The sequence below is a fragment of the Stegodyphus dumicola genome, chromosome 3 (genome assembly GCF_044657685.1).
Source record: "Stegodyphus dumicola isolate Sdum_Otavi_A_Nest chromosome 3, ASM4465768v1".
NCBI lineage: Eukaryota > Metazoa > Arthropoda > Arachnida > Araneae > Eresidae > Stegodyphus > Stegodyphus dumicola.
The window spans coordinates 269293219-269869934 of record NC_140770.1 but is presented as its reverse complement, the minus strand read 5'-3'; the positions used below and the strand labels follow the sequence as shown (position 1 = coordinate 269869934).

At 32.8% G+C, this 576716-nt stretch overlaps 6 protein-coding genes across 11 annotated transcripts; 3 read left to right on the top strand and 3 right to left on the bottom strand.

Annotated features, from left to right (window-relative positions):
* Positions 1 to 5199: 5199 nt before the first annotated feature.
* On the top strand, positions 5200 to 47095 carry Ass (argininosuccinate synthase). Its single transcript, XM_035360139.2, has 13 exons — positions 5200 to 5357; positions 9053 to 9121; positions 12237 to 12482; positions 23991 to 24065; positions 26015 to 26085; positions 28704 to 28825; positions 31098 to 31182; positions 37168 to 37232; positions 39408 to 39481; positions 39974 to 40031; positions 43885 to 44041; positions 46757 to 46822; positions 46920 to 47095. The coding sequence occupies exons 1-13, from the start codon at positions 5262 to 5264 to the stop codon at positions 46957 to 46959; spliced, it is 1224 nt and encodes a 407-aa protein (XP_035216030.1). The 5' UTR covers positions 5200 to 5261; the 3' UTR covers positions 46960 to 47095.
* A 43-nt stretch (positions 47096 to 47138) lies between these two features.
* On the bottom strand, positions 47139 to 74490 carry LOC118189523 (ciliary microtubule inner protein 2B-like). 2 transcript variants are annotated; one of them, XM_035360152.1, is made up of 6 exons: positions 74345 to 74490; positions 65723 to 65961; positions 57581 to 57723; positions 56011 to 56158; positions 51285 to 51533; positions 47139 to 47325 (listed from the first exon to the last, which is right to left on the bottom strand). In XM_035360152.1, exons 1-6 carry the CDS (start codon positions 74410 to 74412, stop codon positions 47225 to 47227), a joined length of 948 nt encoding a protein of 315 aa, XP_035216043.1. In that variant the 5' UTR covers positions 74413 to 74490; the 3' UTR covers positions 47139 to 47224. The 2 variants fall into 2 exon arrangements, with proteins under 2 accessions (XP_035216043.1, XP_035216050.1); XM_035360159.2 differs by having other exon boundaries at positions 74220 to 74357.
* A 29852-nt stretch (positions 74491 to 104342) lies between these two features.
* Positions 104343 to 134214, bottom strand: LOC118193445 (alpha-aspartyl dipeptidase). Its single transcript, XM_085814134.1, has 8 exons — positions 133939 to 134214; positions 124496 to 124587; positions 113606 to 113680; positions 109612 to 109691; positions 108865 to 109038; positions 105632 to 105691; positions 105470 to 105552; positions 104343 to 104562 (listed from the first exon to the last, which is right to left on the bottom strand). Exons 1-8 carry the CDS (start codon positions 134121 to 134123, stop codon positions 104496 to 104498), a joined length of 816 nt encoding a protein of 271 aa, XP_085670260.1. The 5' UTR covers positions 134124 to 134214; the 3' UTR covers positions 104343 to 104495.
* Positions 134215 to 134729: 515 nt separating this feature from the next.
* On the top strand, positions 134730 to 246374 carry LOC118193446 (uncharacterized). Its single transcript, XM_035364537.2, has 14 exons — positions 134730 to 134968; positions 149256 to 150050; positions 163644 to 163800; positions 169691 to 169853; positions 170470 to 170650; positions 182827 to 183003; positions 208519 to 210697; positions 216552 to 216657; positions 218909 to 219011; positions 222504 to 222670; positions 228126 to 228298; positions 238999 to 239093; positions 244562 to 244675; positions 246217 to 246374. The coding sequence occupies exons 2-14, from the start codon at positions 149504 to 149506 to the stop codon at positions 246354 to 246356; spliced, it is 4302 nt and encodes a 1433-aa protein (XP_035220428.1). The 5' UTR covers positions 134730 to 134968; positions 149256 to 149503; the 3' UTR covers positions 246357 to 246374.
* Positions 246375 to 252685: 6311 nt separating this feature from the next.
* Positions 252686 to 381854, top strand: LOC118193447 (uncharacterized). Of its 5 annotated transcripts, none has more exons than XM_085814129.1 (21): positions 252686 to 252927; positions 267243 to 267430; positions 270278 to 270722; positions 271583 to 271665; positions 274815 to 274880; positions 278767 to 278848; positions 294913 to 294986; positions 297843 to 297938; positions 308279 to 308357; positions 313998 to 314126; positions 318087 to 318157; positions 319558 to 319665; positions 322890 to 322987; positions 330522 to 330578; positions 334797 to 334885; positions 345673 to 345838; positions 351443 to 351517; positions 358032 to 358172; positions 359350 to 359446; positions 372506 to 372576; positions 381645 to 381854. In XM_085814129.1, the coding sequence occupies exons 2-21, from the start codon at positions 267272 to 267274 to the stop codon at positions 381763 to 381765; spliced, it is 2307 nt and encodes a 768-aa protein (XP_085670255.1). In that variant the 5' UTR covers positions 252686 to 252927; positions 267243 to 267271; the 3' UTR covers positions 381766 to 381854. The 5 variants fall into 5 exon arrangements, with proteins under 5 accessions (XP_085670255.1, XP_085670257.1, XP_085670256.1 ...); XM_085814131.1 differs by having other exon boundaries at positions 252686 to 252960; XM_085814130.1 differs by having other exon boundaries at positions 252686 to 253043.
* A 3216-nt stretch (positions 381855 to 385070) lies between these two features.
* On the bottom strand, positions 385071 to 485237 carry LOC118198831 (glucose dehydrogenase [FAD, quinone]-like). The gene is made up of 13 exons (XM_085814128.1): positions 485134 to 485237; positions 472258 to 472368; positions 466389 to 466591; positions 453985 to 454180; positions 451809 to 451961; positions 448822 to 448925; positions 440783 to 440956; positions 424492 to 424645; positions 405420 to 405568; positions 405127 to 405310; positions 400206 to 400434; positions 398720 to 398878; positions 385071 to 385357 (listed from the first exon to the last, which is right to left on the bottom strand). Exons 1-13 carry the CDS (start codon positions 485162 to 485164, stop codon positions 385354 to 385356), a joined length of 1851 nt encoding a protein of 616 aa, XP_085670254.1. The 5' UTR covers positions 485165 to 485237; the 3' UTR covers positions 385071 to 385353.
* Positions 485238 to 576716: the final 91479 nt, after the last annotated feature.

The window sequence follows — 576716 nt, the reverse complement described above, 5'->3', positions numbered from 1 at the left end:
CAATTTTGAGGCAGAAGAAGCAACCCTTCTTTTTCTTAATTTCATCATTCTTTTGACTCAGAGGCATCTTCTGAGCAACAAAGCAATTTCGACTTTCATGAAATTTTTCACAAAATATGCAAGAATTCTTCTCACTATAATTGGTTGCTTTATTATGGCCTGAGAATAAATCATTTGCTGTAGGCACGAAATGTTCACTCTAGTACCTTTTATCTCTTCTACTTTCTCTCTTGGCACCCGAATCAATTAATTTAAATCCAGCTTTTGCCGAAGAAATTCTCTGCTCTCCTTCCACTTCATTCTTTAAAAACAATAATAATTGTTTCAATTTATCAGAGTGAGAATTTTCTGCTGTAATTATTGATGCATAATTTCTAAGCCAAACTCGTAAAATTTCCTCGGGAATGCAAGATTCCACGAGCGGAAACAGCATTGCAGCGTATTTATCGCTTCTCATTCCTATTGACTCCAACGAACTTAAATACGACTCTAACTTGTCATACAATTCTGATATAGTGCATTTTCCCTTTTGATCAGTGACATTTTTAATAATCAAACCTAATAATTCCCGAATATAGAATTCTACCAACAATTCTTCCCTGCCGAACCTATTTTTTAAGCTTTCTATAACTTTTTCATAATTTTCGGCAGTTGCAGGGAAGCTGTTTACATCCCGTGGTCTCGTACCGAGTACGGTCGCTTGAAATTACTCTTGACTTGTTTTACCGATCACTTCCGTCGTCACCAAAATTGTTCGAGATTTGCAAGAACTAACCGTTCTCCTTTCTCCTAATAAACTTAAAATAAAATAACTTTACGTATAAAATTCTACAGCGTTATATTTATTTTCAAAATCCATAGAACTACAAGAAACTACAACATAAATCAGATGGTTGCCACTCTTACAGTGATAAACTATGAAAAGAAAAATAACAACTGAGGCTGGGTTCTAACACAAGGATTTCAAAGCGAGCAATGGCAACGTTGTACAGAAAAAACATTTTTATCTCCAGCGCGCGAAACTCTGTATCAGAAATTCTAAAGATATGCTCATTTTAAAGTTAATTTTCGATATTAGTGTTGAAATGAAATTTACAGTTTGAGTACGTAGAACATGATATTTAATAAATAAATGTAACACACAAAACGTTGAAAAAAAAAAAAGAAAAAAAAAGCACCTTTGGACGCAATTTAAAATCTGAAACCTTTCATAGTTTAATTTTTTTCCTCGTTTTTTGTGATATTGCTGTTAAATTGAATTTTATGGTTTAAGTGAGAAGGCCATGATATATAATAAATAAAGGTTAAAAAACGTTAAATAAACTCCTCTTTGGAAGAAATATAAAATCTGAAAGCTTTCAGAATTTGATTTTATTTATTAATACCTTTAGTTTATATATCATAGTTATATATATAGAGTTGTGCAAATACATTAGATTTTAGGTTTTGCTCTTTTAATGCTATGAAAATACGAGTTAGAAAATCGATTCGATTTTCTTAGTATTAAAAGTGTAAAATAAAGATTTTTTTTAATGTATCGTCTTATTAAATCTCGAATAAAAACCTGTCACGATTTGAAAAGAGAAAACAAACGAATTTTTGAGCTTCACGATGGTGAGCTTCGTTTATGTAAGTTACGTTTAAGGAATACCGACTTCGCACATTTATCTCATCCGTCCTTTCCTATCCCCCTCGCTTCGAAAAAGACAGTTTTCTCCTTTCGCTGAGCGATGCCTCCTACGCTTATTCTTCCAGACACTCCGATTAAAGGTCGCCGGAAACCTGCTTCTCAGCCTAATTTCAGTTCAGGACTATTTCCATCAGCTAGTGTTTCTGTTGAATTAAAGGAAGTGACATCACTCTTCTTAATTCAGGAGGTATCCGGAAATAACGCCGTATGACCCTGTTTCAGAAAGAAATATGACCTAATCGCACTTTATGTCTACCGACGTTGCGCATCGTACAGCTAAAATGTGGCTGAGTGAAATTATTTCATGTAAACATTAAACATAATTAAAATTAATTTGAATGTTATTATTATTACAATCAAGTGATTTATTTCTGTTTTCAAGCAAAGATAAGGGCTGCTTGATTAAAATTTTCAAATAAAGATTGCTGCAGATGCTACACTACTCTGAAGAAAATCTCTCAAGAAATTAAAATTAAATGTTGTAAAGCTGATTAATAAATTATTTCGCTTGAGATGTTAAAGGTTTTTCTGAATTTTTCACTAGGTGAAGGTCAGGCAGCACCAGGGAGGCTAATAACCGGAAACCACAACTAGTTTACCCAGAGCTCAGCTCCCAAGGTTGAAAACAGTATATTTTCATGATTTCCGCAACGTATAATACAAAAGCGAGTCAAAGCATCATTTGCGAAGGTATCTTATAATCTTTTTTTTTAAGTGGGAAAGATGTGGAGTATTTTTCTTTGATTAATTGACGGTGTACATGTGATCATATTATTATTCTTTCTTTTAATTTCTAACCCGAAGAAATTAACCTTCCATAGAATTTCAGAAAGTTCATCACTAGAGAATTAATATAGGGAAAACTAAAAAATAATTTTGTCTCTGGAAAACCTCAAAATTTGACGGTCGATCACGGGGAAAATCGTGATATTTCGCAGAATGACTGCTGTTTGAATGAAATTCGGTTTGAGCTTTGCTAATGTGACAGACTGAGGGCCTAAGCTATAGCTTGGAGGCGCGTTTTACTTTTTGTCTAAGATTTTAACTCTACCTGTGCATTATAAGGTATTTTCTCTCCCCATCCATCATTCCTTCGTAGTATAACGGTAGCATACTCGGCGCGTATTCGAGAAATCCAGGTTCGAGTCCCGACAAGAACATGGTAATTTTTCATGTCTCCACTTTCAAAATAACCTAATGACTCTACACATTTATTTTGATTTTCCTGCAGGATCCAGAGATTTGATCTTCTGTTACTATTTAGGCTGTGTAATCTCAAGCTCATAAGTGAGTTTGTGTTGTTTTACTTAGAAGTTAAAGTGGGACGATTAGTTTGAATGTCCTTATGATTTCACGAGTTAACATTTATAATAATGTGGAACCTTATACAAAGTCAGCATTATACGCTTTTAAGCACATAACGCTTTTAAGCACATAACGCTTTTAAGCTAATATTTACTTTCATAAATGATTCAAAATCTGGTAATGTTAGTGTTGCTTATTTTAGAAGAATAAGGTTTCCATTTATATGGACGGCATGTGGTACATTTTATTGTACCTATACAGATTTTTCTTTTCGTTAATTTAATGTATGTTGTCCTTGTGAAGATTTCAGGGAAGGACGAAAATTCTTAGAACTGACGCTATGTGTCATTTCGTATGTCATTATTTTTGGACACCGGGGATAATAGATGACAGTTTTATATTGCTTGGAAAAATAATAAAAATTATAAATTACTTTTTCACAGTCCAGAAGAATATTAAGCCTTAAGCGGGAACTCAATCAAAGTTTCGGTATGAATTTTGGTTTAGGATCACTTTGTAGGATGTTTTTTGCGTAAATTCTTAGAAAGGCGGAAGTAAAATTATTTATAACGTATGTTGTTCTTGTGAACATTTTGGGGCGGGGAAATGTTTTTAAAATTGTCATTCTTTGTGGGTACCGACGATAACAGATGGCAATTTTAATGCTTGGAAAAATGGTTAAAGTTATAAATTACTTTCACTCTACAGAAATCATAAGCGGGAACTAACTTGAAAGCTTGATGAATAATTCAAAATTTCGGCGTTTAAGATTAATTTGTAGGATTTTTTTTGTGTACGTTCTTATGAAAGCAGACGTAAAATTATTTAAATATGAAAACTAATTTAGCAGTTGTAATAAAAATTAGAAAATAATAGGAAAAGTATAAAAGTTATAAGGTATTTCTCCCGCCTACTTAGCATACCTTCGTGGTGTAGTGGTGAGCACGCTCGGCGCGTATTCGAGAGGTCCAAGTTTCGAGTTCCGGCGAAAGCATTGCTCATTTTTCATGTCTCCTGCTTCCAAGTAACCTAATGTCTCTACAGTGGCGTCCGAACTAAAAAAGGTGGTGGATGATGATTCTCCACTACCAGGATTTGGCGATTGGATCCTCTAATCCCCAGTCGCCCTTTAAAAGGGAAAGTATATAAAGGTATTTTCCCCTCCTTCTTAGCATGCCTTCGTGGTGTAGTGGCCAGCACGCTCGACGTGTATTCGAGAGTTTCGAGTCCCGGCGAGGATATTGCTCATTTTTGACGTCTCTCAGCGTCAAAAATACCTAATGTACCTACAAATTAAAAATTCGTCAAAGTTCATTCGTATCGTTATAATCTTGCTGGCCTTTTTCGCAACCCGTTTACTTCTAATTCGTATTCGCTGAATTAATTCCCTTCGTACTTTCATTTATTATCCATTCTTAGTCCCTATCTAGCTTGCTGAGTTATTGTGCTGAACCTAAAATATTTCTGCGAGATTTTAATCAAAACAAAATTATTTTTACTTTATTTTAATTTGGCAAAATGAAGTAAAAATAATTTTTTATTGGCAAAATGAAATAAATAAATGTTAGAGCAGCTAGACTAAACGGATATAATTTCTGATCAGTTAAGCTGTGCTTTGTAGAGGGCCACGCCTACTCTACAAAAATATGTCTGTTTGACTTAAAGCAATCTAAAATACTCTTTTGAATGATTATTAATCACTTCAGCTTTTGAGTTTAAAATAGCTTCGGTAGACCCGATTTCAGGGTCTCGAGAAATATGTAATTATTAAAGTCGTCGTAAAACTTCAATAATTATATATTTCTCGAGTACGATGTGTCTCTCGATTTTCGAGATGCGTCTCTTAAGCAAATACATCTTAATTAATCAATCTCTTAAGCAAAGAACATTGGCAATAATTTCTATTCAGGATGCAAATGCACATTTTAGTCCCTGTATTGCATGCACACATGGCTAGCAACAAATATTTCGCTAGCAGTTCCTTTTCTACAGGGGCAGGAAATCGACATGATTAAAAAAGCGGAATCTCTCTTGGAGGTGCTGGGGAAGGAAGAAGAGAAAATCTGCACTTTTTTGTTATCATACGGACATCACTCATTTCTTTCTTTCAATATCTATTAAAGTGAAAGTAATTATTGCCATTGCCGCTAAGATCGCATCTCAAGATTATAATTGATCAACGTTTCCGCTCACTCTTCAAGGTTTTCTTTCTGATAACAGCCACTCGTAGAGTTGAAAGCGTGCAGTTGTGGATTTAGAGAGCGTAATGGAAAGTGTTGTACTCGCTTACAGTGGTGGACTGGATACCTCCTGTATTTTAGTATGGCTTATCGAAAAAGGTTACGATGTCATCGCTTTCATGGTATGTGACCTCTTTCAGAATACTGTCGTTTCGTTCATGCTCACAAAATTCTTTATTTTGTTCAATATCGCAGGCTTAGGTTCTTTTTTATTTTATTCTTCAAACTGGATAATTAAATCAGAAAAAAATTAACATTGGCGACTGAATCAATTAAAAGTTCCTCTTTCCTTTCAAACCGATGCTATAAAATTTTCACTCAAGCTCATTAAAATTCTTATCTGTCTTTCACATGACTTCTTTTTGGTATTTGTTCAGACTTAGATGTAAAAGTAATTACCCCCGCCAGTGGACGAATGGTTAACACTATTGAATGCTGCGAGTTTGACACGGGTTCGATCTCGGGCGAACGAGCTCGGCATAGTTGGTTGCTGTGGGTTTCTCTTTGTGTAACGAGCCAATTTTATTTAGAAAGTCCTTCACGAAGGCGTCCTACCCCTTAGCCTTCATGTGCTATACCATATTGGAATACCATAATTGACGAGTATATAAAACATTAAAATTTGAGCTGTAATCTAGAAAATAAAATCTAAGTAACAAGCTCGTCTTGAAATTTATATTCTTAGATTACACTTATGTTTTTGTTAAAATTAGTAATACCTTTTGAGCCATGATTTATAGCGGGTATAACACGCTGATTAAAAATTCAGTAAGTATATAAAAGACTAAGACTAGGGGTGTAAGTGTTTTATATCTTGAGCGGAAGACTTTTAGGGGATGACAGATTTTTCTCATGTATTCATGTGGTGCAATTAGCCCACCACAAGGAAGGTCTCAGTACTGTATACTCTGTTTCTATAGTTTATTTTCAGGTATTTGTTGCTTTTGACATGCAGCAACACGTCAAAATGTACTGTTAGTTTCCTGGAAAAAATGGAACAAAAAACTAGTACCAAGGCCATACCCTTCACTCGTAACTCCTGATTTATCACCAAATCTCCTGATTTATCACCGATGTATTTTTGCGCTTTAAAGAATAAATGGAATCATACGAACAGAATAAAGGAAATTTTTTCCCCCAAAAAATTATGAAACCGATTTGAAATGGATTCAGAAGACACTTTTTCGAGACGTCTTTACGTACGTGCGTATGTGGGTATATATCTCGCATAACTCAAAAACAAGTAGCCTCAGAACGTTGAAATTTTGTATATAGGACAGCTACAGGATGTAGTTGTGCACTTCCCTTTTTGGTGGTAATCGGCCGCACCGAAAATAAATAAATAAATGAATAAATATATATATATATATACCCACTCTGTTACTCGGCTCCGTGAGCTCAATTTTTTTTATTCTTATATGTTGGTAAATTGTGCATTTTTTGCATTAAAAATGATTGAATTATGTTGTTATTATCTTCCGGTTAAGGTTTTTATGCCTTTAGTTAATCTGTTTGCATTAATTGTAGAATTATCAACAATTTAAAAGCTATTCAAGTGCGGCTAAGCCTAATTTCTTTACCATAGCAGCCATATTTGTTTACATTTGAAATTTAACAGAATAGTGGATTTGTTGTCAATCTAAAGAAACTAAGTTTTGCAAAAACAACTGTTTCTTTTTTATTTGTCTAATTTCTTTTATACATCGTTTTAGATTTATTATAGTATTTGAATAGAACATGTTGTAACGATTAGATAATTCTTCAGATGATATAATTTTTGCGCATTCTGAGTTATAAAATGAATGAGATGTAACGATGTTAAGGGAACCTAGCCCCAGAGTGTCTATGGTAAATAATTTTAATAAATAAATTTTAAAGAGTGCATTTATTCTATTGTGGTTTATGCGCTATCGACAAAGTAGATTTAATTCTATTCAATAAGTTTAAATGAAATGCAGGAAAAAGGGTGTATAATTTAATATTCCATCAAAGAAAGTCATGTGGTGTACACATCAGATTTTTTTTATACTAACCAAGGAATAAGTTTCCTGAGAAATGTTAATTCTTTTTCCTTCCATTTCTTTTAACACGTATGCCAATTTTAAGCAATGTTTAATCCTTATTTACTTCATCAGTGAAAGATGATTAGATGTTTTTATATCGGAAACTAAGAAATTATCGATATACAGTAAATCCCCTCCTTCGTATCCGTGCTGACAGTAGCAGATAATACTAAACATTATGTAGAAAGATACACGTAGCTTATAGAACAACTGCAAAACTTAAATTTTTTTAATTAGTTACAATAAAACGTAATTGCTCTAAGTAGATTTATAATAAGAAAAAAGGGGTATTGTGCGCTGCATTGTATATAATAAAGCATTTTTTGTCCTATACGTAGGAAAGTAAGGCATTTAATCTTCAAAAGATGCTACAGAGATGCAAAAATAGCATATCATTTTGTATATAATCCTGCTAAGTTGTAGGGTCATTAGATTATTTTGATGCGGGAGACATAAAAAATGAGCAATGCCTTCGCCGGGACTCGAACCTGAACTTCTCGAAAACGCGCCGAGTGTGCTACCGTTACACTACGAAGGCATGCAGAGAGGAGGGATTATAAGGTATTTTCTCGCTCGGCGAAATTTAAATACCTCGGCAATTCAAAGCACTTCGTCGAGGACTGTTGGCTGACTGGAAACCTGAAAGGAAAATATAAATTGACAAAGTTTGAAGATTTATTTAGTAACTATAAATTGTTTAGAAATTTTGCAAGACATGTTATGCAAATTGTGAATGAGAACAAGAAGAATATTGGTACCGACGATGCTTGAAAACAGATATAATTGAAGAGAGCTTATAAATTCCAGATGAATTTTGATAATAAGAATAAATTTTGAATAATAATAATTAAAGGTGAAATTTTTTAAAGGCTTAAAACTTAACATAGAAATGAAAAAAATACCTCTACAGATTTCACCGAGAGTGTTTGGGATGTATGTATTTGTTTTACGTAGTGTGATATTATTTCTTTTATAACCCTTTTGAGTTTCTTATGTTCGTTTTGTGTATTGTATGATCTGGTGTGTATATTAGCTTTGCAACCTATCACCAGATGTTTAAAGTTCGTTATGATTTGTTATTTAGCCATTTATTTTGTTATGTTTCATTATTTAACGTTTGTTTGTTGTTATATTGGCTTGTCCCCTCTTAGCAATATCGCAGGCTTAGCCTGCTATTTGGACTGGGGGCCAGTGCTTAGAACTAACCTTCTAATATATCAACGGATAACAAAAACAATCAAACTAATATCTTTCAAATAAAAATATTATATAAGCAGTGAAACATTTATCTGACCATTTTCGTTCGTAGTCATAGTTGGAAATCATAATTGTACGTGGAAGGAAACTCTGGAGCATTTACACTGGTATATTGCATCATGTCACGGCCGTTCTTATTTGGTACACTTTTTATTATTTACAAACCTTTTATTTAATTAAATATTTTTATTTGCGTAACAATACAAAGCAGATAGTTTAAACTACACAAAGGAGTATCGTGTATATTTATAAGGTATTTCTCCCACCTTCTTGGCGTGCCTTCGTGGTGTGGTGGTCTGCACACTGGGCCGGTATTCCAGAGGTCCGTGGTTTGATTCCCGGCGAAGGCGGTTGCTAATTTTTCATTTCTCCAGCCTCCAAAAAAAAAAAAAAAAATCCTAATGTCTTTACCTATTACAGTTTTTTTTTTTTTTTTTTTTTTTTTTTTTTCATTTTGAAGGTGCAACTTTGCTAATGGTATTTTTTCTCTCCTCTAGGCGAATGTCGGACAGGATGAAGATTTTGAAGGAGCAGATGCAAAAGCAAAATCTCTAGGAGCAAAGAAGGTATTTATTTAATAATGAAGTGTTTTAAGAGAGTAATATCGGAAATATGTTACTTTATAATTCATTTTGATGAATTTATTTAAGAACTTCTATCATTCTCATAAGCAAGTACCGTTACAAAGACAGCTTTTGTAATGGCAGTTACAACGGTACCCCTATATCCGTCGGTAGTACGTTCCAAGACTATGATGGCCATGCGAAACTGCGGATAATAGTGAACATTACAATAAAACAAGATATTCATGTAACATAACATAAGCACATAGTGGAGTTTAGCTCATAAATTTTATACTGTATGAGATAACCGCTGTTAAATAAAGTGATAGTACATTATACTGTAGTATATTACATATTTTACTAATAAATAAAATAATGCAAAATATATGGCATTCTACAGTATCTCCCTTGTAACAACTCCATAAAAGAAAAAAAATTAACCTATTAGCCTTATGTGCGAGAGATGAGAGAGAAATGAAAATATGTAGTTTCTGTATGAACTGTGGTTGCCCAGACAGTATAGTGGTTAGGGGAGCCGACAGCAATATCAAAGGTCCCGGGTTCGAATTCCGGGAAAGGTATGGTTGTAACTGTCCGTCCTTTCATAGGAGGCAAAGGTGGCCCACCTATTAGGTGCCTCCATAATAAAGTTACCACCACTTCTGGCCTTAGTTGTGGCCAAGTCGAAGTCGGCTGAGGGCTCATCATTGAAAAAAAAAAAAAAAAAAAAAGTATGCCCTGTGTCACAGCGTAGTGACAGAGTGCATACATTGCCACATTACATTGTGCATTATCATTTGAATTTAAAGGAAAATATTAACACGGAAATAAAGAAAGGAAGTCAAATTCTATGACTACTGACAACAATGATTCCCTGGCTATATGATCAAGAGGAATAACTGGATGAGGAAGGAAATGACGAAACTGAGGTGTGACCTATAAGCTGAGACCATACATAATGTTTCACAACGAATATTTCCGTTCGCTATATTTGGTGGGGAAGCTAATAGCATTTTGGTGGTGCCCCTTTAGATATTTGAATACTTATTTTATTTATTTATTTATTTATTTATTTATTTGAGGGGGTGGCCTATTGGAATCCGCTAGCTGATTCTGTATCCAACTATATAAAACTCTGCGGAGGTACGACTATATAAAATAAATCAGATTTAAACGGGGATTCTTTTTTCTCCTTCAAAACTGGGGCAGAAGCTTAGCAATTAGCTAGGTATAGCATCAATCGTCTGTGGTATTACAGAGGTGCTGGTCTAGCTTCTATCTGTCGCCCATCTGCCATCCTTATCGGTCTTGTGTTTCATGCTGCTGCCTACAGCACCGGGCTCGAATTCCAAAGAAGGCCTGGATGTTTGTAAGAGCAAAGAAAAAAAAAAGTCTGTGCTGCATGGAGGCACTTACTGGTACTGTCGAGTCAAAAGTATGTTTGGTAAGAGGAAAAGTGTCGGAAGATCCTCGAATACGTCCTCCAGGATCTTCACATTCACCGTTATACTTGGGATTCATCTGCAGAATATCTGCGATGAGACTTGATCTGTAAAAACCATTGGTGAAATTTTCTATTCCCAGCCCTACTTCCAGTCCTGTCGGCTTTTTCTCTACAGAAGAATCAGAGAGATATAAAGTATATAATCTAAATACGTAAATTTTGTCTAATCTTGCAAAGACTGATAAAAAGTGTGCAATCATAGCAGTTTCAAAGACATAATTTTATAAAATATTCACATAAATTTATACAAGGAACTATTTCTCAACCTTTGTTGTGAGCAGGGAGAATGTAGCTGTTCAATATAGGATACCAGATGTATGTTCTTGTTTTCAAGCTGAACTTCTGAGTTTAAATCTTGCCGTTAAATTGATACAAAACTCTTGTCTTAAGAATAAGAAGTTTACATATCTTATATGCACAGATTCACTTTCTTCGTTCCTTTTTCCACGTGATACACTATCGACTGAAAAACTGGTAGTGGAAACTCACTGCGTATTTCCACGCGATTGGATAAACTGAAGATATTCATTTTACCTACGTTCGAGGTCACAATGGAGGTCACATTTCACCTACGTTCGAGGTTCCTTAATGACAGGGCTAAGTTTATTATGACTTATCGTGATATTGATTTAAAGTTATCTGCTCCTAAATCGAAGCTTGTGACTTGGGAGAAAACTGTGATTGATTGGAATGCTGAATATCTTGGTTCGTCGACGGCCGAGTGGACAAAGAGATTTTTTTCAAGTGTTTCTCAACTACTTAAGTGATTTAAGACATTTTGAACCGAATATAATTTAGTCATCAGAATTTTCTTACTTCGTTTCAGTAGTGTGACTAGAGAACTTTGTGCCTGTGGCGATGCTGTGGAAGATGTAGAACACATTTTACTGCATTGTAGGCTGCATGCCAGTGCTAGAAGTGATCTTAGGGCAGCTCTCTATTTGCTGGCCTTCTTATTATGATCTTGTCAGGAGTTCCGAAGCCTTTGCAGTCTTGCACGAATTTATTTGTTGTCTGAACTTTTAGTATTATTATTTGTATGATTGGATTTTAATCTTTTATGCGTCATTGCATTATTTTGCGTATTATCTATGTATGATTACGTTATGTATTGATGAATCATTTTCCTTTGTATCAATATTATTTATAAGTATTATTTCATTTTTAATATTATTGTCTTATTATTAAGTTATTGTTTATTTTTATAGGACTATTAACATAGCTTAATTATTCATGGTATACTTTAGTACTTTTATTATAGCAGTATTTGAATTTTATATTTTTCTTTGCTCTCTCCACACCTAGATATTATGTTTTTATTGTTGAATTGTATCTCTTTGCATTGTGAGTTATTTACTTACATCTGTAAGCCTCGTGGAATACATCGTGGAACACGAGGAGTTTTGTATTGGTTTTCTTAATTAAAAAAAAAAAAAAAAAAAAAAAAACCTTTGTTGTGATTTTCAAACACACTTTTAATAAATTTTATCGCAACATTTTTATTCTAAAGAGTCCGTTAGTGATGCATCATGACTTTAAATACTGATTTGATGAATTAAGATTTAATTTGAATTGAATAACTTACGTTATGTCTTCACTGTTGCTTTGTTGTAGGTCATCATTGAAGATCTGCGAAAGAGCTTTGTTGAAGAATACATTTGGCCAGCTGTCCAAGCCGGAGCCATTTACGAAGACCGCTATCTCTTAGGGACAGCCTTGGCCAGGCCTTGCATTGCGAAGGCCCTCGTTTGTGTGGCAGAGCGAGAAGGTGCAGCCTACATCTCCCACGGCGCAACTGGCAAAGGAAATGACCAAGTCCGATTTGAACTATCCTGTTACGCTCTCAGTCCTAAATTGAAGGTAATTATTTAAGAAGATGGGGAATATTCTAGGAATAATCACTTGCCTAAAATTTGTCTCACTTTCATTAGCATGTATTAAAAGTAGGTCGCTATATAGTAAGTTCTGAATATAGTAGATATGCAAACATAATATCGTTAAAGCTCTTAACACCGAATTTATTCTGGGAAAATATTTATGCTATAGATTTTTGGTTTGAATTAAGAAAAATGTTTCAAAGCCTTCTTTAAGCGTCTCTTATTTTCGTGCTCTAACCTGAGAATCACTACTGTGCCTGCAGTAGCTAAATAAGTGTAATCCAAAAGGTGGTAGATAAAAAAAAGATCTGATGTGTACACCACATGACTTCCTTGTACGGAATATTAAATTATAAAAAAAATCTGATGTGTACACCACATGACTTCCTTGTACGGAATATTAAATTATACGCATTTTTTCTTGCATTTCATTTAAACTTATTGGATTGAACTAAATCTACTTCTATATTTCGTTCATATTATAACTCAGAATGCACAAAATTTATATCATTTAAAGAATAGAATTATCTAACTGTTGCCACATGTTCTATTCAAATACTATAATAAAGCTAGAACAATGTATAAAAGAAATTAAGCAAACAAAACAAAACAGAAACAGTTTTTCACAGACGATTGAGTATTTCTCATTCAATTAATTCAGTTCTCACTTCGCGACAAGGCAAAAATACATAAAAACTCAAAATATCTGTATTAAAAATTACGAAGTAAATCTTAAACACTTATTTGCTCGAAAAAATTCCAGAAAGGATTAAGCATGATTTAATTCGCAATAATAAATGAAGGCGTTATTTTTGTTGTTGCGAAGCTAAGTTTCTCTAGATTGGCAACAAATCCACTAGTCTGCTGTTTCAAATGTAAACAAGCAATGGCCGCCATAAAAAAAATTATGCTTAGCGGCACTTAAACAACTTTAAAATTGTTGATAATTCTAAAAATATTGCATACAAATTTACTAAAGGCATAAAAACCTTAACCGGAAGATAAAAACAACACAATTCAATCATTTTTAAAGCAAAAAATGTGTAATTTACAAACATATAAGAGTAAAGAAACTGAGATCACTGAGCCGGGTAAGAGAGTGGATATATATATAAATATATTTATATACGTTTGGCGCGGCCGATTGAAACCAAAATACAAGGTGCACATCTACATGTTATAGTAGTCCTATATACAAAATTTCAACGTTCTGAGGCTACTCGTTTTTGAGTTATGCGCTCCGGATACTCGACCAGGATAACGAATCACGGCCCGCACCTCCAAGCGAGATCACTTTTCTAAAGGTCTTGCTAGTTCAATCGCTCTGACGTGTTTGCAAAATTACTTTATCTACTCGCACAACCGCTGCTAGACAACTAATGCCATCTCTCTATACTCAGGAGGAAAAGTATTTCCTCCACAATAATTACTTTTCAGAAACTGAAGTTTGTGACCTCTTTTTTTAAAATTTATTTTGGATCCACCTACGTATGTTCAACCGAGCTTCTGTTAATACTGTTAAAATGAAGTGTAGAAGATGACTTCCAGTCGGGAAATGCATCTATTTTCACGCCAACATGAATTTCAGATACTTGAAATATCTCTTGAACTGTCGCAGACTTTCAGGAGAAACTCAGTGATTGTTAAATGTAACCCAACCGCAATTTAATTTCTTGCAGAATGTCAAAAAAAGTATTTATCCGAGTATCAGTTTTAACGATCCTCAGCACCTAAAATCATGTACGCTGACGAATGGCTTAAATTGTAGAGACGTTAGGTTATTTCGAAGCAGGAGACATGAAAAATGTGCCTCCGAGCGTGCTGACCATTACACTACGAAGGCATGCTAAGAAGGCGGGAGAAATACCTTATGTACTTCCCTTTTAAAGGGCGACTGGGGATCAAGGAAACCAGTTGCCAAATCCTGGTGGTGCAGAATCATCATCCACCACCTTTTTTAGTTCGGCCGCCACTGTAGAGCCATTATGTTATTTCGAAGTAGAAGACATGAAAAATGTGCAATGTCCTCGCCGTGACTCGAATCTCGGACCTTTCGAATACGCGCCGAGTGTGCTGACCATTACACCAAGAAGGCATGCTAAGAAGGCGAGAGAAATACCTTATAAAATTAAATGGAACATGTTATGTAATGAAATCTACTATATTTATTCTCTATTTACGGCATCTTCATTGCATTTCATTGAGTAAATTATAGTGATGGAAAGATACACTATTTCTTCATAATTCTATAAGCTGTAAATATCTATGATGTTTATTACCCTGAGATAAAATTCGTTGCTTTGGATAACTTAAATTTCTTCATTCTGTAAAATAACAAACAATGGACTGATGGACAAAGACGATCTTTATGCACCAATATGAAGAAAACAATTGACAGCAGTTGTTCAAAACCTAAAATAACTGCAGTTTCAAGTTTTATGACAAATGCAACAAAATTTAACCTATGGATTTATTGTAATCTGTTTAAGTACAATTAGAAAACGTTAAAAATATGAAAGTTAAATACAACTAAAACAAATATTTTCAGAAAATGAGCTTTGATTCTGAATATTTCACGCTGAATCCTTTAATTATTCGAATAAAAATGCAGTTATTTAAAGTTAATTTTAATTATCAATTTTATTTTAACCGTGAACCCCATTAAGATTGCTCTTTGATAGTGATATGTAAAAGAAAAAAATTTCCCAAACTCATTATATTCCAAACATTATTTTCCCAAGATTCAAGAAAAGCTGCTTTTCACAGAATATTCTACTCTCGATCCAAAAGGAATTAATTCTTGCGCTTTATCTTGATTCGAAACAGTGCAATACCTATAAGCCGCTGTGATGAAAAATCTTTGTTCAATTTTATGTTTTTATTTATTTATTTTGCGGTTTTAATCTAGTAATAATTGTTTTACCGATTTACACTTCGAAGATCAAAATTATGATTTTGCTTTTCTTTCAGCATTGAGTTTCAAAAGATTTGCAGTTCATTAATCTTGTCCAACTGCTCCACCGACGAACTATGACATATGACATATGACAGATTATAATATAAAATGAAAAGATCGCAAATAAATTTTATTTCAGTGACATTTAAGGCTTCCTCACGTGACTATCTAGCATGAAAAAGAACATTTAAACCTAAGCTAAATAAATTATAACTTTCAGGCCTCATAATGTAGGATTCTCAATGATTTTTTTTTATTTACTTTATTCAACAAGCTCATATGGCTTTGCTCTGTTTAAACTCTGAAAAGAGCTTAGAGCAAACCTTATCAAGTTTAAATTCTTCCTAGCCACACAGAAATCGGATGTTGCGAAAGAACTTCCAATTGAATGAAGATAAAAGTGTTTAAACGCTGATGAATTTGTTTCGTAAAAAAAAATAAATAAATAAATAAAATAAAAAATAACTGAAGTGCTTTTCGAAACTGTCAGTAATGAACTAACATGTTTTTTATCCGTTTATCAGTAACATATCAAAGGAAGAAATATTGCAATTTGGAATATTTATATACGAGAAAAATGGCTACGGGAAGAAAATTACTTTTTATCATCTGCAGCTTCTCCAGCGATGATAAAACCACACCCTCTTTTCTGTCTCGTATCTCAAGAATGGAATTCAGATTTAAACAAAGATGGTTCATGGAGTAATCAAGAACTGTTACAAACTCTAAATTTTATTCTCTAACAAATTTAACAATATCAAAACAGTAGACAATTTTATATTAATTATCTATGTTGGAGATAAAAGAGATAGCGTGCCTGCAAAGATTTAGGAGTGAATTTTTGCAAAGAATCCTAATGAAGCTTTCAAGCGATATCTAATGGCAATGACTACCAAACTAATCTCAACGTGAGTTCTTTAAAATACCATCTCTTGCAGAAAGAAGTATACGCGGAAATGTTTTATTGGATTTTAAGCAGTCGATGTCCTGTACTACGGATTCAAATATCAAACATCAAGAAGGGCGTTTCGTACAAATCAATCATATTATTGTAAAACGATGTGTAACTCTTGTTACTCATCTACCTTCTAAGCCAAAATTTAGTACTAATGGACTATTTTTTTTTTTTTTTTTTTTTTTTTTTTTTTTTTTTTACGAAATAAAAATTTCACTTTAAAAGGCACCATTCTGAGAGTATTACAGGCATTCAGAAAAACTTAACGAGTGGAAAAAATGCAATAGTTGGATCTTATAAAGGCAAAGCGCTCAATGAACGTACGAAGAGATATGGTCCAACTCCAATTTCATCAGCCAAGGCCAGTGGTGCGCAAACGTTTTTCGACTGCGACCCCTTTTATAGAGAGAAATTTTTGGCGACCCCTAGAGATAAATGTTCACAAATACGATGTATATTTCGCGCATTTCTTTCGTTTCGAATAAAAACATCATCATATCTGACTCATATTAATTTTATTTATAATTTTAAGAAAATACTTTTTGTATAACACAAAAATCAGTAAATTGCTTAATGAGACGTATGTGGCTGCAAGTTTCTAATTATCTCATCGATGTTTGGATGTATACTGCTAATTGCAATTCGCATATCATCTTCAGAGTTTAAACGCGAGCGGTATTTAGTTTTTTTGAAACTAGTTTGCTAAATCCAGTTTCACATAAATACGTTGATGCAAATTGTATTAACACTCTGATGGCATTCTTGCATGAAACGGGATATTGTTTTTCCACGGATAGCCAACATTTTTGGCAAGGCTAAGTCTTAAATTGATTTCGAAGAGTATAATCACTAATTAGATCTATCAATTGCTCTTTCTCACTAATTTGAACAGTTGAACTGCATATGTCAAAGGAAAATGGATCACGAATCCAACCAAGATCGTTTTCAGGAAAATCGTCGAATCTTCTCGAAAAATTTTCCTTTAACTTTTCAATGTGATTGGAAACGATGTTTTTAAATGTAAATATATCTATATTATTTTCCTTGATAAAATCGTTAAAGGAAGGGAACATGTCGGTGTTGTTTTTATTCAGTTCAGTTTGCTAGAGACTAAGCTTATTCTTAAAAGCTTGAATTTTACTGGCTTAAGTTATGATAGTTGAATTCTCACCCTGCAAGCTCAAATTTAAGTCGTTAAGTTTTTCGAAAATATCAACTAAATAGCTCAGCTTCCCTAGCCAAACTTCATTAATATAATAACTTGCCAATCTAAGTTTCTTTTCGATTAAAAACATATACACTTCATTTCTCAAATATCCGTCGTAGTATTTTCCCACGTGAAAGCCATCTGACTTCGGTGTGTAACAGTAATCTCTCATACGTTGAGCTCATCTCATTGCAAAGTATTGAAAAGAGACGGCTGTTATGGCTGTTGCATTTAATGTAGTTAATTGAACTAACAGCGTCTTATTATATGTTGTGCAACTCTTCATCCATATCTTTTGCAACAAGAGCTTGCCGATGAATCATACAGTGATTAAATACCATATGAGGCGTCACCTTCTGAATTAAGCCTCTGAGCCCTTTATTCGAGCTTGTTAATGCTGCAGCACCATCAGTACAAACCGCAAAACAGTTTGCCCAGGTAAGGGACTTTGTTTCAAAATATTCATTTATTACTTCGAATATTTTTTCTCCAGTTGTTTTTCCCTTCCAAACTTTTGCAACATAAAAACGTTTCTGTTATATCTTCATTAAAAATAAACCTAACGTAAATAATTAGTTGTGACATGACATTTTAGTAATATCGGTAGTCTCGTCCAGTTGTAAATCAAATACAGATGAATTTTGCATGCGTTTTATGACTTCTGAGTCGTTATTTCGTGACATTTCGGAAATCCGCCGAGACACGGTATCTCTTGATAATGGTATTGTTTTAGTTCATTTCCATATTTATTGCCATGCATAATTGATGTCGTCTTAGTTGCTGCAGGAAGGATAAGGGATTCTCCAATTGTATGGAGTTTCATTGTTTTTCCTATTAGATAAGAAACTTCTAAAGAAGCTCGTAATGCTTTCTGAGGTATTGTTGTAAATTTCTTTAAATGTGCACTTTGAATTTTCAGATTTTCAGCTCGTCTTTGAAAAAAATCGGCATGTTTATTTTGAAGTTCTTTATGTTTAATTTCCAGGTGCCTTTTTAATTTAGCTGGTTTCATGCTCTCATTTGCTAATTTTTCGTTGCAAATGACACATATCGGGCAAATGACACATAACAAATAATATATAAAATTTTATCATTTTTTTCGGGAAATTTAATAAAATTAACAGAGATCTTTCTCTAATGATAGTACATACCTGATAAGAAAGAGTAGCAAAGCCCGATAAAAATATAAAAAATTATAATTACACAACGTCACACGATAAAACTTGAGGATAAACTAAAAAAAATTGCAGGCCAACAGCTACATGCTACAACTTCATGCGAACACTTCACGTCTTCACTCTGACTATCAGATACACTGCGTACCTCGCCATCTGATTGGCTAGCGAATTTTTCCCCTTTCCCTGCGTTTAACGTCTAGTTAAATAGGCGCTTTACAGTAAAACTGGCAAATTATCGCGAAGAGGGCGCTATCTACCGGAGTGAAAAACTTGCGTCTTCACACTTTACATACATTACGCATTACGGTCAAAGAAAGAGCGGACAGCATGAAATTGCAATTAAACAGTGAGTGACGGCACTTCACTCACTGTTTAATTGCAATTTGTATTAATGTACATTGTATGGTATGCAGCATGCAGGCATAATGCATTTCATAAAAATCTGGCGACCCCTAGTTTGCGCACCACTGGCCTAGGCGATCAGCACAGCTGACGCCCCGTATAGACTAAACATATTAAAAAAATCCGAAAGTTTTCAAATTTTATATTACGCTCAAATGTTTTTTTTTAACGTTTTGTGTGTTACCTTTATTTATTAAAAATCATAGTCTTCGCGCTTAATCCGTAAAATTCAATTCAACAGCAGCATCACAAAGTAATTTACAAAGAGCATATATTTAGAATTTACGATACACAGTCTCGCATACTGGAGATAAAAAATGTTCTTTTTTTCGTACAGTGCTGCCATTGCCGATTTGAAATTGTTAAATTTCTTAATCAAAAATTCGTTAAAGTTTTACAAAATATGGAATTGATAATAAAATAAATTCCAAATTTGGATGCCCATATTCGGGTGGAGACATACGTTATTCAAAATTTAATTGCTCTAGATAGCGTTGTTTTATCACAATGCGAGAAACATACATACATTTATGCAGATTCTTCATTATTTATTTTCTTTAAATATAATACAGGGCGATAATATTTGGTGGCAACAATTTGAAAAGTGAAACGCCGTTTATTGTGAAAAGCCACAAAATGCCAAAACGAAATTAAAAGCCCTTCTGGGCTAACGCCCTTTGGGCTAATTATTCAGAGCAAAATATACCTTTATTTATTGGGGCTTGTGAGATACCTTAGCTGTCTATGTCATCTAAGTTCGAAGCCCTGTATAGTATAAGAAAGAATGCATGTAAACGTGAAAGCAGTGATAAAAACTATTTTTTTCATACATTTACTATTTAAACTTGATAGATGTACTGCGTATAACATATTTTAAAAATGCTGCCTCTTGAATTTTAGAATGCCATTTTAAATTCTTTTATCAAATGCAGTGAGTGATACGTGGAGAAATTATCCGGTAAACGAAGATAGTAAACAGGATCATTTTGCAAAATAATCAGATGATCATTTAAGTGTTATAAATAAGATTCTGTAAGTTATGTTAGATTTAATTTTTGGCACTGAAATAAAACAATATAATTGATTCGTAAGCTACAGCTAGCTGCCTTTTATGAGTGGTGCTAAAAAATTGTTTCTTTTTTCTTCCCATCATTATAACATCAAGTATTTACTGTCCCTTTCCATGACAGTCCCGACATGAGCACAAATACGCATGCGCAGTCATAATGTCGCAGTGTCGTTACCAAACAGAATGGACTGATTTCTTACCCTAAGATACACACATCTAAACAACAGGAACAAAAGTGACTCCAGTTGCATAGGCCCACCAGCGGCCGAGCGGGTCCCTGAAGACTGGTAGTTCGGTCGAGGATCGAATCCCTCGAACTTGCTGGCTGCATAGGTGCTTTCGTGGTTTTCCCCCATGTGTAACGTGTTAATACGAGCCAGTTTCCCTTATAAAGTTCTCCACGAAGGCATCCCTCACTTCCGTGTAGTGCCTTAGGGCGAAACACGTAAATAATAATAATATAGCAGTTGCATAGAATATCGCTATAGCAATAATATACTGCAGCGGTGCCCAACCTTGTGCTCGCCGATCGTTTTGTATGTGCTCACCAGCCCGATTAGGTACTATGAACAAAAAATATTTAAAAAATAACCATTCGTTTATATTTTTTAATTGTTAAAATATGATAAGCATTTATAGTCAGAGATATCTTGCAAGACGTTATAAAATAATTGATTGCTGACTGATGAACTTGATAGCGAACATGGAATCTTGTTGCTTCATTCCGATGTTAGACGGCTCAGGGGAAAAGTACTTCAACGATTTGAACAACTTTCGCCAATAAAGCAGTTTCTGGAATTCGGAAAAGAAAGTTATAAAGAATTGGAAGATAATAATTGGTTATCCGATCTGTATTTTCTCACGGATCTAACAGCTAAACTGAACGAAGATCTCCAGGGAAAAGAAAAAACCCTTTCTCAATTGACTGGGACTGTAACTGCTTTTCAGATAAAGTTAAATTTGTATATAAATCAGATGAAAGAAACAAATCTCAGCCACTTTCAGAATTTATCAAGCCATATTAATAACCATAAGGCAACTGAAACAAAGAAATACTCGGAAAACCTAAATACACTGAAAAATAATTTTGAACCAATATTATTATTCATCTCAAACCATTTGCCGAAATTAATATTTCAGATGTATCGCATAAGACTGGAAATATGTTTAACAAATATGTTGATGTTTTGGAAATGTGCTCACGATAGGCCAAAGGTTGGGCACCACTGGTATACTGTATCTGAGTCAACCAACTGAAATGGGCTCTTAAATCTCTCTAATATTGTCTGGCTTACACTTCTCATACTAGGCCCTCTGGGGGTCGACGCAAAGAACTCTGCGAAGCTACTGGCTAGGATCTGTACCTAGGCAGTCTCGGCCACTGGGGTATAAACTTTATGAACTTGGTGGTTCGGAAGGCCTTGGGAAAGGTCACTTATTGGCCGGCCTCGGGGTCTGGCATGTTCTGAGCGGTGTGGAACCGTAGCCGGGGGGGGCTTGTTTCCAACGGTTTGCTGGGTAACGGCCCACTGTCACCAGCATGCCCATGCGACTGGCAGGAACAATTGACGACCAGTGCTGCCTGGTGTCGTATCCAGGTTGTGCGCTGCTTCCCTGGAAGGGTAATAGTGGAAGTTGAACCTCCACGAAGTGACCAAAGGAGAAGTGTAGACCCGCAATGTGATTTAGTTCATGAGGCAGGGCAGCCAAGAACTTACTTACTTACTTCCCATACTAGGCGGTACTATGTGCTAACGAATAAACGAGTAATGCGATGTAATACTATAACAGTGCCAACGAGGATCGTATTGTACAAACTTAAGTAATATCGTGCATTTTTTAAGTTAATTTAAATGTTTAAGAATGAATATACAAAGACAAGATAGCACTTTTCTCATAATCAAATGATCATTATGCGGTAAGAGTAAGTAAGAGTTCAGTGTAAGAGTCCACAACTGAAAGCTATCATGACATACCGCTGTTCATCTAGAAATAAATTTAAAAAAATTTTTTTTTATTATGACTGTATGAAAACAAAGTACGCTATACGTACCTGAGGAGGATTTTGTCTAAGTCTCTTAAGTACAAGATTCCTCTTTTTATCGCCTTACTTCACTTGAATTATACAGCCAGTTCAAAGCCTCCAGCGGTCTTGAAGCGAAACAGCTGAGGACAAGGAGTTCGACCCGAGCTTGAATTCCTACAAATGAGCTAGCCTACGTGAGGGTTTTTGTGGTTTCTTTTTCTTAAATGTATGACGAGAATACGAGTCAAAAAGTGTTCTCTTAAAAGTGTTCCTCGAAGGCATCCATCCCCTTAAGCAAGTAGCCCTCACATGCTTTGCCATAATCTGAATAATCCAATCCAATACATGGATCCCAAGGGTGGCACGAAAACCAATGCGGCCATAATGGACGGAAGAATTTTAAAGGCAGCAAAAAACATAGCCCTGGGCTTGCGCTTTCCCCTTCCTGAGCGACAATTTTTATGTCTATTAAGTGGCAAAAGAGGCAGCAAATGGTACTATAACAGCATTAACCTATTTAACAAATCCAATATCACTTTTAAAATCGAGACTTCACTATAAAATAAAGACTTGATTTCTCAATGGAAACTCATGTGGTCACAAGATAATACGGGCAGACGAACTTTTATGTTTCTATCAAAACCAACACGAAATTTAGTTACAACAAATAATGCAATAACATATCTTCTAACAGCACATGTATCCTTTATTTCATATCTTTTTCGTTTCGCCTTATGTCATACAGACAACTACATAGGTGGATCAACAGGAACAATAGATCATTACCTGTTTGAATGTGCAATCACTAAAGACCTCCACTTTCGTCCTTTCACAAGTGAAAATGCCCAAGGATATTTCAAACAACTACTCAGAAGTAAATCTCTCCGCAAAAAACTTCATAATTTAATGGAATATCTCATAGAAAATTGCGATAATCTAAAGGCAGCATAAATTAAGGCATCACAATTCCACATCAGTATTATTTCGACGTAATTAGCATCACTTCAAGGCAGCACAAGTTCAATCAACAAATATGAAACTTACTTCAGACTTAACTTTAAAATTTATCAGAGCTTTAGCAGAACTTACTTCAGACTAACTATTAACTTCAACAGATAAATAAACTTTAACAGACTTATGAACTGTTAACTTTTATGAATAGTGAACTATTTATGAATTATAAACTATTTATCAACTATGAACTATTATTACATTTCAACAAATCATCAAAATCCTATTTTATTTATTATGTATATAACCAAAATTTTGTATCTAAATCTTTATTCGTATTCTATATTATGCATTCTATATTCTATGTAAGTACCATCAAAATTTCTGTTAATATTTATATGAATTCTGTCAATGTATATCAAGTATATGTCAAAATTATGTATACATCAAATCAAAATTTTTATTGTAATATAAAATTTTAAATAAATGTAGTCCCACTGAGTGAGCAATAAAGCTGAAAGTCTTCCTGCCGGCACAGCTGCTCACCGAGTGGTCTCCTGTCTACTAAGTGGTGCGCGAGAGATTTTAAAACATCTTTTAATACCGCTTAAAGGAGGGAAGAAGGTAGAAACAAACGAGTAATCTATAAAGGCTGCGAACATCAATACATTTTTTTTTTTAAAGTTAGATTTATGCTGAATGTTCTTTGGTTGCATTCTGGACTGATACTTAATTTTGTGTTTTTAGGTTATAGCTCCTTGGCGACTATCGGAATTTTATGAACGCTTTCCTGGACGTCAAGAACTGATCCAGTATGCTAAAGTAAGCCTAAAATATATTTGATAAGATTATTTAAAATATGTTTTATTTTATTTGTAAAAAAAATTAAAAACGAAGAAAATACTGATCAAAAACGCCCCCTCTTCCATAGAAAATTGAAGAAAATTTAAAAGTTTAAAAATTATTTAATGAAGAAAATTTAAAAATTCTATTATTAAAACATCTATTCTAATAAAATTAAGAAAGTTTAAAAATTCTTTTGAAATATCCTTTGCTAAAATAACGGCCCCTTTTAAAAGAAAAAGGCGGATTTAATAAAAAGAAATTTTAAGCGTTGCTGAGTTAACCTGTAATAACATTTCAGGTTAACAGGAAAATACGTAAAAAAGAACTTGCGTATTTGTAGCCATTAAGAAATCTCTGCAAAACGTTTCATTAAAAGTCATTTATCATAGGATTACTTAGAAATGCACTTGCAAATGTAGTAATGAAAAACCTTATTATCATATTATACAGTCTAGTTACTTCCTTGCAATATATACTATTGTATGAGCTATATATACTACTGTATGAGTAGTAGTGCATATGGAGAGAGTAGTATGAAGTGAGCTATTTATCTTGCTATCATTGGTAATTTATCTCAGATATAGAACTTAAATAATTTTCAACAATGCAAAGAAATTACACAACATATAATAAAACCTACTAAAGTATTTATTAAAATTTTCAAATAGTAGACAATAACAAAACTGAGTTACAGCTCGGAATCCCACAGCGTACGCCTAAAATGCTAATTACAGCATGTAAAGCGAATTTCTAGTACTCAGTTATAACGTGTTTCTGCTGTTAAATATACGAACTCAAATTCTGTCTCTTCAGACACTTTTATTTTTCTTGAAATGATTTACATTACTTTTGGCCCTTTTTTTTTTCTGCTGTTATCACAATTATGAGTATATGTTTACGGCCGCCTAGACGGTATAGTAGTTAGGGGAGCCGAATGCAATACCAAAGGGCCCGGGCTCTAATCCCAGATAAGGCATGCTTGTAACTGTCCATAGACCTTCTCTTCATAAATTTTGTAACTGTACTGGTTGTAACTGTCCTTCTCTTCAAAGGAGGCAAAAGTAGTCCTCTATAATAAAGTAATCAACACTTCTAGCCTTAGTTGTGGCCAAGCCAAACTCGGCTGAGGGCCCACCATTGGTTAAAAAAAAGTATATGTTTATGCAATGTCTATTGTTTATCATCATGTTTTGCCCACGCCAACAGTTAGCAAACAAAGTCCAGATAGCAGTATGCAAAGGATAAAAATGCAAAAGTTTTAAACAATGTGTGCAATATAGTGTTGTCAAATACCGGATGCTCTTGGTGTTTGCATTGATATTGTTAAACGGTTTTCGGTATTTGTTGCAAAATCTTGTGTCTTGGCCATTTCGATGTGTCGGCAACTGATGAGCAACGCCTGTACGTTCTGTACGTTTTAATTAAATTTAATGCTTTTCCTTGGAAAACCTAATTTATTATCTAATTTAGTTTATTCACTATCAGTTTTCTTAAGAGAGACTAGACTTTAATCTAGTTATCTTGAACTTACAAATACTAAATTAAATTCACTTAACTTGATGTCTCAGTTCCATTTTTTGTACTGTGAAGTTGACTAAAAGAACGAAGTAAATACTGAAGATCACAAAAACGTAATTACTATTGAGCACGAAACATTTCTAATGCAAGTACCTTTCAGAACAAACTGCTGTATTTCTCTGTATTTTAACTTCTGTTTCAGTTTTTTTTAATGCTAAAGAGGAATTACATACGTCTGGAGAGAAAGTGAACAGGAAAGGAGGAACACAGGATAACAGATCTAAAGGAAACTCAGAGTGTTTTAAACTTAAAAATTTAATTGAATATTTTAAGAATCGTAAAGAAATTTTGCTTACATGCAGAGTGAAATTAATATAAAATAATCTTATGGTGATTTTCTCTAACAGGATAAAGGCATTCCTATTCCAGTCACACCTAAAGCGCCATGGAGTATGGACGCAAATTTAATGCACATCAGGTAAGAAGTAACAGTATTTAAATCAGTTTTTAAATTTTAGTTAAACAGTTTCGAATCCTATCTCTACAAAAAGCCCAAAAATGTGTTAATGTGACCTGAATCTTTTTGCGTTCCTTTAAGGAGTTTGTTACTCCATTAAAAGTAAGATTTTAGAAATGCCGCACTGAGATTAAATTATGTACTAGGCGAAATATCACTACATGCTGCGAAGAACTATCATCAATAAAAATTAGGATTAGTCATCATTTTTGTGTGCTACAGGTACTTCTGAAAATTATTTACCTTTTGGCAACAAAATGCAATAAAAATTAAATTTATAAGAAAAATGAATGTATCAAGAAAAAGAAATTCAGTCATATATGTTAATTAGTTTAAAAGAAGAAAAACTTAAATAACCTGTAAGACGGTTGTAAGTTATTTTCACCGAGATTCAATGGGTATACTGAACTCTAACGCTATAATTGACAATATGAATAACGTATCATATTGAACGTAAACGATCTAGTCATCGTTATGGTTACAAAAACTGAAGATTTTAATCTACAAAAATACTGATAAGTAAATTTTGATGATTAGTTGCAAAGGCAATTATAATCCTTGATCTCTAGCTCTCAAGCCAGGCCAGACATTTTTACTTTTAAAATAGTTTCAGAATTTATTAAAGAATCCTTGAAGTAAAATTATTTCAGCCAGAAATCTTTCCAGAAGTCAACAATTCTTTAAACCAGTGGTTTTCAACCTTTTGACTAACGCGTACCATCTAAACAAAAATTGAAAACCACCACTACAAAGTACTACTACCACCACCACTCTTGTACAAAGTTCAGATCGCATAAATTTACGAGTGTTAGAGAAAAAACTCGATCAGGATGTTGGGGTTTCAATTTTTGAATTTAATAGTTAAAAATACTTTGAATCTTTGCGTACCACCAGTGGTACACGTACGACCGGTTCAGAATCCCTGCGTTAAACCATTTGAAAATATCAACAAATTTTGACAATTTTTGTTTCAAACGCAGCTTTAACTCCTAAACTGTCTGTTTTCAGAAGTCGAAAATAGTCAATTTTTTCCCTCCAAATAACATCAGATTACAGTAATGAACGTTTCTAAAAGTCTTATTTAAAAAAATTATCGGTGCCCAAATAAACAAATTATTCAGACTTGCATTTGCACTTTTTGCTCTCAAGGCACTGACCTCATGGTATTTATTCGCAGCCTTTATTTAAATCTCCACTCCAAATAAATTTTTCTCCTGTTTCATTTTTTTAAGCTGGTAAGTTAAACTGAATATAACTCTTCTAAACCCAATTCCAAAACATTTGAATTTGAACGGTAGATTCTCTTCTAGCACGAATCGCGATAAACATGCATGGCGTATAGATTCTACGAAATATCGAAATTCAACGAAGAGTTGAAAGATATGGCAAATGCAACGCGGCTTCATAATAATCATCTTCCTAGAACTTCTTCAGAATATACGAAGAGATTTTGTTGAAGATGGTTGTAAGAGTTTGTTGGAATGTTTGGAAAACAAAGCCGTTAAGAACTTCCGCGCTTTGGATCTTAACGTTTGCCATGAAATCACAGAATCGGCTACCATCACAGAATCGGCTTAGCGTGGGTTGACAGCTTTGTAGAGTTTATTAATGTACCCTATCCTTACCTTTTCTGTACGGCAGAAAATGTTCTCATTTATTACAAAACTCGTTAGTCTGACGGAAAATGTACATTTTCGAGGTTTCTTATATTAATTATTGTTACGCTTTTTTCTTCCTCTTCATGTACGGTACAGGTTCGTGGATCTGGAGTGAATAATGACAACAGCACGTATCGAAACATGCTTTATTAGCCAGTATTTTCAGGACAGCTCCAAAATCATATTTTCAGAGTCGTCGAAAAACTTCTATAGACACGCTTAGGGGTTAAACAATCAGCAACACAGTTTTCAGGCAATCAGTCTATAACGGTGAAATCAGCTTCACGGCAAAGCATTACAGTACAGTTCCCTACTCTACTCGGTCGTTCTCGGAACTCTGCGTACTCTCAAAACTCTCCACGCTACAACTCGCGATGCACTCGACGATACACAAGAGTACAGCTCTCGACTCAGCACGCCCTAAGTCAAAACTCGACGATGTACTAACTCTCCATACACTAAAAGACTCTCTGGATGCACTCTACGACCAACTCGGCGCTAGACTTCGAGACACTCGCTCAGTGACTGACTATGAACTCTCTAGACACTAACTGACTCTTCGCGTACCAGCAGAGTTTACATAGCTTTTGTCTTGTGTTCCAGAACATTCTGGGCTAAACCAGTAAGAATTCGTTCCAGAAGGTTCTCCATCCGTCTATGGCATATCGCCAATTTTGTCGCCAAATGTGGCAACCCTGCCTTCCCTTGTCATTTTCTGGCAACCCTGCCTTGCGGGAAAGCTATTCCACCGCGCCTGGACATTTCCTAACATTATGACAGATGCCTGCTTATTGATATTTCAGACTGTTTAAGCATACCCTTACTGTTGTTTCTAATGTGTTAATCATTATTTAAATCGAATGTTAACTTTGTTAATGAAGTGAGTATTGTTTCTGAACAACTTGAATGTAATTTGTTTAGTTTCGAATCTGGCATTCTAGAAGATCCGTGGACACCCGCCCCGGATGATTTATTCCGGATGACAACACATCCTCGAAATGCTCCTGATAATCCAGCACAGTTGGATATCGAATTCTTGGAAGGTATAATTAGAATAATTAACTTTCTTTTTTTATTTTTTATATAGGAACAGAGTAGGAGTTTGAAATCCTCCGAAAATTTCACAGTAGCGATTAAAATGTTAATTAATTTGAAATTTATTTAAAAAAAGATTTAAACTTTATTTGACTTGGAAAAATTTGTGTTAAAGAAACTTTATAGATCTAATCTAAATTTATCTTGTGTTATTGACAAGTAATCATATATATCTGATACTAACTAATGTGAGTTACCTCAGGTGTCATGCTAATCTCATATTCTTGAAATAAGGCTTATAAATAAATAAGTAACAATTAAGAAAAATTTATTAATTCCACTGCTCATGCAAAACAAGGTTGCGTTACTTGAGACACTAAACAGTATCAGAGTAACCTGTTCCCTAAAATTTGTCAAAAAATCAATGACTGGTCGATGCCAAACGCACATGGACCTAGTATGGACCTAGTTTACACTAGGAATTAACGTCAATACATCATTTACTCTCTGGACGGAATTGCACGTACACTGGCAAGATCAGCTCTCAAACAGTCGTACTGCATAAAAAAAAAAAAAAAAAAAAAAAGGACATTTCTATATATAGCATTGTTCTAACATAGGTATTTTGACACAAAATCGTACTTTTTCTGAAATAACATACCAATATTTTTCCATATTTCGATTCTACGACCCAAATTATGCCTAGATATTAGATTTTGTAAAATTTAGTGCGAAATTTACGGAGAAATTCGAAAATTTATCTTGGCAAAATTTTTTCAGCTTGCACCAAGAATAATTCACTTGGCGAACTTCTTAATATATAGCAACCAATTTTCCTTTCCCTCCCATTATGCCGGAGTGGAAAAAAAGGCACCTCGTTCCTACCTTTTTACATTGTGCATGAGCGGAAAAAAAATCGCATTTCTTTCTTTTAAACTTTCAAATAGTTTTAGCAAAGTGTCTAAACCACATCTGATGTTTTATCGCTTTCAACAAATATGCCAAATTTCAAAACGCGCCAATATATAAATTCATGTATATCTTCGGAAATTTTGAATATAAAACTGTATTTTTTTGCAGGTATGCTTAAAAATATGCCTACTTTAAGCTGATGGTATAAATTTTAAAGATTATAATTCAAAAATGTTTTTGAAAAATTTATATTTTATTTGGAATGAACCTAAATTTCAAAATGTGAAAGGAAGAATCAAATAAGTTTAATAAAAAAGAGAGATTAATCAATATGTACCAAACTCAATTAACATTGAGAAGCTAAAATTTTGAGAACTAATTTTTTAAAAACTACTCGTGCGATTTTTACAAAGCTTGGTAGTTTGGCGTAATTTGAGTCGTAGAATCGAAATATGGAAAAAAGATTGGTATGTTATTTAAAATAAAGTCCGATTTTTGTGTCAAAATACCTATATTAGAACAATGCTATGTATAAATCTAATAAATATCCTAAGTCGCGCTTTCGACACATGAAAAACGCAAGTTGAATTTCGTCAATCGGCCCAGTAGAACGAGAGCTGTAGAACTGTCCCCCCCCCCTTTTTTTTTTTTTTTTTTTTTTTTTTGCACAGTGTACAATAGTAAATGCCTTGGAACAGCAAATACTCCCATAATTATATAGGTACTTTAGCGTCAGTTAAGAATCGGCTATTATTTAATTTCGCTTGCATAAATCCCTGGCATAAACGAATTATTGCGATAATAATTATTGAAGACAAAATAAACGATAAGACAGTATGCAACTTAACTGCGAAAAGATTAATATAACAGTTACCTCTTGTTCAAATTCTTTAAGTTAAGAATTTTTTCAATATGGTACAAAGACATAAGCTAATATTATTGATGAGATTGGGGAAAGCACCAACAATACAGCAATCCACCGAGTGATAGAAAATATGTAATATAACATCAAGGCATGCGTATTAGAGAACTTAACAAGCTGTAACTCATATCCATTCGATTTGAGACAAGATGAAGAAACCTGATCCATTCCAAAAATATTGTCTTCAATTTAATACGAGTTTATTTTTATTTCTCTATGTAAAATCCTCATTAAAATGTTTAATTTCACACAATATCGATTTTAATTTAAAGTGAAAGATTACCCTTTTTTCTCCTTTCTTTACAAGACTAATTTTATAATTTTTCTGCCACCAGCCAAAGGCCAGTTTATTTTTCATTAAGTCAATTTATATTTTATTATATTGAGTCAATTTATAATTTTTTACATTGAATAAATATATTTTTATTACTATCTGAAAAATTTAGGTGTCCCCGTGAAGGTGAAGAATGAGAAAGACAATGTCATTAAAGAAAGTCCTCTTGACATCTACCTTTATCTCAATGAAATAGGGTAAGTGTTCTTTGTTAAATTACAAAGGGCTAAGACAGTACATAGCAAATAAATGAGATTCGCTAAGGCTTCTCAATACAAATCAAGTGTCTTTGCTTTGCATGCTAATTATTGAGAGTAATTATATGCACCTATTCACTGTTTATTATTTCCAATTATTTTTGGGCATTTGAATCAGTGTTGTCAACGTGAAGTATAGGAACTAAGAAACCACTAATATACCAAGCTTCTTAAGCTATGGATAATGATAAAGTACGCTCCTGCCTTAGCAAAGTTCTACATATGCACACCTCAGCAACCCATAAGTAATCAGTTCAAATAGTCATAGCATCACCGTAATCCGCAGACAAACTCGAAAATAAAAGCATGGACTTAATGGGGATTAATTTAAGTTACTTAACATTTAATTTTAAAGCAATCTTTCCTGTTACTCTCGCTTTTAACCCACGCTTTCTTGCCAGAATGTAAATGGCTTAGCATGCTTGTATTCAAATGAGGTAGAAAGAAGTTTAGTATTTAAGGGTAGGTGTTGGAAGGTGAGTGTGTTCTGCCTGCCTGGAGACCACGTTGTTATCTTTATATAGATTTACTAGTGATTAGATTTTTGTGCCATTGAGCACTTATAGCCCTTAGTCTTGTTTAGGCCGACTTTAAGGAGTTAGAGCCCGCCTGCACGTAAAGTAACTTGTGAAAAGCCGTTCGGCTAACGTAATTAAAATAATAATTTTAAGTTACTTGTTACCTGAGTTCAGCCAAAAGTGTTGGTTTTTGTAAGGACGAGTCGGTGCCATCTAAGTCGGCGTAAGTTTAATAAGGTTCCTTTATATCCTTTCTCTGGACTTTGTCATACTTAAGACTTGAGGATAATTCATTACACAGTCTGTTAACGTCTAGTTAGTTTAAGCTACCAAAGAACACTAGACGTAATATACTGTTTAAATATCTCTGCTTCTGTCTAACAGTGCAAATGCATAATTACCAAAGAATACGAAGTAGTTTTTAAATGGAATTTAAAATAAGTAAAGAGTAAATAAAATAGTTTACAGAAAGTCTAAATAAGCCTTTGATGGCCGAAAAATGCCGTCAAAAATTCATAAAATAGAAAAAATCTAACATTTTGTCTGAATATATAATTTATCTTCTTCCTACAATTACCACTAAATGTTCATCTGCCCATTACAGTCTCATGTGAATATTTTATCTGTCAGTTTTATGATCTCCCCCCTTTTTTTTACTTACTTTTCTTTAATAATTAAGTTTTAGTTAAACTAGCGGCCAACGACCTAAAATAGTTATTACAAAAAAGAAAAAAAATATTTTAATGAGTCATTATTAAAATGCTTAATTCATGAATCCAGGTACTGTAATTTTACGGGTTCAGCTGGTAATAAATAAGAATTGAAATTAATTTCCGTTTATTGCTTTTAAGTCACTTAGTTTGTTAATTAATAAAGTAATAAATTTGAAAAAAATTAAATATTACCTTACGTTTTACTGAACGATAACACACCGCCGCATGATAGATAAAAATATTTTACTTCGGGCAGTGGCAATGCATTTCTTTTAAATCCGCAAGTATGTTGATTAAATTTTAAAGATAAAAATATTGCGTTTTGCTGATTGGAAACACGCTTTTTTCATATCGCTGAGTTTTCTGATTAAATTTTAAACTTAAATATCTTATGCTTTGCAGAATGGTAACACAAAGCTTTCAAATCACTATTTTTAATGAAAGTTCATTAAATTCGTTCAAAATGCAGAACAAAAAATCAAAAATAAATTCTTTTTTAAGTTTGAAATTCGGTCTTTAAGTTGCACATGTTCGGGTAAAGGTCGAAGTGTGTTGAAAATCTAGTGGCTCTAGGTGTCGCCGTTTTTCCACAGTGAGAGAAGATACGTACATACATATATACAAGCATATATACATACATACATCCTCTTCTTCATTATTTAATAATAGAGAAGTCATATGGTATGTGGCTCCACTGAAAAGTATCTATTCGTGTTCTAATCGAATACTATCTATGTCTTGCAAAAACAATATGTTAAGATTCTTCTTTTGTACAAGTTATTTTTGCTCTTTGAATGTCGCTGAAATTTTCTCTTCCAATCATTTTGATTACTTCCCTCCTTCTTTATATTTTTTAGACTATGCCAACAGTTTTCAGATTTATACCTTAACCTTAGAACAGAAGAAACAGTTGTGTTTCCTTTTCAACGTTTTCGTCCTTGTTTAAATGCTTTTTAACATTTTCTTTATGATAGGTATTATAAGATCTGGAATTTTCTCTTTGGATTTGGAATTTCCTTGGTTCTTGAATTTGTTACCTCATTACTTCCATATTGCTCATGATGAAAATTCTTTCCTTATATCAGTGAATGTAATTGCATCCACATTTTTTAATTAAATAATATTGAACTTTATTTTGATGGAAGTCCTATAATTGCAGATTTGATAAACTCGTGATCATTTATTTAAGGTGTTAAGTTTTTCGCCTGCTCCAGAAATTTTTAAGCTCTTTTTACCAGGATATAGTGAAAGATGAGGGTGACCTGACCGGGACGACCAATTTGCATAAATGTTCCGGAACCTTTATGCAAGTTACCTGTCCTTCGCCAAGGTACAATGATGCCTCAGAATTAAGATACAAAAGTGTCCCGACAGCGACACCTTTATGAAGTTTAGCATATCCCATGAAGAATGGAACCTTCAAGATGCCGGAATGCCCATGGTTTGGTTTTTAATTTAGTGAATAATCACCGACGTGCATATATATGCCAGCATACAGAACGACTTCTAACCAAGCTTTATGCTTACAAGCACAAACTCCTCCACTCTCTATACACGCTCTAAAGAAAGCAGCAAAATCTACAGATTTTTAAGAGATGAAAAATTAGCGAACGTCTTCGCCAGGAATCGAACCATGGACCTCTGGAATACTGGCCCAGTGTGCAGATACCACACTACGAAGGCGCGCTAGGTAGGCGGGAGAAATACCTTATATACTCCACCTTTTAAAGGGCAACTGGGGTTTTTAGGGGACCCGATCGGCAAATTCTGGGTGGGGAGAATCATCATCCACCACCCTTTTAGTTCGGGCGCCACTATAGAGACATTATGTATTTTTAAAGCAGACAAGATGAAAAACTAGTAAACGCCTTCGCCGGGAATCGATCCACGGACCTCTGGAATACCGTTCACACTGGGACAGTGTGCAGACCACCACACCACGAAAGCACGCTAGGAAGACGGGAGAAATACTTTATTAGCCAATCAGCCTTAGGAGCACTTCAAAATATTTGAAGCAATTACCCTCAAAGCATCCTAAATTTAAGCAGTGTCAAACCTCACACTAAATTCAAATCGAATGAGTCAGAGCGGCATAGCAGGAAATGAAAGCAGATCTTTTTGCTAAAAATTCAACTACTAACACAGCAAGTGAAAGTATAAAAATTCCTTGGCCAAAATCTTCCCCTAAAAGAATAAGGAAAAGAAAAAGAGAAAAAAATTGAAAATCTGTGTGGGGGGGGCGGGAGATAAATATGGCAGGAAGAGTGGGACCACTCTCAACAAGACATACGTTTCCATGAAGGAAGGAGAAAAATTCACAACATAGAAATGTGAATTTGTGGTAAAGGAAAAGACCCTGATCAATATATAATATTTCAAACTAACAAATATGTGATTAAATTATATGCAAATGACTATCATGTAATGTAATGTAATATACAAGTGTGCTATGCAAATGATTATCATGTATACAAAATTCAAGTTTTGTTAAAATGATGGATGCGGTTGCCCTATGGCACTCGAATGCGGTGCTCTGTGGGCTCCTGGTGGTTTTCGATGTTGCATTTGGGAAACGGGTACTGCCTAATGCGCCGCACTTGGCTCTCAACTCTCGCGAGCATCCTGACGGGTGTTGTTTCTAGCATTAGTTAGGCTCAGCGATATCTCAGTGATTAATGGCACTACAGAGGTACTGGCCTAGCATCAATGTTATATTATAAAGATGCCAGTATTCATATGCCCAGTGGAAACACAAAGATGCGCAAGTTCAGTTTAGAACTTGGAGAAAGCAGCTTCCATGAAAGTGTCGTATCTTAATGATAGTTTCTGTCAGGGCAAAACCTCCATCATAAAAGTACCGGCACCTTCATACAGGTGGGCCACTGTTTACCAAGAATGCTGCGGCATAAATGAGTCTCTACTCTTATTAAGCCGCATCATTATTATATTCAGTTTATAATTTGAAGAAAGCACCTTTCGTCAGATGCTGATCAAAGAATATTTACTAGGAGTCTTGGCAAAAAACCTTTCTTCCAGGTGTTGGCAGCTTTTTTTTAATGCCACAGCACCTTTATAAGATGGTTTCTGCCTTGGCGAACAATTGTAAAAATATGTGACAAGATGATCTATAGCCATCGGGGTCTTGGGAAATTTCTCGAATAGCCTCATCCGCTCCTGCCAGAAACGAACGATCTTTTCTTCATTCATTTTACTTCTTTTGCATATAGGAACTTGAGATTTCATTTTAGCCTGAACTGTTTCCATCTTTAAATCTTCTTTGTATCTCGCACCCTGAAATTCCCCAAACTGGTTTGCTTGGCTAGCATGTGAGAATTAAAGATCCTGATGCTATATGCATTGAACATATATAATAATACTTCTAATTTGGCATCTTTTTTTCCCCATTTCTGCATATTCTCCACATTTCAAACTGCGACTTGATCGGAAACTTATTCTAACCCTTTATTCTTCAAGAATAGATTAAATTATAAACTTCTGCGATGTGACGTTTTCTGATCGGATTTTAATAAGTGGAAAATACTTTTCATGTTTTGTTTTCATTTCACTTGTATAACATTTCTTGCAACACGAAAGAATTCAATTATTGGTTCCCCAAACAGTATTGGCCAGTGTCCATCCTGTCCAATAACTAGAGGAAACAACCTAGACCTAATTAATTTTAAGATATTGTTTTAATTCTCAGGCAAATTTCTTGGATACATAACCCCACTTTGACTTCCATATACGTAACTAAAATGGAGGCACAATATAAGTTAAACACAGTACACAGCAACAGTTGTTTTATGCCACATAAACTTGATTTTAACAATATACAGCTTTCTGTAACAATCCATTGTCAAACTACTAAAATACAGTACTATACAATTTAAAACTTAACAAATAATCAAGACTCCCATGGCAGTTAAATTACTCCACACATCCAGATTAGAGCACTTTTACGATTTAAAACAAATAACCAAAAAAAAAAAAAAAAAGGTTTCAGATGTTAAATTACGTCAGAAGGGGCGTTTTTTTTAACGTTTTGTGTGTTACCTTTATTTATTAAATATCATGTTCTTTGCACTTAAACCATAAAATTCATTTCAACAGCAATATCGCAAAATAATTTTAAATAATTTTAAAATTGGCTTATTTTTAGAATTTCCGATACACACTTCCGGGCGCTGGGGATAAATTTTTTTCCCCATAGAGTGTTGCCATTGCTCGCTTTTAAATCGTTGTTAATCAAAAATTCCTTAAAGTTTTACAAAATATGAAATAGATAATAGAACAAATTCCAAATTTGCGCTTCGAGATGCCCATATTCGGGTGAAAACGTACTACATTATTCAAAATTGCGTAGCTCTAGGTACCATCGTTTTATCACAATGCGAGAAATATACATACATTTATGCTTATTCTTCATTATTTAACTTCTTAAATATAATACAGGGTGATAATATTTCGTGGCAACAATTTGAGAAGTGAATCGGACATTTATAGTGAACCAATGCAAAATGCCAAAACGAAAATAATAGTCCTTCAGGGCAAATTGCCGCTTTGGACTAATAATAAAATTGAGTTGTTTATTCTAAAGATTTGTACAGCTAGAAAAGTGCAGTTAGTCAAAATATGAGAACAGCTATGATATAATCTGCATTGAAAATTCTTGATTAAGCTGTTTACATTTTCAGGGGAAAGCATGGAGTTGGAAGAATCGATATTGTAGAAAATCGGTTCATTGGTATCAAGTCTAGAGGTAAGTTTCCTTAACTATTTGAAACGAATTACTTCATTAAACTCTGTTAATTTTATTAAATAACGAATAGTTTTCGCTTTAATTTAGTATTTATTCTTCTTATTTTATATGTTATTTCTATAACAAAAATAAATATGCAACGCAATAGATATACACTTTTTTCGTGGAAATTCTATGATGCAAATTGTGATTTTTTTTTCAAAATGAACCATCAAAAATAGCTAAAATAATATAGACATATAACGATATTTACGTAGTGCAGCGATGATGAACTTTTTAGAACTCTATATCAAATCTTTCGAAAATGCCGCTGACGCTAGCTTGATACCCGAAGACGTGCCGTTTTTGTCATCGAACAACACAAACATTTTTATGTACATATTTCATATATTCATTATTTCATTTTGTATTCAAGCCAGTGTAGAACGAGTGATCAAAATACTAAAAATGGAAACTCTTCTTCATATTCACCCTTCTGAAATACAAGACTGTATCAGTTGCTTCAGAATGCCTAATAGGTCAGAAGAAATAAGTTAATGGTTTATTTCACATGCGAGTATACAACATCGATTTCGAGAAAGTCAAACAACGACATCTCTGGCATGTATCTTGCAATTACGTGATATTCAGAGACTTATATTATCGAACAAAAATCCAGTGAATGAACCTTGTAAGGTTTTAAAAGTTTGCTTAAACAGACACTTTTTTTTCTCCTGTTCTAGCACTTCCGCATTTACTTCATTCACGTGTTACAAAAATACTTAAGTGTATAATGAAAAGCAAATTTAAGAATACAGTTTTAAGACTGTACTGCATTTATTAAGATATAAACAAAATTTAGTAAATAAAGTATATATTTATAAAACACTTGAATCTTAAATTCAATTTTCTTAATATAACTTTATGAAACGCATTTTAATAACCTAATGTTTTGTGCATTTTCGCAGAATCTTTTTAAATTAAAGCAAATATAGATGGGAGAGGGGCAGGAAATTATTTCAAGAGTTCCTATACATAAAATACTAAACACCAACGTTGAATTCTGTCCAAAATTTAAGATTGAGGCGCTATAGGCTCCTATGAGACAGATACTGGTGATCTGGGTTCCTGAAATTGCAATAATCACGTTAATTTTTAATTAACACCAAATACAGTTAATGGTTAAGGAGTTAACAAAAAACAGTTAATGGTTACAGTTAATGGTTAATTTTGCACAGTGTGTACGAAAAAAAAAAAAAAAAAAAAAAAAGCAATTCGACCAGCTGCCAGAAAGGCAACGTTTTGTGCACAAACATTTAAAGTTAACTTTTGGTCCTACTGGGCAAAAAGACACTGAAGTTGATGCACTAACTGACTTTATTCACTACATTCAAGGAAAGCACCTTGACTACATTACTAAGAGCTTTAAAAGAAAGCAAACAGCAACCAATTAGGCCTAATAAGATTGTTGATAATTCTAAAACTATTGTACAAATTAACGAAAGGCATAAAAACCTTAACCGGAACACAAGAACAACATAATTCAATCACTTATAAAGCAAAAATGCACAATTTATCAACATATAAGAATAAAAAAAAACTGAGCTCATTAAGCCGGATAACAAAATGGGATATATACACACACGTTTGTTGCAACCGATTGCAACGAAAAAGGGGAGGTGCACGACTACATATTATAGCGGTCCCATATTCTACGGCTACGCGATTTTGAGTTATGCGAGATACATACCTACATATGTACAGACGTCATGAAAAAAATCTCTTCTGAATCTATTTTAAATCCAATTTTACAATCTGTTTTGGAAAAAATAGTCCTTTATTCTATCTGTACGTACAGATGTCACGCAAAACAAAATCGTTCAAATGGATTCGCGAGCGGTCAAAATGGATATTTTCGTTGAAATACGATACTCCAATTTTTTCAAGATTACAATACTTCCAACAAGGAAATAAAAATATCAGTTTTCAGAGTTAGTGAGCCTTTGTTCTTGGAAGATTTTTGAATTATTGTTAGAATACCTTCGTTTTTACTACGAAAACACAGTTATTTTCTACTATTCTAAACATTTTCAGCAAATCTTTCGATTTTATTATGAGAATTTGCATGGACTTGAAAACCATTGTTTCGTTTATTTTAGTTGAACTAAATATATATATTTAAATTTTTATTTTCAGGGGTGTATGAAACGCCTGGTGGAACAATCCTACATGCTGCCCATACAGACCTCGAAATATTTACTTTGGATAAAGTACGTGAATTTAGGAATATAATTGTTGACTTGACTTTTAGCAGACAGTAATTTGACATTTTGTGTTTTGACATTTTGTGAAGACTTACTACCTACGGGGTCATAAAATGTTTTAAGTATCAATTTTGATGCTTCTTATGGTTTTAAATGTAAAAATTCATTTACCGATGTTTTTCAATATGACTGTCTTTGCATCACTTTGATCATTTTAAAGCACATAATATCATTTTAGGTACGTTCTTCCTCTGTCCTCCAACAGCTTTCTAAGAACTGTTAGAATAGAATCCTTTATCATTTTTAGTTCCTTTTACAGATACCCTAACAGAAAATTATACCAAAATGCAGCTTTAAGACTCTTTGATATAATAGTTTTGTTACCATGTATTAATATTTGCAACATCAGCATACTTAAACAAATTTTAAAGCCATTTATATTGAAAATAAAATATTGATTTTTTTGTTGTTGTTTTCACTGCTTTTATTTTCTTCTAGGAAGTCTACAAACTGAAAAAGTATTTAGCTCTTAGATTTGCAGAGCAGGTTTATAATGGTAAGTAAAACGACCTTCCTATATTCTCTGAAATATAAAAATACGATAAAAAGCAAGCATCTAATGGAAAACATGAGTTTTATTTCCTCTATATAGGTATCATACATTGTGATAATTATTTTAAATTTTACTAAAATTTAACTCTGTTGTTCTCCTGTCTTTTCTTGGATTTACGTTACTTACGTTTAATCAGACCAGATGTCACTTATGCAAAATTAAACCACGTGCAGGAAGTTTAATGACTAACGAATGTAAACTGCAACTCAGACCTTATTTCGTGAAGAGCTGTTGTTGGAGACAGCTCCACGATTTTAGTTACTTTTTAGTTACTTTGGATTAGCTAGTTATATTATTTGAGTTTTTTCATTAATATATGGGAAAACGCATGAGAGCTATCTACGTAAGCGGAGAAATGCCTTTATGGAGGACATTCTACGAAAAACTGGCTTGTATTCACATTATACATGGAAAAAAACTATGAAAACCAATCATGTAACCAGTCCCGATTGCTTGGGTTTGAATCCGGGTCGAACTATCACTCTTTAAAGACCTTAACCGCTCGCTCACTAGTGAGGTATTGGGTATCACTAGTGGGGCAATGAAGAAAGTATTGCTTTGAGGCTACATCGTGTCTCACTGCCGTTCTTATTGGTAAATGAATCTTTTTAAATGTACAGAGACCATAGCCAAGTGTCTTTAGAAAATCTGACTCTGACATCACAAATTTTCAAAAAAAAAAAAAAAAAAAAAAAATTAGAATATACATATATATTTTTAATAAAATTAAAAATTTATCATTAAATCTTTCTATCCTATTTAAAATATGCACTCAATGAAAAAATTGATTAATTTAAAGACTGTTTAACTCTCTTAAAATCGGAAAGCTAATATAAAAAAATGATTGAATTAGCCGTACTGAAATAGTTGGCTGTAACGAAAGTTTTCAGCGAAAAAACGTTCTTAATAAAGTTAGAAAAAAACATGAAAGTAGTACCTTTAGTGTGGATAGCCATCACCACCCAAATTTATGATTTTCTGCCAAAGTTTTGGAAGTTTTTCAAACCCTTCGGCTCAGAAACTTAGTTGCCGCCAGTCCAAAAACAGATCAACTTCATTTCGGAAGTCCTGTGGAGAATGGAAGATAGTACGAACAAGATGTAACTGCAGGTTTGAAAAACTGTAGAAGTCCGAAGGAGCGATGTCGGGGCCATATGGTGAGTATGACAAAAGATCCCATTCGAGTCTATACAGAGTCCAGCCGGTGATTCACACACCGGCATTCAAGATAATGCAAGAACACTTGCATTATCTTGATGGAACATTAACTTTCTGCGCCGGGACTCAATTCGACGTTTTTCCTTGATAGCAGCGTCGATACGGACTAGTGTCTCGCTGTACACCTTACTGTCGAAGGTTTTACCTTTTTCCAGATACAAAGCATGATCTTTTTGTTAGTCAAATTTCGCTTTGCAACGCATTTCCGTCAGGATTTGTCTTTCCTTGTTGAAGAAACATTAGCCTAAATCTACATTCGTCAGGTTGGTTTTGAGCTACTTTCCAAGTTCTAGCCGCAGTCAAACCTGCCATTTGTTAATTGCAATAATATTTGAAATATATCATTATGTTGCTCAGAAGTAAATGGCTTGAACTTGGAATTTCTTTCAACACTTCATTATTTACATGAATATTTTTCATTTTGTACATAGGGAGGGGATAAAACTGACAGTATTCAACTACAATACTCACACATTTTCACACAGTAAAGCCACTGAAATTTGCCAGACGCATGTCTTCACTCTTTTGCACACAGATTTCGCGGAGAGCTTTGCAGGAGGTTTCAAGGGGCAAAACAAATTTCCTCTTCCAACAGTCGTAAGTAAACTCAGCCCCTCCATTTCAGCCTTGCTGGCTCTTGCATTGGAACTTTCGAGTCACACCGTTAGCGTTTCTGATGCAGACGAAATCAAACACCAGCCAATTACATTTGAGTCGTTTGACCAGCGTATGAATTTGCGCAAAGGATATTTCATTATTATTCTTTACTTATTCCCCATTAAACTTTACAGCTTTTTGAAGTGTGCACACACTTTCAGACGGAGGAAGCATTACAACTTCACTTTTACTTGTAACACCAATTCCTATTGCTAAATTGTATTCTCTTTTGTATTCAATTTAATTCAATTAATCATTTTAGCAATTTGGTAGTCATCAGTTCTACAAATCTGAGAAATTTTTTCGTAAATCTCCTTTCAAACTTATATTAATTGATATATGGCATAATGAGTCGTGTGAAGCATGTCTTTTTTTTATCATTATTTCTGTATATGATACTGATGACCAAATTCGATCATTAATTTAGTTTCTGTTTAATTTAAATCCTATCCATCTTTCCTGTTGTTGTTACTTATCCTAATTGGTTAGCCATTAGTACGTTTCCTGACGGCCAGTACTCGGCCGAGACCAGGATCATTGGAAATTATTAATTTAAATAATAATAATAAACTAGAACGACATGATTACCTGTTTAAAATTATCCCATTTTAGAATAAAATATGTCCTAATAAATTAGCAACAGCATATTAATTGCTTGTTTAATTGAAATACTATATGCCTTTATGAAAAGCTATGATTTAAGTAGAACATATTCAGTTCTTGATAAAACTTAAGTCTCAGAAGCAAAATATAATTAGCCAAAAAAGCATATTTATCAAATACGTTTTAAGGATTATGTTTATTTTATTAACAGTTAAAGTTTGAGTTAAACTTCCCTTCCTATCGATTCTTACCACTTCCGGACAGAACCTAATTTTAGAATCACGTCTGAATGTTAATGAGGAAGAGCGGTATATAACCGCGAAGTTCTTAGTGAGAGAGATACCAGATATTCTGGCTGCAGGCGTCCGCCTTTTTAGACTACTCTCTCGTAAGCTATTATTACGCTCGGCCGTACTTTAGGCTCTTGATAGCTTCGCAGTCAATTAGTGTTAAGGGGCCAACTCTGTTAGGATTTTGGTAGCTTCGGCTATAGCTCTTTAGTTAAGATTAGTTTTGTTTAATTCTTAGCTTCTTAAGTTCAAGCCAAAGTGTCGGCTTTATTGTACAACTCCAAGACGAAATTTTGTTAAACTTTACTTGGAATAATAAAGGGTTATTTTACCCTTCAATCTTGTTGTTTCCTGTCACACGAACATAGCCGATTATTCGCTTATCAGTTCTTAAAATTCTTCACTTCCAACAGTAACTTAGAATTACACAGTAGAGAATCCTACAACGTGACTATAAAAAAAAAATTTAAGAATTACAAGTCAAGAGCTTTTTTTTATGAAAATCTGCAGGCATTTCTATCTGTTTCGATGTATTAAATGGTTCTACTGAAGAAATTTCTTAGATATCGCAAAGATATAGTATTTTTATCAGACTATAATTACGATGCACTCTAAATCAGCTTACAAATCATAAATTTGGCCAAGAAAAGTATTTCTAAAAGAAATTTTTTACACAGTTTTTTGATTTTAATAATAAATCCAAATGGATTTCCTTTCTAGCTAGCATTTACTTTATATTTCAAAATCTCATTTCTTTTTAAATCATTAAATGACTTTTTTTCCATTATTTTTGTATGCTATTGCTGTTATTTTTGTATTACAATTTCCTCAATGTCCGATATCAATTTAAAAAATACAGTTCCAGAGTTGCTTAGATTATTTAGTCCTCAAATTTCCTTGGATTTCCTTAAAAAAGAATCTCTATAAGATAATTTTTAATAAATCATTGAATTTCATGCTGCATTTGAATAAACCTTGTTTTGCATCCTAGTTTTTTTTTCACAACTGACTTTTCCCTCCTTCACCAGGATTATGGTTTAGCCCTGAGAGTGAATATACACAAAACTGTCTGAAACTAAGCCAGAAGAATGTTAATGGCACGGTCAGAGTCCTCTTGTACAAGGGCCATGTTCATATCATTGCCAGAAAGTCCACCTCTACTACTTTCAACCAAGAATTAGCCAGGTAAAGGTTTTTCCTCAACTCGTATCTTTGACAAGATAAAAAGCTACAAATTCTGAAAAAGCGATCCTTAATCTCTTTAGGAATTATCAATACCCGTAAAAATTGCTTGATCGTTATTTGTACCCCTACAAGAAAGTTCGCATCCCTCCAATGTTGGCACACAGAAAATGTCAGAATTATGATTCATGACTCGTTAGCCTAAGGCAGTGATGGCGAACGTATGGCACGCGTGCCACAGTCGGCACACGAATAAAATATTACTTTCTTAATCAACAATCGCAATAAAATGAAACTATGTAATTTAAATAAGTGTTTTAGTCTGTTCTTGAACGTTTCACCTTACTTACTTATCGCATAATGCCACTAGCATAGGGCCTAAGCCTAGATATAAGATTTTCATATATTGCAAAAGAAATGATATACATATTTATAGACCCAATTTATGACGTTTTAGTTGGTTGGGCCAATCATATTACTTGTTACAAGGCAAAAAATACGCTAAAGGTGAAGCAGCTAATGTTTGCTAAAACGAATTCAAATTTATTACAGACTGCTGGTGAGTTTTAATACTTTCATTGTTAAATAGATTCCAGTTTCCAAATCTAAGCATTTTCAGGTAACTTGTGAATAATTTTAATGTCTTAAATGAAATGACAAACGGCCCCAAAAAGGTTCACCACCACTGCCCTATGGTATTAACTCCTTTAGTTATGGGGGAAAAAAAATCACAGCAAAACATCGCGGACGAAAATGTAGCGGAGAAAACAATGCAAGGAGAAAACATCGTCATCCAAAACATTGAGGGAGAAAAGAAAGCAAGGAAAAAACATAGCAATTCTAAAACATCGAGATAAAAAATATCGTGGAAAAAAATAAAACACGTACAAATCATCGCAAGACAATAATATCGCAGACCAAGTTTTTAAAAGTAAATGTATATTTTCATAATCATTTGTGAGCGCTGGAAGGAATTAGGGTATTTTTACTTAAATATTTCATATTTTTGAATTAACTAATAAATTTTTGTTTAAAAAAGAGGATGAACTTAAGCATTCAAAAACTGAAAATGAGCAGAAATTTAATGCTACGCGTGACACTTAATAGAATTTTAAACTTATGCGATTAACTCTTAGAAGTCATTATTTAACTAATATCTTTAATGAAGTTTATTGGAGTTTCTCATGAAATATATATTCTAAAAAAGAATATCAGATAAACAAAATGAAAGAAAATTATTTTACACTTTGCAGTTACTCATCTCCCTATTTTATGAAAAACTAGTAATAAAGCTTTATAGAAGAGATTAAGTGAATAATGACTTAAAATATTTAACTACGTAAGTTTAAAATTTCTTTCAACTGTTATGCGTAGCATTTATTTTCTACTCATTTTCAGTTCTTGAATGCTTGAGCCTCCTTCTTTCTTTTCTAGCAAAAATTTATTATTATTTTTTTAAATATAAAATATATCGGTAAAAATATTCTTCATTCCTTCTAGAGTTCACAAATTATTATCGGCATATAAATTTACAATTTTTAAAGCCTGAAAAGCGCATGTCTGCCCTATTATCATAAAGCGATGATTTGTACGTGTATTTTTTCCCACGATATTTTCTAACACGATGTTTTTGAACTACTTTATTTTCGACGTCGATGTTTTTCTCTTTGCTTTGATTTCTTCCACGATGTTTTTGTACGATAATGTGTTCACCTTGCGTTGTTTTCTACGCAACGTTTACATCCGCGATATTTTTTCCGTTAAGACTTCGGGGAACAACCACCACTCTTTGTCGAATCCCATGAAATTCCATCGCGTACCCCTGACAGCGAAGTATTTTTTTACTGGGGAGTTTTATATGTAAAAGATATGATTTATTTCTTTATCGTATTTTCTTCAGCTAAGTAAAATTATCAAAATCGTAAAAACAACCTTGTATTTAGCGTAAGTAAATTGAAACACTCAATCAATTTCGAGGACAGCTAAAGGTCCCTCCTCATCAGGAGAAAGAAATACATAGTAAGAAGAAAAATAAATAAATTAAAAAAAAATAAATTAAAAAAATAATTTCATTTTTATTCAAAATAAATTTATTTCATTTAAGAAAAATAAATGAATAAATAAATTTATTCATTTATTTTTCTTCTTACTATGTATTTCTTTCTCCTGATGAGGAGGGACCTTTAGCTGCCCTCGAAATCGATTGAGTGTTTCAATTTACTTACGCTAAATACAAGGTTGTTTTTACGATTTTGATTGTCACATTAGCGTGTTTCTCTTCTAGTCAAGTAAAATTATATTGGCAAAATAAGTATTTCACGAAAAAGGTGAATATTATATATATATATATATATACATATTCAATATTTTATTTAAATATTTTTCAAAGTAAACCCTAGGTTGCGTGCTGGAAATGTCTTTGACATGATGGATTTGGTGTGCGTGACAATGAATCCCAATCTCTCGTCTAAGGTACGCTCTGTCGAAATCAGCACGAAGAATTTACTTGGATGAAGGAATTTTATAGAACCTGCGTACTGATAAAAGTGTGAGCTCTTTGTCTAAAAATGATAAACTAAGTTTCCTGTTAGGATAAGAAGAATATTTCCTGATATTTCAACAATCATTCTTGTTAATAGTTTCAAATAAAAAAAATATTTTATTGCATAAAAGTTTTGTTTACGTTACATAAAAACTTTCATTTCATTACTCATTTAGCATGGAGGTTCAAGGAAACTGTTCCCCAAATGACGCTGATGGTTTTATAAAGGTCAATGCTATACGGTAATAAACTATTACTCTGAAGAAAGTTTCATTTGGTATTTATTTATTTATTTTAATTCTTTTATGTTTTATCTCTGAAATGCATTTTCTCTTTCAGGCTAAAAGAGTACTTCCGTCTGAAATCGAACCCAGATTAAATTGTTGTAAAGTGACCATTCCATCTATGACAAATGATAATGTTTTACTGTCCGAATGATGAAATATTCTTATTCTATTTTCAAGATACAAGCGTGCAGTTGCAGAAAATAAATTTTGTGGAATGTGTTAGCATTATTTAAGGATTGTTTCACTGTTTAATATGAAAGTTAGAATGGAATAAGCTAATTATAGTTTTATTACCTGAAAACACGAAATGTACTTTTAATTACAAAATTAGAATTGTAGCTTTTATATTCTTTATTTTTATGGATGTCTTAAACCTTCGCAAAACATTAATTCTCTCTCCCGTAAAATGGGTCCAGCGCAGTTTCCAAATGTTTGACCATGGCAGCTGTCTCGGAAACCTGAAATATAAATAATTTTGTTTATTTCTATGCATTTAAAGTAAAATGTTATGCATATAAATAAACATAGATTATAGTTAATAATATGGACAATTATTGATTCTTAGTGATAGAGATTTCTAATGCACATTTAGAAAATGATCGAAGAGGTTTCTTAATCTTTACTGTCTGCATTTAAAAGATAAAAAAATGCATAAATGCATTAGTATTTACATCCTTTGCAGAAAAATTCCAGGACAATTTTTTTAAAATTTCTGTGTTTGCAGTACTAAAAAAGGAATAAAAGTTGTTTTTATGTTACCTGGTATATATTCTTACTTGACATGACCTTGGTCATGTTTCTACACAAACGTAACTAGGTGGCAGAGCTGTGCTTAGCAATACACTGTTTGGGTTGTTGTCGCATTCGTTAAGGTGATACAATGGATGCTGACTGTGAGCAAAGAGTGAACATTAAGTTCTGCGTTAAGCTTGGGAAAAGCCCTAGTCAAAGGTGGAACATGATTAAGCAAGCATATGCAGACGAAACACTTTCAAGAAGTCGTGTTTTCGAGTGGTATAAAAGGTTTCGTGAAGGCAAAGATTTAGTGCAAGACGATCTCGAAGCTGGTCGCTCGTCCATAGCACATACCGATGCAAACGTGTAGCGTGTAAGGCAGTTATTGTAAGAAGACCATCGTGTACCTGTACATATGATTTCAGAAAAATTGAATTTGAATTGTGATGTGTGGCATCAGATTTTACGCGAAGATTTAGGAAAACGGAAACTTAATGCAAGAATCGTCCCTCCCTCACTAACAAACGAATAGAAAGAGAAATGACAATGAATTTCTGCTGAACTATTGGATAGAGCCAGACTTTATACCACATTTGTGTCCAAGATTATGATTTTTTCTTGTTTCCTTGAGTAAAAAGGTGACTGAAAGGAAAGCTTCATGAAGATTATTGCAGTCATCCAACGGGCTGCGACAAATGAGCTTGCAAGCATCGCAGTTGAAGATTTCCCTGCTAGCTACCAAGACCTCCAGAAACGTTGGCAGTTGTGTATAGATAGTCAAGGGAACTACTACGATAGCAGCTAGCATCATTACTTGATAAATGAAATTTTCTATTTTTTATGACCTTTGTCCTGGAACTTTTCTGATAATGGATGTAATTACCCGAGATTATGTTTAAATTGATGTTAACTCGCTTAATTGAAAACTCTGACAAAATAATATCGAGTTCTTAGATTTAATATAAGCTTTTTAGAACTCTAAGCTGAATCACCATCCATATATTTTCAACTGAATGCTAAATCAACTGACAAGAATACTTTAACTAAATAGTAGAAGTTTTCCAAACTCAGTACCTAACATCGTACAAACTCAGTAACATATTAGCCAGAAAAAAAAACTAACACATATTACTTAAAAAATAACTCTTTTAACAGTCTGCTATCCTATAGCTCAATAATCGATTCTGGGCGGAATGATTTGGCGCGTAGTAAATACAACTTCAGCCATCACACCTGGAAGGTATCTACTTATTACTTTCATATTTCTAATTTTTCTGCATGGCTTTAAATACTGCATTACATTACATAAACTGAAGAACTCGCGGAGCATAATAAATGAGAGAATGCATAAATAATTAACTTTATAACAGAAGTATCGAACGCATATCAGCTATAAAAACTTTGAATATGAAGGATCATAGGAGAAAATATTTCTATAAGGAAATTAACAGCACAGAAATGGAAGCCAATTCGGATTCTGAATTTGCGACGGTATTCCACAATGCAATTTGGAGACAGGGAATTTTTCTTTTTCTTTTCGTAATGCACGTAAATGCTCATTCGTTTTAAACCATAAAACAATTAAATAAAATCTACGTACATGCTCAGAATTACGATACAGGACTGGAATTGAAAATTTCTCATGCTTTTGATTACAAATACATGAAACTAAAGAAGAAAACTTTAACTGTATTATAAGCAGCAATTTTGCCATAGATTGCTACTCATCATTAGGGCCGGAGCCAGCCTTTTCGCGTAAATTCTACCGCCAAATGCCTAGTTAAAATAAAAGACATTTTGCCACCTCTAAATTCTGCCATTCGATGTGGCTGCACCGGTTCGGCTCAATTTTCAAGCTAAGACAAAGATATATTTTTAAGGTCAACATTTTCATTTTCTTAATTACTCCTTTGATTCAGCTGTTAAAGATCTCAATTTACGGTTGATTTCCCACTTAAAGCATTTATATTTTTTTATTTAAATTGATTGGTTAATTTTTAATATTTTTTCTCGCTTTGTCAAATTTCTCAAGCGTGCGAACCGACTACCAGTTACTTTTTCGGAAAAACAGCTCCCATATTTTGAAAAAAGTACATAAAAACCGTACTAAATGTCGCCAAATTCGGCGACTTTTGGCAATTTCTTGCCAAAATTGGCGACAAAAATAGTCGCCAAAACCATTGCCAGCTCGGCGACATCTAGCCAAATTAGGGAGATAGCTATTTACTCAGTGTAAAATAGACTCGCCCCTGTATTCTTATTTTTTCACTGGAGCATCATTTCTCTCAGCTTTTCATGTTACGTTATACAAAAAAATACAACAATTTCACATATAATTTCACTAAAATAATCTATCTATATATAAAATTCTTAACAATAACAAAGATACATCGAAAACCGATAACACTCGCGAATTTTATCAGTGATTGATGTTCTGGCTTTTCTTGTCAGTAATACACCATTGTGCATTTAGGTAAAAAAAATGTGGTTTGTTTACGTTTGTTGTGAATGAAAGCAACACTAATTGAAAATTAATATATATATATGTTTCAAAGAACGAAAATATGACGTTTCGGAATAGGTAAAAACTTTCAAGTATCGAGTGACGAAGAAATCGCTCGTAGCTTAGATCCAGAGAACAACAGAAATTACAGTGACGCTGAGAACGACAATGAAACGAAAAATATAAAAATTAGTACTATCGAAGTCTTGATTTCAATTTATTTCAATTTATTACAAAAGCACACGATGGCTTTGGGCTTAAAGGGAAGGATGCCTTTTTGGAAGACTTGTTATAGGAAACTGACTCATATATACTTTGCTCATTCAATTTTTTGCCAGGTGACCATGTTTATTTTGTGGGTTTCAATGAGATCGACTGTTCCATTTGCAACAACCCAATAATTATGTGGCAATATCATGTTTTTTATTACTACATTTTTAATAGCTTCTGTATTTCTGCTATACGGAAATTTATGTGAATCTCAGCTATTCAAGAGTGAGATTAAATACTACAAATTCTTAACAGCTGAATCATATGAAATTGCTGCCTACTGCAGAAGTTGCTTAATCGCTGTCAGGAGTTGTCCCTGTTTTGAGACTTGAGATTGACTTGGAGATCCCTCTGCTAGGGTTAAATGAAAGTTCACTTTAAGTGACAGAAACTTGTAAGTGTTCGATTCTATACACGAGTAGAGTGTGAATCGTTGGAGGTTGTAAGCCAATTATAATATATTTTATCACAAGAGAGCGAACTGGACAAGTTAATTTTATACATATTAAAGCTTAACCACAATTTGTTTTAGGGGGGAGAGAGCATAACTAGATTTTTAGTACTTGTTATTTATTTATTTGTGCAGGCGATAACTCGCCATAACACTTATGTAGGTAGCAGTTTATGACACGCTTATATAATTTGGACATCATGTCTAAGTTCTGACAAGAGCTAACTCTAAACAGAATACTTGCATAGAGAAATGAAAGCTAATTAGAATTCCAATATAAATAAGACATAAATATTTGTTAAAATAAATACAATAAACTTATAAATATTCTAGACTGAACAGAATTATACATATTCGAATATTTATATAGAACTATAAACAAACTTATAAATGTTCGTTAAAAGTACTGAATATTTTCAGTTTAAAGAATTATTAAAAAAGTATTGAATTTTTTCAACCTGGTACGTGTCCGGCATATCCTGGGACAGGCTTGGCAGGCCTATATAGCTGAAGATGATAGCCATCTAAGGTTACTGGTTCAGATGCATACACAACTGGACATTTGTACCAATCACTAATTTTTGGTCGCCTCTCAGCAACCAGACGTTCGAGTCTGGAACTTGTCAAATCGCATAGATCTTGATGAGCTCCTGCTGAATGTGTCACACCGGTGTCAAAACATTTGCCTGTGTAATAGCCAGTGTAACCTAAAAATGGAATAAAAAGGAATGAAACAAAGCGTTTAGGCCACATTTTCAAAACTAGATGGCAACCACAGGCAGATGCAAATTAACTTTCTCGAGCTATATCGCGACAGTAGAAAAAGATCGTCTGTTGCCTTGGTGACTTTCTTTTAGTTTTCACTCTTCTTTCTTTATTCAATAAATATGTTTTCAGGAATACAGTCCGCTTGAAGTTTTACTTATTTGCATACGTTCTACATACTATTTATTGGTTCGTCGAAGCTGCAGGACCTATGTATTTGTGAATTTTCAATTTATTTATGTGATGTTATTCAACAAAATTCACTTAGTTCTGTTTCGCTGGATTAAATTTTACAATTAATTAATGCAACAAAATTAAGCCCTCTGCACCTTGAATGAAAATATTACAGCCTCTGTTGGAACATAATAATGTATAATCATGATGCTAAACAATCCTATACTTGCAGTTCCCCTCCACCATTTTCTGACGATAAATTTCACAAGGTTGAACAGTTCTCGGATTCAAAAACTTGATAATGTCTCTTATTTCATAGCTACAGGGCCGGTGGATGTTTTTAACATGATTACCGACAAACAATGACTGCAAACGTTAACATAAACGAACAGAATGGCTAGGCTAATTCGTTCTCGAGTTGAACGATGTAACTAAGCATGCGCGATCTTCGTGCTGACAGATGCGCGGGAGATGTGAACAAACGGTACTTACTTTCTGGATCAGCTCTGTACAAATCGTCAGCTTTGTTCGTACCAGAATCAAGCTTTTATGTTTTACTTTTGCTGAGGAGTATAACATTTTCCTAAGCATAAGTATTGAGACCGGAAGAATGCATAAAAAGTTAAGATTCCGTTAAATTTCTAGCTCGCGCCTATATTCAGATGAGTTAGAAAGAAGAGACTATTAAAAAAACGTTTTAGAGGGTAAAATCAGAGCGTGTTCTGTCTGCCTGAAAGCAAAGTTGCTAAATTTGATTCTCTTGTGATTAACATTCTCCGGCATTGAGTGATTCTTGCCATTAAGCTTGTTTACGCCGAGCTTAGGTCACAGACAGTTTGCGCGTGTTTCATTTGTGAAGTCACTAGGCTAATTTATTTTCATTTAACATTAGTTCATACATTATCTTTAATTTAAGCCATAATTATTGACTTCTGTAAGCACAAGTTGGTCCGACTGTTAAACTTCATTTGAGTTAACAAAAGTGTGCTGCATTTAGAGGCCAGGCCGCCACGTGGTACAGATGCATTGGAATTTTTTTTTTTTTTTTTTTTTTTTTTAATACTTAGGCATCCGAAGAAGATGGTTCTTTATTTAAACCATCGAAAGTAGTCCTTCAAAATTTACAAACATTACGCTGATTCTTATTGTTTAATTTCTCCCATAAGCGTTATTCGACGTGTTATTTTAAACTAAAGTTAAAAGATATTTAATCAGTTTTGTCAATACTGAGTATTTCTGATTTCCATCCTCTTTCAGTCTGAATACTTGAAAACAAAATTTTACAATATCTGTTTCTATCTTTCTCTGTATAAGACAGACAGCAAAAGAACTTTTTTTTTAATAAAACAAACATAGATTGTTCTAGCAAGAAATTTGACTTTCTGCTGTATAAAGTTTCTACCCCCCCCCCTTTACACCGGCGTGAAAGCGTAATTGGAAAAATGCGTCCAGCTAGCGAACGAAAAACCCGAACCTCGACTCCTAACGACAGCATTACTCAATTTCTCACTCGAAAGGAAAAACATCTAAAAGATTTTACAACTAAATTTTATATAGTTTAAAAGTTTTTGAATCTGAAGGACATATACGGCCGAGCGTAGTAATAGCTTAGAGAGAGTGTAGCCAAAAGGCGAACGCGCGCTAGTCAGAATCTCTGGCTCTCTAACGAAGTCAGTGGAACTTCGACTTAAGTACTGCTCTTCCTTCATTTGCATTTAACCGCGATTCTAAAAACACACTATGGCCGGAAATTTGTAATCTGAAATTAGAAAGGATGGGAAAGTAACTTTAACTAAAGATAGCTGTTAAAAACGTAGGATAAACCTTACGGCTTAATAAAATTAATTTTACCAAAAGAATCACTTTACAGTTCTGGAACTTCCTAAAAAGTAGTTGGACAGATCTTCACAGTATCAACAAATTCAGTCACTAGCTACACTTCAGATTTCTAAGAACGCTAAACACAATACAACGCAAAACGCATCTAAAAAAAGCGAAGATCTCACTGATATCTTAATACTCCAAATTCAGCTTTGAACTTACAATTGAGAAACTGATGCTCTCTCCGGTCTTATATAGTTTTCCCCGACTGCCGAGAAATCTCTAGTACTTCTCGAAATTACTGGAAGGCATATGAAGGCCGAATGCAGTTACAGCTACACAGAGGATCAATTACAGTTATTCAGTTACAAACCCATTACAGTTATTCAGGGACAGGACCAAAATATCCTCCAAATGGTCGCAAAGTTTGGCGGCTCCTCGCCAAATTTGGTGACAAAAATTAGTCGCCAAAACCATCGCCAAGCGACATAGCCCCTGTATTCTTACTTTAGCATTCTTACTTAGCATCTTTACTTTAGCATTCTTTACTTAGCATCGCCTTTTTAGATTTTCATGTTACATTATACAAAAAAAGAAAACCCTACTGTTTCATGTATAATTTCATTAAAATTATTTATACATGTACACAATTCGTAACAATATTCTTCCTAATGAAGATTTTTCGAAACTCATTAACAGAAGTTCCATGTTTCCTGAAAAATCGGTCGAGTTAACATGCAGTTGCTAACCATGGTTGCTATTTAAATCAAAAAAATTAATCCTTCATTGTTAGTAGCTCCATTGTTTTAAGTGTTGAGGAGATTGAATTTCAAATTCAAACAGCAGTTAAAATGAAATGAAGGCAATATGAAACATCAAGTAAATTGGAAGACCTCGATGAAAGATAATATGAAGCGTATTTCGTTGCTACGCTGGCTGGAATGAAAAATTTTTGTAAGGTGAAGGCAGTGAATTTTCTTTAGGCAGCTGAATGTTGAATAAGGCAGAGATTTTTATTTCTCTTATTACTTTTGCACATTCTATTGACTAAAAAATAGAAAATAAAATATCTAAAATCTTTCTTATTAAATGGCATGAATGGTCTAAAATGCAAAAAGTAAAAAAATAATTTTTAGGATTCATAATATTGTGACTATTAAAATATTATTATGGGAGAACGAACAGCAGCGAATTTTAAATCACAAACCTTCAAAGAAAAAATTTAACTGAGTGAATGTAATTATTCTCATACATGTCTATTTCTATTCTGTCACATTTGTCGTTCCTAGGAATTCTGTTAAAAGTTGTGATACGGTTCGTTTACGGGCATTTCACCATTTTATTTTCACTCATATATAACCAAGAATTTTATGATAAGCAAAAATTCTTTACTTTCTAGTTCATTAACTACAATGAGTAATTAATAAAAGTTTTATATATTAAGCTATAAGTATATAGTATAGCTATATGTATATATTAAGCTCAAAAAAGAGAAAGGTTTGAAAGTTTTTAGATCTTATATTACGCCCAAAGGGACATTTTTTAATGTTTTGTGTGTTACTTTTATTTATTAAATTTTATGTTCTTCGCACTTAAACCATAAAATTCAACTCAACAACAATATCACAAAATAATTTAAAATGAGCATGTCTTTAGAATATCCGATACATAGTCTCGCGCGCCGCAAATTCCCCCCCCCCGTTGCTCGCTTTGAAATCGTCGAGTTTCTTAATCAAAAACTCATAAATGCTTTACAAAATATGAAATAGATAATAAAACAAATTCTACATTTGGATTTCCAGATGCCCATATTCAGGTGGAGGATTACGTTATTCAAAATTGGATGGCTCTAGGTACCGTTGTTTACCACAGTGTGAGAAACATACATACATTTATGCAGCTTCTTCATTATTTAATTTCTTTAAATATAATACAGGGCGATAATATTTTGTGGCAACAATTTGAAAAGTGAAACGCCGTTTGTAGTGAAATGCCACGAAATGCCAAAACGAAATTAATAGCCCTTCTGGGCTAACGGCCTTTTGGATAAAAAAGATAAACTACATGAGATTTTCCGCTGATTGAGGCTGGATTTGTCAAAGGGTCTTTTCTTTCTCTTAAGTTTCGAACTTGATTCTGCTACCGTAGGGGTAAATAAAAAGAGATTACTGCGCAGTGACTTTCGAAGCTGGCATGGCATAATGAACAACGATATATAATCCGTCCCGATCTGTAATATTACAATTCTTTATAATTGTCCTATTTTGTTTTGAAAGGTAAACACTTCGTAAAAGTGTACACAAATCGATAAAAGTTACTTATCGAGTTATTATTACAGGAGAAAATTCTCAATCCTGTTGCAAGCTATGAAAATTTCGACAAAAGTTTTAAATACAAAAGACATTTATCACTCAAATCACGTACCTGGCATATATGTTTTCCTCGGATCCAGATCACTCATCTCATAAACGGAAAGGCCATAATTCATGGGGTTTGTGAAAGTGGCGTAAGATGGAATATTTCTGTGGTGCGGCCTTTCGTGCAACCTCTTTTGGAAAACTATCGTTCTAGGCTGCAGAAAGAGGAAAGCTTAAATTGCAATGAAATCAGACAATAAAAAAAAGGACATATGCAAATACATTTAGGCAATCAGGACATGGAAAAAATAGAACTATACAAATATTTTAGTCGCGTGGTAGATACATACGGTTTATCGTATTTACTACAGATGGGATATTCGTGAAATAATTCAAAGAAGCATTTCACTTTGCTTAGGAGCGAAAGGTGATCCAACAAAGCGAAATGGTAGCTGCTTTAAAGTTACCCTCAGTGAGATTTTGTTGGAAGCGTGCGAGGAAGATTTGAATCTTATTTTAGAGAAGAAAAAATGTTTCTACTCTCATATAAAAAGGAAAAATTTCCAAATTTTTAACATTATTTTATTCCAAAACTTTGTTGTCAATTCTGAGTAGAAAGAAAGTTTTATAGAATCTCAAAACTGCAGTTCAAAAAAATCAAACCTGGGACTTATTTCTTCTTTGATTGATTCGATTCTCCCGATCTTATTCCTTGTTCGATTCTTTCCGCTCTTTACTGCGTTTTCGCCCACTCCTCTTGATCAACTCCCCATTCCCAATATTATTCATCAGGGTTCTTGTAAATAAGCTGGTGAGCAGGATCGGATTTAGATTTGACGAGATCCTAAGCTATTTGAGATATGGGGTCCTTTGTAAGAGATATGAGTCGAGTCAATTTTTTTTATATGGGATATGGTACAATTTTGGGGGGAGGGTGGCTGCAAGAAAATGAGGGCTCTAAGTTACAGCTTGTGCAGCTTATACGTAAATCCGGCACTGGCGGTGAATCATAAAAGGCAACCGATTCAGCTCAGTGAATGAACGGTTTTGATGTAATCCCATAAAAGTGTTGTTTTGCTCACTATTAGTACTTAGCAGCCGCTTTACTAAAACTGACAACATTTTGCAGAGGCTTAATTATCGGTTTATTTTGAACTGCGCCTTAATTTAAAACTGACCCATGAAAGCAATGACTGTAGTAACAACAACGACAGGCTATAATTTCAGAAGCATATCATGGAAACACGTTCGATGTATCGGTATTTTACTAATTAGATCTTTTGATCTATGGAATTCACATAGAAAAATATATTTTACTTTACAAGAAGCTTAAAAATTACAGGGTTGAAACTATTTTCATAAAATGTCAGTCCATTTTCAAAAATTTTGTTAATTGGAGGGCTGCCATGGGAAAGAATACCAGTTGGTTGCTTTTAGAAAATCCAGGTATATTAAGTCTAGGTAACCAAATGTATATTTTAAAAATCAAGTAAGTTCCTAGTACTTTTTTATGATCAAAATATTACCTAAACATATTCAAAGAATGTTTCATTTATGGCTTAAATGTAAGCATGGAAATCACGAAACAGCACTTAGCAGGTCTTCATACCCGCTAAAGTTTATTATTCATTACTTACCAGTATATCAGCCGGTGGTACATATTTACTGCAAATGTCTCTACAAGAGTTTTCCCTTTTCATTCTTTCAAATTCTGCATTGCCCCTTCGACATCTCTCTTGATAGTTCTTTCCGCAATAAAAATCCTTTCGAGGCACGTGACCTATTCCGAAAATGATATCGATTACTTCGAGAAGTGTCGTGACTATGTATCAGTGTCGCACGCTAAAAAAGAAATAAAGTAAACCCAAGAATACAACTACAAACGTCGAAACCTTTCTCAAAATTATGATACTGAAAGTAGTATATCAGTCCATTTTGAAATATGTAACATAAAAAAGTCTTCAGCATTTCACCAAAAATAGTTCTCACAATTTATCTGTTTAAGAGTTTTAGGCTCCCACCTTCTGTTGTAAAGATCTTAAGTTTTACTAACGTTTATTTTATTTTAAATCTTTACTATCACTTCTTATTTTCTACTTCCGGCCAGAATTATAAGCGTGAAGGTATTTATGCAAAGTTTGTCTGGCGAACGCCAAGTACTTAAGTTGTGGCTTTTTCCCAAGCAAGAGAGAGAGGAAGCAGTGAGTCAACGCAGGCCGCTTACCTTAGAAGTTACGCAGTTGCTGTTTGCCTTCCAGGCCAGAGGTTTTAATCCTCTTGATAAATTTTAAAACATATTGTAGTGTTCACAGTCTCTGTGCTACATACGCTTCCTGTTATTATAAGGCCAATCTTCCACGTTTATTATTCTAAAGTTAAATTAGAGTTTAGTTTTATTTTTATACTTTTACGTTAGACCCCAAGTGGCGGGTCAGTGTATTCCGAAGTACGGAAGTTATTGTATGTAGAGAAAAATAAAGGGTTTTGTATACCCTTCGTCTGTATCTTGTCTACTTACCACAATTAGTGAACATAGCTTTAGTAAGCTCTCTGTTCCGAGTCAGGTCCTTGTATGTTCTCGAAGAAGGTTAGAAGGAACACTGACCCTGATAGTGGCGCCCAACGGAGAAGAATAACCATGGCCGAGTTTCAAGAAGAACCTGTGCTGCCTGCAGAAACGGCTCAGAATCCAGAAATGCCAGCTGCCGCCCTGAAAGGATTTGGTTACATCGTCCAGACCATGCGCGCTTCTATGAAACCAGAAGCAACATGTTACGGAAACTCACCGGTAACCAGTTTTTTGGAAAAATTGGATGACCACTTCATGCTCTACCCCGTGCACGAATTTCAAAAAGTTACCTTAGCTACCAGCGCTTTGAGGGGCCAAGCGCTTAACTGGTTCAAATGTATAGGCAGAAGTCTCTTGGGTCAAGCAGGAAGTCCCACCTATACTTACGAAAATTTCAAGACTGCCCTACTAAAAGCCTTCCCTGTTGTAAGGGATCGTGCGAAATTAGAAACGGAACTTTTCAGTATATATCAACAAAGAATCGAAAACCTCTCGAGCTTTATTTTAAGAAAAATTCACGTTTTCAAGCTCTTGTATAGAAACCGTCCGGATCCTGAAATAATTCAAGTGATTTTGCCGAGGTTACTGCCCCAAGTGCAAGACTTTATTGAATTAAGAAATCCGACTACACTGGAAAAGTTATTTGAGCTAGCAATCCAGTTTGAAAGTAGAAGAACGGCGGACGTCGAAAGAAGACGCCAATATCAACAGCGAAACCAATTTGGTACGCCAAGACTACAGCAAACTCAAGCATACGGCTACGGAGAAAAAGCGAATCAGTGGGCAAGGAAACCCGAGCATTCAAAAACAGCCGGCGAACGTCGACAGTTCAATAGCAACCCAGGAAAAAAGTCTCAAGGCCAGGGGAAAAAGAAGGAAAGCACGGAAAGGAAAAATAATTTAAACTAAAACGGATTTCTGCTGACGAGAGGGTGCGGAAATCCGAAGGCCACGAAAACCCCTCTTCCTACAAGTTAAATACAATAATGGTGAAAAATTTGACTCTTCCGAAGATTGAAGTCTTGGTGAATAATATCCCGGCAACCGCACTCCTGGATACCAGCGCGCAGTGTTCCTGTGTGGCAGAAGTCTTTTTTAGAAAGTATTTTCGCAAATACCGCATATATAATGCGGATAATACGACAGTGTTAGCGGCGCAAGGAGAAAAATGTAAGTGCGTAGGTAAAGTACCTTTGTATATCCGTATCAAGGACGAACAAATAAAGGTTATGTTTTTATAGTAAAGAATCTGAAAGCACATTTAATTTTAGGAATAGATTTTCTTTCAGAAGCCCAAGCTACGCTGGATTTTAATGAAGCGTCCCTTAAGCTGACAATGAAACCAGTTCGTACTGAAAACGCTGAACCGCCGATGTTAAAACTTGACCACCTGCCTAATGACGAGCAAGATAGAATCCGACAAGTGGTAAGTGAATTTGCTTCGTTATTTAGTGATATTCCAGGATTTACTCAGGTTACTAACCATAGTATTGACACCGGAGATGCAATGCCAGTTCGCCAAAAACCATACCAGTATGATAAAAATAAGGAAAAAATTATAGAATGGCATATTAATATGCTACGTAAAAAGATCATAACGCCCATCTCAAGTAGTTATGCTAGCCCGGTGGTTTTATGTAAGAAAAATAATGACTATCCTTTGGAGCATCCAAAAAGGTGGAGATTCGCTATTGATTACCGTAAATTAAATTCCATAACGAAATATCCGGTATATCCGTTACCGATCATAGAAGAAATTTTAAGGAACATTAAATCAACCAAATTTATGACGACTTTAGACTTAACGACTGGTTATTTTCAAATAGGGGTGAGGCCTGAGGACGTGCCTAAGACTGCTTTTATAACCAAGTCTGGCACTTATGCATTTTTGCGTATGCCGTTTGGCCTTTCAGGGGCCCCAGCAACATTTCAGCGATGCATGGACATTGTGTTAAGACCTGTTCTTCGAAAGTCCACATTTATCTATTTAGACGATATCATTATTACTAGTGATAATCTCGACCAACATGTACAGGATTTAAGACAGGTGTTTTCTTTATTAAATGAGGCCGGTCTAAAAGTTAATGTCGAAATGTGCAAATTTGCAGCCCCTGAATTAAAATATTTAGGTTACAAAATATCTCAAAAAGGGATCGGGACAGATGAATCAAAAATAATCGCTGTACAAAAGTATCCGACTCCAAACACGGCAAAGAAGCTCTCTTCTTTTCTAGGACTTTGTTCATATTATAGGTCCTTTATAAAAGATTTTGCGGCTATCGCGGAGCCATTGTTAAAATTAAAAAGGAAAAAGGCAAGATTCTCGTGGACGGCCGAAGCCAATAGTGCTTTCGAAAAATTAAAACAAGCATTAACGCAAGCCCCTGTGTTGAAATTTCCTGAAAAGGATGAGAATTTAGGAATTTCAGCGGATGCTTCGGATTATGCGGTAGGAGCGGTACTTTCACAAAATCAGCAGCCCGTGGCATTTTTTAGCCGAACTTTAAATCAAACACAAAGAAACTATTCCGCGACGAAGAGAGAGGCACTTGCAGTTCTGTTAGCAGTGCAAAAGTTCCGAGTCTATTTTGGAAAGGCACCAATAACAGTGTACTCTGTACTGATCATGCGGCGGTAACTAGATTGTACTCAGGGAAAAACTTATCCCCAAGGTTAATAAGATGGGCACTCAAGCTACAAGAATATAATCTGGTAATCAAGCATATCCCCGGAAAGGAAAATATCGTAGCAGATGCCCTATCAAGGATTAAAATAGACGAACAAGGCAATACCGTAAAGATGGCAATGCTTACAGCATGTACAATAAATTCCCGAGAAACTGTAATAACCGAACTGGGTAAGGATCCTGAGTTTGGAAGCATTTATGAGTATTTGAAGGATCCTGAAAATTTTAGCCACCAAGATATTGTGGCGATAAGAAATAGGGCGGCCCATTACGAACTAATAGATGGTCTATTATTTTATACAAAAACTACGAATTCCAACAACGAATTTCGACCTGTTATCCCAGCTAAAATAGCAGCTCTTGCAGATTAAATATCCTGCAAGAGCTCCATGACAGCCCTTTAGCTTCTCATGCTGGTATTCGAAAAACTATCCAACGCGTACGCGAGGCGGTCTACTTTCCTGAACTGCAAAAGTTAACAAGGGCGTATGACCAGTCCTGCCCAACATGTCAAGCAGTTAATTATATTAATTTCCGCCCGGCCGGGTTTCTAAATAGTATTAAATCCGAATTTCCAAATGAAATAATTGGCATCGATTTATTGGGCCCTTTCCCAAAAAGTCAGTTAAATAAAAGTCGCTATCTCCTTGTTATGGTTGATCATTTTAGTAAATGGACCGAAATTGTTCCCTTAAAACGAGCCTCCGCGAAATTGGTTACCGATTCTATTTTAAATAAATATATTTTAAAATACGGGGCGCCCCTAAAAGTTATATCGGATAATGGTCCTCAATTTGTAAGTAATATATTTGAAGACATGTGCCAAAAACTGGGCATACGTCATTTAAAAATGGTCCCGTATCGGCCGCAATCAAATATAGCGGAACGGGTCAACAGAAATATAGTGAAAATTATCCGTAGTTATGTTAAAAATTTTCATAAAAGCTGGGATAACTATGTCAATGAATTTGCTTTCGCCCTTAGGACCGCAAAACATGATACAACGGGCAAAACACCTGCTGAGTTATTTCTAGGCAGAAAAATTATAACACCGTTAGATAAATTATTTTATGTGCAACAAAGAGCCCCAGGGGTGATATAGAAAATGGGTGATATAGAAAAACTAATAAAAGAAGCAAAAAAGAATACGGAAGTAGCACAAAGAAAACAGAAGCTCTATTATGATTTGAAGCGACGGGGAGTAACTTATAAAGTAGGGGATGAAGTTTTAAAAATTAAGCATTCACTTTCTTCAGCACCTGAAGATAAAACTGCCAAATTTTTCCCACGATTTGAAGGACCATATGTTATAGAAAAAATAACTCACGCTGTAGTAGTGTTAAAAGCCAGAAATGGTGAAACCTGTTCCGCAAACATTGATCAAATCAAGCCCTACTTCGATCGTAATAAAATGCAAATCTTTTCAGATCTTTTGCAGGATCCGGCACGGCAGACACCGCAGGTACAAGCTCCAGAGGTGGAAAAACGACAAGTACAAGGGCAGGCCAATAAGAGACAGAAGCAAGTGAAAAGAAAATTGCCCCGCGGAAAAATTGAAGGTAACAAGAAAAAGAAGCCGTTCCACCGTCCAGAAAAGAGAGTTCACGAACACCCCCAGAATGAAGAAGGGAGAAGGACGACGTATGTGAAGAGAACCAGGAGAAATGACGGCAACTATAACCCGGCTCTAAAACGGAAGATCGACTCATCCGACAGGACTCTCCGCAGTAAATGTAGCCGAATTGCGGAAGGGCCATCAGCGGCGGAGGAAAAGTTACAAGGAAAATTTGAACGGCCAACAACGAGGTCCAAGCAGGAACACGACAGAAGTTTCCCGGTTCCGCCAAGACCAGCTGCCATCAAACGGCCAAGACCACAAGCAGAGGAGAAAAAGAAAGTATTCAAGGGTGGCCGAACTGGTGAAAAAAGGAAGCTTCCAGAGGAAAGCACTGAAGGGCGAGCCCGTACAAGAAGGAGGATAAATCAAACTACTATCTGCAGTAACTTTAAAGACTGGGCCCAGAAAAGGATGTCCGAATATTACAAAGATAAGTAAAATTTTATGTTACTTTGCAAACTTAAGTTAATCTTTAATTTTTACTGCAAGTGGCAGATTTCAAGAAGTTTTACCTCATGCGAGGTCTACCTTTATCGCCAAAAGGGCGAGAAATGAGTTGTGACCGATTTTCGTATTATGTTTTTAAATTACTCGTGCGTAAAACTAAAGTTGATGTATAATAGCGTTGTGTAAAGACTTAAATATTGTAAAAAGTTATTGTATAAATTTTATTTAAAACATTCTAGCAAGAAAGAAGTTTTAGTCTGAAAGACTTTTTGAAATGTAGTATTATTTCAATGTAGAAAGAATTGGCACTTGCTTTGAAAAGAATAGAAGTTAACAATGTACTACTAATGTATGTTTTCAAATGTGTAAAATTAACGGCATGTTGATATGTTCTTATATACATGTGAACTGTTATTTTAAATGTTAAGAAATACCGTGATATGGTAAAAGTGAAAGTAATGTTAAAAATTTGTTATTCGTTTGACTGTAATGACTAAATCATGGCGAATATGTGTTAAAGGTTGAATGATGTAGTTAGGCTCTCTGACGCTACACTTTAGAGTTAGCCACTTTTAGAATAGTACCTCAGGGTTTAGAGTTGAAATTAGGGTGTGTTAAGAGGTCTCGTTATGTTGAATTTTAACACGTTAGTGTTTGGAATGTAGGAGGAAGTGTGGCACACGTAGACAGAAACACATTCGTGTTTGGTGTTCTTTTACAACACATGTCAGAGAGCACTGGGAGAGATAATTAAAATAGTCATGAATGAAATAAGAATGTTAAGAGAAGTATAATTGTATATGTTACTTGCCATTTCATTGTGTAACATTTCATTAAACTAGTTTTCCTTCCAGATCTCTGGAAGGAACCAGAATTGAATAAAAGCTCCTGTTTAGATGCAGTACAGATGAAAAAAAATTGTTGTATATCCTGGGAGCTGCTATTGTAACAAATTTCTTTCTTTTAAATTTCTAGTTTCTAGCGAAGTATGTTTGTAAAAGATTGGCCTCGCGTTAGATTCTACAGCTAAAAGTTTTCAACAAGGTCGTTTTAGACCTCAGTTTCAAACTAATTAACTCTGGCGGGAAGTATGTAAGGATCTTAAGTTTTACTAACGTTTATTTTATTTTAAATCTTTACTATCACTTCTTATTTTCTACTTCCGGCCAGAATTATAAGCGTGAAGGTATTTATGCAAAGTTTGTCTGGCGAACGCCAAGTACTTAAGTTGTGGCTTTTTGCCAAGCAAGAGAGAGAGGAAGCAGTGAGTCAACGCAGGCCGCTTACCTTAGAAGTTACGCAGTTGCTGTTTGCCTTCCAGGCCAGAGGTTTTAATCCTCTTGATAAATTTTAAAACGTATTGTAGTGTTCACAGTCTCTGTGCTACACACGCTTCCTGTTATTATAAGGCCAATCTTCCACGTTTATTATTCTAAAGTTAAATTATTAGAGTTTAGTTTTATTTTTATACTTTTACGTTAGACCCCAAGTGGCGGGTCAGTGTATTCCGAAGTACGGAAGTTATTGTATGTAGAGAAAAATAAAGGGTTTTGTATACCCTTCGTCTGTATCCTGTCTACTTACCACAATTAGTGAACATAGCTTTAGTAAGCTCTCTGTTCCGAGTCAGGTCCTTGTATGTTCCCGAAGAAGGTTAGAAGGAACACTGACTCTGATACTGTGACAAATGTTTAATGTTTATTCACTAGGAGAGAAAGCAATGAAATGTCTTCTCCCGAGATTAAAATTAAATTTTCCATCATTAAATTCTCTATTATAAGATGTTATTAGCTATTTAGAACTGGGGATGCTTTCCAAAGATAATCGTCCTTTTAGCAACAGTAACTATTTTGAAAAGTAGTATGTTTAATCTAAAAAAAAACATGGAGGTAGGAAGTAAGCATAAAAGTTTTGCTAAAATCTATGTTATTGTAGTTCAACAGCTTATAATTTTATAAAACAAATTCATAATCAAAATCGCTGTTGTTAGTATTCAAAAAATAATCGAAATGTGATTTTTGCGTAAATGTCATTAAACTATACAAATTGCTATTATCCATCACACAATGAATGTTTCTTTTATGCGGAAGTGTCCCGTTTTTTGATTTGTATGCAACTGTCGCGCGTCGAAATACTATCAAAGCGCTGTCAAGGGAGCTTCTAAATGTAAACAAAAAACACCCCATCTGGAAACCAAAGCCTCGGAGCAGTGCTTCACTTCTAGCGCCGGTTGGCCACTCCTTCCTTTCTTACCTCCATGAGAAAAAATTCTGAAGGGAGACTGATTTATCAACTTCAGCGTCAAACATTTCAACAGAAAGATTAAATCTTTAGCTTTTCGGACATAAAATACATCTTTTCAAACAATGGACAATTTGTATATAACTGATACAACACAATACTTCTGCCGTGCTCAGGATTCTGTATCATTTACTGCACACTACAGCGCGCATTTTTACCTGTATATCCAGTTACCATGTCGTTCCGCAGTGTAACACATTGTGGAGACTTTTCGTGACTTCTCACGTACATGTCATAATCGAAATTTCTTTTCCTGTCATCTGATGAGCATAATATGTTCCCAAGCCTGCCTCCAGCCACAGGGTGTCTCGACATTATATGATGAGTCATGTTACCATATGTTTTTCCAAACTGGTAGAGCTTATGTGGACCGAATCCTGGAAGGTACCCTGTGTATCTGAAAAAAGAAAATGGTTTGAATGCCTTTTTTTTCCCCTAAAATCTAATATGTGATAATTTACTGTTAAGAAATCAAATCTACACTGTATGAAAGACAAAAATTCTTTTAAAGTTTTATCGAATCCAGACACGAAGTGCCTGAAATCTAATACCATAATATAAAATTTCAAATTTATCTGCCCTAAGATTAAAGAAGTATTTTTCTTGATATCCGATTAAGTTAAGAACATCTAAAACTGATTAACCCTTTCCGCCAGGCTAACTTTTAAAGTCCGAGTTTTGATTTAAAAAAAGGAAGGCAGTCTAATTAGGCCTAGAGGAGTACACAAGTAAAATTTTGTGAAGATAGCACTTATCATTTTAATTCTGTGGGTGTGCCCAAAGTGGCACACTGATTGAATAGAGCTTTGAAAAGAGTGCTGAAACGAGCATTGTTGTCAATGAACTTACCGATGAGATGCGGAGAAACAAAGAATACAGGCTCTCAGTTGTCCTAGATTATCGATGAGCTCGGTCTGGGCACACCTAGGGTTTGCCGTTTGATTTTAGGCAAGATTTCAAGGTAACAATTTAAAACTAATATAGAATAAGGAGATTAGCATACAGCCAAAATATAACATTGGAATTTCTTTTCAAACAATTCCTTTTATACCCTAAAAAAATCTGGAAGATTTCTTTGAAAAATGAGGGTCTTAAAAAAACTAAACATGGCTAAAATATATGGACTGGTTTGTGTTGAGCTGCCATCTGCTATAAATAAAGAAGGTTCAGAGTAACCTATAGTAACCTATAAATCCTTTTTAATTCAATTTTTGTGCGTACAGAAGGAAATTTTTACGTGTGTGCAGACGGGACACGCTGTGCCGCAAAGGATTAATTTAGCAACTTTCATTGCATAAATGCATGAAATGGCTTATAGGACGCAAATATAGAATACGCTCTTTGCTCATTCATAAGAAGCAACAGACACTTTTCCTTTCTATTTAGGTAAAAAAAAGTAGCAATTATCTCTAAAAATGGTTCTTATACCGAAGAGAAAATAATAAAATGTATATCGTAAGCTTTAAGAAATTCTGTGTCAGAAAAGTCCACAGAAACAAATTTTTAATATGGTGGACTGACTGTAAGACTAATAGCCTTATTAATAAGTTATTGATGAAAACTATAATCTAAACAGAAGACGAAACTTTACCTAGAATAAAGATAAGAAAAGGCGCAGTGTCATTTTTGAATATAACATCTTACAAAGTTTCAAAAAATTGGATAAGGATATCGAAATTCATTTTACATTTTTGAAGAAGTCCCAGCTTTTCTCAATCTCCCTTGTAACATTTTTCGATGTAATATTTGCCCGATTCAGATTCTAGTTTAACTCCCGAAATAATTTGAAAGTAAACAGTTGCAATAAGCTTACTAACTCTTAAGATTTAATTCCAAGATCTACTAGGTAAAAAACCGTATGTAAAATAATATATCTAAAACATGTTCTTCTAAATAGTAATGCCAAACAATCGAAGAAAAAAACCTTTGGATGAAACCATTTAACGCCACTTTGAAGCTCATGGACACTTATTTTATGAAGTAAAGATTTAATTACTCAAACCATAAATGGTCATACTTTTTCCCCCATACATCGCTTGCATACGTGGCGTTGACAAATGTTTACCGCAAGTGAAGAGGCAAAACTAATACTTTTGCCATCACACCGAAATTCATGCTATTGAAGTCATTAATTCAAAAAGGCATTAAGCAGTGAGTAAGCTCTCATTTCGAGTTGATTTTTAGTGAATAAATAATATACGGATTTAAACTATGCGTTTTAGCAATTACTGTGTAATCTTGCAAATATATATAAAAACTATCATTCGGATATATTTTATTACAAATTACAAAAGTTAGAGCACTTGCCTGTCACTACCGAAAACTCTGGGAACGTTTCAATGCTGTTGTAATGACAATTGATAGGAAAATATTTCAAAAAGTGAGGCGAACTTGATTACGCTTGGATGTGCGTTGTGTACCATACAGAAAACGAAGCACACACAGAGTATTTTTGTATGGAAGGAAAACTCAGATGGGGATATTTTTCATATAGTACTTAATTATTGTTGTACGAATAATACTTTTAAAGATATATTGTTTTGGAATCTTATGAATCATTTATAGTAATTCTAAGAAAAGCTTCCTTAGCTTTTAGATAATACTCTAATGAACATATTTACCAAGAATCTGAACTCAAGATTCACGCCGGAACGGGGGAGGATTTCTTCAAAAGAATGACTGAAATTAGCACTACAAAATATAGGAGCAAAACGGGGGGAAAAATACAAAAATGGCTGTCAAATCCATGTCGAAAAGAATAAATCATGTTTTAAAAACTATGATACATCAATAAAATATTCGAAATTTTTAAATCCTAGATAAATAGACATTATTATCAATCGACGATGAAGAAGATGTTTCATTTATCTTCATTCCTATTAAAATGCGTTGCCTAATTCAGTGGAAGCTTATCACTTTAAATGTTATACTACCTATATTTATTACCAATATAAGTATTAATAGGTATTATTGTACCTATATCATATTATTTATGATATGCAATACTTAATACTACTATATTCAGTGGAAGTTTATCACTTAAATGTTGTACTACCTATATTTATTACCAATATCATACTATTTATGATATGCAATAATACTTATTAATACTATATTCAGTAGAAGTTTATCACTTAAAATGTTGTGCTACCTAATACTTATTACCAATATCATATTATTTATGATATACAATAATACTTATTAATACTACATTGGTGATAAATTATAGGTAGTAGAACATTTTAAGTGATAAACTTCCACTGAATTAAGTAACGCATTTTCATAGGAATGAAGATAAATGAAATAGCTTATTCATCGTCGGGTACACCTGTATTACGTAGTAACACATGTTTGTTACACTGGAAGAGAAGTAATTCACTTAGTAAAATTATCAGTAGTCACCTTTGGGAGATTATATCAAAGTACACTAGGGTACCTGCCTAAGGGAAGAGATGCCTTCGTAAAGGATTTTCCAAAGGAAACTGACTCACATACACATTACACATGGGGAGAAAACCACGAAAACGGCGATGCAGCCAGCCTATTCGCCTGGAATCGATTCCAGGTCAGAACTAACAGTGTTCAGCGATTTTACCACTCGGCCACTAATTAGTCACCTTCAAAACCTAACAACAATTTTTCTATTTAACAAAAACAATTTACATGAATGCATGCGTCTGCACGCAAGCACGAGCGGAACTGCATTACTAACTTCCATATATATATATGTATATGGTTACAATTATATATATATACAATTTCTTGAAGGTTTGTTTTAGGTATATGAAATAATGCAATTAAATAAATAGTTAAAAAGCAAATAATAGTTCTAAACTCCAGTTATGGTTAAATCGCTACAACCCTAAAAGCACTTCTGAATGAGCATTATTGCCAGAAAGAAGTAATAACGCAAGTCAATATAAAAAGATTAATGAAAAGCAATTAAATGTAATGGGAAACATCTCGACAAATGGACCTTGTAGATAGCAAAACGCCAAACTGTAAATATTGTATACATTGTAAAAATATCTTAGAATTCAATCATTTATTAATTGTGCAACTATCTTGTGGTCAAGTAAATCTTCTAGTAGTAAAATGTAAATCTTGTGGTCGAATAAAAATAAAGGGCAAAAGTTGTTTACTCGATTACAAAACAAACAAATTGTAAAGAAATTAGATTACAAAGACAAATAAAATTATTGTTGGACTAACTAACTAATCTTCCAGTCAGGGAAAAAAAAAAAAAAAAAAAAAAAAAAAGATTGGAAACAAAAATAAGCAACCAAGGGATTGGCAAAGACAAGAATAACATTCCTAATCTGTAGTGGCTTTTAATGGGGGACAGCCAAAGAATCTTTAGTTATAAAGCGGCTAAAGTGTGTGTCGCCGATAGTTTATTGTTGCCACTCGGAAAAATGAGCGCGGAAATTAACGTTTCCGAAGTTTTTAATTAATATCTCGGCCGATTAAAGTCGTACGAAGATGAGAACGTTATCGATGGATTTGGAGAATTTTTAGAATGCGAGGATGCGGGTCTCGAATTTCAACTCGGCGCAATTCCGTAGATATTCGAGAAAAAAGAATTTGGCGTGTAGCCAAATCCCTGTAATAGGGAAAACCCAAGAAAGAAAGTGGAAAATGTAGAGAATACGTAGGGGAAAATTAGTTTTTAGTTAATATCTCGGCTAATTCAAGTCCCAAGAAGACGCGAATGGTCAAAATGGCGTGCCACGTACCTGCGAAATCCAACTGTGTGCTTCACTAAGTCCGGGAGCCAGCCGTTTCGGAGGAGATGATGTTACTTCTCCCCCATATATATGTGCGGCTTAAGTGTCTATTTGTCGCCGATATTTTATTGGTTGCTTGCGTAACTGTACTAGCCAATGGGATGAAGTTGCCGTTCCCACCCCATATATATATATGCGGCTTAAGTGTCTGTTTGTCGCCGATATTTTATTGGTTGCTTGCGTAACTGTACTAGCCAATGGGGTGAAGTTGCCACGGCACAGGGTTGCCGCTTCAAGTGAGACGTAGACAATTTCCTGTAAAATTTTCCTTTGCTATGACCATCCATAAGTCTCAGGGCCAAACGCTTAAGCGTGTTGGCATTTTTTTACCTGAGCCTGCATTTGGACACGGTCAACTTTATGTTGCCTGTTCAAGAGTTCGTGAAAGAACGGACGTAAAATTAAAAATAATTGAATGTTCTCTGCAAGGCGAGCTTAAAAATGATGGAAAGATCTACACAAGAAATGTTGTGTACAAAGAGATCTTTGACATATGAATTAACATTTCATTATTTAAATCACCTTTATTGATTGAGTTAGCGGTGGGCTCTTAAGAAATGTACCGCCAGTGGTTTCCTTCATTGCACTCTACTTTAAGCAATTAAGCAAGTAGAAGGGGGAAACCCCGTGGGGCAGTAAGCAAAGGGGCGTCCACGCCGCCTGCCCTGGGTAATTAAGTTTAAATTAGCAGACACCTTTGCACAAATCATTTTAATTACAATTTATAATATCTAGAACAGTGGTCATATCGTATGACAGCCAGGCTTTCTAGTAAATAAATAAATGTCCTAAATATAACGGATTTCTTACATTAAGACAATTGCATATTTCTTATTATACTGCTTCTGGATGATATCATCTGCGCGCAGAAAAGAATGAATGGTTATATTGAAATTTAATGCTAGTATAAAAATTGTAAGTCTCTCTTTATAAGGTTTTATGTTAGCTAACCATGAAAGTTAGCAAGTTATCGTCTTATTATTTTGGCTGTACTTCTATTTTCGTTAACTTCCACCAGAATGAAAATAAGTATAAATAAGGACAGAGTTTTTAAGTTTAAATAATTAATAAGAGTTTAAAGTTTAAATAAACTGCGAATTGTCCAAATAATATACGTTATCTAGGCGTTATCATTAACTAAAAGCTCATATGGACATGTCATATTAAGCCACATCATAGCCATAGGAAAAGTGTCTGGTATCGCCAACCAACCTTCTGTACTTCCTCGGAAATTACTCTGGACTGCTTCTCAACAAAAATAGGATTTACATATGCATTATAAGTATGCGTGTCCATTCTATGCTACGCATCTGCAGCCTGAGCTTCAGCCTCAAGGGCAGACTTCCGCAAACTTCAGGTAGTATAGAATAAGATTCTGAGAAGAATTGCCAAATGCTCATTAACTGATTAGAAGCAAACTGATCTACTGATGACTTGAAAATCGACCCTATAGTGGACCACATTACTAAACCTAATAAAGCGTTTCTTCAAAACTGGACATAGCTGTGATGCTGCAAATTTTCCAGAAGTTCTTAGTTACCGAATCATTCCAGAAGACAATTTGCTACTTACATGCTTAGAAATCACAACTTCGTAACTTAGCTTTAGCAACGTTTACTTGTTTTCTTGCGCGGCTTGACTTTTGTCTCTTTTGTCTCTCGTCGCTTTTCATTAGATTGGCACACATACAGTACAGGAGACAATGGTCTGCTTACATTTTACATCACTTTCTTGACCGTTCTTGGAATTTATGCCTTTGTGGCTTGGCCTGTCCCCTCATAGCCATATGGCAGATTTCGCCTGCTAGGTGGGCTGGGGGCCAGTGCTTAGAACTAACTAACTAACTTCATCAAATGTCGCCGTTATTCACTCCAAATCTACGAACCCCGTACGAACGTGAAAGAAAGAAAATAACGTAATATAATCCCTTTAGATGCAAAGAAAATTTTCTTTTGAACAGAGAGTTTTATGTCACATTTTAGTATTCTTGCATAACAGTTTTTTTGTAATTTTATTGTAAAATCTTACAAAATTATGCTATAATGAAAGCAACATAAATATTTACTTCTTAAATAAAATAATGAATAAAGAGCTGTTTTCATAAAAATTGAAGATGGCTTGTTTACAGGTTCTCTGATTCAAAGTTCATTGTTTCCCCCCCCCTCCCCGTTGCACGGATTTCGAAACTTTAAAAAAATAAATATCGTTAAAAATAATGGATTAATTTTTTGTTGAAATGTAAATAAATACATTTATAAGGTGTTTCTCCCACTTTCCTAGCGTCCTTCGTGGTGTAGTAGTTCAGCACGCTGGGCCGGTATTCCAGAGGTCCGTGGTTTGATTCCCGGCGAAGGCGGTTGCATATTTTTCATCTTTTCTGCTTCCAATTAATTTAATGACTCTACACATTTACTAAGAGTATAAAATACTAAAGTAAAGTTTTTACTTTGATATAACAAAGAAATAGAATAAAAACACCTCTATAAAAACATTGCGCCAACGTTTAATTGAATTAAAATATTACTTAAATTGAATATCGAATTAAAAACATCATACCAAAGTTTAAAAGAATTAAAATATTATTTAAATTCAAATACTTTAAAACAGGTTTTATAGGATATACTTATTTAACATTAAAACATATGTGGCAATAAATATCTCAGCATATTTTGAAAACAGTGTATTAATTTTTTAATAAAAATTGAAATATACAATTATAAAGTAAAAGAAAAATATGTACTTACAATTTTTTGAGTGTTTTACCTGTCTTATATTCATAAGTACCACAAAAAAATCGGAATCATAATTTAGATATCAATGAAAAAAATTTGTCGGTAAAAAAGGAGGAATGTCTAATACATTTTTTACCCTTACAGCGGTTATTTCTTCCACAATACCATATACGGCCGTCCTCAGAATTGGCTCTTTTAACGATATTCATCTGTGATCCACATCTCTCGCACTTCATTGAAGAAGCAATTAGCGAGGTTTCCTCCAAAAATTTTTAATAAATTTCCTATGACCCTTGTAACAATTTATAAATAAATCTTTGATTAGGAAAGCCAGGGTGGCGAAAATAAGGTCTCAAAGGACAATTTTTTTATTCCGATGCTAATAATTCTTGGTAATTACCAATAACAACATTCATCTTCGAAACGGACATATCCATTCGCTTTGAATTCTAAGGAGTTCGAAGAGATGACTAATAAAATTTCAAAATGGCGCGGTAATGCACAAATATTCAGTAACCAATCAGGGAGCTGATTACATCACGCATAGAATTAAAATTATTACAGCGTTACGGCCCTCTCAGCGTTACGGCCGGAAAATTCCGCATAGAAGGCTGCCTTCTATATTCATTATACATGAAAATTTCTGCTAATTTTTACTATATCTGATTTAGGTTTGGATGTATATCGGAAGAAAAGGAATCAAGGTACAAAATGAGAGAGCCATTTTTAAATTAAAATCAAGAAAATACCACTTATTCATGACATTTTGAGGAACTTTGAAATTTCAGGGCTAAACCTGTAACGCTCGGAGGGTTAAATGATTTCATAATAAAATCAATTTTTTAAATGCAAAATTAAATTGTATTTTAATATTTAACAGACATAAATAATGTTTAAAACATCAGATTAAATTTACAGATATTTAAACCTTAAAGTAGGGTGACGTCATTGATTATATCATCCACAACATAAAATTATATAAAATATCATAAACAATAAAATTTTATTTCAAATAAAAATGCAAAATTAAATTGATTTTCAATATTTAAAAGCCATAAATAATATTTAAAACACGGAATTTATGCATAATAAAACACATTATTTTTTAAATAAAATGATAACAAAGTATCGGTTACCATAAATAACTTGTCCAGCAATGGGTTTACCATAAGTCGTATCGCTCACCACAAAAAAAAATTCGCCAAAATCCAAGCAACCGTCTACCAAAGTAGCACCTCTAAAGTAATAATTACTTACTCACCCTGGAATGCAATGTGGTTCAGGTGTAAAATAAGAATGAGGATATTTATATTCTTCTACAACAGGCATGACGAAACAAATTTGGTGAATAATTTAGAGGCAGAGGGCACCTTCCGCTAGATTCTTTTTAGATCTGAGCTAACTGTAAGTTTCGCGATGATAGATTTTTTTTGAACTAAAAAAAGACCGAGAGGCAAAAAAAAAATTCTCGAGATCCGAAACGTGATTGTGACACGCTCATCGATTACATGAGCGAGTGTTAACACAGCACGCACAATAATATTGTTGGATATGGGCTATGTTTCTGAGCCATAAAAACTGATCGAGTTCTAATAGACACAATTAAAAGTAGCTTTTTAACATTTTCTCTCTCCCTCTTTTTTTTTTTTAACCTGGTTACAAAAAGTGCAGATGAAGTAAAAATAACTGATCTTTTCAAGTCAGTTTTCAAGTTTCATTTCATTACGAATCGTTAACTATAATACTTATAATCATGCAACGATTCGATTTCGCTTTTCCTCATCTTTTTGATGGAGTTTTCTACATCTTAGATTTTAAGGAGGCCGAAAAACCCATTTTCTAAAATTTGTTCATTTGTATGATGATAAATAGGGCCTTGTATGAAGTAGAATGCAATTCATACAGGGAAACTGCTGTAATATAATGTTAATAATGTATATTATGTAATATTAATAAACATGTAAGATTAATAAACTATATAATATTAATCAACGACTAGAACTGAAAATCCTGAATCTGAAATAAATTAAATTTTGTTCCTAGAAATCAAAACTTTTTTTAACGTAAAATTTACGATAAATGATACATTTTAAACAAATCCAACAAGAAGTGTCGAAAGTGGTATTTATAAATCACATGAATAAAAGTTACCGTTGATTCGGGAATGCGCATTCTTTTTTAAAACATTTAGTCTAAACATATCTAAAATTCGTTTTCTAATTTCTGATTGTATACTCTGATAACGCAGTGGATTTTTAATTTACATAAAAATAGTAAAACCCCGTACTTAACCAAAATGTGCTTAAGCGAAATCCCGCTTAACCGAAATGATGGAGAAAACTAGCATTGATTCACTTTACTTCCAAAATCAATAATCTCCGATTTTACTACTAAATGTTTTTCACGTTTTTGAAGTAAAAACATAGTTTACGATAACAACAAGTATCACGAAATTTCTTATGCAGAATTAGGAACTTTAATTCTCCTTTCGCCAAGATATGAATTGCATATATGCTGTTCATCAAACAATAATAAGAGATTTCTTTTCCTAAGCTTTGCAAAAAAGCAACTTCAAAGAAAGAACGACAAAAACGAATATCGTTTACTGAAAATATAACGTCAAGTCGGGCATGAAAATGATTCAAAGTACAGAGTGAATGCGCATGCATCTCAGCAGCATCCTTTTGTATCCAGCAGCAGCATTCATCATATGAGGCGTATTAGCCGAGGTTCGTTGAAAAGACAAACAAGCAGATTTTTAGTCGTCGAAGAGCCGGAAACTGACTTATAGAGGTCATTCTACATCGTCAGCAAACGGCACCACATAAGCTAAATACAGAGTTCCAACGGGGATTGATAATCAGCCTGTATGAAAGAGAATGTTTGTGCTGTTGCTCGTACATCATTTCCTTTTCACCTGCTTTCATATCTGCTTTAACAGGTTCTTGGACCACTTCATCTCTTTTTTATAGGATTTTTTGTCCGCTTTCTATGTTCTTTGAATGCAGCAAAGGCTCCCAACACCTGTCTTAGTTGCTCGCGATCGCTCTCCTCACGAGCATTCAGTCCCAATTCTGACAACAAAAATTGCACGGGTTCATAATGGATTGAATGCACCAAGAACCGGAGATAGCTTGATAAAATTTATTTTCACAAGAGACATGCTACAGAGTTCTGATACTTTCTACAAAAATATTTGTACTGCTCTTCTCGGCATGCCAGAGCACAATCAGTAGTTACCCCTTCACATTACTAAAAATGCTAAACACAGCACAATGCATAAAAGCATATAAAGAGCGAAACTCACAGGGAGATTTCTCAATACTCCGAAGTCAATTCTGAATTGAAAACTAAGCGCTGATGCTGTCCCCGATCTTATACTATAGCGGGACAATTTTAAAAATCGGCAGGACGCGGGACAATCCTCAAAAAATCGGGACGTGAGGTCACTTTATCATAGATCGCTTTGGGGTTAACACAGGGAAAATTGGTTTCCCATTACAAACAAGCTGATAGCTGATTGGTTGAAAACGAACAACTTGGAATTTTTTTGCTAAAGGAAGCAAAAAGTCGCACGTCTTTCTTTCAATAGTAAACCAGGCAGAAAAACAGTTGTTCGTGTGAAAAAAACGCCGTGTGATATGGGCTTGAATTTGTACAAGTAATGTTGATGACACATTACCTGGGGAAAAAAAAAAATACAATCAACTCCTCAAGCTACAATGGAAACAATGAAGTGAAGATCAACAGGTAATGTTTTCTTAAGAGTCTTTCTTTATTTGGACAGTCGCGTAGACCAGCGTTCCTCAATCTTTTCTCAAGTGAGAACTACTTTTAAAAAATAGAATGTTCTATTTTGATCATCTTACCCTTGTCCCATTCGAAAGCAATTTTTAGCAAATATTACTTACTTACATATTATTATTTTATACCCATATTATATTTTTAAGTGGAATTTATTAAAATCCACGCTATTTTATATTTGTATTAAGCAATTAAGTTAATAGAAGAAAATTTATATTCTTCTTTAATAATTCAAGGCTGTTAAAGAAAATAAATTTCAATTATAAAAAATGAAATGCGTAATAATATTTACATTATTCTTTCAGGATTATCTGTTTTATTTTAGTATTATGTTACATGCAAAGTATTTATATTCTATATGTAATTTAATACTGTAGTAAATATTTTGAAGTTGTAGCCTAATGTAGTAATAAAGTAGTTAAAGCCATTAATAGAAAGACAACATTATACCCGTCATCAAAAGTTATTTTTACGTTTTTTACTTCCTTGTACGAAGTAAAAAGGAAGTATTGTAATCGTGAAAAGTTTCAGCCAGCATATTTCAACGAAAATATCCATTTTGACAGCTATAGAATGCAATTTAACGATGTTTTTGCGTGATATCTGTACGTAAGGACAGAATAAAAGACTCGTTTCCTCGAAAAAATTATAAAACTGCTTTAAAATTAATTCTGAAGAGAATTTTTCGTGGCGTCTGTACGAACGTATGTACGTACGTATCTCGCATAACTCGAAAACGAGTAGCTGTAGAACTTTGAAATTTTGTATATAGAACTGCTATAACATGTAGATGTGCACCTCGTATTTTGGTTGCGATCAGCCGCACCAAACGTATATAAATACTATATTTACAGTATATATATATCCATTTTGTTACTCGGCACAGTGATCTCAGTTTCTTTACTCTTATATGTTTGTAAATTATACATTTTTTGCTTTAAAAATGCTTGAATTATATTGTTCTTATCTTCCGGTTAAGGTTTTTCTGCCTTTCGTAATTCTGGATACAATATTTGTACAATTATCAACAATTTAAAAGCTGTTTAAGTGCGGTTAAGTTTTAAATAACATGGCGGACATAGTTGTTTACATTTAAAACAGCAGAATTGTAGATTTGTTACCAATCTAGAGAGACTAAACTTCGCAACAACAAAAATAACGCCTTCATTTATTATTGCGAATTAAATCATGCTTAATCCTTTCTGGAATTTTTTCGAGCAAATAAGTATTTAAGATTTACTTCGTAATTTTTAATACAGATATTTTGAGTTTTTATGTATTTTTGCCTTGTCGCGAAGTGAGAACTGAGTTAATTGAATGAGAAATACTAAATCGTCTGTGAAAAACTGTTTCTTTTCTGTTTTGTTTGCTTAATTTCGTTCATACATCGTTCTAGCTTTGTTATAGTATTTGAATAGAACATGCGCCAACGATAAGATAATTCTTCAAATGATATAAATTTTGTACATTCAGAGTGTCGTTATAGTAAACAATATAGTGAATTTTAAAGAGTGCGTTTATTCTATTGTGGTTTATGCGCTGTCGACGAAGTAGATGTAATTCAATCCAATCCATTTAAACGAAATTCAAGAAAAAAAATGCATATAATTTAATATTCCGTACAAGGAAGTCATGTGGTGTACACATCAGATTTTTTTACTTTATGTTCACGCAATTTACAATACTATATATGCAAATGGAAAAGTAATAATTGGTGTGATAGCAATATAATATGAAAAGTAAAACATTTAAAGGTAACACCATGCACACGCATACACTTTGTTCTAAACAAAATTGATTTTCCCGATTTTTGCTTCCTTATGCAAAGTAAAGGAAATTATAAAAGTAAAGTAATTGGCATCAATTATTGCAATCCACGAACCCGTAAAACGCAATAATTAGTGTCAATTATGGGGTTTGTCAGTGAATGTCAGTTACCCGCCTACCTAAAAATCATGGCGAAGGCAATTAAGGCTTTGATGGACTTGTTTAGCAGCTGTAAAAGCCGGACAAGAAGAGATGAAAGCTCGATAAAAAGAGATGAGAGCCCGGCAGGATTAGATCAAGGCAGGACAAGAAAATTTAGAGAGCGAAATGAAATCGTGTCAAGAAAAAATAAAAGCCGGACAAGAAAAGCTGCAAGAGAAACTCCAACAGATGGAAATTGAGCAAAACAAGATTAGAAGCAACGTCGTGAAGCTTAGAAAGGAAACTGCAGCTAAATTAGAAGACATGAAAGAGAATCTGACGAATCTTAGCCATAGACCGAGAACCATCCAGAAGAGTGAAGTGCTAGCAACATGCACTTCAGTCACGTACGTTTTACAAAGCCCCCACCTGCAATTCCGACCGAGGCAAATGGGAAATTAACGGAAGAACTCCTGCAGGGTGCAAACTTAAAAAAAGAACAAAAACATGCGACAGAGAAAACAATTAAAAAATTTGAAAATCTATTTTCTAGGACATCCAGACATGTAGGCCGTACATAACTAACATAATTAGATGATCCGTACATAACTAACATAACAACTAACATAGGCCGTACATAACTAACATAATCTGATTGATACAGGGAATCACTCTCCGATCAAGCAACATCTTACACATCTGCCATTCGCAAAACAGGACGAAGTTGGAAATCTTCTGACGGAGATGTAAGAAAATGACATCATCGAACTATCCACAAATCCATGGGCATTTTCTATATTTCTTGTCCAGAAGAAAGACGGCTGGACAAGATTTTGGGTCGACTACTTGAGACTAAATAATGTCACTAAGAAAGACAATTACCCTCTTCCTATAAGACTGACGATACTCTAGACACCCTATCAGGACATACGTGCCTTTTCACTCTGGACCTCAAGAACGGGTATACGCAAGCGGAAATTCACCCCGATGATAGAGCGAAAACTGCGATCACTACCGGCCAAGAACTCTGAAAGTTTGAAGTTATGCCATTTATATTCTGTAACGCCCCAGCAACATTTGAATGCCTGATGGAGTCAGTACTTCGTGGCCTATCTTACGAATCCTGTCTGGTCTACCTAGATGATATCATTATAGTGGGCCGTAGTTTCAAGGAACATCTAGAAAATATTAGGAAGGTGTTGCAGAAATTGACATATGCCAGTCTCAAGCTGAGTCCTTCGAAATGCAAGTTGTTCGGCATTACCGTAATCACCTACCTGGGGCACATCATCTCCGCCAAAGGTGTCCGCACAGATTCAGAGAAAATGACAGCAGTTAAGTACTGGGAACGTCCTGTGGATATTCATCAACGACAGACCTTGGGACTCTGAACCTATTACAGAAAATTCGTGAAGGGGTTCTCCAAAATCGCAAGGCCCTGCATAAATTAACAAAGAGTAAAAAAAAAAATCGTGTGGACTGAGGCACTCATCAATCCACACGAAAAAATCGATCGATCATTCGAAAAATCGAAAAAAATCGAGTAATCATTTGAAGACGGCATTCAAATCTAGCAATCCCTCGCATATTCCCAAACTGATAAACAATTCCTATTGGACACAGATGCGAGCAACGAAAGTGTGGGAGCTAGTCTTTCTCAAATGAATGATGGTCAAGAGCGCGTAATAGCCTATTGAAGTAAGTACCTGTCCAAAATTAAAAATGAATTATTGCGTGTCTCGTAAACAATTGCTCGCTTTCGTAAAAGCCGTAGAACATTTCCATCATTATCTCTATGGCAGAAAATTCTTGTAGCGGAACGATCATGCTTCCCTCACCTGCAGAGGCGTAGTTAGGGTTTTCAGCGCCTTGGGACAACTGAAGATCTTGCGCCCCTTTTTGTGTGCCAAGAATGAAACATGTTTAATTATAAAATTTCGTAACATCAGTTTCGCGCCCCTGGATTGCTGCGTCCGGGGACAGGTGTACTACGCCACTGCTAACCTGGCTATTGAGTTTCAACAATCCTGAAGGACAAATAACCAGACGGATTCAAAGACTCAAGGAATATGACTTTGAGATAAAACATCGTAACGGTTCCTCACACAGAAATGCGGATGCTTTATCCAGGAAGCCTTGTCCTGCACATTACAGGCATTTTTCAAGAGCCGAGGCTAAGTACGGGTTGGCGATTTGTAACATCCGGAAAATAACATCTTCACCATCAGCCGATCCAGATGCCAGATCCGTGGAGGGATAAAAAGTTAGAGAAGATCAATTGGCGGATCCTGACATTAAGCCAATAATAGAGCTGAAGGAGTCATTCTGTACAAAATCCAAGTGGGAGGACATTTCCATCTTCAGTCTTACAACTAAAAGGTACTGAGCTCTCTCGGACTCACTCCACTTTCGAAATGGAGTCTTATATCGACTATGGGAAAGCGACAAGAGATGGCAGCTGCTGCTTCCTTGAAATCGAATGTTCGATGTTCTGAAGAAAATACACAGTAGCCCAATAGGACGGCATTTCGGCTATATAAAGGCACTAAAACAAGGTTCGAGAGCGCTTCTTTTGGAGTTCAGCGAGAATCGATGTTAAGAAAAGGTGCCAATTTTGCGATACTTGCGCAGCTAAGGAAGGCCCGAAGAGATGTAGCCGAGAAAGGCTACAGCGAATACAATGTAGGAGCGCCTTTCGAGCGAATTGCATTCGACATACTTGGACCTTTGCCGCTACACAACTGGGTGTCTAGGTTTGGAACCTCCCTCCAGATTCATTCCGACCGAGGCAGGAACTTTACTTCGGCTGTGTCCAAGAGAAACTGCGACTCACAGACGCATCAAGAAAACGCAGACAACACCGTTACATTCGCAGTCTGATGGCATAGAGAGGTTTAACTGTACAATCCTGAACCACCTCTCGCTCATGGTGTCCAAGAACCAAGAAGACTGGAATCGCAAGCTGCTCCTGTTCCTGCTTGCTTACCGTAGTGCCGTCCACTAGAGCAACGACTATTCTCCATTCCAGATGCTCCCCTCGGTCGCAATCTCCGTTTGCCAAGGTCTTCGGGTTTACATTCCTTGCTGAGTAGAATCCGAGTCTTCGTAGGAGTATTCATTACACACTGAGTTGAATTGGGAGGATCTCTGTATAGTTCTTAACAGACTGAACGACGTCGTGGTATGGATCCGTAAATCTCCCAATTCCAAACCTCAGGTGGTTCATTATGACAGACTGTTTCCATACTATGGCCACAGTACCTAGTGCTTCTCATTCTTGTACCCATAATTCTTATAGCAGATTAATTTTCCTATACAATTTATGTATATAACATGTACGTGGATTACTTATAAAATAGTGTAAATATATTTTTTAAATTTTTGTGTACTTTGTTTTGTTTACACTGAATTTGGCTTCTGGACCAGGATTGAACTGCCCGGGATATGCAGTCCTTGGGAGGAGGGCAGTGTTGCGAAATGTCCAGCTGCGGTAAAGTTAGCTTCCACGCAAAGCGGGGGTTGCCAGAAAGTAACAGGAAAAGGTAGAATTGCGAAATAGACCATATGGCGATATGCCATAGACGAAGCAAGAAAGTTCTAGAATGCAGCAGCAGTTTTCTCGGGCATATTCTCCAAGGTAGGTTAAAGCTTTATATATCCAGCTATATATATAAGGTTTTAAATCTTAGTTCAGAGAGCTGCTGGCAATAGCGTCTGCTGTTAGTTTTTTACGCCAGCTCTATTTAAAATTGATATTCCGACTTTAACATTCTCACTAGCCGATGCTTAATATAGCAGACACTACTACTAACTAAACTCGCGCGCTGGTACAATACTTTGAGTCAGCTTATTTCTTATGCTGTCTTATGTGCAGTCTTAGACCAAGTATTAACGTTTAAATTTAATTGTTTGCTATGTTATGCTAAGCAGCCAAGAGTGGTAGTTTGCCTCTAGCGCAAGATGTGCCTTCGGTTCAAATTAGATTAAAATAAACATGTTACTTTAAAACTTCTTCAGTACTTTGCTACTGTTTAAGATGAAACGATAATTTTCTATCGTGTCTAGTAGGTTGTGCATGACTTGACTTAATTTTCCAGTCACAAGACTAACCTTACATCTGATTTCCCAAAATTTTCACGAACCACGTCGCAAGATCAACCCGTTTTTAGCCTAGCACCCTAAATCTCTCCTGCAGCGGAAGTCCTATCAAAGGCTTCGCATTTATTATGGATACCATGCGCGCATCACTAAAGCTGTCCACTACTTTCACATGGGAGAAGTTTGGTGTTGACATTTATGGAAAATTTAGCAACGTACTTTTTACTATATCCTGTTACAAAGTTACAGAAGGTGACCATAGCAACCCCTGCGCTTCGGAGACAAGTCTTGAGCTTATAGGGTTCTATTTAGTTTTAGTAACAGTTATTTTAATTTTATGCCTTCCCTGAAATCGCTTATTTTCCCTCGCCAAGACACAAACTTAGTAGGTGAAAGAGAGTGTATAACCGTTGAAGCGAAAAAGTCAGAAAGAGTATGATTTCGCTAGTGTAAGCGCACGTTTGCTAGTTTTCTCCAGCTGTTAAACTTATTAGCGGCTACGCATTCGGGCTGTCTAGTATATCGCCGGTGTAGGTTTCGGAGTCAGCCTGTTAGATTAAATTAAACTGCGTAGTCTAGCACTACATACTTACCTGGGTATCCGGACATAATCCCGACAGCCGAAATCCCGACAAGCCAGAATCCCGACAAGCCAAAATCCCGACAGGGTCGAAATCCCGACAAACCAAAATCCCGACAAGCCAAAATCCCGACAGGGTCGAAAACCCGACAAACCAAAATCCCGACAGGGTCGGGTCGAAATCCCGATTGTCCAATATCCCGACAGGGTCAAAATACCGACACGGGCGAAATCCCAATAAGGCCTAATGGCCCCTTAACATACTTCCACAGCTGCAACTAGTACATGCTTTGATGACTAGCAAATCTGAAGAAAATTACAAAAGATTATTCCAAGATTTAATTGATTTCGCTGAAGAAATTAATATTGAACTGAGGCCATCTAGAATCATTAGTGATCTAGGAAAGGCAGCTATAAATGCTCCGCGCACTTAAAATGCTGTCGAGGATTGGCACAGAGGATGGGAGACCTTAATTGGACGGGCCATGTTGGCGTTTATAACATCATAGAAGGATTTCAAAAAGAACAGGAGCATGTGGAATACCAAGTTGAATGCATTCTTCGCGGAGAACAACAACCAAAACGTAGGAAGGTAGATGATGACTGAGAAAGGAGAATTATGACTGTTGTGGACGATCGTGATAATCGACCTGTGATGGAATATCTTCGTGCTATCGCTCACAATGTGTCACTGTAAATATGTCGTTTGCATGTGTAAGTGATGTTTTCTTTTTCTTAATAAAAATAATTTTATAAATCTTCATTTCAAATTTTAACGGTGATTTCAATTTGTTAAAAATTATTTTTAGTAATGACATAATTTTTATGATTTTTTGATTTAAACTTTTAATTAGTAATATGTAATAGTTAGTTAAAAATTGTATTTTATTAAGCTAAATTGAGTGTTTGTATTTAGATATTAACTTGTCGGGATTTTGGACAGTCGGGATTTCGGCCCTGTCGAGATTCTGGCTTGTCGGGATTTTGACCCTGTCGGGATTTCGACCGTGTCGGGACTTTGGGTTGTCGGGATTTCGGCTCTGTCGGGGTTTTGGACACGGGATTCTGGCTTGTCGGGATTTCGGCTGTCGGGATTACGACCCAGACCCACTTACCTGTTAGATTTATCACCGCAAGTGGACGGTGTTTTAGTTGTATGCACATAAGACCATGTCATCTGTTACTTATTTGTGATAGAATAAAAGGGCTTTTACAGCATTTCCCTGTTGTGCTGTCATCTTCAAGCCTGTGCGAGAAGTCGCAAGGCTAACATCCAAGTAGATCTAATTGCCACTTCATACTCGCAAAACATACTAGATCCACAAGCTGATTAAAAAGGTCATCGGGAAAATTTACTTTGTCAATTAGGGAATGAGAATTATAAGTTTGAAGCGCTTAAAACTCCCTGTTGAAAATTTTCCCTCTGTTAAAAGAATAAGCGATGATAACTCCGGAACTTTTAGCTAAATATCAGACTAAGGCGAAGGAATTGATAGATATTAAAAAAGTGCAGGTACCAAATTTATTGTATGGGAAAAAGCTTGATACAGAAGTCAATTCAGATAATGTTACCCGAGATCCAAGGTTTTCTAACAAATAAAACGTAAAATAATCGTAAAAGAGGTAAATGAGGGAAGATGAGAAACCCTTAAACTAGCCTGGGTTCTGCAGTATAGAAGGTACAGTCACCACCAGAGAGAACAAAATCCCTCTCATTATTCAGTTAGATACAAAGGTAATTACAAATGCGTTTCTCCCAGTGGTTAAAATTATTTTAAAAAGCACACCAGCAGATGCATTGTTGAACATGAGGGCGCAAAGTGGTTTTTAGCTGAAATATTTACGGTATAGATGCTTGATATGGTAGGAATGATGGTGATATCGACTGGGCAAACAGTGTGAATATGTAAGGAAAGTAACTTTGAATGTGCAAGTTAAAAATCAACACTAGAAGGAAGTTTCTTTTCTTTTGTTTTGTTACAAGAAATTTACAACTAACATAATACGAGGAAAAGATTTTTTAAACTCTGCTGGCATAAAAGTTAATTTTCGAAAATATACGATACAGTTTGATACGAAAAAATTGGTGGAAAAGATGTACAGCCGCCCATCTAGGACCTGAAGATATTGAATGCGGAAGAGAACTAAGTTGGAGTATTATTTTTCAGATTTATTTTATGATAACCAGGGTTCACACATGTGGTCAGTCACTCGACGGAAACAGATCAGTTCCAGATGCCCATATTCGAATGGTGGACAACATTATTCAAAACTTTATCTCTCTAGGGACAATTGTTTTTCCACAATGAGAGAAACATACATATATTCATTCAGATTCTTCATAATTTTATTTCTTTAAGTATAATGCAGGGTTCTAATATTTAGTGGCAACAATTTGAAAAGTGAAACTCCATTTTATAGTGAACGACACAAGATGCCAAAACGAAATTAACAGACCTTCTGGGCAAATTGCTCCTTTGGGCTTAAAAACTTTGTTTTCCAAAAAAAGTTTTAGAACATAGGATTCCAATTTTAAATTGCTTTACAAATTGTTGCCATCCATAGTTCAAATTAAATATTTTGATATTTTCTAGTGTTTTCAAATACTGAGTTAGTATTTTTTAGTGTAAACAGTTCATATAATCTTTGTGAATAACATGCCAGAACAGCAAAAATATTAACCACAGATTTTGAACCTTTTTTATAACTTTTCTAAGGTATTTCTCCCACCTTCCTAGCGTGCCTTCATGGTGTAGTGGTTTTACAAGCTGGGCCGGTATTTCAGAGGTCCGTGGTTCCATTCCCGGCGAAGGTGATTGCTCATTTTTCATCTTTCCTGCTTCCAAATATTCTAATGTCTCTACAGTGGCACCCGAACTAAATGGGTGCTGGATGATGATTCTCCTCACCCAGGATTTGGCGACTGGGGTTTTAAAAGGGGGATTATATAAGGTATTTCTTCCGCCTACCTAGCGTGCCTTCGTAGTGTAGTGGTTCTGCACGCTGGCCCGGTCCGTGGTTCGATTCCCGGCGAAGGCGATTGCTTATTTTTCATATTGACTGCTTCCAAAAAATAACTAATGTTAAAAATAACTAATGTTAATGTTAAAAATAACACTTTAATCATTATTAATTTTTACAATCCAGACATCATCATTTATGTCGTTACACTTTCATCAATGTACATCTCAAATATAAATAGCATAGCTTATATAAAAAATACTGCTATACTTAATACTCTATAAACATGAATATTAATAAGTTCACTGTGTACATGTCACACATATTTTTTTCTCTTCGCCTTGTCTAACATAAGATTAAATTTAGCTTTGCAGCTTCACATATTATAAGCTAGAATGTGTTTGTCTTCATTGAATTAAAAAAAAAAAAAAAAAAAAAAGCACATCTTTTTGCTGAAAGCTGATTAAAATTGTTAATTGTTTAAAAACAAGCAATTTTTTTTTTTTTTTTTTTTTTTTTTTTTAAATCTAACATTTACATTAAGTTTGCATCTTAAACATTCAGCTATTTTAGGGGGAAAACACAGTTCTTTTTTCAGTCAGTTATAGGTAGCAGGCTAAGTTCAACAGGTTGCAGTGCCTGAAAATTTTTAAATCTAATTCTCTAGAGGACTATGAATGCCCTATAAAATGAATAATTGACTTATTAATTTAGTTTGTTCTATACTTAAAGTCTCATCTGTCGAAACTTCTCCCATTCCACTTTTGCACATTTGTAAAATGCTCAAATTCTTAGCACCTTAATATTTAATTCATACAACAATTAAAATGTTACTGAAATTTTACTATCAGCATACATATTTTCTTTCTTATTAGCATCCTATTGTTTAATATGCAGGTCACAAAGGTAATCATGCTGAATCACATGGCTGTGGTATTTAATAAAGAGTAATCTTAGAATGTTATAACATTTTATTAGTCAGATATTAGGAATAGTGCTGACAGTATGGGAGAAATATTGAAATAAGAAGCTAAATGTCGTGTTGTTTTGCATGCTAAAACCAAATGTTGGGGTAAAAAAGGACATTTGAGATCAGCAAGGTTAAAATTAATAATAATATCTTTAGTATGAAAAATCTATTAGAATTTTCATAAAAGGTATTGCTTAGATTGAAAATTAAGGATTGCAAAATAAAAAAGGGTAGTAATAAGTTTGGTGATGGAAAAATGGGTACGCAAGTTGATGCATGCCAAATGTTGCTGCTTGCCAGATTGAAATGATTAATCAGTTTATTCACAACAACCATTATATGATATTTCCCTTACAGAGAGAAATTATTGCTTTGTGTATTTGCATTTTCGTATTTGCCTTACTGAAGAAATATTTAAGTAAAGTATACTTAAAGGAGGACGATTGTGTCATGTAAACATACAAGTTTGTGATTCCCATGTCAGATACATGAGAATTACACATACAAGTTTGTGACTCTCAGGAAGCATTTGATGTCAAAGAAGAAAGTATCTTGTTCAAATAGCATAAGTCATTTGAATGCAGGAGTCAAGAGGATAGTTGCTTAAGACTGCTGAATACTGATAGTGTTATCAGGTTCAATGTTCCTTCTAACCTTCTTCGGGAACATACAAGGACCTGACTCGGAACAGAGAGCTTACTAAAGCTATGTTCACTAATTGTGGTAAGTAGACAGGATACAGACGAAGGGTATACAAAACCCTTTATTTTTCTCTATATACAATAACTTCCGTACTTCGGAATACACTGACCCTCCACTCGGGGTCTAACGTAAAAAAAAGTATAAAAATAAAACTAAACTCTAATTTAACTTTAGAACAATACACGTGGAAGATTGGCCTTATAAAAACAGGAAGCGTATGTAGCACAGAGACTGTGAACACTACAATACGTTTAATTTATCAAGAGGATTAAAACCTCTGGCCTGGAAGGCGAACAGCAACTGCGTAACTTCTAAGGTAAGCGGCCTGCGTTGACTTACTGCTTCCTCTCTTTCGCTTGGCGAAAAGGCCACACTTAAATACTTGGCGTTCGCCAGACAAACTTTGCAAAAAAAAACCTTCACGCTTATAATTCTGGCCGGAAGTAGAAAATAAGAAGTGATAGTAAAGATTTAAAATAAAATAAACGTTAGTAAAACTTAAGATCCTTACATACTTCCCGCCAGAGTTAATTAGTTTGAAACTGAGGTCTAAAACGATCTTGTTGAAAACTTTTAGCTCTAGAATCTAACGCGAGGCCAACCTTTTACAAACACAACTTCGCTAGAAACTAGAAAATTTAAAGAAAGAAATTTGTTACAATAGCAGCTCCCAGGATATACAACAATCTTTTTTTCATCTGTACTGCATCTAAACAGGAGCTTTATTCAATTCTGGTTCCTTTCAGAGATCTGGAAGGAAAACTAGTTTAATGAAATGTTACAGAATGACATTGCAAATAACATATAGAATATACTTCTCTTCACATTCTTATTTCATTCATGACTATTTTAATTATCTCTCCCCGTGCTCTCTGACATGTGTTGTAAAAGAACACCAAACACGAATGTGTTTCTGTCTACGTGTGCCACACTTCCTCTACAATCAAAACACTAACGTGTTAAAATTCAACATAACGAGACCTCTTAACACACCCTACTTTCAACTCTAAACCCTGAGGTACTATTCTAAAAGTGGCTAACTCTAAAGTGTAGCGTCAGAGAGCCTAACTACATCATTCAACCTTTACCACATATTCGCCATGATTTAATCTTTACAGTCACACGAATAACAAATTTTTAACATTACTTTCACTTTTACCATATCACGGTATTTCTTAACATTTAAAATAACAGTTCACATGTATATAAGAACATATCAACATGCCGTTAATTTTACACATTTGAAAACATACATTAGTAGTACATTGTTAACTTCTATTCTTTTCAAAGCAAGTGCCAATTCTTTCTACATTGAAATAATACTACATTTCAAAAAGTCTTTCAGACTAAAACTTCTTTCTTGCTAGAATGTTTTAAATAAAATTTATACAATAACTTTTTACAATATTTAAGTCTTTACACAACGCTATTATACATCAACTTTAGTTTTACGCACGAGTAATTTAAAAACATAATACGAAAATCGGTCACAACTCATTTCTCGCCCTTTTGGCGATAAAGGTAGACCTCGCATGAGGTAAAACTTCTTGAAATCTGCCACTTGCAGTAAGAATGTGTGTATTTAATTTGTGTATTTAATTATGGCAAAGCACACTAGGGCTATCTGCCCAAAGGGAGGGATGCCTTTCGTGGAGGACTTTCTAAGGGAAACTGGCTCGTATACACGTTACACATGGGGAAAACCACGAAAACACCCATGCAGCCAGCCCGTTCGCGGGATTCGAACCTCGGACCGAACTACCAGTGTTCAGCGACTTTACTGCAGTAAGAATGAAAGATTAACTTAAGTTTGCAAAGTAACATAAAATTTTACTTATCTTTGTAATATTCGGACATCCTTTTCTGGGCCCAGTCTTTAAAGTTACTGCAGATAGTAGTTTGATTTATCCTCCTTCTTGTACGGGCTCGCCCTTCAGTGCTTTCCTCTGGAAGCTTCCTTTTTTCACCAGTTCGGCCACCCTTGAATACTTTCTTTTTCTCCTCTGCTTGTGGTCTTGGCCGTTTGATGGCAGCTGGTCTTGGCGGAACCGGGAAACTTCTGTCGTGTTCCTGCTTGGACCTCGTTGTTGGCCGTTCAAATTTTCCTTGTAACTTTTCCTCCGCCGCTGATGGCCCTTCCGCAATTCGGCTACATTTACTGCGGAGAGTCCTGTCGGATGAGTCGATCTTCCGTTTTAGAGCCGGGTTATAGTTGCCGTCATTTCTCCTGGTTCTCTTCACATACGTCGTCCTTCTCCCTTCTTCATTCTGGGGGTGTTCGTGAACTCTCTTTTCTGGACGGTGGAACGGCTTCTTTTTCTTGTTACCTTCAATTTTTCCGCGGGGCAATTTTCTTTTCACTTGCTTCTGTCTCTTATTGGCCTGCCCTTGTACTTGTCGTTTTTCCACCTCTGGAGCTTGTACCTGCGGTGTCTGCCGTGCCGGATCCTGCAAAAGATCTGAAAAGATTTGCATTTTATTACGATCGAAGTAGGGCTTGATTTGATCAATGTTTGCGGAACAGGTTTCACCATTTCTGGCTTTTAACACTACTACAGCGTGAGTTATTTTTTCTATAACATATGGTCCTTCAAATCGTGGGAAAAATTTGGCAGTTTTATCTTCAGGTGCTGAAGAAAGTGAATGCTTAATTTTTAAAACTTCATCCCCTACTTTATAAGTTACTCCCCGTCGCTTCAAATCATAATAGAGCTTCTGTTTTCTTTGTGCTACTTCCGTATTCTTTTTTGCTTCTTTTATTAGTTTTTCTATATCACCCATTTTCTATATCACCCCTGGGGCTCTTTGTTGCACATAAAATAATTTATCTAACGGTGTTATAATTTTTCTGCCTAGAAATAACTCAGCAGGTGTTTTGCCCGTTGTATCATGTTTTGCGGTCCTAAGGGCGAAAGCAAATTCATTGACATAGTTATCCCAGCTTTTATGAAAATTTTTAACATAACTACGGATAATTTTCACTATATTTCTGTTGACCCGTTCCGCTATATTTGATTGCGGCCGATACGGGACCATTTTTAAATGACGTATGCCCAGTTTTTGGCACATGTCTTCAAATATATTACTTACAAATTGAGGACCATTATCCGATATAACTTTTAGGGGCGCCCCGTATTTTAAAATATATTTATTTAAAATAGAATCGGTAACCAATTTCGCGGAGGCTCGTTTTAAGGGAACAATTTCGGTCCATTTACTAAAATGATCAACCATAACAAGGAGATAGCGACTTTTATTTAACTGACTTTTTGGGAAAGGGCCCAATAAATCGATGCCAATTATTTCATTTGGAAATTCGGATTTAATACTATTTAGAAACCCGGCCGGGCGGAAATTAATATAATTAACTGCTTGACATGTTGGGCAGGACTGGTCATACGCCCTTGTTAACTTTTGCAGTTCAGGAAAGTAGACTGCCTCGCGTACGCGTTGGATAGTTTTTCGAATACCAGCATGAGAAGCTAAAGGGTTGTCATGGAGCTCATGCAGGATATTTAATCTAAGACTAGCTGGGATAACAGGTCGAAATTCGTTGTTGGAATTCGTAGATTTTGTATAGAATAATAGACCATCTATTAGTTCGTAATGGGCCGCCCTATTTCTTATCGCCACAATATCTTGGTGGCTAAAATTTTCAGGATCCTTCAAATACTCATAAATACTTCCAAACTCAGGATCCTTACCCAGTTCTGTTATTACAGTTTCTCGGGAATTTATTGTACACGCTGTAAGCATTGCAACTTTTACGGTATTACCCTGTTCGTCTAATTTAATTCGTGATAGGGCATCTGCTACGATATTTTCCTTTCCGGGGGTATGCTTGATTACCAGATTATATTCTTGCAGCTTGAGTGCCCATCTTATTAACCTTGGGGATAAATTTTTCCCTGAGTACAATCTAGTTACCGCCGCATGATCAGAGTATACTGTTATCGGCGCCTTTCCAAAATAGACTTTCAGCGGATGCTTCGGAACTTTTGCACTGCTAACAGAACTGCAAGTGCCTCTCTCTCGGTCGCGGAATAGTTTCTTTGTGTTTGATTTAAAGTTCGGCTAAAAAATGCCACGGGCTGCTGATTTTGCGAAAGTACCGCTCCTACCGCATAATCCGAAGCATCCGCTGAAATTCCTAAATTCTCATCCTTTTCAGGAAATTTTAACACAGGGGCTTGCGTTAATGCTTGTTTTAATTTTTCGAAAGCACTATTGGCTTCGGCCGTCCACGAGAATCTTGCCTTTTTCCTTTTTAATTTTAACAATGGCTCCGCGATAGCCGCAAAATCTTTTATGAAGGACCTATAATATGAACAAAGTCCTAGAAAAGAGGAGAGCTTCTTTGCCGTGTTTGGAGTCGGATACTTTTGTACAGCGATTATTTTTGATTCATCTGTCTCGATCCCTTTTTGCGATATTTTGTAACCTAAATATTTTAATTCAGGGGCTGCAAATTTGCACTTTTCGACATTAACTTTTAGACCGGCCTCATTTAATAAAGAAAACACCTGTCTTAAATCCTGTATATGTTGGTCGAGATTATCACTAGTAATAATGATATCGTCTAAATAGATAAATGTGGACTTTCCAAGAACAGGTCTTAACACAATGTCCATGCATCGCTGAAATGTTGCCGGGGCGCCTGAAAGGCCAAACGGCATACGCAAAAATGCATAAGTGCCAGACTTGGTTATAAAAGCAGTCTTAGGCACGTCCTCAGGCCTCACCCCTATTTGAAAATAACCAGTCGTTAAGTCTAAAGTCGTCATAAATTTGGTTGATTTTATGTTCCTTAAAATTTCTTCTATGATCGGCAACGGATATACCGGATATTTCGTTATGGAATTTAATTTACGGTAATCAATAGCGAATCTCCACCTTTTTGGATGCTCCAAAGGATAATCATTATTTTTCTTACATAAAACCACCGGGCTAGCATAACTACTTGAGATGGGCGTTATGATCTTTTTACGTAGCATATCGGTAATATGCCATTCTATAATTTTTTCCTTATTCTTATCATACCGGTATGGTTTTTGACGAACTGGCAATGCATCTCCGGTGTCAATACTATGGTTAGTAACCTGAGTAAATCCTGGAATATCACTAAATAACGAAGCAAATTCACTTACCACTTGTCGGATTCTATCTTGCTCGACATTAGGCAGGAGGTCAAGATTTAACCTTGGCGGTTCAACCTTTTCTACACGCACTGGTTTCATTGTCAGCTTAAGGGACGCTTCATTAAAATCCAGTGTAGCTTGTGCGCCTGAAAGAAAGTCTATTCCTAAGATCAAATGTGCTTGCAAATTCTTTACTATAAAAAACATCACCTTTACTTGTTCGTCCTTGATACGGATATACAAAGGTACTTTACCTACGCACTTACATTGTTCTCCTTGCGCCGCTAATACTGTCGTATTATCCGCATTATATATGCGGTATTTGCGAAAATACTTTCTAAAAAAGACTTCTGCCACACAGGAACACTGCGCGCTGGTATCCAGGAGTGCGGTTGCCGGGATATTATTCACCAAGACTTCAATCTTCGGAAGAGTCAAATTTTTCACCATTATTGTATTTAACTTGTAGGAAGAGGGGTTTTCGTGGCCTTCGGATTTCCGCACCCTCTCGTCAGCAGAAATCCGTTTTAGTTTAAATTATTTTTCCTTTTCGTGCTTTCCTTCTTTTTTTTTTCCCCTGGCCTTGAGACTTTTTTTCCTGGGTTGCTATTGAACTGTCGACGTTCGCCGGCTGTTTTTGAATGCTCGGGTTTCCTTGCCCACTGATTCGCTTTTTCTCCGTAGCCGTATGCTTGAGTTTGCTGTAGTCTTGGCGTACCAAATTGGTTTCGCTGTTGATATTGGCGTCTTCTTTCGACGTCCGCCGTTCTTCTACTTTCAAACTGGATTGCTAGCTCAAATAACTTTTCCAGTGTAGTCGGATTTCTTAATTCAATAAAGTCTTGCACTTGGGGTAGTAACCTCGGCAAAATCACTTGAATTATTTCAGGATCCGGACGGTTTCTATACAAGAGCTTGAAAACGTGAATTTTTCTTAAAATAAAGCTCGAGAGGTTTTCGATTCTTTGTTGATATATACTAAAAAGTTCCGTTTCTAATTTCGCACGATCCCTTACAACAGGGAAGGCTTTTAGTAGGGCAGTCTTGAAATTCTCGTAAGTATAGGTGGGACTTCCTGCTTGACCCAAGAGACTTCTGCCTATACATTTGAACCAGTTAAGCGCTTGGCCCCTCAAAGCGCTGGTAGCTAAGGTAACGTTTTGAAACTCGTGCACGGGGTAGAGCATGAAGTGGTCATCCAATTTTTCCAAAAAACTGGTTACCGGTGAGTTTCCGTTAAATGTTGCTTCTGGTTTCATCGAAGCGCGCATGGTCTGGACGATGTACCCAAATCCTTCCAGGGCGGCAGCTAGCATTTCTGGATTCTGAGCCGTTTCTGCCGGCAGCACAGGTTCTTCTTGAAACTCGGCCATGGTTATTCTTCTTCGTTGGGTGCTTTCAGGTTTAATGTTCCTTCTAACCTTCTTCGGGAACATACAAGGACCTGACTCGGAACAGAGAGCTTACTAAAGCTATGTTCACTAATTGTGGTAAGTAGACAGGATACAGACGAAGGGTATACAAAACCCTTTATTTTTCTCTATATACAATAACTTCCGTACTTCGGAATACACTGACCCTCCACTCGGGGTCTAACGTAAAAAAAAAAAAGCATAAAAATAAAACTAAACTCTAATTTAACTTTAGAACAATACACGTGGAAGATTGGCCTTATAAAAACAGGAAGCGTATGTAGCACAGAGACTGTGAACACTACAATACGTTTAATTTATCAAGAGGATTAAAACCTCTGGCCTGGAAGGCGAACAGCAACTGCGTAACTTCTAAGGTAAGCGGCCTGCGTTGACTTACTGCTTCCTCTCTTTCGCTTGGCAAAAAGGCCACACTTAAATACTTGGCGTTCGCCAGACAAACTTTGCATAAAAAACCTTTACGCTTATAATTCTAGCCGGAAGTAGAAAATAAGAAGTGATAGTAAAGATTTAAAATAAAATAAACGTTAGTAAAACTTAAGATCCTTACAGTGTGATCCCCGGCAAACAGTATGGCTGCATGGCTGATTTCTACTTGTGTAATATGAATACAAACCAGTTTCTCTTAAATAGTCATCCACAAAGGCATTTCTTCATTTAGGTAGATGGCCCTCATGTTCTTTGCCAGATTCAAATAACAAGTAAACCAAGCCTATTTAATTTTGTTGATTACAATACAGTCAAAAGTCTTTAATCCGGACGTCCATAATTTGGAATGATCTATAATCCGGACCTCAAAGCTACAAACTTTCTGCGCATGCGTAAACGCATAATGCGTAATGCATGCGCATATGCGTTTACGCATGTGCATAATACCTTTACGCATGCGCATATGCGTTTACGTATGTGCGTAATACGTTTACGCATGTGCATTTAATGTATAATGGACAGTATAAGCTAAGCTAAAATTATCTAATCTATTTCAGTTAATGTTGCAGATTGCGTTATTTCTTAATCTTCTAACTGGATCCGGCTTATTATTTTTTGCAGACTATTAGAGCAATTTTAATAAAAGTAGGCTTGAACTTTCAATTATGTCAAAAAAAATTTCCAATTCTGGAGCTGGCAAAGGATCTACAAAACGAAAGCATGTTTCAATGTCCATCAAACAAAAAGTGGAATTGCTGCAAAAAATGGATAAAGGCATATCCTTTATTTCTCTAACCATTCCGAAATCTGTTTATCAATTTCACACTGCTCTGCGGGGGGTGGGGAGACGTTGCGGTGCGCAATGAACTGGAAGTTGATCTGTCATCACTATTCTTATCTTCAGGGAGGATTTTTTTATTTTATTCGGCTTATGATGCCTTACTAAATGTAGTATTTCATCTCGATGTACTCTGTCTTTTATATGATTTAAATCAAATTCCTCGTCATTATAAATATCACTAATACACATCAAATAGTTTTCTGGTTGCAATTTTCTAATTTTGACTACGCGTAATGTATGCTTTACGCATGCACACGTTGAAAGAAATGTTTAATGAAGTGAACAAATAAATATTAAGCTCTTTTTTTTTGTAAATTTTGATACCCTTTATTTAGATCATAATTGCTCTTTATTTCATAAATTATGGTTTCATATTGTTAATTTTATAATTTCTGCATGCCATCTTACCAGATTTAAATTGATGATTTATAATCCAGAAAAACCGATAATCCGGAACCGCCGAAGTCCCAATTAAAGACTTTTGACTGTATTAAAAACATAAAATATCCAATATTCTACACTGAATTAAAGGTTTATTTTACATTTCACTTTTGTCATCAATTTGAAAATTCCCCTACTTCAGAAACATTTATGTTGCCCCTCCTCCAAAATAAAGTCTCTGGATGCATTTTGCTTCATTTATGAATATTACATCTTAAAATTGGAATAGTATATGAACACTTTCATATTAATTTATATATCATGAAAATGATGCGGAAGCGAATAAACACAATGAAATGCTTAGAATAAAATTAATTAAAATGACCTTGAACAGATCGTAGTGAAAATCTATCATTAAATGAATTACACCGCTTTAATAAAAATTTGGAATTTTAATTATTTTTATTACATTTACAGCTTTTGGGACTATTTAAAAACATTAAATGCAATCTGATTGTTACAAAACCTTTTAATTATAAGCCTTGCTCCAAAAATATTTTTATATATCCACTTCAAAAAAGTATGTGGCAAAACTGAATTTAAATTCACATCATTCTGTGTGTAGAGTATCCATGTTCCTATACTAATTACAGTTTGATACTTTCAGCATATTCAAAGCAAAAAACTGTTGTGCAAAACAGGTGAAATAGCAGCCTTTACCAAGAAACACGATTTCAAAGATGACCTTTTGAATAACACATTAACATGTATGAAGCATAGTATTTTGATTGGGTTGGATATTTTCATGTACACGTGGGCATAAACAGGATATAAGTTAAGAAGATGCAAAAGATCTTAGACTGAGAAAACAAAACTAAGATATGACTAGTGTATCAGTGGTCAAGTAGATAAAAATCTTTGGGCACTAATAATGCAATTTAAGAGAAAAATTGATCGGCAGCATGAGTGTTTTTGCAACTTTTCTCATGTGCAATGAGAAAAAATGAGTCAGTTTTATTCAGATAATTTTTCTACAATTTTTGCCTTCGTTTATGTAGATAATCCTCACATGCTTTGAAACAACCAAAAAAATTAACAAATCAATAATGAGCTGGAATACATGAGCTAAAGCAGACTGCTGAAAGCTGGGGGGAGGAATAAATTCGTGAACTTTTTACTTAGTCTTTAATTTATAGTAAGTACAATGCTTTTCTTCTATTTGTACTAACAGCCCATTCAAGAAATTCTTTGTCATTGTGGAATGCAATCAAGTTTTTACTCTGCAGAAGGTACTAAATGGTGTTCAATAGTACTCATAGTATAGGTTGAGACAAAGATATAAGATTAACAGTTTTCAAGAAAAAAAATCAGCACTTCTTTTATTAAGTCTCTTTTATGTTGTTGATTGTTAATTTGTTTTCCAGAAATTATACCACAGTTCTATCTCACAATCAAAGTTACTTCTTCTACTGGCATCTGTGATATAGCAATAGGGTGCAATAACAATAAAGAAAATGCTACAATAAAGAAAATTATGGCTGAGAAAGCCTTCACTCAAAGAAAATATTAAAGAATCCAGAAAAGAAATATTAAAAGATGTTTTCCAAAATTCATCGGTTATTAGATCCTGGAGAATTTGAATGATGTTGCTGCAGTTTTGCAATCCTGTATACTTGCACCTTTGATAATCCTTCCTACCAACTTGATTTCCTTGAAATTTTTCAAGTATATATATATATATATATATATATTAATTGAAAAAGAAAATGTAAAGCTAACTGGTAATTAGACGTAAGACATATCTGTTGAAAAATTTCATAGCATGTCATAAACATAATGTTTCAAAATTCAGTATAAAATTTATTCAAAGTAGAACTTTTCTCCAATATTCTGGCTTAATGGGTAAAAGTAATCAGTACAAAATTTTTATCTTCACACCATTCACTAGATCTCAAAATAAACTTTCAAATTAAGGTATTTTTGGAACTTCTGAAATAATATACCAAGTATCTGCAGTTCTGAAAACTGTTCAGCTTCTTTCTATTGTTGCATAGTTGACAACAACGGTGGATAATGATAGATAATGATGTTTAATAATGACAGATTTTTACTTCCTTGTACGAAGTAAAAAGGAAGTATTGTAATCGTGAAAAGTTTCAGGCAGCATTTTTCAACGAAAACATACATTTTGACCGCTATCGAATACAATTTAACGATGTTTTTGCGTGATATCCATACGTAAGAACAGAATAAAAGACTCGTTTCCTCCGAAAAAATTATAAAACTGCTTTAAAATTAATTCTGAAGAGAATTTTTCATGGCATCTGTACGAACATATGTACGTATTTGCGTATCTCGCATAACTCAAAAACGAGTAGCCTCAGAACGTTGAAATTTTGTATATAGGACTGCTATAACATGTAGATGTGCACCTCGTATTTTGGTTGCAATCGGCCGCACCAAACGTATATATATATATATATCCACTCTGTTACCTGGCTCAGTGATCTCAGTTTCTTTACTCTTATATGTTTGTAAATTGTACATTTTTTGCTTTAAAAATGATTGAATTATGTTGTTTTTAGCTTCCGGTTAAGGTTTTTACGCCTTTAGTAAATCTGTATGCAATAATTTTAGAATTATCAACAATTTTAAAGTTGTTTAAGTGCCACTAAGCCTTTATTTTCATGGCGGCCATTGATTGTTTACATTTGAAACAGCAGACTAGTGGATTTGTTGCCAATCTAGAGAAACTTAGCTTTGCAACAACAAAGATAACGCCTTCATTTATTATTGCCAATTAAATCATGCTTAATCCTTTCTGGAATTTTTTTGAGGAAATAAGTGTTTAAGATTTACTTCATAATTTTTAATATAAATATTTTGAGTTTTTATGTATTTTTGCCTTCTCGCGAAGTAAGAACTGAATTAATTGAATGAGAAATACTCAATCGTCTGTGAAAAACTGTTTCTTTTTTGTTTTGTTTTCTTAATTTCTTTTATACATCATTCTAGCTTTATTACAGTATTTGAATAGAACATGTGGCAACGATTAGATAATTCTATTCTTTAAATGATATAAATTTTGTACATTATGAGTTATAATATGAACGAAATATAATACTGTTAATACTGTTAAGTGAATCTAGCACCAGAGTGTCGCTATGGTAAACACATACTAGAGTGAATTTTAAAGAATGCATTTATTCATGCGGTGTCAGCGAAGTAGATTTAATTCAACCCAATAAGTTTAAATGAAATGCAAGAGAAAATGCATATAATTTAATATTCTGTACAAGTAAGTCATGTGGTGTACACATCAGATTTTTTAATCAAAATTTTCAAGTCTTCATTGTTAACAGCCCCATAACTTCAAGTGATTGATATTTAACCATGCAAAAATTTAAATCTACTGCAATTTTTTAAAATCAAACAGTTGAAAGACCTGGAAAATGCACCATATGAACTTGCTATACTGATTCAAAAGAATAATTTTTCTGCATTAATAGCTGGTGATTCAAACTTATACAATACTTCATAAAGCAATTAGTGGAATATATGGTACTTTTTTAAAGTCTGACTGGTAACCATAAAACATTGAGCTCCATATGCAAGCACTTTTATTAATAAATTTAACAAATTATTACATTTTATGGCTTTTGTTCCCTAATTATTTAATACTAAACTTACAGTACCATATCTACTAGAATTATGAATCAGACTGCAATGATTTTCTCTTTCTTTCCCAAGGACCCCAGCAGGTGAGCAGTAAAATCCTTGAACACCACTGGTTTCAACCTGGGTTCGATTCCCTGCGAACGGGTGGCTGCATGGGTGTTTTTGTGACTTTCCCCATGTGTGACGTGTATGTGAAACAGTTTCCCTTAGAAAGTCCTTTACAGAAGCATCCCTCCACTTAGGCAGATAGTCCTAGTGTGCTTTGACATAATCAGTGAAACCAAACCTTCTCATTAACTTAAGAAAGAAATTTGAGACTTCAGATATCATCGTCACAGGATTTTTACAAAGAAGCCTCTTTGAGCCCCCAGGGGTACTGAAAATGATACTCCTTTGACAAGTGAGAGGACAAAAAAGGCATGCTTGTCTATGGAAAAACCTTGGAATTACAACCAGATATCTGTCGCAGATTTATATCGTTTAAGGTAAGCATAAAAAAAGGCTGTCATGAGCCTAGGTGGCCAGTTGGCAATTGCTTATTTGCATGACTAGCTGTGAGAATCTTTGCAGTTGAAAAAAGATTAAAATTGTTGAGATAGAAGTTTTCTGTAGAATAAAAAAGTTACCTAAAAATAATCTAAAACATAGCAAATTTTTTTGTAAACTTCTGTTTGTTTTAAATAAAAATTTTTAAAACGTGATAATGCTCTCTGCTGGCTATGCACTAGGCAAGGCTTACAAAGGCCAATCTCCTAAGCTTCAATTCAGTTTTGATTGAAGGCATGATTAGGATGAAATCTGCTGGTCTAGTACTGTTCTTTCTCTGCCATCAGCCTTCTGTGAAGACTTCCAGACTATTATATTTTAAGTATCCTCATTTCCAAAAGTAAAAAATCTGATGTGTACACCCCATGACTTCCTTATACGGAATATTAAATTATACAAATTTTTTCTTGCATTTCATTTAAACTTATTAGATTGAATTAAACCTACTTCGCCGACAGCACATAAACCACAATGGAATAAATGCATTCTTTAAAATTCACTTTGTTTACCATAGCGACACTCTGGCGCTAGGTTTACTTAACAGTATTATATTTCGTTCATACTATAACTTAGAATGCACAAAATTTATATCATTTAAAGAATTATCTAATTGTTGCCACATGTTCTATTCAAATACTATAATAAAGCTAGAACTACGTATAAAAGATATTAAGCAAACAAAACAAAAAAGAAACAGTTTTTCACAGACGATTGAGCATTTCTCATTCAATTAATTCAGTTCTCACTTCACGACAAGGCAAAAATACATAAAAACTCAAAATATCTGTATTAAAAATTACGAAGTAAATCTTAAACACTTATTTCCTCGAAAAAATTCCAGAAAGGATTAAGCATGATTTAATTGGCAATAATAAATGAATGCGTTATCTTTGTTGTTGCGAGGCTAAGTTTCTCTAGATTGGCAGCAAATCCGCTACTCAGCTGTTTCAAATGTAAACAAGAGCAATGGCCGCCATCAAATTAGGCTTAGCGGCACTTAAACAACTTTAAAATTGTTGATAATTCTAAAAATATTGCATACAGATTTACTAAAGGCATAAAACCCTTAACCGGAAGATAAAAACAACATAATTCAATCATTTTTAAAGCAAAAAATGTACAATTTACAAACATATAAGAGTAAAGAAACTGAGATCACTGAGTCGGGTAATAGAGTGGATATATTTATAAATATATTTATATACGTTTGGCACGGCCGATCGAAACCAAAATACAAGGTGCACATCTACATGTTATAGTTATATACAAAATTTCAACGTTCTGAAGCTACTCGTTTTTGACTTATGCGAGATACGTACGTACATACGTTCGTACAGACACCATGAAAAATTCTCTTCTGAATTCATTTTAAAGCAGTTTTTTAGTTTTTTTTGGAGGAAAAGTCTTTTATTCTGTCCTTACGTACAGATATCACGCAAAAACATGATTAAATTGCTTTCGAAAGCAGTCAAAGTGGATATTTTCGTTGAAATATGCTGCCTGAAACTTTTCGCAATTACAATACTTCCTTTTTACTTCGTACAAGGAAGGAGAAATGACCATTCCTTGCCTATAATACAAAACCACATTAAGTAGTGTATGCACTTAACCACAACTAACAAGTATACTGTTATTTTCAGAATATGATATTTTGAGAATCTGAAATTCTGAAGATTTGTTAATCTGAAATTTCTGAAGATTTGTTAATCTGCAGAATCTGATATTTCAAAGATGTTTTATTAGGAATAAATTTTAAAATTAATTATTAATCTAAATTAATTTAAAATTAATTAATAAGTCTATCATTATAAAACACTGCTAACTACTATCTGTCTTCACACATAATCTATTCAATCTTTTATAATTTCTATTATCATTAAAAAAAAAAAAAAAAAAAAAAAAAAAAAAAAAAAAAAAACACCGATTCAGGTTTTCTTTAGACAATGTATGCACACTTGAATTTTTAGAACCTACGGAAGGCACTGAGATACAACATTTAGCAGCAGCAAAATTTTTAAAATTTAGGGAGGTGGTTGGCAGCAGAATTTGCACTGCAATAGGCCATAAATATCTAAGGCCAGTCCTGGATAAGCCTTAAGTATATGTGGGAATTTATTGATTCAAGACTCGGCTATGCCTTCAGCATGTGAAGAAAAAAGGCATAAGTATAACCAATAAGTAATATAATTCAGGTTTAAATTTGTCAGCATGCAAAAGAAACAAGACAAAATTTAGCAGAATAACGCATCTTTAGTAGCCAATCTCATGATGCATCGGCCAAGAGTGTAGAGCGGACTCTATAAGCTTTATGATGATTGCCACAAATTTGAAGTTGTTCATACATCACAAACAAAAAAGCAAATTTTCAAATTAATGGAACTTCTGAAGAAATGTGAAGAAGAGGTAAAAAGTGAAGTGATGTAACAGAAGTTATTTCATTGCTATGACAATGCTCCAAGCATTGATCAACTAATGGACAACAAAATCTATAGTATGGTTCTAAATCCAGGAAAAAATCGCTGCCAATAATAAAGAAATTTGATAGAGAAATTGCTGAGAACAAAAAAAAAAAAAAAAAAAAAGATTGACAATTTAGTGGAAATTTCTGAAATGGCAATTACAGGACTTGAAGAATGGAACTTTGTAACTGAAGAAGTTATGCCTACCTGCAGAATTAAAGAGAACATAACAAAGACAGAAACAAATAAATTAATAAGTAAAATAAAAATTAAAAAATCTGAAAGCTTTCAGATTTTACATTATCCACAAAGGGGCGTTTTTTTAACATTTTGGGTATTACCTTTATTTATTAAATATCATGTTCATCGCACTTAAACCATAAAATTCAATTCAACAGCAATACTGCAAAATAGTTTTAAAATGAGCGTATCTTAAGAATTTATGATACACAGTCTTGTGCGCTGGAGATAAAATATATAATTATTAATTATTAATAAAAAGTGAAATTTATTGAATTTTGAGGCATATATACAAATTAGGGTTTTGAGATGGTTGCCTCATAAAAATACTTTCTCAACCGATGTTAAGAAAGTGCCAGCATATTTACAGATGGATTTAACAGAAATTCTGTGCAACTCAGTTCAAAGAAAAATTCAATGAAACGGGTATCCAAACAATTTTCAAATACTCATGTGTATAAATCTGTACAATACCTAGACAGCCTCAGATTTTGCATTGCATATGATTTTTTTTGTTTGGTAATATGTATCACAGTGAACAGCTTTTCTTACTTATGAAAAGAACAAGCCCTTAGCAAGATGCCAGGTGTCAGGAAAGAAATAATATGTGTCCATATTCCTTTACATCTTCTCGCCTTTTTTTTTTTTTTTTTTAAACTTAGAACTGCAGTGTTCAAGATTTTAATAAACTTACTAAATTTATGTATGAAAATGGCTTTTTTATTTCTTGCAGCATTACAAACTATTGTACACCAATGACTATTTTGCTCACTTCAGATACTGAGTTTGATACCTACTTCAGACAATTCTTCTCAAAATAAAACATGCATTAAATGTTTCAAACTGGGGGGGGGACACCTTCAGCTGACATAGCTTTTGAATAAAACTACTTCCTAAATCTGTTGTTGATTTCAAAGGCAATCAGATACCAGTTCTTCTTTTTCAAGAGCAACACTCTTGTACAGAAAACACTTTAAAGAAAAATTAGTACCTGTGTTTTCAAAGCAGTTCAAAATTAAATCATTCATACCAAATATCATTTAGAAAAATATTAGAACATTTATATAATTAAAAAAAGAAAGAAAAAAATATTCTTTTAAAACATCCACTTTTTTAATAATGCTTTTTAAGTGAGCATCTGTAATAAACTCAGAAAATTTAGTAGTTTTTTTCATATATATATATATAAACAACTGTTTTAAATTTCATCACATGAAACCACAGCATACTTCATAACTCTTTTACTATCCACATGTTGTAAGGAGTTTAGATAAATCACTGCCTGGTTCATAATTAACTGGATCTTTTCCCCTATAAGAAAAACATGACCAAAATTAATAATAGAAAACTATATACTAATGACAAACAAATAAAAAAGGTAGGTGATTTGAGAATACCATTAGAATTGAACTGGCACAAGTACTATAAAGCATTTTTCACAGATTAATTAGCTCAATGTCAGATCATACGTTTGATTTAAAACCCAACCACAGAGATCTATAGAAATAATTAGAGATTTTTGTTTTTGCTTCTAACATTTTTTGTTTTTTACCATATTTTTCTTATATATTTTTATTTATTGAAATAACATAAAAAGCTTTATAGTATCAAGTTGCGTATATATTTACTCTCAGTGCTGTGTTTAATTAATAGTGCTTCCAAACGTTATTTAGCAAATTATTATAACATTTACACTTAACTTATTAGAGGTAAAAAAACATAATATTTATAAAATACTTTTTTAATAATAAGTACATTGGTTTATTTAGTCTAATCTAAAATCTATATCATAACAATATTAAACTGATTACCTTGGAGATTCTAATAATAGCTATGAAACTAACATGATTCTGAATTTTTACTTATATTTATATTACATTGATTACCTTGGAGATTCTAATAATAGCTATGAAACTAACATGATTCTGAATTTGTACTTATATTTACTCCTAGTGCTATGAACTAAGAAATTATGCTTCCAAATATCACTTAGCAAATTATTAGAACATTTTCACTTAAATTATTTAAAAAATTGCTTAATATTTAAAAAAATACTTTTATTAATATGCATATTATCAGAAAAAGTGTTTTTTGACTAAATAGTACTAAATAAACTATTTAGTTTAGTCTAAAATCTATACCATAGCAATATTAAACTCATTACTCTGTGATATCTAATAATAGTTATGAAACTAACATGATTCTGAATTTGTCTTACTTTTCAAACAGTATAGCTGAATTTATTCCTAGCAATGTGGCTTTTTCACTTTCTACTAATAAGCAACTTCCTTCTCTAAGACCCTACAATGAAGCTACAATTACACAACCACATTCAAATTCAAGGCATAAAAATATTTTACATTTAAATACACAGACTAACCAAAACAGGAGCACACTCTGGTTCTCCCAAAAATTCCTTAATCCTTTCTTCCCTCGTCTCCTGCAATAGAAATTCCTGAAATTAGACCTATTTGGATTATAACATATTTTCTTCTCAATTTCAAAAGTAAAAATTGAAATATTTATACATTACATCATTATTTTACAGTGTTTAGCAAAGCAAATGCAAAAAATAAATACCAACTTCAATAACTCAAATCTCAAAACAAATCTTACTTCCTAAAAAAAAGAAAGAAAGAAAGTAGAGTCATTAGATTTTTCTTTCTTTTTTGGAAGCAGGCAACCTGAAAAATGTGCTTTGCCCTAGTTAGGATTCGAACACCAGAGTTCCTGATTGCTAGCTACACATCCAATTACATCACAAAGGCAAGCGGTAAGGAAGAAGAAAATAACTTATACCTTAACTCACTCATAATGCTTATTGCTATGGTTTCCAATGACTTTTAAATTATCTCCAAGTAAGCTCTCAAGCTCATACATTGTATGCACATACTTTATGACAATGCAATGTGCTACAATAACATTTCATTAAAACTTTTTCAAATGAATCCACATATATGATTCCTGTCTAATGCTTATGACAAAGTATTTTAGCCAATCATAATTTTAGAAACTTAATATTAACCAATCAAAATAAAGCTAAACCAAAACGAAATTATTCTGAATCTAGCTTTTATCTTTTATTACATCACATTTGTTCTCTGCTTCTCTTGATATACAGATTGCCGTCACTGCTTTTCTTATTTCAAGTTCTTAAAAATGTAAGTAAAAGTTCTTCAAGAACAGGAACACTCACTGTGCCAGTTTATCAATGATGAACCAAAAATGTTCATCTATAAAAAAAATCAACTGAAAAATTAAATGGCAAACACAATTAGAATGAAGTTACAAAATTATCTAGATTAATATGCTAAAACAATGTTTAAACACAAGTAAAAGGAAGAGCTTTTTCTCCAAGAAGTATCTAACCAAACATGTGCTATTTTCATTGATGCAATTCTTGTCAAAGAATTACTAAATATCTTTTTTAGGCTCAGCAATTTTACTGATAATTTTCAAATGTTATACTGATGTATTGAATTTCAGTTCTTGTATCTTCATTGAGGATTGGCATAGTTTAACATCTGAAGTATCTACTGGCATCCGATTTATCTGTTTTTTAAAATTCCCAATGGGTAGGGCAGGGTTTATGGCAAGTTTATAACCAAATCTTTTGAAAACAGAATGGGGGTGATCATGGTTTCAGCATGTGAACCTAGATTATTTTATTTCACTTTTAACAAAAACCAATGTTTTGCCCAGAAATATTCTACTGGCTATGCTTGCAAGCAAGTATTAAAAAAAGTATTACATTACATATAAATATTTTTAACTTACACTGCTACATGCATTAAATGCATAATTTTTTTAGTACCTCTTGATAATACATGAAAAAACATAAATTGTGAAGCTGCTAAAAATGACAAACTTTACTTCAGAAAAGGCAACAAAATAAATATGAAAATGCTGGTAAATCTTAATTATTTAATAAAAATCAACAAATAAGCAATCTGCAAATAGTTAAGGTTTTAAGGATTAAGCACTAACAGTGTTACATAGTTATATTAATATAAATAAGTAAAATCCATTACCCCCAGAAAGACATTAAGACATGGAAAAATTCAGGATGTTGTAATTTTGGGTGTACAAATACTGAGTTTGCCTCTTTGCAATAAATGTCATTGGCAGTGCTACTTGCTCAACTCTGAATCCGCAAGCACTTGCATTTTAAAGTTTTGAAAACCAATTTCTAATAATTACTATACAACAATTGTTTAATAGTTTCAAGTGCAAACAATAATTATTTTTTCCGTTTTAAAATATCAAGTTTTATGACTTCTGCTTCATTACTTTATTGCAAAAAACCTGCAGCAGAAACATACTGTATGCTTTTAGAAGTTTACAATGAACATCATTGTGCACAGCTCTATTGAAGACAATTTGGAAAGAGCAGTTTTGACAGCTTTAAAAATAATGATTTTGATACACATGACAAAGAACATGCAAAATAACCCCATCCAAAAATAAAATTAAACAATAAGAAATGGAAGCATTACTGGGTGAGGTTCCAGCCCAGGTATAATCAGAAGTGGCTGTTTTATTGAATGCTACCCAACCATGCATTTCTGAACATTAACGTGTATTGAAATGATTCAAAAGCAGAGAGGGGATACTGCTTATCAAAAACAGCAGCTTCAAAAATAAAAGTTTTGTTTTTTGTTTTTTTGCACTGAATTATTAATGGAAATGAAGAATGCATTCCCAATTAAGCGAACAAAGGCATGGTTACAACCAGGTGAAACAGTTCCATGAATGAACCAAGCAAAAATTCATGGATTGTATTGTGTATCTTATGGGACTAAAATGGTATAGTCTACTATAAGCTATGCAGCCATATCAGACAACCAACACTAAGTATGACTTACAACAGTTTATCAATTCAAATGAAGCACTGAAAAATGTCCAGAATATGACAAAAGATGCAACAAGACTATTTTTCCATGTGACATTGTTCATCCACATTTTGCAAGACTAGTCAAGGAAATTGTAGAGGCACTTCACTGGGATAAGTTGCCTTACCTACTGAATTCATCAGATGTTATTCCTTCAGATTACTATTTCCTTGGTATCCATAAAGAGCAACCTTTCTGTAAATCAATTCAGATTTTATGAGGATAGCAAAAATCAGATTGATGACTAGATTATTTCAAAACAACCAGACTTTTTCAATGCAATTTGTTTGTTGCCTGACAAATGGAAATGATGTAGCTTCTGATAAAAAATACTCTGATGGAACAAATACTTCTGTCATTTTGAAAACACATAAATGTTTGAATTTGCAGTTATTACAATAATTAAGTTGTTATTAAAATATTATTTAGTATTTTGAAAAAGGACAGTCATACTTATACACCCAATATTTTATCTAAAAAGTGAACGAACATAAACCTTAGCTTAATTTTCAAAATTAAAATTCAGGATTACAAACTCTCAAGCATAAACAGAAAATATTACAGCACAAAGACTAGATCCTGTTTCAGTACAGCCCGAAGTTATAGCAAACCAGATTACTGTACCAATCCGAAATTTTAGTGAAATACATTAATTTGTACTTAAACCACACACAGAAAGAATTATTAATAAACTGACATATATAATAGCATTCCCACTTACACCCATGTGTTTGCTGTTTAAATCAGCATCAATATAATGAGGGTTGATATTAAAAGGCACCAATTTCAGAGCTTCAAAGGAAGGAGGATAACAGATTGGCATATCATTTGTTGTATTTATACTTCTAGTAGCAACATTTGTTCCTGCACTAGAGCCCATATATGGCACTCCTCTCTATAAAATAAAGATAGAAAATGTCAAAAACAATCTTTAAATTAAAATGAATATAATATTAGATGTTATTAGGAAGTAAAAAGAAACAATCAAAAACTGCAAAATTCTATACATTGTAACATTTCAATAAATATATAGAAATTAAAAATAAATGTATAAGTAAATATAAAACTTTTCATTAATCAATAAATTTATTCAGTAATTATAAACTAACACAAATTCTTACAAAAATCGATATTAATTGAGAACAGAATTTTATTTTTATTTCAAGGAAAAATAAGCATTAAAATTTACAGACAGATAAATATAATGCCTGTGAAATTTCTCAAACTGCAAAATCACTATCTTTCTGAGCCTTACCTATTCCAAATGTTCAAAATAAAAACTTAAAAAAATACAGCAATAAATTTAACACTTCAAATATTAAAAAATGCTGATTTTGATTATTACAAAGTGATGTAAATGCCACTGAATGATAATAATTATTTTTGGGAAACAGAAAATATTAATTCTTCAAGTATAAAAAAATGAAAAAGTCACAAGAAGAATGATGCTTCAAAATATTATACTTACAGTTAATACACTCTGACGTATAGGTCGAATTAATTGTTTCTCATATAGAGTTTTCAGAAGTAAAAATGTATTTCCACCACCTAAAAAACACCTAATTTATAGCAAAACAAACACACAAGAACTCAAATTAATTTGTCATTAGATAAACTACCTTAAATGATAATAACTTTTTATAAAAAAATATAATCATATCAACTATTCTTGTAATAAAAGCCCCTTATTCTCTATATGCTACAAAACCTGATGACAGTGCCACAATCCCAGGAATATTTTTACTTACTCATGAAGAACATAGACTATATTTTATCAAAATACCTTACTGTTAATAATAAAGAAATGAAAATTAAACATGGGGATAGGTATGAAACACTTTATATTCATGATAGCCTTATTTATCAAATGGCATGTAGCCTGATGATGTTACCATTCCGATGGTATACAATGAACCACAATGTTTTAATATCTTCCTTGATCCTAAAGTGGCTCTTATTTATATGAACATATAAAAACAGCATATCTATTTATTTATATGAACATATAAATAGACATGCTGTTTTTACTTTTAAGATCCTGGATAGAAAGGAAATGTTTGTGGATTGATTTAAGAAATCTATAAAACAAGAGCATCCTGTAAGGAAATAGTCAGTAGAAATCTATGCATTTCCAGTTCGGAATTTTTACAATTTTTCTTGCTTGAATTTGTTGCCAAAAGTTATCTTATTAGCCATTTGCGCCAATGCTCAGAGAGATGTGCGAGTATTTGGATTATGCAAGAAATTTTATATTTGATGAAACTGAATTTTAACAACAATCTACTCTGCAGAAAAGTAAGACGTTTGTCTGCATCAAGTCTAAATGATCTAAATGCAGAATAAAATTACATTGTCTTTGCTCAAGTACATCTGATAAAAGAGGCAATATTTGGCATTTGTATATAAATATAGAAAGATTGACAGTAACATGCAAAATATCCAAATGCAAAAAACTGTTTAATCTTGTAATGTCTTGATCTTTATCTATAGTAGTAGTTGCATCAAGGGTATCATATCATACTTAATAACTAGCATGTGTCTGTAAAATTTGCCAAATGCTTTTTTAAAACATAATACCACTATAGTGAAATTAAAAGCTACAATACATCCAAACAGAACTGTCCAAGAATCGGAAGAAAAACAGAACAACAAACAGAGACAAAAACTACAGACATTTATAGATACATTCTTACAAAAACATCAATCTGCATTAATCAGAAATGAGAAAATATTTCTTGTAAAATATAAACAGACAAAGCCTGCTTTTGCATACTTAAAGCAAAATACAGTACAGTACAAAGTCTTTAACCTGGACGTCCATAATCAGGACCTCAAAGCTACAAACTTTCTGTGCATGCGTAATGCGTTGATACATGCACATAATACATTTACGCATGTGCATTTAATGTATAACGGACGGTATAAGCTAGGCTAAAATGATCTAATTATCTACTTCAGTTAATGTTGCAGATTGCGTTGTTCCTTAATCTTCTAATAGGATCCAGCTTATTATTTTTTGCAGACTGTTAGAGCAATTTTATAAAAAGTAAGCTTGAACTTTCGATTATGTCAAAAAGAGTTTCCGATTCTGGATTTCTGGAGCTGCTAAAGGATCTACAAAGCAAAAGCATGTTTCGATGTACCGTACTGCTTCCGATAGTGAAGAAAGTGACAGAGAGGTTATTGAAAATGAAAAAATTTTGATTGACTAGTTAGTCAGTATTCTCGACACGGCAATTACAGGACTTGAACAGTGGAACTGAACAAGAATTTATGTCTGTTTATAGAATTAAAGAGACAGTATTAGCACAAAAAACGAAGCAACTTAAACAACTTGCATTGAAAGAAATGTTTAATAAAGTAACCAAATAAATATTCAGCTTTTTTTTGTAAATTTTGATACCCTTTGGATCATAATTGTTCTTCATTTCATAAATTACGATTTCATATTTTTTATTGTATAATTTCTGCATGTCATCTTACCAGATTTAAATTGATGATCTATTATCCGGAAAAATCCCAAATCTGGAATAGCTGAAGTCCCAATGAGTCCGGATTTCAGACTTTGTACAGTATAACTACTGATTATCTTGTGTGATATTGTGAACAATATTATCTATGCCAATTTTGTAATATCATACTAAGAATAAAACAGGTTAATAGTAGGATGCATTATTATTAAACATAAAACAAATTTAACAATAATATCGACTTTGCAAAATTTATGAAACAGCACTGAATATTTTAAACTTATAATAGCTGGACATATTTTGAAGAAGATTAGTGACATTTTATTTACGTTTTACTAAAAGCTTTATGCTGATTTTTTTCCCCTTTAATGTCTCATTTTGTCATGTACTTGTTCAGTTTAGAGGTTTAATAAATAGCAGAAAGATTTTTATGTCAAATGGCATAGGTTTAAATGAGAACTCAGTCATAATCAGCATGATGCGTAACAGAAGAATGGCTGTTGCCACTGCTCCTGCTGATTGGAACAGATCTGAGCATCTGATGTGGCATGGTTGTCAAGTTTTGAAAGTTAGTTAAGCTATGTCTATCTGATGCAGTTAGTGTTATAGCTTTGTATCAAGTTCTTGGAGTTGTAGCCCAGTTAATATATTTCAAGGTTTCAATAAGCCACTAAAGCACCAGAGGTGACAAGTTGTTTTGTATATTGCAAGTCTTACCAGCTGTAAACAATAAGTTTTACATTTTTTTGTTGTACCTTGTGACCACAGTAAGGATTAATGAAAAGCAATAACTTGCTTTAATATGCAAAGATAATTTTTAAGCAGCTAGTTATAAATAATTAAATTAGGTAGTTAAATAACCTTAATCACTATGATTTACACGGCCACTATTAAATTTTATTTATTTTTTTAACAATATTTGTTAAAAAAAAGGCTCTATTAAAATCACAATCTAATAAAATTTCCCTAGTTTAAAATACATGTAATTTATGACATTGATTCTTAAACAATATAAGGATAATTACACATTAAAAGAACTATGTTTTTGCGTCATTAAGCCTAATGTCCTATCTGTAAGTGGACAGTTTAGCTATGGAATTATAAAGTGCGTTAAGGAAAAGAAATCTTGTTTCCATGCTACAAATCTCAAAGGAAAAATTTATTCAGTCACTTCCTCTCTAACCCTCAAAATAATTACAATTACTATTATTGTCATTACATATATATAAAACATATATTACCAGATTAATTTCCTATTATAGAGGAGGAACGGAAGTAGTGATTTCATTTAACATCAAAAGAATTTATGTCTTTTTATGCGACTGCTATTATAATGAATTCACTGAGGTAGAAACCCAGTGGTCACTGAGGAAGTGGCCACTCGGCCATGTTGATACTTATTTTGTCATTTCTCACATGGCATCCCATATTAAGATCAATAAAGTTGCAAGTGTTCATATCTAGCAGCTGCCAATTCATCCACTTGTACAACTGAAAATCTAAAGTTCCTGGATCGATATTCCTTCTTACCTAAAACAAAATCACTGCACAGCTATGTGCAATATAAACAGACTACCACTAAACAACTGGCAGAAATGTAATAGAAAATAAAAACTTTAATTTAATTTTGTAATTAAAATAATTATTAAACAGAATTTTTGGCAAAACTTAACATAAATCCTTTTTCTTTTCACATATGAAACTAATAAAAACAAATAAAAGAAAATAATTATATGCTACAGAAGAAGACTCTCATCTGACTTCTATCTCTGAAATGCTTCTAGGTATTATGTTAAAATTAATATCATTTACACATTACTTTTATTATAGTTTTTGGATTTGGCATGATTTATTTACCACTGCTTAATCAATAATTATTTACATCCAATACTTCCATATCTGTTAAGTAATCCTAACCTTATAAGAGTATCTCTTTCACAAACATAATTTGATCTCTCTATGAACTATCTAATGAAGAATAAAAATACTTACCAACAAATATTCCTTTTGATTGATTTACAGCTTCTACAGGATCTTTCTTTTCATGAATACTTTCAATATGTAAGCCTGTAAGATTTTTAAAGTATGGAATAAATACATAATTTTGTTTTAAATATAATCTTACTTTCAAAGTTTTTAAACACAGAAGCCCCGAATATAATTGTGAAACAGGGCATAAAGAAAGTTATTAATATAGTTTTGATACATAATGCAAAATGGTGGTATAATTAAAAATGGCAAAGCACACTAGGGCTATCTGCCTAAGGGGAGGGATGCCTTCGAGGAGGACTTTCTAGGGGAAACTGGCTCGTATACACGTTACACATGGGGAAAACCATGAAAACACCCATGCAGCCAGCCCGTTCGCGGGATTCGAACCTCGGAAGGAACTACCAGTGTTCAGTGACTTAACCGCTCGGCCGCTGGTGGGCCATAATGCAAAATGAATTCTGAAAATAAATTAATGGATTTTAACAAAAGTTTTCCACCACCGCAAATATCGTCTGCACAAACAATTTGTGTTGGCATGTTCAGTCATCTTTGGCATTTGAAAGAAAGAGACTTTCTTTAGAACAATGTGTTGTGAAAGTGGTAATAACATATTATCATTAAGTAAGCACAAGGTGTCTGAAATGGAATTATCATGCTACCAGATTAGAACCATAATTTATTTCCAGTTCTGTTTCAAAAAGTTAGCTACAGAATGTCACCAAATCATGTTTATAGCTTTAGGTATTCATGTTGTGTCATATGACACTGTGAGGGTTTGATACCGAAAGTTAAAAAATAAGGACTATGACATTCATGAAGCAGAGCATTCTGGCCAGCCTACTGATGTTCACAAGGCCCGCCGGCCAGAACATCCAAAGAAGATCAGTATGCAAGCACTCAAAAGCTTGCTAAGGAGTTAGATGTTAGTGCCATGCCCATTAGTTGCGCTATGCATCACATAAACTTGACGTAAAAGTTCAATTGTTGGGTGCCACATGGGCCGAGTTAAGGAAATAAGAACAGACGTGTTCGATCCTGCAATAATCTGCTTGAATATCAATGTGAGGAAAAATTTTTGGACCAGATCATCACATGTGATGAAAAGTGGATTTACTTCAACAACACAGGCCAAAAAGGGGGTTGGTTAATGCCTGGTGAGCCCATCGGCAATGTCATAAAGTGCAATTTGGCCAACAAGATCATGCTTTTTATCTGGTGGGATTGCCACAGTATTATCCACAAAGTGTATCTGAGGAAAAGTAAAGCCCTTAACAGTAAGGTGTACAGCGAGATGCTGACCCGTGTTGATGCTGCTATCGAGGAAAAAAGTCAAACTCAGCTCTGGCACAAAAAGGTAATGCTCCATCAGTATAATGCAAGACCACATGTGTCCACATTCACTGGCTGGACTCTGTATGGCCTCGAATGGGATCCTTTGCCACATCCACCATATAGCCCATATAGTACCATTTTTCACACTTGCAGCTACATCTTGCTGGTGCTATCCTGCATTCTGCACAGGTGGTGCTATCCAGAAGCAGAGTGTCCTGGCCGGCCTACTGATATTGATGAGGCTTGGCTGTGAGAACTTGTGAAAGAAGATCAGTATGCAAACACTCGAGAGCTTGCTAAGGAGTTATACGTTAGTGCCATTGTTTCAACTCTCAGGGCTACAGCCGCCGTCTCCAACATTCTCCCCCTCTTTGAGTCGACTTCAGGTTGGCTCAAAGACATACAGTATCTGGTCGAAGAGATCTAATTTCTGAGGCACCTTGATCACATGTCTAAATCTTGACACTATAGCACCTTGCAGGATGTTACTAGAGTCATTTGAAGAATCATTAGAATCTGAATGCTCATCACTAGAAATAGAAGAAATAGGATTAGTAAAAGAGTTATCGTTTATGGGATCAGTGGGTGTGTCCGTTAACTGCACTTCCAATGGAAAGACTCGTTGAATGGGACGAAGCAGCGTACCAGCTTGTTGAGTCTTTAGTTATACAGTTCTCACTTTGCCATCTTTCCCAGAAATTAGTCGAATGACCTTAGCTAAAGGCCAATGCAACGGTTTTTGATGTCATCTCCTATTAGGACAATTTCACCTAACTGTAGCTCTGACGATGGATCCTTCTTATTTTGAACCAGAAGGCCTAAATATTCTTTCCTAAATCTATGCCTTAAATCATTAAGCAGTTTTTGACGATGTCTAGCCCTTTTTCAAAGACTTTTCAAATCGCAGAAATCAACATCGAGAACACCTAAGCTACGATTCTCGATAAGAAACATGGCTGGGCTAAGTGGAATTAAATCATCCGAATTTTCAGACAGATAGGTAAGAGGTCTAGAGTTATTTATTGACTCGCAGTTGCACAATACTGTGTACAACTCCTTTTGGTTATAAGAATCGTGTTACCGAGTGTCCTTCTCAACAGTTCCTTTACTACACGAACTAACCTCTCCCACCAACCCAACCCACGAATTAGCCTCTTGAAAGCATATCTGCCGGGTTTAAACAACATGGTACATGGCACCAACACTGAGAAGGAATCAAACTGTTTATTTCTTTTACCCTTTTTGCAACAAAAACTGACTAATCACCACAGTTCTTAATCCACCAGAGTGCTACCATAGAATCACTCCATGCAATAATTTTCAAATCAGGCAAGTCTAAGGCGGCGTATACTGAGTGAACCAGTCTCGCCCCAATGCAACAGGCCATCAATTCTAACTGGGGTATTGTCAGAGATTTTAACGGAGCTACCCTGGATTTCGCTCTGATCAATCGAATTTTGACTCCCACAGGCTTTACAGTTCTAATGTAAACACATGCACCATAGGAGCTCTTACATGCATCAACGAATAGATGCAGCTCTGAATTCTCATTTATCTCTACATATCGTGGAACATTAATTTTCTCAAGAAATTAATTTTCATCCTGCCACTTCTGAAAAGTTTTCTGAATATTATCTGGCAAGGGATCATCCCGTTTTAATTTCATAGTCCAAGCTTCCTGTAATAGCAACTTAGGTAACAAGGTAGTTGGACTCAAAAAACCCTGCGGATCAAAAATTTTATGTACCATAGCCAAAATATTATGTTTAATTACCTCATTATCCACTGAATAATTAAGATTACATTTTAATGAATCGTTATCCAAATCCCATAAGATTCCAAGAGAAGTTATACCTGAACTACGGGAAATACAATGACCTGGAACATTACTTTCCCAACCCCATAGGTTAAAACATCCCCGAGCCATTACTTCTGTCGCCTTAACTATAAAATTTTTTTGCTGTTTGATATCGTGAACCCCAGTGACCCAATTGTCAGCATAAAACAAATGCTTTAATTTTTGGGTCACATCGTCAAACTCGGCAGGGGAATTATCCAAGAGATGCTCTATCGAAGCAGAGAGTTTGAACGGAGATGAACAAATGCCGAACACCACTCTGCAGTGTCTGTAAATCATAGGTTCTTCAAGAGTTGGAAGAAAAAACTTTAATCTCTATGTTCTGGGATAATACTCAGCTGAAGAAATGCTTTCTCTATATCCGATGATAAACCAATGGAATACAATCTAAACCTGCCAATTATATCAGGTATGAATTCAATAAAGTTTGGCCCTCTATTTAAACAGTCATTTAGGGATGCTTGATTTCTCTCTCAGGCTGAAGCGTCGAACACTGGCCTTACCTTCATTGTCTGGCTAGTATGCTTTATAACAGGTCTATGGGGCAAATAATAACTCAAATTATCAATTTCAGTTTCAGGAACCTTTTCTATTACTTTGAGGTCTTCCCATTCCTTAAAAACTAATTATTTTCATCATTAATTCGTTGACACATTCTTTGATGCCTTTTAAAAGTCATAGACTTATTGTTAGGTAACAAAATTTCAGATTTAAAGGGTAGTGGCAATTCATATCGGCCATCAGGAAGAACATTTAAATTCTCTTTAAATTGCTTAATGGTGTCAGAGTGAGCAAGTTTACATTTAACATCTTCAGTTGGGTCTGTTATGCCAATGGCATCTAAATTCCAGAGTTCGGTTACACTAAGATTGGCACAGTGCAACAAAACTACAATATTGCACAAATTATTTTTTAGTAATGCTGGAATAGTAGCTGAAGTAGGTTCTTTAGATAAGCTGTTTACTTTACCAATCATGGTGTATCCGAATTTAGTCCCAACTACAGTTACACCCGAGTTCAGTTTCAGAGAACTGCCAGTAATAATGTCCCCAATGGCATCTGCTCCTAAAAGCAACTCAATGTCATATTTTTAGCTTGCAAATAAGACACGGTAATATTTCTTTCTTTTAATTCTTTCAGGGTATTGTGATCAACTACTTTTGGAACACATTCACATATTTTGTTTTGAGAAAGTACTTCAAAGTTATGGTCATAAGTGCCCTCAAAATTTCTTAAATTAACATCAAACACTAAATGGGAACGAGGACTTGTCTCTCTTCCCCCTCGATTTAGGATGCAGTTGCAAAAACGCGATAACCCTTTCTGAAAGATAAGATTTCTGAGAACCACTGTCCAAGATCGTACGAACTGTAAGTTGTCTACCCTCAAATACTATTTTTAAAACAAGTGTTTGCAAATACACATTTTCATTAAAAGTTGACTGATTAGACAATGCATTACTTGAAATAACAGTACTGTCAGTTTCATTTGGCTTTACAGGTTCGCCATTTGAGCACATAATGGTATAGTGAAATTTATCACAAGTTAAACATTTTACTTTAGTTTTGCATGCCCGTGAACTATGTCCAACTCGTAGACAGCGAAAACAGGCACGATTTTGCACCAAAAGCTTTCGTTTATCTTCTAAAGACATTTTGCGAGCAGAAAAACATTCGGCAGAATTGTGGGATTTCTCACAAAAAATACAACGTAAATTTCGCCTACCTGTATTGTCTTGAACATTTACCAAGGCAGCAGCTGTACAGCCCAGATCATCACAATGTAGACACGAATGTGCAGAACGTGAAGCTCCCAACCCGGTATGAGCGAGCTTAATCAATTCCTCACTTGGCACTTCATTTTGAAGAAAGCACAAAAGTTTATCCAAAGAATGCGCACTATCTTGCTGTGACACAATATCTTCCATCGAGCAGCTTCTTTCCCACGCACGAAGAACAGTCTCGGGTAAACAAAACTCAACAAGTGGTTCCAAAAATTCTGCAAATTTTTCCTTAGTTCTACCGAGGCTTTCGAGTGCCATAAGCTTGCTCTCAAGTAAATCATCAAGTTCAGCTAAATTTACTTTAATCCTACCAGCAACAAGCTTAAATTTCCTTTTTTGCTCAGTTGTTGTTCCTTTTGTAACCAAATTTCTCTTCTTTGCATTTTCTAACAGCAAACAAATCAAGCAGAACTTGTCTCTATATTCTTCTGCTTTAAAAAAATCTTCAGAATATTCGTCCTGAAGGGCATCATCACTCAGCAACAAATTCGAAACTTCTTCTTGAGTTGTTTCCAAATGTGTGAATTTTTCTTGAATCTGCCGAAACAACGTACTGACTTCGATACTTCCTAAACTTTTGTTTTCGATCTTCTGAGCTATATCGTTGCAGCACACCGTAAATGCTGTTCTCAGCAACTTTCGTTTTGCTTTCAAGACTTTTATATCCATATTTCATCAAAAATTTAAAGTAGCGGACGCCAGATTTACTATGTTGCAACTCTCAGGGCTACAACGTGCAGGTTACAAATTAAATAATCACAGCAGGGATTATTAATATAAAGATTTAATATGGATATCTCACACAAGCTGAAAACGTTACATTACTCTATCAAGTGCATACATATAACTGAGTGAAAAGGGAATTTCCCCGCTTAGTTCACAGTTAAAGAAAAAATAAGAATAATAAAAAAACAGTCCAATCAAATGCGGCACTCCTTCTGTCGACTTTGCACAGCTGCTACGTAATCGTCTGTCTGTAGCCGCCGTCTCCAACAGCCATGTCCATTAGTTGCAATATACATCACATAAACTTGACATAAAATTTCAATCGCTGGATGCTGCATAGCTGACAAGAATAGTAATTTTTGTTACTTCAAGTGAAAATGCTTTGAAAGCATAAGAATTGTCAAGAGTGGGCAGGCTCACACTATTGAAGAAAACCTTATATTGCCAGCTGCTAAAGATATCATTTTAACATTATTCAATGAAAAGGCAGCTAATGAACTTAATAATATTCCATTATCAAATGATATAGTAAGTCAACGTTCATTAAGTGGAAATTTTCATAAAAGAGACACTTACTCAAAAAATAAAACAGACTGAGTATTTCACATTGTAATTGGATGAAAGTACTGATATAATGAACTTTGTTCAATTATTAATTTACATATGTTTTTAAGATGATAAACGATTTCCAAAGAGTATTTATTTTGTGAATATCTTCATGACAGAACAATTGCAAATGAAATTATCAAAGTAATTGACAGTTTTATGTCTGAGAATGATATTCTTTAGAATAAGTGCATTGCCATATGCATTGACGAAGCTTGAACAGGGAAACATTCCGGTGTTATTTCTCAAAGAAAGAAAGTTGCATGTGAAACTAAATTTACTCATCGCTCCATGCATCGTTAAGCTTTACTAGCCAAAATAATCCCCAAAAACCTGAAAATCTTTTTGAATCAATCTGTCAAAATTGTAAATTTTATTAAAAACCAAACTTTAAATACAAGAATATTTACAATTTCATGGCAAGAGATGGGCCGTGAACATGAAACACTTTTGTTATATTCTGAAGTAAGATGGTTATTCAGAGGCAAAATTTTAAATCATATTTTTAAACTTCGATCAGAAATTCAAATTTTCCTCCGAGATTCAAAATTTGAATTTCAAATTTGTTTATTTACTGAATTATGGTTCGCGAGTTCAGTATATTTAGCTAATATTTTTCGAAAGTTAAATGAATTAAATTTAGGATTACAAAGTGTTAATTTGTTTACTATTTGAGATAAAATAAATGCAATGATAAAAATATTCGATCTAATAATCAAAGAATTGAATAATAATATTTTAAGCTTTCTACCACTTTTAGAAAGTTTCCTAACTAAAAAAAAATTGATGATAAAAGAGGAATTAGCAACTGACATTAAATATCATTGTTTTTCATTGATAAATAATTTCTACCTGTATTTTCCCAAGGATTATGAGTAAGAAAATTGGATTAGAAATGCATTTTCTTCAAATGTACCTGAAATTTTATCTTGTGAAGAACAATTGACAGAAATTTCCTGAGATCGAACTCTAATTGAAGATTTAAAAAATAACACATAAAACACGTGTTAACTTTCAGCTAAACTTAAAAAAAAAAAAAAAAAAAAAAAAAAAAAAAAAAATTAAAAGGGGTTTTCAAATAAAGCTATTCAATTTTTATTGCCTTTTTGTACAGCCTATTCATGTGAACAAAGATTTTCTTCTGTGTCATATTTGAAAAATAAATACAGAACAAAATTGAAAGTGGATCCTAATTTACAGTTAAAACTAAGGTAAACAACACCAGACATAAAGAAATTGATCTCTCTTAAACAGGCCCAAATTTCACACTAAATTTTGTAATTAATGTATTAATAACTTAAATTTTGATAATTAAAATGGTAACCAATGTTCAATCTAAATAATGACTAAAAAATTGGAGACAACGGCAGATTAAATCTTCAGTTTTATTTTCAGCAACATGTTGCGGCTACACACAAGTTGGCACATTAAATGTGCCTGTTCCAAAAGGCTTACATTTTTTATAACTTTGGTGCAAGAAAGCAGCAGCAGACAGACAGCACTCTAGCTAGGCCAAAGCGTGGAAAGCAAGTGCATTATATTCAGGATGAAATCTTAAGTCAAACTGAGTTAGTTTTGGTTCTCAAAGTATTTGATTGGATAGTTAATATTACTGTAAAATTATTATTGGCTGCTTGAGTTTTAGTTCAATTTACATCCCCAGAATTACGTAAGAGTTATGTGACATAGATTTTTCTCGAAATGATGCAGTGCAAATAGATGTTGCTATTTTTAGAATAGAGAAGGGAAATTAATTTATGCTGCTAATTTACTCTTTTACATATTCTTTTTTTTTTCTTACATATATATATGTGATGATAAAATTTAGCTTGGCAGTTTGGAACTTTTGAAGACTCACAAAAATCACTTGATATTAAAAATATACTTTTATTACTCATGACACTTCACAATGGGGGGGGGGCAATCTGCACCCCACAATTTTGATGATGGCGCATTACATTTTAAACAAAAGCAGCAAAGCAAAAGACATCCTTCAGCCAGCAAGCATAAGTAGAGAAAGAGAGTGGGGGTAGGATTGCAACAATATTTATAGTAAAAGTTTTTGTTAATCTGATTGGCAGAAACTTATAGGCAATGCATTAGTTTCAAGATGACATAATGCGAAACACATTTTCAGATATGACGCAGTTTAGAAAAAGTTATTACTAGAGAAAAAGTACCCAAATTAAAAATGAGCAATTAAGAGACATTTTAAATTATAATTTTGATTTGCATTTTTTTATCTTACATATATTTTAATATTTCTATTGAAAAACTGAACAATAATGATTATAAAATGTAGTGGTGGTACTAAGGTTTTTCAGCTTCTGTTTATGGTACGCATTAGTCAAAAGGTTTGAGAACTGCTGCTCTACAGCATACCACATATAACTGAAATCCTTATGTTGGACAAATTAAATAAATGGAGACAATAAAGATATCGCTTGCATACAAAATTACGTTCTGCAGTAAGGGTTTACTGTAAACAGAAGGGGAGGGAAACCTTACTTAAAAAAAATTAATAAATTTTAAGTATTAAAATTTTATGATTTCAATCTACTCTCTCTGTACGAAATACTACTTAGCTTAAAATAGTCATGATGTTTTGTCCATCAAAGACACAAAGAAAAATAAAATGTTGGCAACAAAAATTGATGAATCATTGCCAATTGTGTAACTTCTTCAATATAGCTTTCAAACTGTAACAATACACTGTTTGTTTGTTGAAAGAAAATAATCTAATACTCTTCTCAATAATACAGTACAAAGTCCGTAATCCAAACGTCCATTATCTGGAATGATCTATAATCCGGACCTCAAAGCCACAAACTTTACGCATGCACATAGAGAATGTGCATACATTATGCGTGTATGCTTTATGCATGCGTGCATTGAAAGAAATGTTTAATAAAGTAAACAAATAGATATTAGGCCTTTTTTTGGTAAAATTTGATACCTTTAGATCATAATTGCTTTTTATTTTATAAATTATGGTTTCATATTTTTAATAGTATAATTTCTGCATGTCATCTTACCAGATTTAAATTAATGATCTATAATCCGGCAAAACCCCTAATTCGGAATCGCCGAAGTTCCGATGAGTCCGGATTATGGACTTTGTACTGTACTTTGTTGCTTCTCAATTACCATGCAATTTTTAATAAAATATTGGACTCTTATATGCACCCTAATATCACCAAATATGGCGATATGTGTTTTGCACTGGTTTTTGGTGAGACTGCATGTTGTATGGCAACCCTGTTGACGTTGAAAAATCTTTTGCTGGAGTGGTTTAATTGCTCGTTGGTTCGTGTCATGAGTGTTTTGAAATGGCCTATGTTGTATTGATAGACGTGGTGGCAAGATTTCAGTCGCATATTTTAGATTGTGTGGAAAGTAAATTTAGCATTAAAAGGTACAATGGAATTGTTAACGAGCCTTTTGTTCACAGTATGTTTATGCGGATTGAAGTGTATTTTTGGAATTTCTGTGGGACTTTTAAAACCGAGTCTGAAATGCGGAGCTGCAATGAGAGCTCGGACGCAGAAGAGCGTTTCTGATAGTTCTTGTGTGGATCCAGTCAAATGGTTGCTGGTAAAGTATGTAGCTATCAGCGGAGTTTAAGACCGGATCGTGGTTTTAGTGTAGTAAGTTAACTTTGGAGGAAGTTTAATCGTTAATTTCGAAATTTTGAATCTAAGAAAGACATGTGATATAGCAAAATTGTGGCACTTTTGTTCAGAGATGTGTGACTGGCGAAATTTTTTTCAGGAATGTATTATGGTAAGTACATTTTATTTTACTGTTTTTATTTTGTAGAATGTTATGTTCATTTTTTTACTATGACTTTCTGTTGTTATTGTTGTTTTTTGAATTGTTTGTAATTTAGTTTAGTTTATTTGGTTGATTTGTGTGCAATGCCTAGATTGTGCAATTCGTAGCTGTTTTTTTTAAACAGAATGCTGTGTACATGGTATTCTTTGAAATTTATTGTTGTTATGTTAATTTATTGAAGGGAGGTGTGCATAGTTTGTAGATTCCTTCGCTGCCTACAATGTGCAATTCATATATGTTTTTTTAAGTTAAAACATATCGCTGTGTACATGGATTTTTGTCAAATATTTTTGGTTAGAAACTTTACGTTTTTGCTATCTAAATTTTTTGTTTTTGTTTTGGATTTTTAGCTTAAATTGTGTCTTCAAAACATGGTTTTTGCAAATGCAAAAACCATGTTTTTGGAGACATTTTAGGCTTAAAATTCGAAACGTAGACAAAATATGTAGATAGTAATATGGCGGTGTGGAGTTTCTCGCCAAAAATGTTTGGTGAGAAATTTGGCGACCTGAGGGTGCATATAAGAGTGGTTCCAAATTTTCAATACATAGCAAAACAGAAGCAATCAGAAGATAGTGTATGACAGGCATTATATATATATAAAAGTAAACTAGAAAGATATTAGATGAGTAATGTATTTAAAATCATAAGTTAATTTTCTCAACTGCTAGACAAAATATAAAAAACACATTTTATAATTTCTGACTCAATATTATTCGAATACAGAAAAATATAAAAAAAATACACTTACCTAACTTTTCTAATGGGCCAGAAACTTTATTTTTATATCCATCATAATCTCTGATAGCATATGGAATGAAGAGCACTTCAGAGACATTATTCCTAATATATACAATATAAATTAAATCAAACACATATTATATTTTGTAATTAAGACACAATAACACGCCGAATAAATACTAATTCAGAAGCCGGTTTTGCAGCTGAAGATGATGGTTCGGTAAAACCATCGAAACTAGTCCTGTGAAAATTTTGTAAATTAACGCTGATTTTTGTTGTTTGACTTCTGAATTATATTTTGTAGTTTGCATTGCGACACATATTATATTTTATGTTATAAAAAGCATAACAAGCATTAAATTATAAATATTTTCTGATTTTCCGCACTTCTACTAAAAAGTTGCAAAAAAGTATTAATGAAAGGAAAACAAAGGAAATGCAGAATAGTATTAACTGTAGTAGTTACGTGGCAACCCACAATGTCACCAAAAAGTATTAGGCTAATCTTTACTGTACGGTACCCTTGTTTTTTCCTGAAAAAAATCGGCAAGCGGTATTGGTTGTTCGTGAAATCTGGAAGCTCGCTGCACTTTTTTGTAATAGTAACCCTTTCATATCGACCTGGGTTTTTGGTTCTTACTATTCTTTTTAGCTGCTGTGTTTGCTTGCACATGCGTGGTATGGTCTTGGATTTTGAACTTCCTAGTATTTTGCTGTGGGTACCATGATTTGAGTATTTCTGAGTTGGGTAAGAGGATGAATGTTGATTAACAGCAGAAACGAAACAACACACAATTTAATTGAATTGCTTACTTGGAGGATAGAGGAAATGGTAGTGGGAAACCTAAACGTATGCACGTGAAAAAAAGATACGTTAAAAAATTGATGTTTCATTTATTTATTCGTCTCTGTGTTAATTTTTGTTAAAAGGTTTGTTGTTTAATGTTTTTATGTTAAGAAATATGTATTTTTGGTTATTTGTTCGTCTCTGTGTGTTAAGACAATGGCGAATTTTTTCTGGTTAACATGATATTTTTAACTTCCTGATTTTGTTTAAGTGAAAATAGATTGATGTGCACATGGACAAAGTTAAGGCAGTGCCTAGTTTGTGCAATTCTTTGATGTTTTTTTTTAAGTGAAACTAGGTTGATGTGTACATGAAGACCAAGTTTGTGTAGCTTTGATTTCTCATTTTGGTTTTGTGTAGCGACCATCTTAAAATTGCCGCTGATCCTTCCTGGCGCCGATCTTGGCGAAAAAAAGAAACAATTCACCAAGGGGTACCATAGAGTAAAATTTTACCAAGTATTTATGTAGTATTACAGATATGTACACAGTACATGTTCGCTGAAAAAGAAATCATTGCATTTCTGCAGAAATAGGGAGCTTTACCCAACACAGAATGTAAAAATTCACATTCTAAGTTATGCTTCTTAAATGACCAAAATGTATGGAAATGCAACGAGAAAAAATGGCAAGCAAAATGCTACAATGTAGTTCGGAAATTTATCTCAAGATAGGCATAACTGTAACAAAAGCTATTTGGTTCATTTATTGTTAGCCAGTGCATAATGCTGAGTTGCACACAATGCCAAATTTGTAAAATTCTCTGACTTTTTTCTTTTTAAACATATCGCTAACAGAATTACACCACAAAAAATTACAGGATTTCTCAAAACTCTTAAACCTCATACTTAAGTGTTTTATGATCAAAGTTTCCTACTTTTTAAATTTTATTAAGGGCTTTTATATAAAATTCTTAATGCACTGCTATTTTGAAAATGCTTCTTGCCTTTGGCACATTAGCTTGGTGAAAAATTAGCTACCAACAGTTTACAAATGCTTTCCAAAGTCCACAATGAGTTAATGGTATTTCAGCGGGGAAGAAGATAATCAGAAAGCAGCCTTTTAGTGGTATACAGAGTAATTATGACAGTCTTTTGGCAATAGTAATTATGACTTGATTTCACTAGCAGTAATTACGAGATATATCTGTGGCACTAAAAAGAAAAAAGGAATAAAATAGTAAAAATGTTTTTTGTGAGGAATTTTACCACTACAGAACTCACTGAGACTGTAAGTGTGCTCGATTTAAGGTGGCTTTTGTATCAGAAGGAATGTTTACTTTGTTCTTTTTAATTTGGTGGTTTCACATCTCTCAAGATATATATTGAAAAAGAAACCCCCCTAATTTAATAAATTTAAATCTGCACCTATAATGGATGCAGATTATCAGAGTTAGATACACACTTCACATATTTGATCACATACATAATAATAGCAGCTTAAATCTTCACTTATAATTAAGCTTACAAAAATTCCATTTCATTCCATTTTGTAGTAAAACTCTGGTAAAATATAGTTGTAAAAATGCAAATCAGATCTGGAGAGTAGCAAGTGCTAAAGTCTGTATTTTAAAACAGTCACTTCCAACGTCATAACACTCCTTCCCTCATTTACCATCATGAGTGTCATCACCAACACATTATGGCGTTTTTAGTAAATTAAAGGATTTCACCATGTATTACAGAATCTGTTATCATGGTTACAAGGCAAGCCAGAAGACAGAAAGTAATTTTAAAATGCCTATTTTAAAATACCAAAGAATGCAAACACTGACAGCACACACAATTTGCTACATTTTAAGAAAAAGAGAGTTGTTATTATTGTTGAAATATATCCTCATGTTCAAATACAGAGTTCTCAAAATGAATAATCCAGCCTGCCTCTTGAATAATCATAAATAAAATCAACCATTAGCCTGTTGCTAGTCTGCCTTCGACCCATGTAATGACAAGCTAATTTATGCCCAGCATCATCCATTTCTGAGAGAGAATGAATGAAGCTAATCATTAGGAACAAACTGGTTAATTTGGCAACTTTTCCAAAAATGGTAATCAAACTATCAATATTCATCATAACTCAGTATTATCAGCATATCAGAAGGAAAAAATTTAAAATACAATTTGAAACACAAATTTGAATTGTTAATATAAGGATTGTACAATATGTAATGATTAGATATCACTGTCATTTTCCTCATATATACAATGATCTGTTTAAAAATAATGGAGAATTGCGCAAATTTGGAACTAAAGATCAAAGACATCACATAATAGATTACTATTTTTCTCTCCATACAAAGCAATCAGTTTTCACAATGTTTCAGTTCAGTTTCAGTTCTCGCAATCAACAATACATACATAGCAATCAGTTTTCACTTAAAAACAAAATGCAGAATTGCACATACTTGGCATTGTTCACCAGTAAGTTATAAGGTATTTTAATGCTGATTAACTAATTTTTATCATATGAACTTTTACTATAACTTTTCTTTTTATATTGCTGGCCATTAAAATTGCAATACAGGAAGGAATGATCTTACGAATGTCAAAATCTCTTGAAAGGAAGATGTTGGGTATGGAAATGTTTAGTAATTCAGCGCATTTAGATGATGTAGGAGAGAGGAATTACATCAGACCACCGCATAAAAGAAACGTTGTATGGTGGATTTCTCATTCGTATAGTACTTTATAAGGTTGGAGTTTGCTCAGAATATTCTGTTATGCCTCGAATAATAAGAAATGCTTACCAGCAAGTGTCAGAATTTGATACAGGTAGGATCATTGCCTATTGAGAGTATGGATTATCGTCTTTGATATCGCCCATCGCAGTGGTCGACATCCAACCACTGTAATGCGAATATGGAATCAATGGGTTGTTGAGGACCCTATTGAATGGCATGCAGGATCACAATGACCTCCCATGACTAATACTCAAGAGGACAGACATTTTGTGAGGTTGTCCTTGCAAAAACATACAACCACATCATGAACCATTAGTCAGGGTTTGGACATGTTTGCAGCATGCCTAGTATCCATACGTATGGTGCGTAGACTATCAGTATGGCAACCATTACTTTGGCTTCCCTTGACAATGCAGCAGAGAGAAGACGACTCTGGTGCACCGAACGACAATATAGCTGGATATAGGAGTGGCACAATGTCATCTTTTCAGACGAGTCCTGGCTCTACAGGCAGTATTCTGATGGCTGTATATGGATCTGGAGGCTCCAAGAGACTGCACGTCGCCTGCTTGCACTCGATATTGGCATTGGGACTCTGTACCTGGTGTGATGGTTTGGGCAACCATTGGATATACGACACGCACATCTCTAGTTCGGATCGACCGTAATTTGAATGCAGATTGATACATTTCTGACATCTTACGTTCAGTGGTTGTGCCCTGTCTTCAAAGGTTGCCAAACATTATCTTCCAACAAGATAATGCAAGACCACATGTTGCACATCACGTTCGGACTTGTCTCGATACACAGGGTATTCCATGCATGTCTAAGTACATGCCGTATTAAGGCAAAACCGCAAATGGCTCATTAAATCAGTTATGGTTCCTTGGATCGTACCTTACTACTTGGATAACTGTGGCAATTCTAGAGCTAATACATGCAGCAGAGCTCCGACCCTCAGGGGACGAGCGCTTTTATTAGACCAAAACCAATCGGACCTCGTGTCCATAACATGTGGTGACTTTCAACTGCTGCCCTGACCTGCACAAATCTCCAGATCTGTTACCCATTGAAAACATCTGGTCATGGGTTGCTGAGAGACTGGCTAGCCGCCACTCTCCAGCTAATACGGTTGATGAAGTGTGGCATATACTTGAAGCAGCATGGAATGAGTTGCCCGTTTCTGTCATTCGAGCCCAGTTCGACTCCATGCTTAACCGGGTAAAGGCTGTTTCTATTAATTTTGCACCCTGTAAATCCCTAAAACTGCTAACAAATTTAATCATTATGTCTTCATGCCACACTGTTTACGCACAAGAAATATCTTTTTTTTTTTTTTTTTTTTTTTTTTAATCTTTGCTGTGTTTCAGGGTGTTACAATTTTAATGGGCAGCAGTGTATTAGCCTTTGCCAGGATGCAAATGAAATTGAAGCATATTTAAGTAAAGGTTTTTAATATTTAAGATGTAGAATTTTTGGCAGCAATCTTGCAGCTTTACTTTCTACCACTCAGCTATGTCAGTTAATATTCTGGTATAAGCCATTTGCTAATTGACCCTTTAAAATTGAGCTGGCTCAGTTAGACCAAATTTTTGGTCTCTGGCTATAATACTTTTAATTTGTAAATTCGGCTTTATATTAGTTTGCTATCTACAAATGATGGAGGATTGATTGTAAGCACAAGTGATGCCTTCTGTTTAAGAAAAATATTTATTTAAAACCTTCACAGAACTTTGTCGTATTTACTTAGCATATAACTTGCTAGCTAGTTTAATTAGGGTCTGAAGGACTTGGAGTTAATATTACAATAAGGACCTTAAAAAGTATGCTTAAAAGATTAAAATTATTATCTAATAATGAAATTTTTAAATTTAGCATCCCCAAATACTTTACTTTTGCCATCTTGGGGGTTAGAATCAAAAGGTTCTCCATTTCTTCTCACCAGGTAGTAACCTCTCAATGAGACTTTTGTGCAAATATCAAGTCATCCAAAAAGTTCTCCAGTTTTTTTATGATAAATATAAACAAAGCAGTAAAAAATATAAGAACTTTCACTGAATTACATAAGCAGCATTTTATTCTACGACTTTTTACCATCTCTCAGACAGAGAGAAAATTCCTTTTTTTAAAAAAGCTATTAGGTTTATTCGTAAAGAAGTTATCAATGCTGCGGTTTCATAGTCTCATAAGAAGTGAACTCCACATCATTTGGAGAATACTGAAGTGACCCGAAGAGATGAAAATCCGACGGGTGCATGTTTTGGTGAATATGCGGGATGAAACAAAACTTCCCAGGTGTGCTCAATAATAAAAAGTTGATATTTAGATTATGGTAACTTGGTGATTTTTTGGCGACCAACTCTCCTACAGCAACCCTCTATTTTTCTTTTCCCGCCGCCATTTTGTCTTCATGAAGTAAAGACATGTTTCTTTTCTTTTTATCTACTGAACACTTCTTCCAACAATCTACTAGCCGAATTACACTTATGCTAGAAATTTTATCTAACAAAACTGCTTAATCATGACAAATATTCACTGCAAAATTGGGAAAAAGTGCACAATACCATACTCCTTACGCGTTTTTCAAAATAACATATACACATAAACCATGTACACGTCGACTTATTTTTACTTAAAAAAACATCCCAGAATTACACAAAAATGGCATTGCGCACACTCTTCACTATATCCATGTACACTGCTTTTTTCTCATAAATTAGAAAAATTTCACGAAAATACATGACAATTTTCTGAATCTTTAAACCCGGTAAAAAGAACATATATGAAATTACCTGATCGCGAAAAAGTATATACCCTTTCCAAATATGAACATTTCCACATATAAAATAAATAAAATATCCAAAAACTTTTACCTCTAAATCATCTATTATATTATAAACGTCACCAACGAATTCATACCGCAAGCATTACAAATACTTAGTGTCAAATATTTAAATTATTTCCATACACGTTTACTTCAACTAAAACGTATACCAAATTCCTACAAACATAAAGTTCACAAAATAACTATCATTTAATTAAAATATCACTACACTATGTACACATCGACTTATTTTTACTTAAAAAAAAAAAAAAAATCCCAGAATTGCACAAAAATGGCATTGCGCACACTCTTCACCATATCCATGTACACTCCTTTTTTCTCATAAATTAGAAAAATTTCACGAAAATGCATGACAATTTTCTGAATCTTTAAACCCGTTAAAAAGAACATATCTGAAATTACCTAATAATGAAAAAGTATATACCCTTTCCAAACATGAACATTTCCACGTATAAAATAAATAAAATATCCAAAAACTTTTACCTCTAAATTATCTATTATATTATAAACGTCACCAACGAATTCATACCGCAAACATTACAAATACTTAGTGTCAAATATTTAAATTATTTCCATGCACGTTTACTTCAACTTAAACATATACCAAATTCCTACAAACATAAAATTCACAAAATAACTATCATTTAATTAAAATATAATTAAATTCAAAAACACTACTTAAAATATAAATAAGCACATACATTAAATTAATAAAAGTTAGCTTACAATCCTAATTACTTTAAACTAAATCATTGCTAATAACAATTTTCCCAATAATACCAAATTACTTTACTTCCACCTTACATTTAGAACAATGCATAAAAATAATATCCTCAAAAAATTAAAAATACTAACTTACCTAATCTTCTTCAGAATCTTGATTACGTGTCCGATAAACTTTTCTTATTTCCTCCGCTAAATAAAAAGCAAGCGTATGTGCGCCTGTTTCAGGATCTTTAAAATCATACTTATAGTTCACAGCAAGGTACCAGGTAAAATAAATAACTTAATAAAACATCTTTACTTCTATCTTGCACAACCTTAAAGAAACACTTATTACTACCCCTTTCAATCCCACTAAATACCCATTTCGAATTCACTTTAGTTAGGGCCATGGGATCCAAAAATTAACGAACACTGTTTCACACAACACAGAATAAAGCCAAATACAAAATTTCCAGATTTTTTCCCGATTTTCCCCCTTTTCCGATTAAAGAACCATAATTCATCCATTAATATCACATGACATATCCCATGATCTCTCATTTCCCTCACACAAAATAATGCGTAATCGGAACTAAGTACTGCTCGCATTATTACCAAAGTCCCACGTAGTAACCTTTATTGCCTCCAAACTACCAGTTACCATATTCTAAAGATCAGCCGGAGTAACAAATTAATTACAAGAAAGTGGACTTCAATTTGAAAAACTGAAGAATTTTTCAGATGGCTTGATACTTTCTGATTAAAGCCGCTCCTGTGGTTATTTAGCAAAACTGGCAAATTTATAACATGCAAATTTTAAATGTCACCAAAGATCTGTGTGGTTGAAGTTTTAACCCATTTATGCCTACTGTTCCGCTTTTACATTTGTCTTGATGGATTTTAAGTGTTTAGATTCTACTAAGACATTATACAATCACAATGGTGTGTGCCTTTTATAGCATTCAAACTTCAGCACAATAAACTAGCAGACATAAGAGTAAGAACAAAAATCATGGCTGGCATCAAAGAGTCATTCTAATAATGCAAATATACTTGCTTCCAAGATCACATGTATACATTCGCATATTCTGGCTATATATATATTATTCTAGAATAATACTTTTTGTTATGTCTTTAAGAAAGTGCACACACACACACACACACACACACACACACATATATATATTGTTTCAAAAGAATAAATTGAATTTAAATAAATTTAATTTAAATACAAATTTAATTAATTCTTTGCACCATTGCTGCAAGGAATGAAATTTAAATTTTAAAAAATATGTATATACGTAAAAAAGCAAATTAAAGTTAAAATAAAAATAAAAAATGTGCAAACATATAAAAGATTTTAATTTTTGAACTAATCTACAATATCATTTAAATTCAGATAGCATAAGTAAATCAAGTGCAAAACCAAACCATGAAAATAAATTCATCAATTTAGCAAACAAAAATTAATCTAAAAATTTTTTTAAAAATGCATAAGTGAATGACTGTTGAGCAGGCAGGAGACAGACTTATCAAGGGGAAGTTGCCTCCAAACCTAACTCTTCAATCATTCAATTCATGTTTCGTCATTCATGCAGGCAAAGGTAAATGTCAAAACCAAAAGTAAAGAGTGAAGAAAGTCCAAAAAGAAATACCAATAAAGTGGTACCTTTAGAAATTAGCAATTAAAAATTAAGTTCTAAAAGGAAAATACCAATAAAGTTTTTTGAGAAATAAGCAATGGAAAGTCTAGTGACTTTCATTTTGTTGCCACTATCATTTACTGAGCATGTATACTTGCAATGTCTCCTAGAAACTGAGGTCCTAGCTGTATAAGACATTGATATATGGCAATTTATTTCTTCCACCTGGCTAATTATAGAATACAATCAAGCAGGATTATACAACAAATTTTTCTCAATTCTTGAATGGAATATAACCATTTATCTGTGATTAACAAAGCATTATTTTTAATAAATACTTCATTAATCTTCAATTGAGGATACAATTGGTACTTTACATACTTTGGCCACTTCAGGCGAAATATTAATATCCTCCACTAAAGATTAACCAATAATCGGAAATATCACGTATCCTCCACTAGAGATTAACCAATAATCCAATTTACAGTCAGATTAAGAACAGGTACAATTGCAGCCGCACCAGGTCGCAGAAATTAACTGAGAATCAAATTTTAACGCACTGTGCGGCAGAATTTCGGAGCAACATAAACTGTACCGGGTGGCAAACAGCTTAACGACGGATTTGTTTGTACACTCAATAAAACAAGCAACTAATTCAAAAAATCAGCTCAATATTGTTAAAAGTACAACTATAAAATTTTTCTGCCATAAGTGATATATCTTAAATTACTTACTGCGTGAAAAATGATTTCACATACTCAGCGCACCATTCAAAGTAATCACCACCGTGTTGCTTAGAGTTGGATAATAAAAGCAAACGCGGACCGGCCATCTGTTTAGTTACAAGAACTTTTATATATATAAAAAATGAAAGTACAACTAGATCACAATCACTTAAATCGACAATAATAGTACACATGCGTGTTCATTAAAAACAAGACCATTTATCTCATTTTGTGAACTTATAGTCATGTGATGATATCGAAACAAATTCTACATCGTCTGCTTTCAGGTTAACTTGCGTCTTTTTCGTTGAAAATATTTTTATATAAAGCATGTTTATTTCTTTCAGTGTTTATTTTTTTTATTTGAAAGGATAGAAAATACAGAGAAAGAAATCCCCAAATAAATAAGTAAGTACAAAGTATTTTAAGATCATAATAATATGCAAAAATATGCGGAATACTTGATGCATAGAAAATAGCGTGAGTAATAATAAATTCTTTTCCATGCGTGAAGGCATGTAAAAATGAGCAATCATGAATCGCTGGTCGTAAATAAGCAATCATGATTCGCTGGTCATACAAATTTCTCTTAGAGCTTTTAGCTGAAATTTAAAATTTTAACTAAAGATAAAAATTTGTATTTCCAGCAGTACATTATATGCAATATTTTAACTTATGTTGCACAAAACACAATACATTTGGTAATATTATCATAATTTATAAAAATAAAAGTAATTTTTTTTCCCAGAAATCTCTACTTTTAAAAATATTTCGGTATTGTTTATACAAGAAGAAAAATGGCAACAACATAAATCTCGGCTGACAACAAACTGAAAAATTGATTTTGTATGAAGAAGTATGGAGGAATATCCTAGACGTCGTAAACCAATATATAAAAGAGCCCGTAAACTACCCTTTAGCCATCGATATCCAAAAATATTCTATTTCGGTGTGTTAGGAATTTCAGGTTTGATTTTCTTTAGTCGACCCATTTATGATATGATGTTTATGCCACCTACAATAGATCCATTGACATTAGGTACGTATAACTTTTATGTAATGCTTTATTATGTACATTGACTTGTCTACTGTGTAAGTTCTAGAAATATGTATCCTTGGTAGTATTATTAATCCACATTAATGAGGAATCTGGAACTATCGACAAATTGACTATTTATTTTTTTCATTCGCTACAATATTAAACGCTATCTTGCGTTCAAGTGATTTTGAAATTTTCGTAAAGTTGCGAATCATATTGTAACTTTCCATTTCTTTAATCCGCGTATGTTGTTGAAATTGCTTCTATTTTTGTTTTATGATAACTGTGAAAGGATTTGGGAAATGAACAGTTAAGTTTACATTAAAAAAATTCTGGCACAGCTTTAGTATTAGTCCTTTTTGGCAAGAAATTTGTTTGGCGACATTTTGGAGCGATAAATGTAAAATTATGATAACCTTGGTAACCCTAAATACTGAGCTAAAAAACATGCCGCCATTTCTGTCCACGTAACTTTCCGTTTGTGTTAGGAAAGCGCAATTAAAATATTTTTAAAAAAGCTTAAAATTTGATAGTTAAAACTGATGCTTTTAATATTACATCACATGAGTCTTGACATTTTTTCATATGTCAACTCTGCATATTATTTATTATAAGCTCCAACCCCCAAGAAAAAAAAAACATTTTTGGTAGCATGAGGTAAACTCTTTGTGTTTCCTTTGCTATGGAGATCAAAATTACCATGGTCTAAAAATACTTTTTTGCCTCATATTAGAACTATAGGGATGTGTAATTGCATGAATTCATAGGTTCAAATCAGGACCAAAATTATTGCTTTTATAACATTTTTATAATTTGACAGACTGTACAAAATATAATGTTGCTTAGATTATGGAATAGATTGCTTATAACTTACAGTTCTCAAATTTTGTAAATCTTACAACCTAATAGCTGTATATGAATAACCTTCACTGAGTATTATTACTTTTATTAATACTATGTTGACATAACAGTCGACTTTTTATTTTAAATTTTATGCCAATTTTCTACATTACTTAAACATTTTATCTAACAGAAATCTGAATTTTTTGTAATAAAAACTCTATAATAAAAGTAAGAGTACAATTTATATATAAAAATTTGACGACATGGCAAGCACTTAGATACTGATTTCAATGTCTTTAAATGTTATTATTATAAAGTTTAGATATATTCTTATTAAGATATACTTTTATTCTCTTATAAAGTTTAGATGTACAGAACATAAGGCACACTTTGTGCTTACAACTCAGTCAACCACTTGTGGCAAGATAACTTATGATAACAATTAAGTTCAAATGTAAAATTTAAATTCAAATAAATCAATTTAATGCAAAGTTGGTTAAAAACTTAAACGGCGTGGAATTCAACTATCGGCAATTACAATGCAAGACTGAAGCTACAAATCTTATCTTATCTAGCAACCTAGTAACGTGGCCTCGAAAGGCAAAACATGGTTTGTTTTACAAACTAAAAACTTTATTTAGATTCTGGTGGGAAAATGGATGGATGAAATTGATAGTAAAGATCCCAAGCATAAAATAACTCTGGTTACAAAGTAAAGAATGTTACATTATACTTTGTGCCGATTAATTATTCACTACATGAAATAGTGTAATGCATTTTTGTTTGCATCATATACAAATTATTTATTTTATTTAAATGCTGTCCAAAACTGAACAGGATTTTGCAAACATATTGACCATAATTTTCGACCTATAGATGCAACACTTCTTCACTTCAGAAGTAAGATTTAGAATTAAGAAATAAGAAAATAAAAGAGAATTATGAATAGAAAATAAATATATATGCTGGCTAGCAGAAGGATGCCTTCATAAAGTACTTTTTAAGAGAAACTGGCTCAGATTCACATTACATGTACGAAAAACCACAAAAACTCCCATATAGCCATATACCCTGAACTACCACTGTTCAGTGGCTTATCACTCCAACACTAGTGGATTCCAATGACTGTTCGAATTTTTCACAGAAATCATCATTTATGATGATTGTTGTATTATTACCATTGGTACAAAATTTACTCATTATGATAATTTAATTTTAGCTTTTAAATTATAAACATAAATTACTTGTAATAAATTTAGGGATTAAAAAATACACACTTCTTAATATTTTTACCATTTACAAAATTTAATCATTAAAAAGTATTTCTAACGCTGCTACAAAACTTGCTCATTATAATTTAATTTGATTTCCTTCACTTTGAAATACTTTTTTATTTTCTTTTAATAACAGAATCTAAGAAACTAAAGTAACATATACTACTAGTTTGAAATGCATTTATGAATCTCTTGTAAATTTCATTATTCATAACATAAAAATTAACCTTTTGTAAATTTTAAATATTAGCTAAGTACTAATATAATATAAATATTAACTAACTACTTAAAATATTAATGTTTAATACATTAATGTTATGTTTTGTAATTTAAAATATTAACCTTTTGTAAATTTCATTACTCATAACATAATTACTGCCATAAATTCATTTACGGTAGTGTTTCAAGAATTTATCATAGCAGTACTAGAAATGTTGAAAATTAGAGACTGTTTATTCTGATTAAGAGCTTATTTTTTATGATTGTTATTTAGTCTAGATCGGGTTTTGTTGACAATCCGCCATTTTTTTCCGATCTTCAAAGCTGGGTATACATTGGCGACCGAAGTTTGTCGCCAAATCAAAAAATCGCCAAAAGGACGAATACTAAAGCTGTTCCAAAATTCTTGTAAGAAAATTGTTTTGTTAGTTGCTCTTTTGAAAGAATATTAAAGTATATCAAAACAAAGTATGTAAGTTTAAATTTTAGTAGAGAGCGATAAGCTAATTTTTTCTTCTTGGAGAAAAAGAGCACAATAAAATAATAATAATAATTTTTCTTCATTATTATGGTAAAAAATAAATTAAAGAATACTGTGAAACTCTGAATTAAGAATATAAGTGAACATGTAATTGAATTTAAGCAAATGCATCTGGTAAAGGAAAAATAAATAAATCTGAAGACATGTAATTTGTGAAAAAAAAAAAAAAAATAAAAATATTGTGTGTGGGAGGAAAAATGTAGTTATAATTACATACTAGAACGAATGAGACCTAGGGTGGAGCTTCATAGCTCTGGCTTTTATCTTCAGGAATGCAGCAGCTGAAAGCAAGTACTTCAGATTAGTAGTCATATGTTTTACCTTTGCAATGAATAATGCAAAAGTAATAATTGAAAAAATAATTTAAATTGATTTTAATAATTGGAAGTGGTAAAAATAGAATACAGGACAAAGTCCGTGGTCCGAAATTCTTAGGACATTTAGTGATTCTGGATGGCGAAAATTTCTGGAATTTAGCTCATCATTTGAATTCGAAGGTCCCAATCATATTATGTTTTGGCTATGCAGGCCTTGATGTCAAAAGGGACAATTCTCGGCACCTGCACGTTTCCAGCAAACCCACGTAGCTAGGTTACCATTTTCACTTAGAAACGTGAAACAGTAATTGATTATCGTTCCGATTGGGATCACGTGATCCTTCAGAAGCAGAACTTTCACCTGATTGGTTGTTCTCTACCCGGAATTGATCTCCAGCCGAGACATTTTCGGTGAGGTTTGAAAACATCCTGCGTAGCCACTACATCGTTTCCATAGCTAGGCAGGACTTCGCTTCCAGTAGGCTCTTTTTTCTAAGAAACCTCCCGTTTAAACCTGTGCTACCAGAATCTCATTTCTCAGAAAAGTCTTGTATAGCAGGGACTGTCATTAGATGCAATAACCTCTTAAGATGATGTAAAATTAAAAATATAAAATAGGTTATAAAATAACGCAACATCTATTACCATAAAAAATTACAAAAATTGCAAGGTATTTATTTGTATTAAATATTTCTGTCAATGTGAATTATTTAAACTGTTTTATTTCTTACCCTAATACTTCTTTTTCTTTTTAATTTTTGGAAAGGCAAAATTTCTGTTGAGGTGAAATGTTCCACTGCTTAAGTTCTGTAATTGCCGTCTCAAGAATTCTCACTGAACTCTCAGTTGAATTCTTTTCATTCTCAGAGACTTCTTTATCACTTTCTTCACTATCAGTAGTGATATTTCTTGGAATTAAAACCGTATTACAGATTTTGTCGTCCGTTGTTTGATGAATGGGGCATTTTCTCCCAATAGTTATATCATCTGCATTTATGATCACTTCTTCATGAACTCCCATTAATTTAAAAATTGTGCCTTTTAGTTGTGATATCCGAAACCATCAAATTCATGGCTATCATCATCATGATGTCCAAAAATTATTTGAAGCTTTTTTTTTTTCTAACTATGTGTAGACATGGCTTCCTGTGACCGTGTTTGAAATGTAAAAGTGTAACGGAGGAAATGATGAACCCTCCTAATGCTGCAGATAATGTATGCAAGAAATGCTTATGAAAGTTAGTTAAGCTTTTACCTTGAAATTTTTAGATGAATTTATTTTTAAGTAAATATATTACTTCCCTGTTAATTTCATCCCAGTCGAAGATTGTGCACCAAATGTGATAACCTTGTAACATTTTTAGTTAACTCGCATTTTTTTTATTTTTGCTATAATTTCTTTTTTGAATAGAGAATTAATGAAGTCAGCTTTGGGCAGTGACGTTGACTTTCATGCTGTTTCTTTCGTAGCTGATATTAATTACCTAAATTGGATTTAGCATTTTGTTAACTAAGCTGCTTGCATGTTTAAGAAGTTTAAGCCAAAGCTTTTTTTAGGAATCTGCTTTGGTAAATTTCCAGCTGTCAATTACTTTTACTTTAACACTTTGTTTTTTTTTAATCCTGCAAGCAACAACAACTGATTTTGTAAAGCATAGGCTGTGCATTTGTTAAATTTAAATCAAAAGCTTTATTTTAGATTTTGACCTGCATTATAATTGTTTCATCAATCCTGGATGATAGATCATCCATTGGTCTACATGGAATTCTCAGGATTTCATACAGTGGTGACCAACATAAATAGGGTATGCTTGAAGACTCAACAACTTTCAGTTTAACCCCCCCTGCTAGGTTGCAAATTGAATGTGTATGGGTAAGCTTGATGGATGAGTTTGGATATATAGTAAATGGAATGTGATGAAGCTAGCCAAGTATCAGTTTTAATGGTAGAACTTCAAGACTTTTTTAGAAGGATTGGAAAACCACTTTCTGTTGTAACCAGTGGGCAAGCAGCAGAACATTCACATAGCAGTGTCTGTTCTAAAGTTGTGAGTTGGTTAAGAGGCATTGGGAAGTGTTTATCAGGTAAGCCCAGCAGTGAGACATAAATTTGATATGTATAAGGCTGCATTAGTGAAAGCATTCCCTGCAGCAAGAGAAAAGTTTGGTTGTAGGTAGAGCTGTTCAGAAAATATTAAATGTATGAGGAATTAATGACATCTATGTTTAGGAAAGTTGCTGCACTGAAGGAAACCAGATGGGGAAGTATTACAGTTGTGTATGCCAAGATAGCTACTGCATGTGCAGGATTTTCTTGAACTGAGATTTATTGATTCTTACCCCTCATAAAAGTTCTTGTTTTTTTTAATCAAAGTCCTTTTTATTAATATTCATGAATAAAACAATGCCTATAAGCTGTTGCAGATAGCCAAACAATTGTTCTTTCCCAATTCATTAAAGTTGCTAGTTGGTAACTTTTCATGAGGATGTACTCATACATATGTACAAGATAAAAAATATGTACCGTAATTTCCAGAAGAAAGGCCGCATCAGCGTAAACGCCGCACTCGAGAAAAATGGCGGGAAAAAAATTAAAATTGCACAGAAATGCAGCATCAGCATAAATGCCGCAATATATTAAATCGCGCGTGACATTGTTGTGGGCCATATAGATGCAAAAACTCAACCTAAGTCCTGATATATGACATATCAGTTAAGAAAAATGCATGAAATGAAACCATAACTCAAAAATAAATTAAAGGTAAGAAATGCGGAAAATATATTTACCTTCACGTATATACTTATATTTACCCACTAAAGTCCATATTTGTAATACTCCGACTATATTATAAAAAATGTTGGAACAACAATGTATTAAATTTGGATGACAAAAGGAAATTTTTAATTTTACTTACGAATTACAGCAAACTATACATCATATGAGGCCATCAAAATCTGATTCTTCACTATCTGAATTAAAAAAATTTAGTAAATCCTGATCTAAGTCTTCCAGATCGTCGCATTCATCCTCTTGGTTTACAGTCTCTTTATCTAAGGATATAATTTCAGCTTCTTTGAACCTTGCTATTATTGACGATGTTTCTACCGATTTCCACGCACTTCCTGCCCACTTTGCAATTTCTTCATAAGATGCTCTACGCAATTTACCGCTTTTGGTTTACGTATGCAATCCTTCACTCATCCAACACTCCCACCGCTTTCCGACTTCAGCTTTGAAGGATTTATTACCTGACAAATCTAACTGTTGTAAGATTTTATCAAACCACCAGGAATTATTGCTTCGGTTGTAGACAATTTTTGACATCTGGTTTTCACTGACTCAAAGAAATGAGCACGCATGGAATCCATTATCAATAACCCCTTTGGTTGGAAAAAAGATCCCATATGACACTGCCAAACTAACCACTCATATAACCACTATCACATGCCCATATAACCATATCACGTGCCCATATAACCACTCATGCATAATTGTTTCACACATCTAGCCGTTCTCGTTTGCACAAATAATTACGTCATTAGGAAAATCTCCCTTCAGAATAGTCTTTCGTTTAAAAATGATCATCGGCGTTAGCTTGTCACCGTTTGCAGCACAAGCTAACACACATGTAAATGACGTTCTTTCATGCCCCGTCATAAACACAGATACAGGTTTTGCACCAGTTTCATCAACAGTTCTGTTTGCAGTAGAGTCGAAAGCTAATGGTGTTTCATCCATATTTATTATCTGTGACCGAAGAAGTTTTTTTTTTTTTTTTTGTCAATAGTAACAGTCACATATTTTAGAAAAGATGACATTTTGTCCTGACAGTCCATTGGTAATTGTTGCCCGACTGTTGTTCTAGTACGCACAGAAATAATTTTTCTTTTCATAAATCGGCTACACCTCCTTCGAAATCATTTATGTTCATTCGTTTTGCTATAAATTTTGCTTGTAAGCGAATTTTTACAGTCGAAATTGCCATTCCCTGTCCTCGTTGCTCCTTTATCCAGTTTGCAAGGTCGTCCTCTAGATTTTGCTACTTTACAGTACCACTTCTTTGGGCTCGTTTCTGTTGTGGCATATTTTTAAGAAGTTCTTTTTCAGTTCTCCAACGTCGAATACATCTGTCGTCCACTTCAAACTCTCGAGCTGCTGCTTGATTTCCAATTTGTTCAGCACGTGAAATTACATTATGCTTAAAACTAGCAGTATAGCTTCTGTGCTATTTAGGGACATTTTCAGAAATTTTCTGCTGCCTTCTTACTTAAAAACTATTCAACAAGTACTTGTACCCAAACTGATGGGATCTGTATCTGGCAGAATGCCAAGAAAAATCCATTCATGCTGAAGGGGAAATACATCAGAGTTCGTTATTGCGAAGCAGGTGGAGTCGTGTCTGCCTTTGAAAAAAATTGTAGAAAAGGCAGGGGTGGGGAGAGGATGTATCTTGGAAGATTCATCCAATGGCAGAGGAGAGAGACTATTCAAACTGATGAGAATGTTGATTTGAAAGGGGGAAGAATGTTATTGCTCTGAGATCTCCTTTAGGGTGAATAAGGCATGTAGGTCGGTTCAAGGGAAAGAATGTAAACAAAATAACGTTCCCAAAAAGCAACTGAGTGGTCTTTTGTGTGGGAACAGCACCAGTCTATGCACAATGACAAGGCCATCCAAACTATGCACAATGACCATCATAGAAAATATTTTATTTTTAGTGCACCTAAATGCCGCATGGGTAGAAACGCCGCACACGCTGAAAATTTAAGTTTTAAACACGTAAACGCCGCGGCGTTTCTTCTGGATATTACGATAACTCTCAATTATACTTTAAATTAGCAATAGCCTCTTAATTCCTCTTTTAATTTGGACACTTCCCCTTCTCTATTCTAAAAACAGTAGTAGCTTTTTTGAAACTGTGATATCTGAAAATTAATTCTGCATTATGTCATCTTAAGCTTCTACATTGTGTATTGTTCTTAGCCAATCGGATTAAGGAAAAATTTAATTATAAATACTGCTGCAATCCAACTGTGCTGCGTTTTTTGCTGTCTCGGTCTCTAGCTTGTACATGGCACCCAGGTCGTCCATTGTATAAAGATGTGCTAAGTTTTTAAAATTGTGAGGTGTATACTGTACCCAGCGTCAGCGCAAAGGTTATCCGGCGCCTGCCTGCAAAATAGCTGATGTCACCCCCTTTTAAAATTTTTGTATAGGAGAAAGAAGTTTTAAAGAAAGCATTTGCTGATTTTTTTAACAGTTTATCGAGAATAACTTACTATTCTGTATTTCATATTTACAAATTTTTCTATAATTTCTTTTGCATCTATGTCCTCACAGATTTCGTTTTCAGTGGCAGGCAAATTTCACACCGAAATTTAAATTAAAAAATTCAATTCTAAATATTAAATATCTAATCTTTCTTTTAAAATAAACCATGACATCTGATAAATATAGAATAAAGATGAGAAGTTAAAAAAAATGAATCTAATGCAAAACTAAAAAAAAAAAAAAAAAAACTTTATCATAAAACTTTTTCAAGCAGCTGGGGAAGAATTAGCATCTTTCTATCAAATGATAAGGAAAAGTTTGACCGTGTGATCGGTCAAACTTAAATGCTTGCCAAGGGCTCCATGTGCAATGATCCCGATACCTCTCTCTCACCAAATACCAGCTAAATCTTACCTCAATGTATTTTTACACCACCACGATGGGACCGAAAACAAACAGATACCAGCTTACACCGAACGTGAACCACATAATAATCCCCTGTAAACATCTCCCCCAGCACATTCAACAGCTTTACGTGAAGTTGTCGTTCCCCTGTACATATCTTTCTTTCTGATGTCGCATTGTACTATTACATCTCCTTTTATAATTGAACTATTGTGAACTTCTAATGTTGATTTTTGTTTATTACTATCCTCAATCTTGTAAATGTTTCCAATGTTTTATTGCATTGTTGGTATTTGTTTTAATATATCACCTGTCAACAAAAGCCAGATTTGTAAAAGGCATCACAGCCAAAACCACTCATGTTTGAACATGTAATTCATAGACAATATCTAAAAATGGACTGTCCGCAGCCAAACTCCACTTCTCCAAAATTCTCACCAAGTTGGAATCAACAGATGTTGTCATGGAATAGTGGCAACAAACAGCTCGATTTCCCCGATGGAGGAAGACAACCTCTAATGTCTTAGCAACAGATAGAACTATTTTTGTGTGATATTTTGAAGTTCAATTTTCTATGTAAATACTATTCATATATTTTGAAGAAATAACCATTCAAAATACCCCTAAAATTAAGTTCATATGAAATGCTTTCTAGTTGAGCGGATTAAGATTTTCTCCAAAGCACGAGAGGGAGGGGGAACCATGTGTACCAGGGACGTAACCAAAAAATTTCAGAGAAGGAAAGTGCAAAATGTTTTTCTAATATTTACAACTGGCATGAATTCTACTCTGTGTTGTAAACCCAAGCTTAAATGACCAATGTAGACAATTTTGTTTTTAGCTTGAGGGAATTAATCAAATTTTGAAATTTCAATCAATAACGAAAAGGACAAGGTCTTCAGGGAATCTGATACAGCATTCCCCAGCAGGGTACAGGGCGAAGCTCCAGAAGTTAGCTTAATATTAAAAATCTAATTGAGATTTTCAATGTTTTACGAAAATAACTGAATAGAAAACTTCAGTTCTTTACCTCATGCCCCCCTGCCTATGTGCCTAATGGGTAAGCTCTTCAAGTGGCTTTTTATAGCTCTTTAACCTTTCTGTACAAACACATGCACGAACACTCCAAGATGCTTAATTGGGGAATCTATTCTTTAAATAAATTGTATAAACAGTGAGAATTTGGAAGACTATAAACTTTGCAACCCGCTTTTCCACAAAAGAGGAAAATAAATCCTCTATACGACCTGTGAATTTTCATCCATTCAAATCTTGTCCCCTTTTCCAACTCCCGTGAAGCAAATGAAAAGTTGGCACCTGTGTTCATTCTTATATATGGGAAAATGACAAATTTGCCCTCATAGAAACTGTTAATCACTTCCCCTCTTTCCCACCCTCAGAGAATTTTTTTGAAAAAAAGCCGTATTTCACTGCACACATATTAAATAAAAATATAATAAAATCTATTAAATAAGAATAAATAAGAAATTGTATAAAATAAAATAAAATAAGTACATACTTCATCAAGTGGATTTCTCTTTTCCAATAGTAGCAAAGTTATTATGCATTGAAAATGTTCTTCGCCAACCACTCAATAAATACGAAGAAAAAACGTGTAGATGATACGTAACATGGCTTTCTAGACACATGGAAAATGACCATTATATGGTACTAGGTGCGCTGAAGGTTATTTGAGTAGCGCACAACGTCTGCATGTGTAGTGGGTGTACGATTATTACCTAGATTAAACTTACTCACAGCGTGAATTCCCACTGCTTTTGAAACTCGAACTTCTTTGTGTGAAACTGTACCTAATGACTGATGGATGAGTGACAAGGTATTTGTGTGGGCTGGTGAGGAAAGGTGAGGGGTGCAAACACCCATGGTCCCTGTCCTGTGTAGCGTTCAAAATACATTTATTTTTCTTCCCCGGTCAGTGGACATGCTTTTGCATTAAAAAAAAAAAAAGAGAGCTCTGTGTGGTCGGCTGGTGGGCGCCTTTATATTGCGCAGCGCTCCTATATTGGTCAGCACTCGCCGGCCCTGACTGTGCCCAGAATTCTCTGTGAAGCAGATATTGTGTCTCCAAAAATACTTTATACAATAATAAAAATAACAATTGGATTCAGCCACGTCTGTCTGCAAGTCCATCATTCCACCTTTGCGGTAAATGTGTCCAAGTTACAACTATGCAGTAAACCATTGCTAATCCACTACAGCTATCACCTGCAAAGTTATATCAACTGTAAAATGAAAAAGTGAATTGGTGCTTTCCCTAGTCAAGATCTCATCTAATATAAAGTTATCTACAATTAAATAAATCATCACATGTATATTTTAACTTTAACTAGATATCTAACTCCCAAATCAATCAATCAAACATACAATTGTGTTTTTGTTTCTTTTGTTCTGATGAAAATTTTCTGTGAATCACTTAAATAATAGATTCAAAACAATTGTTCTCATCAGTGGCGGCTTGTAATAAGCACTGTGGAACTGCAGCACCCCCTATTTCCAGTTATTATTCTTTTTAATATTTAATATAGTGTGCCCTTTAGTCTTTAATTCTTTCTTTATACTTTTACAATACATAATATTTAAGCTTAATATCAGTAGCCATCCTCCACTTTGAGAAAGGTACAAAAGTCTTTGGAACTGCGCGCTTCACAGTTCCAACGACGTGGTGTTTGGCTGTTCTGCGCATGTGCACACAGAAAGCAGCACACGAACCGGGCAGAGAGAATAGCACTGTCGCTCTTGCAGTGCCGAAATTCTGGCATGTTGTTGGAAACGTGATTTCTTTTTACTTCGTGCATGTGGTATTCCTCCACAAGGTGGAACTTCATCATACGGAACATAAACAGAGTTCATGAAAATTTGGCACCTATAAAAAATTGCCTTTCTGAAATTCAGTCAACATCAAATGCAAAGCAACAACAACAAATGAAACAATTGTTCCTATTGCAAAAGCAACAGGAATTTTAAAATATCTAAATGGTGATAATTTCCAGTTTTGGTTAGAGCTTTTTTATCTGATGCCTCATTTTGAAATAATATACAACTAAATGCAATCCAGAGAAATTAGTGTGTTTAAAGTTAACGAATATATAACAAATTTCAAAACTGCTATTTTAGAATTAAGAAACTCAAACTACTGTGAGAATATTTGAAAGACACTGATGGCAGAAGCTAAGGAAATATGTGACTTTGTACTATGTATTGATATAATGCACATTCTTCCACTAAACACTTAGCAGCTGCTAAATTGTTAAACAAGAAATGCTTTGCTAGTTTTAATGAAATGCTTTGCTAGTTAGGAAAGAACATTTTACAGAAGAAAGTACTTACCACTGAAGCATATCCAATGATTGAAAAAAAAAAAAAAAAAAGCTTGAAACTGAGCTAAAAGTATTCTCTTGTCGGTCTGATATCCATGAATACTGCAAATTAATTGAGCTACAGAAATTTATCATCGAAAATAATCTAGATGTTCTTAGTGAAGTTACGAAACTGATAAAAATTCTCTTGAGAATTCCCATGACTACATCAGAGGCAGAACACTGCTTTTCAACATTGAAAACTTTTCTAGGAATTTGGAAAGACTAAATGCGTTTGCATGGTGTACTATAACAAAAAATTTCCTCAGTTGTCATCCAGAGATCAAGGAGAAAATTATTGATCTTTTCATGCAAATTAAAACAAGAAGAATGGATTTCATTTTTAAATGAATAGACAAACATTGAACTGTAACAATTTTGGTTAAAGTAATTAAGAAATGTTTAATTTTTTCCTTGAAAGATTTCATGAAGTTTCAAAATAAATTTTCTTTTTATAAATGTTTGTTTCCTTTTAGACAATTTTAAAACAAAGGTTAAATTTTTTTTGGAACAGCATCCCCACTAATTTTAGCCATTAGCCGCCACTGGTTCTCATTAGTGATTTTGCTGCAAAACACTGTATTTGTACAGAAATTTTACTTTAAATTCTTTTACTCTGTTAAATCCTACAAGTACATATTTTAATTGAGTTTTAAGGTAAAAAAAAAAAAGGTCAGGGAAAAAAATATAAAACCCGGTAAATTTGAAATAACAAAAAAGAGCACAATTTCTAATGTTTAGTTATTATGTGTTTAGAACCAAAATATTTTAAGATTTATACAATATTTAACCTTGTTCTGCAAGCAGAAATATTTTTTTAAGCGTGTCTAAAGTTTATCTGTTTTAATGATACTAACAAATGCTTTTAATTCAAAATACAATTTTGTTTTCAAAACGTATATGTTGTTTGAAGTAAGGTTAAACTGTAATTTTATGTGGTAGGATTGATAGGTATGTGAAAATTTGCTTTATTTTACATCAATGGTTTTTTTAATTCAGTGAATTCTGGTTATCAACCATCTTTAAAAATTATATTTTAAAATATTATACAGTCAAAAGTCGTTAATTCGGACACCCATAATCCGGAATGATCTATAATCCGGACCTGAAAGCTAAAAACTTTCTGCGCATGCGGCACGTCAACAAATGCGCATAGGCGTTTAAGCGTGTGCGCAAGACCTTTTACCACTGTGCATATGCGTGTGCACAAGCGCAGAATACGTTTTCACGTGCGCGTTTTATGTATAACGGACGGTATAATCTAAAATTATCTAATTATCTATTTCAGTTAATGTTGATGATTGCGTTGTTCCTTAATCTTTGAATTGGATCTGGCTTATTATTTTTTTGCAGACTGTAAGAGCAATTTTATAAAAGTAAACTTGAACTTTCGATTATGTCAAATAGAATTTCCCGATTCTGGAGCTTCCAAAGGATCGTACAAAACGAAAGTATGTTTCGATGTCCATCAAACAAAAAGTGGAATTGCTGCAAAAAATGGATAAAGACATGAAGAATGTGACAGAGAGGTTAGTGAAAACAAAAAAATTTCGATTGACAAGTTAGTCGGTATTCTCGGCACAACAATTAACGGGATTTGAACAGCGGAACTTTGTAACTGAACAAGAAATTGTGTCTGTTTATAGAATTAAAGAGAAAGTATTATCACATAAAACAAAGCAACTTAAAATAACTTACATTGAAAGAAATGTTTAATAAAGTAAACAAATAAATATTAAGCTTTTTTGTAAATTTTGATACCCTTTAGATTATAACTGTTCTTTATTTCATAAATTAAGATTTCATATTTTTAATTTTAGAATTTCTGCATGCCATCTTACGAGATTTAAACTGATGATCTATAATCCGGAAAAATCGATAATCCGGAATCGCCGAAGTCCCGACGAGTCCGGATTAACGACTTTTGACTGTATTTAGATATTTTTCAGTTCTATGATCTTTACTTAAATTTAACAGTGTTTTATTAATTAAGTATTTATTTAAAAATTAATTAGTAATGAATATTTTATTCCTTTCAGATCCGGAAACTCGCCAAAAAATGGTTAGAGAGCGCGGAAGTAAATTATCACCATTATTAGACTAGCTTTCCATTGTTTAGAACATTGTAGTTTTTACAAGTTACACTGTAGAACTATCTATAAATACATATTTTGATCTTTTATTGACTAATGTTAACTTTTGGCATTTTTTTTTTACTAATCCTTAGTTTCTGATACAAAGGAATTTTTGAAGTTATGAGCAATTAGATATATTTAAGTGTCATTATATGAATAAATTAAAAATGTTACAAGTACAAGATTCACCTAATTTAACTGACTTATCTCATGAGTTATTGTGTCAAATTATAAAATATCTCCCTCTAAAAGAAGTTCTAGCATTGTCTACATTATGCAAAAAGTTGTCAGCTGCAGTAGGCATGCATCTTTGTTTATGCAAAAGTATTGATTTTTGCCAAGATAAAATATATGGCTACATGCCTGCATCTATCACTGATGATCACATGCATTCTTTGTTGAAAAAGTGTCCACATTTAGAGACAGTATATGGACTGCATCCATTAAAAGTAGAAAGACGTCGGTTGCGGAAAAGATCTGCACTCACTGTACCAGGAATTATTGAAGCATTATGTCTGTGTTACAACTTGAAAGCGATAGAAACATGTGATTTGAAATTACTTGAAGCAGTAATGCAAGTTCTTCCTCAGCTTGAAATCATTGGAAATTTCCGGAATAGAGATGGAGTATTTCCTCCTCATGCATCTCAAAGACTGAAATTACAACCTTATCCCAGAATTTCATCTCTGCATTTGATTGGTAAGGTCTAATTTTAATGAATTATTTTTTATAATTTATTAATTTAAATTAAGCTTTGTATTTAAATAATTTATTTAAAAATTAACAATTTAAATCTATAATATTTTTGGATAGTTGATATTAGTTTTTGTAGCATTTAATCAATATTACTTTAAATAAATGCATTATTTGGGGCTTAAAATATATGCATCTCAACCAGTGACCAATTTTAAAAACTGAAAACCCATAGTAAAATGTTTTATGATGTCTTCCCTCCTCCCTACTTTTGTATTACAGCATATGCTACTAATGCCAGTTACTTAAATCATTTTGTAAAATAGACAAATATAATCACATTTGCTCAATAGAATTGATATTCAGGTAATTTTCTGACTGTAGATGCCTAATATCACTGTTGTGTTCCTTAAACCGTAAACAGATTATTACATTTTAACCTTTGAGTGACATGACTGTCTTTATCCAGTCATGAGATAGATTGCTTCTTGAGTACCTTGTTATTTAAAGCATTTTGTTTTCTTTGACTTGTTATTTTGGCTTGCGTTGCGGCAATTTTTTTGGCCAAAAATCGCCGCTACACAGGCCAAAATAACAAGCCAAAGCATTGCACAAACTCGGTATCCATGTACCACCAAAAATCGCCAAGTTTCGCCAAGGGGTACCCTAAAATGTACTTTTACCCACTCTTTTTGTTTTAAACTTTATTGCTAGTAAGTAATGGAAGATAATAGAAAGGTGATTGCTATCTAGTTAATCACTTTGATCTCCACTCTGGCACTTCAAGTAACAGATAAACACGCTTCTGGTTATAGCAATCAATTACATCAGTAATAGCCAAATTCTGTATACACTAAGAATAGTTTAAAACGTGTGCTAGATAAGTCTATTTATATCAGACATTACTTATTTATATTTTCTGTTGTCTGCATTCCAATGAAAATTTGATGGCTCACTGGAAAATTTGTGACCTGGTGAAAGCATTTTCTTGACTAACTTTATGGCTCATAATTACTGTTCTGTCCTTTCAAACAAACAAACAAAAAAAAAAAAAAAAAAAGAAGAGACAAAAAAATAAATAAATAAATAAATAAAATAAAAAAAGACCTTCTATGACAAAAATCTATATGGCTGATATTTACATCTCACAGCCAGCAGATACTATTCAGCAAAATGAAGATCAAATAAAGCGTATGTATTCATGAGCAATCAAACGTGTGTGAGTTGTTTACTGTCCCATAAAACACTCGGTAATGTACCTAAAACACATTAATTATGCCAACTCTAGAAATTAGGTGGTGCACATCATGAGTTTGTTTTATGTGATTACAGCAAAGCCTTGAGGGATATCTGCCTAACAGGAGGGATCCCTTTGTAAACGATTTTTTAAAACTGGCTCATATACCAGTTACAAATGGGGAAAACCAAGAAAACACCCATGCAGCCAGCCCATTCACAGTATTCTAACCTGAGACAGAACTACCAGTGTTCAACGACGCTTCGGCCACTAGTAGGCCCGTGCACTTAATTGGAAAGTATAATTCATTATGTAAACTGATATGAAGGTGATAATCAGTTGAGCACTGTTTTAAGTAATCAAATGTTATAAATACACAGCTGTTACATTTCTTATTATTTATTAGTTATGTTTATATTACGTAGATCATACATATGATATAATTATGAATTAACCCAATAACAAAATGTGCATACTCTTTAGTACTCAAATGCTCATCAATTATTTTTCAATTGATTATTACATAGCCATAATAATTTGCAAAGAAATGATGACTACAGGTGCTGCCAATTACATGATCGTTATATGAATTAAAAGTAATTTCAAATAAACTTTTTGGCAATGTTTATTTTTGTATTCATACATATATATATACACATAAGTCATATATTTACATACAGATAGAGAGATGCGATGGTTTAGAAGTTGTTAATATATATTTATTAGTAAAGTCTAGATTTATATTAATGAATGTATATACAAATGTTTTTCATCATGCATAATAGTAAATCCATAAATTTCCAATGTTTCAATATGTAGCATTTACAATAAAAGTATAGTTTCTAATGTATTTATAATCCAGAAAGTATTTCATTAATAACATGAAAATAATAGACAAATTTTCATTATTACATAAGTTATGCTTTTCTTTTTTTATGCATCTTTTATGCTCTTTAAAATGTGTCACTGATTATGCAATTAACAATTTAAAAGATAAGCAATTAGGAGAAAAGCTGTGCATATACAAACGGATTTAAAAAAATTATTCAACTTAAATTTAAGAAATAAAATTCTATTATATAACAGTGATAATACACGATCAGCATGAAATACGACAAATTTGGCGAATTTTTGGCGGCGAACAATTTGTAAACAAATCCGAACTGCAAGAATGTCGTAAACTCTGAAATTTCCTTAGATTATATATTTAATGAATATATAAACATTTTAAAAATGACTCAGGCAGTTATATTACAACAAAACAGCAATAATTAAATCAGCCTCTATTTCCACCATCCATGACTTCACAGTGAAAGCCATCGCCATATTGAAAGTTACCCGTGATCCTTCAGAAGCAGAACTTTCGTCTGATTAGTTAAACGTTCGAGGAACACGTCTTCAGCCGGAACATTTTCGGAAAAGTTTTAAAATGTTGCTCGTAGCCGGAACATCTTCCTTCTAGCTAGACGAAACATTTCTCGGAAGCCTCCCGCTTAAAGCAGTGCTACTAGAATTTAGTTTCTCGGAATTGCCCCGCATAGCCGCGCGCGTCCCTAGAAGTGATAGCCTCTTAATTTTGTAGCAGATCATAGTTTAATGAATCACAAACAAGACACAATAAGCAACCAATCAAAAATAACATAAAGAAAATATAAACAAATAAAAGAGGATTAAGTTTCAGAATGCACCAGACAACAGTAGATAATAATGATAACAGTGGTACTTTGTAGTGGTGGTATTAAGGGTTTTCAATTTTTGTTTATGTGGTACGCATTAGTCAAAAGGTTTAGAACCGCTGCTCTATGCCTTCCTTATGCATGAAGCCATGAGCAACAAGCCTGGCTTTGTAGATCCCATATGTTGTTATCTTCCATAGATTTCGTTTCCTCTTCCATAGTTTTGATTGTTCTTTTGGTAGATTTATGATATCCTCAAATGTCAGAGTGTCTTGTTATGCAAACATCACTTGATAAGTCTCAGGATTAGGATACCTGGTTGTGTCTTTTCTCTTATAGATTTTCTTTGTTCCTCCTTATTTGCAGCATTTAATTCGCCATTATCAGTGTTTGTAATTGATTTGTTTTCAATTTTCATGTCATCATTGTCATTTTTAATTAAATCAGAACTATTGGGAATGTATTTTTGATTTTCTGCTTTCTTATTTTCTTCATTAAATTTAATATTTTTGGAAACAATGATGCATCTTGTTTCTGGAATCATTAAATGATATCCCATTGTGGAATAACCTTTTAATATCATTTTGACAGATTTTTCATCTAGTTTCTATCTTTGGGATGGTGGCACAAGAGTATAAGCATCACAGCCAAATACATGCATGTTTGTCAAATCAGGATTTTCACCATACTTCAGAAAAAGGTACAGGATTGTCAATTGAACTATTTGAAAGCTGTAAGTACCACTTCACCCAAAGGAATTTTGGTAAATTTGCCTCAAGTATCATTACTCTAGCTTTTTCCAGTACAGTTATATTTGCTCTTTCAGCAACACCATTTAGAAAAGGTTTATAGGGAGGTGCGGAATCTGTTTTTACACCTGCTCTTTTAGCAACTTCATAAAGATCTCCACTGAACTATTCTTTGGCATTGTCACAGCACAGTTTTGTGACAGTTGGATTCGATTTAAAGAACAGTTTAAGTTCATCAACAATGTCCCTTTTTTCTTTTGAGCAGTCTTATTTCCATAAATGGCGAGTAGTCATCAATTATAGCCATGAAATACTTTTCCCCATAGAGTGTTTAAGGTTCTATTGGACCACATATATCAGTGTGTATAGTTATATACGGTTTGGATTCTTTTATGCGAGGACCCTTTCCTATAGGCAATGCACTTTGTTTGGCTTAAACGCATACTTCACAAAATGGTTCTTCTGCAGGAAGATTCATTAGTTTAAATTTTTTATCACAACAGTGTCCTAGTTTTCTGTGCCATAAATCATCATTCTCTGCTGCTAAAATTGTAAATAGATTTGGTGAAAAATCACTAAAATATTGTCCGCCTTTGTCTAGATGTCCAAATTTAAAACATTCGTTTTTGTTTTCAATGTACACTATTTCATTTAAAAAAATTATGCTCAAACCTGCTGCTTCAACATTTTTGACAGAAATTAATTGTCTGTTTCATTTCGGAACTTAAAGAACATCTTTTAACATTATTTCAACACCATTCTTAGTTTTACCGTAAATGTCACCAATTCCTTCCACTTCTAAAACCACCGATTTAGACGTGCATTTAACAGTTCCACTCTTAGGCTGAATTGAGGTAAGCCATTCCTTGTGAGAAGTTGCACCAGAATCAATAATAAATTGATCACGCACAAGATTTCCAGCCATAGAAGATATTGCAGATGATGCATACTTATTATTATTTGAATTTGATTACTTTTCTGGATTATAAAAACATTTACTTTTGAAATGACCAGTTTTCCCACATCTATGGTAAACGCAGTTCTTTTTTCTACAGAATTTAGCAAAACGTCCTTTTCTTTTGCAATATAAGTATAAAACAGTTCTTTATGGGCACTAATAAAAACAGAATTGCCCATATTTGGTGTAGAATACTTATTTTCATTTTTATAATCAAACATAAGGGATTCAGAATCAATAAGTCTGTTTGTAACAAAATCCAAACTCAAATTATCACTTGGTTGATTTTCTAGTGAGCCTTAACATTTTCATATTCCTTTGGCAGTGACATTAAAATGTAAATAATAACATCAAAGTCACTTACTTCAGATCCAGAGATGTGTAGATTACTAACCAAGTTCGTTACGTTGTTGATATGTTGTCTCGACACAGCTTTAGATTTTCTTATGACAGCTAAACGTTTACGCCTAAAAATCCGACTCACTGCTCCTTTAGCATAGCTTGCAGTTTCTTCCATATTTAACATGCCGTGTCTTCACTTTGAAGAAATGCAAGAATATTATCACTTAAAAGCACAGGAATTAAGGCGTAAGTTTTTTTTGATTTCAAAACGTCTGCAATTCTGTCCGCAGTTGTTTCTGTTTCTAAAAATGTCCGTAGCGTATTCAGAAACTAAGTACCGTTTCATTCTAGTGCCGTCGCAGCGCTGTGGTAGGCGTCCCGTGCATTTGCACTAGTCTTTCTTGTTTACTGACTTTCAATTGTCGCCATTTTGGTTGCTCTATGTTGTGTTTTCAGTTTGCTGTGCACATTCAAAATGTTTAAGACAATTAGTTCTCCCGCTGACTGTGAGATTCGTGCTGTGATTAAATTTTTGAACGCAAGGAATGTTAAACCGACCGAAATATATCGTCAAGTGACAGAAGTTTACGGTGAATACGCGATAAGTGATGGAATGGTGAGAAAGTGGGTAAGAATGTTTAATGCAGGTCAAACAAATGTCCACGCCGAGGCTCAGAATTGGTCGGCCTTCTGTTGTCACCGATGATTTGGTAAGGAAAGTTGATGAAGCAATTCATGAGAACAGATGCTTCACAATGACAGCTCTTTCAGAGGCATTTCCACAAATTTCACGTGCTGTTTTGTTCGAAATTGTGTCTGACCGCTTGAATTATCGCAAACTGTGTTCCCGATGGGTTCCAAAAATGCTCACTGATGTTCACGAAACAAAGCGACTTGGTAGTGCCCTGACATTTCTCACGCGGTACAGTGATGAGGGAGAAAACTTTTTAAACGAAATTGTGACAGGTGATGAAACTTGGGTGTGTCATTTCACACCAGAATCGAAACAATCGATGGAGTGGAGACACACTCATTCTCCGAAAAAACAAAAGTTCAAAGTGACAATGTCATCACAAAAAATCATGTGCACTGTTTTCTGGGATAGGAAAGGCGTTTTGCTTACTGAATTTCTTCCCAGAGGTGAAACCATTAATGCGGCACGATATTGTGATACTTTAAAAAACTAAGGCGTGCCATTCAAAACAAACGAAGAGGAATTCTCAGTAAAGGAATTGTGTTGCTCCATGACAATGCTCGGCCCAATACTGCTGGTGTCACTCAATCGTTAATTCGACAGTTCCATTGGGAGCAGTTCGATCACCCGCCGTACAGCCTGGACTTGGTGCCGTCCGACTATCACTTGTTCCTGCACATGAAGCGCGAGCTTGGTGGCAAGCGCTTTGGATCTGATGATGACACGAAAAATGCTGTGGAATCGTGGTTATCGAAAATGGTGGGAAGTTTCTTTGACGATGGTATACAAAAACTGATCACCTGCTATGACAAGTGTTTGATCATTGGCAGAAACTATGTTGAAAAATAGTTTAAGACATGTATTTTCATGTAAAAATAAAATTGCATTCGAAAAAATTGTTTTACTATTTTTTTTTTCAAAACGGTACATAGTTTCCGAATACGCCTCGTATACAATTCCTTTGTTGTAAATACTGCTTGAACACTTCAACATCAGACAGTAAAGTTATTAACACTATCAAATGGTACAACACCAGAAACTTCTTTTTCACTTCCTCTTGAAAAAACCATCATTCACGAAAAACCAAAACAAAATCAAAATCACACCAACGATAAATTATGGCACTGACATAGAAAGTTAGATGAAAAAAATGGTCAGCGAATTCCAACTCTTGACAAACCACGCTCTGCTGTTGAACATTTAAAACGTTGTGGGTTCGAAAAACAAACATTTATTAAGCCGAGTAACACGCAGAGCAACATACAGAGTAAGAAAAAGTTTACAGAGGTTTTATATACAGTACAAAGTCCAAAATTCGGACGTCCATTATCCGGAATGATCTAAAATCCGGACTTCAAAGACGTAAACATTTTTTTCAAAATTAATGCTTTACGCATGCGTATTTGATTTTTTCTTCCATAATAAAACCTGTGGAGATTTTCACTTAAAAATTCCGATTCTTAATTTCACTTAGGCACTAAATAAAATACCTCGTTATGGAAAAACAATCATGTAAGCATAAATTTGTGAGATTAATAATTTGGCTCCGTAGCTAGATACCTACTTGTCATACATCTCAAACCGAAACATTCACCTATTTTATATCCCTGACGCCGACCTGGCGAGTCATTATTTATTATATTTTGCTTTCATCACTGCATGTTTATCAATACATGACAGCTTCAGTTATAACTCAGGCTGTGATGTCTAAACTTTTTTAATATTTGTAACTGAATAACAAGAGTATGGCAACCTTTTATCCTAACATTATACTTGGCAATGATTGTAGATTTTTAAATGCTCTAAGAAGTGTTGACGAGGAAAAATTCAACAAAAATTTCTTTTCATATGCTAAAAATAGATTTTGTTAATGAAACTCATAAGCCAAAAGTGCTATTTTTATTTATTATTATGCTGTTTTAATTAAGAATAACTGATATCTTATTCACCATAAACCCAGAAGCGGCGGCAGAATATGTTGGCACTGGACAACAGAATTTAGGGAAGATGAAATTTTTGGAATTTGGGGAAGCACCGAATGGCAAAATTAAGAGATGAGAAGTTTTTATGATTTAGGGAAAGCACTGGGATCCAAAATTTAGGCATGGTGAAAACTTGGGAAAGTGCTTTGTAGCAGAATTTAGGATCCGAAGAGACTGCACCAAGCAGTATCGAGCACCGGCCCTAGATAAAAAGTATATGTGGGAGTTTATTTATTTAGGACTCATATTAGTTTGAAGCATGAACAAGAGATAAACGTAGGTATAGTAAATAACTAATACAATTCAGGCCTTATTCAGTACGCAATAGGAGCAAGACAAAATTTAGGGAAACAATTTGGCTTTCATCGCCAATCTTGTGATACGCAGCCATAATGTATAACGGACGCTGTTAAGGTAGGCTAAAATTACCTTTACTGATTCTAAGGCATTTGTATTAATTTAGCAGACTGCACTGCTCCCTGGTATTCTAATTTGATCCAGCTTATTATTTTTTGCAGACTGTTATTATTACAGCAATTTTCTAAAAACTGCTTGAACTTTTGATTATGTCGAAAAGAGTTTCCAGTTCTGGAATTGCTAAAGGATCTACAAAGTGAAACCTTGTTTCGATGTCCGTTAAACAAAAAGTAGAATTGCTGCAAAAAATGGATAAAAGCATGGCCGTCTCAGAATTATGCAAGGAGTATGGCATTGGAAAGTCCACTGTATATGACACAACAAAAAAGAAAAAGGAACTTTTTGAATTTTTTGTAGAAGCATCTTAAACAACTTACATTGAAAGACATGTTTAATAAAGTGAACAAATAAATGTTAAGCTTTTTGTTTTGTAAATTTTGATACCCTTTAGATCAAAGCTGTTCTTTATTTCATAAATTACGATTTCATATTTTTAATTGTATAATTTCTGCATGCTATCTTACCAGATTTAAATTGATGATCTATCACCCGTAAAAATTCCAAATCCGGAATCGCCGAAGTCCCAACCAGTCCGGATTTCGGACTTTGTACTGTATGAGTTTACAGCAGATAATGGTGTAACGAATCACAAACAAGACACAATAAACAACCAATCAAAGATAACATAAAGAAAATATAAACAAATAAAATAGGATTAAGTTTCAGAATACATCGGCATTTTAAGTTTGATACCTTTACTGAACTTTACTCAACTTTGATACCTTTACTCAACTTCCTCTCACATTTTCTTGCCAGAATGTAAATTTAAAGGTAAGTGACGTGCATACTTAAGTGGATGAATCTCTTCAGGACAGTTTTAACTGCGCATTAAGCTGATAAGACATTTTTCCCCCTCCGCTCATGAAATTTTGCTGTTCTACTTGAATATTGAGTGAGTATGTTCTTTTCCTTCTTATTGTTATACTCTAGCTGAAAGGGCATTTACAATCTATGGATTCTTGATTATCTTTACAACTGACTCTTGGCTGACAGTATGGAAAAGAATTCGGATGTTCCACTTAGGATAATGCATAAAGCGTTATCACTTGAAAAAGATATTGCTGTCTTAAATCAGCAAATTATTGAGCGAAATAATATAGTTCCTGCAGAGGAACAAGAAAAAATGCTTCACTCATTAAGACTTAATGATTATTACAACTCTGTTTTATCGAACCCTAACACTGAATGGATTATGCATAAAGTCGAAAGCATAACCATTTCTCAAAATAAACCTAACACTGATTCAGACAAATCAGATTGGCTTCAAGCCCCTCACAAATGACTAAGGAAAAATAATAACTCATCAGGAGATGATGATCCCTCTCTTAAAACAAGCAGTAAATTCAATTCCCTGTCAAAAGAGAAAACTCAAAAAATAACTCGGATAATAACATGGAGGAAGATGATTCTGTGTCTAAGAACATGACTCCCTTCCAACAACCAAAAAAGTATGCAGGGAAAATTCCTCCCTTAGTAGTCACTCATTCTAACATTAATTGGAAGGATCTGAGAAAAGAGATAAAAGAAAATTAAAAAATTGAAAGATAGAATTGAAGGTTGAGGGCGAAAACCTCAAAAATTAAAGTATTTGATGTAGATGATTATGGAAAACTGCAAGATAAGCTTCAAACGGAAGCAATTCCATTTCATACCTATCTTCTAAATTTGGACAAATGTCTTAGAATAGTTATAAACGGCTTATCATCTGATTTCACTGCAGTTGAAGTAAAGGAAGACTTAGAGCTTCAGAATATTCCTGTACTGCAAGCAAGTACAAAGAATGCGAGATGGTGTTTTGGTAAATCTACCCATCTTTTACATTGAAGTTCCACATACTGATGCAAGAAAAAGTATATGGAAAATATGCAAAATCTTAGACATGTGTGTGCGAATTGTATCTTATAAGAGCAGGCCGGGCCCCACGCAGTGCTTCAACTGCCAGAGATACGGCCATACTCAGAGAGCCTGCCGCAAACCCCCTGTATTGTGTTATATGTTTAGATTCTCATAAAACTATAGTCCTATTAAAAATGATAAAAGCATAGCTGCTACTTGTATACTCTGCAAAGGGCCACATCCAGCCTGCAGTGTTGAATGTCCCAAGAGACTGGGAAATGAAGAGGCATCTATCCGCAAACCTTCTAGTAAAATAACAAAGTCCCCTGCAACAGGAAAAGAAAACTCGGAAAGTTTGGCTTCTCACATCCAATCAGAAAATAATTCAACCATGGCTAACAGCCAATCATATGCAGCTGCTGCCGCAGCACCTTAAAAAAATTCAAATAATTCTCGTATGAAAAGTACTTCAAATATAAGTGGGAAAGAAATCCTTCAAGAGGATGATTTTGAAAAGTTTACCGAATTAATAAAATGTCTGTTTCAAATCTACATCAGATGCAGGAGTACTAGCGACCCAGCTCGCAAAATTAACATCGCTATGGATGTTGTAAAGACCTTTATCAAAAACGATAATGTCTTTTAAAACTTATTCTAATCCACAACAAAATTTACAGCATATAAATTATGCTAAATTAATGTTTCATAATTGCAATGCCATATCTACACAACTCCTTGATCTCAAGCACTATATCAAAACTAACAATTTGGACATTATATTGCTTAATGAAACACATCTTGGAAGCACGGAAAGTCTGAAAATTTCCAATTTCGATATATATCGCTCAGACAGATTACATAACAGAGGTGGTGGAACTGCTATAATTATTAAACGCAGCCTAAAAAGCTATAAATTAGCTCTTCCTTCACTATCCAGCATTGAAGCAGTTGCTTGTATCTTCCCCAGCAACAACTTGAATTATCTTTTGGTTTCTGCTTACAAACCACTGCAAACGCAGCTTAATACTCAAGATCTAGATATAATATTAAACTTAGGCTACCCCACAATTATAGCCGGGGATTTTAACTGTAAACATACTTCTTGGCACTCCAGGAGAACAAATCAGAATGGAATTAACTTGTTTAATTACAGCTTATTTAATAATATCAGAATTCATGCTCCTACGGAGCCTACTCACTGCCCTAGCAACTCACTCTTTAATCCTGATGTCTTGGATATAATAATTACCTCTAAAATTAAGAAAGTACCTTATCTTAGTGTAGATAACAAACTCACTTCTGATCATCTTCCCATCAGATTTACGCTATGTGGACTTCGCTGTGGATTACTACTGTTACATAGCAAAATAAACTGGAATAACTTCACCCACATTCTCTATAACAATATTTCTATGAATAATAACATCACAGATATCAGTGAAGCTGAAATGCAATTCTCTCTAGCACACTACTCTCTATAATTTGAACATAAATGGCTGTCAACCTGTAGATGAATAATACCCTTGATAGGAGCAGGTACTCTTCATTTTAATTTAAAAATGTGTCTATTTACTTTATTAGTCTACACTTGTGAAATATGGGTTATTCTCCAGTGATCCCTAATACTGTAAGTTATCAGCAACCAACAACCTTGATTTGCACTTATATACTTTGGGTTTATTTAATTCAAAATTCTCTCTAAATTTAGTCTCATTGCTGTATGCTAATGACCTAGTTATTGAAAGTAACTCTCAACCAATTTGGCTTAGTTTATTTGGTTATGACAAAGCATGTGAGGGCTATTTGTCTAAAGGGAGGGTTGCCTTCATGAAAGATTTTCTCAAAGCAACCTGGCTCATATTCACATTACACATAGGAAAACTATGAAAATGCTCATGCAGCCAACTTATTCGCCTGGAACCAAACCCAGGTTGAACTACCAGGGCTCAGCGACTTTATCATTCGGCTGGTGCTAGGCCAACTGTTAACCACTAGGTAACTAACTGGTAACCAACAGTCTTGTATCATGTAAGATCTAGTGTTCTTAGCTAGCATAAAATGTAACTAGATCTACCTAAGTGTAATCCTTGCAAATTCTTGCACAGGCTTGAAGATCAAACATTCAGGGGAAAAGTGTAAAAGATCCTTTTACTGAAAACAAAATATTTAACAGAAGGTATGGACTTACGTGCTTACACAAAACACCAACCGCTTGCAGTGAGAACTTAAAAGATAATGTAACACTAACTTTAACCTTGTGATCCTGATGTTTTTTGCCCTAAAATTTTACACTTCCTTAAAATGTCATGAATAAATAGTATTTTCTTGATTATAATTAAAAAATGACTCTCTAACTCTTTGATTCCTTTTGTTCCAATATACGTTCAACCCAAAATCAGATACAAGCTGGCAAAAATATTTATGTGTAATGAATAAGAAAGCCACTCTTCTATATGGAATTTTCCATCCATAATGAGAGGGTTAAAGGTAAAGAGTAATATGAGACTAAACAATTCAGTTTAAGTTAACAGGTGGACTCAGAAAAACTGCACCAGCTGGATAATAACTTGGCAAGAAAACGTACCTGATATTAAGGTTAACAGATGGTGGAAACTAGCAACATGCACTCACAATAGCAAAATCACGCCCTGTGTAACCTTTTCGCTCGAACAGTTAAAATATTCTCTTTCACCCTAACTCATTTTCATCCTGGCAAGGGAACATGAAGAGAATAATAGAATTCAGGAAAGATTCACAAAATAAAATAACTATTAGAAAAAATAAATAGAACCCTATAACATTCAGTTTAATTTTATTTTATTAATGAACCTAAAAAATGTAATTTTAAATTACATTCTTTTTATTAAAATCTGCAGCATTATTTTAATTAATAAAAGATTTATCTAACACTATTTATTTTGAATTCAAACAGAATAAATTAATTTTTTGGGGGGGTGGGGGCTTTTTTAATGTGAAGTAATGAGAGATCTTCATCAGCACAGATTATTGCTCATCATTTATTCATGATAGGTATTAATCATATATTTATCATAGGCACCACTCTTTTTTAGCTAAATATCATTCTGTGCTTCATTTCATAGTTGCAGTATCAACCGTTCAAGATTTGAAGCGGAAACATAAAAATATGCACTGATGAAGAATGATGTATTAGCTAATGTAAACAAGGACACTTATTAATGCATGATTAAGTATTCAATTCTTAAAATTGTGTATTTGAATTCTTCACAAGAATTTAAAAAATTTTTCTCTTCTCTGTATCTCCTTCACATGCATTATTATTTAGCTTACGCATTTTTATCATGATCTTGAAAAATATTATGTATAAGGCATAGTTATATTTTCAAATATAACTATAAAAAACATAATTTTAAAATGTCAAAGGGAAATCATGTTTAACTAAAATATAATTGATTAGGTAATTAGAGTTGATTAAAATATTGTGCTGTAATAAATTATTAACATGTGTTGTTGATATATGTGAATTAAGGGATTTGAATTTTTCAATTTCAAAAGTGTTTTCATTTTCTGTTAATTAATTTATTGTGCTTATAATAAACTGATTGTAATTTCAGAATTCATTTTCATTTTTGTACGTTGTTATAAAATACAGATACTTCTTTATTTTAGGAGTTGAGGTTCCAGAACTGACAGCCATGCCTCATTTGCAACATCTTCATTTGCAGTGTGTTCGTTTTACAAAGCTTCAGCCATTTAGGGCGTTTTTAGCTCAAAATCTGAAAACTTTCGTGATGAAACATTGCATGGGTCCTTCTGTATCTTTAAGGTTTGATAATTTCACTATAAATTATGTGTGATAAATGCAGAAAAAACTTATTCATATATTTCTAAGTTAGCAGGGCTCGAATTTTGATGACCTTAAAATTCACTAAAAATACCCCTTAAAATGGAAAAAATTCCTTAAAAATTTTTTTAAATCTCTGCAAAAAATAAAAATAAAAAAAAATAAAATAATAGCATAAAAGAGACACAGTTGACAAGGATTGGCAACTGGATAAAAATCTGAAATATTACACATCTCTTACTTGATTTTTTTTTTTTTTTTCAAATTATGTCTTGCACAAATATATTACAATTGCACTGAATATTAAGTGCTTCTTGATGTTTCTGAAAGCGAAAAATTTTCTGTCATCCATATGTAAGTTAGCACGATAAGCTTCTCTTAGCGCCCACTGCAGCTATTGGAACGCACTTGAATAAAACTGCCTGACTTACCATTAACTCTTTTTCATTTTGAAAAGAGTCTGCTTCATCAAGATAAGGGATATTTTTCACATAATTTGGAAGCCACAATTTTTTGACGAAACAGAGTTGAATGTAGCAAATGCAGTATTTCAAACTTTGCCTAAAACACTACCTAATTTATCAGTGTAATTTATTGCATTGGCTAGTTTGATAGTTTGTCCTTGTGAAGATTTAACAGTTGAAATTAGGATCCTGAAATTGGATCTGATGTACATAAAATTTACACATGTTCATGTGTATCTAGAAATACAAAATGTTCGAAGATTGAATATAATAGGCATTCATTTTTTTTTTTTTATATCAAAAATGCATACAAAGTACAAAGTCTGAGATCCGGACTTGTTGGGACTTCAGCAATTCCGGATTAGGAATTTTTCTGGATATATCGGTTTAAATCTAGTAAGATGGCATGTAGAAATTATAAAATTAAAAATATGAAATAGTGATTTATGAAAAAATTAAGTATTTATGATCTAAAGGGTATCAAAATTTACAAAAAAAAAAAAAAAAAAAAGGCTTAATAATTATTTGTTTACTTTGTTAAACATTTCTTTGAATGTAAATTGTTTTAAGATGCTTTGTTTTTTTGTGCTGATACTTTCTCTTCAATTCTATAGACAGACATAATTTCTTGTTCAGTTACAAAGTTCCAATGTTCAAGTCATGCAGTTGCTGTGTCCATAATTCTGACTAACTCATGAATAAAAATTTTTTCATTTTCAATAACCTCTCTGTTGCTTTCTTCACTATCGGTAGTGGTATTTTCTGAATCTAGAACCATACTAGAGATTCTGCTGTCCGTTAATTAATTGATTGATGACTGGAGTATTGTCATTGCAATGAAAAACTTCTGTTATATGATCTTCATTTATTACCACTTCTTCACATTTCTTTAAAAAATCCATTAATTGTAAAATTTCACCTGTGGTTTGCGATATCCAAAAGCCTTCAAATTCGTGGCTATCATCTTTAGCATCCGCAGCATGAAATATGATAGTCGGCCATAAATTAAGCCAAGCATTTTTTAAAGTGTCTGGATTCACATCCTCTCATGATCTTGCATTGCTCCCCACAGCGAACTTTATGCTAAAATATCTCAAAAATTCTTGAATAGTCTTGCAATTATTCAAGAAATTTGACATGGATATTAAAAATGCTTCTTTATATTTGCATTTCAACTCACACACTGTTCTGATATCCATTGGCTGAATGATGGACATACAGTTTGGAGGAAAGAATAACATGGATCCATTATCTTTCATTAAACCTTGAGTGAAATATGAGCCGAAATGTTATCTACAATCAAGATAGTTTAGTTGTTAGATGTTGGTTTACCTGATAATCAAGATAGATTATCAGGTAAACCAACATCAGGTTCAAATGTTTCTGAGCCTCGGGAATGAAATGATTTCCAAATTAATCATACATTAATGCTTGCATCATCCGTGCTGTTTTATTTGCATGATATATAACGAGAAAATCTTTATTACTTTAAATGCTCGAGGTCGTGTATTTTTTCCGATTACAAAAAGTTATGTTATACTTGTGCGTTCCTGCAACATTTGAGCATGCTAAAATTGTTAGTCTAGCTTTAGAATCTTTGACACCAGTTGGAGCATTTTCTGTAGAAGTTGCCAAGGTATTTCACGGTACATATTCCCAGAAAAGACCAGTTTCATCAGCACTGTAACTTTATCTTGGAGATAATGTTTCACTATGAGTTCAATGAATTCATTTGCAAATAGTTCAGCAGCTTTTTCATCTGAAATTTTTAATTGCATTATGCCACAGTGATTTTAAAATTTGGTTAACCAATCTGTCGAATATCCACACTCAGTTTTTAAGTTCATTTCTTCATGAAATATTTTGGCTCAAGCCATTAACATTAGACCCGTCAATGGCACACCCTCACTGTGCCTCTGTCTGACCATTCAATCATCACTTTGTCATGATTGTCGCTTTTAGCATAGCGAATAATTTTTCTGTTATTCATTGCGAGTGAGGTGTCGGAATCCACAAAAAATTCATAAAGTTCCTTTTTCTGTTATGTGATATACAGTTGACTTTTCATTGCCATATTCCTCGCATAGTTTTGAAACCTATCCATTATTTGCAGCAATTCCGGTTTTAAGTTTAATGGAGAACGAAACGTTCTTTCGCTTTTTAGATCATATTGCAGCTCCAGAATTAGAAACTCCTTTTGACATAATCGAAAGTTCAAACCTGGAAAAACAGCCTGCAAAAATAATGAGCTGGGTTAAATCAGAAAGTTAAAGAGCAGCACAATCTGCTATATTAACTGAAATTCTTTGGAATCAGTGAAGTATAATTTTAGCCTAGCTTAATAGCTTCCGCTATACATTATTGGCTATGTAGCAATAATGAAATTGACAATGAAAGACAAAATGTTCCATTAAATTTTGTCTTGCTTCTATTGTGTACTGAGACAGCTAAGCCTGAATTATATTAATTTAGGTATTCATTTTACTTTCGCCTAATTCTTGCACTCACATAAGGCTTATCTGAATCCTGAATAAATTCCCACATATACTTAAGTTTACTGAGGACAGGTGCTAGATATTTTGCCGCCTGATGCAGTCTCTGTAAGTCCTAAATTCTACTCCAAGCACCTCCCTAAGTTCTAAATTTTTGTTGCAGTACTTTCTCTAAATTCTAAAAATTTTATCTTCTCTTAATTTTGTTTTTCAGTGCTTCTCTAAATTCCAGAAATTTTGTCTTCCCCAAATTCTGCTGCCTGGTGCAGCCATATGAGCTCTGGCGCTGGTTCTGAGTTTAATGTGAATAAAAGATCAATTATTCTTAATTCAAATAGCACTAAATATTTTGGCCTATGAATATCATTAACAGAATATATTTTTACATATGGAAGGAAATTTTTGTTGAATGTTTCCTGGTGAACATTTAGTACATTTAACTTAAATCTGTAATCATTGCCAAGCGTAATGTCAAAAAAAAAAAAAAAAAAAAAAAAAAAAAAAAAAAAAAAAAAAAAGGCTTCCATACTCTTCGTTATTCAAATACTAATAAAAAAAATTGTTTAGGCATCACTGCATAAATCATTACTCAATTTATCATGTGTTGATAAACATACAGTGATGAAAGCAAAATATAACAAATGATGATTCGCCAAATTGGCTTCAGGGATACAAAATATTAGTAGTTGTAGAATCAACAATGTTTCTGTATAGAATATTTCAGTTTGAGATATATGCCAAGCAGATATGCAGCTACGGAGCCAAATTATTGATCACACAAATTTATGCTAAAATGATTGTTTCTTCAATAACGAGGTATTTATTTAGTGCCAAAGTGAAACTAGGAATCGGGATCTCCTCATGTTTTCTTATGGGGAAAAAAATCAAATGCACATGCATAAAGCATAAAAAAAAATTCCTAAAATTTTTTTTGTTGGTTTTAAGGTCCGGATTTTAGATTATTCTGGGTATTATATGTCCATGAATTAAAAGCATATTAAAAAACTGAAAGTTTTCAGATTTTATATTATGCCCAAAGGGGCTTTTTTTTAATGTTTTGTGTGTTACCTTTATTTATTAAATACCATGTTTTTCACACTTAAACCATAAAATTAAGTTCAACAGCAATATTAACAAAATGTTTAAAAGCACATATCTAGAATTTCTGATACACGGTCTTACGCGCTGGAGATGAAAACATTTACCCCCTCCCCGGACAGCATTGCCATTGCTCACTTTGAAATCATTGAGTTTCTTAATCAAAAACTCGTAAATCTTTACAAAATATGAATATATGAACAATAAATCTTGTTTTTACTTGAAATATTTTTCAGCAAATCATCTAACACCTGTCTCTTAACTGATTTCTCAAAGTCTTTTCACGATACTCTTCAACTAAAATAAATTCAGTTTCAAAGTCCTTTTCATTTTGTAAACTATCTAAATAACTGTTATGAGTTAATTCTAAAGTGTCTGCCTTTTGTTTAAATAATGCTAAACACATTTCAATTTCGTCATATTCGACGCTATCATCAGTTAGTATGCTTTCTAATTTATTATAGGCCTTCGTAAATAAAGCCCTTTGAGTGGTTTTGTTTCTCTTTACTATTTCCATTTCTAGTAAGTTATTCACTCAAAATTTCTGAAACTTCGTATTTTCAATACATATAAATTACCATTTACGTATCAAATATTAAATTTCAAATCTTCAAAATGGAAAGCAATAAATCCTCTCTTACCTTTTCTAGCTTCTTGTTGTCGTTCCAATTAAGCTGGCCTACCCAGGGGCGCCAAAAATGTCGGTTAGTTTAGACTAAAGATACTCATTAAATCAGATAAATGAGATGGCTCACTTTAATTAACAGACAAGAAGTTTCTTTAAAGGCATAAGCATTTTATTTCAATTATTTGCAACAAACCACTTCATTACAAACTCATTCCTTTTTAAAAAATTTTAAAACTACTGTTCTAATCACAGTCTTGTGATAAACCGACACGTTGCTACTCTTTTTCAAACAAATATTAACCAAGTTAAATTAATTTCCAGAAGTGGCACAACAAGCAAGTTAGTAATCTGCGATGCTCAGCCAGAGCATTAAGAAACAAAGAATGCTCAACCAGAGCATTAAGAAACAAATTCTCTGGTATGATGCTAAAATCTGAATCCTTTCAGGTTTTTTCTTACTTTCTTTTTAGTTTGAAAACATGTACTGTATAGTACAAATCCATAATCCGGAATGATCTATAATCTGGACCTCAAAACGACAAACTTTACGCATGCGCATACATTACGCATGCACGTAAAGAATGCGCATATGCATGCGTAATGTATGCTTTACGCATGCGAGCATTGAAAGAAATGATTAATAAAGTAAACAAATAAATATTAAGCTTTTTTTTTGTAAAATTTGATACCCTTTAGATCATAATTGCTCTTTATTTCATAAATTACGGTTTCATGTTTTAATTGTATAATTTCTGCATGCCATCTTACTGGATTTAAATTGATGATCTATAATCAGGAATCGCAGAAGTCCAGAGGAGTCCGGATTACAGACTTTGTACTGTATTATAACTGTTTAACGTAAAATCGATTTAGGTCACATTTTAAAATTTATAAGTAATGGTTAATATATTTACTGTAGGAAATATGTATTCAGTTAAATGAATTTGGGTATTGCAAAGTTTGTTTTTAAATTTTTAAATCGTAAATGATATGGTACTATAGGATATTTGTGCAGATTTTGTGTTAGGCACATCTTGATAAGATTTTACATTCCAACATTTTGTGTCTGTTTTATTAACATTTGGACTAATGAGTTACAAAGACCTCTCTTTCGGGTGAAAAAATTCTTTTATACTTGATTAATTGTGTGAATTATAATATGAAACTATCTAATTATTTCTCATGTTTAGGTATTTATCCTTAATTATTGCCTTAAGTTCTTCACCTTCGCTAAACCGCTTAGAACTTGTACGTGTGCCTTTACCCGGAGGATTATTTCAGCGTGCGGTTGAAGATTCCTACAGGCATAATGGATTCGTTAATTTAAAAACTCTTATAATTGCTGGTTGCAAGGTATGTACATTGGGAAAAAGTACTGGCTGAACTACATAATGTTTATTGAGATTTTTTTTTGTATTAATAAAATTCTTCTAAATAGTTAATCTTTAATGATTCATGCATTTTGTATTTAAAAAATATTTAATTAGCTTTGATATAGAAGGCAAAGCTGTTAGAAATGTGGGTTTGAATTTTAAAATTTCTAAACTTTCGTTAAAAATTTTTTTAATTGCTGTGTGATCTTGATTTTGTAAATAGAACTGTTTCCTTTAATAAAGTAATTCGAGTGATTTTAAGAATTGAAAAAAGGTACTGTTATTGAAACTTATTGAGGATAATTTCCTATGATTATAGTACTGATAACTTCTTATAATTGTAGTACCGATAATTTCCTATAATTATATAATTATAGTACTTTGTGATTTTTAAAAATCATTTTTGATAAACATATGAGTTTATTTATTTATTTTTATATTTTTTCTGTAAAATAAAGTATCTGTTAGTTATGACATGACTAACTTTTTACAAAATCACATTTTGCATAACATTAAAAAAATATTCAGTTGGGTATCGTTATTGTACATTTTTTGCTTTGTATCATGGTCATGATTTTTTTTTTTTTTTTTCCCAGGGTGTTTTGGAGTCTGACTTAGGCCATCTGATGATTGTTGCCAGTAAAAATTTGGAAAGTCTTTCTATACAGCCTTCTCTTACTAAAGATAGCTTATTTGTATCATTGTCTTTTGCACAGTGTGAATTTCCTAAACTGAAGAATTTGCATTTGGGCTATGTAGATAAATTAAACTCATCAGGTATAGTGATTACACAAAAATAATTATACTATATGGTATATTTATGTATATATTTATACATTTACTAATAATTTATCACACAAAACTACCAAAAAATCTATGGGATTAAAAATAAAATGTAAATAAAAAGATATGCCGTGGAAAAAATAAGAAAACAAAATAAATCGTATTTTGTGTTTAAAGTTTCGGACTTATTAGTACTGCTTTTATGTACAAGTATTTTTGCTATGAAAAGTTAAATAAAAAGTTAATTTTTAAAAACATTAATAACTTTACAATTCAATCTTTGAGAACTGTATGTTAGATACAACTGTAGTATCACAGATTTGTCAAAAGGCTCAGCTAAAGCCTGTTGCATAGAATTTGCTTTTGTAATCACCAAAAGATTTTTCTTTCTAAAAATGCAGTATTTCATCTGGCTTTGAATTACAGGGAAAAAAACTGGCAGTTTTACCTCCCCTAAATAGATCGTGAGAATTATAAATCTCAAGACTTAGATAAAGAATTTTTTGTTTGCACCTTTAACCATTTAGCTTTCCAGCTCTTTTTCATCACTTTGCTTAAACCTGACCTTTTATTTTAAGGCGATATATTCACTTGAAGCAGTAAAATTTATAAAATCAATTTCTTGGTGTTTTCTTTTGCAATATTTGTTTCTTTAACTTCTCAAAATCAATTATTTTTCCATTTCAGAATAAGAACTTTTCTTTATTTTTGAAGAGGAATATTTATCACAGTTTCAAATATATTATTTGCAGCTGTAATAACTATGTAACATGTTTCATGTCTTTCTGATCACAACCATTTTGATCCATTTCATTTAAATTTGCAGTTTGATAACTCAAAGAAAATCTTTTGCATTTGTCAAAAATGGGCAAGAAAGGAGCTGAGTATCAATAGGCTTAACATTAAAAGTGTAATTTTTTGTCCACTATCCATCATAGATCAATCAGCTGCAGAGGTATTGTTAAGAAAGAATGATAATTTATAAGTGTTAGCATGGGTAAAGATTTGTGCCAGAGTGACTTTTTTGCAACAAAAGTAAATTTGTGATACTTGGAAGAGGGGGGGGGGATTTTCTTTCTATCTCTCTTTTTGTTAAAAAAACTTGGAATGTGGATTTTACATTGAGTTTTAGCAGAGGTATAAACACTGAATGAGTTTCTGAAAGTATTTTTAGAAGAAATTTAGTTTTATTTTGCATCTGCAATAAAAGAGGTCTAATGGTGATATAGTTTAGATACAGCTAAAATTACAGATATTTTACATTCTCAAATCTGGAATTTCCCAATTTGTGAAATGTAAACTTACTATTCTTCTTAAGTTTTGTTTTTAAAATATGAAATCATTCAAAGATTTCATAAATTAAAAATTTTTAGACTATACAGTCAAAAGTCGTTAATCCGGACTCATCGGGACTTCGGCGATTCCGGATTACCGATTTTTCTGGATTATAGATCATCAGTTTAAATCTGGTAAGATGGCATGCAGAAATTAAAAAATTAAAAATATGAAACTGTAATTTATGAAATAAAGAACAATTATGATCTAAAGGGTATCAAAATTTACAAAAAGAAAAAGCTTAATATTTATTTGTTTACGTTATTAAACATTTCCTTCAATGTAAGTTGCTTCGTTTCATGTGATAATACTTTCTCTTTAATTCTATTAAACAGACATAATTTCTTGTTTAGTTATAGGACTTGAAAGCTCCACTGTTCAAGTCCTATAATTGCTGTGTTGAGAATACCGACTAATTTGTCAATCGAAATGTTTTCGTTTTCAATAACCTCTGGATCACTTTCTTCACTATCGGAAGCGAATTATAATGACGAGGAACTTGATTTAAATCATATCAAAGACAGAGTGCATCGAGATGAAATACTACACTTAGTAAGGAATTATAAGCCAAATAAAATAAAAACAACTGCCCTGAAGATAAGGATAGTGCTGACAGATCAACTTCCAATCCGCTGCGTGAAATTAATAAACAGATTTCGGATTTCAAAACATACTTTTGCTTTTTAGATACAAATTACATATTAGTAAATATATATCGGAAATTATATTTGACATAATCGAAAGTTCAAGCTTACTTTTATGAAATTGCTCTAACAGTCTGCAAAAAATAATAAGCCGGATCCAATTTGAAGATTAAGGAACAACACAATCTGAAACATTAACTGAATTAGATAATTTTAGCTTAGCGTATAACTCCATTACACATTAAACGCGCATGCGCACAAACATATTCGCAGCTGTAAAGGTCTTACGCGCTCTCGTAAACGCCTGTGCGCATGCGTGAACGTGACGCATGCGCAGAAAGTTTGTAGTTTTGAGGTCCAGATTATAGATCATTCCGGATTATGGGTGTCCGAATTAACGACTTTTGACTGTATTAAGTATGCCTAGTTCATGTAGTGTAAAATGGCAAACTTCTTGTTTCAGTGATCTCATGGAATTTCAGTAGATTTTTGTTTTTGTCATTCCCCTACATCATATATAGAATAATCCAGTAGATTCTGTAATGTGGGTCATTTCTCTGGCTGTAAAATGGTAACATAGGAAGTATTCTCTGTGGCTGTGTGATTACGTACCATGTGATCTTGTTCCCAAGCTCTTCATTAGATTAAACTCTGGCAGACCGGGCTTCAAATCTGAATAAAAATCAGCCACTTGGATAAAGATTGGGATTTAGAAAGGATGGGTTTTTGAATCAGTAATGAACTCTAAACAGCTTGGGTTAATTTGAACCAGTCTAGCTTAGCCCAATCTGTATTTCTAAATGCACTTAGTAGGGTTTGCTGGAAGATGAAAGCATTAACTGTAGCATCCTGTTGTGATATTCAGACACATGCACCCCTCGGGCTTCCAGGTGCTTAATGAGAGATATCTTTACTCAGCGACAGAATGGACAGCTGACCTTTGGAAGAAAGGTGCAGCGGAAACCTCCCTAGTGTGGTTTCCGGACATAACGGAGTAATTATTCTCTTTCCAGGTTTTTAACAAAACAAGGAGAGAGCTTTGTGTAAAAAGCTTTTGATGCTATAAACGAGTGAAAGCAGACGCATTTTAGCATCGCCGCCGGGTCAGCGGCTTTTGTATGAGTTGTGGCTGAAGAGATTCAATTAGTTTAATATTTATTCACGAATTTCTTATAAGGTATGTGCCTACATACGAAGCATTTATTTGTGACTACATATGAAGCTACATACATTTTTTTAAATACATGAAATTTTAATTAAACACACATGTTTTTGAGTAAGATGGGATATAAAATTATGAATTTAAATAGAATTATATAGAACGTTTCATTACTTTTTTAAATATAGGCAATATTTAGTAAAAATTTTCATTTACGCCAGATCTATAATAGATTCTAATGAATATATTTCAATAATCTTTACACAGTATATAAATAACATACTTACCTGTGTTCTGTAGTAAAAGATTTGCTGTACTTATAAATTTTTTTGAAATATTCAAAACTTGGTACAAAAACTCAAAATTTAAAAAAAAGATCCTCTTTTCTTCAAAATACTGTCAATAAAATGAATAAATAAATACAAATAGGTCAGATTTTGCTACAGAACACAGCTAAAGATGAGTAAATTATTTTGGCAAAATTTCATTTCAATATTTTAAGTACATTTTGAGAAATTAACGTAATCGCAATCAAAAGTAACGAAAAACACATTTTCTCAGAAAAAGCATTTAAAGATTTTAATATAGCACACAAAATTTTGTAGCCACTTTAGACCTTTAAAACTCGTCGTATTTGTATGTTAGGCCCTTTTTTACTTCATTCTTAACTAATTTTGACTTTCTTTTAGCATTTTCTTTATAACTTTGTTGCTTGTAGGGATTGGCATTTTGATTTCTGAATTCGCTGTTTGTCTATTCTCATGTAGCTTTCAAGCATAATGGGATTAATTTCTATTTCTATATACATGAAAATAGGTCATAAATATCTTGAATTAAATAATAATACAGGAATATGTGCACCTAAAAGCAATGTTTTCAGTTGGACAAAAGTTTCTTTAGGTAAAATAGTCCTCAAAAGGTTATTAAAACACTCATTATTGTTTTAAGTCTTCCCATGTAGGCATTTTATCAGCAAAGTGTCACACAGTGAGAGATGTGTTGCATTTACAGCTTTTATATTATTTAATAATTAGAAAATAGTTGTTTAAACTTATTGTTTACATTTTTACGACCATTTAAATGCCAACTTCCAGCATCCAAAAATTCACTTCCGGTTTATTTTTTATATTATAACTTTGCTTCTAGTTATCGTAAAAACAAAAATAAAGGATTTTTGGAAACCTAAATGTATGGCCTATAAAATGAATAAAAAAAAGAATTTTAGAAAATTTTCACCAAAACGACGAATTTAGGGTAGGCACATACCTTAAGTTTTCAAAATAAATATTTTAAAAGATAACCTGTCTTTTCTTGCACCCAGCACGGGTGTTCTGACATTACAGCATTATTAAAATGGTGGCAGCGGTTCAGATGAGAAAATCCATGCAGAAATTACAGACTGTCAGGCTCTGAAAATTCTCAAGATTGTGGGACAGTCATTGTCCGAATATCATCAGTGTTTTGCAGATATTACAGACCATCAGGTTCTGAAGTGCAGCACGAAAAGTTACGAACATCAGTTTGAAAAAGCGATTACAGCTCTCTGAAGCGGTGAAATAAGAAAATCCATGCAGAGATTGCAGACCATCAGGCTCTGAAATTCTTCTCAAGTTTGTAGGACAGCCATTGTCCGATCATCATCAGTGTTTTGCAGATATTACAGACCATCAGGTTCTGAAGTGCAGCACGGAAAGTTACAAACATCAGTTCGGAAAAATGATTTACAGCTCTTCGAAGCAGTGAGATAGAATCCACGAAGAAGTTTACGGACACCAGTCCAGACAAAAAGAAACGACAGTCTCCTGAATACAGCTCATCTTCAGCAGCATAAATTGTGCGATCATCTTGTGTTCGAAAAAAATTAGTGCAGGTGTGCGGATAAGCTTTGTCCAAAGATCATCAGATCATTGTGAATGTGTAGTGTAGTGAAAAAGTGATACATGTGTGATCATCGTTGTGCCTGAGAAAATTATTGATGTGTAAAGGAGAAGAATTACTGTAACTTTACTGTAACTTAAGGTTCTAAGGCTAGGTGGCATTTTGACATTCATTTTTAAGACATCTTGAATATTATAATTATTAGAATTTTCAGTTAAGATGTATCAAACATTATTTGTGTAAGAACTGAGAAAAATATATTTTTTTTCCTATTGAATGAGTAGAAGGGGAATGGTAGAAATCCCCAGTAGTTTTCACTTTAACATTTGTCTTATTAATGTTTAATTATGAGCATGTAGATATGTTTTTATAAGTAACCTTTGAATGCACATTTTAATATACCTCAAATTTTGATGAAAGTATATTGTATTATAAGTAATTGAGTTTAACGCAACTGAATTTAAAGCTTTTAAGAGGTAATATTATCTGTAGTATCATAAGTCCTCAAGTAGAAAAACTTTTATTTGAACGCATAATGTGCATATTATAGTGTAATCTGTCTTGTTTTTGTTTAAGATCTGTAAAAAAATGTTGTGAAAAAAAATTAAGGGTTCAATTTTACTCTCTCTTTGTGAAATGATATTTGTTTAAATCAATTTTACGTATATGTAGTATGAGGGAGCTAAAATTGTTAGGTTGTTATCATAATTTTCTTTTATATCATGGCATTCTTAGTAAAAGTTAGGAAAGAGGATCTTAAATCCTTGGCTGAAGAGTAAGGGGAAGAAGTTAGGCCTGAACTTAGGTTATTGGAATTAAGACAGCTGATTATAGGAAATGAATCCTATGAGGAGGAACTAGTGAAATGCTTGTTGGAAAATATCACTTCAACGGGGCTTTTAGATAAGAAAAGGAGCAGGAAAGAATTAGGAAGGAAGAAGAAGAGAGGCAAGAAAAAAATAGGAGAGAAGATGCAATGAGGCTGGGTAAAATCAGGAGAGAAGATGCAATGAGGCTGGGTAAAATCAGGAGAGAAGATGCAGAGAGGCAGGATAGAATTAGGAGAGAAGAAATGGAATTTGAATTAGCGAAGTTAAGAATACTAGCCGCTAAAGGAGATGACTCTGTAAATTGTGGGAATGAAGAAAATGGGTTTAAGAAAGGCCGTTACAATTTAAAAAAAAAAAAAGCTAAAATTTGATCCTGAAATGAACAGATTTGATCTCCTAGTTTTCAGAGATACCGGGTCATGCATTGACATAATATGCAAGACATATCTCATTCCTTCGATGTTGACTGATGAGACGGTCTGGGTAAAACAACTGTTTGATGAGGCCCCAATTTGTTTACCCTTAGCAAACATTGCAATGGAAGGAACATTTGAACGAATAATGACAAAGGCAGCTGTCATTTGCAATGAGTTGAATGAAGGCTCTTATGTCCTAGGAAATCGCACTGCCAAAAAATTAGCGGCAGATAAAAATGATAAACTTTTCTTTCAAGTAAATGCGGTGGAGACTTGAGCTCCGAGTCAATCAAGAAATGAAATCAGGAAAAAGTTGTCCCCCGGAGTCTGAACGCGGCGAACTCGAACCCTCAAGCGAAGTTTCTCTCTTCATTATAGAGAGGGGTGAAGTCTTGTCTCAAACAAAAAAGATGGAGACCAATTTCTCTCTGCCTGAAATGAAGGTGAATGAACTGTCACTGCCTACAATAAAATATTCTTTTGTAGCGGACCTACAAAAGAGAAGTGACATTGTAAAACCATCTTTTGACTTAGTCACGTTAGACGATCACAGTAACTCTTTGGGAAATGTGTACAAGTTAAGAATTTCCTTTTCGGTTCGGCACAAACAAGAAACTGTAGATAAGCTAAATGATGTTTCATACCAACCAGACTCGGAAGGTTTGCAAATGCCTAAAAATTCCGTATTGAAGAATTGCCCAAGACACCAAGTAGTGTAAATTTACCAAGGAAAGTAGAAGAATCCCCAGTTCATCATTTATCTATACAGTACAAAGTCCGTAATCCAGACATCCATTATCCAGAATGATCTATAATCCGGACCTCAAAGCCACAAACTTACGCATGCGTGTAATGCGTTTACGCTTGTCTGTTTGATGTGCACGTCTGCTACACATGCACGTAAAGCCAGTTAAGCGTTTACCCATGCGCGCTTCCGATAGTGAAGAAAGTAACAGAGAATGTTATTGAAAACGAAAAAATTTTGATTGACTAGTTAGTCGGTATTCTCGACACAGCAATTACAGGACTTAAACAGTGGAACTTTGTAACTGAACAAGAAATTATGTCTGTTTATAGAATTAAAGAGAAAGTATTAGCACAAAAAATGAAGCAACTTAAACAATTTACATGCTAGAAATGTTTACTAAAGTAAACAAATACGTATTGAGCTTTTTTTTTTTTTTTTTTGTAAATTTTGATATCCTTTAGATCAATTTATGATTTTCATTTAGCAAGCATAATTGCTCTTTATTTCATAAATTACGGTTTCATATTTTGAATTGTATAATTTCTGCATGCCATCTTACCAGATTTAAATTGATGATCTATAATCTGGAAAAAGCCCTAATCCGGAATCGCCGAAGTCCCGACGAGTCTGGATTACGGACTTTGTACTGTACTAATGTATGATACTGAAAGGTCAAAGGGGATTAAATATAGCTACTGCATGAATGATGTAAATCCAACTTGTAATGAAGTAGTTTTTTTCTGATGTTAAAGCCAAATTAAATGTACATATTTTTATTTTGAGGTCAAACATAGTAGTTCTCATCAAGGTGTTGGGTTACCATTGAGAGATTATCACAAACGAAAAATTAAAAATCTGCAAGGTTTCCCTTTTCAGCCTGGCTAGATATATAACTAATATTAAAGTTGGAATGTATATTGCATATTTCAGAAACTATACGTTCTTTTACGGTATGTGTTTAATTAAGCTTTAGTTTTTTAATATTATGTTGATTATTTGTTTTGTTTTTTACTGTCCTCAATGTAGTTCTTGTTTATGTTTATCCTTGGTACTTAGTCCAGCATTGTGAAAAAAAGTATTAGTGCTAATAATTATTAGTTAGTTTTATTATTAAGACTTGCTGTTGTACGAGGAATTGGAGTTCTGAAAACCTCCCATCCCCGGGGAGGGGAGGAGCTGTGACATTCAGACATATGCACCCCTCGGACTTCAGGTGCTTAATGAGAGATATCTTTTCTCACCGACAGAATGGACAGCAGACCTTTGGAAGAAAGGTGCAGCGGAAACCCCCCTGGTGTGGTTTCCGGATGTAAGGGACTAATTATTCTTTTCCAGGTTTTAACAAAACGAGGAGAGAGCTTTGTGTAAAAAGCTTTTGATGCTGTAAATGAGTGAAAGCAGATGCATTTTAGTGTTGTCGCCGCGCCAGTGGCCTTTGTATGAATTATGGCTGAAAAGATTCAATTAGTTTAATATTTATTCAAGAATTTCTTATTAAGTTTTCAAAATAAATATTTTAAAAGACAACCTGTCTTTTCTTGCACCCAACACAGGTGTTCTGACATTACACTATCCAGAGATCTCACGATACAGCCTAATGTATTCCATATGATTATGCTCATTTTCACTAGGAAAGAGAAAGCATGTTTCTCAATCCCCTACATCTCTATTAGGAATTGAAAATAATTTGACACTTGATCGATCATATTGGCTGATTGGTTTTTTTTGCAACATTTTTTGTGATGCCAAGGATATTTTACTGGATAAAACATCTACAGTGATTACCAACCAGTAAATACCAACAATTTACTTAAACAAATTATCAAATAACAGCAATGGAAAACTTTAGGAGTTTATTTCTCCTTAAAAGTTTGGTGAATTTTGGGCACGATTAATGAAAAATTATGGTAAATCTGTTATATATGGGATTATTTATGGTAATCCTGAAGCTGGTTCGTGATTTCAGTTCAGTAACCCTTTTATTTTTCTTGTGCAATGTATGTGAGATCGCTATTTTGGTCTCGGTTCATATTTTAAGTATGCTTTTATAGGTTAAGTAATTTTTAAGGGTTGTATTTCAAATAAGTTTTTACTATTACTTCTATTGCTTTTAGTATGCCTTCCATTTTAAGTGTAATAATTTAAGTGTTCCAGGATTTGTTAGTAAAGTTAATTGGACTTATACCAATAATAGGACAAATTTGATAAAGCAGGGTTTTCCAAATAGGAATTTTGCTCCCCTCATTTTTTTGAGTTGAACATCTTTGTAATTAGTCTTAACTCTATATCATTAAAAATAGCTTTTGAGGAATTTCATAATGTTATTTTTGGTTTTCGCATTACAAATGAATGAATGAAAATAATAATTAATTAATAAATTTAAAGATTTATCATTGAAGCCATTTAACCAGAAAGCAGGTTATTTCAGAAAGTACCAGAAACTAGAAACCAGGTTAACCAGAAAGCAAGTCAAAATTTATTTCGACTTAATAAAATGATAAAATATGCAAACAAACGTAATTTCAAGACATCAAAAACACATTAAGGTATTCTATTTATTATAATAACAATCATAAATGCATTTTATATTGATAAATGCCATGTGTCTTATTATTCACGCAGGCTTTTATCTGTGTGTGCTTTCACCTGCATGGGTATTTGTCACATGGGCAGTTTTTGCAATGGTGTTATTTTTGTTGGTGTTGTATTAGTGTCCAGTGGCCTTTTATTTGGTCATGCTTTTATAGCTATGTAACAGAATTATTGTAATGGGATGATTTGAGAGTTAGATAAATGTTAACAATGGGATGTTTTAATTGGAAAGGTTTTAATGCTATGATTCACAAGATGATATAATGAAGACAGATTTGATGAACACAACACATTAATTTATTCGTGAATAAGCATGAACGTATTTACATATTATTTTAGATGCTTATCGCTCACTTCGAGCTTTTATATGATTTATTATAACTTTAAATAATGGACAGGGAGTGGAGAGATGAGCAGCACATTTTAGAAGAGCAAAAGCAAAACCAAAAAGGGAGGAAAGTAAGTGCGCATTCAAGGAAGTGGTTAAAACGTTCTTAAACATGATTGGTGCAAACAATATCCACAATGCTGTGCTTACATGGATGGCATAATGCAGATTAATTTTCAAATGATGCACTTTCAAAAAAGCTATTACAATTTTTAGAATAGAAATGGGGAACTGCCCAATTTAAAAAGAGGAGTTAAGAGACTATTGCTGATTTAATGTATAATGCAAAGTTACATTTTTTTTTTTTTATCTTGCATAAATATATGTGGAAATTGACAAAAAAATAAATAATCTGCTTAGCAATAAATCAAAGCAATATATAGTTTGATTATATTTCGAGTTATTAGGAATGCTTTCTTAGCATTGGCAACAGAAATTAAAATTCAAAGCTAGATTCAATAGTTTTCTATTAGCATCTTGTATTTTTGTATTTTGTCTGCGGGATATATATTTAGTGGTGTTCTGGTCCATTTAGTGGTTAAAATGTCTTTCTAAATCAAGAAGCCTCATAGATTTAACTTTTGACATCCACATGGACTCTACAAATTATCAGAAGTGGGATGGAGTCTACAAATTATCAGAAGCAGGATTCCCAAGCAAGAATATATTCATTTATTTCTTTCAATTAAAGCAGATGATCTCGATCTTCACAATAAATGAATGCCAGATCACAACATGAATGACGTGGAAAAGTAAAGAAACGAAAACTGCTATTGAAATTACAAGTAAGAAAAATGGCTGAAGCAATAAATTGTACTTCAATGTTTTGATTATGCAGAAGCTTTGATTGATATATTAAATGCAATTAAATGCAATGTTTGATTAAATAAAAAATTAAACTTTTTATTTAAGTACATTTTGTCCATTAACTTCATAAAATACTTGCTAAAACAGAAGGTATTCTGATTGTGAAAAATTAGTTATGAGTATTTTCAATAAGAACTATTAAAATAGTTTACCATGCAATATTCAAAAATGGTGATCATAACATTAAAAAGTAAATTACATAATTTTAGTGGATTTGGTTAATACAGAAAATTCTAAAGATGTTAGAATAATATTGAAATAGCCACAGCATATAGATGTAAATTATTGTGAAGTTCCTGGAAAGTATAAAAATGTAGACTATTCTGAAATACAGAATCTTAAAATGGTTCTGAAACATAGACTTGAGATTTCTTAGGTACTGAATATGTTCTATTTGAGCTGAAATATGAATAATAAAAATGAAGCCGGTATAGTTGATACTAATAACGATGAAGATGGAGATTCTATGAATGACAATGACTGTTAAACTAGAGATTATACAAATGATAATAATGATGGGGTGAAGATTATACGGATAATAATGATGATGAGATGAAGATTATACGGATAATAATGATGATGAGATGAAGATTATACGAATAATGATGAAATGAAAATTATATGAATGTTAATGATGATGAGATAGAGATTATATAAATGATAAGGATGGGGAGATGAATAGTATATGAATGAAGATGATGATAATATTGTTGGATACCGATCTTGATGAAGACAGTATGGATGCAGATGACAACAAAGCGAAGAACTAAGTTGAAGATGTCGGTGAAAAGTTTGCTGTTTCTGCTGCGTGAAGTTGTTACGCAGTTTGTAGAAAAAGCCGAATCTTTCAAGACAAAAGATTCATCAAGATGGCCGAATGTAGAAACAAAAAATTAAATAATCAGCTTAGCAGTAAATCAAAGCAATATATAATTTGATCATAGAGTTATTAGGAATGCTTTCTTAGAGTTGGCAACAAGGATTAAAATTCGTTTCCTATTAGTATCTTGTATTTTGTGTGCCGTATATGTATTTGGTGCGCATTAAAATGTCTCTCTAAATCAAGAAGCCCCATAGATTTAACTTCTGCAACCCACATTTACTGTGCATAATATATACATATATTTGCTAAGTAATATATATTCTAGTTAGATTTTATGTGTACGTTATGCAATTTCAAGAAATCCTTGTGTTTTATTGTAAAAAAAAATTGAATAAAATAGTGATTTAACATTAAGTGGTTTAAAGTTGATTGAAAACTGCTGACGCATACATTTGTGGCTTTTAGTAAATTTTATTTAATTTGTTTTTAGGGGAATGGTCAAATGATGTTTTGTTGACTCTGGGATTAGCTGAAGTGCCAGATACTCCTTCTTCTTTAACTGACAGTGGTATGAGAGTAATAAGTGAACTGTTCCCCCGTATTAAAACTATGTCTGTCAGTAACTGCCCTCATCTTATGGCTATGGATCAGTGGTCTCCTGTGGACGGTATTTTTAACCCTTTGTTATCTTTCTGATGTATATTTGCAATTGATGTTGAAATAACCTGAATGAAATTTTAGTTTTTTTAAATGAAATAAGCATCAACAAAATTATTTATTTATTTTTTAATAATGGAGCTGCATTTAGCACTCATTGTAGGTCAATTTTGCATGAACAAACGTATTACAGATATTCATATATGGAATCATATGCTTCCTAAGGTTATCTTCTTTAAGATAATTTTTATAGCCATTAATAAATGTTAGAGCTAATGTGCAAAGTTTTTTTCTATTTACAGTCATTAAGGATTAAACATTAAAATGTGCTGTTTTGAAACAGGAACTGAATCATAACTAAAATAATATATTATTAAATTAGTTTTTTATTTAATAATGCATGCTATTAAATAAAACTCTGTCTTTAGAAAAGTTTTGGTCCCTTCATCTGCCCTTAATACTGTTTAAAAATGCAGAATTTTCTTGCAAACATGAAAATCTAATTATTTTTTTATTTAAATAAAGTTATTTTAGAATCTTTCAAAGAAATGTTCTCTTTATTTTTCTTTAAGAGAATTTTTATAGCCATTAATAAATATTACGATAATTGTGCAAACGTATTTATGTAAATCTTTTAATGCATCTTTGTAAATGTTATGCATTATGCATTTTGTGTGCATACATTGCATTCTAAAATTTAAGAAGACTGATTTCTAAACATTGAATTTTTACTTTACAATAGATGCTGCTTAATGTGATCACGTTTGTCTGCGACTATTTTGGTAACATTAAACCATGAGGAAAAGATCCTTAAAAATATCATTGAAATTTAACTGATTTAATATATACATATGAATACTTATTTCCATAGTATTTTAATTAGCAAAAAATGTAATTATTAGTTGATTATCTGCAATTGTTTCACAAAAGTTCTTCTGTGAACTGTGCGTATTCATAATGTTTCTGGAATCATTTGATTAATGAGAGATCTTACTACTCGTAGGATATCCCTTGTCTCAGCATTTGAGGAAATTCACAAATTTCTTCATCTCCTTCAGAAAGTTTATCATATGATGTGTTTGGTTTTTTTTTAGAAAGTGACTAGGAAATTCTTCTTCAGTCATTGATGTAGTAACTTGAGTTTTTCTCATCAGTGTCCATCCAAATTTGTTAAATTCATCACAGATCATGTTAGGTGAAGGAATTACTAATTCAGAAGTCAAACAACAAAAATTAGCGTTACATTTTCAAAATTTTTCACAGGACTAGTTTCGATGGTTTTATTGAACCACCATCCTCAGCTGCAAAACTGCTGTCTTAATTAAATGAAGGAATTATTTTTAGTTCACCAACTTTCCTCTGTTTTCTTAAACAGTCTGCATGCTTAAAACTAAAAATTGGACAAAGCAACAGCCTTGTGTTTGGCATCTAAGACTCTTGATTTTGAGGACAAACAGGTACAGATCTCTGTCCATCAGGATTAAAGAATTTCTGTAACAAAGGGATCAAATCGAAATAAGTGTAGTGATCGCGTGGTGGAGATCTCGGTGTCTCACGTGTTCTCGTTGATACATAACACAGATAAGTAATACTCCCAAGGCTTTATTTTTATCTTTTGAGAATCAGAGGGCTACATGAATCTATGACAATAATTTCAATTGTGAAAGCATCTCAGAAACCTGTCTAATGCTAATTGAATAGATACAGTAATTGGAGGTTTAGCTAAGAATCTTTTACACTTGTCTTACAACCAGTGATCGGGAATTCATCTCTAATTATAACAGGTAGTGTTTGTACGCCGGTGCGCAAACACTTTAAATGGTATTCTCTGTTTAATCAGTCAGTGATGTAATGCTTTGAAGGTAATAAAAATTGGGTACCAGAATGCATAAGAATCATCTCATTCGATTACTTTTTTTTTTTAATTCATATTAAGCTACTTTGATCTTGCATAGTCAAAAGGCCATTGTGGAGTCTTCAATCTCTGCAAAACTCTGCACTTGAACAAATGAAAGAAGTGTGATTTTAGATTCATGTATCATGGAAGCAGACAGGAAAGACTCTTGATTTATCATTTTCTTTTGGAAATTTTCGATAAATCTTTTTGCTTAATGTAAACTCCGTCATTTTTGGAAATGCAGAGAACCTCTCATATCACTTAATTTTATCAACTTTTGCAGTTACACAATTTACATTTAAATTTATTCCTCTCCTAAAAAACAAAAACAAAAACAACAATAACAAAAAAAAAAAAAAAAAAAAAAAAAACTAAAGTTTCATTTGTTTTAATTTTTAATTCTGGCTGGCTTTTGAGCCAAACAGGCCCACTCCACTAATCTAATTCGGAAAACTGATGAGGGGAATAATCACGGGAAGATAAATTAGGCCAGGTTAAAATGACCTGGTACATATGATCACTGATTATTTGCTTTCTTGAAAGTGCAAGTTTCCTTAGTGCGATTGCCCTCAAAAGCTCTTCATGCATTATTTCTTTGAATCTAAGATATGGCTGTGGTTGAACTGGTCCTAAAAAATATTTTGGGGTGTCATCTAATGCAAGAGCTTCTATCATATATTTGGAAAGGCGCACACACAAAATTCATGCAATAAATTCTAAGCAGGGAATGGTAATTACTTTTAATGGTGTCCCTCGAATTAGCCACTACAAAACTGATAATATTTCCTTTTTAGCTTCACAACTCAAAAATATGCTGGCATATGCATGTTGGTTAGTATTACAAAATACATGAAGTGACTAATAACTTCTGTCTCTGAGCTCTATATGTCACAGTATTCTCAACTCGTTCAGAATTTGTAATTTACAGTACTGTTTCAAAAATATACTTTTAATACTCTCTGATAATATAGTATCTCAGTCTACCTTTATTGCCAAAATTTCTTGTATTCCTTTGTTTGCGTTAGGAACAAACCTATCCTTTAGAAAAGTTTTCTGTCACCAATACAGTCTTAATTTCTGCAAAAAGGTTATCTTTTTTTTCTGTTCCTCATAATTCTTAACCCTTTCAGGATGTGCGTCCCATATACGCATTCTCTATGGAAAATTAGTTGGGAATGCCTCTTACAGCCTAAGAATGCCTCTTACAGCCGGGTGTCCCATCCACACGTCAGTAAAGATCGCATTCAGAGGATGGGTGATGCATATACGCATTTTAAGGTGGAACGTTTTTCTGAAGGCCACTAGATGGCATCCTGTGTCCATTACTTTTGAAATGAACACAGTTTTAGGTTCCTGACCTTGAGTTTGATATATTCTACTTGACTTTGGTATTTTACTCATCAGCTGTTCGAGGGTGGGGGGGGAGAGAAAGCGTAAACAGAGGGGGGCTCTTTAAATCGCTGCATGCTAATGAAAACATTCTCATATCTGATTTATATCCAATTCCTTTTTTTATTCTATTTTTTCCTCTACTATGTACGGTCTTTTAGGGTTACTGTGTGGAGTTTTTTTACGTTTTGCATTGCCTTCAGATACATTTCCGTTCCTTCTTTTTTTATTTAGGAAAGCCTCACCTCCAGTCTGTTATGGCGGGAAGGTGCTATTTATCAGAGGAGGAATGCCCTAGAATGGTTAGTGAACCATTTACTAATGCAAATGAGAGTACTGATTCATTTTCTAAAGAGTTAAAAAGTGATACTTTTTCTAAGAGTTACAAAGTGATACTTCTCTGTGCTTCGAGATTTACCACACTCGTTTTCATTTTAAATTTTGTTACTTCTTACTGTAAATAGTCTTTATTGTGTTCTTTTTATTAATTTTAAACTTTATTGAGGGATTTTATCAGTTAAAACTTTGGAATAATTTGAATAGCGCTTCCAAAAATTATTTTAGAAGATAAGCAATTTTTTAAGTATGTTTTCATGTAAAATAAAGAAAAAAATGTTTTAAAGGCTAATTTTAACATATATAAGAGCTCAAGTAATAATCTAAAATGATACGAAAAATTATGATGCTAGAAGCAAAACTTTTGTTTTTCTGATTTTTGTTATAAAATTAGGCTTAGTGATGCAAAACCTCCGTCCTGTACGGTGACTGCCTTCGATTCTCTTCTGTCCTGCACGAGCATCTTAAACAAAGGTGCGCCATTGCAAAAAGGTTAAAACTGGTACAAGTTTCTCCAGAGTGGATTCTATGTTCAAATCTCTTTAAACTAATTCAACATCCTTTTCTACTGGATCATAGGCCCACATATTTATTTTTGCATCAGCTAATATTTCTCACCCTCCACTTCAGATTTAAAAAAATTTATCAAGTTGGTAAAAGGAGAAAGACTAGTTCCATCAACCTGGCTAAAAGAGTGAATTCCTTTGCCATGCTTTTAAAACATCCTCTATGAGATACGATTCCACCACTGGAAATAACCATCATGTATTTTCAATTGTTTTCAAGTTTAAAGATTCTAATATTCTCAACTAATTTTCCATACGTTAAATAAGATGATGGGAATTTTGTTGGTCATGACACATTTTTAAGGCTTCTCCTTGAGAACATGTTTGCATCTATAATTTTATCAAAATAAATTTTTGCTCAAACATATAAACACATTAAACATTACCAATAAACTATAAAATAATAAAATTACTGATTTATAACCTAAAATTATTTGAAACTGTTGAATATTTAAAACGCCGTGGTTCGAAAAGCAAACATTTATTACAGAGTAACACACGGAGAGAGAAAAAGTTTACAGAGATTTTATATGTAACTTTACAGCAGATTATGGTTTAGTGAATCATACATAAGACACATAAAACAACCAATAAAAAATAACATAAAGAAAATAAAAGCAAGTATAATAGGCTTAAGTTTCAGAATGCATCGGACTTGACAGAAAGCTATAATTCTTTTTGAGCAGTATGAACGCGATTACAAATATCTCAACGGAAACAAAATATTATTGTGCTAATTTCAAAAGTACATGTATGAAGTATGCACAACTTCTTTTTTCGACATTGGGGGGGGAGGAACCTCAAATTTACTTCACTTTTCGAAAAAGATGAACATTTTGATGACGTACATAATCACAAACATTTATTTATTTATTTTTTATTTGTCAAATGCCAGTTACATTGGCCATTAGGCCATTAAACTCCTTGCTTGCCCATAGCGCTGAAATCTACAAGAAAAATTTGTCAGTGCATCACACTCATCCAAATGTTTCGCCGTCATTGGCCGTCCACTATTGCATAAAACACACAATGGCGAATTAGCTAGTCCAATGCGAAATAAATGATTCTGTGGACAGTCATGTCCTGTTAAAAGATGCAACCACAACTGTTTACAGGTGGTTAGAAACAAAAGCTGAGTTTGATGAGAGAACACTTCAAGGCTTGCGCTCACGAGCCCGAGTGGCAAAATCTCTAATAGTCTTTTGATATGTTAGCGATGTCAGAAGCTTAATAGAATGGAAGCTTGCACTCGTTTTTGGCTTTTGGAGAACCGTAACCCCCTTTTTTCGCAAGCATATCAGTCATCTCATTCCCATAAATACCGCAGTGTGAAGTTACCCATTGAAAAGATATCTTGTGGGAAAGTTCTTTTATGACTTCCTGACGCTGTTGAATGCATGTGTTCTTACACTCTTGGTAAGAGGAGATGGCCTGCATTGCTGAAGTCGAATCAGACAAGTACAACAGCCCTCCTGAACGAGCTCTGTCTCAATGATAATTGTTGGAGAGCTACATTAATGGCTTTCAGTTCTCCATCAAAGTGAGTGGGCTGAAAAGCTTGCTAAAAACTCCAGCTCCAGCCTTTTGAATCCTATCGTTCAAAGAGCCATCCGTATATGCATGTATCCATTTCTCAGCCAGAAAACGTTGCTCAATTGTTTCCAAAGCTATAGTTCTTATTTGCTCTGGATTCATTTCCTTCTTATCAACTTTCATTTCCAGGTTCAACTGCACATCAAGGAAGCTGTAATCCAGCGGATTTAGCAAAAACAGCAGTGCCGGTTTCAGTGTTTTTAAATGATTGTATTGTTTTAGGCGAGGGACACACTGAAGAAAGCCATTTTGTGTTTTCAGATTTCGTTGTTTATTATAATCATAATTCCTCCAATGAGGGTTACTTGGTAGATGAATAAGTCTCTGGAAAAAGAGGAAAGCATTTTTCTGAATCGGGTTTGTCATTGGTTGGTTTGCCGATACCAACTGCATTGCCAGAATGGGAGTCGTTTTAACAGCCCCGGTTATAATGCACAGTGCCTGATTTTGGAAGACCTCCAGACGTTGTATCACATCTCGCGTAGCCGAGATCAGTATCTCACAGCAATAATGTAGTATTGGTCGAATATACATTTTATACGTCGAGTTGAGAGTCTCTCTACCACAACCCCATTTAACACCAGCTAAGCGTTTAGGGATAGGTAATCTACGCTCCACCTTAGCAACTACATGCTCTGCATGCTTTTTCCAGGTTAGGCGCTTATCAAAAATATAGCCAAGATAGGTGGCAACATTTGTCTGCTGCAAAACCGACTTCTCATACATTAGTCTAGGAGTAAAGTGTTGTCTGTTGAGAGAGAAAAACTGACAAGTAGTCTTCCCGTGATTAACTCTCATATTATTAGCAGAACACCACTCTTCAAGCTCTGGATCGCAGAGTTTAAGATTCGGTTTAAACCATCTTGATCTTTTTGAGCTCTGGCCCATACGACAAAATCATTGAGTTAATTAGGTCCTCCATTATCCTCCCGGAATGATTAGAATCATTATAATTCCAGCTGGAGCTATGAGAATTAAAATCTCCACAAAGTTTAGTTTTATTACGGAAGGAAAGACCCTGGAAACTTAATTTATTATTGTTCAGTGGGCTATAACAAGCATAAATAGTGAAATGGGTTTTTTGTTTCCAAATGTCGATTTGGACCACCTCAGCACCAATATGAGAGGATAAGTCACTGATAATATTGAATTTGGATGTCAAGTTCTTTTTAATATGAACAAAGATTCCACTAGCGATTATATAGCGATCATATCGTCCCTAGACACATTTGCCTAAAAAATAAGAATACATCTATTAGTGGATCATTTAATTCAGCCATAAGCTGTGTTTTCTTTTCTTTGGAAAAACCACCCACATTCCATTGGACTATCACTAAGCGCTGTTTCCCTGAAAAGGACAGTTTGGAGGATCTCTAATAGCCATCAACAAGTGGGAAAGCTGTAGCAGATTTAGCGTAACCCAGGGAAGGCCATGAGGAGGCCTGCCACTACACCCCACAAACACACGTAATCACAAACATATCTCATGATATTTAACATTTGGGATAGTGAAAAAAAAATGCAATGATAAAACATATTGGCAGTTTGAAGCAAAGAAAATCACACACACTCTTTAGAAAAACATGTAACATTAACCTGGATTCTTTTTGCTAACATAATGTCACTTTTTCTTGACTCGTACTTTTGCAGATACTTTAAATTTGATGCTAATGCTTGATCTCTTGTAACATTAAATCATTGACTGTTTAGAGAATACTTTTTTATGACGCATAAAGAAATGTGGTAAGGCACAATAATTTTGCAAATGGAAATACTTTTTCATGGTACATACGAACTTGATGTCATCCATGTCACCTCAAAGATATGATATTTTGATAGTATGATGAGAAAAAGGCAAGAGTTGAAATGAAAATAGAAAGTAGCTGAAATACTAATTTCATAGTAGACTGGAAGCTTGGCAAAGAGCAACTAGCTTGATAATTTAATACATTTTCTTTCTGAACATAAGCAATCCTTTGGAAGCACATTCTGTAGACATCACTTATTACAATGAATTCACTCTGCACTGTACAATTTTATATAAAATGCAATTACATTTTTAGGACAATGGATGAGTACTGCAGAAGGGTGAATAGATGCTAGCTAGGTCACAGTATAGGAGAAAGTGATGCATATTAAACAGCAGGCCCTATAAATAGCTCTGAGTGCATTGATTGTATCCTACACAGCGAATGAGCAATAGTTTACTGCTGGAAAAGAACCATGTCAGTGATGTAGTACAGAGCCTTTGAAGGGGTTTAATTTAAATTAAAATTAGGAATTAAAAGGCTATTGCCAATTAAGTTAGTAATTGTTTAATAATTTTTCTTCATGTTTTCATATTTTACACACATACATATATTCATTTACATTAAAAGGGACAAAAAGAAAGCATACATATAAAAGCTGTAATTACTTTATTTTGAAAAATCAAATTTGCAGTGAAACTATAGTTATCCAAATTTTTATAGATATTCTATATGTGCCTCTCTTGTGACACAGCAAAATGCGGTATTCCATTTTTTCCCACACTCATGATAGAATACTGTTGTTAATGATTCGAGCACTTCAGCTATCTGCTGCTTTAGTTGCTATAAGTCCTGGGGAAATGGAGGCACGAACACTTTGTTTGTAACAAAATCCCATAGGAAAAAATTGCAAGGTATTAGATTTGGGGATCTCGAAGGCCAACAAAGCAATGGCATATTGTTTGACTCTGCATGGCCAATCCATTAATGTGGTAGACTATCATTCAGGTACTGGCATACGTTTTTATGCCAGTATGGTGGAGCACAGTCCTGTAGAATGAAGCTGGGAACCACTTCCTCCAAAAGAGAGAACAACCACTATGATAGCATATCTTGTTAAATTTATTAATCAATTTTTCCACAAAGAAAAAGGGACCAGGAACACAGTTGTTGGAAATGGAGCTGAAAACGTTTACCTTTGGAAAATCATGCTCATGTCCTATAACACCATGTGGATTTTCCATGCCCCAACATCGTTAATTATCGCAGTTAACTTTGCCAGAAACGTGAAAAGTGTCTTTATCTGTAAATACAAGTTTGTTCATGAAACTATCTACCTTCAGCTTATTTTGAAAATTCTCTCAGAAAGCTGTATGTAATGGTCTGCACCATCTGAAAGGTGTATGCCAGTATTGTGGATGTTTAACACATAGACCACACCATTACATGAGGCATATTGAATTAAGAATTCACATGATGCATTGATTTTGTGGGTCTTCATAAAAATGTTTCACAAATTTTTTCAACTTCTTCAGTTTTGGCTGTTTGTCCTGAGCTGGTTTTCTTATGCAAGAAGCCCGTGTCCTGAAACTGCTTCACCCACCATTCGAATGTTGTGATGATGCAGTGGTTCTTTGCCAAATTTCATGAGAAAATATTTTTGAATGATAAACAATATTGTTTTGGAGTATTCCAAAATACAGTACACTTTCTCCTCGTAGATGGTAACAGCGCCTGTAGTGGTAATTTTGTAACCAGAAGATTTTTTGATGTTGTCAGATAAACTTTGTATAATTATAGTTTCAGAATTAATTTGTTTCAGCTTAATAAATTACTTACAGAATTTATATTATGCTGTTTTTTTTGTCCCATTCAAAACGAAAAACCCTATATATAGATACATATATATTCCTCCTTTTGTCCCATTTAATATGAAACACCCTATATATATATATAAAATGTAATTTCTCATACATTATTTGTTTTGTGCAGCCGGGGCAACAGGAATGAGACAAATTTTGGAATATAAAGTGTTAGATTTATTTTAGCATCCATTTCACAAGCGTTCCTCCTTGTACCTTGAGCAGAAGCCGTATTTATACATATGTGTGCGTCACGAGGCTCATCTAATCAGCGATATTGATTGAAATCACGAGGTGACGCTATCTTCTCATCAGGAGTGTTCTTAAGGACTTTATGTAATATGACAGATTTATGAGTTTGGCGATTTGGCGAGCACCAACAGGTTAATATATTTTATACTAAAGAAAGGATTTCACCAAAATTTAGGAACAGGGATGCAATTTAGGTAGAGAATCGCCAACACATTATTAATATTATTAGAATTTAATTTAATCAATTGATTTAAAAATATCATTACAGATTAGCCCCCCCCCCATCTGAAAAGGCTTGCAGTCGCGGCCGTCGACCCAAGACAGTCCAGATAGTGAAAGCAGAAAATTTAGTTATTAGGAAATTAAGTGAGTAGGAAAACTGATTGGATTTACCTCAAGGCACACAAAATGTTTACATAAAATATGACATAAAATATTTGAATATAATTAATACAGTATATAAAATATAATAAATGATTAATGAAATTATAATATAGTAACTAAGTGCAGAACAAATAAAGCACTAATAACATATTGCTGGTTAGCTACGCGGCAATAGGAAATAGTAATATAACTGAATTTGTAAGTTTATATCTTAGGGCATGCCATTCACAGTTTGTGTATGAGTCCGTACAATCATTAGAGTTGTCATTCAGGCTCATCTTCAGTCTTTTACTGGTCTTTGGAGATCTCCGGATAATTTAATTGCGCTAGAATTATGGATTAGCATTGGCACTGAAAACATTTGAGTTTTTATGTCACGAAACTAGTGCTCTTATACTCTTGTTGAAAATACACATTTTGCTAGGTTTTTAACATATTTTGTCACTCTATTTTTCTCTTATTAATGATAACAAAACAAAATTTAACTTCCAACATCCATACCAGTTTTTTGTACACGATGCTGCAGAAACATAAAATGAACTTTTCAACAACTGAAATTTAACTTTTTCAACTGTTGCTACAATTTATAACACAACATAGGAAAACAGGAGCTCAAGGAAATGTGAGGGTATAGTACTCTACTTGTAGTATAGCCTCAATTGAGTGTTTCCCACACGGAAAGTGCATTGAACCTGAAACTCAAGTTTGAAGGAGCCCAGTAAAAGAAAAGGGCAGACAAACTTTTCAGACATTGAGAGATAAATCAACTATTAAGGGGGACAACAGGATGAAAACTAAAAGAAGGGTTATGGATAGTTTATTGATTTATAAATTTTGATTTATTCATAATGTAATTTAAAGTTCTCGGGTGGATAATAGAACCTTAATTTTGACGCATGTACAATCTCAGTTGGTTTCTTCGTGTGAAAATTTTCCCTGTCGTTTTCATAATTAACTTCAGATAATTTATTCATAATCCGATAAGGGCCTGAATAGGGTGAAGTCAATTTTCTAGTATTTGGGTATTCGAATTCCTCGTAAAGGACAAAATCTCCAGGTTGAAATTTAGATTCTACAAATCTGATGTCATATCTAGTTTTATTCTTTCGGTGGTATTCGATAGTTCTTTTCTTTGCTAAAGCTCTTGCTTCATTTGAGAAAGGGTATTTATTTTGATCAATTGCAGATTCAAAAGGGAGGTTACCAAATAGTAAGTATGCTGGGGTGAACTTAGTTACCGTATGAGGGGAGTTGTTATATTCGATAACAACTTGCTCTAGCACTTTAGTCCATGGTACTTTTTTAGAAGAAGAATTTACTTTACATTTTAGTCGACTTACTATTGATTGATTTACTCTTTCTACTTTACCATTTGTCTGGGGATGGTGAGATGAAGTTAAAAGTTGTTTAACATTATGCTTTTTAAGAAATTTTTTGAATCTAGAGGGAGTGAAGGCTGCATTCCTGTCACTCAGAATTTTTTCAGGGACTTGTATTTGAAATATTTGTTTTAGACAATTGGCATAGGTTTCTGAAGTTACACTTTTAGAGGGAAAAGCCCATACATATCTTGTTGCATGGTCAATAACTATATGTAAATATTTTTTTGTAGAATTATAATAATTAAATCCTCCCACAGTGTCAATAGAGAGACATTCGAAAGGTTTGTCGGTTGGGGGTACGTCTTGCATAAGACCAAATTTTTTCTGTTTTCTCTTTTTATTAAGTTGACAAGTATGACAATGTTTAACAAAATTTCCGATATCTTCGCTAATATGAGGCCAATAATATTGAGGGGTGATTAAGTTAAGCATAATTTGAACTCCCGGGTGACCAAAATTTTCATGGGTTTTATTCAACAATTTTAATCTTAAAGATTTAGGTACTACAAGTTTATAAAAATTCTTTTTCTTAATTACCATCATATCATTTATCTCTTGGTAATTTTTTCCACAGACATTATCAGTTTTTTGTTGTTGGATTATTTCATTTCTATCAAGTAAATGTACATAATGTTGGAGGTGCTGTGAAACAGGATGTCTAGAAAACATGTCAGCTTCAATATTGGTAGAGCCCTTCTGATATTTTACTTCATAATTGAACATACTTAGTTTGAGTGACCAACGGAAGAGTCTACCTTTTAAATTTTTAACGTTTTTGAGCCAAACGAGGGCCGCATGGTCCGTATGTATAACAAATTTTTGTCCACGCAGATAGTAATAGAATTTGTCTAGGGCATCTACTATGGCCAAACATTCTAACTCAGTAATCGTATAATTTTTCTCATAATTTCTTAAAGTTCGGGAATGATATGATACAGGGTGAAGGACATCATTTTCATCTGGTTGTTTCAAAACAGCTCCAACAGCAGTTTGAGAAGCGTCAACAAAAATATGACATGGCCTACTGGAATCATACAATTGTAAAACAGGTTTGGAAATCAGTATTCTTTTCATTTCGTCGAAAGCTTTTTGACATTGGTCATCCCATTCCCACTTGACTTCTTTTTTCAAGAGTCTGTTTAATGGAGCTCTAATAGTTGCATAATTCGGAATGAATCTATGATACACATTTACACTTCCCAAAACTCTTTGTAACTCTTTGGTGTTACTGGGGTTTTTAAGTTTCTTAATAACTTCTATATTATGGTTATCGGGAATTATTCTACCATTTTTTATTTCATAGCCAAGAAATGTGATCTGATCTCTGGCGAACACACATTTGTTTCGATTCAATTTAATATGCTCCTCTTTAAACACCTCAAATAAAATTTTTAAATGTTCTAAATGTTCCTTCTCAGAGGAAGAGTAGACGATTATATCATCAAAGTAACTGCAAGCAAAATTAATTTTATTTTTTGTTAATATTTGTGTAATTGTTCTGTTAAAAATTACAGGAGCATTTTTGAAACCAAAAGGGAGTCTTAACCATTCGAATAATCCAAAATGTAAAAAGCTAATTTCTCGGTATCTGCAGGGTGAATCGGGATATGCCAGAAACCAGATCTCAAATCAGTTGTAGAAAATACTTTTGCTTTACTTAATTTGTCTAACAAAGTGTCAATGCGAGGAAGAGGGTTTGCATCTGTTTTAGACAGGGAATTCAATTTTCGATAATCTATACACAATCTAGTTTTCTTACCTTCCTCACGTTTAAGTGCTAAAGTCACGGGGGACGAATATGGGCTACAACTTTCTTTAATTATACCTGCTTGTAATAATTGATCAATTTGGGTCTTAATTTCCTCTTCTTCCATAGGGGATGTTCTATAAGGTCTTAATGATACAGGCAAATCAGAATTTAATTAATTCGTTGAGGTTCAATATTAATTTTTCCTACATCATACTTATTTTTAGAAAACACAGATGAATAATCATTTAACAATTTTTCCAAGTTATACTCTTTGTTATCAACAGTATTAGAAACAGCATTTTTCACATAAATGTTAGACTGAGAAACTAATTCCTTTGGATTTGTAGTCCAAGATTTACAGGTTGGAAAATTTCTTACATCATCATCATTATTAACACATGGATAAACATACCACCTTGAAGTTGGAGGTGTAGAGATATCAACAGTATTAGAAACAGCATTTTTCACATAAATGTTAGACTGAGAAACTAATTCCTTTGGATTTGTAGTCCAAGATTTACAGGTTGGAAAATTTCTTACATCATCATCATTATTAACACATGGATAAACATACCACCTTGAAGTTGGAGGTGTAGAGATATGGGTCGGCTGTCAAAATGGCAGTCATCATTAAGTACAATAGCTCTCTGTTTAATTTTTAAATTAGTACAATCAAAACTCAACTCAAATAATTTGCATTCATAAAGTCCTAAAATTACATAATTCAAATTATCATCAAGAACAAACAAGGTAATTTGGTTACTAATCCGTCCAATTTTCATTTGTATACAACATATTTTGTTGAAGATTATTTTTCCTTTAGTTTGGGTTACTGAAAATGATCTAACTCTTTGTACTTTTAAACGTAATTGTCTAGCTGTTTTGCAAGAAATTATTGATATGGTGGCACCACTGTCTACAACACACTCTAGACGTTTCTTATTCGACAAATATCCCAACACCTTTAATAGTCAAATACTGTGAGGGGTTTCTGGGGTTGGTTCTATTGCAAGAACGTAACATTAGGTGTATCAGATCTCTCCCCTTTGAAAGGACAAACCTGAAACCAGTGAAAAGCATTTGGGATTCCGTTCCGGGTGCAAAATCTACAGGGACTGGGTGGCAATGGCAATCTATTTTCAGAATTATAATTATGATGGCTTGTAAATCTTGGACCACTGAACCGATTATAAAAATTACTTGGTCTCTGAAAATGTTGGAAATTGTTGGGTCTAGGAGATTCTTGTTTTACAGTAGTTTCATAGCTTGAAGCTGAAATTCTACTTCTATTAAATCAATTGTAATCTTGGGGACTGTTCCCAATCGGAGTAACAAATCTGGGAGGTGCACTTTTGATTTGTTGATTTTCGCTGATCTTAATAAGCTTATGGACATGAGTAAGCCAAGAGATGGGGTCAGAGGGTGCGTTGATCGTCATTAAGGATTTTAATTCTATAGGAAGGCCATCCGTCAGACCCTCCAAGATCATTTCATGAGTTAGATTTAATTTTTTACCAATATCTAATTTTTTGCGAAAATATTGCGTTATGTCCTCTTTATGATTGTACTTGTAATTGGCAAAATCACCAAACGTAGTTAAAGTGGGGTCGAAAAAATTTTCCTTTAAAATTTGGACTAATTCCACATATTTAGTAATTTTATGACAGTTTTTGACATATACGCTAAGTGCATTACCTTTTAGATATTGAGCTACATTATTAAGCTTCCACGTTTCATCTTTATCTAAATGAGTTTTGTTAAAGTACTCAAGCCATGAATTTATATCCATATCATTCTGCGTGTCAAAGAGAATTATACTTGTTTCAGCTTCAGCGCTAACTGCCCTTAAATGAATCATCAGGATCAGAGATGTTTTCATTAGCCATTATTCTCTTAATAATACTTTCATAAATAAAACTAACTCAAAAATAATACTCTTTAAATTTTCCCAAAACAATATTAAAACCAAAATACATCCTTTAAATACCAAATTTAAAATACATTTATACCAAAATAATACTTTTTAAAATTTTCAAAATAAAAACACTATTATTAAATCAGTAATTATAATTCAATAGTAATAATATCAGTTGCATCGCCAACTGATATTTTACTAATTGCTTCTGTTTGACTTATTGAGACGAGAATACGAGTGATGAAATCAACACGAAAATACACATTTTTGTGCACTCTTGATTAGATTTTCGCAAAACACGATCAATCACCACACAAGCACAAAGCTCTCGAGAGCAACACAGAATGGCGTAGACGTAGGGAAAGATTTCCATCCTCAAAAGTAGGTCAACGGTAACAGCACATTTGATGAACGACGAACTTTCGATGGAAACACAGATCACGCATCACAGGGGCAGAAGGATGCTTCTCTGGACGTAAAATAATCTGCAGAATACCAGAATACAGGTAACAGAAGGATGATTCTCTTGAAGCAAGAATGCCTAGAGAAAAATGTAGAAACATAGAAGTCGCACAGCGGCAAATTCATCTAAAGTGCGTAACATTTTATCCGTATAATCCTTGGGGTATCTTCTTTTTTAGATAATCCCTTTGAAGGTGGAATCCTACCGGCTTTCTGAAATGTAATTTCTCATACATTATTTGTTTTGTGCAGCCGGGGCAACAGAAATGAGACAAATTTTGTTATATAAAGTGTTAGCTTTATTTTAGCATCCATCTCACAAGCGTTCTTCCTCGTACCTTGAGCAGAAGCAGTATTTATACATCTGTGTGCGTCACGAGGCTCATCCAATCAGCAATATTAATTGAAATCACGAGGTGACGCTATCTTCTCATCAGGAGTGTTCTTAAGGACTTTATGTAATATGACAGATTTATGAGTTTGGCGATTTGGCGGGCGCCAACATGTTAATATATTTTATACTAAAGAAAGGATTTCGCCAAAATTTAGGAACAGGGATGCAATTTAGGTAGAGAATCGCCAACACATTATTAAGCAATATTATTAGAATTTAATTTAATCAATTGATTTAAAAATATCATTACACATATATATATATATATATATATATCCTCCTGTATGTCCTACATCATATATATGTAAGATATAAGAAATATGATAGCTGCTTTAAAAATAATTGGCGACCTCAAAATTAACAATTCTAGATTGGGTGCTCTCCCCCTAAATTTATCTGTTCTCCCAAATTCGAGATCGTTCTATGATTATATAACAACCTCAAATTAACCAATCATAGCTTGTCTCTACAATTACATCAGACTTAGTATAAATACTGCTCACAAAATAAACTACGTCATTCTTCTTCCATTCCTTTCCTTAAGTGCTACTCTGTCATCATTGCATCAGTTTGCTTCTCAAAGGCCTTCATCATTTCTTTAAAGAAACAATGTACATAGAAATTTATCATATTTCATTATGATTGAATCATAAAAAGGTATCGGATTTCATTATTATTGGATCTACTGAGATGATTTTATATGTGTGGAAATAAAGATTGGGAATTTGTCTAATTCATTTTTTGTGTCGGCATCATCTGTTCATCTTCCCAGCCTGCCACTATGCCATCACGTCTATGCTTCAAAAACATTACACATATACAGTTAGTCAATAAAGTCTGCGTACATCAAGAAAAGTAATATCAAATCCAAATTTTAAGGTATGAAAAGGGTAGTTTCTTAAAGTTTTATTTTTTAAATATTTAGTTTCAATAAGGGACTTTGAAATTATTTAACTGTAATATTTTCATATCTAATAATTTATGCACACTAATTTTTAAAAGGTAAGTGGCCAGACATCGAAGCCAGTAAAGTTTGCGTACAATGCGAAGGAGGCGGGGAATTTCTTATCTAACTTTTAAACTTCAAACTTGAGAATGCAAAGAAGGTTACACTTTCAAGGTCATTGACTTCTGAAGCAAATTTCACGTTGATTGGAAGTTGTTATTTCTATTTTCTTTGACGAAAATGACAACCAATAAAGAAATTCCTTTAGTTACGAGACAACTAATTATCAAATTGAGAGATTAAGGTAAAACTCTTCATTATATCAGTAAAACCATTTTGTAGTGTGCAAAGAGTTATTCAAAACTATCTTGACACTGGTAGTCTTGCTGTAAAACCAAAATGTGGGAGACCGAAGAAGCTAACGCAGAGAGAAGAAAGAAAAATTCTTTTACGAATTAAACAAAATCCTAAACTTTCTGTTGCAAGCATTGCAAAAGAAATTTTTTTAACTAGCAACAAGGAAATTTCTCCTGAAACTGTAAGAAAAGTGCTGCGAAAGGCCTATTATCATGGATGCAAACCTAGGTCTAAGCCATACATTTCCAAGACAAATAGAAAGAAAAGAATTGCTTTTGCCAAAACATATTTAAACTCTTCACAGGACTTCTGGAACAATGTAATTTGGTCAGACGAAAGTGAATTTACAATATTTAAAGTTAATGGCCACCCTATTGTATGGAGAAAACCAGGAACAGAATCTGAGAAATTTAAATCCAACTGTCAAACATGGAGCTGGCGATGGAATGGTATGGGGGTGTATGTCGTTGAAAGGAGTTGGAAATTTTCACATTATTGATAAAGTCATGGATAAGTATGTTTATCTGGATATTCTGAAGAAAAATCTACGAGACAATGCCTGAAATTTAAACCTTTCTAACCTTTCTAATACCTTTATTTTCCAACAAGACAACGACCCGAAACATACAGCTAAAATTGTGAAGGAATATCTCCTCTATCACACTCCAAGACAGTTGCGTACTCTTCCACAGTCACCAGACCTCAATCCAATCGAACATTTGTGGGCAAAATTGGAGAAACTAATTTGATAACACAATATTATGTCGTGAAATGAGCTAATTAGTAAATTGCAGGAAGAATGGACAAAATTTATGTCGGATTATCAGGTTCAATGTTTCTTCTAACCTTCTTCGGAAACATACAATGACCTGACTAGAACAGAGAGCTTACTAAAGCTATGTTCACTAATTGTAGTAAGTAGACAGGATACAGACGAAGGGTATACAAAACCCTTTATTTTTTTTCTTTATATACAATGACTTCCGTACTTCGGAATACAATGACCCTCCACTCGGGGTCTAACTTAAAAGATATCAAAATAAAACTAAACTCTAATTTAACTTTAGAATAAGATTGGCCTTATAATAACAGGAAGCGTATGTAGCACAGAGACTGTGAACACTACAATACGTTTAATTTATCAAGAGGATTAAAACCTCTGGCCTGGAAGGCAAAGTAGCAACTGCGTAACTTCTAAGGTAAGCGGCCTGCTTCGAACTCACGGCTTCCTCTCTTCTGCTTGGCAAAAAGGCCACACTTAAATACTTGGCGTTCGCCAGACAACTTTGCATAAACTCCTTCACGCTTATAATTCTGGCCGGAAGTAGAAAATAAGAAGTGATAGTAAAGATTTAAAATAAAATAAACGTTAGTAAAACTTAAGATCCTTACATACTTCCCGCCAGAGTTAATTAGTTTGAAACTGAGGTCTAAAACGACCTTGTTGAAAACTTTTAGCTCTAGAAACTAACGCGAGGCCAAACTTTTACAAACATAACTTAGCTAGAAACTAGAAAATTTTAAAAGAAAGAAATTTGTTACAATAGCTGCTCCCGGAATATACAACAATCTTTTTTCTTTTTCATCTGTACTGCATCAAAACAGGAGCTTTATTCAATTCTGGTTCCTTCCAGAGATCTGGAAGGAAAACTAGTTTAATGAAATGTTACAGAATGACATTGCAAATAACATATAGAATATACTTTTCTTAACATTCTTATTTCATTCATGACTATTTTAATTATCTCTCCCCGTGCTCTCTGACATGTGTTGTAAAAACACCAAACACGAATGTGTTTCTGTCTATGTGTTCAACACTTCCTCCTATAATCAAAACACTAACGTGTTAAAATTCAACATACGAGACCTCTTAACACACCCTAATTTCAACTCTAGACCCTGAGGTACTATTCTGAAAGTGGCTAACTCTAAAGTGTAACGTCAGAGAGCCTAACTACATCATTCAACCTTTAACACATATTCACCATGATTTAATCTTTACAGTCACACGAATAACAAATTTTTTAACATTACTTTCACTTTTACCATATCACGTTATTTCTAAACATTCAAAATAACAGTTCACATGTATACAAGAACATATCAAGATGCCGTTAATTTTACACATTTGAAAACATACATTAGTAGTACATTGTTAACTTCTATTCTTTTCAAAGCAAGTGCCAATTCTTTCTACATTGAAATAATACTACATTTCAAAAAGTCTTTCAGACTAAAACTTCTTTCTTGTTAGAATGTTTTAAATAAAATTTATACAATAACTTTTTACAATATTTAAGTCTTTATACAACGCTATTATACATCAACTTTAGTTTTACGCGCGAGTAATTGAAAAACATAATAAGAAAATCGGTCACAACTCATTTCTCGCCCTTTTGGCGATAAAGGTAGACCTCGCATGAGGTAAAACTTCTTCAAATCTGCCACTTGCAGTAAGAATGAAAGATTAACTTAAGTTTGTAAAGTAACACAAAATTTTACTTATCTTTGTAATATTCAGACATCCTTTTCTGGGCCCAGTCTTTAAAGGTGCTGCAAACCGTAGCTTGGTTGATCCTCCTTCTTGTACGGGCTCGCCCTTCAGTGCTTTCCTCTGGAAGCTTCCGTTTTTCACCACTACGGCCACCCTTGAACATCTTCCTTCTGTCCTCTGCTTGTGGTCTTGGCCGTTTGAAGGCAGCTGGTCTTGGTGGAACCGGGAAACTTCTGTCGTGATCCTGCTTGGACCTCGTTGTTGGCCGTTCAAATTTTTCTTGTACTTTTTCCTCCGCCGCTGATGGCCCTTCCGCAGTTCGGCGACTTTTGCTGCGGAGAGTTCTGTCGGATGAGTCAATCTTCCGTTTCACAGCCGGGTTATAGTTGCCGTCCTTTCTCCCGGTCTTTTCCACATACGTCGTCCTTCTCCCTTCTTCATTCTGGGGGTGTTCGTGAACTCTGTTTTTTGGACGGTGGAACGGCTTCTTTTTCTTTGTACCTTCAATTTTTCCGCGGGGCAATTTTCTTTTCACTTGCTTCTGTCTCTCATTGGCTTGCCCTTGTACTTGTCGTTTTCCCACCTCTGGAACTTGTACCTGCGGTGTCTGCCGTACCGGATCCTGCAAAAGATCTGAAAAGATTTGCATTTTATTACGGTCATAGAATGGTTTTATCTGGTCAATGTTTGCGGAACAGGTTTCACCATTTCTTGCCTTTAATACTACAACAGCGTGAGTTATTTTTTCTATAACATATGGTCCTTCAAAGCGTGGGAAAAATTTGGCAGTTTTATCTTCTGGTGCTGAAGAAAGTGAATGCTTAATTTTTAGTACTTCATCCCCTACTTTATAAGTTACTCCCCGTCGTTTCAAGTCATAATACAATTTTTGTTTTCTTTGTGCTACTTCTGTATTCTTTTTTGCTTCTTTTATTAGTTTTTCTATATCACTCATTTTAAATTCTGGGGCTCTTTGTTGCACATAAAATAGTTTATCTAACGGTGTTATAATCTTTCTGCCTAGAAATAACTCAGCAGGAGTTTTTCCCGTTGTATCATGTTTTGCGGTCCTAAGGGCGAAAGCAAATTCATTGACATAGTTATCCCAGCTTTTATGAAAATTTTTAACATAACTACGGATAATTTTCACTATATTTCTGTTGACCCGTTCCGCTATATTTGATTGCGGCCGATACGGGACCATTTTTAAATGACGTATGCCCAGTTTTTGGCACATGTCTTCAAATATATTACTTACAAATTGAGGACCATTATCCGATATAACTTTTAGGGGCGCCCCGTATTTTAAAATATATTTATTTAAAATAGAATCGGTCACTAATTTCGCGGAGGCTCGTTTTAAGGGAACAATTTCGGTCCATTTACTAAAATGATCAACTATAACAAGGAGATAGCGACTTTTGTTTAACTGACTTTTTGGGAAAGGGCCCAATAAATCGATACCGATTATTTCATTTGGAAATTCGGATTTAATACTATTTAGAAACCCGGCCGGGCGGAAATTAATATAATTAACGGCTTGACATGTTGGGCAGGACTGGACATACGCCCTTGTTAACTTTTGCAGTTCAGGAAAGTAGACTGCCTCGCGTACGCGTTGAGTAGTTTTTCGAATACCAGCATGAGAAGCTAAAGGGCTGTCATGGAGCTCTTGCAGGATATTTAATCTAAGACTAGCTGGGATAACAGGTCGAAATTCGTTGTTGGAATTCGTAGTTTTTGTATAAAATAATAGACCATCTATTAGTTCGTAATGGGCCGCCCTATTTCTTATCGCCACAATATCTTGGTGGCTAAAATTTTCAGGATCCTTCAAATACTCATAAATACTTCCAAACTCAGGATCCTTACCCAGTTCGGTTATTACAGTTTCTCGGGAATTTATTGTACACGCTGTCAGCATTGCAACTTTTACGGTATTACCCTGTTCGTCTAATTTAATTCGTGACAGGGCATCTGCTACGATATTTTCCTTTCCGGGGGTATGCTTGATTACCAGATTATATTCTTGCAGCTTGAGTGCCCATCTTATTAACCTTGGGGATAAATTTTTTCCAGAGTACAATCTAGTTACCGCCGCATGATCAGAATATACTGTTATCGGCGCCTTTCCAAAATAGACTCGGAACTTTTGCACTGCTAACAGAACTGCAAGTGCCTCTCTCTCGGTCGCGGAATAGTTTCTTTGTGTTTGATTTAAAGTTCGGCTAAAAAATGCTACTGGCTGCTGATTTTGCGAAAGTACCGCTCCTACCGCATAATCCGAAGCATCCGCTGAAATTTCTAAATTTTCATCCTTTTCAGGAAATTTCAACACAGGGGCTTGCGTTAATGCTTGTTTTAATTTTTCGAAAGCACTATTGGCTTCGGCCGTCCACGAGAATCTTGCCTTTTTCCTTTTTAATTTTAACAATGGCTCAGCGATAGCCGCAAAATCTTTTATAAAGGACCTATAATATGAACAAAGTCCTAGAAAAGAAGAGAGCTTCTTTGCCGTGTTTGGAGTCGGATACTTTTGTACAGCGATTATTTTTGATTCATCTGTCTCGATCCCTTTTTGCGATATTTTGTAACCTAAATATTTTAATTCAGGGGCTGCAAATTTGCATTTTTCGACATTAACTTTTAGACCGGCCTCATTTAATAAAGAAAACACCTGTCTTAAATCCTGTACATGTTGGTCTAGATTATCACTAGTAATAATGATATCGTCTAAATAGATAAATGTGGACTTTCCGAGAACAGGTCTTAACACAATGTCCATGCATCGCTGAAATGTTGCTGGGGCGCCTGAAAGGCCAAACGGCATTCGCAAAAATGCATAAGTGCCAGACTTGGTTATAAAAGCAGTCTTAGGCACGTCCTCAGGCCTGATCCCTATTTGAAAATAACCATTCGTTAAGTCTAAAGTTGTCATAAATTTGGTTGATTTTATGTTCCTTAAAATTTCTTCTATAATCGGTAACGGATATACCGGATATTTTGTTATGGAATTTAATTTACGGTAATCAATAGCGAATCTCCACCTTTTTGGATGCTCCAAAGGATAATCATTATTTTTCTTACATAAAACCACCGGACTAGCATAACTACTTGAGATAGGCGTTACGATCTTTTTACGTAGCATATCGGTAATATGCCATTCTATAATTTTTTCCTTATTCTTATCATACCGGTATGGTTTTTGACGAACCGGCAATGCATCTCCGGTGTCAATACTATGGTTAGTAACCTGGGTAAATCCTGGAATATCACTAAATAAGGAAGCAAATTCACTTACCACTTGTCGGATTCTATCTTGCTCGTCATTAGGCAGGTGGTCGAGATTTACCCTTGGCGGTTCAACCTTTTCTACACGCACTGGCTTCATCGTCAGCTTAAGAGACGCTTCATTAAAATACAGTGTAGCTTGTGCGTCTGAAAGAAAGTCTATTCCTAGTATTAAGTGTGCTTGCAAATTCTTTACTATAAAAAACATCACCTTTACTTGTTCGTCCTTGAGACGGATGTACAAAGGTACTTTACCTACGCACTTACATTGTTCTCCTTGCGCCGCTAATACTGTTGTATTATCCGCATTATATATGCGGTATTTGCGAAAATACTTTCTAAAAAAGACTTCTGCCACACAGGAACACTGCGCGCCGGTATCCAGGAGTGCGGTGGCCGGGATATTATTTACCAAGACTTCAATCTTCGGAAGAGTTAAATTTTTCACCATTACTGTATTTAACTTGTAGGAAGAGGGGTTTTCGTGGCCTTCGGATTTCCGCACCCTCTCGTCAGCAGAAATCCGTTTTAGTTTAAATTATTTTTTCTTTCGGTGCTTTCCTTCTTTCTCCACTGGCCTTGAGACTTTTTTCCTGGGTTGCTATTGAACTGTCGACGTTCGCCGGCTGTTTTTGAATGCTCGGGTTTCCTTGCCCACTGATTCGCTTTTTCTCCGTAGCCATGTGCTTGAGTTTGCTGTAGTCTTGGCGTACCAAATTGGTTTCGCTGTTGATATTGGCGTCTTCTTTCGACGTCCGCCGTTCTTCTACTTTCAAACTGGATTGCTAGCTCAAATAATTTTTCCAGTGTAGTCGGATTTCTCAATTCAATAAAGTCTTGCACTTGGGGTAGTAACCTCGGCAAAATCACTTGAATTATTTCAGGATCCGGACGGTTTCCATACAAGAGCTTGAAAACGTGAATTTTTCTTAAAATAAACCTGGAGAGGTTTTCCATTCTTTGTTGATATATACTGAAAAGTTCTGTTTCTAATTTCGCACAATCCCTTACAACAGGGAAGGCTTTTAGTAGGGCAGTCTTGAAATTTTCGTAGGTATAGGTGTGACTTCCTGCTTGACCCAAGAGACTTCTGCCGATACATTTGAACCAGTTAAGCGCTTGGCCCCTCAAAGCGCTGGTAGCTAAGGTAACTTTTTGAAACTCGTGCACGGGGTAGAGCATGAAGTGGTCATCCAATTTTTCCAAAAAACTGGTTACCTGTGAGTTTCCATTAAACGTTGCTTCTGGTTTTATCGAAGCGCGCATGGTCTGGACAATATACCCAAATCCTTCCAGGGCGGCAGCTGGCATTTCTGGATTCTGAGCTGTTTCTGCAGGCAGCACAGGTTCTTCTTGAAACTCGGCCATGGTTATTCTTCGTCGGGCGCCACTATCAGGTTCAATGTTTCTTCTAACCTTCTTCGGAAACATACAATGACCTGACTAGAACAGAGAGCTTACTAAAGCTATGTTCACTAATTGTAGTAAGTAGACAGGATACAGACGAAGGGTATACAAAACCCTTTATTTTTTTTCTTTATATACAATGACTTCCGTACTTCGGAATACAATGACCCTCCACTCGGGGTCTAACTTAAAAGATATCAAAATAAAACTAAACTCTAATTTAACTTTAGAATAAGATTGGCCTTATAATAACAGGAAGCGTATGTAGCACAGAGACTGTGAACACTACAATACGTTTAATTTATCAAGAGGATTAAAACCTCTGGCCTGGAAGGCAAAGTAGCAACTGCGTAACTTCTAAGGTAAGCGGCCTGCTTCGAACTCACGGCTTCCTCTCTTCTGCTTGGCAAAAAGGCCACACTTAAATACTTGGCGTTCGCCAGACAACTTTGCATAAACTCCTTCACGCTTATAATTCTGGCCGGAAGTAGAAAATAAGAAGTGATAGTAAAGATTTAAAATAAAATAAACGTTAGTAAAACTTAAGATCCTTACAGGATGACACTGAAAAACTAGTTCAGTCAATGCCCAGACGTCTGCAAGCTGTTTTAAAGAATAAAGGATATCCTACAAAGTATTGAAGTAATGTAAAAAACTTATATTTTGCTTTTTTTTTTAAAGTGTACACAGACTTATTGGAGGTAATTTCTGAGTTTTTTTGACAAAATATATTTTTGAAAAAATGTAAAATGTATTACACTGATATTATTTACTTTTTATATAAGTGTACAATTTTAGCTAATAGAAGAAAAAAAATGCAATGATTAAAATACATTTTTCTATGCTTTAAGTGTTTTTTTTTTTTTTTTTTTTTAAATTTAAAATTTAGTCTGTACACAGACTTTTGTGGCTAACTGTATATGTTGTAGGATATTTTAATGTTCCAAGTTGTATGGCTGTTTAATTTTTCTAATTAATTTACTTCTTAATTAAAAAATATGTTTCAAAATTATATTTATTTTAGATTTTAAAATATTTGCTATAATTTAATGAACTTTTATCTTCTATTGGATTTTTTATTAATATTTTAAATATTTTAGGTGTGCAAGCATGGAAAGAGTTGACTGATTTAACACTTCAAAAATGTCATTGTTTACAGCTGCCTTCATTTGCCTTGTTCTTAGCACTTTTGCCCAAAATAGAAGTTGTGATTCTAAATGATATGTTCAGAGAGCCACCCAAGGGTTGTAGTCATGTCGGCTTGAGTGCAGGTACTGGTCTTGGTATGTCATCAGCTGTAGTTAGTAACCAAGATGAACATATTGCTGTCCAAGGTCATCAACAGGATTTTGAACCTCAAGGTGACGAGCAGGTGCTAGAGAATGATGAGATTGATCGAGATTATGTAGAAGCAGATAATGAAATTCGTCCTGAGCCACATTTGATGGTTTTGCCGCAAGATTTCTTTGATGAACAGAATAATGTTGTTCATGTGCCTGTTGAAATCAGAGAAAATGTAAATGATGAAATCAATGTAGCTGATGATAATGGAAATAATTTAAACCCAGTTCAGGCACCTGCTGGCAGTGTTAATTATAATGATCATCAGGTTCAAGAAGAAACTACTGATGATGATTCAGAAACTGATGATGATGATGATGATGGCACAGTTGCTTCTCCTTCAGTAACTCCAAATGAAGCAAGCAGTGCTTTTATTAAACAAGAAATTGAAGATGAAGATGATTATGCCTCATCTTCAAGGGAAATAATGCAAAATGTCAGTAGAATCAAAAGAGAAATTACAGAGTATGATTATTTACAACCTTCAACATCATCACAAAATCCTTGTTGTGTTAAAATAGAAAATAAAAAAGATGAATGCAAGAAAATATCTGAAATGCCTGGTACAAATTTAAACAATTCCAAGCAAAGTAAATATGAAAAGGAAATAAATGATTTGTCAGAAGAAACAGCCAGATCGCATCACCCTTCATCTTCAGCATTAAATGTTGATTCAGTAGATTCTAGTAATAATATGCCCAGTTGTTCAAAAACTTCCAAGAAGACTAATAAAGTTTGTAATATGGATTTTAGGAATGATAGAGATGGAACTTGTGTAAATGATTGTGCTTGTTTAAAAGCAGTACATAGTATTTCTGATTCAAAAAGGTATGCTAATTTTGATCCTCAGCAGCCATCAACTTCAAAAGTTGTTGATTGTCCTGAATATTATAATGCAGATTTAACATTAGCATCTAGAAAGAATGTGGCTACTCAGTCAGATTTAGAAGATGCATCAGCTGTTAATTGTTCGGAATTTTCTAATGCAGATTTAATGTTAGATGCTAGAAAGAGCGTGGCTACTCAGTCAGATTTTGCAAGTGTATCTGTGACTGGAAAAAGAAAAATGCATGAAGAAAAAGTAAAAAATTCTAAAAAAAAGAGAAAATGCAATAAAGAAGAGTTTAGTGAAAGCAACCAAATATCATCCAATTCAATTTGTAAGAATAAAAGAAAAAATCAAAAGGAAACATTCAATAATAATCCTGAAGATTTCCTCCATTTCAGAGGTCCTTTAACAAGGCAGCGTAGAAAAATGCTTGCTGCATATATAAAAAAAGAATCAGTAACTTGTGCTATAGAAAATCAGAAAAACGAGAAAAGAGCATGTGCAACTCAAGTCCAGATGAATTCTGGACAGTGTAGAATATGTCTAAATGGTGACTGTTGCAGAAAAAAAAATGCAGTTTCAAGTGGTGCAGGCAGCCAGAATGGATTAAGAGAGACTCGGTGCACATGTAAGCATTCTTTCCAAAATAAGCTGGTTAGGAATCGACGATGTTCCTCCAAACATAATAGTTCTTGTGCCTTGAAAACACCATGTAAAACAAAGACTTCAGACAATAAATCATGTTCATCAAAGCGAAATAAATCTAGTCATACAAATTCTTATGATAGTGGTATGCACTTGCAGTCTTCTGAAAGGCATAATTCATTCACTGTAAAAAAAACAAATTTTGAAGCAAATAAAACTGAAGAAAATATAGCTATCAAAAAGTGTAGATTTTCTCATGGATCTGAGTTAGCACATCATGTACCATGTGTTAAAAAGAAAAAAGGTAAAGTTGTGTGTAATCATACTCAGGAATATGTTACCAGCCAAGGAACTCAAGCCACTAGTGCCGATATCCGTCGTACTTTAAGGAGGTTTAGAACATCTAAAGTGCGTACAGTGAAACTTTCATCCAAAGCACCTGGGTTTTTAGACACATTTTCAGTGTAAGTTAAAATTTTATTTTCAAAACTTTATTTCTTTTCTTTTAATAAATTTATGGGCTTCTTCTTTAGTTATAGAATATTCTTAATAAATTAATAGTCTTAAAATGTTTTAAAAAGTGATTAATAATAAAGGAGAATTAGAGAATTTTCTAAATTGCTTTAACTTGTTTATCTGTTGTATCCTTAAATGTTTAATGTTTCAGTCCCCCTCCCAACCCCACCCCTTTGAAATATTAGTGCCAGATTCATATCAGAATTTCTTTTCTGTTTTCTTTATTTTCAATTTTATTCCTATTTATGTTTAATGCATTTACCAGGAATGATGATGTAATGATTGGGCATTACATTACCTGCACTGATATTTATGTAGCTTTGTTTTTTAAAATGAATGTTCTATAATATACGAGGGCTATCCAGAAAGTAGATTACGTTTTGGAATAAAAAAATAAACAAAGTATAGGAAACAAATTTTATTATATACAGATGAAAGCCACACTCAAATACTACTTTTCTACATAGTCACCATACAAATTAAGGCATTTATCGTAGCGATGTACGAGCTTGGAAATTCCTTCGTCGAAAAATTCGGCCGCCTGCGCCTTCAACCACTTCGTTACCTCTTCTTGCCTTCCATCTTGCACAAAACTTGTGGTAACCAAGCTTTTCGCTGATAATTTCGTGCAACAAACTTCGCGAAATTTGTGGAAAACTCAAAGAAAGTTCCGTTATTGTGAAATTTCGATTTTCACGGACTTTAGCATCGACTTTTTCGAGAAGTTCGGCGGTCACTATGCTGGGTCTCCACTTCGATCTTCGTCGTGAACATTGGTTCGGCCATTTTGAAATCTTATGACCCACTGACGCACTCCACCTTCAGTGATAATGTTGTCCCCATACACTTCACGAAGCTGCCGATAGATTTCTATCGGTTTACAGTTTTTTGCAGTCAGAAACCTTGTTACTGAGCGCACCTCGCAGCTCGCGGGATTTTCAATTAACGCAGACATTTCAAACCGTCACAGTATCTGAACGGAGCACAGCACGAACCTCTCACTAGCACGGCTAGATGCAGACTGAGCTGCGCAACGCTCTGACCCCAAGATGGCCGCGCTAGCCCCGCCCCTAGCGGACACAGACGGAAACGTAATCTACTTCCTGGATGGCCCTCGTAATTAATTGTTAAGTAGCTTAGCGTATTATAAGTACTGTATTGTCTGTATTCTTGGTCATCATCAGTTGTAAAATACATCTTTCCTTACAGAAAAATATTTTGATTATGAGGAAATAAGTAGATGAAATAAAACACTAAAATACATCTAAGAAATATTTTTGTTAAACAGAATTTGATTTATAGATAAACATGTCTATTTTTCAATAAGTACTTCTGCATCAATATCATTTTTCCGAGCTATTGATATATATTTGTCAGGCCATACAACAGTCTGTTTCATATTCAATAGCACTATAGTCAAATTCATTTGTACTATATGCTGTAATGTAATCTCTTGAACCATCAAAAGCATTAATAGTACAAAATTTTTGAAACAAAATAGTGCTTAAAAACAAGTCGGTGAGGTGGCTTTAGAAAAATCACCCCTGCTGACTTACTTTTAAGTGTGATCTAATTAACATTTAAAAAAAGTAACCTGTTGGCCAAAAACTGTAGTTGTAAGGTATTGTTGGTTTTGAATGTATATTTTAAGAAATGGTTATGTGCGGGAGAAAATTCTTAAAAATGTGGTATATGATTACTGTTTAATAAATAGATTGATTATAATGAAATTGTATTTTCTGTCATTAAATAAGGTATATTTTCCAAAGAGAAAACATACAGAAAGTATTAGCCTTTTTTATTCTAGGATAACGTACCAAAACTGTCATTTCTGTAATAATTTTGACACTAGTGAAAGTGTTACAACAATATTTGAAGTGGGCTTACATTATCTTTTTAAAAATATGATGATGATATATGCTGGAAGTGGCCATGATTTGCATTTAGATAATGTTGAATTCAGAGCAAAATATTTTGGAATGCTCCTACCAATACACACACTACTTCTGTTCTCAGTTGTTTCATTTCTATTTGGATTATGCTTGACTCTTGGACAAGGCATGGTTTCATTTATTATTATATATTAATGTTCAAAATTTCTCCTATGTTTGGGCAATTGAAAATAATGGGAAATATGAAGACCTTCTTCATTAAAAAAAATGTTTTTTGGTATGAAATATTTTAGTGATGCATAATTGGTCCATGTTTTGATATAACTATTAAAATAGTTCTATTTTTTTCTTCAATCACTACCTTTGTATATCAGTGTGACAATAAGAAACTTGTTATTTCATGCGGTGTAGAAAGGATGCCAAACTTCTTGTGTAAGCAAGTCTAAAATTCAATCCTTACTCAGTAATCGCTTCATTTCAAAGGATCTTTGGTCACCATGCTCATTTGATCTAACACCACCTGATTACGTTTTATCAGAATGTCTGAAATATAATTTTTTTTTTTCCGAACAAACCATAAGGCATAGATACCATGAAAGCAAATATCAACTAAGATATCCATGCCACGACTGTGGACCTACTGGTAATCACATTTAAAAATATGGTACTCTGGTTTCATTGCTGTTTGGGAGCAAATGATGATTACATATTATCATATCACATTTTAGTACTTTTCCGTTTTGCCGGCGCAAGCGATAAAGTCGCCAATAATGGTACAACCGATGCCAAACAGAATATTCTTGCTGGTAACCTTTTACGCCTCATTTTCAAAACAAGTGGCAGCTTTTTCTTATCAGATTGATTGTTTCTTTCAATACTGGCATATAATTACATAGAATTTTTATCAGATAGTTCAGTTTTATGTCTAAGGCCATTTTCGGTAATTAAGTCAATTAGGATGCAATCACAGCGCTTACCCGAAGCCGAAAATATAGAAAAGTTAAAGTCAAGGGTTAAATTCATCAATTCTAATGAGAATGCATTAGCGAAGTAAAGCACTGCAGTTTTACATAATTTCTGAGTAAGCTATTCGTACGAATTGGAATATTTCTTGCATTTAAACTTGTGTTCCAAATTAAGATTTAACTTGAAATTAATGTAGATAATTACTGATAGCATTTGATTTTTGTAGAGTAGTTTACGTGAGATGAGATCTCTTGGGGTCACGTGATATGAACCGGCGAATCAGGATGTTGAACCATGAAAGCATAGTAAATTCTTAATGTCTTTTCACAAATTTATTGTCTTTATTTATTGGCTTTTTATAAAATTTTAAGCGATATTAAAATGTTAAAGCCTTCAAAAAAAGAATTCTTAGAACTAACATTTTTTTAATATTTTTTATGTGTATACTGTATGTTGTCGCCAATAAAGTCTGCTTGGCGAGATTTGCGCCGGCGAAACGGAAAAGTACCCACATTTTTTACAAAGTCAGCTAAGTCTGTTGCAGATTTTATGACTACATTTTCATTAAAACTAAAACTTTTAAAGAACTGTTGGGGTTCAGTAGCATGTGGGACATGCTGCATTATAGTAATAACATGCAGTTTGCATTAATCCTCTGAGTAACACAGCTTTCTTGATATACAGTCAAAAGTTGTTAATCCGGACCTCGAAGCTACAAACTTTCTGCGCATGCGTCAACGCATGCGCATAATATGTTTACGCATGTGCGTTTAATGTATAACGGACGGTATAAGCTAAGCTAAAATTATCTAATTATCTATTTTAGTTAATGTTGCAGATTGCGTTGTCCCTTAATCTTCTAATTGGATCCAGCTTATTATTTTTTGCAGACTGTTAGAGCAATTTTATAAAAGTAAGCTTGAACTTTCAATTATGTCAAATAGAATTTCAAAGAATCTACAAAGCAAAAGTATGTTTCGAAGTCCATTAAACAAACAGTCGAATTGCTGCAAAAAATGGATAAAGGCATATCCTTTGTTTATCTAAACTTTAACGTTTGTTTATCTAAACTTTGTTTATCTTTAATGCTGTGGTGCCACAATGAATTGGAAGTTGATCTGTCAGCACTATCCTTATCTTCAGGGCAGATGTTTTTATTTTATTTGGCTTATAATTCCTTACTAAATGTAGTATTTCATCTCAATGTACTCCGTCTTTGATATGATTTAAATCAAATTCCTCGTCATTATAATTCGCTTCCGATAGTGAAGAAAGTGATACAGAGGTTATTGAAAACGAAAAAATTTCGATTGACAAATTAGTCGGTATTCTCGAAACAGCAATTATAGGATTTGAACTGCGGAACTTTGTAACTCAACAAGAAATTATGTCTGTTTATAAAATTAAAGAGAAAGGATTATCATATAAAACGAAGCAACTTAAACAACTTAATTGAAAGAAATGTTTAATAAAGTAAACAAATAAATATTAAGCTTTTTTTTTTTTTTTTTTTTTTTTAAATTTTGATATCCTTTAGATCATAATTGCTCTTTATTTCATAAATTATGGTTTCATATTTTTAATTTTATAATTTCTGCATGCCATCTTACCAGATTTAAACTGATGATCTATAATCCGGAATCGCCGAAGTCCCGACGAGTCCGGATTAACAACTTCGGACTGTACTTCAGAAGAGCTGTTTTTAAGCAGTATTTGTTAGTTAGATTTGTATAATTACTTACAGTACCCTTTCTTTTAACAACCTCCATTCCTTAAAATGATCTTTAGGTCATAAAAAAAATAAGAAAATAAAATTAATTTTAAGTAACGAGAGAATACATACTACGTGACAACAAGTATCATGACTGGATAAAAAGTCATGCCACTCAGAAGGTCCAGAATTAATTTTAGACAAGTTTATTTCAGAAGGTATGTTTTTTTCAGTTATAGTACATAGTGTGTGTGTCATTAGGGAATCATTTACTAGGCCATAGTGAAAAAAGTCTGAGAGAAATCGCCTTGTATCAAAGCTTACAGTTGTCCCATTTTTTTCAACCTTTTTCCAGTCTCTTGGTAGATCAATAAATTTACTGGTTTTCAGTTTTACTTTCCCCACTGCTAATTATTTTCAACATAATTTTACATATTAAATTTTATTTGATGCGAATCTATTATAGACATATGTAGAACTTCTTATGAAGATTCAAGAAATGTTAAATCACTTAATATATATTTAATAAAATACCATTGTAAAACTTTAAATTCAAGAAGGAGAATTATGGCCTTATTTCATTAAATTTGTAAAATAACTGTTTTGTGAATTTTGTCTTCTCAAAAAAGTTAGTTAGGTTGTCAAGTAATTTTGTCTTTGAGAAACATAATTTTTACCAAAAATTTCAGTGCCCATGCAGCCACCGGGATTCCAACTCTGGCTAATGGGCTAGCTGCTTGGGTGTTATCATGGTTTTTCTCATCTGTAATATGTAATAATATAAGCCAGTTTCCCTTAGAAGGTCCTCCATGAAGGCATCCATTTACTTAAGTAGATAGCTCTTTAGAAATGAATTAAAAAATTGTGTTGCTTTATTATGTTGTTAATGATCTTTTCAGATCTGTACATGAATTAATTTTGACTGAAGATTTATCAAAACGGAAAATGATGTACATTTTTGTAACTTTTGTATAACTTGTCTGTAATAAAAAATAAAATAGTATCAAAATTTAACATTGAGTTAAACACAGCCTAAACATATCATTGAGCTTATTGGGATTTACATTCAGTACAACCTAGTGGCTGTTATGTCTATTATACATGAAGTGCTGCTTGTCTCTTAGTACTTGACATTCAGAATTACCAAGGGCGGGAACATTTAGAAATTGCATTTTTCATTTTTAAGGATAAATCAATTTTTTAACTTTGCTAGAAATTTTGTTTTCTCTTTAGTTCTGCCACAAAACAGTACAAAAGATGTAAGTTACCCAAATCTAAAGATATGCAGAATAAAGCTACTAGCACCAGTGATCCTTTGATGGAAGATGATGCTGTTCAGGTATTTATATTCATTTTTATTACTTAGCAGTGTATGTTTCTAAGTGTATATTTTGAAAAGAATTTAGAGATTACCAAATAAAATAGCTGTTTCTTTATTCTTCTGGTCAAAACATTAATTATTATAATTTTTGTTTGTTATTATTCTGGATTTTTCTATAAAAATTATCACATTATGAATGTTGTGTAAAAGTTTTATATGTTTGTTTTCTTTTGCTGTCATCGAATGTCAAACCAGTTATGTTTTATGATTGCATTTTTTGGTTTTTAAAATCATAAGAAATTAAAAGTAATTATATCTTGTGTGTGCAGCATTGTATTTCTGTTGTAAAAATCAAGCAAGTCTAATTTTGAGTAAGAACAATGAAAGTAAAATTTAATGTAATGAGTGTTGTAGAATTCTACATTTCATATGTTTTAGGGTTTCGTAGTGGTGTCTAAGTGACTGATGCCATGAAACCTTCCTTAGTTAGCCTTGATATTTTTAATTTTTTTCCCAGCAGCTAAATCAGTTAACTGTAAGTTGATTTTGTGATTTTCCATCCTCATTATAAACAGCATGTTAAATTCAAGAACTTTCTTACATCAGAAGCGATAGTCTTTTTTTTTTTTTTTTTTTCTTAGAAGATAATAGTTTGTAGCTTGAATGCTGTTCTCTTTATTTGCATCCCACCCCAACAGGGATTCTGTTTACTATAATTCCTATGTATTTTTTTAAAACTTTTATGCACCTTTTCCAGCACCTGAAAAAGATGATATTGTTTTCAATTTTTAAAAATGTCCTGGTTAAAAAAGGAAGGTGTTGCTCTATCATCATAGCATATGATCATCCATTCGACAAATTTTAATGCTAACCAGTGTAAAAAGAAAGTCATTTAAAACAGTTTAATTAACTTTCTATTCTTTTCAATGACAAGTATTAATCAATGGAACAGGTAATTTAATACAGTATATTGTATTTAATAAAGTTCATGTACTTTTCAATGTAATTAAATATTATTAACATATAAAACTATTGACAATAATCAAACTTAATTGTAGTGTTACATGCTGTATTGATCCAAAAGTAAGATGGGTATTCCTTTTAATTTCCTCTTCTTATATGTATAATTTAGCAGTTAGAAAAAAACACTGAAATACTTATCTTCACAAAATTTCTATTAAGTTATGAATAATTATCCATCATTTTTAAAGCCCATCATTAGCTGAATGGCTAAGACTTATGAATGCTGGTGATTCACCTTGAGTTGAAATTCCAGCGAACAGCATGGCTGCAAGGGCATGTTCGTGATTTTTCTCTTGGGTAATGTAAATCTGAACCACTTTCTTTCAGACAGTCCTCCGTGAAGGCATCTCTTCCATTAGGCACATAACCCTCATATTCTTTGCCTTAATTAACTAAACAAAACCAATCCTTAACTTTCAAATTAAATGCATATATATATATATATATATACTTAGGTTTACTTCAAAGTAAGGTATCCTAGCAGTTGGTCATCCTGATGCTGAACATTCAGCCTTACAAGCACTGACAATCTGTACGTGTAGATCACTGCCTTTACCCTTTGAAAGAATCATTGGCATGTTCATCAAAGCTTTGACTTTTATGTTTTGTGACATCAGTGACAACCAGCCATTTGCATGTCATTTTCTTCCATTTATTGGCATGGTTGCATGGCAGATGTGTATAATGATGAGTGCAAAATGTTTGTACACAGTTTTCAGTCATCTTCTTGTTGCTCCCTTTTTGGGGGAGGAGAGAAGAAATTTTTTTGTTTTGTAATGTGGAATTAAATTGCATTTCATCAGTTAAAAGTCCATGGTATTACTAGTATATTACTGTATTATAAGGAATTATTTTATATATGTATTTTTACTTACTTATCTTTATATAAACTATTTATTGGAATAGCACTAAAATGTTTATTCATGTAATTTTCACTGATCCTTATATTATTTTTTATGCTTATTCTTTTGTGAAGGAAAAGAAATATTTGTATTTAGTTTGTGTATGTGTTAAAATATGGATTTAAAACTTTGAAAGTAAAAGTAAAAGGATTGTTAGCTTGTGCAATTCATCTATTTGAATACTTCAGAAATTTTTTCTTGAAGAATTACAAAACTTATATATGAACTATTTATTCGAATAATTGTACAGTAGATTGACTTTACACTGAAAAATATTAAATCAGAGTTTTATTGTATATATTAATTATTCAGTAAGATATTTGTTTCTAAATTCTTTATTGCAGACACTACGATTAGTATCTGAAACACTGATTAGCCTGACTATTGTATCCTGTGGAATATCACATATTGTCATTGACCATTGTCTAAGAATGACACATGTTGAAGGTATAGTATAGACTTAAAAATGTTTCTTTTGTTAATCCTGTTTAATTTAGTTTGTAAGTATTTTGGGATTTTTCTTTGTTAATTATGTGGACATTAGTTTAAAAATGCATGATAATTATGCTGTTAAATTTTTTTCATTCAAAGCACTTAATAGAGCATATCAATACGTAAATTATTTTGTTGCATGTGTATGAGTTTATAATGGATTGAATGCACACAGAATCAATGATAGCTTGATAAGATTTATTTTCACAAAATAAACAGTTTACAGTTCTAAAGCTTTCCTCAAGAGTACCTGTTCTGTTCTTCTCAATGTAACAGAGCATGATCAGTAGTTACCACTTTAAACTATTAATAAAGTTAAACAGAATGTAATGTAAAGAATGAAGTTCGCGGGAAAATCTAACTCTGAACTAAAAACTGAGAACTGATGCTCTCTTCGGTCTTATATATCTGGTCTCCGGAAATTTTCAATACTTAACTTTCTCAAAATTACTGGAAGGCATATACATTACTGGTACATGTAGAGATCAATTACAGAATCAATTGGAGTTATAGAGAGACCAGAGGAAAATGTGTGCTTTCATGCCAAATATGGTGGCAAAAACTAGTTGCCAAAACCATTGCCAGCTTCTTAAGCCATTTGCCTCATTGCTAAATAGATAAATCAATAAATAAAATTGCTCATAAATTCTGTTCTTACATACAGATATCACACGAAAACATCGTTAAATTGCATTCGATAGCGGTCCAAATGGATATTTTCGTTGAAATATGCTGCCTGAAACTTTTCGCGATTACAATACTTCCTTTTTATTTCGTACAAGGAAGTAAAAATATGAAACTTTAATTTATGAAATAAAGAGCAATTATGATCTAAAGGGTATCAAAATTTACACAAAAAAAAAAAAAAAAAAAAAAAAAAAGCTTAATATTTATTTGTTTACTTTATTAAACATTTCTTTCAACACGCACATGCAAAAAGCATACATTGCGCATAGTCGAAATTAGAAAATTGCAACCAGAAAACTATTTGACGTGTATTCGTGATAACTATAATGATGAAGAATTTGATTTAAATCATATCAAAGACGGAGTACATCAAGATGAAATACTATTAGTAAGGAATTATAAGCCGAATAAAATAAAAACATCTGCCCTCAAGATAAGGATAGTACTGACAGATCAGCTTCAAGTTCATCCCCCCCTCCGCAGAACAGCGTGAAATTGATAAACAGATTTCGGAATGGTTAGAGAAACAAAGGATATGCCTTTATCCATTTTTTGCAGCAATTCCACTTTTTGTTTGATGGATATCAAAACATGCTTTCTCTTTGTAGATCCTTTGGCAGCTCCAGAATCAGAAATTCTTTTTGACATAATCGAAAGTTCAAGCTTACTTTTATAAAATTGCTCTAACAGTCTGCAAAAAATAATAAGCCGGATCCAATTCAAAGATTAAGAAACAACGCAATCTGCAACATTAACTGAAATAGATAATTAGATAATTTTATCTTAGCCTATATTGTCTGTTATACATTAAACGCGTATGCGTAAACATATTATGCGCATGTGTAAATGCATATGCACATGCATAAAGGTATTATGCACATGCGTAAATGAATATGCACATGCAGAAACGCATTATGCGTTGACGCATGCGCATAAAGTTTGTAACTTTTAGGTCCGGATTATTGACATCTGGATTAAAGACTTTTGACTGTATATATATATATAGCATTTGGAAAGGCGGAACTTCCAAGAAAAGACGTCAGCCTTGTCAGCCAATCCAATTCGCTTTAAATATTTCCAGAACATTCTATAACTGTATGTGTAGAAAAGGCAGGAAAAACAACTTGACTACGGGGCTGTGGATTTAATCCCATGTACTTTCAAATAAGAGAACCTTGCCATTAAAAATGAAAAGAACATACAGTTAGAATTTTAAGTGTATTCTTGACCATGGAATTTTATTATTACATATATATATATATATATATATATATATATATATATATATGTAATAATAAAAAAAAAAATATATATATATATATATAATAAACTATTAAAAGTCATGCAACGATAGCTGAAATTTTCAGTTTATTTCTACCAGCCTTTATCTTGAGCTCAATTATTTTCCCTGGGAGTAACAGCATAAGAGGAAGCTAAAATTACAAATGTGTGTCTATGATAATATACTAATCAGGATCATTATCATGGCTTTCAGTAATTTATATCAAACACTTTAGAGCAACAGCTAGCAAGTTACCAGTAATTTAAATAAAAATTATAAATGATTTCTGAAAAACTGATTTAAGTTGGTCATAGCATCAATGTACAAAACAACAGTGAGTTTTGATGGTAACATGATTTTGCATACAATGAGTTTGTGACAATGGCAACTTGATATTATTCATTACTTACTTGCATTTCTTGTGACTATCTCAAGGCTATGTTGTTTTTTATGTACCACCATAAATAATGTACTTTAAAAAAATATTTTTATTACATTTATCTGAACTTCATTCATTATACAGTCAAAAGTCGTTAATCCGGACTCGTCGAGACTTCGGCGATTCCGGATTATAGATCATTATTAAACATTTCTTTCAATGTAAGTTGTTTCGTTTTACGTGATAATACTTTCTCTTTAATTCTATAAACAGTCATAATTTCTTGTTCAGTTACAAAATTCCGCTGTTCAAGTCCCGTAATTGCTGTGCCGAGAATACCGACTAACTTGTCAATCGAAATTTTTTCATTTTCACTAACCTCTCTGTCACCTTCTTCATGTCTTTATCCATTTTTTGCAGCAATTCCACTTTTTGTTTGATGGACATCGAAACATACTTTTGTTTTGTAGATCCTTTGGGAGCTCCACCATCGGAAATTCTATTTGACATAATCGAAAGTTCAAGTTTACTTTTATAAAATTGCTCTTACATTCTGCAAAAAATAATAAGCCTGATTCAATTCGAAGATTAAGGAACAACGCAATCATCAACATTAACTGAGATAGATAATTAGATAATTTTAGCTTATACCGTCCGTTATACATTGAACGTGCACGCAAAAATGTATTCTGCGTTTGCGCACACGCATCTGCACAGTCGTAAAGGTCTTACGTGCACGTATAAATGCTTATGTGCATGTGTCAATACGGCACATGCGCAGAAAGTTTTTAGCTTTGAGGTCCGGATTATAGATCATTTCGGATTATGGGTGTCCGAATTAACGACTTTTGACTGTATTTATAGCTCCTTGAAAACTGATCTATTTTAGTTCTTTTACTCCCTCTTCTAAAACTGACATTTTATCATAAATTATATCTAGTTATATTGTCATTTATTTACTTTTTAAAAGTATAAAATGGAAATTATGTATTGTTGTTACCTTTCAAGGAAACTGAGTACTTTGATTAAAAAAAAAGTCAATTAGTTTTTATTTAAGCTTTTTAAAATAGCTTTTTCATGTTTTCATTTTAAATTTCAGTTCAGGCCTGCCGTATTCTGAAAAAGTTTCAACTTAATTACTGCCCACGTGTAAAAAGAGTGAACATCAGCCAGTGTCCTAAATTGGCTGCAGAAACCTTCTTTCCAGAAATTATATCACTTTCAACAGTTAATAGTCTACTGGTGTCTTTTGAACCATGTATGCAGGTTAGTAAATAAACTACTTAAGATGCTGTAAGAAATAAACTAAAATTTCCTTGCATTTGAATGAATAATTTGTTTTAGATCTATCTCAAACTGATTAATTTATTATTTTCTTTTAGAAAAACCTAATTCCAATTTTATTTATGTGTTGGAATTTTTTTGTTCACAAGAAAATATGATAGTTTTATCAGAATATGTGTGTGTTTTCAGTATGTGCTTTTTTCATGGCTTTTAACACTTCATTTTTAATTTTAATATTTCCTTTCTGTATTCTAAAAATTGCAATAATTTTCCTGGACTACGGCATGTCTAGATCAATCTGTGATACATGGCTTATGCTGATGACGTTGGTAATTGGGAATTTGAACTTAAAGATTTTGAGAACTTTCTAACCTAAACCAAAGTGATCTTCCATATTGGATAAATGTACACTTTGTTTCTGCCTTTGTTGCTAATTAAACGATATTTCGCTGTGCTCTCTTTCTATCTCAACAGTATCATTGTAAATTTTCTTGAAATAGGCATGATTAGAGTGCCAAGTGAATTGACACTACACATGTCAATTTAAATAAAAATGGAATTTAATCTTTAATCTGCCTCAACTGCCAAGTTTCTTAGATATTATGAACTCAACATATTAGCATACTAAGGAATCCTAATTCTTCCTCTTCAGTATGGATCTTTATTAATATGCCATCTACGTGCTTCACCATCAGTATTTTCTATGGTCCTACATCAGTACTTCTAAATTTTGCTTTTATTCCATATATATTTAATTGTAATGAAAGTTTTCAGGTAAAAAAACATTCTTAATAAAGTTAGAGGGAAAAACATGAAAGCAGTACCTTTGGTGCAGGTAGTAATCATCGCCCAAATCATTTATTACTTCAAATCGCTCTTATTACTGCTATTAGCAAATGACTGATTCTTCAGTGCCAAAATATTCTACTTATCAAAGCTTTTTGTAGTTTATCCATTTAATAAATTGTGCATTGTGGCTTTATCATTCAAGTATGTAGTACTTCAATAAAAAGAGTTGATTGAAATTTTCCTATCCGCATGTCCCTGTACCTGTGAAACACTGAGGTCAGAGTTTTTTGTACATATTAGACTTCAGAGTAGCAGAATTTTCATACCTTAAGTTTAACAAAATCAATCTCTAGAGGCATTTTAAATGAGTGAGGTTCATTCCTGAATACCAGCTAGTAGGAGATGAAAGGGGAATTTCTGTATACCATCTTTTTAAGGTTTTCACCTTCAGAATTCTCTGCTTGGGATAGATGCATTATTTTCACAAAGAATTATAAAAATGTTCATGAAATGCTTTTAAGCTTTACACATGAAGCGTCTTTGAACGAAAAAGAAGTGGTAACTGTAGACTGAAGAAAAAGCAAGGGAATTTCATATTTCATTGGTCATTCTTATAAACATGAAGTGACAGATTGACTAAAATGACAAAGGGCAATCTTCCTTTTGACTAGAAATATAAATTTTGAAATTTGAATAAATAACTGAAGCATTTTTTCCCCAATTTATTGTGTGCTTAAATTATTAAAATGCCAAGCAAATGACTTTAACCTGAAAGAAAAAGATAAATTGTTAAAAGATTTTAATATTATTGGTAATCACAAGAGTAAAATTACATTTAAGCTGGGGATTTCCTAAACAGCATTGTGCAATTTACATAAGCAGAGAATTAGAATTTATGAAGAATTAATGAAAAATATTAATGTTTCAAGGAAGAGCAAAGAAATAGAAAATTCAGAGATGTTGAAATTGCTTTTTAAAATTGGCTTCAAGATACGAAGCTGACAATTGTTTCCATTTCTAGAACTGTTTTACTAATTAGCTAAATGCTAGGAGATAGTTTTATATCACCTGACATATGGATCACAAGTTGAAGAAAGAGAAATCCATCATCATTAATCAAAAATTGCATAGTGAGCAAGAAGAAGCAGATCACCATGCAGCTGGTAACATGATAAAACAGGTTTTACTTGAAACACTAAATGCTATGTGTTTTACTTGAAATGCTAAATGAAAGAAAACACTCGAAATTTACAAAACAGACAGAACTGGACTGCATTATAGAACAAAGTGAAACACACACTAAAATTTAAAAGTGAAACAACAGTTGGTTTTTGAGACTGCAGAAAAAAGTTACAGTTTTATTAATTTGCAATATGGGCCCTATTATTAAAAAGATAGCACTAGTTATCTACAAAAGCAGAAAACCTTGATGTTTGAAAGGAGTAAAGAACTTTCCATGATAACAAGGACTCATGAATTACAAATAGCATTTTTGTTGATTTTCTTTTGAAATAGGACAGTGAACAGAAAAATTAAAAAAAGGCTTTACTAATTAGATTACTGTGCAGTGTACACTTCTCTTTCAAAAAACTTTAGTGACTCTTCTTATAAATACTACTTAAACAATTCATCCATTAATTTTAGCGTATTATAAAGCCTTTAAATGTCATTACAGAAAAGATATTCTTAGATGATGAAGAAAAATCAATTTTTGTGAAAGTGAAGGAAGAGATAAGTAAGTTGATATCTCTGTTAGAGGCTTTGCATATTATAGTCAATATAGAAGGTTAATCTCTTAAAATCAGTTAAAAATTATTTCAGATGTGGCTTTTGCAGTGAAGGAAGTTAGGAGGATACATTTTAGAATATGTGTCAATTCACACTAATATTAAGACAACACGTGTAAAAACTGAATATGAAAGTACTAAAAGACTGCAGAAACTCTCAGGAAAAGTCCTGACATGCCATCATCAATGGAATCTAGAAAAGCACTGCAAATTTTAAGAAAAATTCTCGAACTGAAAGGTACTGATCGAAAAAGCTATCAGCAGTTTTATAAATTAAGATTATAATTGAAAAATTGTTGAACAAAATAAAAAATAAAAATAGATAGATTAGTAGTTATAGGGGAGAAAATTTCATCAAGTATGTAAATGTAAAAATATTTTTATAAAAAAATGTAAAAAAATGAATTTTAAAATTACATAAATAGTTTCATTTTAGTATTATTTTAAAATTATTTTATGATTAATCAATGAATTAATTGTAAGTCATTTTTTACTTGAAAAAGTTTAAAACTTACTTAACTCCTTGCAATGTACAAATCATTATCTAATAAACTCACCCACTTAGTAAACTCAAGTACTTTTGGATCAGAAATGATTTTAATAAGTAGCATAAATAATAATAATATGTAATATAAAAATCCGAAATTAATGAACCAAGCCATAGCAGTCAAAGAAACAGAAAGAAAGAGAAAACAACAGTTGTATTCAATAAATATATGTGACAAATGTGAAGCTTAATATAAAAAAAGCAATGTGCAAGCTTAAATACAAAATTAGAATAAAAAAGAAATGTAGCAAATTTATTAGGCAATGCACAACTGATTATTCTGTAGCAGAAGTATATAATATATGCCATTAGGAATTTCCCCCCTTATTTGCACTAATGGTGCCTATGTTTATAAAAATTATCATTTAAATGTTATGAATTATATCAATTAAATGTTATGAATTATATCAATATACTCTTTTTTTTTTTTTCCCTGCAGTAGAATTTAAAGCAACTACATATGTTATCAAAAATGGGGGAAAAAAAAAAGAAAGGTAGTATTAAAAAATACATATATTGCCTTTAAATCACTTGGTTTATAAAACACTCTCAAGTTTTAATTTAGCAGGTAACTTAAGCATTTTAGCCTGCATAAAATGGCAGTACTTTTGAAAACTGGCAATTAGCCAAGCTGTGTGAATGAAAAATTAAAACTGTTATGCCATGTAGCCAAACAAATTAATATGTTTTGCTCACTCACATGATTAATGCTGTGGTTGTAATGTGTAAAGAATGAAAGACTGAATTGGAGATGTCTATTTCTGACATATATATATATATATATATATTAAAAAAAAAGAAAGAAAGAAAAGGAAGTTAGAAATGAAAATAATATTTATTTTCCTTTTAAGTTTTTTTGACATATTTCACACGTAGTCTTAGGTAATAACACATAGTCTTAGATAATAATAATTCCAAGTTAATTGTATCTATGTTTTTATTAAATAGGTACAAGAATTTAAATGTGTAATGGAATGTAGTTAAAAATAAAAGTTTCTTAATAAAACATTTTATCAAGTGCTGCCAAATGGGAAAAGTGGCTAGTAACTTTGATTGCTCTGCCGAAAGGCCGGGTTTCAAATCATGGAGAAAACATGGATCTAAATTGTCTGTCCCTTCATAGAAGAGAATGATGGCCCACCTATTATAAGCCTCCATAATACAGTGCTCACTGCCTCCGACCTTAATAGTGGCCAATGCCCATAACAACTAGTACCTGCCGTTTGTAAAAAAAAAAAAAAAAAAAAAAAAAAAAAAAAAAAAAAAAAAAAGTTAAGTTTTACCTTTTATCTAGAAGACAGTGAAGATATTAAATACCTCTGAGCTGAAATTTTAATAATAATTTTTAATTATTTGTCATTCTTCTCATTCTTATTCCCATTAAGTAAGTAAATTTTCATTAAATCAAGAGTTCAGTCAATCAATAATTTTTATAAAGCTTTGCCTGTGTTTCTTTTTCCTTTCATATCTCATTTTAAAACGTCTGGTTAATGTAGTAAAATAACATCCAGAAATGCTCTTAGCAATTAGCAAGGTGTTCTTGTTTTCATTTAATGATAAAAATTTGTGTTCATTAGGACTAGACATTTTTGCCAATATCTGGTGCATAGGGTTTCTTATGCATATCCAGTATTCTAAAAATGCTATGCTCATCATATAACAAACTAAATTATTTTAAAAGTTATTTCATCTGTACTTCTTAATAACATTTTCTAAAAAGTGTTATTTTTATAATATAAGCATTCTAAATAAAATACACTTCTAATGTTACATAATATATCAATTGCAAAATTTCTAACCCTATTCCTCTGTGTAGTACCATCTACATTTAAAATAAAAATGGAAACTGGTGGTAGTTTTTCCCCCTTTTATTATATATTTAAATATTTTGATACTTTTCTGTTTTTACTATTTTATATTCAAAAAAGAGACGCAGAAACAACCAGTGGGGCTTTATAAATTGAGATCCTTTTTGAGTCGAATTTTAATTTTGTTCACCAGTAAAGATTGTTTTAAGAGTTACTAACAATAAATATTATTTTTATTTCAGGAAAGAAATGAAATCCATTTATGATTTTTTTCTATTTATTTATTTTTAATTTTAAATAGTAACTTATTTTGGGAGAATGCTGTATTGTAGTACAAAGTTTCCAGATTGTAGATTAATTTTGTATGTTTTTTTTATTTTTTTTTTAATTTATCATAAATTATTCAGCAAAAAAATTGGTACTCTTTATTTTTACAAATTTTTATATGTGTGTTGTTACAACACAGTTAATTTTAGCTCAAAAAAATTTTTTTTGATATATTTTAGAGTTATCATCCAATTGATGGTGAAAGAATGATATTTTCCAAAGCAACTCCAGATCAAAGCATAGTTGTTTTTCATGATTACACAGATAATTCTCATGAAATCGTTCAAGCTGTTTTTAAGGAAAGCTTATTAGGATGGATGGAATTGGTGCAAAGAATATATTTGTCTTTGAAGTAAGTTGTATCTTTTTAACATCATAGCTCTATATAAATCAGCCTAAAATTCATATTAGAAAGGAACGAATTTAAAAATTAAATGGGTATCTAAATGGGCCAAACCAGTGTTTCTGAAATTGCAAAATGAATTAAAACAGTGTGTTTTGAATAAATATCGAGTGAATAAAAGTACTTATATTATAAGCATTTTTAATTCAAATGTCATAAACTCAAGGTGCGTTGTTTTCCAAGAATAGTATTTCAAGAAATCTGCTATTTTTTTTATTGGTTTCCTGGTAGTTGTATTGCTTTTTTCATAATCTGTTATAACTAAGACATCAAAGCTCTTAAACATTGGCAGTTTTGTCCATGATGCTGTTCTTAGCAAAATAGACAAACTGCGCTATTTTTATCATTTTTCATTTATTCTGCTTTTATCATTAGTTGCTATCATTTTCCTCAAGTATGATCAGCTGCACCAGTGGCTTAGTGGTTAAGACCTTTGAATACTGGTAGATCAAGTGGGGTTCAATGCAAGCGAGTGGATTGGTTGCACAAGTATTCTCATGGTTTTCCATGGCATGGGTTTCTCATGGTTACTTGAATACAAGCCAGTTTACCTTAAAAAGTCCTTTATGAAGGCACCCTTCGTCATAGCCTTGCTGTATCCTAATAATCTCAAGTGTATCTACCAAAGGTATGTTACAAGAATGTAACATAGATAAAGTCATCGATGAAAATGTGTCCCTAAGCTAAAAGTAGTTGAATGCATAGTACAATTCTATCCTTTTGTGTAACCATTGCATTTTCAATAGTTTCTCCTTGGTACAGTGAAGATAAATATCCTAAATTTTATTATTTTTTAAAATTAAAGTAATTTTAGGTTTATTATCTTTAAAGTATTAAAAATATAAATTTATAATAGTAATTTTTCACTTTAAGTGTTTATATATAATTTATTTAAAAGCAGTTAAATGATTGAAAGACTTTGGGATCATTAAAAATATGTGCTAAATATATTTATTCATTTCAACTATTCCAAAGGATATTATCAACTTTTAAATCACTGTTTCTCAGGCTTTTCATCATCCTGACTCAAGTTTCAATATCATAATCATCCACATATACAGTGTCTCACAAAAGTGATGGGACACTTGTGCTTTACAAAAGGAAACTGTAATAAAATAAATTTAAAAAACATGTAAAAATTTTTTGTGGGTGTGTTTCATACTTAAATTTAGTAACAATTATTACATAAGATACATTTTCTCAAAATATTAATTTAATAAAAATACAATTGTTCAGAACGGAGCAAAAAATGGCTGACATAAGTGATGGGACACCATTAGATACTACTACGTACTACAATAAAAATATTTTTTGGGGTTTTTATTTTTACTCAAAAGCAGTTGGCAATAATTTATAAAATCGTCTGCAGTATTTCTCTCCAGTTTGTTTTGGAAATTTTGTGTTTTTTAGCTCTGTGCAGCCATGAATGCTAAACGAAAAGAAACTTTGCCTGAAATTCGAAAATTAGTTATTAATTTGCATATTGAACGTGGAAAATCTATTAGAGAAACTGCTGAAACAGTTAACTTGAGTCATTCAACAATTTTCAATATCATTAAACGATATAAAAAGAATCATATGATTCAGGATAAAAGAAGACCTGGCCGACCATCAAAGCTATCCAATGGAATAAAGTGAATTATCGTTCGAAATATTAAAAAAAAATCCAAGAATGAATGCTCCTAAAGTTTCTCCTGATTTACAAGCATTATATGGAGTAATTGTTAATCCTGAGACTATTAGAAGAGTAATTCAATCCGCTGGGTATCACGGTAGAGCAGCCAGGAAAAAATTCTTTGTAAGTGAAAAGAATAGAAAACTCAGACTGGCTTTCGCAAAATCCGACATAAATAAGAAGTCTGATTACTGGAATGAAGTTATATTTGCTGATGAGAGTAAATTTAATATATTTGGTTCTGACGGTAGAATCTTGGTGTAGAGAAACCCCAAAAAAGAATTTCACAAACAGAACTTGGTGCCAACAGTAAAACATGGTGGAGGAGGAGTTATGGTATGGGGTGTACGTCGTCCGCTGGAGTTGGTAATCTTGTTTTTATTGACAGTATAATGGATCATTACAAGTATATTGACATTTTAAATCAAAATTTGAAATCTTCAGCACGAAAATTGAACCTTCATAACGATTTAAAATTCTACCAAGACAATGGCCCCAGGCACACTGCTTTGAACGTTAGACTCTGGCTGCTGTATAACTATCCTGAAATAATAAAAACACCACCACAATCTCCAGACTTAAATCCCATAGAGAATATTTGGCAAGAATTGGAATCAAGAATTCGCAAACACACAATTTCTTCAAAGCAACAATTAAAATCAGTGCTTCAAGAATAATGGGGTAAAATCGCTCCAGAAATCATAAAGAAATTAGTCGAATCCATACCAAGAAGATAAAATCATGTTTTAAAAGTAAAAGGAAATCCAACAAAATATTAAAACCTTTTAAAAAGTAAAATTTTTGGATAAATATTTGATGGAAAAGTAAGTGTCCCATCACTTATGTGAGCCATTTTTTGCTCTGTTCTAAACAATTGTATCTTTATTAAATTAATATTTTAATATTTTGAGAAAATGTATGTTATGTAATAATTGTTACTAAATTTAAGTATGAAACACACCCACAAAAATTTTTACATGTTTTTTTAATTTATTTTACTACAGTTTCCTTTTGTAAAGCACAAGTGTCCCATCACTTCTGTGAGACACTGTATATAATTTCTCTGATCTATATCTGGAATGTGATATATCCTTTAGAAATCACTGCTTTTAATATTAATTATAAAAACTAGTACCTCTTCTTATATATTCTTACCTCATTAACTTTTTTACCATTTTTAATTTTGATTATTGCTGGCTGTATTTAGATTGGGTGCATATTATTGTGTTCTACAGATTCATAGATTGGGAGTAATTCATGATAACACTTGATGAGGCATCAAAACACAGTTTATTCACCAGTAAGTGCTATCACACAGGGCATTTCCAAAGAAATGTTTACACTCATTGAAAAACTATGACAATATGCTGAAACAATCAGCAATCAGCAGCCTTCAGGCTATAATGTAAAGCCAGCTTCACAACAAAGCACTAAAGTACAGCTCCGACTCGCTTGATCACTCACAAGCTAATCTCTGAATTCAAGACACCACTTTATCCCTTTACAGGCAGAGTATATATAGCCTTAACCTACCTTCAAGAATATTCCTGAGAAAACCCCTAATGTTCTAGCTCTGTCTGTGCATATTGCCAATTTTGTTGCCAAATGGGTGATTTCATGTCAAATATGGCATTCCTGCCACTTTCTAGCAATTTTAACACCGCGTTTGTGGGGAAGCTATCTCACCGCTCAGCTGCTGGACATTTTGCAACAATATATTATATCAACTAGTTCTGTTGCTAACAATTATTCAAACTTATGTTTTGCCAGTTAACTGTATAGAAAAATAAATAAATAAATAAATAAAAATTCTATTGTAATTTCAGTGATAAATAATTAGGTTAACTAATGATTCAAAATAAAAAGCGTTGCAGCCTTCTTGTAACACGATAAAAAGGAATGACTAAATAACTAATGTAAATCATTATGTTGTGGAAAAAAGTGCAAGGTGAATAATTTGCAGAAACATGTGTCACTGAACTACTTTAGTTTTCTAGAGCTTGTGCATTACACTGCAAATCCTGCCTCAGTAAATTAACCCTTAATTTGGTTTCAAAGTCAAGTAGAATGGCTGCATGGAACTTTTTACTGCTTTTAATTTTTTTTAATGAAGTAATTGTGTATAAGGCAAACCTTTTTCTATTTATGGAAAAGGGTTGTGTATGTAATACTTTGAAGGTAAGTAGATTTAGATTAATATAGATTTTAACATGTTAAAAATTTTACTTATCTACCAAAGAAATCATTTAGCTTTGTTTTGGATTATTAAAATGTTACATATTTTGTAATACTTAATAATGAAGCAACTTATTTTAATATATAAATGGTGATTTTAGCTCAAAATGAAAATGAAACTTGCACTTTATACATGAATAACAAATAAGTTTATCTTATTATTCCTACTTTATGAGGAGAGCTGGTTTCCATGAAGTAGTTTCTACTGCAATCTGAAACCCTGTGCAGATTACAAAATAGAAGCTGAAATCAACCTCTAGAAATTAAATTGATGCGATGCATTAAGTGCTCATATCTATTAGCTGGATTTGTTATTAATTAATCATATTTTAAGTAAATTAGATGTAAAAATATAAAATAAAAAAAAGATTTAAAACTATTAAGAAATGTGCTTGTTGTTTTTAAATAATTGAGTTTTTAAAATAGCTGTAATTTGAAAGTTACTGTAAAAGATCTTATATCACGCTCAGTGGCTCTTAAACCAGTTATTTGCTGGGCTGGCTCTATGGAAGATAGGTAATGTCTAATATTTTGCGCAGTGGCAATACTTGCCATGGTTGATAAATGCATGGTAGTGTGCAAATCTAATAGTCTACTAATTTTGGAGATATTCCACCAAAAACATTTCAGTAATTATAAGATTTCAGCTTCTATTTTGTAATGTGCATAGGGTTTCAGATTGCAGTAGAAACTACTTCATCAAAAACCAGCTCACCTCATAAGGTAGGAATAATAAGAGAAACTTATTTGTTGTTCATGTGTAAGGTGCAATTTTCATTTTGAGCTAAAATCACCATTTATATATTTAAATAAGTTGCTTCATTAATTTAACTATAATTATATCTAACTATAGACTTTGTGAAACCAAGGTTGTCTGTATATTAATAAAGGTTTTTTTCTGCCTGATATTTAAATGTATGGGGTATGTCACAAACTTAAAAAAAAAAAAAAAAAAAAAAAAGTGTGGACTCTTACTTCAAAGCTTAGTGGGGCCAAAACCTCCAAAGTAGTTCCGTTTGATATTATGACACATCTGTATTTGGTGCTGCCACTGTTGGTCATACTTAAAGTCATTTCCTTTGAGTTCACATAAATCTGCCATTTTCTATTTGACAATCAAAGCATATTCTTTTTTAGGCCAGCAGAAGCAGCCAGATCCCTCAAGTAGAGGATATTTCATAAAAAGTAATTTTTTTATTCATTAAAAATTGTTTGGCAGACTTGGCCAATATGCTGCTATGTTTCAAAATCCTTTCATTTTCCCATAGTTTGGCTTCTTTCTTCCCTGTTATTTTTCATGAAGTCTGATCAAAACCATAAGGAGTAGGGCTGATAGATTGTAACCCTAGTAGAAACCCACTCAAACATTACAGTTTCATGAATGTCAAAGAACACAAGTAACACTGTATTAAATATTGAGCATGAATCCGTGCTTTTTTTTTTTATCTTGGGGAACTAGAGCATTTCCACCGCATGGATTGCTGATTTAGCTCCAGGTTATAAATAAAAATCTATGTTTTTTTTAATGTGATAAGAGATTCTGATAAGTCTGAATCATTTTCAAAGTGTCATAACATTTCTGTGTACAGTTTTTGATGGCACTTCTTTTTTCCTTGCAAGAGACTTTTTGTCACAATCTTGACACAGACTTCCCTTGTGTTTAAGTTTTCTGTGATAATCTGCTGTGGGGATTCCCACTTCAAGTTCACTAGTTCAGCTACTACATGCATACCATGGATGTAGAAATTAGAGATGCCCTTCCCCGAATACAGTACTGTTGAGCTTTGGTAGCCAAAGGGGGTGTGGTACTTTTACTTACATCCAGAGCATGTTACCTTGGCGGCAGTTGGGTATTACTTCCACAAAGGACAGTTGCATGCAAATCAAAAAGTAGGGACACTTACATATAAAAGAAACATTCATTGTTGGATTGGTAATAGCAATTAGTGTAGTTTTGTCGCATTGGTAATTTGTGTAGCAGTAGCAATGCATATCATAGCAATTTTTTAGTGGCAACAAATCAATCTTGGTTACCTTTTGATAACTTGCAATCAAAATTTTGATTATGAATTTGTTTTATAAAATTCTAAGCTACTGGACAACAAAAATATAACACTCTTTAAAGCTCAATTTCCTTATAACTAACTGGTACAGGAGTTTTAATTTGTGTACTTCTTTCATTGTCTTTGGTAGTGCATTTGTACTTTTATTTTACATTCCAAATATGAAAATTTTTTAAATAAAATACATTTTTGTCATGCACATAATATTGTAATATGCACTTTTTAAAAATTTTTAAGGGAGAGGCATAATTTTTTCTCATTTTAAACTTATCATTTTATTTTTGTGTAGTTAAAAAAAATAAATAAAATAATTATAAATTTTGAGATTGAGTTCTTCTAATTTTAAAACAGTTTCAAGACATCAAAGAAATCATCATCAATGCTTCTAATTGGTGTATCAATACATTTTACATATGGTTGCATTTTGAATTTCCTTGCAATGTTTAAATTTCAGATATTTGTGAATTTAGGTCAATTAGTTGTTTTAACTGCTTCCAAAAATGAAGCAATGTTGGTGCACAGAGTAAGGCATTGAAAATTGTGGTCTGATTGATGACAATGAGGTTAATGTTTAAGTCTGAAATGGATAGTTGTTATTTATTATATTATCAGAGAACTGTTAAATTGGGTAAAATTGCTGAGGGAGGTATTGAATTCCAGAATATATTTACTAGGAAATCTAATTTAATAATGAATGCATCCCCAAACAGGTTTTGAGTAAAACATTTGAAACTTGATGGTTAAATGTGAGTAAAATTATGTATGTTATAATATTTGTAATTCAGTGCATAGGTCAGCTTAAGTTTTTTAAATAGGGTAAAGCATGCAAGGGCTATCTGCTGTGAGGAGAGAGATGCCTTTGTGGAGGACTTTCAAAGGAAAACTGACTTTGAATGCATATTAAAAATAATGCATGTAATTTTCATCTAATTTGTATTTATACATATTTCTTATGTAAATTCCAATTCTAGTATATGCTAAATTATTGTAAATTACTTTACTCAAAAAATATAGTGAATGCACAGAAATCAAAGATTTGCACATACTGAAAATGAAAAGTATTAATTATATATGAGTATTTATGCATATCCGTGTATACAGCATGCATTTGCCTTTAACAAAATGCATAAATATTTATTAAATTATTTTTAAATGTATTTGAAAATGAAGGATTTATTCATTCATAAATTTCTGTGAATGTTAATGTGAAGAACACTCTGAAATAAATGTTACTCTGAAGTTATTAAGCATATCTAAATTTATAATGATTATACACTTCCGCTCAAAAAATAATGAACAAAGGCAAAGCACAGAATAAAACAAAAACTATTTAATGGATTTGCTTGAAATTGATCCAAGAGGTTGGTGTAGCTTTACTAGACCATACAGCAAACAATATAGGAAAGATATACAAAAACACATGCATTATGACCATGACATCGCAATAGACCAAATGGGTAAAAAAAATATGCAGTGCATCATCTACATCATGCTAATGTAATAAAGCGTATGATACCATCTAGCTGAAATGCTTGACAATGGCAAGCACTGGCAATAGTGTCATTGATTGCTTGTTGTGGCAGTGACACCCATTCCTGTAGTCAGTGTTTGTGAAGGGTATATGGCAGCACACTATTACTTGCTATCCTTTGTCCCCAACATGTCCCACATAAACTCCATGGGATTCTGATCCTGGGATCTAGAAGATCATGGCAGATGTAGAATGGTTTCATTCTCCAGATAACTTTGTACCACTTGAGCTCTATGTGGGCAGGCATTGTCCATCTATAAATATCGTGTTGGTACCCACTGCAGTGATAAAAGAGTGGTGCTACAAGAGGGTGTAGAATTTCATTGCAATATCAGATAGCTGTGACGGAATCAGCAGGTTCATCACAGTTATTGTAAAGTAGTTTACAATAATTGAGCACATATCAGCACCATAGAAGTCGGTGTGGCTCTTTGTTACTATCCCAGCCCATACAAGTAAGCCTCCTCCTCTGTAATGGTTTCTTTTAATGATGTTTGGTGCCCGATGGCATGTCTGTGGCTCTTGCCATATCACTGCCATTCGGGAATCCTTCTGCATGTTAAATTGAAACTCATCCGTAAAGAGTATATGAACCTACTGCTTTGGGTTCCAACTGCGATGTTCACGAGTCCAATTCAACCGTGCTCTGTCATGCAGTGAATACAAAAGAACACAAACTGCAGGTCATCGAGCATACTGTCCATCATCAATCAGTCTACACAACACAGTTTGGCGAGATATTTGGGCTGTCCTGCAGCAGCAGAGAGATGCAGTGTCAACTATCATGCTAGCAGCAATAGGAAATTATCTTCAGCTGTTGTGGTAATCCTGTGACATCCATAATCATGCTTTCTACAGAGATTTTGATCCCTTTTGTAATGATTCCATATGCCAATTGATGATACTACAGTGCACATTCAGCTCAGCGAATTGTCTTGCACCAGTTTGCAATATCCCGACACAATACATTTCACCATGCAGATGGTGGCTTTGGCTCATGCTTTCCACTTTGGCTATTTTAGATTACATGGAACTATCGCTGTTTGCAAACTGACACTCGGGTCCTCCATGCCTTTTTCAAGGCATTGTGTGTCTATGGAATTGTATTTTATGCTAATTTTGGTTTCCTTTTTGTATTTGGCAATGCAGCCTCTACCTCATATGTAAACTATATGTTTTAGTTCCCATTTTTGCATTCGTACCTTTTCTTTTAGCGTTTATTGCTTATTTTTTTAGCATGAGTGTATAATTAAAATAGGTAATTACCTTAACATCTATCTAATTGTAAACATAAATTGAAATTCTGTTTAAAAATATATTTATAAAACTATTTAAGCAAAAACTGTTCATACTGGGAAACAATCTATTAAAATGGGTTGTAAAACACAGTCTATGAGATGAGTACTTAAGGAAGTAATAAAGTAGAATTTTTAGAATGATTATTGTTGAAATGAAGGTTAAAAAATTGTTTTACAAGTATTAAAAGAATTATTTCCTTACGTTCTATAATAATTCAGTTACAAGTTTTAAATAATATTAACGACACCCTCTTCCCCTTCAGAAATACTCATGGAAAGTTAAGTACATGAAAATTAGCAATATTTAACATATTTTATTATTAAATAACAAAGGTGCTTTAATTTGAAAGAAACCAAACAGAGCATTAATTTTAGAGTGACTATGAATTTTGATTTGAAATCTCAGAAGCTGAAAATCATCTCATATGTAGAAAAAACTTTCAGAAAGAAGCTCTATAAATAGAAAAGAAATAATGCATAACTTTAACATTAAAAATTCAATAAACTTTGGTTTTAAATTTTGCAATCATTAACCAGATAAAATCAAATTGCCTTAAAATATCTTTCTAATGTAATTAGCAAAAGCCTGTGAAAACATTTTATTCAAATTAAAAATGTTCTGATAAAAGCAAAGCACTTAATTCCATTTAGAATGAAATATTTTTTCACATATTTAGGACTCTGAAATATTGTAGAAATATATATATATATATACACACATAGTTGTACTTATTTTTATGATGTAATTACAAAATTTTTCCTTGAATCCTGTCAAAAGCTATTAATTGATTGCAAGTCATTGAATGTTTTAATCACCAAGAAAGGTGCATCACTGCTTCAAGGAAATGTATATGAAACACCAGTTCAGCCATCTCATCTCTTTCCTAACTCCATGATGCACACTCAGTTTTCACTCACTGCTGATCATCATGTAAATTCTGTTGACGTTTGTGTCAGTATAAGAGATGCTAGTGGCTTGCCTGAATGATCTTTGTCTTAACACTGTCCCTTCCCTAAAAGAAATATATATATGGCTACTACTCTGGACATAGAAGTATGTATGCCATGGTTAGCATTAAAAATAGTTCCAATCCTTTGTTCCACTCTCAAACCAGCCATTTTCTGTCACAACGAAGTTGAACATGTCTGTAGAGTGAAATTTCACTCAGAACTGCTGAAATCAGTTTAGTTCATGCAGTATGTAGATGAAAAGGAGGGATGGGGCTTTAGTTTTCTATTTACTGCAACTACTTTCAACTGCAAAATATAAATACGGTATTTTTGACTTTAGGATTGGGTAGTACAATATTGTTGAATTCAGTTTGCCTTCTGTAATATTAGTTCCCATGAAAAATAAAATTCTTTAAAAAATAAATAAATAAAAAATAAAAATTTGGTTGTCTTATATTTTGATTAAGATAACTGTATAATAAATGAATTTTAAATCTGTTATTTAAATATTGATACATATTGTTCCAAAAATAAAGTATTTTTTCTCTTGAAATATTTTTATGAAAGCCATACTTATGTAGCTGAACATTTAGAAAACATAGTAGAGTAATTTATAATTTATTTATTAGCATTTCTGATGAACATCAATGTATTATTTTAGTTTTTCCTTTAAGATATTGTTGTTAGATCACTTAACTGTCTATGTTTAATGTGAGAAGCCATCTTATGGACAAACTTTTTTTTTTTTTCCATCATAAAAAGATTTAAAAATATGTTTCTTTATATGTTGTCATCTTAAATGTATGTTAGTAAAATGTTTTTAGATTTTACATTAAATAATTTTCCACTAAAAAAAAAAGGTGGAAAGGCTAACTTTTATCTCTTTTTCTGAATAGCCTTCTGAGAACAAAGAAAATTGAAAACAAATCAATTGCAGAAAATTCCAGGAAGGCACGCTACCCATGGGGCCACGATCTGAGAAGAATTCATGGTAAGATGATTTGTCAGTTTTTCTTGAATCCTTATGCACAGGGTTTGTACGGTCCTTAAGAGTCCTTAGATTTTTTGGAATCGATTTTTGGCCAAACTCAGCAGAAGGTCCTTAATTTTAATCACCTGAAATTTCTGTCTGTTTTTATGACTGCCATTTTGAGAGTGAATTAGCATTTTGGAGGAATATTTTTTGGCGATTCAGTGACATATATCTTTTGAATGGGTTCATGGGTTATAATTTCTAATATAAATGATGGGATACTCAAGTTTCTAAGCAAGAAGTGAAACATTCAAAATTCATTTTTTTCTAATAAAGAGTTCTTAAACAACTTTTTGCTTTTGGAGATGTGAATTCTTTTATTAAATGGTTCTAAATTTGGCGACTTATCAACATTTTGGCGATTTTAAGATCAATTTCTATAGAAAATTCTCAGAATATGCACCAGTTTTCTATATAAAATTAATTTTACACTTTTTACCTCCTTTTTTATTCCAAAATATTTCTAACTTTTTGCTGTGACAGAATTGGTAGGGATAATTTTTCATTAGGATTTTAGACATTGCAGCTTGGAAGGTTTAGAAGAATTTGAAGGGAAGATTTATAGACCCATGATTCTAGAAGATTCGAGAAATATGTGACAAAATGAAAAATGTCTCTATGGTATCAACACATAATGGATGTATTTTACAGAAAGTTTGCAATGAATTTCTTATTTTTTGGAGAACATCTGGAAGAACAATGAAAGCATAATATTTGAATGTTTTACTTCTGATACTAGAATCTTAACATGTTTGTCATCTGTTTAGTTTTTCTACTTTTCACTAGACTCAAGCATGGAAAATATCAAAAATGCTTCTAATCTTATCACTTGGGCAGGCATTATAGAAAGGGATTTTTTTTATTAATAAAGAATTGAAAACATACAATTTAAAAGATTCATTTAATATGTTTTAATGCATCATACACATATAGGCATTTTCCCACATGATGCAATCTCTGTGGATCCTAAATTCTGCTGCCTTTTAAAATTCTGCTTCCAATGCCTGCTCTAAATTCTAAAAGTTTTGCTGTTTCTAGATTTTGTTGTTCAGTGTGTCACTAAATTCTAAAAAATTTATCCACATCAGCTCTGTAACTGGCCTTTGTCGTATATATTTCATATTTCTTCTAAATGTTCATATTACTAAAGAAATAAAATTAGCCACTTTTTCTATGCATTTTAAATGCATTTAGTGTTTTTTAGAATAACAGAAATCCTTAATTGAATTAAAAAGTTCTGAAATGAAAAGGAAACGTGTTGAAGAAAGAAACTGAATACATAAAGGAAATTATTCAAAGATATGTGCAGTTATTATTATGTAAATTATCCAATTGTTTATGATTTCAGCCTTTACTATAATTTCCCATTTCTATTTTCTCATATGATAGAATTTCTGAGCCAGATTAAATTGAAATTAAATTGTATAATCTTTGACCACTATTCCACATTTTTATTGTTTTGATTGTTCTTGTTTAATTGTCACTGTGAGCTGTAATTGATTTTGTTAGCGTCTGAACATGCCTTTATGTTCAAAGTTCTTTTTAAATAAGAGGCTTATTTAAACCTTTGTTATTGTAGTTACTTTCAGACATAGCAATAAAATGCTTCACGTCTGTGGGGGATTTTGGACTATTTAATTTAGCAGATCAAGTAAACCCTCATAGGTACATTGTGGAGAGGTTGACAAGTTAAGAGATAAAGCATGCAGAAACTAGCGAGAGCATTAGTTTGCATATTGAGACAAATCTCTAATTGTTGGAAAAAATGCTTAAAGAGAAGGAAATCGATATAAACTAGTCAAAATGTTTGAGAAGGCTTCAAATTAAAATGACGGATAAATATTTTGTTGAGTGTTGTTGTTACAAAACATAAACATTTTGTAGCTTTTAATGTGTAATTATCCTAATATTATTTAAGAATCAATATCATAAATTACATGTATTTTAAACTGTGAAATTTTATTAGATTTTGATTTTAATAAGGCTTTTTTAGCAAATATTGTTAAAAAATTAAATTTAATAGTGGCCATGTCAATCCATAATGTTTAAGTTTATCAAACTACCTAATTTAATTATTTACAACTAACTGCTTACCCTTAAAATTATCTCTACATATTAAAGCAAGTTATTGCCTTTCATAAATACTCACTGTGAAGATGAAATACAAAAATGTAAAAATTCAAGTACCGTAATTTCCGGAAGAAAGGCCGCATCAGTGTAAAAGCTGCACTCGAGAAAAATGATGGGGGAAAAAATTTAAATTACACAGAAACGCCGCAATAGATTAAATTGCACGTGACATCGTCGTGGGCCGTATAGGTGCAAAATCTCAACCTAAGTCCTGATATATGACATATCAGTTAAGAAAAATGCATGAAATGAAACCATAACTCAAAAATAAATTAAAGGTAAGAAATGTGGAAAACATATTTACGTTCAGGTATATACTTATATTTACCCACTAAAGAAGTGCATATTTGTAATAGTCAGACTATATTATAAAAAATGTTGCAACAACAAAATATTAAATTTTACTTACAAAAGGAATTACAGCAAACTATATATCACATGAAGCCATCAAAATCTGATTCATCATTATCTGAATTAAAAAGATTTAGTAAATCCTGATTGAAGTCCAAGTCTTCCAGATCGTCACATTCATCCTCTTGGTTTACAGGTTATCTAAGGATATAATTCTTTATCTAAGGATATAATTTCAGCTTCTTTGAATCCTGCTATTATTGACGAAGTTTTTACTGATTTCCACGTACTTCCTATCCTCTTTGCAACTTCTTCATAAGATGCTCTATGCATTTTACCGCTTTTGGTATACTTATGCAATCCTTCACTCATCCAACACTCCCACCGCTTTCGGACTTCAGCTTTGAAGGATTTATTACCTGACAAATCTAACGGTTGTAAGATTTTTGTCAAGCCACCAGGAATTATTGCTATGGTCGTAGACAATTTTGACATCTGGTTTTCACTGACTCAAGTAAATGAGCATGCATGGAATCCATTATCAATAACATTTTTGGTTGTAAAAAAGATCCCTTACAACACTGCCAAACTTTTTGTAGCTACACATGCATGATTGTTTCACACATCCAGCCGTTCTTGTTTGCACAAATAATTACATCATTAGGAAAATCTTCCTTCAGAATAGTTTTCCGTTTAAAAATGATCATCAGCTTTAGCTTGTCACCGTTTGCGGCACAAGCTAACACACATGTAAATGACGTTCTTTCATGCCCCGTCGTAAGCACAGATGCAGTTTTTGCACCAGCTTCATCAACAGTTCTGTTTGCAGGAGAGTCGAAAGCAAACAGCGCTTCATCCATATTTATTATCTGTGACCGAAGTTTTTTTTGTCAGTAATATCTGTCACATATTTTAGAAAAGATGCCTTTTTATCCTGCCAGTCCATTGGTAATTGTTGCCCGACTGTTGTTCTAGTGCGCACAGAAATATTTTTTCTTTTCATAAATCTGCTACATTAGCAAGGCCCTCCTTTGAAATCATTTAGGTTCATTCGTTTTGCTATAAATTTTGCTTGTAAGCAAATTTTTACTGTCGAAATTGCCATTCCCTTTCCTCGTTGCTCCTTTATCCAGTTTGCAAGGTCGTCCTCTAGATTCGGCCACCTTACAGTACCACTTCTTTTAGCTCATTTCTGTTGTGGCATATTTTTAAGAAGTTCTTTTTCAGTTCTCCAACATGGAATACATCTCTCGTCCACTTCCAACTCTCGAGCTGCTGCTCTATTTCCAATTTGTTCAGCACGTGAAATTACATTAAGCTTAAAACCAGCAGTATAGCTTCTGTGCTGTTTAGGTGACATTTTCAAAAATTTTACACTCCCTTCTTACTTAAAAACTATCCAACAAGTACTTGTACCCAAACTGATGGGATCTGTATCTAGCAGAATGCCAAGAAAAATCCATTCATGCTGAAGGGGAAATACGTCAGAGTTCATTATTGCGAGGCAGGTGGAGTCGTGTCCGCCTGTGAAAAAAAATTGCAGAAAAGGCAGGGGGGGAGAGAAGAGAGACTATTAAAACTGATGGAGAATGTTGATTTGAAATGGGAAAGTATGTTATTGTTCTGAGATCTCGTTTAGGGTGAATAAGGCGTGTAGGTCCGTTCAAGGGAAAGAATGTAAACAAAATAACGTTCACAAAAAGTAACTGAATGGTCTTTTGTGTGGGAACATCACCAATCTATGTACAATGACCATCATAGGAAATATTTTATTTTTAGTGCATCTAAACACCGCACCCGTTGAAAATTTAAGTTTTAATTCTTCCATAAATTACGGTAAAACTTATTCTTTGCATCTAGTGAGACTTAAAATAATACAAAATAACTTATCACCTCTAGTGCTTTGATGGCTTATTGGAGCCTTAAAGTGTATTAACTGGGTTACAACCCCTGGAATTCTACATGAACCTACGACACTAACTGCATCAAACAGAGCCTGACTAACTTTCAACACTTGTCAACCATGCCTAGATTAGGCCTTTCAGTTTTATTCTAATCAGCAGGTCTCTCTCTCTAGACAAGCAGCAGCAGTAATAACATTCAGTCTTTTGTTATGAATCATGCTATGATCGTACTTCTTATTTTAACCTATGCCGTTTGACATAATCTATCTGCTATTTACTAAACCTCTAGACTGACCAAGTATGTGACAAAATGAGAAATAAAAATTAAAAAAAAATCAACATAAAGCTAACTGTTAGTAAAACGTAAATGTCACTTATTTTCTTTCAAATAATATGTCCAACTGTTATAAGATATTTAATGCTACTTGATAAATTGCTTAAAGTTTATTTTATTCTCAAACTTTTTAATAACTATGTTAATTAATTCATGTTTAGTAATAATAAGTACTACTTAGGGATCTATTTTATTTTTAGGATGGTATTACAAAAATTCAGGCATGGATAATATTTTTAATTGAATTTATTCAGTTCCGATTTGCTCATAGGTCCTTAATTTTTTCATTGATGCTCCTTAAAAGTACTTAATTTTCGTGTGCAGAAAGGTGTACAAATCTTGTATGCATTACTTCTCGTTGGCATGCTTCATTTTTTTTTTTTTTTTTTTTTGTGTGTGTGTGTGTGTGTGATCAGTTATATCAGTAGATTTTGCATCTTAATCTGTATCTTTTTTAGTAATATGTATAGAATCAGATCTTGATTTAAGAAATACCGAGCCCTGGTGGTAACAAGACTATTTATGAAATGTAACTTATAAATACATATGTAACTTTGTTTGTTATCATCAGTAGGATAATTGTAGAGCATGTTTTATTAATATAAAGAAATTTAATAATTTTTTGTTCATACTTTTATTACTTCTTAATGTATATTTCTTTAAAATTTATTTTGTATGGTAATTGGATTTGTTTTCTTCACGTGTAGGATTTTACATGTTCCCACCTGCTCCTAATCCATGTGCAACAGAATGGAAATATGAAATGCTGACCAATAATCATGTATTTGCTAGAGCATTTGAGTTTTTGCCTTGGGATAAAGGCAAGTTTTAAGTCTTCATAATTTAGATACTTGATCAGTTAATTTAGTATAGTATTTATTGATTGTTTGAACTATAGTATTATGCTTTATAATTACCTTATTTCTCTAAGTTTCTTGTCATTATTTTGTATCCTTGTACTCAATATTAAAGGAATTGTGATTTATCATTATTATGAAATGATGAATCTGAACTTTAGTTAGTCCCCTTTCTCACACTCACAGATGCATCGAAAGACTCATATGGCCATTTCATATTTCATGTGGCCATTTTATCAGTAGTACTTCGACATCCCTATGCTCCATCTTTCTTAATTTTTTCATTGATCGAATTTTTTTGCCCTGTTAGCAGAAAATAGTTCCCTTCCATATAATACCAATATCAGATTTGATTAAACTGCATTTCTAGTTGTTATCAGTTTGAATGCATACATTTTGTATTCTTCAAACTGTGTTCACTTTATCCTCAATGCAGAAGTTTTGCATTTACTGCTTGCCATGTAGATGTAATTTTAATGCAGAAAAAAGTGCAGAGAGTTTAGTCCAAGAATATGTGAAATTTGTTTCCCTGGAAAATATGAAAAAGGAAGATAATTACATCATCTACTTGTCTTATCTGATATCCAGTGAGAATGCAGTCATTTACCCCAAGATATCCATGGTTGAAATACAAAAATTCAATACACTTTACAAAGAGCATCTTATGTAAAAGACCTGAAGAATGTAAAACCCTGTTTTGAAGATAGAACTTAGGGAGCATTTATACTCAAACAAAACAAAACAAAAAAGATAAAACCTTTTCATTCTCTAAAAGAAGAATCAACTGTAAAAGCACAAGTTCATAGGATTGACTACTTCCTCTTCCCCAGAATAGTGAATTTCAAAATTTTCATCACTGCTTCAGTCTGGAGCTCGATCAAAGACTGTCAATGTAATCAAAGAACCTATTCACATTTTTCTTGTCATTGCTCAAGTACCTTTAGTTCAGTGATCAAATATCAAGTATATTTCTAAGATATCACTATTGTATCCCCATTCTCTTAGTGTTGATGTCGCACATTTCTCACCTAGGCTTTATTTAGAAGGCAGAGAAGTGTGAAATAACAGAAAGATGTTTTCCATTATCGATGGAATGTTGATCCTGATATCCTAAATGTGGATGAATTTAATGATTAGTAATTTTATAATTAAAACATATTAAAATTCTAGAAAAAGTATGGAAAAAAATTATTCAAATCGAAGATATCCGTATAGTTTATTATATATAATTTTCATACTCATGCAGATTTGCTGTAAGAGTATCAAATAGCATTAAGTGTATAGGAAAGAAGATGGGACAAAAAGGTTCCTTTGTTATATCTGAAAGTTCATTAAGTCTGGTTGTACGTAACTTTTCTGCATTTCATTTTCTGAGTGTTATAAAATTTAATCTCTTAAAATTTTTGTCATTTCTGCTTAAATATAGAAAAATCATAAAAGATTGTTCTTAACAGCAGTAATATTGTGCTAATATATCTTTCTAAAAAACTGCTATAATTTTTTAGGTGTTCCAAGAGCAGAATTCTGTGGAAATTACCATAAACTGCCTATATATCCATTCATATTGTATGAAGTAGCTGAAAGAACTGTACAGATGCCAAAAACATTGACAACATTTTATATTCCTATCACTGAGAGTAATTAAAGAGTTTTAAAATAATCATTTTGATCACTTTTTGTACTGTGCTTGTGTGGCTATTATTTTATATTATTTTCTAACTTGTAACTTCTATAATGGGTGTCCTCTGTGGACTTTAAAGAGTAGCATTAAAGAACATTATTCTGTTATTGTTTACATAGTTTTGAGGATTACGATTTCATTCAGTCCTGAATATACTCTCTCTGATATCCTAATTTGACATAAATCACTATAATATTATAATATTAGAGGAGGGAAAATCTTAAATATTCTTGATTGAATCTAAAAGTTTTGAATTGAAACAAAATTTCGAATCTGCCTTTTCTAGAAAATAAATTTAAGCATATGATCTCTAAAAGTACGCCGATGTTTATTAAGAAGATATGAAAGAAATTTAGTAAATGAAGTACATAATACCTTAAAACTCATTTTTGCGATAATTAATTTAATTGAAAATATTTGAGCAACAGTTTAAATTTTTTATTTTATTTTATTTATTTATTTTAAAAAAAAATCTTTTAAAGTGCGTCTAGAAGGTTAACATTAACATAGATAAACACTTAAACATGAAACGATGAATTCTGTCTAAGGAATTATATATGCCACATGAAAAAAAGGTTGGAACAATTAATTACCTGAGGAAAGTTTTACTCATGGCATTCTAAACAGAGCTTCCAGTGAAATCAGGAAGGAAAACAAAATAACAGAAATCGGTGAAATCCTTTTTACAAAGCAGGTTGAATATTGATTTTTTGTTAAATAAAGATGTGTCAGTGCTTCAGAGTTCCAAGGAATGACTAACAGAAACTTAGCAGCATTTCCATCAACTTTTATGGTTGATGGGGTAATACATAAGTACTGCAGAATGTTTCAGTGAAGAAATTTAAATAGCAACAGGATATTAGAATATAATAAACACTATTCAAATATTAATGGATGAGCTTTACTCTTATAAAAAATGAACATTTATTTACTTCTTTTTTTCTTTCTTTTTAGCCTCAGGTTCTTAACATACCAATTGAATTAAACCTACAACCATAAACTGGGAAATATGCCCCCCCCTTTTTTTTTTTTTGTCATAAGAGATAACAGATCATCAAAACAACCATAAAAATAACTCACAGTTTATTATTATGTGATTGACATTTAATGATTTAAGCTCAATTTAAATTCAAAACAAATATTCAATGCACATACTTCATTAAACAGAACTCCGAATATTCAAAGCTGTAATTTAATCCTAAGTTTCCTTTCTGCCCCTCCATTGTAAATAGAACAGCTATTCTAATGATTTAAAAGAAAAAAAAAAAAAAAAAAGAAAAAAAAAAAAAAAAAAAAAAAAACCACTATATTCTTTTGTTGATTTAAAAATGTATATAGAAATGAAAAATTTATAGAACATCAAATGCTTAACTCACTTCAATGCAGAATTTATCATCTTGTAAGCTGCAACCTTACTTCAAAAAGTTATATATTACAGTTTCATTTTTTAAAAATATGTACTGTACTTAAGAAAGATCTCTCAAATGATGTTGAATTTTAACAGTGGCTCTTAACATTTTTCCGTCAGTTGTACTCTTCTATCAGACACAAAATTGTTTTATTCTATACATTCAGCCCTCTTATATTACTCCCTTTGAATACTGTAGATATATATATTATTCAAATAATTCGATTATCAAACTCTATAACTATCCTATGATAACAATTAATATGCATGCATGATCTGAGCTCTTGATTATCAAAGGTTACATTGGTTTATTTTGCTGTCAATAATAAGTTCTATCATATAAAGCAGTGGAAATTTATTAACTTTGAAAATAATTCTTAGCATAAAGATTATCAAATTTTCTCAATATCTTGCACAGGAGATCACCTACCCTGGAAAATTTGAAGTCATTGATAACATTACCACAAATTGAACATAAATTTCAGAAGTTTTTATGCACCAAAATATATACTGAGGAGTATATATGTGCCACTTATTAAACTACTAAATAATTTTAACTATTTACCATCTTCAAATTCTACAAGTCTAAATAAATATAACCAATTAATAGGAAGATTGTCTGTTGTAAAATCAAATTAAAATTCACTTCAAATTAAATGGTTCAGATTATCGAACTACGTTTAATTCAGTTCTGATGTAAAATATATTAGCATTTAATTGGGTATTCTAAATTATGTGCCTAATTTTGTCTTTTAATTATCTCAGACTTTTATACTGAGAAACTAAGTAATGAAGGAAAACTTATATTTACTAAAATACTTTAAAATACAATGAAAAAAGTTAATGTACATAGTGTTTGTGTGGTTAAGCTTAGTAATGTACTATATATTGAAGCAAACAAAATTAAATACAAGTATTAATCGATGAACATTGCTTGAATCTTTGTATAAAAATCTACAAGATTAAGACAAATGAGATCAAATGAAATTTAGTAATATCAATAAAATGTAATAAGTAAAAAATACAATTCAAATGAAATAGGATTTCAGAAGAAAATATATTTCGAAAATCATTAGAGGTGGAAGAATTCATTTAATAAATTTCATTTATTGCCGAGAAACATTTTGCTTAGTAAAAGGTAAAAATTAAAAACCAACAAAGTTGGCAGCTATGGGTTAGCAAATGAATGATTCTTCAACATCAAAATGTCTTAATTTTTATGCAGCCTGTTTATCCTTTTAGTGAAAGTACGCAGCATACTTTCAGATAACTTTCTAAGATTACTGATGGTCATTGTAGGCTGTAGAAAAGCTCTCGAACAGAAAGATGTTGATCTGAAAAATTGAGATATTTTATGAACTTGATTATACTTTCGACAGCTATTGTCTGAAATTTTTTGGGGGGGGGGAGGTTAAAAATCCACTATTGCCTGTACCATTAAAAAGGCAGGTAAAGGTTGATAGGAAAAATTTTCCACAGATAACAGCAAGTTTGATGAATTAGTGAAATGAATAGAAAATTCAGAATGATTCAGAATTCACACACTTGCTCAGAGATTCATACCTGGATTAAAAAAACTATTTTTTGTCAATAATCAAATTCTGAATTTAGTTTCAGGATTGCAAGATAATCATAATCAACAGCTAAATATCATTAAGATTACTTAATGAATTAATAAGACTTAATGAACTTTTTTCATTATAAAGAATGGTAATTGCAGTGCCATATCACATTGATTTTTACTTGAAAGAGACAGGTTAGTTTTCATACTAAAAAAATGCTGGATAAATAGCACAACCGCCATACTCGCTGGCCAGACAGTATAGTGGTTAGGGGAGTCTGACTGCGATACCGAAGGGCCTGGGTTCGAATCCCGAAGAAGGCATGGTTGTAACTGTACATCCCTTCATAGGAGGCAGTGGTGGCATGGCTGGAAATTCAATACAGTAGATGACACTCTTTAATAAATTAATAGCAGAATTTGGTAATTAAGGTAAAATATTTCACCGGTCTGTTTAAGGTTTGAATGTACTAACAATGGTTGTGGTTATTATGATATTATATTTTAGGAAGGATAAAAGGCTATCTTATGAAAAGTTAATTTCTATACAATCAAATAAAATATATTAACCTGCATGATAGAAGCCAAACTTGCAATCTTAAAAACAGGAAGACTTCTGTGAGAAAGTAGAGAGGTTTTTGTATTGTGTGGCAACACCATTTCAAAGAAACTTTAAACTGACTTAAGTTCACTTCGTGTTATATGATTCAGGTGACGTTCTTTATTTTTATATATATTAACATTTTGCCACTTTTATATCTTTAAGCTAGCTTCTTTAATTGAAATTCACTTGTTATAAAATATCTCCTTAATGTGTATATGTTCACATTTATGCAAGTGTAATTATTTATATATATACATCTATTTATTTACCTATTATATTATTTTTACCTATTATTGTATATATATATATATTAATTATAATTATTTTACCTTATTTTTGGCCTTGTGGCACTTATAACTAGCTCAATTATACTTAATTATGTAACACCACATTCCTGATCAGAAGTTTTCAGCTTCTTTTTCCACTGATAGTAGCAATTGTTCAGGACTCCTCATACTTTTGAATAGTAACTTCAATTCCTCAAATTTAATCTTATATTTTCATCCTTATGGGGGCATCTTCAACACATTATAATATACCACACAGTCTAGGGAGATGACTCACACCTTGAAGATACACACAATTCATTCAGTTCATCACTTCTCCTCTTCCGTGCAACAGGGTACATGGGTGCAAAATCTTACCCCTAATCGAATAGAGTTGTACTTTCCTAATAAATACCAAAAACACGAACCAAATCCAAAATAACAACTTTTTTTAAGAATAAATTAGCAAAAATAATATGTGAGCTGAAATAATGAGCAAAATGAACTTTGAGGGTAAGAGATGTAATAGAGCTCTTGAACCAGAAGGCCATCGAACTAGTGTGCTTGCTGAAAACATGTAACAATAATTAACAAGTAAGATGCAAGAACTTTGGTGCTTTCAAGTAAGGTGGTATAAGACAAGACATAAATAAATTAATGTATGGATGAACTTACAATATATAATCACATGAGTTGAAAGTAAATATGCAGAGAAACTAAGTAAAATATGAGCATATATGTTACAGCAGAACTATACATAACTAGCAGACAAAATTACAAACAGTTTTTAGTCATTATTTGTGTTTAGAATAGATACTGCTCTGTTACAGCTCAGAGGGCATTGACAAATTTTGATAACAGGATTATCTGCCAATTGTTGATTTTCATAAAGGTTTTTAGCAAGCTGGTAGTAACAGGTTCTTAGTAGTTTGACTTCCATTTTTTAGTAAATTTTGTTGTTACATACGTACCGCGGTAAATCTGTTATTGCCGTTTGGAGTTTCTTTCTATCAGTACGACAGGAGTAAGCCCATACAGGGCATGCATAACATGATATTGGATGCAAGATGGATTTTTAAATGAGTCGCTCCACTGGTAGGCTATTTTCTACTTTTCTGTTCCTCTCCTAATTTCAAGTAGGCCCTTTAAATATTTGGTTATTTTGTACTTTTCTGTTTTGCTGACGCAGGCGATGAAGTTGCCAATAATGGTACATCTGATGCCAAATGGAATATCCTCACTGGTAACTTTTTACACCTCATTTTCAAAACAAGTCACAGCCATTTCTTATCAGATTGGTTGTTTCTTTCAATACTGGCATATAATTACATAGAAGTTTTACCAGATAGTTCAATTTTATGCCATAAGGCCATTCACGATAATTAAGTCAATTAGGATGCAATCACACCACTCACCCGAAGGAAAAAAAAAAAAAAAAAATGTTAAATTTATCAATTCTAATGAGAATGCATTAGTGAAGCAAAGCACTGTGGTTTTACATAATTTCCGAGTAAGCTCTTCCGAACTAAGATTTAACTTGAAAGTAATGTAAATAATTACTCAAAGAATTATACTTTTGTACCACAGTTTACCTGAGATGAAATCTTTTGGGTCACGTGATACGAACAAGCGAATCAGGATGTTGAAATATGAAAGCATAATAAATTAATGTCTTTTTACAAAATTTTAAAGGCTATTAAAATGTTTATGCCTTCAAAATAAAAAATTCTTAGAACTAACATTTGTTAAAATTTTTTATGTGTATACTGTATGTTGTCGCCAATAAAGTCTGCTTGACGAGATTTGCCGGCGAAACGGAAAAGTACCGTTTATTTAAAAAAAAATATTTCACTTTATATATGATGCACATAATATGGACCTTTTTCTTTTTAGGCCAAAAGGGTGTTTGCTCAGAAGGGCTGTTAGTCTCGAAACGGCATTTTGTGTCGAATCAATATAAAAGCTGTATCTCTTCAAATTGTTGCCACAAAATATGGTCGCCTAGTATTAAAGAAATTAAATAATGAAGAATCTGCATGAATGTAGGTAATGTTTCCCACATTGTGAAATAACAACGATACCTAGAGCCATCAAATTTTGAATAACATAGTCTTCTACCCGAATATGAGCTTCTGGAAACTCAAATATTCAATTTCAAATTTGTTTTACTACTTATTTCATATTTCTAAAACCTGAACGAAATTTGATTAAGAAATTCAACGAAGCGAGCAATGGCAGCACACTATGCAAAATAAAATATTTTTATCTGCAGCGCCCGCTTTCTTCTTTTGCTTTCTTCTTTTTTGTCTCATTTTTGTTATCCGGCCTTTCAAATTCCTATAAAAATGCATGAAACTTTCTTCTCTGGCATTGGCCAATTATCGTCTGTTTCCTTCCCACTTAATTTTTCACCCTGCAGGCAGAAAGACTTAGTAGATGTAAAGCAAGACTTCTATTCTTTACCCTCGTGAAGATCTACGAGTAACGAATTCCAAATGCAACTGTGTAAGCAAAATATACTTTGGCGTAAGCGATTCAACGGTCAACACGAAGTTTTGAGAATTAAATGAAAATAGTGTTGATTTTACATCTGAGGCGTAAGCGATTCAACGGTCAACACGAAGTTTTGAGAAATAAATGAAAATAGTGTTGATTTTACATCTGAAGCACTTTGTTGGAAAAGGGATGAAAGTTAAGTAAGAAGCAGCGGATATAATCGCAAGTTCTTTGTGTGTATTTAACTGCATTTATGTTTATAAATATAATATTGCGTGAACCGGATAAATGAAAATAAGAAGCAGCAGATAGAACCGTAATTTTTTTCTGTGTATTTAACTGTATGTTTATATAAATGTAATATTGCGTGAACTGGATAAAGATTTATATAAATTGAGTTGTAAAAATCAGAATTCTCTAGTTTAATAATTCTGATGTTCTAAACAAGAAGTGAGAGTAAAATTTAATTTTCCGATTTTATGAAAATAAAAATAAAATTTACGTGGATCTTCAATTTTTCGGTTGAGGGCAGATGCTGTATTCCATTTTTGAAAACCATAGGGATATTCTTTTTATGTAGTAGGGCAAAAATTGTATTTTTAAATTCAAACTCCGTTTTATTCTCTAGTTATACATTTTTAGTATATCCCAGTGTTGTAGTTGAAGTGAATTTATTTGATGGATTTGAAATATTCTTCACATTCTATCATCATTATTGTTTTCGTGCCCATGTTTTGGCATTTTTTAAATCACTGCACATATCGCACACTGTCTTCATCTGAAGAAATTCTGCAGTTTTGTCTCTGTTTACATCTGTGTGTTCTTCGTTGATATTTTCAGTTATGCCAATGCTGTTAGTTGTTCATCGGTAAACTTTCTATTTGACAGTAGTAAGTATTGTATTAGTAACTGTTAATGTTTATCAATTTCTTCCAGTTTAACTTTATTGCATGCCTCACCAATTAAATTCAGTACATCTGATATTGTGAATTTCTTCTAAAATGTTTTTTCTGTCTTCTCAAGTAATAATTTGAAAATTTTGGTGAACAATGTGTAGATACTCTATACACGGTTAATCGAAAATTAAATATCTGTAGGAAGATTGAATTATGTGTATTATTTAAAATTTTGTTAAATGTATGAAGTAAATTCTTGAAAAGCTTTGATACAGTCAAAAGCCGTTAATACGGACTCGTCAGGACTTCAGCGATTCTGGATTATAGATCATTAGTTTAAATCTCGTAAGATGGCATGCAGAAATTCTAAAATTAAAAATATGAAATATCAGCATCCTTGAACATATTAAATAAGTAGTGGATCTATTTCCAGTTATAGTTCATATTTAGTGTTGTTAACAAGAATGATACATTTTAATTTGCAGTTTTTATTAGATATATATATATATTCAACATGTTTTATAACACTAAAGAAGTAAATGGTACTTTTGTATTTTCATGATCTTCATCATGTCACCATCTTCATCTGAAGCGAAGTAAAAATGACTTTTTTTTTTTTTTTTGGAAGAATATTGCACTCAGGTGTCAGTAAATCGAAGGTTGTTAAATTTATTTATTTATTTTTTTGAAAGTACATCAAAATATGGTCTGCTCATCACTCTTATATTCCTTAGCTGTATTTTTTGGAAAGTTTGAGATGTTTTTCATGATAGTTACTCGACATCAGTTCCTCTGTCCAACAGTAAATAAATCAGTTCTGGGAACTACTCTTATACATGCCCTCCGTTGGCAACAATTTTCTTGCCAAACGTTTTTGGCGAGAAACTCCTTGGTGCCATATTATTAAATATTTTGTCTACATTTTGAACTTTAATCCTAAAATGTCTGCAAAAACAGGGTTTTTGCACTTGCAAAAACTAATTAGTTGATCTTTACGATATGGTAACTGTTAGTTTGGCGACATTTTGGAGGCGATAAAGGTTACTACCTGGGACTTTGGTAATAATGTGAGCAGTACTCAGTTCCGATTACGCATTATTTTGCGTGAGGGAAATGAGAGATCATGGGATATGTCATGTGATATTAATGGACGAATTACGGTTCTTTAATCGGAAAAGGGGGGAAATCGGGAAAAAATGTGGAAATTTTGTATTTAGCTTTATTCTGTGTTGTGTAATTTTTGGATCCCATGGCCCTAACTAAACTGATTTGAAATGGGTATTTAGACATTGTGATAAAGAGAAGTTTGCTTTTTATTTAGCGGAGGAAGTATGGAGGAAAAATTCGCAGAAAAAATCTTTGAATAATTTTATTGAATGAATTAGAAAAGTGTATCCGCCACGTAATCAGGATTCTGAAGAAGATAGTATTTTTAATTATTTGAGGATATTATTTTTATGCATTGTTCTAAATGTAAGGTGGAAAGGAATTTAGTATTATTGGGAAAATTGTTATTAGCAATGATTTAGTTTAAAGTAATTCGGATTGTAAGGTAATTTTTATTAATTTAATGTATGTACTCATTTATATTTTAAGTAGTGTTTTTGAATTTAATTATATTTTAATGAAATGATAGTTATTTTGTGAATTTTATGTTTGTAGGAATTTGGTATACGTTTAAGTTGAAATAAACGTGCATGGAAATAATTTATATATTTGATACTAAGTATTTGTAATACTTGCGGTATGAATTCGTTGGTGACGTGTATAATGTAATAGATGATTTAGAAGTTTTTGGATATTTTATTTATTTTATATGTGGAAATGTTCATATTTGTAAAGGGTAAATACTTTTTCGTGATCAGGTAAGGGTAAAATCCTAGTATACGGTGCGGCCTTGGCGCGATTTTTAAAATTGTCGCCAACACCAAAATGATGCGTTTACGTTTGTCGCCAAATTTTTGGCAACCTCAAGGTAAAGCGTCACCACAAGTTTGAGTTGGCAAAAAAAGTAAACAAAATGATAATCATAAGATAATAAATCCTAAGCATACGGTGAGACACAAGAAAAAAAGCAAGCATTTAGAAATTGAAAATAATTTTTAACAGACTTTATAACAAATAAAAATATAATTTTCAACATGCATCGCAACAAATACAAAACATTCACATATCAAATATAATAAATTAAATACCATGGCTCAGTGTCACATATGTTTTAGGGTCTATATTATAACTCAAATGCCATGGCCCTCAAACTCGGGTGGCGGATATATTGCTTTTATTGCAAATATAAAGTCTTTCATTTTTTCAGATGACGATTTATTATTTTCAGGTGCCGCCACATATATTCCACCAAATAAGAGTCAAACTCTTCGCTTACCTTTTTCGTCCCCTTCATCCCACGCTTAACAGCACTCCACGTTCCTTCCAAATCCTAGTATACGGTGCGGCCATGGCGCGATTTTTAAAATTCGGCAGCAATCCGGCATCTACTGCCCATTGAATTACAGCAAGCTTTCCTTCTAGTTCTAACTGTCAAAAAAATTTCGTGTTTAAATATTCGCAATTCATAGCATTGCACATCATAATCGAAAAGTAACGTTATCCAACTGTAGAACAAAATACGTTAGCAACTCGAACTGTAGAATAAAAGACGTTATCAAACTAAAATTATATTCAGTATCTGACCAAAAACCGATTAATTAAAAAATATTAACCAATCAGAAACTCGGCGGAACCACTACTGTTATTTTAAAAAATACAAAAAATAAAAGATAAATAAATTTTACCTGGACATACGTTATCCTTTCCCATTCAGTTCAGCCGAAGATGAAGATTAACAGAACTTCAAACAATGCTTTGAAATAATTCTTCTCTTCCATCTGCACCAATCAAAACTTCTTAATTTAAAATGTTTAATGAGCATGCGCGAAAATGCTCCCAAATGCACTCTCCTACAGAGCACCAAAATCGGCTTGGTTACCACAATTGGCGCGCTTATTAGTCTCTTAAACCCGAATTTCGCCAACTCTCATGTGCACCGTATACTAGGATTAAGCCGAAGTTTGCTTTTTATTTAGCGGAGGAAGTATGGAGGAAAAATTCGCAGAAAAAATCTTTGAATAATTTTATTGAATGAATTAGAAAAGTGTATCCGCCACGTAATCAAGATTCTGAAGAAGATAGTATTTTTAATTATTTGAGGATATTATTTTTATGCATTGTTCTAAATGTAAGGTGGAAAGGAATTTGGTATTATTGGGAAAATTGTTATTAGCAATGATTTAGTTTAAAGTAATTCGGATTGTAAGGTAATTTTTATTAATTTAATGTATGTGCTCATTTATATTTTAAGTAGTGTTTTTGAATTTAATTATATTTTAATGAAATGATAGTTATTTTGTGAATTTTATGTTTGTAGGAATTTGGTATACGTTTAAGTTGAAATAAACGTGCATGGAAATAATTTATATATTTGATACTAAGTATTTGTAATACTTGCGGTATGAATTCGTTGGTGACGTGTATAATGTAATAGATGATTTAGAAGTTTTTGGATATTTTATTTATTTTATATGTGGAAATGTTCATATTTGTAAAGGGTAAATACTTTTTCGCGATCAGGTAATTTCATATATGTTCTTTTTACCGGGTTTAAAGATTGAGAAAATTGTCATGTATTTTCGTGAAATTTTTGTAATTTATGAGAAAAAAGCAGTGTACATGGATATAGTGAAGAGTGTGCGCAATGCCATTTTTGTGCAATTCTGGGATGTTTTTTTAAGTAAAAATAAGTCGGCGTGTACATGGTTTATGTGTATGTGTTATTTTGAAAAACGCGTAAGGTGTATGGTATTGTGCACTTTTTCCCAATTTTGCAGTGAATATTTGTCATGATTAAGCAGTTTTGTTTGATAAAATTTCTAGCATAAGTGTAATTCGGCTAGTAGATTGTTGGAAGAAGTGTTCAGTAGATAAGAAGAAAAGAAACATGTCTTTACTTCGTGAAGACAAAATGGCGGCGGGGAAAAAAAAATAGAGGGTTGCTGTAGGAGAGTTGGTTGCCAAATTTTCGCCAAAGAATCGCCAAGTTACCATAATGTAAAGATCAACCAACTAATTTTTAAACACAATTTACGGCAAAAATCCGAAACAAAAAGTTTAGATGGCAAAAATGTAAAGTTACTAACCAAAAATATTTGACAAGAATCCATATACATAGCGATCTGGTTTAACTCATAAAACATCAGAGAATCGCACAATCTATGCAGTTTAGGAATCTTGGAATTACGCACACCTATAAACTAAAATAACAACAATAAATTTTAAACGATACCATGTACACAGCATTCTGTTTTAACTTAAAAAAAGATGAGCTAATTGCACAATCTAGGCATCGCTCACAGCCTCGCCATTTCCCACAAATCAACAAAATAAATTGCAAACAATTCAAAAAACAACAATAACAGAAATTCATAGGAGAAAACAATGAGCGTATCATTCTACAAAATAAGAACAACAATAAAATAAAATGCGCTTACTATTCTGAATGTTTCTTCAAACAGCAGAAATATCAATTTCAAACATCAATAAAACTCATCAATTTCCACCACTTTATCCTTCCACCCTATCTTCTGAGATACAGAGCATACAAAGTCCAGTATACATTTATGAATAAAATCTGCATAAACACACCCGTTAACAAAAGACTCATTAACTACTCGCCTCAACTTTCGCCAGTCAGTTGTGATTAGCTTTCACATATGATATCTGCATGTTGCCGCATGCATCTAGAATGATTTTCAGACATTCATATTGAACTTTGCTTTCAAAAACTGCTAATTTGAATTGCACGCTTAAACTTTGGATACAAGTATAGTTTCATTTCGTTTCTATTTTTACTTGTTCGAATGCTCAGTAAGATACTTTTTTCTTTGGGGAATGATGTATTTTCCTCGGTCATCTATCGGTAGAAAAGTTAATACAGTCAAAAGCCGTTAATCGGGACTTCGGCGATTCCAGATTATCGATTTTTCTGGATTATACATCATCAGTTTAAATCTCGTAAGATGGTGTGCAGAAATTCTAAAATTAAAAATATGAAACCGTAATTTATGAAATAAAGAACAATTATGATCTAAAGGATATCACAATTTACAAAAAAAAAAAGCTTAATATTTATTTGTATACTTTATTAAACATTTCTTTTTAAACATTCCGCTGTTCAAGTCCCGTAATTGCTGTGCCGAGAATACCGACTAACTTGTGAATCGAAATTTTTTCGTTTTCATTAACCTCTCTGTCACCTTCTTCATCTCTTTATCAATTTTTTACAGCAATTCCACTTTTTGTTTGATGGACATTGAAACATACTTTCGTTTTGTAGATCCTTTGGGAGCTCCAGCATCGGAAATTCTATTTGACATAATCGAAAGTTCAAGTTTATTTTTATAAAATTGCTCTTACAGTCTGCAAAAAATAATAAGCCGGATCCAATTCGAAGATTAAGGAACAACACAATTATCAACATTAACTGAAATAGATAATTAGATAATTTTAGCTTATACCCTCCGTTATACATAAAACACGCACGCGAAAACGTATTCTGCACTTGCGCACACGCATATGCGCAGTTGTAAAGGTCTTATGCGCATGTGTCAACGCGGCGCATGCGCAGAAAGTTTTTAGCTTTGAGGTCCGGATTGTAGATCATTCCGGATTATGAGTGTCCGAATTAACGACTTTTGACTGTATTAAAATAATAATAATAAAATAATGTTAAAACACAATCTGCTTACAGCTGTTATCTTTCTCAGTCATCAGTAAGTGAAAATTTTTAATGTATTCTTACAAATCTTATATATGCAAATAATTTTAGTGAAATCATATGTGGAATTGTATCTTTTGTATAATGTGTGTTATGTGAAGTTCTTGAATTACCGAAGCTCTACCGGAAAATAAGACATATATTAATAGGTGAGATATTACCAAGCTAGCAATGGTTTTGATGACTAATTTTTACTGCCAAATCTAGCAAGAAATTGTCAAACTTTATGACCATTTGCCGACATTTTGTGTGGCCCTGTGTAAGTGTAATTGATCCCTATATATAGCTGTACCATGATCCGGACCGCATATGTAACTTTAACTGGAAGGTACTAAAGATTTTTCGGCGGCTCGGAGAGAACTGTATAAGACCAGAGACAGCGTCAGTTCTCAGTTTTTAGTTGAGTTGTCTTCAGAGTATTGAGAGTACTGGCAAGCTTTGCTCTTTTGGTGTGCTTTTTATTGCATTGTGTTTAATCTTCTTAGTAGTTTGAAATGGTAGCTATTGATGTGCTCTGTTATACTGAGAAGAGCTGTATGAGTACTTTAGTGGAAAGTTCCAGAACTGTAAAGTGTTTCTTTTAGGAAAATAAAGTACTTAGCAGCTTTCAACCATATTTGATGATTTTAGGTTTGCACCAAGATCTCAGCTATAATTTCACTAATCTCACGAAGAGCGAATGTAAAAATAAAGAGCACAGTATATAATAATAACAATAATACTCACATGTTGTTTCCTAAGAATATTTTTAAGAATCCTTATTATTGTTATTTTATCGCATGTAATTGTTCCAGTCAACTGCAATACTTTAGTGTATATTAAGTTATTCGTTACACCATTTCATGGACATTATCTCCTCTGCCTAAGAATACATAAATCTAATAGCAGTGACAAACGATATTCTAGAACTGCTGAACCAATTCTGAACATGAAGGCCCTTCTTCTTTTTGCAGTTTTTAACATTTAATCTCCAAATTGTTTTGTTATTAACATAAAATTTCATGTTATTGCAATTTTTGCATTCTTGTTTGTCTGGCAAAAGACCTCTTTCTTGAAGAAATGGTGGTTGATCTTTGGATTATGGTAACTTGGCTATTTTTTGGCGACCAACTCTGCTACAGCAACCCTCTACTTTTTTTTTTCGCCGCCATTTTGTCTTCACGAAGTAACGAAATATTTCTTTTCTTTTTATTTACTCAACACTTTCTCCAACAATCTACTAGCCGAATTACACTTATGCTAGAAAGTTTATGTAACAAAACTGCTTAATCATGACAAATATTAACTTCAAAATTGGGAAAAAGTGCACAATCGCAAACTCCTTGCTCGTTTTTCAGAATAGCACATACACATAAACCATTTACACGTCGACTTATTTTTACTTAAAAAAACATCCCAGAATTGCACAAAAATGGCATTGCACACACTCTTAACTTTATCCATCTACACTGCTATTTTCTCATATATTACAAAAATTTGCACAAAAATGCAGGAAATTTTTCTTAATCTTTAAACTCGGTAAAAAGCACATAGTATATGAAATTACCTGATCGCGAAAAAGTATATACCCTTTCCAAGGATGAACATTTCCACATATAAAATAAATAAAATATCCAAAAGCTTTTACCTCTAAATTATCTATTATATTATAAACGTCACCAACGAATTTATAATTAAAAATAGTTACAAATACTTAGTGTCAAATATTTAAATTATTTCCATACATGTTTACTTTAACTGAAACGTATACCAAATTCCTACAAACATAAAATTCACAAAATAACTATCATTTAATTAAAATATCACTAAACCATGTACACGTCGACTTATTTTTACTTAAAATAACATCCCAGAATTGCACAAAAATGGCATTGCGCACACTCTTCACTATATCCATGTACACTGCATTTTTCTCATAAATTAGAAAAATTTCACGAAAATGCATGAAAATACTCAACGTATACTACTCAAACGTATTCCAAAATGCTACAAACATATAACTCACAAAATCACGATCATTAAATTAAAATATAATTAAATTAAAAAACACTACTTAAAATATAAATAAGCACATATATTAATAAAAATTAGATCACAATCCTAATTACTTTAAACTAAATCATTGCTAATAACAATTTTCGGTACTATTCGGTTTCGAGGGCCGTAAAAAAATTGCAGCGAAAATGTACGCGCAAAAGCGCCAAATCTAGCAAACTCGCCCATTTAACAGCGCGCCAAAGCTAGCGCACGCGCTGATTTCAGATTGTGTAAGCTTAGATAGGTCTATATTTCTTAAGACGTCATTGAAATACTAGTTTAATTTTTAAATTCTTTTTTGATATCCTATGGATTTAACAATTTGGGAATTGCCCATGACGAAAACTCGGCAATAGAATTTTGGGTAAAGTCCAGAATTACCCACTGCTTGACGCGTTTTTAAGAATTGCACATACTCGGTATCCATGTGCACATTGACCTATTTTCACTTAAAAAAAAATCCTAGAATTGCACAAAAATGGCACTGCGCACACCCTTGACTTTATCTGTGTACACATCGACCTATTTTCACTTAAAAAGTAAAAGAAAATTGACAAAAATCCAATTGTTTTTAACCCTTGTAAAAAGCGGCAAAAAAATAAGTGAGCGATTCTGCACTTTACAGAGAATATTTTCAAAGAAAAGGCATCATTCATTATAGAAAATTACGTTTGAACAACCAACGAGATGAAATTATGCTTTAGCGATAAGTCGGTAGCGAAATAGCGATTCAGGCATCCATTCAGTTATCGTTAGCAATTTTTATATAAATTATAATAATGATCTGAAATAGTTATTTACTCTTATGCTTCCATTCAGTCATGTTTAGCCTTTTTCATATAAATTATAATAATGAAAAAGTATTATATGAAATTAACCTTTCATCTAAATTAAAACATCAATCTTAAATAGTTATTTACTATTATACTTCCTTTCTTGCCACAATGATTAGGGTTACCGCATTTATTTTTGTCAGCATTGGCATCAACAATAGTTTGGCGATTTTTTACGGCCCTCGAAACCGAATAGTACCCAATTTTCCAATAATACCATTTTAATTTATTTACTCCTTACATTTAGAACAATGCATAAAAATAATATCCTCAAATGATTAAAAATACTAACTTATCTAATCTTCTTCAGAATCTTCATTACGTGGCACGCACACTTCCCTACAGAAAGAGTTCCAATCGGCTGCAGTACTACTGCTAATTTCTAAATCCGAAAACCAGTAGTCAACTTATTATTAATTATTACGTATTAAAAATTTAGAATTCACTTTACATAGCGCCATGCAATCAGAAAATTAATCAACACTATTTCACACAACACACAATGAAGCTTAATAATACAAAATAATTTTTCCAAATTTACCCCTTTTTCCAATTAAAGAACTGTAATTCGTCCATTAATGTCACATGACATATCTCATGATCTCTCATTTGCCTCACACAAAATAATGCGTAAACGGAACTGAGTGCTTCTCACATTATTACCAAAGTCCTAGGTAGTAACCTTTATTGCCTCCAAAATGTTGCCAAACTACCTGTTACCATATTCCAAAGTTCAGCCGAAATGGTATGATATCCAGCTCATTATTTGGTAAAGTAAAGATAGTTAACGTCATATTAAAAAAAAATAATAATAATAAAAAAACTGAAAGGTTTCAGATTTTAAATTACGTTCAAAAGGGCATTTTTTTAAACATTTTATGTGTTACCTTTATTTAATAAATATCATGTTCTTTGCACTTAAACCATAAAATTCAATTCAAGAGGAATATCGCAAAATAATTTTAAATTGAGGATATTTTTAGAATTTCCGATACAGTCTCACACGCTGGAGATAAAAATGTTTTTTTTGTACAACATTGCAATTCCTCGAGTTTGTTAATCAAAAATTCGTTAAAGTTTCACAAAATATGAAATCAGTAATAAAACAAATTTCAGATTCATATTAGGTCTTTCAGATGCCTATATTCTATGAAAGATTACGTTATTCAAATTTTGATGCTGTAGGTACCGTTGTTTTATGACAATGTTAGAAACATACATACATTCATGCAGATTCTTCAGTATTTAATTTCTTTAAATATAATACAGGGCAATAATATTTAGTGGCAACAATTTGAAAAATGAAACAATGCTTATCATGAATCGACGCAAAATGCCAAAAGGAAATTAATAGTCCTTCTGAGCAATTTGCCCCCTTTAAAGAAATTAAATAAATAAACAATGCGAGTTCAAAAACATCAAAAATTAATAATATAAGAAAATGCATCAAGAGCAAAAATGCAACACAATGCTAATATGCGATAACGTTGCGAGGTATAACGTTATCGCATATTAGCATTTAGCAGGTAACATACAGTCACATAGCAATCATGTATCTCGATTGATTGCCGATTCAATCTCAGAGGTTGGTATAACAAAGAAGTACCAAAAATAAATTTTTATCTTGCTGTTACTAATTCCTTATGCATTCAGTCTATTAAGAACCTATACTCATATAAGAGTATTTTTTAGAAAAGGAAATTTTATTTTGCTAAATTTAACAGATTCACTGCTATCTATGAGAATGCTTGTAGTTAATAAACCGAGTTTTATTTTCCAGCTACGAGATAATTTGTTAATTCGCCTTACCTAAATCATTGAGTGTGAGTGAGTATTACCATAGCAAATGCATGCAGTGTTTAGGTATTTGGCTTATAGAATGGGCTACATTGATACGAATATTTTATTTCTGAAAACAGAATAGATTGATCGAATAACTAAATGCTTAGAATACAAAACCTTTTTCTTTTGGGGGGGGTATTCACTTGGAAAAGGTTAAAAATGGACTGTTCAGATTCTTATTCAGTGACTCCTGTAAGATTAATTGAAAATATCATATTGCACTTGTATGAATGCATAGAATGGGCAAGTATTGTTTATCTAGTTCTGAGTTATCTCAAACTTTGCCCAGGGAGCAATATTATTATTTCATATGCCAACTCTTATTATACTCATGTGATTTCATTTATTACTGAAAGTAGTATGTTATATGTATAGTTAAGTAATATAACAACACAAAATAATTCAAAAATATAAAATTACAGATAGGATTTTGCTTTTGTGAACGAATGCCCCATATCAGCTTTTGCAGTGAATGTGTTGCATAGTGTATGTTATTGACATTGGCAATTTATCGTTGTTCAACATTTAAAGCCTGGGAGCTGTAAAAATGAAAAAGTACCAAGTAAATACCCATGCTATTCTTTAAAATAATTTTTTTGAGGATTTTTTTTTTTTTTTTTTAAATTGGCCATTACACTTAGACACACCAAAACTGGTACTTAAAGCTTAAAAACAACAAGCCAAAATTGGCACTTAAGCTTAAAAACAACAAGCCAAAATTGGCAAGCTGTAATGTGGAGATTTCAGATATTGCCAAATGCATACGACTGCTTTGACAAGAAAGTATCATTTTTAGTATCTGAAAGTCTGTAATAGGAATAAGTAATTATTTTTAATATTAAGGAATGGAAATAGTTTCATATTCCATTCCAGCATTCACTCTGTAAACAAGTTATTTGCAAAATAACATCAAATGGCATATTTTGTATGGTTGCCATTTCTAAACAACAAACAGTTTCTAAAACATGGCAACAGACAGGGAATAAAAAAAAAGTGAAATATAATAAAATCATAGAATAAATCTGGAATTCCTTTAACATTAAAAATGTAAAACAAATTTAAATGAAAAAAGCTGCATTTCAAAAATTTGAGTGAAAAATTCATAAATTTTAAGCATGAAATGCAAATTGTGATAAAATATGTAATCTTCAAAATGAAAATTTGGTACTATTCGGTTTCGAGGGCCGTAAAAAAATTGCAGCGAAAATGTATGCGTGAAAGTGCCAAATCTAGCAAACATGCCCATTTAACAGCATGCCAAATCTCGCGTATGCGCCGATTTCAGATTGTGTAAGTTTATATAGTTCTATATTTCTTAAAACGCGATTAAAATACTAGTTTAATTTTTAATTCCTTTTTTGATATCCTACGGATTTAACAATTTGGGAATTGCCTATGATGAAAAGACTGCGATGGAATTTTGGGTAAAGTGCAGAATCACCCACTACTTGATGCGTTTTTAAGAATTGCACATACTCGGTATCCATGTGCACATCGACCTATTTTCACTTTAAAAAAATCCTAGAATTGCACAAAAATGGCACTGCGCAACCCTTGACTTTATCTGTATACACATCGACCTAATGTCACTTAAAAAGTAAAAGAAAATTGACACCATTCCAATTGTTTTTACCCTTGTAAAAAGCGGCAAAGAAATAAGCGGGCGATTCAGCACTTTACCGAAAATGTTTTCCAAGAAAAGGCATCATTCATTATGGAAAATTATGTTTGAGCAACCAACGAGATGACATTATGCTTTAGCGATAACTCGGTAGCGAAATATTATATGAAATTAACCTTTCATCTAAATTAAAACTTCAATATTTAGATAGTTATTTACTGTTATACTTCCTTTCTTGCGTTAGGGTTGTCACAATTACTTTTGGCAGCACTGGCATCAACAATAGTTTGGCGATTTTTTACGGCCCTCGAAACCGAATAGTACCGAAAATTTTAATGTACCAGAACACAATAAAAAACTTTAAACTGATATGACACTGAAATGTATACTTAAAAATTGAAAGAAGAGAAATTTTAAATATACCCACTTAAAATATACATATGTATGTGCAGCTGTTTCATATATTAGTAGTTTATTTAAATGATGACTAAATACACTTTATCTAAATTTAACATTGGAAAGGCAAAGGATTATTAAAGATTAACTTTTTCAATACCAAAACACTCGAAGCAACCTTTCATTCAAACGACCAAAACTGGCTGAAATTGCAGCATTGTTTTCTTTTTTTACCCTAAGGTATACAGTAACAGGTTCAGTTTCCCCAAATGTTTGTTGAAGATGGCTTGTCCTAAAAGGATTTATTTGTAGTTTCGTATCTTAATTTGTTAGAAAGTAGAAAGGATTCATTTGAATTCTTCACACCTGTTTGTGCGTTAATGAAAGGGAAGGGGAGGAAACTGCTGTGAATCTCAAAGGCATGTTGTGCCCTTCAGTGTTTCAAGCATTCAGGTTATTGAAAGCTTCAGTTTCTAAGGGTTAAAGATTTTGTCTTGAAATTAAAATAATTATTTTGTAATTATGTCTTATGATGCTGTATTATTTTCTGTAGGTAAAACATATATAAAAATGCTTCAAATAAGAAAAAGTACTTTTATATCTTCTGCCTGTATGTGAAACATATGCAAGAGTACTAACGAATTCAAGTAATTAATTTTTATCTCCAGTGTACTAATTTGAAATTTGAAGGAAAGTACATCTTTCTAAAATCTGAGAAATGTTATCATCTCAGTAGTATATAAGAGAATTTCACATTATAATTGATGAATATATATTAATTGTATGGAAAATAAGCAAATTGTTACTTAAATTATGTGATCTAGCTTGCACTGTGGCTGAGTTTATTTTTACTTTCGTAAACTTTCTGTTTGATTTAATTTTTCGTATGTGTATGTAAGATATTTTAGTCTACCATTCTTTAGTTAAAGAAATTCTGAAATCTTAATACATTTGATGAGATAAATTCCATATTTTTTAACTATTGTGAATGATAACTTTTTTTAAAAAAATTGTAAATTATGTAAATGCTTATGTACATTTTTTTTTTTTTTTAATTTAGAATAAACAATATTTGGAATTAACACAGCAATGGAGCAGAATGCTGTTAAAAGTATTTTACCTTCTGGTTGGATAGTTGCCAGCTCTAAAAGATATCCAGATAGAGTATATTACTTCAATGTGATAACAGGTGCTTCTTCTTGGGAATGTCCAGTTTTGAATTCATCCAGTGTTCAGACTACTAAAGCGGTAATTATTGGCATTTATTTTTATTATTGACATTTTCTTTAGAGAAACTTAAGAAAATTATTTCCAGCAGTAAAATGTTAATTATTTCACAGCAAGACTGCGCTTCTGTCAGTTTTCAATTAACAATGTGACAGCAAAAAGGTGTATTAAGTTTGCCAGTGGCAGCAGCCTTGTAACATTGTAAATCATTATTTTTTTAATCCAAATGCATTTTTATTTCAAGATTTTTTAATTTGTGGGGAAGAAACTCAGAAGTTGGCATTTCCCACACATTGAAAGGTTTGCAGTTAAATTGTATGCAGAAATTGTATTGTATGTAAAATTAAATTGTATGCTTTTTGTATGCAGCAGCATCACAAAAAGGAAGTAGTGGTAATGAAAAACTTTATTGAAATAATCATGACTGCAGCTATGCTTTTAGTGCTGATGCAGCATTAAAATGGCATTACAGCCAACATCATACCAAGAAAAGAAAGTATTGCTAATTATTCTCTTCATGAAATTGATAATTTCCTCGGTTATTCATGTATGATCATGTTGTGCTGCAATTTGTATTGAATATATCATTAATTGCATTTAGTACCAACGTTTATGTTTAATGGCAATTGCTATCTATTAATGGAAAAAGTATGTAATTACTAATTTAGTAAAATATTATATATAATTTCTTATTGTACTGCATTCAGTAGCTCTAAAATTGAGGTTTTAAACTCTTCATGGGATTTTGTTCCATATCATTAAAATCCATAGTATTTTGCTGCAGGGAATTATTACAGCATATGTATATATGTAAAGAAGCAAGTGACTAGGTCATTGTAGCATATTGCTGCTGTAGCTAAAAGTGGTGCAACTCGAAAACCACTACTTTAGGGAATACCCTCCAAGAAGATTGAACCAATGTTTTTAGTGACACCCACATCAAAGTAGACTACATTTTTGTTTTGATTATGACATAAGTGAACAATTACATTTTTTTAATTATGCCAGTTTTTTTTTTTTTTTTTTTTTCCTAATGTAGCAGTATTGCAAATATGCCATCTCTTTCAGGTTAAGCTGCAGACTCCCAGCGATAAATTTGAAGATTCAAATAAAGATGCTTTAAAAGATGTTTTTCATTGCAACCCCAATCATCTAACGGACAGTGAAATCTGCGTTATGTTTCTAAATCCAAAAAATTTTGTTATCAGTAGTGAAAAAGTGACAGAGAGGCTGCTGAGAACAAAAAAATTTCAATTGACAATTTAGTGCAAATTTGCAACATGAGAGAACAGTTGAACTTTTTAAATGAATAAACATTATGTGCATCTAGTAATTATACTCTCAGTTGTTAGTTACATAGTACAATCAAAAGCCGTTAATCCGAACTCGTCGGGACTTCGGCGATTCCGGATTTTCGATTTTTCCGAGATTATCGATCATCAGTTTAAATCTCGTAAGATGGCATGCAGAAATTCTAAAATTAAAAATATGAAACTGTAATTTATGAAATAAAGAATAATTATGATCTAAAGGGTATCAAAATTAAAAAAAAAAAAAGGCTTAATATTTATTTGTTTACTTTATTAAACATTTCTTTCAATGTAAGTTGTTTAAGTTGCTTCGTTTTATGTGATAATACTTTCTCTTTAATTCTATAAACAGACATAATTTCTTATTCAGTTACAAAGTTCCACTGAAGTCCCGTAATTGCTGTGCCGAGAATACCGACTAACTTGTCAATCAAAATTTTTTCGTTTTCACTAACCTCTCTGAAAAATTCCACTTTTTGTTTGATGGACATCGAAACATACTTTCATTTTGTAGATCTTTGAGAGCTCCAGCATCGAAAATTCTATTTGACATAATCGAAAGTTCAAGTTTACTTTTATAAAATTGCTCTTACAGTCTGCAAAAAATAATAAGCCAGATCCAATTCAAAGATTAAAGAACAACGCAATCATCAACATTAACTGAAATAGATAATTAGATAATTTTAGCCTATACCCTCTGTTATACATAAAACGCGCACGCGAAAACGTATTCTGTACAGTTTCATGTGAAGTCTTACAGAACTATAATATTATAGTTTTAAGAAACTTTGCATTTTCTGTTGAATACAAAACAAAGGAATGTGTAGTATTCCTATAGATGTAGTAGATAATCCTGTATTTAAGGAATGTTCTTTTTCATGAGCAGTGGCTTTCAAATTTTTTATATAACTTTCTTTTTCTAAAAAAATTTCAGGAGTTTTTTTATACTTTCTGATTATTTGCATTCCCAATGAAAATTTGCAAGCTTATTGCTGACTCTGGAGAGTATTCGCAAACTTGTTGGCAAATTTGGAGAGAAACATTTATTTAGATATTTTTACATCTTATTTCAACAATGCATCTTTTGTCAGCTATTTTTTTGCTTTCTTCTTTTCCATAAAAGAATTTCCAAAAATATTTTGTTTGTCTATTAATAATTTTTTTTTTTGGTATTGTTGTTCTTGCCATGTACACCGGGACCTGTTTTCGCTAAAATAAATCAAAGAATTCCATAAATTCTTAGCCAAACCTTGGGACCAAATCTTAAAATGAGGTTCATGAGGTCCTTTGAGTGAGCCATATTATGCTTTATGTGTGCAGAAAAGTAAGTCCAAGTTTTTGTCGAAAATAACAAAACCTGCAGTATGTGGTTTCTTTATAACTTTTCAGTGGGGATAAGGATAATCAGAAAGTACAGTTTCTATTTCTATTAAGCTTAATATATTTAAATTTTAGTTTTCTTCTCTTTGTAATGAGCAAGTAATTGAAATGTTTTTTTTTTTTTTTTTTTTTTGTTATTTCAATACAACTTCATTTAAATTATATGTGTTTATTTTAGGAATGCTATACTAAAGAACCTGTTTCTATTAAAAGGCCTTACGAAATGACTGACTTTGGAAAGAATGCAGAGTCTTTTAAGACCACAAAAGACCTTAAGAAATGTTCTCGTAATCTGTTACCTGAATTTAAGACATTAAAAAGGTCTAGGAAAGGTAATGCAGAAGAGGAAAGCTTGTGTGCTTCTGTTCCTCCTACTGCAGTAGTTAATCCTGTGGTGAATGAACGTTATGCCAACAGCCCGATGAAACCAGTATCATCTTTACCAATCATAAGTGACAAGTCAGAACATAAAAAATTAATGAGAAGAAGTAAAAAGAAACGTAGGCGATTACGTCAAGAAGAAAAGGAAAGGAATGCTCCATCTGTATGTGATGTACTTGCTCTTAATACAGCTGATCAAGTAAACAAATTAAACCTATCAGTACTAGAACCTCAGAATAAAGGTTTGTAGTTTTTACATTCCATAATAAAAAAAGTTGATGTTAATTTATGCTTGCTGTTTTCTGCTGTTATGTATGATTAATTGTTGTGTAGAGTTCCTCACGTTTATTCTGCAAAATTAAATGTCGAGGAACCTAGTGAATTGTTAGGTGAATTATCGCTTAGTTCATATAACAGAAATCATAAACTCAAGAAGGGTTAATTATCCTTTATTCACTCAAACTAAGCTGAGCAGCCGGCCCCTTTTTTCAGGCTTACGACAAAGCCTTGGGTTTAAACTCAAAAGTAAGAACTAAGATATTTAGTCGAAGCTAACAATTCTAACATAGTTGGCCCTTAGTTTTAAACTAGACGGCGAACTATCAAAATGCACATAATATACGGCTGAGTGTAACAGCAGTTAGAAAGACTTAGTCCAAAGGCAAATGTACGTTACTCAGGATTCCTAGCACTCCCTTTCCTTGAAGAGTTGAACTTTCCTTTAATACTATTTCTTACTCATTTGCATTCAACACAATTCTAAAACCTCATCCTGGTAGGGAGTAAGTTGAAACAAGGAACGATAGGAAAGCTTAATTAAAATAACTGTCATGAAATTAAAATATACCTTACATTTGTATTTAGGATTATCAAAATTTGTTTGCGTGATCTTTCAGTATTATTTAAAAAAAATTCAGCCTATCATGAGTTAAAAAAAAATAAAATTTATCAAAAAAAGTTAATGTTAATACATTTTATCTCTGAAGAATATTCATTTTATGATAGCAAGAATGATGATGTCAAATAAATGAAGTTACCTATATGCTTTTATATTTTCTGTATTATTTATAAAATTGTAATTTGATGTTTGTTATTTATACAGCACAAAATGATGATTTGGAAAACTTAAGCTCAATAACTAATGAAACTGACAGTGGTTTTATTGAAGACATTGAAATGCTTGATGTAAGTATATGCCTTACATTTTTAAAAGGTATAATGAAATACTAAAGTTAAAAACTGTGTGTGAGAAGAATCTAAGGGGAAGCAATTTTAAAACCTTTTTTTTTTTTTTTTTTTTTGTTTATATTAATGTGCATTAAATATTGTTGACATATTAGACATATTTATTATCCACAGCAATTAATAGAATAAATGTATCATTCAGAAAGTCTTATATTAATTTCTGATCCATCTTGCGAGTTGTTGTGGAAACCTGTTGCTGTTAATTGTCCATAAAGAGTAAGACAGTTTTTAAAATAATGTCCAATCAATTTTTAGGAACTTATCAGAAAATTACAGCAATTTCTCAATGAATTTTTTGTAACATTTAGTATTTCTTAATGATGATGACTTAGTCTAAATGATGATTTCTGACTAGATGATGACCATGTGTATATAAAAATAAATACAGTTTTATTCTTGATGGGTTTATTTTTGAAAATAGTAAACTAATTTTGTAATATTTATCAAAAAGAACTTTAATTAAATATGTATTAATTTTTTAGTTGTCTTATATTACTGCTTGTAAAATATTATTATTTTATAGCATTTATCTCTATCTCTTGCTGATAATTTTAGATGATACATATTTTATAATACATTGAATTGAATCCAGATTTTTTTTAATGGATATATTGATGTTGAAGTGGAAGAAAATTTCTACTTGATGTCATTCATGAACATCAGACAGACCCTTTATGCACTTATTGCCTGTACAAATACAGTTTATTCTTTTGTGAAATGAGTTTACTTTTCCATGAAAAAGCATTAGTTTCTTTGAAGATAGAGAAGGTAAGGTCATAGAAAAGTATTATCTCCTGTGATGTGAACTGAATTTTCCTGGTGTGCTTTCATTGGTTTCTTTGTCTTCAATGGGGCAGATAGTGAAGGTTGTTAATTTACATAATTCATCAGAATGTGACTTTTTTTTTTGAGGGAGCATAATAAAATATTTAACCTTTTGATAATTCTGAAGTTGTTCACCACTTTTGATATAACCCTAATACAAATTTAAAAGGATAGATATCTAAAATTATTTTTGAATTTTCTGCATTTGATGATCATTCCAGTACGAGAAGGAGAGATTTGTGAACTATGCAAACGTATCTTCAGTTTTTGAAAGATAAGTCTTATGCGGCCAAGTACAATGAATGGAGAAGTGGCTGAAATATGTATTGCTGAATAGCAGTCAAGAAAAATCTTGTGTAATAGCAATGATTTTTTGCCAAATTTACCATGACATTGAACCTTTATTGCTTATTAGAGTTGAGTCAGCAGGTTAGCATCTTAACATGATGAACATTTGTTATGCTATTATCTGTCTGGGAGTAATCCTTTTTCATACCAAAATATCGTGCTCTGAATCTTCCTGCCACATTTTTGGATTCTAAACTTGTGGTGATTTATTGTGTTTCCATTTTCATTCTGTCTTGATTCATTTCTGACTTGCAGTTCTTTCATCTCTTGTCATTAGTTATAAATAAAATAGTTTATTGGCATTTATCATGGAGAGAGTTTCTTAAGAACATTTAATCCTTAATATCTGTGTATTTTTTAAGAATAAGGAAAATATTTTAGGTTTTCTTTATTTTCTCTAGCCCCCCCCCCGGAAAAAAAAAAAAAAAAACTCATTTCAATATTGGCATGAAGTTTTCTAGTCCAGAGAGGCAATTTGCCCTGAAGAATTATTGATTTTGTTGTGGCCTTTTCCGTTGAAAACTATAAACGACGAATTACTTTTCAAATTGTTGTCACCAAATATTATCGTTCTATATTATAGTTAAAGAAATTAAATAATGAAGAATCTGCATTAATGTATGTATGTTTCTCGTTTTGTGATAAAAAAGGGGTACCTAGAGCCATCAAAATTTGAATAACGTAATCCTCCATAGAATGTGGGCATGTGGAAGCCCTAATTTGAATTTGAAATTTGTTTTATTATTGATTTCATATTTTGTAACACTTCAACGAATTTTTTATTAAGAAATTAAACGATTTCAAAACAAGCAATGGCAGCACTGTATGGGAAAAAATTTTTTTTTGTCTCCAGTGTGCGAGACTTTGTATCCGAAATTTTAAAGTTAGGCTCATTTTAACATTATTTTGCAATATTGCTGTTGAACTGAATTTTATGGTTTGATATTTGATATATTAAACATGATATTTAATAAATAAAGTTAACACACAAAACGTTAAAAAAACACCCATTTGGGCGTAATTTAAAACCTGAAAACATTCAGATTTTTTTTTTTTTTTTTTCATTAATTTGTACCTGCTGTCTTAAAAAGAAGAAGCTGTGTTCAGTTTTCTGCTTGATTTTATAAACACACCAGCATTTTGTTTGGTATCATTTATCTTAATGTTAATTTACAATGCTTTTTAAAGACCTTTTATTGAACACAATATAATTTACAGATGGCATAAACTTGCATTCTTACAAACACTGATCACTTGCGGTGAGAACTTAAAAGATACATAATACTAAATTAAAAGTGTGAGTTGTACAAGACTACACAATTCAATTTAAAGCTAACATGTTGACTCAGAAACTACACAGGCTGAATAGTAATTCGGCGACAAGAATGCATAGTCAACATTTAAAGTTAACAACTGGAAAAATTAGTAGTGTACACTCACAGTAGCGAAATCACACTCTGTTAAAGTTTTTGCTCCAACAGCTTAAATACTCTCGTTCACCAAAACTCATTTACGTCCTGGTGAGGAAGCGTGAAGGGAATAAGAGAAAACAGAAAAAGCTCGCAAATTATAACTAGCAGTAAAAATAAATGAAACCTTACAAGTTACTTATTTTATTTGTGTAATAGTTTAGAACTAAATAATACGTTATGCCTCTTTTATTCTTTACGCTATTCAATATTGGTACTAATTTGAGCTAAATATAGAGTTAGGAGCTAAGTATAAAGACTACATAAGTTATATAGATTTAAAAATATTGTAGTAGATTCCAGTTTGGGCACAAAATTATAAATATGCAATAAATTATTCCTTGGCTTTGTCTGTTGTGTTTTGAAATTTGGTTTCTTAACCAATAATCATGATTTTTGAATAAAGTGTTCAAGTAAATATAATGAAAATATTAACTGAACACTTAGGTTTCTGAAGACTTGACCAAAATAGAGGATCTTTCTTCAGATGAAGCATGTTCTGATGGTTTTATTGTAAGTACTGTGTTCATTTTCTGTTTCAGTGTCAAAAATATTTTTCTGTGTAAAAAGATTAATAAAAATAATATAGGTAACAAATAAGTAATATAGTAAAAATATTTTGGACTTGAAAACATAAATCAAAATGCAAAAATTTTATTTCTTTTAAGCGCAGAATTTAGAGTTAAAAGCATAAATGAAAAAAAATTATTTTAAATTCAGTATTTAAAACTGTATGCAATTGCTGAAATTGCTGCCCAATGGTATAGTGGTTAGGGGAGCCTATTACGGTACTGAAGGGCCCGGGTTCGAATCCCGGAGAAGACATTGATGTTTGTTAAATGTATAATGTCGATGCGGCATGGTGGAATTCTGGAACTCTAAATACGCAGCGAGCCAAAAGTCCTCACGTGTGGATTGATGGAAGGGAAGAGGGATTGGGGGTGTTCTCCCTAAAAATTGGTGGTGGAAAATAGAAGGCCAACCTCTGGCAACCATTGTTCCGTGTAATATGAAAAAGACAACAACATTGTTGAAATTATATTTTCTTATACAGAAAATCTAATTTTTTTATGTGTTTATTTTAATAAACGATTCACCAGATAATATTTTTCAGCCATTTCCTTTCATTTTATAATTATTTAGAATGATTGAATTAATTTACACATAAATTTCAATTTACACAATTTGAATACAGAATTGATAAAACTGTTATCTATTAAAATCTCTTGTTAAATAATGAAGAATCTTTCATGTATGTTTATTCATTGCATTATTAAAAGACAGTGGCACATAAAGCAGCCAAATTTTATTAAATGCAGAGAGTTCTAATAGTGCAAACGGGTGCACTTCAAATTCTAATTTCAATGATTGTGTAAGTAGTTGGATAAAAGTTTTACGTTTTGAAGGTTAACATGTTGTTGGTGAGACATTTGACATTTTGGGAGAAGAGAAGCAGTATAGAGACAAGTGTAATTAGAAGGATTTGGTCAAGAACCTGGAAATGATTTAAGGACACTAGTGATATATGCAGGCAGTTAGATAAAGGTAAAAAACAGACCATGACAGACTCTCAGTACCATCATTTCAATGATTGCTGAAACGAACTGATAACCTAAATCAGCCAAGGTTTCCCTACAGTGGTAGGACCTTCATTAACGAAATAAACTGTGAGCAACATGCTATGTGAAAGAAGGCTTTTTGCAAGGAAACTCATGATTTGTATTCTACTGATTCAGTCTGTGAAATGAGCCAAGTTGCGATCAGAGATCATTGTGATTGGAGAACCACAGACTGGAACTGAGACCTGAAAACATGAGTACAAAGGTGGTGAAATTTTGGTTTGGGAGGTATTATTTTAAATGATTGTACTGACTTTCACATTTTTACAAGTGCAACTGTGAATGCTGAAATCTAAGCAAAGATGAGGCTCTTAACCCTTAATTGCCGATGGAATTTTCCACATTCATTCCCTAGAACCTAGTGTATTTCACCTAAGTGCATTTTGAAGAAAAGCAGAGGAACAGTTTACCGTCGAAATACTTTTTATTGTTACAGTGAAAATATCAAAAATGCAAAATTAAAATTCACAGTATAATAAAAAAATAATTAGTACTTAGCTATTGTTTGATATATTCTGAAATGTGATTGAAGACCTAATTCAACATCACATCCAGTACACAGATAGCGGGGTAGCACACAGCACACTTAAGCAATTTTGTTTTCCTTAAAGCAAACTTTCCATTTTTGTTTGAAGAAGGTCATGGTAATAAACTGAAAAGTGGTCTAGGACTAAGTCGCAAAGGGCTGTTAACATTGTAACCTTTGTCTTTTGCTGAATCATAGAATGGTAATGTGAAATTTTTGAAAAATATGTGTATTCAAATTCATGCAGAAATCGTAACTATCAATGTCTAAAAGAGTAGTTTCTTTTGTGAAATGAAGAATTTCCAAATAGCCATGTCTAGAAGATAGCTGACACTCATTATATAAATTTCTTTTGCTTTTTACATCCTTGTATGAAGTAAAAAGGAAGTATTGTAATCGCGAAAAGTTTCAGGCAGCATATTTCAACGAAAATATCCATTTTGACCGCTATCGAATGCAATTTAATGATGCTTTTGCGTAATATCTGTATGTAAGGACAGAATAAAATACTCTTTTCTTCCAAAAAAATTATAAAACTGCTTTAAAATGAATTCTGAAGGGAATTTTTCGTGGCGTCTGTACGAATGTATGTACATATCGTGCATAATTCAAAAACGAGTAGCCTCAGGACGATGAACTTTTGTATATAGGACTGCTATAACATGTAGATATGCACCTCGTATTTTGGTTGCAATCAGCCGCACCAAACGTATATAAATATATTTGTATATATCCAATATGTATAATCCAAAAGCTTAGGTCATTCTTATCTGTTACCTGGCTCAGTGATCTCAATTTCTTTACTCTTATATGTTTGTAAATTGTAAATTTTTTGCTTTAAAAATGATTGAATTATGTTGTTCTTATCTTCCGGTTAAGGTTTTTATGCCTTTTGTAATTCTGGAAGCAATATTTGTACAATTATCAACAATATAAAAGCTGTTTAAGTGCGGTTAAGTTTTAAATAATATGGTGGACATATTTGTTTACATTTGAAACAGCAGAATTGTAGATTTGTTGCCAATCTAGAGAGACTAAGCTTCGCAACAACAAAAATAATGCCTTCATTTATTATTGCGAATTAAATCATACTTAATCCTTTCTGGAATTTTTTCGAGCAAATAAGTATTTAAGATTTGCTTCGTAATTTTTAATACAGATATTTTGAGCTTTCATGTATTTTTGCCTTGTCGTGAAGTGAGAACTGAAATAATTGAATGAGAAATACTCAATTGTCTGCGAAAAAACTGTTTCTTTTTTGTTTTGTTTGCTTAATTTCTTTCATACATCGTTCTAGCTTGATTATAGTATTTGAATAGAAGTTGTGGCAACGATTAGATAATTCTGTGCATTCTGAGTTATAATATGAACGAAATATAAATAGATTTCAGAAACTTCATAAAAATGTATATTCGGCTGCATATATGCAAATACATATATTTGAAGTAATTTTTTAATCTTATTCCTATGGTAACACTGATGGCAACGACAAGATGGGGATTCCTCCTGTTGTAAAAGGGAAATCCCTGTAGTATGTATTGCGCAACAGTGAAGCTATTTGGTTCATGTGAACTAGTGCAATATCAGTATTTTAGCAGTAAAGCTTATGTCATTTTTATCTACATATTTGAATGTTTACTGGCAAGTTTTCAACATTTACATTTTCGTCGCATTTTTATAATTTACATAAATTTCCTAAGGTTTTGTAATACCAAAAGATTTAAAGGGAAAAAATCAAGTAAAAAGTGAAGTTATTTGTGTAAATCAAGGAATAGGTGTATTATGAATATACATCATGAATACACTTTGTTACTTGTTCCTGGGCAGTCTAAAAGAACGTGGGAAATTGCTGTGAAATTTGCATTTCAGTCATGTCATCATACACTTTATTAATTTTTTCTGTCTATCTCTAGAAAGTTGTCAACTTTTCATATTTCTTATATTCTTATTTAAATTTTTTTATTATCTTATTTTTTTTTTTTTTTTTTTTTTGTAATGGAAATAAGCAATTTTGCATTTTGAAGCTATGTGTCAGGTATAGCAAAGTAAAGATCTTATGTGTGTTCCATGTCCTTATCTGCAAAATCATTCAAGTTACTGGAGTTTTTATTGTTGATCATTTAATTTTTTCTGCCATTGTATTTTACCTTGACATAGGATTTAGCTTTTACTTTATGTTTGCATAACATTTTCTGCTTAGAAATTGTAATAGTTTAAGTTTTAAAATTATTTTCTGTATTTCACTTTCTTTCAGAGTTATTATATAGTTGTTGATACAAATGTATTCATTCAAGAGCTCAAGTTTATCGATGAAATTAAAGACACTCCAATTGAAGGTAAGGTAGAACAAATTTTTATCATTTATTAAGTAATTATTTATTACACTATGTCGTAATATTATACTACTAGAAAGCCCGACAGTCACACGAAATGACCGCTGTTCTAGATATTATAAATTGATTATTAATAGATGATTGCTAATGCAAACAAATGTTCACACTCCCCCTGACATGCTCAATTTGTGTTCAGGTGAAAATTCAGTTTAAAATACAATGGCGGAATAAAATCGGGCAAAATATTAAACTCTTTACGCGAAAGGATATTTAGCATAGAAGTTTGGTGAAACCTACCTGATGAGATGTACTACGTACAACTCGTTAGTTGGTTTCGTCTCCTTTAATTTCTCAACGTTTGCAACTTTCTAGGTAAATATAGTTAAATGCATAATAAGCAACAATTGTATGAATTAAAAATATTTAAATGTTCTTAAATACTACGATAATTTAATTAAAACAATGATAACTGCATGTATGGTATCAGTGTATTTGGACTATTTGAATGCTGTGGCAACTTCACCCCATTGGCTAGTACAGTTACGCAAGCAACCATTAAACTTTCGGCGACAAACAGACATTTAAGCTGCATATATGAGAATAAATTAAGATGAAAATTTTTTAAATAAATTATTAAATAAATTTTATTTTTGTAATAATTTAATTAAATGCAGTAGGGGTTTAAATGGAATTAGGGTTCATTTTTAGAACTGTATATGCATAGAAGTAGATTAGTATGTAAATCTTAAGTATGAATATTACGTATGTTATTTGTAATGTTTTATGTGTATAATTTGAGTATGGTCATATTAATTTCGAACAGAAGTTTACTTTATAAGAAGTAAAATAGCAGCTTAAAGATAAATAGAATAATCAATTTCTTAAGTAACATTCATTTTTGATTTAATAATATAGTTGCTATGTGTGTTTTCTCTAAAACATTACTTATGTTAGTCTAATATTTATGTTTAAAATTTTGATGTTACATTGCTAGTCTCTGGGTGTTGTAAATTCATGCCAGTAAATTTGAATTAGGAAAGTGATCAGAAAATATCAAGTTGGTTAAACAGTGTATGTGAAATAGAAATAACTTAGGGATAGAAATTCTGGTACTATTCCATTTTGAGGATCGTATAAAAATTCAGTTTGGCAATGACCTTTAGAGACATCCTGTACATAGCATACTCTTATGCAGCGAAGGCACCACATGATTGCAACATCCATGCTTCTGCGATTCGAACTCGGGTCTTTTGGTGTGGCAGTCAGACACAAAGCGCTATCCTGTTCGGCGGCGGCCCACCAGCGGCCGAGCGGTAAAGTCGCTGAACACTGGTAGTTCGGTCCAAGGTTCGAATCCCGCGAACGGGCTGGCTGCATGGGTGTTTTCACGGTTTTTCCCAAGTGTAACATGTATACGAGACAGTTTGCCTTAGAAAGTCCACCACGAAAGGCATCCCTCCCCTTAGGCAGATAGACCTCGAGGCTTTGCCGTAATTAAATAACCTAACCTAACCTGTTCGGCGGCGCATTTTAGAGAGGTAATCGCATCGGAAGCTCTTAAATCTTATTCGCTCTTTTAATTTACTTATGCATTTTGGAGTGAATGAGCAAAATAGCAAGAGCAGCTGGAAAAAACAAACAAACAAACAAAAAGGCTAGCTTATTTTAGCAAAATATTAAACCCGGTGAAAGTATCATTCATTTTTATTTGTGTAAGATGGTTATTTGTGGGCATTTTTCTTGGTCAAAGTTTGCTGCTACTGCTAGACTTTATTTGGTTTATGCTACTGAAATTTAGCTTTTAAATATCTTTAAAATAGTATTTCACTTACACCGAGATCCCGGAGGTGTTTCTTTGGGCCAATTCCTGACAGCAAAAGCAGATGGGGAGAACCAATGACTCCAGCACTTAGAATGATTTCTTTCTTAGCTCTTATCCGGTAGCTTTTTCCAGAGTACAAATTAATTGTATCCACACCTACTGCGCTACCGCTTTCAATAATGACCTGGAACTAAAAAATATAAACATTAGGGCATATGCATAACGAAAGAGAAATCGCAAAATTATACGAAAAATTTGATATGAAGTTGCATACACTAATTCATTTGGCACCTAAATGCACTTTCTGCAAATAAAATGTAAGGTATATTTTAATTTTATAACAGTTATTTTTATTTCAGTATACTTTCCTATCGATTCTTCTTTCAACTTACAACTCCCTACCAGAATGAGTTTTTAAAATCGCGTTGAATGCAAATGAGTTAGAAGTAGTATTAAAGGAAGATTCAACTTGCTTCGTGAGAGACAGCTAGGAATCCCGAGTAGCTCGCGTTTGCATTCGGGCTAAGTTATTACGCACGGCCATATTATTACGCGCCTTTTGATTTTCGCTGGCTAGTTTAAATTGAGTGCCAGCTGCGTTAGATTTGTGTTAGCTTCGGCTAAGTCTCTTTTAATCAGTTCTAAGTCAGCTCTTATTTCTTATTTTTGAGTTTAAGCTCAAGTAGAGGCTTTGTTGTAAGCCCGAGAAAGGAGCCGCCAGTTCATCTTATTTTGAGAGAAATAAAGAGTAGTTAACCCTTATTAGTTTATTAGGTACTATTCTGTGCTTTGAGGACCGTAAAAAAATTGCAGCGAAAATGTATGCGCAAAAGTGGCAAATCTAGCAAACGCGTCCATTTAACAGCGCGCCAAATCTAGCATACGCGCTGATTTCAGACTGTGTAAGTTTATATAGTTCTATATTTCTTAAGACGCCATTGAAATACTAGTTTAATTTTTAAATCCTTTTTTGATATCCTATGGATTTAACAATTTGGGAATTGCCCATGACGAAAAGTCTGCAATAGAATTTTCGGTAAAGTGCAGAATCACCCGCTGCTTGGCGCGTTTTTAAAAATTGCACATACTCAGTATCCATGTACACATTGGCCTATTTTCACTTAAAAAGAAATCCCAGAATTGCACAAAAATGGCACTGCACACACCCTTGACTTTATCTATGTACACATCGACCTATTTTCACTTAAAAAGTAAAAGAAAATTGACAAAATTCCAATTGTTTTTACCCTTGTAAAAGTGGCAAACAAATAAGTGGGCGAGTCTGCCCTTTACTAAGAAATTTTTCAAAGAAAAGGCATCATTTATTATAGAAAATTATGTTTGAACAACCAACGAGATGAAATTATGGTTTAGCAATAACTTGGTAGCGAAATAGCGATACAGGCATCCATTCAGTAGCAATTTTTATATAAATTATAATAATGATCTTAAATAGTTATTTACTCTTATTCTTCATTCAGTCATGTTTAGCCTTTTTTGTATAAATTATAATAATAAAAATGTATTATATAAAATTAACCTTTCGTCTAAATTAAAACATCAATCTTAAATAGTTATTTACTATTATACTTCCTTTCTTGCGTTAGGGTTGCCGCAATTATTTTTGGCAGCAATAACATCAACAGTAGTTTGACAATTTTTTACGACCCTCAAAACCGAATAGTACCGAAATTCTAGACATAGTTTTTTTTTTAATTAAAAAGAATTGATTTTGATATGAACTTGAAATTTTTTCTGTAACACAATGTTTATACATTTGATCTCAGAATATCAGAAATATTATGATCAAGAAGCTTATATTTAAGACACAATAACACGCCGAATAAATACTAATTCAGAAGTCAAACAACAAAAATCAGCGTTATACCTACAAAATTCTTCTGAATTTTGAAAATGACTTCTGAATAAAGCTTATATTTATTTTTCTTTAACTGTTTTTTGTAATTTTATGTTTTATTGTTTATAAATACAATCAAATATAAAATTACAAATTTAAATTATTAACAATTTATTATTACTTGCTTCTTTAAACTACTAAGGATGCTGTAAACATAAGCACTTACTCTATTATTCAGCCATAAACATGAATTTATATTCCTTTTATCAGTTATGGCTGTTATTTACAGCATTTTCAATCTCAGTCAAATTACCTTCATGTTGTTACAAAATGTATAGGCGTGGTGAGATGGCTTTCCCCGCAAAGCAGTTTTAGGGTTGCTATAAAAGGAAAAGGGAAGGCAGGGTTGCCACATTTGGCGAGAAATTGCCCATTTGATGACAAAATTGATGATATCCCATTGATGGATGGATAACCTTCTGGAACGAATTCTTACCGGTTTAGCCCAGAATGTTCTCAAACACAAGCCAAAAGCTATATAAACCCAGCTGGTCCGCTGTCAGTTAGTGTGTGCCTCGTCTAGCGAGCTGATAGTCAGTCATTGAGCGAGTCTCTCGAAGTCTAGCGCCGAGTTGGTCATCGAATGCATCGAGAGATTCTTTTAGTAGTGCATCATCGAGTTTTTGTCTTAGACTGAGTTGAGAGCTATACTCTTGTGTATAGTCGAGAACATTGCGTGGAGAGTCTTGAGAGTCCGTGGAGTTCGAGAACGACCAAGCAGAGTTGGGAGTTGTACTCGGGTGCTTTGCAGTGAAACTGTCTCCACCGTTATTGCCTGACAGTGTGAAGGTTTTTCGCTGAACGTGTCCGCGTTTTTATAACAGTTCGACGACTGTAAAATTGATTATGGAGCTATCTGATTAATATTGGTAAATAAAGTGTGTTTCTATACTTCATCAAGTGTCATTGTTATTCACTCCAAATCTATGAACCCCGTACGAACGTGAAGGAAGAAAATAACGTAACAACTGGTGTCAGAAAAGAGAAAAACCCAACAATATTCAGAATGTGACTACAAAGAAATGTTCTGATTTCCTAGAGTGATAAAAATGTCTAAAAAAACTACTAAAATTATAGTTGCTAAATGTAAATGCAGAGTTTAAATTTTTAACAATTTTTTTTTTTTATGTTAGTTTCATTAAAAAAGAAGAAAATATGTTTCAACCCTTTGAGAGATGCTGTGAAATAATGTAAAATATTTTGTCAAAATTTAAATAAGCATATCATAAAGTATATATAAATATCCAAATTGGAAAAAAGTACTAGTCACCTTAGGAAAAGTTTTCAGTCAAAAGCATGCTGAGAAAGTTTCATTTATTAGGAAGCTTACTAATATTTTACTAATATACTGCCTCTTTATACATGGATATTCATGTATTATTTTTGTATCTTGTGTTGAAGAGGAAACAGGTAATTGATAAATTTCCTTTTTTCCTGCAAATGGGGAATTATTTACTAATTCCATTTAGAAAGATACCGACTGCATTTCTTACTTTAGCAATGTATTTGTGGCCACTTTTACTAAAAAATACAGACTAGTAATATTTATTATGTGGTTAATTTTGTGTGAACAGTGTTTGCACAGTACAGACATCATAATTACAAGGAGCACCTTGGAAAAAATAACATTCATTGAGCAAACTCAACTGCAGCACCAAAAATTGGTAGTAAATTTGTAGAAACACAGTTTTTTTTTTTTTTTTTTTTTAAATTCATTACATGAGTACTTGGCTAATGAATTGAACATAATTAATTAATCAGAGCAAAAGGCAGTTTATTATCTGAAAGTAACTCATCACTCTACTTATGCAAAATATCTCCATCTTTATTAGTAGCACATTTCATTACCCATCCCGACACTGAAATATGTAAGTATCATATACTGACTTGGAATGCCTCTTGCCATGCTTATTGAAAAAGATTTGCTTCTATTTGAGCTTGTGGTTGAACCTGCAAATCATGCAGTTGATATCCAAATATTTTCATTTAATGACGAATCTTGCGTGCTGGTAAGCCATGGTAACATGGTGATACCTAATAAACATAATAGCTCCACCTTTATTAGTAGCACATTTCATTACCCATCCCAACATTAAAACATTTAAATCATTTAAATACCGATTTGAAATGATTCTTGCCATGCTTGAACCTGTTAAAAAAGATTTTCTTTTATTTGAGGAGCTTATAGCTGAGCCTGCAAATCATGCCTTTAACATACAAATATTTTCATTTGTGACAGGTGAGGTCTAGCAAGCCATGGTAACATGGTGATACCTCGTAAACATTCTTATGAGATATTTGCTGATTGTGGATCCTGCTTAATATAGTGTTGATTCCATTAGCTATGAATGAAAGGTTATGGATTGAATAATGGTAGCTTTCATTGCTTGTCTAACAGCTGATAAATATGGCTGTAAGTTGGACTCCTTGTTGAATGAGATCACACCACGTTCTACAGTAATTTCATCTTTTGTGACAGATGGGAGTACCTTTTCTGAATTGCTGTACAGCTAAGCACATTTTTAAGTCTGCCATTATATTATCTCTATCCAAATATGTGCGTATATATGTTTTATTGACTAACGAGCCTTATGCAGACTAATTATTTCTTGAATAAATTAGCTGCAGATGGCTTTGAACTTTCACAAAGTTTAACTAAATTTTTGGTTTGTAAAAGTGGATTTGTTCAATTAATGTGCATGAAATGTCTAGTCATCCATTTGGCTTACATAAGCTGTAGAAGATGTGAGGCTACTAAGTAAATTTGATCATTTACTTAACTTCACTATGACCTTCATTTATGTAAATTTTCCCGTATTTTCAGTAACCAGCTCTGTGTTTTGCATTTTTATTTTTACTTGGTGTATATTACAGTTTATTGCACTTATTTGAAAAGTAAATGTAATTACAAGGGGAAAAATAGCAAAATAAGAAGTGATGTTGATTAACCACTGCATTAGTTTTAACCCCATTAACTGAGCAATCTGACCTCAGCTTATTAAGATAATGTTGGCTGTATGTGTCACAGATGAATTTAGCTCATGACACAATTTTGTACTTCATTAGGAATTAATGAGCCTATCTTACATTTGTTCATTTTGCTCTGTGGGGCACAACAAACTAGACAGTAGGGTTTATAATAAAATCCGAGCCTGTTTTTTCTGATTTTTTAAAAAATTATTATTCTAGTAATTCCAATGGTGATATGAATGTTTATTCTGAATATGGATTAGAACTTGATCAGTTGTATTCTTCAGATGAAGACAGTGAAAATCTCTCCTATTATTATAAATATTGGTGTCTGCTCCTTTTTGTTTTTAATTCCAACACATGGCAACCTGAGAATTATAATTTCTATAATAATATGCAAATTTGGTGACTGACAATGTGATATGTAGTGGACACATGCTGGAATTCTAGTCTGTAGTGTTGCTTAAGAGAGATCAGTATTCAGTAGTTATGGCTCAAAAAGCATCATTTAAGTGAAGGCCAAAAGTGGCATATAAGTGATAGAATCGAGGGAGATCAAACACAAATAAAGGTCACCCAAGTTTTGATTATCCTTCAAAATGTCATATCAAAAGTTTGGAACCTCTTTGTAAGCACTGGATCAGTTGATAGGACAGCCTTATCAAGGGTGACCTAGAGCAGAGTTTCTTAAACTGTGAGTCCCATATGGGGTCGCGGGACTTTCAGCAGGAGGTCACCAAAATTTAGCAATTTTGATATTTCTTGAACTTATTATAATAATTTTGTAATTACTTAATGTTTTTACTCAATCTATCTTAAAATAGATAAAGATAAGACAAATTAATCAATACTGTTTAGGAAATAAATTATTATTAACTAACTTTGCAGCAATTGCGCAAGTAATAATAACTTGTATTCGCACTAAATGGATTTAAGATCATACAACATTTGATATAAAAATATATATATATAGTATTTATTATTTCAAAAGAATAAAGTAAAATTTAATTTAATTTTAAATAATTCTCTTGCGCCATTGCTGCAAGAAATGAAATTTCAATTTAACAAACATTCTCTATTTGTAAAAAGCAAATTGAAAGTTAATCAAATTAATAAATTTAAATGAAATTTAATGCAAACAAATAAATGATTAATTATTGATGCAAACTAATCTACTATATCATTTAAATTCTGAGAGCATTTATAAATCAAGTGCAAGTATCAAAATCCATGAATAAATATAAAATTCCAAAAATTATTTAATCCTAAAAAATTTATTTATAAAAATGCATAAGTGAATGATTGTTGAGCAAGTAGGAGACAGACTTATCAAGGGGAAGTTGCCTCCAAACCTAACTCTTCAATCATTCAATTCGTGTTTCGTCATCCATGTAGGCAAGCGTAAAAGTCAAAACCAAAAGTAATACCAAATGTGGTGAATTACTAAAAAGTAATTTTAAACAAGTGGAATGTTGAGAAATTAGCAATTAAAAGACTAGAATTAAAATCAAGAAATTAATATTAAAAAATTAATAAATAAGAGTAGAAAACCGAAGTAATTTAGAAACTCTTGCCTACAGAAACTTCCCCTACACGAATTATGCAAAAAAATCAAAAAGAAACTAGACATTATCTATAAAAAATAATACAGTAGTGTGTTCTGCAACCTTTAAATAGAGGGCACTAATGTAAGGTGAAGTTGAGTGTAAAGCTGCTATCTGTGATCAATTTAAAAAAACCTATTTTGTAAACTTTTAAGTAACGTAAAATGTGTGCTCTGTTGTAAAAATGTGTAAAAAAAATTGTAAAATGCAAAGTGTAACATTATGTGAAAAAATGTTGCAAACAATTAAGGATGTAAAAATTAAACATGTTTTTGAAAAAATTACGAATAAAATTATTTTGAAGTAAAATTTAATTTTAATTTAGATTTTAAAATTTTTTTAAAAATTATATTTAAGGAAAGAAATTTATTGTAATATTCTAAATTTATTAAAACTGGATTTCCACTGGTTTAATCAAAACTTTACTAAATACTGGCCAAAAGTAAGGAAAATTAGAAAAAGATAAAAATCGTCACTCGATTCATGCTATAATTGAGACTTTTGAAAAGAGTTTGCCCTTCATTAGTAAAAGGAAAGAATCCAGTAATGATTAAATGTACATATTTACAAATTAATTTTTACAATAAATATTTACAAGATAATCTTTTAACTCTTCAAAATCTCCAGTTAAAGTTTAAGTTAGTGTTATCATACCATAAAGAGTAAAAAAAAATTAAAGAAAAGTTGATGCCTGCCTTTAATATATAAATTAATAAATTGCGTTGAGATTTGGATATTAACTTGAACATGAATTACCTTTATTATTTTTTCCTTTAAATCTTCCATTTCAGTACATATATTTTTTATTCTGATTATTTGGCTATAAAAAGTGTTTCCTATTACTTTTCTAGAGATGTTAGAGTTCCAATTAATTAGTTTAATAGTAATAAACTGGAAATTCCTCCTTTTATCATATAATTTAATTTTGCTGTCTTTAATTATGAGCAGGTCTAGGTGTTCAATAGTATCTTGATTCACATTAGTTTTATTAAGTGTTGCAGCTGCCATCTCATCTGCAACATCGACTGCTCCTTTTGTCATGTTATAGAATGTAATAATTTCAAGCTTTTTAGATTCCCCAGTAGATTCATTGATTTGATGATCACCAGATTCTTTCTGAAAACCGAAAATTGAAGAATGTACTTCTCTTTTCTTTGCCTGAAACTCAGGTGGGATTTCTTTCTTATTTTTGCGCATAGTACCTACTATTGTAATTTTTTTCTTTAGGAGATATTGAGATAATTCATATCCCATATACCAATTATCAACTGTTGAATTTCGACCAGAATTGTATAAGGGCCGTATTAAACGTTTCACAACTTCACTTGCACCATTTTCAACTTGAAATGGCCCATCTGGTTGTTTACCAGGATAAATTCCTATATTCCAGGTATAAAATACCCTTGCATCTACAAGAGTAAATATTTTTATGCTATATTTTGCTGGCTTGTTGGGCATATATTGTTTGAGAGAACAACGTCCTCTGAATGGTTCCAACTTCTTATTAATGGTCACATACTCTTCCACAGTATAAGCTTTTTGGCAGTTTGTGAGAAAATTTTCAAAAAATTATTTGAAGAGCTAATTTATCCATATCTCTTCTACTGGGACGATCTCTGTCATCAAAACAGAGACATCGTAAAAGAAAGAGGAATCGGGTCACTGACATTGTTTCCCGAAATATGTCCATTTCCGTTCCGTCAGGTGCCTACAAATAAGAGATTTCTCTTACGTTCGCATGGGATGATTTATAAACGCCACATAAATACAGCGATCCAATTAAAACTTTGATTTGTAACTCATTTGTTGCTTTCGCATCCCATTCAGGAGTGAAATTTTCTCGTATTGAATCAATATAAATATTTGTATTGTCAACTACATGTTTCAACATATCCTCATTGAAAAGCAATGACCAGGAATCTAAAGGTGTTGAGACGTCTTTCTTGTGCTCCGGGGAAACCCTGGAATTCCGGGGATTTTGAACTTCGATACCCGGAAATTCCGGGGATCGTCGTTCAAAAGGAAGTAGGAATAATAATGAATTATTTATTTTGATCTGGGTAATTTTGTTTGCTTTGAAAGCAGAAAACGCAAGGTCAGTGTGTGTGGTGAAAACTTTTCCTTTCTTTCTCCAAAGGCAGTGATAATGCGTGAAAGGGGGAAAAAACTTCTTTTTTGTTCTTTCCTTATTGCGAGTTATGACTCATTCCCCCGGTTCTCGGACATTCTTTTCGGCAAGTAGGCGCAGCAGAAAAAAAAAGGGAGAGACTTCGTTCGGCCAGATGTGCGATCACGTGACTCTGGGTTCAAAGGTCTTATCTCTCCTGGCGTGGCGCCAATAAGTAGAGAAGGGGGATTTTTCGCCACATTAGCTATTTGTCATTGATCGCTTCTCAACTTTTTTTTCTCCACTGTAAAATTTTCGTTTCATTTATTGATGCACGTGTAAATTTTTCGTTTCATTTATTGAAATATTTTTTATTTATGTACGCGAGAGAATTTCACTATGAAATTTCTCGATATACATAGTGATATTATACAATTAGAAGAAGGTGTCCGGAATGCATTTAGGTGGAATTGGATTGAACGGAGAGATGGTAATGGGGATTCCATCGGCACATGGTGCAAGAAAATAAATGTTGCTGGACAAGCATATTGTGTTTTTTGTAACTCACTGCTGAAGTATGGTGGGGAAGGATTCAAGGCTTTCACAGAGCATTCTAAAACTGTGACGCACATAAAATATTCAAAGTGCATTAGACATTGAATGACTTTAAATAATTATGCTAATTAAAAAAATACTGATGACTTACTGGAGACTGATGCTCGGCCATTGGATATATAGTGACAAGAAAAGCACACCAAGAGGTATTAATAACTTCGTTTATCAATGAGAATTCTCTTTCTTTCAATGTAGTTCCCAATTTAATTGAACTCTGCAAACAGTTGAGCCGCGATCAGACAGCACTAAACTCGTTGGAAATGTCCAGGACTACTGCATGTTATAAGATGAAATATGGGCTTGCAAAAACTATTAAGGAAAATATCATTAAAACTTTAAAGGAAACTCCATTTTCTCTAAATTTGGATGAAAGTACTAGCAATGCTCAAGAAAGTATACTGGCAATATTTGTGTGCAGTTTTATGACAACAATCAAAATAAAGTTGTAGTTCATCATTTTGCATCTCTAAAGATAGAATCTTGCAATTCAGAAGCTGTTTTTAAAGCACTTGTTAATACTATTGAAGATAATAATATTCCATGGGCAAACTTAATTAGTGTATTAATGGACTCATGTAACACCATGCATGGAAGAAAAAGGGTGTTGAAACCAGACTACGATGAAACAAAGCACTCCACTTATTAGATATTGATGGTGACACATGTCACACAGCTAATAACTGTGCAAAAAAATTTGCTTCATGTTTTGATAGATACTTAGAAGATTTGTTTGATGACATCTATTTTGATATGAAAAGCTGCAGTAAAAGAGAAAATTTTTTCAAAATGTGAATCCCTTGTCATTAAAAAACTTAAGCCCTTGAAGAGACCAGACCATAGGTGGGTGTACATTTTATGTGTTTTAGAAAGGATCAAAGAACTGTAGGATGCTCTTATTGCATTTTATTTTCACTACTTGGATAAAACTGATAAAGGGGATTATTTTCCTTATGTTGAAACTGTATACAATAAAAGAAATATTTCTGCAGCTCAGAAAAAAATTGTTGAAGGGTTGTATTCTTGCTTGCATTCCCAACAACTCACAAAGGATGCTTTAGCTCGGAAAAAAATACTAAATGGGTTATTTGTTATGCAAAACAAAACTTTATTGCATATGGCATTATATTCAGCAGTATTACCAGAGTTTAACACATATATTAAATTATTTGAAACAAAAAAACCAGTGCTTCATTTAATACATTCCAGTATTTATAAATTGATGGCAAAATTTTTCTCTTTTTTTATGAAGCCAGAAAATATAGAGTGCACATCTTATAATGATTTATTAAAGGTTGACGTCACAAATCGAGAATTCCATCTACCTAGCAAAGTAATATTTACTGGTGCAGAAGCTTCCACTCTCCTGAAGAAATTATCAAAAAATCATCCAATAGCAAAAGAATTCCAAATTTCTCTGATGAAAGCTTATACTAATACAGCACAGCATATGAAACAGAAATTACCCCTTAAAAATTCATATCTAATTAGTTTTACAGCATTAGATCCAGAGCTAAGAGGTAAAACCAGTACAATATTAGCTTTTGAAAAATTATCATCTTTTATGTCCCATATTTTTAGTGATAATGAAAAGTCAAAAGTAGAAGCTGAAATAAGGTTATTCCAGAGTGATATTGATATCACCAAAGAAATGCTCTACACATCTGATGAAAGTGGAAATCAATTCAAGTGTACAATTGATAAATATTGGTCTAAAGTTTTTAATTTAAAAGATGATTTCACAAATGATTATAAGTATCCTACATTGGCTAAATTGGTCAAAGCCTGCCTTAGCTGCTTCCATGGCGCATTAGTGGAAAGTGCATTCAACTTAATGGATACACTTGTCACTGACTATAGAACCTCTCTTAAGATTGATTCCCTAGATGCAGTGCAGACTATTAAATATGATTTAATGGCTTCTAAAGAAACCTCATGTGAAAAATATGGCTAAAAAAATCCAATGACTGTTCCAATTCACAAAGATTTCTTACTGAATATGAACAGAAGTTGGAAAACATATCAAGAGGACCTAAAAACATGTATTTCAGATGAGTCACCTATAAAAATCTCTGAAAAACCTTCTACATTAGCAGAAAAGCAAACTGCTTCTACCTCTGCATGTGCAGTTCTCGAGGAAATTTCTTCAACTGTAAATGAGGAAAATAAAAGTCAACCTTCCTTCAATTATGAAGTTCACCACAAAAGAAAGACATCAGAAAAGACAATCAAAGACATCAGCCCACAAACATCAGAAAATAAAAAAAAGCAGCAGAAATTAGATATTTTTTTTTTTAAAGAATTAATTCAGGTAATTTAAAATATTTACATAAAATGCAGTAGTTTATATGTTTGAAAATTTATGGTTATTAATTTTGCAAAAAAAGTAATTCATTGAACTTTTATAATTAGGTCATTCAATACATCATAATTGTCATTTTTCATTTCTCTCCCCCCCCCCTTTCTCGAAACTCCAAAATGTCGGTTAGTAAGTCCGTAAAAGTTTCGGGATTTTTTGGGGTCCCACAAACACCCCTGGTCTTTAGAATACTTTCTATTTCCAGTGAGTTTAGTTATAATATTTTTGGTGCTAATTCTAGCATTAGTACGGAATTTATTTTTGTTCCATTTTACTCCATTTTTTTCCAACATAAAACTCATTGCTACATTCCAGAGTTTCATTTTCTGTTTCTGTATCTGAATCACTACTCTCTATGGATGAATCATGATTACTATTGTTGCCTCCTACGCGGCAATATAAGTTATGTACAGCGCATTGTTTCTGCGCAGTTTTAGTTAGTTGAGATTCAAATTCCTAGCATAGCATACATGTTTTTGATCTCGTATGGTCGGGAATTTATCATTTTCGATTTAGATTTTTAGCTATTATACAGTCCACAAAATAAAATTATTGTTGTTGTTGTAAAGTTGTCTTTAGTATAGAGTCTAACCAGTGACCTCAAAACAACTATTATATTCTTCATCATTAACATTTTCCTCTTCACTAAAGGAAACCTCATCAGAAAAAACTGTTTCAAAAACATTTCTCAATATTTTCATCTCTTCATCATAAGGAATATACGGCGCCATGCTTACAACTCAAGAAAAACCTATACTAAAAGCTTGAAAATGAGAAGTGCGAAGTGACTCACTGAGGATCAGACACGCATGGGTATGACATGCCCAAACACTGTTCCTAAAAAAACTGTTGCACCTGCCACCTGAGGAATTTCCCCCATTTAAATATGTGACCTTAAACGGAGTTTCGTCCTTTTTATGGAAGAATGGGCAAGAAATATTCAAAAAGAAAAATGGGTATGACATACTCGCCGCGTGTGCTTGCGGTTAAAATTAAATTTTTCTTTAAAGTAATTTTATTCGTGATTTTTTTCAAAATCATTTTCAATTTTTACATCCTTAATATTTTACATTCCTTAATAATTTGCAACATTTTTTCACATAACGTTACAGTTTGCATTTTACAATTTTTTATACAATTTTTTTTACACATTTTTACAACAAAACACACATTTTACATTACTTAAAAGCTTACAAAGTAGGTTTTTTAAATTGATCACAGATAGCAGCTTTACACTCAACTTCACCTTACATTAGCACCATCTATTTAAAGTTTGCAGAACACATTACTTAGCATTCACTTAGTTTGGCAATGCTTCTCCATTCCCCATAAATAAATATAATTGGTAAGTTAAAATTAAAACTTACTATTTACTTACCTTTTTAGCATTATTTAAGTATAATTTATGTATTATTTTTTATAGATAATGTCTAGTTTCTCTTTGATTTATATGTATAATTTGTGTAGGGGAAGTTTCTGTAGGCAAGAGTTTCTGAAATATTTTGGTTGTTTGATTACTTGGTTACTTTGGCTTCTAAATTACTTGTTTAAAATTTCTTTATGGTAATTCACTACATTTGGTATTACTTTTGGTTTTGACTTTTACCCTTGTCTACATGGATGACGAAACACGAATTGAATGATTGAAGAGTAAGGTTTGGAGGCAGCTTCCTCTGAATAAGTCTGTTTCCTGCCTGCTCAACAGTCATTCACTTATGCGTTTTTATAAGTAAATTTTTTAGGATTAAATAATTTTTGGAATTTTATATTTATTCATGGATTTTGATACTTGCACTTGATTTACAAATGCTCTCAGAATTTAAATGATATAGTAGATTAGTTTGCAACAATAATTAATCATTTATTTGTTTGCATTAAATTTCACTTAAATTTGTTTGCTTTTTATGAATGTAGTTTTTATTAAAATCAATAAATATAATATTAACTGAATGCAATCTGAAATAACTTAAAGTGACATGGTAGCAGGAAGATGTTATGATGAGAGGGGGGATTTATTGATTTAAAATTCTAAATTGCATCAAAATTTTTTTGTCCTACAGAATGAAGCTTGGATTAGATAACTTTTGAAATGACAGTGATGAATGCATCTGATGTGTCTTTGACCAAGTGATGAAATGTGCTGTGAGCAATTTCTAAAAAGCTTAATAGTTAACATAAATAAGAAATCTGAATGCTTGAAAACAACATATGAAACATGCATTCATTCCCCCATTAAGCAGGAAGATAATTGTATTGTTATTTGTATGTGATAAAATGATATATATGTGCAATTTTCTGAGAATTTATTGTGTGAGTGTCAGTAATTTAAGAAAATGTTTTAAGAAGTGTTCTTTGTGTTGTGTAAAAACAGCTGTGGTAAATGCCAGAGGATATCAGCATCAAAAATCAGCATGTAGTGAAATAGCCCAGAATTGTTTTGAGGAAGGGGATAAACTGCTTCAAAAAAAAAATTATATTTTGTTTGAAATACTTCCCCTTATCATTAAAAATATCACACTAAAAAGGATTGAATTGCCCTATTTATCAAATTCTTTGCTTTATTTAAATTAGTTTGAGACTAGAATTATTTTATAGAAGTTACAATATTCTTTTATATTTATGTTCCGCAGTGTATTTATAGAAGGTTTATTTATTTATATTTATTATTTTTATAGGGTGTGGCCCTCCTCATATTTTCATACCATGGGTAGTAATTCAAGAACTTGATTCTTTAAAAAGATCTAACAAGGTAATTTTTTTTCATTCATCTGAATTTGTAGTGTTATTATTTGTATTGATGTATTTTAAATAAATATTCTAAATGCTTGAAACTTTTTATGTAGAAGTTGTTAGTTACTTCATTAAATAGCAGTAGGATTGTTCTGATATTTGCTCCAGATTGTCCTTAGCCATCTGCATTACACTGAATTGCTGCCCAAAACCAAAAGTTTCTAATTTTGCATCATATTGTGGAGGAAAGAGTAACATTTGCATTTTAAAATTGCATGTCCGGAATTGTACAAAAGAGGGTAAATTAGTATTTAGGAATAACAAAACCTGTTTCTTAGTTCAAGTAATTATAATTGACTCTTGTTATGATCATCCCTCATGTCGTATAAAAAAAAAAATAGAACAAATGGTTGTTCTAGTAAAAATGGAGGTAACATAATTCATAAATTGTCCTTTGTACTGATCCTTATAATGGAACTGTCATCATAATAAGTGTTAACTGCTGTACAATATTTTTATATGTTAAAAAGGATTAGAATAAATTTTCATCTCTTTTGAATTTATCCATGCAAACTACCTACCTTCCAAAAAATACTAAATTGCCAAAGTAAAATGATTGGATACATACGTATTATCTCATTGACTGGAAGACTTGTCGCCAAGCATCGTAATTTAGCACCAGTGGTGGATAAGCATAACATTGCAACACATTTACGAACATCTGCACTTTCATTTGTTGTTGTAATCTTGATTGATTTTAATGAGACACTTTTTCTGTTTATGAGTGAGGATATAAATGAATTGTTCTGTATTTTCTATTTCTACAGTCAAAAGTCTTTAATCCGGACGTCCATAATCCGGACCTCAAACCTACATTCTGCGCATATGCGTTTATGCATGCACGTTTAATGTATAATGGACGGTATGAGAGCTAAGCTAAAATTATCTATTTCAGTTAATGTTGCAGATTGCGTTGTTCCTTAATCTTCTAATTGGATCTGGCTTATTTTTTGCAGGCTGTTAGAGCAATTTTATAAAATTAAGCTTGAACTTTTGATTATGTCAAAAATAATTTCGGATTCTGGAGCTGCCAAAGGATCTACAAAGCGAAAGCATGTTTCGATGTCCATTAAACAAAAAGTGGAATTGCTGCAAAAAATGGATAAAGACATGAAGAAAGTGACAGAGAGGTGATTTGTTTCTCTAACCATTCCGAAATCTGTTTATCAATTTCACGCTGCTCTGCGGGGGGGGGGGGGACGTCAAGTCGTTGCACAAGGAACTGGAAGTTGATCTGTCAGCACTAACCTCATCTTCAGGGCAGATGTTTTTATTTTATTCTGCTTATAATTTTTTACTAAATGTAGTGTTTCATCTCGATGTACTCCGGTATGATTTAAATCAATTTCCTCATCATTATAAATATCACGAATACACATCAAATAGTTTTCTGGTTGCAATTTTCTAATTTCGACTATGCGTAATGTCTGCTTTACGCATGCGCGTGTTGAGAGAAATGTTTAAGAAAGTAAACAAAAAAATATTAAGTTTTTTTTTTTTTTTTTTTTTTTTTTTTTTTTTTTTTTTTTTGTAAATTTTGATACCCTTTAGATCATAGTCGCTCTTTATTTCATAAATTACGGTTTCATATTTTTAATTTTATAATTTCTGCATGCAATCTTACCAGATTTAAACTGATGATCTATAATCCGGAAAAACCGATTATTCGGAATCGCTGAAGTCTCGACGTGTCCGGATTAAAGACTTTTGATTGTATTTGGGGGTTGGGGGGATGTTAGTGCTGTAGAATCACATTTGTGATTGCATTTGTGTTCATTTACAGTGGGCTCAGAAAATTAACACTTGAGAAAAAGAACTGGATATGGACATCAAAATAGCAATAGATTGAACCAGTTACTTGTAGAAAATGTACTTATAATTTTCAAAACAGAGCTTTAATCAGAGGGCACTGCAAAATAATAGAAATCAGTCTTTTTAAAAAACAAAGCTGGTCGAATACTTCTGCGACAGTAACTAGTTCATCGATTGTGCAAGAAGATTGTCAATTTTTTTATTGTAAGAGTTACAGACAGAAATGTGGCTCAGAATTGTACGTGAGAGATCACACGACTTTGATGGGATTTCCTAATGTGCACTAAACCGCCAAATATGATAGCCTGCTTATATTGTGTTATGAACAGCAGCATGACATTGTTGCAAATAAGTGGTCAAACCTCAAATTTTCTGTTCTAGATTTTGTCGATATACTATAAGTTATTCAGTGTATAAGTTATTCAGTGTGTTTTCTTGCTAAATCAATTTTTTTTTTTTTAAATAACTCTATTTGCTAATTTAAATGGCTAATTTAAGTCAAATCTGTTTTTTTTTTTTTTTTTTTTTTTTTTTTTTTTTTTTTTATGTCCATATTGAACTGATTTTGCAAACAATTATTATCCCCTTGTTTAGAGGCTGGAGTTATGCCAAATTATATTTATTCTTCTTTAGTGTTGTTTTTCTTAATTTAATTAAGTCATTAAAAGTCAGATGCTTGGTTTTTAATGATAAATTATTTCATTGATTACTTTCTAAAACTATTAGTTTTGATTAGCTGAGAATATTTTAAAAAAGGAGTATACATTTTAATTTGAAGATTATTTTAACGAGTTTTGATTTCCAAGGTCTGTATTTATTGAGCAAGATTTAAAATTTAATTATGATACCTGTTCATCATTATTGATCTTATATTTCTGTGAATCATTTTTTCTAGAAAAGTTATAATTGATAGTTCACATTTGAAAATATGAGACTTCATAACTTCCATAACTTGTGTTCATATATATACAAAAAGTACTTTATTTGCATTATTCTTATTTAGGCAACAAGTGGAAGGAAGGCTATTGAAGCTGTTCGTTACTTAAATTCTGTATTGATTGCAAAACACCCAAGATTTCATGGGCAATCTGCAAAAGAAGTAAGAGTAAATTTTTAACTGAAAGTAATTTTTAAAATTTTCTAAAGGTACATATTGTTAAAATAGCATGTGGTGTATGCTTAGTTCTTTGCATTTATAAATTATTATATATTGAAATCATATTTTTAAAAATGAACTCTGTCTCTAAATCAAAAATTGTCTGAAAGAAACTTATATGCTTTGGAAAAGTACTTTCAGTGTATAAATTACTTCACTTTAAAATTTTTAATTTTAGTATATTATGTTAAAAAAAATGACATTGAAAAATTCTGTGTATTCACATGTGAAACATTCTATTGTAAAATGTGATGACTGGCAGTTAAATGGTACCATATTTCTTCTTTAGTGTTGTTTTTCTTAATTTAATTAAGTCATTAAAAGTCAGATGCTTGGTTTATATTTATACCTGCCTACTTTTACGAATTTTTCGTAATTTTTACAAAAATGCGTTTGTCTTTATCATTTTACGATCGTAATCCATTTTTTACATTTTTTTCCCTTTTTCAAGTGTTTTTAGTGATTTTTGTCGAAATTTTAGAATTTTTCGCCAGTTCAGCGATTTTTGACAATTGCATCGTGTTTTACCGCCAACTACTGACTACTTCGAATCCAGTAACCTGCGGTTTCTCCCAACTCGCCGCTTAACCAGCCAATCCAATGTGCTGAACTTGTTTCTCCCACTCTTTTCTTTGTGGGCGCCAGATTATTTTTTTAGCGAGGATTGCCGCATTGTTTTTTGTTTGTTTGCACGTGCTACGAATTTTCTTAATACATCGTTGTTACGAAATGAGTTAAAAAAAAACAACGTGTTATTCTCAATATTTTCGGCCTGCCTACAAAGCCGAATTTTCAACAATTAAAGAATCCTTCAAAGGAAATAACTATGCATTTTGCAACGTGTGCGTGTGTGACTTCATAATAAGTCGGTGGAAGAAGCGACATTGTGAAGCATGTTAAGTCTAAAAGGCATGAAGTTAATGCTTCGTCTTCGACAACGTCAAAGAAAGTGGATGATTTTTTTTCAAATTCGGCTACGAGTTCGGATGCCAATGTCATTTTGGCAGAGTGTTTGTTTACTGCATTCCTTATCGAACACAACGTGTCGCTAAGCGCTGCCGATCACGCCGGCCAACTTTTCAGACAGATGTTTCCCGACTCCAAGATTGTTCAGAAATATGCTTGTGCTTGCACGAAAACATCTATTGTGAACGAAATTGCTTGCGATGCACCAAGTAAAACGACAGCTGCACTCCAGAATTCAGCATTTTCAGTATCAATCGATGGCAGCAACGACAGCGATTGGAAGCTTTACCCCATCGTTGTCACATATTTCTGTAATGTTTCTAATGAAATGAAAACTCATCTTTTGCGTATTCCATTGTTAAATGGAGACACTACGGGGGGAAATATTGCCTCCTTGGTAATTAATGAGTTGAAACAACTTAACATCCCAATATCAAACTGCATTTCATTTGGTGCGGATAATGCTCTTGTCATGGTGGGTGACAAAAAGGGTGTAGCCTCTTTCCTCAAAAAAGAACAAAATGAATTAATTGTTATTGGATGCCCATGCCACTTAATTAATTTGGCAGCAGAAAAAGCTGCAGCTGCTTTACCATTAAATATTGACCAGCTTCTGATTGATGTGTTTTTCTATTTGAAAAAAAGTGTAAAAAGGAAAAGAAAACCTAAAGAATTTCCAAGAACTGTGCTCTGGTGAAACGAGAAAAATTCTGAAACATGTATGCACGAGATGGTTATCCTTAGGCAGAGTGCTAGGAAGGTTTATTGAACAGTGGGTTGCATTGCTAAAATATTTCCACGAAGAGACCAAAACGAAACCACAGATCCCATCAAATTTGTCGGCATATTATAAGATTCCGAAAACCAACTTTGCTTCTAATCAAAATGCTTTAAAAGGGAAAAGCCAACACACGGAATCAAACCCTTTAAAAAGAAAATGCTTAGAAGTCTCCTCAAAGGTCAACTTTGTTAAAGAAGTTGAAGGGAAGAAGAAACAGTCTTCTATTAGCCGGGAGGAAAGGATTTTCTGTCTTCTTTCTTCGGATTTGAACAAAGCATATTGTAGTTTCGTGTTAAGTACCATTAAGATTTTTGAAAGTGTAAATACCCTTCTACAATCAGCTTCCCCAAAATCTCCCCTGCTTATCCAAATTCTTAATGATCTTTTGAAAGAACTTTATACTAAGTTTGTAAAACCGTCCGTTGTGAAAAACAGTGTGTTGATTCATGTTGCCTATAATAGTTTAGCAAATCAAAAGGATGACAATGATCTTATAATTGGAAATCAAACCAGGGAACTTGTAAATTCTTTGAAAGATCATAAGAAAAAAGAATTTTTTCAATGTGTTAGAAAGTACTTTTTCTCAGCCTGTGATTACATTATAAGGAAGTTTCCTTTGCAAAATGAAGTTCTTCTAAATGACGAAGTGGCAAATTTGAAACAGATTGAAAATTCATCTTTTGAAAAGATTTGTTTTTTTATTGATAAATTTCCACTTTTGTTAACAATTAAAAAAAATGAATGCCATAATGATGCTTTAGATTAACTACAGAACCAATTTTCTGCTGCACAGTTTGAAGACTTTGCCAGTTCTGGAGAAGATAGACTTGATGTTCTTAAAAAGAATAAAAAGAGCTGATGGAACACCAAAATATGATAGACTAGCAAGAGTTTTATGTGCTATTCTCGTAATTCCACACAGTAATTACTGAGAGCGAGAGAGTCTTCAGTGTTGTGAAGAAAAACAAAACTATGTTTCGTTCTTCAATTTTACCAAAAACTCTAGAAAACATTTTAATTTCTAAATGTTATGAGGAAACTAATTGTTATGACAGAAAGTTTTCCAAAGAATTTTTGGCTAAAGCCAGAAAATGCACTCTAAATTCATTGCAATAATTTTTTTGTGTAACATTAAGTTCTTGTTTTATGTTTCCTAATAAATTTTTTAGTTACTACGTAATTGAAATTTACTAATGTAAGTACAATTTTCTTTTTTCTATTTGTATAAATTGTTTATTTTTTTAATATCAAAGCATGATATTAATTCTTTGTGTTCTTCTGAATTTGGGGGAGAAATCTTCTGAATTTTTATCTTTATAGGTTGGCAGGTATGCATATTATACAATATCTCCAATTTTTACTTCCTTGTACGAAATAAAAATGAAGTATTGTAATCGCGAAAAGTTTCAGGCAGCATATTTCGATGAAAATATCCATTTTGACCGGGATCGAATGCAATTTAACGATGTTTTTGCATGATATCTGTACGTAAGGACAGAATAAAAGACTTGTTTCCCCCCAAAAAATTATAAAACTGCTTTAAAATTAATTCTGAAGAGAATTTTTCGTGGCGTCTGTACGAACGTATGTACGTACGTGCGTACGTACATATCTCACATAACTAAAAAATGAGTAACCTCAGAACGTTGAAATTTTGTATATAGAACAGCTATAATATGTAGATGTGCACCTTGTATTTTGGTTGCAATCGGCCGCATTAAACGTATATAAATACTGTATTTATATATATATCCACTCTGTTACTCGGACAGTGATCTCAGTTTCTTTACTCTGATATGTTTGTAAATTGTACATTTTTTGCTTTAAAAATGATTGAATTATGTTGTTCTTATCTTCCGGTTAAGGTTTTTATGCCTTTCGTAATTCTGGAAGCAATATTTGTACAATTATCAACAATTTAAAAGCTGTTTAAGTGCGGTTAAGTTTTAAATAACATGGCGGCCATATTTGTTTACATTTGAAACAGCAGAATTGTAGATTTGTTGCCAATCTAGAGAGACTAAGCTTCGCAACAACAAAAATAACGCCTTCATTTATTATTGCGAATTAAATCATGCTTAATCCTTTTTGGAATTTTTTCGAGGAAATAAAGTGTTTAAGATTTGCTTCGCAATTTTTAATACAGATATTTTGAGCTTTTATGTATTTTTGCCTTGTCTTGAAGTGAGAACTGAATTAATTGAATGAGAAATACTCAATCGTCTGCGAAAAAACTGTTTCTTTTTTGTTTTGTTTGCTTAATTTCTTTCATACATCGTTCTAGCTTTATTATAGTATTTGAATAGAACATGTGGCAACGATAAGATAATTCTTCAAATGATATAAATTTTGGGCGTTCAGAGTGTCGTTATAGTAAAAAAATATAGTGAATTTTAAAGAGTCCATTTATTCTATTGTGGTTTATGCGCTGTCGACGAAGTAGATTTTATTCAATCCAATCAATTTAAATGAAATTCAAGAAAGAAATGCGTATAATTTAATATTCCATACAAGGAAGTCACGTGCTGTACACATCAGATTTTTTTATTAATAATATTAGGGTATTAATAGTGTTAATTAAAAAATCTCTTATAAATTGACCTGTGGCTGAGTAATTCAAGTCATAGATCAGTAGTAGTTAATTCTAGGCTTAGTGCCTCCTGGTGAATGGATAGATTGCACATAGTTTTTATTATTTTCCTATATGTGATATATGTAGGAGTCCTGCGCAGTTTGTTTCCAAAGGCATCCCCTTTCCATATACAAAAGCCATCAAGAGATTTGCTGTAATCAAGTAGCATGACCTAATTTAATCACTATATGTAGTTTATTAAAGTAGCGACAGACTAGATGAGACTACTGATGCTGTAGTTTGACCTGTATTCAAATTCCTGTGTAATATGAATATGATTAATTTAATGCCCTGTATGAAGGCACCTAGCCTCCATATGCCATCATAATTAATTAAGCAAACCTTTTCTATACTTATAAGTTTTGATTGCTGTTTAAATATTTCCAAATTAAAATATCTGTACGTATTCTGTATTTTATGTGAAAGGTCCTGTTATTTCATTTACAGGGTTCGTAGCGGTCCTTATAAGTGCTTATAAGTTTTTATATTTGAAAATAAAATATAAAGGCCCTTATAGGTGCTTACTTTTTCTTTAAAGCCCTTATTTTTTTGTTTTTACTGCTTATTTTTTGCTTTTAGTGCTTTTTTTTTTTAGTGAACGCGGTATTTTTCCGTACTAAAGCCGAAACTAAATAAACAACTTTTCTTCCTAATATGGAATGTCAGATGGTAAATCATACTCCCGGAAATAGCTTTTCCCCCTTTCTCTGCATTAACATAACCTTTGGTGTGCACGAAGAGTACAGACAGGTGCCCGTCGTTCTATTGGTCAAAGAATTGCGAAAGCAGTAGAAAATTCCGGTACATTCGGCATTCTTTTTCTCCCACCCAAATACTACACACGTTTGAATTTCTATCAAGATCTTAATAATTTGCATTCTCGTTCCGCTTGGCCAGTTCATATTCGTGTTTATTATGATCATTATGCTTATATTATGAGCATATGTATGAATGTTTATAATAACATAGTTGCAGTAACTGCTGAAGTATAGTAAACTTCCAAAAATGGTTGTGTTTTAACACAGATTAGCTTTCTAAGGAATAATATTCGGAATGGCTTAAATAAAGGGAAAGTAATCGAATAGTCAAAATAATTTCATTTTTTTGGCCAATGCATTATACAGTACGAAGATTGGGAGGTTCTCCCCTTTCTCCACAAAATCTCGAATATTGAAACTGTTACAGTTCACTGCAAAGCAAGCAACGGACCTTTTTTTTTTTTTTTTGTCACTTTCCAATCTGGATTGAATAGGACTAAAAGTTCTGCGGTCTACCAACCCAAGCGAAGAATAAAAACAACATTATTTAGTTCTTTATTCTCCCAATACCGGTAGCTGTTGATTCCGATTGCGTAATATCACATAGGGAAGAATTATGGCGCACGTATTGCGCAATAACGTTTGCTATGCAGACATAATTAATTTTGATGTCCGAAATTTGTTTATGAACACTTAAAAGAATTTTACTGTGCTTGCTAAGCAGAATGTTTTTCAGTTCCATTGGTTTATTTTTATATGATGCACATATCAAAATGTCAAAAGTATTTATTTAGCGGAAAAATCTAAAGAGCGGCTACAGTCTAACCCCCTTTTGCTCCTCTTTTTCAAGTTACGCTCGACTGTCTGAATATTCCCCAATTTCCAAGTATGCGAGTTAGTTAAGCTTTTACTATTAAAGGATGACTGCATGAAGCAAATTTCTGTCTTCTGATTTCAGAAATGTTCTTTTTTACTTTAAATTACTTTGCTTGCAATATCTGTTAAGGGAAAACTGATATACAAGGAAAATTTTAAAAATGTTCAGAATTTAGATTTAAATTATTTAAATATCAGTATGAGTGGAAAAATAAATTATATTTATTATTAGGTTCCAAGCGAATACAATAAATATTCCTTATTATTATTTATTTTCTCTATTTTGAACTGAATTTTCATCATTAAATCTTGTAATATAGTTTAGTTCTGCATAGTTTTTTTTCCTCTCATTGTAAACTAGTTCTGTAAATTGAACTGTTATTTAAAATTTAAAAAAAAGTAATTATTTCCCATGGTTGAGGTAATGCTTATTCTCTCTTAATAAATACTGCATTTCTCATTATTTTAAATTACAAGTCTAATTTTTAAGGTTATGCAGTTGTGTATAATGTAATGAGACAAGTGCTTATTTTTTTTTTTTTCTTAAAATGTGCTTGAAAAGTGCTTATAGCTGCTTATTTTTTTAACTAAAATGTGGCTATGAACCCTGATTTAGAATATTCATTCATACAGTCATTTTATTAAGAATATTCTCTAATTTGTTATAAAGGATTTAGTTTCTTGAAACATGTTAGCAATATATTTCAGTGCTAATTGTTTAAAGAAAAATAATTTTTTATATGAATTTTCACAAAAGAGCTTCTGATGTAATGATAATTTTCACAAACGATCTGGTGTGATGGTAAATTCACTGTGGATCATTTGATGATATCTAAATTTTGAATGATCAAATCTTTATTTATACAGTCAAAAGTCTTTAATCCGGACTCGTCAGGACTTCGGCGATTCTGGATTATAGATCATGAGTTTAAATCTGGTAAGATGGCATGCAGAAATTATAAAATTAAAAATATGAAATCGTAATTTATGAAATAAAGAGCAATTATGATCTAAAGCAATGGTTCTTAACCGGGGGTGCGAGAATGTATTTTGAGGGGTGCGGGAGAAGCCCCTACCTAACCATAAAAATTATTAAATATCATTTATTAAATATCTTATAATAAAATATTTGAAATCTGCAATAGTGTCCCTAATATTGAAGCTCATAAAAATTGGTAGCACCTAGCTCACTTATCGGCAAAAGACACAGGAAAGAGCCGGTGCCGATGGGTGTATGCATTACGCTACAAAAAAGCATGAAACACTACAAATGAACGCGAACAGGTAGCTAGGTGACGGAGAAAAGAAAAAAAAATTTGTGGGAATACAAGCGGAGAACGTTATCCCAGCTTGCGCATGCGCTGAATTCAATATGTGCTACTCCAATGGAATCTACGGATGCACAGAATTGTATCTGCACTACTGCGCCTGTGTTAGATTGAGTCAAGTTGAGTCAACTATTGCATCTGCGACATGTGTATTGTGTATTCTGACTTGTCCAGAAACCTCTTGAGACTAATACATTCTTGATTGCCCGTTCAAGCCGAATAGAATTCAGTGATATTACAAACGTAAGAACATTATATATATTATATTATATTATTTCTAAATAATTAAATCGATTATAGTGAACCCCACTATGTCAAAAAAACGACAATGGAACGATAAGTATCTCGGTTATGGATTTACCTGCACAACCGAAAAAGATGGCACACAACGACCGCAATGCATCTTGTGTTCCAAGATATTTTCAAACAGCAATCTCAAACCATCAAAGTTATTAGAGCATTTCAACAATCTGCGTGTTGGTGAAAAAGCGCATAGCATGAACAGCTTGAAGTCAGAGAAGGCTCGGTTTGATACCAGTGGAACTACCCTAAAATTGTGCGGACCAGCAATTCAAAAACCTTTATTAGAAGCATCATATCAAGTGGCATATTTATGTGGGGGAAAAAAAAAGAAACCTCACACGATCGCTGAAGAGTTGATTAAACCTTCTGCTTTAATTATTGCTAAAACAGTTTTAGATTCGGAAGCACATAAAAAAATCCAACAGATTCCGTTATCGAATGATATTATATGATCGCGAATGCAAGATCTCGGTGAAGATATTTTAATGCAAGTAATTGAAGACATAAAAATCAGTCCACTAAAAATAAGCAGGCAACTGGATGAGTCCACTGATGTTGATAATTGTAGCCAACTTTTGTTATTTGTCAGGTATGTGAAGGAAAAAAGAGGTGATAGAAGAATTTCTATTTTGTGAGCCACTGGGAGGTGAATACGAGAGGAGGAATTGATGTTTTCAATCGCATCAAAGATTTTTTTACTAAATATCAATTACCAATGAATGTGATTGGCTCAATATGCACTGATGGAGCCCCAGCAAACAGTTAGGCAAAAATTCAGCATTTTTTCACACATGAAAGGAGAATTACCGGAAGTTATAATAACGCATTGCGTCGAAAGCATTGCCAGAAAGTTTAAAACAACATTTAACTACAGCAGTAAATGTAGTAAAATACATCCGAGGGTGAGCACTTATCATCGCATTTTTCGTGCATTTTGCGAAGAAATTGGTGCTGATCATACCATGTTCCTATATCACACCAAAATACGATGGTTATCTAAGGGTCGCATGCTTAACAGAGTTTTTGAATTGCGTGAAGAAATTATTTAATTACTGACTGGTCAAAACTGTTATTTAGTAAAAGATTTTGAGAGTAATGATGCAATGCTGAGGCTAGCCTACTTAGCAGACATATTTAGCCATTTAAATTAATTGAATCTATCAATGCAAGGATTTGGTATAAATATAATAATATCTAGTTAAAAATTATCTTCATTTATAGCAAAATTAGGAATTTGGATATGTTGAGTAGAAAAGGGGAATTTTACAAACTTTCCCTTGCTTGATTCTGTTATTGCGAAAAATGAAAAGAATACAATTATACCCGACATTGTAATACATTTGAGACGATTGAGCGAATCATTCAATGGATATTTTTCTACCGGAAATATTATCAAAACTCAGAGATGGATACTGGATCCATTTCTATTTGACTTAAATTTGATAGATGATAGTGATCTGAAAAAAGATCATTTTATTGAAATGCGATCAAGTGGACATGTTCAAATGGAATTCGAACAATTAGAATTGCAACAATTCTGTTGTTCACAGTTACAACATTATCCAGAGATGGCGAACGGAGCACTTGCAGTTACTCTTACCCTTTGCTACCACCTACTTGTGCGAAATGGGATTTTCATCGCTTTTGCATATAAAAACTAAAGCGAGAAATCGCTTAAATGCAAGTGATGACTTACACGTATGTCTTTCAAAAAAGGAACCTCCCTTCTCCAGTATAATAATGAACAAACAACAACAGACTAGTTATTAATATAAATAATATTGTTTTGCATTTATATAAAATGTACAATGTTTTTCAATAAACAATAAGTTTCGCAAAAAATGTATTTTTCTAGACTACAAAAATTAAAACACATTTTTCAATGGGGTGCGGAGATATATTTTCAGATTCAATGGGGTGCGACTTGCTAGAAAGGTTAAGAAACACTGATCTAAAGGGTATCAAAATTTACAAAAAAAAAAAAAAAAAAAAAAAAGCTTTATATTTATTTGTTTACTTTATTAAACATTTCTTTCAACGCCGTGCATGCATATAAAGCATACATTACGCATAGTCGAAATTAGAAAATTGCAACCAGAAAACTATTTGATGTGTATTTGTGATATTTATAATGAAGAGGAATTTTATTTAAATCATATCAAAGACGGAGTACATCGAGATGAAATGCTGCATTTAGTAAGGAATTATAAGCCGAATAAAATAAAAACATCTGCCCTGAAGATAAGGATAGTGCTGACAGATCAAGGCATGCGTTAACGCATTATGCGTTGACGCATGCGCAGAAAGTTTGTAGCTTTGAGGTCCGGATTAAAGACTTTTGACTGTATATCAATTAACTGTTCATGTCTAAATGTGTTATATATATTATGATGATTAATTTTTATGTTACATTTGGAAGGAAAAGATTTTTAAAAAAGTGTTATTTTGGGGGCAATTATTATTGATGTAATAATTAGAGAAGAAGCAAATTCAGAATGAAATTCATCATGTTTTTTATATTAAATGTGATTCTTCAAGTTTATTGAAATAATTATAAATATTTAAAAGGGATCATTCTCTTTGGAATGATATCTTCTCAAAATACATTTTTCTTTTTCTTTTTTTTTTTTTTTTTCAAGTTTGAAGAATGGTCTCAGAAATACAGTAAATGCAATGATGACAGGATATTGGAATGCTGTGTAAGCTTAGCAGAAAAAAGTATGTTTATAAAATTTATAATGTTTTATTTTGAAAATCTAGGAAATTTCTGAATTTTCTGGTGCATGCTTTTTATACATTTACCATGCACCATTTCTGAATTGCTGTAATTTGCTTTTTAGTTTATTATTCCAAGACATTCATATGCAAGGCATTCATATTCATATACATATTCCACGGCATTCATATTCATATACATGTCAAGAACAGTGCAAAATACATGTATGTGTTTTATGTATACAGCCTAGAATATTCCCTTTGTTCTTCCATTACTAAATACAGTTCATTATCATAATGAAGGATAAATTTTTCTAATTAACCAAGTTTTTAGTTAAAATTCATTTAGGTATTGATGTTAATTATAGAATGTTAATTATAGAGAAGAGCCTCTGAAAACGTGTACAAATCACTTCTAATGTTAGTGTCTTCTAATGTTAGCTATGTTGTAAGCTTAAAGGATACAGCAAATCAATCCATGTTTTTGTTTATTGCAAAAATTTCAGTATCTGATTTCCAACGTTTTTGATAGTTATTGATTAAAAAGAGTTTCCATTGCTTCCAACAAAGCCAAAGCAGCTGTTAATTCCATCTACTGAATATTCATAAATAGAAAATCAATGAAATTTATCACCTCCTTATCTGTTTGAAGGCTTGTGATGTAATTGTCTAAATTTTTGACTGTATCATCACTTTTCAGAATAATTTTGAATAGCTGCTGTATATGGTAAGTAATGAGCTTTTCATCTAACTCGGAGATATTCTAGCCGCTTTCAGTAAAATTTCCGCATGTAAAATTTAAATAGTTGACGGCATTCTTTCAGTCATTATACCATTGCTTTGAAAAGCTTTGATGTTAATCCAAAGGTGAAGAAACTTTACATGCATAATCAGTTTCTTCCTTCCAGGTCTTTAAAAAGCCTTTCTAAAACAGACTTATCAAATATCCTTTTTGTTTTCCTGTTGGATCTCCTATTCTTAAGCAATCTGTTTCCCATGGAATTGTTATTCATGCTTCCCTAATTATCCTTTAAATGGCTAAATGTAATATATTTAATATTTTATTATTTAACAAATAATTATATTTATTATCCTTTTATATTGGAGTGGCAACTCCATATTTGTATCAAGTAACTGTTGTTCAGCAACGTCAGAGATTGTTTAAAATTGTTATTCTAAAAGTTTTATCAACTAGTATATGTATGAAAAATTTGTAAATTCAAATAATCTATCTCAATAAACTAAAAATAAAATTCAGGTTTTACTAAGGTCATCTGTTGTTTTGTTAAACACTGCAAAATACATTACAGTGTTTTGGATGTACTAATATTTAATTTTATGAATTTTTCAAAGAGGCTGCTGTGACACTTAAATAGCTTCAGTAAGAGAAATTAAACAGTTCTTCAGAAAGATGGGAGTAAATTAAATATATATTCCTTGTATTATTTTCCAAAATAAAATAGTGTTTTTTTTTTTTTTTTATTTTTTTATTTAATGTTCATTGGTGAACCTTCTGGGCGCAAAAGCTGTTCATGGGTACGTCTGTGGAGGGGGTCGAGGGTTTGTCTACCGTTCCGACCTCAAAGCAGATGTGCAGCATTCAGCGCACTGTTCCTTTGCAGCGTTAGGTTTGCGGGCAGGGACGAGATACTAGCCGGTGGTTGTGGTCGGAACGTGTCTTTGATTGGTTTCACGCAAACTCGTCGAAAAGTTCTTTCAAGATATAGGTATGTGTTACCATTCTGTGGATCAGCGTGTTAGTTCACTTGTCCCTAGGGCCCTTCTTGTCTTCTTAAGGCGAGGTTGACAATTGAAAACTTCCACAGCATGTCTGCGACCAGCTCGGCCCCTGTGCCATTGCTGGGTGTCCAGACACGTAATAATAAAATTGAAACACGAGACTTCATGTGAGATAATCGCTCATCAAAAATATACTAAGGGTCTGCATGCAGAATTTAATATGCATTAATAATCATAAATATAACATTTTTTTCAAATATAACCTTCAGTGTAATAAAAATACATTTATTTTATAGTCCAAATGTTATGAAAAATTATAAATATAACATTTTTAATACAAATATTGAGCATTTTATATCTGGTTTAATAAAAGTGGTAGCGATTGCAAAAAATATTTTTAAGACTTTAATTTGAAATTTCATTGTTATTTTGCTTTTTGTATGCTTCATTTGGGAAAAGTGCTTACAAGTATGCATATTTTCAAAAAGCTATGTACATGAAATACTGGAAATTTTCTTTCAGGTAGGTGAAAAAATTATAAAAGACCACTAATGTAAATTTTCTTTACATTGTGTATGTGTATTTAAATCCACACATTTTATATGTAAGTTTTTGGGTAAGTCTCGATGTCACCTGAGAATGTCATAGTAAATTAAATGCAGTTTGTGTTCACTGAAATCTGTTCTCAGATTTTCTAATAAATTGTGAAAATAATTCTGTGTATTTTCATTTATAAGTTCCCGAGTAAATTAAATATCAGCTGAGAATGGAGTAGCAAGTATGCTGAAATGCAATGGGTATTAAATTTGACATCTGTTCTCTGAAATCCTGACATGTGTCCTTAAACTGTTTTGATGAAATGGGAATTAATGATGAATAGTTTTGCATAATTTTTCCAGGCAGAACTCCTGAATTAATTAGTACATGTTCTTGATGGAAGATTGTCACAGTTTCAATTAAATTTCTGAAGCTATCATTCTTTGAAACATTATTTATTATTTAGTTTTTTTCTTAAAGATACGAGTTAATTTATATGCGTTATCAGACTCAGTGTTGCATGCACTCAACCTTGCACTTAGTTATTTATTATATTATGTAGGCTGCATAATGGTTGTGGGTTGTACAGAAATGGTTGAGATCTCCAAAGCATATTGCAGGGTTGGACATTGTTTGCATTTGTTTTACGGTTTTTCCTATAACAAGAGTTTTGTATATAGCTTTCTAGTCTATATGTATGCCAAATACAACAAAAGACCAATAATTTGGCATGTTTTTAGGGTTATCAAACACAAATTTCATAGTGGCCTCTCCCCTCCCCCCAAAAAAATGATGTTTTTTTTGTATGTGTGTTTCTGTTGGCTAGTTATTGAATGTAATATTAAGGAAAGGGGGGGAAATAACATAAATAATAAAGAGGATTTAAATTTTTTTTAGATTGGTTGTATGTTGAAAAGTTGCCTTTAATGTGTAAAATTTCTTCTGAATTAGATTTAATCTTTCTTCAAAGTTAGCATATTAATTCCTTTAATTATATTGTAATTTAGTAATATTTTTCAGACTGAATGGCTATTAGTTTTAAATTGTAATATATGTGAATATATATGACATAATAAGATGCTTTATTAGTGTTTGGAACACCAAAATCTTCTAAGTATGTGTGATCTATATGGATATAACAAAGCATGGTTTGTTTTACTGCCAAGAGTAAATCTGGCATAGTAAAATCTGAACAAGAAGGCTGTTTGACTGTTATATGTCTACTAGTCTACTATTACAATAAATATTTCATTAACTGAGAGAATGTCATTGCATGTTAATAAGAAAAGTTTAACAAAAAAAGATGGCATGTGTAATAATTTGGGGCGGGGAAAAGTTGTTTCATTTAGAGATCACCAGCTTGCTCTTGTTGGATAAAAGTGCTTGCAGATGAAAAGGATCCCCCCCCGATTGTCCCCTCTCCCCCCAAAAAAAAACAATAATACTTTCTTGCAAATTTGCTTTATTGTGAACTGACCCAACAGACGAGACTTTCAATTAAAACAATAATATTTCTTGCAAATTTGCTTTATTGTGAACAGAGTCGTAGCTAGGGTTTTCAGCGCCCAGGGACAACTGAAGATTTCGCGTCCCCTACTGGTTACCAAGGTTGGAAAACATTTAATTCTAAAATGTCGTAACATCAGTTTGGCGCCCCTTGAATTCTGCGCCTGGGAACAGATGCCCCCTTGCCCCCCTCTAGCTACGCCCCTGATTGTGAACTTACCCAACAGACGAGATTCCCCACCCTCATAAAAGCACTTTTTGAACTTCTCATCAGTGGCTGCAGATGGTGTGCTTCAGATATTGTGCATACCTAATGTCATATCTTGACGACATATCACCTTTTACTAGGTTCTTTATGCTATGATAAGTAACTACTGATTGAGTGAAGTCATCTGTAAGCTGCTTATCTGATAAGTGAAAGAGCAAAAAATGAAGGAGTTGGAAGAATAATGCAGCTATCTGAATTTTTTGTTGGGGGGAAAATTTTCATAGAAACATTTCAACTTAACCAATTTCAACTTTACTTAACCAATACAAGAATGAATGCATGATGGAACACAGCACTATGATTGGTTTCAGCATTTTAAGGAGGGAGAAATTCAGTTACTGAAGATTCAAGGATTGGATGACCTTACATGTCAGCCGATAACCAGCATATTTAGAATGTATATACTGTAATTTCTTTAAAATTGTTGGTTTATTGTCCATAGAGTTTGAAGAAGCTTCTGTAACTGTAGGATCATGCTATCAAATCCCAGCTGAAAAGTTTGAAGTGTGTCATATCAGTACAAAATTTGGGCCATATTTGTTGACAAATGAATCGAATTAAAATCTCAGGAATTGTCTGCTTACAAATGCAAATGTGAACAATAGCTTCCTCAAGAATATCATAACAGGAGATGAGACATGGGTGTTTAGATGTAGAAACAAAAAGGCAGTCTTCAAAATGGATGCGTTAAGGATCTGCTCGACCGGAAGTGTGGATGAATTATTCAGACGGCAAGGTGATTATGACTTGTACCGCATAGTCAGACAATAAACAAGGAAATTTACCAGAGAATTCTAACATGATTGTGAGATGCTTTGCATAGGAAGAGACCTGAACTGTAGAGAAATCAGTTGTGGATATTGTGTTATGATAACATGCCAACTCGCGCTTTGCACCTTGTTACCAGTTAACTGACAAAACATCAATCACAATTCTGTTGTGACCTACCCATCCTATTCTGTGGACTTGGCTTTGGAAAACTTGTCTGCCTTTCTAAAACTTAAAACCAATTTGAAAGTTTTTTTAATCCATCTAGGAAACTTGGGAAAATGTATCAAGAGTACTGCATGCCATTTAAGAAAGTGATTTCCAGAAACCCTTCCTGAAGTAGTAGAAATCATAGCAAAGGTGTATTGGAGAGTGTATACTAGACGGAAGTGCTTTGAAAGGGAATGGTGGTTGATGGTTGGTATGGTGGGAAATAAAGCAAGAACAGTAAAAATTTGGTCTTTTTTTTTTAAGAGTCCTTTTATATAGCAGTTTTAATATTTTTATGTGGCTTTCAACAGTTTAATTTTACCTAATATTTTTATTATATTCTTTTCTTATTTCTAAACAAACAATTTGTTTCTTTTTCTTACATGCACACACACATGCAGCTTCTCTCAAAGTGAAATCTTTTTAAGGATTGTTGTGTACAGTTAAACTGTTGAAAGCATCATTATTTATGTGCAGATATGATTTTTAAATATTTGGTATAAAGATCTAATACTAAAATCCATTTTTATTCAAAATGTAATTTTTTTGATATGTATTATAAATAGTGATATTTTTAATCAATATTTTAATATGTTTATTGTTTTTCTTTTTAGTGCCCCGAGAAAAAGTGATTTTGCTGACGCATGACAAGAATCTTGTTAATAAAGCTCTTGTTTGTGATATAGTTGTCCATAATTTAGAATCTATGATGAAAGCATTGAAACCAGATGTTATATATAAAGGTTAGTGTTTAAACATATTTAGAATAATTTAATTTGGTAAAATTTTCACTTTAAAAGAAAATGGTATAATATTTATCCTTGTACTGTTATATGTAAGGGTGGTAGATTTCTGCCAAAGTGATTAAAACTGGAATGACAAAACTAATTTCTGTCATAAATTTGGTAGTAACTGGCAAAAACTGATAAAATAATGGAAGATAATAATACCCTGTATAGCTTGAGTTGCTCCTCATAATTTGGAAATGCTAGTGCAATTTATGGCTAAAATCATTATGGATTAAAAAGTTTTATTCTTTGTATTAGGAATAAAAATTATATATATATATATACATATATATATATATATATATATATATATATTTAAATATAGAACTAGCTAAATTTCATGTTTTCTTGTAAAATTAAAATGTGGCCTATTCAGAGCACTCTCTAGTTGTAGCTTAAAAAAATCTGCCTCACCCCTCCAAAAAAAAATTAGTTAATTTCTGTTAGGTAGCTCATTGCATCAAAATATAAACAAGCTACAAATTTCAATACAAGCATAATTTATTTGTTACAGACTGTTTAGCAATGTAAAATATTTTGTTCAACGTGGGCTCCCTCATTAAGGTGTAAAATGAGCAGCAGTTGACCTCTAGTGATCTTTCGTACGTGCAACAATTTACTGCTGTTTGGTCAGTTTAAGTTGCAAGATTGCTTTTATAAACCACACTCTTTAAATGACTCCATAACCAAAAATCACATGTAATGAGATTGAGAGAAGCGGCTGGCCAAGGAGTAGGAAATGAATGGATAATCAGCAAGGTTGCTGCATAAACCCTTGCACAGAGCCCTTTATGTTGAGGGGCACCATTCTGCATAAAAGTGGTAGATGCAAGACATTGTCATTGCTGAAGTTGAGATAAGACTGGCTATCTATCCTGCGAACCTTACGGTATATGCAGGGATTATTGAAACTTTTTAATTGAAATTGAATTCAACCACCGTACTGTATATAGTTTTACTGGCCAAAAGATCCATTAACCTCGTCAACAAATATCTTTTTATTAATCAAAAATACAAATCATTGAATTTACATTTATACAAAAATTTACAAATTTTACATAAATAATATATCCTATTTAGCATCACAAAACTTTAATCAATCAATTATACAACTTAAGATAATTGGATCATGTTCTTAATTAACAAAATCTGTTTTTATAAATGAAACAGAGACTATAAATATTCTTTTCTTACAAGTCCTATAGTAACAAAAAAATCATATTAATAACCTATTACAAATTTAAACAAAAATACAAATCCTTTGCAGGTTTTCTTTTTATTAGAACCATTAACCATAATCAGTTCTTCTAATCAATAAATCATATTGTCTTTTTAGACATTCACAAATTTTATCTAGACTAGAATATTTAGAATCTAACCCAAGTTTATATTTTGTTATTTGCTTCTATACAGTTTATACATTCTAGATCTTCCTTACAATACCAATGATTGTGTCCTTTTCGAGCACATCTAGCACAAATATGATTTTTGTACATTTTTTATGAAAGTGACCAAATTCTTGGCGCTTAAAGCACCTAACAACATTCAAGTACTCTTTAATTGATATTCGGAACCATTTCAAATTAATTTTCCCTTGATTTATTACAGATTTAAATTTAGCAGGCTGAACTTCAGCCACCCAATGCAACTTATTATTTTTTTCTTTAATTGAAAACAAAAGTTCAAAGCCTCCATTTTCAAAAATGTGATTTTGTCTAATCACTGATTCTTGGATCTCTTCCTTCTTTAATTCAGCTTCTCTATTATATAATATTATCTTTGGATGTTTCTTTTTTGGAGCCTTTATTTCAACACCTTCTTTCAACAAAATATTTGATCTTATTTCATCCTCTAAAATATCAACTTCTTCTTTATTTACACATTCTATAACAATTCCTCCATTGTTAATTTTTCGAATATTTCTTATTCAAATCTTTAATTGAACCAGGTTTATTGCTTCAACCACCTTCATTTTCACTTCTTCTGACGAAACCCCTCTCACCCTGTGATATAACAACATCACACGTTCTTCCTTTTTTAAAATTTATCCTTCTTTTGAGTCAATTTCTTTTCAACTCTTTGTTCTTGAACAATTTCAGCAAAGGACTTTTCTAGCAAAGGTTGTGGTTTCTTTATCACCTCTAATTTTCCTTTCAAAGTCTCTATTTCCAATGCTTGTGAAACAATGTAACCAAATAGCACTTCTTGTGCTTTAAAAATCCTCTTATGAAGAGGTATAGTGACTCTAAAGGCATTTTCTCGTCAAGTTTCTAATTCACTGATAAGTGAGCGAGCCTCCTCAATAAGTTCTGGTTGAACAACAGTCTCTGTCTGCACGCTTTCATCCATTTTTGAACAACTTTAAGTGGAGTTTGGATTAGACCTCCCCCCTTGGGAGGAGGAGCCCCCAGACCACCACAAGGTTCCAAACTCCTGGGAAGTTTAATTAGCTTTCAAAATTTGCAAGTATATAAATACTTTCATTCAATATCGCTTCCAATCACTTTATAAAAACTTGGCTGTTTTAAGGATACGGGCGACACAAGGAGGTTAGAATAGATGTATTTAATCATGCAGACCAAAAATCATGTGATGTCCCATTCAAACTATTCTCACCTCCGTGCAAGAGCCTTAGGTGAAAGAAAAGAGTGAAAGTGTCCCATACAAGCTTTTCTTTTTCTTCGTCTTCGCTTCCCTCCTTAAATTTGATTTTTTGATTTGCGTGCAGAAAGACTTGGCCGTTGCAAAACAAGCTATATCTCTATGTTGTTTGTCAGTCTGTCTATCTGTTTTCATTTGAGGTAAGATAGCTGTTGAGTATGCCATGATATCTGAGGTCCGTTACAGAACATGTTACAGGGCCATTATCATAATTTTCATCAAAGAATGGTCCAAAAATGAAGTGGGAAGTGAACTCACTCCAGATTGTAACTTTAGGCAATCGTAGTAGAATTGTGTGGATGGCACGTAGTTTTTCCATGGCCCAAATTTAACAAATTTAGGTGTTCACTATTTTGTTGAGATAAAAATATGCCTCTTCATTCAGGCAAGAAAAGTCAGTGCAAAAGATAAGCGACAGTCAGTGTCGGTAGGCAGTTGCTGGATGTGGCTGATCTTAAGTGTATAAAATTGCACTATTTTTCTCAGTATGTTCCACGCTGTTCCATGTGATATGTTGAATTGTCATAACACTGCACATGCATTACTGATAGCATGATCAGCCATCACTGACTGCTTGACAATGGCTGTTGCTACCTCTGAAACGAGTTCTACACTGTTAGGCTTTAACCCTCTGCCATGCTGAATGTGTAATGACCTAGTTTTTTTAAATTGAGATATCATGTCTCACACCTTGTGGGGACATTGGTCCCCAGCACAACTTCTTTTGACAGTGAAACTCACAAAGTGTTGCTGCAACATTTCGTCCATGATTTTTGTAAAATAATTTCTCATTTAACACATATTTAGTAAACTAAAAGTCATTGCAACTGTAAGAATGCCGTTCACTTGATCTCCTCCTTTTTATAATCACAACTCATGCTGAATTCATCTGCTTTTGCAAATCAGATTGCTTTCTTCTTCACTGGCAGTACCACAATTATCATTTTTTGTCATATTGCTTCAAAATGTAAAAGTAACAATTTCAAATGCCGTAATTTTTGGAAATGTTAAAATAGTCTACAGTTATTTATTGTGTCTTTTCAAGCATTTTGTCTGTAATGCATCCCCTAGCAGAAATGTTTTGAACTCCCTCCCCTGGGAATCTTTCAGCACACCGTATGAATTGTTTATTTACAAATTTTAATCTGCATTTTAGTTGAAGCTATAGAGGGCTCTGAATAGGCCAAGCTTAATTACAATCACCCTGTGTATGTTGAATCATGTTTTAAAAAGTTTTTTTTAATAAAATTTTAGGAGTGAGAGATAATTCTCCTAATTCTCAAAGAAAGGCTATTGTGAAAGGATCAAACATATTAGTTAGTCTGGTAAGTACTTTATTATGTAATTATGATTTTTAAGTTTTTTAAACTTGCCAAGCATTTTTGTGAATAATAACTTCTTCAGGTATGATTTAAAATCTTTTTGATTGTAAATACTTTATATTAAATAATTTGAATAATGTGTATGTATATATATACTCCTCATATTCTGGAAAAGTGTTGGCACTTAGAGCTGCCAAATTTTGGAACTGCTGTGTCCCTCCTTCCAAGAATTTTGAATTTCAAGTTTGTTTTTTTATTTTACTTTCATATTTAAAGTCTATGAAATATGTCAGTTTTTATGTTTTAATGTGCCCCACCCTTCAAAATCGTACATAATTTTAAAATATCAGCTCTTGATTTTTCCTCCCAGAGTTATTAAAAGTTTGCCAAAATCTGGCTTCATTTGTCGTATATATTGAATTTATGCCATCTTGAAAGATCTTCCATCGTGATCTGCTATGTATGCCATCATTATCTGACAAATACTATAAGACTGTAATTATCTTTTAGGAAATTAAAAGAATCATCAGCAAAATAAAAGAAATGTGTTGCCACAATATGAATTAAAATATTATTATCTTTCACATGATAGTGTTTTGTTCTTCAACAAAGCATAAGATATTTGATTTTTCTTTCTAATTTATTCTAGCATTATTTTAATTTAATGTCATTTAAAACTGAACTTCAATCTCTTGTTTATCTTTTCTCACATGAAAAGTTATTCCATGTCTCATGTCGCAGCTATTCTGAGAAAAATATATGTTTACATATTCAATCATAATAAAAAAATTAGCTGTCAATATTTTATGGATAAGTGATTAAAATTTACAAAAAAGTAATGATATTTGCTGATACTTTGCTTTTTAAATTTTTAAAATGAATTTTTGAAAATATAGAAAGTTATCAGCTGATTGATTCATGCAATGAAAGTATATGATGATAATTGAAGAGTTAAAAATTGAAAGCTATGTATTTTTGTAGCAACTTAAAATGGAAAGAATAATATGTGAACTGATGGAAATTTAATTTTTGAAAAATAAGGCCAGAATACTAGAAATCTTGTAATTTACTTCAGAAAAATGTCTCATATTGTAGTGATTTTAGCATCATACAAATAGTACACATTTTGCATAGTAATAAATATACTAAGTTCATAGTGTATGTGTAGGATAGAGGAAATACTGTTTAAAAAAAATAAGATCAAAACTGTAATCTGTTTTTAAATTTAAGCTGTAAATTACTTATCAGTAAATTGTCTGCCTGAATTTTAAAAGATGGGTTGTTATAATTTTATTGATTTTTGTGAAATATTTTTAATTAGAATTGATTGAAAATTAACAATTAATTTATGAAGAAAAAACTATCAGTTTCATAAATGTACTTTAAAAATTGCTTTTATTTAGGTACCTGGTGAAGTTGGGAGTTCAGAAAGTCAAGTTTCCCGGGAATCAGAATCTACTGAAAAAAAAGCAAAAAAGAAGTTGCGCAAGCAACAAGATTTATATAAAAGAGTATGTATATTAATTATGAGTATTTTCATTAACATATCTATGTTAATTTTTTCTTTTGTTATTAACAGGCACTGGGGGCTTTGTTTCATGCTGATAATAGTTTTCATGTTGAAGCAAAATTTGTAGAAACATTTAAATTGAAACCATTTAGAACTGTAGAAGTTTAGAGAGTGCACTTCTTTAGGTGGGGATGGGGTGTAGGTCTAGATGTAATTCGTAAATTTCAGCTGCAGAATATGTGAAAGAAAAGACTGTCCCCAAAGTATAAATTTTATATTGTTCTACATGCAGCAAGCCCTCACCTGCCTAAAAATACTGGACAGGAGTTATATCACAAATTTACTCAGCTGCAAGTTACGCATGTAATATATATTATGCATTTTTAAATTCTTTAAAAATAAAATTTCTTTCTTTTTCCTTTTCATAAAAATGCAGAAAATATTTATTAAAACTCATAAAAATCTTACATTAGTTTCAAGTAAAGAATAAATTCTTTCATGGATCAGCCTTCAAATGTTTGATTCGTAAATGTTCTTTGATGTGCATCATACTTTTTTGGCATATTTTGATTTGGAGAGCTTGTTGCTTTTATATCTAAAATATAAAAAATAAATAAATAAATAAATAACTTTTGCTGGGGGAGGGGAGAGTACCATTAGTTTTGTAGTGATATTGAGTACCTTTGAAAAATCATACAAAAGAAAAAATTTGTCTGTCTAAGCAGTTGAGCATTCTCTTATTTTGTCTTTCATATTAGTAAAAGCAGATGACAAACACCTCATATTTTGATGCTGTGATAGGCGGACAGAGAAACCTTAGAAGTGGTGATCTGACAAGCATGGCCTCACACATAGCCAGTTTTCAGAGTACTGCCTTGTAAAGAAACCTCCCTTTTAGACAAATACCACATGATCACTTTGCTGTAACATTAAGCAAGCAAAATGTGTCCACTTCAACAGTCTTTTTTTATATTGTAGACAATGTCACAGCCAGTTTTCAGAATGTAGACTTTCAGCAAAACATAAGATTTTGTCTTCAGATTTAATTAGCATGTATTTGCTTATTAACAGATTGAACAATTTAGAAACAATAAACACGGTTCTTAGTAATGTAAACATTTTATTATTATAATAAGGACTAATATATATAAATTGAATTAAGATACCCAACCAGCAATTTTTAAGAACATTTGGAGCATTATTGAAATGAAAAAGGAGGGCAAGTATCTTGTGGCTTATATGGTATATCTGGTATAGAACTTTACTATTAGGGCTATGTACTTATCTATAAAATTGGGTTGAAAATAAAAAACAGTATGATTTATACATGAAAATAGTAGAATGTATATGAAAATGGTTTATTAAATCTGAAGAAATATGTATTTATTTGGTTGAGGGAATTTGGCATATTCTGAAAATTTGACATCTTGTACTCATTAATTTGTTAAGTAATAAAAGTATTAACTTAAAATACCAGATATGTAGAATTGCTCAAATCAGTGATGCAGAAATCAAATGGAAAACCCAAAGCTACAATAAAAAGCAAAATTTGCCCAAACATCATAAATATATAAAAACTGTGAAAAATCAATAGTGAATGTAAAAAAAGGGGGGGGTTAAGAAAGGAACCAAAGTGATGAAAAAGAAACCAAAGTGATGAAAAGGAAACCAAAGTGATGAAAAAGAAAAATTCTAAAATGAAGTTTCAAAATTTATTTTTGTAAAGGAACTGAAAGTAACTAATTAAGTAAAAAGAAAATGTTTATTGTTTTTAAATTCGAATTAAATTTGTAAAGCAAAAATATAATTTTTAAACAATACTGAATGCTTCTTTTTAATTTTGATTTTTAATGTTTGAATTAAAAAAGTTTTTTTTATTTCTCTCTCAGTTGCTTGATTAATTCTTCTTTTGATCATTCAGATAATATGGAAACCTGCCTCCGCTAAAAATTATTTGGTTTACTTAAAAATTAATTAGTACATGCGGTTAAATTAAAATAAAAAATATAATAAAGACTTTAGATTGACACGTTAGAACCATATTTAGACACAAGTAAAATGAAAGTTTGGGAGCTTTAACAGATGACTGGTCTGCATTGTCAGCTAGAGTTGGAATCGATAGAATAACATATTCATAATGTGCCTAAAAATATTCATAATTTGCCTAAAAATGCCCCTGCGTTTTCTGCAGGGTTGCTGTGCTCAGAATTGCAGTACTTCCAAGTGCAGCATTGCTGCAGAAACCAGTTGCAGTCCTGAGTAGTCCAACCATGTAGGAAATATATATATGTTCCCTATCTTATGAATGAGTTCTGTTCTGAACATCCCTTCTTAACATGAGGTTGTTTCTTAGAAGTTACCAAGTTCGTTACTCATATCCTAACGATGTGTGTAAGATAAGAGCTGAAGTATTATCATATAAACAATGAAAAATATTAAAAACAAATAAGTAATACATTAAAAATTTTAAATATAGTAGGTTATGAATAAATAAAAAATTGCTTTGCTATACAGTACTTAACCTTGGATTGCCATCTTTGAGGGCATGTGTGTATGGAATGAGGCTAGTAGATCTGTACATTGGTAGAGGTGAGTCAGCATTTGACTTGCCCTCTGAAGACTCATTAACAAGTAAAGGGGTCTTTTGTGATGAGAGGTAGAAGAAGTTGGCATGTTAAATGAGCCAGCAACACAATTTCTGAAGCATCTTCTTAAGGAAATAAGAGTCTAAACCTATCTGGATGGATTTTCTTCTAAGATAATTTTAAATAGAAAACATAAATAAGGTGATGACACTGTATGGCTTCATTCATAGCATTTTACTGTAGCAAATCTCTTAGAATTTGTTTATTTTCTTTTTGTCTCAAACAGTTTCGCTCTTGGAGGCCAGGTTTGGTCATATCTGTGAAATTTCGTATGGTAGGGAGCTTCTATATGCACATGCACACAAGCACAAAGAGTTTTAGATATTTGCATATGTAATGATATGCAAACAGTATTTTAAATTTTTTTAAATCAAATTATGAAAACATTAGTTTCTTTTTTAAATTAGAAAGATATTAATTTTATATCGAAAATAAATATTTTAAAAATTAAGTTCGTAACTTCGCATTATATTATCTCACTTCAGAGTGCACTCTAATCCTGTCAGAACTGTCTGGAATAATAAGATTCTTTATTATTTGGTTTTATTGAATTTATTCTAATATTTATGCATATTTTCAGAAAATTCATAGTCATATGTCTACTGCCAGGCAGCTGTTAAAAGATGCTTTAGAACCATTTTTAGAAGCAGAAATGAATGAAGCTTATGGGGAAGCATGGTAATTTTTAAATTTCTTTGCTTATGCTTTTTATGTCAATAAGCTTTTATTATTTAATACTGACAGCTGCAACTTATTATTTTGGGGAGGGACCATAAAGAAACATTTATTGCAGGAAAAGAATGAGAAGTACTCTATATATGTAACTACTAAAAAGGTAGTTTTTTTAAGTGTACGAAGGTTAAACACAAATATTTTAATTGCACTATTTAAAATGCAAATGCTTTTTCTTTCTTCTTCCCCCCCCCCCCCCCCCGAGAATTTTTTTTTTTTTTTTTCTTGTTATTATTGCAGAATGGAATCCTTGACAGGAAGTTTAAATTAAATAATGTGGTGAAAAATGATTCGAAGTTGCTAGTGTATTATGGAATTAAAAACTATTTAAAAAGTTTACTTAATTTTTAGTTTCAAAACAAGCTAATTTTTATGTTTTTGAATGAACTTTAAAATAATAATGCTTTTAAGTCCTTTCTCCTGCCTTTGTAGTATTAATGTTATGTTTTAAATTTAAAACTGTAAAGGAGTTATAACTAACTTTGATCTTTGATTATTTGTTTCAGTTCTAAATTTTTAGTTTATTTTTTATATTTTCGAAAATGCATTTTCCCCTCCTAATAAAACCTCTGTCCATGGAAATATTATAGTAACTTAACAATCAATATGATATAGCAACATTCCATCAGCCTGTCTGATTGCTTGAAACCTTTGGTGCCTGAAATCTGTATTTAATCACTTTTTAGGGAAACCTCTATCAAAATTGCCTGAAATAGTTGAAGAAAATAATCAGTTAAAAAAGTGCATTGCGTATCTAACACTGATAAGTTAAAAAAATTAAACCTCAAGAAATGAGAGAGCAAAACATGCCAAAACCAAAAATAAAAGATGATATTTACATCTCCCACTGCATTGTCATCTGTGGGTTAGTGCAATGAAAGAAGTAATTAAATAAAATAAGCTGTTTCTGATCTAACACTGACCAGTTAAAAAATTAAACCTCAAGAAATGAGGGAGCAAAACATGCCAAAACCAAAAATGAAAGATTATATTTACATCTTCCACTGCATTGTCATCAGTGGGTTAGTGCAATGAAAGAAGTAATTAAATAAAATAAACTGTTTCTGAACTGATAGGGATACAAATTAAAGTTTAAAATTTAAAAATAGCTATAGAAAAAGGATCAAAGTAGCTATCTTTATCAATTCATACCTTATAGGCCTTAAGTAAGTAGTGGGGAAGTTGTAGCATAAAAAAAGAAACAAATTCAAAATAATTGCAAAATAATAGACAGATTACAGAAAATTGAGTAGATAGAATCCAAAAACATAAGTTGCAAAAAGAATAAGTAATGCAACACTTGAAAAAACAAAACCACATGGAAATTTTTTAATTCAAAATTTTAAAAGCAAAACTAAATGTTATTTTGAAATCATGCAGTCTGGCTTAATAAATAAAAGCAAAATTCATATACAAGCAAGAAAGCTTAAAAACATGTAAAACAGGAGTAATCCAACATGTTCAAAAATAAAAGAAAAAGGAAACTTTGATCTGAAAAATATAGGCTGTGGTAAGCAGTGCAAAAACTGTAGCATCAAAAAAAGAGACAAATTCAAAAGGACTGCCAAATAATAAACAAATTTTAAAAAATTGAGTGGATAAAATTCAAAAGTAAAACTTGCAAAAATAATTATCTACCACCTGAGCAAATTTTTTAATTCCAAATTGGGAAAATAAACCTATATATAGTTACAATTAAAAGGGGAATACTTCTGTTAAAATTCTTATATTTCAAATTAAATTAAGAGAACTGTAGTAGTGGATATGCATAAAATCGTGATAAAAATTTGTTAATAATAAAGCCATATAAAGAAAATTACTTAAAAAATGAACAATTAAAAAAGTAGTGAAAATTACTGACTCTTCAGGGGAAATTAGCTTATTTCACACTCCCTCCAACCGTTCAGATATCATGTTTAATTAAATCATTGCAGCTTAGGTACAGGATTTTTAATAGTCCTCAGGGTTCTTAGCGGTCCTTACAAGTGCTTACAAGTCCTTATATTTGAAAATAAAAGATAAAAGCCCTTATAAGTGCTTATTTTTTCTCTAAAGCACTTACTTTTTTTTTTTTTTAACGAACGTACATTTTTTCTCTGTACCAAAGTCGAAACTAAATAAACAACTTTACTTACTTATATGGAACGTCAGATGGTGAATCGTAACCCCAGAAATAGCTTTCCGCCCCTTTCTCTGCATTAACATAATGTTCATGTCGCTCTATTGTTCAAAGAATTGCGAAAGCAGTAGAAAATTCAGGTACATTCCATATTATTTTGCTCCCACCTAATACTACACACGTTTGAATTTCTATCAAGATTTTAATAATTTACATTCTCGTTCCGTGTGGTGAGTTCATATTCGCGTTTATTATGATCGGTATGCTTATATTATGAACATATGTATGAATATTTATAATATTATATTTGCAGTAACTGCTGAAGTATAGATAAACTTTAAAAAATGGGTAAGTGTGTTTTAACACAAATTAGTTTTCAAAGGAATAATATTCGGAATGGCATAAATAAAGTGAAAGTAATCGAATAGTCAAAATAATTTCTCCTTTTTTTTGCCAATGCATTATACAGTACTGAAGTAGGGGATTCTCCCCTTTCTCCGCAAACCTCGAATATTGAAACCGTTACAGTTCGCAGCAAAGCAAGCAAAGTACTTTTTTTTTGTGTGTGTCACTTTCCCATCTGGATTGAATAGGACTAAAAGTTCTGCGGTGTACCAACCCAAGCGAAGAATGATTCTATTCTGGACATTTAACGCAGTCTGTTCAAAATTATAATGACAAGCACCCCAGATTTGTAAATCTCTTTATTAATCAATATGAGTACGACAGGGATATCGCACGGAGCGCGATGTGTCCTGCTCAATGATAAATATGCCACATGGGCGCATGACGGTGAAAACCGGACGAAGCAAAGGGGCATTTTCCTTTTATTTAGTTATTTATTCTCTGAATACCGGCAGCTGTTGGTTCCGATTGCACAATATCACGTGCGGAAGAATTAAGGCGCAAGTATTACGCAATAATTTTTACGATATTTCTCAGAGATAAAAGAGTTTTACTGTGCTTGCTAAGCAGATTAATTTTCAGTTCCATTGGACTATTTTTGATATGATGCACATATCGAAATGTGAAGAGCATTATTTAGCTGAAAAATCTAAAGAATGGCTACAACCTATCCCCCTTTCCACTTTTACCAGTTATGCTCGACTATCCGGAATTTTCAGATATTCGGAAATTTCTGAGTATGCCGGTTAGTTAAGCTTTTATTGTTAAAGGATGACTGCATGAAGAAATTTCCTATCTTCTGATTTCAGAAAAGCTCCTTTTTTTTTTTTTACTTATTTTTACTTAAATTACTTTGCCTGCAATGTCTGTTAAAGGAAAACTGTTGTACAATGAAAATTTAGAGAATGTTCAAAATTTTGATTTAAGTTATTTAAATATTAATGAGATTTGAAAAATAAATTGTATTTATTTTAGGTGCCAAGCGAATATAATAAATATGCTTTATTTTTATTTATTTTCTCTATTTTGAACAGAAATTTCGTCATTAAATCTTGTAATATGATTTTTAGTTCTGCATATTTTTTTTCTCTTATTGTAAACTAGTTCTGTGAATTGAACTGTTATTTAAAATTTAAAAAAAATAATGTTATTGTTTTCCATGGTTGAGTAATGCTCATTCTCTCTTAATTAATACTGAATTTCTCATATTTTAAATTACAAGTCTAATTTTTCTTTTAAGATCATGTAGTTGTGTATAATGTAATTAGTCAGGTGCTTATTTTTTTTCCTAAAATGTGCTTGAAAAATGATTATAGGTGCTTATTTTTGTAACTAAAATGTGGCTACGAATCCCAAGTCCTTCTTTAATATTCAATTGTTTGTTAATATTTTTATTTATACAGTCAAAAATCGTTAATTCGGACACCCATAATCTGAAATGATCTATAATCCAGACCTCAAAGCTACAAACCTTCTGCGCATGTGGCTGCGAATACGCGTGTGCGCAAAATACGTTTACAAATGCGCGTTTAATGTATAACGGACGGTCTAAGCTAAGCTAAAATGATCTAATTCAGTTAATGTTGTAGATTGCGTTGTTCCTTAATCTTCGAATTGGATTCGGCTTATTATTTTTTGCAGACTGTTAGAGCAATTTTATAAAAGTAAGCTTGAACTTTTGATTATGTCAAATAGAATTTCTGATATATATTTACTAATATGTAAAGGATCTACAAACAGGGTTGCCACGCTACCTGGAAAACCGAGAGAACCGGGAAAAGTCAGGGAATTCGAAAATTGACCATAATATTCAGGGAAAAGTCAGGGAATTTAAGTATTTTTGTCAAAATCTGGAAAAGTCAGGGAAGTTCATACAACGATCCCGCCAAAAAAAGCGATTTTTGCGCCGACGTCGGAAGAGATAACTTTTTTGGCGAATTATGTATCACGTGAGTGTCATTCGGGTAGCTGGCATAGAGCCAATTTTCGCAGCTCCAATTTGATTGTCTTTTAGAAAGGCAAAGCAACTTTCCCGCAAGTTTTGGTTTCCAGTATTCTCGAGAATCGCATGTGCAGTGCATGAATTAAAGAAAGTACCTGTTCTGGTATAAAACAAAATGGGTTTAATCCTAGTATACGGTACCATGGAGGTTAGAATCAAAGAATATGTATTGTAAAGAAGGAAAACCTCTCTGCAACAGACGTGGCTGTGGCTCCGTTCCATCATAAAGGGAAACAGCTGTGCATGTCTGATATATCTGTCGCCAAAGCTCGAAACCGGTGTCGAAGTTCGAAGGTCACGTTATCAAGAGTTCATAAAATGAACATCGTTTAAAATTTCTTTAACCACTTGCGCTAAAAAGACGTGCCACGCACGTCGAGATGCTTTTGTCTCAAACCGCGAGCGACGTGAACACCACGTCGAGCATTTATCGCAAAAATGAAAATAACGTGGTGCACACGTCGCCTAACAACGAGATTGTTTATTTCTCGAGTTACAGCTCTGGATTGCACTCGCAGATGCGGAGCGGCGTAAATGAGACACTTTACCACTTGTTATATTGTAGCGTATGGCACCGCAACCGTGAAGTTTAGTCTTAGCGCAAGTGGTTAAACTCTAAAGGAAAAGAAAATATTTTTTGGTTCAAGTAAATTAATTCATGGATTAGTTATTTTCAGAGAAAAAAAAAAAAAAAAACTACGAAAATCCGTTTTTAAAATTATTGCGAAAAATCCAAGAAGAAACGCCCTTTGATAAAACGTTTCTTCTTGGATTTTTCGCAATAATTTAAAAACGGATTTTCGTAGTTTTCTTTTTGTCAAAGAGCGTTTCTTCTTAACACGTGTTTCTCAATTTCCTGTACACATCGCGGAGAGGGAAATTCTGGCCGCCAGGTTCCGTCGCCAAATCCCTTGGCAAATTTTCCCTCCGCATTCTAGCGGCGTAATAGCATTTTACTTGTATGGAACCTTTTCTTCTTTACATAGACGTTCTTTGGTTAGAATAATAATAAGATTTGGCGACATCATGATGCGCAGTAAACGGGTCATTTTGGTCTTGGCGACAATTTTCAAAATCGTGCCCAAAGCCTTACCGTATACTAGAATTTTACCGCAAAATCTTTTTAAACCTCTTTTTTTTTTTTTTTTTTTTTTTTAAATACCTTGCCATTTTGCAGTAAAATAAAAAAAAAAATAGTAATCAGTCATCTAGGCTAGCCATGGAATATAACTATATTCGCTAAAATATCGTTGATTATTATAATTCAATTTTTAAGTAATTATTTTTATGTTATTCATATAATTTAATGTTGCTTCTTCCCTCTAAATTTATTTATTATTAGTAAATAATATTTCCAAATTTCAGGAAATTTTCTCTGGCATAATCCTGGAATTAATTATAGCAGTATGATGACATACCATCACGAAATTTAATGCACATATTTTTTCCTTATGTATGCTGCGAAATTAATATAAAATACCTCAATTTATTAAATTAGATTTCTTTCTTTCGTTTAGCTGCAGAATGTCTGCAAAAAAAGCCTTATTTTATTTTAGATTGGGAAGATTCTAATCTCAATCTTCAGTGGAGAAAACAAAAACTATTATAATTATATTTGTGTTTTCAAGTGTTAAGGTGCCTTTTAAGAACATACCTCACGCAAATTAAATTTACCTAAAATCTAACCTAACTATTTAGCATTGCGTTGTGATTTATAAGGACCGGATTAGCCTCGTGTTGAATTGGTGATGATCATGAGTATTAAATAAAACATACATTTGTTATCCAATGTATATATCTTAAATTTTATTAAGTTTCTTAAGTGAAAAACTAAACAAAATTATCAAAGTATACCAAGAATAATTAAGAATAAATGTCCTCTGGGATTTATTGAATAATTAAGTGAATTTGCTACACAATACAAGTAATACCATAATTAATTTACCTCTTAGCACAGCCAACGTACATTATGCAGATAGACTGGAATTTTCTTGAAACACACCTGGAAAACCTGGAAAAGTCAGGGAATTTCATTCTCCTGTTTAAGTGGCAACCCTCAACCCTGTACAAAGCAAAAGTATGTTTCGAAGTCCATTAAACAAACAGTGGAATTGCTGCAAAAAATGGATAAAGGCATATCCTTTGTTTATCTAAACTTTAGCGTTTGTTTATCTAAACTTTGTTTATCTTTAACGCTGTGGTGCCAAAATGAATTGGAAGTTGATCTGTCAGCACTATCCTTATCTTCAGGGCAGATGTTTTTATTTTATTTGGCTTATAATTCCTTACTAAATGTAGTATTTCATCTCGATGTACTCCGTCTTTGATATGATTTATTAAATCAAATTCCTCGTCATTATAATTCGCTTCCGATAGCGAAGAAAGTGACAGAGGTTATTGTAAACAAAAAAATTTTGATTGCCAAATTAGTCAGTATTCTCGACACAGCAGTTATAGGACTTGAACAGCGGAGCTTTGTAACTGAACAAGAAATTATGTCTGTTTATAGAATTAAAGAGAATGTATTATCACATAAAAAACGAAGCAACTTAAACAACTTACATTGAAAGAAATGTTTAATAAAGTAAACAAATAAATATTAAGCTCTTTTTTTTTTTTTTTTTAAGTTTTGATATCCTTTAGATCATAATTATTCTTTATTTCATAAATTACGTTTTCATATTTTTAATTTTATAATTTCTGCATGCCATCTTACCAGATTTAAACTGATGATCTATAATCCGGAATCGACGAAGTCCCGACGAGTCCGGATTAACGACTTTTGACTGTATATTGATCTTTTGAACAGTATAATTTTTATTAATGAATATCAACATAATAAATTATAGCTATTTTTATTTTTTTCCTAAATATTGCATGTGTAATTTGTTTAATATCTAATCACATTTGAGGAACATAAATAGCTAATTGTATTTTTTATTTATCAATTCTAGGAAGGCTTTTACTATTGAGAGAAGGCTGCTAAGGGGGATTTTAGGAGCTGTAATAAAGTAGGAATTTAGAATTTTGACATATCTGTAACCTGTTTATGAATTTTTTTTATTTCAGATCAACAAGTGCTTCAAAATTTGTGGGGAGGGGAAACTTCAAATTTGAGAGTAACAAATGCTGAAAAATTTGTAACATTATGTTATAAAACTTCAGGCCAGTGAATTTTCGTGAAAGATATGTTCATATATAAGAATTCTTAAATTTTCTTTTGTAAAGTAGATAGAATTCAGATTATCAATCGATGTTTTTTTTTAATTTAATAAATGTTTTTTTTTTATTAAAGATAGCTTTTGTGCATTTTTTAATTATATCTTTTTGATTCTCCTGCTTTCCTACTTATTTCTGTAATTATTTGAAAATCTACCATTGCATTACATATTCCTCATAAAACCTGAGGTATTGGGAAAACGGTATTGAGATGAAATATGTATTTACATGAAATAAAGGCTGAGACTCAGCTGAAATACAATATTTATTTATATGTCTCTTGTTTTCATTATGTACTTACATAACAGTTTCAACATTATTTTTTCCTTTTGAATGGCAACATTCTTTGTGTTGTATGTCAAGGTATTTTTACATTTTAATAGCTGTTAATATACTTAATTTTTTAAACAATAATTTTTAGCATCAGATTTTATGAAAGTGAATTTTAAAATTCACTTTAGTCAGTTTCTTTTCTCCATTCACTTAAGTGTAAAGAGTATCAAATAGATATTCTGCACCAACTGGAAAGGTTAAAATATGACATGGTTTTGACGTATTTTATTGATAATTTGTTGTGGAAGTTACCATTATTGTGTAGAGTTGCAGGATTCATACGAACCTTTGAAGGTACTTGGGTATTTTGAAAAATATCTTTGGCCCTTAAAATTGCTTAATTTTGTCCATAATTCACAAAAGATGGATTTGGTGATCTGGCATTCTGTTTGTTGTTTAAGATTGTCATTCTGAGTATGAATTAACCCTTTGCGGCTCAGTGTTCAACTACATGGAACACCCAAATTGAATTGCTTTTGGAACCTTTAAATTCAACCGTAAATAGATAAAAATGCCTTTATAATATGCTTTGAACTTTTCTTTTTAAAAAGTAGATAGCAGTATAGGAGACACAGAATTTTCATTTATTATGTGTTATTAAAATCCACTTTTTTTCAAGTAATTTTTTCTATTTTTTTAATGATATAAAAAATTTTATTTGGAAAAAAAATTAGGCATAATTTTGCTGGCTGTACTCCAAATTATTTGTTCTATATTTTTTTTTTTAATCTTTCATACAAAAACCATATGCAGAATCATTGAATGAAACCAGGTGTTCCATTAGCGGAACACTGCGCCTTTAGGGATCTCATGCTGTTACGAATCAGAACATCTGTGCTTAGGAGAGAACATCCGTTGTTTACGTTTTCTGTTTCCATTGTTTGGCGGGGGGATGAATTCAAACAAAGCAGTATTGAGGGATGAGGTGTGTTTTGCGTTATGAAAGCCCTAATATTGGCATCTTGATTTTTTTGGGAGTAGTTTTTAGGCGGGAATTTGATTAGTAGCTTGACTCATCTTTACTTGCGCAAATTTTTTGCTGTCGCATTTTAGTCTCATTCCCATTTATTTTCAATAATTGTGTAGATATTTTTTGTGTATGTATATATTATAGGCTTATTTTTCTTTATTGTTAATATTAATCATAGTTAATTTTTTTATTATTAATTTTCCATAAATGGCCCGGTGAGGTCTAACTCTTTCTGAAGCGCTCTTTCCGAAAATTTGTAAATATTTTTGTATATAGGACTTGTGTATATAGATATTTATCTCATTTATCCATATATATTCAAGAATATTGTGTATATCCAGGAAACCATGTATACAGCCATAATACAGAGTTTTTTCATTCTTATACAAATGCTTCTACTCATTTTTGTACTTCACTGCAATGCTCGCTTAGTCGCACTTTTAAAAGCTCTGGCGGCGCAGTGTTCCACCTCATGGAACACCCACAGAATTAAAACAGTAAGTGCAATTTTTACAAAATTTTACCTGTACACTCCTTTAGGACTAAATAGACTGCATACAACTTTTTTTGTTGAAATTCCGACGTTAACGTATAGTGCGCCGCAAAGAGTTAACATTTTGAATGACTGGAATTCAAACCATGCAGCTAATAAAGAAGCTATTGCAAACACTTTGTCGTTACAACAAGGACAATGCGTGAGTGAAAGCTTTGGTGTACTTGATTGGTTGTTTATTTAACCTTTCAAAACAACTGTTATCAACAAGAATATTATTTGCCTGCATTTTAAATGTTGGGAGGGAAAAAAGGAGTTCCTCGAACTAAATATGTGAACTTCATAAGCTAGGTTTCCATCCTATTTTATCAGCAAAGTCTGAGATTCTTCAAAAGTTTGGACAAAGTTCAAAGAAATGAGTACTTAAAAAGGGCAGAATATTCTGAAAGTGCTTGCCTGCATTACAACAATCCAGTTAAGGGGTCATATATTTATTTGGAGATTTTTTTAAGTGCGTTGCACCATTAGGAATGATGCATGTCTATTAGTTTTTTATTAATTTGTGTATTTTTCGTATAAGCTATTGTAGTTTTATAAGCTTATACATGAAAGGCAGTTTAATTGGATATTCAGCTTTTTTAATGGTGGCAAAAATTGTGTGAATTTAGAAATTAATTGCCAAATATGTACTTAACTCACATATTCTTGGCAGACATTTTGAGTTACCATTTAAATTTATTCCTTTTTCTTACACCAAAAACAACTTTTACTCTTTTTTTTTTTTTTTTTTGGAGAGGGGGATATTTCTTTAATTATTATTCGTTGTTTACTTTGGCAACTTATTAACATTTTTCAGATCAATTTATATGCAAAATTTTTGATTTGGAAGTTTTTTTAATTAATTTTTTTTTCCATTTAAAAAAAATATTGCAAAGAAACTTAAAATGATGATAACCTGCTAAAATAATAATTTTAGAAAAATAACTTCATAAAATATTTTTATTCCCATTATCATATTTTAAAATGTCTACCTTTAATTTTAGCAGCTTATAAATGTCTTGATTCTGAAAAATAAATAAGGTAATCAATTTTATAAAGCACAACCTCTAACTTTTTATCGAAACTAAAGAAGTTATTGCAATTATTTTATAGTTTTTGTGTTGAGAGGAATATGTGTCAGTTTTCTCTGTAAAATTCAATTTAGTCCCACTCCCCCTTAAAAAGTCTGAAAATTGGTTGTAATTCATGATATATAATATATCTTTGCATCATATATAATTTGATAAGCAGTGTATGGATATATTTCTGGAATTATTTTTAATCTTGATATTAAAGAAATAAGTAACTTCTTCTGTACATTTAAAATAAATAGTTTTTTAAAACAAAAATCTTTTAACTAAATCTAATTATTCAGATGAAGCAGAAAGTAATAGGCTAGGCATACTGATTTATGTACTAAAGCAGATGAACTTAGAACAGTTGTTAAAGAGAAGGAAATTAATGTAAATTGATTAAAATATTTAAAAAAAATTTCAAACTAAAAAGACATAAATATTTTGATATGCTATGGATGCATTATAAGCTTCAATTGTATAACCTATTCATGACAAACATCTCGTAGGTTCAATGCAGCGATTCCACTCTTCCCATAAAAGCATCGGTTCTGTGCGAAGAGCTCGTATTGGTCTCTTCAGCCCAGTGTCGCATATGTGTAATTTGAAAATGAAACGATTTATTTGAGCTTTTAGCTATAGGTAAATGGTAACAGTTTTTACATCAGTTGAGTCGTATATTTAAATAAATGACTATATTATATTTTATTTACAGAACATGATTTATGGCATTTAATTTTTTAAATATAGTGAAATGCAATAAACATAATCTTTTGCGATTTTTTTATAGAAATTTTGCACAAAGTTGTATGAAATCATAATGAAACTTACCACTATTTCTCAAATTTTTAGTATAATTAATTTTTGTATATAATCTTTGGGAGGTAATTCTAGAAGAAATAATAGGGTATCTCATCGGTCTTTACTGTTGGTCTGTGCTTTTGTGGTATTTTTTAGATTTTAAGTTATTGTTTATTATATTTTCTTACTGGTCTGTGCTTTTATGGTATTTTTTAGATTTTTAAGTTATTATTTTATTACATTTTGTTATGTAAAGTTAAAGTGTATGTATTTCTGATTTTATGAATTCTATTTATTCCAGATACTGGAAAACTGTTTTCACCTTTAACTTCTCAGAAAAAGATAAACGCAATTTTACACTTCTGCATCAAAAAGTGAGCCGACCAGAAGGTAATTATTATAAATTTATATTAAGACATCATTTAAGTATGATTCACATCACTAAGTATGGCTACATATGGTTCTCTGACAAAAGCCCACTGGACAAAAATGCACATGACAAAAGCCTACACATGCACATCCAAAGGTGGAGAATTGCCCACATGACAAAAATCCACACCGATAAAAGCCCACATAAAAGAACACATGGTTTTTATCACTATAAAATATATTTATAATTGTAATTATAGTAAATGCAGTATTCAGATCTTAATTTTAATGGCTCAAAAATATGTCTGTATATTTTATTAACTCTTTATTTGTTTATTTTATTAGGCAGCAAACAAATTTTCTGCTTTCCGATTAAGTGATTAGCTGTAATGTTTCAATGATAAATCTGAAAATTTATTTTATTATTTATTTACTTATTTAATTTTGGCATGTTTATGTGAAAATGAAAATTATCATTGTGAAGTTTGTTATTTTCATTGTGAAGTTTGAAAATTATCATTGTGAAATGCTGTTTTAAATGTTATATGGCTGAAATTAAATATAATTAGGTTTCATTATCAAAAAAATCCAGGAAATGGTATTTAACCCTCTGAGCGTTACAGGTTTTTGGATTTGTCTTGAAGACCTGTATTTATGCGTCATTCATTAGCTAAATTTATATAATTACTTATTTTAGCCTCTATTCTCATAAACTTACATTCATTAAGATTACATTTATATTATTAAAGAAAGTAAGAAAGCAAAATATCTTAATAACCTAATATGTATCAAGTGACAAAAAATTTCATGACCGGATAAAGTCGATCATGCTGCTCAGAAAAAAAATATTTTACAGCTATGACAGGGTATTTTAAGCCTCTCTTAGTTCTAGAACTAAAGTGTTAAGTACAGTCAAAAGTAGTTAATCCGGACTTGTCAGGACTTCTGCGATTCCGGATTATAGATCATCAGTTTAAATCTAGTAAGATGGCATATAAAATTAAAAATTAGAAACCGTAATTTATGAAATAAAGAACAATTATGATCTAAAGGGTATCAACATTTACAAAAAAAAAAGCTTAATATTAAGTTGTTTAAGTTGCTTCGTTTTATGTGATAATACGTTCTCTTTAATTTTATAAACAGACATAATTTTTTGTTCAGTTACAAAGTTCCGCTGTTCAAGTCCTATAATTGCTTTGTCGAGAATACCGACTAATTTGTCAATCGAAATTTTTTCGTTTTCAATAACCTCTGTGTCACTTTCATCACTATCGGAAGCGAATTATAATGACGAGGAGTTTGATTTAAATCATATCAAAGACGGAGTACATCGAGATGAAATACTACATTTAGTAAGGAATTATAAGCCAAATAAAATAAAAACATCTACCCTGAAGATAAGGATAGTGCTGATAGTTCAACTTCCAATTCGTTGCGCGCCGCGTCGTCTCCCCCCCCCTCCACCTCCACAGAGCAGTGTGAAATTGATAAACAGATTTCAGAATAGTTAGAGAAACAAAGGATATGCCTTTATCCATTTTTTGTAACAATTCCACTTTTTGTTTGATGGACATCGAAATATACTTTCGCTTTGTAGGTGCTTTGGGAGCTCCAGCATCAGAAATTCTATTTGACATAATCGAAAGTTCAAGCTTACTTTTATAAAATTGCTCTAACTGTCTGCAAAAAATAATAAGCTGGATCCAATTCGAAGATTAAGGAACAACGCAATCTGCAACATTAACTGAAATAGATAATTAGATAATTTTAGCTTATACCATCCGTTATACATTAAACGCGCATGCGTAATCGTATTATGCACATCCACACATGTATATGCACAGCCATAAAGGTCTTACGCACAAGTAAAGGACTTACGTGGTCTTGCGTCAACGAGACGCATGCGCAGAAAGTTTGTAGCTTTGAGGTTCCGATTATAGATCATTCCGGACGATGGGTGTCCGAATTAACGACTTTTGACTGTAGTTACTCCTTGGACTTATGTATGCTGACTAAAAGTAGCATTCCCTTTATTTAATTGTTACTAAGTTATTTTCTCCCTCCTTTGCAAATGCCTTCATAGTGTAACTGTGGCGCGCTTGGCGCATATTCAAGAGTCCAGGTTTGAGGGCATTGCACATTTTTCATGTCTCCTGCTTCCAAAAAAATCTTTGAAATCAAGTTAGATGACTATCACAGAGTTGCCAACTCTTCCGATTTAGGCTAGAGACTCCTGATTTTCGACCGCTCTCCTGCCAACCCGATTTACAATATATTTCTCCCGACATTTTCTTATTCTTGTTATTTCTCACGATTTTTATGGAACTTGGCTTAATACTTCATTATATGAACAAAAAAAAAAGTGATTTTGGACGTCTGAAAGCAACTGAATTTTCTCTAGATTATATCTAAAATAAAACCTTGCGAATCAAATGGGAATTTCTGCTTTGTGAGTGACAGCATACGTATCCAGAAACGTCGTTCTCCAGTTCTCCAATGGGCATCGAGCTCCACTGCGTGTCATCTGGCATATATTAGCCAATGAGCACAAAGCAAGCTCAAGGCCGTTGGCCGTTATTTGGATGTTCTTTCATGATTTCATTCATCTTGTCCTGAGTTGTGTGAGTACATGTGCCTTTGGGAAATAGTTTTAGAAATTATCGTCTTTTGTTATGTCTGCGAGAAAGGTGAAATACTCGTGCATGTTTCAAAAATCGTACACAGTTATCGTCCTTCTATTATTGCCTCAAGGAAATGTAATAAATTTGTGATGTGTACCATCTGTCGTTGCGTTTTTTCGATGTCACATGGTGGAAGGGCAGATGTTCTCAAACATGTGCGTACAAAAAAACACAAGGACAACAGGAGTTGTCTGGAAAAAAACGAAAAATTAAATTTTTCTTCGGAAACGAAAGACCAAAAAGTGATTAATGCAGAATGTCTGTTCTCTGCCTTTTTACTGGAGCACAACCTGCCACTGAATGCATCGGATCACGCTGCAGCTTTATTTAGAAAAATGTTTCTTCATAGTGAAATCGCTAAGAAATACTCAAGTGCAAGGACCGAAACAGGTGCAATTGTTAAAGAAATGGGTTTGAAAAATAAATCTTCAGTTATTGATTGCATTAAAACAGTTCCGTTCTACCTCTCTACGGATGGAAGCAATAATACCAGTTCAAAACTGTATCCAATTGTTGTTTCTTTTTTTAATTCAGAGTCTTCAGAAATTGAGTGCAGTTTACTTTCTGTCCCCACTTTAGAAGGACATTCGACAGGCTTTAATATAGCACAGCTAATTATTAAAACTTTAAAAGAAAATGCAGTCCCTCTGGATAATTGCTTAGCACTTGGTGCCGATAATGCACCAGTAATGGTAGGCTTGAAGACTGGTGTTGCAGGCATCTTAAGAAAGGCAAATTCAGATTTGCAGATTATGAGGTGCACCTGTCACCTCTTAAATTTAGCAGCTGAAAAAGGGGCAACTTCTTTACCAATAAATGTGGATGAACACATTGTTGATATTTATTATTATCTTGAAAGGAGTTCTAAAAGAAAGTAAAAATTGAAACAGTTCCAACAGCTGCATAATACTGAAATGAGAAAAATTTGGAAATGTGTGTACACGCTGGCTGTCTTTAAAGAAATGCTTATCTAGAATCCTCGATCAAGGGAACCCACTTTTTGCATTTTTTAAAGAAGAAGTAAATGCTTCGAGAGTTAAGATAAAAGGCTCTATTGAAAGTTATAAAGTACCTAAAGTAAATGGAGATGTAGTTACTACTTCCATTGTTAAAAATAGGTTTGAGAAAAATAAAGTAATTTCTGCATCATTCAGCAATTCAACTGGCAGTTCTCAAAATAACAATGCTAAATATAAGCCTAAAGCTGATACAAATTTCTCTCAAAATAAAAAAATTGCTCATCACATGAAACATTTTCCGATTACTGTAAGTTTATCTTGTGAAGAACGAATATTTATGTTTTTTTATTCGAACCTTAACAAAGCTTTTTGCTTTTTTTTACAGTTCATTTTGCCATCATTCGATGTTCTTAACACAATTCTACAAAGCAGAATTCCATTAATTCATGTTTTGCAATCAATGATTTATGATCTGTTTAAAGACATTTTATCAAAGTTTGTAAAACCAGTCTGTGTTTTGTCTTGTAATTCTACATATGATGTGATTTATGGTGAAATAGAAAATCAGAAGAAAGATGAAGATTTGGTAATAGGAGCTACAACTACAAAAGTAGTGGAAGAACTTTCAGAAGAAGACAAAAATAAGTTTTATCTTCATGTTAGAAGTTACTTCTGTCGAGTATGTGATTACATACTACATAAATTTCTAGTCAACGATGAAGTGATTTTGCATGCTAAAGTTGGGGATGTTTCTGCTCTAGCAAATGCATCTTTTTCTGATATAAGGTACTTTTTGAACAGATTTCCTGTGTTACTTCGTTTAGTCATGAAAGATGATGATATTGATGTTGCTACTGATATACTGCAGTTGCAATTTTGCAGTTTACAATTAGAAAACTTGGATGAAGTTATAAAAATCAGCTAGGATTGACACCCAGTGGAGTTTAATTGGAAAACTGAAGGTGCTGATGGAATTTTAAAATATAGTGAACTGTCTAGAATTATGTTGGCCATCTTGACAGTTCCCCATAGTAATGCGGAGTGTGAGAGGATTTTCAGTGTTGTTGCAAAAACGAGGACTAAATTTAGATCTAATATTAGTGATGACACATTAGAAAAACTTTTATTAGCGAAAGCAGGCCTACGTGGCAATTGTTATGAACAAAATTATGAAGTTTCTTTCTTAATGAAAGCAAAATCTGCCACTGTTCATAACATTTGTATGAAAACTGATTAAAGTGTTTTTTTTTTTTTTTTTTTTTTTTTTTTTTTTTTTAACGATGCAAGTAATAAAAATGTTTTAAACATTAAAAACTATATTTTTATCATTTAGAAAGTCTTTTTAACATTGTGAAAAATCTCCTGATTTTTGAGTGTCATAGGTTGGCAAGTATGCTATCAAGAAATGTGTGAGAGGAATCATTAATCTGCATTGTCAAAAATTTTGTTTTAAAAAGGGATTTTAATTTTTATCTCTCTGTTTCTTTCGTTTATCAATATGACACTGCAGAGAGAGGCTATATAACCTTACATGAAAGTGCACATTTGCTTGTGGGCTTGCAGCATGCTGCGCTTGGACTTTATCTTTGAATTACTATGCTAAAAAAGCTAGTTAAATATAATAAAATTATTTGAAGACAGTTACCTATAAAAGTAGGATAGTTTTGATAAAATAAATTAAACTTTTTTTAGCTTCCATACAGAAAAAACATCAACGAGCAAAATATTATACATTAATCTGTAAAAAAAAGTTCCATTCATTTTTGTTCAGACATTGCTGCTGTTATTGTGTAGTTGATTTAACAAAGTGCAAGAAGGCTATCTTCTTAAACGGAAGGATGCCTATTGAGGACGAGCATGTTTACGACAACAAAGCTTTTGTATGACTATCAAAGTTTAGCTGTGTTTGTAATTTCATCAGAAGTGAGACTTTCATGATAGGGACATCTTTGCTATCTCTGTGATAATTCTCATATTCTTCTTTCATAATCAATTAACTGAACATTTGACAAGTTTGCGTTAAAAAATATTATGTGTTACAAACTTATCACTAACTTATGTTCACCTTTCTTGAAAATCAATTTCTTGAACTCAAAGTTTCTAAAGAAATGTCGGTCTTTTCTCAAACCATTTTAAAATTATTTTTGGTACCTTCCTTTCTTTACAGGTTGTAATCAAGCAATATCACTATTCTAATGTCTTTTGTGAACTTTTGAAATATGAAATAGTTTGTTTTTCTGTGACCTTATGGGTGATCTAGGAGAAAACACGCCCTTTCTTGTGGTGATTAAAAAGTAATTAATTTTACAAAAACCCTTAGGAATAAACCAGAAAGCAGTTGATTTCCATTTTGCATTTTTATTCTATGTTTTAAAATAATTCATATTATTTTTTTATTCTATGTTTATGGACAAAGCTTAAAGTATTTAATAAACTAAATGCTGAATTTTTCTTCCCAGTGACCTCTCGGGTTGAGCCGTAATAATTTTTAGAAACTAAATTCTAGTGAAATTTGGTTACTGAATGCTCTATAAATCTGATTTATTAAAAGATTTTGTATATAACTGTAATAAAGTAATATGAACTCTTTTCTAAAAAGCATTTAGAGTTAATCAAGTAACATAAAATTTTTTATGGAATTAAAATTTGTTTTTAATATGTAAGGTTACTTTTCTTACAATGCTGGGCTATGGTTTGTAAGCTTTAATCTTAAATCCTCTTGTTCTTGAGTTCAGAATCTTCCATTGTTTAAACTATTTGAAAGGTATTTTCAACCATACAAATGTTCAAATGAAAAGTATTACTTATGTATAAATTTTAATATATGTAATAACTTAATTTATTAGAAATAGTTCAATAGCTTTACTTTTAAATGGTAGTTTTGCTTCAATATAACAGACATGCTTAATTAGATCGTCAAAAATTTTCTAAACACACTATCCAATCAAGAACTAGCATAGTTTCCCATTGTGCAGTTCTACGGCTAAAATAATGAATTATTTCTTTAAAATGATTTTAAAATATTTTCAAATCATCTTCAGTAATATTTCATTGTCCAGTTATTGGAAAATTTTTTAAATATTTGAAATTCTAGCTAAATCTTTAGATAAAAATGATTCAAAAATTTTTTAACTTCCGTTACAAGCGAAATTTCAGATATTGTTATTTTCTAATAAATAAAAATATCTAAAATTCAGTTTTATTTCTTTCTCAGCAACCTCTAATGGCTGTCCACTCTCCCCCTTGCTTTTTCCTCTCAGCTGGGACAAAAGAAAAGGAGCACAAATGGTTTCCTGCCTGAATAGGCAGCTACCAGTTAATAAACTGCTTTACAAAATAAAACCCACAAGACGAATGTTGACTTACAAAGAGTGAACATTTTCAAGAAATCCAAAATAGTTATGACTTCCTGAAAGTTTTTATAAATAATAATTATTAGGATTAAATGTGAAATTTCAAGTAAGAATGAAGTTAATTTATGTAAAATCGAAGAAATCAAAATTTAACTAAATGATTTGAAACCTTGCTTTTAATTCACAATTAAAACACTGTTTAGCACGCACAAATGTTTTCCTAATCATAATAAAATAGAGTACTTCTATCTCTTTGATTGAAATAAAAGTTTGGCTTTAATTCACCATATTAAATTCATTATATACAAAATTTTCTGAACTGTGAAGTAGTTTAGGAATTATTCTATATACATGATGGAAATTTACATGGATTTTATACAGGTGACACTTCCCTTTGTCGAGTAAATATAATAATAAAATTACTTACACGTAGATAGATATGTTTTACAGAGGCTGTTCGCACATTTTTTTAGACGATTTTGGTAAGCGGTAATAAAAAATTGTTTGCTGCAAAAAAAGTAATTGCGATTGTACTATGTTTTTAAAAGTCAAAATTATTGTCTGTGGCTTGAAAGTTTTGTTTTTATTCAAAATGGCGAATTTAACAAAGCAGTGGTTCGAAGGCTACATTTATGCTCTTTCCGAAGAGAAATATGCATACTTTGTTATCCAAAAACGATGTGAGAGTCATGGTTTTGTGATATCTAAAGTGTCGATAGGTAATATCATCAACAAGAAAGGGAAAAAACTTCAAATTGGAGCCTCAAGGGGGACAAAAATTCCAAACAAGTATCCAGGAAAAAACGGACATCTTTGACTATTGCAGAAGGTCCGTTGTTTAATGTTAAAAGAAAATCCCCCTAGTCAAAGGACAGTTGCAAAATCATTAAAATGCTTGGTGTCCACTGTAAACAAAATGATAAATGTTGATTTAAATCTTAAGAAAGCGAAAAAACGCAATGTGCATCATCTTCTTCCAAAGCATATCGCTCAACGCAGGATACGCTGCAGAATTCTATATGAGAAACACTTATCCAAAGAAAAATGTAAAACAATTGTCACAGTAGATGAAGCATGGGTGTATTAAAATGATTGTAACAAAAAAGAGCCATTTATTATCATAAAAGGGGAGAAAAAAATTTAAGTACATGGTTCAAAGAATCGAAAGAAACTTTTTCTAAGAGATTCATGATTGTTGCTGGTTTTTCTTATAATGGCAAGTTAAATATAAAGAGAGTGCAAAAAAATGTCAAGATTAACTGCAAATACTATCAGGAACATATTTTATCACCATTTTTTCTAAATGAAATACCATTGCTTTACCCACAGTGCCATCAATCTGTGAGGCTCGATCAGGACAAAGCTAGCAGTCACACATCAAAATCCGCTGTAAATTTCCTAAAAGAAATGGAACAAAAAACTGGTATCAAGGCCATACCCTTCACTGATATCCCTACTAAATCTTCTGATGTGTCACCTATGGATTTTTGTGCTTTCAGACTTTTAAAAACTGCATTATCCAAACGTTGTCCCAAAACCCTAACAGGTCTCTGGAAAGCTGTTCGGGAGGAATGGGATAGAATAGCTCCTCTGAAATTGTGAGACTTGTGTTTTATTAAATTACTGTTTGCAAGTTTTTTGTTGCTTGCCAGTATTTTTATCAGTATATATTTAGAGACAATAAAAGTTCATTACAGGTTATAAAACAGCTTTATGACCTTAAACTGAATTATTAAAAATTAAAACTGAAAATAACTGAAATTATTTTAAAAGATCAGCTTGTGATCATTAATCTTTTCACATTTCAATATGCATTTATTCGTATCAAATAGCTTTTGAAGAAAATTGCTATAAAGAATTAACCTTTATGAAAATTTTATATGCAGATTTATGAGATATGTTTTCATACAGAACTTCATCATCCGTCTTCTTGATTGTTTAGTAGGGAGATAACCCGTGAGTGCTTTGTCATAATCAAATAAATTAAATCAAACTTGAATATTAGTACAGGAATGCCCAACCCATAGCTTGGATTGGACGTTTGGTCCCATTTCAGCCTTGTGAATTCAAGAAGGTGCGAAGATGGGAATGGAAAAGTCATATTTCAGTTACAGCACATATTCAAAGGCCTGACCAAAGCCCCTCTAAAGATAGATCTTTATCATGGGGCTTCCGGCCGTGACGCTATTTTGCACAACGTTGCTCTCTGTATTCCATTTGCCAACATTGATGACACAGTGGATTGCTTCAAATTGAACTGAATGCTGCATTTTCATTTGCTGAAACTTATGAGTATTTTTCCTGGGCAATGTCTAGCTATTTTACAGCATCCCCATCATCCTCTTTCCTTAGCCTGCATAAAACATATGCCAATGAACATGAAATAAATTTTCAAAGTTCTGAATGAAGTAGGTGATCTGGTGGCTTCATACAGGTATACAAAAAGCTCACTTCTATGGTTTGTTTTAGTTAAGTATGGTAAAGCACTTTGTTCAAGAGGGCTATCTACTTATTGGAGGGGATGCCTTCGTGGAGGATTTTCTAAGGGAAACTGACACATATACACGTTGCACATGGGGAAAAACAAGAAAACACACATGTACCCAAAATGAATAAACCAAATCTTAAACTTCAGGGTAAAGAAAAGACTATTATTGGAAGGAATTATAAACATATTTAAATCAAAATTAAATTTCTGAATTTTTTTCCTTCAAATAAAAGGAATGCAACTTTTGTAACTTTTGCCACCTTACAAATTTGGAGAACTATGTCAAAGAAATATAAGAAAATTGAAACAATTAAACATTCTGAAAATTTCATCAAGCTTAAAATAATTTCAAAATTAGATTTTCTGATTTTCATAAAATTCAATCCGTTGCTTCATTCATTTCAAATCCATTTTTTGGTACTAATATTTTTAAAATATTGCAATAGGTTACAAATATGTAAAATAAAAATTCTCTGTATCTAGAAATCCAAATAATGGATTATTCAGTCTCACCTACTATTAAAAACAAGACTATCACAGACTTTTGGATTCTTGCAGATGAGAAAAAAGTATCCACTGTTAAAAGACATTTTGCAAAGGTTAAACTCTTGTTTCGGATCAACTTATAAATAACTTAACTTTCTTCAGCAAAGAACTTGTTAAAATCAAGTTTCGAATCCAGGATAACAAACGTCCAAATGACTGCATGAATTTATCCATAGCATTTATATTCTAGAGCAGGGTTTCTCAACTGGTGTTATGCAAGAGAAAAATAAATGGTACACAAAGAAGCGAAGTATTTGTAACTATTAAAAATTCAAAAATTAAAACCCCAACATCCTGATTAAGTTTTTTCTCTAACACTTGTAAATTTATGCAATCTGAGCTTTGTTCAAGAGTGCTGGCAGTAGTAGTACTTCGTAGTGGTGATACTATAGGTTTTCAATTTTTGCTTGGATGGTACACATTAGTCAAAAGGTTGAGAACCACTGTTCTAGAGTACAGTAAACTTGATGAAGACATGCAGTGTCAAGTTTCACATCAAATGTGTTTTACATGCATACAAGTTGCATCTTATTGGATTTTTAATAAATAGTACATAATTTTACTTTTTCTTTAACATATTACTGCATACATTTTTATTGTTTGCATATTTTATTTATTTATAACTGAAAACTAAAACTGTAATATACAATTTTGGCTCACCAAAATTTTTTAATTTCTAAATTGGCTGCCCTTGAGTTAAAGATAGGTCACGACTGGTTTATTATATAACTAAGAATTTGATTTATTTGAGTCTTACACTCGTGTTCATTTTATGTAGGTTTTTTTGGTGATAGCGATGAATGCTTAAGTATTCTGACAGCCATTGAAGATGTTTTCTGCCAAATTAAGAGAAGATGGCCTTTAATTACTGTATGCATTGAAAAGATACAAGATCTAAGAGCTACATGTGCAGACTTATTTCAGAAAAAGAGAGAAATTGAGAAGTATGTTTATATTCTTGCTTAATTTAAGGTACAGTTTAGAATATAATATGAAATAAATAATATATATATACATATATTTGAATTTAACAAACATTCTCTATTCGTATAAAATTTATTTTTTAATTAATAATAGTTAATTAAAATTTAAATTTTAAATATGAAATAAATGATTAATTGTTCCTGCAAACTAATTTACAATATCATTTAAATTGAGAGCATATGTAAATTAAGTGCAAGTATCTAAAACCAAGAATAAATATATAATATTCCAAAAAATTAATCCTAAAAATTTTTTTTAATAAATTTTTAAGACTAAATTAATTTACATTAGTGAATAATTGTTGAGCAGGCAGGAGACAGATCATATCAATATATATATATATATATGGTATGTATGTACAATTTTATTCTCAAAATCAATATGTTAAGGAAGACAACACTGAGCTCTAATTTATTTCATTTATTTGTAGCAAATACAGCTGTGGTATAGAAATTACTGCAGGATCATTATTAAATGGTTAACTTAGCTGTTTGCTGCTAAGAAAATATTGGGTGTCTAAGCAAGTTACATATCCCTGTTATGTTATTGATTAATAAATGTTAAAATAATTTATTATTCTATGCATAAGTGCTTTCTTTATCTTAAGATATAAATAGTATAAGTACTGTCTAATTCATTATAATAACTGTGTTAAAATTAAAAATTGTTGCTTCTTTGATACTTTTTCTGTTACGGAAGCTTTCCATGCTATCTTTATAAGCAGTTAATGTTCTGTGTAGCTCCCAAAGTTGCTTTTGTAAGGCAAAAGTGAAATGAAATTTGCAGCTATGAAGCTTAAGTTTGGTTTGGTTTATTTAATTACAGCAAAGCACACTAGGGCTATCTGCCTAAGGGGAGGGTGCCTTTTTGGAGGACTTTCTAAGGGAAACTGGCTTGTATACATGTTACGCATGGGCAAAACCACGAAAACGTTCATGCAGCCAGCCCATTTGCGGGATTTGAACCTCGGACCGAACTACCAGTGTTCAGCGACTTTACCACTCGGCCGGTGGTGGGCCCCCTATGGTGCTTAAGACATCATTCTTGATCAATGTTGTCAAAGTAATAATTCAAAATAGGAATTCCAGTGTTGATAATTAGTGAAATCCAACCTTTGATTACCATTGATTTGAAATGAAGATATTTAACACATTTCAAACGTTATTAGTTCTTATTTTTTTTAAGCAAACTTTAGTTGTCTTCTTTCATGACTTGCCAAATAAGCATTGATATTTTAATCCTTAAAAGGTACTTTAAATCAGAAATTGAATGTCCCTCTTTGAAAGAAATTTTACTTGAAAATACAATGAAGAAGCATTTTTAAACGAAAACATTACAGTAGGCTTCCTAGTTGAAGAATTAATCCTTAAAAATTTAAGATATAAAACACGTATTTAATCATATGGTTACAAATTTTGTATATGTATAAATAAATTTGGGGAAATATGTGAAATCCTAATTCTTTTTTTGTATAATGTAATATGAAAATCTAAAGAAGCAGTGCTTTGCCAGAAAATTAAGGAAAAAAAAAAAGGCAAGTCTATTTAACACTGAGTAAATGGCTATCAGGCTAAATTGGTGAGATATATTAATTTTGGTGGCAACTAATTTTTGTTTATAAATTCTGCGAGAAATCAGAGAAAGTTACCAAACCTAGCAACATTTTGGTCTGGTCCCTGTATGACTGTAATAGGTATTGTAATTGAATAAATGATCACTATATGCAACTTTAACTGTACCCCCGGCCCTTAGATGTAACTTTAATCATGTTGCCTACCAGTAATTTTGAGAAATGGAATTTACTAGAGATTTCTCGGTGGTCAGGTGGAAACTATACAAGATGGAAGAGAGCATCACCTCTCAGTTGGTAGTTCAAAGTTGAATTTGGAGTATTGTGATATCCATGTTAGCTTCGCTCTTTAGATGTACTTTACATAATGTTGTGTTAAACATTCTTAGTAGTTTTAAGTGCAATTACTGATTGTACTCTGTGATACTGGGAAGACTTATATGAATATTTTTGTGGAAATTCCAGAACTGGAAAGTGTTCCTTTTGGTAAATAAATTTTATTAAGCTATCATAAATTCCATGTTCAGTCAATGTATTATGAACCTGTAGGCACACATAATGTTTTAAAAACTTGTTGTGATATCATTCTACCATTAATGGAGATTTTTGCATTTCTATAATAGTAAAAAAGATTTTGTGTGTAGGTAAGTGTGCACCTATGGGAGTGGGTGTTGCAGAGATAGGCCCAGACACAAAGTTTGTCCATATGGTGCTCAAGTGATCAAGTCGTTTTTTTCTAAATGTTGATCTGGGTTTAATGAATGTAAGTTTTTGAGGGGTAGTGTAGATGTTTCTCCTGCATCTTTGCTTAAAAAACAAACAAATATTTCTAGAATTTCACTGTTTGCATCATTGAATAGAATAAGAAAAAACCTTTTAAATAAAGTTTATTCTGATCTTTTAATATAATTTACAAATATTTGGTAATTTTTCAAAATTTCTTCGGTTATTTTCAACTATTGCATTTTTATTATTTCAAACTTTCCATATCTAAAAATATATTTTTCAAAACATTTTAAAATTAATACTGATTATAAATTACACTAAAAATTTTAAAATTCTTCCCCTCCCCTTTTAAACAAGTATGATTGTAAAAGTCAGGCATATTTTCTATATTTTCCTCCTCCAAATAGGCAGCATTGAGATTAAACAGGCAAAAGTTTCTTCCTTCATAATTTCACTTAGATATCATGCAATTTCTGCATGGGTAATAATTCTGAGTGCAATCATGTCATGGCAATGCATGCGAACAAAAATACCTCTACTATTTCTTTCTCTTTAATTATCACATTTTTATCTTATTTCAGTAAAATACAATATAGTCGATGATAATCTTCTGGTGATTTGTTAGAAGAATCCACTTTGCTCCTTTGTAACCAGGGTTGTGGAGTCAGTAGAGAAAATGACCGACTCCAAGTTCTGGAATTTTAATGACTCCGACTCTGACTCCTTCATATGTATGTAAACATATACACATGGGTACGGCTTATTTTTTTAATATAAAAGAAGTAATAGATGCTACAGATAAAATTTGATGCATAGCAAATTTTTTATATTGATTAGCATTTATTATGAAATGGAAAAACTGGCAGTAGTAATTTCTAAGAAACAGTAAAATTTCGGCATGATCTTCTTTGTTAGAGGACCATAGATCCGATTTGATAAACTTCAGAATTAAAAAGAGTCTTTCCACACTGACTTGAAGAAGAGCTGTTACTGTTATGTCTACTTCCTTTAACTTTTCAGGGTGGATTTTTGTAAGTTCTGAAAGAGGTGTCTTGCAAGAGCAATCATATTTATTTATTTCTTCAAAGGACGTGTCTAAATCTTGTTTGTATTTTTTCATTTTTATATCTAAAGGCTCTTGGTTCTTTATTTTCATTCGCTTTGCCTTAGCCTTTTCAATATTATCCAAATATTTCTCAAAATCTAATTCATCAATGGAAGAAGATGATAGAATATGAATTGCAATATCTGCAGTTTGACTGTTCTGATTTGAATACTCCAGTTGTTCTGAGAATAATTTCATTTTTAATGAAATTAATAATCATTCTTAATGGTTCATACATGGCTTTCTTTGCCTTTTTAATTTGTTTGTCATCCAACGAAATTCGGTGTTTTGGATCTACATATATTGAACCCAGCGCGATCTTATTGTCTAGCAAACTAGTTTATCTTTTCTTCATTGAAGAAATTATTCCTTCTGCAATAAACCCTCCATGTCAGAAAGAACAAACATCGCATTCTTCCAGTCTTGTTAATTCTTCAGATTGTAACTTTTTGGTGGCTATATATGCTATAGAAAGAAGAGTTTCCAATTCTGCAAGATCATTCCACAGTCTTTCTGTTAGTGAAACATTAAAGTTATCTACATCTTCTAGCATTCTTGTTTCCTGTTAATTCTTCAGATTGTAACTTTTTTTTTTTTTTTTTTTTGTGGCTATATACAGTGTTGAAAGAAGGATTTCCAGTTCTGCAAGATCATTCCACAGTCTTTCTGTTAGTGAAATATTAGGGTTATTTACATCATCTGAAAAAGTTCTTAATCCTAACAACCACTATATCATCAAATATGTACTTCTCCATTGCGTTGCTCCTTTACCTGCTTGTTTCCTAACAATGGCATCAACTTTGGGAGTTCTTGCTGCTTACCTTAATTCACTAATGAGATTAGTAACTAAATGAATCAGTTTAGTCAATAATGGCAAATATCACATCCATCCTGCTCCCTTATATTTATTTACTAATATGTCAATGAAATAGAAAATAATTATTTATTAATGTATATAATCCATAAATAAAAATATTAACTCAGTTTGTCATTAATTTTTTTCAATTCACTTAATTTCATTTCAAATTCAAACTGTTCAACAAAAACTGGAGTCGGATTCGGTGTGTTTTTTAGTGACTCCAACTCTGACTCCTCTTACCCAAAAATCTACCCGATTCCGACTGTACAGCCCTGCTTCTAACGTTTGTCAAGAAACAAATTAATACTCTTCTGATATAAATAAATTTTTTCTCTTTTTTTATGTTAGCATACCCTAATAATCATGAAAATGTGTTTTATCATTTCTAAATCATCATCCATTGTGCTGACAAAGCCAGCAGAATTTTTAAAAATTTTGCTTTTTAGCAACGGGTATTTTCTTGCACTTGCTAATGACTGGTAATGAAAGTGATGTCAAATTAGCGCTGTGCAGCACTTGGAACAGTCAAAACTGCCGAACATGAAGTATTTATGAACATACAAAAAAATGTGGCTGTCTCCATCTAAAATAAATAGTCAACTGGGGTTTGTTTAGCTGTTGCCAGCTAATCACTTTTTAGTATTTGGTTATTTTTATTAATGACCTGTCGCATGCTTTCACCACAATGTGTTGTATCATATTGGTTTGGTTTATTTAATTATGGCAAAGCACACTAGGGCTATCTGCCTAAGGGGAGGGATTCCTTCGTGGAGGACTTTCTAAGGGAACTGCCTCGTATACCCATTAGACACAGGGAAAACCACGAAAACGCCCATGCAGCCAGCCAGTTTGCGGGATTCGAACCTCGGATCAAACTACCAGTATTCAGAGACTTTACCACTCGGCCGCTGGTGGGCCCTGTGTAGCCCTCATAAGAATTTAAAACTTGATTGCCTTTCAGAATTATTTTTTGATGAACCCAAATTTTTTTTTTTTTAAACCATTCGATAAATTTATATAGTCATTTCATTTTAAAAGTTGATTTTCTTAATTTCTTTGTTCTTTTAAGTAATGTTGAAGTGATGACCATTTCTTATTGAGACACAAACTTCACTTAAAGAAAAGCATTTATAAATGCAAAAAATAATTATGGTATCTTTTATAACATTAGTAACTGACATTTAAGTTAAGTTGTAATATATATTTAATTAAAATATTTTTTTATTGATGCTTCTGGAAAATTTGTTATTTTGAATATGACTGTGAAACAATTTTTTTATTTATCCTTGATATATTTCTTACAGTTCCATTTCTAACACTGAATATCAGAATGTCCTAAATGCTTTTGACTTCAACTGGATTATTATAAATCGACTGTGGTAAGTTGTGTATGCAGTAACATGTCTGTGAATGAAATTCTATTTGTATCTAATTGTTTTATGTGTTCTGTTTCTTTAACTGTGAAAGGCTGAACTTTTGTGTTTGTTTCTATTTATTTTGACATGGAGAATTGTTCACATATTGGATATTAAAAATAAATTAAACTGAATATTATGTGAATTTGGGGATCCAGTTTATGTATATGAAAAAGTTATAAAGACCCTTACACCCCAGGTATGTATATGCTTTAATACGTGTGGACAGTAATATCATGGATACACATGTGTATGTATAAAGAACTTATGCAGAAATCCTCCCCTTCTCTTGTAATTGGGACCATATGCTCTGTTAATATGTGGATACTGTGAGCCAGGGATTTCTTTTAACTCTGTAGGTAGCAGCATTAATCAGAAATACTTTTTTATTGACATTGAACTGATATTCCAGCAGAAAATTCTGCAAATAACAAGCATTATTTGTTCTAGTTCCATTATCAACACTGACAACAACAACAATAGATATTGCTATATTTATGTTCATTGATGAATTACAAAAATAATGTACTATATAATATGTTATAATTCGTAAGGCTATAAATCATAATCATGGAATGATTGGTCTTCTTAAATTCATGCTCATTGATGAACATATAAGGCAATAATATGCAAACATGATATCTTTTCAAAGATTAAGAAAATAATTCTATGCCATATATTGACATATAATTTGCAGCACTTAAAATCCACTGATGGATTAAACCAATAGTTAAAGATTTTACCATAATACAAATTTTTTCATTGATGAAATTCATCTGTATTCCATATACTAACACACATGTCATATGTTCAGTTCACAATACCCTGTGATGGATTTCAATTGGCCTTTTTATGAAAATACTGAAACATAATACATTAAAGTTTAGAAAATAAATTGCTATTTTGAAGATTTTATCTAGAATTACCCTTACATAACACAAAATGATATACTACTGTAGTAGCCTACTGTACTTTTTCTAAAGCCAATATCACAATCAAAGTACACTGCACAAAAAAAAAAAAAAAAAAAAAAAAAAAGGTGTGCTTAGAAATAGATCTATTTTAAGATGATGGTAAAATTTTTATAGAGATTATAATTCAAAATTTTTTTCAAAAAATTTATAAAAATTATTTAAAAATACAAATTTTAAAAATAAATCATAAGAAATAGATGAATTTTATTTGGAATGAATCTAAATTTCGAAATATCAAAGGAAGAATCAAATAAGTTTAATAAAAGAAGAGATATTAATAAATCTATATGAAATTCAATTAACATTGAGGAGCTAAAATATTGAGAGCTAATTTTTTAAAACTACTCATGCAATTTCTACAAAACTTGTCATTTTGGTATAATTTGAGTCCTAGAATCCAAATGTGGAAAAGAATTGACATGTCATTTTAGAAAAAGTCTTTTTTTTTTTTTTTTTTTGTCGTCAAGATACTTATATTAGAACTATGCTATATATAAATCTAATGCATTTCTTAAGCCAAGCTTTCGAGACATGAAAAACGCAAGTTGAATTTCGTAAACCGGCCCAGTGAAATAAGAGATATAGAATTGTCTTCCCCTTTTTTTGGCGCAGTGTGCATCCAGTGATGAACACTTAATTTCAGTTTTTCAAAAACACTGAGCAGTACGAGATTTACTCTGAATCGTGTGTGACTTTTACAATATTAAAAAATAATAATAATAATAATATATAATAATCCAGCTTTTATAAAAATAAAGCAATTGCAAATAAATAATTTTGACTTTTACAAGCTCATGAATACAGCTACAAGCAGTGTCACAATGTGATTTTCACAGATACGTATTTTACCATGAATTTATATATAGTGATGAACCATAAAATAAATTCTTTTAAGATACAATGATGTATGATTAAAAAAATGTATAAACATGCAAGTAAATTTTTAATGCACATTGATGTACAGTTTATTCTCCCAACATACAAAATAAATTTAAGTATTTAAGTCGGACATTAAAGTTTTTAAGTCCAATGATGGACACTTCAAAATAACTATATGCAGAGTAGTAACTGAAATTTATAAGACAGCAAATGCTGTACAATATACCCTTCAATCTATACTGATGCAAGATAACGTTTCATTTCCTATGCATTGCAAAGATGCAGAATTCAAAATTCATTAAATGACCTTTGATCCATTATGCCCTGGAATTGGATAGAAAGAAATTCCTTTCTTTATAGAAATTATGCTTTCAATTTAAAAGTGTACAACATTATTTCCATCTTGAACAGTCCTTCTAATTAATCAAAAATGAATACTTGCTTCTCAGGGGATGAAAGACTGAAGTCATGAAAACACAATGATGAATTTATTGAAAACATTAATTTTACAAATCGAAAAAGTATACCCGAAACCAGAAAATGGTAACATGGTTCAGTGGGTACCACAACACATTATCTCACACCACAGTTCATCTTCTAATTCTGTGTTAATGACCTTTGATTTTTTTTGGGTTCCTTAGGGGCTCATGAAGCTGACCCTCTACCCATGGAGAGGGAAATTTTGAAAGTCTGTACGAGGCCATTAGGAACCCTCAGCAGGAAAACAAAGTGTCTAAGGCACTGTTGCAATACTGTGGGCCAGAGATTTTTTTTTACTCTATAGATGGCAACAACATTTTCATATTGACATTCAACTTATATTCCAAAGGAAAATTCTGCAAGTAACAAACACTATTTTTTACCAAGTCTATCATCAACACCGAGAACAACAGCAAAAAAAAAAAAAAAAAAAAAAAAAGTTTGGTTGTATAGTAACAAAAATAAAATACAGATGGGTATACAGGAAATGTTCACTGGCTTCCATGGAAATCCTGCTGTTCTCAACATTAAGCTTTTCTCTGAAGCATATAGACAGCTATCTTGTATGTGTAAAATTTAAAGAGCTTAAATTAAATTTTGCATAATATTCATCATGTGTTTAAATGGGGAAATACTGAAATAAATATGGTATATAGGATTTAGAAAAGGATTAATATTATAGATGCTTCTCGCTTTACAAAAGAATTATGTTCTGAAAAACCGCTCATGACATGAATTCGTTTGTAAAATGTAATCAGGTACACTATATTTATCTCCTAATCTGTTTTTGAAATAAGAATTGTAAGTAATATCAAATAAACAATTAAAATGGGTAAAACAAATAAAGAATTATTTTACTGTAGAGTTACATACCTTGGATTGTTGTTTTTAAGGCATGTTTTTGTGTCGCTTGATGTTGATTCGCATTAAAGCATTTGCATTGCTTGATGTTGTTCTGCTTTAATGCTGTCGATCAATGTCTGACTAACCTTTTGAAGACTCATTGACAAGTAAAAGGGAGGTTTGTGATGAGAAGACTGTATGAGAGCTGGAAGTATTGGCATGTTAATGGAGCAGCAGTACTGATTTTTGAAGTGTCTTTCTTAAGGTAATAACTGTCTAAACTTGTCTGAATGTGGTTCTCCCCTCCACCTTTTAATTATAAATAAGATGATAGCTCTGCATGGCATAACAGATTTTACTTTAGCAAACATTTCAAAATTTGGTTTTCCAATTTTTTTTTTTTTTTTTTTTTTAAATTTTTATTTTGACCCCAAATAAATTTCACTCTTTAAGAACAGAAAAATTTACCTGAAATTAAATCATCCTGAACCAGTCTTGGACACATCACATTCTCTCTGGCTTTTATATCGTCAACCTGCTTGCTGTCTGCTGCTGCACATATTTTCTCCATCAAAATAAACTGTTATGAAGATGTATTTAAAATGCCATCAAAATGATTTGTCGGATTCATTTTGTATTTAAATCTAAATTTTATAGAACATTTTGGAATTTTTTGTGCGTATGTCTAACTATTTTACTGACCTATAGAAACTTTATGTTTACATATTTAGACAAACATGTTTTGTATGTGAGAGATTCAGTCCAAAATAGCTCAAACTAAGAAATAATTTGATTTGCTGCATAGAGTTGATGCACATTATTGTAAACATTCATATATTTAAATTTCCCATGCTGATTTTAATGCAAAACATGTATATTGTTAACCCAAAGGGGAAATTTGCCTATTTGAAGGGCTATTAATTTCATTTTGACATTTTGTGTTGGTTAACTGTAAATGGTAAATCACTTTTTAAATTGTTGCCTTCAAATATTAGAGCCCTGTATTATATTTAAAGAAATTAAATAATGAAGAATCTGCATAAATGTGTGTATGTTTCTTGCATTCCTGGTAAAACAATGGTACCTAGAGCCATCAAATTTTATGTTTAGATTTAGTATGATGTTATGATGTATGTTTTAGATTTTAGTATTTTGTATTAGAGGTTGTATCATGATCATGCATCTACACAATGAGTGATAGAATTTTTTTTATAATTTACAAATGTTAAATTAAATATTAATAAAGTTTTAAGAAGAATGCACTAATGTTTTTATTGTACATAAATAGACTCTTTCTGTTTTAAACTTTTATTTTTTACCTTAAGGATATTATTCTGTAAGTAATTAACAGAATAATGTCCTCTAATGGGCCAAGTTTTGTAGTTCAATAGGTGGTAAGTTGTACTGTTTTAATGTTTTTATGATGGGGCCTTATTACAATTTAATTTGCCTAAGAAAATTAGTCATTAAATATGAAGGAATCGCTTTCAACTATCTATTTTTGTGAACTCTTGCAATGTAATTTTATATCAACATAGAAATATGAGTACATTTTATTTGATTTCAGCTAATCTTTTTATTCTCATATATATAAACACACATAGGCACATATATTATGTAATGTAGCTTTTATTTGTAACATTTTAAAGTAGATGATATACACTGGTAGACAGTTGCTAAGGACGGATCACAAGCGTGTTAAAAAGTAAGTGTGTTTGGATGCCAAGTAAAATAAAATAATACCAGAATACTGGGCCATTGAAATAAAGATAATGTATTGTGCTCTGAAATTCAGAAGGCTTCGAAAAGTGTTCAAGGTATTTGGTAATTTTGTTCTGAATAGGTAAAAGTGAAAAAAATGCAGTTAACATCCACAGGCATAAGATTTCAGTACGGGATATGGCCACCATGGAGGGGAAAGCAAGATTCCAGCATATTGTGTGATGCTTTATACAACATTATCCAGCAGCTGTTGGAGTGATGTATCCCATTCCTATGTCAGTGCATGGATGAGGTGTTGAATATCCTCACAGAACATGCAAACATGTGGCAGCAGAACATCATTAATGTATCATTGGCCAGTCATAGTCTCAGTTAAAAGCACATAGAGCAGCGTAAGGCCACTGATCAAGATCCCAGTCCATACCATGGCATTACATAAAGGATTTCGATCCCTTCCCTGTTTGTTGTACTATATGCAGTATCACTCTCATGCCACATCAGTTGTTGTCCACAATCAGACAAGACACTGAACATATTTTCTGTGAACAAACTGAAAATATGACAAAAGCCCATTCGTCTTCCTTCCAATTGCAATACTGACCACACCATTACATTGCAAAGGGGCAGAACGATGATGTCTAGATGATGGAAGGAACCAACAGGATGGTTGCTGTATAATCCTCCTTGATTGTCTGGCTACGGCTTTTCGAGGTATTCGCTTGCCAGTATCAGCAAGTTACCCATTTGCTACTTCAGTGGCTGTGCTGTGCCGTGCCGGTTCCTTTTTATTAATAGCAATATTTACTTATCTTCTGCAGGCCTTGTTCTACGAACATGACCACTCCCCAGTAATGTGTGCTACACATTTCGTTTGTTTAAAATGATTTCCAAAGCCTTGAAACAGCATTGTGGCTGACATTGAACCCCTAACAACATCTGTTATTTTTAGTCCTTCTTCAATCCTCACTCATAAAATCATCCAAGTGGTGTCGTGGAGACATACTGAAAATTGCAAATTCTTCAATTGATTCTTTCCCATTAAATTTTACTTTTGAATAACAATGGTATATACATGTCAAATCCTTTATATCTCTTATCAGTTCTGTCGTGATGAACAACTTCGGAAATCCAAAATTTGCATACGTGCAACATGTCTTACTGTATCCTGCACTTCTGCTAATTTCCACATTTCCTTGCCTTCCATATTATGTTTACTGTCATCCGCCCTTAGTAATGGTCCACCAGTGTATGTATATGTACACACGTACATATATATTATGAAATGTAGCCTTTATTCGTAACATTTTAAAATAGATGTATTTATTTATATCTACTAATTAAGCTATAGGTTTTTGCACTTTTAAGCTTTTGTATTAAATTTAACTTTTTTGTATTGGAAGCATAACTCTCTGCCCCCCCCCCACACACACTTGTTTTTGTTCAGATATCTTTATAATTGGCTTGGCATGGCACATATGAAATGTTGAGAGGTTTATAACATTGTGGTAAATATTTTAAGCATCGTCTATTTTAGTTCTTGATTGTTAATAATACAGACTATTTCTAAATATATTTTTCAGTGGAATGGTCATGGATTTCTGCCAAATACCTCATGATTTTGACTATGCGAAGCCAGATGTGTTGCCTCCAGCAGCTGATTTTTCTCGATTAATGTGCAATCTGTATCCTGCTGTTCAACAATTGAAACAAATAATGTCCAGGTAAGTATGTCCACTAAGTATCTTAAATATCATTGTTGAATAAAACATTTAATGTTAGAGTAATAAATTGAAATGTAAGCTATGATAGTAGTAACTACTGTTACAGCATTCATTTCAATTTGTCATATTAACATATTGAAGTGATAATCTTGTCTTTTTGTTGACAGTTCCTTAGCACAAAAATCATATCTTTCAAAATGAACCTGGCATGTGAAATCTTTTATTATTATTATTATTATTATTATGCAATTTTTTGTATACATGCCAAAAATTGTGTCAATGTGGCAGTTTCTTCTTCAGATCTGTATTTAATGTACATAGTCTTAGCAGAAAATAAAGTAACTATTTGGATTTTACAATGTTATCCTTTTTGGAATGTGAATTTTTTTTTTTTTTTTTTTTTTTAAGATTTGTGACTTCTAAATATTTTGGGAGTTTTAATACCATTTTTTGGATGTTTTGAATGGGATGCTTACGTATTTCATGATATATATTTTGTATTAAATATGGCATCACTGTAATGTCATTAAAATGACAATTTTTCAAAAAAAATGCCATTAAAGTAAAATGTTTTTATTTTTCTGTGTTATATTTTAAAATGTTACTATATGTTACCTTTCATTTTGGCAACTTTTGATTGTCTTGATTCTAAAATTTAAACAACATAAATTTTACAAAACATAATTAAACATTGTGAAACAGGCCAGTTGTACTGCTACCTTGCCTCATCCATTGTCTCGTTATGATTGGCAAACAAATGGCCTGACATGTTCTACCTACAACTGAACCAGATGAACTTTTGACAGTGTGTGGAAACAGCATTGATTTACATACTGCAAGCACACATCCATAGTCTTTCTTTTCTTTGCCAAGGCATATTGCTGTAATTGCCACCCATTGTGTTAACAGAAAATATTGATTTTTCCTTAAATACTGAATATGGCTGTAATTTTAATCAGTTCTTTGTATTTAATATTATTTATCTACTAAAATATCTCTTTGAACCACTTGTTCTTCATGGTGTTGCATTCTGGATGGTTAACAATGTAAATATAAACGATATATAATGATGGGTATATGTATATACATAAATTGATACATATGTGGAGATTTTAGCATTTAGTATATATGAATTATAAAATATCTGTAAATCATTAATTTTTTTCCCTTTCTGTAGTATGTTTGAAGCACTTCAGAAGTCGACTCCAACAAAGAAAATATTCATTAAACTTCACAAATGTTTGAAAGATTTCATTCCATCACTGGAAATCGAGGTTAGTTTTTATGTTTGTGTTTTAAATTGCATCCTGCTGTTCTCCTGCTTTCTGAAAAAGTTTATTGTTCTTACTCTGTACGTATTTCTTTGATATTTAATTTGATAATATTATTAATTTTTCAGTATCCATCCAGTGCAGTTATGAAATATTAAAAGTTTACATGTAATTTAAAAATAGTAACTTCTTATCACAAAGCAGGGTAATTACTCACAAAGTACCTAAAATAATAATTAAAAATTTGCCGTACTGATGTATTTGTGTTTGTTACATAACAGTTTTTAAAATGTATTCTCATGTTCGTGAAACCACTGGTGCTTTTTTGAGTTCAATCAAGGTTGGCATGCCATCACTTCCTCTGCCAGTTTCAGTTTCTACAGTTCTTTTAACACACTGTATAATTCAATACTCTGTATGGCAAATTTTTCACATGTTGTCTCAAATATTATCATCAGTAGCCATGTATCCTAAATGTTATTCACTGTAATTTCCCTAATTGATATCGAAAATGTTGTCTATGTGTTGTGGTTCCTCTGAGACTTCTTTAAAAAAAAACAATAAGGTAGATTTTAGTTATGTTTTGAGAGACTGTATCCCCATGACTTGACTGGAATGTGCATGGCCTCAAGAAAAGATATTGATGTAATTGTCATCTTTTCAAAGTCCTTGCATGCTTTTTATGCTTCTTCAGCTTATATAGCTGGCACTTCCTTTCCATTCAGACTGATAATGTATGATAATGCTAAAAAGCATTTCATAAAGTTTTAAAACTCCTAGTGGACATTATGTGTATTCCAGTGGCAAACTATTGAATTTTGAAACCTTAATACTTTTACATCTCTAAAAGTACATCATGTTTTAAAGTATGGATTTCACATAATTATTACTGATTTTTAACCTGTGTTACAAAATTACAGATGTGAGAAAATCGATGCAGAAAATGCCAAGCTTATAACTACTTTATGCAACTGACCAAAGCTTACTGTTGTGCAAACATTGCAATTGATACATCAAATCTGCTAAAACCATTGTATTGATATCACATGCATGTGTCTTTGCAGGTGAAATGAAATGCTGTAACTCACTGCCTGGTGACTTTTTCTGGGCAATAAGCACACCAATGCTAACAATTTTCATAGTTCAAAATAGAATAACATCTGAAGCAAAGGACTTCTAAGATTCTTTGTCTGAAACTCCAGTGTTAGGAGAGCACAGAACCAGGAATTAACGTACATGCATGCATATTCTTTGTTTATCTAAACTTTGTTTATCTTTAACACTGCAGTGCCTCAATGAATTGGAAGTTGATCTGTCAGCACTATCCTTATCTTCAGGGCAGATGTTTTTATTTTATTTGGCTTATAATTCCTTACTAAATGTAGTATTTCATCTCGATGTATTCCGTCTTTGATATGATTTATTAAATCAAATTCCTTGTCATTATAATTCGCTTATCATAGCGAAGAAAGTAACACAGGTTATTGAAAACGCAAAAATTTCGATTGACAAATGAGTCGGTATTCTCGACAAGCAATTATAGGACTTGAACAGTGGAACTTTGTAACTGAACAAGAAATTATGTCTGTTTATAGAATTAAAGAAAATGTATTATCACATAAAAAACGAAACAACTTACATTGAAAGAAATGTTTAATAAATATTAAGCTTTTTTTTTTTTTTTTTTTTTTTTTTGTAAATTTTGATACTCTTTAGATCATAACTGTTCTTTATTTCATAAATTACGGTTTCATATTTTTAATTTTATAATTTCTGCATACCATCTTACCAGATATAAACTGATGATCTATAATCCAGAAAAAGTCAATCCGGAATCGCCGAAGTCCCGACGAGTCCGGATTAACGACTTTTGACTGTATAAATAAATGGTGGGATACTAGAGTTTCTAAGCAAAAAGTGAAACATAAGCATTTTGAAATTCATTTTTTCGAATGAAGAGCTTTTAAACAGCTTTCCGCTTTTGGGGATGGGAATTCTTTTATTAAACGGTTCTAAATTTGGTGATTTTAAGATCAGTTTCTATAGAAAAAGTTTTTTCCAAGATCTGGAAATTTTTCCTTTTTTTTTTTTTTTTTTTTTTTTTTTTTTTTTTTTTTTTAACTTACATTACATTACATTGATGAATTTCATTAAAATGAGTCATATATTAAAGTTAGTAATATATTAAATTTATAATTAAAAAAGTAACGTTAAAATAAAACATTTTTATTTTTCGCTGTCATATTATAAAGTTGTAACAGACCTATTTTAGTGTAATTGAACTATTTTATTCATGTCATGAACTGTAACCGAACTATTTTATTTAAACGCCATCTCGTGGCGATATGAAAAAACGTCAGTCGACCTCCAGCCGCCATGATGATAGCTTACTATGTTATGTTATTCTCAATGTTTGATGTTCCATTTGGTATAAGTTTCATTTTTATATATATTTCTTTTGTTTGTAACCGTTCCTGTGTGCTCTGTTAATAAATCCTTTTAAAGCTAGCCGGCATTAGTGTCTTTTGAGGAACGGCTACATCACAAAGTTCCATTTTGGCAACTTATACAATATTTTGAATCTGAAAAATGAAAAAGTAAAATGCTATAAAGTACAATTTACCAAACAGTTCTTAGCAAATGCAAAAATTAGCTATGTAATTAATTAATGTCTTTAATTTTTTCATAGTAAGAGCTTTTCCCATTTAATTGTCTCAGAATGTTCAAAACTCTCAGAGTATGCATCAGGTTTCTCTATGAAATAAATTTTACACTTTTTCCATCTTCCCCCCCCCCTAAAATATTTCTGGCTTTTTACTGTTACAGAATTAGTAGGGATAATTTTTCTTTAGGCTTTTGGACATTGCAGCTTGGAAAGTTTAGAAGAATTTGAAAGCAAGATTTATAGACCTATAATTCTAGAAGATTCCAGAAATATGTGGCAAATTGAAAAATGTCTTTTGTATTGATACATAATGGATGTATTTTACGGAAAATTTGCAATGAATTTCTTACTTTTTGGAGAACGTCTGGAAGAACAATGAAAACATTATTTGAATGCTTTACTTCTGATACTGGAATCTTTATCTTCACATGTTTATGAATCTCTATCTTAACATAAAAGAAATTGAAAACTTACCATTTAAAAGATTCATCTAGTATGTCTTAATGCATCATACACAGAGCTGGCACTAGGCATTTTCCAACCTGATACCATCTCTCTAAACGCTTGTGCTGCTTAGTGCCTTTCTAGATTTTGTTGCTGGGTGTGTCACTAAATTCTAAAAATTCTGCCACAGCAGCTCTGTAACCAGCCCTTACCATATATTTATCTCTTTTATTTCTTCTGAAATTATTACTAAACAAATAAAATTAGCAGCTTTTTCTATACATTCTAAATGCTTTAATTTTATTATTATTTTTTTAATAACCGAAATTCTTAATTAAATCCAAAAATTCTAAAATGTTGAAAAAAGAAACTGAATACATAAAGAAAATTATTCTTCAAAGATATGTACAGTTATTATTATGTAAATTACCCAGTTGTTTATGATTCAGTTGACTCAAAATGGAACTTTTTTATCATTTCCCATTTCTGTTTCCTCATATGATAGAAGTTACTAAGCCAGCTTAAATTAAAATTAAATTGTATAGTCTTTGACCACTAGTCCACATTTTTAGTTTAAATTTGACTGTTCTTGTTTAATTACATCACCATGAGCTGTAATTGCTTTTGTTAATATCAGAACATGCCTTTATGGTGTATGTTCCATTTAAATAAGAGGCTTATGTAAACCTTTGTCTGACACTGCAGTTACTTTCAGATATAGAGATAATTTGCTTCATGTCTGTCAAGAGGTTTTGGACTATTTAACTTTTACCAAATCAAGTAAACCCTCATAGGTACATTGTAGAGAGGTTGACAAGTTAAGAGATAAAGCACGCAGAAACTGGTGAGAACATTGGTTTGCGTATTGAGACAAATTTCTGATTGTTAGGGAAAATGCTTAAAGAGAAGGAAATCGTTGTAAATTTAGCTTAAATGTCTGGGAAGACTTTAAATTAAAAAGATGCTAAATATTTTGTTGAATGTTGTTGTTACAAAACATTAGCTTTAATGTGTAGTTATCCTTATATCATTGAAGAGTCAATGTCATAAATTACGGGTATTTTAAACTGTGAAATTTTATTAGATTGTGATTTTAATAGGGCCTTTTTAACAAATATTGTTAAAAAACAGATAAAATTTAATAGTGACCATGTAAATCCCTAATGACTAAGATAATCGTAACTACCTAATTTAATTATTTATGACTAACTGTTTATCTTTAAAAATTATCTCTGCATATTAAAGTGAGTTGTTGAATTTCATTAATCTTTACTGTGGTCACATGCTAAAACATTAAAATTTAAAATGAATGTGAAACTTATTCTTTGCGTCTAGTGAGACTTAAAGTAATACAAAACAACATAACACCTCTGTTGCTTTAGTACCTTATTGGAACCTTAAGGTATATGAACTGGGTTACAACCCCTGGAACTCTACACGAAACTACACCACTAACTGCATCAGACAGAGCCGAGCTAATTTGCAAAACTTGCCAACCGTGCCTACATCAGGCCGTTGAGGTTTGTTCTAATCAGCAGGTCTCTCTCTAGGCAAGCAGCAATGGTGACAACAGCCAATCTTTTGTCATGAGTCATGTTGATTATGATCTTACTTCTCATTTTAACCTATGCTGCTTAACATAAAATCTGCCTGCTATTTACTAAGTCTCTAGACCAGGGATGTCAAACTCATAGGTACACTTGGGCCAAACAAACAAGGTTTAACTTTAGGCGGGCCACAAAAATAAATAAATAAATAAATATTCATAGAAACGTAGATTTATTTCGAATAATACAATAATAAACATATATATATATTTATATAGAAAAGAACAAGAAAAATTTAATGTTTACATCCTGATACTTGACATCTCTTCTCTGCTATTATCTTTCCTATTTCGGGAGAAATTTTGCTTGCAGTGATAACTTTCAACGCTGACCCAAGGTGAGCATCATTCATACGGTTTCTAATAGGAGGCTTATTACCTTTCATGACTGAAAATAATTGCTTGCACCGATAAGTGCTACCAAACATGGAAATAATTTCATATGCGAATTTTCGAGTATTTTCAAACCTGGCTGGTAAATATTTGTAAAATTCAGGCACGCCCACTTCAATGAATTTTGCTTTCAAATTTGAGTTGCATTGAATCTCGATCACCTCCATTTGCATATGGCTGGGTACTGAGTCAATACTTATTGAGAAAATCGAAGAAAACAAAAAAAATTTGTCTTCGAGGGAACTAAAATCATTAAACCTCGTTTCAAATTCAGTTGTTAACTTTGCAATTTTTTTCTGCGTATTTTTGATACGAACAAGTATCATCTAAACTTGATTTGTTCATGCTGCACATCGGGAAGTGCGTCAAATCTTAATTTTTAAGTTGTTTTTCTCAAAGAACTAGTTGACATTTGAATGCTTTAATTATGTCAAACATGTTCGTAATGATATGATCTTTTCCTTGTAACGATAAATTTAAATCGGTTAAGTGTTTGGTTATATCAACCAAGAAAGATAAATCTTGTATCCATATTGGATTGTAAAACAAACTTACATCTTGATTTTTCGTTTTTAAAAACTGACATGTTTCTTCTTTGAAATCCCAGAATTGTTTGAGAATCTTGGAGCAAGATAACCAACGTACCTCGGCATAGTAAGACAAACCCGAATATTCACTATCTAACTCACTTAAGAAAGCAGTGAATTGACGCTGATTTAAACCTCGAGATCTTATAAAATTTATAACTTTTTTTTATATATGATAATGCATATGATGAATGTTTGAACCGTGAATTTCACTAAGTTTCTTTCTTAGTAATGCTACGAAGCCCTTGTTTTTCCCGGTCATTGATGGAGCGCCATCTGTAGCTACAGAATTTAATTTTGCCAAAGGTAGATTGTATTTCTGCAGAAGTCCAAAAACACAAGTAAATATATCTTCTCCTGTGGTTAGTACCAGGCATCGGTATTAGTTCCAGTAATTCCTCAAAAATGTTAAAATTCTTGTCACAAGAACGAAGAAACACTGCTAATTGAGCTTTGCCACTAATGTCCGTGCTCTCGTCACAGGCAATGGAGAAACTTTCGAAACTAGATGATTTTGCTTTGATCTAATCACTTAAATTCGCGGCTAAATCAGTAACTCTTTCCGCAACTGTATTTCGAGACAATGAAATTGATTGAAAAGCCTTCACATTTCCAGGACAAACAATTTCTCCAGCTTTCATTAGGCATTCCTTGATGAAATCACCGTCAGTAAAAGGCTTCGAATGTTTACCTATCAACTCGGACAAGACGTAGCTTGCATGTACCGCCGCTTCACTTTCTTGCAATACTTTACTAAACATGGACTGTTGCTTTTTCACTCTTAACCTGAGCTCTTTCAACTTTTCTTCTCTCATTAATCTGTCGTAATTGTTAAATTTCGATTTGTGTTGTTCGTAATGACATTTAATATTATATAACTTTGGTACATTAATAGTATTATTACATATCAAGCAGATTATTTTATCTTTTATTTCACAGCAAAAATATTCTAATTCCCATTTTACTTGGAATATTCTATGTTCGTTAGCGATTTTTCCTTTAATTTTACTACCACTTGGTTTTGATATAGACATACTGAATACAAAGGGCTGGAATAAACACGGTTAACGTTAAAAAGTTAACAAAAATTTATTCTTTCCACAAGAAATAAATCAAAATGCTGAAATATTTCTTAAAAAAATATTCTAACAATATCACAAAATGTCAAACGTTTAGCAAAAATCAATTCGAAACAGAGAAACTAATTCTATCTCACAGCAAAATTGCTACAAATCAATCACAGCATCAAGTAAACAAACAGTTCGCTAGAACTACAGCTACTACTGAGATGAGTTGCTTGTTCTCGGCTTTTATAAGCTTTATAATTAATTTCTCGAACATACTGGAAACGTCTATAAATATCTGGATTTTTGTGGATGGCAACAGCAATCACGAGATATTTATTTATTAGGTATTAAATGCACACGCTGTTCTATTTTTAACCTTCCAACGCAGCTGTCTTTTCAAAAATCGTCTGCGTTGCTAAGGCAACATGAAGCAAATCTAATTACAATTCTAATATATATATATATATGTATATATAAGCAGTCAAATGTACTATCTTATTTCAAACCTTTCACATTTGTAGATGATAAATCTCATCTTTCACCAATGCAGACAAACTTAAGATCTAACAAATAGAAATGGTGATCCTTTCAACTATCCACCCTAATATGCATTTCCGTTACTGTTGCTTTATTTTATATCATTTTGGTTTCCAAAAGGAATGCTGTACTTCTGTGGAGCAGGAGAAATCTGTGCAGCTTCCATTAATATGCGAAGGCACATGATGAGGAGGGAGAAAATGCCTTGCGAAAGATTCTTTAAAATAGTGATTAATGAAAGGTTGGGTATGATAACTCACCTAGAATTTGGAGAGTGAACTATATTTATGTAAATATTCTATTTAGCCTCAAAGATACTTTTAGAACTTTAAATATGCATAATGAATGGATGATGATCATATATTTACAGCACTGCTTTGGAATGTAGATAAGTACTGTGAATATCGCTAAAATAAATGATGATGTTAAAATCTTGGATAATTTTGCAGCCATCGTTAATTATGTTTGTACTAATTTAATAGACAGCAGAATTCTCTGATTGAGGGTGAACATTTGCACACATTAGGATTTACGTATAAAAATGGCAAGAACACTGGAACTTTTCTCATGTTTGTTTTTCTTAGTTTCCAAGCCTGTATTTGATTTCTGATCATGCCCTTTGAAACCCAGTGTAGAGCTTTAGTATATTCTGGAACATGCTAACATTGGCACTTGCAAGGAGTCTACCTAAGAATCATTTATTTAATACTGGTTACAAGTGTTAAATTAGACAATTGTAAATCATTTTTGCTGTAAATGGGGATCTGTTGTCTTCTTTTTAATTAAGCTGGATTTAAATGCAAGTGTTAAAAAGCAAAATATAAAAATAACAAGTTTTATGATATATTTTTATTATAAATTATAAATGAGGGTATACTTGAAATAAAATGTGTTATAACTCTCCCTTCTCCCCAAATAAGGAGTTGGTTTTTTTCTCTGCCAAATTAAAATTTCTACTATTTAAAACAAAAATTCATTTTAGTGCCCTAGAAACTTCCTATGCATTTAAAAGATTTTAATATATTATTTGTGGTACTGTGAATAAAATGAAACCGACCAAAGCATATTGTCCACAGTTCTAGCTTTTTATGATATTAATTGAAAATCTGACATCCTATAACTTATTTTTGATTAAGGAACTGGAAACTAGTTTAAAAGTATTTAATGATGCTTTTTTTTTCTCTCTTAAATATATTTTAATATAAGATTCAATCCAAATTTTTATCTGAAATACACAGTGAAATTTTTAGTGAAATTATGTCAAATCTGTGCATAATAAAAGCATTTGATATTTGGTTAGAATTAAGGATTGCAATACCGGTATTTTGAGCCTTTTATAATACCAGTATTCACAAGTTTAAATACTGTTTTTTTTTTTCGGTATTTACTAGAAATTTTTTAAATTGTCTCCACTATATTTTCAAGGGTCGCAAACATAGCAAAATAGTATGCGTTTTTGGTTTTATATCTTCCTAATAGCGAAATTAATTAGACTGTGAATACAGAGTATCATCGTACTGTCTAGAAAATGACACAATATGTGAATCATCCAAGGAAATGGTCCAAAACTGTCCTGTCCTATTATAGCTCAGAGTGATACTGCACACACGCAGGTTTCGTAGTCTGATATTCGTATCTGTGAAAACAAGGTTATAGTTGTGAAGAAAGTGCATAATATTTCGAAAAATTTCGATATTTTTTTTAATTGGTGAGTTTGTTATTCACATTTTATTTGCATATCATACTTTAGGGATTAAAATATTTTTCAGATTTATTATATACTCATTATTAATAAACAAACCCATAATAATGAATAACTTTAAAGAACATAAAAAATCTGTTGATAATACTTCAATTTGGTTTTGTTATTTATATGATGAAAAGAATATGGTGACACAATGTAAAAAATATTCAAGGGTTATTAAAGTGAATGGAGGAAGTGGACTCCATATACATTTAAAAATGAAACATGATACAAATTTGTTAAAGAGGAAAGAATCTAATTGCGATGAAGATAAAAATTTAAGTACAGTTTCTAAGCCCAAGCCATAAGATAATTTGGATGAAATTATAAGTGAAATGACAGCATTAGATGATTTCCCATTTCGAGTGTTTTGCACTTTTACTGAATTAAGAAAATCACTATCTGCCAGAAGTTTTAAAAATCTCCCAACATCGATTAACACTATTAGAAGAACTGTTATAAACTATAGTAATAGTGTTCGCAATTCTTTGAAACATGAGTTAATACAATTAAGGTGAAAAATTTAGTCTTACATTTGATGAATGGACAAGTGTAAGAAATAGATGCTATTTAAATATAAATATTCATTCAGAAAAAAAATTTTGGAATATAGGACTTGCACTTTCTTGGGAAGAAGGCCAGTGGAAAAATGTGTGGAAGTGCTTAAATCTAAATTAGGGAAAATGAATTATCCCTGAAAGAAGGTATTGTATTCATATCAACTGATGGAGCAACGGTTATAAAAAAGGTTAAAAAGTTGGTTGGTGCAAACCAATTGAATTCCTTGAGCATAGCAATTGTGCTATGCTCAAGGAACTCAAATAGGAGTAATAAATGTATTATACCAAAAAAAAAAAAAAATAATAATAATAATAATAATAATAAATAAAAATAAAGAACAGAAGAACCCAAATACTGTGGCTATAAAAACTTCTGATTTGGACTTTGAAGTGAGTGAGAGTGATACTGACAATGTAAATGTTGAAGAAGATATTGCTAATGAGGATGAAATATTAACTCATCAAAAATTGCTTCCTATAATTAATAAAGTTTCAAAAATTGTTAAGATATTTAAACGTTCCTCTACAAAAAATGCCTAATTACAAAAATATATACTAACTGAAAATAAAACATAGCATATGTTAATATTAGATTCTAAAACACGTTGGAATAGTTTACACATGATAGAATGATTTTCAAAACTAAAAAATCCAATCCAGAAAGCTATAATCGACTTAGGAATTCACTATTGGAAAAACTAATGCAAATTAGTTTTTCCAATAGTGAATTCGACTTCGTATCCAGAACTGAATCAGCTCTACTTACAATAAAACTGGCTGTGAAGGCATTCTGTTGGAGAGATTCTAATTTATTAACAGTTGGTGCAGCAATAAATTTTATGTTGCAGTCACTAAAAGAACAGCACACATCACTATCTGAAGAATCATATACAGTACAAAGTCGATTCGTCGAGACTTTGGTGGTTCCGGATTTGGGATTTTTCTGGATATTAGATAATCAATTTAAATCTGAGATGGCATGCAGAAATTATACAATTAAAACTATGAAATCGTTATTTATGAAATAAAGAATAATTATGTAATTTATTATTTGTAAATTATCAAAATTTACAAAAAAAAATTTAATATTTATTTCTTTACTTTATTAAACATTTCTTTCAACGTAAGTTGTTTAAGTTGCTTCCACAAAAAATTAAAAAGTTCCTTTTTCTTTGTACTTATGTCATATACAGTTGACTTTCCAGTGCTGTACTCCTCGCATAACTTTGAGACGATTGTAGATTGTAGATTTGGCAGCTCCAGGATTGGAAACTCTTTTCGACATAATCGAAAGTTCAAGCTTAGTTTTTATAAAATTGCCGTAATAATAACAGTCTGCAAAAAATAATAAGCTGGATCAAATTAGAAGATTAGGGAGAAGCGCAGTCTGTTACATTAACTGAAATGCCTTAGAATTAGTAAAGATAATTTTAGCCTAACTTTAGGGACTCCGTTATACATTATTGGCTGTGTATCGCAAGATTGGCAATGAAAGTTAAGTCGTTTCGCTAAATTTTGTCTTGCTCCTATTGCGTACTGAATTAAAGCAAAATTGTATTAGTTTAGTTAATTACTATACCTACGTTTATTTCTTGCACATGCTTAAAACTAATCTGAGTCCTGAATAAATAAACTCCCACATATACTTAAGGTTTTCGAAGAAAAAGGGCCAGTGCTAGATAACGCCTGGTGCAGTCTCTACTGTCCTAAATTCTGCTACAAAGCACCTTCCTAAGTTCTAAATTTTCACCATGCCTAAACTTTGGATCCCAGGTGCTTTCCCTAAATCATAAAAAACTTCTCATCCCTTAATTTTGCCACTCGGTGCTTCCCCCAAATTCCAAAAATTTCGTCTTCCCAAAATTCTGCCATCTGGCATATTTTGCCGCTGCTTCTGGGTTTATGGTTTTATTCTTAATTAAAATAGCACTAAATGTAATCTTTTAGCCTATGAATTTCATTAACAAAATCTATTTTTAGCATATGAAAAGAAATTTTTGTTAAACTTTTCCTCATCAACGTTTCTTAGAGCATTTAAAAATCTGTAATCATTGCCAAGCATGATGTTAGAATAAAAGGTTGCCATACTCTTGTTATTCAATTCCTAATATAAAAAAAAGTTTAGACATTGCTGCACGAGTTATTACTGAAGCTGTCATGTATTAATAAACATGCGGTAATGAAAACAAAATATAATAAATAATGACTCGCCAGGTCTGTGTCAGGGATATAAAATAGGTGAATGTTTGGGTTGATGTGTTATGCCAAGCAGATACTCAGCTATGGAGCAAAATTATTAATCTCATAAATTTATGCTTATGTGATTGTTTTTCCATAACGAGGTATTTTATTTAGTGCGTAAGGGAAATTAAGAATCGGAATTTTTAAGTGAAAATCTCTACATGTTTTATTATGGAAGGAAAAAATCAAATGCGCATGTGTAAAGCATACCCCTCCCCCCAAAAAAAAGTTTGTGGCTTTGAGGTCCGAATTTTAGATCATTTCGGATAATGGACATCTGGATTTCGGGCTTTGTACTTGTATTACATTGAAAAATCGCACAGAAGAAATGCATGTTGAAATAGAAAATGTCTTACAATTATAATGATTTCGAAAATGAAAAAGAAGAAGAGAAACTAACCAAATCAAATTTGATCAAGTTTATCCTAAATTTTCTTAATTTTTTTACCCACAAACCTATTCTCATTCGGAAGAATTCGGTACAGTTATTGAAGATGATGATGACACTAATCTTGATATCAGTAGTGAAAAGGGATTGTCTCTTGAACAAAAATTAGAATTAGTGATAATTAAAGAAATTTCAACAAACCAAAATACAATACGTAAATCAGTTATATCCAAAACCATTTGACGATAAATCAATTTTATTTGAAGATGAAGGATTTAGAGGTAAATACTTGGAAAAAGTATATCGTGCATTGCTAACAGTACCACCAACTAGCGTAGATGCTTAAAGAGCGTTTTCAACAGCTGGTAATTTTTGTGCAAAATTATGTTCCAGGCTTAATGGCAGTACAATTGATGCATTATGTTTTTAAGATCACATTTAAAAAATTTGTAATAGTACCACAGACTGAATAGTTATATTTACACTTTTTTGTGATTCTTTATATACTGTTATAATTTATAAGTTACAAATGATTTTTTGTGATATTTACTCTCTCTAATAAAAGTGGCAAATAAAACAAAGAAACACCTGTATGTTCTTTCTTTTTCTAAATTTCCTACTACCAGTATTAAGATCTAAAAAATACCGGTATTGAACTGGTCCAAAATTGCAATCCCTAGTTAGAATAAGAATCTGAATGTTTAACTGTAGTGTATTTGATCCTGTATGATATTACATCTAAAATATGCATTAAAAATACTGTGCATTTTTCCGTTATACCATGTTTTGAAAAATTTGTCAAAATTGTTTTTTCTTTCTTATTTATATAGACTGACTTTCCAACTTTGCCTCATTTCACACAAAGAGCCCTCCAAAATTTCTGTTTGTCACCAAATAACAGGTATGGTTACTTATTTGATTCTGAAGTTAAGAGAAATGCAGTAACTTTTAAGTTTTCTATGTCCACGTAATTTTGTTTTATGTGTATGAAGTCAAGAGATGAGTTTGTAAAATTGAATTGGCAGAAAAGTTCTCCACGGATGTAAATAAAATATTTATCTAGTACCAATAAAATTCCAATATATATATATACCTTAGTAAAAAAATGGGATAATGTCGGAATTTTTTTAATTTGTGATTTTTGCATTATGGCATCAATGTCATTAATTTAACTATAAAGGCCCGTTTCCACTGCTGCGTATGCGTTTCTCCAATCAGCGAGCGAATTCACTTTGATTGACATCTGCAATCCAGTCGATGTGCGGTGAAGGATGACATACGGATGGAGTTCAACAATGTTCAACTTCTATCCATATGTCTGCGGATGCGTTGGGGTCATGTGGTAAAAAAGGAGCAATCAAGTGTAGTCACCAAAAATTAATGGGGGCAGAAGTAGCGATGAATGCTCGCTTAGTTAAAGAATTGCTAAAAAATACTTATTTCTGAATTAACATTATAGCGAGAAATCTGCGTGCTGAAAAAGACAGCAATCAGCTGAATTTAGTTTAAAAAAAAGATAAGAAAAATAAGATAACTGCAACTACAGTACTTGTTTGCAGATAAAATCAGGTTTTCAAGAATTTCAGTTCAAGAAAATCAGCGGCAAAAATTATAATTCCAAGTCCATGAAATAGCAAAATTTGTCCTGAAAATTATTTCCTAGTTCTGCATATTCATTTACATTCATGAAAATGGATGTCTGACTATATCAAACTGCTATAGCAAATTAGATATGATTAAAAGATTTGTTATTTTTTTCTTTTGAAACAAGTAAAAACTAAAAACGTTAATTATAAATTAAATTAGATAGCCTTTTAAATATTCCACTGCATTAAAGAGTATGTTAAATTTGTATTTCCTTTTTTAAATATATCTTTTTGGATAACATATATTTGTAAGCACATGAAATATATTTTTAACAGCCCGTTTAACTTCAATCGGAACGCCACTTTAAAAGATAATGTTTTTTGTAAAAAATGTACTAGAAGCTGAAGAACAAACTCTGGTGAATTTTTCAGACGATAGCACACTGAAATAGGACCAAAAAATTTAGTTTTAAAAATTGATTTACTTGATGATGTATATAAGCCAAAATATGCATGCTACTTCTACGTGATGCTAGCTTAGTGGTAAAGCTGACGGTAATAATGTTTACTTTTGGGGGGTCGTGAGTTCGAATCCCATACGCATTTTGCACCCTGTCTGCAACTTTCTCAGCTTTTTGTTCCAATTTGATCAATATTCGTGTTTTATAATTTATTTCTATTATTATATGTGTTAAATATACTGTTTTATTTATGGTCTTATTTATTTAAATTTCCCCCCCAGCAAAAAAGTTTGAAAATTATATAATACTAATTTAAAGCATACCCTGTACATATATAATTGAATTTAACAAACATTCTCTATTCGTAAAAAGCAAATTTAAAGTTAATTAAATATAGATGAAATAAATGATTAATTATTGCTGCGAACTAATCTACAATATCATTTAAATTCTGAGAGCATATGTAAATCAAGTGCAAGTATCAAAATCCATGAATAAATATATAATTCCAAAAATTTATTAATCCTAAAAATTTATAAAAATGCATAAGTGAATAATGGGATAGCTTATTAATCCTAAAATATATATAAAAATGCATAAATGAATAATAAGATAGATTTAATCCTAAAAAAATTATGAAAACGCATAAGTGAATAATAGGATAAATAAATTTTTGGAATTATATATTTATTCATGGATTTTGATACTTGCACTTGATTTACATATGCTCTCAGAATTTAAATGATATCGTATATTAGTTCGCAGCAATAATTAATCATTTATTTGTTTGCATTAAATTTCATTTAAATTTAATTAACTTTAAATTTGCTTTTTATTAATAGAAAATGTTTGTTAAATTCAAATTCCATTCCTTGCAGGAATGGCGCAAGAGAATTATTTAAATCTAATTTATTTTGAAACCCTGTAGATATATATATATATATTCGTTTCACTTTTATGTGAATGTATATACATGTGCTCAGGCTTTGGGATATTTACGACTCTAAACTTTCATTCCAATTAACATGAGACAGTATTAATGCCCTAAATATTTTTTAACAAAAAATTACTATAATAATTGCTTTTAACTTCAGTCCTCTCCAGCAAAAGCGCAGGAATTAATTAATTAAATATTTCCATTTTCTTTACCTAATGTGTGTATATATAAAGAGGAAAATCTTAGAGATATGAATTAAAAATGTTTAAATTAAAAATAATATTTTATGGATTATGCATAAAATATAACTGCCCATAGTGCATTTTAAAACAAATGAGATTTCTAATAAATTATCCAGCTATGACCCTGAAGTCAGCGGTATACAAGCATAGCAAATTTTGTGTAAACATTGTGAACCTTTCTTTACAGTTGCTCTGTATTTTTAAAGTACTAACTATCTTTTAATTCCTTTAACTTTTTTATTTTATATATTTATTTGCTTATTTTTTCACTAACAGTACATTTTAGTTTTAATAATATATATATTATTTCATTAATATTTAAGGCTTCTAGAAAGGCAAAAAAAAAAAATTAATTTACTTCAGCTTTTATGGAATGAGTGATGTTCATAATATGCTAAAAATTGCTAGCGTACTTTACTTTCGCAGTTCATAAGCAGAAATAAAAATTTCCAATAACATGGAATTTAGTAAACAGAACTTTTCTGCGTTTTACTTCAGGATCCATATCAAATCCAAAACAAACAATACTCGCTCAAGCGGGAAAAATTCAGATGTTCAACGTCGTAACTCGCGAACTGCTTGTTTGGCGCCAAAATATTACAGTGACACCTAGCGGCGGAAAATGAAAATATTCTACGCATACGCGGCAATGGAAACGCTTGTACGGATGCCGTAGGCGTGTCTTCAATTGACGCAACGGGTTCGTACGCAGTAGTGGAAACGAGGCTTAAGGGGGAACTAATGTCACTCCACTACTGTACTCAAATTTGGATTTATGAAATGACTAATATTGTGTGTGCATTAAAATAAGGCAATCATGTGCCTTTTTATGCATAAGAAAATGCTTAACCATTGCAGAAATATTTCTTTGAATCATTCATCAGAAACTTTCAAAGCTGAAGTATTTACTTAAAGCTTGCGAATTGGCATTAACTCTTTTGTTCCCAAATGTACATATGTATACTGCAGCAACCATTGTAAACATGTAGGATATAGAAAGCTGATAAAAATTAAAAACAAACTTTATTTAAAAAATGCTGTTAAACTGGAGGGACTTGGCATTGCAAAGACTGTTGAAATGTGGATGGTTTCTTATTAGATGAATGCAAATGACCTGTGGGCTCAGATCTAACAATGTTGGTGATTTAAGTTTTCTACTCTGTGAACCCGTTGAAAATACAATATGAAAGACAACTCACTGAGCCAGTTTGCACAACAATAGAGTAGAATAATCATATCCTTGAAATCAAATCAGTAATTTTATATGTGTAAAGTTAATTTTAGACTTTATGGTATGTGTGTATGTGTATATTAGGATAATCATTGACTTGTTATTCTGCAACTCTGTTATATCCAGCCCTAGGAAGTATGAAGACTTCTCTGATTTGCCTTACAAATATTAACTGAAAACTAAAGAGCCATGACTTATTCAGTCTGCAAAATGTATGACAAAATGTTCATAAACTCTCAACTATAGATAAATTCTAAAAACTTGCAGCTGGCAAGAAGTGCTGTTTCATATTTATTCTTTAACTTAGCTTGAAATTCCATATACTAAATGCATAATTGTTTTGGATGCAAATAAATGGTGTTTGCTAATTTTTGTTATTGATACCTTTCTAAGTGTTTCCAACACTCCAATGAGAGTATGTTTTAGAAAGCATATGGCACAGTTCCCAACTTTTCTGGTTTTTCATCACATGTCCTAGGTTCCTGGTATATCAGCAGAATTTCTCAGTTCTTGATTTTTAGTATTTTTTAAGAAAAGGTTTCAGCAACAAATTAAATTTATTCAAGTAATGAAACTTTAATTACATAAATTTCATTCTCGTACCCTTTATGCTTTTCAGCATAATTTTTCCTATTCAATTTTATTTGATCTGAATTGCCTTAATCTAATATAGGCATTTGTATAACTTTTTATGAAGATTCATTTAATTCGGTTTTATATCACTCTATGGCATATTACTAAGTTTATCCACATGATAGTATTTACATTATTTATTTTGTTTTCCTCATGTTTGAAAAAAATATCATAAACTAAAGCTTTTCTTCACTATTTTGGATATTCTGAGTGTAAAAGTGTAAGAATATTAAAAATTGAACTAAATGTTAATATATTTTATGGCAGAGTCATGTAAATAGTTGAATAACTTGATTCATGAGTTATAAAACAAATTCAAGTCAATTTGAAATGGTACCACTACACGCTACAAAAATTCTTGGTTTTTCATATTTCAAGATCTATGTTATCTATGTTCCTATTCCCATGCATTTTTCAAATCATATAATAAAAAGAATTTGAGATTGCAATATTTTATTAAAAATTAATCAGTATATTTAATGATTTCTGAGTATTGTCTTTTGTTATGGTATACTTGAAACTAAACTCCTTGGTGAAGGGATTGCATATAAAATTTCTAGATGTTGCTGTTTGTATCATTGTCTTTTTTTGCAGTGCATACATGGCTCCTTACGTCTGTTTGTTCTCCACTGCCACTAGTAATTTTCTGCAAAATACAGTGTCATATATTAGCAGATTTTTATCCACCTTGGTCACCATTAGGAACACATCAAGCAAAAGTGGAGAAAATGTATAATATAAATATTGTTATTTTATTACAGGGTAAAAGCTTTTTGGGGAGAGGCAAATTACTGCATGAATTATTGTTTCCCTTCACAAGCAGTAAATAACTGAAGATGCCAACTTGTGTCTTCCATCTCAAATAGTCATATGATGAAAGATATCAGCTCACATCTCCCATTACAGATAGTAGAGTAACAAAAGATGCTAACTTGCTTCTCTTGTCACAAGTAGTTAAATAGGGAAAGACTTAAGGTCCCATTTTATATCAGTAACGTGGTAAATGTTTACAGAGTTTTCTTGGGCTATTATAAAATATTTTAAGAGTTTAATATTGCAGTTGTTCATGATCTTGAATAAGTTACATGCAACCTCACATTAATTTTCTTGGACACTCATCACATTAATTTTCTTGGACTGCCAGCTGCAGCTTAAGAGCTTTCAACTTACTTGCAAATGAAGAATTTCATTCCACAGAACTTCAGCTTAACTGCTGATCTTTCTGCAACTCAATAGGTTATAATGAAGCTCTTTATATGGATTTCATTTTGATGAAAACTGGTTGTATGCAATAGCAGTATGTGTTGCATGCTTGTGCATCAAATCCTGAATCAGAAATTAGAGCAACTTTCACTATAAAACTGCAGCTTAACTCCATCTTTACCTTCTAATCTCAGTGATTACCCTAGCTGCATGCTACATCCACACAATGTCAAACTTCATTCTTTCCTGAGTAAATAATATTGGATACCTGTATTTATCTTCATTACACATATCTTGTTCACCTTGTCGGTGCTTAAGCAATGAATATGCGTTTAGCATAATTGTTCAAAATTTCATGTCATGACCACAGTGGACACAAGAATGGGTCTGGTTCACATTCTAGTAGAGCAATAGTGAATATCAGTATTCATTTACAGCACTATCACCAAAATATCAACATCTTCAGGTTGACTTTCTAAAACCATGTATATAGTAAAATAGCAGATGTCCAGATTTTCTCAGATGTGTGCTTTGTCAGTTGGATTGGGTGGCTTGATCAGGTTCTTCCTTTTTATTGCTTTCTGCAGGGTTGTTTTCCAAATTGACATCTAAATGTGAGGTAGGTTGAAAAGAAGATATTTGTTGCAACACAGTCTAGTGGTTTGTCAATGATTTAGGACTTTCACATTCAGTTATTTAGATGTTCCACAGACTATTGAACCAAATATATGCTGGTTTCGTTTAGATATTAACAGCAAACAGCTTTTAAGTATCTTTTTTTTTTTTTTTTTTTCTTGACAATTCTTAGTGATAATAATTAGATATTGAACCAATGTATTGAGTTTCTGTGTGTGCATCTTCATTGCAAATTGGAATAGTATACACACCTTAAGTATCTGTTGTGATGCCATCTGATTTGTCTGTTCTGAACAATCTCCAGATGGATGGGGCTGATCATCTGCACAGTAAAGCCATAAATTCTGTCAGCAAAATCTAAATGTGCTCTAGTGTGGTAATTGTGAATGAAGAAGTGCAGCAATGTTGTATGTCGCTGTCTTTTGCGATTCCGGCTTGCAAGTGTAGCCAGCAGTAAAAGTGGGTAGGGTGTGTGTCAGAGTTGTATTGGTGTTATTTTGTTGCAGAAAGTGAGCTAAAGAAATTGTTTCTTTTCTGAAACCTGTCGGTATAAATGAACAATTTGTATTTCTGATAGTAGCACAGTTTAAACAAATGCGTGCAACTGTTGATTACATCATATCAGGCTGCCCTAGGTGTTATGCAGTAAAGAAGCAATCCTTTGTGCAAACAAACAATTCTGTCTCATGAAATGAACATATCTCCACAAACTATGTCATGCATTTTGAAGAACAGATTTATATTTTGGTGCATATAAAAGGTACACATGGCATTTGCTTACTGAAAAATTAAAGGAGATATGTTAGATTCAATCCCAGGCTTTCTTAATGATGTATGGGAATAGCTAGTATCGCAGCATCCTATTCACAGATCAAAATAGTGTAGAAAAGTCTTTTAACAAGCAAACCGATCGTGTGTACACACGGTTCTCCCGGAAAGCAAGAGAGGAAGGTCCATGTGTGCAGCGCAGACATCACTCTGCTTACATCATGGTATGGTAGGCAGTTGCCTAGCAAAGAGCATTGTAGGTCATTTTTTGTTAAAGGGGAGTAAAGACTTCTGCAGTCGTGTCCCCCCCCCCAGAATATATGTCTATTAATGGGTTTGCATAGTTTTATTCAGTAGTTATATGTATTGAAAGTACTGATAGAACTTATGGCATATATGTATATATATGTAACGAAGAATGGCTGTTTATTTGTGTATGTGTAATTCATACAGATATACAGTTTTTTGATCTTGATCAAGTTTTGTACACTTGACATTCAAAACTAGAAGAATATCACCATCTACATAAAATAATAATAATAATAATAAACCAGGATATTAGAATGTTATGCTTATGTCATCTATTTTAGCTTGATATCATCATTTTTACATTCCCATTATCAGTAGAAGTCATACATACTAGACAGAGAATTTATAATTTTTTTAAAAAAATACATATTAATATTTTTACAATTTAAGTTTTTAAATCTGTCACTCATCTTAGGCCCATATCACCTTTGCTATGTTCCTGCTCTTAGTTCTTACTAAAATCATTAAATGAGGCCTTGTTCATTTACTCATTAGAACAGTGTAGAAATTTTAAAGTAGAATTTAGGTGTGCTAGTTTTTCACGGATATTTCAAAAATGGTGAAAAAATCAAGCAAAGTTGATGATGATTTTTCAAAAGCTCATTTTTGAAAAAGACATAACCAATAAGAAAAATGCCAGCTCTTAATAACACTCTTCCATGGCACTGTGTTAGTTCTAAGAGAAAAATCACTGTCCACCTGAGATTTTGAAAAAACTACTCCCATCCTCCTAAATGAAGCCTCTTTACAACTAGTATGTATACATAAAAGATTTATGCATTTTTAATGTAAAAGATTTTCTAATCTCATAATAATTTAAAATTAAATGCAATTCTATCACTCTCAAATAAAATAAATGTTTCAGTTATGCATACAGTAAGGCCTTTTAATGCATCAGCTCTGTTAATTAAAACTGCAACAGCTCTGTTCAGAGAATGGAATTTAAAACTAGCAAAAAATTACATCTGAATGTTTGAAAAATATGGTTGAATTTGTATTCCATAACTTTTTTAAATATTATTTTTGATCATACATTAATAATAATAATAACAATGTTTTAGGATTTTTCACTTTTCAGTATGCATAACTTTTGGAAATTTTATTTTCATGTATGTTTAACAAACATTTTCAAATTTCTTTTGACTTTATATGAATCATTAGTGCAAAGGGGCTTTTTTTCCTCTGAAGAACTGTTGTTTTAGTTTTGCAATTTTGTGTTGAATCACTATAAATGTCCGTTTCACTTTTCAAACTGTTGCCACTAAATGTTAGAGTCCTGCATTATATTTGAAGAAATTAAATGTTGAAAAATCTGCATAAATGTATGTATATTTCTCACATAGTGATGAAACTACGGTACATAGAGCCATCAAATTTTGAATGATATAATTCAAATATGGCCATGTGAAAGACCAAATTTGGAATTTGTTTTATTATTGATTTCATATTTTGTAAAACTTTAACAAATTTTTGATTAACGAACTCCATGATTTCAAAGCACGCAATGGCAGCACTATATGGGGAGGAAAGCCTTTTTATCTGTAGTGTGCGGAACTGTGTATTGGGAATGCTAAAGGTATGCTCATTTGAAAATTATTTTGCGACATTGCTATTGAACTGAATTTTCTGGTTTAAGTGCAAAGAACATGATATTTAATAAATAAAGGTAACACAAAAAAACGTTTAAAAAAACGCCCCTTTGAACGGTATTTAAAATATGAAAACTTTTTTTTTTTTTTTTCAAAAATTTTCCTAACCATTATATAATTCTGAGGTTTGTTGTTTAAATATAAAGTATTTGTGAATGACACTTGGTTTGATATTGATGTTTAAAATATTCATTTTACTTTGTGTTGTTTTAATTTTACTTGTCAAAATGTCAGTGTTAGCTGACACTGTTATACAATAAAATATGTATCTGAATGTGCAACTGAATTTAATTCCTTATATTTTTTAAATTTAGGCAGTTGATTGAGAATGGTTACAAGCAATTGGAAATTTTTAATACAAAACTACATGAAGCATTAGGTGTCATGATGGCTTTAAAACAGAACAGAGCACCTGGATTAATGCAACTCGAATAGCAAATCATTCTGTAAATCATATATGTATATGGAGCATTTTTATATGTTATTTCATGTTAATCGCTTTATTAAATGTAAATGTTTTTGTACATTTGTTTATTATTTGTCTTTCATTTGGACCGTTAGAATTTTTTCAAATTCGACATTTTATGTTTGTTGATTGTTTGGCATCATGGATTGTGAAATCATAAGCATTTTGACTAACTGCATATTGCATTTATTCACAGTTCCTTGAAAAACAGCACTTCTTCTGAAGATCCGAAAAATGTTTCGAATTTTTTAGCACAGTTAGAAAATGAAAGTAACCATTGGGCATATTTTCATTATTTTGGCATCCCATTCTGCTTGCATGGTGGAATGTAGAAAGGAAAATATTGGTATCAAGGATAAGAATTTTGAAAACAAGTTATTTCCATTCAATTATCTTATACATTAATATTAAATAATGCACATAGCTTATATTTTTCATCCCTACTATGCAGAATTAAATAAGATTTGTTTTCTCTCTGGCAAAATAGCTTTATAACAATAGTTTTGTGTTGATCTTTCTGTACAGTTTTATCCGTTGTCTAATTGACATAAAATTTCTATTTATGATTGAACTGAAGTGTCTTTAGAGGTTTGCTTTTTTTTTATTTTCTTCAGTTATGCTTCAAGGACAGAGTGTAATTCAGAGAAAAGAATTCATCTGAGTACGTACATTTTAAAAATATTTCAGATTATGTAGGAAGAATAAGAAAAGTGCCAAGAATCTAGAAGTATGTTTCATAATTTAATCCTTGTTGTAGCAATCCTGCTTTACATTTCCCAGCTCCATTTTGTTATTTGTGTGAGAGAAATGTCCAGTATGAAGATGCTTTTACAGATATAATCCTTTTATAAAAGACTTATCTTAGAACCTGTTTTTACTAACTTTAAAAAGAAACCCCCTTTTTTTAATTGATAGAAAAGTATAAATTTCTTTTTGAGAGGTTACTAAAGTTTAGAGGAGGTTTGCAAAATATTTTTTGAGTGCTAACAAAGAACTGTATTTTTGAAAAAAGTGCAATTCTAAGCAATTTGAAGACTTATATGTCAACTGCAGATGACAATCCTGGTTTGGACCGACAAAAAATCATTAGTGAGTCGCCTATATGGACAATGATAAGGTGCTAAAAGATTGTCCTCTTCCTTCTCCGTACTACTGTCTAGTTTCCTAAGCCTCCTCCATCCTAACATTTGGCAATGCAGTTTATTACATCAGTATTACTGCAACCACTCTCACCACCTCAGTGTCTTGGTATGTGAAACCTCAAGATTGTGATGTCATATTCTTGTTTTTGGTGTATTATGAAGTCTCAGTGAGTTTCTCGGAGTAGAGCTTTGCAAAAAGGTTTTAAAATGCTTATACAAAGTAAGTACTAGTAAGTACAAAGTATACTTTTTGCATGTTGTCATATTTTCAACGTATAATAATTCCATGGTCTGCTGGCTGTAATTTAGTTTTTGAATTAGCAAGGGGGGGAGAATCTAAAAAATTTTATATATAGCATGGTTCTAATATAGGTATTTTGACACAAAATCAAACTTTTTCTAAAATGATATGCCAAGTTTTTTCCATATTTCTATTCTACTACTCGAATTATGTCTAAATATTGAATTTTGTAAAATTTGGTGTAAAATTTACCAAATTAAATTTGCCAAAATTAAAAAATTTAGCTTGGCACTTTTTTATGTTCATTTTGCTCCAAAAACTCTTCACTTGACGAACTTCTTAACTTATAGCATCCACTTTTCCTTGTACACGAGCGGAAAAAATCACGTTTGCTACTTTCAAATAATTTTAACAAAGCATGTAAACCACATTTGGCATTATTATTTCTTACAACATATATGCTAATTCATGTACATCTTAGAAGATTTTGAATAAAAAACTTAATTTTTTGGAGGTGTGCCTAGAAATACATCTACTTTAAGATGATTTTAAAAATTTTACAGGTTAAAATAATACAAAAAGTTTTTCAAAAAATGTATAAAAATATTTTTAAATAAATCATAAAAGATGTGTGAATTATATTTGGATTAAGTCTAAATTTCAAATTCTGGAAGAAGAAATCAAGTAAGTTTAAGAAAAAAAGAGGTATTGGTAAATATAAATCAAATTCAATTAACATTGAGGAGCTAAATTTTTTAAAGCTGATTTTTTAAAAACTACTCGTGTGATTTTTACAAAACGTGGCAGTTTGACATAATTTAAGTCGTAAATGGAAATCGTTATATGGAAAAGGAAATGGCATGTCATTTCAAAGAAAATCCAATTTTGTGTCAAAATACTTGTATTAGAGCAATGCTATATATAAATGTAATACATATCCATAAATCGCACTTTTGAGACATGAAAAACGCTAGTTGAGTTTCGTCAATCGGCTCAGTAGAACGGGAGATATAGAACTGTCTTCTTCTTCTCCCCCCAAGGTACATAGGTTGAGATTCCTTACCATTAGTAAAGCTGATATACTTTAGATATCATCAGGCAGATTTTTCAAAAATTAGTTCTTTATTCTTTATTGGGCATGAATTTGTTATATAAATTTTCTGCTAGAGTAAGTGATTAAAGCAAAATACATGATGATATCAACTTTAGGAATGATGTCTTCAAGGTAAGGCATGAAAGCATACAGGCAGCTCACCCATTCTGAAGGGAATCAAATCATGAGAGAAAATATCAATATTTTTAATAGCTTAGTTACTAGTCGACTTAATAGTACTAAGAATTAAATCCATGCATGATTATGCATCTGTCCTAAAATAATTCATTCTTTTCAAGCATGTGCTTGGGCAGGTGTTCAGTTTGTCTTTAAAGTACTTTGTTTAATACTTTTTTAATTAAATGTTTAACTGTATTAACCAAGGTTCAAGCTATATGTTGTTGTGCCAATATCAAAAAGTTTAAAAATATTCAATGTTTTAAAAAATCATAAATGGTCTGTTAAGAAAAATTGGAGGGGAAGAAATGAGAATTGTAAATACTCTTCATTATTGAGGCTCAGAAGTTTACTTAAATGTGAAAGATTTCATGTGAAATCTTATTCAACTTTATTTATCTACTAGCTGTGTAATGTAGAAAAAGTCTTATTAACTAAATGTTTATTTAATGGCTTTGAAGCAATTCCTGAATTAGAAATTTAGGACTCAATTTCATTCATAGGATGAATTTTCATTTTATCTATAATAGAACTGCTGGAGTACTGTTTTTGGTACATTTTTCATTGAAAATATCTCGTGAACTATGATACCTATTAAAAAACGAGAGTAGCCAAAAGTGTGCATTTGCATATAAAATTTCCATTGTACCTATAATAGAATGCAAACTAATGTTGGGTTTACTACTTACATTGTACCAATGACAGAAACCGAAACTAGTGATCTCATAAAGTTAGAGTAATAAAATGCTCACCAATGTCCGTTCTTAAACAGAAGCGTGGTTGACTGCAACCATTCCATTCTATCTTCAATAGAATCGGAATCTAAGATAGTTACAAAGGAATGAGAATTTTCTCTGGCTGAACGAGCACAGTCAAACTATTGTAGGTATATATTCTGCTATCTTTAACTGAAAACACAAGCAATGATAAAATTGAATAAATATCTAAAACACATTGATAAATTTTAAAACAAATATTTTATTTCACTTTAAATAAAGTGATAGACACAAGAGGCATTTGGCTGTGTGTAGCTATAAAATGCTTAAAACAGTGATATAAACACATTCTTATGAAGTTTAAATAGACAAATATATAAACACTCGCACAAACATGTATATCAGCATCATAATGAAGAAAAACATTTTTCTCTTGTTTTTCACATTGAAATTTTAACGTTTCTAAAACACCAGTTTCCTCTTGTATTACTTTAACTTTTTACATAATATAGCAGCGTCGGATTGTTTTTATTGAACAGTGTTGCTTTCAGAATATTAAAACAGCTTATTAATATTTGTTGAGATAATTACTTAAGTGAACCAATATCGAAATGGAAATTATTGTTATGTGTTTTAAACTTTTAAGGTTTACTTGTTAAAACTGATAAAGTCCATTTATGGAAACACTGCAGAAGCAGAATACTATCTGGAACCTTTTTGAGGGGGCAACCAATTCATATGGATTTCTATTTTATATTGATCATTGGTTTTCATCTTTGTATGTATATAATCAAAATGTGAAACACTTCAAGGTCTGATTTCCCCCCCCCCTATCTAAATCACTGAAGTTGTCATCCATATGTGGTGCCTGACACATCCTTGGTACAGTTTAGCAATTCATTGATATTGACTTGAGCCAGAAATACATTATTTAGTAGCCTCCATTGTTTTTAAGAGTGTTCTCTGGAAAATGAATGCCAGCATCAAATGTAATTGTTTATTTATGGAACTAAGAAATGCAATTTTTAAAGAATTTGCACTAAATGGGGAGGGGCAAATTTTTTATTTTAAATGTGTTTATCTAATGCCAATAGCTTTATGATAATTTAACCATTTTAATGAATCCTGATTCGTCATTCAGTGTCCACATTTCTACGGAATTAAAAATGTAAGGTCAAACTTTTCTGCTCCAAAATGCATTATATACGATGGTAAAATCATCTTCAAAATTATTAGCTGGATATATTATAAGTTAGATTATAAAAAAATACTAAATGAAGGATTAAGTTATGAAAGAAATGTATTTACTGCTTTCAGTTTGCTTAATTTATTAAGCAGTCATAAAATGAAAAATCAGATATGTTGAATGGCAGAATTATAGAAACTTGCTCTTTGAGAGGCCGCATGGAAGATCTTGTATTTCATGTAATGGCAGTATTTGCTGAGTTGCTTGCAAGCTTATCATAACTTAAGAGACCCAGGAAATTTTTTAAAGAATTTGCTAAATGTGTTTCTAACTGCAAAAATGCATTATGTATATAAATAAAAGATGATTAAATTAGCAGCTTAAATTAATTTTCCTTTTCTATTCTAAAAAGAGTAATCTCTCTGCACTGCTTCATTTCGAAATTAATTCATGTCATATGACTCTTACATAATTCTGATGATGTAAATGAACCTAAATCAAACAGCCAATAGTAATTTTACAGCAGTATTAACTATCCAATCAAAATGCATTGAGAACCAAAACTAACTCAGTCTGAATTAAGATTTCACCCTGAACATAATGCACTTGCTTTCGACACTTTGGCCTAGCTGGATTACAGTCTGTCTGCTCCTTCTATCTTACTGCAAATTTATCAAAAATGTAAGCTTTTTGGAATAGGCATGATTAATGTGTCAACTTGTTTGTGGCCACAACATAAAAACAGAATATAATAGGAACAACTGAAATAAAAGTTGAATTAAATATACCTTGACTGCCAAATTTCTTATTCGTTGTGGATTGGCATTTTAGCATTCTGTGACATCAAAATTCTCACTGTTCATTACAGATTCTACCGCCTGCGCTCTACTACAGTATCCATTACATATATATATATATAGTATGTATATAAATTTCTGATTTTTGGAGTCCTGAACTTATCGCTCTTACACAGTGCCTGACTTGCCATTACAGTGGGCCCCCATACAGTTCATTTAGCAATGATTAGTGTTTAAAAATGTCTCAGCTTAGTGCTCAGAATGATGCAAAAATAATAAACACTTAGAACAGAATTGTGAATAAACAGTTTTAATGTTTAGGTTCTGTATCAGGATAGTCTAATAATAAAAGAAATTAATATGTCTATCAAATTTAGGATGCAGTTTCTTCCAGAGTCGTCTGAGCGTCACTGCTTGCTGTGGTTTTCCTTGAGCTTCACTGCTTGTTGTGGTGTTCCTTGAGCTTCACTGCTTGTTGTGGTCCTTGAGCTTCACTGCTCTGAGTTCTCCATAGGATGCTTATATGCACCTTGAAGCATGTTTTCCAAAATTCTGTTTATATTATTATTACTTTGAAATTTTTTACAGATTACTTAGAGGTTCAACTAATCATTTCAGAATTTCAGTCTTTACACCATTGGATAGATAGGATAATACCTTCCAAATGAAATTTATTCCCAATATCTAACATAATTTATTGAACTTTTGGATCTCTTGCTTCCCAAAATGTATCTTGGATTTCGACCTCTGTATCTCCATAAAATTTCCTGCTGTTTTAGAACTCAGTCATTTGGTTCCTAATTAATTTTCAAAGTAACTATATTTGTATTTAAATAAGTTTCAGATCAGTCTGCTAAAAAATAGTAGATGGTTTATCTTTGAAGTCCGCATTATGATTGTTCCATTTTGTGCTTTTGAAGCTGAGCTGGATTTAAATGCTCTTTCAAGAAGAATGTTCATTTGGGGAGTAACAGTCTTAAAAGTTTGTGAAAAATGAGAATTAGATATAATGCTTTTTTTTTTTTTTTTTGATAAAATAATTATAAAATTGGGTATTAATGTTAGAAAACTTTTGGAGCGTGTCGACAATTATAGTTAAGAACCGAATTTTTAAAGTAGTTCACTCTCTCATTTTGATCGCAAAAATTTCAATTTTGGACCATGATTAAGTTGGGTATGGTTTCGACTGTTTCTGAATGATGGCATGATTCCTATAATCGACTCTTGACATAAAAAAGTTGATGAGCAATTAAAAAGTACATACATTTTCCAAAAAAATTTTTATGTCTGCATTTTTATGCTATTTGCTGTTGCAAGTATTTCATGTTTCTGTAAATAAATCTGTTATTGTTTTCCTCTTTTTGGACATTCCCCATTCTGTCGCATAGATTTTCACTTTTGGAATCATCTCCGTACCCTTTACTTCTATCAATAGCCAGATTAATAAGGAATATCTTCTCTCTGCAGTTGTAAGAATATACTAATTTGTTCCTTGTAACCAAAACTTTTTAAATCCGTTTTTCGTATATGGAGAGGCTAATATACCTGATTTTGTATACACAGTTGTGGGAGTTTCTTTTAACAAAACTAGGGAAGTAATAATTTGAATTTCCAAAGGCTAGCAATAAGAAAGGAAAGTTGGAGGTTACAGTCAGTGTGAATGAATCAAATAATGATTTCTCTATGGATTGAATTTAAGTAAGATTGTAGATGGTGCAACATTATTCTACATTTAAGTTTTTTTTTTTTTTCTTTCTTTTTTAAATGGCTGAGGCTATTTAATAGTCAGTAAGCCTTGTGCCACTAAAAGTGGCCATTTCATTGTGAAAGCACCTGATAGGTGGCCACCGTTGCCTCCTATGAAGGGCCGAACAGTTACAACCATGCTTCCTCCGGGATTCGAACCCGGGCCCATCGCTATGGCAGTCAGGATCACTAACCACTATACCAGATGGACGGCTGTACATTTAAGATGTAATTTATGAAAACAGTTTCTGACAAGATGTTGAAGAAGCAATAAAATTGAAAGTAATATAAACAAGGAAATCAAAAACAAAATAGAAACATTTGAGGTATAATGAAAATTTATATATAAGGGGAAGCAGTGATAGTAATAGAAAATTCTCAACTTATGTTATTTGTAAGTAATGATCAAGAAGAAGAAATATATGCAAAATCCTGGATTTCTACAAACTTGGTCTTCAAGCATTGCTACTGAAACTTGAGCTTGATGTTTTTACTTGGAATTTAAAAAATACCAAAAACTTGTTTTAAAACTTCCGAAACCTACTGATTTTATCATATTAAGTGTGAAACTAACAGTGAATCTAAAAGAAAAGTTGCACAATCTTCAACCCCCTTCCCTCTCTAAATCATAAACGATTTTTACATGCTTTATATTTGAAGGAATTGCAGTAATTCCAGTAATATGTGGCCCACCAGCGGCCGAGCGGTAAAGACGCTGAACACTGGTAGTTCGGTCTGAGGTTCGAATCCCGCGAACGGGCTGGCTGCATGGGCGTTTTCGTGGTTTTCCCCATGTGTAACGTGTATACGAGCCAGTTTCCCTTAGAAAGTCCTCCACGAAAGGCATCCCTCCCTTTAGGCAGATAGCCCTCGTGTGCTTTGCCATAATTAAATACACCAAACACCAGTAATATGTGACTTACCAAAACTTATTTCATCACACTTCGCTGAATAACAAAGCTTTTTTTTTTTTTTTTTTTTTTTTTTTATATATAATGGAACAACTTTTCACAATATTGTGACACTTCAGACTGTCATAAAATTATCAAAATACACACACTAGGGAAGGAGAAAAGATGGAAATTTAAAATTTTTGAAATAAAATGGCTTTATTCTTTTAGTAAAAAGTTATTTATTATATTTCCTTTAATCAATTTAATTATAAATAAAGTAATAACAGTCTTTCATATCTCTACCCCATACCTTATAAACTGTAAAATTTCCAGATATGTAGATTTGAGAAGCTGGCTTTTTAAATATATGCAACCATTCTCAGCATCACATGAATCTAAAATTTCACAACAGTCATGACATGCGAGAGAACTTTAGCCTATTTCTGTGTGAAGCAGCAGAGATTAATATCTAGTCTTAATCTGACGCAAGACATTCATTTATTTTAGACAGAAAACTGTTTCATACAATTTTTCTACCTACTTTTTCACTGAAAGAAAGATGCACAAGTTTTTTTCTTTCTTTCACAAAACATTGGAAGTTGTTCATTTTCAACAACCAATCAGATTATTGGAGTTAAGATTATTGGATTAAGTCAAACAAAATGAATTAGTGTAATATTTGTAAATATTTTAGGACTAGTTTCGACTACAAAACCACCTACCTCAGCTGCCTAAGTACAAATGAATGAGATAAGATAAGAATGGCTGGACAGAAGTTAAGCTACTGGCACTATCTATTGATGAAACAAGCAGACTAAAATGAAATTTCCTTAAAGTCTGAAGGTAAACATGGATTGGAATTGGGGTCGTTAACCAGAACAAAAAGTTTTTTTTTTTTTTTTTTTTTTTTAATGTGAAACACCTCTAGAAAATGTAATTCACCAATGGAAGATTTTTTTGAATAATTTTGGCTTAATTAGTTGAAAAATGGAAAGTGGGATTTTTTAACCAACAGTACTGGGCAACAGCGGATTCTGTGTTTCCTTTTTTCTAACATATGCCTCATTTTCTTTAAAGTGAAATTTTAAGTTTCTCTTAGTTTGACCATAAATTAAACCACATTGGCAAGGATGCTGTAAATACCCCAGGAATTCATATCCGGAATGTGGTCCTTAAGTATGAAACTGGGAATTTTACTGATAGGAGAAAAATCAGATATCAGCATCGAATCACACATCATCAACCATCATTTGTATTGGAGAACTAGTTTACCCTTTACATGGTAATCCCAAAACGATCCCGGTGATTACTGTTACATACCGCGTGACAAAACAGAAGCATTGTTCTAAAGAGTTGTTTTTCCGAAATATTTTGAATGTGTAACATGACATTTCACGCGTTCAAACATTTTGGAAGTCTGAATTGTAACATGATGTAAAAAAGCCAATCACCAAAGTATTATCAGGGTTTGCGGTTACTTTGTAAAGGGGAAACTGGTTCTCCAATATAATGATGAGGGAATTGATGCAGATAGCTGGTTGGTTGAAGATGAGCAATTTACATTTTTTTTCAAAAGGAAGAAAAAAAATCAAGTGCCTTTTCTTTCAGTGGTAAATCAGGTAGAGAAATTGTTTGAGACAATTGTTCGTCCGAAACAAACGGATGTACATTCCCCAATTTCATTTCAGTTGATTTTATAGTTTCATAATGATCGGAATACATGATACTTTAATGCACCAGAGAAAGATTGCATTAGTTTCTCTACTCAGCTATTGGAGAGAATCTTTCAGTAAATTTATGTGATAAAAACCAAAGACTAAGCGAAGAGAGGGAACAATAAGAGCTGGGCTGAATAAATATAAACAAAATACTGTAGTAACTATTAGTACTCCAAATAACAGCTCAAAAGTTTGATGACATAATTGAGAGTTATCAAACAATTGAAAAATAATGAGGTTATCCTCGAATACTTCAACGACTCATAAATTCCATTACAGAAACTGTAGGATAAGAATTTTGTTCAAGATGCATCTTTTTCAAGATAATCTAGAAATGAATCCAAGAAAGCTTCAGAATCTAGTTGACCTTGAATATAAAAATAAGGTTATGCAAGTAGTTTCTCTCACCCTCTCTTTCCTGTAAACTAATAATATATGCTTCCTCTAAAAGAATCATCTCCTATGATAAAAAGTGCAGTCACATCAAAACAGAAGAGAAGAGAGTTCTTATTGTTCTAAACAGAAGAGTTGATGATATTCCCCCAAATCCCATTTCTTAAAGCTTTTAAAACATCAATCATAACTTCATTTTCTTCTTAATTTTTTAATAATTTGACTATATACAGTGCCGTGCAGAGGTAGAGATAGTGTAGTGAACTGACTTGGCTAAAGGAATACGTTATTTGAATTCGGCAAAGCCCACGAGGGCTATCTGCCCAAGGGTAGGGATAGTTTGGTGCAGAACTGGGCGGGTTGTACTCATCTTACATATGAAGAGAACCGTGAAAGCCAACTATGCAACTAGTTCTTTTGCCTAGGTATGAACTACCAGCACTCGGCAATCTTTATCTTCAGCTACTGGAGAGGGCAAACAAAAGAAATTGGTCAGAGTTTTATAATCATTCCCATATTTAGCATAAATATGAAACTTTTTGTCAGAAAATTCTGCATGGAGGCATCGTGCTTTAGGCAAATATCCCTCCAGTACTTAGTTTTAATGAAATAATCTATATCGATAATGAGATCAAAATCGAAACTGATATTGTTTCCTTTTGTAGAGAAGTACAAGAAATTTCATGAAGAAACAGTTGGTTATATATCTTTTGTTCAATTTAATATACATTCGAAACCCGCTATCGTGAATACGATTTTTAATGAATGGACATTTTGGTTCCGTGCTATTTTATATGGCCATAGCGAATTTTCAAATTCTATAAAAATCGGATGTAATGAACTTTGTGGATATCTTGATATATCTTCGTGGATGACAAATTTTCGTATTTTTCAAACTTTTTAAAGAATTACTGTAACTTTCAGCTGAAAAATTACTCTTAAAATGAACTCTTAAATTCATGCTGTTTAGGATATTAGAATAACGAAAAACGCCTTTAGGTTTCTGTTCTTTTATCTCCCCACCATCCAGGGGCATAGCTAGAATTTCCCGCGCCCGGGGACAACTGAAGAATTTACGCCCCTTTCTGTGTGCCAAGAATGGAAAACATTTCCTTAAAAAATTTCGTAGCATTAGTTTGGCGCCCCTTGGATGCTGCGCCCGGGGATAGATGTTCCCCCTTGCCCCACCCTAGCTACGCCACTGCCACCATCTTTCTGTGCATTCTATAGAAAAGGCAGATGTAGCAGTTAGTTCTTAGAAAATCAAGAAGCAGAGTAAGCATACCTTAGGGTAACCTTCAGTGTCACTCACTGAGCCAAGAAACGGCTGGTCCATTGAGATAAAGAGCTTGAATCGGTTCTTTGATTCCATTCGAATTATGAATAAGTATCAGCCTTGAACAGAATGCTGAGTCGTCAGACAGCATTCTGTTCAAGGCTGATACTTATTCATAATTATAAATGGGCATTTTAGATGAAAATGTATAACTGAAGAGAATGGCTCTAAACCATAACTTTTATTCTAGGTAATTTGTCGCATAAAGTTATTAAGCTATGGAGAAACTGGAAAATAACGAAAAAAGAAATTTAGCAATTCACAAAATAATAATCGTAATTAACTTTTAATATGTTTAAAAAGTTAAAGTTACTATTAGCATCTTATGGGAGATGTGACAATGCTAATCACGTTTTCTATGCGATTCACCAATCAATTTTTATACCAGTTTGTAAAATGATCTATATTTTTATTTTCAAACCAGATGTAAGGAACACTAAATACCGTGAGCCAAATTTTTGGTTCCTTGATGTTTGTTACAGCACGGTTTGAGTGCAAGTCGAAAAAATTTTAAGCATTTCTAGGTCCTCCCCCCCCTTCCAAAAAAATGCTGCCAAATAACTAATAAGAACAAAAGTATTATTGAACGCAAGAAATAGGAATAACATATGTACAGCACTGTTTCATCATCCAAAGAGAGCAAAAGACTTGAAATCTCAGAGATAGTGGCAGTCATGATAGTGCGTTCAAGTCTTAGTAGTGCCGAACTCTTAGCAGTAGTAGGAACAGAAGGTAATAAAGTGAAGAATAATGATCACTAGTTACTACTTGGTCACCATTTGTATCTGTCAGGTCTCTACGTCTAGAGTTTCTTCAGTTCTGTCTTTTGATACTGCCACAGTATCAAAAGTCAAGGCTCATCATCTACTATAGCACGTGAGAAAGCCTTATGCGTAGCATACTGCCGTATATTTGACTATTAATTATACAATAAGTACTATTTCTTTTAACATGCAATTCTTCATAGGTAACCAAAATATCTCTCAAAACTGCTCTTTTGCAGTTAAAGTCATTTTTTATCTGCAATCATCACTTAAAACAAACAGTGAGCAATATTTTCTCTTTTCGCCATTCTTTTTCCCTAAAAGTGGAAATCCTCATTTGGTTTGTTTCGTGAATTGAGAAAGATATACTGGCATTCCACTGCTGGACACCGTGGGTGAAGGACGTTTGTACTGAGTGCTCTTCGTGTGGTGACTTCGCGTTCTTTTTGTGTTTGCGAACGATTTCGATTTTGTGCTTTATTTTCTCAATTAGAGTATGTGCTTCTTGCAGGGCATTGCTATGGCTTTAAAGGGTGTTCCTGATGCTGGTACGAATTCGGATAGTGATTCAGACAATGGTATTCTTGAACTGGAATTTAGTGATAAAGATGAGTTATTACAAGATTTATTAGACAAAGGTGTTTTCTACCAGGCGGACTTTATTAATGCAGAGAACTTTCTTCACATGGATGGAAAAATAGGATTTAACCGTGTGGCCAGTGAAACATTCTTAAATGATAATCCTCAAGTGGACAGGATTTCTCATCATATGATTCTTGAAAGACAAACAACCGGAAACAAATAGAATTAGCATCCTTAGAGGTAAGTGCATTAGATGTAAGGCGCGTAATAAAAAAATTGAAAATCCTAGTAACAATGTGACTGTTGTAACTGTTGACAGCGGTAATAGTTCGTATTGTTATGTAGTAAAAAAACGCTGATAATTCTAATCTAGATTGCTATTAAGAAACCAATTAACCCTTTCCGTCGCGCTACCTTTTGGAGTTTTGATTAAAAAACGTAAGCAGTCTAATTAGGTCTACAGGAGTACACAAGTAAAATTTTGTGAAGATAGCGCTTATCATTTTAATTCTGTGCGTGTGCCAAAGTGGGCACACTGATTGAATAGAGCTTCGAAAAAGAATGCTGAAACGAGCATTTTTGTCAATGAACTGATCGAAGAGATGCGGAAAAATAAAGAATACAGACTCTCAGTTGTCCTAGATTATCGGTGAGCCCAGTCTGGGCATACCTAGGGTTCGCCGTTTGATTTTAGGCAAGATTTCAAGGCAAAAATTTTAAACTAATATAGAATAAAAAGATTAGCATACAGCCAAAAAAATAACATAGAAATTTCTTTTCAAACCATTCCTTTTATATCCTAAAAAAAATCTGGAAGATTTCTTTGAAAATTGAGGATCTTAAAAAACTAAACATGGCTAAAATATATGGACTGGTTTGTGTTGAGCTGCCATCTACTATAAATAAAGAAGGTTTAGAGTAACCTATAGTAACCTATAAATCCTTCTTCATTCAATTTTTCTGTGCGTACAGAAGGAAATTTTTAGGTGTGTTCACACCGGACACACTGTGCCGCAAAGGGTTAAGGTCGTTCTTAGAGACCTTCCTTCAGATTGCCCACCTGAAGATCCACAGGAGCTGTTAGAAGAAGGTTTTAATGTGATCAAGGTAGGTCCGACATACCGATTTCGAACTAGAGGCCCCATGCTCTTTTCCAAGTTCATTCTTTTAATGAGCTTGGATCCCAAGAGTATCTATGAGATTAAACAATTAATGTTTTTCGATATTTCTGTGGATGCTAACAGATTTAAACGCAGTGTGGCCCACTGCTACAAATGTCAGTATTTTAACCACTCTTCAGAACAGTGTAAGTTAGCCCCTCGATGTGTGAAGTGCTTCTTACCGCATAAAATTTCGGAATGTGAAGCCAAGTGAATTCAAAAACTTAGATTCTGTAATTATGGACAGTCACATGCTGCAAACCTTAAGAAATGACCGAAAAATACAGCTAATCTCAAGAAAAAAATTCTATAATAAGGAAAATAACTCGCTAGCTGACATTCCTCGACCACGTGGTGAGCCTCCTGACCAAAAAACTGCAGAAAGTAACTAGAATTCTCCTCTTAGGGATAGAATTAGTCAATGTAATGAAAATGTTAAATCTTCGGAATATTTAGAAATTAGCTCGAAACCTCTTTCTGAAGGTCTGTCCAAGAAGAAAAATTCAAGAAATTGTAAATTCGCTGAGCAGATTTCTTTGCAAAGAATTGAAAGCCCAAAAATAACTCCAAAAGTATCTTTCGTGCTGTTAATGATTTCATTAATATAATCAAAAAAATTATTGCCTCCCCCCCAATTTCCGATTATGGATATTCTCAGAACATTCGCTGAAGGATTGAATGAAATTATAAATGTTCAAATCCTATAGATAAATTATTCATAGTGCTTAATATTTTTGAGGAAATCTTTAGCGGGAATTCTCCCACCAACAAAAAAAATTAATCTCACTTTATTGTCTAGATCAGCAATTTTCAACCGGTGGTACACAAATAAAGAAAGTATTTTTAACTATTAAGTTCAAAAATCTCTTGAATTAAAAGAACAACTGATAGAAATTTACTGTGATCGAACTCTAACTGAAGATTTCAAAAACATGTTACACTTGTTAACTTTTGGCTGAACCGAAAAAAAGATTTTAAATGCATCTCAAATAAAGCTATTAAATTTTTATTGCCTTTTTGCACAACCTATTTGTGTGAACAAGGATTTTCTTCCACATTTTATTTGGAAAATAAATACAAAACAAAATTAAAAGTGGATCCTAATTTACGCTTAAATTTAGGCGAAATAAGGCCAGACATAAAGAAATTGATCTATCTCTCTTAACCCTTTGCGGCACAGTGTGTCCGGTCTGGACACACCTAAAAATTTCCTTCTGTACGCACAGAAAAATTGAATGAAAAAGGATTTATAAGTTACTATAGGTTAATCTGAACCTTCTTTATTTATAGTAGATGGCAGCTCAACACAAACCAGTCCATATATTTTAACCATGTTTAGTTTTTGAAGACCCTCATTTTTCAAAGAAATCTTCCAGATTTTTTTAGGGTGTAAAAGGAATTGTTTGAAAGATATGTATATGTTATTTTTTTAGCTGTATGCTAATCTCCTTATTCTATATTAGTTTTAAATTTTTACCTTGAAATCTTGCCTAAAATCAAACGAACCCTTGGTGTGCCCAGACCGGGCTCACCGATCATCTAGGACAACTGAGAGTCTGTATTCATTGTTTCTCGCATCTCATCGGTCAGTTCACAGACAACAATGCTCATTTCAGCACTCTTTTCGAAGCTCTATTCAATCAGTGCGCCCGCTTTGGGCACACCACATAATTAAAACGATAAGTGCTATCTTCACAAAATTTTACTTGTGTACTCCTCTAGGCCTAATTAGACTGCCTATTTTTTTTTTTTTTTTTTTTTTTTTTTTTTTTTTTTTTTTTTAACCAAAACTCTGACTTTAAAAGGTAGCGTGCCGGAAAGGGTTAAACAGACCCAAATTTTGCACTAAATTTTAGAATGATAATTAAAATGGTAACCAGTTTTTAATCTGACGTTTTTATGTGTGCATATATAACACAAATAGTCAATAAAGTTGTGCAAAAGGCAATATATATATATATATGTTTTTTTTTTAATATTTCCATTGAGAATTTGAAAAATAATCATTGTAAAATGCAGTGATGGTACTCAAGTTTTTAAATTTTTTTTTAGATGGTACGCGTTAGTCAAAAGGTTGAGAACCGCTGGTCTATATTATATCATACATTTTCGAAAATTTTTCGCATACGTGGTTTATTGGCAGCTTGGTGTATTTTCGTTTGTTTTGCGTGCTATTTCTCATGAGGGTCGGTTTCAGATATTGTATTGCATTCTGAATCTTGAGTTATTTTTATATTGTTGATTGCAATTTTTGATTTATTTCTGTAGGGTGTATTAGGTACCCTTTAGGTAATGTTGTATTCAGGAACTTGTATGTAGTATTGTGGTCTCTATTCGGCCTTCTATTTTTTTGGGATATTTTTTTCAGACTTTGTATTGCACTTTGTATTTAGTTTCGCTTTGTTCATATTTATGTCACGTATCTTAGTAATACACTGGCTTTATTTTTCTTTATATGTACTTTCTGTTCACCTTCTCAAAGCTTGTTCAACTTGTTTTTGGACTACTATTTTCAGTGGCACTTGTGTTTCAGTTATGGTACCTAAGTTCGATATCCTGTTAACACCACTCGCATCCCATAATGCTCATTAACCATATTTTACCTTTGAGTGATATTTTCGAAATGGACAAATTTCTCGAGGGAGGTAAGTTTCCCGAGAACCGGGTACTCGGTTGATACACCACTCGCAGTGAAACCAGAAAGATCCTAAGAGATCTTTCGGGAAAAGCGGAAGTGGCTTAAAGCGAACCTTCGCAAAGTGAGGTATAACCGTGCTTCTCTTTTTATGTGTTTATTTATATTTAACATTTATTTATTCCTATTCGTAATCTAACTATATGCAAATTCTTTTCAAAGAATAAAAACATGATATTCCAGTTGAAATATAATTACATTTTAAGTATAACGTTATAGAAAATAACATCGGCAGGTTAAAAAGTTATACAAAGCATTTATTTTCTATTTAGTCATAAACTCACTGAGCAGCCTTTTGTGCCTTTTGTTTTCTTTTAACAGTTTCTAATATAAAATCAGCTGCTTTCTCTGCAAGCATCAAAACAGCAGCATGAGGATTGCCGGAAGTATGATGAGGAAATGCAGAACTGTCAACTACCCTCAAACTCTTGACCTTGTGTAACCTAGGGGGGAAAGTACCAATTAGAAAACGTTTTTTGAAATAAAAAAGTTACTAAAATAATTTATATTCGAGTTGTAGCGTTTATGATTTTTTTGATACTATATGAAATCAGCAACTTATCTATTGTTTCTGCATTAATTATTTTCTCCTTTCATCTTTCAATAAAATCCTGTAATGCTGCATTTTTATTTCAAACTTTCTCTGTCGGTCTCATTGCCAGTATCCCTATCGGTCTGATGCAGAGCTTGAGCTAAGAACTCAAAAATGAGAATATTTATTTAGCGGCAAGATTGAGGACCTCTGCTTATCCTTTTATTAAACATTTACCTATATGAATAGATGTGTTGAACTATAGATTTATCATACAGCATAAATGTGGAGAGGCATCTCGTACAGCATAAATGTGGAGAGGCATCTCATACAGCATAAATGTGGAGATGCATCTATTAGTAATGTTTCAAGGAGCTCAAATTAATCTTGCATTCAGTCGAATTTAATTATATCACCGACGATAGGAGCCTATATGATTTCAATTTCATTGCGCCATATGACAACATCATGGACAGTATGGCACAATCACAATAATTTCTGCTTATTTCTCACGCGATACTAGAATAGATGTTTTAGTAAACTTGCAGCTGATGTTTGAAATGGTCCGAGCAGACATTACAAAAATGATTAACGGTTATGCATACGGATTGCTTGGGGAAAATGCAACAGTCATTCACAATGCTTAAGGTGTATAGAGATCCCTCAGAATCTCGTCCCGTGAAGAAGCACAGATCTTCATCCTTGGGCGAGTTAACTGGCACTCAAAGCATCAAACAGTTTAACAAAAGGAGAGAACTCTGATTGGATTCCAAAATACTAATTTCTAACAGTGACGATTTTCTTCCAAAACTACCTTTCAGGGAAATCTTCCTAAGAAAAACTTGGAATAATGGGAAGTTTTCATTTCAAGAATGGCTTTCCAGTGGTTGAGATACTTTTAGATGTATTTAAGGCTATAAACTACTGCCAATTCGTTCTAAATTCGGTTCCCAGTGACTACGTGGAACTTTTTTACCCCACGGTGTTCAATCTTCAAGGGCTTGCCAAAGTGGATTAATTAGTCTCTGAGAATAAAAACTTTTCTATTAGCGAAGGCTGAACTGAAATGGTTAAGGAATGGAACTAAAAACCCTTTTCCCCTCAACTCCCTTTTTCCTTCACCTCTTTTTGGAAGAGAGCCAAAGCTTGCATGATGACATTATCATGACTGTTACCTAGTAGGCAGTAGTACCTGTTTACGCTGTTTCATGAAGATAAAATCGATGCCTTCGTAATACCTGAGTTTAGAGTCCAGAACGGCCATTGGGTCATCTTGGGGTCCCATAGCGCATGAGCCAATAGGATGATAGGCAGTGATTCCAGAGGTCCTGAGCCAACATTCTAGGTACCGATCGTCATCCAAGCTCTGATTGAAGGCAGTACACGCTGAGTATCCAGGCAAATGAAGACGAGCACCCAATCTGCGGAGAGGTTCTGTGGTTCCCAGTCTGGCTGCCACTTTCATAGCTGTTAGAAATAAATAGAATATGGTAAAACATTTTCCATCTTGGATTGCTTATAAATAAAGTATATTATGAGCTTTTTTTCTCTTTCTACTCACTTATACTATAAAAATAGTATTATTGTTTTTAGTGCAATGTAAATATACTTAGTTTCCAATCTGGAACTGAAACTAACACAAGCTAAATGTCCGTTCACTTGCGGATAGAATTAGAGCCTTTAAACAAAAACTAAGTTAAATCGAATAAAATTCACAGTAGCAGCCAAGCCTAACTTAAACATTGGCTTTCCCTAACTAATCGCATGTGAAGAATGGGAGTAAGTGAATCTTTGTCAGTAAGCTAATGCAAATAGTAGAAACTTAAGCTACCAAATGCTGTCAAATATATTTTGAAAGTAACTTGTATTTTAAACCAGTTTGCAATAAAATTGATTAAGGGAGAAAAGCCGAAATGATAAGATATTATTAAAATAAAATTCTTATCATTTAAAATTAAAAATAGAAATAAAACAACATAACTGTATACTTTAATGTACTCAGAAGTTACCTTGTTTTCCTTTAAAACTTTGTGCAATGATATTGTTCTTTCACATTAAACAAAAATATAAAGTATTAAAATTTGAGTTTTTCAAACTGACTTAATTAACTTTTCCATAGTAACTAAGTAACTGGAAAAAGCTAAATGAAAAAAGTATAGAATGCTGTATTTTTACGTTTACCTATAAAAGCAATCGCAGAAATGCATTTATAAAAAGTATGGAATGCTATATTTTTACGTTTACGTATAAAAGCAATAGCAGAAAATTTATACGTTTGGCATACATAAATATTCCACAATAATCAATTACTAAAATCGTTCTGTATCTGTAAATTGCCTTTTAATGTCAGAAACGTTGAGTTTAACTTAATGAAATTTCTACTTTTGTCTTATTTCTATAATGTTATACGGGAGTAAAATTGGTATGGCTTTACTGGACGTTTCTGGTATTAAATCGGTAGACTGTTGATACAGACTGCACTTTAAAATTTATTTTCAGTTGTTTATTTACTCTTTATCTATATAAATAACGTATAAATTATGTCATACATATGCATAGCATTTCTTTTTTTGTTCATTTGGCTATTTTAGAACGAAATTGCAACTTTATAAGGTATTTCTTCCGCTTTCTTAGCATGTCTTTGCGGTGTAATGGTCAGCACACTTGGCGCGTATTCGAGAGTTCCGACGTTCGAGTCCCGGCGAAAGCATTTATCATTTTTCATATCTTTAGCATCAAAATAACCTAATGTCTCAACACTCTTTCTTTCATATTGATTCCCAAACTTCATTACTGCATAGCCTTCATCTGTGAAGGCCATTAGTGGTCGAGTGGTTAAGACCGCTGAGTAATGGTAGTTCGACCTGGCTTGGGTTCAAACCCAAGCGAAGGGGCTGGCTGCATGGTTTGTTTTCGTGGTTTTCTCCATGTGTAACGGTGAATATGAATCAATTTCGCTCAGAAAGCCTTCCATGAAGACATCCTTCCTCTTAGGCAGATAGGCAGATTAGGCTTTGCCACATTATAATAACCTAACCTTTAGCTGTGGAACATGTAAAGTGGAGTAACTTTTATCTCTTTACTATTTAAAGTATTGTATCATCTCTGTTATTAAATAATGAAGAATCTTTGTACAATAATGAAGAATATATATGTATATGCATATATGTTCTGCGCATTGTAGAAAAATGGAGTCACCTATAGCCAGCAAATATTGAACATATATGGTAGTTCTCATCCCCCTCTCCAAATATGTGTACCTTGAAGGCCGAATTTTGATTTTCGAATTTGTTCTTTATTTATAGGCGAATTTAAGGAATTTTGATTAAAAACTCATTCAAATTTAACCAGAAAACTCAGCGATGTAAAAGAAGTGTGTCACTATTCGGCTAATCGTTGAATTTATACTTCGAGTTTAATCAACAACTCAGCCATTTAATAGCCCACCAGCGGCCGAGCGGTAAAGTCGCTGAACACTGGTAGTTCGGTCCGAGGTTCGAATCCCGCGAACGGGCCGGCTGCATGGGCGTTTTCGTGGTTTTCCCCATGTGTAACGTGTATACGAGCCAGTTTCCCTTAGAAAGTCCTCCACGAAGGCATCCCTTCCCTTAGGCAGATAGCCCTCGAGGCTTTGCCATAATCACACACACACACAGCCATTTAATAGAATGTGTCGCTACTGCTCGATTTGAAGCATTTTTTCTTTCACGCGGCAGTGTGTTGCCGTTCAGAAAAGTGTAAAATAATATTTAGTTTTTCTTTCAAATCTTTTCTGTTATTAATTAAGAAACAGCACGATTTAAAAGCAATTAAAGCACATTCATTTCAGTCATTTTTAATTACTGGCCGGACCCGTGAAATTTATTTAGCTGACTTCATTAAAATCATTATACATATTTTTTATGACATTTAATGTGGATTTTTCAATTGAACTAAAAGTTGGAGAAGGATTGGATAAACTTCTCGCAGCCACTCGCTGTTTAAGTAGTAATTTTACCTCGTTCTTATTTTTAACGCAAGTTTTGAAGAGTGCAGTTCGAGTTTAACAGTTATGTTTTCGTGACAAAGAAGCATATTCAGCATATTTTGTTATATATAACATATAACCTATTTTTCATTAAGAGTTCAAATAAATAACTATTAAGAGGATCTAGAAATTCCGAGTTGTATGACAAGTTTCTTTCTGGAAGATCTGTAGAGTTCGACGAGGACATCTTGCAAACCCTGGTGGAACAAAATGCTAGAATTGTTTAGGAAGTAGCAGAGGATGAAGGAGACTATATTTTAGATTAAAAATTACATTGTTTATCTTAATTTGAAAAATAAAAAAGAAGTATATTAAGAAAAGCACCGCATTATTTATCGGATGACTTTTAGGTAGTCTAAAAGTTAGCATACATGTAGTTAGAATAGCGTATCGCTGACCGATTAGGAGAAAGCGTGCATTATAGTACGTTTAGTGTTGTGCACAAATGAAGAGCAACGACTTGCAATCCGTTTTCTGTGGGCTAGAAAAACTTGGATTAAAACTTACAGACATACATATTTTTATCTTCTTGATGACATAAAAGTAGTGGTTGTAAGGTTTCTTTTCTGGTTTTTTTTTTTTTTTTTTTTTTTTTTTTTTTTTTTTTTTCCTCATTCCATACTGAGATGAAATTTATCTTCCCTGCTTTATGAAATAAAGCAAAAAGCTAATGCTTCGATACAACAGTCAGTCAACTGTAGATGGCTGTAAGGTTTCTTTCTTTCTTTTTTTGTTTCCATTTCATACTGAGATGAAATTATTTTCCCGAACGTAATTTAAATAAAGCAAAAACCAAGTTCTTTTTAACAAAAATCCAACTTTAAAAACATGGATAAATTTGTAAACATATAATTACTTCATCTTAAACGGAACTACAGGTACAATTTTTATATCAAACTCTTAGAATATTCTTCTGAAATTGCCATTCAGGCAAACATAACTCTGTTCCTTTTATTTGTGGCTCTCGATATTTTACTGCCCTCAAAAATCATTTTAATCTTATAGTTCACAGAACCGTTTAGTGGCTATGTGAATCGAAAACAGATTTTTATGAACAAAGTATACTGAGACTGATGCCACGATGGAAGGAGTCTTGGGTCATATGCTGAAACATAGCTAAGACGTGTAGATATACATTCTTTGTCAGAAAAGTTCCAGGACAATTTTTTTTTAAATTTCTGAGTTTGCAGTACTAAAGAGGAAAAAAATCTTGTTTTTATGTTACCTGGTATGTATTCTTACTTGAAATGACCTTGGCCATGTGTCCGCGCAGACTTACTAGGTGGCAGGGATTACCAACATACTGTTCGGATTGTTGTCGCATTCGTTAAGGTGACAAATGGATGTTGATTGTGAGCAAAGCGTGAACATTAAGTTCTGCGTTAAGCTCGAGACTTTCCCTAGTGAAATATGGCACATGATTAAACAAGCATATGCAGATGAGATACTTTCAAGAAGTCGAGTTTTCGACTGGCATAAAAGTTTAAGTGAAGGCAGAGATTCTATGCAAGACGATCCCAGCGCTGATACCGATGCGTGGAGCATTAAGGCAGTTATTGCAAGAAGACCGTCATGTAACTGTGCGTATGATATGATAATAACTGAATTTAAATCGTTATGTCTGTCATAAGATTTTACGCGAAGATTTAGGGAAACAGAAACTTAATGCAAGAATCGTGCCTCACTCACTAACAGATGAACAGAAAGAGAAAAGAGGAAGAATTTCTGCTAAACTATTGGATAGAGCCAGACGTGATCCCACATTTGTGTCCAAGATTATTGTGATTTTTTTCTTGTGAGTGAAAAGGTAACTGAAAAGAAAGCTTCATCAAGATTATCGCAGACATCCAACAGGTTGTAACAAATGAGTTTGCAAGCATCGCAGTTAAAGATTTCCCCGCTTGCTTCCAAGATCTCCAGAAAAGTTGGCAGTTGTGTATAGATAACCAAGGAGACTACTTTGTTAGCAGCTAGGATCATTACTTGGTAAATGCAATTTTCCATTTTTTTTACAAACTTTGTCCTGAAACGTTTCTGACAAAGGATGTATATTAACCATTTTTCATCTATTATTTTTTTAAAAAGTTGCATTAATTTCAGATTTTCATTCATAGTAAGAGTTAAATGCTTACCTTTAATGAGACATTTGACATCTTCTGTCTCACTTAAGTAATTAGGATCAATGAGGGGAGCGTCCAAGAAGTTAACCGATTTCAGAAAGATTTTTCCTTTGCTGACTGGATGAGTACATGAAGCCAACATAATGAAGCCTTCTTTAGAATCATTTTTTGAATCGGGAAATGTTTCCACGAAGGCCTAAAAATAACTTACTTCTGTTCCAATCAGTTGTTACACAGCAAGTAAGAAGAAGCACTGATGTAATCATTTTCAAAAGACACATGAAGGAAAAATGAATTCCACTTACATCTTTTTTGAAGTTTGCAATGGAAGTGAAGAGCGGTTCATTTACAGAGCCCAAGTTGAACAGCGTTAAAAACAATTTATTTCCATTTTCGCGATCTCCAGTAGATGGCAGGCGTACCACAGCCTCCACTCCACTGTGAGCCAAGAAGCCTGTGTGCAAAAGAAAGGGAATCATTCAAAACAAAGGAAAAGCTAGTCAATCCAAAATAAATACGAACTATAAAAAAATTGTTGTGTACTGCTGGTCTGTAGCGATCTTAAGTAACTAGGCCACGTAAACAGGAGAATTCGAAACTTTATTCTACTTGAGATTAATAAGTTTCGCTGGCAACATAAACGGCTAAAAGTAGCTTAAATAAACACACATATAGGGTAAAATTTTCCAAAACACAGGAGAAATACCATAGATCACAAGGTATAAACCTGTTATCATCAAATGGTGTGCTCAATAGCATAACAGTCTACAAAGGCTCTGAACTGAATTTTAGCTTCATACAGTCTCACGTTCTGTATGTGACAAAGTCCAGTTTCTAATGAAACAATTCGATGGTGGGTTCGAAGCGCGGAAATTTCAATCTCGACGAGGATGTCAGCTCTGGACGACAATACTCTGTAAACAGAGAACTATTAAAAGAAGCTGTCTTTAAAAATCCACGTCATATAGGAACTATCAAATGGATTAGATATTCCGATAGACCCAGTCTTCTTCAAATGATAATGTACCGTGCTGTCAGACAGTATGGTACATAATCATTTGAAGAAGATTGGGTATGTAAGTCGCTATATGGATATCTCGTATTTTAACCGAGCAAAAAATGCTTACTCGAGCCTCAGTATGTGAATCCTTGCTGAAATAAAATTAAAGAGTTCTTTATTTTATTATTCAAGCAGCTGAATACTGCAGATGAGAAGGGGATACTCAGCAACGTTACAATAAAAAGACCAAATGAACCTCTTTCAGTCATATCGAGAGGGCTGCTTCGCAAAAAAAGAATGCTTTGTGTATATTGAGATTACAAAGGGATTGTACACTGTTAATTGTTTCTTCCAAATCAGACAATGAAGTCGGGGAAATATTCTTCCTAGATGCAGTTTTAAAAGAAGATATTGGAAGAAAGCACCCAGGTGTTGTTTTCCAACATGAAAATGCATGGTCACACATTTCGATGAATATCAGACAAAAACATGTTGAGTATGCCTAAGATGTTTTTCGTCCCTCATTCACCCATAATCACTAGACTTTGCTTCCTCAGATTTTCACCTCTTCAGATCACTTCGAAATTTTCTGAAAGGCTTGATGTTCACTTCTTTGGAGACAAACAAACAGCACATCGGTAACTTCTTTATGAATAAACCTAATGACTTCTTTTAAAATGAAATTTTTCATGTCACCAGAGCCTAGTAGGAGACCCCTATCTGTATCTCCTGTTATACTTGATATATGTGCATAATTTCAATATCAATCGTTTCAAATTTTAAAAAAATAATAGTAGGGGATCCTCAGATCCGTTTTTCGGTGAGTTTTCCATCATTTGGGCGGATTTGCCACCTTATCACAACATTCTTAGGGACAAGAAGTTTTTTTTTTTTTTTTTTTTTTTTTTTTTTTTTTTTTTTTTTTAAGCATATTTTGTTTATATAATACAACTGCCTTTTCTTTTACTTAGGATTTGATAAAGAATGACATCTTGCATTCAAGAACTTTTTAAACGTTGTTTTTTCTGTCATCCCGTACATTTTTGCGTGTTATTTTATATAACTCTATTTATAATTATATGTATATAATTATAAATAGATGTATTTATATGTATATAATTATAAATAGAGTAGTATAATTATAAATAGTTTATAATTATATGTATATAATTATAAATAGAGTAGTAGTAAAATATAATATATGTAAAATATAATACATATTTTATATATAATTATATAATATTTCATATTAGGTCCAAGGTAGTTGTAAAGAACAAAGAAAACACCTGCAAAACCTATTTTCTAAATTAGGTACACGTATGAAGCATCAATATACGAACTTATAAAGTAATACAGGAAATAAACACAGACAAAACAAATAACTATCACAGATTCAAAGTTAAACAAAATAAGCAATCAATGGTCAAATTATCCTCCAAACTCAACTAAATATAAATAAATAAAAAATCTGAAAGGGTTCAGACTTTAATAGTCGTCCAAAAGGGCTCTTTTAAAGTTTAATATGGTTTACTATTAGTCCAAAGGGGCTTTGTCCCCGAAGGACTATTGTTTTCGTTTGGCGTTGGTTCACTATAAATGTCCATTTCACTTTTCAAACTGTTGCCACCAAATGTTAGAGTCCTGCAAATTATGCTTGACGAAATTAATTAATGAAAAATCTGCATAAATGTATGTATATTTCTCGCATTGTGATAAAACAACGGTACATAGAGCCATCGAATTTTGAATGACGTAATCCTACTGCGAATATGGGCATGTGGAAGCCCAAATTTAAAATTTGGAATTTGTTTTATTATCAATTTCATATTTTGTAAAACTTTAGAGAGTTTCTGATTAACAAACTCAAGGATTTCAAAGCGAGCCATGGCAACGTTGTACAGAAAAAAAAAAAAAAAAATTATCTCCAGCGCGCGAGACTCTGTTTCGGAAATTCGAAAGGATACGCACAAATTAAAACTATTTTGAGATATTGCTTTTCAACTGAATTTTATAGTGTAAGTGCGAAGAACGTGATATTTAATAAATAAAGGTAATAGACAAAACGTTAAAAAACGCCCATTTGGACTTAATTTAAAATCTGAAACCTTTCAGATTTTCTTTTTATTATTATTATTATAAAAGCACAGCCCCGATCCTCGTAGCCGGCACAAGCCGGCCGTGTGATAAAAAAATAGGACTTGCCAGAAAAAAAAAAAAACAAGTATAAGAAAAAGCAAATAAAGTCGAAAATCCGAGTCTCAGTGCCGAATTCCAATTCTGTCTTTGTTCATATTTATAATCTTCATTATTGTCTCTGTAAAATCTTTCAAATTTGAATAGTTCCTTTTAAAATATTCCTTAATATTTATATATTAAATTTTATATCATTATATTTCCTTACTATTTATATAAAATTTAATATATATTTTATAATATGGTTTATCAGTAGAGATTATAAACAGAGATAGCCCACGTGGAAGAGAGAAACATTTTAAAGAATACTCGATGAAGATACATTTAGACTTAACTGGAACGTTGTATATTTTTTATATTTAAAAAGTGAAAAAATATGTATTTGTATATTTAATGTTTTTAATTAGATATATCAGGAATTTTATTGCGTTTTTATTAAAATCAAGCAGATTCAAACGTTGAATAAAAATTCCTAAAAACTGCTTCTGTTGCTTTTCAGTAGTTTAGTCTGTTAATCTATAACAGATAGACTCAGTTTGAAAGATCAATGTATCAATGTCTTACATTTTGGCGAATGGCAACAGACTCGAATCAAAAGTGAAACAACGCATTTAGAGTGAATCAATGTGAAATCATGTTTGCAGAGTAATCGCTCGTTTGAGCTAACAATAAATAAACAAGCAAATAAAAACAGTACATAACACAAAAAAATTACATAAAAGCCAAATTATAAACAATATTTTAAAATTTTACAAAAATGTGTAACATCGCATTGTTTTGTTATTAATTTGTGTAAGTAATTGTGCATAATCTCTACATATAATAAAAAGAAGAGTCTGTCTGTGTGTGTGTGCTTTCCTTGGTGCTGCGCGTAAGCTAATAGACCCAGGGCTGCGAAATTTGGTACATACAGTGGATGGACAAAAATATGGAAACACCTTATGAAATGCATGTTTGAAAAGAAAGATTGATTTTAATGAAACATGTAGGTGGTGCTGGCGTTTTTGACTACTGACGCCACCTATACAACTTCGTAAATGTGCTAAACAGTTCAGTTGTTGTCGGAGTACTGTTATGTGAGGTTGTCATTGCATTATGCCAGAGTTAACAGACTTCGAACGTGGGCAAATTGTTGGAGCACGTATGGTAGGTGCTTCCGTAAGCAAGGTAGCCGAGGTGTTTAGGGTTTCAAGAGGTACTGTATCGAAGATTTATTCCGCATATTTGAAAAGCGGAAAAACATCATCTGCTAAATCACAGCGAGGACGAAAGTGTGTCCTGAGTGATCGTGACAGACGATCATTAAGGGCAATTGTGACGAAAAATAAGAAGACCACAGCTGCAAAAGTTACTGCTGAAATGAATGTTGTGTTACCGAACCCTGTGAGTACCAAAACAATTAGAAGGGAGCTTCATAAACAGGGAATTGCTGGCCGTGCTGCAATTGAGAAGCCACTCATCAGTGATGCTAATGCCCGTAACAGGAAAAGGTGGTGTTTAAGTCATAAAGCCTGGACTATAGAGCAGTGGAATCGAGTAATATGGTCTGACGAGTCTTCTTTCACATTGTTTCCCACTTCTGGCCGAGTTTACGTCTGGAGAACGCCATCTCAAGCCTATAATACAGACTGCTTGTTGCCAAGAGTCAAACATGGCGGGGGTTCTGTTATGGTTTGGGTAGCCATATCGTGGTTCTCTGCTAGCCCCATGATAACTGTGTCAGGGCACATGACTGCCAAGACTTATGTGAACATTTTGGCCGATCAAGTTCATCCCATGGTACAAACTTTGTTCCCCGATGGTGATGGTGTCTTCCAAGACGACAAAGCCCCTGTTCCCACAGCTCACATTGTCCAGGACTGGTTTTCTGAGCACGAGGATGAGTTGTCCCATCTCCCCTGGCCACCACAGTCACCAGACCTGAATATTATCGAACCTTTGTGGTCTACATTGGAACGGAAAGTGCGTTCTCGTTATCCACCGCCAACATCGTTATCTGAACTTGCCACCGTTTTGCAGGAAGAATGGTATAATATTCCCTTGGCAAACATACAGGAACTGTATTTATCCATTCCGAGAAGACTGCAAGCTGTTTTGGATGCCAACGGGTTTCCTACACCATATTAAGCAAAGAAACATGTTTTTTTTAAAGGTGTTTCCATATTTTTGTCCAACTCCTGTAGGTGCAATCTAGACAAGAGTCAGTGCACCTTGAAGCAATTTTTTTCAAAATTCGAATCAGATTTCTTTTATTTTATGTTTTTTGATCGATAGCACGCAACCGTTGTTGCTGATATATCTCTGTTGCCATTGTTGCTGATTCAGCACTGTAGCTACTCGGATCATTGATATCAGCAGTTTAGCTACTTGGAAAAATGAGGGCGATAATTCTGTGCAATTTTTTAACTTAATATTTCTCTTGGATACTGGACGTTTGTCGAGAGGTACTAAGATACGACGTTTGTTTGTTTTCCAGTACATTTAAAAGCCAGACGAAGGCTGGCTGCATAGCGGCTAGTTTGTTCATATTTAATTGAAGGGCACAGCTACATACTTTTAAATTTTTAAAAAATTAAAAAATTTTTAAAAATTCGTTTTTAACTTAACTAATTTGTTTTTTAACTTATGTTCTAAACCAGCGGTCGTCGTCAACCATTAAAACTTCACGGACCACTGCATATATAATTTTATATTTGGCAGACCATTAATATGAATTTAAAAAAAAAAAACTTAAATCAGACCTTCAAAACTACATATTAATACACAAAAACAATATTCAACTTTCCAATACCATGTAATTCTAATTTTCATTTGTTAATATAATTTTCGAAACATTTGGTGTTCATCAGGATGCTTTTATGGAAATTCAGGTTACGCCCCTGATTATGAATAACAATTAAAACACTATTATCATCTCCCTGATACACATACTTCGTTCACATTGAAAAATTATACGAAAAGTACAAAAATCTTACCTTCTTGTACAGAAAGCTTCACATTTCCATATCACTGGAAAGGAACTTCACGAAAAGCAAGAACAAACCGGCAAACGCAAAGCAATATCAATAAACTGAAAGTGTTACGCCTCGAATTTTTAATTATTGTAAACATAATAATTATCGCTAACTCAGCAATGGCGCCATCGATCAACAGTTAGACAAAACAAAAACTGAAACTTCCAGTGATAAACAAGAATGCAGACGGTTCTCATAAAAAATCCATCAAGTTGCCAATTGACACGGAGAAAAACTGTGTTATTAAGGACTGCAATAGCATATGTTTGTAATTCAAAAGGAAAGAGATCGCTCTATTATTGATAACAGCAGCATATCCATGGATGCCAACTCTCACTTTCAAATGTCGCTAGATACACCTGAAAAAGTAGCTAAAATGTCGCTAAATTTAGAAGGAATTTCGCTAAAAGTAGTAGCTTAAAAAAAAAAAAAAAAAAAAAAAAAAAAAAACCTTATATTCCAGAATAGGTTTTGTTACTCGTCATTTTTTTAAAATTGAATCTTCATAAAAAATATAAATAATGCCCCAATTTTTCTGCGGACCATCAAAACGTTTTCACGAACCACCGGTTGGCGACCGCTGTTCTAAACGTTTGTCCCCATCAAAAGTGCTAGTAAAATTCATTTTTTACGGCTGCTTCAATGGCTTTTTACTCCACTGCAAAGAATAATTTTTTTTTTTAAAACTAAGCAGACCCATGAAAGCTGGGCCCTTCTTACTGCAAGCCCTTCAATTGTATTATGTTTTTTTATGGTATTTTTTATGGTGTACTTTTTTATCATTTATTATTTATTTCCTGTTTCATTTTGTTAAATTTTTTTTGCAGATTTGCATTTTCGTGTATAATTTTTATTTGTGTGTAATACTTGTATTTTTCAGATTTTAGGTGCTGAAATCAAAATTTTCATCAGCAAATTTAGTTTACTGAAGTGGAAAAGATCATATAATTCAAATCGAAATTAAAAAAATACGCATTGAGGAAGATGACTTGTATGAAACAGAAAATAAAGACAGACAATAGAAGTAAAAATAATTGTTACGGGAAAAGTAAGAAGTTGTAGTTTTATAGAAGTAAAAAGAATTGTTGGTTTGTGTAGATTTCCTAAATAAGCAGGCTATATAAAGTAAAGCTTTAAGTACTGCAACTCTAGAGGAAATAAATCATTACAAATGAAGATAACAAGTGCTTCAACAGAATCACGTGACATTGCTCTAATTCTCTTTAACTCAGGTAAATATTGTAGATTCGACCCCAAATGTTCCCTCGTAACATTCTATTTATAATTCATTATTTCGCAGATTATTTAGCAATTTTATGTTTTAGTGTGTTCGGGAGATCTTTGACGAAAAGAGCAATGCCACTAAAATAAAGCTCTAAGATACTTCTGCATTCATTAATTTCGGATCAGAAAGGCATTCAGATTGGCAACATTTATAGGAATGCCAAAATTTTCGCTTGATTCTTTCCCGCAAACTTCTCAGTTCTCAAATCGTTTCATTTAGCAAAACGTAAGATGTTTAGCTTATCTTTCAAATTTAATTAGTCTGTCAACAAACTGCGTCGTTTTGTATAACTTTTTGTATAACTTAAACAAAAAAGCTTTGCATAACCTTTTTCTAAACAAGTACATTTTTACAGAGATGATCGATAGTATATGTGAAAGAAAAATTAAGTGAGTTTTCTAAAATTTATTAACTGATATTTGCAAATAAAAAACAAAAATATCCAAAAAAGAAATGCGAGCCACTGTAGCTCTTTATTTCCTTCTCAGTAGAACACTGGTGTGCAAAACTTAAGCAACAATGTAAATTTTAATCAGATAGCCATGAAATTGTAGAATTGTTCTTGCGTTCAGTACAATGAACACGCAATTCAGTAGAAAGGTCATGCGTATGCAAATGCAAGGAAAAAAAGTCACAGGCTACGTGAGCGTACATAAAACGCGTACGGTCGGCGCGCTCAACTCGAGATTACCATATTAAAGACATTCGTTTAAAGACGTTAATTAAAGACATTCGTTGCAAGTGCAAGGAGTTCTTCCGTGAAATAATGGCTAGAAGAAATGATCTGGATGACTTCACAAATGGAAGAATGATCGAAAATCTGGAGTAGGGACGAAGTGTGACCAGTATAGCTGAAGAGTTCGGAATCAACAAAAGTGGCGTTTCGCGCGTTTAGAAAGCCTTTGTAACAGATTTACATATTATTAAAATCTTGTAGTTTAAATAAGTTAAATTGATGAACATTAAGGTATTTGTGAATGGCAATATTTGAAATCAGACTCGAGTGCCACGTGCGACTCTCGCATGAAGAATGTAATTTATTTTTAAATGTTAGAATTCTTTTTCCTTCTTGTTTTGTATGTCGCTATTTGAGTGTTAAATAAAGTTTTTTCTTTGTTCCATCATTGGGGTTGCTTCATATCGCCAAAGAAGTATCACAGTCATAATTATTTTGGAGGCACCGACTGAGATCGAATAATCGTGCGTATTTTTATTTTATTAGTTCATCACTGAACATAATATTAGTGATACTAGATTATTACTTCCTGTTTAATATTGAATTGTCTTATTTTTTACCGTTTTGGATATTATTTTTAATATTCATTTTAGTTGTTCAGACAGTAGATATATATATTGCTCTATGTTGTTATTCTTATTTTAGTCACAATTTATGTGGTAGAGAGAATTAACTTCATATAATTTTAATATTTCATTTTTAAGGTATACGTATTTAACAGAGTGCATTTAATTCCGTGATTCCTGACTGCATTAATTAATTAAAGTAATTGAATTGAGCTATTTTGAGGAAGTATAAAGAAAACAGTGTTCGTTAATTTTAAACATAGAAACAATTTCTTACTTAGGAAGAGCTCGTAAGGAAGATTTGCAAAATCTCGCTGCTGAACTGGGAGTTCGTGTGACTGCAGATTCGAAAATAGTCGATTTAAAACAGAAAATTGTTGAAAGTAGAGATTATGATGATGTATTCGTCAAAAGAGTCTTAGACACAATAATAGAAGAACGGAAAGAGAGGGAGGAAAGAGAAGGACGGAAAGAGAGGGAGGAAAGGGAAAGAGAAGAACGGAAAGAGAGGGAGGAAAGGGAAAGAGAAGAACGGAAAGAGGAAAGGGAACGAGAAGAACGTAGGAGACAGGAAGAAGCAGAAGAGCGGAGAAGAAACGAACAATATGAATTAGAGAGATTAAGACTTGAAGCAGAGACAAAGTCTCAAAATACCGGACAGATCCGGCCGAAAACGGAGCTGCGTCACCTTATGAAGAAATTCGATGACAAGAAAGGAGATATCAGTCTATATTTGCTATTGTTTTGAGAGGCATGCAGAATGGGCTAAAACTGATAAAGAAGAATTTGTATCTCATTTACTAGGACTACTTCCTTACGAAGTAACCCAGTTAATAGCTAGAGAACCCTCCCATAAAGACTATGAACACGTGAAGAATTTATTGTTAAGACGGTTTAAACTAAGCCCGGAAAAGTTTAGGCAGAAATTTATGAAACATCAAAAGAGTACCGAATCCACATGGGTGGATTTCAATTATGAAATAGAAAATTATTGCAAAGAATGGGTAACTGGTCTAGGAGTTAAGACTTTTGATCAGAACTTGATGCTTATGAAAACGTTTGCGGAAACTTTCAAAAAAAGCCTGTAGTGGATCGGTAGAAAGAAAGATACAATACACTAACTCAAGGTAAATTGAGTTCAGATAATAAAAATAAAACTGAAAAAAAAAATTGTCATCAGGATTTAATTCGCAAAGCTGGTTTCATAGACCTAGAAGTTCACGTCCAGGTGATAAATATGAAAAACGAAAGATGCCACAATGCTATCAGTGTGGGTCCTATCAACATTTAAGACCCCAATATCCAAAACTTAAGAATAGTACTGAAACTTCTGCTAATCTTAACAGAATTAGTGCAAAACCAGAGGATAAATTTCTATTACCTTATACTAGTATGGGTTACGTAAATGGTCATAAAATTCCTATATTAAGGGATTCAGGTGCTAGTATTGATATAGTTTGTCGCAAATACATCACGCCGGAAATGCTGAGATGTGAAAATGTGTGGGTGCAACAGCCATTAGATTTGAATCCAACCTGTTTACCATTGGCTGAGATCGAACTAAATTGCGATCTTTGGCGAGTAATAACTAAGGCTGCCATTATTAGAAATGAACTCGATAAAGGAAGGTATTTATTAGGCAATCGAACTTTTGCACTGTTGAATAAACAAGGAAAAGAGCCTGATAGTTGTCCTCACCAGGTTAATGCTGTCTCTACTAGAGCTCAAAGGAAAAGAGAAATAGCTGCAGGGAAGATCTTGGAACCGATGGAGGAAGAAAATAAAGCATCCAGAGATGTTTTTGAAGAAGAAGATAATTTACCGGAACTAGATACGGAAGATGAAGCTCTCATGAAGCTGGGAAACATTGACTCAGAAGAAGTTGCACAACTTCAGCTTACTGATAAGGAACTGTCTAAAATCATCAAAGAAGTTAAAGAAGGTACATGCAAAAATGAGAACTATAGTCTGACAAGAAAAGAGCTTTTAGTTAAAAAAACGACGGATAAAATGGGCTTTGAAAGACAGCTTGTCGTTATACCTGAAAAACTCAAGCCGTCAATTATAAAAATGTGCCACGAAGGAACTTCTGGTCATTTGGGTGTCAAAAAGACCAAAGACAGACTTGTTAGATATTTTTACTGGACGAGGTGTTACAAAGAAACTGAAGATTTTGTAAGAACCTGTGATGCTTGTCAGCATGCTGGAAAAGGAAATGACAAAAAGAAGGCTCCAATGACATTAGTACCAGTAATTTCCGAAATATTCACTAAAATAAATGTCGATGCCGTTGGTCCGCTACCTATTTCAAAGACTGGAAAAAAAATATTATTACAGCTCTGTGTATGTCGTCCAAATATCCAGATGCTGTTGTGGTGACAGACATTTCTTCGCCATCTGTGATTGATGCTTTCTTACAGATTTTCAGTCGTATGGGTTTCCCAAAAGTGATCCAAACAGATCAGGGGACCTCTTTCGTCAGTGCTTTGACAGAGGAATTTTTGGAGCGTTTCGGCATTAAACATGTTTCTCGGACATCATAGACGAGAATGAAGCTCTGTGTATCATCCGCAAAGTAATTCCGTTGAGCGATTCCATATAACGCTAAAAAGGGTGTTAAGAACCATATGTATAGGAGCGACTTCGGATTGGGAGAATTATCTACCATCAGTTCTTTTTGCTCTCAGAACAGTCACACACGAAAGCACTGGTTTTACACCAGCAGAATTAGTTCATGGCAAAAACCTACGAACGCCAGTCACTTTACTTTATGAGCAGTGGCTAGAACCGATTGAAGAAAGTAATAATGTTGTCAGTTACGTTTTCGAACTTATTAGTCGAATGAAGAAATGCCAAGAACTTGCCATGGAAAACATGAAAGAAGCTCAACAACGGAGGAAAACATGGTACGATCGAAACGCAGTGAAAAGAGAATTTGCTAGAGGAGATTTAGTTCTTGTTTTATCAACGAATCGTCAAAGTAAACTAGAAGTACAGTGGAAAGGACCTGGAAAAATAGAGCAGAAAATTTCAGAAACCAATTATATTGTAAGTTTCGAGGAACAAAATGAGCTAAATCAAGTATATCACATTAACAAGCTTAAACCATATTACAAAAGACCAGAAATGATTAATATGATAACTGAAGTGGAAGAAGAGTTAGAAATGGACATTCCTCATTTACCTTCCAATCCAAGTATATTAAATTTCTCGGACATCATAGAGGAGAATGAACTCGAGAAAAGGTTGAAACCCGAGCAAATAGAAGATTTACGAAAGATTTTATGGAAATATTCTGGTTGGTTTTCAAATAATCCTGGACTAACAAACTTAGTTTGTCACAATATTGAGCTATTAAATAACAAACCAATACATACAAAGCCATACAGACTGTCACCCCGACAGACTGAAATTCTCAAAAAGGAAATCCAGAAAATGCTCGATCTTCAAATTATAGAGCCGGGAGAATCGGACTATACATCTCCCATGATTTTGATAGAATCTTCATCAAAGGATCCTCGGGATTGTACTGATTATCGTAAACTCAGTGCTGTTACTAAAACTGAATACTATCCTTTGCCTAATATTGAAGAACGTATCGAAACTGTAGCAAAAGCAAAATATATTACCCTTTTAGATTTATCTAGAGGCTACTGGCAAATTCCGTTAACAGAAAGAGCCCAAAGATATGCAACATTTGTAACTAGTTTTGGAAGTTTCAGGCCTCTACCTTTACCCTTTGGATTAAAAAATGCCCAATATTTTTTTAGCAAAGTTATGACTAAAGTCTTGGCTGGATGCGAAGGCTTCGCTGTACCATACCTGGATGACATTGCCATTTACTCAGAAAACTGGGAAGAGCACCTTAAAAACTTAACTTCTGTTCTAGAGAGAATACAGAAAGCAAATTTACGACTAAAACCATCAAAATGTAAATTTGCACAAGATCAAGTGAGATACCTAGCCATGTTGTGGGACAAGGACAATGAACCCCGGATGAAGTAAAGATCCTAGCTGTAAAGGAGTATCCTACCCCTAAAACCAAAACAGAAGTACGTGCTTTCTTAAGACTAGTAGGATATTATCGCCAGTACATACCGAGATTTTCGGAAATTGCTTCACCCCTCACGGACGCTTTGAAGGGGGTAACAAAAAAAGGAAATATACAATGGCCTGAAATATGCGACAAAGCTTTTAAAAATTTAAAAGAGTTGCTATGCAAGAAACCAATTCTGTATGCTCCCGACTTTGATAAAAGGTTTATTATACAAACCGATGCATCAGACAATGGCATGGGTATAGTACTATGCCAAATAGATGATGAATAACGTGAACATCCTATCTTGTATATAAGTGAAAAAATTTGCTAAGTTTGAAAAGAATTATTGTACTACTGAAAAGGAGTGCGCTGCTATCATCTACGCTATCAAGAAACTGCATTTTTATCTGGATGGTCAGCAAGAATTCTTGATTCAAACTGATCATAACCCTTTGATCTGGCTAAAATCCAACGCCAAATGTAACTCTAGATTGATGCGCTGGGCACTCTCATTACAACCTTATAATTTTAAGGTCATTCATCGCAAAGGATCATTGCACAAGAACGTAGATGTTCTGAGTAGAATTAAGTAATATAACTTAGTGTATGTAACCACGTTTAGAATTTATTTTATTATTTAATGTATACTCAGCTGATGTATTTGAATGTTCTCCATTTCTTTCTATTTAAATGTGGTGTAAAGGTATTTGTTTGAAACTTAAAAATTTTGCCCTGAAATTTGTAAATTTATAAGAGAAATTACCTTTTCTCTTTAAGCATTTGAGCAAGCCGAGCTTATAAACTTTCGAATTTTACAGAACTTTTCCCTTCGGCAAAAGTCTCTCCGTTGGGGGAGAGGTTGTAACAGATTTACATATTATTTACATATTATTAAAATCTTGTAGTTTAAATAATTTAAATAGATGAACATTAAGGTATTTGTGAATGGCAATATTTGAAAGCAGACTCGAGTGCCACGTGCGATTCTCGCACGAAGAATGTAATTTATTTTTAAATGTTAGAATTCTTTTCCCTTCTTGTTTTGTATGTCGCATTTTGAGTGTTAAATAAAGTTTTTTTATGTGTTCCATCATTGCAGTTGCTTCATATCGCCAAAGAAGTATCACACCTTCCATACCCTAGGTACAGCTATTAGAAAGGTTGGTGGTGGCCGTCCCAAGAAAACAACTGCAGTAAATAATCGATATATAGTCCTGCAGACGAAAAGAGTCCGAAACCAGTCAGCAAGCGCCACAGCTCAACAACTGTGAACAGCGGCGACAATTGTCGTGGTTTACTGTGTCCAAACACCTTCACAAAGGTGGCCTATGCTCCTGCCGTCCTGAACACTGCATCCCTTTGAAAGTTGGCCATCGGCATCACCATTTACAGTGGTGCAAGGAGCGCAAAAACTGGGCATCTCATCAATGGAGTCGTATCCTCCTTACGGATGAGAATCGTTTTAGTGCCACAAGCGATTCTCAACACGAATTGATTTGGAGAGAGGTCGGAACACGGTTTAATCTCAGTAACATTACGGAAAGAAACCGTGACGGTGTCTTGAAGATCTCGTCTGGAGAGGCATTATGCTGAACGGGCGGACGGAGCTCCACGTTTTCGACAGAAGTTCTGAAACCGGAGATTGCTATCGTCAGGAGGTGATCCTTCGCCATGTGCGTCTGTTCCGAGGTGCCATTGGAGCAGACTTTGTTTTTATGGATGATAATGCACGGTCACACCGGACTCTTGCTGTTCAGAAGGACTGAAAAGTGAAGATATCACTCGAATGGATTGGCCAGCGTGCTCCCTTGATTTAAACCCCATAGAACATGTGTGGGATGCTTTGGGGGAGACGCTTGTGACACGATTACATCCTCCGGGGAACCCCCCAGCAACTGAAACAGATGCTGATTGAGGAATGGGCACTCTTACCTCAAGATCTGTTGGACAATCTGGTGCTGAGTATGGAGAGACTGTTCGAAGCAACCATTGCAGTAAGGGAAGGGCATATCCCATACTAAGGAACACCTGCTTGTTGTTCTTCCTCATGTACAGACAATCATGTGTAACGATACTACGAGTTCAATAAAGCCTGTTTTTGTTTGATTCCATACTGTATGCCTTGTATTCATTTTTAGAGCAATTACGCTTTCGTCATCGTTTAAATACAAAATGCTGTCTCTTAATTCTGAATTTCATGTCTATCAGATGATTTCTCGTGGAGTTATGCCAAAAAGAACCCCTGTTGCTTAAATTTTTCACACCAGTGTATGTATCTAATTGGTATAATTTACAATCCACGCAGCGTTATTACAAGCTCTTTAATTCCTTCTGAATAGTATATATCTAATTGACATAATTTAAAATCCATTCAGTGTTATTACAATTAGTAGAACGTGTTTCTAGCGTCGTACATTAAGCTCTTTGTACAAAACCGTTTGGGATTTTAAAAAGGATTCTCTCTTAAATCAAAACGCAGTCTGTTATCAAAGATTTCGCTCAGTAGTATACTCAAAAATATCTCTGCATAATTTTCAAAACTGATTTGATATTTCGGTTTAACGGAACTTAAATGAACAAAATGTTAGTTATATTTGAAATTTTATTCCTTGCACCTTCTAATTGTAAGTTTCTGTAAATATTTGAGCACATTCGATTGCATTATTTTATTTAATTTATTTTTTGCGTACATCGTTGTAATATTTTGTTATTGCTTTTATTTCTTTGTTTGTTTATTTGTTGCAATTTAGGTAATAATAAATTAATATAACACTTAACATTTTTGGCATTATTTACAGGAAGCAGACGTGTTCTATAACTTTTACGAGGCGCTGTTTGTTAAAGAAAGCAGTTGCCTGTATCTTCTTATTTCTTTCTAAAAATATTGTTTTAGTTGAACACTGTAAACAACGTAAAGAATGATGAATGGAATCTATATTGCGTTCTATGGATTCGCGGATTTGGAGCGATTGATGATAACACGTTATAAAGAAGTCTTTTCATTTGCCAGTATCATACAAGAGAGTTCCAAAGACACTTTTACAGTCGTCGAAAAACTACGATAAACACACTGAAACAATCAGCAACATAGCCTTCAGGCTATAACGGTGAAGACAGCTTCACGGCAACGCACTAAGTACAGCTCCCGACTCGGTCCATCGCTCTCAAGCTAATCTCTGAACTCAAGACACTGCTACAGTACTCAAATCAAGATACTTCAGTAGTATTTGAGTGTAGTAGTACTACACTCAAAATATTACTTTCTTCCAGGGACAGGCAGGGTATATATAGCTTTAACCTATTTTCGAGAACATTCCCGAAGAAAACCGCTAAGAATGCGTTCTAGAATGTTCTAGCTCCATGTATGGCATATCACCAATTTTGTTGCCAAATGGGCGATTTCGCACCAAATCCGGTAACCCTGTCTTTCCCTACCCCTTTCTCGCAAACATGAAACTTTCCGTTTTGCGGGGAAGCTATCGTAAAGCAGTTGAGCGTTTCGCAACAATACGTTGCTACAAATTTTTGTTATTATCATTAGGCTTCTATTCTTGATGTAAACGACAGAATTTGAGAAAGTTCGAAAATGAATCTGTAGATGAAGTGCGTATTACAAGGCTTTAGAAAAGTCTCTCAAACTATGTTGAAGGTGTAATTATTATTAAAATTACTAATCTTTCCAAAATGTCAGCAGTCTATTTGATAATAATCAAGAAATTACTAAAATTTGTGGCACATACGCAACAAATACCTTCTGCATTAGTATATTAAAGTATCAGAATATTATAAAGAAGTATGTATTTCTTTTAACTTGATCACCGTGTTGCTATGAATAAAATATTTAATTTAAAAAAGATGAACGAAAGATCTAATATCGTATGGATTAACAACTTCCTATTTCACCAAGGCACAAAATGAAAGGGAGGAGGGAACAAAAGAAAGCTTTTGATAATTCAAAGAGGAAATTACCATTAAATTCAAAAATATATTATATTCTACAGAAAGTGCATATAAGGCTGTTTTAGATTACTGTCTAACAACTGAAAGAACAAATTTTTAAATACTATTAAAAACTGTCATAAAAAGAAAAAATGTATATTAAAAATTATGCAAGTACTTTATTTATTTTCTTAAATAAAAATTTTCTAACGTATAAATTAATAGCTTATTTTTTCATTGAAGCGATGTGAACAGAAATATATCAAACTTTCGGATTTTAACAAAAGTTTCCAGCCACCGCAAATATCGTCTGAGGACACAGTTCGCGTTGGCGTGTTTAGTTATATTTTTACGAAATGTCCAAGAGTGGTAAGATAGCTTCCCCGCAAAGCAGTTTTAAGGTTGCCATAAAATGCAAAGGAAGGCATGGTTGCCACATTTGGCGAGGAATCACCTATTTGGCGAAAAAATCGGCGATATACCATAGACGGATGGAGAACCTTTTGGAACGAATTCTTACCGGTTTAGCCCAGAATGTTCTCGAACACAAACCGAAAGCTATATAAACCCTGCTGGTCCGTAGTTAGTTAGTGTGTGCCTCGTCTAGCGAGCTGATCGTCAGTCATTGAGCGAGTGTCTCAAAGTCTAGGGCCGAGTTGGTCGTCAAGTGCATCGAGTGTCTTTTAGTGTATCGCGAATTAGTGCATCATCGATTTTTGTCTTAGACTGAGTCGAAAGCTATACTCTTGTGTATCGTCGAGTGCATCGCGAGTTGTAGCGTGGAGAGTCTCGAGAGTACGTGGAGTTCCAAGCAAGTCGAGCAGAGTCGGGCAGTCGGGAGAAGTCACCAAGCAGAGTCGGGAGCTGTACTCTGGTGCTTTGCGGTGAAGCTGTCTCCACCGTTATTGCCTGACAGTGTGAAGGCTGTATCGCTGAACGCTGTTTATAACAGTTCGACGACTGTAAAAGGGATTTTGGAGCTATCTGATTAATATTGGTAAAGAAGATGTGTTTCGATACTTTTCTAAAGGAAATGATAAACGACGATGATAAGTGTCGTTGTTATTCACTGCACATATATGAACCCCGTACGAACGTGAAGGAAGGAAAAAAAAAGTAACAATATTTTGTCAAACGATTTTTGGCATTTGAAAGAAAGATACTTGCTGTAGAACAATGTGTTGTGAAATCTGAATAAAATATCGTTTAGTACAAGGTGTCTGAAATGGAACTATAACGCTACCAGATTAGACCCATCATTTACTTCCAGTTCTGTTGCAAAAAGTCAGCTACAGAATGTCACCAAATTATGTCTATAACTGTATGTACTGATGTTGTACCATACGACACTGTGAAAGTTTGGTACCGAAAGTTCAAGAACAAGGATTATGACATTGAAGAAGCAGAGCGCTCAGGCTGGCCTACTGATGTTGATGAGGCCCGCTTGCGAGAACTTGTGCAAGACTTGTTCGGGTCTGCCCTAATCTGCCCGAATATCAACAAAACTCTGAACCGGATCGTCATTTGTGATGATAAGTGGATTTACTTCAACAACAAAGGCCAGAAAGGGAGGTTGGTCTGCACCCGGTGAGCCCGTCGGCAGAGTTGCAAAGCGCAATTTCACTAGCAAAAAGATCATGCTTTGTATATATGGTGGAATTGCCAAGGTATTATCCACAAAAAGTATTGGAAAAATGGTAAAACACTCGACAGTAAGGTGTACAGCGAGATGCTAGTCCATGTTGACACTGCTATCAAGGAAAAACGTCAAACTGAATTCCGACACAAAAAGGTAATGCTCCATCAAGATAATGCAAGACCACACGTGTCTACATTCACCGGCTGGATTCTGTACGGACTCGAATGGGATCTTTTGCCACACCCACCATATAGCCCCGACATTGCACCTTCGATTTCAAATGTTTTCCCACTTTCAGCTACATCTTGCAGGTGTTATCTCCCATTTTGCACAGGACGTCCGAAATGAGGTTGATCTCCTTTTGGACTCGCAGCCACCTAGTTTCCAGGAGGTTGAAAAACTACCAAAACGTTGACAGAAAATCGTAAGTTTGGATGGTGATTACTATCCGCACTAAAGGTACTGGTTTCAGGTTCTTTTTTTTTCCCCTAACTTTATTTAGAACGTTTTTTGGCGGAAAACTTTCGTTACAACCAGATATTAAAAATGTGTATTACGATTTGAACGAAAAGAAGATGATAAGACTATAGATTTTCGTGTTAGAAAAGCACAATATTTAAATCATTTATTACAGTGTTTAAAAAAAAAAAAAAAAAAAAAAAAAAAAAAACTTGCTATGAAATGTTTTAAAGAAATACGAATAAAGTTATTTACTTTGTTGTATGGGTGAACCAATGCCCTTTTATGATACGGGAGATAAATGAAGGTTCGTTCAGCTAAGAGTAATTAATAATAACAGTTTCTGATCTCATTTGTGGCGACAAAACCCCTTTTGAGATGTTATCTCTTTCAGCAGTTGAAAGTTAAACTGATAGAGCTTTAGCTAAACTGAATGTTTTTAATAAAGCATCAATTGTATGGGGTGTGTCTTAATAACTTCCAAACGAAAAATGAAAGAGTTATTACCTTTTCCTTTAGAAAAATATTTCCACACTTCACGGAGCGATCTCATTTTGGTAGAGGTGGTGGTGATGGGAGAGTCAATATGGAAGTAAAGGGGCACATTGAGATGATCTCGAAGATTGCGACCCACGCCGGGAAGATCCGCTACAACAGGTATCTGCGAAAGAGAGGTCTTTAATAAGCAATAAAAAAAATTGCGTAGAGAGATTTGTCAAAATAAATTTCGATTTTCTTTCAGTGCGATATTTTTTATGATTTCAAGGATTTTGAAAAAGTAAAAAAAATTTAATCAAATAAAAATTATAAACGCTAAATTTACAATCTGATACCTCGAAAAAATATACAATTAAAAATTTTAAATTCTAAAAAAATACAAATTTGCAATATGAAGATCCTCGTTTGCAGTCTTCCAACTCACAGAGCTTACCATTAATGATTCAAACCGTTTATATATTTATAAATATTTTACAGATTAAAAATTCGAAAAAATTAATTAATAATCATTATGAATATCGCACTAAATGCTGCGATAATAATAAAATAATCAAGAGATATAATTATGCAGAGTTAATATCCTTCTGTGGTAGTAAAATTACTAACAGGAAAGCATACCTAATATATATATATATATATATATATATAAGGGAAATACCATTGACTGGTCACAAGATCTCCTAAACTATACACCCAATTGACTATACACCGCGAAGATGACATCCGTCCTAGTCCGTGCGGTACGGAATTGAACGTCATTTCTGCGGAAATCATTTACATGGGCATACAAGGTCTGTTGTTCAGTACATATTATTTTCTTTTGTTACAAGATATTTTGAATAGCACAGTATTACATATGAACACTCTCATAACATAAATCAATACTATATATAAGTGAAATTATATTCTATGTATACACATATATGCATTTGGCAGTGCATTAAATGAGTAATACATTTTGGTGTATAAATAAATCAAATGTGCTACATTTAAGTGATGACAATCAATGTGGACGAAAGATTTTTACACTGCAGAAATATATAAATGGCATTATGCAACATTGTTATCGGTATTTCTTGTGTTAGATTGGCATATTTACTACATTGGAATGAACACTTATATTACGAAAATTAGATAACTGTATGTAACAATGTATTATACCGTATGAGTACAAATATTTGTATATGTCAAGAAGTTGATTTGATGGAACAAAGATTTTTATAACAAAAGAGTTAAATGACTATATATAAAAAAGATAAATAAAAATATATAAAAAAATTAAATACTTATATTAGAGGAGCTGAAACAGTAATTTAGTTATTTGGGGAATGACAGCGATGAGAGCTGTTCCAGATTACTGCGTTTTTGCAGCGCAGTAGGTAGTGATAGCATGTATTTAGTTTCGATAGAGCGACATTGTTATTTTGAATATTATTCCACCACGCTGCGCGAAACATGGGTGCTGGTATTTTTAGATGGAACTTCGTCGTCAAGCGGCATTCAAAGTAATAGTGGTCTGTACTGCCCACTTTCGCACAGTCGCAGATGTCTGTGTTGGATAGACCAAATCTATGCAGATAGGCTTTGTACGGTCCATGTCCAGTTAGGAAATGTAACATGCTGCTAGTTTTGCTCTGCAGATCCATGCTTACACTTATGAGCATAGCATGTGTACGTCGATGCTACTTTGGTAGACGGTTGCACGGATTTTGGTGATTTGTTTTTTGGCGAACGACTTATGGTAAACCCATTGCTAGACAACTTATTTATGGTAACCAATACTTTGTTATAATTTTATTTAAAAAATAATGCGTTTTATTATACATAAATTCGTGTTTTAAATATTAGTTATTTTTTATTTATCTAAATATTAAAAATCAATTTAAGTTTGCATTTTTATTTAAAATAAAAATTTTATTGTTTATGATATTTTATGGAATTTTATGTTGTGGATGATGTAATGAATGACGTCACATTACTTTAAAAGTAATTGGTTTTAATATCTTTAAATTTAATCTAATGTTTTAAACATTATTTATGGTTGTTAAATATTAAAATACAATTTAATTTTGCATTTTTTAAAAAACGATTTTATTATGTATTATTATTTAAATAATTTTAATTCTATTCGTGATGTAATAAGCTCTATGATTGGTTACAGAATATTTGTGCATTAACGAGCTGTAATGCACAAATATTCTGTATGATTGGTTACTGAATATCTGTGCATTACCGCGCCATTTTAAAATTTTATTATTCATTTCTTCAAATTCCTTAGATTACATTTTTCAATTTTTTTTACAAATTTTTTCAAATTTTTCCCTTAGATTACATTTTTTAAATTATACTACATTTTTCAAATTTTTTTCATTGATATCTAAATTATAATTCCGATTTTTTTGTGGTACTTATCAATATACGACAGGTTAAATACTCAAAAAAAATGTAAGTACATATTTTTCTTTTACTTTATAACTGTATACTTCAATTTTTATTTAAAAAATTAATACACTGTTTTCAAAAATGTCCGAGATATTTATTGCCACATATGTTTTAATGTTAAATAATTATATCCTATAAAACTTATTTTAAAGGATTTGAATTTAAGTAATATTTTAATTATTTTAAACGTTAGTATGATGTTTTTAATTTGATATGCAATTTAAGTAATATTTTAATTCTTTTAAAAGTTGGTATGATGTTTTTAATTCGATATTCAGTTTAAGAAATATTTTAATCCAATTAAACGTTGGCGCAATGTTTTTATAGTGGTGTTTTTATTTCTTAGCTATATGAAAGTAATAATTTAACCTTACTTTAGTATTTTATACTCATAGTAAATGTATTTATTTACATTTGCCTGCCATCTTAAAATACGACATTTTCAACAAAAAATTTAATCCATTATTTTTAACGATATTTATTTTTTTTAAAGTTTCGAATACTTTACTATGCGTAAACTACGTAAAAACAGCGTTTTTCAAGATGGCTGACGATTGTAAAAACCGCGCCAACAATTGCGCCAACGTAAATCGCCAAAAATCCGTGCAACCGTCTACCAAAGTAGCATCATTCCAGCGGGTTTGCCACTATCTTATAAGAAGTTTGCATGTGGAATGCTTTAGCAGCGAGGTTGGAAGTGTTGTTGGACATTCAAGTGAGGATGCACTATTGGCAGCTTCTTTAGCCACAACGTCTGCACTTTCATTTCCTAGTATTCCTACGTGCGCTGGCACCCAACAAACTACAGGACGGAAAGGTATAGGGATACTAAGGAGAGTTCTCTGTATTTTGTTAACCAGAGGGCTCCTGCTATGCATGCTTGAAAGTGCTTAAAGGTTTGAGCGGAGTCCGTATAAATATGAACTTGATTATGACCATTCCTACGACTGTGGCTGATTGCTGCGTGTAAGGCTGCGCCGGAGAATCTGAGTTTATATGGATGGCGCCGATTAGGTCAAATTGCGCCCCCAATTGACTTGAAATTGACACCCAATTGACTTGAAATTTTGCATAGTTACACATTCCACGATGTAGACACGCACTAAGAACGGATTTTACGTAAATCCTGTCCAAACTAGATTTTTGTAATACCAGGGATGGGCAAACGTTTTCAATCGTGGGCCAAAAATCGAAAAAAAAAAAAAGGTTTGGCGGCCCAAGATAAATTATAATTTTTAATAAAATAACTTCTAAATTTTAAAAACAATATACAAGTATTACAATTTATGTATGTTAATGAGCTGAATGAAACTGCGATTTCATTTTTAAAAGTTCTTTATATTGATGTTCAAAGTGAGATGTACTGATTTTAAGGAACGAGGCTAAATGTTCATCTGTCAGTCTACTTCTGAAATAATTCTTTCTAAGGTCCATAGTTGAAAACATTTGTTCACATATATAAGATGAAGCAAACATAGCACTGATTTTCTGGGCGTGAGATATTAAATTTGGGAAATTTACTTTCGATAATGATTTGTAAAACAATAACTCTGCATATTTAGAAACAACTGTTTGAGATGATTATTAGATTGCAACAATTAATTCAAGCTGCAAATCTGACCTCACTGCTTCACAACTTACGTTGAAAGGCATGGTGAAAATTTCCAGTTCTGTTTGAATGACACTGAAATCTTGAAATCTGCGTTCGAACTCGAAATGAAGTTTTATCAAGGCATCTTCATAATGCTTAAGCTTCTCTTCATTTACTGAGGATATTGAATTTAATCTCGGAAAATGAGACAAGTCGTTCTCAGCTAGCTGCCCAGCAAACAGATTAAGATTTAGTTAAAAGCTTTGAGATGGGCCCAGATATCGTCGATGAATTTAGTTTCCCTTGCATTCAAGTTCATTCAAGTTGCTTGACATTCAAGTTGCTCATACGACAAAGAAGATATATGAAAATGCAAAGTCCAAAAGCCATTCTGTATCTTCTAACACTTCGCACTCCGCAGAACACTGTTTCTCATGGAAGAACAACACAATGTGGTCTTTCAGCTGCCAAACTCGCTCGAAAACATATCCTGCATTAAACCACTTACTTTCGTGTAATACAGTACAATCAGAGTATTCAGATTGCACGGACTGCAGAAAATCTCGAAATTGTCTGTGAGTAAGTCCACGAGATCGAATAGTATTTATAAGCTTCTCGACTGCATCAAGCACGGGTTTCATATTCAATGCAGATTTACACAAAGCATCTTGATGTGCAACACAATGTAGAAAAACAACACAATGTAGTATTGTTCCCATGATAGTTTTGATTAAAGAGTTAAAGAAATCCAGATTTTTTTTCCTCTCATATTTGGTGCTCCATCGGTTTTAATATTACATATATTTGTTACAGGCACTTTCAAAGTTAAAAGGCCTTCCTAAAATTCACGAAAAATATCACATCCCGTTGTAGTTTCCTTTAAAGAACGCATGCACGCTAGTTACTCCGTAATTTCAAAGTTCTCATCAACACCTCTTATAAATAATACTAATTGAGTAGTATCATTTGTATCAGTGGTTTCATCTATAGCTATGGAGTAAAATTTAAACTGGCCAATCGTGAATGTGAAATTGGCCAATCGTAATTGTGATGGTGAATAGCCGGTAGTCTCGAGGGCAGCACTGCGGTAAGCCAGTAAAAACAGTGAAAATTTCTTGTCCCAGTCCTGTGGGTTTGGGTTTCTGGAAACCACTAATGAGAGGTTATTAAGGAGAGTTCAGTTGAACCTCTCCACCATGCCGTCCGACTGGAGATGTAAGGGCGTCATTTGGGTTTTGTCAATGTCGAGTAGTTTGCATAGTTCTTTGTTTACTGGCGAGGTAAAATTCCTTCCTTGATCGGAATGTAACTGAAGAGGCCCTCCGAACCTGGAAATCGAGTGCTGTAGCATCACCTCAGCTACTGTGACAGCCTCTTGATCAGGAATAGAATACGCTTCAGGCCACTTGGTGAAGTAATCAATAACAACGAGTATGTATTTGTTGGCATCAGCAGTTCGTGGCAAAGGTCCCAAGATGTCAAAGGCGATACGTTCAAAAGGCGCATCTACGTTGTAACGTTGCAGCTTGCCTCGGTTGCGTTTTCTCGGTCCTTTCCGACCTGCAAAGGCATTGCAAGATCGGCAACACATTTTCACGTCTTCCTTTGCATTATCCCAGTAAAAGCGTTCGCGAACTCTCTTGAAGGTCTTCATTATTCCAAAGTGACCTACCTCCTGTATGGCTGTTATGTAAGCTGTATGTTCTTCAAGGACATTAGGAATCCGGGATTTCGGAAGTATCAGTTGCCATCGAAAAGTCTTCCCATCATCCTATTCGAATTTCCGGTATACGAGGCCGTTTCAAATGTGAAGTGTTTTGTTGTAGGACTATAGATAGAAATGTCAGCCAGGTAGGTTTTCTGTTTGATGACTCCATTAAGTCAATTATGGGTTTAATGTCACGGTCTTCCTGCTGGTCTTTCCTGACTTCATCATCACTCCACGGGTCTCAATCAGCCGATGTTGATGTCGTAATTTGTCGTGCGACCGCACTCAGCAGCTCGTATTTTGTTTCGACCCTGGAACAATATCGGCAGCTTTCGGGTCAAAGCCTTCTAGACAGAGCGTTGGCATTTCCGTGTGATGATCCCTTCCGATGACAGATTACACTGATGTCATATTCCTGGAGTCTATGTATCCACCTGGTTATTTGACCCTCAGGATTCTTGCAATTTAAAAGCCAGGCCAATGATGCATGATCTGTGCGAAGCAAGAATTTTCTGCCGTATAGATAATGATGGAAACGTTCTACGGCTTTGACTACGGCAAGCAACTCTTTCCTGGTGACACAATAATTCGTCTCCGGTTTAGACAGGCACTTGCTCCAGTAAGCTACTACACGTTTTTGGCCGTCTATTTCTTGGGACAAAACAGCACCGACACTTTCATTGCTCGCGTCCGTGTCGAGAATAAATGGTCTGTCGAGCTGAGGGTACGTCAGGATTGGAGCAGATGTTAAACCTTCCTTTAAGTTGTTAAATGCATCCTCGCATTCTTTTGTCCACAAGAACTTTTGCTTGCTCTCTGTCAGCTTGTGAAGGGATCTTGCGATGGAAGAAAAGTCCTTCACGAATCTCTTACAGTAGGTGCAAAGCCCTAGAAAGCTTCTCAGCTGATGGACATTTTCAAGACGTTTCCAGGATTTAACGGCTGACACCTTTTCAGGATCCATGCACACACCTTCTGCAGAGATAATATGTCCCAGGTAAGTAATTTCCTTTCGGAACAATTTGCATTTAGCGGGACTCAGCTTCAGATTCGCATCTTTCAGTTTCTGAAAGAACTTTCTAAGATTTTCTAGATGTTCTTCAAAACTCTTTCCGACGATGATGATGTCGTCCAGGTATATCAGACAGGCTTCATAGGAAAGACCTTTCAAAACAGTTTCCATAAAGACGTTCGAATGTTACCGGCGCATTACACAGTACAAACGGCGTCACCTTGAATTGCCAAAGCCCTTGTCCCGTAGTAAATGCCGTCTTTTCTCGGTCTTCAGGATGTATTTCTACCTGCCAATACCCAATCTTTCAATCAAGTGTTAAGAACAACTTGCTTCCAGAAAACGTGTTCAGAATGTATTCAATTCTAGGAAGAGGGAAGCTATCTTTCTTGGTGACCTCATTCAACCGGCGATAGTCAATGAAAAATCTTGTTGAATCGTCTTTCTTTCTGACTAAAACAATGGGAGATGGCCATGGACTTGCTTAAGGCTCGATGACATCGCCTTCTTCCATATCCTTTAAAAGTATTCGTACCTCTTTCCTGTTTAGCAATCGGTTGACGTCTTGGGTGTTGCTTGATCAGGGGATGATCGCCGGTGTCGATTCTATGTTGTGTCAAACTGGTTCGACCCATGTCAGAATACGAGCGGGAGAAAACAACTTGAAGATCTTTAATGACGAGATCGGCAGCATTCCTCTCTTCACCGTTTAATTGCGCATTCTGCAGTAATTCCGATGTAATGCACTCTGAGGACACGAATTCTGAGTTGTTACTCATTCTTTCAACGCTGGTTAATGGAGTGCATGCTGCAATCGCGTCATCTTTCTTAATAACTCTCGTCTTCTCAGTTACACTAGCAACTCTCACCGGAATAACCATTTTTGATAGGTCGACGAGTGTTGAGGCTGCTAGTATTCCTTTCGGGCTATTACAGTTATTGGAATATTCTATGATGCCGTAGCGAAGATTTCTATTTTCGGCTATGGATCCAGGAAGTAGAAACTCTGTTCTTGCGAGTATTGTGATATCATCTTAAGCTATGATTTTGTGGATAAACTTGACTCCTTCATTATTAGGTAATTTCAAATAGCGCTATGCCCTCAGATGCAGAATGCAATTCGTTATTTTTAAAGTCCAAGGAGAACTTGTATTTCCTTAGAAAGTCCAATCCGAGTATGCAAGGATCAGTGATCTTTTCTACATATGCCGTGTGTTGGTAAGCGACTCTTCCAAACGTGATGTTAACGTTTAATTCCCATCGATGTCGATCTTCTCACCGGACACAGTCTGAAGGATAACGCAGGGCGACATCTAGATAAGTTTGCTTCCCGGTTGTTGAGCCAAATCTTTTCGGATGATAGTAACGTTGGCTCCCGTATCTATCGTCATATTGCAGGAAACTGCATTAATATGTCCTATTACGAAACGTCCATTACGTGCTCTCTCACTGCAGAAATTTGAAGCGCTTTAAACTTTGGCTTTTCATTATCTGGCAACCTCCGCCCCGCGAGATCGCCATTAATTAGTTTCCCTGCTGCTTGCTAAGAGCTGTCTTAACATCCGTACCATGGGGTATTCTGCAGTTTCGTCGTATGTGTCCTTCAGCACCGCAGTTCCAGCACTTTACGGTCGGTTTCTTGCCACCAATATTCCGTCTCAAGGCATTCAATTGTCTAGTTAAATCATCTAGACGAGCAGTGACTTGATCTCCTGGCTCCTGGACTTGAACAGCTGTTATTGGATGGCGGTCTCTACGAGTGGCTTGCTGGGCTGCCTTGAATTTCATGGTATACACTAGAGTGTTTTTCAAATCTTTAACATCCGCCATTCGCAGTGCTTTCTTTACTTCAGGATCCCGGATGCCGTCGATAAAGTATTGCAGGGATTGAATTTTCCTTGTTTCTGTCGAACATTCTGAAAAGGCGAGATGGGACATCCGCCAACATCCGTGCCAGACTAATTTCGATGGTTTTACTACTGAACCAACTTCCTCAGCTGCCAAAGTGCAAAATCATTGAAACTAGTCCTGGAAAATTTGCAATTATAACGCTGACTTTTGTTGTTTGTCTTTTAAAATAATCGTTGTTCGGCATGCTAAAGTAAAAGCCTGGTTAATCTTTAATAAATGTAGAAAGATTATGTGTTTGGCAATACAATTCGATTGTTAGATTTTCTTATTTGGGCACACCCACTTTTTACTCGTGATATAAATTTATACATTAAATGTGCAAAGAGAATAATTATTTAATCTCTGGCTCCTAAAAAACTATACTGTGAGATGCCATCTTTCAAGACCGACAGATGCTGCATGCTGTCTGACAGAACTTTTTTGTGAAAATAATGCATACGAGGCCTCCATGACAGCAAAAGATGAGTAAGACGCATAAAGATGTATAAGATGCTATAAAGATGAAAGAACTTTTAAAATCATTTTACACAATGAGTAATTTCAACATCCGTGGCAAGCTCCTGAAGTGTTTCGTTGGGCTTCTGTTGACGGGATTTTAATTGAAGCCTGCTGTAGGCTTTTAAACACTTCTCCCCAAAGCGCAGCTCCAACGTGCCGGATAGAGCTCCGAAATCTAACCTTTTGTTTTCAGGAAGACTGCAGTATATCTGCTGCGTCTGCTCTCAGAGAAGATGCGAGATGACAGGCCTTAGCTTGGGAATCCCATCTATTCGCTCCCGCCACTATTGAAAATTGTGTCTTATAAACTTGCCAAAAGGTCTTCCCATCATACGTAGATAGTTTCAGAGAGGGGACGAGCAGGCATAGGTAAAAATTTGAAACCATCAGAATTGCCCCCTGCCATCGCTACGAGTTTCTTTAGGGCATCAACGTCTTTAGCGATTGCAGACTTTACCACGTCATCAATTTGTTGTTCCACAGCAGCAACTCTCTCTTCTATATGTTCTTTTACAGAAGAAACTATTTCTTCTATTTATTCTTCTACCGAAGAAACTCTTTTTTCAATTTGATCTATTACAGAAAAAACTTTTTCTTCAATTTGTCCGACTTTATTTTCGACAGCTCCTATTCTGTCTCTCATAGCCTCGAATTTATTTTCTATTACGCAGATAATTTGTCTTTTCATTTCTTCTTGACCTGCTTTAATCTTTTCTTGAACTGCTTTCATCTCGTCTTTAAAAGATTCTTGAACGACTTTCATCTTTCTTTAACGGTTTGCTGTCCCGCTTTAATCTGTTTTTTAAAGGATGCTTGGCCAGCTTCCATCTTTACCTGATTAGAGTTCATCTCTTCTTTAAATGCAGCAAACGCTGCTAGGAATTGCCTTAACTGTTCCTCCATCGCTCTTGTGATTGGCATTCAATACCCCACTCTTGACACCAAAAATTGTTGCGTGCGTACAAGTTCGTTATGAATTAAATGCACAAGTCCGATGAAAAATGAACAAAATTTATTATTATTACAATAGATAAACAAAATGTAATTCGTAAAGTATTACAATATCTCACAGTAGTTATCTTTTAACTACTCAAACGTTCAACAGAACTTAATTCAAAACAGCTAGAGAAAGCTAATCCGCGAATTCGCTATAGTCAACAAGAGCAGTTTTCTAAACAAACTCTTAAAACAACAACTCACTAAATAACGAATTGAGAGGTTTTTCATGCCGCTTATATAAGCTTTTTAAATGAGCGAGAATTTTCTGGTGTTTTCTCCAAATCAAAAAGAGATATTTATTAAATGATAAGTGCACGTGCTCTTGTATTTTTAATTTTCCGACTTATCTTTCTTTTAATATTCGTCACGCGCTGCACTGCACGGGGAATAAAACAATTTTATTTATAATTCTGCTAACATTAACTATTTAAATACCAAATGCGTAACAATATTGTAACATTTAAATGATAAATATCTCATCTGCCTTTGGAGAAGAGGATTATTTATTCTTAAGGTTATTTTTTCTATATTCAATGTTTTTTAACTTGAAATTTATGAGAGAACCAAAATATTCTTCTGGTGTCAACTGATGTCACGTGTTTAAAATATTTTCACCCTGGGACAGCAATATAAACGATGCAATAAAATCGAAAAGATAAAATAAAAAGCAATCTGATTCGAATTTTGAAAAAAATCGCTTCGAGGTGCACTGGCTCTTGTCTTGATGCACCTATATACCAAATTTCGTAGCCCTGGGTCTATTAGTTTACGCACAGAGCGAGCGAAAGACACACAGACTCTTTCTTTCATTATATCTAGAGCTTTCATATTTTGTAAAACTTTAACGAATTTTCGATTAATGAACTCAAGGATTTCAAAGCCAGCAATGAAAGCGTTGTACAGAAAAAACATCTTTATCTCCAGTGCGTGAGACTCGGTATGAGAAATTCTAAAGATGTGCTCAGTTTAAAAATATTTTGCGATATTGCTCTTAAATTGAATTTTATGGTTTAAGTGCGAAGAACGTGATATTTAATAAATAAACGTATTAGCAAAAAATTTATATTTAAGTACATTATCATTGTAGCCTAAGAAGTTATTTTTCTGTCCTCATAACCATGCGCATATCACCGAGACAGTATTTTTCAGTGAGATGTTAGGCTATTCTGAGAACATGTAATTGCGTGTCCACAAGATTATCGATTACTTTGAAGATCTCTTCCTGTATGGGTCTCCATGGTCACTGACTGTGCAATTTGCTGGAAAGAGCACGCAAAGTCGCGTAAAAACGTGTCTCTAAATCAAGTTAAATCAAGACTAGAAAATCCCCGCTTTAGCTGAGCTAATTCGTTTTGATATTCTAGTCCAGAAGTTGTTTTAGTGCCAATTACAAATTTAGAATAAAATTTGCGACAGACAAAGCTATTTGACGGCAAATTATGAGTTCCCTCGTTATGAGTTTTTGGTGTTAGGAATTTTTGAATAGCATTTTTCAAAATTATTGGAGCGTTATATTACACTATACGTATATATCATCCTTCGTTTTAGCAAAGAGCACATCACTAAATATAAAATTATAAAATGTATCTTTAAACACAACTTCCTGCTTAACCAATTCTCGGAGCGTTTCCATTCCACAAAGCATAAGCTATTCAATTTAACTTTCGGATTTAATCGACATGTTATTGATTAAAAAACAGCGATTTAAAAGAAAAAGGAATAATAATAATAACAAAAAGTATTTCAAAATACGTTTTTATTTAAAATTCATAAAAATCTTAGGAACAACTTTCTGTCAATAATAATAAAATCTTGTTATTTTAGAAGTCAAACAACAAAAGTCAGCGTTATATTTGCAAATTTTCCAGACAATTTCGATGGTTTTACTATTGAGCCATCTTCCTCAGCTGCCAAAGTGCAAAATCATCGAAACTAGTCCTGGAAAATTTTCAATTATAACGCTAACTTTTGTTGTTTATCTTTTAAAATAATCGTTGTTCAGCGTGCTAAAATAAAAGCCTGGTTAATCTTTAATAAATGTAGAAAACTTATGTGTTTGTCAATAAAATTCGATTGTTAGATTTTCTTATTTGGGCACACCCACTTTTTTACTCGTGATATAAAATTATAGATTAATTGTGTAAAGAGAATAGTTATTTAATCTCTTGCTCCTAAAAAACTATATTGTGAGATGCCATCTTTCAAGACCGACAGATGGCGCTGCACGCTGTCTGACAGAACTTTTTGTGAAAATAATGCAGACGAGTCCTCCATGACAGCAAAAGATGAGTAAGACGCATAAAAATGTATATGATGCTATAAAGATGAAATAACTTTTAAATCCATTTTTCACAATGAGTTAACAGTTTTTACAATTATTTAAATCAAAGCGTTGAAAAAAAGAACTTACAGAATATTCATTTACAAGTTTTAAATAGCTTCAGACGTACCTGTTTGGCAATATTATCAGGAATATATTAAATTATTTTTAATGGCTGAACATGCTGAAAAGAATGAAGCACAAGTACAGCGTTAGCACAAAATGTTTTTAAGACTTCTGCATCTGAACATCTAGCCAAAGAATGTCTATGTACATATTCTTTGATCTAGCTAGAATCCTCTCTCGCCAATATATCGCTTGGCGCTTCGTTTGTTTTTGAGGTTGCAGAATTTCATTATGAAAAAGGTGACACGTATTTATTCTAATACTATCAGATTCAAATTTTGTAACCACACTATTTCTGGATAACAACAGAATACGGTGAATCGAATTTTTTACAATTCTATTTCGATTTTTTAAAATTTAATGATGAAATAATTTTTCACACGTATATTCGCTTAACCTACGGGGACTGAGATATATATGTCACATGCATTGACTACATAAGGCTCAAAGACTTTAAGACCACTTTAGAGACTTAAAAATTGCTGAATAAAGTGGAATGGAATGCAGAAAAACCTACCCAATCGTTTGTCTTTAATTTCCTGCCTGAATGCTTGTTTAAATGGCAAAAATGAATAGAAAATTGATGTCTATAGCACACGGGAAAAGGTTGAACAAACTAAAATTACTGTTTGTGCAACTGGATAAAGCGGAAAAATTTATACCAAGTTTTTTAACGCGACTTTCGGTTTTTCTTAGGAAACTTGTTGGATATTTTCGAACATCTTATGTAACAGGACTGTTGAAAGTAAAAGTATGATTACTCATTGATGAAACAATATTTTTCAACTGAATAATTTGTTTATAACTAAAAAGATGAAAATTAATTAAATAAATAAAATAAAAATAAAAGACAGTTCTCATAAAATACGATTTTATTTAAAAGCGGTCTCTCTTTTATCTTTCCCTACCACCAAAGCATACGTGAAGACATTCTGCTCGTCTTATACAGGGTATCTGAAAAGAAAAAATCTCATGTGTACACCACATGACTTCCTTGTACGGAATATTAAATTATACGCATTTTTTCTTGCATTTTATGTAAACTTATTAGATTGAATTAAACCTACTTCGCCGAAAGCACATAAACCATAATAGAATAAATGCATTCTTTAAAATTCACTTTGTTTACCATAGCGACACTCTGATGCTAGGTTTACTTAACAGTATTATATTTCATTCATATTATAACTCAGAATGCACAAAATTTATATCATTTAAAGAATTATCTAATCGTTGCCACATGTTCTATTCAAATACTATAATAAAGCTAGAACTATGTATAAAAGAAATTAAGCAAACAAAACAAAAATGAAACAGTTTTTCACAGACGATTAAGTATTTCTCATTCAATTAATTCAGTTCTCACTTCGCGACAAGGCAAAAATACATAAGAACTCAAAATATCTGTATTAAAAATTACGAAGTAAATCTTAAACGCTTATTTCCTCGAAAAAATTCCAGAAAGGATTAAGTACGATTTAATTCACAATAATAAATGAATGCGTTATCTTTGTTGTTGCGAAGCTAAGTTTCTCTAGATTGGCAACAAATCCACTAGTCTCCTGTTTCAAATGTAAACATCAATGGCCGCCATCAAATTAGGCTTAGCGGCACTTAAACAATTTTAAAATTGTTGATAATTCTAAAAATATTGCATACAGATTTACTAAAGGCATAAAACCCTTAACCGGAAGATAAAAACAACATAATCATTTTTAAAGCAAAAAATGTACAATTTACAAACATATAAGAGTAAAGAAACTGAGATCACTGAGCCGGGTAACAGAGCAGATATATTTATAAATATATTTATCTACGTTTGGCGCGGCCGATTGAAACCAAAATACGAGGTGCACATCTACATGTTATAGTAGTCTTATATACAAAATTTCAATGTTCTGAGGATACTCGTTTTTGAGTTATGCGAGATACGTACGTACATACGTTCGTACAGACGCCACGAAAAATTCTTTTCAGAATTCATTTTAAAGCAGTTTTTTAGTTTTTTTTGGAGGAAAAGAGTCTTTTATTCTGTCCTTACGTACAGATATCACGCAAAAACATCGTTAAATTGCATTCGAAAGCGGTCAAAGTGGATATTTTCGTTGAAATAAGCTGCCTGAAGATTTTCGAGATTACAATATTTCCTTTTTACTTCGTACAAGGAAGTAAAAAGGATGCCAAAAGAGGTGTTATAAGGTATTTTTTCCCTCATTTCAGCCTGCCTTCGTGGTGTAACGGTTAGCACCCTCAGCGCGTATTCGAGAGATCCAGGTTCGAGTTCTGGCGAAGGCACTGCTCAATTTTTGTGTCTCTTGCTTCAAAAAATCCTAATGACTCTACAGTGGCGCCCGAACTAAAAGGTGGTGGATGATGATTCTTCGCCACCAGGATTTGGCGATTGTGTTCCTTAATTCTCAATCACCCTTTGAAAGGGGGTTATTTTCTCCCTCATTTCGGTATGCCTTCGTAGTGTAACGGTTAGCACACACGGCGCACATTCGAGAGATCCAGGTTCGAGTCCTGTCGAGAGTATTTCTCATTTTTCGTGTCTCCGGCTTCAAAAAGTCCTATAGACTCTACAATGTTAATATGACTTTTATTAAAGAACACAAACAAAACAAAAGAGTTAACAGAAGAAGTTTGTTTTGTTTACAAAAGAAGAAGGTAAATATTCGTTCCATTTGCCACAATGCATGCTTCAGAACGTCGACGCATGGATTTGACCCGTTCAAAATGGGCAGGTGTGTCATCGATACATGCCGCCGCTTCCACGATCCTGGCGACGAGATCCCTATCCCATGTTACGATTGTCTCGTACACCATAGACACTGGTAGAAATCTGGAGGAGTCAGATCAGGGGATAACGATGGCCATGCGACTTGTCCGTCTCTGCCGATTCAGCAATGAGGGTATGTCCTATCGAGTTATTCTCGCACAATGCTGCTAAAATGTGCAGGCGCTCTATCACGCTGAAACCAGATGTTTTGGCTTGTAGCTGCTGAAACGTCAACCATTAGATCCGACAACACTCTTTCCACAAAATGTTACACAAAATATTCATAAAAAACTGAGTTAGTAAACCGGCTCACTTTCTGCTGCAACGTCCTCACCTGAAATGATCCCACTTTCCACTAACCCATAAGTCTGCATACATTTCATTTAGCGGTCGCCATTCGATTGTCAGAGACAAGTTCCTATGTAAATCTTTTAGTCACGTTATGACATAGCAGCATGTTCAGCTTGGCAACGACCTTTAGAGACATCCTGTACATAGCGTACTCTTACGCAGCGAAGGCACCACATGATTGCAACATCCATGCTTCCGCGATTCGAACTCGGGTCTTTTGGTGTGGCAGTCAGACACAAAGCGCTATCCTGTTCGGCGGCGCATTTTAGAGAGGTAATCGCATCGGAAGCTCTTAAATCTTATTCGCTCTTTTAATTTACTTATGCATTTTGGAGTGAATGAGCGAAATAGCAAGAGCAGCTGGAAAAAACAAACAAACAAAAAGGCTAGCTTATTTTAGCAAAATATTAAACCCGGTGAAAGTATCATTCATTTTTATTTGTATAAGATGGTTATTTGTGGGCATTTTTCTTGGTCAAAGTTTGATGCTACTGCTAGACTTTATTTGGTTTATGCTACTGAAATTTAGCTTTTAAATATCTTTAAAATAGTATTTCACTTACACCGAGATCCCGGAGGTGTTTCCTTGGGCCAATTCCTGACAGCAAAAGCAGATGGGGAGAACCAATGACTCCAGCACTTAGTATGATTTCTTTCTTAGCTCTTATCCGGTAGCTTTTTCCAGAGTACAAATTAATTGTATCCACACCTACTGCTCTACCGCTTTCAATAATGACCTGGAAATAAAAAATATAAACATTAGGGCATATGTTATTGCATAACGAAAGAGAAATCGCAAAATTATACGAAAAATTTGATATGAAGTTGCGTACACTAATTCATTTGGCACCTAAATGCACTTTGAACAAATAAAATGTAAGGTATATTTTAATTTTATAACAGTTATTTTTACTTCAGTATACTTTCCTATCGATTCTTGTTTCAACTTACAACTCCCTACCAGAATGAGATTTTAAAATCGCGTTGAATGCAAATGAGTTAGAAGTAGTATTAAAGGAAGATTAAACTTGCTTCGTGAGAGACAGCTAGGAATCCCGAGTAGCTCGCGTTTGCATTCCGGCTAAGCTATTACGCACGGCCGTATTATTACGCGCCTTTTGATGTTCGCTGGCTAGTTTAAACTGAGCGCCAGCTGCGTTAGATTTGTGTTAGCTTCGGCTAAGTCTCTTTTAGTCAGTTCTAAGTCAGCTCTTATTTCTTATTTTTGAGTTTAAGTTCAAGTGGAGGCTTTGTTGTAAGTCCGAGAAAGGAGCCGCCAGTTCATTTTATTTTGAGAGAAATAAAGAGTAGTTAACCCTTATTAGTTTATTAGGTACTATTCTGTGCTTTGAGGACCGTAAAAAAATTGCAGCGAAAATGTATGCGCAAAAACGCCAAATCTAGCAAACGCGTCAATTTAACAGCGCGCCAAATCTAGCATACGCGCTGATTTCAGACTGTGTAAGTTTATATAGTTCTATATTTCTTAAGACGCCATTGAAATACTAGTTTAATTTTTAAATCCCTTTTTATATTTTAAATCCTTTTTTGATATCCTATGGATTTAACAATTTGGGAATTGTCCATAATGAAAAGTCTGCAATAGAATTTTGGGTAAAGACCAGAATCACCCACTGCTTGACGCGTTTTCAAGAATTGCACATACTCGGTATCCATGTGCACATCGACCTGTTTTCACTTAAAAAAATATCCTAGAATTGCACAAAAATGGCACTGCGCACATCCTTGACTTTATCTATGTACACATCGACCCTATTTTCACTTAAAAAGTAAAAGAAAATTGACAAAAATCCAATTGTTTTTACCCTTGTAAAAAGCGCCAAACAAATAAATGGGCGATTCTGCACTTTACCGAGAATTTTGTCAAAGAAAAGGCATCATTCATTATAGAAAAATATGTCTGAACAACCAACGAGATGAAATTATGCTTTAGCGATAACTCGGTAGCGAAATAGCGATTCTGGCATCCATTCAGTTATGTTCAGCAATTTTTATATAAATTATAATAATGATCTGAAATAGTTATTTACTCCTATGCTTCCACTCAGTTATGTTTAGCCTTTTTTATATAAATTACAAGCAACTTCTCTGCCAGCCTTCGTCTGGCTTTTAAATGTAACGGAAAAATGGCTGAGGGAAACACCAAACGTTAAATTTAAAAACTGGGCTAATCTTTGGAATATGGTAACAGGTAATAAATTCAGAAGTCAAACAACAAAAATCAGCGTTATATTTTCAATTTTTGTTGTTTGACTTCTGAATTATTATTTGTTCGGCGTGTTATTGTGTCTTAATTATGGTAACAGGTAGTTTGGCTACATTTTGGTAAGGCGATAAAGGTTACTAGCTAGGACTTTAGCAGTGTACATAGATAAAGTCAAGAGTGTGCGCAATGCCATTTTTGTGCAATTCTGGGATTTTTTTTAAGTGAAAATAGGTCGACGTGTACATGGATGATACCGTGTATGTGCAATTCTTAAAAACGCGGCAAGCAGTGGGCGATTCTGCACTTTCTTCCAATTTCGCACCTAATCTTCGTCATGATTAAGTACTTTTGTTCCATAAAAGTTCTAGCATAAGCGTAATTCGGTTAGCAGATTGTTGGAAAAAAAAAAAAAAAAAAATACTAGCAGGTTGCTGTGGCAGTGTTGGTCGCCAAAAAATCGCCAAGTTACCATAATCCGAAGATTAACAATAAACTGCGTAGAATTTTACTCTGCAGGACAACTTCATAAAAAAAAGTTATTACGTATAACAAAATTACAATAAATAAGCAATATCCATTAATACAAATATTAATTATCCTATTAAATAAATTAACCAACTTCCTTTTGCAAATCTTAAGAACTCAATAAGAAATACGATAAAAATTTTTGCCAAACCCATATTTCTAAAAGAATGAAACTATTCAAAATGATGCGATTTCATCAAAAATCTATCAACAACAATAAGAAAGGAAAATTGTTGCCAAAATCACATTTTTAAAGATGTGAGAAGTGTACTCATAAGCTTCATTTAAAATGTTTTTTAAAAATACAAAATATTATCATTTTTCCAAAATTCTTTTTGTAAAAGCAGTCGCAAGGATGAAAGCTTAACGTATCCAAAAATCAAAGAAAAATAAACTGTACATTTTTAAAAATAAACTTTTTTAGAAAAAATCCTGTTGAAAAGGTGTTAAGCTCACTTTGTTAAATAAATTCGTATTAATCGATTTATTGAAACACGAAATTTATTTTAAGTTCGTAAAATAGCTAAGTGTCTACGTTTCATGATGATAATAAAAAAGTATTATATGAAATTAGCCTTTCATATACTATTAGACTCAAATTTGCCCACGAGCGGCAGAGCGGTAAAGCCGCTGAACACTGGTAGTTTGGTCCGAGTTTCGAATCCATATAAATGGCTGCATGCGCGTTTTCGTAGTTTTCCCCATCTGTAACGTGTATAAGAGCCAGTTTCCCTTAAAACGACCTCCATGAAGGCATCTTCCCTTAGGCAGATAGACCCGCGAGGCTTTGCCGTAATAACATAAACCTAAACCTATTAGAATCGAGGACTGCATTTTTTGAACGCGTCTAGTATTGCGAAATTAATGAAAATAAATTTTAGCCAGGATATGTCTTAGTCACATAATTTTTCCCTGGAGAGAGAAAATTTATCACTAAATATGGCAGTGCTTATTCATTATTAGCATGTTACGATAATCATCATGCTATAATAATCAAGTCATTCACACCCAATCATGCAATAAATGATATTTGAAGATAAGAAATTTAAGACTGACGTACAGTATAGCAAAAGAAGGATTCGTATCAATGGAGGCAAATGCAATTACTTGCAATCGGGAGAAAGGAAATCCATTGGCATATCTACAGGGGAGCGGAGGGGCTTTGTTTCTCCTGTTTACAAGTAATTGCGATTTGAGGGGCGGTCCGCCCTGGTGGCACATATTTAGGAGCGGAACGTTTTACATGAAACATTATTTTATAGGAGTTAGTCACAGGTGGCTTATCGAGGCAGATGAAGAATAATTAGAGTCTAAATCGCCATATAGAATTAATTTGAGAAGAAAGCGTTTTTACGTTAGGTAAAACATTCGAAGAAATTCCCACACGACTTCAACATGCTGCATACTTTTTCTATAACTTTTCTTTTTTCTATTTTGTCGAAACTTTTAAATGTAAATAACGAATTTCAACTAATTTGTAATCACGGTCAACATTAATATAAAAGAATTCCTCATGAAGAAAGAAGTATTTTAGAGTTTTAATTTTATTATTGCCTGAGAAATTAAAGTAGGAACGTGAAAGGGCGATTCTTTTGAATTTTTTTAATTCTAAAATACAAGATCCAGAACAAAGTCCCAAACACTGTATTACTAGAGTGAACTTTCATGCCAGCTGTGAGAAGCGTTTTCTAAATAAAAGTAATTTAATTTCAGAACTACGAATGTATATTTTGCATTTAAGAAATGTTTTCTCTGCTGGCTACATAACAACAAGAACATTCATACAAACCTCTACAAAGTCACTTATGGTTTTGTGAACAAAAACGCCTGCAAAATAATATAATTTAAAAATGTTAAATTAAAGTTTTTCTTCAAAAATAAGCGTAAAGTTTTAATTTATTCCCCTACATGTCGATGTGACATTTTTTGTAGCTATTCGCTTGTATATCAAGAGGGGCACCTAATTCAGGGACCGCCCAGGCTCAAACTCAAGAATCGTCCGAGGCAGCAAAAGCTACGCCACTAACAAAATTCTGGTCTCAGACACAAATCGGTTACATCTGTTCAAAAAGTTGTTTTCAGAGTTACAAAGGTGACCTTATTTTCTCCCTCCTTTCTGCGTGTTTTCGTGGTGTAACGATTAGCGCGCTCGGCGCGTTTTCGAGAGGTCCAGGTTCGAGTCTCGGCGACAGCATTGCTCATTTTTCATGTTTTCTACTCAAAAATATCATAATGACTCTACAGTGGCGCCCGAATTAAAAGGTGGTGGATGATGATTCTTCATCATCAGGATTTGGCGATTGCGTCCCCTAATCCTCACTCGCCCTTTAAAAGGGGGAGTATATAAAGTTTTACGTGGATTACACGTTCCACCAACCAGGTTTCGGCACTACGCGGAAAATCCAACCTTAGAGTCAGGCCCAGGGGTTCAAGCTCTAGGACACGCCAGGCCCACCCGGGTGGACCGATAAGTGATCTTTCCGGAGCCTCCAGAACCTCTAGGTTCGTAATTTGTATACCCCCGGGGCCGAGACTGCTTAGGTACAGATCCTAGCCAGTAGCTTCGCAGAGTGGAGTACATAAGGTATTTTCTAGCGCCTTCGTGGTGTAACGGTTAGCCCACTCGACGGGTATTCGAGAGGTCCAGATTCGAGTCCCGGCGAGGGCATTGCACATTTTTCATGTCTCTTGCTCCAAAATAACCTAATGTCTCTATAACCTAGCTATGAGTCATTATCAAAAAACTAAAGGAACAACTATGAAAAGGTGCTTTATGAAAATCCTGTTATGCGAAGTCTATGAAAGGTAGTTGGTTGGTAGCTCAAGGTCAGTGTTATTACGTAATGGGATTCACCTTTGCTACACATAAATATGCAGATTTTTGCGCCTGTTATCTCGGCACATATGGAAAGAGGATACCTCAGAGTCTAATTCCAAGGATTGTATGAGTAGCTTTATAAGAGCTTCGCGTGTAGGAGATGGAAGGGTTCATTGAGAAGGCATTGGACGGATTCTGAAAAACGTGCGATAAGAAGAATGGAAGCAGAACAGACAATGGTAAGGATTTGTAACGACTTAAATGTAGCCAAACGTTTCATGCCAAGAATATGGAAACGTGTTATGTGCAAACAAGTAGTTTAATGTCGAGTGCTAGAATGCCACAACAAACTCTCAGGATCGTGTTTTGGCAATTATTGCTAAAAGAAGTTGTAACGATTATGTTAATTAACTCATGATCTTTTAGTCTGATCTGCGGATCCCTTCTAATTTTCCTTAGTTCTCACCAGAATGCAGATCAGGTACCTGTAGTTTAGAGTTCTTGGAAGGTAGGCAGAGAGAGCTGTGGCAGCGACGTAAATCGTCATGATATTTTCCGCTCGGCTACGGTATCCGTCTTTAGCCTATAACGTAATTTATCCCTCCTCTCCGCATGCAACAGTGATGTAAGTGGAAGCATACTCGTCGCGTATTCGAGAGGTCCAGAATTTGAGTTACGGCGACGGTACTGCACATTTTTCCCGTTTTCTTCCTTTAAAAAAAACCTAATGCCTCTACAAGCCTTTTTGGCTAACCAAATTACTCGCGAATTCAGTTAAAATTGAACCAACACTTATTAGGCCGTGCGTTTATCCCCGCCATTAATTTTTAAATAAAAAGATTTGTTTCAGCTTACTTTTGACTTAATTGTTACGTTTATAGACGGAGCGATAAGCTGCCTGCCTGTCTCAGGAGAGGCCAATTAAGCTAATAAGGAAGAAGTAAAACCCTACAGCGTAAGCAGCTGACCTTAGCCTAGACTGGAAAGGGAGTTCGCTGTAGCTGCAGGTACTTGACTGTATACAGGAGTGACAGGCTGTATGGAAGGAAACCCATCGTTTGCGTCCCTCTAACTCGAGTCGTAAAATGCACCTACTTGCAGTGGTGCAGAAGTAATCGTGGTTCTAGTTCCAAGGATTGAGCCCAGTTTTTTTGCTGATGAGTCTGTTTCCTTTTTGTTTGTTTGGAGAGTGCTTCCGGAAGTGTTACAAACTGAAGGGAGCAAAATACAAGCAATAAGCCTGATAATAGCCGAGAAAACCATTGATACGAAGGTGGTGGAATCATGGTATGGGCATATTTCATTCTGAATGGCCACATTGACCTACACGTTTTAATTGGTGCAAGCCATGAAAGCTAAAATGCAGCCATCATTTATGCTCAGGTGAGTTTTTGCAATATTCTCAAAATATTTAGTTAGAATATGTTAGGAAGGATAGCAGTTTTACATTTTTTGCAGCTCACGTTATAAGTAACCATGATTTTATCACTCTTTATTGAAATAACAAAATACAATCATTTAATATCCGCTTGCGCTTCTGTGAATATATCTAATTTCATAGTGATTTCATAAAATATAATTTCATTGTGAAGTAAAAGGTCGGAATGTAAATTAAATATAAATTTAGTTCCAAAAAATACAAATGCTGTTCTATTTTTTACCTCCGTGAAATGGTAACAAAAACCGAGTGACGTCATTGAAGAGTACAAAGTAAAAAGCATAAGTGATTAAAGAAAATCTTAGAAACATCGAGCAAGAGACTGTAAAAAAATATAAAGTGCTATACAATTGTTCGAAAAATTAATCTCCTTTGCTTAAACGCTGCAAACAGAACTTTTCAAAGGAAAAGTGTTTTAAACTCCGTTGATTAATGAGTTCCAAATACATGTTTCGTTCCTCTGAACCATTTAAGACTTTTCTATTCATTAATCATAAATTTTAAAATGTTATTACGAACGAGTCTCAGATACGCTCATATCTTTCCCCTACATGCGCTAGTACTCAAAGAAAACAAAAATACATAAAAATGAACAGTAATCAGTAAAAATAAACAGTTTCAGATACAAATGCTAAATTGGAACATAAAATACTTCAAAATTTTCAAAACTGAATGAAACAAATAAATGGGGCAAAAAAACCTAAAAGGACAAAATTGACAAAAATTAATTAAGCATGAAACTTCTACATTTAGTTAGTTGAAGAAACAAAATGATAAAATTGTCAACAGTCGATGTACAAGATACGAAAGCAGGGCTGGTTCAATTTAACCTAAAGAACGATGTTCAATTTTTTTTCCTATTTTTCGTTTATTTTTGTGTAAAATTATGTGAAACAGCTAAAACGGGAATTAAATAAAACTAAATGCTGGAACCACCGTACTTCTTATAGCTGTTTATGTGCATACAGAATAACTAGTCATGAACTGTTTTTTGGTCATTGGCAGGCTGTGTATACTATTTTTTATGTCTTGAAAGAAATTTCAAGAGGCAAACGGATTTTTTTCTTTTTCTTCGAAAGCAAATTATTTTGTTCTAAATTAGATCAGGTTAGATTGTTGGAACATGGTAAAATACCCGATGGTTATCTGCAGCAGGAAAGATGCTTTTGTGAAGGACTTTATAAGATAAATTTACTCGTATTGATGTTGAACACGGAAAAACTATGAAAACTCCCATGCAGCCAGTCCGTTCGCTAGGAATCGAACCTAGATCGAAGTACCAGTATCCAGCGGCCTTTAAAATTTGAAAACTGGTGGAGTCTTTTGTTCTTGTTGGCTTGCAGTTCTTGCCTTTATTGAAATACTACCTATCATAATATTCTTCTATAATCAGTCTACTTGTTTAAAAGTTATAATAATGGGGCTTATTAACAGAGAGCGCAATAAATGAATAAATTTATTTCCTTAAAAAGTCAAGAAAACAGAATAATCAATCTGCAAAAATAAAATTAAAAAGCAAACGTAAATAAAATTTTCATTTCTTCATTTAAAAAATTCAGTTTCTGTTACGAATTTTTGAAATAAAATTCCACACCTTAATGGCAATCGTGTTCGTCAACAGGTGGATGCTAGACATTTCCATAACAGGATCCAAGTAGGCATCGAAAGCTGATACTCGCCAACCATTCAATGTATTGCCTGAAAATATTAGAAGCATGTACTAAATCGAAAGGTAAAGTGAAATACATAATACAGAGATTAAAAACTATTTCAAAGTTTTAAAAAGATCCCAAGTTATACAATTTTTGTTAAGTTTTACCATGAATTTTAAACAGCGAAAAGCAACAATGAATTTGTTAATAACCAAAATAGTTACCTGCCACCTTCCGAGATACATTTGAAAACTGAAAGTTTTCAAATGTATCTCGGTACTTCTACCCTTCTAAGTTGTCCTTAAGTCTAGGATAGCGAATTTTTAATTTATTTGGTTTTGTCAATTCAAAATTATGAAACAGATTACTACATACTATAAGAAACAATTCTGCTTATCACATTATGATACACAGTGTTAATGATGATGTAGATTCATTTTTATAATTTAAGTTTGTTTTTAATTAAATCAATTATATTTCATGTTCTTTCTGAATACTGTTGTTACAAATTTTGTATTTAGATAGGTAATTTTAGTGAAATTATAACAGAAATTGTTGTATTACCCCGTGCAATGTACCGCGAGACAAATTTTAAGAGAAAGCTATGCCGGAAAAGTAAGAATACTGGGGCACGTGCATTTAACATTGAGTAAAAGGTTATCTCGATAATTTGTATTGAAACTGAATAAATGTAATGACCACTATGGTAGCTATAACCGTAATTACATCCTCTTATTGCATTTCTGAAATTTCGAGAAGCAGAAAGTACTGGAAATTTCTCGGGACCGGTTGAAAGCTATAAAAGGTCGGAGAGAGACAGTTACTTATTTACTATTGTTATAACTTGTTTAGTTCCGCGTGAACTGAGATATCCGCGCTAGCTTTCTCTTTAGATTCGCTTTGCATGAAGTTGTGTTTAACGTTTTTTTTAGTAGTTTGAAGTGTAACTACTGATTATACTGCGTGATATTGTGAACACTTGTACGAGTATCTCTGAGGAAAATTTCAAAGTTCTGATATATTTCTTTTGACAAGAATAACTTTTATTAACCTATTATCGGACTTGTGCATTCAATCTATTACTCACGCAACAATGTGTTAGTTTGCTAGTTTATTGCTAATATGAACTTGTAAGGATTATGTTAATTTTATTAACAGTTTAAATAGCGTTAGTTTAGTGTTGAGAGTTAAATTTTAAGTTCCTTTCCTGTCAAATTCTTAACTTCAACGTACTACTTCCGGCCAGAACGTAGTTTTAGAATCACGTCTGAATACATAATGAGGAAGAGCGGTATTTAACCGCAAAGTTCTTTGGTCTTAGCGAGAGAGAATCAGAGTTTCTGATTTACGCGCGTCTGCCTTTTGGCCACTCTCTCTCTCTCAAAGCTGTTATTACGCTCGGCCGTACTCAGGCCCTTGATAGCTTCGCAGTCATCTGGTGTTTAAGGGGCCAACTGCCTTAAAAACTTGATAGCTTCGGCTATATTTCTTAAGTTAATCTTAGTTTTAGTTTAATTCTTGGTCTCTTAAGTTCAAGTCCAAGCGTCGGCTTTGATTGTACACTCCAAGGCGGAGTTTTGTTAAATCTTATTAAAATAATAAAGGGTTAGTTACCTTTCCATTTTGTTGTTTCTTGTCACACGAACTTAAGCGATTATTCGCTATCTAGTTCTTAAAATTCGTCACTTTCTACAGTAACTGAGATTTACACAGTGAAAATCTTACAAACTGAAACTGAGTTTCAAAATCTGTCCAAATTCACAGATGCGAAAATCGATCTTAACAGCAGTTACGCAAAAGTGTTAACAAAAATGATTATTGAAAGCAAACGAAAAGACAAATTAAACTCTAAGTACTACGAATGTGTTTCAATAGTCTCTGCATATAAAGAAAAGAAAAAAAAAAAAAAAAAGAGTCTGCGTGTGTATCTTTTGTTCGTGCTGCGCGTAAGCTAATAGACCCAGGGCTACGAAATTTGGTACATAGGTGCATCTACACAAGAGCCAGTACACCACGAAGCGATTTTTTAAAAAATCTAATGAGTTTTTTTTAATCTTTCTTGATGAAATAGCATCATTTTGAATAGTTTCATTCTTTTAGAAATATGGTTTTGGCAACAGTTTTTCATTCAATACTGGACTGCTGACTTTTCTCTTGAAAATATTAGATTCATTGCTTATTTCATTATAATTTTTTTATATTATGCTTTAATTATATAAAAAGTTTTGCATTTGTTTTAGGAAACAAAGCTCTGAACTTCTTTTGTACCATTTGAATTCTTAAGATTTTGCAACGGGAAGTGGGTTAATTTATTTATAAGGGTAATTAATATTTGTATTAAGGGGTATTGCTTATTTCATTGTACTTTTTTAATATGTGATACATTTTATAGATTTATTCAATTTTTTTTTTTTTTTTTTTTTTGATAAATTGTTCTGCAGAGTAAAATTCTGTGCAGGTTTTAAATTTAATGTTTGGTGTTCCCTTTAAGCGTTTTTACGGTGGTGCTTTTACTTTTTTTTAGCACTACTACTTATTAGCACTTTTTTTTAGCACTAAAAGCCAGACGAAGGCTGGCCGCGTAGTGGCTGGTTGATAATATAACAGCACCGCATATAAATAAAATACAAAATAATATAAATGATACAAATTTAATTTTTTTCTCGTAGGTTTTCCCCATATTTTTATTTATTTATTTATTTATTTTTTCATCTTGGAAGATATTTGCCAGCCCTAGATTTTGAGAAACTCAAAATTATTGCAAATTATTTTCATAAAAAATATCTTACATTTACCCGCTAAAAATTTCAAATTTCATTTCGTCAAGTCGCTGCTACTATGGGATATTAATTATCTCAAGAAAGTACTGAAATCTATAAGCATTTCACTTAATATGGATAGAGAATATGTGAATTATTTTTTGACATACTTTGTGACACCATCGCTCCATCTTCCAGGTCTCCGTTGAGATCTCCCATCTCGATCCCGAGCGAAGAGGCGCCACGTAAGAAAGCTTGTGCGAGTACAGAGGAATTCCCATCGAACTCGGTTACGGGCATGGGCCCACGTCGTCCTCTAACTTCTATAATGGTAAATAAATTCAATATAATATTAGATTAATACCATGAAGTTGTGTTCATAATTAATTACATTATTTTCCCCTGTTTATAATAGAACAATAAAAGAATTTAGATTTCGGTATCGTCACGGGAAACTCATAACTTCTGAAACTGAAAAATTAGTAGTTACAAATTAGTGGTTCTACCCTGAAAATTATATACGCAATGAAATCGAGTTATCATTAACTTAAAAATATGACAAATTAGTTTAGAGGTTTCAAATAGAAAGGAAACCAAACATTGATACACATTTCAAAATTTTTAGGAAAAAAAAGAGGGAAATAACATAAAATTAGCAGCAATTTGAGGACCAAAAGAACAATTATAAACATTTAATGTTTAAAAATAAAGGAACTATCCTTCTAATTTTTATCCTTTATAGCAGTCTAATATTGGAGAAAGATGTCAATCTCCTTTGGAGTTCTTTGAGAAAATTTTACGCGTTAGTATTTATGACCTTTCTGAAACTAAAAGATAGTTTTTAATGGATATGGAATTTTAATTTATGCAGTCATAATTATCAGTAAGCCGTAGATTATATCATTGCCGAAGATTGAATTTAATTTTAATATTTTATTATTGCTATTATTATTTTAGAGTTAACAGACTGTTACCAAAACATTATTACGAGAGTTGGTAATTTAATAGTGATTACAATGGTAAAGATATCTGTAATTATAAATCATAACCCAGATACCCAGATTATCTCAGAAATAAGACAAACCTTGAACTTTCTTCATAAACACAACAAAACAATCGTTTTTCAATGGATCCCTTCACATGTAGGTATCAAAGGTAACGAAAACGCAGACTCACTAGCCAAGAGAGGAACACTTGCGCCACAAGACAGCAAACTGCTTACTCCAGAATCACTTGAAAAGCATATTTTTGAGAAATTAATGGACATTCTTAAAGCTGACCAGGCAGCAAAATCAACAGGCAAATCCTGTGCTAACATTCAAGACACATGGAAAAGGTTTTGTCAAAAACCCTTAAAGATGCTGTGGCAAACATCAGATTGCAAACAGGTCACGATTGCATGGCAGATCATCTAAATAAAATTGGCGTCCTTCCACTAGTACATGCCACATTTGCAATTAGGGCATCATGATTGCAGAGCATCTTCTTATATGCCCAGAACTAGATAAAGAATCTCAGAAATGTGGTGAGATAAGTAAACTATATTGGGATGTCAGAGCTTTCATGAACTCCTTGTAAAGACTACATCTCTTATGTTTCTTTCCTTGTTGTTTAAATTTTTAACTTTTTACTTTTGTTCCCATGTTAATTTATTCTGATTCTTAATTTGTAAATGTTTGTTCTTTTTTTTATTTTTTATCATTGTTCTTGTGCGATACTTGAGTTGTTTTATATGTTTGGATTGATTTTCCCAATATAGCCATATGTAACATAATAACACCTTTTTCGACCGCTTGAATACTGAACTAATATCTCCTGACATCGATGAAAATCGGTGCGGTAGTTTCATTATACCATCAACAAACAGTCTCTAGTTTGTTGACGAAAAAAAAGTGGTGAACTACATAATGCTGCAAATCATTCAGGAATAAATTTCTCGCAGGGATTACTTTAGCTTAATCAGATTCACAAGGGATACAGTCATGAAAGTATTGAGGATAGTTACAATACTTTCCAACCCGTCTTTCCCAGCAGGTCTTAGACAACATAAGACATATGACAGCAAGTCTTAGGCAACATAAGACACATGACAAAAAGAATATACATAGCTGCCTTCTGATTTAGCTTCATATGAAATTTAAATACAGGCACTGGAATGTGTCCAAAGCAGGAACTATAAAATATCTGAAATCACTCTCGACGTTGCACCTACTAGAACCAGAAACTAGGAAGAGAAATAACTAGTAGCAGAAATGGGGATTTATTTTATGACCGGAAAATCAGATTATAATTATCGATACATGTTCATGTCAATCATTATAATGTAAATAATTCATGAAGTCTAACCAGGCACAGGTGTTCTAGATGCTCTTCGATAGTTCTCTGCTTTTTGAAAGTACCGTCGAACACCCTGAGAGTTCCATTCAGGTCCAGCCCTGGCAGACCAATAATTGTCAAAATCTGACTTCGCTCCCCACATATGCAACATGTAATTGAGAATACTAGTGCCGCCCAATACTTTTCCTCTCGGCCACGCTGATTCCTGCAAGAAAAGAATGTGATGCCATTCAGTTAGTTCCAATTAAATTATTTGATACTTTTAAATATATAAATATTAAAAAAAAACGGAAAGCTTTCAGATTTTATATTACGCCCAAAGGAGCGTTTCTTTAACGTTTTGTGTTGTTACTTTTATTTATTAAATATCATGTTCTTTGCACTTAAACCATAAAATTCAATTCAACAGAAATATCGCAAAATAATTTAAAAAGAGCATATTTTAAGAATTTCCGATACACAGTCTCGCGCGCTGGAGATAAAAATGTTTGTTTTTTTCGTACAGGGTTGCTATTGCTTGGATTGAAATCGTTAGTTTCTTAATCAAAAACTTATAAATGCTTTACAAAATACGAAATATATAATAAAAAAATTCCAAATTTAGGCTTCCAGATGCCCATATTCGAGTGGAGGCGTACGTTATTTAAAACTTAATGGCTCTAGGTACCGTTGTTTTATCACAATGCGAGAAAAATATATACATTTATGCAGATTCCTCATTATTTAATTTCTTTAAATAAAATACAAGTCGATACAGGGCACGACCGAAAAGCCGTAAAATCAGACTTAAAGCAAAAAGCGTCGCCAAAGGCAGAACATGTTCTACTAGGAACTTCTAAGCTCTTCTACTGAAATGACCGAGACTTCAACATAAATACTGATTTTTACCTCATTTACATAAAACGCGATCCTGAAAACTCATTCTGGTGGGGAATCGTAGGTGGGAAACAAGAGAATAAAGAAAAGGCTAGCTCAAAATTAAAAATAACCCCTAGGAAACTAAAATAAACCCCTTTAAGCTGTTTTATCTTAACTGAGTGTTTATCTTTTTTGTCAGTATGGGCTTTTGTCAAATGTTTCCTAATCCTCATAGATTCGTTTTACGAAGTCTTATTGAATAGGTAGCACGTAATAGGTTGTAGAGTCACTAGGTTATTTTAAGCAGAAAATGTGAAAATTTTGCAATGCTCTTGCCGGAACTCGAACCTGAACCGCTCGAATACGCGCCGAGTGTGGCAACCGTTACACCAATGCTTTCTGGAAGGAGAAGGAAATGTTATGGTCATAAGACCAAAAGGACCTGACTAGGAACAGAGAGCTTACTAAAGCTATGTTCACTAATTGTAGTAAGTAGACAGGATACAGACGATGGGTATACAAAACCCTTTATTTTTCTCTATATACAATAACTTCCGTACTTCGGAATACAATGACCCGCCACTCGGGGTCTAACGTAAAAGTATAAAAATAAAACTAAACTCTAATTTAACTTTAGAATAATACACGTGGAAGATTGGCCTTATAATAACAGGAAGCGTATGTAGCACAGAGACTGTGAACACTACAATACGTTTAATTTATCAAGAGGATTAAAACCTCTGGCCTGGAAGGCAAACAGCAACTGCGTAACTTCTAAGGTAAGCGGCCTGCGTTGACTCACTGCTTCCTCTCTTTCGCTTGGCAAAAAGGCCACACTTAAATACTTGGCGTTCGCCACACAAACTTTGCATAAAAACCTTCACGCTTATAATTCTGGCCGGAAGTAGAAAATAAGAAGTGATAGTAAAGATTTAAAATAAAATAAACGTTAGTAAAACTTAAGATCCTTACATACTTCCCGCCAGAGTTAATTAGTTTGAAACTGAGGTCTAAAACGACCTTGTTGAAAACTTTTAGCTCTAGAATCTAACGCGAGGCCAATCTTTTACAAACATAACTTCGCTAGAAACTAGAAATTTAAAAGAAAGAAATTTGTTACAATAGCAGCTCCCAGGATATACAACAATCTTTTTTTCATCTGTACTGTATCTACACAGGAGCTTTTATTCAATTCTGGTTCCTTCCAGAGATCTGGAAGGAAAACTAGTTTAATGAAATGTTACACAATGACATGGCAAGTAACATATACAATTATACTGCTCTTAACATTCTTATTTCATTCATGACTATTTTAATTATCTCTCCCCGTGCTCTCTGACATGTGTTGTAAAAGAACACCAAACACGAATGTGTTTCTGTCTACGTGTGCCACACTTCCTCCTACAATCAAAACACTAACGTGTTAAAATTCAACATAACGAGACCTCTTAACACACCCTAATTTCAACTCTAAACCCTGAGGTACTATTCTAAAAGTCGCTAACTCTAAAGTGTAGCGTCAGAGAGCCTAACGACATCATTCAACCTTTAACACATATTCGCCATGATTTAGTCTTTACAGTCACACGAATAACAAATTTTTAACATTACTTTCACGTTTACCATATCACGGTATTTCTTAACATTTAAAATAACAGAACATATCAACATGCCGTTAATTTTACAGATTTGAAAACATACATTAGTAGTACATTGTTAACTTCTATTCTTTTCAAAGCAAGTGCCAATTCTTTCTACATTGAAATAATACATTTCAAAAAGTCTTTCAGACTAAAACTTCTCTCTTGCTAGAATGTTTTAAATAAAATTTATACAATAACCTTTTACAATATTTAAGTTTTTACACAACGCTATTATACATCAACTTTAGTTTTACGCACGAGTAATTGAAAGACATAATACGAAAATCGGTCACAACTCATTTCTCGCCCTTTTGGCGATAAAGGTAGACCTCGCATGAGGTAAAACTTCTTGAAATCTGCCACTTGCAGTAAGAATGAAAGATTAACTTAAGTTTGCAAAGTAACATAAAATTTTACTTATCTTTGTAATATTCGGACATCCTTTTCTGGGCCCAGTCTTTAAAGGTACTGCAGATAGTAGCTTGATTTATCCTCCTTCTTGTACGGGCTCGCCCTTCAGTGCTTTCCTCTGGAAGCTTCCGTTTTTCACCAGTTCGGCCACCCTTGAACACCTTCCTTTTCTCCTCTGCTTGTGGTCTTGGCCGTTTGAAGGCAGCTGGTCTTGGCGGAACCGGGAAACTTCTGTCGTGATCCTGCGACACACTCACCATTTTTCAAAGAGAGCGAGCAAAATACAAAAGGATGATCATCCAGGCCAAAGTAACATCTTGGAGAGAGTTCTGTTCCAATACAAAAGAAGTATACGGGCTGCATCACAAGATAGCAACGGGGAAGGTGTTCAAGCCTTCGCAGCTTCAAATCCCGTCATCACTGGATAGCAGCCAAAGCTAAACGACTGACACTTTGAATGTAGTTTTAAATACTGTGTTCAGTCAGGACGATGCAGAGCAAGACACCGCCGAACAAGCTGCCCTTCGAGCAGATACAAATAGTGTAGACACAGAAGCAGATCCGGAATTCACGCTTCAAGAACTGCAGAGAGTGCTGGAAAGTCTGCCGCGTAAGAAAGCCCCCGGGACAGACGGCATGGACTACACAATCGTAAAAGCTACCATAAAGGCATACCCTACATTCTTCGTAAGCTATTTCAATAAGCTTCTGTCAGTAGGACTTTTTCCAACACCATATAAAATAGGACAAGTGGTATTATTCCTCAAGAAAAACAGAGATCCTTCAGAAGCCTCATCATTCAGACCCATCTGCCTTTTGTCTGCGATGGGGAAGGTGTTGGAAAAGCTAATCATCAACAGACTGCGCCACCACTTGCATCTCAACGGTTATCTCAGCAGCAGCCAATATGGCTTCAGGACTGGTTCATCGACGGTGCATGCTCTCCATAATATAAAGGAGACAATTCTGGAAAATAGACACAGCGGCTATGGTCAGCATAGACCTAAAGAATGCTTTCGATACGCTGTGGTGGCCGGCTATCAAGCAGGCATTACGAAGGGCCAATTGCCCAAGTAACATATATAGTATAATAAGCAACTACCTGCAGGATCGGAAGCTATTAGCGGTGCATAATGCAGGCATTATCGAAAAGGTGCAAACTAGAGGATGTCCGCAAGGATTGTGCGCCGGGCCGCATTTATGGAACTTAACGTTCAATGAAGTACTGACAGCGACGTGGCCGGCGCACACTAAAATCATTGCATACGCGGATGACGCGGCGCTTATCGTAAAGGGTACCACGCGAGAAAAATTACAGAAAAATTGCAATGAAGTTTGCGCGATCTTTCATGACCAGTGTACCAAACTTAAACTCACAATTGCAGAACATAAGTCAAAAGTCCTTTTAATTCCGAAAAAAGGAGGATCCTTAGTAAGACGCCCCACCATAAAGATTAACAACCAACGTCTGCAGATAGTGGACCAGCTAAGATATTTAGGGGTCACTTTTGATCATAAGATGACCTGGATCCCTCACGTGCAGGATCTCAAACTCCGGACGGCAGCCATAGCCAAACAAATAAAACTCTTTTATGGTCACAAATGGGGGCTTAACCCCCATATTCAAAAGGTATTGTACACGACAGTCATCGAGAAGATAGTGACGTATGCTGCCGCAGTATGGGCCTACCCAATGCAAGGAAGGAAGGTCAGACATCTTAACAGCATACAACGACCATTCGCATTGGAAATCACACGGGCCTACCGCACCACCTCCACCGATGCCATTAACGTACTTGCTGGTCTCCTTCCCCTGCACATCCGGGTTGAGGAGGAGGCAGCACGCCAACACATTTTGCAACTTAAGAAGGCAGTTACTTTTGATGATGAAACATACTACCCGGATGAGTACGAAACAAACTTCTGCCCTCTTGACGTCCACCCGGCAGAGAAAGGCAAAGGGATACTTATCTCAATTAATTCCACTGCAACTCATCACTCAAGGGAAATGACCATCTATACAGACGGGTCTAGATTGGACGAAAGAGTGGGATGCGCCTATGTCGCCACGAAACAAGACTACGCAATCGAGAAATGGAAGGGACAGTTAAGACAACATAACAGTGTCTTTCAAAGCGAAACAGTGGCAATTGCACAAGCGATTCGCTACCTGCACTCGCACCAGCATAGTCATGTCACCATTAAAACGGACAGCTTATCATCGTTATATGCCATTTGGAATGCAGATCATCACTCGGAGATTATACAGGGAATCCAGAGAGATCTTAGAAGTAACCCCCAGTACCGCACAAAATTAGAGTGGATAAAGGCTCATGTTGGCCACTATGGCAATGAACTTGCCGACCAACTCGCCAAAGAGGCAACAACTGACCCGCCTGATGCAGCAATTATCATCCCATGGCCGCATTCGTATTTAAAGAAGACACTACGCCTAAGGGCTACTGGCATGTGGCAGAACGAATGGGACCAAAGCACCACAGGGAGAAGGACCCACTACTTCATCGGCTATGTGGACACTAGCCGAAATGTAGCGAATGCACAGTTGGTAAGGTTCATTTCCGGGCATGGGCCCTACCCGGAATATTTCTTCAAGCGTGGCATAAGTCACACAAGTCAATGTGCATGCGGCGACTCAGGCTCACCAGAGCACTATCTAACGTCATGCCCGTTAACAGAAGGACTGCATATCAATCTCCCTGAAACAAATCGCCAGCCGTTCTGTAAATATATGATAAAACAGCGGCACTTTATTAAAAAGCTGGTACAGTTGATGGACAGACTGTCCGACTTAGATACAGACTTGTGTCAGCCATAGAACAACCCAGCATGTAAAAACAACTTAAGCATTTTAAAAAGGACATGTATTGCAATGTAGGAAAACTGTCATTCAAGTGAATTGTAAGAAACTATAATGTAGACTAGAAACTCACAGTATAAAGACTGCCTGTATTCATACCTGGAAAGTCAGTTGCATTTAACAATGTGCATGTACTGTGTAAATAAATTTCGGCAAATTATACCGTAAGACCATATATAATGAACCGATATATAATGTAGGCATAACGAATGTATGAAAGTGCATATATCTGTAAGCAAAGTAATGTAAGGGAGTGTAATATATGTAAATATTTTTGTGTATCAGTAAGCTATGTATAAGTAAGTTATGCAATTTAAAGTAATGCAATATAAATGCAGAAATGTCTAATAAAAATGCATGGGTAACATATATGTTTTGTATTATGAATAAGGGATATAGGATGTCTAACGCAAAGCAATGTATGTATTGGAATGTCTATTTCATGTACTGGAAAATTATGCAATAAGTACCCAAATAACATGTAATGTAAGTAACCTGTAAGACTATTATGTTTGTAAATATTTGTATCTAAAAAATTAATCAGAATGTATCTGCATGTATCTATATGCAACTGCAAGTATATGTAACCTAAGTTTAAGCAGTGTAGGTAAAATTAAGTAATATGTGAAGCAGGCGTGCCTGACTATGTATGTATATAAAAATAATGTAACGCAAGGCACATGTAATATTGGCATATGTAACTGTACATGCAAACTGTATTTATATGCAATCTACAAGTAATGTAGGTATATTTATTGAAATGTACAGCTAAAAACTGTAACTGTACACAAAAGTAATCCAACGCAATGTAAGATTAATGTAATTCAGGTAATGCATATGCATTGTATGCCCGAAATGAGAGACAAAGTCAGTATGTAACTCTGTAAATCACGTTATCCACAGAATATGTTAACCAGTAAACAAGAATGTAATACTAAATATTAACAGCCCTTGTATGGCCATGTAATTGCTCTTTTGAAAGACTCAAGGTTCAACTCTAGATATTGGTGGACGTGGCGCTACACCAATTAACCGACGGTAAAGGGGTGGTGCCCACGTCTCCCGTCGCATGTCGCATGTCGTGATCCTGCTTGGACCTCGTTGTTGGCCGTTCAAATTTTCCTTGTAACTTTTCCTCCGCCGCTGATGGCCCTTCCGCAGTTCGGCGACTTTTGCTGCGGAGAGTTCTGTCAGATGAGTAGATCTTCCGTTTTAAAGCCGGGTTATAGTTGCCGTCATTTCTCCTGGTCCTCTTCACATACGTCGTCCTTCTCCTTTCTTCATTCTGGGGGTGTTCGTGAACTCTGTTTTCTGGACGGTGGAACGGCTTCTTTTTCTTGTTACCTTCAATTTTTTCGCGGGGCAATTTTCTTTTCACTTGCTTCTGTCTCTCATTGGCTTGCCCTTGTACTTGTCGTTTTTCCACCTCTGGGACTTATACCTGCGGTGTCTGCCGTGCCGGATCCTGCAAAAGATCTGAAAAGATTTGCATTTTATTACGATCGAAGTAGGGCTTGATTTGATCAATGTTTGCGGAACAGGTTTCACCATTTCTTGCTTTTAACACTACAACAGCGTGAGTTATTTTTTCTATAACATATGGTCCCTCAAATCGTGGAAAAAATTTGGCAGTTTTATCTTCTGGTGCTGAAGAAAGTGAATGCTTAATTTTTAAAACTTCATCCCCTACTTTATAAGTTACTCCCCGTCGTTTCAAATCATAATATAGCTTCTGTTTTCTTTGTGCTACTTCCGTATTCTTTTTTGCTTCTTTTATTAGTTTTTCTATATCACCCATTTTAAATTCTGGGGCTCTTTGTTGCACATAAAATAATTTATCTAACGGTGTTATAATCTTTCTGCCTAGAAATAACTCAGCAGGAGTTTTGCCCGTTGTATCATGTTTTGCGGTCCTAAGGGCGAAAGCAAATTCATTGACATAGTTATCCCAGCTTTTATGAAAATTTTTAACATAACTACGGATAATTTTCACTATATTTCTGTTTACCCGTTCCGCTATATTTGATTGCGGCCGATACGGGACCATTTTTAAATGACGTATGCTTGAGTTTGCTGTAGTCTTGGCGTACCAAATTGGTTTCGCTGTTGATATTGGCGTCTTCTTTCGACGTCCGCCGTTCTTCTACTTTCAAACTGGATTGCTAGCTCAAATAACTTTTCCAGTGTAATCGGATTTCTTAATTCAATAAAGTCTTGCACTTGGGGCAGTAACCTCGGCAAAATCACTTAAATTATTTCAGGATCCGGACGGTTTCCATACAAGAGTTTGAAGACGTGAATTTTTCTTAAAATAAAGCTTGAGAGGTTTTCGATTCTTTGTTGATATATACTAAAAAGTTCCGTTTCTAATTTCGCACGATCCCTTACAACAGGGAAGGCTTTTAGTAGGGCAGTCTTGAAATTCTCGTAAGTATAGGTGGGACTTCCTGCTTGACCCAAGAGACTTCTGCCTATACATTTGAACCAGTTAAGCGCTTGGCCCCTCAAAGCGCTGGTAGCTAAGGTAACTTTTTGAAACTCGTGCACGGGGTAGAGCATGAAGTGGTCCTCCAATTTTTCCAAAAAACTGGTTACCGGTGAGTTTCCGTTAAACGTTGCTTCTGGTTTCATGGAAGCGCGCATGGTCTGGACGATGTAACCGAATCCTTCCAGGGCGGCAGCTGGCATTTCTGGATTCTGAGCCGTTTCTGCAGGCAGCACAGGTTCTTCTTGAAACTCGGCCATGGTTATTCTTCTTCGTTGGGCGCCACTATCAGGTTCAATGTTCCCTCTAACCTTCTTCGGGAACATACAAGGACCTGACTAGGAACAGAGAGCTTACTAAAGCTATGTTCACTAATTGTAGTAAGTAGACAGGATACAAACGAAGGGTATACAAAACCCTTTATTTTTCTCTATATACAATAACTTCCGTACTTCGGAATACAATGACCCGCCACTCGGGGTCTAACGTAAAAGTATAAAAATAAAACTAAACTCTAATTTAACTTTAGAATAATACACGTGGAAGATTGGCCTTATAATAACAGGAAGCGTATGTAGCACAGAGACTGTGAACACTACAATACGTTTAATTTATCAAGAGGATTAAAACCTCTGGCCTGGAAGGCAAACAGCAACTGCGTAACTTCTAAGGTAAGCGGCCTGCGTTGACTCACTGCTTCCTCTCTTTCGCTTGGCAAAAAGGCCACACTTAAATACTTGGCGTTCGCCAGACAAACTTTGCATAAAAACCTTCACGCTTATAATTCTGGCCGGAAGTAGAAAATAAGAAGTGATAGTAAAGATTTAAAATAAAATAAACGTTAGTAAAACTTAAGATCCTTACACCGTTACACCACGAAGGCTTGCTGGAAGGAGAGAGAAAATATCCTAATACTATATCCTGGTAACGGAATAAAATTATATGTTAAATATTCAACACTATTATTATTTGCGTTTTATTTTTCAACTTACTTATATTTGTTATATGTAAAAAAAAGGGGGGGACGCAATATGCTTTATTTTATTCAGAACGTGAGAACTGCTTCCAGTTTATTCATTGACATTTATTTTAACTTTAATAACAATGAAATGGTTCACAATTATTTTCTTTTATATTAAACCATTCGCAGATCCAAATCGACATTGTCCACGCTAGCCCCAAATTTATTTAAATTTGCTAAACACTCTTTCAGCAGTAATAAGGACCCTGGTTTAAAATATTATCTGCTTTTGGGAAGAAGTTTCTGTGAAAAATTTTTTTGATACTATGCTGCTCATACCCGTTATACCAGACATAAAACATAAACAAAGCGAAGGGGTGCAATAAAATTTTGACTGAAAATGTGGATTGTAATATTCCGATTTTGTTTAAACAAATCGTAAGTGTGTGGGATTCTACTCTTTTATCTAACAGCTAAATGTGAGGAACCTCTTGAACATATAAGCGAATAATCGCTTGAGTTCAGGAACAGAGATGTAATACTCAAGAATGGTTGATTGCCCTTTATTATTCCAAAGAAGAATTGAACAGTCGGCTCCTTTCTCAGATCGTGCAGAGGTCTCCACCTGGGCTTGAACTCAAAGTAACCAGAAATAAAACTTAGCTAATGCTTAATTAAAAAGATATAGAAGCTATCAAGATTTCTAAGTATTTGGCTCCTAAGATTAGAGAGCGAGTAATAGAGAGAGCGTAGTAACTTAGAGAGAGACGTAGCCAAAAGGCGGAACGCGCACTAGGTCGGAAACTCTGGCTCTGTAACGAAGTCAGTGGAACTTCGACTTCAGTACCACTCTTACTCATTTGCATTAAACGCGATTCTAAAAATACATTCAGGCAGGAAACTACTATTTGAAATTAGGATGGATAGGAAAGTAGCTTTAACTAAAGATAACTGTTAAAAACTTAGTATAAACCTTACAACTGAAAGGTTATGTTTTGATTACGATGCAGCGCCAATGATCTGCATGCTAGAGGAAAATCCATTTCGGCCATTAAGAATAACTTCTGTTTCAGACGTCTTGGGTACAGATCATGTGAGTGATTTCTGATCGACAGAGAGTAAATTCACCAGGAAAGCATACGTTGGTGAAATGTAGAGACGGAATTTCAAATTTTACAAAGAGATGATAAACCGACGTATGAAAAGAATTCAGCGCGTTAGGCGAAAATTTATCAATCAGTTTGTAGAGTTTTATATTAATTAACCAGCTATCTAACTATTTCTTTTGTACTTTCACCTCTGTTTTTATCGGTTCCCATCAGGGTGCAAACTGGTTAACGTATTTAATAGCAGTCTTGAATTCGAGAGAGATCTTTTGGGACCTATTACTGACCTTCACTCTACTACTTCTCGCGGCGAGAGAATTAATACTTAATCCGGCTTCGGCTTTAGCTTTACTAGCGGTAACTGCTCATGATAGATTGACAGCTTGAGCTAAATCTTGTAGACGCGCTTTACCTCATAATTTAATATCAGTCTTACTTAGTGCTTGTTTCTGAACTTTACTTAGTGCTTGTTTCTGAACCTGCAAGATTTAAATTTTTATTATTGCATAGGTTGCGTAACCTTCAGGTTCCTGAGTAAACAAAAAACAAATTAGTTTAAACCGTCTGAGTTTGCATTATTCTAATTAGAAGTTACGGCAAGATGATAAAGCGCCTGACAATTTTTATGATTCCATGAATTAACATTTAGAGTAGTTTGGATCCGTACAGATAACCGATTTTTTATTCGTAATAGCTGTTCAATCAACTTAATTCTTGTTTAGCAGTTTAGTTCCAGAAGGTACACAGAACAGGTACCAGAAGCAGATGCAGACCGACCCACTTAACCAAACAAGTTGGTCTTATGGTCATAACACGCCATACCCATTTCAACAAAGGAAAAATAAGTAAAACATAAAATAACTAAATGAAAATAATCATGTGTTAATAATAATTAAAAACATAATAGTGAATGAAAGGACATATACAAACATTTAGACAAAAGTAAACATCAAAGACAAAAAACGGGAACAACAGACACAAACAATGGTTGCAAAACATTTAGTGAAAGTAAATAGACTAAATAATGATGGCGATAAGAAGCAAAAATCATCCACTGATTCCCAAAGTCCGGCTCTCACCGTTAATAATTTTCACAATAGATTTGCATAATTGTGAGAAATCTTTATAGCATAAAATGGGATGTTCAAAATTAATTTTTATATTGTTTCTTGCGCTATTAAAATAGGGACAGACCTCGAGAAAGTGCTTAGCACCACCAACCAAACCACATAGTTTACATTTCTCGTCGTCTTGTATCTTAAGCCTAGCGATGTATCTCGGGTAACGCTCATGTCGCAGTTTATAAGGTATTTTCTCCCTCCCTTCTAGCATGCCTTCATCGTATAATGGTAGCACACTCGGCACGTATTCGAGAAGTCCAGGTTCGAGTTTCGGCTATGGCACTGCTCATTTTTCACGTCTCCTGCATTAAAATAGCTTAATGATTGTTAAAAAGGAGCACGAATTAAAAGGTGGTGGACAGTAATTCGTCACCCCCAGGATTTGGATATTGGGTCCCCAGTCGACCTTTAGAAGGGAGAATACATAAGGTATTTTCTCTCTCCTTCCAGCATGCTTTAGTGATGTAACGGTAGCACACTCGGCGTGTATTCGAGAGGTCAAGGTTCGGATTGCTGCGAGGGCATTGCACTTTTTTCACAACTCCTGCTTCAAAATAACTTGATATTTATTAATGATCCCACTTATTTACCAGATTTGTCTCTGAAGATTAATTTATTACTTAAATGAGAGATTTAATCTTCATTTTAATAGTATTTCAGAAATGTAAAACATATTTTTAACGAGATAAGTAAAGAACACTTGACTAGGTGATTTCTAAGAAGGCATCCAAAAGTTCTATGAACATGTAAGGAATGTAAGCAGATGGCTAAAGAGTTATAAAATGTGTTTCTTCAGATCTCGACTTTTCACGAATTCATTTTAAAACCAGATTACCAGGCCCTGCATATGTTATTGAAATAACAAGAACCGTCTGTTTTCTGTTGTATTAACATTTCATTATTGTGGGAACCATTCATACTTATTGCAAAAGAGATGACGAATTTCTTACCCGGTTATTCATCCCGTTCTGTGCCATCTTCTGGGGTACAGTTTTGAAACCCCAATCTGCAGTGTAGCCCTGTAATGCGGGTGCCAACAATGGTATGGCACTGATCCAAGGAGCAGTGGTCCCAGCTTCTACTACCAGAACGGTGTGATTGCTCGATTCCCACAGCCTTCGTGCGAGAACACAACCCGCTGTACCTCCTCCCACTGCAAGACAAGACGCATGGAGATTCATATGAGCTATAATATGAAGCTGGAGATGGGCACTTTTTACAAATGCTCAAACTAAACATACCTCCGGTGCCATGTCAAAAACACGAATCTGTCCCCCCATCACCACCAATGAGAATATTTTTGCCTTTTCCCCCATCTTCGATGTTTTATACTGTGCTAATAAAAAACATAAACTAATATAAATAATTATTGTCTATAAAATATGATTCGAATGGTTTGCATTACCAAAAGCATATCAAACCTTTAAACTCTTTTTCTCAAAAGTGGTTTTTCAGATTCGTGGTTTTGGCGTAGTGTTACGACACAGTTAATCTAAAGAAGTAAATAAAATTTACATTTTGATCTACTTGGCAAATTTTTATGCTGCCCTCTATTTTTTTAAGATGGATGTTTGAAGGCAATCGTGCTTAAGTAGTAACATAAAATTTAAAATAGAAAATTAGTTTACGTGAAAGCTTTAGTTAAGGTTTGAATGGCAATGTTATATAATTTTCGTTATTGATTAAAAACTCACACTACCGCTTACATTTTAGTAAAAGATTAGATTAATTTTATTCACCACCAGAACAAAATTGTTTTTAACTTATGTGTTTTGTTGAGTTTGGAAGTTAAGTGAATTGTGAATTGGTTGTTATGCGAATAGTTATTGTTAAGTAAACAACATTATTGTTAGGTGAATCAGTTTATCACTAGAAATTACTGATGAGAAAGAGAAAGTGAGTGACTTTTGTATATCCTTGTACAGTAATTACCTTTGTGCGAATTGCAAAGCATTTCTAAGGAACTTTAAATTTAAATGCAATGTATTAAGGGCATTTAAAAGCAAAAACTGCAAAATTCTGTTTTGCAAACTGCAAAACAGAAAACTCAAAATAACTTTTATGTTTTTGGATGCTTTTTGTATTTTAAATCATAAAATATTAAAAGAAATGGCATAATGCCATTACATCAAATTTTATTTTAATAAAAGATTTCGACTTTCCAAGATTAATGAATAAATTTTAAATGAAAGTCTCTTAAGACATAATTCTACTTCATCACTAATGACATTTAAATATAACTATAATTTAAGAAAAAATTCATATTCTTTCCGGTTTTAGAAATTTACAGATTATAAGCTCTCGGAAAGAAATAAGTCAACTATGAAATTTCCATAAATTAGGCATTATTTAACATTGCATAAACTACTGTAGAGTAATTAGAATACAGCATGAAAATGGCGTTATATTTAGGTAAATAAAGAAAGAGTAATATACATAAACTTGAGTACAATTTTTTTGCAAACCTATTCTATATAATTTTTATGTGCACAATGCGCAAAGTGCACTATTAAATTTCTCTTTAGTATTGTTTTAACATAAAAAAAAAAAAAAAAAAAAAAAAACTCATGCAAACACCACATGATTTCCTTGTACAGCCTATTAAAGTTTTCATAATTTTTGTTGCATTTCCTTTAAACTTATTTCCTCGAATTTCATGAGAGATATATTTCTAATTCAATCAGTTCAGTTCTCACTTCGCGGCAAGGCACAAAAACAAAAAAATTAAAAACATCTTCATAAAATTTGATTTTAAATACCAAATACAGTTAAAAATAAGTTTTACAATTAAAATGAGAGGTTCTTCGCAAACACAGGTAATTCGGCCAACGAGCAGGAAAACAGCTTTTTTAGTGCAGAGAATTGAGAGCTTACTATTGGTCCCACTCTGCAAAAAGACATTGAAGTTGGTGCACCAACTGACTTGATTCGCTATTTTACAAAGTTTTAAATGTAAACAAATGGCGGCCTCATTAGGATTAGTATCACTTAAAAATTTAAAACTATTGCATATAAATTAATTAAAGGCATAAAAACCTTAACCGGAAGATCAGAGCAACATAAAAAGAGTGCACAATTTACCAATATAATAAGAATAAAAGTACTGAGCTCACACAGAACCGGGTAACAGAGTGGGTACATATATACATATATTCATACATGTTTGGTGCGACTGATTGCAACCAAAAAGGGAGGTGGGCAACTAAATGTTATAGCATTCCCATATACAAAATTTCAAAGTTCTGAGACTACTCGTTTTTGAGTTATTTGAGATAAATATATACATATGTACATGTCACAAAAATCACTTCTAAATCCATTCTTTAAATCTATCATTTTTTAATACTGTTTTTTAAATCCATTGTTAATTCATTTATATTATTAAATACATTCTGTTTTGAAAAAAGTGTCCTTTATTCGGTGCGTACCTACAAATGTCACACAAAAACTTTATTCAAATGGATTCGAGAGCGGTGAAATGGATATTTTCGTTGAAATATGATACCCGAAACTTTTCGCAATTATAAGACTTCCTTTACTTCGTCCAAGGAAGTGAAAAAGAACTTAAAAAAGCAAAAATAAGCTAAAATTAAATAATTAATTATTCAAATGTTAGTCTTACGAATATTAAACCCATTTTATTGGCTTTAACAGGTACAATTATCTTTCAATTAAATGTGATATTGTTTGTTAAATTTTATTACTACAGATGAAAATGAAAACATATTGACAATTAAAGATTTATCACTCTAAATGATTATTAATGATATAATCGTAAGTGAAAGCTAACTGACAAACAAAACTTTGTCACCGCTTAATATGTTTTTCTTGAGATAGTTTTTATTAAAGATCAAACGTATTCACTGGAATATTCCTTGAGTAAGATATAAAGAAAATGTAAATAACAACAGAGTGAAAAAGCTTGTTTTAATCTTCTTATTATTCATTTCATCCTATCGTAATCCTGAAAGGAGCAAATAACGCTTCTGGGGAATATCTGAAGTATAAAATGCATTTTCAGGCAATATTATTTTAAAGTTGTTTAACTTAGCGTCGTTGTCGCCTTGGGATATTTTACATTTTGGCAGTTTGGCTGTGATGTGTTCTTCCTGCGGCGGCTTTTCGTACGTAATGTTTTCGACGTCGTGTTTTCGCTGGAATAAACAGATTTTATAGAGTATTGGGCACCAGATTCAAATAAGGATGGGAGCTACGTATTTCAAAATTTTAAACTATTTGATCAACTATGTATCTGTTTAAATTAATTTTACCATTTTACATATTATTTTTTATCCTAAAATTACAATATGTAATATTAGTTTCCTTCCTTATTTAGGTATGGCAAAGGTCACGAGGCCTATCACTAATGTATTAGGTTTTTGCAAAAGTTTCACCGAATTCTAAACAAGCTGAAGTTATTGAATACTGATAGCATTTTTTTTTTTTTGCTATTCATAAATTTAAGAAGGCATTTACCATTTTAAAATAAATTATGGGGTCTTAAGTTAAACACGTATCTACTTCTTTACCTCCTTGCGCGAAGTGAAGGAAGTATTTTGTAATCACGAAATATTCCGGATATAATATTTCAACGAAAATATCCAATTTGACCACTATCGAATCCAATTTAATGATGTTTTCGCGTGACATCTCTGCTTAAGGACGGAATAAAGGGTTCTTCCCCCCGAATAGATAATAAAATTGATTTAAAATGGATTCAGAAGAAAGTTTTTTACTGACGTTTGTACGTACGTACGTATGTATATATCAAGCATAACTCAAAAACGAGTAGCTTCAGAACGTTGAAATTTTGTATATAGGACTGCTGTAACATGTAGTCTCGCATCACTCTTTTTGGTTACAATCGGCTGCACCAAAAGTATTATATATATATATATATATGTGTGTGTAAGATATAATAAAATATGATAGCTGTTTGAAAAAAATAATTGGCGACCTCAAAATTAACATTCTAAATTTGGTGATCTGCCCCTAAATTCATCTTTTCTCACAGGTTCCAGATTTTTCTATCTTACGTAATGTTTTAATGCAGATGCCTCTTGTCCAATCAAATTAATTGTAAACCAAAACTCTAAACTGAAACTTTTCCGACTCCCACCCTTCTTCCTCTGAAGTTCTATGACACTCTCTCCTTTTCCGCATAAGCTCTTCTGCCGGCAAGATGCTTTTTATGTAAGCTGCTACCGCTTACTTGCTTAAAATGACGTCGTACTTCAAAATGCAACTTACTGTACTCAAGTAAAATTAGGAAACATCTTGTCTGAAAAAGGATGATTTGATATGCTTAAAAAAATAAAGATTGTGATTTTTCAAGACACGTTGTGCTAAATTGCGTCATCATGCTTTCTACTCTGCACACTACAGTCTTCTCGGTCATCTACGCTGTATCTAAGCTGTTAGAAGTTCTACTGTTTCCATCTACACATTTGAAATCATTACATATAATATACTGACACTCGGCTTGATGAGCTCAGTTTTTTTAAAAAAATCTTATATGTTGGTAAATTGTGCATTTTTTGGTTTAGAAACTATTGAAATGTGGTTCTTATCTTCCGATTAAGATTTTTATGTCTTAAGTTAATCTGCATGCAATAGTTGTAGAATAATCAACAGTTTAAAAATTATTTAAGTGCGGCTAAGCTCAATTTTTGTTTACCATAGCTGTCATATTTGTTTACATTTGAAACTTAGCAGAGTAGTGAAGTAAGTCAGTTTCTGCACCTGCAATGTCTTTTTACCGAGTGGTTCCGGTAAAAAGAATTGAAATATAAATTTTTTCCATATTTAAATATTTCAGTTCTACGACTCAAATTACGCCAAACTACCAAGTTTTATAAAAATCGCACAAAGAATTTTTAAAAATTTAGCTCTCAAAATTTTAGCTCCTCAATATTAATTTTGATATATATTGATTAATCTCTCTTTTTTATTAATCTTATTTGATTCTTCCTTTCCCATTTCAAAATTCAGGTTCATTCCAAATAAAATTCACCCATTTTTTATGATTTATTTTTTAAATTTATATTTTAAAATAATTTTTATAAATTTTTCAAAACATTTTGTATAATAATCTGTAAAACGTTTCCCATCATCTTAATGTAGATGTATTTCTAAGCATACCTGCAAAAATTACAGTTTTTCATTCAAAATTTCCGAAGATATACGCTAATTTATACATTGGCACGTTTTGAAATTTGGCATATCTGTTGAGAGCGATAAAGCATCAAATGTGGCTTAGACACTTTTAAAATTACTTGAAAGTAGGAATGATGTGACTTTTTACCGCTCATGCACAGTGTAAAAATGTAGGAACGATTTGCCTTTTTTTCGGCTCCGGCATAATTGAAAGAAAAGGAAAACAGGTTGCCGTATATCAAGGAGTTCATCAAGTGAATTATTTTTGGCGCAAACTTAAAAAAATACTCCAAGATAAATTTTTGAATTTTTTCGTAAATTTCACACCAAATTTTACAAAATTTAATATCTACGCATAATCTGAGTCGTAGAATCGAAATATGGAAAACAAATTGGTATGTTATTTTAGAAAAAGTCCGATTTTGTGTCAGAATACCTATGTTAGAACAATGCTATATATAAATCTAATATATATCCTAAGTTGCGCTTTCGAGACATGAAAAACGCAATTTGAATTTTGTCAATCGGCCCAGTAGAACGGGAGATATAGTCCAATTTTTTTCCTCGCACTGTACACGATGATAAATTCATTTTCACAGCAACGCTTTAAAATTTTACCACAATGTATAGAAAATAAAAAAAAATAATAATAAAAAAACTCACCTATAATGAAATCATAATGTTGAAAAGGAATGTCTATAATGCCGTGTGTTGACCATCTCCACTTAAGAAGGCTGTTCGCTACTATAGCAAGGAGCAGAACACAGGCAGCGACTGAAAGAAAAGTATCAAGATTACATTTAAAAATATGAAATCAGCATGAGTAAAAGTTTGTTGCGATTGCTTGAACTAGATTTTTTCTTTAAAAAAAGCAACTTTTGCACAAGAACTGAATCATTTTCACTTCTGTGTCTAAAAATGTTTAATGAAAATTATAAAAAGTTCTGTGTATAAAAATGTTTAATGAAAATTATAAAAGTAAAGTTGACTTATAGATACTTGTTAAATCTGAGACATTTTTGTTGGACATGTTGTAAGGAGTTTTGTGTTAATTAACCAATTATTGTGATTTAACCTTTACTATAACTTCTCCTTTCCATAGTCATCACTAGGATCAAAATTAGATGGAAGACTCTTTCCGTCGAGGGTTTTGAATGTTTTAGATATAGAGCTTTTAACAAATGCCTGCAGTTTACGTTTGATCATCCAGCTCCGCCCGTTAATATGCCGGCCTTAGCCATTTTACTAGCCGACCTTAAAAAGGTGTTGTTAAAGTTTTGAGCCAGCATAAGCAGACCAATTTGTGTAGTCTGTGACTGCGATACCTCTAAACTGAAATTTCTACTTTGTTATTTTAATTATATGAAGATGATGAAATTTTTCTTCATAGGAACAAGCTATGCTTTCTGCTCATTTAGGGATTTAAATAAAGGGGTTACTTGAATCCTTCTTAAGATTTTGTTGCAATATTTCAGACTGAGCGATAATGCGATCATCAATCTAGAGGGTGACCCAAAAGTCCGTTAACATTTGAAAATTCAATAGTTCACCGAATAATGTAGGCAGGGAGGTAAAAGGTTACACATACTTGAAATGATACGGGGTTTTATTTAAAACAATAACTAAATAAATAAAATGTAAAAAAAAAATTGAGAAAAAGGCCAATATATATCTCTGGGCAGCAAAATGTGATGTGGATTTATCACATCAATCGTGATCGGACCTTTTTTCTTCGAGGAAATGCATGGTTCCGCTATTCAAACTGTCAGTGTGATGGGTGCTAGGTACGCTGATATGTTACAGAATCGCGTCATTCCTCGTCTGGCTGATAAACATCTGTTGGAAGGCATGACCTTTTGTGTAGGATGGTCGCTCCACTCCATATTGCTACACGTGTGAAAAAACTCTTTCAGGCATCGTCTGGTGAGGATCGCGTGCTGAGCCGACTCGACTACAGATATTGTTGACGAATGACGGCCGACATGTTGAACATTTGTTATAAACTCATAGTCTTTGGAAAAATCAATTGTTACGCTAATTATTGCTTTTGTTATCATACAAAGCGCCATCTGTTAGCCGATTTAAGCGCTTTTCTTACTTTCAATAAAACCGCATGACATTTCCAGCATGTGCGTCAGTTTTTACCTCTATATCTATATTATTCAGTGAATTGCAGAATTTTCAAATGTTAATGGACTTCTGGGTCACCTTGTAATAGGGTCAGAAGGACATTTAATTAATTTTGCATAATTGGGATCCTACAAGGTAAATGTAACTAATAATCTCAAATGAGTTCAAAATCTTGAAGAATGATCTCGCTTCTAATAATAGTAGAACAGTAATTAAATTCTCTGAAAATTCTTGTGGAGAGCCTGAGAAAAGGAAAAAAAAAAATTCGTCAATTTTTGATCCACGTGCACTGACTGAGAAACTCGAATAGTCAAGATGTTATTGAAATGGCAGACAGCTGCTCTAGTTTTTAGACAAATCTTAAAATTGTGCACCTAAAGAGCTCGTGGGTATTTCTCAGTTACTGTAGAGCACTTCTGTATTTCTCAGTTACTGTAGAAAGTGAAGAATCTTAAGAACTGCTAAGCGAATAATCGCGTAAGTTCGTGTGACAAGAAACAACAAGATGGAAGGGTAATTAACCCTTTATTATTCAAATAAGATTTAACAGAACTCCGTCTTGGAGTGTACAATAAAAGCGGACACTTGGACTTGAACTTAAGAGACTAAGAAATAAACTGAAACTAATTTTAAACTAAAAAAAGAGATATAGCCGAAGCTATCAAGATTCTAACCGAGTTGGCCCCTTAACTCTAAATGACTACGAAGCTATCAAGCGCCTGAGTACAGCCGAGCGTAATAACAGCTTTGAGAGAGATTAGCCAAAAAGGCAGGCGCGCGCAAATCAGAAACTCTGATTCTCTCTAACTCAGCGAGTAGAACTTCGCGGTTAAATACCGCTCTTCCTCATTATGTATTCAGAGTGATTCTAAAACTACTTTCGGGCGGGAAGTAGAAAGTTGAAGTTAAGAATTTGACAGGAAAGGAACTTTAACTTAAAATTTAACTGTTAATAAAATCAACATAATCCTTACAAGCTTATGACCAAAAGACAATGATTTGCATGGATAAATGAATAATTATACTTGCTATAGAAATTTCGGTTTGAATGCCTGTAGAAAAAACTACGAAGCTTGCTTACTTTGATTGTGAACATCATTTTACAAGACGTTTCTGCCTGAAAAACAGCTATTATTTTCCATTCACGACATGAAAAGTAGAAAATATTTAATTGCTTCCTATTCAAATATTTTCTACTATTTAAGTAAAAGAATCTTCGAAAATCTATTAGTTCCTTTTTCTTACAAAGGAATCATAGATCGGATGTTAAAAGAGTTCAGAACTTTAGGGAAAAAAACAAGACAAGATAATAATTTTTATTGCATGTTTTTTGCCCCTTCGCAGAATGCAACAATCTGCAAGCAATTTATTGCAACTAACAGTGGAATTATTTTCCAACCATCCTCTTCATTAACTAAATCTGGCAGATGCTTCCCCCCCCGAAAAAAAAGATTTTTGACAAACTTTCAGAAAACAATAATATTGTTAAATTTTCCACTGACTTTTACGATGGCACACTGAAGCTGTACAAACAAGCAAACTATATGTATTGTATAGCCTTAGAAGGAATGCACGTGTGAAGGTTAAATTTTTTAAAAATTGTGTTATCTAAATACCAAATTTTTATAAATTATCTCCTAAAACATATTTATGTGACATACAAAATATGAAGAAAAAAAAATCTGAAAGGTTTCAGAATTTAAATGTCGCCCAAAGGGACTTTTTTTAACACTTTACGTGTTACCTTTATTTATTAAATATAATGTTCTTCGCACTTAAACCATAAAATTCAGTTCAAGAACAATATCGCAAAATAATTTTAAATTGAGCATATCTTTAGAATTTCCGATACACAGTCTCGCGCTTTGGAGATAAAAATGTTTTTATATACAACGTTACCATTGCTTGAAGTACTTGAGTTTCTTAATCAAAAATTCGTTATAGTTTTACAAAATATGAAATCGATAATAAAACAAAATCTAAATTTCAAATTTGGGCTTCCAAACGCCCATATTTGAAGTAGGATTACATCATTCAAAATTGGATGGTTTTATGTTTATATACCGTTGTTTTGTCACAATGGGAGAAATATATATGCATTTACGCAGATTTTTCATTATTTAATATCTTTAAATAAAATGCAGGGCGAGAATATTTGGTGGCAACAATCTGAAAAGTGATTCAGACTTTTAAAGTTTTCGACGCAAAATGCCAAAACGAAATTAATATTCATTCTGGACTAATGCACTTTGACCCAATAAATTATAAATTAAATTCGCAATAATACCTTCATACTTAATTTGATATTTTCCCTTTTTATCCTAAATATAGTGTCTTTTTCTGCTTTGCGCCATTTTGAGAGTAATCCATGCCATGTGGCTCTTACATAACGCTGGTGTTGTAAATGGAACTAAAATTTAAACAGCTAATTATAATTTTACAGCAGTATTAATTGTCCAATCAAATGCACCGAATTAAGTTTTCATTCCGAACACAACTTTCTTGTTTCTACACTTTGGCTCGCTGCTCTCTTCTTACTCCGAAGCTATCAAAAATGTAAACATTTTGAAATAGACACAAGTAATGTCCTAAGTTGTTTGTGGCGACAACATATTTACTGAAATAAATAATGAAGATTTAATCTGCCTCGGCTGCCAGTTTACTTTTCAATACGGATCAACATTCAACGCAATCAAAATTCTTGCTGTTCATTACGGATTCAACATTATACGTATCTACGTCATCTATATATTTCTACAACAATATATATTGCTTTGTTACATTTACATTAAAAATTATATGAGATATTAAATAAAAAAAATTATTAGGTAAAAATAACTGCCTAATACTAATGATTATAACTGAGAAAAACACATTAGCATATTAGGAATAAAACTAATGTGGACACCACATGACTTCCTTGTACGGTCTATTAAATTATACATAACATTTTTGCTGCATATCATTTAAACGTTTTTCCTCGAATTTCATTAGAAATTTCTCATTCAGTTAATTCAGTTCTCACTTCGCGGCAAGACAGAAATACATAAACACTCAAAACATTTTCATTAAAAATTGTAAAATACAGAAAAACATGAAACATCAACTACAGTTAAAACAGTTAAAAAAATTTTTTTTAGAATTAAAATTAGAGTTTCTATGAAAAAACAAGCAATACGGCTAATGGGCAGGAAGACAGATTTTTCGGTGCTATAAAACTGAAAGTTTACTTTTGATCCCTTTCGGCAAAAAGACACTGAATTTGGTGCGCAGACTGACTGAATTCACTGTTCTACTAAAGCCCATATCACACGGCATTTGTTTCACACGAACAACTGTTTCGGACAATTTTTCTGCCTGGTTAACTATTGAAAGAAAGACGTGCAACTTTTCCTTTCCTTTCCAAAAAAATTGCAAGTTGTTCGTTTTCTACCAATCAACTATCAGCTCGGAATGCTATCAGCTTGTTTGTAATGGGGAACCAGTTTACCCTGAGTTAACCCAAAAGCGATCTATGGGGATTGGCTTTTGTGACAAAGCAGAAAAATTGTTCCAAACAGTTGTTCTTCCGAAACAAACCGACGTGTGATAGCAGCCTAAGTGTTTCAAATGCAAACAAATGGCGTCCACGTTAGGCTTATTACCACTTAAACAACTTTTAAATTGTTGATAATTTTACAGCTATTGCATGCAGATTAACTAAAGGCATAAAACCTTAACCGGCACATAAGAACAACATAATCAAGTCAAAAATGCACAATTTACCAACACATAAAAGTAAAAAAAGTGAGCTCACCGAGCTCTGTAATAAAGTGAGTGCTTATATATATGTGTGTGTGTAACACATAATAGTACTCAGTTTTGAGGTTGCAAATTATTTCTTAACGATGGCTACGTTAAGAAATAATTTGCAACCTCAAAACTGCCTATTCTAAATTTTATGTTCTCCCCTCTCTCCAAGTTCATCTTTTCTCTCAAATTCGAGATCTTTCCACGTTACATAACGCTGCTTGCAAAGGGAACTAAAATCCAAACTTAACCAATCGCAGCTTAACTGTGCGTATTTATCTACCGAGTATAAATAGCTACTAACTGCATTCGCGTCTGGCATGAGGGACTTGTTTCTAAGCTCATCAACCTTGGATTGCCTAGAGAATTAATTCTCCTGATTTATTCCTTTTTGCACCATCGCAAGTTCTTCGTCTCACTAGGCAATGAAACCTCTACTCTGAGACCTATAAGATCTTGTGTCCCACAAAGAAGCATCCTCGGACCGGTTCATTACCTGTTTTGTATTTCAGACTTTCCTCATCCTGGACTAGTCAACTACTCTCTTCTTGCATGCTACGCCGATGATACGGCGATAGCCATCAAGTCTATCAACGCTAATCATGCAACTGATAAAATAGAAGATTTTCTTTACACTGTAGAGGACTGGTGCACCAATTGGAGAGTTAAAATTAACGCCAGTAAGTCTCAGCTTTTAATCCTTCGCAAAAACAAAAGACGCATTCAGTTTAAAGAACTTTTCCTTTTTCAAGAGCCTGTTCCCTTAGTTACAAAAGCCAAATACCTAGAAGTGATTCTTAACCATAATCTCACTTGGACCAACCATATTAAGAATGTTAAAAATAAAGCAATTGGAATTATGTGCAGATTTCTTCCAGTCATTGGAAAATTTTCTAACCTTAGCCTAAGAACCAAGAGACATATTTATACTACTTGTATCCGACCTATTCTTTGTTATGCATCTCCAGCTTGGAATCCTGCCTCTACTAAACAATTAAATCAACTTCAAATAGAGCAGAATAAATTTCTTCGTATTATCACTGATGCTGACTTTCTCATCCGAAATGAACTTCTTCATAGAGATCTTAAGCTTGGAACCATCACAGAATTTATTAAAAGAACAAATGAGAAATTCTTCTCTAAAACTGTCCAATGTGACTATGTGAACTATTCCCAAGTCTTCAACTACGAAATACTCAATGAAGACCGCAACATAAAACCACTGGCTGCTCACACCTTCATGGGATGAGACTTTTGCTTCTTCTTTTGCTCCTCAATTGGAGGCGGTAATTTCTTTCATTTTATCTGATAAAGACAGTGCTGTACTCTAAGTTGTTTGGATTGCTAATTGATGATGTTGTAATAGTCATTGTGTATTGATTTTCTGTTTTATGGGTTGAATTTGTGTAGTTTTATAGTAGTATTGAACTTTTGTTGTTGTTATATAGCATTTTCAACCATGTTTTGCATTTGTCGTTTCTCTGAATTGTGAAGGATCCGTTCGGATTCTCTTCATCTTGTCAAGTTCCGTTCACCTGCTAGATGCCTTTGGCCTTTTTCCTTTTGGTACCCATCTCACTTTTACTTTCTCCGTTTTCTCATCCGAGATAAGGAACCGGCGACGTTGCACCTGCAATAGCTCGGTAATATAGAGCTGTCTAAGGCTCTCTCTTTCGTCTCTTCGCCTGCCCGCTGACAGGGTGTCGCTCTGCCTCTGCTAGCTATTTGCCATTACTTAAAATGTAATTGCATATCAAAATCATGGGGCGTGTTTAGCACCCCTAATCTTCTACCAGTTATGAAGGTATGGGCTGAGAAATTCGTTATCCAAAAATAAATGATGTTTAACTATCAAGATGGGTCGTGCTTCTTCCCAAATTCCAGCCGGTCATTCCACTACGTCGCAATTTCCATTCATCTTATGCAGCGGTATTTTCGGCCATGAATAGAACGTGATTGTTTTTATCTTCCGCCAAAAGTACAACTCTACATATATATAGTATATAACCTTATCTGAATCGATTTTAAATCCATTTTACAATCATTTTTGGAAAAAAAAATAGTCTTTTTTTCTGTTCGTACGTACAGATGTTATGCAAAAGCATCGTTCAAATAGATTCGAGATCAGTCTAAATGCGCATTTTAGTTGATAAATCCGAAATTTGTCACAATTACAATACTTCCTTTACTTCGTACAAGGAAGTAAAAAGCACTTTTGGAGAGTGGATTTCATTTGAAGCTGTGCTGCTATGGTAAAAGAATCGCAAATAATATAAAATTTGAAATATTTGAAACATGTATATAACAATTACAAAATGAGATTGTTAACATACAGATTATATCTTCGAAGATCACTTGAATGCAAAGCGGGTTAACACATCATCACGGTAATAATTATCGCTAGAAATGCTTTTCATCGTACAGTGATATCTTTACCATGTTTTGATTAAAGATTTGATTAAAGATTACTTAGTGTACAGTATATGTTTTACTCTGTGATGAATACCTGTCATATCACGAAGTTAGGTACGTTTACATTGCATAACGTATAAAAAAGGAATAAATGGAATACATCAAATATATTGTTGCGTTCTACGGGTTCGTGGACTTGGGGTGATTGATAGCAACACTTGACGAAGAATCAAAACGCAATTTATTCGCCAGTATTTCACACAGACACGCTTACATTCGTCGAGAAACTACGATAAATACGCTCAAACAATCAGCAACAAAGCATTCCAGGGATCAAGCTATAACGGTGAAGACAGCTTCACGGCTAAACACTAAATATAGCTCCCGACTAGGTCGATCTCTCAAGCTCGACCTCAACAACTCTCAAGATACTCTTAATGATAAAACTCCCGATACACCGCTACTCTGCGTACAGGCAGGGTTTATATAGCTTTTACTCGCTTTCGAAAATATTCTGGGGTAAACTGTTAAGAATTCGTTCTAGAATATTCTCGTTCCATCGATGGTATATCGCCAATTTTGTCGCCAAATGGACAATTTCGTGTAAAATCTGTCAACGCTGAACTTTTTGGCCATTTTTTGGCAACCCTAAACCCGAGAAGCTATCTTACCATGGCTCGGCATTTCGTAGCACTATATACAGGGTGTCCCGTAAATGTTGCCAGAAACTTCTGGGGGAGGTAGAGCACATCATAAGGATTAAGAATTGCACAGGAACTCAGGCCTAGAAATGTTACTGTACGCAGCCAGGGAGTGCTGTACAGGCGAGTGCTAGTGAAAAGGGAGGATTGCCTCATTCGAGCGGTAGGCACTAAACGAAGAGCATGGAACGCTATAGGATCGTAGAACTGCCAGATATGCAGTAGTGTACATCATAGCTGAGGGTAATGAACGAGCTGCTGCATGAATTTATCGAGAAAGATTACCGGAAAACATCAACCACATCACAGTTTGTTTGCAGGTCTGCAACAAAATTTTTGCGACTAAGGATCATTAAGAAATGCCAGGACAAGTGAGGACAGGCCACGATCGACTCGCTCGGTCGTTAGGGAAAAAGGTGGATAGGTTGTCCAAGGACTAGCATATGTGCCATCGCCTCTCAATTAAGAATCTCTCGTACCAGTGTCCAGCGTGCCTTGAACGCCAAGTTCTTCCACTTCTTTCGTCTCCAAAGGGTTCAGTTACTGCTCTCGGATGACCATCTTGAACGTGTGCATTTCGCACAGTGGTTTCTGCAAGAAAGTACCTGTAATGTTAATTTCCCAGCTTATGTGTTGTTCACGGATGAGGACACACACAATACGCATGGCGTAGTCAATCACCAGAATCAGCATTTGTGGGCTCAAGAAAACACCCCACGGTGTGCGGTCCCCCGTGGCACAACAACGCTTCCAAGTTAATGTGTGGGCGCCTGCTCATTTTGAACTGGATGTTGGTAGCCATTTGAACAGATCTTTCCCGCATCGACGGATATACATTTAATAACATTTATTCTTGAATGTTTATGTACTAAACGTCTTCGAAATAATTATTTCTTTTACATATATAAAACTAATCTTCATCTACTCTTTTATATATATGAAACTAAATATGCTACACGAATTATCTGCAATTATATATGTACGTGTATTTAATATTATAAAATAATAATAAATAATGAAATCTTAAATGAACTGAAACATTGTTCTGTTTTATCTACCTTTTTTTCATACTCAGTCTTAATACTTCTAGTTTTCCCTATTTCAGTTTTTTACGTCATTCAAATTTTATGACATATTTATCATTTATTTGTACTTGAGTAATTATTTATGCATTTGTTTTACTTTATTTTTAATGATTTATTATTTATCAGTTTATTTAATTATTATTATTTTATAATTTATATTTATTTATATAATTAATTATCTTGCTCTCTGGTTCTGAAAGCTTCCGTGAGACTTTTCCTTTTTAATGTTACAAATTAAATAAATTAGTCCGCAAAAAACATACATTTTACTATTACTCTTTAGTTAAAACTGTATCGAAAGTGACATGATGCGCAGCTCAAACTTATTTGCATAAAAAGATTAAAATACACCACAGTTTACTTAATTTGACGATGACTGAGACACTTAGTCTTTATCAATGATTAAAAAGGTGTTCCACATCTATCATTAACTTGATTTATATTTTTAGCCCAAACGGCAATTTGCCCAGAAGGACTCTTAATCTCGTTTTGGCATTTTGTTGGTTCACTATAAACCGTGTTTCACTTTTCAAATTATTGCCACCAAATATTAGAGCCCTGCATTATATCTAAAGGAATTAAATAATGAAGAATCTACAGGAATGTATGTATGTTTATCGCAATGTGAAAAAACAACGGTACCTAGAGACATCAAATTTTGTACAACGTAGTCCTCCACTCGAGTATGGGCATCTGGAAGCCCAAATTTGGAAACTGGAAATTTGAATAGTTTTATTGTCCATTTCATATTTTGTAAAACTTTAACGAATTTCTGATTAAAAAACTCCGATTATTTCAAAGCAAGCAATGGCAACACCGTACGGAGGGAAAAAATTACCACTAGCCCGAGAGACTGTATATCGGAAATTCTAAAGATATGCTGTTTTTAAATTATTTTGCGATATTGCTGTTGAATTGAATTTTACAGTTTAAGTGCGAAAAACATGATATTTAATAAATAAAGGTAATAAACAAAACGTTAAAAACATGCCTCTTTGGGGGCAATATAAAACCTGAAAGCTTTTAATAGCAACATTTTTTTTTCATATTTCAATGTACAATTCAAATATAAAAATTTGAAACATATATACATGAAAGAGGAATAATAACTAGAATTAAAATAAAATGCAATTGCATTAAAAGTAAAATAAATGTTTATAAACTCCACACTTCATGAAGTCCATAAAGTGCAATCAAACATTCATAAAATCGAACATTATGCAAAAGCCATAATGTCTTAATATTAAAGCCATTTCATATTATCCTCATAAAAGAAAATTACTCTGGGCTTATAAAATAAAATGATAAAATTTTAAAAGATGTAAATATGCTATTATTACCTATATTTTTAACTTGGATGACAAATGAATTTTCCCAATGCAGGAAATCGGTTCATAATTTTACAAATTTTAAGAGCTATATGTTTTTATTTAATAATGAATCTTCTAAAAGAAATGACATTATCTGCAGAAGATTTAATGTGATATTGTATGGTTAAGGGGCATTCCATTATATAATGATCTGGAGCTTCAGTGCCCCCACAGACACAATGATCAGCATTGGTAAATCCATATTTGTAGCAAAACATTGCTAAGGGACCACGTCCATTTATGTATCTTGGTAACTACGAGATAAAAATTTTGCAATCTAGGTCAGCAGCTGCTAGATAATTAAAGGTGCATCTGCCTTGCACACAAATATTCTACTCTTCTTGTCGTTTTTACTTTCTTGTACGAAGTAAAGAAGTATTGTAATCCAGAAAAATTTCGGGTATCACATTTCAATGGAAATATCCATTCTGACCTCTCTCGAACCCATTTGGGTGATGTGTTTTTTTTTTTTTTTTTTTTTTTTTTTTTTTTTTTTTTTTTTGCATAGTACGGACAGAATAAAGGAATCTTTTAACCAATAAAATGGATTTTTTCGTGACACCTATATAAGATATTTCTCCCGCCTTCTTAGCATGCCTTCGTGATGCAATGGTCAGCATGCTCGGCGCGTATTTGAGAAGCCCATGGTTCGAGTCTAGGAGAGGGCATTGTCCATTTTTCACGTCTTCTGCTTCCAAAATATCCTAATGTCTCTACACCTTTACGTACATACATACGTATGTATGCATAACTCAAAACGATCACTCGCTTTTTTTATTGCAATTAGCAGTACTAAATGTATATATATATATATATATATATATAGCCCTTTTGCTGCCTTAAAAGACCTTATTCGGCCTTTAATTTCGCAACTGTTGGTCGTAGTCTTATAGTTCCAGTTACAGAAGTGTTTTAAAAGACGAAAATGTTCATTTTTCGGCAATGTCAAATTAAAAAAACAATTTTGTATAAATTCCGAAATTTAACTTTTAATTATTTATATTTGGAAAATTATATTTGGGAAATTTGGAAAAGTTTTATACTCGTTAAGAAAAATAAAATTATAAGAAGATTGACTCCTATAGGACCAAGATGTTTAATTTCAAAATTTGCAATTTTTGATGTAATTTTCATCTTGCTTTGAGGAATCGGTTAATTAAGTTAGAATAAGTCGAAGAAATACCTTTAAATGAAGTGCAGCAAAAAATGGGAATGATTTAATTGGCCATATACAACGAACTCATATGATATCCACATCAGATTTTTTTACTGAGGCTGTCAAGACACACATTTTAAGATATGATCTAGGCAAAAGAATGGGAATATATTCTGCGTTATAATTTTAATCAGCCTATCTTGCTAACTGATCCCCCAACTCATTGTCATGTGATCCCGCAGCAGCTTTTATCCAACAAATATTGATATGAATCCTTTAAGACAGATGAATCCTAAGACAGACAGACTTTAAATACCAATAAAACAGATGAAGAAAATTATTTTCCAATACAAATATGCGAATTCATTAACATTAATGAGAATTGTCTTACCTTAGAGGTTTTAAAACACCGCGCGTTTTTCTTTCGCTTTCCTCCCTATTCTTATTTTTTATAATGCACATATCCATCAGAAAAAAATAATTTGTAATTTCTCAATGTAAATGAGGCGATCAACAAATTTTGGTGAGCAATTACAGCATTATATGTAATAAAGAGCATAAAATTATTACTTAGCAATTACTTCACAAAAGCATTTTATTGCTTTCCATAAGCTGGTGATCTTAAAAATATTAGTTACTGTTTTAGAAAGTAAAACCAGTTTACCGCAGATATAAATCGCTGCTCCTTCAAAGAACAAACCATTTGCCTCTTTAGGAGCGATAAAATTAAAATTAAATTCTTCGAACAGCTCATTATGGCATCATATTTACAAACTCAATATTCTGAAAGCTCTGAGAAGCCGTTTTCCGAATCCATATCACAGTGAGAATAAGTTAGAGTAAACGTAGGCAAAAAAAGACGCCCTTCGGCAAATAAAGTAAAAAAAAAAACTCACGTTTGAGCAGAATGTACTTTGAGATAAACATGGCCGGTCCGTCCAAAATACCGAAATGCGTTAGATTACTGGCTGGAAGAGATGGGTCTCGAGGTTCCCATGGCAACAGGTTGGCGAAGTCCTACAACTGCCGGGAAAACAACTTGCAGGAGAAGCGGATCAACACGTGTCTCGATGTCACGTGGCTCACGTGCAAAGAAGCGTCGAATGTACATGAAGAAGGAATTAGCCAGGGAGAAGATTTGGAAAATGGCAAGAGAAAAAGGCTTTTGCCAATTCAAAATTCCTGAGCATTACTAGAGAAATTTTTGCAACAGAAAGCATGCTTATTGGTAAATATACTAACATGCAGATACCTTTTTTTTTATAGCTGTAGTTACTGCAACAGATCGTATATAGAAAAAGCTGATATACACACCACATGACATCCTTGTAGGTAACATTAAATTATACGCATTTTTTTCTGCTCTCCATTTGAACTTATTTCCTCGAATTTCATTAGAGATAGATTTCTCATTCAATTAAGTCAGTTCTCACATCATAGCAAGCAAAAATACATAAAAATTCAAAATGTCTTCATTAAAACTGAAAGATGTAGGAAAACATAAAACACGAAATACAGTTAAAACAATTTTTAAAAAATTTACAATTAAAATTACAGTTTCTACTGAAAAAAAAGTAATTCGGCCAGCAGGCAAGAAGGCAGATTTTTCGGTACGCAAAACTAAAAGTTTTCTTTTGGTCCCACTCTACAAAAAGAAACTGAAGGAGCAGAAAGACTTAATTCTCTATTCTGCTAAGTTTAAAATGTAAACGAATATGACTGCTATAATTAAATAAATAATAAATAAAAAATTGGCTCAGCAGCACTTAAACAACTTTTAAATTGTTGATAATTCTACAATTATTGCTTGCAAACTAACTAAAGGCATAAAACCCTTAACCGGATTATAAGAACAACGTAATCTTATGGTTTCTCTCGCCTGTTCTATTTCAAATCGCGCATTATATTTTTATTGTCTGCTGCTGTAAAAGAGGCATTTCAGGATCACAGAGAACCTCTCCTCATTTACGATCGTCATGCTTGTCACCATCACCGCATAGAGGTAACTAGAAGTGTGTGTGTGTGTATTTAATTATGGCAAAGCACACTAGGGCTATCTGCCTAAGGGGAGGGATGCCTTCGTGGAGGACTTTCTAAGGGAAACTGGCTCGTATACACGCTACACATGTTGAAAACCACAAAAACGCCCATGCAGCCAGCCCGTTCGCGGGATTCGAACCTGGGACCGAACTACCAGTGTTCAGCGACTTTACCGCTCGGCCGCTGGTGGGCCCAGGTAACTAGAAGATTTTAGCAAATTGCAGGATTCAACCTTTCATCTGCAACAGTTGTTGCCATGGTTATGAGTTACGGTTTGGGAGAAAGAAATGGTCTTGAAATGCTTATTGTATAGCAAGTGACCACAGAAACGGAATTCATCTTCGCTTAAGATTTTAGTTTCATTGATTATGTTATATTTATTGAGCAGAAAAAATATTTATAATGTGTTCTTATTAAGTAAGTTGTTTAGGCTGCTTGCTTAGGCTGTCCAATAACTCTCTGAAAATGGGGCTATAGTCTGTACATGAATTGTATCAGATATGTTGTATAGCTTATTCTTACATATATGTATGTATATAAAGTTTGAGTAAATTCGGAAAAGTAATCCTGATTATCCTACCTAAGGAAAAGGTGTAGTGAAGTAGTAAGTAAAAATAAGTAAGCTTTTTGTATGAGAATCTTGAATAATTTAAAACCAAACTGTGAACTTAAAATTAAAATTGAAGCTAAAATCCATAAAAGCACCGGTGAGACACGAACACATGAAGCATTGTATCGGAATGCGAAAAAGTACGAAAACAAAATATTAATTTCCCTTGTTTACCGCTTCAAACAGAACTTGTGTATGAAGAGGTAAACTGGTCGAGTAATGAGTTCCAAATACATGTTTCGTTCCTCTGGACAATTCGAGATTTAAAACCGTTTTTAACCAATTTCCGTTTTGAAAAATAAGATCACAGCGAGTCTCAGATAATTCAGAACTTCCCCTATGTGCATTCGTACTCTCAGAAACAAACACACACACGAAAAGTAAAAAGAATAAAGATCAAATTCCTAAGCACTGAGAACCCTCAAAAATTGAGCAAAAATGGACAAATTACAATAAATTGAAAGAGAAAAAGTTGAAATGTAAAGAAAGCTAGGAACTTTGGAAACGTATTGAACTAATATAAATAAGTGATTTAGTCACAAACTGAAAGTCTTATTACTATAGTAAATTAATAAGTCATTTCCATCTTGCAGTCATTTTCATTTTTCATCTAAACTAAAAATCTTATTAATAACTGAGCTGCCTCGATAAATTAAAGCAATTATCTTTTTTATCATAAAAATTTTTGTAACTGATTAAAAGTGAGAAAAAACTGGGGGGAGGTAGTTGGCTAGAAGTAATTTTTTTTTAAACCGTTTTTTCATTACCATAAAGTAAGTGATTTTTAATTAAGTACTGTTTTGAAATTTAGGCATCTAATTTTGTTTATATTAGATTTTAAAAATTTGGTACTATTTTTATGAAAATGATTAAAATTTTATGATACCGAAAAATGTTTTTGGAACTGCACTACATTCCATTTATATAAAAATTAAGTGGCACTCTTACATATAAAAAATAAAATAATTATATGAAAAAACTTACAAGGTGGGATTCATCAAAGTTTATATTTTCTTATACGGGGAGGGTAAAAAGAACTAGTTGTACAGAGGTAATAACCGACTTCTGTTTCGGAACCAGTACTCCCTCAACATACTCTATCTTTACATGCAATTATTCTTTTCTTTTTAATTGTTAGTATTTTTATATTCCTCATAACTATACTCAATATTCTAAACGTTGCATATTTTCTACATTATATTCAAAACACAATTCTATATTCATTTTTATGTACCAAATTAATTTTTTAATTATGTAAAACATAACTCGGGAAAACTAAATTTTTTGGTATCATAAAATTTTAATCATTTTCATAAAAATAGTACTAAATTTTTAAAATGGAATATAAACAGCATTAGATACCTAAATTTCAAAGCAGTACTTAATTAAATATCACTTACATCATGGGAATAAAAAACTTTAACATTCATCATTTACATAATAACAGTAAAACTAACAAAATTTGTAAATTAAAAATCATATCGGAAATATTCACTTTTTTTAACAATATTTTTGCTTCTGCAAATCAATACCATTAAATTTTAGGAATGTTATTATTATTTTTAGAATAAAGACGGGAGTTAAAGAACTATTATTAATTTATCATTTGAAAGATAGATATTTTATATTTTACATTATAAGTATCTATATATATTGTTGCGTGCGTACGGGCTCATTATGAATTGAATGCACAAGTCCGATGAAAAATGAATACAATTTATTATTATCACAACAAATGAAACAAAATGCTTAAATTTCCTCAGATATTCATACAGTATCCCAATATCTCACAGTAGTTATCTTTTAAACTACTAAAAACGTTCAACAGAAATAATTAAAATAGTGAAAGCTAATCCGATTTCATCGCGAATTCACAACAGCAGTTTTCTAAACAACACTCATAAAACAACTCACTGAATTGAGAGGTTTTCCTCCTTTTTAAAAGCTTTTTAAATCACGCACGAGATTGTTCTAGAAATTTCTCGAAATCAAAAAGAAAGATTTATTTATTAAATCTTAAATGCACGCGCTCTTATATTCTTAATTTTCCGGCTTAGCTTTAATAAAATTTACTTTTATTTTTAGCCCAAAGGGGATTAGCCCAGAAGGACTATTAATTTCGTTTTGGCATTTTGCGTCAAAAACTTTAAAAGACCGAATCACTTTTCAAATTGTTGCCACCAAATATTATCCTCCTGTATTATATTTAAAGAAATTAAGTAATTTGGAATCTGGATAAATGTACTATATATGTTTCTCGCATTGTGATACAACGATGGTACCTAGAGCCATCCAAATTTACGTAACCTTCCACCAAATATGGGCATCTGGAAGTCCGAATTCGAAATTTGTTTTATTACCGATTTCATATTTTGTAACACTTCAACGAATTTTTGGTTAGCAAACTCAACGATCTCAAAGCGAGCAATAGCAACACTGTACGAAACAAAAAATTATCTCCAGCGCGCGGGACTGCTCATCGGAAATATTAAAGATATGCTCATTTTAAATTTATTTTGCTATATTGCTGTTGAATTGAATTCTTTGGTGTAAGTGCAAAGCATATTTAATAAATAAAGGTAACACACAAAAGGTTAAAAAAAAAGTTATTTTGGGCGAAATGTAAAATCTGAAAACTTCATATTTTGTTGCTGTTGTTATTTAGTTTAAAATTTGTTTTAGTAAAAGTATCTTTTAACATTTTATGACATGTAGGGAAACAACTCAGTTTTTTTGGGCTAGATTGCTCAAAGTAGAGCTATTAAGGTTATGTTCCCGAGGCTTATGAATAATGTTTTGAAATGATATACAACGGCAGATCTTGATGCTATGTGAAGCTTCAATAGCAAAATGCAATCATGACGTAAAAGAAAAAAACATCACAATACAATCATAATGTTGTGCTGCAACGAACATTATTCAATCATTATGCAAAAAAAAAAAAAAAAAAAAAAAAAAAAAAAAAAAAAAAAAAAAACGGTTTGAGAAATTCTAAAAATAGTTTTTTGTTTCCTCTAATGAAGGGATTCGGGCTTTTGGTCGCAAGATATGCGCTATTGGTCAGGAGAAGCAAACAGAAATAGACACTGACGATTAGAAAATTTTAAAGACGAAAATAGCGTCTAGTTCAATGGAGGAAGCAAGTTGTTTCGCAGGCAAGTAAAAGAGAAGAGGGGGATTTGCAGAACTTCGCATAAATCGATTTAAATGTGCAGGTAAAACCAGTTTCTCGCAAGTTTGAGTATCCATCCAATTTATTTGCATATCTCCAAATGTTATGAATGGTAATCAGAGTATGTTACTGGCTACATTAGTACTTAGAGTTATATCAAAGGTGATTACAATCAGTGTCGGTCCATTCAAACTTACTAAATATTATTAATAAAAATCTAGGGGAAAAAGTATGAAAAGTCAGATATATTTCAGATATAGTCTTCTTCTTCTTCAATGGCCAGACAGCCCAGGATGGGCCCTTGCCTTCCTCAGAATCGAATTCCAAACTCTTCTATTCCTGGCATTGGACATCCAATTGGTTATTTTTAAAATTCTCAAGTCGGTTTTCAAACAGTCGAGCCACCTAAATTTAGATATCCCTAAATTAAAATAAGATCTTTTTAGTTACTCGATTTTCATCCATTCTGCTCAGGTGTCCTGCCAATTTAATTCTCTGAATCCTTATATATTTTACTATATCTTTTTCTTTAAAGAATTTATAGAGTTCAGAGTTAGTTCTTCTTCTCCAGATAGTGTTCCATTTTATGCTACCAAAAATACTTCTCAAAATTTTTCTTCCAAAGACAGAAATAATACTTTTAGCTTTTTCTGTCATTGCCCAGGTCTCAGCAGAGTATGTAAGAATGGGTCTGATTAAGATTTTGTAAATTAAAATCTTTGTTTTTCTGCTAATGAAGTTAGACTTCAAGTATTTTTTGAAACCAAAAAAACATCGGTTAGCATCTGTGACTCTACTACGGATCTCGGGCATTAAATCAGTGAGAGTATTAACTTCTGATCCTAAATATTTAAATTTGCTAACAGTTTTAAATTTGCAATTCCCAATTTCAAAATTCAGATAATATCATCATATGAAAAACTCTAGATTTAATTCATAATTTTCATCCTTATGCACAAAATGACTTTTATCCTTATCCTTATCTTATGCCCATTCTTATGCAACGTATAGACAAAAGCCCTTTATTTTCCCAGCCGCTGGTCGTATTAAAAACTGTTTTAAATTATGTAACTCTTCGTGGTTTGGTACTGTTAAGCTTAAAGAAATCAATTTTATAAAAGTTGAACAAATGTTCTTCATTTTCACGGTTGCTGGTAGTATTTAAAAAATGTTTTAAATGATGTAACTCTCGCTGTTTCGGCATTTTTAAGTTTAAAGAAATAAATTTTGTAAAAATTACGAAAATTAACTTTTCATACTTTATACTTATATTTAGAAAAAAAATAGTATAAAGCATTTTGTTTTTTCTTACTGCCTTCCCTCATTTATAGAGACATTAAGTTATTTCGAGGCAGGAGAGATGAAAAATGAGCAATACCTTCGCCGGGACTCGAATCACAGACTTCTCGAATACCCGCCGAGTGTGCTGCCCACTACACCACGAAGGCATGCTAAGAAGGCGGAAGAAATACCTTATACACTATGTAACTGCATAATACGTCAGGCTAGTATCGGAAGTTCTGGTGATCGAATCATGGGCGAGGACATTGCACAATTTTCCCGTCTCCTGCATCGATACAACCTAATGACCCTACAATTAAGCACAAAGAGTGTGATTTTTAATATGCAAAAACCGAACATCATTATTCGAGGGCATATAATTCGAACATCATTATACAAGGGCCGTACACAAATTGAAGAGAGATATGTTTGCATTTGTACATATCTAAGAATAAAGTATCAGTTTAGAAAAAGGTTAATCATGCTAAGAGATTAAGTGACAAGCATTTCTATGATGCTAATTATTGTTGAAAACATGGAATAATATACGTATATATATATATATATATATATATATATATATTTTCAAAATGGAGATTTTATTCTCAGAAATTTACAGAATTCGCGTTCTTGACAACACTGACAAATATCAAAGTATTGGCACTTAGCAAACGCGTGGTATTATTCGCATCAATTAAAATGAAAAGTATTTATGAACTAATTTATTTTTTTATTACCAGATGATTCTAATGTAACAGAATTTCATGACAATATCAATAACGTATTTTTATACTTGTAAGTTGAAAACTTGTAAGTTTCTTGTGTGAAAATTCTTTCTGCATGCCAAATGCAACAAAATTAAAGACACTACTGAGTCACCAACAGATATCATTGAATAGCATTTAAGACGGAAAAAAATCAACCTTTAATTATTCTATTTATTATCCGAATTCTTATGGCAAACTGCGTATCATGTCAAAAACTGAAAATTTTGAAATTAAATAGCTCTGTCAGTTTTAATGTTGCGAGAGTCAATTCATAATTGAGTGTAACATTTTTCTAAACACTGGAGAAGCTTATAAAATGTTAGATTTCATAATTTCTAAGAAATCCATTTCTTTAAATTTGAAAATCTGATGTGACCACCACATGATTTTATTGTAAGGCTATTAAATTATACACATTTTTTGCTGCTTTTCATTTAAACGTATTTCTTCGAATTTCATTAGAGATATATTTCTCATTCATTTAATTCAGCTCTCACTTTGCGGTAAGGCAAAAATACATAAAAACTCAAAACACCTTCATTAAAAGCTCTAAAATACAGAAAACATTAATCACAAATACAGTTAAAAAACTTTTTTTTGCAATTAAGTTTTTACGCAAAAACAAGCAATTCAGCCAGCGGACAACAAGTTTACTTTAATCTTTATTAGTCCTATAAGGTATTTCTCCCGCCTTCTTAATGAGCCTTCGTGGTGTAGTGGTCAGCACACTCAGCGCGTAATTGAGAGATCCGCGAAGGTGTTGCATATTTTTCATCTTTCCTGCTTCCAAAATACCTAATGTCTCTGCAGTGGCGCCCGAACTAAAAGGGTAGTGGATGATGATTCTCCACACCCAGGATTTGGCGATTGGGTCCCCTAAAACCCCAATCACTCTTTAAATGGGTGGGTATATAAGGTATTTCTCCCACCTTCTTGGCATGTCTTTGTAGTGTGGTGGTCTGCACACTGGGCACATATTCCAGAGGTACGAGGTTCAATTCCCGGTGAAGGCGTTGCATATTTTTCATCTTGCCTGCTACCAAAAAAGTACCTAATGTCTCTACAGTGACGCCCGAACTGAAAGGGTGTTGGATGATGATTCTTCTCACCCGGCATTTGGCTATTGAGTTCCATAAAAAAAACCCACTCGCCCTTTAAAAGGGGGAGTATACAATGTATTTCTCCCGCCTTCTTAACGAGCTCTCGTAATGTAGTGGTCAGCACACTCAGCGTGGTGTAATTGAGAGAGGCCCATGGTTCAATTCCCGGCGAAGGCGTTGCATATTTTTCATCTTTCCTGCTTCCAAAATACCTAATGTCTCTACGATCCAAAGGGGGTTTGTCCCTGAAGGACTATTGTTTCCGTTTTGCGATTTTGCGTCGAATCACTCTGAATGTCCACTTCACTTTTCAAACTGTTGCCACCAAATATTATCGTCCTGCATTATATTTGAAGAAACTAAATAATGAAGAATCTGCATAAATATATATATGTTCCTCGTATTATGATAAAACGACGGTACTTGTAGTCCTCCAACTTTGAATGACGTAAACCTCTTGTGAAAATGGGCATGTGGAAGCCCAAATTTGAAACTGGGAATTTGTTTTATTATCGATTTCATATTTTGTAAAGCTTTAATGAATTTTTGATTAACAAACTCAACGATTTCAAAGCGAGTAATGGCAACGTTGTACAGAAAAAAACATTTTTATCTCCAGCACGCGAGATTGTGATAGGAAAATCTAAAGATATGCTCAATTCAAAATTATTTTGCGATATTGCTCTTAAACTAAATTTTATGGTTTAAATGCGAAGAACGTGATATTTAATAAATAAAGGTAACACACAAAATGTTAAAAAAAGACCCTTTGGCCATAATTTAAAATCTGAAACCTTTTAGATTTTCTTTTTTATTTACTTTAATTGATAATTCTACAACTATTGCATGTAGATTAACTAAAAGCCTAAATATCTTAACCGGAACATAAAAATAACATAATTTAGTCACTTTTAAAGCAAAAAAATGCACAATTACCAACGTGTAAGAATAAAAATAGAGAACTCACCGACTCGGGTAGCTGAGTGAGTGTATATATATATATATATTCACTCTGCTACCTCTGTTTCTCTCTCTCTATCTCTCTATATATGTAATACTTTCAAACTCAGAAGCAATGACCGAATTATAATATATTCAGGAGCAGAAATTTGGATGCTGTAGAACTGCTGATCCGTAGCAGGCTGAATTTTTGTAATTTCATCTAGCTAAATTTTTCTCATTATAAAATTACATTTAGAAGTCGTTACTTTATCCACGAATATTTCGTCCTTTCGAAATTTATTGTTTAATCTATGTAAAGCAATCAATGTAACTAATGAAGCAGCGAGCAATCAAAATAAATATCTATATCTATATCTATCTATCTCTCTCTCTATATATGTAATATATTCAAGAGTAGAAATTTTGATGGCGTAGAAGTGTTGATACATAATGACTAGGAAATTGGAGGCGAATGCAGATTAAATCTTCACTTTTAGTTTTAACAACATGTTACGGATACACACTGTTCCAAAAGACATTTTTGATAAATTTGTAGCAAGAAAGCAGTAGCAGACAGATAGCAGTGCAGCTAGGCCAAAGCGTAGAAAAGAAGTGCGTTATGTTCAAAATGAAATCTGAAATCAAACTGAGTTAGTTTTGGTTCTCAAAGCATTTTGATCGAACAGTTAATATTGCGGTAAAATTACTATTGACTGCTTGAGCTTAGTTTACATCTCCAGAATTACGTAAGAGTCATATGACATAGATTTTTCTCGAAATGACGCAGTGCAAATAGATGTAGCTATTTTTAGAATAGAGAAGGGAAATTAATTTATGCTGTTAATTTAATCTTATACATATTCTTTAATTTTCTTACATATATACATAGAGTATATAAATACATATTATATACTTTTGGTTCGGCCATTGCAATGAAAGAGGGAGATGCACAACTACATGTTATAGTACTCTCATGTACAAAATTTCAACGTTCTGAGGCTACTCGTTTTTGAATTATGCGAGGTATATGCACACGTACGTACATACGTACAGACGTCACGAAACAAAATCTCTTCTAAATTCATTTTAAATCTATTTTACAATCCGTTTTGGGAAAAGCGTCCTTTATTCTGTGCCTAAGTACAAATTTCAAGCAAAAACATTGTTCAGATGGATTCAAGATAGGTCAAAATGGATTCTTTCGTTGAAATACTATACCAGAAATTTTTCGCAATTACAATGCTTCCTTTACTTTGTACATGGAATTAAAAATGCCAAAACATGAATGTTAGCATTGTTTAAAGCAGGTTTATAAATGGAAGTATATATTTAGAAACTGTCAAGGCGTTTAAAGACTTTTGTGCTTTGGGTATATCAAGTAAACGCCTCACAGCGGTAGTTATCAAACTGGGATGTGCAAGCACCAAGCAGTAAGCGAAAGACTTTCAGGAAGTAGTTAGCAGATTTCAAGTAGAGATTTCCATAGATAAGTTTAAAAACAAAATCTGAAACCTTTCAGATTTTAACGTTACACCAGAGGATTTGTTAAGGTTTACTATGCTGTCTTAGCATCGCTGGTACCAGTCTGCTCTTGGACTCCATTCTGGTGACATAATATTCTTGTCTTTTTAGCTTTATTTCTAAGTATCGGTTTCACGCTTTCGCCCTGTAAAATTCAGGATGAAAAATCATAAAATATTTAAAACCTGCATATCCGTAGAATTGGGGATAGAGTGTTAGGAAACGCCATACATTTTGTTTTGTATTCCCTGTGTTATTTCTTTAAAAACTAGCCGCTCGAGCGGTCATCCGTCTGAAAACGTTATCATAGAAAAGAAAATGTATATTGTGATTTTTATGAATTCATAGTGTCATTTCATTAACATGTTTAATATTTCTAACCAGACACATCTCATGATTTAAATGCATTTTTATTTAAATCAATCATATTAAAAAATAGAAAAAATATTTTTAAAAATTGAGTTTATTGCTTTTCAGTCACTTGGTTTACCACTTAGCAACAGAACGATTAAATCTGAAATTTAAATATTTTACACTGCGCAGAATGGCAACACGCTAGTGCGTGAAGATTATAAGTGTTCTAATTTAGGCTTTCAAATAGCCGGACTGAGATATATTTTAATAACCTTGGACATCACGTGATTTATGCATTGCTATAGTTGTGACTGCGGTGTACAGTGGTATAACGATCGAGATAAAAAATAAAATTTTACCTAATGACAAGTAAAACTAATTCATTGTTTAAGGTCAACATTGGCCGAGTAAATAAGACTGTTTAACATTGTTAATTCGAATCGGATTCAAATTCTGAGATCGGCTTGGCTTTAAGGTATCTTCGTGGTGTTTCCCCCGTAAATGCAAGCCGAATTCCTTAGGAAGCATTCCCTGAACGCATCACTCTCTTTAAGCAAAAGGCCCCCGTGGGCTTTGCTCTATTGTACTAAACAAACATTCGATGTAGTTTAAGCCCTATCCAATGTTGTTGTGGTTGTAGTCCGATGTAGTAAACTATCCGATGTAGTTTTAAGCCCTATCCGATGTATCTAAACAAAACTCCGATGTAGTTTTTACTAGGAAAATTCTAATTGCCCGGAAAATAGTAACGAAAACATTATTAACACAAAGAGTGAAGAGCATTAATTTTTAAAATAAAAAGCAGGTATTCTTGTAAATTCAATCTTAATGTTTAAGTAATCGTAACTTCATTTGAGAAATGTGGAGCAGATTTAAAAACGTCTTACATCCAAACAGAAATAAACCAACTTTCGAAAGAAACTGTCTTTTTCATTTCTGGGAAATCAGAAATTCTTTTCTTGCGAATTTACAAATTAGATTAGCCCTGGTTATGGGGATTTGATTTCTTGGCGGATTGTTTTTACAGAAAATTAGGCAAGTTAGTAAAGTTGTATAATGTCCGAATATACCAGACATTTCATATTTTCTAATAAAACTTAGTTAAACGAATTACAATTTTCAACAAAAGAATTTAATTTCGGAAGCTTCATAGAAGCAAAGCAGAACATCACGATGTTGCCATCAACGACATAAAGAAATTTCGCCTGATTAAAGTTTTCACTAAGCCTTTTCTGAAAATTCGTCTGCATAATCGACATGCGAGTCTCTTTCCTGTCGTGATGTATTATAGTCTACTAAATTCTGTTTCAGCGGTAGAAGTAAAAGGAATTATTAAACAGACATGATGAAAGCCTAAAATAACATCTTTGACGACATTTGACTGCAGAAATCGATAGAGTTTTCTCGAATAGAGCTGATAAAACCATTACGTTAATGAGGCTTTCGAAATGTAGAGGTTCTTTACAAATTCACAGAAAGATTTTCATTGAAGAAATAACGAAATCGACAGCATTTAAAAAAAGTACTTAGCAAATATACTATTTTGAACTTAACTATCGTCTGATGTTATCATGTGGTTTAGAATGAAGCTGGCGCATGTAAACAAGTTTTAAATGGAAGGCATTGAATTTCCTCTGTCCAAGGTGATATATTCTTATTCCAAATTATAAAAATTATAGAATTAATATTTTTAAACACAAAACAAACAGTATTATTCACAATCAATAGTTTTCTTTACATAAGGAAGGAAACAACAAAAAATATTCGAGTAATACGCGCACTTTTGCAAATATTTCAAAAATAGTCTTTGACCTCAAAAAGAAATCGAATACTTAGAAATGTTTTAAATGTACCCCTATCAATTTACAATAACAAAGATCTCAATGTCTTAATATAAAAAATAAATAAATAAAAATAAGATTTAAAACTATAATGTTCGCCGCCATTGCCCAGGCATGTAACTAAATAAGGAGCATGTTTATAGAAGTCTTTATCCAAATCGTTGAATAAAAGATAAACAAACAATCTTTTGAAAGACAAAACTATTTATTCACGTAGTTTTTAATATTTACTTCCTTTTATCTTAAAAAGTATTTAATGTGAACACTACGACTCCCTTATACGGCGTACACATTTTTTGCTGCACTTCACTTAGTGGTAAGGCAAAAATATTATACATAAAAACTCAAAACATCTTTATTAAAACTGCAAAATATATAAAACCCTAAAAACACCAAACACAGCTAAAAACAGTTAAAAAAATTACAATTAAAGCAAGTTTCTACACACACACACAAAAAAAAAAAAAAAAAAAAAAAGCAATACGACCAACGAGAAAGAAGAAAAAATTTTCGGTGCACAGAACTGAAAGTTAACTTTTGGCTCCACTGCGCAAAAAGACGCTGAAGTTGGGGCACCAACTAACTTAATTCACTACTCTACCAAGAGTTTCAAATGTAAACAAATGGCGACCTCGTTAGGCTTAGCGCCACTTAAACTTTTAAATTGGTAATAATTCTACTACTATTACTTAAAAATTAAGACACACAAACCGTAACCGGATCATAAGAACAATCACTTTTAAATCAAAACATGCACAATTTACCAACTTTTAAAAATAAAAAAAAAACTGAGATGGGTAACAGAGTGGCGATATATACTTGTATATATATATATATATACACTGGTGCGCAAAAATTAAGGACGAGATGGTTTTTTCAATATAACTTTGTACAAAAGCTTTCCAAATCAACACATTTAATACCGTAAGATCCCCAATACGTAAGGACATGAGTAATGTAAGCAACACTTACTAAAAGAGAAATCAGAGGGATAAAAAGAAGCTTTATTGAAAAAGTAGCATGGAGCGCAATGCGACTGAAGGCTGAAACATCCCTGTGATGGGTGTCCAGCAAGAAACATCCGGTCTTTAATAGGAGATATGATCTCCCCTGACTCCTAGGCAGGTTTCACAGCATCTGCCCATGCTGAGAATGAGGGTGTCAATGAGTTGTTGAGGCATAGCTGCCCATTCGTCTTGCAGCGCCAATCGAAGCTCCGGAATCGTTACTGGTGGTAAGGTACGAGCTGCCAAGCGTCTGCCTAGAAAATCCCATACATGCTCGATGGGATTGAGATCCGGAGATCGTGCCGGCCAATCCATATGTTCAATATCCTCACTCTCTGTTCGCCAGCTACTGTGCGATGACATGGTGCATTGTCGTCTATGAAAAGGAACTGCGGACCCATAGCGCCTCTAAAAAGACGCACATATGGAAGAAGAATCTCGTTACAATAACGGGTTCCGTTGACTGAACCTGCGTCGAAGATGTGAAGGTCTGTACGACTACCAAGCATGATGCCTCCCCAAACGAGAACACCGCCACCTCCATACCTGTCCCTTTCAATGATTTTCGAGGGATGATTGCGGCTTCTCCGCTCTCTCCAGATGAGTATGCGATGAGAATCGCTACTCAGACTGAATCTGCTCTCATCTGTACAGAGTACTCGTCCCCATTCATTGTCTCTCCAATTCCGGTGTTCCCGGCACCACAGAGAACGCCTTCTCCGATGGGCAGGCGTTAGAGGTACACACCGTACAGGGCGTCGTGCAAACAGACCACCACCGTGCAGTCTTCTGGCCGCGGTAAAACGCGATATCGGTCGTCCAGTCGCCTGTGTCGTGTGTCTAGCGATTTCTCCCGCTGTCTGCCGCCTGTTTCTTCTGGCCTGTAAGGCAATATACCGGTCATCTGCGGGTGTGGTTCCTCGTGGACGACCACTACTAAACTCCCGGATAGCTGTTCCTGTAGTTTGAAATTGTCTCCAAAGTCATGAAACGATGCTGTGAGCAATTCCGAACTCTGCAGCCACACTTGCCACACTGCTGCCTTCCTCCAACTTCCCAATGATTCGACCTCGGATAAAAGCATCCAGATGTCGTCTAACAGATTGATTATTCGCCATTTCTCGCTGAGGCAGCAACTCGGTGTGATTTTAACTGCTGTACGGCATGCAATCTCTTTGCCAGAAATACTGATCTTACACCGACAACATGCTTTATACTACTCAGACACTCCCCCATTACGTCTACCTGCATATCTGCGCATGTGCTACCGTACATCACCTTACTTAATCTCCTGATTGGTCTTTCTCTCCGCTCTGCCTCTTCGTTCAGCTGATATGCTAATTTTTCGACTTCGTCCTTAATTTTTGCACAACAGTGTATATTAACGTATGTCTGATGTGGCCAATTGCAACGAAAAAGGGAGATATACAACTACATGTTATAGCAGTTCCATATACAAAATTTCAACATTTTATCACTATTCGCTTGAGTTATACGAGATACGTACGTACGTGGGACGTCATACGAGATACGTACTACGTAGAGGTCATGAAAAAAAAATCTTTTCTGAATCCTTTTTAAATCGATTTTATAATCCGTTTAGGAAAAGAGAGTACTTTATTCTGTCCATGTATACAGATGATACGCAAAAATAGAAAATAAATAAATAAAAAAAATCTGAAAGTTTTCAGATTTTAAAATTTCATCCAAAGGGGAGTTTTTTTAACTTTTTGTGTCACCTTTATATCATGTTCTTTGCACTTAAACCACAAAATTCAGTTCAACAGCAATGTCGCATAATAATTTTAAAATGAGCATATCTTTAGAATTTCCGACGCCCAATCTCGAGCGCTGGAGTTAAATAGTTCCCCCCCGTAGTGTTGCCATTGCTGGCTTTTAAATCGTTGAGTTTGTTAATAATAAATTCGTTAAAGGTTTTCAAAATATGAAATCGATAATAAAAAAAATTCCAAATTTCAAATTTGGGCTTTCAGATGCCCATATTCGCAGCAGGGTTACGTCATTCAAACTTGGATGACTCTAGGCACCGTTGTTTATCACAATGCGAGAAACATACATACATTTGTACAGATTCTTCATTATTTAATATCTTCAAATATAATACAGGGCGATAGTATTTGGTGGGAACGACTTGAAACAGCCTTTTAAAGTTTTCGACGCAAAATCGCAAAACAAAAACAATAGTCCTTCAGGAAGCAAGCCGCTTTGGACTAAAAATCATTCAAGTAGGTTCGAAAGCGGTGAAAATGGATATTTTCGTTCGTTTGTTACTGCATATTATTTATACAATAATCAATAACATTTTATCTGCGCTAAATCCTCGTATATTGCAAGTACATTGCATTTTCATCAGTTAACTGGTTTAACAAAAACTGCTCACTGGCAAGGAATGGGTCACGAAAATCGTTTACAGATAAAAACTAATTACAGATAAAAGATAATTTTTAGCTACATGTAAAATCTTTATTGAATTTTATTTTGACATTAGAACAGAATTTTTATGTTTCTTAAACCCACCAATTTGGAAACTAAGGCGATACAGTAACAAATATTAGTTTTCCCCGTACAAACTCGTACAAACCCGAAACTTTAATCTTTGGAATAATTAACTCTTAAATTGTACGCTTATCAAGCACCTGCCTGATTGTAGTTTAATTTACGCGAAAATGAAGCATAACGTAAACCTTGCAAACGAAAGTGGCACGAGGATTGCATATGTTTATTATAATTATTGAATCTCAATTATTAAAATAATGACGAATCTGTATATATGTACACTGCGAAAAAAAATCTGATGTATACACCACATGACTTCCTTGTACGAAATATTAAATTATACGCATTTTTCTTGCATTTTATTTAAACTTATTGGATTGAATTAAATTTACTTCGCCGACAGCGCATAAACCACGATAGAATAAATGCATTCTTTAAAATTCACTCTATTTGTTAACCATAGCGACACTCTGGCGCTAGGTTCACTTAACAGTATTATATTTCGTTCATATTATAGACTTAGACAGTTCTATATTACCGAGCTATTGCAGGTGCAACGTTGCCGGTTCCTTAAATTAAGTTCCTTAAATTTTTAATTAAATTTCCTTAAATTAGGTTCCTTAAATTAAGTTCCTTAAATTAATCCTTAAACGTTTCTTTTACAAGAAACGTTTAGGCATATAATGATATGCCTTAAATTTCTTGCGGTTTTTGTGCGTTCATCCAATTTAACATTTGCGGCGGCATAAGATTACTTCTTAAAAATTAACAAACTCCCTATTTCTTTCATACTATCTCTTTAATTTTTCTTTTCCGTAAAAGGTAATTACAGCCTCCAAACTCGATGACCTTATATTTATCTCATAAATGAGCTCCACCGAAGAGAATTTCGATAAATTAGCCACATCTGCCTGTATATCTTCTTAAACTGCCAAAATGCTCTCTCTCCGGAAAAGCTTCCATAATACCGGAAGCGAACAACTTTCGTATTTTCTTAGTGCTTTAGTAGGGTGTTTTCCTGGAACTTCAGTCTTCAATCTGCATTCTTTAACAGTTTTAAGGCTGAAATTTCCTCTTAAATTATCAAACCATTATCTGAAACATTTAAAACTATTTTCCTTCTTAAAATGAAAGTATATTTTTTGCTAGTTTGCTAACACTCTGTTGACTCTTAAAAACTGGATTATCAGACGCTATTTATTGTACCCTATTTGAATGCTCTGAATTTGTGTTTTTATGAAGTTTGGACAAATAGAAATTTTGCTTAAAACATGATTAATTATGTCTTTGATTGCGAATGTCTCTCTCATTCCCCCCCCCAAAAAAAAACAATATAGTCAGTTTTTCTTTGTATTTTTTTAATTTAAAATAGATAGTTATAAAGCCAATTTAAAAAACAGAATAAAAAATCTGATGTGTACAACACATGACTTTCTTACATGAAATATTAAATTATACGCATTTTTTCCTGCATTTCATTTAAACTTCTTTGCTGTAATTTCATTAGAGATAGACTTCTCATTCAATTAATTCATTTCTCACTCCGAGGCAAGGCAAGAATACACAAAAACTCAAAATATCTATATTAAAAATTTTAAGGTATAGAAAAACATAAAACACCAAATACAGTTAAAACAACTAACAATTTTACAATTAAAATTAGAGTTTCTACGCAAAAGCAAGAAATTCGGCCAGCAGGTAAGAAGGCAGATTTTTTGATGCACAACACTGAAAATTTACTTTTGGTCTCACTCAGAAAAAAGCCACTGAAGGCGTAGAAATTCGATTTGCTGTGGACGGTATGCTGAGTCAATATATAGGATAATTTAGGAACTTAAATGATACTTCCTGAATGGATTAAGCATAAATTAATTCGCAATAATAAAAGAATACGTTACTTTGTTGCTGCGAAGCTTAGTTTCTTTAGATTGGCAACAAATCCACTGTTCTGCTAAGTTTCAAATGTAAACAAATATGACTGCCATGGTAAAAAAAAAATTAGGCTTAGCCGCACTTAACAACTTTTAAATTGTTCATAATTCTACAACTATAATATGCAGGTTAACTAAAGGCATAAAAACCTTAACCGGAAAATGAGAACAACAGAATTCAATCATTTTTAAAGCAAAAAATACACAATTTACAAACATATAAGAAAAAGAAACTGAGCTCACTGAGCCAAGCATCAGAGTGGATGTACATATATATATACGTGTTTATTAAAATTTAAATTTAAATTTAAATTCATTCCTTGCAGCAATGGCGCAAAGAATATTTAACTAAATTTGTATTTAAATTAAATTTATTTAATTAAATTATATATATATATATATACATATATTTATATACTTCTGGGGCAGCTGATTGCAACTAAAACGGGAGTTGCACAACTACACATTATAGTAGTCCTATATATAAAATTTCAACGTTCTGAGGCTACTCGTTTTTGAGTTATGCGAGATACATATATACATACATACGTACAGACGCCACGAAAAATTCTCTTTTGAATCCACTTTAAATCAGTTTTATATTTTTTTTTTGGGGGGGGGGAAGATTCCTTTATTCTGTCCTTTCGTACGGATGTCATCATCGTTAAATTGTAATCGATAGCGGTCAAAATGGATATTTTCGTTAAAATACCATACCCGAAATTTTTCGCGATTATAATACTTCCTTTATATTTCATACAAGAAAGTAAAAATGCAAAAGAATGAGAAACCTGAAAAGATACATTTTGGTCATGTCTTTCATTTTTCATGAAGCATTCAGTATATCTAGATTTCTGTCTTGACGACCACTTCTCGCAGGCTACTCCATCTGACACTGACAAAGGAATATAACTGAATATATTTCTTTGTCCTGCGTTTAGATTCCTCCGAATTTATTCCCTTTTTCCTGCGTTTATAATTGAATTTTCTATTACACAACGCAACGGTGTGATTGGTATATTTTAATATAAGTTAATTAATTGTTTTGAAGGGTTTTTAGAACTACTCAGGTCAGAACACAAAACAATTTACACTGACTACAAAACAATAATTTTTGGATGGATGTGATAATCATCACGTGGGACTTGATACCTCAAGATTAATGAAAGTATCGAGATTTCACTTTCGTTTGTTAAAAAAATACCTTACTACACAGAAAAGAAATTGTGAAACAATCTGACGATAATGAATGGTATAAAAAGGCTTTAAAAAATTTTGACAGCCATTTAAATGCTTCACCTACCAGAGTGTTTATTTTTAATTACTTCTTAATTGTTTCAGTTACTCATAAAAGTCAGTGTAGAAGAAGAGGAATGTAATTAGATATGACTGCAACTATCAACAAATTCTGTTTTTATATGTAGAGGCATTAGTATTTGGAAGTAGGAGACATGAAAAATGAGCAATGCCCTTGCTGGGACTCGAACGTGGACCTCTCGAATACGTGTCGAGTGTGCTAATCGTTACACCAAGAACGCATGTAGAACGGAAGAATAAAATACATTATATACACTAATTTATTTTAAATATTATAAAACGGCAATTTAATATCATTAATACTGATCACCATTTTCTTAAAAAATATATCATAACTAATTCATATATTAAAATTGTTTCCAAAGTGTTTTACAAAACAAACACAAGTACAGAAAATTTCTACCTTCATTTTATGATTTTTCTGGCAATATGCCGGTCAGGTAAGGTTTCAAATAAAAGCTTGTAATTTATGTTTATATTAACCTATTGAATAGTAATAGGATTAGTTTTAGATATTTAAATTCAGTAATAAAAATATTTAAGAAATTTGAAATGATTTAATGACCATTTAGAGAGAGTTTACTTTCTTTAAACTGCGTTTTCTCAGTTTGCATTTTTTCGATAAATCATTCTACTTAAAGTCTAAAGCTTATAATACAGATATGGACTAAATTATTTAAAATTATTTACTTAGCAGAAACAAGGATTAGTTTTGCAAAATAGTGAAATGAAATATTATTGGAATTAAAAATAGAACTGAAATCATAATGTTCACAAAGTTTTAACTTAAATGTGTTTTTTATTTTTTCTCAGAAATTAATTCCTTAATTGCAAAACCGATTCTTAAAATTATTAAGAACATTCTAGTAAATACAAAAAACAATTTGAGGGAGAAGGGGAAATTTATATGTCGTAATTTAAACACAATTATAGCGTTTAAGTATACTGTCTTCTATTTACCACAGTTTTATAAAAGAATAATAAGTTAGAATAACTGTGAAATCTTTATTTAACAAGTCTGCTTAGCTCAAATAGAATACAAAGTTAAGTCTTCACAAACATTTACATAAATTGATGTAATGAAAAAAGAAATTACAAGAGACTCATACATAAGTTTTAAATATCTTCAGACTTACCTATTAGGCAATATTATCAGGAGTATATTCCCTGAAAGAACTTAACACGGCAGAAAAAGAATGAAGCTGAAGTACAATGCAAGTAACAAAATATTTTTAAGACTTCTGCACCTGAAAATTATCGGGTTTTAACAAAAGTTTCCCGCCACGGCAAATATCGTCTGCGCAAACAGTTCGCGTTGGCGTGTTTAATCATATTTTATCAAATGATTTTTGGAATTTGAATAAAAGAGACTTGCAACACTAGTTGCAAAAACTTGTTAGAACACTGTGCTAGTTAGAACACTGTGTTGTGAAATTTGTAAAATAATATCGTTATCATTAATTACAAGATGTCTGAAATAGAATTATCACGTTACCAGAATAGAACATTCATTTACTTCCAGTTCTGTTGCAAAACGTCAGCTAAAGCTATTGTTGTTCTCACCTTTATTATTTTATTTTCCCATTATTATTGTTTCTATTCGTACCCGTTTAATGTTCGATTTCCGGTCTTCATTCGTCTCCTCATTTTAGAACATTTCCCAGATTCCTGAGCAGCTTTCCATGGATGAAGGGAAAAAAGTCAATGCAAAAGATAGACAAGGACTAGTTTAATTCTATTTGCTTCCATAACAAAAGTAGAACCTCCATAATAAATGCTTATTGGTGCCAATTAGGCTCCCAAGTTGTAACAGACAGTGGTACTTTGAATATTAGAACTATGTTTCATATAATAGCCACTGTACGAAATATATGAGGATGATTAGCGGCAAGCCCGCCAGATAAGTGGGCTGAAGCCACTTATCTGGCGGGCTTGCCGCTTGGCTTATTAAAATTCGTAAATTCTATGTTTTTACCCCTGAAAAGCAAATGTATAAAAACATTTCAGTATGAAAGAAATTAGGTCATTCTTTCTAAGCAACAACTATTTCGAAAATAATCTTTTTTATTGCCGAACTAGGAAACTTTTGACACTTCAGGTTAATACATATGACTTCATGACTTAAATTTATTGTAATATAACAACATTTTCTCAATATTAATAAACGAATTAACGTGGCAATACTATATCGTGTCAGTTATAGTAACCCGAAACAAAAAAATTTGCTAAAAGCAGCTATTTATTTAAAATGCTGATATTAATGAAAAATTGTCGACATACAGTGGCATCACATGCAATCGCGTGCTTTCTTCCACGTCAGAATATGACCCACTATAAATAAAAATATGTTTAAAGTTTGTCAAACTTATTTTTATTTCATATTTTGTAAAACTTTCAAATTTTTGATTAACAAACTCTACGATTTGAAAGCGAACAGTCGCACCACTTTTCCAAATAAAGCATTTTTATTTCCAACGCGGAAGATTGTTGCCAGTCAGAAAAAGGAGTGCGAAAATCAGTTTTTTTAGAGTTTTTAATTAAATCTCGGCTGATTCGTTCGAAGTTGGGAACAGTGGAAATGGCTTCCCAAGAATTTCTGGAATCGGGAATAAGAAATTCAATGTTTGGCAATGCTATTTTTATTTCATATTTGGTAAAACGTAGAAAATGTTTTATTCACAAACTCTACTATTTGAAAGCGAGCAGCGGCAACATTTTTCGAAATAAAACAGATTTATATCTTCAGCCTATGAGACTGTTGCCACTCGGAAAACTGAGGGCGATACTTAGCGTTTTTCTGAGGTTTTAATTAATATCTCCGTTAATTAAAGTCATCCGAAGGTGAAAATGGTCAAAATGGCTTCCCACAAAATTTTGGAATCCGGCGGGGGGGGGGGGGTACCTCTCTCGAAGCACAACTTCCCGCCGTTTCGAAGGAGATAATGCCAGAAATAAACAGACAAACGCTCAAACAAACAAACACAAACAAACAAAGATTTTAATAGTATGGGTAATTTGATGTAGACACTGGAGAATTTTGAATGACCACGAAAAAAAGACCATAAAACGGAAGAGGAGCTATTAACCAACATTTTTGCTTCTTCGTCTTATAAACTAAGTGAATGAACCCTTTCTTTTGGGAGGGGTGGGGAAAAAAGACAGTTTAATTGATCACACTCTCGAATTTCATCCTTTCATGGAAAGCGCTTTCGCTTTGGCATTTTACGTTGGTTCATTATAAATGTCGTCTCACTTTTCAAATTGTTGCCGCCAAATATTAAAGACTTTCATTATATTTAAAGATAATAAATAATGCAGAATATGCATGAATGTATGCATGTTTCTCGCACTGTAAAGAAAACAATGGTACCTTGAGACATCAAATTTTGAATAACTTAGTCCTGCATTCGAATATGGACACCTGAAAGCCCGAATTTGGAATTTGATTTATTATCTGTTTCATACTTTGTCAAGCATTAAAGAATTTTTAAAAACCTCAACGATTTCAAAGCGTGCAATGGCAACATTGTACCCCCCCCCCAAAAAAAAAATTAATATCAAATGCGCGAGACTGTGTATCGGAAATTCTAAGGATATGCTCTTTTTAAATTATTTTGCAATATTGCTGTTGAACTGAATTTTATGGTTTAAGTTCGAAGAACATGATAGTTAATCAGCAAAGGTAACACACAAAACGTTAAAAAACAACGCTCCTTTCGGTGTAATATAAAATCTGAAAGCTGTCAGATTTTTATTCATTTTATTTCTATAGTAAATAAACTTTAAGCAATCTTCATCCGTCTAATAATGAGAGTACTCATTATTAGACGGACACACACCCGATCAACATAAAAATGCAATAGTGAGTGGTTATGTTATTCCATTCTAGTTATGCCCCCGTATTTATTGTAGTCAATACACACAATTTACACGAGGAATTAACAGAGAATTCTGATTCAGTTAACAGAGAACAGTTCAAGGCCCAAACTCATACTCCGAACTAGTAAATACTACATTCAGCGCGATGAACATTATACTGTTATTTCGAAACTATCAATTTAATATGGGAAACATAAGCGTAAGCAACATAATCATAAGTAGTGAAGATCCACTTTAGCTGTTTTTAGTCCAAAGGGGCTTTGTCCCTGAGGGACTATTGTTTTCGTTTTGCAATTTTGCGTCGAATCACTCGGCTTATTTATTTTTGCTTATTACGTGCTGCACCTTAGGCACTACACTGAAAGTGAGGGATGCCCCGTGGAAATCCTTTTAAGGGAAACTAGCTCGTATCCGCATTACACATGAGGGAAACCATGAAAACGCCCATGCCGACAGCTCATTGGCCGGGATTCGAACCTCGGACCAAAAAACAGGGCTTAATTTCCAAAATTAGCAGTAACGTTTACTTTAACTATATATGTAAAGAAGAAAGTCTGTGTGTTTGGTTGTCCTCTAATAACTCAATCACTACTATAGCTATCGTCACCAAACTTTCTACAATTTTTTGGGGGGTCCTGGAAAAGGTCGACGTCCACTTTTTTCCATAAAAAAAAAAGTAGCTAAAATCAGAGATATTAATTAAAAACTCGGGAAAACGGTCATTTCCGACCTCATTTTTGCGAGCGGGCAACAGTCTCGCAAGCTGGAGATGAAAATCTGCTTTATTTCGAAAGTCGTTGCCATTGCTCTCTTTCAAATCCTAGAGTTTGTTAATAAAAAACTTGTAAGTTTTACAAAATCTATACATATAAAGAATAATGTCTGTTTGTGTGTGTTTTGTTTGTTCGCGTTATTGATTTCTGATCAATTATGAAAAATGTTTTGCCTCATTTAATCGACTAAAATTGAATATAGGTGAAATATTGGATGGAACTTGAGCTTTTACGACCATTTGATTAGAAAGACGAAAATCATTAAAATCTGCGTGCCATTGTTGCTGATATAATGAGAGAAAATTAGCTTATTTTTCTATGGAAATTTTTTATTTGGGTTCCATATCGCATCAGACTTAAAAATGTATGACTATGAATCGTATATTTTTGCATCGTTATTAGAGAAGAATTACAGCGGTATCGTTCTCTCTGTTGTTAGATGCATTACTCTCAATCTAACTTAACTAGCATCGGGTACTTCCGTTAGTAAGTAATAATTGAAATTAAGTACAATGCAATAAATAAAGAAGAAAAATAAATAAACAACTTAAATTTAAATTTTACAAAAATTGAAGAAGGCTGAATTGGGCAGCCTCTTAATACTCCAATGATAATATTATGGCTTTCCCTATTTTCCCTTTGTCGAAGCAGAATAAATACACTGCCTCGCCCATTCTAGCACCATTATTGATTGCTTCTCTCTTAATTAATGTACATATATACTGAATATGACAACACCACGAGCCACTATATATCTTTGTCACATTTAACTGCGTAAGATGATCATGTTTGGGTTGATCGCTGTGCATTACAAGAAGGAAATGTCAATTGGAAATTATAGTTTAACTATTCGTATTTAAAGAATGCTCACGTAGATCTTTAGAGCCGTAAATTCTATTTCTCCTTCAAACAACATCTTCATAATTTTAAGGATTGCTTTACGCTAGAACACTTAGAAAGGCAGAAAAAATAAAACTCGATTTATATGAGATATTTTTCACAGAAATACTTCTAAAAGACTGCAATTCGAGCATTATACTTTTATTGGAGGATGAGGGAGAGAAAGGTGGAATAGCAATTCTAAAACTTGACATTATAGTCTAATAGCCTGACGAAGAATTTAACATTATGAGTTTCAATAAATGAATATGATGACATAAAAAATATGATGTGTACACCACGACTTCCTTCTACGGAATATTAAATTATACGCATTTTTTGCTGCATTAAACTTATTTCTTCGAATTTCATTACAGATATATTTATCACTCAATTAATTCAGTTCTCATTTCGCGGCAAGGCCAAAAATACATAAAACCTCAAAATATGTTAGACAAAAATTGAAGAATATAGGAAAATATGAAACACCAGAGAAAGTTAAAACAATCTTTAAAAAAATTACAATTAAAATTAGAGTTTCTACGCAAAAACAAACAATTCGGCCAGCGGGCAAGAAGACACTGAAAGTGCAGAAACTGACTTAATTCACTATTCTACTAAGTTTTAAATGTAAACAAATGTGGCTGCTAACGTAAGAGTTAGGCTTAGCCGCGCTTAAACAATAAAATTTTGATATTTCCGCAAGTACTGTGTGCAGATTAACTAAAGACATAAAAACCTTAACCGGAAGATAAGAACAACATAATTCAATCATTTCTAAAGAAAGAAAGAAAGAAAAAAAAAAAAAAAAAAAACCCTGAGCTCACTGAGCCGAGTAACAGATTCGGTGTGTATACGCAGGGCGTCCCGTAAATGTTGCGACAAACTTCTGGAGAAGGTGGGACACATCATAAAGTTTAAGAATTGCATATGAATTCATGCCCGGAAATGTCAGGGTTAAGTGGTAGCAGAGGTAGAAGATGGGAAAGGAAGCAAGAGAGTGATTAATTTGAAACATTTATTGGACACGAATACAAATGGTGTGCGATAATGTTACAACAGATGCTCGAAGTTAGCACCATCGGACGCCAAATATGCCTCACACCGACGGACCATTGATTGCCGGACATGTTCAAACACGCCGGGAGTTTCTTTGATTGTAGGAGCTGCGCAGGCGAGTCTTACCACAAATGCTGATTGTGGTGATTGAATACGCCATGCTTATAGAATGTGGCCCCATCCGTGAACAACACAAAAACTGGGAAAATAACATTACAGGCACTTTCTTCCAGAAACCACTGCACGAAAAGCACACGTTCAGGATGGCCATCGGGGAGCAGTAACTGAAATGTTTGGAGACGAAAGGCGTGGAAGACACTCTAGACACTGGTGCGAGATAGTCTTTGGATTACTCTACACCGTATCCAACATATTTTCTTCCGTAACAACCGAAGGAGTCGATCGTGGCCTGCGCTCAGTTATCCTGCCACTTCTTAATGACCCGTAGTCGCACAAATTTTGATGCAGACGTGCAAACAAACTGTGGTGGGATTTGATGTCTGTCGGGGAAGTGTTCTTGATAAATGCGTGCAGGGGCTCGACCATTAACTTTAGCTATTTCATACACCAAGTGCATGTTTGCAAGCTCTCCGTTCCTATAGTGTTGCATGCTCTTCCTATGGTGCCCTCCGATCGAATGGCACAAGCCTCACTTTCCACATATATACTTTTAGTGCGGCCGATTGTAACTAAAAAAAGGAGATGCACGACTACATATTATAGACTATATACAAAATTTCAACGTTCTGACACTACTCGTTTTTGAGTTATGCTAAATACATAATATATACAGACGTATGTCACGTACGTACAGACGTCAGGAAAAAAAACTCTTCCGAGACCATTTTAAATCCTTTTTTGCAACCCGTTTTGGGAAAAAGAGTCCTTTATTTTGTCCTTACGTCATATGTCATGAAACAATATCATTAAATTGCATTCGATAACGGTCAAAATAGATATTTTCATTGAAATATGATACCCGAAAATTTTTCGCGGTTATATTACTGCCTTTACTTCGCAGAAGTAAGAAAAAAGATTCCGTTCCAGTTTAATAATATGCGGCGTTAAATAAAAGATTTAAGTACAATAAACTGATTTAAATTATCAATAAATGTGTTTACTGCTTTTAATTTGTTCATGTTGTTAATCAGTAAGAGACTGATTAAATTTCAAAACTAAATCTTATGCTTTGCAAAATGGAAATTCTGAGAAACAGCTATGCGTGAGGGCATGTGAAAGATAAAAGTCATATTTCGCACAGCGGTAACACTTACCAAGCGCTGCATTGAGATTTTTTCCAATCTTCTTGTTTGTCAAGTTTCCCAGGTATCGCTTCTGTGGATTTTATTTTTCCAGAACGTGATTTTACGTAGTAACCTAAGACTTCCTGAGAGGTGCAAAATGAATGCCACTTTAATCACAAGGAATTTAAGGGAATAATTTAAAGGAAAGAATTATTTTAAAGATAATCATTTTTTTTTTTTACATATATTTCAATACTTTTCATTTCTTAAACAACAGCTCGATGCATTCTTTCACTATGAAAGATGCGTGTTTACTTTAGTACAGAGAAATGAAGTCTCAGATAAATAAGTAGGACTGTAGAGTCCGTAACCAGCATTTGCGAAAAGAATGTGTTACTTATTTAGGCTTGGTTTGGTTTATTTGACTCTGGCTATTTGCCAAAGCGGTGACGGCTTTCGTGGAAGACTTTCCAAGGGAAACTGACTCGTATAGCATGTTACAAGCGAGGAAAACTCCGAAAACGCCCATGCAGCCAGCCCTTTTCCCCAGAATTCGAATCAAGGACCTAACTACCACTATTCAGACACTTCACCCCTGCTTATTTCGGGATATTATTATAACTGCAACTGTTCCTATTTAAATTTTTATTATTTAGCTTTTTGTAACTAATATTTATTCTTAACACTCTTCTTGTGCCACCCAGTGGTTAGCGTCGCTGACTGCCATGCCAGTGGGCCCGAGTTTGAATCCCGGAAGAAGAAGAAGCATGGATGTTTGTAAATGTATAGCATCGATGCAGCATGCGGGCACTCTAAATCTGCGGCGAGCCGAAAGTTCTCTCGAGAGGCTGATGGTAGGAGAAGAGGCGAGAGAGATCTTCGGACTCCTCCCCATCACAATTGGGGATGGAACTGAGCTAAATCGCACTGTCACCTGTAAGGTACACAAGGTTGTTGCCAACGATCTTGTGCTCCTTGCCACGAGGAATTCCATGGGCTTGGGCTGCTTATAGGTCAGACAAGTGAGCATTAGTCAACAACAACAACTCTTCTTATATTCAGGAACTGAATTAAGTAGCTTTTTCTCTGATTTTAGAATTAATAAAACTTTTGCAAATTTTTTTCTGAATGTGAGACATTCTTCAGTTAAAAATTACATCTTATCTAAGTAAAATAAATATAGGGGAAAAAACAAATAGCAGCAGATTTTACTTATAATCCTATCAATTTGGAGAGCAACTGATATAGTGATATAGGTACCTATGCCTTTAAACCAGGATAGTGGTTAACGACCTTGACTACTGGACTTCGGGTTTGAATCCCGGGAAAGGCATGGATGTTTGTAAATGTATAGTGTCTGTGCGGCATGGAGGCACTCTAAATAAGCGGCGAGCCAAAAGCCCTCTCGAGAGATTGATGTAGTGACGGCAGACCTTAGGACCCGTCCCCACGAGATGCTCTTTATTAAAATTGGAAGTGGAACTGAGCAAAGTCACACTGTCACCTGTGCGGTGCTCGAGGCTTTTGCCAACGACAGATGCATTCTTGCATCCCTTGACACGATGAATTTCGTGGGCTTGTTCAGATATTACTGTCATACAAAGGAGATAAGTCACGGGTCCCTGGTTTTGAGAATTTTTTGCTTCTTGAAGATTGGTGACTTATCCAACTCGACATCAAAATGATAGAGTTTTATACAGAAATTTATGACTGGTTAACTTTTTATGGTTAATTCTTTTATATTTTATATTAACATGCAACTCTTCCACATGCACAATAATCTTATCCCATTACTAGTTTATTAAACTGCAAAGATTCTAATCGGATTTAATTTCATTTACCTTTCTTCTAATAATAAAATCACAGTTTTGTTCATAAAACCCTGCATTACGCCTAACTTCTAAAGCAAATTACTATAAAGTCAATGAACAGTGTTATTTTCAGTCCAAGGTTTGAATCCCGTAAACGGGCTGGCTGCATGGGTGCTTTGGTGGTATTTCCCATGTGTAACGTGTATACGAGCCAGTTCCTTTCGCAAGTCCTCCACAAAGGCATCCCTCAATGCATATAGCGCTCGCAGCTTTGCCGTAATCACATAAACCAAACCAAACCAACTAAAGCAAACTACAGCAGCCCTTCTTATTGTGCATGAAAAGAATTTCATATCATACAAGAGGGTGAAGGGGGAAATTAATTTACAATCAACTGATAATAATTGTAGTTTTTTTAACCATTCTTTTTAGCGTTCAAGAATATTCTTTCTATACATTCTCATAGAGGCAAAATAAAATAGATTTAATTGATTTTGTCAATATTAGGTGTGTCTGTTTTCCACCCTGTTTTAATTCGAATATTATTGATCAAAACTACAGTATCACTTTATTTTTCTGTTTCTATGTACGGCAAACAGTAAAAATAACTTTTCTGTATAAGAAAAATCTTCTTGTCTGACTGACTGAACTAAATGAACTGTGAAGAACGGGAACATAGAATCAGATTTAATCAGTTGTGGGTATTTCTTTCCATTTTCTTTTAGTCCAAATACTTCAGCTCCTGCACGAGTTCTCACAATAGTCGAACTCCTATCCGACTTCTGTCAATAATCTAAAAATGTTTTAATTAATGTAATCTTTGAATGATATATTGTTTCTAAAAGAAACATTGCAAAAAATAATTAGTCTACATTACATAAACTCGGAAATTCTGGATTTGAGAAGGTTAAAAATTCAGAATTCCTGCTATATCCTGTCTGCAATATCCCTGCATATACCATGGTTTGAAAAACCCTGTTACAGTAGGTGCCCTGGTCAAGAATACATGATAACAAGTTATCTCATAGGAGATAGTTAAAAATGTTAAGTTCAATCTTCAGTATCTAACAGATTTTGCACACTTTGCTCCCCATTTTTTTTTTTTTTTTTCCCATTTAATTCTTGTTCTTTCATATTTTTTATTCAAAGAAAGGGCAAACCAAGTGTGCTGTTTGAGTTTACAAAATCTTTTGTTGCTCAGAATGCACTCGGCTCTTTCAACTGATATTGGTGACAAAGAAAGGTTCATGTTTAAATTATTATATCATATCTTTTAATTATTTGTGAAATAATCAAATACTATTAGCTATTAGTAAGTTCCCTATGCAGTTAAACAATTCCAACTTAAAATTCATTTGAGAGTAATATTTATTACCTAGATTTATCTATATATCTATATATATATATATATATATATGTAGAGATAATATAATTATTTAAATATTAATTTAATCTATTAGCAGTTTTGCTGTAATAAGGACTAATTTAATATGAAACTCTATGATTAATATTAATGACCAGCTGACTTCAGGCAGTTAGAAAGATTCCCCGTTTTCACTGCAAGAAATTTTGCAGCGACACAATCACATAAAACAGCTCTAAATTTTATTAAAATTCAAAACATCAATAAAAATTATTTCATATTTAAAACTATATAATTGAATTTTTTTCTTCCACCTACTTAAACACCAAATAAGCTACCTAAAAAAATTTCAACTAAGATACAATGAATTCATTTATATTTAATAATAAAAATAAATGTAAAAGATAAATTCCATTTATCGAATCAGAGCTCTTAGATAGCAATAGACCTCCATAATTAATCCTAATTTGAAGCTGAGAAATAATTTTACCACAAACTAAAAAACAAAAATTTTTCCAATAAATTTTATATATAACAACATGTTGTAAGTTACACATCACAGATTTCCTAATAACAAATGTATAATTCAAGATGTACTAATATATCAGAGCAACACTTAGATTTGTATGAAACTACTACACAAAAATGAGGTTTTCAAGCTTCAAACACATTAAGTTCAAATACATGGATTTACCAAATTGCTGGAACAAGAGCACATACCACATAATAAAATAAGATTTACAAAAAAGTATTTCAATGCACACATATCCAACAAGCATTTAAATAACCTGAAAAGCTATATAAACCAAATTCTCACAAAATGATATTCAATCTTACTTTCTTGAGCAATATGATCAGACTTTTCAGCTACATATAAAATAATTAAAATCAGAGATAAAATACTACTAGTAAAGGAAGATCATTAGGAATTCACAAATCTTTTGTAGTTTGAGACAAAAAAAAGGGGGGGATCCTGATTAAAAAATTCTTTTCAAAGCCAATCATACAAAATGTATAAATACACAAATTTAAAATCCAAACACAGACTCATAACATACTGTAAAAATATACAGTTTTAAAACTAAAATATATACATAAAGAAAAACAAAATGATAATGTAAATTACTCTGCATTTTTTAAAGATAATTTACAAATGATACATGCTTATATACAAATAGCTTTACATATATTCCTGTTTTTATTATGTAACAAATAATTCACACTTTTCAAACATTAATAAAAATAGCTTAACCCAAGAGCTCAAAAACAAATATACATTTGAGTATTTTATCATTTAAATTCTATATTACACTTCAATACAGAGTTATATACTTAGAAAAACCGCAAAAACAGGTAATCATTGTAGCTTAAGAAATGATTTAATGTATAACTACTAAAATTAAACTTTAAAAAACTCATAAGAAATTTTTCAATGCAGTACTTCAGATAAAAAGTTTTAATACTTCAGAATCGTGACATTAATATTTTTTTAATATGCAATGGCATTTGACAATACATCAACAAATTATTCTTTAAACAATTACAATTTTACTTTATGAACATTGAAAATATGTGTTTGACATTTTTGCTACATAATTACACATACATGGACTTCAGCTAAATCACTACTAAAGGTGTGAGGTTAATTTTAATCAACACATTTCTTATACTGAATTTTTCCTGCACTTCTGCTCCTTTACCAACTCCATTAGATTATGTAAAGAAAATTAAAAAAATAAACAGAAAAGACAGTCTCAGTTAGGAGGAAGGACTGGCCTGCCAGGCAGAACATCAGCCTGCCTGGTGAACCATTACTGTCAGATTTTAGCATTATTGCTATAAACAAATAAGTGTTTTTCATTGAAAATTAAGATAGTAATGACAGGTAGCAGTGCCAGATATTAAGCTTCAGATTAAAACTTTTATCTTGTAAATATTTTGAATAATTTTTGTCTGTCCACTGAGAAGAAAGGAAAGTTAATTTTGTTATTGTTTTAGTCAACTTCAAGCTGAAGTTCAAATAAATATTTTAATTATTTTGCACTGTTATAATTACTCTAGAATTGAAGGAAAAAGATAGGATGGTCATTTATCTGTCAGTCTAAGAAGATTAGACCAGTGTTTTCACTAAGACAAATTAAACTTAACCTCATAATGCTATGTCATAATAAAATTTCTATTTCTGACCTCAACATCAGATACATGAATGTTTAAGCTTTGTAAAAAAATCCATTAACTATAAAAATTTCAGCACTGACAAAAATGTAATTATAACTATTATAAAATGCTAATAACAGATTAAAACGATGCAATATCTTAAACTCTCTATTTCAACACATCAAATATTAACTAAATATATTCATACTAACCAAATATTAAATAAACATATTATAAATAATAAGCAAGAAACATGCATACTTTCAATATATGGCTGAGTCATGACTAACATATTATGAATATGTTACCTCGCCAAATTAGGAATTCTGTAACTTTTACAAATATTTAGCAATTTTAATGAGTATTTTAGTTTAATGGTTGCTGTTATAAAAAACGTCACAACTTCAACTTTTTATTTCTAATTCTTATTTAAAAAAAAAAAAAAAAACTATTCTTCAAGATGAGAAAATTATAAAAAATTGAATGTATTTTTTTGGGGGGGGGAGGGACGAACAGCTTGAATTATTTTCTGTTAGTATATAATAAAAATTATACATTAAAACTAAAAACTAATTCAGAACTTTTACAAATATTTAGCAATTTGAATTAGCATTTTAGTTTAATGATTGCAGTTGTGAAGAAGTTCATAACTTTAGGGTTTTATTTTTAACTCTTATCAAAAAAATTATTCTTCAAAACAAGAAAAATGTTAATAAATTGAGTGTACTTTTGGCGGGGAGGGGGGCATAGCTTGAATTATTTTCAGTTAGTATATAATCAAAAATATATATTAAAACTAAAAACTAATGCTACACTTAATAATCATCATAATGCCAGTATAATTTTAGGAATATTCACTAAATAAAAGATTACTGCTCTTTTATGTTAATGGCTTTTCTGACATATCTAGCCAAAATGATGATAGATGGATACAGAAATAGGGTATGGTGATTTAGATGAACACCCATTACTTTATAAAATATTTAATTTGAAATTCTAATAGATTATTACCTATTACTGTGTTTTGTTAAAAAATACAGGGCCTTTTGGCTTATAAAATACATATTACTTTAGAACTTCTGAAATTTAAAGTAAATTATTTGGTACCCATGTAAAACAAGAATGCATATGTTCTTAAAGCTCAGATTACTATCACATACAACAAAAACTACACAAGCTGTTTACCAGCTAAGGAAAGCATGCATACTAAAGCATTTTTACTTAGATAAAACCTCAGGTGTATATGTTAATTTAACTAAAGTTATTTCCCCCAAAGCCAAAAATTAATTTAAATACATTTCAGATATGACATCAAAATAGACATTTAAAACTATTAAGTATTATTTTTTATTACCTCTTTATACATCTCTTAAAAATTGATGATACAAACTATGGTTTAAAATACTGGAAATGACAGAACATAAAGCAACTTTAGGAGAGAAAATAATTATATCTCTATATAAGGCTTTTATATTTATTATAATGAAATAAATCAAGTTAATTACAATCAAGCACTATTATTGCTATAGCTGATAAATTTGATTAAAGCAAAGCATAACAATGGGTAACATATGAGGTGCAATAAGCATATGAGGTGTGATGCCTTTATGGAGTATTTTCTCAGGCAAACTGCCTCATACAAATGTTATATATTGGGAAAAACCATAAAAATTCGAGTCATCTAGAACAGTTTTATCAACTTTTCCTCTATTAATTACATATAATTACATATTAATTAAGTATAACTATGACTCTTAAGTATGCATACAGTTTCAGCCAGAATAACATTTACAATAAAAAAAAAAAAAAAAAGGGTTTTGAGATTCATGAAGAAGAAATGAATTAGAATTTTCATTATCTAACTATAAATGCCTCATAAGATAATAGTTAATTCAAAATTTATATTAAAAGCTTGCATGATACAAACAATGCGAAGGGTACAGTTTGTTAAAACTTACAAAACTGTTCATAAAACATCTTCATTAGCATAAAAATGCAGAGAAGTTTAATTTATTTTTAATGTTAAGGGATTATTTATTTTAAAATCTCAATTTCTTAAGACTCCCTTCCAACTTAAAAATTGATACATGGGTCATAAGACAATTCCTAGTCAAATGAAGTGTCCTTCATCATGAATGGAGAACACATGAAATTTGGAAGAAGGAGACCTTAAAAAATTCACCAAGCTCTTTCCCAGAATTGAGCAAGGAATCTCCAAATAACTGGTTCAATGTGCTGACAGTTACACATGAATGCATGGGAAGAGTGTCTTAACTCTTCATATAACTCATATAAAAGCTTGAGCTATTCTGTAGGTTTAACAAAACAGTATCACTTTAAAATATTTTATTTACATTTATACAATAGTATTTTCACAGAAACCACACTGGAAATAACCATTATGACATTTTGACATTTTTAAAGCTTGCATAGTTTTAAAAGAAAACCATATTAACTTTGTAATTTATATGCCATAAAATGACATCTGTCCTAAGGTAATATTTAATCATGATGCACAGATATTTATCTCCATAGAAATTACTTTAGAGGATATTAATATGGCAAAAAAATACTTAAATTTTGGTAAAAAAAACACAGAGTACACATGGAATGCTTAAAGATACATACAAATAATTTTTTTGTTTTCTTAAATAACTCAATCCAAACAATAAGAATAATGTGCAAATAATTTTACACAGTTTTGTAAACAAGCAATAAATAGAAAATTTGTAACAAACAATAAAAAAATCAAACTTACTACAAAAAATTTACTTTTCTGGCCTGTATGGCACTTTTCTATGTGATACTTTGGATGTCACTAAACAATATTAAATTAACAGAAATCTTTCTGCAGGATCTATGCAAGTCTGATAGCTGATAATATATTTAATTAAATTATTATTAAAATGTTTGTTGCTCAGTTTAAATCATATAAGATTTACAGCCCAAAAAGAGCATACATATGAAAGATTTCTTAATGCAATAAAATTAATCTTCAGGAAAATCTAAAAATAATTTCTTTTATATAGTTTACATATACTTCAAATTTCTAGTAAGTAATCTTGCTTCATTTAAATTTTGCTTTTAAAATTCAACTCCTTATAAATTCAAAGTTTGTTTTGCTGTTGTAGAAGTATTTTTTATTAGTATTATTAATTACTAGAATTATAACACTAGCATTAAATAAGTTGTTAATAAATGGCAAAAACAGAAATTTATACATGATGCCAATTATATCTGAAAGACTAAAGTTAATGAAACTCAATAACTGATTTTGATTTTGGAAAGTGGTATTTCTTTACAAGATAAAATTAATCAAAAATATTGTTATGATATTGAAATACATTCAAAGACTCAGTTATTTGGAGAAAAGATATTTAGTTTAGTTCATAAATACTAAGAATGTGCCATTCATATAGCAAAGACTTATAAATCAAAATTTGCCCACCCTTCTCTTTTTTTTCTTACTATTAGATTGACAGGAAATAAAGAAAATGTAACAGAAAATTAAATATATTGCCTCCAATTATAAAATGCAGCTTTGATGATATTTTACTATCCTAATAAAATGACATTATGGCTGGATGGATTAATGGAAGGAATAAAAACTAGACATCAGAGAAACATAAACACTAAAACTGATTCAATTACATGCCCTGAGTCCTTTTCTTCTAAAATGCAATCTTCTGGCTAGTAAACAGCAAATGTTTGATGTGAAAGCTTACATTATCTTTGGAGAATTTTTTGCAATGAACACACTTTAATTTACATCAAAGAAACAATTTTGATAATAATTAACTTTTTAACAAATCTGACACCGAACTTCCTTTGACTTCGTAACTTGATACAATTCTACAGCATTTGCTGAAAACATGACAAATCAGCTTCTTCAAAAAAATTATCTAGCTTCTAGCTAACAACACCAACGCATGCATATTTCATGATCTCTGCAGGTTAAATTTAGAAGATTATAAAGTAACATGTATAAGAGTTATCTTCCTAATGGGAAACATGCCTCTGTGGAGGACTTTTTCAGACAAATTAGCTTGCATTCATGTTGCATGTAGAGAAAACTAAAAAATGCCCAGTCAGCCAATTCATCTGCCAGTATTTAAACCATCAGCAGTCAGTTGTTTTAACCTTCTGGCTAGTGGAGCCATTTTAAACAAAACCAAACGTAGCCAGTACTTGAAGTGTTTCATTTTCTGTTTTGATCTAATCATGCAAAAAACTATCTGCTTGCTAGTCCTATTAATAAAACAAGTATGAATAGCATATTTTAATTTAAAAAAACACTAACCTATCTTTGCTTCAGAAATAAACATAAATAGGAAAATTTGGAATATACGTAATTACAAAATCTTAAAATATATATATATATATATATATAACACAAAATTCTAGGCATGATTATGCATATATATATATATATATACATAATCATGCCTAGAATTTTGTGCATTAAGCTGCTGAAAAATTATCAGTAAAGGCATAAGTTTCATTGATTTTTTGAATTGGGGTATTGCTTGCTTGAAGAGTTTTGGTTTTAACATTTTTAAAATTCTTTTTTGCATTTGTAGGATTATTTTAAATTTATTACTTATGAATTTCAATTTTTGGGCTTCGTGAAAAATTAGTTCTAAATTTCTTACTTTATATATATGTACATAAAATTAATGAAAATGTTACTTTTAGACTTAAAATGCCTAAAATTTGCACAAAAGCAGCTAAGTAAATATGAATGTATTTATTAAGCATTTTTGAATTATCTACTTCATTTTTGGCCATTTTCATGTATTACGTTTGCAAGAAAATAAAAGACTCTTTTTATAAAGATGATTTTTTTATTCATTTTAGTAAAATTAGAAAATTTAGGTTTATTATTATTTGTTATACCCCTTTTTATATTTCTTTTGTTTCTGGACTTTTTCCAACTTTTATTTGAAATTATTTTAATTATGTGAAACAGTGAATGTGTTGGGAATGGTCTTTTTATGCAATAAAAATTTAATCTTTATTACTTTTATTATTTTATCTTTATTATTTAAGTTTTATTTTTGATTTACACAATGATAATTTTTTTCAACATTGAAAAAAATTTTTTGACATGATTTGGTTTTGATTATTAGTTCTTGCATAATAAAACACATTTGCTCCTATTAATTATTGTGAATTCATTGGAAACTGATTTGTTCCCCTTGAAAAGTCAATAATTCTCCATTTAATAACAATAATTGCTCTTCTTTTTATTTTTATTGCACTTTTATAACGGGACCTCCCATTGTAATTTTGCCCAAATATTACTTTTTATGATTTTTCCCCTTTCAATAGACAATTCTTGAATTTTAATGAATCTTTTCATAAAAATTAATATTTAATAACTTATGTATTTACAATTTACACCAACACATCTCCAGAGTTTTCTAATGACACATATTAGTTTTGAATTTTACTTTTATGACTACAACACAAAATACACTATAAGCAGGACAGAATATTTGGCAAATAATTACGGAAACCATTCAGTATTCCTAGCAGATAATCCCCAAACTACTTAATATATGCATATATATATTACAGCCATTTTAGCCTCTAGCCAGAAATATATCATTCAGGGAGAGAAAAATATAATTCAGAATCATGACCAAGTCAGAATGGAATGGAATCCAACAAAATGCTCATTACACAAAATGTATTCAGCTTGCTTACCTGAAGCTGCTTTAACACAGACATTCTAGTATTTTGAAGATAATCAAGAAATTTTTTAATCAGGGAGGAAAAAAAATGAGGTAGGCTTTCTTCCTTCTTATATCGACTGAATGAAACTTTAACTCACAACTGCAGTGTGCAGTGTTAAAAAATGATAAAATTATTTTTCGATTCTTTAAAATTTTTGCAACTAGTTTAGTAGTGTTATAAGAACACTTATTTCTTCAAAATATAATGATTTGATATACCTATAAATATTCCAAAAAATGAAAAAGAGTAAAAAAGATATCACAAATCTAAGTTCAGGTAAGCCCTATGATTTTAATACATGTAAAAACAACACTAAATAAATAAAATGCCTTTAGAATACCTAAAAACAGTAATTAAAATGACATAAATGCTTTACAACAAGTAAGGTACACAAAATAGAAATAGTAGTCATTTCTTCTATCATTTTAATTAGCTCTGATTTCTTGAATCATTTTTCAAAGAGAACTTGGCATTGTTAAGCTATAGTAAAAAAATTCTACTTTTTGAAAGGGAGGAACTGCTAATGGAATAGTTAATTTAGCTCAAGTTAGATTGAATTCTCAGTTAAAACCACTGACCAAAGGGTTTAAAAGTGGTTGAATGAACATGAAAGAAGCAGGGAAGTTGTTTGCATAATGAAGTAAAACAAGAAGAAATTATCAAAGAACTCCAGCCATTATAGCAGGATAATTTTTATTTTCTATTTTGGTTACCCTACTTATCAAACAGCCTTTAAAAATAATTTTAATATATTTAAAAATATTTGTCTAAATTGGTCTTTATTTACACATCCTCCAATTTTGTGCAACCAATCACAATTTTATATAAATATTCTTTCAATAATTTATAACTGCATACCTAAAACAACAAACTTACTTCTATATAATGAATTGAACTTTTGTTAGACATACAAACAATTCTAGTCTAATTTTCCACATTGATTAAAAGCAATTCTTCAACATTTTTATAGTATTTCGCAAATCACCTACAGGAATATACTTTTGAGCTATTTAACTATAAGTAATCCACAGCAATCATGTCAAAATTATGAGCAGGTATTAGTCAAACATTTTGCAAATAAGAGCAAATGTTTACATGTCTAACATTTGTTTCAGAAAATAAAAATATTACAAACAACTTTTTTAGGCTGCATAGCATTATTCAATAGTATACAAAAATTCTAATGTGGCCAGCACATAACTTCCTCTACCTGTATAAAATAAATAATTCTCAAATGCTGAACTTTTAATAAGACTATGACAAATTAATTCAATTTTAAATATTATTTAATATGTCTTGGTAGTTTACATGTTTATGACTGGCAACTATTTAAATAAATGCAGTTACAATTCTATCAATAAATTCCAAGTATGCTTCATTAAAAAGTATAGAAAAGTCTATAAGCTTCCTTGAAAACAATTTTCAATTAACAGCTTTAAGAGAAATTTCTGCCTATCTAGATGTATTATATACAGTTTGAGAATTCACAGTTCTTTAGAAAGTTCTAAAGAAAAAAACAAACTTTTGTTTCACAAACTTTTGTTTACAGTTACACTTTTTTCTATTTAGCAATCAGTGAAGCCTTGTTTTAATTTCTACATTCTTTAAATCACTGTTATTGGTCTTAATGTGGTTACACTTAAAAGCAATGTTTTTAGTTTAAAATTTTACATTTTACCTAAAAAACAAGTAAAATGCTACTACAGAAAGATCTGAGGCATACTTTCGTAATACCAATTAGCAGTCAATCAAAATTTATGCAAACATGAACTTATAAAATTTAAGCTTCAGATTGTTATAAAGAAAATATATAAAGGAATAAGAATAACATTTTTAAAATTCCCCAAACAGTGCTCTATTAAACACATAGTGCATGACAGAGCAAATACCTCATTTCTTATTGATCACTTTTTTTTTTTTTTTTTAAAGGTAGAGGAAGATTTAAAAGAAAACAAAAAGCTAAATATATATTACAACATATATTGTATAAAAATATAGCACTCCACTCTCAGTAACATACAACATAAATTATAAACAAAAGGGAAATTTAAATAGCTTCTTTAGCTGCAATGCATTTAACAAATATTCATAAACCAACACATCACCAGAATTTTTTTTAATGATATACATCAGTTTTGAATTTTACTTTAATGACTACAACAAAATATACCACATTATATGAGCAGTACAGAACATTTGGCAAATAATTACTGAGGAAAGCGTTCAGCAAATATTTTTAAATTTATATAAAGAAAGTAATTTTAAAATTTGATATTGGAATGATGAAATATAAGATCTAAAACTGAACTCATATTTGTATTTTTCAGGAAAGATTAAATTTACATACTCCAAACAAATACAATTTCTTAATCGTAACAATAATAAAAAAAAAAATATTTCTGTTGAATTTTACTAATGCAGTTTTGAATAACTAAATACTAAATGCATAGCAAGCATAATGCTTCACTAATTATAGTTCGTGAACTTATAGACTAGAATAACAATTGTACGAAAAGCAATTTGATATTATCATATGCATTTAAAAAAGATATGCATAGTCAACTATATTAAAAAAAATCTTCTTAAAATAAAAACATTCTGTTTCATCCATACTGCTATTTACATTTATTTTATTTAAAATATTAATACTAAATTAAACCTTGTATCACTTGTTATATATTTAATAAGATAATGTAAATTTAATAAGAGATTTTAAATTATTTATTTTTTTGTTGGTTCACTCTGCAGAATACTGTCCATCATAATTAGAATAACAGCTCTACATATATCTGTTTTGTTAAAAATACACAACCTTCATTCATAAGGTCAAAATCCCAAGTCTGGCTAAAGACACATCTCTACGTCTCCTTATCACTTCCCAATATATTTCATGTACTAAAATACAAAAGAAAAAACATTATTAGAATATGTCTCACTAAAAAATAAACACATATCTCAAATATATATATATATACTAGCAACTATGCGGCCAGCCTTCGTTAAATGTACCGGAAAAATGCCCGAAGGGAACTCCAAATGTTAAATTTAAAAACTGCTCAAAAATTTTACTCTGCAGAACTTCATCAGCGGAAAAAAACACACACACACAAATTTAAAAAAAAAAAGTATTATATATAACAAAATTACAATGAAATAAGCAATATCCTTTAATACAAATATTAATTATCCTAATAAATAAATTAACCAACTTCCCATTGCCTTCTCTCAACAAACGTCCAGTATGCAAGAGAAACATTACATTTAAAAACTGCACAGAATTATCGACCTCATTTTTCCAAGTCGCAACAGTGCTAATTTTCAATGGTCAGCAGTCCAGTAAACAACTGAATGAACAACTGCTTGGCCAATGTTTTCCCTATACCCTTTGCTTGGTCAATCTGATAAAACAATGTTGAATGGTAGATTCTGAAATAAAAATGTAAAGATTTGTGTAGCAATAAACTTTGCATCAAAATGGGAAACATCTTTATCCAAACTTCCCAAAGTATGTTAAATGATTCTACTGGCTATGTAATGATACTCTAATCTTTTGATCATACTTAATTCCACAACATGCATAAAAATTGCATTTGGGAGCATGAAAATAATCAATTTTAAGTTTTTGACACCTTTCACAGCAGCTGTCAATCAAGAGTTGTTTAGCTTACTTTATGTTCAGCCAATACTGGTTATATGGATGTATTCTGGACATAAAATTTCAGTAATACACTTAAGAGAAGCAGGGGCAGATTTACGTGTAAGCTGCACAAGCTATAGCTTAGGGCCCCCTCCCCAAAATTAAAATATAATATAAATAGTATTAAAATATATTACAACAGACTATTAAAATATATTATAACAGACTTATAAAGGAGCCCATATCTCAAATAGCTTAGGGCCTTATTAAGTCTAAATCTGGCTCTGAAGAGAAAGATAAAAAAGTATGAAGTTATGCTCATTTAAATCTGGCTCTGAAGAGAAAGATAAAAAAGTATGAAGTTATGCTCATTTAAAATGTTGAAAAGGAACATCATTTCATCACCAACTTAGACTTCTTGGCATCCAATGGGAATACATTCCTACTCCCCAAGAATTGCTTACTGTGTGTTCTGGGCAATGGATTTTACACAGATTTTGTTTAAAATAATAAATAAGTGGAGGAAAAAGATTAAAAAAATAAAACTTAATAATATAATAGATTTTAGCACTTTTCTAATAGTCCAAATACAGATGTTCTTAAGAGTTTGCAGTTTTGCAGTTGAAGTTCGCACAATTTTTATATAAAAATATGAAAAATAGAAAATAAATATGCATTCAATTATATCCAACTGTCTTACATTTAGAGATGTGATATAAGTATATTAAAAACATATTTATCGGAAAGTAAACAGGATTAAAATTATCATTTGCAAAATCTGAGTTTTTTACGAGCTGGATTCACTATAATACAGTTTGAGCATATCACTTAACAGATAAAGCAATTAAAAATTTTAACTTACTCCCACTCTTTACAAGTCCTTGCTGGATGTACCTGATATAACAAAAGAAATCGCACACAGCTGCTATCTAAAAGGTAAAAATTCAAACAAAAAAATCAACATATATTTTTTTCCCATAAAATGTTCTTTTTTATTTGATATAACTGACATATAATACTACTCTGCATTGCTAATACTTAAAAAAGTAACTTCACTAGAAATGGGAAACACATACCCTATTTCGGCACAAATGAGAAATGTAATGCCATTCTGGATTATCGCCCAACTTCATACGATATTTGCAAAGCCTAGGAGCTTCTAACAATGCACACCTTCTGGATTAGAGTACATGGAAAATTAATTTCATTGCAGAGATCCATTCACTTTGAAAACTTTTTATTGTAAATCATGTGTAAGCAACTATATTTCCATTACAAACTATTACAGTTGCAAAATGTTTGAAAATTCTCATTAGTTAAAATTATGGCACTAAGAGTGCTTTTTTTCTTTTAAGTCAACTTTGCTACATCATATACTGCAGTGGTCTTAAACTGGTCACCCACAGGCCGCATGCAGCTCCCAAAGAAATTTTATGTAACCTATAATATATTTCAATTATCAATAAATTCAATTCACCAGCTGACAGTTAGTAAAATGTTTATATTCTGGTGCATCTTTCCCTCCCAGGTAATTGGTACTTTTACTTTCCTTGAGCCAATCAGTAGTTGGTAAAAGCTCGCCCTACAGCTTTGCAATTTATATTGTTAAATAAATGGAGACAAATTAATGTATGGCTTGTAAAACCTATTATTTGTGCTTGTCATTAGGCTTATGTTGCATCAATACCAATCACTTTAAATTGTGCAAAATGTTTTAGTGTTACTTTGTGAAAATTCATCTCATTGAATTAAAGTTGTAAATAAAACTATAATTATCATTTTAACTAAGAGATTAAACTGCAAGCTATACCTTTAATGAGTAAAAAGTAACAGAAGAATTAATCAGTTAAAAAAATACAACTTAACATCTCTATTATGAAACAAATCATAAACAAAAATTTGAAATGTTGAAAGTGAACTGAGGAAAGAAAAGTTACACTTTTTGAAACCTGGTTTAAAATAATAATAATAATAATAAATTAAAATAATAATTTTTTAAGGAATTAAATAAATCCAATGAAGTAACAGTTCATGAGAGTTTTGTTGTCATGCACATAACTGCAAAAAGATCAAAACCAACTAGTGGCAATAAATTTGCGACAGATTGATTAAATCTGCTGAACTTCTTTGTCCTCACAAACAACAACTATTTAAAACTATTAGTTTGTCAGCCAACACAGTAGTGTACTGTATAAGCAAAATCATTAGTGATTTACATTGTTAGTTAAATGAAAAAGTTATAGATTTTGAAGCACTGCCAGTAGTAACTGATGAGAGTGCTGAGTTACAACTTGCCATTTTCGTATGACAGGGTTCGTACACATTTTTGCACAAGGAAATTAAGTACTTTTAAGGACCATTAATGAAGAAAATTAAGGACCTATGAGCAAATGGGAATTGAATAAATTCAATTGAAGATATTATCCATGCCTGAATTTCCCTTTTGTAATACATCCTAAAACTAAAATAGATCCCTAAGTAGTACGCATTATTACTAAACATGAATTAATTAACATAATTGTTAATAAGTTTGAGAATAAAATAAACTTTGCAATTTATCAAGTAGCATTAAATATTTTACACTTGTAATTGTTGGTCACATTTGAAAGTAGATAAGTGACATTTACGTTTTACTAAAAGTTAGCTTTATGTTGATTTTTTTTATGTCTCATTTTGTCACATACTTGGTCAGTCTAGAGGTTTAGTAAATAAGCAGGTAGGTTTTATATCAAACTGCATAGGTTAAAATGAGAAATAATATCATAATCGGCATGATTCATAACAAAAGACTGAATGTTGTCACCGCTGCTGCTTGTCTAGAGAGAGACCTGCTGATTCGAACAAACCTGAAAGGCCTGATGTAGGCAAGGTTGGCAAGTGTTGAAAGTTAGTCAGGTTCTGTTTGATGCAGTTATTGTCGTAGCTTCGTGTACAGCTCCAGGGGTTATAACCCCGTTAATATACTTTAAGGTTCCAATAAGCCATTAAAGCACCAGAGGTAATAATGTATTTTGTATTATTTTAAGTCTAAGTAGATGCATAGAATATGTTTTACTTGAATTTTTACATTTTATATTTTATCTTGTGACCACAGTGAGTATTAATGAAAGGCAATAACTCGCTTTAATATGTAGAGATAATTAAAAAAGCCCTATTAAAATCAAGATCTAATAAAATTTGAGTTTAAAGTATATGTAATTTATGACACAGATTCTTAAATGAAGATAATTATGCATTAAAAGCTACAGAACATGTATGTTTTGTAACAACAACATTCAACAAAATATTTATCCGTCATTTTAATTTGAACCTTCCCAGACATTTTGGCTAGTTTATATCGATTTCCTTCTCTTTAAGCATCTTTTCTAACAATTCGAGATTTGTCTCAATATGCAAATCAATGCTTTCGCTAGTTTCTGCGTCTTTATCTCCTAACTTGTCAACCTCTCCACAATGTACCTATGAGAGTTTAATTGATCTAGTAAAAGTTAAATAGTCCCAAACTCCCGACAGGCGTGAAGCATATTATCACTCTGTCTGTTATTAACTAATACCAGATAAAGGTTTAAATAAGCCTCTTCTTTAATAAAAAGAGCTTAGAACATAAAGGCATGTTCTGATGCTAACAAAATCAATTACAGCTCATGGTGATGTAATTAAACAAGAACAGTCAAATTCAAACTAATAATGTGGACTAGAGATCAAAGATTATACTATTTAATTTTAATTTAATCTGGCTCATAGACTCTATCATATGAGGAAATAGAAATGGGGAATTATAGTAAAGGTTGAAATCATAAACAATTGGGTAATTTACATAATAATAACTTCACATATCTTTGAATAATAATTTCCTTTATGTATTCAGTTTCTTTCTTCAACACATTTTCTTTCCATTTTAGAATTTTTGGATTTAATTAAGAATTTCTGTTATTCTAAAAAGCACTAAATGCAATTAGAATGTACAGAAAAAGTGGCTAATTTTATTTCTTTAGTAATAGGAACATTCAGAAGCAATATGAAATATATATAGTAAAGTTCAGTTAGAGCTGATGTGGCAGAAGTTCTAGAATTTAGTGACACACCGAACAACAAAATCTATAAATGGCAAAACTTTTAGAATTTAGAGCAAGCATTGGAAGCAGAATTTAGAAAGGCACTAGGCAGTAAAATTTAAGATCCACAGAGATTGCATCAGGTGGGAAAATGCCTAGTGCCAGCTATGTGTATGATGCATTAAGAAATATTAGATGAATCTATAAAATTGTAAGTTTTTAATTTCTTTATTAATAAAAAAAATCCCTTTCTATAATGTCTGCCCATGTGATAAGATCAGAAGCATTTTTGATATTTTCCATGCTTCTGTGTAGTGAAAAGTAGAGAAAATAAAGAGAAGATAAACATGTTAAGATTCTAGTATCAGAAGTAATACATTCAAATATGTTTTCATTGTTCTTCCAGACGTTCTCCAAAAATTAAGAAATTCATTGTAAACTTTCTGTAAAATACATCCATTACATGTTGATACCATGGAGACATTTTTCATTTTGTCATATATTTCTCGAATCTTAAGAATCGTGGGTCTATAAATCTTGCCTTCAAATCCTTCTAAACTTTCTACGATGCAATGTCTAAAATCCTAAAGAAAATTATCCCTACCAATTCTGTAACAGCAAAAAGCCAGAAATATTTTGGGAAACAATAGGAGGGTAAAAGTATAAAATAATTTTATAGAGAAAACTGATGCACATTCTGAGAATTTTGAATATTCTGAGACAATTACATGGGAAAAATTCTTACTATAAAAAAATTAAAAACAAGACATTTTCAATTAATTACATAGCTAATTTTGCTTTTGCTAAGAGCTCTTTTGTAAATTGTGCTTTATAGCATTATAACTTGTTTATTTTTCAGATTAAAAATATTGTATAATAAGTTGTCAAAATGAAACTTTATAATATTACAGTGAAAAATAAAAATGTTTCATTTTAATGTTATTTTTTTAATATAATTTCAATATATTACCATTATTTTAATGAAATTTATTAATGTTACGATGTTTTATTAAAAAAATCGTCAAAAAATTCTCAGATCTCGGAATTAAAAAGTTTCTATAGAAGCTAATCTTAAAATCGCCAAAATGTTGAAAAGTCGCCAAATTTAGAACCGTTTAATAAAAGAATTCACATCCCAAAAAGCGAAAAGTTGTTTAAGAGCTCTTTACTAGAAAAAATGAATTTCAAAATGATTATGTTTCACTTCTTGCTTAGAAACTCGAGTATCCCATCATTTATACCAGAAATAGAAACAAATTATAACTCAAGAACCCATTCAAAAGATAACCATATATACGGCAGTGAATCGCCAAAAATATTCCTCAAAATGCTAATTCATACTCAAAATGACAGTCGTAAAAACAGGCAGAAATTTCAGATGATTAAAATTAAGGACCTTCTGCTGATTTTGGCCAAAATTAAGGACTTTTAAGGACCAAAAATCGATTAAAAAAATCTAAGGACTTTTAAGAACCGTACGAACCCTGTATGAGTACTGCTAATATACAGATAATGCATAGCTCGGCATTTCTGATGTAAAGTAGTTGAGGAATTACTGGAAATAATCCTTATGAGAAGAAAAACTGTTGCAAGGAATATTTTTTCTCAAATAAAAAATGTAATAAATAACTATAAATTAGATTGAGATCAAATAGTTGGATTTGCAAAAGATGGTGAAGGTGCTATGTTTGGTTAAAAAAAAAAGATAGCAGTAAAATTAACAAATGTAGTGAAAGAAGAAAATTTTCAGAATATGTTTTGCACTACACATTGTACTACTCACCAAGAAGCACTCTCTACCAAAAGGTTTCAAATACATGATATTATGGAAACAGTAAATTTCATCTATGGACAAGATATAAATCATTCAGAATTTGTTGTAATGCTAGAAGAAACTGGAACCGAGTATGAGAAATGATTTATTATAATGAGGTAGGATAGTTAAGTCGAGGAGCTATATTTAAAAAAAATATTTCATAAATGAAATCAAAATTTTCAAGGCACAAAAAAATAAAACCATCGACAAACTACAAAATGATGCATGATTTAGCATTTTCCTTGGTTTAATTGCCCACTTAAATATTCTCAATAAAGTGATGCAAATAAAAGGTAACAAACTTATCACTGACATGTATGCTTCTGTTAATGCTATTACAGTTAAACTGCAAATATGGAAAATGAAACTGAAATAAGGAAAAATAAATTCTTCTACTTAAATACTGCCTTAATGTTCCAAATGAAAAACAGCATTATTAGAACAAGAACTTGAAGACAGATTTAAGGAATTTAGTGATTTAGAGATCGGTTTTACATTATTTTTTCATCATCATTAAAAGCGGACATGAATAACATACCAGAAATTTACAAATGGAATTAATTCATTTACAACATGGTGTAAATCTTAAAAGACTTAAAGATCTTACCTTAAAGATAACCTTAATCTTAAAGACACAAATTATGGTTACTTTTACTCATACCTGTCAAAAGATAAAATAAAATATCATCAACTGTGCATTTTTGAAATGAGGATAATTGCTTTATTTGGGAGTGCATTTACATGTGAACAGTTTTTTCACAGTTAAAAATTAACAAGCCTAACAAAGGGCTCGATTAACTAATGAACATCTACAATCTATGATGAAGACAGTTTCCAGTAATTTTTCTCCAAGGTAAGAAATGTTTCGAACTTGCAATGCCATCAAGCGTCAAGCTGTAGTAAAAAGTAAAGTGAGTGTGATTATGGCAAAGCCTCGAGGGCTATCTGCCTAAGGGGAGGGATGCCTTCGTGGAGGACTTTCTAAGGGAAACTGGCTCATATATACATTACACATGGGGAAAACCACGAAAATGCCCATGCAGCCAGCCCGTTTGCGGGATTCGAACCTCGGACCGAACTACCAGTGTTCAGTGACTTTACCGTTCAGCCTCTGGTGGGCCCATAGTAAAAAGTAAAGAAATGAATAATTATTCAAATACAATCATATGAACTTTTTTCTTCATGCGATGATAAAAAAATTTCATACATAAAGAAAAGAGAATAGGTTGTTTTTTGTTCGCCTAGGAAAGTTTTCTCTGAAAATTTGGTAGGATTTTAGAATTTGTTAGGTAAGTGGTTAGTGGTGAATATAGTGGTAAATTCAACATATCAGAATTATTCGAAATGAATGTCAGTCAAAAAATTTTTGTATTTAGCTGCTAGTACATTTGAAGTATAAAATGTATTCAACAGAAATTTGTTATAGATAGAAAATAAGCATGATAAATTTGAATTTTTTCCTTTGCATTATTATTATTGTAGTTTATGTATGTTTTGATAAATATTCAATAACTGAAATTTGAAATAAAGTTAAAATTTAGTTATTTGTTTGAAATTCTGTTACAAAAATCTAGCTCCCCCGGCTGCTTTCAAGTCATTCATGCAGCCCGCCATGTGCTATCAATTTGAGACCACTGATATACTGAATACATTGATTAGAATCACTTAGAATACATAAAAGAAGTACAACAGCAATAAAGAATATAATAACAACAATAAATAATGCTGTGCAAGATTTTTCTGTGGGTAATCAAATTTTTCTGACATTAAAGAAAACAATAATTTTAAGGTACCCCAAAATTTTTATGCACATCTACACATGCTATACTTTACCAAAAAATATAAATGCACTATTTACATAAAACTATTACCAATTAATAAAATTTTGAATATAGTGTCTATATGTCTTTTCACTAATTAAATTAAAATTTTGAGAGAGGAGCAGTTTTAAAAAATTTAATGCTATACCACAAGTTTGATAAGGTTTAAAAGCAGAGATGTACGAAGAGAAATTTCAACAAAAATAACTGGATCATCAAGACAGAAGAGAACCATGCCAAAGTAAAACATAAAATTAGGCAAAGCAACAACCTTATGTTTGGCATAGATTTTAGTAAAAGTTCTATCAATTTCGAGGGCAAACAGGTACAAGTCCCTCTTTATCAGGAGCAAAGAAGGGAAAGCCATGGTTGTATTTATATCTAAAAGGAATAAAGTAAAAAAGAAGTTGGCACCATCTGTCAGCAGAAATAGTAATGAAAAGTGAACAATTAAATTAATACAATTTTAAAAGTGTCAGCAAGGACTGGATTGGAATTAGTCATTAACTAAACAATATAAAGCTTTCTGAATGAGAAAAGCTTCAAGGATAATTTTTTGCAGAAGTCAAGACTGTGACCAAATTTTCAACTATTATTAGTTACTTGTTAATTTTGCCTTTTCGGTCATAAGATTCATGTTCCTTGATACGAAACACTCTTTCACTTGGGCCATCTAAAGGGCTAGAACTTTAGATGGCCCAAGTGAATCTCCTAGAATAACTAGGAGATATAGAATTCTAGGAGATACACCAAGCGTATCTCCAGAATAACTAGGAGATATGCTTGGTAGATAGTCAGCATTGCCAACTCTCTGCAATTCCATGATGTTTTTTAAGCAATGACAGATCACTGTGTATTTGGAGAGCACAATACCTCAACAAAAAGATTTGGGACAAGTATAAGTATTTTAATTTTTTTAATATATCACACAATCTTCACTTAATTATAAAAATCTGTATTTTAAATTGTTATGTTTTCTTTTCGTATATTGATGAAGTTTGCCAACTTAGGATACATATAAATAGTTTGGGAAGCTTTTTTTAAAAAAAGTCATAAAAACCACCCATATCATCCAATAAATACTTTTACCTTTTCATCTTCAAAAAAATCATAAAATATTCAGACGGTGGTTGTGTTAACATTTAAGTACGTATATCATTTACGTATATTTGATGTTATAAGCTAATTTTATGATTTGCATTCTGTGAACTGTTTTGATGCTGGTTTTAAGATACTATGAGACGAATGATTTTTTTATTATTTATTGTCACTTAAGTTAATATTTCCAGCATTAGCAATGACATCAGCATCTTGATTAATAAGAAATTGGATTAAATACTAAATTAAAGTAGACTTATTCTCTAATTTTTAATTCTCCCATTCTCATTCCCATGCAATTCATATTGCAGCAAGTTTCACATGTTAGCTCTTAATTCTTTAGAGATTCGGGGGCTTGCTAGTGTTACTATAAAATCTAACCCAGAGAGTGCAAGAAGGAATTCCAAGCCAGAATGAGAAATTTTTTTTCATTAAAAAAAAAAAAAATAAATAAATAAAAAAATAAAGAAGAAGAAGAAGAAGTAAAGAAAGAAATGCCATAATGAAATGCAAGAGGCAAAAATTTCTTGTTTAAAAATTTGCATCCAGACTGATTAATAAAAAATCTCTAACTTATCAAATAGCTGGAGATGTCTGTATGCAGTTTAATTTATTATTAAGTAAATTTTCCAAAATATGTTCCTTACAATTCTTTGGTAGCTTTGAAAATCAAATTTTCTATACAAATACCTGACTCTATTATATTTATACATTAAAAAATAATATAAATAATTATAAACTATCATAACTATTATTTCTAGTATGAGAGGGGGGCAAGAAGAAAAAAAAAAGGATTCTTAGTCCACAGCACATGTCATTGAATGCATACAGCTAAAAAAGACAATCACTTTCTCATATTCTTTAATAATACTTTTTTGCAATACTATACTGATATGGAAGGTTCAGAAAATAATTTCTATTTGATTACATTCTCCATGACTGCCATTAATGAAGCGTTTATTGCAAAGCAGCAGCAATTTGTTTTATCCCTCTGTCAAGAAACATTTCACCTGTCTCAGTCAAAGAAATACTTATTTCTTTTTCACTGTCGAATTCTTAACTGATAAGAAACAGGATGCAGGAAAAGACACTTGGTGTCAAGTCTAGGCTACATGGAGGGTGATTCATCTGTTTTCAGCCAAATGACTTCAAGGTGACCTGAGGTTGAGCAGCAGCATGCAATTGAGTATTATCACAAAACAGCACTATGTCTGAAAGTGTGTGTCACATATTTAAAGTTTCTGAAGTCTCAGAAGAGTTTTCAGATTTTATTGTTTTCTTCTGACACAAACATAAGAAAATTCCATGCATGTGATTTTTTTAAATTGAAAACAGCTGCTTGACAAAATAAGAAAATATTTTTAAATTAAAAAAAAAAAAATGATGATGCAATTTATAGCATACCATTTTGCATAGAAAATGATGTCAAATGGAACTTAAATTCTAAATATGATTTCAAACTAAGTCATATTTTCAAAACTCATCCAAACTTTTCATAAATTTTCAAACTAATTCTCAAAAGGCTGATTTAGAAGTTTAAAATTTTCAGCATTCTAACAAATATATATACAATACAGAACTAAACAGAAAATACTGCTCCATTTTAACAAATTACACCATATAAGTATATATAGTGTATATAAAATACTTACTTTGGAAAAGGATTCTTTCCATTTACCAGTTCAATAGTTATGGCATTTTCTTCTATGGCAGACAAAACAGCTTGCGACAGCTGTAGGTGACAGTTAAAAATTATATACAGATTTCTTAATAAAATATTCCTCTTGTTAAATGGAAGTAATAAAAAAAAAGTTTAAGAAATATTTTAAAACTATGCTTTACCTTACTGTTTGTAAAATGCAAACAAGGTAAAATATCTTCTTTGTAGATATTTGATAAGAAAGGTGTATTTTTGTCCAAAGTTGGACTTTGATGCCATTCTAAGAACTCTTGATGAAACACTGGATCAACCTGAATTCAGAAGAAGAAAAGGGGGGAAAAATAAGCATGGCTGATAAACAGGATAATGTAGAAATTTTATCAGATGTTTTAACTTTGAAAAAACTTTCTATCTTACAAGAAACATTTGACAATGTAATTTATGTAACTTGATGTGAAGAATAAAGGGCAAAAGATGGCAAACCATGGCAATATATATGAAATAGAAACACAAAAAGAAGAAATTCTAATTCTTACCAAAATTTTAAAAGATAATGAAATTCCTTTAAAATTCATTAACAGTATATTAATGAAATCTGGAGTAGTCTACACCCTATAATAGTTTTTAAAAGTATGAATTTTTTATCTCAAAGCTCCAAAAAGAAGGATTATTTTAAACGGTATATAGGATTTTTTTATTTTATTATTTTTTTTTAATATTTTTTAATCATTCTTTATTTTATTTAGTATTCTGTTAATAATCATGGCCTTATATGTATTCAAAGCTGTTATGAGAAGCCCGTGACGTGAAGATTATTTACTTTTCTAACATAGTTCCTTTACTTCCTTTTTAAATTTTTTGCTATGACTTTAAACTACAAAATTAAAAAATTACAATTCAACTTCATAAATTTTTTTTACTCATATCTACAAAACAATTATTAAAAACTATTTGATCATTTTTTGGGCAACTTTTTAAGGATTAATTGATTTTAAAATTTAATTAAAGTTTTACACTAAATAATTTTCCCTTTTTTGTTTTTTAAGAGTCAGAATTTACTTAAACATAATTCAATTAATATGCAAACTTTTTTTTGACTAAAAAATAAAAATAAATTTTCGTTGAAATATTTAAGTTTTTCTTTTGGTTTCAAAATTATATATTTTGTACCATATTTTAGCCTTTTGAGCGATTACGTTCTTGACAAGGTTTTTTAGCTTTGCCAATGCAGTCAAATTGGCAAACCAGTACGTCCCTACTGTTTCGCATCTCTGGTGTCTGATGAGAGTGCTCGAAGTTCTTAATTACTTCTTGTGTGTTCTAATTAGGTTTTTACAACTATGTTTTATAAATTCACTCACATCTTAATTCATTGAATTATCCGTTTAAAGATAAACATTTTGATTTAAAAATTTTTCACTGAAGTATTTTGTTTTTTTACTTTTGTTTCCAATTCTTTTAATAAAATAGAATTCTCTTTCTTTAAGGTTATTCCAATTATTCTAATTAGAATTTACTTTGTTTTTTCCTAGTTTTGGGGAAGGGTCAGAATTTTCGGGTGAACTATTATAATTAAAATACATTGAAATGGTTCACCGGCTAATTCTGGATACAAAAAAGCAAGAATTTTTGTAGAAGAAAGATTTCAATGTTCCTCCCTCCTGACGAATAATAGCACTGAAGTTGATTGAATTCCTCTTCTGTTTCTGTTCATTTTTCTTTAAATTTCATTAATTTTTTTAAATGATGCTTTGCTTGTTTGAAAAGTTTTGGTTTTAACATTTTTTAAATTCTTTGTTGCATTTATAAGATTATTTGAAATTTATTAATTATGAATTTCAATCTTTGGACTTTGTGAAATATTAGTTTTAAATTTCTTACTTTATGTCTTTAATGATAATTTTTCTGCAGCTTAATGTGTGAAAATACTATGCATGTTTATATTTTGTTTTCAAAAGTATTGTTTTGTATATATACTCGTATAAGGCTTCAAAATACGTTTCCCTTGACAAGTTCTGTTTGAAGCATTAAACAGAGAAGATTAATAAAAAAAAATAATTTTGTTATGTATCTTGTTCTGTAATTTTTTTAAAAATTTTCTCATTTTAATTTTCATTTAGCAATTCTGTCTCTGAAAATTTCATTAATTTGCATTTATTCAGTTTGAAAAATTTACCCAGAGAAGAAAGGTAGACATTCACATTGCAGGAACAGAATTTTATTCATTTTCGTTCTGACCTTTACTTTTTGATTTTTATCACTTTCGATCTAGCAGCCCATGTGCAGATTTGTCTCTTTGCTTTTTTAATTAGGATTACATTGTAAAAAAATCATTTCTGAAATTCTATAACTTGTAAACACATAGAAGAAAATGCTTCTCAAGTTACCGGGAAGAAAATGAATACCAAAGTAAGTTTATTAGAAATGATGTAACACTTTTAATTAAAAATTAACACAATACTTAAACTGCAAATCTTTTTTTTAAATGTTAATACATTAAAATGACAAAATTATATATTCAAAGTATTTAATGGTACATTCTTTTTCCTTCCTAAAATAGTTTATTATAATTTTTAAAAAATTAAGAAATTAAAAAAATACATTACTTCATAATTATCAGGACTAAATGCTGAAAGGTCTGATTCTTTGGTTGGTGACCCTGGAGGTGTTTCTTTATAAGAACATAGCTCATAATTACTAGGTGATCTTTTATGGCCTGGTGTGAATAGGGATCTGACTCCATTATGGCGTTTGTCAATTTGTGGATGCAAATGAGGATTTGGCATGCTTGGTGTAGATGTTATAACTAGAGTCTTCAGTGCTTGTACTTCAGCTTGGAGAACTTCAATCTAGAACACAATATACAATGACACTTGTAGTTGCATTATTTTTCTAAAGTAATTTGCCATTTTCAAAGATTTATAGAGTTGCAAATTGTTTTGAATATAAAACTCCCCCATACACAAGAGAAAAAAACAAAATTATTGATATATATCAGAAATACATATATACTGAAAAGTATCTAATAACATTATATTTTGATAAACAACCCATAATGTTATGGCCAAAATTTAATAATACTTTACAATCGAGTTATGACATTAAATCCTTTTCAAAGTATGCTTCTTTGCCCATCAGTGATTGAGTAGATACAACCAATACTTTTAGTTTGACCCAGGTTCATATTCCAGCAAATAGGATGGCTACACATAGGCATTTCCTTCATACAAAATGGGAATGCAAGCCACTTTCTCTTAGAAAATCTTCCATAAAGGCACCCCCTATGCTGACAGCCTTTACATAATCTGCCACAGTTGACTGAACAAGCAAATAATGTCTAATACACATAAATATAAAACATTAACAAATAAAAATATTGCAAGCCTTTTCACAATTCATTCTGCATTCGTGTTCATGTAAAACACAATAACAATCCTCAAAAAGTCCACCAACTATATAAAAACATATTAACATACTTCTTGTTTGAAATATATACAAGGTGATTATAATAAAACTTGACCTATTCAGAGCACTCTGTAGCTATAACTAAGACATAGATTGATTCGAAAATTTGTAGATGAAAGATTTCACATGTACACAAAAGGAAAATCGTTAAAATTTCCACTAGAGGATGCATTACAGACAAAATGCTTTAAAATATACACAATAAATAACTGTGGGCTATTTTAACATTTTCCAGATCAAATTAGTACAGGGTTGCCACTCAAACAGGAGAATGAAATTCCCTGACTTTTCCAGGTATGTTTCGAGAAAATTCCAGTCTATCCGCGTAATGTACGTTGGCTGTGCTAAGAGGTAAATTAATTATGGTGTTACTTGTACTGTGTAGCAAATTCACTTAATTATTCAATAAATCCCAGAGGACATTTATTCTTAATTATTCTTGGTACACTTTGTTTGATAATTTTGTTTACTTTTCCGCTTAAAAAACTTAATAAAATTTAAGATATATACGTTGGATAACAACTGTGCGTTTTATTTAATTATTACTCATGATCATCCCCAGTTCAACACGAGGCTTATCCGGTTCTTATAAATCACAACGCAATGCTAAAAGTTAGGTTAGATTTTAGGTAAATCTAATTTGTGTGAGGTGTATTCTTAAAAGGCACCTTAACACTTGAAAACACAAATATAATTATAATAGGAGTTGTTTTCTCCACTGAAGATTGAGATTAGAATCTGCCCAATCTGGAATAAAATAAGGCTTTTTTGCAGACATTCTGCAGCTAAACGAAAGAAAGAAATCTATTTAATGATATTTTTTTACTAAATTGAGGTATTTTTTATTTATTCCGCAGCATACATACGGAAAAAATATGTGCATTAAATTTCGTGATGTCATCATACTGCTAGAATTAATTTCAGGATTATGCCAGAGAAAATGTTCTGAAATTTGGAAATATTATTTACTAATGATAAATAAATTTAGAGGGAAGAAGCAACATTAAATGATATGAATAACATAAAAATAAAGATAATTACTTAAAAATTTAATTAGAATAATCAACGATATTTTAGCGAATATAATTATTACATGGTTATCCTAGATGATTGATTAATATTTTTTTATTTTACTGCAAAATGACAAGGTATTTATAAAAAAAAAAAAAAAAAAGATTTTGCTGTAAAATCCTAGTATACGATACGTCCACGGAGTATAAAACAGCCTTCGCATGATTTTGAAAATTGTCGCCAAGAACAAAATGACCCGTTTACTGCTCATCATCATGTCGCCAAATCCCGCTGTACCATACATGGAGATTATTCTGACCAAAGAACGTCTATGTAAAAAGCGGAGGGAAAATTTGCCAAGGGATTAGAAGATGGAACGGCCAGAATTTCCCTCTCCGCGATGTGTACAGGAAATTGAGAAACACGTGTTAAGAAGAAACGTTCTTTGACAAAAAAGAAAACTACGAAAATCCGTTTTTAAATTATTGCGAAAAATCCAAGAAGAAACGTTTTATCAAAGAACGTTTTTTCTTGGATTTTTTGCAATAATTTTAAAAACGGATTTTCGTAGATTCCCCCCCTTAAAAATAACTAATCCATGAATTAATTTACTTGCGCCAAAAAATATTTTCTTTTCCTTTAGAGTTTAAAGACATTTTAAACGATATTCATTTTATGAACTCTTGATAACGTGACCTTCGAACTTCGACACCGGTTTCGAGCTTTGGCGACAGATACATCGCGCATGCACAGCTATTTCCCGCTATGATGGAACCGAGCCACGTCTGTTGCAGAGAGGTTTTCCTTGTTTACAATACATATTTTTTTAATTCTAACCTTCATGGTACCGTATACTAGGATTAAACCCATTTTGTTTTATATGAGAACAGGTACTTTCTTTAGTTCACGCACTGCACATGCGATTCTCGAGGTTACTGGAAACCAAAAGTTGCGGGAAACTTGCTTTGCCTTTCTATCAATCAAATAAAGACAAATTGGAGCTGCGAAAATTGGCTCTATGCCAGCTGCCCAAATGACACTCACGTGATACACAATCCGCCAAAAAAGTGATCTCTTCCGACGTCGGCGCAAAACTCGCCTTTTTTGGTGGAATCGTTGTTTGAAATTCCCTGACTTTTCCAGATTTTGACTGAAAGACTTAAATTCCCTGACTTTTCCCTGAATTTTTTGGTCAATTTCCGAATTCACTGACTTTTTCCGGTTTTCCAGGTAGCATGGCAACCCTGTTAGTAGCATTCTTTCAGTTACGATAACTATTAGTTTACCAGAACATATTTTAATCACAAAACTGATTTATGAAAACCAGGGTAATGCTGTAGCAGATCCTTGTGAATTTCAAAATCAAAATATTCTGTGCCAGGCAACAATGTCTCCACAAGGTGTGAAACACATGATATCTCAATTTGGAAAACCTGGATTGTTAGGTGTTCAACGTGGCAGCAGGCAAAAATTTATTAATGCAGAAGTTGTTTCAGAGGTAGCAATGACCGTTGTCGAGCAGTCACTGACAAATGATCATGACATTAGAAGTGCAAGTGCAGTGTCATGACAATTAGACATATTGTATGGATCAGAGTAGAAAATACTGAGGGAAAAAGTGTACTCTTTGTACTGACGTTTCTTGGCCAAATGGAAGTTGACGATTACTGACCGTGGAACATTCTCTGGAATGACAAGGCATATTTTTATCTCAATAGAATTGTGAACATCCAGAATTTTTGGATTTGGGCCATAGAAAGTCCATATGCCTTCAGAACAATTCCATTACATTCATTTACAGTTACTATATGGTATGGGTTCACTTCACAATTTATCCTTGAACCATTCTTTTTCGAAGAAAATTTTGATAATGGCACTGAAATGTGCTCTGTAATGACAATTAAATATAATGACATGCTCAATAGTTTCATCTTACCTCAACTTCAGCAGCGATAATGCCTTGCATCTAGCACTTTTATGCAGCATTGTACCCTCCCACATATTGGACTCTATGTGCAGAGGTATTTGTGGCAACATTTTACTGATGACAGAATAATTTAGCTGTTCATATACCACCCTTTGCCTAGCCTGTTCTCTCAATCTTAATCCGCGCAATTTTTGATTATGGGATGTAGAGTGTAGTTCATCAGTAGAATTTTGCAACTTTAGCTGACTTCAACAACTCTATAATGCTGCATGTGCGAAAAATCACTGCCAGTCAGCTGTTGAACACTCTCATTGCCTGCACATTTTATACTTTAATGAGGGAGCCCACACTTAACAATATGCTTTACACTACTAAACAGTCTGAAGCAAATACACGATATTTGCATTGAAATTTGTAGCTTGTTTGTATTTCGATGTAATGTGCCTCACAGCAGAATTTTTTTTTTTGGAATCTTTCAGTGCATACTTTGAATTGCCTATCTACACATTTTTTAATCAATCTGCAGTTTAGTTATAACTACAGAGAGTTCTGAATAGGCCAAGTTTAATTACGATCACCTTGTGTATATGATATTTGGTGTTATATATGATATTTGGAGGAGAAAACCAAAAATTGTGTAAATACATAATGTTAAAGAAGAAAAGATAAGTATACCAACCAAATATTTGAGAACATCTGAAGTGAAAGAAAATTTTCTCATGCCAAATGAAAGCTTTTTTAATTACATGATGTGCAACAGTAAAAGCTTCTGACAGAACAGATTAAGATAGTTCGGCCCAAATCTAGCAGAAAAATATTAAAAAAAGACGGAGGTTTGTTTAAGAGAGTGAGAGATTTAATCAGAATAAAAGGAACTGAAAAAAATGCTGAGTAGAATGACATGATTAGCTGTTTTAAAAATAGATAATAAATACCATTACTCATCCTTTAATTAACTTGAGCATTACAAAGCTAATTACAATTAATATTTCATCAAAAAGATGTATACTGTTTAATGTTTTTTTTAATTCCAGCGATTAACCTTATTATAAATAAATATATTTCTAAAATATTTCTTTCCAAATTTATTTTGTGTCTCTGTTCGAAATTAACGCAATTATGAAGGAATGAAGAATGTGAAATGTAACAAGGAATAATTTAATTTTCTCATAACAATGAACTTTTTCTCAAATCATGCCAAATGACAAACATACCCTTTTTTTTTAAGTCATGAAATTCTTATAATATTTATCTACATACTTTTAAATTTGCTTCCTTCAGCATCTTTTCTGCATAAGCTTGTTTCACATTTGCCTCTCGCACCATATTATTTGCTTCCTATTAAAAAAAAAGAAAAGAGTTTACACAGGACTAAACAACATAAAATTCTCAAATTTAAAATACAGTACTGAAAAATATTCATTCTGAATATTATTCTATGGTTTCAGATCAAATTTCATCAATTTAATTTACTGAACACTTGTAACACTAAATAACTTCTTACTTCAAATAAACTTGCTGTCAATTCCTCTAATTCCGCACCAACCTCATCCCGAATTTGGCTTAATCTAACCACTTCTTCATCTTTCAGCTTTAACTCCTGCAAAAAATAAAGCATTACTCAAACGACTCCAGAAAATGTTGAAACAATATTTACTACTATGCTTTCTACACACACTTCTAGAACACTATTTAAAAGATTGTATTCATTGTTTGTGAAATTTATACACATACTAGTTGAGCCTTTTGAAGTTCTTGCTGCAGTCGAGAATATGCCAATTCTTTAACTTCAGCCATTAAAGAATTTCTTCCAGGCAGAGGATCTTCTGTAGTTTTCAACTCACAAAGTACACCAGCTGGTCCACCACTTGTAAAAACACAAGTGTCTTCGGGTGGTACCATCCTGTTAAATACATCACTTATAAACATGCCCAGAATACGTAAGAAAGAATTTCAAAAGTATACAAAGGAATGGGGAATAATAATCTCAAAGATCAGCTCTTTACTAAGATCGACGCTAGGAGATAAAATATTCACGATATTCAGACATTTTCATTATCATGATTATAAATGTTATTTATGAGTACAGTATTTATTACATACATTTGCCCAATTCTTTACTTGACTCTTTGTTTTCTGAAATTTTAGATCATAAGAGTGATTTTTGGATCATTAAAAAATAGTCAATATCCATTACTTAATATATAATAGGTTTATAATATAAATATGTAAAAAAATACTATCTAACAGATTATTTTATGTTAATTATGATCATTTTTAAACACAGCTTGAACAATAATGAAGTGAGCTAATATATACAGACTGTCTTAGAACTTCTACTGACAAATATTGAGAGAAGGTGGAAAATACTGAATGGGAAAGTTTCTCATGTGAATGAATCATATTCACACAGGAAAGCACAGCTAATTACACCACATGCAGGAGACACATACACATCACATGCATAGAAATTGGGTAAAACAACTGATTTCATAAAAAGTGTTCAAAGTTTTAACTATTCCCAGTGATCCATGCATGACATCAACACCACATGGAATTCTGAACATTTTCAGAAATAACAGAGTTTTGCAGACATTAACAGCTGTGATGTTCATTCTTGCCATCAGGTAAATGTCAGAAGCAAAGAATGTTTTGTAGAAATCGGCCTCAAAGATTCCCATAGAAAGAAACTGATGCTAGATAAATCAGAGGAAAGTAAGGGCATGCTATAGGCCTCCCATGCCTAAGCTACTGATATTCAAAGGTTCAGTCCAAACCCTCATATATACGAATAGCATAATGGACTGGAGTCGTATTATATTGGAATCACAACAGTCAATAGGAACGCTGTTCAGTAAATAAGGCAGAATCTCATACAGAAAAGTCTGGTACTTTTGCAAGTCCAATTGGATTGGTAAAGGTCAATTAAACACTCGTCCATGACACTAGGACTCATTAATGATTAAGAGGTATAGTATGTGATTACATAGTATGCAGGCTCATCTAAATTCACATGCTATATTTCAATAAACAAAACATACATCTATGAGGATTGGTCCACTTCATCCATGAACAGAATAAAACTTAGTAATCCCCGGTCTCCAGCACTTCCTAGCAGAACATACTGCACAAATTCCACACATGATAGCTAATCTTCCATCTGCAATAAGTGGACATACTGCAGATGAAACAAATGTACAGCACCATCACCTACAATTTACTATATGTCGGCCCAAGTTGCTTCCATTTCAGTGGCAACTGTATGCATGTTTGTGCCTGTAATACATACCATAAATATTAATATATCTTCAATGAGCACAGTGTCCTGCATACTAACCATGAAACATTCCTGTTCATACAGGCTCTGATTCAAATGAGAATACATTTGCTGCTTTCCTGATATATTTCTTATGGTGACTCTGATATTACTTTTCATATATGATTAGCACATGCACCAATTTAGCATTAGTAAAATGACGCATATTTTTCACAAGACATCACAAGTTTTCACAAAGAAGCTCCAAGTGCAGGCCCAGTCTGCTGGCATATTATAAGACTTTTCCATTTTAAATCTTGTTTTTGTATATGAATATGGTTCGTATTTATGTTCTCAAATTGCCCTCAAAGTTCATAGGTGAAGTGTTCAGACACTTTGCAAAGCAATGATATGGATGCATGATGTTTTCAAGATTTAGTGCATCATTTTGAACAGAGGTTCTCAACAACTTATGCTTCATACTATAGCCCCTGGAAATATGTATGTAACTGATGCACCCACTGTTAGAATACATCACATAATTATAGTATAATAAAAGAAGCAAAACAAAACATCACCTGCATATATAATAAATATACAAACACAAATGCTCAGATCATCCAAAACGTTTGTGAACTTGTATTCTTTCTTTCTGACTGGCAGCAATAATGCAGAGCCAAAAACGGACAGATACAACTGGGATGCTCCTTGTGTTCAGTGTAAGTTCTGTTTTTGTAAGAAGTATATAATACAAATGACGGTTTTACAATTGTTTTTTGGAGGGAGGGCAGGTCCAGATGGGGAGCTATATATAAATGGAGTAATGAGTTACCATGAAATTTCTTGTGAAATTCGGAAAGAATAGAATCGAAACAACAGAAAATTGCTTAAATAAAAACTTGTACTTGGAAATTATTCACTTATATTTCAATACTTAAAATAAATAGCTCAGGAAGCCAATTAAAGCTACTCAAATATATTATCTACCACTACTGAGATAAATATCATGTGTATAGAAGGTATTTAATATCAACAGGCAATTAAAAGGAATGAAGGTCATAGAAGACATATTTGAAGACACTTGAAGAAAAAGAGGATTTTCAACTGTGTTTTAAGTAAAACAGATTACAAATCTTACCTTGGATCTGGAGACAGTAGAGCAGCTGTTTTATCTCCTAATTCTAACACAGCTTGAGATGACGGTGAGTTAGTTGACAAAGTCAGTCCATTTGCGCAAGCTTTTGCTGCCATTTCTTGTTCTAGCTGTTGATACTTTTCATTTATCTTTGCTTTCAGTGCTGCAGTTTTTTCATCTGAGTCAGAGAAACTGTTACCTCTTTCTGGCTTTGGCACTAAATTTCCCTGCATTGCTTTCAATGCTCCATCGCTGGAACACCTTCTGGAGGTTGCTTTCCATATCGATAGTGAATCTCCACATGGCACAGAATCTTTCTCACTCAGTTCTGGTACCTCCAGGACACCAATGCCTTCTTCATTTGAAGTACAAGATGAAGTTGTATCAAGTCCATTTTTATCTGATGATTTTGTATGAGAAATTTTATTTGCATCATTTAAAATTACTTCTTTAGGTTGACTGCTTGCAATTTCATAATGCATATTTAGGCCATTAACTAAGATCCTCTTCGGCACACTAGATTCTACATGATATTATTAAAAATGGAAATGGATACCAGTTTCCTAGAATAAAAAAATAATAATCAAAATCAAACTATTAATTGAATCAGAAGATGTCAAAAGGGGCTATATGATAACAGTCAAATTTTACAAGAGAAATAACCAAAAAAAGAAAAACACAAAAACCTGTTCTTCACAAGAATGCCAGAAGTCAACAACTAAAAATTACAAAATTAATGTAACTAGGATTAATGTAATTCAGCATTTTTCAAACGTCTTCTGACATTCTTGTAAGGAATGGAATAGTTTTTTGTTGCTCCTGTAAAATTTGACTTTTGTCACATGGCCTAATTTTATATCTTATGACTCAATTCTTTATCTAGAAAGTGGGAACTTGTACAATCTTACTAATTAATCAATCAGAAATTAACTAGAATTTGTTTAAGAATGTACAGTATAAAAATATGACCTTGGTTATCACAATAAATGAGAAGCTCAATCTAATGTTATAACTTCAAAAATGCAAATCATTTTGCAACTTACAAGGCATAAAAAATATTATATGTACTATTTAAGAGACAGCATGGCCATTTACATACATGCTACAAATAAGCTTTTACACTTAAATCAAAACACAACGACAGCATTTTTAAGCAAAAATAAAAAAAAACCACTTTTAGGGGCAAAAAGGGATCAATTTTAACAGTATGATTCTAAGTTTGAGGAGTCTATATTTTGGGGTACCCCTTGGATTACTGCCAAGTTGTTTCATTTATGGTAACCTGAGTATTTTACGTTGTATGCTTCGGAAATCCTATTATGATGTGACTGGTAATGCATGATGGCGCTGATTTTGATTATTTGGGAGAATATTTCTCAGGGCTTATTTCTGTGTTGGATGTCAGTTAGGAAGTATGTTGCTTATTTTGTGCTTTACACCATAAAATGGCTGCTGGTGGTAATATTCACCTGAAGTTTCTGTACGGTTTTGAATGAAAGCATTGACTGACTGGTGTGTAAATGAAGGTTTGAATGGCTTGGTTGACCTCTACTTAAATTATGCAGAGATATTTAAGGATTCGGAAACCAGAGCTCATATGAACATTATCGAAGATATAGAGAGTGTAATAAAAAGGGATTGTCTAAAGAAATGCCTCCGGTAGAACGAAGAATATTTTTGATTCTTATTTTTGTGAATTTAGTATGTTGTGACTGACAGCAGTATACAGATTCTAGTTGAAATAATATTAAACAGTTTTTGGGTGCTGTTAAGGAATTCTGTGTGCTATACACCAGAGACACAGAAATTTCTATATAAAGTAAGTTGATATTTTCTTTTTGTACTGCTCAGATTAGATAACATGTATTTCCATTTTTATATTATTTCCTTGTATTATTTAGATTTATAAAGCAGTTTATTGAGATTATAAATTTTTTATGTTTTCCTGCATTATGTTTTAGATGGCATTTTACTTGGAAGGATGTTGCACGTAAACAGAAACGGCACCAAAAAATCGTCAATTTTCGCCAAGGGGTACTCTGAAACATATTTTCCCCTAAATTTTTTAATACAATGGCTAATGTACAAATTAGAAAACATAATTAATATGCAATATAATATAATAAGCGTAAATGCAACATAAAGTAGTATAAATGCAATATAAAGCACTTATCAATTTAAACAAAAACATATAGAACAATTTTTTCCTTAACCCTTTTGGAAGAAATGTGTCATATATGCATTGGCAACCAACTTCATCAGAGCCAGGTGTTTCATATATGAATAGCCATTTAAATACAATATCAGGATGGGAGTCATACATTTGAAATTTTTCATAGAACATTTAATTAGCATCTTTTTTTGCCACTAGATATAGCCCTATGTCTGTTATGGTGGAATTTATCGAGAGTGGGGAATGTTGACCTTCATTCTATTCCATTATTTTTTATTTTTGGTATTTTTCTTCAGAATCAAAGAATTATTAACTATGTCAGCTGATATAAACACATGGAAACATTCTTGATGCTTCTAAACACCTACTGCTTTTTTTTTTTTTTTTTAATTTTTGGCAATATGGAGATATCTGCCCTATTGTTTTAGAGTAGCACTTCTATTTTCTATGCACAAACCCTTTTTATCAGAGATTTTTTTGTGACTTAAAATCATGTTTTAATAAGGTGAAAATGTTCTCCCCTCCAAGCTGCATATTAGATTAAATCTTCGTGCAATATAACATCATAATGTTGTATGGTCTTAGCTATCATAAAACATATGCAACATTGAAGACTGTTCAGTGAATTATCACCAAGCCCTTTAAAGTACAATAAAGTCAGAAGAAGGGTGTAAAGAACCCTTCATTAACTCAAGTTAAACAGTCAGCACCAATTTATGCTTACAAGAGCCAACACTTTTGGCTTAAACAAAAAGGTAATGAATAACTTAAGAATTGATGAAGTTAAGTATAACCTAATGGCTTCACTGTTTAACTATTACACAAGCTGGCTGTGATTCGAAGTTGACATAAATCAGCCTAATAGCAAGAATAATTAAATGCCACAAAAATCTAACTGCTAGAGCATCAAAGATAGCAATCTGGCCTTCAAGCAGGAGAACACACTTTGATTTCACCTTCCAAAACCTTCCTTCTACCTAATTTGAATGTTGTGTACACTGAAAATTCATATTCTGGGGGGGAAACGAAGTGAGGTTGATAAGAAAGCTACTTTAAACTTAAAATAACGGGTTTGAAAATTAAATGTACTCTACAACGTCTTAAAGTCTTTCATTTTTCAGCGTTGAATGATATTTGGATTTAACAAGTGTTAAAGCCGAAAACATTGATATACATAAATATATACAGTCAAAAGTCGTTAATCCGGACTCGTCGGGACTTCGGCGATTCCGGATTATAGATCATCAGTTTAAATCTCGTAAGATGGCATGCAGAAATTCTAACATTAAAGATATGAAACCGTAATTTATGAAATAAAGAACAATTATGATCTAAAGGGTATCAAAATTTACAAAAAAAAAAGCTTAATATTTATTTGTTTACTTTATTAAAAATTTCTTTTAATGTAAGTTGTTTAAGTTGCTTCGTTTTATGTGATAATACTTTCTCTTTAATTCTGTAAACATATATTTCTTGTTCAGTGTGACGATACAGCTACTAGCACCCCCGCGGGCACAGGTGCTGAATTATAACTTCCTGTTTGTTCGTGGACGAAATGGACGATACCTGCAAAAAGCAGGACTGCAGATAAAACCCCATGGGAGTTTCCAGACACAAGGAACTAATTATGTTTCTCTTCGCAGATAACAAAACGAGTGAAATCTTTGTGTAAGAGTTCTGCATGTGCTTTTGAGGTGACAGGACGCATCTTTTACATTCTAAACCACGCCAGTGGTTTTTGTAGAACAATAGTTTTTTCTATGCTGTAACTATAGTAAAAAGGACGCTTTTTTTTGCATCCAATCTGCGTTAGCGGATATTGTATGATTTAGAGCTGTAATGATCAGTTTATTTTTATGTTTTAATTAAGAAATCTATTTTAGTTTATCAAATAAATAATTTATAAGATAACCTGTCTTTCTTTCACCCGACACAGGTGTACTGACGTTACAGCTATAATAAATGGTGGCAGCGGTTCAGATGAGAAAATCCATGCAGAAATTACAGACCGTCAGGCTCTAAAAATTCATCTCAAGATTGTGGGACAGTCATTGTCTGGATATCAACAGTGTTTTGCAGATATTACAGACCGTCAGGTTCTGAAGTGCAACACGAAAAGTTACAAACATCAGTTTGAAAAAGTGATTACCAGCTCTCCGAAGCGGTGAGATAAGAAAATCCATGCAGAGATTGCAGACCGTCCGAGTCTGAAATTCATCTCCAGTTTGTAGGACAGCCATTGTCCGAACATCATCAGTGTTTGCAGATAGTACAGACCGCCAGGCTCTGAAGTGCAGCCCGAATTTACGAACATCCGTTCGAAAAGTGATTTACAGCTCTTCGAAGTGGGGAATAAAATCCACGAAGAAGTTACGGACATCAGTCCAGAAAAAGAGGAACGACAGTCTCCTGAAATAAGCTCATCTTTATGCGCGGTGATAAAGGTGCTACTTGTGCGATCATCTTTTGTGTTCGAGAAAATTTACCACAGTGAGCGTGTGGGACAATCATTGTCCGAAGATCATCAGATCATTGTGATGTGTAGAGTATTGAAAAAGTGATATGTGGGTGATCACCCTTGTGATCAAGAAAATTTAGATCAACAGATCTTGTGTGTGTGCGTTATAGGTGCCTGGATCATCTGTGTCCATAAAATCTTAAATTGTGAGAAACAAAGTTGCATCGCAGCCATTTCAACTCTCCAATCCAGACGGGTAAGTACCTTGGATTTTTATATTGAGGCAGTAAAGTAATTTAATTTATTTCTGTAAATCTGTATGTAAGTTCACATAACTGTTTTAAGTCAACTTGTTCCTGTAAAGCTTAACGAAATGTGCTTTTTGGGTTTTATGTTACAATAAGAAAGTATAAAATTTAGAATTTAAACCTGTGTTAATAGATTTTTTTTAATATCTGAAATGTTAATGTGTTGTGCTTAAATTAAACTTATATATTGGATTGTGTAAAGGAGTAGAATTACTGTAACTTGAAGGTTTTAATGTTTGGCATTCTGACATATCATTTCTAAGACGTTTTGAATGTTATAAATATTAGAATTTCAGTTAAGGTGTGTCTTTTATTTTACTTACTTTTATTTGTGTAAGAACTTTACTTTTATTTAATAATTACTTTTATTCTATAATTACTTTTATTTGTGTAAGAACTGAGGAATTTTTTTTCTATTGAAAGAGTAAAAGGGGAATGATAAAACCCCCAGTATATTTCCTTTTACCTGTTGTCATATTAATGTTAATTACTAGCTTATGGATAGGTATTGTATAATTTATTGTATTTCTGAATGCATATTTTAACATATCCCAAATTTTGAGGAAAGTATGTTGAATTATCATAAGCAAGTGTGTTTTACGCAACTGAATTTAAAGCTTTACAGAGGATAATATTATTTGTAGTTTCATACGTCCTCAAGTAGACATTTTTGTTTTTATTTTTGAATGCAATGTGCATATTATAGTGTAAACTGTCTTGTTTTTGTCTAACATCTGTAAAATAGGTTGTGAAAAAAATTATAAAAGTTTAATTTTTACTCTCTCTTGTGAAAATGATATCTGTTTAAATCGATTGTATGTATCTGTAGTGTGAGGGAGCTAAAATTGTTAGGATCATAATTTTGGTTATATCATGGCATTCTTAGCAAAAGTTAGGAAAGAGGATCTTAAATCCTTGGCTGAAGAGTTAGGGGAAAAAGTTAGCCCTGAACTTAGGATATTGGATTTAAGACAGCTGATTATGGGAAATGAATCCTATGAGGAGGAACTAGTGAAAGGCCTGTTAGAAAATATCACTTCAACGAGGCTTGAGAGAGAAAAAAAGGAGCAGGAGAGAATTAGGAAGGAAGAAGAAGAGAGGCAAAGAAGAATTAGGAGAGAAGAAGAAAGGCAAGAAAGAATTAGGAGAGAAGAAACAAAGGAGCAGAAAAGAATTAGGAGAGAAGAAGAAGAAAAGCAGGATAGAATTAGAAGAGAAGAAATGGAATTTGAATTATCCAAGTTACATTTACTAGCCGCTAACGGAAATGGTGGGAATGAAGAAAATGGACTAAAAAAAAGCCGATACGATCTAAAAAAAATTATGCCAAAATTTGATCCTGAAGAGAACGATATCAGTTTGTATCTAGTCATGTTTGAGCGCCAAGCAAAGCGTGCGAATCTTCACCAATCAGAATGGGTTTCGGTTTTATTGACAATTTTGCCACCTGACATAGTTCAGCTGATTATGCGAGAACCAGAACAGCAGGCTTATGATTACGCTTATATAAAAAGGATGCTGCTTAAAAGGTTCAAACTTAGTCCAGAAAAATTTCACATCAAATTCGTGCAATCTCAGAAACACCCCCAAACCACTTGGACAGATTTTGCCTTTGAATTAAGGAATTACTTTGAAGAATGGATTGCAGGTTTGGAAGTTACGGATTTTGAACTTTTCAAGGAGCTCATGATAACGGACCAAATGAAGCGTCGTGTAAATACCGAAGTGCGGCAAGATTTTATTGACGAATGGTCGAAGATAACGACTCCAGAGAAATTAGCGGAAATGCTGGAAGAATATGAAAATGTGCGTGAACCCAGGAAGAAGATCTCTCCTGTTCATAGTTCGGAGTCACAAAGGGGAAATACAAATAATTTAAATTTGAGGGATCCGAAAAAGTATCACCAGTCTGGAGGGGAAGATAGATATGCCTCTGACAGAAAGGAACATCTCCGGAATCAGGATGAGCATCAATTTGATATGAGAAGACCAATTAAGTGTTATTCTTGTGGTTCAACCCAACACTTAAGGCCTCAATGTCTGGAAATTAAAAGGGATCTCAAAACTCCGTTTATTGTAAATAGAGTCCAGGAGATTGAAGAAGATTGTTTAGCCCCGTATCTAACGATGACTAAAGTGAACGGTTTTGATCCGCCAGTTTTGAGAGATACCGGGTCATACATTGACATAATTTACAAGAAATATCTCACTCCTTCAATGCTGACGGGCGAGACTGTTTGGGTAAAACACCCGTTTGATGAGGCCCCAATTTGTGTACCCTTAGCAAACGTTACAATAGAAGGAATTTCTGGCCAAGTAAAAACAAAAGCAGCAGTCACTCGAAATGAATTGGAACATTATCTGTTAGGAAACAGAACCACCGAAAAATTAGCCGTAGATCAACACGATAAACTTTTCTTTCAGGTGAAAACAGGTATTCGAGCTCCGAGTCAATCAAAGAATGAAATGGGAAAAAGTTGTCCACTGGAGTCTGAACGATGCGAACTCAAACCCTCAAGCGAAGTTTCTCCCCTCATTATAGAAAGGGGTAAAGTCTTGTCTCAAACACAAAGGATAGAGAAAACAAATTTCTTTCTGCCTGAAACAAAAGTGAATGAACTATCACTGCCTACAATAAAATATTCTTTTATAGCGGACCTACCAAAGAAAAGTGACGTTGTAAAGCCATCTTGTGACTTAGTCACGTTAAACGATCACAGTAATTCTTTGGGAAAGGTGTACAAGTTAAGAATTACTTTTTCGGTTCGGCCCGAACAAGAAACTGCAGATAAGCTAAATGACGTTTTGTACCAACCAGACTCAGGAGGTTTGCGAATGCCTAGAAATTCCGTAGGAGAATTGCCCAAGACACCTAGTAGTGTAAATTTACCAAGGAAAGTAGAAGAATTCCCAGTTTATCATTTATCTATACTAGTGCCTGATACTGAACGGTCAAAGGGGATTAAATATAGCTACTTCATGAATGATGTAAATCCAACTTGTAATGAAGTGGTTTTTTTCTGATGTTAAAGCCAAATTAAATGTACATGCTTATTTTGAGGTCAAATGTAGTAGTTCTCATCCAGGTGTTGGGTTATCATTGAGAGTTTATCACAAACAGAAAATTAAAAATCTGCAAGGTTTCCCTTTTCAGCCTGGCTAGATATATAATTAATATTAAACTTAGGAATGTATGTTCCATTTTTCAGAAAATTATACGTTCTTTATTTGTATGTGTATAGTTAAGTTTATTTCTCAGTATTATGTTGATTATATGTTTGTTTTTTTTACTGGCCTCAATATAGTTCTTATATTATCCTTGGTACTTATTATCCTTGGTATACCAGTGTTGTTGTAAAATGTATTAATGCTAATAACTGCTAATTAGTTTACTCTGAAAACTTGCTGTGGTAGCTACCGGGAATTGGAGTTCTGAAAACCCCTGCCCCCCGGGGAGAAAAGGGGTTGTGACGATACAGCTACTAGAAACCCCGCGGGCACAGGTGCTGAATTATAACTTCCTGTTTGTTCGCGGACGAAATGGACGATACCTGCAAAAAGCAGGACTGCAGATAAAACCCCCTGGGAGTTTCCGGACACAAGGAACTGATTATGTTTCTCTTCGCAGATAACAAAACGAGTGAAATCTTTGTGTAAGAGTTCTTCATGTGCTGAGGTGACAGGATGCATCTTTTATGTTCTAAACCACGCCAGTGGTTTCTGTAGAACAATAGTTTTTTCTATGCTGTAACTACAGTAAAAAGGACGCTTTTTTGCGTCCAATCTGCGTTAGCGGATATTGTATGATTTAGAGCTGTAATGATCAGTTTATTTTTATGTTTTAATCAAGAAATCTATTTTAGTTTATCAAATAAATAATTTAAAAGACAACCTGTCTTTCTTTCACCCGACACGGGTGTACTGACGTTACATCAGTTACAAAGTTCCTCTGTTCAAGTCCCGTTAATTGCTGTGCCGAGAATACCGACTAACTTGTCAATCGAAATTTTTTTCTTTTCACTAACCTCTCTGTCACATTCTTCATGTCTTTATCCATTTTTTGCAGCAATTCCACTTTTTGTTTGATGGACATTGAAACATACTTTCGTTTCGTACTATCCTTTGGGGAACTCCAGAATCGGAAATTCTATTTCACATAATCGAAAATTCAAGTTTACTTTTATAAAATTGCTCTTACAGTCTGCAAAAAATAATAAGCTGGATCCAATTCGAAGATTAAGGAACAACGCAATCATCAACATTAACTGAAATAGATAATTAGATAATTTTAGCTTATAACGTCCGTTATACATAAAACACGCACGCGAAAACATTTTCTGCACTTGCGCAGTCGTAAAAGGTCTTACGCGCATGCGTAAACGCCTATGCGCATGTGTCAACGCGGCGCATGCGCAGAAAGTTTTTAGCTTTGAGGTCCGGATTATAGATCATTCTGGATTATGGGAGTCCGAATTAACGACTTTTGACTGTAGTGCTGAAATGAACATTTAATGCCCTTTCATAAATTGTAGGAATTTTGGTTCTAGCTCTGATGCAGAATTTATTAATTAACTTTTTGAATAATCTCATTATTTTTACTTTTTAATCCAAGATGATAACATTTTGAAATTAAAATTCAGTATAAAGTATTTGCAAAACTGTGTTTCTTGGGTTCTTACATGATCTGGGTACTTTTTTGTTATTAGCAGCAAATAAGATTGAATCGGCAATCAACCGAGATATCGCACCAAAATCTGGCTGTGTATTCTTAAACCTCGGCATGTAATCAAATATTAGCAATGGGTTACATTTTTGCTCTTGTCACGTTATATTATTCATTTTTATGAAGTTTTCAAATTTGCATTGTTTATTAAAAATATATACAGTTTTTTTTTTTTTTTTGGTGAATAATATGTTGACAGTCGTTATTTTACCAAGTAATGTGGTGGATGCCATATAATTTTTTTAAGAAAAAGGTCTTTTACCTGACAAATGGATACACAAAAATGCCACGACATGAAACTTTATGTTAACAATGAAACTACTTGGAGATGCAATGTTAAAAATTGCAAAAAGACGAAGGATTTCCATGTTGGAAACTGATTCAGTGGTTCCAGATTACAGTTTGGCACTGCTATTAGTTTTATGTATTCTTGGGCAGAGGAGATGATATCAATCAAATGATGTAACAAACAGCTCAACATGTGTGAAAGTGCTCCAGTTGACTGAAACCATTATATGTGATAAAATAATAATAATACTTGGATTCTTAAAAATAGTATAAGGAAATGATATGCGAGTATTATTGTTGTTATTATATACTGTGTTGTTTATTTTTACATTCACACTTCCCCAGCTTGGGAAAATTGTATCTGAGATTGGTGTAAACCTAAAATTTCCAAATTTCCAAATACTATATTTGGGGGCCCCTATAACAAAGAAGTACCATGATCTATAATAAATTTTGCAATCAAAGTTTTACAATTACAATTTTTTAATTATACAATCAACAATAGTCAAAAACATTTCGAATGATCTTTTTATACACTATTCTTACATTGTTGATTTTTTAATAAAATGCCTTAATTTTATTATCTGAAGTAAATATATTGCTGTTTTTTTTACCTTGAAAAGACATGCTGAGATCATTTAGTTTCTCAAAAATATCTGACAAATAACACAGCTTTGCCAACTATAAATCATTTTGGAAAGAAGCAGCAAGATCAGAATTTTAATCAGTTGAAGAATATAATAATTTTGTCTCTTAAAAAAAATAATTTTCTTAAATTTTGACCTCAGTGTCCATCATATTTCTGTACATAATAAAAATTTTTGTGTTTGGTATCCATGTCTTCATTGAGCATCGAAAATAAATGAGAATGGCTTTTATTATAGTTTATAATTTTGACAGCGTCTTGAAACATACCATTCAATTTTGTTACTAACATTTTTGCTACAAGGAACTCTCAGTGGATCAGGCATGTGTACAAATTACATGATGATTATCATCAGCTTTAACAAATGATTAAAACCAATATTTTCACCCATCATCACTTACATCAGTGCACATTCCAATGTAATTCTTCCATTACAAACCTTCAGTTTAAGGAAAAAACTCATTAATTTTATTGTCTTTCCCTCCATTATGGTCTTCCAATGGAAAATAAAATAAAAATTTTTCATTGATGTCTTCTTTCTAAATGTATTTATAGTATTAAATATATATATATATATATATATTAGTATAAATACATTACATAAGTATAAATATACATAACGTAACATAACATAAGTATAAATATACATACGTGTATAAGTATACACGTATTTATACTAAAAATTGCACTATATTTTGAAATATCAGTTGTTTTGTCCAACTGAGTAGTAAATTTTGGGCTTTCTTTTTAAAGTCTAGTAATAAGTTGCTTGAACTGGTCATTGCTAATTTCAGAAATTCTACTGACGACCGTGTCATTTGACAAACAGATTTTTCCAAATTTTTTCACCATATTTACTTTCATAAAGTATTTCTACCATTTTAATAGCTGCAGGTAATACCAAGATTTCTCCAACGATGAAGATATTTTATATTGAGGAATTAGATATGAAACTTTGTATAACACGAATAAATATTTTTCACCAAGAGTCATAAACTTCTTAATATATTCTTTTGCTTTATTTGAAGATTTTAACAGTCATTCAAAATATTTTTTGGTTTATAGACATATGAAGGTTACTCTGATTTAAGATGTTTTAATTCTGAAGGATTCACATTACATATAGCTAAGACATTAACGCAAATTAAACAAAGAGGTTACTTACTGCCATCACAGTTACTAAAAGTAAGGCCAAATTACAGAAATGTTGCAGCATACTTTCTTTTTTGCATTTTAGATACCTCATTTAGGTTACAAGATCCAGCATTAAAGAGACTTCTTAGCATTGCCATCTACACCATTACCTTTGTTACTCAAGCTATTTATTCACGGGTAAAATAACTATTAAAAAATAACGGCCTGTAAGATTTATATTAATTAACTTGTTATTATGATTTGATATTATTACCTTTACAGTAACTTCTTTCTGTAGTCTTCACCGGAATGGAAATTAGATGTGAGAGTACTTAAGCCATAGGTATAAATGTTTTAAAGTTTTAGTAGCCTTGCTTGCAGTTCACGTCCTATCACTGTCAAAATTTATTTTGGCTTTAGACATTGTGCAAGCTGCACCATTAATTATTTCAGATAGCTTAAGATCATTTTGTGTCGTCTCCGACTACGTTACTTGAAATTAAATTTCAACTTATGTTATTTTAAATACCTGCAAGTGGCAGCGTTTTCTTTTATAGGCACAACTGGCATCTTCTGTTAAATTTAATTAGTTAGTAAAAAGGTTGTTTTAACCGTCATATGGTTTTCGCATTTTGATTCAGACTAGAGCTATAACTTGCTTGTCAGTCTAGTAGGTTCTGAAGAACATGGCTTTAAACTTCAGCACAAGTAAAACTCTACAAATCTTAGTCGAGTAAAACAAAATGCAGGATTATATTGTTCTTGCAATGAATGCATTTGTTGTGGCATAACAGAAATAACTGAATATGCTGGAAAATTATTACTACTATAGTCACAATGGCACCATGCAGGTTACTCCGCTTACCTGCATGGTGTGAAATGTTAGGTACTTTACATTTGCTGCCTCTTTTGATTCTGAAATAATTTATATGCTGAAATTGCACTAAGACACCACCATTACAATGCATTTAGTGGTATACTGCTATGTACACTACACAAAAAAGTAAAATGAGACAGTTCTATATCTCCCATTTTACTGGGTCGATTGAAGAAATTCAGCTTATGATTTTCATGTCTCGAAAGCACGACAGGATATATATTAGATTTATATATAGCACTGTTCTAATATAGGTATTCTGATATAAAATCAAACTTTTCCTGAAATACATGCCCTTTTCTCCTTTATTTCAATTCTACGACTCAAATTTTGCCAAACTGCCAAGTTTAGGAAAAATCGCAGGATATATATTAGATTTATATATAGCACTGTTCTAATAAAGGTATTTATTAATTTAACTTTTTAAATAATCTCATTATTTTTACTTTTTAATCCAAGATGATAACATTTTGAAATTAAAATTCAGTATAAAGTATTTGCAAAACTGTGTTTCTCGAGTTCTTACATGATCTGGGTACTTTTTTGTTATTAGCAGCCCATAAGATTAAATCGGCAATCAACCGAGATATCTCACCAAAATCTGGCTGCGTATTCTTAAACCTCGGCATGTAATCAAATATTAGCACTGGGTTACATTTTTCCTCTTGTCACGTTATATTATTCATTTCTATGAAGTTTTCAAATTTGCATTGTTTATTTAAAAATAATAATTAGTTTTTAAAATAATTAAATTTTAAATAATTAGTTTTTAAATTATTAGCTTTCAAAATTTTAGCTCCTCAGTGTAAATTGAAATTGGTATACAGTCAAAAGTCGTTAATACGGACACCCATAATCTGGAATGATCTATAATCCGGACCTCAAAGCTACAAACTTTCTGCGCACGCGTCCCATTGACGCATGCGCGTAAGACCTTTACGGCTGCGAATATGCATGTGCGCATGCGCAAAATACGTTTACGCATGTGCGTTTAATGTATAACGGACGGTATAAGCTAAGCTAAAATTATCTAATTCAGTAAATGTTGCAGATTGCGTTGTTCCTTAATCTTCAAATTGGATCCGGCTTATTATTTTTTGCAGACTGTTAGAGCAATTTTATAAAACTAAGCTTGAACTTTCGATTATGTCAAATAGAATTTCCGATATATATTTACTAATATGTAAAGGATCTACCAAAGCGAAAGTATGTTTCGACGTCCATTAAACAAAAGTGGAATTGCTGCAAAAAATTACCTAACCATTCCAAAATCTGTTTATCAATTTTGATGCTAAAGCAAAGTTTAAAGTTTAAAGAAATTAAACATTTAGCAGTAATAGCAATAAAAGTTCCCTGAGATATAATGTTGTGCAGACATTGAAGACAATAAAAGATTTTGAACTTAACCAATTTATTAACAATATAATAAAGAATAAAAACACAGAAAATAAATTTCAACAATATCAGAGTCTTAGGAATAATATAATATAACCATCATTCATCAAATAATATTTTTACCTGCTCTCCAAAATACTGGCATTCAATACAAATAAAATGTCCTAAACAGTAATTAAGCGGACTAAAAATGAAGCTGGCTACACATTCAATAAGTTCATAATCAATGGTTGAGAAAACACCTGATAAATTTAAATGAAGTTCTTGAAAGCACTCAAAACCGGCCTAACTCCGTTTGCACGAGGAATCGCCGCTCACGTGTTTTAAATGCCGCCTTCATTGAAGAACATGGATGCCGCCCACAGCAGTCACTCATATGGTAGTCTCTGGAACCAAGGAACTTTATTCTGGAACAATCATCTTATGGATATGAACCAAGGAACTTTTTCCGGAACAATCATCCCGCGGACAAGCACCAAGGAACTTTATTCAGGAACAGCCATCCCGCAAACCGGAACCAAGGCACTTTATTCACCGGACTGATGCATTCTTCTGAAGGGGCTGGAAACCGCTCACTCAAGTGCCAGGAAAGCAGGAACTAGAAGGAGACTAGAAGGGTTGAGCCAATGCCAATGATTTAAAAATTTCGGAGTTCCTATGGTTCAAAACCATCTACCTCCACATCAGAATTGCTAAAAGCGAGCAGAAATAGGAAAAATTTGGCATAAGTGATTTACTTGATGCACACTAGAGGGAGCCACAGGCTCGAGAGAGTTTAGGGATAGAGATGAGAAATAAAAAACTTAAGTTTCATAATTTTTTTATAAGTTTTTAGGTTTTTAAAATTTTTTTGTATTTTAAATTTTATACTTTTTTTTGGTTTTTTATAATTTTTATACACAGTACAAACACTAAAGCAAAAAGTGGATAGGAAAGAGTTTACGATTAATAGGCTCATTGGCATGTGGCTTGTGTTGGAGAGTGCAAATAATTACTGAGATCGCGATGAAAATATTCTTAGGCAGATGTAAAATCTGCGGGAGATGTGATTCTTAAGTAAACAGATTGATAACTTTGCTTGAAGATCTTGATAGTAGTAGCAGAGGATGTAATAAGCAATTATATGGCAGCTCGCTGAAGAGAGTCACTCATATGGTAGTCTCTGGAACCAAGGAACTTTATTCTGGAACAATCATCCCGCGGACAAGCACCAAGGAACTTTATTCAGGAACAGCCATCCCGCAAACCGGAACCAAGGCACTTTATTCATCGGACTGATGCATTCTTCTGAAGGGGCTGGAAACCGCTCACTCAAGTGCCAGGAAAGCAGGAACTAGAAGGAGACTAGAAGGGTTGAGCCTTGGATCTTGGATCATATCTTTACTGCAGGCTTTAGCTACTAGGAGCTCTTACCAGTATATTATCATTTTACCATAGGCCATAAAGTTAAAAATTTAAGAGGTGTATTTAAAATACACCGCGCCCGAAGGCGAGATCAATAAATGAGAGAACTCAGAAAATAAGTTTTGCTAAGTTGCATATCATGGCATAGCATGGGTGATTATATACGTAAATGGTGGCGAGAAGCGAAATGAAATTCTAAGCTTCTGCGTGAGTCAAGAAGAGCAGGAGCACGTGATCAGCGTCCGGCATTTAGATTGGTCGAGGAGTCAGAGTTCGAAAAATGAAGTTTTTGTAGTTTTTGGCAATAAATAAAGTTCGAACACAGTAAAAGCAACATCTATTTGTGAATTTAAGAGTCTTATGTCTTTTGAAACACTTGAAAATCTTCTAAACTTGCGATATAATTATTAAATGAATAGGAAACTGTAAAAGGTGAAAATGAGGTCATGTAGCTCACTAGGGCTAATGAGTGAGAGTAAGCACTTGGTGTTACCACGAACTTTGATTTTAAAACACACGATACGAAATATTAAAAATAAAAAGTAAACATCTTGGTTAAATAAGTAGTAAAACGAAGAATTCATCGATGAAAAATAAAGTCCTAATTTTGCAAAGTTCATCTTTCTTGAATAGTAACTGCAAAGGAATAGTAATTTTTTTTTTTTTTTTTTTTTTTTTTTTTATACATTATATACACTACCACCACTTAGAATTGTGGTGGATCGTTCGAGGTCTTTTCACTACGTTCTCAATAGTAGGGTCATAGTCTGTAAGCGATTTAATAGCTTCATAGGGAGAATTTCTCATATCTTCAAAGAAGTTGTGTGCAGAAATTAGGATTTGGTCGTGAATTGGATTGATATCCAGGTCTTTGTGAATTTGAGAATTTCACACAACGCGAGATACTTATAGCAGAAGTAGGAAAGACGTCATCTCACGGTAACCAATCAGCTATCGGCACGAATCGGCTTTTCAGATGACGTAACATCACGTTTCGTTTTTGCATCTCAATTAGGTTGAAACAGTCCTTCTCAATACAAACAGTGGCAGCAACAAAAAGAAGTAGAAGTAACTACTATATTACATTAAAAATAAGAACTAAACTAAATAAACATTTCAAGGAGGAGAGATGATGCAGTAAAAGGTTTACAATAAGCTATATTTTCCAACAAATGCCCCCCACATCATCATCTCTGACCTGAAATAGAATGCCAGTATCTTTACAAAATTCAAAACAAGAATAAATAAATATCACAATTTCATTCAGAAATTTTTAAGAAAATTTTCCCTTTGGGAACATCTTATCCCATTATTTAAAAATTTTACCATAACAAGAAAGTCCAACATGTTACAAAACAATACAAAGACATATGCATGATCATACACTCAATACATTTACCCAGGGCCCTGGTCATTCATACAACATTCTACACTATACAGTTTTACATTTACCTAATATCCATCACATATGACTTATAACATATTTTCAAATTTCAACAAAACTCTTAACTTAAATACACACAAAAACAAATTTCATGAAAAAATTGTTCCACAAAATCTTATCAGGTTATGCTTAGTCAGCGGTTTTGTCATGGGATCAGCCAGATTATCTTTACTTGGAACATATTTTAAATCAAAAATTTCCCTGTTCAATAGATTACGAATGAAAAATAGTTTCACATCTAAATGTTTTGTCCTCGAGTTTTCAATGGGTGATTTTGTAAAACATATAGCAGCCATATTATCAGCAAACAATATTGGCCTCGAAACGTAGTTACTTGCAATCTTAAACTGAATGCATTCATCCAAGATGTTTTTACACCAAACTAATTATTTTGCTGATTCAGTCATGGAGATAAATTCAGCCTCCATAGTAGACAAACTCACTCCCCTTTCTTTAAATGTACGCCAAGATACAGGTGATTCTCCCAACAAAGCTATTTGTCCACCAATAGACACCATATCATCCCTGCTTGAAGCAAAATCCGAATCTGAATATATATTGAGCTTCAGTTCCTTGCATACCAGTTTAAGTTTGTGCTGTCTGGTATTGGAAACGCACCCTAAAAGTTTAAGTAATCCTTCCCAGTGAAACTTACCAGGATTGCTTTGGAACTGAGAAAATATATTAACAGCAGAAACTATATCCGGGCGAGTACGATTGCAAAGAAACGAGAGACATCCCAAAACATTTCTATAAGGATAATTCATCATTTCAGTCGTTTCTTCTTGTGAACTGGGACTTTGAGACTTTGAGTATTTCACACCTTTAACTATTGGAAGGGAAGTAATTTGTATTTTAAAAGACTTAAATCGATCAACCATGTCTTCTATATATAACTGCTGATGAATTAAAACACTATTGTTCTCATGTTCAAATTCCACACCCAGAAGCTTTCTTGTTTTACCCAAAATTTTCAAATCGAAATGTGAACTCAGGACTTTTAATATTCTTTTAGCCTGAACTTCACTTTTTCCAAACACAACTATATCATCAACATAAACCAACAGAATGACCAAATCTTTAAAACGATAGACACAATTGCACCACTCAAACTTCATAAACTCTAGGTTACATAGTGCTCTATCTAAACGACACACAAAAGTTTCTTTATCTCGCTCTACAAAACCCTGAGGTTGGGACATGTAAATTTCCTCTGATAAAGGAGCGTAGAGATAGGCACTTTTTACGTCGCATTGTATATTTGCCCATCCAAGGTGTGCAACTAAAAAGGAGAAAAAGAGCCTTATTACTGAAAAGTTGACTACAGGAGAGTAGGTTTCATCATAGGTATCGTATTTAATTTGCCGATAACCCTGAGTCACTAAACGAGCTTTAAAACGAACAATGTTTCCAAATTCGTCACGTTTAATGTTGAAAATCCACCTGAAACCTAGTGGAGTCTTGTCTTTAGGAAGTGGAACAAGATGCCATACCTTATGCTTTCGCATGTTGGCCATTTCCTTTTCCATTGCCTCTATCCATTTAAGCTTTTCTGCAGATTTCATTGCCTGGTTATAAGTGTTTGGAATTGAAACATCTAGTCAGCTATCTTGGGTATATGACGTTGAAGGAGTACCAGTTGGGTCGATTTCACCATTATAAGTGTTGCTTCCCTTGAAATCAAACAAGGTAGGATCATACTGAATATTATGTTCAGTGCAATACCTTTCTACATCATTTGGCGATCGTAGTCTTTGATTACACCCCCTCTCAAAATAATACACATCCGTACGAGTGCCGTCTGGCCTTGGAACAGGTTTACGAAGCCAAGTTACTTGTCTCAATGTAGATTGAGGGTCAGTGCCAATTGTAGAAGAAGGTACATTGGTATCGGTTCTTTCCTCTATTTCAGGAAAATAGCCAACTGGAGTATCAGTAGATTGGAACTCTACCCTTTCTTCAGATTCCAAATCAGGAAGGGTGCCCAGTACAGCTCCACTGCCACTTTTCTGCATTCCAATTGACTCTTTAAAAGTAGCATTTAGGGTTTCTACTACCTTTTGCTCATTTTCCAACCAAATCTTGTACCCTTTTGTTCGTACACTGTACCCAATCAATCGGCTCTTCGTTGCCTTTGGATCAAGTTTAGAATTTCTTTTAGCCTTTGGAATTCCCACATAGGCAATCGTTCCAAATGCCTTAAGGTGACGTACTGATGGTTTCCGCTTAGTGTATTATTCGAATGGGGTTCTATCTTAGCCCTTATGACAAATTCTATTAAATGAATATGCAAAATACATTACTGCATCTGACCAAAATTCAGAACTCATTCCACTATCATGTAAGATTGCACGTACATTGTTGAGAGCTGTCTGATTAAATCTCTCACAAACTCCATTCTGTTCTGGAGTATATACATCTGTAAATTCGTGCTTTACACCATTTTTTATTACAATATGACCTGAATTGATCATTATCATATTCTCGCCCATTGTCAGTCCTAAAGTATTTCAATCTAAGGTTCAAAGATCTTTCCGCATGTGCTATATGCCTTTCAAATACTTCAAACACTTGACTTTTCTCCACAATGGGGTACACTACCACATAACGAGAATATTCGTCAATAAAGGAAACGAAATAACGTTCACCATTCCTACCTGGAATGTTAATAGGTCCCCATACATCAGAAAAAACCCTTTCAAGCGATCTCTTTACTTGAATACCTACTAAGGGTCTATAGGAGATTCGTCTTTGCTTATTGATTTGGCAATGTTCACAAAACAAATTAGGTGAGTGCTTTAACACAGGAAGACCTGGAACTGAATGTCTCTTACTAGTCCTGACAATAGCACCATAATTTATATGACCAAACCGACCATGCCATAATTCACTATTGTCATGCTGAACTGTGGATGCCTCAAATTTTACAGATTTGCCCCCCTTTTCGACTATTTTCGGGAATACATGATAGTTACTTCCTATCAACTTAGCCTTGTACAAAGTTGAATTTTCATCATCAGTAACTTTAATTTGCCCATTTTTACCATAAAATCTTGCTCCATTGATATCTACTCTAGGTCCAGATATTAAATTTCGTCTCAGTTCAGGTGAGTATAACACATCTTTAAGCAAAATAACCGTATCCCCAAATTTCATTTTAACAGTACCCTTCCCATGAATTGGAAAAGTTACCCCATCAATAGCTACTAGCATATTCTCATTTTTCACAGGAGAAAAAGTATCAAACAATTCACGATTTTTACAAAAATGATGAGATGCAGCAGTATCAAAAATCCAACTATCATCATTTTCTTCCAAATTGTTAACATTAGCTTGAGCTATAAAATGGGACTGTGCATGGGAATTATTTTTACCTTTACTCAACTTGGGTTTGTTCTTACACTTAGGAGATGCTTTATTACTACTAGATATATCTGAGGAAACAGAAGAAGCAGGTGAGGGTGATCTGGAAAAATTACCTTTCATTCTACAGTATTTTTGAATATGACCTGGACGGCCACATTTATAACACTTGAGCCCTTTAATCTGCTTAAATTTGGGTTCACAGTTAGTACTTTGAACTTCTATAGTCTTATTAGAATTTTCCCTACCTATCTCTCTTAAGTTAAGACGCGTTTCCTCTGCTAGTATTTCAAGTTCAACATTTTTAATTATGAACTTTTCATCTGGCCACCTCAAAATATTCTGAACTACTTGACCAAATTTATCTGGAAGGAACCTAAGAAACTGGAAACATATATACAAGTCTCTTACAGCCTGATTAATATCAGCTAATTGTTCAGTTACGCGTTTTAATCTAGAAGAAAAGAAATTAATACTTTCATTTGGCTTAATTTTACAATTTAAGAACTCTGAAAACAGGGACATATGTCTTGACCGATAATAATCAATATTATGCATGACACTAACAGTAGCCATATTTGAATTTTAACAAAAATCGCCCCCAATCTCTTAAGTCCTAAATTAACTTTAAACTTCAAAAGTCTGCACTAAAAATAACTCAGGGGCTGGTGGCCCATAACCAAAATGATGCTAAAGCAAAGTTTAAAGAAATTAAACATTTAGCAGTAATAGCAATAAAAGCTACCTGAGATATCATGTTGTGCAGACATTGAAGACAATAAAAGATTTTGAACTTAACCGATTTATTAACAATATAATAAAGAATAAAAACACAGAAAATAAATTTCAACAATATCAGAGTCTTAGGAATAATATAATATAACCATCATTCATCAAATAATATTTTTACCTGGTCTCCAAAATACTGGCATTCAATACAAATAAAATGTCCTAAACAGTAATTAAGCGGACTAAAAATGAAGCTGGCTACACATTCAATAAGTTCATAATCAATGGTTGAGAAAACACCTGATAAATTTAAATGAAGTTCTTGAAAGCACTCAAAACCGGCCTAACTCCGTTTGCACGAGGAATCGCCGCTCACGTGTTTTAAATGCCGCCTTCATTGAAGAACATGGATGCCGCCCACAGCAGTCACTCATATGGTAGTCTCTGGAACCAAGGAACTTTATTCTGGAACAATCATCTTATGGATATGAACCAAGGAACTTTTTCCGGAACAATCATCCCGCGGACAAGCACCAAGGAACTTTATTCAGGAACAGCCATCCCGCAAACCGGAACCAAGGCACTTTATTCACCGGACTGATGCATTCTTCTGAAGGGGCTGGAAACCGCTCACTCAAGTGCCAGGAAAGCAGGAACTAGAAGGAGACTAGAAGGGTTGAGGCTTGGATCTTGGATCATATCTTTACTGCTGGCTTTAGCTACTAGGAGCTCTTACCAGTATATTATCATTTTACCATAGGCCATAAAGTTAAAAATTTAAGAGGTGTATTTAAAATACACTGCGCCCGAAGGCGAGATCAATAAATGAGAGAACTCATAAAATAAGTTTTGCTAAGTTGCATATCATGGCATAGCATGGGTGATTATATACGTAAATGGTGGCGAGAAGCGAAATGAAATTCTAAGCTTCTGCGTGAGTCAAGAAGAGCAGGAGCACGTGATCAGCGTCCGGCATTTAGATTGGTCGAGGAGTCAGAGTTCGAAAAATGAAGTTTTTGTAGTTTTTGGCAATAAATAAAGTTCGAACACAGTAAAAGCAACATCTATTTGTGAATTTAAGAGTCTTATGTCTTTTGAAACACTTGAAAATCTTCTAAACTTGCGATATAATTATTAAATGAATAGGAAACTGTAAAAGGTGAAAATGAGGTCATGTAGCTCACTAGGGCTAATGAGTGAGAGTAAGCACTTGGTGTTACCACGAACTTTGATTTTAAAACACACGATACGAAATATTAAAAATAAAAAGTAAACATCTTGGTTAAATAAGTAGTAAAACGAAGAATTCATCGATGAAAAACAAAGTCCTAATTTTGCAAAGTTCATCTTTCTTGAATAGTAACTGCAAAGGAAGAGTAATTTTTTTTTTTTTTTTTTTTTTTTTTTTTTTTTTATACATTATATACACTACCACCACTTAGAATTGTGGTGGATCGTTCGAGGTCTTTTCACTACGTTCTCAATAGTAGGGTCATAGTCTGTAAGCGATTTAATAGCTTCATAGGGAGAATTTCTCATATCTTCAAAGAAGTTGTGTGCAGAAATTAGGATTTGGTCGTGAATTGGATTGATATCCAGGTCTTTGTGAATTTGAGAATTTCGCACGACGCGAGATACTTATAGCAGAAGTAGGAAAGACGTCATCTCACGGCAACCAATCAGCTATCGGCACGAATCGGCTTTTCAGATGACGTAACATCACGTTTCGTTTTTGCATCTCAATTAGGTTGAAACAGTCCTTCTCAATACAAACAGTGGCAGCAACAAAAAGAAGTAGAAGTAACTACTATATTACATTAAAAATAAGAACTAAACTAAATAAACATTTCAAGGAGGAGAGATGATGCAGGAAAAGGTTTACAATAAGCTATATTTTCCAACAAATTTCACGCTGCTCTGCGGCGGGGGATGGGGGGGGGCAATGGCGCGCAATGAATTGGAAGTTGACCTGTCAGCACTATCCATATCTTCAGAGCAGATGTTTTCATATTATTTGGCTTATAATTCCTTACTAAATGTAGTATTTCATCTCGATGTATTCCGTCTTTGATATGATTTAAATCAAATTCCTCGTCATTATAATTTGCTTCCGATAGTGAAGAAAGTGACACAGAAGTTATTGAAAACGAAAAAATTTCGATTGACAAATTAGTCGGTATTCTTGACACAGCAATTATAGGACTTGAACAGCGGAACTCTGTAACTGAACAAGAAATTATGTCTGTTTATAAAATTAAAGAGAAAGTATTATCACAGAAAACGAAGCAAACAATTTACATTGAAAGAAATGTTTAATAAAGTAAACAAATAAATATTAAGCTTTTTTTTTTTTTTTTTGTAAATTTTAATACCCTTTAGATCATAATTGTTCTTTATTTCATAAATTACGGTTTCATATTTTTAATTTTATAATTTCTGCATGCCATCTTACCAGATTTAAACTGATGATCTACAATCCGGAAAAATCGATAATCCGGAGTCACTGAAGTCTCGACGAATCCGGATTAACGACTTTTGACTGTATATTCATTAATATCTATAATTTTATTAAATTTATCTGATTCTTTCTTTTACATTTCAAAATTTAGTTTCATTCCAAATAAAATTTGCCTATTTCTTATGATTTATTTTTTAAATTTGTGTTTTTAAGTAATTTTTATAAATTAAAAAAAATTGTATTATAATGTATAAATTTTTACCATCATCTTTAAGTATATTTCTACGCATACCTGCAAAAAATTACAATTTTTAATTCAAAATTTCTGAAGCTATACGTGAATTTATATATTCATGCATTTTGGAATTTGGCATATTTGTTGAAAGGAGAATTACATCAAATGTAGTTTAGGCACCTTGTTATAATTATTTGAAAGTAGGAATGATGTGACATTTTTTTCTGCTCATACACAATGTAAAAAGGTAGGAAAGAAGTGACTTTTTTTCGTGTTCTGTCCAATAGAAGGGAAAGAAAAATTAGGTTGCCATATATTAAAAAGTTCGCCAAGTCTCACCAAGTCTTGGCACAAACTGAAAAAAATCATTAAGATAAATTTTTGAATTTTTCTGTAAATTTCACACTAAAATTTACAAAATTTAATACTTAGGCATAATTTGAGTTTTAGAATTGAAATATGGAAAAAAATTCTTATGTTATTTCAGAAAAAGTCCGATTTTGTATCAAAATACCTATGTTAGAACAATGCTATATATAAATCTAATATATATCGTAAGTCGCGCTTTCAAGACATGAAAAACACAATTTGAACTTCATCAATCAGCCCAGTAGAACGGGAGATGTAGAACTGCCGCCCCTTTTTTTTGCACAGTGTACATATGTGTCATGATATATCGTCCAGCACTGCTACAATAAAGAGAATTTAATTCTTGGTCTAATGTATGCTTTTATCTTTACTAAGCCATTACTTCATTATCTTTATAGTCATTTCTACTTTTCATAACTCTTACCATGATGCAAATTAGTTAATGTACATAAGAAGTGAATTTCTGAAGTTAACAAAAAGCTTTTGGCAGTCACCGATTTTCTCCAAAACTAGCTTTGCTCTGCTTCTAGCTTTACCTGAATCAGCTTTATCTTTTGTTATTTTACCAGCTGTGTTTTATTTTCATGATAAGATAGCTTAATTACTTAAATTTTACCTTAGCTTTAATGGGTTAGTCTAAATTTTAGGGTTCCCTCGGTTTGTCACCAAATTGTTGTTTCATTTATGGTAACCTGAGTAGTTAAAAACCCTATTATGATGTGATTGGCTGCATGATTGTGATGAATTTGACTGATGTAGAAAATATTTGTAAGGCTTATTTATATGTTGGATTTTGGTTAGGACGTACTTTGCTCATTTTGTGCTTTATACCATAAAATGCCTGCTTGTGGTATGATTAACATGAAGTTTCTGTACAGTTTAGAACAACTGGGAAAGAATATATTGATTAACTGGTGTGTAAATGAAGATTTAAATGGCCTCATTCATCTCTCGGTAAATTACACAGCGAGATTTAAGGATTTCAAAACCAGAGCTTATATGGTTAATCTTTGGATTATGGTAACTTAGTGATTTTTTGGTGAAAATTTGGCAACCAACCCTGCTACAGCAACCTGCTAGTTTTGTTTTCACGAAGTAAAGGCATGTTTTTTTTTTTTTTTTTTACTCAACATTTTTTTCCAACAATCTGCTAGCCGAATTACGCTTATACTAGAACTTTTATGGAACAAAAATGCTTAATCATGACGAAGATTAGGTCCGAAATCGGGAGAAAGTGCAGAATCGCAAACTGCTTGCCGCGTTTTTAAGAATTGCACATACACGGTATCATCCATGTACACATCGACCGATTTTCACTTAAAAAAACATCCCAGAATTGCACAAAAATGACATTGCGCACACTCTTGACTTTATCCATGTACACTGGCTAAAGTCCTAGCTAGTAACCTTTATCGCCTTACCAAAATGTCGCCAAACTACCTGTTACCATATTCCAAAGATTAGCCGCTTATATCAACACTACAGAAGGTATATGGGGGTGTAAAAAAAAGGGATTTTTGAAAGAAATGCTACCGACAGTATGGAGGATATTTTTCATTTTTACTTTTGTGAATTAATGCGGTGATGACAGTATACAGATTCTAGTTTAGATAATTTTAAATAGTTTTTGGATGCAGTTGAGGAATTCTCTGTGTCTCACATACTGAAGAAACAGAAATTTTTAAATATGTCGATATTTCATTTTTATATTGCGTAGATTCCATAACATGTATTTTCACACTTATGCTATTACCTTGTTTGATTTAAAATGCAGTTTATTGAGATTATATATTTTTTTTGTTTTAACTATGTTTTGGATGCCATTTTACTGGGGAGGGCATTGTATGTAAACAGGACTGGCACCAAAAATTGCCAAAAGGCACCATGAAATATATTTTTACCCTTTTATGTTCTGTTATATTGCACTAGAAAACACAACTTATTCTGTTAATTATGCAAGCCATGTAAGTTGAAGTTCTAATAAAAAGGTTTATATTAGACCTTAACTTTGAAATTTATAGTTTCCTACATGTATGGTCATGTTTTAAGACAGCTTTTTCAATTCTTATATTTTATCCTGTCCTTAAAAATGGCAATGTCATTGATAATTAGATTTTAAGACCAGCCCTCCAAATTTTTCAGTATAGGCCAGTGTAGCACCTCTCGTGTTTCAAGCGAGTTTTCCGAGTTACTCTTTCTGGCAACTCAGAGTTCGGGAAGGTCAACTGCATTATATATGTAGGCATGCACCTACAAATAGCTAAATATATGCCAAAACTGCAGCGTGAAATAGAAGAGCACCGTCTCGTAGAGTAAGGCATTTCAAAGTCAACTGAATGTAGAATTTCAGTATGTAAGCTTTATGCTATTTAAACTCCAATTTTATAATGCATTAAAAATAGGAAAGTGTTTCTTCTTTCTTCTGCACATTATGAGACATTACAAAACAAATTATGCCAGTCAGCATAGCTGATGATATATTTGATTTTAAGTCTGACTTATGGTTCTTAAAAATATGATTTCAGATAAAACACCATGTCAAAAACGTTCTTATGCTATTTTTCTGCAGTAAGCTGTTGACAGTAGGTATGGCTTTTTCCGTAAGGTAAATCCCAAATTAACAGATACACAAATGCAAATTATAGTCCAGAAATTTAATAATTCACAAAATTTTCACTTCTTGGTTTTTGGACGATTAAATTAGTAAAAAAATAAAATAAAATAAAATAAAATAAAATAAATAAGAGAGTAAATACAGCAATAAACAGTCATTTAATACAGCCTCTATTTCTTTAGAGATGCAATAAAATAAAAAGCAACTATGCCTGAGCTTAAAATGTGATCTACTACATCATTTGAAAAGAGGGTACTTACATATTAGCACAACCACCTTGACACAGGCTGGCGATTTTTTACAGGAAAAAAGGCGATTCGGTGAATTTTTGAATTGCAGTTTACAATGGATATGGTTACCTAAGAACTATTATGTACATGATTGCCAGAATTTGGTGCTTTCTGAAATTTTGGCGCCTTCTACAAAGGTGATTGTGATAACACGTAAGTACCAAAAAGTTATTTTCTTTAATGCAACTTTAAAACTAATTTGCGTACTTTTCTATTACACTCCTGCCACACATCTCGGCAGTACTATTGTAATAATATATGTGTGTGTTTAACTGCTTTTGTTTACATACAAATACACATACATACATACATAATCCCCAGATCTTGCTATCACCGAGTCTTGGCATATGTTTGGCAACTCCTTCATAGGAGCCAAAAAGTATGGCAAGTGCATAAAAGTACACTAATTTGTATCTTTAAAAATTAAACCTATACGAAACATATTTTCATTTAAAGTCCATATGTAATACATGAACATTTTTCACATAAAATCCTTTTCTTTCAATGACATATAAAAGAAAAGCCTTGTACAAGCTGCCTTTCAGAAAATTTCACACTTTTCATAAGCTTACACTGAGTACATAGCCATGTATTTACTTCAAGTTAGTGAACCTGAATAAATCAGAAGCTAGCACAATAATTAACACATAATTTAAAAATGTGCTTTCACAGGTATGACATATCGATTATATAGGGATATCTGCATAACTCCTGTAATTTTCATTTATTTGTATATTTAATACTCATTTCATATGTTTAAGTTCATTCCTGATAAAAATAAATGACAAGTTATCCATATGCTTCAAACCATATAACACTGTATTCATTTTTAACAGAATTTTTGATAAAAATTAATGAAGCCAAAGTCCTACGTAATTTAGCATAAAATATCTATGAACCACCGTACGTTAAATGCCTAATTCTTAGGCTACATAAAAATTGAATAATTTCTCGTAACCACATTAGCGCATATTCTTATAAGGGTCTTTATAAGAATCACAATCAGATTAAGAGATAAAAATTTGGGAAGATCGATTCAGATATCTTTACAAATACTTACCAATTTAGAACAGGGAAATATCCATTGCATTTATCTAATCTTTGAGAATTCATGATGGAAAAATCGTAAGTATTCATGACGGAAGTATCGGAATGTAAACACCAACAGCAAAGTTTTCTAAATTGTATTATACACAAGTGTAAACAGAACTGGAAACGCCTCCCGTCTATGATTGTTATCTACGCCTCACCGAATAGAAAAATATTTAAATATGACGATGGCATAGATGATTAATTAATTTAACTTTAATAACTTCATTGTACATGAGAGCTACTGAAAGATAATTAATTACGAGAATTCAAATTGGTCTCATTTGTTATTAATATT

Excerpts from the sequence above, each read along its gene's own strand:
- LOC118193445 (XM_085814134.1), bottom strand. The coding sequence starts at position 134,123 with ATGTGTACTATTATTGTCGATTTAAGTGATTGTGATCTAGTTGTACTT. Across the intron at positions 109,039-109,611 it reads TACGTCAGAGTGTATTAACT|AGAGGAGTGCCATATATGGG; the intron begins GTAAGTATAATA and ends TTTATTTTATAG. Across the intron at positions 105,553-105,631 it reads CAGAGTGTGCTCCTGTTTTG|GGTCTTAGAGAAGGAAGTTG; the intron begins GTTAGTCTGTGT and ends GCTTCATTGTAG.
- LOC118193446 (XM_035364537.2), top strand. The coding sequence starts at position 149,504 with ATGAATAAATTAAAAATGTTACAAGTACAAGATTCACCTAATTTAACT. Across the intron at positions 183,004-208,518 it reads TCAGTGGTCTCCTGTGGACG|GTGTGCAAGCATGGAAAGAG; the intron begins GTATTTTTAACC and ends TAAATATTTTAG. Across the intron at positions 239,094-244,561 it reads CGATCTGAGAAGAATTCATG|GATTTTACATGTTCCCACCT; the intron begins GTAAGATGATTT and ends CTTCACGTGTAG.
- LOC118198831 (XM_085814128.1), bottom strand. The coding sequence starts at position 485,164 with ATGTTTATCTCAAAGTACATTCTGCTCAAAC. Across the intron at positions 451,962-453,984 it reads ATCTAGAACACCTGTGCCTG|AAGTTAGAGGACGACGTGGG; the intron begins GTTAGACTTCAT and ends TTACCATTATAG. Across the intron at positions 405,311-405,419 it reads TTGCAAACTTCAAAAAAGAT|GCCTTCGTGGAAACATTTCC; the intron begins GTAAGTGGAATT and ends AGTTATTTTTAG.
- LOC118189523 (XM_035360152.1), bottom strand. The coding sequence starts at position 74,412 with ATGCCTGTTGTAGAAGAATATAAATATCCTCATTCTTATTTTACACCT. Across the intron at positions 57,724-65,722 it reads CATGGTAACTGGATATACAG|GTCACGTGCCTCGAAAGGAT; the intron begins GTAAAAATGCGC and ends TTTTCGGAATAG. Across the intron at positions 51,534-56,010 it reads GAGGAAAACATATATGCCAG|GTTACACTGGCTATTACACA; the intron begins GTACGTGATTTG and ends TTCCATTTTTAG.
- LOC118193447 (XM_085814129.1), top strand. The coding sequence starts at position 267,272 with ATGGAGCAGAATGCTGTTAAAAGTATTTTACCTTCTGGTTGGATAGTT. Across the intron at positions 278,849-294,912 it reads TAAAGACACTCCAATTGAAG|GGTGTGGCCCTCCTCATATT; the intron begins GTAAGGTAGAAC and ends TTATTTTTATAG. Across the intron at positions 372,577-381,644 it reads TGTTTGTCACCAAATAACAG|GCAGTTGATTGAGAATGGTT; the intron begins GTATGGTTACTT and ends TTTTAAATTTAG.
- Ass (XM_035360139.2), top strand. The coding sequence starts at position 5,262 with ATGGAAAGTGTTGTACTCGCTTACAGTGGTGGACTGGATACCTCCTGT. Across the intron at positions 9,122-12,236 it reads AATCTCTAGGAGCAAAGAAG|GTCATCATTGAAGATCTGCG; the intron begins GTATTTATTTAA and ends GCTTTGTTGTAG. Across the intron at positions 39,482-39,973 it reads AAATATTTACTTTGGATAAA|GAAGTCTACAAACTGAAAAA; the intron begins GTACGTGAATTT and ends ATTTTCTTCTAG.